The 518,894-nt window shown below is 36.9% G+C and overlaps 59 protein-coding genes, 3 long non-coding RNA genes, 2 other non-coding genes and 1 pseudogene across 119 annotated transcripts in view; 35 read left to right on the forward strand and 30 right to left on the reverse strand.

Moving 5' to 3' along the window:
* The window catches only part of LOC140792652 (protein YIP4b-like), a 4,029-nt gene extending 2,781 nt beyond the window's left edge, over positions 1-1,248 (forward strand). Inside the window, exons 2-3 of the mRNA XM_073143770.1 lie at positions 580-654; positions 755-1,248. Of these exons, the coding sequence (XP_072999871.1) occupies positions 580-654; positions 755-1,015 (336 nt within the window). The 3' untranslated portion in view covers positions 1,016-1,248. The remainder of the gene's footprint in view (positions 1-579; positions 655-754) is intronic.
* A 2,476-nt stretch (positions 1,249-3,724) lies between these two features.
* On the forward strand, positions 3,725-7,405 carry LOC140791994 (large ribosomal subunit protein uL3-like). The gene is made up of 6 exons (XM_073142744.1): positions 3,725-3,878; positions 4,128-4,231; positions 4,836-4,946; positions 5,684-5,988; positions 6,337-6,746; positions 6,918-7,405. The coding sequence occupies exons 2-6, from the start codon at positions 4,147-4,149 to the stop codon at positions 7,174-7,176; spliced, it is 1,170 nt and encodes a 389-aa protein (XP_072998845.1). The 5' UTR covers positions 3,725-3,878; positions 4,128-4,146; the 3' UTR covers positions 7,177-7,405.
* A 425-nt stretch (positions 7,406-7,830) lies between these two features.
* On the forward strand, positions 7,831-17,899 carry LOC140792491 (polypyrimidine tract-binding protein homolog 3). The gene is made up of 15 exons (XM_073143533.1): positions 7,831-8,090; positions 8,267-8,336; positions 8,442-8,513; positions 8,615-8,691; positions 10,750-10,834; positions 11,565-11,697; positions 12,444-12,508; positions 12,582-12,631; positions 12,726-12,767; positions 14,667-14,718; positions 14,847-14,901; positions 14,990-15,003; positions 15,170-15,277; positions 15,369-15,512; positions 17,296-17,899. Exons 2-15 carry the CDS (start codon positions 8,280-8,282, stop codon positions 17,683-17,685), a joined length of 1,344 nt encoding a protein of 447 aa, XP_072999634.1. The 5' UTR covers positions 7,831-8,090; positions 8,267-8,279; the 3' UTR covers positions 17,686-17,899.
* Positions 17,900-18,909: 1,010 nt separating this feature from the next.
* On the reverse strand, positions 18,910-21,119 carry LOC140792562 (uncharacterized). The gene is made up of 2 exons (XM_073143633.1): positions 20,729-21,119; positions 18,910-19,958 (listed from the first exon to the last, which is right to left on the reverse strand). The coding sequence occupies exons 1-2, from the start codon at positions 21,108-21,110 to the stop codon at positions 19,204-19,206; spliced, it is 1,137 nt and encodes a 378-aa protein (XP_072999734.1). The 5' UTR covers positions 21,111-21,119; the 3' UTR covers positions 18,910-19,203.
* Positions 21,120-27,051: 5,932 nt separating this feature from the next.
* LOC140792370 (protein S-acyltransferase 8-like) lies at positions 27,052-34,591 on the reverse strand. Of its 2 annotated transcripts, XM_073143331.1 has the most exons (6): positions 34,281-34,534; positions 32,520-32,705; positions 29,206-29,317; positions 29,069-29,115; positions 28,629-28,862; positions 27,052-27,852 (listed from the first exon to the last, which is right to left on the reverse strand). In XM_073143331.1, the coding sequence occupies exons 1-6, from the start codon at positions 34,317-34,319 to the stop codon at positions 27,352-27,354; spliced, it is 1,119 nt and encodes a 372-aa protein (XP_072999432.1). In that variant the 5' UTR covers positions 34,320-34,534; the 3' UTR covers positions 27,052-27,351. The 2 variants fall into 2 exon arrangements, with proteins under 2 accessions (XP_072999432.1, XP_072999431.1); XM_073143330.1 differs by having other exon boundaries at positions 29,069-29,317; positions 34,281-34,591.
* Positions 34,592-35,872: 1,281 nt separating this feature from the next.
* On the reverse strand, positions 35,873-48,820 carry LOC140792965 (DNA polymerase alpha catalytic subunit). Of its 2 annotated transcripts, XM_073144232.1 has the most exons (31): positions 47,605-48,820; positions 46,920-47,090; positions 46,720-46,803; positions 46,532-46,606; positions 45,622-45,686; positions 44,937-45,027; positions 44,587-44,772; positions 44,220-44,383; positions 43,995-44,109; positions 43,593-43,772; positions 43,405-43,518; positions 43,151-43,270; positions 42,760-43,080; positions 42,525-42,617; positions 41,962-42,080; positions 41,789-41,861; positions 41,605-41,661; positions 39,179-39,271; positions 38,899-39,021; positions 38,724-38,821; positions 38,588-38,633; positions 38,268-38,381; positions 38,091-38,171; positions 37,711-37,815; positions 37,535-37,624; positions 37,385-37,461; positions 37,089-37,311; positions 36,952-37,005; positions 36,702-36,821; positions 36,526-36,600; positions 35,873-36,440 (listed from the first exon to the last, which is right to left on the reverse strand). In XM_073144232.1, exons 1-31 carry the CDS (start codon positions 48,676-48,678, stop codon positions 36,294-36,296), a joined length of 4,548 nt encoding a protein of 1,515 aa, XP_073000333.1. In that variant the 5' UTR covers positions 48,679-48,820; the 3' UTR covers positions 35,873-36,293. The 2 variants fall into 2 exon arrangements, 1 of the variants encoding a protein (XP_073000333.1); XR_012109852.1 differs by lacking the exons at positions 35,873-36,440; positions 36,526-36,600 and having other exon boundaries at positions 36,805-36,821; positions 36,952-37,036; positions 37,190-37,311.
* A 1,649-nt stretch (positions 48,821-50,469) lies between these two features.
* Positions 50,470-53,121, forward strand: LOC140793064 (probable serine/threonine-protein kinase At1g01540). Of its 3 annotated transcripts, XM_073144416.1 has the most exons (8): positions 50,510-50,687; positions 50,771-51,349; positions 51,465-51,569; positions 51,656-51,778; positions 51,865-52,035; positions 52,116-52,245; positions 52,324-52,530; positions 52,683-53,121. In XM_073144416.1, exons 2-8 carry the CDS (start codon positions 50,826-50,828, stop codon positions 52,818-52,820), a joined length of 1,398 nt encoding a protein of 465 aa, XP_073000517.1. In that variant the 5' UTR covers positions 50,510-50,687; positions 50,771-50,825; the 3' UTR covers positions 52,821-53,121. The 3 variants fall into 3 exon arrangements, with proteins under 3 accessions (XP_073000516.1, XP_073000517.1, XP_073000518.1); XM_073144415.1 differs by having other exon boundaries at positions 50,470-51,349; XM_073144417.1 differs by having other exon boundaries at positions 50,606-51,349; positions 52,624-53,062.
* Positions 53,122-55,113: 1,992 nt separating this feature from the next.
* LOC140791664 (PI-PLC X domain-containing protein At5g67130-like) lies at positions 55,114-59,924 on the reverse strand. Its single transcript, XM_073142275.1, has 8 exons — positions 59,751-59,924; positions 59,551-59,667; positions 59,334-59,471; positions 56,673-56,771; positions 56,287-56,587; positions 55,972-56,195; positions 55,783-55,869; positions 55,114-55,524 (listed from the first exon to the last, which is right to left on the reverse strand). The coding sequence occupies exons 1-8, from the start codon at positions 59,808-59,810 to the stop codon at positions 55,348-55,350; spliced, it is 1,203 nt and encodes a 400-aa protein (XP_072998376.1). The 5' UTR covers positions 59,811-59,924; the 3' UTR covers positions 55,114-55,347.
* Positions 59,925-61,856: 1,932 nt separating this feature from the next.
* On the forward strand, positions 61,857-69,963 carry LOC140791688 (probable receptor-like protein kinase At1g49730). The gene is made up of 9 exons (XM_073142301.1): positions 61,857-62,044; positions 63,513-64,061; positions 64,581-64,865; positions 65,453-65,714; positions 65,813-65,865; positions 65,957-66,024; positions 67,853-67,942; positions 68,025-68,109; positions 68,940-69,963. The coding sequence occupies exons 1-9, from the start codon at positions 61,969-61,971 to the stop codon at positions 69,476-69,478; spliced, it is 2,007 nt and encodes a 668-aa protein (XP_072998402.1). The 5' UTR covers positions 61,857-61,968; the 3' UTR covers positions 69,479-69,963.
* Positions 69,964-70,687: 724 nt separating this feature from the next.
* On the forward strand, positions 70,688-79,009 carry LOC140792162 (uncharacterized). The gene is given in 6 exon segments (XM_073143004.1): positions 70,688-70,701; positions 71,023-71,627; positions 72,165-72,886; positions 72,889-73,847; positions 76,426-77,211; positions 77,376-79,009. Coding segments are annotated over 5 exon segments (4,560 nt in total). The 5' UTR covers positions 70,688-70,701; positions 71,023-71,058; the 3' UTR covers positions 78,900-79,009.
* Positions 79,010-79,427: 418 nt separating this feature from the next.
* Positions 79,428-82,691, forward strand: LOC140792668 (ASI1-immunoprecipitated protein 1-like). Its single transcript, XM_073143790.1, has 3 exons — positions 79,428-79,480; positions 80,715-81,186; positions 82,209-82,691. Exons 2-3 carry the CDS (start codon positions 80,728-80,730, stop codon positions 82,359-82,361), a joined length of 612 nt encoding a protein of 203 aa, XP_072999891.1. The 5' UTR covers positions 79,428-79,480; positions 80,715-80,727; the 3' UTR covers positions 82,362-82,691.
* A 559-nt stretch (positions 82,692-83,250) lies between these two features.
* LOC140792274 (pentatricopeptide repeat-containing protein At4g08210) lies at positions 83,251-91,513 on the forward strand. 2 transcript variants are annotated; one of them, XR_012109724.1, is made up of 3 exons: positions 83,251-85,825; positions 86,749-86,853; positions 91,312-91,513. XR_012109724.1 is itself a non-coding variant. In XM_073143160.1 (2 exons), the coding sequence occupies exons 1-2, from the start codon at positions 83,519-83,521 to the stop codon at positions 85,583-85,585; spliced, it is 1,941 nt and encodes a 646-aa protein (XP_072999261.1). In that variant the 5' UTR covers positions 83,251-83,518; the 3' UTR covers positions 85,586-86,736. The 2 variants fall into 2 exon arrangements, 1 of the variants encoding a protein (XP_072999261.1); XM_073143160.1 differs by lacking the exons at positions 86,749-86,853; positions 91,312-91,513 and having other exon boundaries at positions 83,251-84,357; positions 84,484-86,736.
* LOC140792273 (uncharacterized) lies at positions 87,139-99,338 on the reverse strand. 2 transcript variants are annotated; one of them, XM_073143158.1, is made up of 11 exons: positions 99,006-99,338; positions 98,695-98,929; positions 98,433-98,580; positions 97,707-97,808; positions 97,458-97,615; positions 97,141-97,303; positions 93,815-93,951; positions 92,903-93,593; positions 92,414-92,526; positions 88,394-88,649; positions 87,139-87,663 (listed from the first exon to the last, which is right to left on the reverse strand). In XM_073143158.1, the coding sequence occupies exons 1-11, from the start codon at positions 99,172-99,174 to the stop codon at positions 87,334-87,336; spliced, it is 2,502 nt and encodes an 833-aa protein (XP_072999259.1). In that variant the 5' UTR covers positions 99,175-99,338; the 3' UTR covers positions 87,139-87,333. The 2 variants fall into 2 exon arrangements, with proteins under 2 accessions (XP_072999259.1, XP_072999260.1); XM_073143159.1 differs by having other exon boundaries at positions 92,903-93,590; positions 99,006-99,337.
* Positions 99,339-100,720: 1,382 nt separating this feature from the next.
* Positions 100,721-102,929, forward strand: LOC140792873 (uncharacterized). Of its 2 annotated transcripts, XM_073144097.1 has the most exons (3): positions 101,163-101,480; positions 101,597-101,772; positions 102,148-102,929. In XM_073144097.1, the coding sequence occupies exons 1-3, from the start codon at positions 101,341-101,343 to the stop codon at positions 102,744-102,746; spliced, it is 915 nt and encodes a 304-aa protein (XP_073000198.1). In that variant the 5' UTR covers positions 101,163-101,340; the 3' UTR covers positions 102,747-102,929. The 2 variants fall into 2 exon arrangements, with proteins under 2 accessions (XP_073000197.1, XP_073000198.1); XM_073144096.1 differs by having other exon boundaries at positions 100,721-101,772.
* A 2,572-nt stretch (positions 102,930-105,501) lies between these two features.
* LOC140792742 (uncharacterized) lies at positions 105,502-108,029 on the reverse strand. The gene is made up of 4 exons (XM_073143904.1): positions 107,632-108,029; positions 107,477-107,537; positions 107,156-107,300; positions 105,502-106,088 (listed from the first exon to the last, which is right to left on the reverse strand). Exons 1-4 carry the CDS (start codon positions 107,882-107,884, stop codon positions 105,837-105,839), a joined length of 711 nt encoding a protein of 236 aa, XP_073000005.1. The 5' UTR covers positions 107,885-108,029; the 3' UTR covers positions 105,502-105,836.
* A 966-nt stretch (positions 108,030-108,995) lies between these two features.
* On the reverse strand, positions 108,996-134,654 carry LOC140792997 (sister chromatid cohesion protein PDS5 homolog B). Of its 4 annotated transcripts, none has more exons than XM_073144293.1 (32): positions 134,429-134,654; positions 133,136-133,333; positions 132,736-132,917; positions 128,840-128,960; positions 127,753-127,965; positions 127,416-127,632; positions 127,189-127,334; positions 126,946-127,103; positions 126,720-126,869; positions 126,602-126,650; positions 125,037-125,228; positions 123,431-123,610; positions 121,098-121,240; positions 120,074-120,200; positions 119,470-119,619; positions 119,274-119,348; positions 117,679-117,821; positions 115,414-115,531; positions 114,542-114,676; positions 114,238-114,446; positions 113,947-114,094; positions 113,723-113,863; positions 113,542-113,622; positions 112,940-113,410; positions 112,792-112,859; positions 112,656-112,707; positions 112,087-112,173; positions 111,978-112,006; positions 110,912-110,995; positions 110,709-110,830; positions 109,361-109,452; positions 108,996-109,289 (listed from the first exon to the last, which is right to left on the reverse strand). In XM_073144293.1, exons 1-32 carry the CDS (start codon positions 134,519-134,521, stop codon positions 109,257-109,259), a joined length of 4,407 nt encoding a protein of 1,468 aa, XP_073000394.1. In that variant the 5' UTR covers positions 134,522-134,654; the 3' UTR covers positions 108,996-109,256. The 4 variants fall into 4 exon arrangements, with proteins under 4 accessions (XP_073000394.1, XP_073000395.1, XP_073000396.1 ...); XM_073144294.1 differs by having other exon boundaries at positions 133,136-133,285; positions 134,429-134,636; XM_073144295.1 differs by lacking the exons at positions 132,736-132,917; positions 133,136-133,333; positions 134,429-134,654 and adding an exon at positions 131,709-131,843.
* A 1,133-nt stretch (positions 134,655-135,787) lies between these two features.
* LOC140792999 (uncharacterized protein At5g49945-like) lies at positions 135,788-140,357 on the reverse strand. The gene is made up of 3 exons (XM_073144297.1): positions 139,172-140,357; positions 136,391-136,594; positions 135,788-136,308 (listed from the first exon to the last, which is right to left on the reverse strand). The coding sequence occupies exons 1-3, from the start codon at positions 140,213-140,215 to the stop codon at positions 136,081-136,083; spliced, it is 1,476 nt and encodes a 491-aa protein (XP_073000398.1). The 5' UTR covers positions 140,216-140,357; the 3' UTR covers positions 135,788-136,080.
* Positions 140,358-143,017: 2,660 nt separating this feature from the next.
* On the reverse strand, positions 143,018-146,365 carry LOC140792779 (zinc finger protein STOP1 homolog). The gene is made up of 2 exons (XM_073143966.1): positions 146,041-146,365; positions 143,018-144,834 (listed from the first exon to the last, which is right to left on the reverse strand). The coding sequence occupies exon 2, from the start codon at positions 144,715-144,717 to the stop codon at positions 143,188-143,190; it is 1,530 nt and encodes a 509-aa protein (XP_073000067.1). The 5' UTR covers positions 144,718-144,834; positions 146,041-146,365; the 3' UTR covers positions 143,018-143,187.
* A 2,711-nt stretch (positions 146,366-149,076) lies between these two features.
* Positions 149,077-158,567, reverse strand: LOC140792922 (embryogenesis-associated protein EMB8-like). Its single transcript, XM_073144159.1, has 14 exons — positions 158,180-158,567; positions 158,008-158,097; positions 157,053-157,114; positions 156,480-156,580; positions 154,643-154,732; positions 153,753-153,875; positions 153,136-153,213; positions 152,323-152,408; positions 152,085-152,133; positions 151,531-151,587; positions 150,443-150,573; positions 150,268-150,351; positions 149,835-149,904; positions 149,077-149,748 (listed from the first exon to the last, which is right to left on the reverse strand). The coding sequence occupies exons 1-14, from the start codon at positions 158,431-158,433 to the stop codon at positions 149,320-149,322; spliced, it is 1,704 nt and encodes a 567-aa protein (XP_073000260.1). The 5' UTR covers positions 158,434-158,567; the 3' UTR covers positions 149,077-149,319.
* A 2,431-nt stretch (positions 158,568-160,998) lies between these two features.
* LOC140791930 (DDB1- and CUL4-associated factor homolog 1) lies at positions 160,999-171,064 on the forward strand. The gene is made up of 14 exons (XM_073142657.1): positions 160,999-161,356; positions 163,168-163,249; positions 163,385-163,501; positions 163,596-163,768; positions 163,860-164,760; positions 164,906-165,003; positions 165,091-165,505; positions 165,629-166,228; positions 166,316-166,495; positions 166,616-167,146; positions 167,493-167,603; positions 167,749-167,867; positions 167,968-169,567; positions 170,086-171,064. The coding sequence occupies exons 1-14, from the start codon at positions 161,166-161,168 to the stop codon at positions 170,803-170,805; spliced, it is 5,838 nt and encodes a 1,945-aa protein (XP_072998758.1). The 5' UTR covers positions 160,999-161,165; the 3' UTR covers positions 170,806-171,064.
* Positions 171,065-172,107: 1,043 nt separating this feature from the next.
* On the reverse strand, positions 172,108-173,924 carry LOC140791736 (subtilisin-like protease SBT3.3). 5 transcript variants are annotated; one of them, XM_073142378.1, is made up of 3 exons: positions 173,610-173,924; positions 173,335-173,473; positions 172,108-172,489 (listed from the first exon to the last, which is right to left on the reverse strand). In XM_073142378.1, exons 1-3 carry the CDS (start codon positions 173,819-173,821, stop codon positions 172,376-172,378), a joined length of 465 nt encoding a protein of 154 aa, XP_072998479.1. In that variant the 5' UTR covers positions 173,822-173,924; the 3' UTR covers positions 172,108-172,375. The 5 variants fall into 5 exon arrangements, with proteins under 5 accessions (XP_072998479.1, XP_072998482.1, XP_072998480.1 ...); XM_073142381.1 differs by having other exon boundaries at positions 173,376-173,473; positions 173,610-173,921; XM_073142379.1 differs by having other exon boundaries at positions 172,108-172,501; positions 173,376-173,473; positions 173,610-173,921.
* Positions 173,925-176,959: 3,035 nt separating this feature from the next.
* LOC140792572 (probable ion channel POLLUX) lies at positions 176,960-184,894 on the forward strand. 3 transcript variants are annotated; one of them, XR_012109770.1, is made up of 13 exons: positions 176,960-177,280; positions 177,371-177,921; positions 178,028-178,096; positions 178,164-178,793; positions 179,540-179,722; positions 179,838-179,897; positions 180,000-180,203; positions 181,399-181,647; positions 182,304-182,402; positions 182,574-182,768; positions 183,448-183,524; positions 183,981-184,244; positions 184,374-184,894. XR_012109770.1 is itself a non-coding variant. In XM_073143646.1 (13 exons), the coding sequence occupies exons 2-13, from the start codon at positions 177,424-177,426 to the stop codon at positions 184,590-184,592; spliced, it is 2,763 nt and encodes a 920-aa protein (XP_072999747.1). In that variant the 5' UTR covers positions 176,960-177,280; positions 177,371-177,423; the 3' UTR covers positions 184,593-184,894. The 3 variants fall into 3 exon arrangements, 2 of the variants coding, with proteins under 2 accessions (XP_072999747.1, XP_072999748.1); XM_073143646.1 differs by having other exon boundaries at positions 183,432-183,524; XM_073143647.1 differs by having other exon boundaries at positions 178,167-178,793; positions 183,432-183,524.
* Positions 184,895-186,054: 1,160 nt separating this feature from the next.
* Positions 186,055-194,647, forward strand: LOC140792557 (mitochondrial import inner membrane translocase subunit TIM44-2). 2 transcript variants are annotated; one of them, XM_073143626.1, is made up of 14 exons: positions 186,055-186,357; positions 187,110-187,216; positions 189,125-189,199; positions 189,332-189,407; positions 189,936-189,980; positions 190,079-190,474; positions 190,550-190,618; positions 190,743-190,807; positions 191,441-191,509; positions 191,605-191,677; positions 191,824-191,928; positions 193,140-193,211; positions 193,321-193,383; positions 194,148-194,647. In XM_073143626.1, exons 1-14 carry the CDS (start codon positions 186,295-186,297, stop codon positions 194,277-194,279), a joined length of 1,410 nt encoding a protein of 469 aa, XP_072999727.1. In that variant the 5' UTR covers positions 186,055-186,294; the 3' UTR covers positions 194,280-194,647. The 2 variants fall into 2 exon arrangements, with proteins under 2 accessions (XP_072999727.1, XP_072999728.1); XM_073143627.1 differs by lacking the exons at positions 186,055-186,357; positions 187,110-187,216 and adding an exon at positions 188,078-188,200.
* Positions 194,648-194,931: 284 nt separating this feature from the next.
* On the reverse strand, positions 194,932-199,732 carry LOC140792558 (serine/threonine-protein kinase SAPK7-like). The gene is made up of 9 exons (XM_073143629.1): positions 199,138-199,732; positions 198,977-199,051; positions 198,762-198,863; positions 198,621-198,674; positions 198,435-198,527; positions 198,240-198,332; positions 195,820-195,924; positions 195,565-195,663; positions 194,932-195,461 (listed from the first exon to the last, which is right to left on the reverse strand). Exons 1-9 carry the CDS (start codon positions 199,255-199,257, stop codon positions 195,108-195,110), a joined length of 1,095 nt encoding a protein of 364 aa, XP_072999730.1. The 5' UTR covers positions 199,258-199,732; the 3' UTR covers positions 194,932-195,107.
* A 7,421-nt stretch (positions 199,733-207,153) lies between these two features.
* LOC140792222 (uncharacterized) lies at positions 207,154-212,191 on the forward strand. Its single transcript, XM_073143077.1, has 5 exons — positions 207,154-207,510; positions 207,807-208,021; positions 208,465-208,699; positions 209,355-211,414; positions 211,684-212,191. The coding sequence occupies exons 2-5, from the start codon at positions 207,911-207,913 to the stop codon at positions 211,891-211,893; spliced, it is 2,616 nt and encodes an 871-aa protein (XP_072999178.1). The 5' UTR covers positions 207,154-207,510; positions 207,807-207,910; the 3' UTR covers positions 211,894-212,191.
* A 276-nt stretch (positions 212,192-212,467) lies between these two features.
* On the forward strand, positions 212,468-212,539 carry TRNAQ-UUG (transfer RNA glutamine (anticodon UUG)). Its single transcript has one exon. It is a non-coding gene; the product is annotated as a tRNA-Gln (tRNA).
* Positions 212,540-213,199: 660 nt separating this feature from the next.
* On the reverse strand, positions 213,200-216,332 carry LOC140791796 (uncharacterized). The gene is made up of 3 exons (XM_073142454.1): positions 216,014-216,332; positions 215,036-215,313; positions 213,200-213,886 (listed from the first exon to the last, which is right to left on the reverse strand). Exons 1-3 carry the CDS (start codon positions 216,255-216,257, stop codon positions 213,584-213,586), a joined length of 825 nt encoding a protein of 274 aa, XP_072998555.1. The 5' UTR covers positions 216,258-216,332; the 3' UTR covers positions 213,200-213,583.
* A 424-nt stretch (positions 216,333-216,756) lies between these two features.
* Positions 216,757-217,412, reverse strand: LOC140792578 (uncharacterized). The gene has a single exon (XM_073143653.1). It carries the CDS (start codon positions 217,312-217,314, stop codon positions 216,985-216,987), a length of 330 nt encoding a protein of 109 aa, XP_072999754.1. The 5' UTR covers positions 217,315-217,412; the 3' UTR covers positions 216,757-216,984.
* Positions 217,413-217,656: 244 nt separating this feature from the next.
* Positions 217,657-221,502, reverse strand: LOC140792960 (probable alkaline/neutral invertase D). 2 transcript variants are annotated; one of them, XM_073144226.1, is made up of 5 exons: positions 221,250-221,502; positions 220,609-221,001; positions 219,677-220,108; positions 218,331-218,889; positions 217,657-218,151 (listed from the first exon to the last, which is right to left on the reverse strand). In XM_073144226.1, exons 2-5 carry the CDS (start codon positions 220,978-220,980, stop codon positions 217,856-217,858), a joined length of 1,659 nt encoding a protein of 552 aa, XP_073000327.1. In that variant the 5' UTR covers positions 220,981-221,001; positions 221,250-221,502; the 3' UTR covers positions 217,657-217,855. The 2 variants fall into 2 exon arrangements, with proteins under 2 accessions (XP_073000327.1, XP_073000328.1); XM_073144227.1 differs by lacking the exon at positions 221,250-221,502 and adding an exon at positions 221,084-221,194.
* A 5,628-nt stretch (positions 221,503-227,130) lies between these two features.
* On the forward strand, positions 227,131-236,376 carry LOC140792164 (uncharacterized; annotated as a pseudogene).
* On the forward strand, positions 231,056-234,201 carry LOC140792022 (protein NRT1/ PTR FAMILY 5.10-like). Its single transcript, XM_073142802.1, has 3 exons — positions 231,056-231,349; positions 231,424-231,641; positions 232,657-234,201. The coding sequence occupies exons 1-3, from the start codon at positions 231,232-231,234 to the stop codon at positions 233,938-233,940; spliced, it is 1,620 nt and encodes a 539-aa protein (XP_072998903.1). The 5' UTR covers positions 231,056-231,231; the 3' UTR covers positions 233,941-234,201.
* Positions 236,377-237,033: 657 nt separating the features above from the next.
* LOC140792103 (3-phosphoinositide-dependent protein kinase 1-like) lies at positions 237,034-242,832 on the reverse strand. The gene is made up of 11 exons (XM_073142939.1): positions 242,222-242,832; positions 241,610-241,790; positions 241,407-241,459; positions 241,238-241,339; positions 241,038-241,143; positions 240,881-240,959; positions 239,372-239,537; positions 238,429-238,563; positions 238,177-238,343; positions 237,693-237,915; positions 237,034-237,608 (listed from the first exon to the last, which is right to left on the reverse strand). The coding sequence occupies exons 1-11, from the start codon at positions 242,396-242,398 to the stop codon at positions 237,525-237,527; spliced, it is 1,473 nt and encodes a 490-aa protein (XP_072999040.1). The 5' UTR covers positions 242,399-242,832; the 3' UTR covers positions 237,034-237,524.
* Positions 242,833-245,387: 2,555 nt separating this feature from the next.
* LOC140792102 (amidophosphoribosyltransferase, chloroplastic-like) lies at positions 245,388-247,472 on the reverse strand. The gene has a single exon (XM_073142938.1). The coding sequence runs from the start codon at positions 247,296-247,298 to the stop codon at positions 245,658-245,660; it is 1,641 nt and encodes a 546-aa protein (XP_072999039.1). The 5' UTR covers positions 247,299-247,472; the 3' UTR covers positions 245,388-245,657.
* A 3,975-nt stretch (positions 247,473-251,447) lies between these two features.
* Positions 251,448-257,772, forward strand: LOC140791881 (receptor homology region, transmembrane domain- and RING domain-containing protein 1-like). Its single transcript, XM_073142592.1, has 5 exons — positions 251,448-252,226; positions 252,389-252,663; positions 253,433-253,657; positions 255,064-255,468; positions 256,554-257,772. Exons 2-5 carry the CDS (start codon positions 252,516-252,518, stop codon positions 257,225-257,227), a joined length of 1,452 nt encoding a protein of 483 aa, XP_072998693.1. The 5' UTR covers positions 251,448-252,226; positions 252,389-252,515; the 3' UTR covers positions 257,228-257,772.
* A 798-nt stretch (positions 257,773-258,570) lies between these two features.
* On the forward strand, positions 258,571-297,860 carry LOC140791880 (transportin-1-like). 3 transcript variants are annotated; one of them, XM_073142588.1, is made up of 29 exons: positions 258,572-259,136; positions 259,255-259,542; positions 259,644-259,733; positions 259,831-259,908; positions 260,072-260,152; positions 260,508-260,558; positions 260,913-260,998; positions 268,720-268,786; positions 268,884-268,940; positions 269,032-269,061; positions 269,162-269,221; positions 269,353-269,466; positions 271,590-271,703; positions 276,291-276,389; positions 280,014-280,139; positions 280,218-280,292; positions 280,464-280,535; positions 280,696-280,806; positions 285,454-285,537; positions 288,682-288,789; positions 293,011-293,112; positions 293,214-293,276; positions 293,347-293,421; positions 294,459-294,530; positions 294,628-294,752; positions 296,865-296,916; positions 296,998-297,066; positions 297,146-297,205; positions 297,293-297,860. In XM_073142588.1, exons 1-29 carry the CDS (start codon positions 258,960-258,962, stop codon positions 297,374-297,376), a joined length of 2,670 nt encoding a protein of 889 aa, XP_072998689.1. In that variant the 5' UTR covers positions 258,572-258,959; the 3' UTR covers positions 297,377-297,860. The 3 variants fall into 3 exon arrangements, with proteins under 3 accessions (XP_072998692.1, XP_072998689.1, XP_072998690.1); XM_073142589.1 differs by having other exon boundaries at positions 260,072-260,140; XM_073142591.1 differs by lacking the exon at positions 294,459-294,530 and having other exon boundaries at positions 258,571-259,136.
* Positions 297,861-300,851: 2,991 nt separating this feature from the next.
* Positions 300,852-305,397, forward strand: LOC140792077 (probable magnesium transporter NIPA6). Of its 2 annotated transcripts, none has more exons than XM_073142903.1 (9): positions 300,852-301,252; positions 301,348-301,404; positions 301,514-301,604; positions 301,691-301,851; positions 301,949-302,076; positions 302,165-302,302; positions 303,240-303,332; positions 303,414-303,531; positions 304,812-305,397. In XM_073142903.1, the coding sequence occupies exons 1-9, from the start codon at positions 301,090-301,092 to the stop codon at positions 304,940-304,942; spliced, it is 1,080 nt and encodes a 359-aa protein (XP_072999004.1). In that variant the 5' UTR covers positions 300,852-301,089; the 3' UTR covers positions 304,943-305,397. The 2 variants fall into 2 exon arrangements, with proteins under 2 accessions (XP_072999004.1, XP_072999003.1); XM_073142902.1 differs by having other exon boundaries at positions 305,095-305,397.
* Positions 305,398-305,820: 423 nt separating this feature from the next.
* Positions 305,821-312,718, reverse strand: LOC140792076 (uncharacterized). Of its 3 annotated transcripts, none has more exons than XM_073142899.1 (9): positions 312,369-312,718; positions 312,165-312,277; positions 311,403-311,610; positions 310,798-311,317; positions 310,477-310,728; positions 310,071-310,262; positions 309,922-309,996; positions 307,370-309,820; positions 305,821-306,381 (listed from the first exon to the last, which is right to left on the reverse strand). In XM_073142899.1, the coding sequence occupies exons 1-9, from the start codon at positions 312,512-312,514 to the stop codon at positions 306,073-306,075; spliced, it is 4,266 nt and encodes a 1,421-aa protein (XP_072999000.1). In that variant the 5' UTR covers positions 312,515-312,718; the 3' UTR covers positions 305,821-306,072. The 3 variants fall into 3 exon arrangements, with proteins under 3 accessions (XP_072999000.1, XP_072998999.1, XP_072999001.1); XM_073142898.1 differs by having other exon boundaries at positions 312,162-312,277; XM_073142900.1 differs by lacking the exons at positions 312,165-312,277; positions 312,369-312,718 and having other exon boundaries at positions 310,798-311,322; positions 311,403-311,529.
* A 2,604-nt stretch (positions 312,719-315,322) lies between these two features.
* LOC140792078 (cystathionine beta-lyase, chloroplastic) lies at positions 315,323-319,790 on the forward strand. Its single transcript, XM_073142904.1, has 13 exons — positions 315,323-315,522; positions 315,616-315,769; positions 315,846-315,958; positions 316,223-316,293; positions 316,412-316,503; positions 316,586-316,673; positions 316,770-316,881; positions 317,145-317,241; positions 317,344-317,425; positions 318,342-318,459; positions 318,831-318,938; positions 319,021-319,123; positions 319,489-319,790. The coding sequence occupies exons 1-13, from the start codon at positions 315,460-315,462 to the stop codon at positions 319,662-319,664; spliced, it is 1,377 nt and encodes a 458-aa protein (XP_072999005.1). The 5' UTR covers positions 315,323-315,459; the 3' UTR covers positions 319,665-319,790.
* Positions 319,791-321,267: 1,477 nt separating this feature from the next.
* Positions 321,268-322,017, forward strand: LOC140792079 (small ribosomal subunit protein uS17c). The gene has a single exon (XM_073142905.1). The coding sequence runs from the start codon at positions 321,360-321,362 to the stop codon at positions 321,819-321,821; it is 462 nt and encodes a 153-aa protein (XP_072999006.1). The 5' UTR covers positions 321,268-321,359; the 3' UTR covers positions 321,822-322,017.
* A 4,086-nt stretch (positions 322,018-326,103) lies between these two features.
* On the forward strand, positions 326,104-326,538 carry LOC140792165 (uncharacterized). Its single transcript, XM_073143005.1, has one exon. It carries the CDS (start codon positions 326,104-326,106, stop codon positions 326,536-326,538), a length of 435 nt encoding a protein of 144 aa, XP_072999106.1.
* A 1,415-nt stretch (positions 326,539-327,953) lies between these two features.
* On the reverse strand, positions 327,954-338,668 carry LOC140792240 (protein PSK SIMULATOR 1). Its single transcript, XM_073143100.1, has 13 exons — positions 338,440-338,668; positions 337,801-338,296; positions 335,398-335,723; positions 335,156-335,248; positions 334,972-335,062; positions 333,929-334,022; positions 331,426-331,523; positions 331,097-331,166; positions 329,982-330,085; positions 329,275-329,391; positions 329,092-329,168; positions 328,923-328,967; positions 327,954-328,809 (listed from the first exon to the last, which is right to left on the reverse strand). The coding sequence occupies exons 2-13, from the start codon at positions 338,131-338,133 to the stop codon at positions 328,287-328,289; spliced, it is 1,971 nt and encodes a 656-aa protein (XP_072999201.1). The 5' UTR covers positions 338,134-338,296; positions 338,440-338,668; the 3' UTR covers positions 327,954-328,286.
* Positions 338,669-341,758: 3,090 nt separating this feature from the next.
* On the reverse strand, positions 341,759-345,486 carry LOC140791982 (uncharacterized). Its single transcript, XM_073142728.1, has 5 exons — positions 344,773-345,486; positions 343,801-344,268; positions 343,302-343,679; positions 343,144-343,211; positions 341,759-342,193 (listed from the first exon to the last, which is right to left on the reverse strand). Exons 1-5 carry the CDS (start codon positions 345,286-345,288, stop codon positions 341,983-341,985), a joined length of 1,641 nt encoding a protein of 546 aa, XP_072998829.1. The 5' UTR covers positions 345,289-345,486; the 3' UTR covers positions 341,759-341,982.
* Positions 345,487-350,919: 5,433 nt separating this feature from the next.
* Positions 350,920-375,663, reverse strand: LOC140791981 (increased DNA methylation 1). The gene is made up of 8 exons (XM_073142727.1): positions 371,613-375,663; positions 369,941-370,064; positions 369,668-369,753; positions 363,693-363,934; positions 360,591-360,677; positions 359,558-359,657; positions 352,705-352,900; positions 350,920-352,577 (listed from the first exon to the last, which is right to left on the reverse strand). Exons 1-8 carry the CDS (start codon positions 374,820-374,822, stop codon positions 352,198-352,200), a joined length of 4,425 nt encoding a protein of 1,474 aa, XP_072998828.1. The 5' UTR covers positions 374,823-375,663; the 3' UTR covers positions 350,920-352,197.
* Positions 375,664-383,343: 7,680 nt separating this feature from the next.
* LOC140791785 (myb-related protein 308-like) lies at positions 383,344-384,657 on the forward strand. Its single transcript, XM_073142436.1, has 3 exons — positions 383,344-383,728; positions 383,841-383,970; positions 384,106-384,657. The coding sequence occupies exons 1-3, from the start codon at positions 383,596-383,598 to the stop codon at positions 384,608-384,610; spliced, it is 768 nt and encodes a 255-aa protein (XP_072998537.1). The 5' UTR covers positions 383,344-383,595; the 3' UTR covers positions 384,611-384,657.
* A 3,182-nt stretch (positions 384,658-387,839) lies between these two features.
* On the reverse strand, positions 387,840-389,782 carry LOC140792687 (uncharacterized). Of its 3 annotated transcripts, none has more exons than XR_012109791.1 (3): positions 389,502-389,782; positions 388,463-388,687; positions 387,840-388,061 (listed from the first exon to the last, which is right to left on the reverse strand). It is a non-coding gene; the product is annotated as an uncharacterized lncRNA (long non-coding RNA). The 3 variants fall into 3 exon arrangements; XR_012109792.1 differs by having other exon boundaries at positions 388,467-388,891; XR_012109790.1 differs by having other exon boundaries at positions 388,463-388,891.
* A 3,323-nt stretch (positions 389,783-393,105) lies between these two features.
* LOC140792553 (transmembrane 9 superfamily member 1) lies at positions 393,106-399,776 on the forward strand. Its single transcript, XM_073143621.1, has 12 exons — positions 393,106-393,318; positions 394,644-394,836; positions 394,952-395,056; positions 395,224-395,241; positions 395,337-395,425; positions 395,505-395,657; positions 395,909-396,043; positions 396,200-396,366; positions 397,990-398,084; positions 398,275-398,648; positions 398,927-399,200; positions 399,288-399,776. Exons 1-12 carry the CDS (start codon positions 393,229-393,231, stop codon positions 399,353-399,355), a joined length of 1,761 nt encoding a protein of 586 aa, XP_072999722.1. The 5' UTR covers positions 393,106-393,228; the 3' UTR covers positions 399,356-399,776.
* Positions 399,777-400,653: 877 nt separating this feature from the next.
* Positions 400,654-403,651, forward strand: LOC140791661 (uncharacterized). Its single transcript, XM_073142271.1, has 3 exons — positions 400,654-400,943; positions 401,393-401,682; positions 402,882-403,651. Exons 1-3 carry the CDS (start codon positions 400,785-400,787, stop codon positions 403,417-403,419), a joined length of 987 nt encoding a protein of 328 aa, XP_072998372.1. The 5' UTR covers positions 400,654-400,784; the 3' UTR covers positions 403,420-403,651.
* Positions 403,652-408,325: 4,674 nt separating this feature from the next.
* LOC140791806 (patellin-3-like) lies at positions 408,326-411,258 on the forward strand. Its single transcript, XM_073142464.1, has 4 exons — positions 408,326-409,878; positions 410,240-410,364; positions 410,466-410,607; positions 410,721-411,258. The coding sequence occupies exons 1-4, from the start codon at positions 408,580-408,582 to the stop codon at positions 410,979-410,981; spliced, it is 1,827 nt and encodes a 608-aa protein (XP_072998565.1). The 5' UTR covers positions 408,326-408,579; the 3' UTR covers positions 410,982-411,258.
* A 4,174-nt stretch (positions 411,259-415,432) lies between these two features.
* On the reverse strand, positions 415,433-420,058 carry LOC140792605 (uncharacterized). 13 transcript variants are annotated; one of them, XR_012109777.1, is made up of 7 exons: positions 419,693-420,058; positions 419,441-419,602; positions 418,580-418,814; positions 417,043-417,217; positions 416,726-416,842; positions 415,835-415,958; positions 415,433-415,755 (listed from the first exon to the last, which is right to left on the reverse strand). XR_012109777.1 is itself a non-coding variant. In XM_073143690.1 (7 exons), the coding sequence occupies exons 1-6, from the start codon at positions 420,002-420,004 to the stop codon at positions 415,847-415,849; spliced, it is 1,053 nt and encodes a 350-aa protein (XP_072999791.1). In that variant the 5' UTR covers positions 420,005-420,035; the 3' UTR covers positions 415,433-415,750; positions 415,835-415,846. The 13 variants fall into 13 exon arrangements, 9 of the variants coding, with proteins under 9 accessions (XP_072999791.1, XP_072999790.1, XP_072999789.1 ...); XR_012109775.1 differs by having other exon boundaries at positions 415,433-415,750; positions 416,995-417,217; positions 419,693-420,035; XR_012109774.1 differs by having other exon boundaries at positions 416,995-417,217; positions 419,693-420,035.
* A 1,142-nt stretch (positions 420,059-421,200) lies between these two features.
* On the reverse strand, positions 421,201-423,807 carry LOC140792166 (putative pentatricopeptide repeat-containing protein At3g15130). The gene has a single exon (XM_073143006.1). The coding sequence runs from the start codon at positions 423,805-423,807 to the stop codon at positions 421,201-421,203; it is 2,607 nt and encodes an 868-aa protein (XP_072999107.1).
* A 3,101-nt stretch (positions 423,808-426,908) lies between these two features.
* On the forward strand, positions 426,909-431,662 carry LOC140792351 (serine hydroxymethyltransferase 7-like). The gene is made up of 4 exons (XM_073143302.1): positions 426,909-428,191; positions 429,321-429,726; positions 431,018-431,119; positions 431,234-431,662. Exons 1-4 carry the CDS (start codon positions 427,130-427,132, stop codon positions 431,455-431,457), a joined length of 1,794 nt encoding a protein of 597 aa, XP_072999403.1. The 5' UTR covers positions 426,909-427,129; the 3' UTR covers positions 431,458-431,662.
* Positions 431,663-433,122: 1,460 nt separating this feature from the next.
* On the reverse strand, positions 433,123-434,939 carry LOC140793034 (uncharacterized). Of its 2 annotated transcripts, XM_073144366.1 has the most exons (3): positions 434,687-434,933; positions 434,071-434,623; positions 433,123-433,951 (listed from the first exon to the last, which is right to left on the reverse strand). In XM_073144366.1, exons 2-3 carry the CDS (start codon positions 434,458-434,460, stop codon positions 433,337-433,339), a joined length of 1,005 nt encoding a protein of 334 aa, XP_073000467.1. In that variant the 5' UTR covers positions 434,461-434,623; positions 434,687-434,933; the 3' UTR covers positions 433,123-433,336. The 2 variants fall into 2 exon arrangements, with proteins under 2 accessions (XP_073000467.1, XP_073000465.1); XM_073144364.1 differs by having other exon boundaries at positions 434,071-434,939.
* A 3,288-nt stretch (positions 434,940-438,227) lies between these two features.
* TRNAR-UCU (transfer RNA arginine (anticodon UCU)) lies at positions 438,228-438,300 on the forward strand. The gene has a single exon. It is a non-coding gene; the product is annotated as a tRNA-Arg (tRNA).
* Positions 438,301-438,504: 204 nt separating this feature from the next.
* Positions 438,505-446,980, reverse strand: LOC140793035 (uncharacterized). 3 transcript variants are annotated; one of them, XR_012109867.1, is made up of 7 exons: positions 446,724-446,980; positions 443,900-443,942; positions 443,664-443,788; positions 440,433-441,040; positions 440,074-440,343; positions 439,102-439,223; positions 438,505-438,856 (listed from the first exon to the last, which is right to left on the reverse strand). It is a non-coding gene; the product is annotated as an uncharacterized lncRNA (long non-coding RNA). The 3 variants fall into 3 exon arrangements; XR_012109869.1 differs by having other exon boundaries at positions 440,433-440,518; positions 446,724-446,923; XR_012109868.1 differs by having other exon boundaries at positions 440,417-440,518; positions 446,724-446,923.
* LOC140793033 (potassium channel AKT2) lies at positions 439,400-445,946 on the forward strand. Its single transcript, XM_073144363.1, has 11 exons — positions 439,400-439,862; positions 440,111-440,329; positions 441,522-441,680; positions 441,773-441,830; positions 442,154-442,471; positions 442,856-443,095; positions 443,163-443,480; positions 443,588-443,773; positions 444,701-444,776; positions 444,852-445,427; positions 445,622-445,946. The coding sequence occupies exons 1-11, from the start codon at positions 439,651-439,653 to the stop codon at positions 445,777-445,779; spliced, it is 2,520 nt and encodes an 839-aa protein (XP_073000464.1). The 5' UTR covers positions 439,400-439,650; the 3' UTR covers positions 445,780-445,946.
* A 3,659-nt stretch (positions 446,981-450,639) lies between the features above and the next one.
* LOC140792449 (uncharacterized) lies at positions 450,640-451,923 on the forward strand. Its single transcript, XM_073143461.1, has 3 exons — positions 450,640-451,230; positions 451,371-451,489; positions 451,618-451,923. Exons 1-3 carry the CDS (start codon positions 450,844-450,846, stop codon positions 451,763-451,765), a joined length of 654 nt encoding a protein of 217 aa, XP_072999562.1. The 5' UTR covers positions 450,640-450,843; the 3' UTR covers positions 451,766-451,923.
* A 162-nt stretch (positions 451,924-452,085) lies between these two features.
* LOC140792448 (UDP-galactose transporter 1) lies at positions 452,086-456,766 on the reverse strand. Its single transcript, XM_073143460.1, has 5 exons — positions 456,351-456,766; positions 454,641-454,890; positions 454,321-454,528; positions 452,738-452,969; positions 452,086-452,650 (listed from the first exon to the last, which is right to left on the reverse strand). Exons 1-5 carry the CDS (start codon positions 456,459-456,461, stop codon positions 452,426-452,428), a joined length of 1,026 nt encoding a protein of 341 aa, XP_072999561.1. The 5' UTR covers positions 456,462-456,766; the 3' UTR covers positions 452,086-452,425.
* A 9,204-nt stretch (positions 456,767-465,970) lies between these two features.
* LOC140791782 (protein DETOXIFICATION 54) lies at positions 465,971-468,234 on the forward strand. The gene is made up of 2 exons (XM_073142434.1): positions 465,971-467,105; positions 467,241-468,234. Exons 1-2 carry the CDS (start codon positions 466,128-466,130, stop codon positions 467,778-467,780), a joined length of 1,518 nt encoding a protein of 505 aa, XP_072998535.1. The 5' UTR covers positions 465,971-466,127; the 3' UTR covers positions 467,781-468,234.
* Positions 468,235-472,517: 4,283 nt separating this feature from the next.
* Positions 472,518-474,979, reverse strand: LOC140792716 (ubiquitin-like domain-containing CTD phosphatase). The gene is made up of 6 exons (XM_073143878.1): positions 474,567-474,979; positions 473,810-473,954; positions 473,495-473,609; positions 473,355-473,418; positions 473,079-473,244; positions 472,518-472,997 (listed from the first exon to the last, which is right to left on the reverse strand). The coding sequence occupies exons 1-6, from the start codon at positions 474,887-474,889 to the stop codon at positions 472,752-472,754; spliced, it is 1,059 nt and encodes a 352-aa protein (XP_072999979.1). The 5' UTR covers positions 474,890-474,979; the 3' UTR covers positions 472,518-472,751.
* A 619-nt stretch (positions 474,980-475,598) lies between these two features.
* LOC140792706 (uncharacterized) lies at positions 475,599-480,753 on the forward strand. Its single transcript, XM_073143863.1, has 10 exons — positions 475,599-476,122; positions 476,749-476,846; positions 476,930-476,975; positions 477,433-477,515; positions 477,674-477,738; positions 478,487-478,548; positions 478,837-478,896; positions 479,068-479,100; positions 479,734-479,799; positions 480,408-480,753. The coding sequence occupies exons 1-10, from the start codon at positions 475,751-475,753 to the stop codon at positions 480,450-480,452; spliced, it is 930 nt and encodes a 309-aa protein (XP_072999964.1). The 5' UTR covers positions 475,599-475,750; the 3' UTR covers positions 480,453-480,753.
* Positions 480,754-481,966: 1,213 nt separating this feature from the next.
* Positions 481,967-490,509, forward strand: LOC140792276 (beta-galactosidase 7-like). Of its 3 annotated transcripts, XM_073143165.1 has the most exons (19): positions 481,973-482,329; positions 483,315-483,410; positions 483,518-483,630; positions 483,980-484,046; positions 484,358-484,450; positions 484,542-484,685; positions 484,774-484,868; positions 485,313-485,421; positions 486,120-486,204; positions 486,356-486,474; positions 486,563-486,727; positions 486,904-487,085; positions 487,236-487,327; positions 487,510-487,622; positions 488,962-489,066; positions 489,323-489,430; positions 489,500-489,645; positions 489,774-490,083; positions 490,166-490,509. In XM_073143165.1, exons 1-19 carry the CDS (start codon positions 482,153-482,155, stop codon positions 490,274-490,276), a joined length of 2,430 nt encoding a protein of 809 aa, XP_072999266.1. In that variant the 5' UTR covers positions 481,973-482,152; the 3' UTR covers positions 490,277-490,509. The 3 variants fall into 3 exon arrangements, with proteins under 3 accessions (XP_072999265.1, XP_072999266.1, XP_072999267.1); XM_073143164.1 differs by having other exon boundaries at positions 481,967-482,329; positions 489,323-489,645; XM_073143166.1 differs by having other exon boundaries at positions 482,209-482,329; positions 483,286-483,410; positions 489,323-489,645.
* Positions 484,065-490,828, reverse strand: LOC140792277 (uncharacterized). Of its 9 annotated transcripts, none has more exons than XR_012109733.1 (5): positions 490,642-490,824; positions 488,095-488,229; positions 487,728-487,821; positions 486,558-486,719; positions 484,065-486,465 (listed from the first exon to the last, which is right to left on the reverse strand). It is a non-coding gene; the product is annotated as an uncharacterized lncRNA (long non-coding RNA). The 9 variants fall into 9 exon arrangements; XR_012109731.1 differs by having other exon boundaries at positions 486,558-486,668; positions 490,642-490,822; XR_012109732.1 differs by having other exon boundaries at positions 487,728-488,229; positions 490,642-490,827.
* Positions 490,829-491,231: 403 nt separating this feature from the next.
* Positions 491,232-504,723, forward strand: LOC140792241 (beta-galactosidase 3). 6 transcript variants are annotated; one of them, XM_073143104.1, is made up of 22 exons: positions 491,232-491,580; positions 491,658-491,753; positions 491,848-491,960; positions 492,048-492,114; positions 492,213-492,305; positions 492,567-492,710; positions 493,940-494,028; positions 494,887-494,992; positions 495,083-495,170; positions 495,241-495,359; positions 495,819-495,983; positions 496,868-497,076; positions 498,104-498,213; positions 499,649-499,758; positions 500,114-500,221; positions 500,485-500,595; positions 500,937-501,148; positions 501,425-501,761; positions 502,031-503,339; positions 503,726-503,855; positions 504,059-504,102; positions 504,391-504,723. In XM_073143104.1, the coding sequence occupies exons 1-19, from the start codon at positions 491,362-491,364 to the stop codon at positions 502,139-502,141; spliced, it is 2,607 nt and encodes an 868-aa protein (XP_072999205.1). In that variant the 5' UTR covers positions 491,232-491,361; the 3' UTR covers positions 502,142-503,339; positions 503,726-503,855; positions 504,059-504,102; positions 504,391-504,723. The 6 variants fall into 6 exon arrangements, with proteins under 6 accessions (XP_072999205.1, XP_072999203.1, XP_072999204.1 ...); XM_073143102.1 differs by having other exon boundaries at positions 503,726-504,102; XM_073143103.1 differs by having other exon boundaries at positions 504,059-504,723.
* A 5,453-nt stretch (positions 504,724-510,176) lies between these two features.
* LOC140792936 (uncharacterized) lies at positions 510,177-512,684 on the forward strand. The gene is made up of 3 exons (XM_073144183.1): positions 510,177-510,622; positions 510,737-511,041; positions 511,992-512,684. Exons 1-3 carry the CDS (start codon positions 510,446-510,448, stop codon positions 512,437-512,439), a joined length of 930 nt encoding a protein of 309 aa, XP_073000284.1. The 5' UTR covers positions 510,177-510,445; the 3' UTR covers positions 512,440-512,684.
* A 498-nt stretch (positions 512,685-513,182) lies between these two features.
* Positions 513,183-515,877, reverse strand: LOC140792585 (glycosyltransferase BC10-like). The gene is made up of 3 exons (XM_073143662.1): positions 515,206-515,877; positions 513,916-514,002; positions 513,183-513,808 (listed from the first exon to the last, which is right to left on the reverse strand). The coding sequence occupies exons 1-3, from the start codon at positions 515,698-515,700 to the stop codon at positions 513,248-513,250; spliced, it is 1,143 nt and encodes a 380-aa protein (XP_072999763.1). The 5' UTR covers positions 515,701-515,877; the 3' UTR covers positions 513,183-513,247.
* Positions 515,878-518,894: the final 3,017 nt, after the last annotated feature.

The raw sequence follows: 518,894 nt of genomic DNA on the forward strand, positions 1-518,894 counted from the left end.
AAAGAACTTCATTACTGTAGTATAATTATTAATTGATTGTGCTTCTGATTAAAAGATTTAATTTAGCTAGTAACTTGAAGGAGGTCTCCTTTTTGCGTGGGGGATACATTAGAAGGTTGGTAGATTTTTCTGCTCTTCTATTTATGGGCATGCAAATGCTTCCTGTGAGGTGTTAACCTTGATAATTGTTGGAATATTAATTATTAAAATGTTGAAGTTGTGCCTAAAATTGTATTTGGTCTCAATTGTTATCTGTCTTATCTCGTTGTAATTGTGCATGTCATTTAATTCCTGTAACATCTTTGCTATGGACGTTCATTTATTATGAATTGCTTACTCCTGCACTTGTAAGATAACTTTATCCTCCTATTTCTTTTTATATGCACCAATACACTAGTGGAATTTCGAATATTTCATATCATCAGAGAATGAAATCACATGCCTGTTTTGTAACCTTTGCTTGTGTGCTGAGCACCTTTTTGGTGTAAGTTTCAGATTTTGTGGGTGCTGGATCTTAATTTCTCATTGCTTCAGTAGTTGTGACAACTAACTTATATGTCTTGCTCTAAATTGTTTCAGTCTGAAGTATTTGCTGTTGCATTTGCGGTACTCGCAGCTGGTGCTATAATTCTCACATTGAATGTTCTACTTCTGGTAATTACCTCTCATATTTAAAGAACTCCTTTTCTTTTCTCTCATTGAGGGAGAGAAATTCCGTCTGTAATTGTCCATAATTGTTCTTCTTTCTTTATAGGGTGGGCACATCATCTTCTTTCAAAGTCTAAGTCTTCTTGGCTACTGCTTATTTCCTCTGGATGTTGGAGCTGTAATCTGCATGCTGAAGGACAATGTCATATTAAAGATTGTTGTGGTGACTATAACATTGGCATGGAGCTCTTGGGCTGCATATCCTTTCATGAGTGCAGCTGTCAATCCAAGGAGGAAGGCCTTGGCCCTCTATCCTGTTTTCCTCATGTATATCTCTGTCGGCTTTCTGATCATTGCAATAGATTAAGGCAACAATGGGTGATAAAATGTTGCTATAGAGTTTCAGAATCATAATACAACTGTTTCGTCAGACATCAAGACAGACATATAGATATAAATCTCTACATCACCTTGACATTCTTTTGCTGATTGTTGTTAGTTCAATCTGTCCTTTGGAGAGACAAGCAGACCTTTCTCGGGATAGCTGTAAATGTGTTTGGCATTGGTTTCCTATTGTAAATGTCTCATTTTTGTGTGAAATACTTCAGTTTCTCTAATTCCTTACCATAAGAATATAGTGATTTGGAATTCCTTTTTCTCGCACGGAAGAATCATACAGTAGTGGAATTATGTAGAATATTATCCTCTTTTCTGCCAGTTGTGTGCTTTATTTCCTGTTAGCAATCTTGCTTTTATTTTTCTTACTCAGCAATACACCCTTCCGGGTTATTCCAGAATCTGATAGGTCTTATGATTATTGTATTGACCGCTTTCCTTCTTACCAGGTTCCTGGAGTCTTTGCGGTTGGCCTTTTCCACCTTTAAACTTCACTACGATTTCTTTCGCCTATGAGTCCTTGACTATTTAGTCAAATAAGTATTCTTGACTAGGAAAGTTGGCTGTCCCTATCTGTTCTTTTCTTACTTTTGAGTCATAGACCCACTTGCTGGCCTTAATTGGGTTAAGTTAATTCCCCAGTTAAATCTAGGAAGTCTATGCCAACAGAGTGTTCTGTGGGAGAAAGCAAGCTTGTGCGACATATATATATATATATATATATAACTGAGTTGAGGAATTAAGCTAATTTTTTTCTCAGAAAAAAGAGAAACTATCCCTCCTAAAAAATAGACAATAACAGACTCAAATCATGCATATGTATATAGCATTTCAATGAAAAATATAGTAAATATTAAATAGAAGGAAACAAACCTTTGTCACGGTCTAATTAGACTTAACCACTGAACAAAATTAGTCGCCTAACCAACTACGAAGTGACTAGCAAATTCGTAATTATTTTCATGTGTTTTTTATTTTATTTTATTTTTATTAAGACTTGTTTTCATGTTCTCGATCAATTTTCGCTTTTTCTTTTTGTGCGTAATCGGTTTGATTCTTTTTGTGTGTGTGTATGTGTGTGCGCGCGCGTGTGTAAGGACTACCAACATAATTCAGCAGGCAAAAATGTCTGAAAGCTGATTCCAGAGTCAAGAGTCAAGTTCAAGAAGACTCGACTCTGCACGGTTTCATTGTTTAATATGCATGTAGTTCAAGCAAGTACTGCCCTCCTCTCTTTCTGGTCCTATTCTTCTCTCTAATAATGCAATGCAGTGCAAATAAAAGCATTGCTAATACCTCTCAACTCGGGCAATTTCAGAAAGGTACTTAATTGCTGTTATATATGATCATAATCACATTGGTTACCTCGATGATTTTATTTCTCCTCTCTTCGTGAAATATAATCAATCTCTATTCCGGGTGGAGGAATTCCTTCTTGTCCATCTCAATTAGTCTATTTAACAATAATATTTTTTAAAATAATTTAGAAACCCCCAGCTGCAGGAAATTCCTGCATCCTATGACGCAGATGACCCGCTTCCCTCTTTACGTGTGTACGCAGCTAAATCAACAAAATAAAAATAAAAAAACAAAGAAAATTACAACTTCGTACCATCTTCCTGGCCGTTTTCCCACGGCAATTCTCGTCTCTCTCCTCCCTCTAAAAACGCGCTCGTCCACGCGAATTCGCTTATATTTAAACACCCATGTAATCAACCGTTCAGATTACTCCCCTCCCCTCCCCTCCCCCTCGCGCCTCGTCATAACTAAGGCAATAGGAAGAACAAGGAGGAGAGGTTTCGACCTCTCTCTCTCTCTCTCTCTCTCTCTTGTTCCAAGATATATATATATATATATATATATATATATATATCATATAGTGATCGTAGACATGGAGGAGTTAACGGTGATAGACATGGAAGCAGCCCAGCAGTTGGTTCAGCTCAGCGGCGGAGAGGAGGAGGAAGAAGAAGGAGAAGAGTTGGAGAAGGGTAAGACCAACGAGAAGAATAAGGTGAGCAAGGACGAGGAAGAGGAAGGAGGAGAGACGAGTAAATACGAGGGCATAGGGCGAATAAAGGAGGAGGATGGCGACGAGCAACGGCTTCGGAGTGGAAGAAGGCAGCGTTTCCGGTCATTGGCAGCGATATACAAGGAGACAAAGATGGCAGTAGGAGATAGGGATGAGGAGGAAAGGAACAACAAGAGGGTGAGAAGTGGTGACGAAACCTTCTCCTTCTCCCTCAAATTAAAGATAGAGAGAGAATAATTAGAATAGGGAGTTTGCCATATGAAAGAGAGAAGAGAGAAGAGAGAAGAGAGAGAAAGGTGTATAAATTCTCTATAATTTTGCAAATACTGCAGTTCTTAGTTCACGTTACTCGATTGTCTTCCCTTGAATTTTTGATGCTCAATTTGTTGGTCAATTAACAACCAAAGAGTTCATCTTAAATCTTTATACCTCTCATTCTTATTTGCACTATAACAAACAGGATTAGAGTGCATTGGGGAACATGTTTAGAGATTGGGCTTTTCAACGCGGATAAGCAATATATTATTTTCCCCGGCCTAGCCCATGAACACACGTGGATCCGAGAACAACTCGGGCAAGGCTTGAATTAGATTGGGCTCGAGCCCAAAGCTATCACACAATAAGTTCAATCTGGGACTCCTCAAAATCGAGTCGAAAAGGTCCGACTAAGTTGGATTGGGGAGGCTATTTCGGACATTTTAGCTGCTTTCCCTCATCGCACTCGCGTCCATATAAATCATCGCTAGGGTTTTGGGGCGAAGCCTTCTGAGTTTGGAGACGGCGAAGTTGCTCGCTCGCGGAGGTAACACCTCCCTTCCTCTTCTTTCATCCATCCTTCTTAAGCTTCATTCCTTCCATTTATCTGTTTACTTGAGTAGTTTATTTGTAATTAAGTTGATTAAATATTTCGTTGTATTGCGGTTGGTATACTCTATGCTAATCTACAATGGCGTATTTTGTCAAATTTTGTTTTTCTAATAAATTCCCATTAGATTTGGCATTTTTATTTCCCTTTTGAGTCTAACTTGGTAATGATTGAAATCTTCTTCAGGAGAAGAGAGAGCAGGAACATGTCTCACCGGAAGTTTGAGCATCCGAGGCATGGGTCTCTTGGGTTTCTTCCCAGGAAGAGAGCCTCTCGCCACCGTGGAAAGGGTAAGATTTTTATTGCCGTTGCTATCTATGTGTTTATTGTGCTGATGTAACGTATTATTATTTATTGGTTGATTTAGTTTGAATGATATTAGAATCTACTCTGCTTGATGTGAAATGCAATTCTTTTAAATGCCTATACAAAATAGTACCATGTAATAGATCCTTGGTGATGTCTGCTTTTACTCTACATACGCAGGCAACAGTCCTTTTATCTTGTTGTATTTTTATCAGTTGGTATTTTATAACTCCACTTTTCTAGAATTTTATTTAGCTCCTTGTTTGGAGTATGGTATCAGTGTGAACTTGTGTAATGCGCATTGCATATTTTAATTTTTAACCTCACCCATACAGCCATACTACTGAGGGGAATCAGTTAGTAGTGACTTTTAAGAGTCCCTGCTTTTGGGTCCAATTGAGTATACAAAGTAAGCAATGTCTTTTGTAATACTTTGTCGATTCAAGGTTAATGAAGTTGACTTTTCCCCCTTGTTGTTTGGTTTTACTGTTCTGCATTATTTTTTACTAAGTTGGAAAATCCGACTGTAAGTCCCCCTTTTACATGCTGATGTGAATACTTTCTCATTCTCTGGGTGCACCAATGCAGTGAAGTCATTCCCAAGGGATGATCCCACAAAACCCTGCAAGCTCACGGCGTTCCTTGGTTACAAGGCTGGAATGACCCACATTGTTCGTGATGTTGAAAAGCCAGGATCAAGTAAGGATGTTACTAACATTTATTTTCAATGTTTTAAAATATATATTTTAGCTCAGACTTATTTGCTACCTTTGATGTTTTATTGTATTACTGGAAAGGTGCGTACAACAAAATTATTTTATCGGATGTTCTTTTTTCTGCAAAATAAATCCTTCACTTCCTTTATTTGGCTAGTTTAGTACATTTTATTTACTCTCTAGCGTATATGTTGAATACCAACTTTAGTAGCTGTGACATATGCATAGGTGTTAGGGCGTATAATAACTTCACCCCCACTTGTCTTCCATTTTAGTTCCCCACTTCCATGTTTTGAGGTCTTGGTGTCTCCTTATAATGACCAGGGCCAATGTTTTATTCATCTGTTTCTCATGTGAGTTTCTTACTTCCTCTCTATTGTCTCTATTGTGCTGAAAAGTATTAAGACCAAAAACTAAAGTCACAGATCCATTGCAGACATTTGACATAATTTCTTTAATGTTGTCGAACCTCTTAGAAATGGTCTGGAAGAACATTTCTTGCATTCTTTTCTTATACCAACTACTTAAATGGAAAGTCTACCAACTTTTTTGTGTCCATGGGGCATCAACCAGTATGGTTTGTGAAATTCCCTTTTGTATTTTGCTTCATATCAAATTCTGCTATTCTACATAATTAGTATTCATGTTGCCTTTCTCTTTTATGCGATAGTTTTTCAATCTTCAAAATCTTTTGGAGTGACAATTTTGTATGACATGCAGAGCTTCACAAAAAGGAGACATGCGAGGCTGTAACTGTTATTGAAGTTCCGCCTATGGTTGTTGTCGGAGTTGTTGCTTATGTGAAGACACCGCGTGGACTCCGCTCTCTAAACACTGTATGGGCGCACCATCTGAGTGAGGAACTGAGGAGAAGGTTCTACAAAAGCTGGTACAAAAGCAAGAAGAGGGCTTTTACCAAGTACTCTAAGAAATATGAAACTGATGAAGGAAAGAAAGACATTCAGGCACAGCTGGAGAAGATGAAGAAGTATGGATCTGTTATCCGTGTGCTTGCTCACACCCAGGTACATGTTACATAATTTCAGTCATTTGATGTACCTGTTGAAGCATTTCTCTTGTCATTTAGCACTATGCTAGCTAGAGAAGGGCAGCGTGAATTTTCTTGAAAATCAAGATAAAATTAGGACAGTTATTTGAAATCATAACAGTTTTTCTGTTTACTTGCACTTTCCATTATTTATTTGACTTGCTTCTGTGGGTGATTTTATTTTTTGAGCTTCAATGTCAACTCACAGAAATCTATTTGGCATTTCCATTTTCTCAATGTCGATGGTTTTTCTGCTTGTCAACTTCCAATGCTATTTCTCTGAAGTTTGTTATTTAATGCTTGTTGCCTGGTTCTTATGATTCAGATAAAAAAGATGAAGGGCCTGAAACAGAAAAAGGCTCACCTGATGGAGATCCAGGTGAATGGAGGTACTGTTGCTGAAAAGGTGGACTATGCTTATAGCTTCTTTGAAAAGCAGATCCCTATTGATGCCGTCTTTCAGAAAGATGAGATGATTGACATCATTGGTGTGACCAAAGGTAAGGGTTATGAAGGTGTTGTGACTCGTTGGGGAGTCACTCGCCTTCCTCGTAAGACCCACAGGGGACTCCGCAAGGTTGCTTGTATTGGTGCATGGCACCCTGCTAGAGTTTCCTTCACTGTTGCCCGAGCTGGTCAGAATGGGTACCATCACCGTACGGAATTGAACAAAAAGATCTATAAACTTGGTAAAGCTGGTGACGAGTCCCATACTGCTCTCACCGAGTTTGACAGGTAATTTCTACTTGTCTTTACGCCCTCCTTTTGGTGTTCCATAACTCCTAAAATTCTAGGAGAAAGACTTGCTTTACATGTGGATGATCAAATTCAGTCATTAGCTAACCTTTCTCCCAAGAGGGCATGACTTTAATGCAAGTTTGACTTACTATTTCATTTCTTTAACAGGACTGAGAAAGATATTACACCTATGGGTGGTTTCCCACACTATGGTATTGTGAAGGATGACTATCTCATGATCAAGGGTTGTTGTGTTGGGCCCAAGAAGAGAGTTGTTACACTTCGCCAGTCGCTGTTGAAGCAGACTTCCCGCTTGGCTCTCGAGGATATCAAGATCAAATTCATCGATACATCTTCCAAGTTTGGGCATGGTCGTTTCCAGACGACTGAGGAGAAGCAGAAATTCTACGGCAGGCTGAAGGCTTGAGCCATGCATACAAATTGAGATTTTAAGCTGCTATCTAAATAGTTGGATGCGTTTCTTTTGTTGAAACAGTACCCCATTTGTAGTGGACCAAGTTGTCTTTCTTTGTTTCAGGGTGTGTTTGACATTTGCCCTTCTTTTGAGTTTTGATTAGAAATTTTGGACTTATTATATCCGTGTTTCTCTTGCAGTATCTCACTATGTATTAGATAAATTTGAGTCGTTATTTGAAGTTCCCAGCTGTGAAAAATAGCAGCAATGCCTCCTGTGATATGCTATTGGATACTGTGCATGCTTATGCTCGAACTATTAAGCTTACATGGCTACATCCCACCAAAAGCACGATTCGTGTTAAGTTGTTCCTGTGGTCCAAGATGATTGTTCTAAGCTTGTCTCACTAGTACCAAAAGATGATTGTTCTATTTGTTAAACTAAAGATGATTGTTCTATTTGTTAAACTCTTTATTACATACATCCTAATCCCTAACCATCACGTAGACTTTATTTTTGACTACATCTAACAGACGACACGCACGAGCTTCATATTTCCACCGACCAATCAAAACACAGGAGAGGTTAAGGTAAGTGGAACACTTACTGTTCCGCGGAGTAGCCCAACGCTTCTTAGCTCAATCTATCGCAAGCCGTGGGACAAAAATCCACACCTATATCTATCCACTCTTCCTCTGTTAGGGCAAAACGGCCGCTTCGTTTCCCCCAAATCGGAGCTCCAAAGATTTTTTTAATATAAAAAAAAAAGTTCTAGGGTTTCCGGTTTCTAGGTTCCCAAAGATCGATCGATCTCGAGAGGAAGATAAGAGTTTAGAGAAGCCCCTAATGCTTGGGAATCGATCTCGTTAGCTCTGCTCCGAAATCTCCAAAAAAACTGCTTAGATCCTCCACTCTCATCGCTTAAGGTACTGGTGTTGTTCTCTTCTTTGGAATCTTTTGGTGTTTTATTTTGTTTCGTCGGTTTAGCCTGTCATGCGAGCGTCTTTGGATCTCAATGCGTTGCTCTCTTTTCCTATTTTTGGAACTTCAATGATCATTTCCGTTCCAAGGTTAATTAACTGAGGTTTTTGTGTGGTTGAAGAGGTTAAGCAAGGATGGCTGAGCCTTCCAAAGTCATACATGTTCGGAACGTCGGGCATGAGATATCAGAGGTACTTTTGTCGATATTCCAAGTCGCTTTACAAGCTGATATTTTTAGTTTGCTTCGATTTTTTCAAATTCTTCTTGCTCAATTTGCATATCAATTTCTTTTGCAGAATGACCTTCTTCAGTTGGTTCAGCCATTCGGCGTTGTCACGAAAGTTGTGATGCTACGGGCCAAAAATCAGGTTTTTCCTTTTTCTTTTCGACATTTATGTTATATTTCCATATGTAATCATAGTGTTCTCTGTGAGTTCATTTTTTCTCATGGATATCTACTTATTCGCAGGCTCTTCTCCAAATGCATGATTTGCCTTCTGCTGTGAATGCCTTGCAGTACTATACAAATGTTCAACCAAGTGTCAGGTAATAGTTATTGGCGTGTTAAACTTTTGCAAAAATTACTCTTTGCATCTAAAAATGTTTTTTCTTTTTCTGCGATAATATTAAATAATCATCTGTTGAAACTTATCATTCCAAAATCTTGTTATATCCTTGAAATTTGCTATCATTCTGATCTGTACTGGTCAATGGTACCTTGGAATTTTATTGCTGTCATGGATTCTCTGACAATCAATTGACCAACTCCAGCTTTCATAGAGGCTTCTTTGAATAGAAATAATGAAAAAAAGCAATTCATCTATAAGTTTGTTCTCCACCAAATTGTAGAATGAGTCCTCTGTATTTGAGCCCTTTATTTAGTCCTTTTAGGCCTATGTAGACTAAAATGCTCTAGAAGGCTAGATCTTCCTTTGGGTTCCTACCATGCAAAAGTTTAACCAAAGGATACAAACATCAATGACAAATTAAACTACTTTATTTAGTGCTTTCACTGTCAATCAATTGAATAACATTCTATTCCTTGGAGAGTTTGCACTTTAAAGGGAATAATAGTAGAGGGGTGTTGGGCAATTAGTAAAGTAACCTATACAAACTCTTGAATGTCGGTAAATGTAAAGATGCAAGACTTATGTTAAATCTTATTCATGAGCAATGATTATTTCAAATTCAAGTCAGGAATGACAACCATAAAGATAAGTTGATGTGAAAATCGATTAAGATGGCTTGGACATGTCGACCAGAGATATCATATTCTACCAGATTGGACTAATTTTGTTAAGATAGAAGAGCCCTTCAGATAACAATGGAGAACCACAATTGGAAGGGGAGGCTGTGAGAACATATGTTTATGCTTCATCTAACATAGACCTTTCTACCAAATAGAGAGGAAAGAAGATCCATATGGACCACTCAAAATAGTTGGGACTAAAGGCTTGATAATTTTTAATCTTTTCCTCTTTATGGATGCTATTACTCCATTGGCTTTCCCTCTTGTCTAATCTGATGTTTGTCTTGAATTTTCAACTCTTATATTTATGGATAACCTAAAGAGGTTAAGAAGTAATTTGAACCTTGTAAATGTTCTTTTTAAATTTGTACACAGCTTCCTTTTGGTGAAATTGGAGATCTTGTTAGCATTTGGTTTCTAGTTCACATGAGATATATGTCTGTTTCATGTTTAGCCTGTCTTTGCAATGTAATAGAATAATAATGCACTATAGCTATTGTATAAATTTGAATAGCATCTATCATCTAGTTCACGAGATATCTAAATTCTGAACATCAATGACAATAGTTTTTCCTTACTATGTTTTTTTAGTGTCATACTTGTGTAGGACTTGTTTCCTCTCTTCTATTTTCATTATACTCGCAACATAATAGAATAATAATGCACTATAGCTATTTTATAAGTTTGAATAGCATCTAACATCTAGTTCACATGAGATATCTAAATTCTGAACACCAATGACACTTGTAGTTTTTCCTTACTGTTTTTTGAGTGCTATACTTGTGTAGGACTTGTTTGTTCTCTCTTCTATTTTCATTATACTTGCAACGTAATAAAATAATAATGCATTATAGCTATTTTACAAGTTTGAATAGCATCTAGCATCTAGTTCACATAATATATCTAAATTCTGAACACAAGACACTTGTAATTTTTCCTTAACTGTTCTTTTGAGTCTCATACTTGTGTGGGTATTGTCTGTTCTCTCTTCTATTTTTATTCGGAAAATCCTCTCTACCTAATGATCTGCTCTCTAGGTCTGTACTTTTTTGTTTTTGTATAGACATTGACACATTAGTGCTTTATCTAGTGAAGTTCAATCATACTACTATCTTCTGCTTGTTTTGGCAGCACTTGTTAATTCAAACAGGGTATAAATATTTCTCAGTTTCATCTTGTACTTGCAGCATAATAGGATAATAATGCAGTATGGTTGTTGTATAGGTTTTTAATTTGTTTTACATAATTTTGCTTGTATTGCATCCAACCTGATGAGTAGAAGATCCTGCATGTTTTTCATTATCATATTTTCACTCTATTGGTAACTAACCTCTTTTGTTCTTGTGCTATTTCAGGGGAAGGAATGTTTACATTCAATTTTCTTCACACCAAGAATTGACGACAGCTGACCAGAATTCTCAAGGACGGAAATCTGATCAGGTAGATAAATATGTGGATGAATAATTTTGTGGTGGGAAGTCCGTAATCTTTCCATAGAAGGTAGGTGGTCAGCTTTCATCGTATTTACATTTATGGAGGAAAAAGAATAACAAAGTTGAAGGAGAAATAGCGGAACAAACTCAAAAGGGAAATAGAAGGAAGAAATATATATGAATAACGAAGGTAAAGACAGGTAATTGCATGAAGAAATATATTTAAAGAATCTACTGGCTCGTGGTTCATCAAGATTGTTGATGGTGGAATTATGAAGCTCCAAGAATTATCAGTGTGAAAATTATGTAGAATATAGCACAATGGTAACAATTGGGAGAATGTTGAAGGAGATAATATGCTTAAGAAGAAAGCAAGAGAACAACGAGTAACTTACAGCATATGATAATTTTGATGAGATAATATGAAATGTACATGGTAGAACTGTAGAAGGATATTCAACCCAGAAAGCAATTCTTATCTTTCTTTTTTCATGTTGAGGAATACATTCAGTAGCACTAATTGATATTCTATGTCAAAATATTAAGACTGTTGATATCATGTTAAATGTCTGGAAGGACAAGAAGTTGATAATACAAATATTATTTTCTTGTCTATCTACTGATCATTTTCTATATGTAAATGGTCCATATCTTCTGTCTATTTTGTCCTTTTCTCATTGAATATTTATTCCCCTTGATTTATTATTCTCTATCTTTTGTCTCTGTTGGGTGCTCAGGATTCAGAACCCAATCGGATCCTCTTAGTTACAATTCATCACATGCTCTATCCAATAACAGTGGAAGTGCTGCATCAAGTTTTTTCTCCTCATGGATTTGTTGAGAAGATTGTCACATTTCAGAAGTCTGCCGGTCAGCTTCCTGAAACTCATCTCTCTATTTTATTTGGTCTTCATAAAACTCAGTTATATATTATTTTGAGAAAATTACAAATAACACCCTACATTTTGACTATACTACAATTGAAGCTCTCTTTTTATTACTTACAAACAGAGTCATCTATTTGCTAAAAAATATCAAGCTACATCCTATCGTTTAATAGATATAAGTTAACCCGGCTATTGGGTTAACTTAATTATGAAACCAAATTAAACCTCCAAAATAGCTTGGATACAAACCAAAGCATCTGTTTTTAAAAAAATAGGATGAAATCAAGATTCTAAACAACAATTCCCACAAGATCAGTGTATTCAAACTTATTTTATTTAATCTAAAAGGTCGTATAAGATGAGTGAGATGCGTGTGATTTAGAGAATATAAAAATTTTCATTTGAAATAGACAAAATATTCTATTTTCTATTCCATCCCACCATGTGCTTGTTAAGTTAAACTTAATTCAGGGTGTTGTTTGGCACTTTTTAGCAAATATGAGGCTTTATTTATAGATAATGAAAAGAGAAGGTTTTATTTATAATATATTTAAAATGTATGGTGTTATTTGTACCTTTCTCTATTAGTTCGGTATTCTTTGTCTCCTTTTCCACTATGGAGTTTGGTCTCCCTATTATTGCAGAAAAGTAATGCATTTTCATTTTATAATTGTCATTTGAGGAAGCATAATTGATAGCTCACAAAAATACCCAAATCTGATGTTGTAGGTTTTCAAGCTCTTGTTCAATATCAATCACGCCAGAGTGCTGTCCAAGCAAGAAGTTCTCTGCAAGTATATAACTGGACTCTGTTAAATCTTCTTTGTTTGTTAGATCCTTGTCTGAAGAAGCTAATTCTTATTGTAGGGCCGGAATATATATGACGGTTGTTGTCAGCTAGATATACAATATTCAAAGTATTCTCTCTGCTATGTTTTATTTTCTTTCTTTTCACCTTTCCAAGTCTGAATGTCTTAATGATGCTTCTTTTCTTTTTCGTTCAAAACCCAGTCTCAGCGAGTTGCAAGTTAATTACAACAATGATCGTTCTAGGTATGTCGATAGCATACCATGCATACTATTTGATTTTGATTATTAATACATTTTTACTGTGTCAAATTATGATAAATTACTTGCTAGTTGATTGTAGGCTCCTTAAAAGAAATATTGTTGGATAATTAATTGGCCTAAAAGCTTAAGTTTTTACATAAAAAATCTACATCGTATGTCATGCCTTGTTACAACTCATATATATCGCACATGGACAAACGACAGATAAAAGGAAGTGAGACCCCTTGAGATTGTCTCAAAATACATAACAAGAAATAGGGGTTAGGTAGAGCTTGATGAGGTTTGAATCTAATAGAACTAGCTTTGGTGCTAATGTTAGATAACCAAATGTACCAAAAACTTGAGATATTAGTAAATAGACCAACAATGTAGATCATGCCTTAATAAACGTAAATTTTTTGGGAGCCTCTTCCTCCATAGACTTAGGAGATGATCTTTAGAAAAGTGGTCCAATTTGCCATCAAAGTGTTCACTTAATATGGTGTCAGCTTCTCCTGTGGATTGAGGTGCAATCTCATGAAGATTTATTCTAGGATTGATAATAAGTTAGCATGGTGAAAAAAAGCTAGTTCTTATAGTTGCCTGATGACGGGAATGGGACATTACAGGTAAGTTAGATGCTTCACCAAACACCAGTTGTCTCTATGGGCGGTAATGTTTGTCCATATGATTTCTGTGCTGAAGGTTCTTCCAAGTAGAAGCTAGCATCCTTTTGGATCATTTGATGTTGTAATTGATCGCTGTTCAAAATGGTTAGAAACTTCTTGTGGAGAAAAGAGGATAATATCACTTTATTTTCTGGCAAATAAATACAAGCCCCAATTCTTTGTAGCTGTCTTGTCTGTTAGAAGGGTATGATGTTCTTAAGGTTCTTAATCATAATGATGCCTTCTGGATTAAGATCATGCTAAATAAATTTGTAACATGGATACTTGGCATGAGAGAGACATCAAGAGTCACAATTGCTCCTGAACATAGAGATCTATTCATTGAGAAAAGGGGACCAGGTGAGATGGGCTTAAGTAACTGATTGGTAATTGGTCAGATGTGTGTCTGCAAGATATCTGTCTTCTGATAAGGTTCTGCTTATCCCATTGATAACCTAGGCCCAAACATGTGGATCCTGTGGTCTGAAGTGAGTGAGTTTTCTAAAGCTAAATCCATTTATTGCTTCATTGGAATACTGATGGGTTGGAAGGATTGGGGCTGCTTTGAATTTGCGTCTGCTCAGCAAGTCAGTATACCTCTGTGGAAGATTATGGACAGATAGCCCATGAGATCATTCTCGTGTATGTTGAGTTATACCCTAAGAATTTGTCTTCTATGTGCAGTATCTATGAAGGGACTAAGCATCTCTTTTGAACTGCCAGGGAAGTTAGGGAGAGCCTGTGGTAATAAGAATTCCAGATGTCACATGTTTGCACTTCTTTTTTATCATTCTGTAATACAACAAATCTTGTGTATATGCACTTTAGACACCAGATATGTCATACTTGGCTATTTGGACTACATGGTGGAACTAAGTTAGTCAATACCCCATAGTATTAAAGCTGCTCCATGTTTGTGTAGTATCTTAAGGATTACTAAGATCAAGCCAAGTATGGTCTGTCATCTGCTTCCTTAGGGAACAATGCCTTACATCATAACGAGCAGAGTTGGTATTTTATTTTGTTGTTTTATCAATTTACCTGCATGGCACAACCAAGTTAGATATATGCCCAGGCAACATTAAAGTCACCTCAATTTAGACATTGCCCCTTTCATGGTATATCTTGATTCATCGGAATCTTTTCCTCTTATTTGTGCTGATCTATTTCTGAACCTTTTTTTGTCATATATTTAATAATTTTATTGTTTGTGATTACGCTTGTTGTTGTTCAGAGATTTCACAAATCCATCGCTGCCTACCGAACAAAGAGGTAGATCCTCACAGGTAGTCTGTTCTTTCTTGTGCCTTCCTTTAGCATATTGTTGTCTTTAAACATAAATGCAACAATTGCAAAGCTAATTATGCTGATGATATATATTGACTTGTTTCTTTCTATTGCTTGCAACAAACAGCCTGGTTATGGTGAGGCGGGAGGCTTGTATGCACTACAACCACCTGGAGCTAGAGGTACTTATTGCTGGCTTATTTCTCATCTTTGGTGTGTTTGTCATGTATATTAACTGACTTTTTACCTTTTCTTTTTCCTCGTCATCAGTTGCATTTGCACAGGTTGGTATTGCTGAACTTTTCAAGAGGTTTTGTTTCCTGTGTACTCGAATTAAATAATTTATCTGATGTTAAAGTGCTGCTAGCCTGCTACATTAGTGTCTTATCAAATATATTCATTTGAGAATCTTACACAAGCATATGCATTGAGGCTATCATCTTTGTGTAGATGGGAAATGCTGCGGCGATTGCAGCAGCTTTTAGTGGAGGGCTGCCTCCTGGAATAAGTGGCACTAATGACAGGTGCACAATCTTAGTCACTAATTTGAATCCTGATGTAAGTCCAGACCTCCTCATTCTGCAAGTTACAAATAGCCACTTCACTCCCCCCCAAGCTTTTTATTCTTTTTATTGCATTTCTGCTGCAGAGAATTGATGAGGACAAACTTTTCAACCTATTTTCCATATATGGGAATATTATAAGAATTAAGCTACTTCGCAATAAACCAGATCATGCACTAGTACAGATGGCTGATGGGTTCCAGGCTGAACTTGCTGTACACTTTTTGAAGGTTTGCTTGTTCTTGACTTTGTACTTTGTTTTAACAATTGCATGATAGTTGACCCTTGGAACCTAGATTTGAGAATATCATCTTCTCACTTCTTCCATTTATGGAGCATATGGGAATCATGTTCCGGTGAAAATTTGACCGGAATTAAACCCTAGTCAAATATCTTATAGTTATGTTAATGGGGCAACACATGTATATCTCCCAGTGTATTGAAAGGCGGAAAAGTTGTCCGCCTTGGCGAGGTGGCGCACTGGCTGCCTTGTTAAGTGGGAAGGCGGCGGAATAAGGAGGGTGACTGCATACGGATTACAAAAGAAAAGATAATAAACCGATACAAATCCGAGAGAACCAAAAGGAGTTGAAGGGAATCTGATGGGAGATGAAAGAGGAATTTTGTGAGAGAATTTACCCCATCTTGTGAGGTATTGGGACAGTGGTGAGCCCACGAAGTGCTCACATGCCTACGCCACTTTACCAGCATAATACATAAAAGAGATATATAGATAGATAGGTGTTGAGTAGGTTAGGGTTCATTGATGATATCGGGAAGGGAATGAGGAGTTCAGTGTGGGGAGAGGTTTATAAAAGGTAAAGAGGGGTTTGATAGGGCATGGATTGTGGGCTTTATGGTGCCATGGGCCTTGTCAAGTTCACTTATGTGGTATAACTTAAAATCTAGGCCCACGGGCTAACATGGGTTAGGCACTATTTTGTTGATTAATATTGGTGCTTATTTATGAATAAATCTTCTCTTGTTCATGGATAGAAACTAAACCACGATAAATCCCAATCTAAATATACTACACTATAAAAAAATTTATATAATATTTTAAATCTCCTCTTATTCATGGAATAGGAACTGAACCACAATAAATCTCAATCTAAATATAGTGCACTATTGAAAAATTTATATATACTATTTTAGTATATACTATATATCATATATGAATATTTTAATTTTTTATATTAAAAATGCTAAATCGCCGTCTTGGCATCTGCCTAGGCATTATACAGGGGTGACCACCCACAACCTGCGACCCCCATTCAATACAATGATATCTCCAATGATTAAACAGTCTTTTTTTAACTTTTGAGTTTTGATACAATTAAAACATCTTAAGAACTATATCAAGGCAGTACATTCTCATGCACCTTGGTCGACATAATAATTTATGGTCAGAAGCTTATTGCCACTGTTATAAGTATGTCCTCCAGATGTAAAGAAGGTTTTTTATTGCATTCACACTTAACTAGTGTCTCTGTGTTGTTATAGTCTTTGTAATTTCACATATTCCTGGAATTGAATTTCATCTATCATTCTAATTTACTGGCATGTTTCTTTAATTCAACAAGATGTTCATGCCTAAGTCTGCTTTTGCTGTAGGTAGCTATCCCTCATTTAACATCTGCTGAAATTGCATGGCCTTGATGAATTTTTTTGTCTGTTGGCACCTAAAATCTGCGCAAGTCTATGTCACTTTTGTACAGGCAGCCTCTAAAATCCTGCCTCCAAACCCGTCTACTACATGCAATATGCTGATCTTGTTGTACGGATTCACATATTATGTTCAGAATTATCAATAGTATGTGAATGTATGTGGTGCAAGTAAATTTGGCACATACCTTGGTCTCATAGCTGTTTTTCAATGAACATCTATATTTACTTCTCCTACCAAGTAGGCATGCCGCCCAATTGCACCTCAGCTACTTTTTCTGGTCTAAAAGTTTCATAGTTTGAACAGAAGGTAATCCTGTTGATTATAAAATCTGTTTTCTGCTGTAGGGGGCAATATTATTTGGGAAGAAGATGGAGGTTAACTTTTCCAAGTATCCAAACATCACCCCTTCTCCTGACACGCATGAATATGCTGGTTCTAGCCTTAATCGGTTCAACAACAATGCGGTTAAAAACTACCGATACTGTTGTTATCCTACCAAGATGATCCATGTCTCTGCACTTCCACAAGACATCCAGGAAGATGAGATTGTTAGCCACCTGGAGGAGCATGGCACTATAGTCAACACCAAGCTATTTGAGGTGAATGGGAAGAAGCAGGCACTGGTCTTGTTTGAGGACGAAGAGCAGGCAACGGAAGCTCTCGTGTGCAAGCATGCCAGCAACGTTGACCGATCCGTCATCCGGATTTCCTTCTCCCAGCTGCAGAATATTTAGATGTCTGTGATTGTTGTGGAGGCTACCTTTCTTTTTTCTCTTCCCTTGTTACTTTATATTATGAGATTGGTTGATGCGGGACAATGTGGATGTGACATTCTGGTTTGTGCTTTTCCTTCTGTTGAATTGAAGTTCTATGACGATCCTGGATCAGTTGCACCCTTCTCTGTTTTCGGTTATACGATCTAATGGTAGTGATGGATAGATGGAGACATGGTCAATGCGCATCATTTGTGATAGTTATGGATGCACGATGGCATGCTTGACACTGCACCTACTTCTTTTTATTCTAATCATGAATTCCTTGTTATCTTCTTCCAGTAGGATATGAAAATTGCTTGTTTTATCGTAGGCTAACCCGAGAAAATTTCCAAGAAAGTTTTGCTTATTTTACTGAATTTTCTTTTAGCTTTCAAGAGCAGGAAAAATGCCTGAAAAGTACTCTTCCTGGAAGATAAAGGAAAAGTGGGGATTTATTTTAGAACAAGAAAAATTATCTCGATTTTTTGTTAAATACTGTTGTAAAAATATTAATAAAGATAATGTGATTTTAATTTTATTTTAAAATTAATAGAAATTAGAATTTTATTTACAATAAATGTATATCATATTTTGATTATGTGGAGAAATTTAAGCAAAAAAATAATAATTTAATTTAACTTCCTCATAATTTACATAATATAAATGCCATCATAGTATACTTTTGTTATATATATATATATATTATAGTCACATCATATTTTAGTTTCTCTTAATTTCTAGTAAGGATTAATTTGATAATTTGAAAATTTAGGATAAGTGGGTGAGATATCTCAATTTCCTTATCCTACCTAAAAACTAGGATAGAAATATCCGGACAAGTGGAGTTTATCCCGTTTCCTCCTCGTCATGTTTGGCAATGAAATTTTGCAATAAAAGGAGGGTAAGTGACGACTTATGAACAAGTCTCATAATTTAGTAATCATCTACAGCTGGGCAAAGGAATACATTGTAATAAGCCCAAACGGAATATAGAGAATATTTACAAACAGTTCTAGCGGTTTGATCGCCACCACTAAGCTTTAACACGTCGGTATATAGGAAATTGCAATCCACTATTTATCAACTTCATCCCTCTTCTTCGCCAGAATTATTATCCTAATTTTTCAGAGGAATTGCATACCAATTTCGTCACCGTTACCAAGTGCTTATCAAATTTAATGCATTAAATAAAATCTACTATTTTTCACTTCTCTTCCCCTTCGTAATACACAGTGCAAGAAGCTTAGTTTAAATTGATAGGTTCCCTTCCATCTCTCTACGTTGCAAATCTTTCTACTGCTCGATTTTGTTTTTTTTTTTAAACAAAAATAAATCAAACACAAGTAGAAACTTTTTCTAGAAAATGAAGGCAATATTCTAATGAAATCATATGCCACAGATGTAACCACACAGAAACAAACAAAATTCCTCTCTCTGGGCAAAAGAAGAACAGAGATAAAATCAAGGAAGGGGAAGAACCAGAGCAGTCTCAGCTCTCTACTGAGAAGAAGAAGAAGACGGCGGATTCTGGCTTGGATCAAACCAGGGAGGCATTGGATAACCCGACCCACCTCCCCAACTCCAACTTCCAGCAGTGCCCAAGTAATCGATTTGCTGCTGCATTGCCTCCGAAGTATAAAGCAAAGGAGAAGGAGAAGAAGAAGAAGAAGAAGAAGTAAGAGAGGGAACAGAGTATGTAAGAGAACTACTCGTGATTGGATCATGGATACTTGCAGCATAGTTAGAACCCATCAACTGATCCAAAAATCTCGTTGGGGGAATCCGCTGGTACTCCCCAGTTCCTTGTAGCAATCTTGAGTACTCTCGATAGTCTCTTGATACCCCTGAGCTTTGAACACTTCCAAACTGCCCGGTACCGGGGGCGGCCGTCGGAGAACTGGATTCCGCCATCTGGGTAGTAGTTTGCGGTGTCGCCGAAGAAGAAGAAGAAGAAGCAAGCGGCGGCGGGAGGCGGACTTCTTCCGGGAAGTTGAGCTTCGCCCTGCTCCCTCTGAAACGGAGAGCAGCCTGGTCGTAAGCCCGGGCGGCGTCCTCGGCGGTCTCGAAGGTTCCGAGCCACACGCGCGCCGCCTTGTGAGGATCCCGGATCTCCGCCGCCCATTTCCCCCAAGGACGCTGGCGAACGCCACGGTATCGCCGCCTTGTTACCGCCTTCTCTGCTTCCTGCTTCACTGAAGGAGAGTGCTCTTCCATGGACTGGGTTGTTGTTTGGAGGATTTGTGGAGTTTCCTCTGTTTCAAAGTCAGATATATAGAACAGAAGACATTATTATAATTAATGGAGGTAGCTTTATATATATATATATATATATATATATATATATAAGAGAGAGAGAGGAAGAAGAAGAAGAAGAAGAAGAAGAAGAAGAAGAAGAAGAAGCATAGATAAGCATGAATGTAACAGTAACATGAGAAGAGATAGCGAAAGAATTTAATATCGTGTTTGTCTTTTATCTATCTGCGGATAAAATTCACAGAAAGGATGTTACGTGGTTGATTCCATTAATAAATGCCGTAGTTATCTTAGGGAGAAATCTATTAACACTATTTATTCTTATTTGTTATGCTTTTAGTACACGGTTTCTCTTTACTAATAAGACACTGCTTATCTAATGCAGTCTAAAAAGTAAAAGCCACCAAAAAAAAAAAACTTATATAGATAGAAGTAATTCATCATCTTTTAATTCAAATTCTGTTAGCAAAAATAAAGATGAAATAGAGACCAAAAATATGAAGGTGCAGAGGACAAGGCTAAGGTTCGACAAGCTGATGCATATAAAACATTTATATATATATTTATTTTCTTGTCGACTTGAGAGAACAGATGTAGTTTAGTTAGACTAAACAACATAGAGTCCTAAGACAATAAGATATAAGATTATCATAGCCGACAACATGATTAGAAATAAATAAATAAATAAAATTTACTTAGTCAACTACGAGTGCTAATTAATTAGAGATTAAAAGAGAGATGGGTTTGAGAAACAAAATCACGTACGTACCTACTACATTAGATGATCCTTCTCCAGAGAAACCTCCAAAGACATGAACATGACCCTGGTAGTATCTCATATCCATTAACTCTGGCACTACCAACTCCTCTCTTATCCTCTTCTGCGCACCTTGAAGGCCACCACCCCATGGAAGAGAAGACGAATTAGAAGACACAACGGAAGGCGAAGAAGCAGCCGCCGGATTGCCGGCGATGACATGCGTCAGCGCCGACACAATCGTCGACATCTCCTGAGCCCGTTGGTAGCCCGAAAAGAGCATCGAATCCGCCGCCGACATCGTCATCGACGACGACAACTCCTCGGACTCCTGCTCCAGGCCGAAGCCGTGGTTGGCGAAGAAGTCACTTGGGTCAGCCACCTTGAAGGACATGAAGTTGTTACAAACCTTTTTCTTTCCAGATCCTTGTGGGAGGATTTCTATCTCTCTATTTATAGAACGATCCAAATTGCCCACGTGCATTAAAAATCGAACGAAGGAATTTAAAGGCGCCGACTTTGGAGAGGCGTCTCCATTGGTAGGAAGCTTTAAGAAGGTTCAAACGTGCATGGCGTCGTAACTCATATATATCCTCCTCCTATTCCTTTCTAAGTTTAGCTCAATTAATATTTTAACAGAGAAAAGCTCATTTTGAAATATTATGCCTTTCACACTCAGGGATTTGACCGGATTTGAACAAAGCTGAAGGGGGAACGAATCGGAGCAGGACATTAATTAATAGTCAGTGTTTGGGAGAGGAAAAGAGACAGGGGAGATAAGGATCGAGAGGGGAATTTGGATTTGGATTTGGATTTGGATTGGGCTTCTATTAAGATCGATAGACACCTGCCGACACAGTTAAGCTCGCAGCTTATTGGCTATTATTTTTGGTACGATTCATGAGACCTAGATGACTTTAATTAACAAAAGGCCTAGTCGTCGTAATTAAAATTGGACTTTATATATTCCCAGTAATTATCTTAAGTTAATCGATAATGTATGTGAAATGTCTTTGTCATTAGACCATGACAAAAGTAACGAGCTGAGTTGATATTTGATGAAACCTTTTACCAGAACATTAAATGCACACGAGTATGATTTAAGAATGATCAAAGACTTGGTCCGCCTATTTAATTTAACCTAATCTACAGTAAATTCAATGTGTGTATATATATATATATATATATATATATATACTTCTAGAATAGCTTGGCTTTAATTAATATCCAATGAATACTACTTCATTGACTGTAGTAGCTTAGGTCTAACTTCTTCAATTATCCGACAGAGCTCATGAGGGTGACGATGGCCATCTCCAACTTGGATTGCTTTTGGTTCCAAGTCTGGTAATTGGTCGACAGGAGAGATTGAGTAGAAAATAAAGTTGTACTAGAAATATTAAAAGCTAGTCAATGAGAAAAGAAACACCATGGCGTGCTTATAAACCAAATCCACTTTGGTTGGTGCATGCATTAATAACATTCTAATTTTCCAAAGTTGCATTCAACTTGAGGAGGGATAGGTATGAAGCTGGTGGTAGGTATACGACCAGTATTTTCCAACGAAAGTCTTCAAATTTTTTTTTTATAAACTGGATATTAATGACATTAAGCTCACTTAGTGGCCAAGAGGCATACTAGATTATTGACGTGGGGAAGTTTCATTCAAAAATAAATATCATTTAGAAATGTATGGGACTTCAAGTATTTAGACCGTTGAAAATTTGCTCATTTTTGTGTAGACCATCTATGGTGCATTGACTCGATAAACAATGTGGAACATTTCAAATGTCTTTTCCATTTATTGTCTATTTAATCTTTTTAAATTAATAAAATATCACGTGGCTATTAGATGATCAATTTTATATGCTCCGAAGACTGTCTTGTCATTATTTATACAAAAAAAAAGGAATAAAAAGAAGAGAGATTAAAAAAATACATACAGAAAATGACGATAATTTAAAGGATCAAAATATAATTTACCCACATTTATGATAAAAAAAATTTAGTTTAACTTTCAATTACGGATATGGGTCGAGTTGTTTTTTAACGAGTACAGATCAAGTAGGTTTATTTTCAGATATTTGATATCTATTTAGTTGCATAATCTATAAATAATATACCCTAGCAGTTATGTCAGACCTGTTAATCCATAATAAACATGTCCCACTTACCTGCTGCCCTCTTCTTCTAGACTCCCATAAAATCCCCTTCAACCTCACCCTCACTTGTATCTGAACCCTTACCCTCTTCTTCTCCTACCTCCGCTCTCTCATCTTCTCTCTTGAGCTCGTCTTCCGCTTTCAGAGCCTCCTCCTCTCTTTCCTCTCCTGCACCGCCTTCTTTGACACTTATCGCATCTAGAACACTTCTGACTAGGAGTGTCAAAATAAATGAGCGGCTTGGGCTCGGCTGAAGCTCGGGCTCGACTCGGCCCGGTTTGAGCTGAGGCGAACTTAAGCCTAAATTCAAGGTTCGATTTGAATTTTGAGTCGAGCCTGAGCCAAAATCAGCTTACTCAGGCTTGACTTGGTAGGCTTGGTATATAAACTTATCAAATCATAAATTTTAAAAATTCTCAAATCCCAACAGCCTCCATTGCTCCAATACTAAATTCCCAAAGCCATCGACCCCTCACTCCTCCTCCTCCTCTTTCCCCACTTTCGATCCTCCTCCTCCTTCTCCACCGTCGGCTCACCTCCTCCTCCTCCTCCTCCTCCACCATCCGGCGTCTCGATCTTTGGTGTCACGAGGTTAAGGAAGCTGAGGTCTCGGAAAGCGAAACAAGCAATAGCGGCAGGACAAGGAGACTCCTAATTATAGAGACGAGTGTGAAACTGCTTCCTCGGTTCAAATCCAAGCAACTCCCATGCCCACCGGTTCTTTTTGCTCCACCATTGCTGGCTCCCTCGATCGAAGCCCTCGATCAAGATTTCATCAGAAAGGAGAGGAGTGAAGAGGAACTGCTAGGGTTTCATCGAGGCAAGGGGGGAGGGAAGGAGGAAGGAAGATTATCTACAAATTGCGAGAAGCAAGAGAGGGAGGAGAGATGGAGGCTTGATAATAGACTTGAGCTCAGCTCAGGCTCGGTTTAGCCCGGCTCAAGCTTGGGTCGAGTTCGTTTATACCCCTACCTCTGACTAGCTCTCCTTTGTCGGCCTTGATGCGATCGATCTCGTTGGTCAGATCATAAATTCAATGACTTTCTAAACTTCTTTTTTGGTATGTAATGATCCTCCAAATTTATTTTAGTACATAATGAACTTCTAACAAAAGGGGTCAAGTGAGGTATTTTAGATCATTGTGTTGTGTACTTAAAAAAAATTAATGAGAGTAAAAAATGGTGATACCTAAGTAGGTGTAAAAGGAAATATTCCAAAAAAAAAATAAAATTTTGCTCCAGTATTTCGCACTTTGGTGCTTTCATTAGCACTAGTAGATATGGACCCCACTCTGTGGCAGGAGGGATACATTGGCGTGAGATAGGCGAGGCCACCTGGCTCGGGGCCCACATGGATTGTGCTCCTTCCACGTTTATTTTCTGGATCTTCTTTTTCGAGTCCACTTACCGCCAAAGACCAACTGCTTTGTCGTATTGCAGATGACGTGTCCTCTCGCTCGTCGCTAGAGTTGGTCACGTGACGAAGTCGGCTGCTACGTCTTTGACCTTGCCCTTCCCAGATATTTACGGAAACGTCAAACTGATCCTAACGCTGGTACATGCCTAAAATGGTCAAAACCGTTAGAAAAATGATTCAACTCACCGTATCAAAACGGTTCCTAATATTTAACCTGACGTGGCTTCCATCAAAGTCCCCCGACATGGATCGAGCCGGTTTTTGAACGAACGAAGATTTTGTTGGGCATCTTCTATTCGATTCAATACTGGTAAGAGAAAATCTCGACTAAGATTGTTTATTTTGTTCTTATTCCTATTCCTATTCAAAACTCTTCCTCTTAGTGTCCGCCACGAAGACAGCAACACAAAGGCAATTAAATCAAAAACCACTCTGATGAAAGAAAGCGATCAATACTATGAATCTCTCGTGAAAAGAATGTTATTTCGCTGTCTCTTTCTCAATTTATATTTCTCGGTCTGAAGCCGCAAATATTATGATTGTTTAGATAGTTCTGCCGACCTTTATTGAGGTTACTGTTTAGATTTTCTCTCAAAGAAAATATTCCTTTAAGGATCTCCTCTTGTTCCTCAATCATCAGAGAATGTGACATTGTATTTGGGAAAGACATCTAATTTTATATTTAAGTTTCAAGCGGAATTAGTCACTTAATAAAAAAAACATAGAGTTAGACTTCAAATAGTCAAAAGAAAACTTAATTTTAAGGTTTTATTTTTGAAACATTTCAAAATTCCGTACATGTATGATTTCAAAGTGTGCCACGTTCTCATTGAGCACTCTATGTGAATCTAAATAAGGGTTTGGATGGACCCATCAAGTTATATATTATTCCATACGTTTGGAGAGATGGGTGCAGAAGAGCCATGGACCCGTACATACATGAGACATGGGCACATGCCATTGGCTTACTTTATTCTTTTCCTTTCTTTCTCCCATAATATATATATATATATATCACATTTCTCTCATGTTATAATTGAATACACTAACTTTAAAGGTTTCTTCCTCCTTTGAGAAAGAGATAGAGGTTGGTGTAAACTTCACCACATTCTTCCTAAGATCACAGATGCCAACCCTCTTCCTAAGATCCCAATCCCAATCCCAATCCCCATGCCCACCCACTTTATACCTAGCTTCACTTCTCAACTTGCTCTAATGTCAACTTTATTATTTTACCTGGCCTTTTTCTATGAGAGAGACGTGGGAAAAGGGACCAAGGGGAGTGTTTTTAAAATAAAGAAAAAAGAAATGAGAAGTTTTATAAATTAAAATAAGCTTCATTAGGGTCAGAAAAAATGCCATCATCCTAAATACATCTACTGCCTAAAATTCTACCCAATCCTATATATCGTTAATCCTACCGGCTAATTTATCCATATAGATAGTTCAAACTTCAAAGCAATCAAATTATTTGATTTCTTAATTCCTAAATTAGTGCTCAGATGATTAGAGGAAATTATATTGTACTAGCATTCTTGAGTTCGAATGTTAGCTGGTGTCAATTTAATTGTGACATCATTAAATTTTATTTCTCTTTAAATAAAATTATAGTAATAATTTATAGCTATTGTAAAATTGAGGTCGCCCAATATTAGAATAAAGAGAAAATTGTAATTTATCCGTTCATAATTTAGCTTAATTTTAATTTACCATCATGTACTTCAAACATAATCGTACTGACCAAATTCCAACAATTCATCAACCGTTAACTAAAACGTAAAACAGACTTAATTATCTCTATACAAAAATAGTATGATTTATAAATAGAAAGATATTTTAGTCATTCTACTATTTATTCGTCGCGAGAAATATTAACACCAATAAAGCACTATACTATACTCTAGGATTGAAAAAAAATTAAGAGTTGCAAGTTGATCTGGAATACAATGAGATAAACTAAAATCAAACTAGAACACAAGTGTAACTAAACCCCGAAGTATTAGGTTCTCACTTCTCTCCAAATATATGGCATGCTATAAATGCAGGATCACTCATTCAAGAGCTGCGATCTTTGAGATCTATAAAGAGATCTTTTAAGGAGAGGCGCCTTGGAACTTTAATGAGCCATAAGACGAGGTCAGGGTCAACATTCTTTGCTCGAGGAGGATGTCTGTCGTTTGATGTTATCTACTCGTTTGTCGTTGGTTGAAACGTGTGCCTTTGCAATCATTTTTTTAAAGTTCTCGAAAGTTTGAATCCAATCCAAACAAAGAACAAACCACTTGACCTATTCGGCTATTCTCCTTCTCCATATTTGACAGCTATGTTTGATATGCAACTCTTTGATTCTTTCTTTGGCCTGGAAGCTGCATTCCTTTTTTTTGAAAGTAGAAATTAAATGATTCCCCTTTCAAAGCCATTGTCTTTTTAGACTTTTTGAGTCTCTCCACTAAATTTAAGCTGAAAATATTGAAGTATAAATTCAATCTTGCAGAGTTGACGTCTGCAGCGGGGAAGGCGAATGAATGGTTCGCTGTCCTCTTTAAGATGTCAGTTAAGCAGGCCAAGAAATGGTCCCATGAGAACCAAGGCAAAACTTGGAAGCAGCAAAGTAGGCACAAATATACAGTCCATTCAAGCAATGGCTATTGTTGAACCACTGGATTGAGACATGAAGCATTCAACCATAGAGACTTGATAGTACCGCAGAAGAAAGAGCCTGATTACATTGATCCTCACATACGGCATGCTTTGATGTTGGTTAGAAAGAAGAATTATAAATAACACTTTGAAAATCCTGCAGTAGTTGCTTTTACAGAAAGAATGAACCACACCGCCGAATTAGAGTGTACAAAATAAACAGCAAGAGTAAGGGAATCCACTTCTTTGACTCAAATACATACATTAAATTATGACAAGCAAAAAAATGGAGCTCGAAAAAGCAGCCAGGGAAAGATTTCGCCAGGCATTAATTTCTCTCCACAGCAAATTTTGCCTTCTTTCCACTCGAAAAAGATGGAAATTGCTGATATAGACCCAAACAAAATGTATAATTGACTAGTTTGGTTCTATTTGGATTCGGTTTCCAGCTTCTGTGAGTGATGCGCTTGCAGCAAGAACTTCAGGCGAGATATCCCAGTTCCCACTTCTGTGTCCCCAACTTAGATTCCGTACCTCACTTCTGGTAACAAGAATGTTCCTATCGGAAATGACACTTTCAGAGTCTGAGAACATACTTTGCATCTCATTGCTGTTTCTTCCACCCATCTCCTCATCAACCCCGTCATAATCACGACGCTGAGAAATCTTCAAGAGATCACCACCAATCTCAAGATCATATTCAACTTTTGCACGTGGACCACCAGGTACTTCATCTTCCACCTGCACAGCATAGGTGACTGGAACTGGTCTTGCCACTTCATCCTGCACGTAGGCTTGGAACTTGTTTCTAGAAGATTTTATCTTCGTGCAGAAGACTTCTAGAAAGTTATTTAGACAACCTCGATCAAAGACATTGACCCTATTGTCAGCTCTGTATCGGAAATTCTCATATGTGGTCTGATGAATTGAATATAATTACTCACTATGACAACGAAATCAAGCTAAAGAACATAGGAGGAAAAAAGTTGCATTTCCATTGCACTAGATATTTAGATGCTGTTGTTCAGAAAATAAATTGGCAATAATAAATTATTTAGAATAGCAAATCCACATGAACTTCAAGACAGTTTTCCTACATTTACACACAGTATCATGAAAAGAGAAAAGAACTAACTTTACTAGAATTGTTAGCGCATACCATCGTACAATACAAGTTTTATTAGAGATATCATTCCAACTATCCTAAGATCCTGACATTTCAACTTGATCTTCTAACTTCAATATTCTAATCAAATGTGTGTATGAATTACATATAGATCAGATATTGCATAAACATTTACTTATGCATAAAATAGATTTGGCAAGATTCAAATAGTGAAAAAGAAGAGCATATACAACTGTTGTTCAACTGCTGGCAAGCAAGTTATAAACTTATAATGAAGATTTAGAAAGATACAACTAAAATCTTAGGATGAACAAATACGGGCACAAAAGATGTATTCGTAAGTCCGTGTTGAAGCAAGAAGCTCCCACAAACCATTAGGACTTGCTATTTAACACAAACACAATGACCAAAGGAAAAGGTGGTATAAGATATATTAATGTGAAAAGGTTGAGAAGTGGTCATTAAACTTGTAAGCATAGCGGAAGTGAAAACAAGCAATAAGATATATGAGTTAGTAGAAAAAGACAAGATGCTAGTCGACCTTTCTTACATATAGAAGTAAACTGACCTGGTTAACGCTCATGAGATAAAAATGAAACCCAGTGAGACCACCAACAAACCACAGAGATATGAAACAGTATATCATTAACACCACAGATGCTGGAGATCCTTTCATTGCCTTCCATACGGTAGGATAATCCTCGCCCATGAGAAACTTGATGTACAATGCCGACATTGCAAATACATAAATGCAGAGAAGAGTTGCGGAAGAAACAAATAAGAAAAAGTAACGGTAATTGCGCTGCAAAAAAAAAATACCAGTAGAAAATCAGAAGACATGAATTTAAAGGTATATCATAAAATCAGAAGACATAAACATTGGCAGAAAATGCAAGATAAAAAAATACTAAATCATAAAATAGTGTCAATTAAGTATATCAAAGGCAACAAATACTCCATAATGAACTACAACCAGTAAGTAATAACCAGAGAAAACGAGTAACTCACCAGGCCAATGCACTGTCCAACCCAAGGGCAGTGATGATCAAAACGCTCTACACAATTATTGCATATAGAGCAATGAGAACAACGAGGAGGCCGATAGACCATGCAAGTCTCACAATACTTTACTTTCACAAGCCTACCGTTAACTATTTCATCTCTTGTGCGGGGAACATTGGGTTCCTCTGGGGGATGTGAAGCCCGAGGTACAATACCAGGATCCCGAGCTGAAGTAATAAAAAGCAATAACAGCACCTAGAAATCAGAGTTTGACACAAAACAAGCTGTGATTTTGGTGTCTAAGTGGATGCAAGATAAACAAACACTCAGCAATACATGGAGGAATCCATCACTAAAGTTCAGGCAATACAACCTCATTATTTACATCTAACAAAATTATCATTTTGTGTATACAATATCACCAGTGTCCACTAAGATATTGCTAGATGCATATAAAAATGCATGTATCTAAGTAGATGCAGATTCTTCATATGTAAAGGCGGCTGCTATGCAAAAGATCTTTAGAGTTGGCATCATAAGAACCTATCTTTTTTGTTCCTGAGCCTAGCATGAGGACTTGTAAACATAAAAAGCAAAAAGAAGAATAGCATGCAAAAGAGAACAACTAAAGATCTCTAAAAAGGTACTTTTCAAATGAAAAAATGAACAAGATGAAGAAAAACATGCAAATGATGCACAAAGATACAGCAAATGTCTTTATTGGTAATGACAGAAGAAACTTCACTATAAACCACAGTTACAGTACTCCTTTGTATAGTACAAGGAATGAACTTTAAGACAAATTTCTCGCAAACTAAGAATGACATAAACATATCGATCCCTTAGTCCAAACTACATGGAGTGGGCTATACTGATCTTATTTCTTTTTTCAACCTTGTTTCTCACAAGCTTCTCTGTTGTACCAAGTGTTATCAGTGAATGTCACTTACTAATGACCAACATTATCCTCAATGATTTCCCAATAAATTACCCATTGCATGCAATATTGGTTCTTAAGTTATTTTTTAGCATGAATCCTCTATCTTGATATCTCGATTAACTAAGCTTGCATTCCATATACTCAATATAAAGCTTACTTGTTCAAGAAGCTTTAGATCCTTACAATTTTTCTCCATAGTTTCTAACTTAATGTTTACTCTATCTAAGCTTTTTGCAAGTCAATAAGTACCATATCCAATTGCCAATATTTGTCTTTTTTTTTCTCTAATACGAACCAGGTCAGATCATATCACACCATAGGGTCATTGGACTCAATAGGTTGAGTCTGTTTATCTTATTTGCTTTTCTAGTTTAATTAAATCTTAGTAGGTTGCATCTATAACTTCCAAATGAACAACTCATCAAAATTTTAAGTCCTTTTGACAATTAGATCAGTCGGCATTGATCTTCAAAGTTCCATATTCAAATCTGTCCAGAAACCGTTATGGATCGGGTCAAGCCGGTTAGTAACATCCTCACTTCTACTATTCTAAATAAAACCTTAGGTAAATATCTTGAGTAGTCAATCTACTTAGCATAAAACCAAATCATTTTTGACACTCATTTTATGTTTCAACTATTCTATTTCAAAAGACTATAATTTATAAGTTGATTTCATGAATCTATACATAACTCTGTATTACTTAATATTTATTATTCTTTCACTTTCCATTTCTTCCTCTCATTTCATGCATCAAACATTGATCTAATTCCTTCTTTCTTTCTCTTACTTTAAAAAATTCAATTACTTATGTATATTGACTTATCCATCTTAAATACTTAGCATAGAAATAGATTATAATATGCCAAAAAAGCTGCATTAACCAATTTCTTAGCTTATTCATTCCTCATTTGTGTCTTTCATCATTTTTCACTATTTCAAGCCTTTTCTCGGTTATATTGTTCTTTTAAAAAACCAATTGCTTTTTGAATCTCACTATTCAGCCACCAACTCTCAAAACCAACTTTCTTTCCCAAAAGGAGTGTTCCAATTTAATCCAATATATACTTTCCACGTCTGATGCTTTCAAATTATACTCCATCCATCTCTTCCCATATTTCTCATTTGGTGTGGTAGGATCAGCGTATAAGTGCTAATAATATTAAGTAAGCAGGTACTTACAGATTACAGATCAACAATGGAAACATAAAATGATTCAATTATAAGATGCTTTCTACCTCTCAACTAAGATTCATATTTCCAACAAAAGATATAATAACGCTTATTGGACATGTAAAATAAGTCAATTTTTTCCTGCTCATAGTTGTAGAATTAGCGATTCCATGCCCTAAGTATTTCTATCATGACTAATCCTTTGATGATGACAGCAGGACGAATCCATTCATATATCATCTACTCGTCAACGACAAAGTGTAAGGACCAACTAAGGTTCTAACTTCTAAGTATCAATATTGGTCATTAGAAAAAAAAGATATGTATTGGCCGAATCAATTTTTGACTCTTTTTTAATTATTATTCTAAAAATAATAATATAAACTATAGAAAAATCTTAGAAGTTGAGGAAAACAAAGATAAGAAAATTTAGATTACTCAAACAAGATAGTAATAACATAGTACAAAGAGTGAAAATACTAAGAACAATATCTAATTCTAAATGGATTTAATAAATATATGTGCTTATCGCCATCATCACCTCTACAACAGAGGTGATAGAAAGCCTCCTGTAGATGAGGTTAGCAAACCTTTGCAACAGGGATAAGCATAGGTGTGTCAAAAGAAAACTAAAAAATGGAGTGAAGGAAGAAAAAAAAAACATCAACAAAAAAAAGAGAAAAATATGAAGGAAGCACAAAATGTGGTACCCGAGACATCAAGATACTGATAGTTAACGTCTTGAGTTATATTTAGATTAGATGCAACTTATGGTGAGTTCCACATATATTCTGCACAAAAGAAAATTCAAAAGTTTGCATTTACAGCCAATATAATCGATGTATATCAATTGATACGGCTGATACTGAACCATACTAGGCCGAAACCAGGGCCGATACATCTCAATATCAATCGATACTTCGAACCATGGGAAAACAACCAAGATGATCTTAGAAGATCACACATCCAATCAGTACTCCAAGCAGTTTTTGACCTCATCACTCTTATTGATTAGTGTAATTCCTGTACTTGCTTCCTCTATGGCTGGTCAAGTAACAAAAATGTTGTATTTTAAGCAAATCATCATGTACTATTGTTTACTTAAAAAACGAGGGATACGATTAGAAAGAGAGAGAAGCATGAGCTATAACCATAGTAAAATCAGAAGAAGAAAAAAAACCTTATATGTTTTACCACATTGGTTAACTGAGGTAAAGGAAATACCTATTAGTCCATTACATTCTACAGCAAGTGGGAAATAAAATCCAACAATATAGACCCTAGATTAGAAATCCAACAATATGGACCCTAGACTAGAAGTTATGCTATAGAAAGAGTACTGACATGGATTGTAAAGACTATTGCAACCACCAGAACTGCATATCCTGCATCGTATGCAGGAAATCTGTGGACAAGATGTCTTGCAACAAATACGCAAAAGATCACAACTGGAACAACAATAAGTGAAACAGTGACAAAAAGTGACTTAGCATCAGGCCCAAATATCAACCTGCCACCAAAAATGAACCTCTGCAAAAGAGAAACAATGCAATTAAACATTTCTTCCTATTGATATAATGAAGTTTGAGTGACTATCAAATAATCAATATTGTGGATATTTTGTCAAAAGATACTTCATAATATGCCACTGATAAAACATCCAATAAAGTGCATAAAAATTCTGAACCATATAAGAAACTTAGTGCAAGTTATAATAAAGCAGTTCAGCACTGTTCTTGTTACATGAACAAAACTCACAATAAACAGAAAAGTTGTGAAATATACAAAAGCTTGTAAATAATATTATCCATACAGATAGAAATATGATATGTAAGTTATACAAAGCAATGGTTTATGATCAGAACAATCTTATCCAGACAATCCTCTTACATGCTAGAAAGCCAAGAATAGCAATGACAAATTGCATTGTCAACACCACATAGTACAGCCTTGGAGATGACTGATCAGCTTTTAGGTTATGGTAAATGTTCTGGAAATGACAGAAGTCATGGTATGATAATTTAACTAGATGATTAAGAGATTTAGTTATATTAGCAAATTTCTTACACATGTAAAAAAAATATTAAATCCTCGTATTCCATTCACACACATATGAAGAAATTTCAAAAGAATAAGTTACGGAACCAAAATAAAGAAAATGGGAGCTTATAAACACATTTCTGCTTTTCACCTTTCCCCTCTCACCTGAGTAGACATAGTTTCCCTTTGTCCATCAAAGTTCTATTTGTCTATATAATACAACTCAAAGTTTAAAGCATCAGTAGAAGACAAAGCAAGTTCTAAAAGTGGCAGTTGACATGGATTATCATTATGACATTATCCACATCAATGAGCCTTTAAAGAATTGAGAAGGCTCTGGTGCCAACTATAAACGAGGATAAGAAGTAACTTGATACAAACATTGGAACTCATTTTCTATACAAAATGTTAAGCCACTGTACCTAATACTATAAATCAAACGTTTTCACTTCAGCTCTCTTTCCAATGTGGGAGTGTTCTCACGCATGATAACTCAAAACTCCATCAACAATATACACCCAACGTAACTTTCAAAATGACTACAACTAGAAATCAGATTACAAGTAACAAAGAAATTGACTATAAGAAGCCAAATGAAAAGGCAGGCCTAGGGACTGCAATAAGTAAGAATCCCCCTATGAACTCGACGTTTAGAACAATAAACCAAATAAAGCATCAATAAATGGACTGGGCATTACTACTTACTAGGTAGGCTTTAGAGAACACAAGACAAGTATTATCTCGTAGAAACTAACAACAGTCCACAAATTGTATTTGAACCAACCAAACACAAACACCTAACCTTCTATACAGAAAAACCCACCAAAATAACCACTTTGAACATAACCCAGCTCGACTACAAACTAGAGAAGAGCAGTCACCATTCCACAATCTCTCCCAAAAGTACGAAATCAAACTTCAAACCCACCTCACACAACAAAGATCAACACACACCCACTTGTTAAAATCGACTCACGAACAGCACAAACACCCCCAATCAAACAAGTAATCAAACCACAACGAAACAAAGTTAGATATAAGCAAGAAGGAGCCTCAAAAACTTGCATTGTTTCCTTTCCAGGCTTGGTAAACGCGCTTGGCCATTAGAAATCAAACCCTCTCTGCGGTTAAGCCAGCAAAGTCTCGATGATATAGAACTCCCCACATCTTTGTCTCCGCCGCTCCAAATCGATACGGAACGAACCAAGAAGAGACCAAATCGCCTCTCTCCTCTCCTTCTCTTTCTTCTCTTCTCCTCTGTGCGGCTTCCAAAATTGGTAGAAAGGCTGCTCGAGAGCGCAGCGAGTGAGTTGTAAAACGAGGGCTTTTGGCTGGAAAATAATAATAATAAGAATAAAAGTATGGTAATTAGCCACGATCTAGTAATCTACTCTACGGCTTCGATTTGGGTAGAGCAAAAGATGACCAAATTAACCTTGGACTGGCATCGTAATTTCTTGCTTGCCATCCAACGATTGGTCCCCTTTCTTTGGCCTTTGTCCAATGTGGAAGCTATTCCTTTTGGAAGGGGATTAATTAATTAATGACTATGATTTCTTACTTATTCAGAGTTAACCCAAGCACTACTCATTAATTAATCCTTGTTAAGCCTAAATATTTCCTAGTACCACAAAGGATTGTACTTGTCTTGTCAATATCTTGGTTGACTAAGATATTAAGTTAAGTGATTTGATCAAAAAACATGGAACTTGTAAAAGGGTACGCTTAAAGTGTCCAAGTGGCATCCATTAATTTGATTCTCACATGATCACACATTACTACTTAGTTCATGGGTTCCCTTAAAGAAGTCAGCATCTTTCTCTTTCCTCCTCCTTTCTCGCTTTAGACTGAACAGAGAAGAGGTTGTAATCTAAACCAAATCTTACGCAACCTTATGTAGTTTATAATATATTTCATACTATGTCTACGAACGATAACAAATAATAGGCTAAGACCAAAAATCTTTGGGATTTCTTACGATATGGGATTGATATTTTGGCCTATGAATCAGAACCATCGTATACGTTAAAAGTTAGACCAACTATTCAAGAAAGCATATATTCTAAGCTGAATTCCTCTTACATGATATTTTTATTTTAATCATTGGCAGGTCGGAAGAGAAGCTTCTACCATTTTATAATCTCTAGAAATCTATTGGCACTTGTAGATGGAGCACTAACCAACTTATATAATTAAGAGAAAGAGAGTCGGGTATTCTTCTGACTACTACTCAAGCTGGATTTTATTTGTTAAGTAGCATATGCAATCCTTTGAGGTCCACACTTACCTCTAAGCTGATTCATTAGAGGGATTTAGTTACGGATTTAATACTGTAATGATTAAGAAAAGATTATACTAAGACTTGAGTGCATGTGTATACACGTGATTAACCCAAAAGATTGTGGTCGAGCATCTTCCAATGTCATCAATGTTGTAAAACGAATCACTAATTTGGCAGATGGTGTAAAAGATGCATCACATATGAGCATTATTTAATTTGAAATCCAACATTATGCCCAAGTGATTAACTATAAGTACCACAGAAGAAAAAGAGTAATGAGTCTTAAATTCTTTGTGTTATCTGACACCTATGCACATTTTCTCTCATAATCTAACGTCTTTTGATAGAGGATTAACGGCAATAGTAATCGAAGACATGGAAACCAACTCATGTGCTACATATAGAAAAGAATGATTCCCAGAACTGTTAAAAGTTAAATACATTTGACGACCACATTGTTAGTAAGATCTGGTTCAACATCGGTGGGCAAATCAAGACCTAATCTTTTAAGGAAGAAACCTGGACCTCACGAATTTATTCCCTGTCAAGGCCGAATTCCTTCTTCTGGATCTTGTTCTTTTGAATGGGTTGAAGAGCCCAGCTATAATTTTTTATTTTGTAACTAGTCATCAGGTGTAACATTTAAGGAAGAAATCCAGGACCTCCAAGAATTGGTCTGTTAAAATTCCTTCATCTGTAACTTGTCATTCGAATCAAGTTGTGAAATTCAAATTATCGGGGATCCTGCATTACTCCTTGACTTACAAGTCTTGGACCTAGATGATAAGCTCCAACCATCAGATTGAGATTGTGAGGTCCTTAAGCTGTACCCACCCATAGGCACATTGATCTCGGATTTTCTGTATCACTGAAGCAGCTAAACTAACAGTTTGACGGATTGCAGCAAACTCCTTCTCAAAAGACGGCCTGGTTTTCTGATCCAGCTGCAGTCACAACATTATTTTAGGTGCTAAGGCATGGAAAGTATAATGAAGGAAATAAACTAGATTACTTGAGATGAAAAATAACCTTCTCTAGGCACCTTGCTGCATCCAACACATAACAGAAATACGACAGCTGCCTGTACAGATCTGCCTCTGTAAACTGTAAAAAAATAAACAGCACCAATGAATGTCAATTCATAAAAGAGAAGCAGCAAATTATGCATGAAGATAAGATAAAACATGATATTGCATGAAACTAACCTGTCTGATGAGATGGCCATTACAGCGTGGGTAGTTTGGACAGACTGTACCTCTCTCTGAATCACCAACAACCCGAAGGTTCAAACAGCGAGTGGTATATTTGCACATTTCATCATCACACTGGCATAAGTGATCAAATAACATGTAACTATGAATTCCTCAAGGCTGATCAAGAGATATAGACTTCCAATGTGGCATTTGAGAATAACAAATAAAGTGAAAAACATGGCAAGTATAAATCACTTTTTACCATCATAACTCCTTTGTAGTACAAAGAGACGAAATTATCAGCCTGCCTTTTAATCTGCATGTGCAGCAGTCTTCTTGTTAGTTCCCTAAACATGTGTGACGCACTATCATAAATTCATAACTTCAAAATTTCTGCACCTGGTTAGCAAGCATGGCTGGAGATATTCTACAGCCATCAACATCATCCGAACATCTTAGGCAACGCATTCTACACCAGAAGTTACGATTGCATTCCTTACCTGTTTCTGAATCTGGTTGGCTTACATTGCTTGACGTAGAAAGTAGACTGGATACAGGGGGGCACTCAAAAGTACTGGAACAGCTTGGACATGATAACCTTAGTGGCTCACAGCCGTGATACCTGCATGTGTTGGTTTTTGTCACAAATTTTCTCAAATACCTAAGATCATTTATTCATCTGTCAAAATATTTACCTTTGATCTTCATCAATTACAGATAAAAGCATAGTCGAAGGATCTTGATTATCAGATTCAGCTGCTCTCGATTGAAACTAAGAACAAAAAAAAAAATCCTGAGAAGAGGACTACAACAATGAAAGATGGATTACTAGCTTGACGGAGCACCTTAGAGGAATCAAGTCCTAGACACTCAGCCAAACGAGCTGGGCTGGTTCCCTGAACGGACGCACACAAACGTGATACGACAGGATGAATCTAAAACAAGAGATATCAGTTAGATCATGCTGTCGAAGTACGTGTGTGTGTATATGTAGAATAAAAGGAATATGTAAAAGAGAAACCTGTTGTGACAAGTAATAGTCAATGTCAATCATCCAGTTGCCACTGTCTCTTTTCAGCTCATCAGGATGCCTAGCCCTTTGAGCTATTCCAGTAGAAGTTGTACCCTAGCCAAAATGGTAACAAAAGTAAAATCAAATATCATAATGGCTTTGCTGAGCTAAACACCTCACTGTGACATCTCTGATTGTCAGTTAATATATTGAAACTGCCAGAGACAGGCATATCTGATGACTCTAAATTTTACAAGCAATGCCTCAAATATGAAGCAAATACTTTCACTGTTTCACACAGAGTCAGATAATAAAGAAATAGACCCTCTTTCTCCACAACTTAGCAAATACATGAGTATATATATCAAAGCAATGATGCCTACTTATACCTGCTGGCAGCAAATGATATAAGGAACTGTATCTCCAGCAGAGCAACCTGGGTAACCATTTTGCTTCAGTCTCAAAGCCACCTAAAGAGACAAGTAAATATGAACACTAGTGCATAGGTAAATCTCATTGGTTTGCATGTCATTCACACATAGACAAGTATAAAGAAGTGGTCTGACCTGAACGTGCGGCTGGTTTTTACCATCTGGATAATCCTCTGGTGGTTTTGTTAAGGTCTTTGTGATGATATATTTTTCAAGCGTTATTTCACCATTCCTCATTTCCTCTTGAACCTGTAACAAATAGAGAAGTATGAAGTCAGTTCAAAGATCACATGTTTTATTTATAAATGAAAACAAAGCTTCTGTATTGAAAGTTGAGGAAATCAGGAATAATTCCACTACCATCCAGAAATAAGACTAACCATAGAACAAAAATGACTCAATTAGAAACTACATGACACCTAGAAGAACTTAAGAATTAGTATGTGCATCCTGACCTTCATAAGAGAATTGTGGATTGACTCAATGACATCCTCACAGGTCCTGCAGTAATTGGTAAGTCATACACAAATTGGGAAAGACACTGAAATCATTGATTGTGACATTGATGAGTGTGCAAATGCACTTGCATACCCTCCGGATAATATCTGGCTCAAGCAAAAATCCCCTATTTCTTTTGATAGCAAACTCCAGTCACGCCGAACCATATCAAGGCCCTTGCGCTCAATGGCCTGGATCAAATAAGATATTAGGAGAGAGAGACATTTGTGCAATTTAATGACGCAAAAATGGATATATTCAACTTAACCTCATATGGTATCCCATCTTTAAATAGCACTTTCACAGCAGCATATTTCTTCTTTTTGAGAAGAAGCATTCTCTTGTACAAACCATCAAGATCAATCTCTAGACAACGATATTTTTTGTTGACCTGCATCAGAATTCAGAAGTAAATTTTCACCAGTATCTAATATACCATGTGTTCAAATAAGATGTCTTCTTATTTTTCTAAATTCTAAATCGACAGCTAGCATAGCATATCGTTCTCTTAAAGGATTTATGAGGCATGATAATTAGACAGGCCTTACCTCCTGAATGACCTTTCCAGCAATTGCTTTTGCCTTAGAAATATCATCCAGCCCACTATAGATCATAATAGAATCTGTATCCCCATAAATCACCTGTTCAACAAAAAGAAAATAACAATCAACAGAAACAAAGTTTAGGATTCTCATTTTGCTCCTCTTGGCAAAATTTCAGATGCTGCAGATTTCAAAACTGATTGTTGGTCCCTACATATGTTGCTGTGTAAAGGATGAGAACAAAGAGGACATAAGCTGCAAAATGATTATTTTGATAGGCCGGACATTCAATTTAAAGGACCGGAGATAAAACTACGTATATATGCATTCACATGAAAAATTATTTTGTGTTGGTAAATGAGCATGGATAGGATTTAATAATTTAAAGGGTTGTCGTTTCATAAAGAGTTAATGGATGGCTATAATAACAAAGGGAAGAGTGCTTAGTCCAATTCATTCTTATGTAAGACATGTGTTACTCATAGAAGGCTAAAACTACAAGTGTCATTCCCTACATGACTCACAAAAGTCATCTTCAAGAAATGGCTGGAGTGACCAGGACAATGTCAAAAGCATCCTACAAGAACATGTTTCTTCCTACTTCCGTGTTATTCTGCATATAAAAATTACAATGAAAAGGCAAAGATGAAGAGAGTAATATTTCAAAGGGAAAGAATAGATAGGAAGAAAGAGAGATGGCACGCTTGCCCAAAAGAGAACTTCTTTCTTAAAATCTATCATCCAAGAATGGCCGTGCCGACCGGCACGTGGCATGAGGGTGCCGCACGGCACCCCTCCTAATGCATCGCTGCTCACCATCGACCTCGTCGCCGATCGCCGATCACCGGTCGCCTCATGCCCTAGCCATCGAGAGAGGAGAGAGAGAGAGAGAGAGAGAGAGAGAGAGAGAGAGAGAGAGAGAGAGAGAGAGAGAGAGAGGGTTAAAAACTTAAGTTGTGGGCGGCGATGCATAATGTCAAACCCATTTGTCATTTAAAATGCCTCTAAGTTTGAATAATGTCAGACCCATTTGTCATTTAAAATATAATTTAAATCAAGTACACTTCTTAGACTCATCAAAATGTCTCAACCCAGAAGTGAGAAGTCCTAAAATATAAAATATAAAAATCACCATTCTCTAACAGCTTAAAGCTTTTTGAATAGTTGGTGAGTTGCAGAATCAATTGACCAGGACTAAACAAGAAAGTCAGAAACTAAATTGGAAGACCTTAGATGCAAAGAGACTTCACTCAAGAAAAATCTAAGTATTACTTACGCGAGTTCTAGGCTCCCTAACGAAATATACTTTCTACCAAAATGTGACGAGAACCAAGTGCTTGGATCTCAATTTCAGAAATAATGCAGCACTTAGAGGAGCTGAACTGTTGCATTGCCCGCCTATAATGGCACTTGTATGAGAAATCGATTTGTAGCTTGCAAACCAAACAGAGGCATTTCAATTCCAAGAGTAATTTATCGTGCAGGATGCATGCAAATCAGTCAAGCATTGGTGTGCCAGGAGAAATTATAAGTAATTCTTAATTCTACATCTTGATAAAATAAATTAATCTAGTTTGGGCAGATCAGTGGTTATTTTCTATCAACAGAAAAAAGTTTGCCACATTAAAAAAATATTATTATGGTCTTTGCCACATTTACTCTTCCTACTCATAATCGGTTTTTTACTTCTACTTGATTTCAGCTTTGCATAGTACAAGTAATATTCAATATTCTTAGTCCTAATAGGATCTGGCTTTTAGAATTCAAGTAAGATCTGGTTTTAACTTTGACTTTGATGTTCCATATCTTCTTAACCTAGTCAAACTAGAAATTATGTCTCCCCTAAAATTTCACTATTAACCTAATCAGACTTTTTAAATAGCCTAATCAAACCTTAAACTAGAGTATTTAGGGCTCCTTCAAAAAATAATAGTAAAATATTCATTGGCACTAGTCACTACTACAATACCTGGCGCTATAGTAAACTCAGAAAAGAGTTAAATTAAAGCTAATAACCAAGTCTAAAGTTACATAAAATCTACTAAGCTTTCAACCTCCATAAAGTTAGCAAGGCATAAGTTATAATTCTAGCTTTCTAGGTGTTAACAATTATTAACACTCTACTCAGGCTCACTGATATATTGTTCCCTCAAAAGTCAGAAATTTCACATGAGATATAAAAGACCAAATGCATCCTGCAAACACTTCATGTACTCTTGGAGGAGAAAAAAGCATCACCTAGTGCATGGGCATATATGGGCATTTCCAAGATGTATGCAATTATTGCACTCATTGGAACTTTGGGAGGAACTTTGGAAGGTCATTCCGCACAAAAGGACGAACCTCTAGCCACAGGTTTGTCAAGAGAATTCTAGGAAATATCAATTTAAATCATGGAAAGCTTACAATCATAGTATTGGCAAAGTAAATACCTCTAAGTTTAAATTATTCTGAACAAGATCAACAGTACTTTGCAAGATCTCCCTTCCCTGCAGAATGCATCCAAGAATTACTCAGAATATATATATATATGATTTCAGTCAGCTATTTTTAAGGTCTGCACATTCTCTCTTCTGATAGGGCAAAATTTATTGTGAAATAGAATGTTTTACTCACTTGTAGGGTTATCAGCTCCGCAAGTGGTTTTGCATAAAACCTTGAATTCGAAAAGCCCAAGCAACCATACATGCTGAAGTAAGTACATTAAAAGAACATGTTAGAGTTTATAAGGTACATCTAATGCAAAGCAACAATTTTAACAGTCCGACGGCAGTGACCAAGATCATGACCTGTTGGCGGTCAGCTTCAGTGCCTGTTGTTGAATATCAAATTGCTGAACTTTGAGACCGGTAGCAGTCTTAAGCCATGACTTGACCATTCTTCTTCTCTCAACCAAATTCCTCAGCAACTGTAAGGACAAAGGATTAAGAGAACTAGTAAATATGTAACAGGAATTCTATTAAAGTAGAAAGACTATGTTTTGTATAATGCCAACTAAACGACTTTAAGAGTGTTAAAATAACAGATACTTGTATTATCTTAGAAATGGTCTGACAACATATTATCTCATGGAGTGAGACAGGTTAAAACTAAGTTATACAGTAATAAGAATTTTCTGAAGAGTAGACTATCCTAAGCTGAAATGACAGCATAACTCAATAAAGCCATAAGTTTGAACATTGTTAACCCCAAAGATCCAAAATTGAGCTTCAAAAGCTAACCAGTTAAGTTCCATATCATGTTCCCGACATATAAAGAGATGATGCAAGGATTCTAATCACAATGATGGCTCGACTAATATTATATGAAAATGGAAATTCATTATCTGAACAATACGCAGTGAAAAATATACCTCAGGTAAAACCCCAGTAGTTTTTGAGGATGGTAGAGTAGGTACAAGACCTTCAGGAGATCGTTCAACTGTAGTGAAGCAGATGTTGTACTCCTATTGAATAATATAATAGAACTAGTCATTGAATATAAAGCATAGTAGGATTAATAATGAGTCGTATTTGTAGCACACTATCAAAATTAGAAATACATAAAACAAAAATAACAGATCTCAGACATTTCAGAAGTTCAAATACCTGAATAATTGAAGGATAAAGGCTGTTGAAGTCTAGGAGTAGAATATACTTGTCATAGAGACCTTTTTTTGGTTCCAATACCAAGCCACCAGAGTAGGAAGGACCTTTCCTTCCCTTTCCTTGATTGATATGTTGTATCTCATTATCAAGAAAATTACCATTCACATTTAAGTCATCAGCATCCTCGCCCTGTGGGTTAGCATTAGTTTTTCGCTTCATTGAGTTCAACTCCTTGTGAGCCGGAATCTTGTCTGGTACGATGAACTTCTTCGCATGAAAAGCATGCAATAGCAAGTATTCTACTCGTTGAGCCCTAGCACCCTGAAAATGTCACAAATGATGTCTTGATTGAACATCTAAATAATTTCAATTAAATAATGTGATGGCATACCTGAAGAGTTTTTCCCCAGAGATTACCACTGATATTAGTCAGTTGCCGAGTAAGAGGGAGAACACTCAAGTGAAACATCAGCTCCAGAGATAGCCAGGCATCAGTCTCGCAATATTCAACCTATTTTCATGAAATAAAATTCAGTTCAAAGTATGGGTCAATTGGTAGGCATCCTCAAGTTATATGCAGATAGTAGGGAATGCAATTGAACAGGGAAAGATAAAACAATTGCTAAAGTTGTTGGTAGATCATACCAATTCAAGAAGAGTTCCAGAATCTTGAAACATGGAAGGAATATCATGTGGAGGAATCTCCTTTTTGTCTTTGTTCAGCTGTGTCTTTGCCAGTTGTGTCAAAGAGTAACTTACCTACAGAGGCAAAATAGATTTAAGCAGGAAGTCTGGGCAAGCAAATTAAGCCGTCTAATATAATATTCATATACCTCTCTCAAGAGGTCTCGTGAGCACAAATAAGTGTCACATAGGAGACGACCGGCAATGCATGACATCATTCCTGGGCTAGCTCCTGAACCATAAGGGGCAGTTCCTTTGGTGAGTTTAGGCATGACAGAGCGCTTAAGACGACCAATCTTGGACCACATACTGCTAGGAACTTTGCAGACCTGCATTAAGAGAATACATGCATCAGATCCTTATTCAGGAGATAGGTCTAATAAAGTCAAAGTGCCACTTAACACTGGGTAGCTTTTGAATTCGATCAGATCAAAGTGCCACTTTAATTGCAACCTCAGCTTATAAAAGTCCAGTGCCTCTTGTGTATGGTGGACTGATTATTTGATTGACAAATAAGACAAGATATATGAAGCTCAATGGAAGAGTCAAACCTGAGCTCGGTGGAGGAGAATATCAAGGTCAAACCCTGAGATGTTGTGTCCAACAAGAACATCACAATCCAATTTGTTCAGTTCAATCATTAAACGATTTAGCAAAGCACGTTCGCTGCAAGAGATGCAGATACTCAGAGAATGAATAAGTGCAAAGCAGCAGATATACATCAACCATTTAGATTTATAAGAAAGAAAGGAAGCAAGATAACAAACAGCAGGCACCTGCTCTCTAATGCCAACACGTTTGCCCCAGCTTTGGTATTTCTGTCAGAAACTTCTTTCATGAGACCCATTGGAAATATGCCCCCTTCAAGTTTGCGAACAACAGTAAAGTAACTGAGTATAGCCTTCCTCTTCCATTCTGAAGCCACCATAGGGCCATCAACCTGAAGGGTTTCCATATATAATTGGATGAATGCATGTCAAATATAACTAAAAGTCTAAACATCTACTGTGTAGTGCTACAATGAGAGTAATGACAGTTACATTTACAATAACTGCATAAAACATAGCTCAACACCTATGAAATATATGCGTGACCAAGAGAAAAGGATTTTTAAAACTACAGTAAAGAAAAGAAGAATCTTACTTTTGCCCTGTGACAGCAGATGACAGAAGCTGAGACAATCTCATTAACATTGTGCTTCTCGTTGATGATTGTTTTCAGATTAATTGCAGCAACAATGACAGTAGGAACTTCTAGCAAGGTTTTTGAAGTGCAAACTGAGATATCCTTGGGACAATCAACAATTACTTCAAACTTGCACCAGCTGACCTGTTCCACGGCCAACCAAGACCTCACTACTATCAAGAAATATGCATGAATTGACAAACTGGATAATTACCAGGTCTCAAATAAACAATGGAGACAGGCAAAAGCTAGAAGGTTGAACAATAGATAAAGACAGAAGTATTATGAAATAAAGGGAAAGTTCGCACCCGCTGAGACAATGAACAGCTTGCAAATTTTGAAATTGATAGCCAAGATGGTCCTTTGATTTTTCTTTTGACTAGAAACAATTCAAGAGCACTGGAAAAGAAAACGCTTGGTTAGTTTCTCAACTTAATTAATGCATGAAGCAAACATAGCTTATGACATTCAAGTTTTAGTTTATTAGATACAAAGGTTGCTGTGGCTGCAATGTTTGGCTACAAAAGGATAAATTCACTAAAGATTGTTAAATATATGATACACATTGTCAGTCTATTATCTAACATCTTAAACTTTTAATCGATAGGTCATTTGACATGGTTTTAGAGCTAGCTTTTCTAGAAGTTGAGAGTCCAAAACACAGCTAGATTCACTAAAGATAGTTGAAGTATGAAAATACAGCTATGTCAATAAGAAGCTTTCAGATGTTCTGTCATTGCTGCAAGCTTCAATATCCCATAATTGCCTCCTGATTCAAATAACATGATATGCAATAGAAACGAAGATGATAAGCTTGCAATTCCCAACAGTAATATAATTAGGTTCATATGTATTTTATTACATGTAGATTTGACCTGACAAGGGTCTTACAGATTATGACCAGCAAGAGTTAATGAACAATAATGCAAGCTATTCTTGTTGGAACTTTTCTTTATTTTATGCAAAAGAAATAGATGTGTATAATTATCATACCTGTTTCGTGTACCAAGTAATGCAAGGAAATGCTCTCCTTTAATGTCCGCTGGAAGTGCTGGATCCTGGCAAATATCTGATAGTATAGGTACTTAAACAAGTTGCAAAAAGAAACAAATGCTCATATTGCCAAACCAAGAAAAAATAAAAAAAGTTGCCATTTTGTGGGTGAAGAAACCAAGTATATTTATCAATGAAAATTCATCAATTCTTTTCATATGGCCTCCTGAACTCAACTGAGCTGTGTTCTAGAGTCTATACCAAATTCCGTACTTGAAGGGAGACCAACAATAAAGCTTGATGGAAAATCTACTTACCTTTTAGGCGGAATGATATTAGCATCCTCTGTGTCGCTCAATAGAAAACAGTTATAAAAAGTAAACGTCTTTGGAGCAGGTGTACTCACTACTCACATCATCTGCACTTCATAATAATGTTGCAATTCTAGTGTACCAAGTTAAATACTAACCTAAGAATTAGCATCTTATCAGGTTGAATATTTTCCTTTGAAGAGAGAAAAGTCCATAGATTTTTCAGGTTGAAGTTTTTTTTTTGAGAGAGAGAGAGAAGAAAAGTCCGTAGATCTATCAGGTTGAAGATAAAACAAAGAATTAGCATACTAGTTTCAAGAACAAGGGTACTTCTTTCACTTTCTCTTAAATCACTAGAAACGTGTATTGCCATATAAGGAGCAAGAAAGATGTTATCTTATGAAAGGATGGAAATGGAAGCATCAATATTATTGACTACGAGGAAGTGATGTTGCATTATTGATATGATAAATAGGCACTATATGATGGTGATAAAGAAAAGGGTTTCCTGGGAAAGGAAGATGTGCATAACCTTATCTTCATTTATAGATAAGCATATCACATGCAATGAAAAGGAAAGTGTGGAAGGAGAAAAGTACCTTGTATGGGTAGTTAATCTTAAGAACATACTGCTCTCCGCTAGGTAAATCAGACCTCTCGAACGCATAATTCCTCTGAACTAGGACAAAGTATGATCACAAAATTTCAATGGGAAGTAAACAAGAGTGAGTACATGATCAAAGTTCCATAAATTGTAATTAATTGTTTAGCATGGAAGCTTACAAACCTTAACTGGTGTCATGACAAAAGATGATACATTAAGATCTGACAATATTTTCGTTATTTCGCTCTTTAATCCTGATGCCATTTCCTGGAGAGAGAGTATGAGATGAATGTTGGAACCATCAGTGAACATTACATAAAATGATGTGGTACAATTACAAGTTAATAGCAATTCTATGAAGCAGTCTGCGCGAGCATTCTTACTTGTAGGGTTGCCCGAAATAACGGTGCGGAATCATGCAAGTCTTTGGATTTCCTCATAGTCTCCCCTACAGCACAGCTTGGAAACACAGAGCTGTTTGGAATTGCATAAACACATCTTTGGAGATTCTTTACAATCACACAGCAACTCTGATACGCATTACCTGTTTTGACCTGACAATAATGCCACCGACAAGTTAATAGGATCTTTTCATTTGGATTTGGGTGTGCCACGCAAGGAACTAAGAGGAAAATGCAATTACTTTTGAGTAAGATACTTCTAAATAAGATATGAAACTTCACAAGAATGTGTGGCACTTAATAATATTTCGCCGTTCAGCAAAAACTATCAAGAGCACTCAGGAAGATTCAAAGGGAAAGACAAGAAACAATAAATAAACAAACAGATCATTTGAATGAAATTTGGCAGAACACAGCATATCTAGACAGCCCTAATAGCAAGATATATCTCGCATGGAATAGCCATTTACATAGACATAAGGATAGTTAAACGTTATATTTCTCCCACCACTCGCAAGTAAGTCTTCAGTCCAATGAGACCGATTCACAGGGTGTTAAAGTGAGTTTCTTTCCTCCCCACCCATGCTTCTTGTAGGCAAGAACAATTTTATAGTAAGCCGTGCTAATAATGGATTCAGGTGAAAGAAACATAGAGAAAATAATTTACCTTCCCAAATAGATAGATAGTGCCAGAGTTAGCCCCAAACGGCTCCTCGTATGCATCAAGTATGTAGAAAGGCAGCGACCCATCCGAATCAAGCATAAACTCTGACTTATCATCATCATCGCCAATGGATTTGACCACCCCTCCTTCACCTCCACCATTCCTCTCTTCTCCACATACCGCCTTCCAACCAGCTGTCGCACTCATCACGCTCCCATCTGCTTCCACTTTGATCTTTGCATTAAAGGAATTCCTTTTCTCACTCTTCCCCTTCTCCACCTTCACATCTCCATTGGCATCAGACTTCACTGCATCTGAAATTCCATTGCTCACTGATTTAATTTGAGAATCTGTAACGACTTCTTCTTGCACCTCCACAGGAGCACCATTTTCCTCGAAACTAGTCTCTGATTCAACACAATTGACCTCCACATTTGGATTTCCAACATCAATAGGCTGAGGCTCGATCTTAACCTGAATCACTGGCAATGGAAGCGGCATAATAGAACTCCTAACCGTCCGTCTCTCCTTCCGGTCGTTCTCATCAGGTGCGAACTCGGCGATCACATCGTCGACGATGCTATCGGACGACAAAGACGCAGACTTTGCCCGCTCGTTCTTCTTGAACACCGATGATGTGAACATTGCCGAGAGCCGCTGCTTTCCCGCCGAGAGCGGTAAAGGCGGCGGCTTTTTGACAGTCGAGTCCTTCTTGGCCGCGGCCTTCCTCTTCTTGGGCCGGGCCTCGCCGTCGTCCTCGTCTTCTTCGGAGGAGAACGGTACGTTGGGATGGGACCAGTCCTCCTCCTGGCCTTCGTCGGCGTAACCGAGGCCATCGTCGTCGACGATGAAGGCTCGGGCCTCGTCGCGGCGGCGGGCGACGAGGGCCGCGTAATCCTCCTCGGGGAGCGTATCGTAGATAGGTGTCTCCATCTTGACCTCGAATGAGGAGGAGTCGGAACGGCGGCCGCCGGAGCTGCGGATGGCCTTGAGGCGCTCGAGGGCCGCGGAGCGGGCGGCGGCCTCCATGCCCTTGGACCGGTTCCGGCGGCCGAAGGCGGAGGTAGAATCCGCCATTATCTCTCTCTGTCTCTCTCTCGGAAGATCGAGATTGCCCGCTTGATCGGGAAATCGCAGTGTGCGGTTTGATTTGGCGGGAAGGAGTCGAGCTTTGGCGCCAAAACTAAACGAAGGACACTAGGGCTTCTACATTGTAATCAAGAAAAGGATGGTAGAAAGAGAGGATCCGATAATCAAACGCTAACAGCAAACGGGGATATTGCACTTATAGTTCGACGACACAGGATATAACTTGACAAATGGCCCCCATTCCCCATATATAACCCATTAGCCCATGTAAGGCCCATTTAGTTGCACAGCCTTTGAAATGGAGCCATTTATACGCATATTATAGCAAACAACTCCCAACTCCCGACTCCCGAGTAGAGTAATGTAATTTTTATTTAACTACGTCCGAGGGCTGGACATATCATTATATCTTGTTTGGTTTGAGACTAATCTTTAATTTGATTAGTTAATCTTATTTTTTAGTTTTAACTTTTTAAAAAAATAAAATATAAAAAAGATAAAAAGATGTTTGATTACTTAACCGGTTTAAGGGTTCGTAAACTAGTTCAAAAAATATTTTTAAACTCAAAGCAAATAAGGCTCAACCAAGCCGAAAATAATTAGTTGAGTTAATTATCTGATGACAAAATTTCCATTATCATTATTCACAGTTTTTTTAGTTGAAAAGCTAAGTAGAAATCTTAGTATGATAGTATATCCAGGATAGGATTAAAGTGGTTAATGTTGTATGAAAGATTGCTAAACTTAAATTTTAGAGCAATGACTCGATACAAACTAAACTATTTAGTTATTTAAAATAATTTTAATCTCGTGAATGATATATAATATAATTTGCATAAGTCTATTTTTTTTATTTTTTATAAAAATTAGACCAGCTAAGAAAGAGAAATAAAAGATAACTAATTTATCCTTCGGTTGCATTCGATTAATTTTATTTAGTATTAATTAATCTTAAAATCTCAACAGTTGAATTAGAAAAAAAAAATTATAGTTCTTATTAAATTATTTGTCTAAATGTTAACAGTACTGGTTTTATTGTAGTCTGATCTAAGATATCTAAGATATTTTATGAATATTTATTATAACAAATATTATATTTTTACCCAACCATATAAGTTATCCTAGTTATAAAAAACAGTATAACTAGTTAGTGTTTTGAATTAAAAAAGCAATTAGCATTACAATCTCCTGATTGCCCGAGTCTTTTGGTGGCGAACAGCCATGCAAATGCTCAACAACTCACACGCACTCTTCATGGTAATTAGTATAAATTGAAAAGGAGACCATGAGAAAGAGACATGCTTGTATAAATTACATATTCAATAAATACTCTCGATTGATATATAAGAAAAAAGGCATTTTTCTATTCTACAGAAACCATTAATTCATCAAATGGATCAGATTTCGAACCCTAAAAAAGATTAATCCAAACATTTTATGAGGTGACTCTCTCAATCAACCAGCTCGTTTTCCTGGGGAGTGTTAGTATTGATTGCACCTAAATTTCCTCGCCAAATGGTACAATCGAGAGGCCCAGATCTCCAGCGTGAGAGTGGAAAAGGGAAACGTTAATCAAGGGATGCATTGATTAAAGGTTGACGCCAAGAGAGTCTTTTTCCTTGCTCTTTTTAAGGCCAAATAATTTAAGATTAGTGGTGAAGAAATGTCAATCTAGCACCCTATGCAAAGCTAATCTTTACTATTTGGGAGGCAATCCAATCCTCGCTGCTGCTAAGTACTAATCCTTCTGATATATTTGTTAGCGATCTCCATCTCACCATCAGCTTAAGTACTACAATTAATATATAGTTACGCACTTACGCTGCTACTCTCTAAGTCTTAACCCTTTCTATTTCTTTCTTCTCCAAGATTCCATCTCTCTCGCCACTCCCTAAAAATCCTCTCTTTCTCACCCAAATAGTATCTTAGTGCTCTTTCACCACGTTCCTCTGCTTATGGCTCCGGTACTTCCAAATCCCGTCTCCGTAAACTATTAAGTGACTACCGTTCCCTTCCTCCTCAAAGTTGGCATTTTTATCTCAAAGTTTGTATTTTTACGAGCAACAATGTCTAGTTACAGCTCGCCGCTCCTCAACGACGAGCTCTCGAAGCGCACCGTAGTCTTCGGCCTCCACATGTGGGTCCTCGTCGGCATCTGCGTCGGCGCCGCCTTCGTCCTCCTCCTCTTCCTCATCTCCCTCTACCTCGCCTCCAAGCGCAGCAAACCCACCATCCCCATCGCCTCCAAGGAAATCCAAGAAATCCACCGAGACTCATCTCGCGTTTCGGACCCCAAACCGCCGCCGGAATCTGAACCCACCTCGCAATCCATGGAAAGGCAAGCTCTGCTACTCCCCCACGAGGAGGAGAGCCCGATTGCACATCAAAGGATCCACATTGAGATCGGCAAAGGTCATCGGATTACGTACCCGGAGCGCGGGGGAGTAGGTGGAGTTGGGTCGTATGAGACGGCAGCCATCGCGGCCCCAGAGGTGTCACACTTGGGGTGGGGGCATTGGTACACTCTCCGCGAGCTCGAGGCGGCGACGAACAACTTCGCAGATGAGAAAGTGATTGGAGAAGGTGGGTACGGGATTGTTTACCATGGTGTTTTGGAAGATAAGACTCAGGTTGCTGTTAAAAATTTGCTCAATAACAGGTACGATATTGCTAATTTTTATAGCTTTCATAGCAGTTGGTAACATTTTGATCATATTGAAATGGAGTTGATGTTACTCTGTATGTTTATATGATTAATTCAATGTCGACTTCAGGGGCCAAGCTGAGAGAGAATTCAAGGTTGAAGTGGAAGCAATTGGCCGAGTTCGGCATAAGAATTTAGTTAGATTATTGGGTTATTGTGCTGAAGGTGCTCATAGGTATTGCCTTTTCTTATAAAGCATTGCATGTCCATAGTAATAACTAGTTTATAAACTCTTCCTATTCTTGTTCTTGTTGCATTTAGGATACTTGTTTACGAGTATGTGAATAATGGGAATTTAGAACAGTGGCTTCATGGGGATGTTGGGCCTTGCAGCCCTCTTACATGGGAGATCCGCATGAACATTATTCTCGGAACAGCAAAAGGGTATGCTGGGCAATTTTATCTTGTGTATTTCCAATTTAAATTTCTTGTACAATGTTACATTCTTATTTGAGACTCCAATAATCTAGGTTGATGTACTTGCATGAGGGACTTGAACCAAAAGTAGTTCATCGGGACATTAAATCGAACAATATATTGGTTGATAAGCAATGGAACCCAAAGGTCTCGGATTTTGGTCTCGCAAAGCTCTTAGGGTCTGAGAGGAGTTATGTCACTACTCGTGTGATGGGAACATTTGGGTCAGTTTAAATTTCTAAGATTGTTATCTGAACTGATCAGTAGCTATACATTACGAGAATTATTGTTTGTGCTTTGGTAGTTATGTAGCCCCAGAGTATGCTAGCACTGGAATGTTGAATGAGAGGAGTGATGTATATAGTTTTGGGATTCTTATAATGGAAATAATTTCCGGTCGAAACCCAGTTGATTACAACAGACCTCCTGGAGAGGTTAGCTTTCGATTTGTTATACTAACCTTTTGTAGTACTTAAAAAGTTGCAGTAATCAATCTACTAGAGGATTTTCAGGTCAATCTGGTCGAATGGCTCAAGACGATGGTCACGAGCAGGAATTCTGAAGGGGTTTTGGACCCTAAATTGCAGGACAAACCTTCTTCAAGGGAACTGAAGAAGGCTCTTTTAATAGCACTAAAATGTGTGGACCCTGACTCGCTTAAGAGGCCAAAGATGGGGCATGTAATACACATGCTGGAAGTTGATGATTTCCCATACAGTGTAAGTAAACAAATCAGGATATTTAATGAACTCAAACGTCTCTGGATTCTTTGAAGTCTTTGCTTGTTTTCCCTAATCCAGCAATTTATTCAGGTCTATTGCATCATGTAACATGGCAAACTAGTTTCATTTGTTTCATCTAAATTCGTTAGGATCGTCGAGCTGGGCGAACTTTTCGAGAGAGTCCACTGGAAAAGGCAAGATTGCTAGAAAAGCCAGTGACTGAATGTGGTGATAGCAGTGAATGCGAGAGCAATGCCAACATGACTCCAAGATGGGCAAACAATTAGCTACTACGACGCAGAAAGGATGATGCTTTTGATACTTAAAGCTGCTTGATTTCTAAAAAGGTTTCACTACCTTGAACTGGCGCTGTTAAAATACCTTGGTTACATTTGTATATCAGTATATATGTGGCTTTAAGTTGGTTGCTAATACATAAATTTTGCGGAACTCTGGCCTTGTGCCTGCCAAATATATTAGAAAGTGAGAGTTTTGTATAGTTTAAATGAGATCATCATCTCTTGATTCCTGTTGTTTGGAGAAAGTGTACTGAAATTATATCTATTTTGAAACCATTCTCAGAGGTTACTATAGACTGTCAGAAGTGTTTCGGAGGTAGATGAAACAAATATCATATAGTTTATTATTGAATGTGAACAGGAGTCTAGGGAGCATGATTATAAATGCATCTACACAATAATGGCCTATGGCCTATGGGTGGTTGCATTAAAAGGTTTTATTTTCTTTCTTTCAAATTATTTTCCAGCTAATGCCTTTTCTTTTCACAAACTAGTTTGTGGGAAATTTATAAACATATGGGTATTCATCGTTCGACCCTACACTTTGCTTTTTATGCCTAAAAAATATCTTAAATTAATTCTCTTAACAGATAAATAGATAGATAGATAAGTTAAATTAACTATATATATATAGAGGGAGAGAGAGAGAGAGACTTTAATATCTTGAGTACGTTTTCTAAGATTGCGGTAAAAAGAAACGGAGCCACAGCCAGGTCTTCATAAATATTCATATGACTGATTGAATATGATTGATAATAAAGTCAGAATGCAAGTATTCCTTTGTGATAAATTTCCTTATTATATTTTATGGCGGACAAAGTCTCAGATGCCAGTAACCATAATTAAGTGAATCACGTGGAAGCAAGACAATTAATAAGATAGATTCTACTATAAATATTTGTGGAATAGGTACTTGGGGAGAAACTTCCAGCTGGAAATGTTTTATTGCCTTGATGGCCATGGACCCCTCCATTGCTACATAATTGAAGCTGCTGCAGTTGCAAAATGAGTGGCGATCTCTCTCTCTCTCTCCTCTCTGTGTGTTCTTCTTGAGTGGCAAAAGGAGAAATAGAGCACAGCAGTAATGGTATCTTGCTCCCCTTCATTTTGGACTTAGTTTTGTATCTTCTTGCTCTCAGCTTGAGAAGAGGGGGTGGTCCATTGGCATGCATGCATTCTTTCAGAACAGTGATTTCTGTGAGTTCCAGTGCATGAACTTGTTACATATATTATGCAATTATTCAAAGACAAGCCTTTTTTAAAGAAGGACCCATCAGTCCTTTATGGTGAGCATTTAGTTGTAGGAGCTGCATGGATTCTCCTGTCCATTTTGTTGGAGAAGATAATTTCACTATCTATATCACTGCGTTTTCTGACCATCTTCTATCACCGACAAAAGATATTACTATTTTACTGTAGTTTGAAAATTATTTACTAAAGTACCATAGTTGTTGGTATATAAACGCATAAAGGGTAGTAGATTGGTCGAGAACTCTTATATTAATTGGTTGTCGGAAATAAATAATGACTCTAATATCATGCATATCTAATTCATATCATCTGTGATTTGTTCTTACTGCCATTCTTTAGAGCTGCATGTCTAATTAATAGCTTTATATGATCAATAAACTAGATTGAAGTTGCTGTACGAACACTGGTGGTGAATTAGACAAATAGGAGTTCATTCAATGGGTGAATAGTAATGAGAATGATTGGACTAATAATAAAAGTAGCTTCAATTAGACAAAATATGATAGCTTTTTTTTTTGTATGCATACCCCTCTAAAAATATTTATCTATGTGTGCACCTTTCTAAAATTCATATTATGTATACTCTTTACACCAATGGATTTTGCGTGGATGCCTTTGAGGTTAATTCTTAACACTATAAGTTAAAAATTGAGTAATTAATTTAGTCTATGACATTGCAACATCACATATTTGAATGCTATGGTACATTATTATTTATCTTAAACATTGAAGAAAGGAGCCATGCGATGAGAAAGTTCTGCTTCATCCCATGACGGTCATCTGAGTCACTTCTCTTTGGTGTCCAAGCTGATAGTTTAATCTTTGATGGACTTCTACTTCATCGTATCATCTGTATTGGCAGTTTACCAGACACTTTCATTGGTTTGATAATGTTAACCAAATTTTAGGATTTCCAATTGCTGATATAGAATCAGCTTGGACTACAATGATGTCATGTTGATTTGTTTTAAGTCTACAGTACTCTTATTTTCACCTGATAGACTGGATCACAAGTTAGCTATATAACATCTTCTTTGTATTTCAAACTTTATTTGTATATATATTGCAATCATAGGTTTATCAAAGAACATCTCCAAATATGCAATCCATGAAGGCTACAAAAAATCAAATACACAAAAAAAATATATAGATTCCAGATTGTACAGAAGCTCTGAATTAACTCAATGCCAGGAGGCTACTAACAAATGATAAATCTCATGGTAGATTAACTCAATGCCAGGAGGCCACTAACAAATGAAAAATCTTATGATAGCAGGATCAGAGCTATCGATGCAGTCCCAAACAACCAACTTTTTCGATATCCCAAGTTCAAAATCGGAGCATCGGATGTATTGGATCCCGCCAAACTTTGAGTAGGTGCTCGGGGCGGTGATGGCGGTGGCGGGGGAGGCACATCGCAAGTGCCGAAGGTGGCGTTAGCCTGTGTCAGTAAATAAGAAATAAGATAACAAGTCAGCATGATATTTTGCTAGGAGATATAGTGATTAGAAATTTGCTGTCAATGAGAGCTGATACAGTAGGAAACAAGGTTTGCTTTGTACTGGGGATAAGCTTCTATTCCTTCATAAATTTCCACTAGGCTACTACTAAACCTTATAAAGATAATTTACATCCTACTTTGTTATGTAACTCATTTGTTTGTGTGCTCTCTGTTGCCTTTGAAAGATGTATCGCTCACCTTGCAAAATGTAATGTCATCACACCCACAGACCAGGTGTCCATTTGCTACATCTGTAGCTTCTGGAGCTCCACCTCCATTACTCCTCTGCATTAGATAAAACCAGAAGCTAATTTAGCAACAAAAACAATATTGCCGTTAAACTCAAGCTCAACCATGAGAGAAAAATAAGTAATTCTATAGTGTTACCATATAGAAATCAACTGCTATATAATTGGCCCACCGCTTTTTGGACAAATCATGACAAGTTGTAAGCATGCTAAGAAGAGGCTCTGAATTATCTGCACAAGCTGCTGTTAAATTTGGATTTGTTTTGAAGTAGTTCATTAGAACAAGTGACTTGGATGTTGTGTTCATTGGCGAAGATTCCTCTCTGTTCGGACACGATCCAGCTTGCATCCCTTCATCGCCATCTTCATTTTATGAAACAGAATGTCAAACAAAGAATGTAATGATATGATAAATTCCGATTTGATTCCAATTGGATTTATGATAAATTCTTACATTGGTTTTCTACTACGTAGTTCCACTCATAAGCGATGCCTTCGGAGGCCTCCTTGGCTGACTTGGATGTGAAAACAAGCAGACGCTGATTCTTGCTGATCATGTCACTGAGCAAAGGCCAGTCACCCCCATTCTTAGGCATGCTAGACACAGGGAACCAATACTTTGTTAGGCCAGAAGCATTAAACACCTTGGTGAGGCCTCCTGCTGCGGTGTAATCTTCAATGAATATGGTGATGACCTCCGAAGGGTTCGCTTCGAGGAAAACCTGGATCTCTTTGAGGACATTGATGGCAGGTTGCTGATGGAATACTATGGGGGATTAGTTGTTAATTGCAAGATTATATTGACGGAATAAATTAGGATCAAAGTTATAACAATCTTACAAAGGCAGTGACGTTGTAACACATGCCGCCAAACGAGTGGCACAACCAGATGTCGTTCTCGAAGTCATACATGTCAAGCATCAAACCCCTGACACCATTCTGCTTTCAGATCAACCAATCTTTTATTAGGTACCTAGGAATTGGTTTGAAAAAAGAACCTCATAGTATATTCAAAAAAAGAGAAAAAAATCATGGATACTCTTTTACTTTCTATTAGCTTTGTTAAATGTAGGAATTATTAGAACTTAGAATATATGGTTAAAATCTATAATAATTGTTTAGATTATTGTATATATTTTCATAATTGGTATTAGATATTATCATGATTGATTTTATAATATTCTTAAAATATTTTCAAGATATTATTTTGAGAATATTCTTTGTCCTAGCACATTATGATAATATCTCTTATATCCTACCATACTTACTCTCTCATATTTGGTATAAATATGTCAATACCATCTTGTTGTATTTTTTTATTATTTTAATGGCCTCATTCAACTATAAATAAGCTACCACTTTGTGTATCTTAATACACAGAAATACAATCAATCTTTCCAATTTCCACCATACTCCTATTATTCTCTTTCTCTTTAGTTTTCTTCATAATAAAACAAATTATTAACAGAAATTTCATAGTGATGTTATCCTTTCAAGCTTCCTAGCAGAAATGCAACCTCATGATAACTCAATGGAAGTAATTGAGGCACAAATAAGGACAAATTAAATAACAAAACACTAACATAAAAGTAGGAAATTACATAATATACCCTTAAAATACTAAAATTAAAGGATAATAAATTGACCCGACAGAACAATCCGGCGGAACTATAGTTGTTTGTTACTCCATAGCTCATAAGCAAACTCAACGGTAGAATTCAGCCTTCATATTTGCAATTCGAACTGGTATGATAGAGTAGCAGAAAATAGAATGCAAAGCCGAGTTAGGTATCAACCACCCTATCCTTAATCGAATGGACTGAGTTTGATTTAAGAGCAAACAGGAATCATATGTGGAAAACCAATAGGAAATTCTACACAGTTAGAATAGTATGAATTTGCTTCACTAGGAAGGAGGAAGAAACTTGTTTCACTTTTACATCCTTAAGTTAGGAATATATGCCACCACAAATTAAATCAATTGCTTTAAACCAAATTAACAGGTTCTTATTAGTTTCAGCTCTGTAGGTTTCCAGTGGGCCTGGAATAACCAAAATAGGTTATGGAATCTTCTATAGATGGTGGGAAAACTTGCGAGTTAGAACAAATCCAACTTTCTCATAAAATTTCTTTTTCTAAGAAAGTGGGTCGGGCCAGGTTATATTATTAAGAAACCTTCTCTTGGATGTTGACAATGATTCTTCTAGAAAGCAAGACTTGGGATTATGATTTTTTTTTTTAATTCCATTTTGTTTACTTTAGTTATTTAGACTTATCCTTCATAGGAAAAGTATTGGCATTTTGCCAATATTAAACTACTTCCCTAACCTAACTTCAACAAAATCTAATTGAGTATTCAAATCAAAATCGGATACTTTAAACTTCAAAGAAGTCTTCTCTCGGATCCATTGGCAGCAACCATCAAGGTAGGTATTGAATGGGAGGGATACTGCTGTGAAATCTCTGCAGCCTGTGGACGATCAGCCAATTGGATGATGCCACGTTCTATGGATGCAAGAAATTCCTGCAGCTAATTCTCATTGCCAAATCTAAGCTAATAAACTGACCGTTTGTGAAAAAAAATATTTAAAATAGTAAGATGCGCATCTCCTATATAAATTATGTCCGCTCAAAATAGACTAACTCAATTTTAAGAACTCAATCTTACTATTACCAAAATCTAAGAAAATTTTAATGCAAATAACTTCTAATGAACTAACTTATGAAAGAAAAATCTGATAAATTACGAAATGCCTCTTTTATCTCCGTTAGCCCTAGAATGAAGTAATGCAAACAATTATACTAATAATGTTTTAATGATAACTATGGTCATCCAACCGACTCATCCAACTGGTGGACATTTTCAATAATAATAATAAAAAAAACCTGATGGACAATTTGCGCGTCTGGACTCGGTCACGCAGACTAAATAGGACCCAGAGTTGTGACTTGCAAACCCAACCATCCAACCTACTCTAGACGACGATTTTTCCGTCGTTCCCGCAATGCGATGGAATAGGTGCTGTCCGACATTTGCTACCTAACTACACCCCCACCACACTCTTATTAATAGTGTTAAGTTATAAATAAATAATAATAGTCTCCTATTAGTACTACCTGGCCTCTAAATATTCTCTTCTTATAAAAACTATTTTAAATATCGAAAGTAAAAAAGATTAATTTCACTTCAATCCTGCACTGTCACTATTTTTATATATCCACCTGAGTTTTTTTTTTCGCATAAACTTTTAAATAAATAAATTATTTGTTGAAATAGTTCATACAGTTACTTTATTTTTCAGTTCATTAAAAAAATTAGAAATTACGTAAAAAACAGTAATAGTTCGTGTACCAAATAAATTATACTATATAAGAAGTAAATGCAATACAGATTTTTAGCTAGAATATTACTAAAAGCTTCCCGTTACCGCACGACCACCAACTCCGGCGGCGGCCGCTCGGTTTCGAACGAGACAGAAAGAGGTAATGGTTGAGCGGTACCTTGAGCTGGGCGGTGACGGTATCCTCCTGGTTGGTGGGTGAGACGAGAAGCGCTCCGGTCGCCGACTTCTCCCCCGTCATCGCGTACGAGTTGTGCGTCGTCAGCCACGAATACCGATTGAACGGCAGATCTTTCGCCTGGTCCCGAAAATCCAATCCAAATCAACCAAACCCGATTCAAAAATTCGAATGGGAATTGAGGGTAGAGGATTCTGACCTTCGATTTCGGATCCGTCGGCGAGATTTGGGTGCAAATTGGCTGCTGGGATCCGCCGCAGCTGTCGCAATGCAGCCCGGCGTTGCAATCTCGATCGGCCGAGCACGTGCCTCCGAGCTACAGAAATCGAATTAAAGCTATTACGAAATTGAGATTAGATAGAGAGATTCGATCATTTGAGTGAGGCGAGCGACGAGAACCTGGGAGGCATGAGAGAGAAGAGGAGAGACGAGGAGTAAGAGTAGAAGAAAGGGCTGCATCGGGAATCGCGCTCCTGCGAGTTAACAGTCTTTTTTAGCCGTCCGATAGGAGCGGAGATGGAAGAGGGCGGCGAAATGGAACGAGAGGATGAGAGAGGTTTATACTTTATATACGAGTCTGCGAGCCGGAGAAGGTACCAAAGGTGGTTGTTGGATCTTAGGTCCGGACCGAGTACAACCCAAGCTGTAAGGATTTCTTGCTCTTTGGATACGCGGCTTTATCTCATCGGCTCTCTCACAGCAGACATTAAAGCCAAGTATTGTGCCAACTGCTAAGCACGCCTATAAATTTGTTTGACCAGGGACTCACATTTTAAAAGTTTTCATAAACAAATTTGGTGTGCTGATGAACTCAACAAATTATTATATACATATATTAAATATTAATTAAACAAATCTAGAGGTCACCCACTTCACATAAGACGAATAAGATTGAATCTAGCTTGAAACAAGCTGAGTTGACCATTAGGCCAATCACTAACCAACATGAGTGATTGGGAGGTTTGTGGGAAAACCTCTTTAGGACGAATTGCTTCAGAGTGTGGAGCAGGTGTCCAGATTCCACAGTATGTATTTGTCCAGGTGCTCCTTTGCGGCACAAGGAATCTTTCACTGCAAAGAAAATACAAATGCACTTTTAGCTTTTCCCATTTCACACCTGCAACTGCATCCTTTTAATCCCTCTTCCACACCAACACTACCCATTGATCTCCTATTGCTTGCTACCTTATATATATATATATGTAATGCCCACCAAAATCCCCAGCTATTGTAGACTGAACAGTGATGACAATTTGAACGAACCAGTGGGCAGTGGAGCTACAGCTGTAGCGTAGTTCAATTATCATATGATATTGGGGAAATTAAAAGGCTGCAGCGTTGCACAGCGATTGAGTCCTTTTCCTCCTAAAAATGACGGAAATCTGCACGTTTTTTGGACATTTTTTTAATCTTTCTTCTTTTGAAGTCCAATAGGAGGACTCAGGAGTCAGGACTGGGGCCTAACTCCTGTGGCTTTTTTGGGGCTTGGCTGTGTCTAATTGCAAAGAGAGAACTTTATTCTTGTTCTTCCCCCTCATCCTCACGATAGCTTGGGGTTAAGATGGAATCATCAACTGCTTATTTTCTCATAGCGTCTAAAATTATTTATATAACTTTTTGAGTGAAAAAAATTAAATGGAAAACGAACAGAAGTGATGCTTTAGATATTTTAGGCCCTTACATTAATTTTTATAAATTTAAATAACCTAATAATTAAAGATAACGAGACAATCATAGAAAAAAAAAATTGAAGTATTAATCCCAATAATAGACAAAATATAGCAAAGAAAATAAAATATAGCCTCCGAGATATACCTATAAATTCCACGTGACGAGTTTAAGTCATTACTCTGAACCAAAGACTAAGCTAAAAGAGAAATGAATAGCATATACACTATCATATGAGCCAGTGATCTAATGGTGAAGATGGTGGTAAAATTCTCACATAATATCTACTAACGCCGTCCCATTCGAATGCCTCACTTGCTCGCTGCTAATACTATAAGGTCAATGCGCACAAAAAAAGTTAAAAAAATTATATAAAAATAGATAATTATTTCACGCATAGCTATCATACGTTTTATTTTATTTTGAAGTTTTTTGGGCTAAAATCAATTGGGGCCTGGGACGGTTAGCGAGGCTAATTTTGATGTCTCACTGTGTGGATAGAAAAATGATGGCCTTGGCCCATGCTGGAGTCAGTCATACAAGTCTCGAGCCACGCGTGTTTGCGTGTCAGGAAAGCAATGTGAATGGAGTTTAAAGTTTAAACTTTGAAATAGCCGTCCAAGGAGGACTGGATCACAAAAATTCATAAATAATATTTCGTATCTTAAATTAGTTACCAATAGGTAAAAATTTAATTTTAAATAATTCATAAAACGAGGTCATTAATTGAGCTGCTGAAGATCAAAAGATAAAGTGTAAATAATAATAAATACAAAATATGAGGTGTTATTAATCAATCTCCAATGGGGGAAAAAAAGGAAAAGAGTAAAGGCTAAAGCCCTCGTCACGAGAGTAGTGACCACAGCATTCACACTGTAGATTCTCACTCTCACTCACACTCTCACTCTCTCTCGAGTCTCGGCTCTGCACTCTCCTCTCTCTCTTCCCCATGCCGTCTCTGCTTCTGGGCTTGCTCTTCTCCATGACCATTCTCGAGTCTCGCCACATTCTAGCGATCGCGGGAGGTTGGTTGTCTTCCAATGATCTCTTCATCTCTTCCTCATTTGATGTGATCGGGATTTAAAAAGAGCCTTCTTTTTGCCTCCGTAGTCAAAACATTGTCAGCCCGTCCTTTTGTGCTGGTTGCTATTGGGAATGCCAGTATTTATGATGCGGCTTCTCTTCCATTTGTGATTTTCAGCGAGCTTTTGTTGCTTTTGGTTCGATTTTTGCTTGGAAGTGGTTAATCGGGAGATTGGTTGTGTCCATTTTGTTGTTTTCCTTCTTATTCCTTAACAATGTGAAATAGTTTGTATTGTCTTTTCTGTTTATGGGGTTGGGTTTGTGTTGATTCTGTCGTTTACTTTTGGCATGAAAGGTGTTGAGTGGTGGGTTTTTCTTTCCCCCCTTTGGTTGTTCCTTACTTAACAACTTAATAAAAAACCTCTTCTTTGATTTTTTTTTTTGGATTTGTATAAAAATAGATTACTGTGTCATGCTTTTATTTCTGGATTAAAGCACGTTAGTCAATATGGCCGAGAAGTTAGCTGTTAATGGGAATCATCTGCATTAGTAGGGGGAAAAAATGTAACGATTTTTTTTTTCTTTTGACGACCCGCATTCTGATGATTATTTCAGAAGCTTTCTAGTTGCGTAGCTTATCGTTTATTTGAAATAATAGCTGATGACGGTTTTGCATGTATAATTGTGGTTAGTCTGAGACATGCATAGCAATGCTCAATAATGATATAACAACTGCCCGGAATATCATCACTCTGAAGGCTTGAAAAGGAAAACGTAAGTGGGTTATTATTCACGATTATATATTTGGTTGGAAGGGTAACCAAAAGGACTAGGATAAGTTGGCGGATGGGTACATTTCAGTAAGGTGACTTATAAGAGGCTAAATGCATGGATAAAAACCCTTGTCAGGGACCCATCAGACCCGGAAGAATTTATTGTTGAATTTGTTATCCTTCTGTTGTGTGATCATTTGGTCATCAACAGAGAGAAAGACTATACATTCAATGCTAATTTAGAGATCTACAATTGTATTCCTTGTAAGGTGAAATCCATAAATTTATATATATTAATATATGATACTAGCCTTGGATAATTAGCACAAAAAAGTGAAATGGCGTTAGATTTCTCACTAAATACTTTTACTAAAGAAATATTTTATATGCGGAAGGTAATAGATTGCATTATCTTATACTAAGCTAAGTCGATTGTGAGACTTCTTTACTTTATTTTACTTTCTACTAATGATTAATAAGGAATTATAATCCCAAAGTTGCTAATATGATATAAGTGCTAATTTTGAGAATTTTATTCTAATTAAAAGTTGTGTTTGCTAACAATTTTCCTCCCACTCTTTCCTAGGGTTCGGTATTTTAGCACCTCTCCAGTGCCTGTTTAGTACTCGGTTTTGTTTTCACTTAAATCTCTATTTGATGAATCTGTTACACTGATCGCCGTTCATTGGTCACGCAGATTGTCCCCTGGATTTTAGTTGGGCGAACTTTACGTTAGCAGCAGCTTCTTGTTCAAATCAGAATGAGCGAGGGAAATGCTGCCGTTATATTAATGCCTTTGTTGCCATCTCCATTGCTCGTTATGCAAATGGAACAGGAAAGCTGGGAGTACCACCAGCATTCTCTGAGACCTGTCTTAGTTCTGTATCAGAAACATTCAATCTATATGGCATTCCTGCTATTGCTGCTGCATCTTGTGGACTGGGGGCAAAAATTCGAGTTTCTTATCAGTGTGACGGGAGAGCAACTGTGTTGGAGATGATGCAGTCTCCTAACTTTAATGATGTCATTGAAAACTGCAAGGCGCCACTTTCATTGGAAAATAGTTGCAAGACATGCTTAAATTCAGGCATCTTGTACCTTCATCGCCTTGTTGGAGCAGATAATGTCACCTTAAGTGTCTGCCGTGATGCAGTTTTTGTCACACTCGCAAATCAAGAAAATAATTTGTTAGCTGATGACACGGCAACTTGCTTCTTTGGTGTTCAAGGACTTATCACTCTACCAGGTTCTGTTATCTTGTCAGTAGATTGTGTTTGCATGCCATGTTAACTATATGCTTCTTAAAACTTATGTCTTATTAAGTACTTAAAAAGAAAGTGATGCCATCTTTTCACTTTTTTTTTCTTAATTTCAGATCATTATTACCACCTCTTTTATTGATTTTGTTTTCAACAGATTCATGATTATTCTGTACTATTCATTGTGGTTATTCATTTTGAGAGTGCAAAATTGGTGTTCCAATTTCATGTCATTTCATAGTTTATTCTAATGATAATTGATGTATACTTGTACAATTATCTCCGATTTCAGAATTTAATATGTTTTGTATCAAACAGATTGTGTCTGTTCATCTGTTGGAATCATGCCAGTTTTGTAGCGATGTACAAATTTGTAAACTTGCAGATATTTCTTCTTCTGTCCAATGGAAAAACTTTTAACTCCAATCAGTCAAAAGAACTTATTTCATGCTCATGTGGGCTTCATCTGTATTTTAAGTTGATCCTCTAATTCTTGAATGTTTCAGAATTGTCAGTCAACTCACCTACCCCTGCATCTTCTCCAAGTCTCATTTCTTCTGATTCTCCAAGTCAGAACCATACTGGTATTTTAGCCAGGAAAGGATCCCGTCAATACCATCTCACTTTGATTCCAGGAATTGGAATTGGGGTTATAGCGGTTGCAGCTGTGCTGTTACTAATATTAATACTACTTATTCATAAAAAGAGCAGGGAACTAAAGAGTGTAGATGCTTCCACTGAGCCAGCATATAACACCTTCGCGCAAACACAAGCTCGGAAATGTCAAGAAGGTTTGTACCAACTTCTCTTTTCAAAAGAATATCTAGTAATACAAACAAATGTTCAATTTCTGATTGTTATTTGTTCTGAATATATAAAAAATAACTACTCAAAGGTTTAACCTTTTGAATGGAGATAGATGTACTATAGTTGCACAATCAATTTGGATGAAAGTACCATATATTTCGAAAAGTAATTAATCACAAGGATCAGCTGGCTTTGTGGATGAGCTGTAGTGTTATGTGTATGTTAGACAGGTACAGTGAGATTAAACTGGAGAGGAAGAGACTGCTGCATTGAAGAACAGCCTTAAAAAGATTACTGTGCTTTGCATGATACTTTTGATTATTATCGAAATTGTTCATGTCTGGTCCTTGGCTTTTGGGTATTTCATCAGGATATGAGAAGCCTAGGTTTTCCAAGAGAATGCCATACTGGAAAATGATTTTCACATGTTTGACAAGTTAATGGTTGCTTTAGAATCTAGTGATGTGAAATGGTGTTCTTGATTTGGCCCAAACGTTAGACTAGTCAGGGGGGCCTAAGATATATCCATAGAATTTCATTAAGAACTGTTTTTAATGGCATCATTTCCCAGGCCCATCATCCATAGTCCGGAGATTTAGCTACAAGGAAACAAGGAAGGCAACAGATAATTTCAGCACCATTATAGGAAAAGGTGGTTTTGGAACCGTCTACAAGGCTCAGTTTAGTGATGGTTCTCTAGCTGCTGTGAAACGGATGGATAAAGTTTCAAAGCAAGGGGAGGAAGAATTTTGTCGAGAAATGGAGCTTCTAGCCAGACTGCACCATCGCCATCTTGTTGCACTCAAGGGCTTTTGTGTTGAGAGGAGTGAGAGGTACTTAATTTTCTCAAAGCTTTCTTTTCTCCACATCCATGATCGGACAAATTACTGCAATGTAATGTTTATTGTTTTGTTTGCAATAATATTGACAGGTTCCTTGTTTATGAGTACATGGAAAATGGAAGCCTGAAGGATCATATCCATTGTGTGCACCTCATTCTTTCCTTCTCACCTTTTTTGCTCTTATGTTACTAGTTTCATTGCTTCTTATTAAGGTCCCTTTGTTACCCATGCAGCACCTGGCAAAAATCCTTTGAAGTGGCAGACTAGGTTACAGATCGCCGTTGATGTAGCCAATGCTCTGGTAAAATTTAATCTGGCAATTGTAAGAAGAGCATAAATAATTTCATACTAATTAACATACTATTTACAATGATTCCTTCATATATAATCTTCATGTTTTCTTGAATTTGAAAGACCATTAAATTTGGTGTCTCTGAATTTTATGATCTGAAAGCTCCTAAACCTATCAAGACACCTCCCTAATTCACCTCAATATGTAATTGGCGTGCCTAGTGATTTTTCTATTCTGTGCGAACCTATCTTTATATCAGACACATTTCCCTATGCTTGACAGCATATATTCCTTCAGTGGTTGGCCATTGTGAGCTAATTTTTAATGGAATATTCCTAACAGATTATTGTTGAAGTTAATAAACACATATAAATGTCTAAAATATTGCCCCTTTTAAGTATAGTGTAAGGTATTTATCAATAATTTTTCACATAAAATGAGATATATTTTATTGTATTATGATATTGGGTATAACATTGGATAGCTTTTAACTATTTTAATAATTTATTTAAAGACAAAATTGTCTTTTTCAATTGAAGTTGTGTTTTACTCATGATAACTTAGATTTAACTAACATAATGATATTTTTGAAAGAACAAAATTATTTACGTGGCAATTATGATATTTTGAATAATGTAGTAGCAATTATTACATATTGAAAGTTTTCGGTGGCAATGTGAATCCCAATTTTATAATAGTAGACTTTATTTGTAACTATTAGTTTTTCGTCAAAATGAAACAAGAATGTAAGGGTTATCAATTGAGAATATAGCAATTATGGAGAGCAGCAAAGTGTAATGCCTTGTCGAAATTTTGGTCTAAACTGAAGTGCCAACAATGTCCAAAGATAGAAGCGGCGTTGTAACAAAGCTAGACTCGAGGGATACTACGTTAAATTAGCAAGACTGATACTTATTCGCTGCTGTATTGTTAAATGGATAAGTGGTAGTCCCTTTTGTTGAATTTGGAGGAAGTAAACGCATCACTTGTGATCTTATCTAATTAGAGAAGATATTTAAGACTCTTGGTTTTATCTTTACCCTCGTAAATATGTAGGAAGATATTTAGAATTCTTAGTCTTATCTCTAATCTCGTAAATCTCTAGAGAAGATATTAAGAAACCTTAGTAGCTAAATTTTCTTTTGTCTCTATATAGAAGGCTTGACCACTCTACTTGTAAAGGAATTTAAAGATAGTGAATTGAAATAAAGGTGAGAACTTCACAAAGAAACATTGTCTTCTCTAACTTATTAAAGCTTTTTTTTTTTTGCATCTCCACTACCTTTACTTCTAGGTTTACCTTATCTTGTAAAGATGGTGGAGTGCCGTGTGGACTAGCAAACCGATCAAAAAAATTAAATCCATAACAAAAGTTATAGTATCTGAGCACTCTATATTATAGGTGTTCTAAAGGTTTGAGGGTTGGGAGGAAATAGGAGTGCATGAATGTAGGGCCAAATTGGTGATGCATGATGATTATGAGTTCTTATGGGTTATCATTTACTTCTTTCAGTTCTTTTACTGGATTTCCTTTAAAGCACCATCACTCACAGATAAAGTGAATGAGGTTAATTCTTGACCTGTATTTTGAGTTATTATTGTTTTAATAAAAAAATGTTTTCCATCTCTCACTATGGATTCCCAGGTATTTTGTTTGCTTAACAATTATTGTGCAAAGAACATGTTATTGAGATTTGCAAGTAGCTTCTAACTTCTGTTATGTAAATTTACCAGCTCGATTTGTCTGAAAGCAAGCTGATTTGGTAATACATCTTTCATACTGCAAAGTTAAGTAATCTAAAAATTTCAATTCTCTGAAATGATTTTTACCTTGCAGGAGTATCTCCATTTCTATTGTGATCCTCCCCTCTGCCACAGAGATATAAAATCTAGCAATATTCTTTTAGATGAAAATTTTGTTGCAAAGGTTTGAAGTCCAAATTTCTTGGTTCATGTTTCAGTTATTAGTTTCAAATTTCTTGAGTCTCCTGACACATGCTTACATGCAGGTTGCTGATTTTGGTCTGGTGCATGCATCAAGAATTGGTGCCATCTGTTTTGAACCAGTAAGCACTGATATCCGAGGAACTCCAGGTAAAAATATTTTATGCCAGTTTTTCCAGCCAGTAGTGTTTGTGTTAGTACAAGTGAGTTTCTGCACAGATGCATATAATTGATAATTCTGATACAAATGCTTGGATTTATAATATATCATTTTTGCCATACTTAAATCGACCCGAAGAGGGTTAATAATGCAACCATCTGTTTAATTTGTATCTATCTTGTACTAAAGATTTGCAAACAATGAAATGATAATGACATGGGTGTATACTGAGCCAAGCCTGGTCTGAAACCTTATAAGGGCATAGATCTAAGCCAGCTCAGTCAATTAAGAAGAGAAATATGCGACTCGTCCCAATAGAAACTGGCCAGGCTGGTTGGTAAGATTTAGTCAGGCCTATTATCCACTTTTTCCACTTTCATAAACCCATATTTGTTATAGTCTTGAGGTATAATAGTATAATTTTTGTCTTATTCTTCACCCACATCTGGATTCTTTTTTCTTTTTCCTTTTGTTTTAAGTTCATACTTTTTAACTCTATATGGCATCCTTGGTTACAGCAATAAAGATTGGTATGTGAGAGAAAACCGATGAATAAGATCCTTGATATCATCCTGCACGTGGATGTAGCAGCGGTTGAGGATAAAAGGAATTGTGATAGAATAGCATCTGGTAGTTACTGATAGCAAAGCTGTGTAATCAAGAGTTCTGAAGGATCAGTCATGATGAAATTTTGTAGATAGTGGTCGCTGCATCTTGCGTTTAATTTCATATTAGTAAAATATACATGTTAAAAACTTCTTGATTGATCTGCAAGTATTCTTTTATTAGAGTTTAAAATCCATACATAAAAATCTTTCAGGGTATATGGATCCTGAGTATGTGGTAACTCAGGAGCTGACGGAGAAGAGTGATGTGTACAGCTACGGTGTATTGCTACTAGAGCTTGTGACTGGGCGGAGGGCGGTAAAAGATAACAAGAATCTGGTTGAGTGGTCTCAAAAGTTCATGACAACAGACTCGAGGCTACCCGAACTGGTGGATCCTGCAATAGGAGACTCATTCGACATGGAGCAGCTCCATGTGGTCACAGGGATCATTCAGTGGTGCACCCAAAGAGAAGGCCGCATGAGGCCATCGATCAAACAAGTCCTTCGGGTGCTCTCTGAGAGATTGGACCCGGTGCAGAATGACTTTACAGAGGGCATGGAAGATGAAGCAGGTGAATGTTATCTTGTAGGTAGGACCAGCAAATCAAGGATATATGGAAATGAGCTCCCTCATAGTGGTGACGCTAGGTGTCTTCAATCTTCTTCAAGCACATCAAGATCCTACTGTAGCCGCAGCATCTTGCTCGAGGGCGGTTCACCACAATCACCCCCTGGCCTTTTCTCTCTCTGATTATAATCTTTTAATCTTGGCCAATCTTTTGCTCTCATTTTGTTACTTCACATTTCCTTCTGTCATAATTGGCTTTTTTGGCAAATTCAGATGCACGCAAATCCTTATGTCTAGCAAAGCTGACAAAATGTGGTGTTTGCTCTGCATATGAAGAATCCTACTTCCTCTTCGTTAAATTGTTTCTATCTTCAAGCTTAGAAGATCTCGCTTCTAGATGCAAAACCAGTCGCTCAATTTTGTACTGGAAGATCTCACTTATTATTGTGTACAAAGTGGCCTCTGCTGCATGGTAAGAAATCATGGTTCCTGCTGAAATTTGAGCAAGAACCAAGAGGAAGAAACAGTTATAGTTTCACAATGAATATCATACTTACAAACAATCAGAAATTTGTTAAATTTATTACTCTTGTATTTTGTTGAAAGCTGTGTGCTTAACCAGTTTGTGGATATCACATGAACCATGGCTGAGTTTTACTGCCCCAAAACTCACTACAAACCTGTCATAATCAATCAGAACAATGTTAGGATATACCATACAGTGCATAGCTTCAATCGCACTCACAAGCAATGCATTCATTTAATGCTTTCTTTGTTAATGACCTGTCCCAAATAGTTCGTTACTAAACAGGGACATACTTTGGAACAAGAAGCCACAAACAAAACATTGATGCAGGCCTTTATATGTAAGCTAAAAGAAATTATCCTTTGGATAGTATATATATATATACTATCCAAAGGATAATTTCTTTTAGTTTCTATTCAAAGTCCTCTGTGATGCAGGCCTTCTATTCAATGTTTTGTTTGTGGCTCTTTGTTCCAAATAGTTCAGGTCTGTGGTAAGGCTATGCTTGACTATTTCACCATTTTTTTTTTCAATATTAGAAAATATATCAACGAAGGATGTTTGGCCGGTTGGCGATTATACACTCAGAAATTGCTTATATTCAGATTACAAATAATATTAGCTTAATTAGTCTGTTGGCTTGTTAGCTTCAGGTACAACGGTTTAAACGTCTTCAATTAAAGGGTGGATACTCCATCAAAGTCTTTCCAGCTTTTTGATTGTTATGTCATTTTCTGCAGTTATGCTCTTAATGCCAAAGCTTCGCTAAACAACATCGAAATTGATGGAATTGGATTTGTGATATTGTGGTCCCGGATTTATGATTTCATTTTTACTCCCTATGTTATTGTTTTGGCCGTCCAAGAGATCAAATAAAGAAGTAAGACAATAAGACCAGTTCAATTCTTTTTATTGCATACCCTATATTATATGGTTATTTCAGTTTACACTCTTATCTTTTCACTATTTTTAATTCGACCCTGCGAGTTTAGTTAAATACTGAAAAATTGACCTTTGAACCGCCTCATATTTGTCATTGAATTTTCAAAAATACCCTCGTAAATAAGTTGTTTTATATAATTTAGTAGAAACAAATGGTCGAATTAGAAGTATAGGGCGTGAAATGAAAAAAGAAAAAAAAAAAAAAAAACCTACCAAAACAGAGCTGACAAAGGAATGAAGCTTATATAAGTGCATGCAGGTACCGAAAAAGTAGAGGCTCGAAGGCTCACCCAAAATGGCCATTAAAGTCCATGGTCTCCTCCTCACTTCATGGCTTGTTCTCTCTGCCTTCTTCTCAACGGCGACGTATGCCGACAGATCCACCTACATCATCCACATGGATAAGTCTTTGATGCCTGACCTGTTCGACGATTACCGGGGATGGTACGCCACCACCGTCAACTCCTTACGCGCGTCCACCGCCCACGGAGATGACGACACTCCGAGCCTTGTCTACACCTATGACAGTGCCATCCATGGCTTCAGTGCTCTCCTGTCGGTTAAAGAGCTTCAAAGACTTCGCCGGTCACCGGGGTTCGTGTCGGCCTACCGCGACCGCCAGGCGACGCTCGACACCACCCACACTTTCAAATTCCTCTCTCTGAACCCAACAGCTGGCATCTGGCCGGCGTCCAAGTTCGGTGAGGACGTCATTGTTGGTATGATCGATACTGGGATCTGGCCGGAGAGCAGGAGCTTCGACGACGCCGGCATGACGGAGGTGCCCAAGACGTGGAAGGGCGAGTGTGAGCCGGGGGTCGAGTTCAACTCCTCCATGTGTAACCGGAAGCTCATCGGAGCCAGGTGTTAATCTTTCTATGTTAATTTGATTAGGGGGATTTGTTAATCTTTCATACTGCATTGTTAGAGATAATAATCAATTAATTTAAAAGCTTAAACCATTAGATAACAAACTAAAAACATATGCGGATCAAATCACGATCTTATAATAAGAAATCTTTATAATAGCTTCTACCATAAACTTCCATAATCATTATTATGATATATATTATTATAATTGGTATTAAATATTATCATAAAATTGATATTAATATAGCATATTATGCATGGTAGTATACTAGTACTTATGTCCTACGATATATACTTACCCTCTCATATTTGGTGTAAATTTATTTTCCATTATTGTAATGGCCTCATTTAATTATAAATAGGTTACCATTTTGTTCATCTTAACAAAGATATAATTAATCTTTCCATTGTTACTCTTCTTCTGCTATTCTCTTTCTCTTTAGTTTTTTTTTATATATTCAAATAATAAAAAATTGATTTTCTTATTTATTTATTTATTTTCGTAACACTTGAATCCATACACCATGCTAGGTACTTCAATAAGGGACTCCGGGCAGCCAACCCAAACATCACCATCTCCATGAACTCGGCCAGGGACACCGAGGGCCACGGCACTCACACCTCATCCACCGCCGCCGGCAACTACGTCTCCGGCGCCTCTTACTTCGGCTACGCACCCGGCACGGCGCGCGGGATCGCGCCGCGCGCCAGGCTGGCCATGTACAAGACCAACTGGGATGAGGGCCGTTACGCGTCCGACGTGCTTGCCGGAATGGACTCTGCGATCGCCGACGGCGTGAACGTCATCTCGATTTCGATGGGCTTCGACGGCGTGCCGCTCTACCAAGACCCGATCGCCATCGCCGCATTCGCGGCGATGGAGAAGGGCATTTTGGTCTCTTCTTCAGCCGGCAACGCAGGGCCTTCCTTCGGCCCGTTGCACAACGGCATCCCATGGCTGTTAACCGTCGCCGCAGGATCAATAGACCGCGAGTTCGGAGGAGTAATCGAACTCGGCAACGGGCACACAATAGTCGGCAATTCGTTGTATCCGGAAAACGCTTTCATACAAGACGTGCCATTGGTCTACAACGACGCCATCTCGTCATGCGATTCGTTACGATCCTTGTCACGTGCCAATAACATGGTGGTCGTGTGCGCCGACACCGGATCTTTGTCGGACCAGAACGATTTAGTATCCAAATCCGACGTGGCGGGAGCTATATCATATCTAACAGAACACTTTTCGGATTCATGATCAACTACCCGGCATTGATCGTTGCCCCTAAAGACGCAGCTCCTTTGATCAACTACGCTGCCACAAACAACACCCCTAAAGTCACAATTAAATTCCAGCAGACTATATTAGGCGTGAAGCCGGCGCCGACCGTCGCTGACTACTCCTCGAGGGGACCTTCACCGAGTTATCCCGGCGTGCTAAAGCCTGACATATTAGCACCGGGAACCGACGTCCTCGCCGCTTGGGTGCCGACGTCGCCGATCGCAGAGATCGGCAATACGGTGCTGGCAAGCGAATTCAACATCATCTCCGGTACATCGATGGCGTGCCCACACGCGAGCGGCGTGGCAGCGCTGCTGAAGGCGGCGCACCCCGATTGGAGCCCTGCCGCCATCCGATCTGCGATGATGACCACCGCGACCGACGTCGATAACTCACACCGTCCGATTAAGGATGCAGGAAACGGGTACGACCTCGCTGGGCCGCTGGCCATGGGAGCCGGCCACGTTGAGCCTAACAAGGCGTTGGACCCGGGACTGGTCTACGACGCCGGGCCGCAGGACTACGTTAGCCTTCTCTGCGCCGCGAACTACACCAGAGAGCAGATCTTGGCTATCACGAGGTCGGCGGCGGGGTACAATTGCTCGAAGGCCGTCTCCGGCGATCTTAACTATCCATCCTTTATTGCTATCTTTGGAGGTAATGCCACTCGTGGTGGTGTGAAGAAGTTTCGGAGGACTGTGACTAACGTGGGAGATGGCCCGGCGACCTATAATCTCGTGATCGTCAAGCCGATCGGCGTCGAGGTGGCGGTCCGGCCGGCGAGGTTGGAGTTCAGGGAAGTGGGGGAGAAGCTGAGCTACGCGGTGACCATGAAGGTTAGTCCAGCGATAATAGAAGGGAAGAAGGCTTCTTATGGAGCTATAATTTGGCGTGATCTTAGTGGGAAGTATAGTGTGAGGAGTCCGTTTGTGGTGCTTTGAGATTCGGTCACAATGTTGTCCTTCAAGTATTGGGCCTCAAGATAACCCTCTACTGGTTTGAGGCCATAAATAATTAATAGGCCAAATTATATTGGCCCTTGACCTAAGGCCCATATAAGTCTCACGAATGTTAAGAAAGTAATCAACACTTTTATTTTAAAAAGCAAAATAAACTTTATATTAGTTACTTGGGACAAGTACAATAAAAAATAAGGCAAAACTTTTTACATGACTTAGTAATTACGAGCCAATTTGCAATATAATTAGCCTCGTCTCACAACACAAAGAGATTTTGGAATAAAGAAAATTAGAGAGAAGGCAATGACAATCTTTAATAAAATTGTATATAGTCTATGAGGCACAATGGAGGCCATTTAACATGTTCACCAGTAGAAGGAGAATCGGTTCACCAATTTAGCACTGCTTACGTCTGTCTCACTAGTATCTTTATTCAAAATATTCATAGCTCAAAAATACCGGAAAAAAAACGAGAAAATGTATGCCAACTCGAGCTATAAAAGATAGTGGTATATAGCTGCATATCATCATCTTTAATTCAGTCTTTTCTCTTAGCTCACATGCCTAAAAATATAGTAGTATTTTTGAATAATTTCTCCCATTATAATCTTTCATCCTTCTTTGTTCTACTCTCAGCCAATCTCAAATCATTCGTATCATATTTTCGTTCGTTGACAACTTTGACATCGACATTCCAGCTGGTTAGTATTGCTGATGAACAGTATGATCATATGTCCAAAATGTGGTCCTCATCATCATCAAACTAACGTGGTTATTGTGAATAAGATCAGTGCGGAAATTGTGGTCCCTTTAGGCTTTTATGAGAAGTCCAAATCCAGCACTCAATCAAGCGTGACCTCCGCAGTGATCACTTTCTCCCTCTAATTAATTCTTCTGTTTAAACTTTTCATGTTTTTTCTTTACCATCAATAATCTCTCAGTTGAGATATTTCAATATCTCCACTCTGCCACCTTCTACAGCTGTGATTATCTGTTTGACATCTTATGATGGTTACTTTAGCATTAATATAATAGTAGAATCTTCAAGAGAGAAGCTCATACTGTGTCTAACCTTCGGATCTCCCTTTTAAAATTTTAGAAGCTATCTTTTTCTCGCTGCTCTAAGCTTAGCTTCAAAGATTTCACTACCCTAACCACCTTGTAACGCCTTTAGCAGCTCTTTGTTCCTTGTTCTCTAACCCTTGTTGAACATGTATACTTGTGCTATACCCATTTTTCTCAAAAACAAAAGCATGCACGGGGGAAGGAATCAAATTGGCCTTTGAAGTCCTCGATGCTTCTAACACGAACATACTTTTAGCTTTCAAGAGGTTAGAGATTGTGCAAAAAATCGAGTTTGAGATAGTTGAATATGTGTAATTCCTTCTAGATATAGGTATAATAAAATTTAATCCACCTGCTAAACACGAAAATATTAGTGTTGTTTAAGGAATAATTACGTTAAGACTACATGAACTATTTCCCATTTACAATGTATCCTCTTATCTTTGCTTTTACACATTAACTTTTTAAATTATAGAAAACCTCTCTCTAGACAATTTTAATAAAAAAAAAAAAAATCAAATAATGATTTTAATCCTTAACTTTGTACTAATTTTCTAAACCTAGAATAAGGGTAAAATGGTACATGATACTTGCATATTATATTTTACCAAAAAAATCTTAACAGATAACTAACTGAAGAGGTATTTTAAACATTTTCAATAATTATGGGGGGGACAATGTGTCAAAAATAAATAAATAATGAAGTTTATACGGAAATAAGCAACACGAGTTTTAGATCGATATAATTATTAATTTTTTTCCTTTTAAGCAAATATTGAATGCAAAGATAGGACTAATACAATCTCTGCTAAATTTATTGAGGTTAGGAGTACTAATTAGGAGGTCGCCCCACCCCCATGGATATGTTTCCATATCCCAACCTTTATGAATGGATGATGTTACACCCATGTTACTCTTGTAGTGGTCTCTTTAATTGAATAAATAAAAAAAGTACGTTTTAATGGTGATTGACTACCTACCTTTTGTCTCTCACTGGAACCCACATCCTCATCAGCCTTTTGTGTTACTTGGCTCGTTTCATACTACTCATCGAGTTCTTGCATGTTTCCAGTCATTCCCTCCGAGTCTACCTATAAATGCTTTAGGTTCTTTACAGTGTAAGTGTAAATATGACTACTCTTAAGCATCACAGGGAAATAAATGATAGGCATGAGATAACCAAGTTGTGGAAAAAAACCAAAGAAATTTAGAAGAAGAGAATGCCAATTCCATCAAACGTGCACTACGTACATAAAATAACAACATATTCACGGGTAGGATAATTAACATCAATCGGAACACGCCAATTGCTTGTCCACCACAACCCTTACAATTGACTTGTAGCAAATTGAGCAGCAGTTCAGACATGCAGCCAACAAAAATTTGGACCAGCCGAGCTCATGACTCTCAATTATTGTTCCACCCATCGTCTCAATTCTCACCCCGTTTTGATTTATATAAGAAGAATGGCATGCAATGATGCAAAAGACTTCCTCTCACTATCCATTCCACAATCCCCGTATCCATGGCTTTTCTCTTATCGTCCCACTGTGCCTGGATAACTTCTGTAGCACTATTGGCGGTAGCACAATTGTGCTCCATGTCAGCTGAACACGACACCTATATTGTCCACATGGACTCGTCAGTGATGCCGAGAGCCTATTCCGACCGACGTAGCTGGTACGATGCTACGCTCGCGTCCGTTGCCTCGGAATTCGGTATTATCTACGTGTACGATAACGCAATCCACGGATTCAGCGCGCGGTTATCCGCGTCGCAGGTGGAGCAGCTTAAGAAGTCTCGTGGTTTCTTGTCGTGCTACAAGGACGCACAGGTCAGGAAGGACACGACGCACACCCCGGAGTTCCTCGGCCTCACTCCGGTTTCGGGGTTATGGCCGGCGGCCGACTACGGCGATGACGTCATCGTCGGGGTGATGGACAGCGGGGTGTGGCCGGAGAGCGCTAGCTACCGCGACGACGGCTTGTCGGCCGTGCCGGCCAGGTGGAAGGGTGCTTGCGAGGGGGGCGAGGATTTCGATGCGTCGTCGGCGTGCAACCGGAAGCTCATCGGCGCCCGAAGCTTTAGCAAGGGGCTTCGCGCCGCCTATCCCAACCTGACTATCGTCAACTCCCCCCGTGACACGGACGGGCACGGGACGCACACGTCGTCCACGGCGGCGGGAAGCCCGGTGGAAGGCGCGTCCTTCTTTGGGTACGCTCCTGGAGTGGCACGTGGCATGGCGCCCCGTGCCAGGCTGGCCGTCTATAAGGTCATCTTCTCTTCAAGCTTGTCATACTAAATTTATGAAATAGTAATCAAACATAACTCTCACTCTCTATCATAAATAGAGGCAATAAATGTATGAATTTGAATTATCCAAAAGCTTAACATGATAAAGAACGACAGATTTAATGTTTTATAATATTCTACCAGGTTTTATGGGACGTGGGGGCCCTCAAATCCGATGTCATCGCAGGGATCGACAAAGCCATCGCCGACGGAGTCGACGTCATCTCACTCTCCCTCGGCGTCGACGACGTCGCCCTATACGAGGACCCGATCGCCATCGCCGCCTTCGCCGCCGTGCAGAAGGGCATCTTCGTCTCAACCTCTTCCGGCAACGAGGGCCCCTTCCTGGGCTTCCTCCACAACGGAACTCCCTGGGTCTTAACAGTCGGCGCCGCCACCGTGGACCGCGAACTCGGCGCCCTCATCCAACTCGGCGACGGCTCCTCTGTCATCGGGGAGTCGGTCTACCCCGGGCGCCCAGCCACGTTAACCAAACTCCCAATCGTCTTCTTGGGCTCGTGCGGCAACAAGACCACGCTAAAGTCGGCGCGTCATAAGATAGTCGTCTGCGATACCAAAAACTTCTTAAGCGACGCCGTACAAGCAGTGCAGTCCGCCAAAGTACTAGCAGGCCTATTCATAACCACTGACCCGTTTAAAGATATCTTTGCCCAGTTAACATTCCCCAGTGCTATCATCACTCCAGAAGATGGCCGAATCCTATTGAGCTACATCAATAGGAGTTCTGATCCAATAGCCAGTATAAGATTTAGGGAGACCATCTTGGGCTCAAAGCCTGCACCCGAAGTGGCTACCTACACCTCCCGAGGCCCATCGGCGAGCTGCCCAAATGTACTCAAGCCCGACATTGTCGCCCCGGGCTCGTTGATCTTGGCCTCTTGGGCACAAAACAGCACGGTAGGGAGTGTTGGATCTCATGAGTTATATAGTCCTTTTAATATAATTTCAGGTTCGTCGATGGCCTGCCCGCACGCCTCCGGCGTGGCAGCTTTGCTAAAGGCGGCGCAGCCGAGCTGGAGCCCGGCCGCCATCCGGTCGGCGATCATGACCACTGCAAGCCCATTGGATAACACACTCATGCCCATTAAGGATATGGGTCGGAAGGGCCGGCCTGCTAATCCACTAGCCATGGGCTCTGGCCACATTGAGCCTAATAAGGCTCTTAATCCTGGCTTAGTGTATGATGCTGGCTCTGAGGACTATGTGAGGCTCTTGTGTGCTTTGAACTTCACTATGAACCAAATCAAAGTGATCACAAAATCTTCTGCTGTCGATTGTTCCGACGCATCACTGGATCTCAATTACCCATCGTTCATCGCATTTTTTGATGTGAACCGCACCTCGACAACAACGGCGGACAAGATTGTTAAGAAGTTTACAAGGACTCTGACCAACGTGGGAGATGCTGTGGCTACTTATTATGTAAAAGTGAAGAAGATTAAAGGGTTCTCAATCAGCGTAGTGCCAGATAAGTTAGTTTTTGGAGATAAATATGAGAAGAAAAGCTTCACACTTATTATAGAGGGAAATATGAAAAAGAAAAAGGATGAGGTGGTTCATGGCTCAATGACTTGGGTGGATGATAATGGTAAATATGAGGTGAGGAGTCCTATAGTGGCAACCACTATTAGCTCAGAACGTTTGTGAATTTTGATTCAGTGGAATTATATTCGTCTAGTTTTCTTTTCCACACTTAGATCTTATGTTACGTTCTGAGTGAGACATTGACTCAAGCACGATGAGATATTTTATATTCATCCCTGTATTTATCTATTTATTTTGCATAATTGACTAAGGGAACAACTTGATCACAATTGCAAACCATATTCAGTAAAACTTATTCAATTTAATTATTACACGTAGACGCACCGGCAAACCAAAAACCAACCAGAATAAATTAATTCTTTTATCAATAGGCGTAATTGCACAACTTGCAATGCTATCTTTAAGATTTATCCACTTTATTCATAGGTATATGATAATATGACGCAACGCAGTTAAGGATATGCTATTTTATGCCTGTTATCTTATCGGATCGGGTCTGGTATCTATCAAGCTCTCCAGTCGGGTTTGGATCCGGACGTAGCCTCTCGTTACCGGGTCGGGTCAAATCAGTACGACAGATAATAGTTTTCCCTCCAAATTGTCGTATCTTCTTGCTCTCTACCCTCTCAAACACCTCCCCGTTTCAAAAGATCCGTTCCTAGTAGGGAAGAGGTTTCTCAGAGGTGCGTGGACTGCCAAATCTTCTCACCTTTGGTGTATTTTATTCTTCTTCTTTTAGGGCATTGTTCGAATCTCTTCGTTCTTGATGCAAATCGTTTGGTATTCGGTTGTTTTGGCACCGTAATAATGCGCTCGAAGCTAAGTGGATTGCATGTTGGCAAGAATGAGTTGGGTTTAGGGTTTAATCTGTTCGTCGAATCTTGAAGGATTTTAGAACCGTTTAAGGCTTGCTATAGTATGATCATTCCTTCATTCATGGAGGAAATGTGAAAAACCCACGCCTTTTTTTGTTGATATATTTCTTGGAATGGCTAAAATATCTCTATTTCACCTTTTTTTTTTATGTGCAGTCGCCTTGGTGTTGGTATATGTTGGTAGGTTGTCAAGATAGAATCTAGGGTTTGGAGGTTTTGATCAACTATTAAGTTTTTCTTCCAAGAAACACGGACTTTGTTCAATTTCCTTTTTTCCTCTGGTAGGCGCTAGATGTGTTCTTTGACCTCATCTTATGGACATTCGCTGTTTCTGCCATATGTTGACGTGGAAAAGGAATTATCATCCCAAGTTCTAAGATTTTAGACCGTTGGAATTTGATTGAGTAATGGGGCCGGACAACAAAAGTATTTATTCTTCTTATGTATTAGACTCATAGTTGTTTTCATTTATGTCTTAGCTCAAATATACTGAGATTTTCTTTGTGAAAGTTAAGCCAATGATGAGTTTAGAGATATTATTATCGAAAAGTTTTAGGGCTTATTCTGATGGTTGGAAGATGACACTGTCATCAGAGATAATAGTGGACCATCTCATACTGTATCAATGATTACCATGAGAATGTTGATCTGTAGTAGTTTACTTCTTATTAGATTGATTTCCAGTACGTTGGAATTGGATAACATTGATGACCTTTTCACGATGACTAGTGTGTAAACGGTTCTTGGGTCCTTTTCTTCTTTCATTCTGCTGTGTTGACTAGGTGACAATTGACCGATGGCAGATATCTAAAACTTGTCAATTTGGTGCTTAAATAAGAAGATGGATGTCTAAACAAGAAATTGTTACGCTTAATTAAGTGCTTCAAAGTGGATATAAAAGGTTGGTAATTGAAGATGGTACTGTTCCTTAGCAATGGAATTGGGTGGTCCTGAAGTGAAGATATTTAACACGATGTGTTGAGTTTCCTGTTGTAAAAGTTTTATACTTAACCATAGTTCTCATTTTCACTTTGTGCTGCAGGGTCAGCGAAACCATGTCAACATCCTCAGAGCGTGCCAAGGAGGTGGCGTATTCTCGATTTAAGGATAAGGTCAAGAAGACAGTACTGCTTGACAACCTTTCTCCTCGGGTGACAGAGTCAGTCGTCAGAGCAGCTCTGGAGCAATTTGTGTGTGTTGTCAGTGTAGAGTTCATCCCAAACTACACGATTCCCTACAATGTTCCACAAGCTGCACTGGTTGAAACGGAGAATCCCAACCAGGCAAGCTCCATAGTCAGTATGATGACTGACTACCCTTTCATGATGTCTGGGATGCCGAGGCCTGTAAGGGCACGCCCTGCCAAGGCAGAAATGTTTCCTAATCGTCCTTCGCGCCCTGGCAGAAAGATACAATTTCGCTGGGTGGAACCCTCTGATCCATATTTTCAAGTGGCAAAGCAGTTGAAGAAATTAGCCAGGAAGCATAACGCAGAAACTTTAGCACTCATCAAGGTAATTGTCTTATGTTGAAATGCTCAGTTGACTTTTGCTCTCCTTTGTTTAACGGAAAAAGTTAATTAACTTATATCTGATGGCTTTCAGTTGGTTCATTGTTTTGTTATGCAACCATCTTGGCAGCTAGGTAATAAAATGATCTTTTTGTTTAAATAAACAAAAATTACAATCTCGCACATTTTCGTTCAAAAATAGAAAACTAAGGGCACCATCCATGTTTTGATCGTCGACTAACAGAACTTTACTTGAAGTTCAAATCATTTGGAGTACTGCTTAACCCTCTCTGAGGCCAATTAGTTTAAGTTCTTGTGCTCATATCAACTTGTTCTTTATTGGTGAAAGAGGCCACAAGTCCACAACCCAGTAGTTGTGCTGTTTGTCTGTCAAATCCTATATTGCATTGCATGGTTCCTCATACTAAGCCAGAAAACAAAAGGAAATCCATTTAATTAGATCATCCATTCATTCTGATAGCTGGGCTCAAAGATAAGCTGGTCAAATTGCTTAGCAGAGATCAGGTTACTGCAGCTTGTTGGCATTAAAGAGTTATTAAGGAGCTATTTTGCAGCCATTTTGTTTATATTTTCTTGTAAACCTTTTTGTTTTTCACTTTTTATAATTTGGAAGCAAGTGTTTTAATATTGTTTCTAGTTACCAAGATTTAACAAATTTTGTCTATCAGCCTACTAAAACATAGAGGGAAGGGGACAGAGTGTCTCTGCTATTCAAGGGAGAATAATTAATTTTAGGGGACAAGTTAAAGTCAATTTTCTATCATTTCTTCCTTTCCAATAGAGACCAAATAGATAGGGTCAGAATTTAAAATTTTGGAAACAAAAATAAAGCAGGTGCAGCCATGCATGTTTGTATTGTTGAATTCTTTGATTTTGTAAACATAAACAGGAAAAGCAAACGATGTCAATGATGCCCACCAATGTGCCTAAGCCCCAAAAGACATTAGCTTTTCATGATTATTGGCGTCCTTGCTTAATGCCCTCCTCTTTGTTTGCATGTCACAGCTACAACTCGAAGAGGAGGAGAAGCTTGCACAGCAGCAGCGGGAGATCCTTAATGCAAACTACAAGAAGCTTGAGATGATTGAGAACATCATGCAGAAGGGAACTGTTTCTCGCTTGGCTCGCTTTTATGGCTTGAACCTGGCTGACGAGTAGTCCCTCTAATCATCTGCCTAATTTTGTGCCTCTCGGTCTCCGTGGGCTTACATTGTGCTGCTTCTATCTTTTGAAGACTGTACATGGCAACAGTCTATTAACGAACATACATACATACACTGTGGGATGTAGTCACAGAATACATGCCATAAGTAAATCGGCCAACAAACATTGCTTTCCGGCGAAATATAATTACCTTTTAATGCACTTGTAGTTTCACAGTATTATCCTAAAATCTTTCAGCCAGAGCTTGTGATATATTCTTGCATAATTATTGGCTCTCAAATCCAGCCAGCTTATTATTCAATCATATTGTTAATACTTTTTTTTTATTCTTTTGTGTGGTTAATTTGATGATTGTTTTGTAGTCTATTCTCTTATTTGAAACTAATTTTACTGCTCTAGACGTCGGAAAATTAGTGAAGAGTTGCATTTCCACAATGTCTCAGTTTAATGAAAAAGACAAAGACAGTCTGTTATATAGATCTCGTTTATTTTTGAGAAAATTTCCGCCATCTTCCAGGTGGTCTAATGTGGATTGGGGATTAGGAATTCGTTTTGAATCTATTGGCGATATATACTCTACAGTACAGGAGTCAATGTGTAAAAAAAATAAAAAAATGCTGTGTTGCATGTGCAAATAAGCAATAGTTTAATAAGGTTTAGAAAAAATAAATCTAATGCCAAAAAAAGAAGGAGAAAATCTTATGCAAACATTTGTGTGGTGAATAAGATACGATTAAACCCACTCCTACTTAGCTAACAATAACCATACAACGATATTACCCAACATTTTACAGCCGAATCTTAACCGTAGTCATTATACTTGTATCTGTGATTTGCTATAGAACGTGACGAGGTGAATCAGAATAAGACCTCACTTATTCACTATGCTCGTTGAATAAATAACATACGCCGGAATTGACCTCCTCGAACCAAATAGCATGTGGAGGGCAAAACGAAAAACTCAATCCGATAGACAAAATTTGACATCAGCGTGAAGAAAATCGATCAAATCTGAATTGCCCAACTCTGTGATATCTGATATCTGAAATTTTTGTTTGGCCATTTTGGGCTTCTCATGATCAAGGAATCCTCTCTGCTCGAGAGCGGGAAGCGTTGCAACGATCGACCCATTTGCGTTTTTAACATTGTGTATGGATTTCGAGGTGGTGGCAAGAGCTATTCGCCATTGTGGGCGAACACTGGCTGTTGCTCGAGGCAAATCGATTCATTCCCACCTGATCAAGCTTGGAATTTGGGCGGCAACTTATGTTGCAAACAATTTACTTGTCATGTACAATGATTTCGGATGCTATGTCGACGCACAAAGAGTGTTCGATGAAATGCCCCAGAGAAATGTGGCTTCTTGGACTGCTTCCATTACAGCGCATGTTCGTGCAGATAATCCTTGTGAGGCACTAGGAGTCTTTTTGCAAATGTTGGATTATGGTTTGGAGAAACCTAATAGGTACACTTTTTCTGTGGTGCTAAAAGCCTGTGCATTGGCTCAGAATCTTGAATTCGGTAGGTGGATCTACAGGCATATGTCGGGATTGCAGCTGCAGTGCGATACTGTCTTGATGAATGCAGTTCTTGATATGTACATCAAATGTGGGAGCTTGTTGGAAGCTCGGAGAATTTTCGACAGGTTATTTATGGCTAACACAACTTCATGGAATACGATGATTGGTGGATATTGTGGAGGGGATGACATGAATGAGGCAGAGAAGCTGTTCCATTGTGTTCCTGAGCCTGATGCTGTCTCTTATAACACTATCATTGCTGGGTTTTCACAATTAGAGAGTCCAAAGGCATTGGAATTTGTCTCTATGATGCATAAGAAGGGTGTTATGCTTGATACTTTCACTTTTCCTTGTGCATTGAAGGTCTGTGGGAGTCTTGGTTTTGAGCAAATGGGAAAGAAAATTCATTGCTACGTTATAAAATGTGGGTCTGAGATGAGCTGTTTTACTGGGTCATCTCTTATTGATATGTATGCAAACTGTGGCCAGATTACTGATTCCATGGATTTGTATGATCAGTATTTAAGTTGCAAAGAAGTTTTTCTTGACAAATTGCCACTAATGAATTCAATGCTTTCTGGATTTGCTTTCAACAGGTATGATCGACATGCGCTTGATCTGGTGTCAGTGATCCACTGTTCAGGGATCATGTTTGATGCCTATACTCTTTCAAGTGCTTTAAAGGTCTGTATCAACTTGCAGAACAGGAGAGCTGGGCTCCAAGTCCATTCTCTAATAGTAAAGAATGGATATGATTCAGATCATGTTGTTGGAAGCATTCTTGTAGATCTTTATGCTAGGTGTGGGAATTTACAAGATGCATTTAGTATGTTCCAGGTTCTGACGAACAAGGATGAAATTGCATGGACTGGACTTATCGCTGCCTGTGTTCAACAAGGGTCGAACCAGTTAGCATTTTCTCTATTCAGAGATATGACAAAAGTTGGAGTAGACCATTATGCAGTCTCCAACATCCTTAAGGCTTGCTCTGCCCTAGCATGGTCTCAAGGTGGTGTACAAGTTCATGCTTACACCACAAAGACAGGTTTGGGATCTGATACCATTGTTGTTGCTTCTCTGGTGGACATGTACTCAAAAAGTGGGCATATTGAGGATGGTCTCCAAGTATTTGAATCAGTACCTGAAAAAGATACTATTTGTTGTACAGCAATGATTGCAGGATGTGGGTACAATGGAAAATCAATAGAAGCAATTGAGCATTTCCAGGAGATGCTGAAATCAGGGGTGAAACCCAATGAGATCACTTTTCTCGGCGTTCTTTCTGCCTGTAGACATGGTGGTTTGGTCATGGAAGCATGCAGAATTTTTAAGAACATGGAAGATAAGCATGGTATAAGACCATGTTTAGAGCATTACTGTTGTATGGTAGATATTCTTACCCGAGCTGGAAAAGTCGAAGAGGCTAAGCAGCTGATTTCTGACATGCCTTACGAACCTGATGGCACCATAAGGAACTCCTTGATCAGGGCTTCTTCCATCAATCAAGATATTGACCTTGGAAAACTGTACTCAGTAGTCCTCATTCCAACATGTACCCATGACATGTCGGGATATGTTACCCTTTCTAATATTTGTGCTAGCCTGGGTATGTGGGACGTCTCAGCTAATCTTAGGGAGGTTATAAGAAGAGCAGGTATGAAGGAAGCAGGGAAGAGCTGGGTTGCAGTAAGAGTTTGAAGCCATCTTGCTTTGCTTGTTATATGATGGAATCTGGGTGGCACTGGAATTTTGTGAATAAGGAATGCAGCTAAATTAGGGTGCTTCCTGACTCGCTCATCAAGTCCTGTACTTCTAAATTCTAATATAAACCAGTAGCTCCATGTTAAGTAGTAGTACACCATTATTGAGTTGAACTAGTAGAGTGGAGGCTGAAAAGCAAGAACCGTGTGCGATCAAACAGAATACTCCACTCTTCAGGTACAATGTAGGCCTAAAGATTTCCATCACTCTAATCTTTATCCAGGGCTTGAATTTACATCTCTGTCCATAATCTCTCTATTGTCTTGCTGAAGGACTGGTACAGTACAGTAGTCACGATGCTCATGTGTTTTAGCCAATAAACTTTGTCTAAAAAACTTAGGCCTCATTTACAATTATTCATCCTGCATCTCTTATTTGAGATTCTGCATAGACTTAGTGCTGGAAAACTTAGTTTCTACGTGTAATTATTCATCTTCATGGGCACATCTTGCTTTCTGTATGTGTCATAATAGAATAATTACAATAATGAGATAACAGAACGAGTGATCATCCATACAGCTTGTGCGACCCAAGAATGTTGGATCTCCAATAACATGCTATATTCTATTTAATATACCATCATGATATATAGAGTAATTCATCAAGTTTCTCAAGAATGTTTTTTTAACCCTGCAATGGTTGGATCATTGCTGCTGCCATGATATTCTTGCTCTCTCTTTTTATAACAAAGATCTTAATTCATGTGTAATATTAATCTTCACTAGTTTATGCAATAAATATTCTTGCTTTCTGTAGGTATGATGCTACATAAATAACAATACAAGTATACAATGTCGTCTAAACAAATATTCTAAGCCAACAATGTAACCCGAGGGCATCATCTCTAGAACTTGTTTAGCCATGAATGTAACTGGATCCGTCTTCTGATTAGAGGATCTCCTCAATGACTCAAAATAAAAGCGAGCATACTTCTCGGCACCAGAATTCAGAACCGATGGCAGTTGGATCTCTTTCAGATGTTGAATCCAAGATGTGATCCGAGAGTCTGATGGTCATCATGCTTAAGTTAAATTGTAACCATGCCTAGTAATTCTGCATGCACGTCGAGTGATATTACACTAATTAACATTTTGAAACAGGATGTGCTCCACATTGCTTCCGCTGAACTCAAAAGCATGCGACGTGAAGTCTTCGTTCACCAAAGTTTGCTTTTGAAGTCAGGATTCACTAAATGGTGCATGCTGGTAATTCAGGCAGTATGAGTTATTTCATTAATTATTTTTTCGAATTAATCTTTCACATTTATGAAGGAAATCTGTATCTACTTTCTCAATTGATGAAAATAATATCATGTTTACAGATTGATTTCAATAATATTTACAGATTCAGTTGTTTCATGAAGACTTTAATATGCCATGTCATCGGATACTGCAACCTCCTTTCGTTTTCATAATGCTATAAGTATGAAAGTACCTTGTGAATAGCACTAATTTTGCATAAATAGGCCTCTCCTTAAAGGACACAAACAATTTGATACTATGATTATAATCACTATAAGAGCAAGAACTTGGAAGAATGTTTCCTTCTAGCTTACAAGATTGCTTTCTTAAAGAAGATACAATTGGTGTATAACCTATTCTTGACTACCAGAGACCCGGAATTACAAGCCTATCAATTATCCTGTACAATCCTTTCTATTTTTTCTTTAACACAAAATATACATTTCATGACGTATTTTGCGAGCTGATGATATTTCCACTTCGACGTACCTTCTCAGTCTTGGTCTTCTCAGACTTAATTTGATCAGCAGCTTTCTCAGGGATCTGTGCAGTGCCAGCTTCACTGCTCTCATAGGGTAATATGACAACGGGTGCAGCGTGAACAGAAGCCCACCGCTCCTTTAAGAAGCTGATGAATTTTATGACCATATTTCTCCGAAATTCTAGCTCACCCGTAAAAAGATCGAGGAGGACATAGGCAAGGATATATTTGAATGGTACCACAAGGAGAACTGATGCCACACCCAGAAGCACAACTGCAATCTGAGTAGTAATCTGCAATTGGAAGAACAAAGAGAAAAACAAGTACTATGCTAAGAGGTTCTCTTGAGCAATCCTTGAAACAGATGTAAGTATTCAGAGTAAAAATTTGAGCAGAACCAAAAGGCTTCAAGGCACTCCATCCTCCAGGCAAAAAATAAAAAAAAAAAAGGAAGAAGGAAAGAAGAGAGCAAATTCAAACTCTCATGACCAATTCTGGCAACAACTCGTTTGACAACATTTATCCCAAGTGGTGGAGACACCCTCTCACTGAGGCTGGGAGTTTGGAAAACCAAGCAACCAGCAATGAAACTGGGGTGGTTCCACATTTCTCTTCTCCACAGGGAAAGAGCTGGATTAAAGGAAGGACATGATGACCCACCGATTAAAGGATGTGGCCATAGATAAAGCTGAATAATTGAAGAGGTTCATGTAGCCGAACCTCACTGATAGGAATCAAAGGATTTAGAATTAACGCTATTTCATTATTGTTTGCCTTTCTGCATGACGGATTCATTGATAAATAAACACCAGCTGGTTTAGCCTAAAATTCCCTGTACATTGATACCTTTCCCTATATGGAATCACCTCAAATATATTACAATAATTTCTGCAGTTCCCATATGACTTGGATGTATTTGGTTTCAGAGATTTTCTGTAAAATCTTAAGATGCCTACTTGGTAACAAACATAAGTCATGTTAAATAGATGAAGTATTAAGATATATGACAACATAATGACATACCTCAGGTTGACCTGATAAAATGATTGTGCGGATCTTAAGTAGTGAAACATTCAAATGCTGGAGATAATTTTCCATGTCAGCCATGGCCTCCTTAAGAGCTATGATCTTCTGGATTGTGTTTGAAGGAGGTTGATCGCGTATCATCACTCTCCCAAAGGATCTTCCTAATCGGCCTTGTTCTTTAAGCCCTTTTAGTAAGAGCATTGTAGTGGCAATGATTACCAGAGTCATTGGGAAGACATATGAAAGAAGATTCCTGAGATGGAAAATCACAAAAATTTTGCGAAACACCTCATATACTTATTTCAAAGAAAACAATATGAAATATCATAACAAATGGGCTAATGTTATAAGTGTTCGTAAAAGAATGAATATTAGGGTGATTTGTTGAGTACTCCTATCAATAGATATTAGAATGTTATTTGGGTGGGATCATATTACAAGACTATAAGTATTATATATATATAGCCAATACAAAATCCAAATAGGCAAATAGGATCAGATATATAGATAAAGGCTTGTGCACTTCTTTGATGCAAGCATCCAGAATCCCAGATATAATGCAAAGCAGCAACATCTACTATTTAATCCAATTGTTTAAAGATGCTCATCAGAATTAATTTTTGGGGAAACTTGAAAGAAGCTAGCCATTATAACAATTTAAATTTTTCTGCATTTCATTTCAACTTTTGGACATACACTATGCCTGCAGCTGGACAGCATCTAAATTGTCATGTCTAGAAGTGGCTCTATGACATCTTTATCAATCTTAGAAATTTCTTAAGCATACATATGTCTTAGTTTACCATACCAGACCTCAGTTATAAACAAAGAAGATTTATTAGATTAGAAATTCACTACCTGAGTTATGACCCAGTATGAACATTAGATCCCTAGAGAATAACAAGAAGCAATTTGCTTGCACCAATTGTCAGAAACAGAAAAAAATAAAATAAAATAATAATAAATAAATAAATAAATTAGGGGTTGAGAGAGGAGGGTGCACGTGCTCTGCACGTGCAGCTCCTCCCCTCTCCCTCTCCGGCACGCGACGAGGCGCAACAGATCGGCCGAATCCAAATCTGTTTCAAATTTGGATCTTTGCCCTATAAATAAAAACCCTAATTCTCTCTCTCTCCTCAACCCCCCAAACCTCATTTTCCCTTTTCTTCTTCTTCTCCTCCTTCATTTTCTTTCTTTTCTCACCGTCGGAATCGCGACGTGGGTTCGGCCCGTCAGAGCATCGCCGGAGGAAACTGAGACCACCACACTACTCTCTGGTGAGCCCTCTCTCATCCCTCTAGTTTAATTTCAGTTTAATAAAGTAAATTAGAAATACTTAATTTGGGGATTTCGGCTTCGTCGGTAACTCTCGCCGGCCGGCAGCTTCGAGCTGCTGCTACTCGTGCTTGAGAGCTCCAAGTCATTGGCCTCGCGCATGGTTGCCTTCTGGAAGAGCCCTCGTGGCTCCAGTCATCGTCGGCTTCGGAGTCGGCCGTCGATGGTGGGTTCTCCTCCACCTCGTGAGGACGAGAGAGAGAGAGAGAGAGAGAGAGAGAGAGAGAGAGAGAGGAGAGGTTGAGGGTGCTCGTGAACCGCCGCCGGCGGTCACCCTCCCCCCTCGATTCTCCTCTTCTCGCGTCGGTCGCGAGAAAGGAGAGAAGGGTTGGTTAGGCTCAAGTTCAACCCGAGCCAACCCTTTTTTTTTCGTTTAAGTTCGGGTTCGGGTCGGGTTTGGATTTCGGATCCACAGACCCGACCCGAATCGGTTATTTTGGATGGGCTGCGGGTTGGCCCGTAACCCAATCCATTATTTTGGCTGGGCCTTGGCTTAGCCTAATTAGCTTCATTTTTGGAATGGGCCGGGTCAGCAGTAGCCCAGCCCAATCCAAATGGGTAAATTAAACCTATTTTAGTTCTTTTTAGTTTTTTTTAAATTTAAAAAAATATTGATATTACTCAAATTAAATTTTTTATTATTATATATTATTAAAGGTGGTGATTTTTAGTACGTGAGCTAGAGATTTGAGATTTCGGTTGTCTTGCCTAGACTTAGGTGAGTGGGTTCACTCACATATTTATTTTATTATATTTCGTATCTTTGTCAGACCATGTAAATTTTCTGTGTGCAAATTATTTATTTCACCCTTACGTGTAAAAATTTAATTGTTGCAATTTCTGTGTGCAAATCTATCTATTTCATCCGTACGTGTGAAAATTTAATTGTTATATTTTCTATGTGCATTTAATTATTATACTCAGTGCATCACCATACTTCGTGCAAATATTGAAATTTGTTAAAAAACATGAGATTAGTATTGGTACGACTTAGAGAACAGTCTTAGTATAAATCGCTTGCGATTTTTCGTTATGACTCAAGTCTATCTGAAAAGTCTAGGGAAAGTCATAAATTAGATCACTGCGATGACTTTCTTAGGTGACTCTGGCGGAGTTAGAGAATAGTCCTAAGATGAATGAAAAAATTTCCTAGGTGACTCTAATTTCTCTCAACGGTTAGAGGAAAAGACAGAGTGTGTTGATCACAGGGTGATACCATCTGATGACCATAATCGGATCAGTTATGAAGAAAAGTCCCGAGCGTCATCTCGAAGTGACTTTTAGTTGATGTGGATCCACAGGGTTTAGACTCATTGAGACATGACAGTATAAATATTAAAAAGATGTTAATATGTTGAAAGCGTGCAAGGTTACAAGTTGTGACTCTCTCTATTGTTATCTTTGTTATTATTTAGAGAGCATGCCTATTGCATACTGTTATGGATATTGTTGCTCTTAGTTTAATTTATTCAGCATTAATATGATTTAAAATTTATTTAGTTTTCGAGTGGATTCCACTCACTAAGCTATAATTGTTGGCTCATGGATTCTATTTTTTTGTATTTATTTATCTATTTCAGGTAATAGTCAGCGGGGCAACTGAACGAGATGTACCCGGACTCTACCTCCACTTAGGATTCACCTATTTACTTTTCCGCTCTGTTAGATATTATGCTATAGAATAAAAATTTTATTTATTTAGTTTAGAGACAATAAAACAGTAACATTGTTTTATGTTTATTGCAATTGGTTTTAAATTTAATAAAGCATAATTTTATTTTATTTATTTATTTATTTTGTCATCGTATACGTAGAAAGTATTGATAAGACTTCGTGTATCTTAAGTATATTAAGATGCATGGCCGGTCATGATTCCTATTTCGGATCATGACACCAATAGTGTAATATAATAGCATAAAATGTTAGTTTCTCTTACAACAGGTTCTGTCAAAAATCTCTCATGGTAGAATAACAGATGGGTGCAGATAGTTCAAGGGGCAGATTGTATGCTTTCATTCTTCAGGGGTGTAATGCAATACAATGGCATAGATGTAGAAGTGAAAATGTAATTATTTTAGCCTTTTAAATGTAAATGTCCAACTGAACAAATGACTGTTCATATGAATTATAGCTTATGCAAAAAACACTAGTCATAGAATACAATGCTTTCTCTTGTAAACCAGAGTAGCAGCAAGGTGCCTCTATCAGTTTCAGTTACACTACAATACACTTCAGATGAGAGAAGGAGACACAGGAGGAGAGCAGGAGAGAACCAATAGCCAAGAGGAAAAGGGAAAGCAAAAGGTCAATCCCATATCAACAAGATCATAAAGCCATAGAAAATCAAAATAACTAGAAGGCTTAAAATAGCAGGAAAGGAGTTAGCAAGAGATAACCTATGTAAAGATAAAGCTGTTCTCACAACAATTAGTCAAGAAATAGCACCAAATTGAATTATACATTTTAATTGGATAAAAGGATATGTTTTTCATTCATTCAAAAGTGGCATTAACTGCTGCATGTGGACTATGAAATAGGAGCATTCTTTATGAGAGGATCCCCAGGGAAATTGAGGAGCATTATCTACCAAAAGTTACAGCTTATAACTTGCAAATTCCACAATTTAGCAGCTAACTTATATAGTGTGACATACTGAATAAAAGAAGCAAATATACTGCTTACCTAAATATAAGAGTATAAGTAAATACAAGGAAGCATATAGTTGAACGCGGTTCTTCCCAGCGTCTAAGTTTGTCAAATTTTTGAGCAATGACCACAAAGGGAAGCATAAGCTCCTGAATGCAGAACAAGGAAAAAAAGTTAAATTGGAAAAGACCTGAGACACGAGATCTTGAACTCTCAAATTTTCAGCATCAAGAAAGTTTCACTTATGGATAGCTAATACTTCAAATCTTGGTATGATGAAGAACAATATTGGCAGAAATAATATTTGTGGAACACCGCTAATTTATAGACATTCACAGAACACTTGTGTTTCCATTAAATAATTAAGCACTACTCGATAAGTTGACAACACATACTGGCCCTTTTAGATGCATTACCTCTTAAAGATTCTGGACTAAACCCTGCTACAACATGATTTCTGGAGCATCAAAATAATTTGTATATTACAATAGAATACTAAGAGAGAGAAATGTGAAAGGTATGCACCTTGAAAAGGTCGATATTGCTTGGTATCCCTTCAATTGTAGCAGCATTAATTGTGGCTTGAGTCTTTTCAACTATTTGACTCTTCTCTTTGCAGGTCAATGTTGCTCTTTCTACAAGATTCCTGTCAGCTACAACTAAAGATCTGGACAATACAATTCCATGTCTAACTAAGGAATTCTTCCAGAATGTAAGTGAAGAGTTCGACGCCCAATTAGGAGATGTCATCCACTTGCGCAAGTAAACACTGCCATCTATGTCAAACACATGAGCATTACCACTAGAGAGGTCTTCAGAAGGTATGACCCATTGAGTTGGTTGATGATTTTTTTGTTTAGGCTTAGTAATCAAAGGCCCACCCCAGAAGTTCACTGCTAAGGTCTGAAGAACAATATCACCATAAGGTACATTTCGCAAGTATGAGAACTGCACTAGTTTAGCTGGATCCTCATACAATTTCCGAATGAACTGAAGAGACTGTAGCCTTGCAATACTGTTTGCTGCACTTTTGATTGCTCTTTCCCTTCCTTTATGGGCACCATATACTTGATGAATTGTTGGATCATCATCATGTGGTCCAAATTCATGAATGAATTTGTACAATGAAATAATTTCACTAATAAAAGCATGCCATACATCTCGTCTCATCTCACCACCAAAATCAACAAATTCTAACACCCACACTTCTGACCTGCTGAAAATCCAATAGTCAGCTTCATGATAGCCTGACAAGAATAAATAACTGTTTACTCCAAAAACCACATATATAACATAAGGTAGCATCACTACTGAACATGAAACAGCCACCTTCAGTTTACTTGTGATATTAGGAACCTTGTTGTATGAAACAGTACAAGAGTGAGAGTTAGACAGAAGCGCAAGTGAGAACAAAAAGTTATACAGAAGCACACTTACTTTAAACCAGAGGAAACAGAGACAGCAGAGTCAAAAAGCTTGGATCCAAATGGTCCAACTTTTGCTTTCTCAATTCGTGAAGTTTGATGCATGAGATCTAGTCTAACAGTTTTCTTAGTACCTGTCAGTCCAATGGCCTGCCAATATCAATGCAACGAGGGAGGAACAGTTGGGCCAACATCACTGGAATTTAATTAATCAAAACACTACTGGGTAGTAATAAAATGTAATTAAGCATATTTATGATTTATCATATAATTGTAATAAAAATGTTAATGTAAAACAAATTAAACAACTTTGATGGGGGCACATGATGAAGCAACAAAGTGGGAGTGATACTCAAGCTGCATTTAGAAAAATTTCCAGTTCTGAAAAAAAAGTTGGAGTAATTCACAAGAATATTTTCTCTAAGAAACCAGGAGATTAAGAAGCACAGACACAGATACATGACACGGATACGACACGATACGGACACGGGGATATGACAAATCTTAAAAAACAGGACACGATACGTTTATGACACGGAAAAATAAATAAATAAAAGCATCATATATATTATCAATATGTTTAAAGAAATATTTTTCTAAACTTATAGTATAAATACACAAGCATGTATAAATTATTCATGAGAGAAAAACAAAACGTATAAATTATTCATGAGAGAAAAACAAAACGTATACAATACTACAAAGCCAAAAATGATAATGCTAATACGTGATAATACAATTCTATATTATAAGAATAAATAACTAACTACCTGAGAATAAATAACTAACTACCATTACTTAACTACAGTGGATGGCATAGGCAAATCTGTGATTTTACAATAATTTGCATTAATATTAATTTTCTTGTATGTACTAACTTGTGATTGTTGCATTATATATTTCTATAGCATATGCAAGAATTTTCTAAAATTGATAATTTATGTTATCAACTTTTATAGTATATAATAAATCTTATGTCTAAAAAGTTTTCCAAGGGTGTCTAAAAGTGTCTAAGCAGTGTCTGATTTTATTCTATAATTTTTTAAATATGGGATATGTTGTAGAAGTATCTGACACGTGTCCAATGAGTGTCTGACGAGTGTCGGTGTCCGACGAGTGTCGGACACGGACACAGCATGCTATTTGATGTGTCCGTGTTTCATAGCCAGGAGATAATTTATACTCTTGATCAAAAGGTATATTTTTGCAAAGAATGAAAAAATGGTATCATCACTCAACCTAACAAATTTAGTTGTTCTTACAGAGGTCTACAACAAGGAAGAAAATGTTGGCAGCTACATCAATCGAGAACCATGCAAAATGCAAATATGCATTGTATTCGTTTCTTCCACAAAGGGGAGCACTACTCAGGTTATCCAACATTGAAGCCAACTTCTCAAAAATAAAAATAAAAAACATTGAAGCTTAGATTTTAAGCTCATCCATCAGCCAGATATAGCAAAAACTAAAAATAAAAAATAAAAAAAAAACAAAAAAAAACAATCTTTATCCTTAGATGTGCACTGCATGGTGGCAGTAGTATATTCAATTAATTTGGGTCTTCTTATGTTGTTCCCTGGGACTTATGAACTACAACATAAATGAACTTTTAAAGAATTTTGAAATTTGATCAGCGCAAAGATATTTAAGAGATATTTGCAAACAGTTGAAAGAGGAAAGAAAAACAAAAGTTTTGCAGGATGTCCCTAGAGCAGTTGTAAGACTGACGCGATCAATTCTTGATAAACAAAGCTCCATATATCACTTAGGAGGTATGGTACCCGACTAAGCTGAAACATAACCAGAGTGATGCTTAATTTTATGAATATTGTTTTCCACAAGTCATCCTACGTATCATATTTTATGCCTTCCTATTCAGTTAAGCATAGACTCTAGAGATACTCATGGTTATGTACTTATATCACTTAAGAGGTATGGTATCTGAATAAGCCCAACCATAACCAGAGTAGCACTTAATCTTATGAATATTGTTTTCCGCAAATCATCCTACATATTGTCTTCATGCCTTCCTATTCAGTTAAGTGTAGAGATACTCATGGTTCTGTTCCATACTTCCATGATAAAGGTCCCATGTTAAATAAAATTGCAAAATAAGTTCTACTTTGGATGTAGCATCTCATAGTTACAAGATGCAAAACGTCACACTTCGTTTTGTATGCCATTTATTGGACAGTAAATTTTGAAACTCAAAATGATACCAACTAACAACTGCAAATTGATCCTAGAAGAAGATTAGCAATCCTTTACTTATTGTTCTCAATGATATTAAGGTATCTTTCATACTAGATCCTAGAAGAAGAAAAACAAGATCTTGATCCTTACATAGCCTTTGTCCTAAGGAGAGCATAAAAAATATTAGGTGTTAAATATGCACCATTGCATATTAACACATTTAGAACATAAATTCTTTGCCTAGATATACAGCATTCCAGATTCTACCATACCTGATAATTTCTTAGAAGCTCTAAAAAAATTCACCATCAATTTGCACTAGTTTCATTCTCAAGGAATTGTCCTGTTAAAGAATGGATATTAACAATAACTCCTCTGCTTACGTCAAAGATCCCATTATTTGTATCTCATCTTTGATATAATTTCCCTTCTCATGTCAAATGCTCCCATCATTAGTCTCTCCAAAATTGCAACGCTCTTGCATCAATAACTGCACAATTGTGTTGCTAACTAACTGAAACAAAACACTGAAGCAGTACGCAAAATACCTTTGTCCTAGCAATACCAGACTACATATTCTAATGAATAATGATATACCATACAGACAGAAAAAGTTGCAGGAATTATTTCTAAATATAATATCTATAGTAGCATCAGTTCTGCAAATACAAATTTTTACTTAGCAGAAGGTATAGGCAAAAGATCTTATAGAAATAGGTTATAAAGGCTCAACATCAAAATAGCATCCTTAAGTGCAGAGAGCTAATATGAGAACGATCCTAACATTTTGTAATCTCAATTGAACTAATCCAAAATTTTCTTAAGCAGGGCATTATTAGTCATCTATCAGCATGTAAATTCTCTCTCTGTCTGTATAAATAATTAGAATGAAACAACTGCACAAATTCACAGCATGTAGCCTTTTAGATTGTGTCTAGCATTAGGACATTCGTGTCTCACCATCTTGTAATAATGTAAATATCTTCCTTTAAAAGCAGGTTAGTCTTTTCAGAACAATCTAAAATTAAAAAATATATATATGAAAGAAACAAAATATGAAAATAATACTTTATAAGATCAGAATGTTTACATGTAAAATGTGAATAAAAGAAGCATGCCTAATTGTATCCATCGAAGAGTCTGTACCTCAAAATACAGTGCTTTATCTGTTAAAGTTAGATTTCCAGGCCATGCAATGTTATTCTCCCATTTTAGGACAGGACGCTTTCTGCTGGAACCTATGCACAAAAGTTGCTCGTCAGACAACAGAACATCCCCAGGTTCATAGGTGTCTCTCCCTTGATGCACCCTGTATCATAGGAACAAAGTCCAAATGTTGATTGAAGAAAGTATCACAGAAGATTTGCAGACCAAGACTGAAAACATTCACTTATCTAAAAAAAAATAAGTTTATGTACGCATAGAGATCAGTTCCAGATGTTGAATGATAGAGGCAAGCTTACTTGAAAAGTTCAGCGAGGTATGTTGTCCATAGATTTATGGAGATCCCTTCTTCATCTCCAACAAGAGCCTTGAAAAGATGATGGGCCGTTGCTACGTCAGCAACACCTGCAACAGCAGGAGCAATTCGAACAAAAGCCTCCTCTCTGACTAGTCTCCCCTATGAAAGGAAAATGATGAGAGTGCATCTTTAACATTGTATAGTAGGTGGCAGCTGAAACCATGCCAAAAAGATATTTGACAAGAGATACCTGTAAAGAGTAATCTAATGAAGATTGTGAATCACCATCTTTGCTATAAGGGTTTTCCCAAGCAAGCATAGTTATAAAGATAAGCCTCTGGAATGCAAGCTCCTGTGAAATGTATAACCTTATATAAGATTTAGAACTAATTAATATGGCGAAATTATGAAGTAATATTAATGTTCAGCTTAACCACAGAAGCAATTGAGAATATCAGATCAACATACAATCACAATGACTAACTAACTTTAAGATATATTTGATTCTATCAAAAGTCTTCAGGGGCTTCGTCCTGTTTTCAGGATAAGGATTGGGGCTGATATGGATCGATTTTTTCTGATCTCTAAAAGTATGTGTGAAATATTTTGCTTTTGTAATATACAAATGATTAAGTTCAAGAAGCATGTTGGGAAATTGTTCTTCAGCAAACATGATGTTGTCACTGGTGCATGTTTACCTCACAGTTATTTGTCACCGCACTAAAAACACCCCCTCCCTCTCCCAATACCCGTGCAAATATAAAAGAAAAGGATTTACATTATCTTTAGACAAATCAATTCCCATAATAAATTGCATTAAATCAGCATGATAGTAAAAGAAAACACGTTATATCGACTTAATTTGAGAGAAATGAAAGAAGCACAGAAAGTTTGTTTCGCAAATTTAACGAGAATCCTTTTCAGACAAAGAGCATAACCCTTCCAAACCCGAAAGAATACATCATAGCTAGCATACCTTCAAGCTAGGATGCAACTCCGAGCTATTCCTCGACAAGTACCTAAAACAGCAATACTCGACCAAACTCCGCGCGTCATTCAGCAAGTGCTCAGGAGCGAGCGCTTTGAATATCTTTTGCATCTTTCTCCCGGTCAATCCATTCAACCTACAGGTAAAACCTTTTACATCCGACACAAGCCCGACAAAGTGCCCAAACGAGAAAAAAAATCTATAACACCCAAAAATCGCATCATATTGCTTCTAAATTATTCCCCTCTACCTCCCAAACTGCTCGATGGAGATAACGGCTGCAAATGAGAGACATCCATTTGGCGTCTTGCGCTCCACGGTCAACTCCGAGGCCACGAAGACCTCTTCTTGAACTACTGTAGACTCCAAATCCCTATCCAATCCAGGTCTTTTACCCTGAGTGGGCTTCACGAGCGGCGCCGCCGCCTCCGCGAGCAGCGTGCGTGCCTTGAGAAACCATGAACTAAGCTTTTCTTGAACGGCATCTACCAGAAGAAGAATGCCCTAGTCAGAAAAGACGAAAAGGAGACGCCTTTATGAATCTTCAGAGGAAAAGAGCACCTGGGTCGATGTCGGTTGGCTTCCAATTGGCGCGGAGAGAGTGGAGGAGGAGAGCGGGAGAACGGCTGTGGCGGCGGCGCTTCGGTGGGATACCGGGGGAGAAGCGGACTCGAGGGAACGGGAGAGAAGGTGTGGAAGAGGTGGAGGGAGGGGATTGGATTAGAAACATTCTCTTGCCTAGGCTTCAACGATGGGAGGTGAGTTCTCCCATTAGTATTGTTTCTGGATTTGCTTTGGGCTTGGACGATGAGAGAGAGAGAGAGAGAGAGAGAGAGAGAGAGAGAGAGGACAGATACTTTAACCGAATAGCCGTCGGTCGGTCGGAACCGGTCAGTTTCGGATCGGGGTGGATTTGAGACTGACCCAATAAGTATATCGGGCTCGTCTGACCTTTATAATAAACTACTTTATCGGTCAAATCTTGGGCTATAAAGTGGATGCTTTCAGAATAGTTTAGTCTTTAAATACACTCCAATCTCCTAGAGGAGGAGTTATTTTCATTTGCTTCATCATTCTGGAGACGTAGAAACAAGTTCTTCTTCGAGGGAGAGGAACCATGCCCTCCTCCGAGTACTTTGCATGACGGACACTATTTTCGAGAGTATCAAAGTGCATCTAGCGGATGAAGTACACCGGTCTCCAACCTCAGTCAATTTCTCCTCTCTTTCGAACAATCCAGTCTCCTGCAACCGTGATGCATGGTCGGATGCAGCTTCCTTGAGCACTGTCGGAATGCTTTACACGGGGAGGCGATAGCACTTTTTCTTAGTAATCAAAGAAGCCGTAAAAGGATCAGAATTTTCAGTGACTGCCAGAATTTGGTCACAGCTATCAACATCTCCTCTCTTGATAAAGTGGACTGGATCATAACTCCTATGTTATCTGAATGTCATCTTTAGATACACTAGAGTTGCAAGGATTGGGTAAACCCTCAAGTCAACTTCCATTATAACCTGACTTCTATGGAATGAGTTAGTCTACAGACTATTTTTTAAAAGAAAAAAAAAAGTTTTGCCATCTCCGGTAGTTGTAGTTGACTGAGTATTAACGGAAGTAGGGAGATGCAATAAGTGATCAAAGACGGTGCATGTATCTGGAGTCCATTATAAATTAAAAAAAAACCATATGTGCTTTAAAAAGAGAAAAGCTACAAGACTTCGCTTTTCATGGCTCACTTTAATAACTTTTTTTTTATAGTTTATGACTTTTTAGATAAATTACAGTTTATAATTTTAAGTATAGATTGAACAACTGAGTCAAATTTTAAAAAAAATAAATAACACCGATATATATATTTTCTCCTCCTTAAAGTTAATCCGATAATTAGTGCATAGCACCGAAATCGACTCTGTAACCTCCATCTTGGATTGATATTTGGTAGGATTCCAAGTCGATACCGAGTCGGTGCGAATTCGCATTTCTACACGTGCTACTTTAGCAAGGATGAACTATATTATCTGAGGCATTATTGGGTATGGAAATAGTTGGATATATGGAACATGAATGCAGGCTTTCACATGCACTTGATGCATTTCCTGCTAACAATTTCACATGCAAGTGGTCACAACGTTAGGAGGGAAAACATGTCAATGTGCCACCACATGCTTCTTTCAACCTTAATTTTAAGGTTAAACCATCACCAATATTCGACTATTCCAAGATTTACACCATGGCAAATATCAATATTTGCACACAAAATATTGATAGGAGTTTTTACATAAATTTCCCCTGAAGGTAAGGATGGTGAAGCCCTTGATGGTGTATTACTATCAGAAGGGGTCTTAATTAAAGATAGAAGATAGTCTTATCCAATGGAAGAGCACCCTACCTGCTCCTTTATTCTCTTTGCTACCCATGCTGATGCCTGAAATAAGTAACCACATGAGCTTTTGCAGGGCAAAGGGGGGTCATTGAGTACCATCTACATTCTTTTATCCAAACCCCAAGGACCACTTTGTTATACTTATCATAACAAATAATTCTGTGCACAGTACTTAGATGCCCAGAACTCCTATTTCCGAGTCATTACTATGTAATCAACTCAAGAAACCAAAGCAATTCATCCATCCAAAGCATAAAGCAACAACCTTTGCACCTTCACCAATGAAAGAAGAAAAGAAAAGATAAAAGCCCATGACTCATACCTCTCCTTAATCATGAATTGAAGAACACCCACTTCATGCCCCCTCTCCAATGGCAGAAACAAGGGGAACAAGAGAGCTCATGAAGAGAAACAAAGAGAGCCAGAAGCAAAGCCATCAGGAACCAGAGAGTCCATCTTACAGGGCGGCCCTCAGAAGCCTCTTTGCATGCAGACACCACCACCAAGCAGCAGATGGAAGCAGGAAGAAGTGCAAGAGTATTGGCTGCTCTGGGTCTCTCTGCAACATCAAGGACAACTCTAGAGTCATGCAGAGGCCAGAGACAACCCCGCCTCAGCCTTGCAAGAGAAGGAATTCAGTCAGTGGTTGTAAGGTAAGTGAAGGATCCATGAAGAAGCCACTGGGTGTGGCAAACAGAGTAGTTGTTTCCACCTCCTCCTCTTCTCATTCATCTGCTTCTTCTTCCTCCTCTCTTGGTGGGTCATTCAGAGGAATGCATCTGAGGAGGCTTTCTGGGTGCTATGAATGTCATATGGTGGTTGATCCAATAAATGGTGTGCTAAGAGACTCTTCTCTGAGGGCTACTATCTGTTGCTGCCCTGATTGTGGGGAGATCTTTGTGAAATCTGAGAGTTTGGAGATTCATCAGGCAACAAGACATGCAGGTTTTCATTTCATTTTATTTTATTTATCTAATCTATGTTTCTGGAATACTTTCCTCTTTCAGTGTTCTCATTTAATACATCTATTGTTTTGTTTCTTTGATTTCTATAATTTCCTTGGTGTTTTTTTAGTTAGAATTCCAAACTGCTTATCCCTCGATGAATATTCCATGTTAATTTCACTCGAAGAGTAGAGGGGAAAGTTACATCTTTCTGATAGTCATTTTAACATTAAGAAGAATTGACAGTACTTTGCTTTTCCTCACCAGTAACGTCCACAGGCTACTTATATGTGATTTCTCTAAACTTTTACCTCTCTTATACATTCAAATCCTTGATCTGATTGTTAAGTAAGTTGATATGTTCTTTCTTCCACAGTATCAGAGCTAGGTCCTGAAGATACCAGCAGAAACATAGTAGAGATAATATTCCAATCAAGTTGGCTCAAGAAACAAGCTCCAATATGCAAGGTAGACAGAATCCTAAAGGTCAACAACACTCAGAAGACCATCACAAAATTCGAAGACTACAGAGATTTCATAAAGAGCAGAGCTAGTAAACTCCCAAAGAAGCACCCTAGGTGCGTCGCCGATGGCAATGAGCTCCTTAGGTTCCACTGCACTACCCTCAAGTGTTCTCTTGGCCTGAATGGCTCCAGCAACTTGTGTGATTCAATCCCACAATGCAATGTCTGCAGCATTATAAGGGATGGATTCAAGACTGATGCAAACGAAAGGATCTGCACAATGGCGACAAGCGGCAGAGCACATGATGCTGCTCAGACTTCCAAAGATGATGAGAGGAGAGCAATGTTGGTCTGCAGAGTGATTGCAGGAAGAGTGAAGAGGAACCAAGAGACCATGGAGGAGTATGACTCAGTGGCTGGTACAGCAGGAATTTACTCAAATTTGGATGAGCTCTTTGTGTTCAATCCTAAAGCTATCTTACCTTGCTTTGTTTTGATTTATAGATGTTGAACAATCTAAGATTTCTTCGTGGCATTTCAACTTTTTATAGTTTGGTGTCTTGTTCTTATTCCACAAATGTACCATGGATTGAGCTGAATTTGTATCCAGAGCTCAAAGTTTTGTTTGCTGTTCTTTGGCACAAACTATGTACCATCTGCTTACTATAGTTCTTATTTTGTTATTTCCCTAAAAGTAATAGTTCTTATTTTATTACTTTCTTAAGAATAATTTGGGTCGTTAAACTCTATGTAAATCTTTCTAGATCACTCTCAAATTATTTGATCACATTTACCTCTCTTGTAACTGACCCAAGTAAAAACTACTGAACATTCTGTGTGGTTGTGACTCCCAGTTTGTAGTAAATAGTATGTCTTCATCTGACGTACTTGATTTGGATGCTTGTAAGTTGATATATACTCCTAAAAGGACAATTACTGCATACATTCACTTTCTTCCGGGGATTTGTCTTGGATCTATATTATATAAGACAAAAATGAAAGCTGGACAAAAGAAATTGGTGCACTTCCTGGGACCTCTGCACTGCACTGGCAATAATTTTGTCCTTCCTTTGTAGAAAAGGAAACTACAGTGGCAGTAAAAAAAGAGTTTTTGACCCAAGCAGCCATGTTCGAATTTATTTTCCCTGAAATAGACTTATTCTCAATTTTATTATCAAATAAGTTTTAATTTACTGTAGCCATAATAAAAACGTTGAACTAATCAGTATTTTATCTTTAAATAAAAATAATAATTAATTCAACATTTTTGTCTGGTCCTAAAATGCTGAACCGATCAGCATTTTATATATATAAATACTTTTAACTTATTATCTGTCGATAAAAACGCTGAACTGATTAGTATTTTTAAAAACGATAATTAATTTAGTATTTTTGTTAGGGCTACAGTGAATTATACCTAATTTGATAATAAGTTTGAGATAATCTATTCGAGGTCTAATTCGGTGAAAAACTCTAAAAAAGATAAAAGGGGTATATAAGAGGTGTAGAAGGATTTACGGATAAAAAGATAGAATTATGAAAAGAGTCACAAGCCAACTCAGAAATGAGACTAATAGATCATTCATTAGAATTTAAAAGCACAACCCTGAAAGCCTATTGAAGGCAGTAGATTCCACTTGACATGGAAGGCAACAAACAGGGGAGTGATAGCCAAGAATGGGTTGAAGGCTGGTCCATAGCTCTGCCAGAGTGTGGTCACTTTGAGAGAACGTTTGATCAGTGGAATAGCTTTGTAATTATATTTTGTTAGTAAATATAAAATATTAAATGAAGCGAGAAGAGATGAATAAGTATTAGTAAACTAATATTAATATACACTATTATTTGGTTAACATACTAGTATATAAGTCCTTGTACTAGAATAAGCTTAACAACCAAATGGAGTATTAGTTCAAAGCTTATGCTTATGCATATCTTTTACATCTATCCCATCAATCTATATTATATTAAATTAAAAAATATTTCTTATAATTTTATAAAAAATAAAATTCTTTTTTTCATTTTTTTTTTCACTTTAATATTACATAAAAAATAATTATTACTTAAAAAAATTATTATATTTTAATTTCAAGATACTCGTGAACATAAAAATAATTATTCCTATAATAAATCCCTCATTTTGATAATAATAAATAAAAATTACTATTTCTATTTTACCCCTATTCCACGTGTGAACAAGACCTAAATTTCCGCTTCTCTCTAAGAGAAAAGAAAGAAAAGAAACTACAAAATCATTCGCATCTAAGGTACAACTGTTCTTATCAAGCATGATACTATCTTTGAAGCATTTGATGAGAAGCATCCTTGCCACGTTTTGGATGTGTTGTTTCACAAGTCTTCTAGAGTACTACAATAATTGCACGGAGAAAATTGACACTAAAAAAAACCAACTAAAGTACTAGCAAAAGTTTACTTGGCAAAATGGACATCCCCCTCTTCACTATTTCCTGGTACCCCCAACTAGAACCTCACATTCTCAACAGCTCCATCTCACTATGTTACCTCTCCCCACTGCAAACCAACATTAATGGCCCATAACTTTCTAAGGTCTGAACGTTAGGCATACAACCAAGGATTAATTTAGTGAACACCACCTAATACCAGCTAATGAAGGAGCAACTAAACAAAGAGCATCCCTCCAATCCATGCTCAGTTTTTGAGGTTAGGGTAAGAGTAATCAGGTGTGGTTATAAAACCAGGGGAAATGATACTCTTTCGTAGCATCTGAAAAGTGTAGGTTGTTTCCTTTGCAATAAAAACTTAAATAAGATCCAGAAATGGCTAATATTGTTCATTCCCAAATGGTTACTTGCATTGAAGATACAGAGTACATGGCGGCCCTGGGCTCAACTGATGACAGGTATTGAACAGTGTAATCTTTCATGCAATTAAGTTGCAGGTATGCTAGATCTTCAAATCTTAAAAGGTTGGAAATATAATCTTCATAAGGCCGACTGATCAGACTCACATGAGGAATACAAAATGTCTTAGGCCTACTGGCTAATATGAGGTATATACTAGTACTTGTTTGGAAGATTGCTGTGCAGTTGAACAATTCAAAGAAAATTTGAACTGCAACAGGTTGAAGGCCTAAACTTCTGCCATACACATTTAAAGACATCAAAATACATCTTAAAGTTCATTAAGCATGTTAACCTGCAAAATAACTAGATGATATTGACAGTTTTGCAAAGACCAAAGCATCTTAATTTGCATATATATGAGGCAGAAGGTAGAGTCTTAAAGAGCCCGAAAGATAAGAATGCCATTGTGAAGAAAGTTTACAGCTCGAAGAATAAATTATCCCAAACTACAAGGCAACAAAATACTACTACAAAAGCATACAAATCCTTAAAGGAACCATCATGCAAAAGTATGGAGTTGGAAGTTCATAGTAAACAGGACTTAATTAAAGATAACGAGCAGGATTTCATATTACCAGTGAAGCAATGACTTCACTGCAAAGGAAAATTGGGTTTTAATTTCTTAACTCACTGGGGGAAAATGAAATGAAGCTATCCTTCAATGGCTCATGATGTTGTGAAAGATAATAGCCTGAAGTATAATGTTTGCTCATGCATTATTCACTTCCAGTGGCCATCAAGAACTCTCCCTCGCATACCACTTCACCGCCAACATAAGCCTTTCCTTCCATCTTTGCTATTCCAAATCTTTTTTGTAATTTAACCAAAGTCATTCTCATGACCAAGGTGTCTCCTGCAATCACAGGTTTCCGAAACCTCACTTTGTCAATCCCTGCGAAAAAGAAGTTCTCACGAGATCCACCAACTTCAGGTTGCAGCATCACAAGGCCACCAACTTGAGCCATGGCCTGCATCACCAAAACAAAATTTTGATTAACAATAGCATGGAAGTTGTTCTGCCGGTTCTCGACACCAATGGATACTATATAACATGAGACTGCATTTTTTTATTAAAATAACAATAGCAACACATGCATAACAACTGCATAGAAAGGTAAATGAAGAAGGAAGCTTCAGGCATATCTAGGTTAAAAGCTTGGTCTATTAACCAGTTCAGAAGTGGAACAGAAACGGAGGGGAAATTTTTTTATCCTGCGTTTATCCTTCTAGCATAGGAGGAAAAGAGAAAACATATAATTCCATTGAATTGGTACGAACATTGATCCTGAGATAACAGCACCCTGCTTCCTGGACCTTCATACACATCTTCTCGCATGATATAGAAGAGCACAAACATTGTTTACCAATCTACTGAAAAGCCTAAGCATGTAGAGTTCAAAATACATAAATTTTGCAGTGCAAGATGCAGTTGCAAGCAAGCAAGCAAGCTATATAATCAATGCAGAGCACTGCAGCACTATCGATTAACTACTGAAGCTTATAAAGTTCTCAAGTAACCCATAATCAGCAACTAAAATTATATTATTTCAGCATTTTCTTTTCTAAAACTTTACAACAAAAATACTCCCCCTTACTTCTAATAGTCAGTTAAGATACATCTAGAAAGGGCCTATACAGGAACTAAAGCAAGTGCTTTTGACTAAAGATCAGCATCAAAATTGCATGAAACCTCAGTGAGTTGTTTCAAATAAATTTAGCACATATCATTCTAGAAAAGACCTTGTCATTCTTGAGTAATTTTCTCTCATATGTATGCATGCCATTGCTATCTCTCATTTCCTTACTGAAATACTTTTATTCCTCTGGAGATTCTTCATATCAAAATCAACCTTAATGAGGAGTTGAGGATTGCATGCAAGTAGCTTCACGTTTACTCTGTTTGTGTTTTACATAAAACTAGATCAAGAAAACATTTGATAAATAAGGGAAGCAATTCAAAAAGTTAAAACCCTACAGCTTGATCAAGCTGAATTTCTAAAGGGGGAAAAAGATTTAAAATGGCATTGATCGGTACCTCAACCATGAGAACGCCAGGCATTATAGGCCGCTCTGGGAAATGCCCCGGGAAGAAGTTATCATTAATCGTCACATTCTTGATACCGACGGCTGTAACTCCGGCCTTGTATTCGATCACTCTATCCACTAGAAGAAATGGAAACCTAGCTCCCGCCACACCCAAAGATTAAAACGCAAAACAAAAGGAAGGGCATCTTTACTCGTGCGGTAGTTACATAAGGGAAAAAGAGAAGTAAAAGGCTCGCCTTTATAAAAAAAGAAAAAGAAAGACCAAACAAACCTAATTTCCAAAGAAACCAGAGAAAATTGAGGAGCTCACCTATGTGGCAGGATCTCTCGGATCTGATTGATGTCCAAAACCGATGGAAAGGGCGGAAACTCTAGGAAACAAGTACCATACACAAACAGAGATCATTCCACGATAAAATTAGTTCAATATCAAGTAGAACGACAAAGAAGTCAAAAGATGCATACTTTTCTCGATCGGGACCTCCACCTCCGTCTTCTCATCCGCACTCAGAGCGCAGTTAGCTACAAAGGTCTTGGAAATCTTTGAGGAAGCGGGAAAATTGGCGTTGGAGAGGGACAAAGGAGTAGGCTTTCGAGCTCGAATCGAGGTGGCAGGGAAGGAAATGAGCTCTGCGCTCAAGCCATGGCGACGAGAGATGTGAGAGTTTGAGAGAGGGGAAGGAGTGACGAGAGATCTCGCCATTGCGGAGGCCTCCATTGCTAGAGAGAGAGAGAGAGATGAGGGGGAGTTTTAAGGTGGAGAGGGGCGATACGAACGAGAAGAGCTTGCTTTGGTTGCTCAGCCCCCGATTGGATTTTTATCGGCCTTAGTTACAGTTCGCTCCCTCAACTTTGACAGTATCACTTTGCGCTCGCAACTATAACAATTTGCACCCCTAAACTATTTAAAATATTATAATATTTTCACCTATATATGAAAAAAAATACCGAAACGTTACACTTTAGATATTATAAAAAATAATTTACATTCTTTTTAGAGGTGAAGAGAAAGTGAAAATACAGAGGAGTATATATAATTAAGTCTTTTTATTATCATAGAACTCGACAGACCTTCCTCCAGCCCGGACAGCAAATGAGTAGATGACGTCTGATGCACATGAATATCAGACAGTTATATTAAATAGTATCCTCTAAAATAACGATTTTATTCAACAAGAATCAATGATTCTTGAATTAAGTTCTGGAGATTGAATTGGTAGTAAGTGAGCTTTAGCTTAGGCTAGCGGATCACGCAGCGAACGATGAGCCTTTTTTTTTTCCTGTACTTTTAACAAATAAAATAGCATCTTCCATCTGAGTATCTAAAATCACTAGCTGATAAAGTGATTTATATTGAGTAAAATTCCTGACTCATATAACAATTTTTTCTATACGTGTGTGTGTCTACCATCCAACATGGCATCCATGTAGAATAAAACTCATTTACTCCTCTAAATAAGTTTAAAACTTACTTATTTGAGACTCATTTGTAAGTGGCACCAATTTATCGGTGAATTTACAGAAACCATAAACTTAAAGATACATCAACAAACCCCACTTAGATTTCCCGTCATTGGCTGGAGACTCGCATGAATACATCAACATTCCATGCGACAAACTCCTGTTACAAAACCACCTACTTTGCAAGTTCAATACATCTCTGCGTATCTATGGTACCTTCAAAATAGAAGTAAAGCATAGGAATGTGTAGGGTGCGTATGGTAAGCTCCAACTATTACATGCAAGACATGCCACGATCCAAATTTCCACAATGAAGGCAATAGTTGCAACAAAAAATAAAAGAAAAAGGGAAAGTACACCAGCTGGTATTGGGTTCAAATGTAACCTATCTTTTCTTGCATTGTGCTCTTTATAATATTTACACGAAAAAGAAAAATCATACCGAGCCACTGGAAGCAACTGATACCATCAGCCTATGCATAACATACCTTCCACTGTCGTATTCACCTAGACAAACACCCTAGTTTCTCTCAAGAAAGAAAAAAATTCTCCTATATTACATTTATATGAGAAGGATATAAATGGTTGTTGAGAGATTGATACAACCATCTTGCTATCGTATCAGATGTCTATGTCCTTCTTATACGCATACTCCTCCGAACCTGAGACAACATAAACATCATAACCAGATAAATATTGGAAACAATAGCACATCAAGTTGCATCAAGCATACATTGCCTGTTGTTTCCTTGGCCTCATTTGAAACAGAGCATTGCTGTGCAGTAACTGATGGCAATGATCTCTTACCCTTAACAAACCCTTTCCCTAGAAGATCAGTAGTTATTGTTAAGTTATCAACTGAAAATGTAACCAGAATAAAAGATCTCCTAAAACCAAGGGAGACAACTTTAAGGTCATAAATCACCCAGCTAACTGATTAGGAAAAAAACAACTAGAATTAACAGGTGTGCTTTCATAATTAAAATAATATCTCCCCCCAGCTACCGTCAGTTCTTTATTACTGACATAACCTTAAACAACCTCGTCCAACCAACAGTAACCTCCTCCCAGACACTATGCTTGGAACTAATTCCATATGGATTTCATTTTGAATAGAATTCAGTTGATTATATTTTGAAATAAAAACTGAAATGAAATCCTCCTGATCTTGATGTTTGGAAGGAAGTAGGAAATCATTTCATTATGTTGGCATGTTGCATTTCCCTATTTACCACTGTCCATCGATAAGAATGTAACAAAATAAGGGTTAGTTTTGATATTTTATAAAAGTCAAGTGGGAAATAAATTCTGCTTAAATCCAATCTCAAATCATCCAATTTTGTCATACTAAAATCCATCCAAATCCTGAAATCAATTGAAGTCTCACAACAACTAAATATTCCCAAACAGCAGAATTGGAAAAACTAGAATTCCAGATCATGATAGACTCCCCAGCTTAGAAGCAAGAGGAGATCTTCATTGTTCCTGGTGGACAAGAAGCACATCATAGCTAGGAAATTTGGCTTCTTTAAATATGTTCCACAACCACCTGGTGCTGTCTATTGAACAGGAGGCTATTGTCAGTAGAATTAGAGACATTTCCTGAATGGCTGCGTCTAATACTACAACGAAAGGCTAACTTCTCGCAGCTACCAACTGATTGTGGTTAAGCTGCATTCATTCTTTTCATGTCTAGTTCCATCTTGGTAAAACATCAATAAAAGGACATCATGTTTCCACACTGTTTTTTTTTTATATACATCTGGGTCTTCCTCTCATTTCTCCCTGATCCCTGCCTCCTAAAGGTCTACATACAAGTCCAAATGTTACAAAAGACACTATCTTAAGTGACCACTTGATACGTATGAACCTTCCTTGATGATTACCTTACCAAGTTCTGTGATAACAATTTCCATGGCTTTCCTGGTACCATCTGTTGGATTATGTTTATAGTCGCTATTGAATGTTCCAAATAATGGAGCAAGTTAGAGATGTGCACAACATGACCAACCCAACATGAAGTTTGGAGCTATTGAAGGCGACTCCCAAAAGAAATGCTTTGTCACAGATATGGAAATTACCTGTAGATGACAATTTTCTGTTCTTATTCTTTCTTTCGGACAGAATTGATGATCTTTTCTCAATACCACTATGTTCACTATCATCAATCACTTCATGAAGACTACTACTAGTAGAGACTGACCTACAAACAGTTTATTGAACGTTATGGTCGAACTCATATCCAAAGTTGCAGTGGAAAATGACAAGTGACATGGAACAGAACTTTTCCCACCATGGTGTAGAAGACTTCTTATGTAGCAACAGTTCAGGCATGGAACAACCAGATAATGTTTTCCTGTGATTTTTCCTGAAGAAAAATATTACAGATATCACAAAATCAAACCATTGTCATTAGCAAACACGACTAACTATTACACGCAATAGAAAGTTTCTGAAGAATGTCCTAAGCAAATGGAAATTTATCTAATAAATAGTAAAACAAACAGGACAAGCTAAAAAAATAATACCATCAGGAACATACATATTTCAAATAAAATGGCGATAAATGTAAGCAAAAAACGGAAATTATTACCATCAAGGGCATATGTAATTCAAATGACATAGCTGCAAGTGCAAGCAATCGGGGACACAGACAGTAAATCAAAAACAGATAAAACTTAGAAAACAAATACATATAGATAACTGAGAGTACAAACAAGGCATCCATAACTCCAAACCAACTCCAAAAGATAATATTGAACTTGTTTCAGATGTTTAAGTGTTGCCTGATGAAAATATAGCGCACCGTTAATAGTTTCCATTTCTACAGCAGATGCTAGACTGTGATCAAGGAGAAGTGTATAAGCAGATAGAGGAAATAAAAAATAGCAACGAACCATTACCTAATCAATACTATGGGAAGATTGACTAAATTTTAACAATTGGTTTCAACCTGATGCCAAAGAACCAATAAATTGCACCGAATTTACTTCAATTCTTGTGTGACTACACAAAGGGTATTCTAATTCCAAACAGCACCTAGAATGCCATCTGGTGAAGGGAAAATGAGAGGTTGTTTGTTTCCATATGTTATGCTTCAATGAGATTTAACATTTTTATATGCCTGGGTTTCCATATCTAGCAAATAGAGATTTCACACAATACATTATCTGAAATGATAACATCCACTCTATTTCACTTGGAAAAAAAAAATGGAGTGACAATAGTGACCTGATTATTTATAAATCATCAAGTATTAACTGCATCAGACAGAATTCATGTTGAGAAAACAAGAACCAAGATAGAAGGCAGTCATTCAAGGAGAAATTTTCAAGTTCAATGTGGCTCACCGATCTCCAGGTTGAAAGTTGGACTTTTCCTGCATTATATCAATGATGTCATATTAAGCTAACTACAACTTTTCAAACTTCCAAACTATTAAGACAGAAAAATTCATACCTTATCTAGCAATAGTGTATCATCAATCACTTCCCACTTCTCATCTTCTAATCGTAGAAGTTCCAATTCTCCATTATCATACGCAATCTGATAACCATAAAATACCATAAAACAGAATAAATCATGCATTTGCGTCATAAACATAAACAGAAAAACTAGCATTAAGTAGTTTTCAATCATATAGAAGTTTCCTAATCCCTACAACTACTAGTCATCGTCCCATTGAATCATAAAATCATCTAGCTTCGACCGAAACAATTAGATATCCCAATATATTTCAGGTTCCACTAAAATGGTAATTACACCCCCATCCACTCCAAATACCACAGTACATGATGAAAGAGAAATAAAATCAATACATCTAGATATCACTTTGTAGATGAAATAACTCAATAGAAAGGGGAAAAATGCATCTAGAGAGGATGATGCAGGAAAGAAGAGAGCAAAAACAGGCTTGAGATGGAAACATTAGGATATGACCAATCTGTACCAACTTTTCTAGAAAGTAACAATAAGAATGTGCAAAACAAACTGAAAATATGCAAATATAAATCAATCCAAGATACTACCTTGTGCATGCTATTTTGAGAATCATATGAATCGACAGTACCAGAACTATAACTGCATAAGCCATGAGAGCAATATGTTAAGAGGTAATCCAATAATTCCAACTTAGGCTTTTTTGTTCTCTAAATGGAACCTTACCACATATCGATTGGAGACCACAATCTGACACGGTGGCCAACAAGTGCTTCACCTGATTGCCCCAACTCCTTACATGAAAAATTATATCAATAGTTTAATATTGAGCAAGCCAATGATTCAGTCTAGTTTCACAGACAGAAAAGTATACCACACAATCTGTGTCACATTGTCTGCCAGGTTTTGAAGGTTGAACTGGACCAGTGGAAGTACTACTCTTGATAAGATCATTCTTGTTTTCCACCAGAGAGATGCAGTCTCTAAAATCAGCTTCCTTTACCAAAACCCAAGATTCTGGAGATGACAGCTTCGGACTTGCTGAAGCACAGGATGATAGCTGCTCCTTTTCCAGGTTATAAATAGAATTTTCATGTGTTGACTGTGTGCCCTCATGTACAGAATTCAGGTAAAGCAACTCTTCTGAATCTGGAGTAGCTGATGGCAATTTCTTGTGCTTTTCTTCAGAGGGAACCTTCTGAAGGCCTAACTTTTGACGTCTCTTTCCATTATTGCACATAGTATCTTTCTCTCCAAATTTTTTACCTAGTAATGGATCAACTTGCCTTTCCAGAGGCAAGTCATTAGAGGTCCTCTTTGTACTATCCAAGCATGTGATATCCTCCTGATATTAGACATAGTTTAGCTAAAACAAGGAAGCTTTCATCTTATGGGACAAGCAAGTTAATCACCAAGTGGACAAATAAAAGAATAAAATTAGGAACTTGTAACTTGTTAAGGCTACTAAAAAGCTACCCGTGCAATATAAGACTCATTAGCTTTGATGATTCTCCTCACAAAGTTCTCATCAATAAAACTTTCATTGGGATGAGATTCCTGCATAATGATTTTTGTACAAGAGGACTTAGAACATAAAATGATTATTCAGATGTCTGAAGGAATTTAAACAGCAGAATATGGACTTTAAACTTCTTACTTCTCCACTTCTTGCATCTCGGAAAGCTTTGTAGAATGACGATGGCAACAAAACCAGACGAGGAGCATCTGATGACATGTCATAATGCCTATTGAGTGCTTTTACAGTGAGAAAACCAATTTTTGATAGAATATGCAATTTCTGCACCAGGAAGAAATCATGATTTTAGTCAATCAAGTTACAAGCAAAGAAAAAAGTATTTCTCTTAAAGTTGGAAGAGATACAGGAGTCATCTCAGCATTAACAGCATCCTCAGCCTTCTGAACAGCACGGAAGATGCCAAGCAGAAATGATCTGTTATTTCTGACATCATTCTCATTGCTATTGAAATTATCCAGATTAGCTAATGCTTGCAAGATGACAATGAGTGGTCTGCCAAAATAGACACAAATGAAGGGGAAAAATGAGCAATAACAGAACAAAAACTTTATGGAAGGAAGGCATTCATGCCCCTCTTAAAATGGTACAACCAAAGCTCACATGGCAGATTATTCAAATGATAATAAGGATAATACCTGCAAAACTCAGCATAAACAACTATATCTTGACAATTTTCAGAAGGGAATTCCCGGGCATGAGCAAGGATATGGATCAAAAACACCACGATATATGCTGGGTGGTAAGTCATTTTGTCTTTATCTTGTCCGGATGTATCCTGAGTAACCTGATGGACCAAGAATTTCCTGCTGTGCTCCTTAAGAAATTCAGTGAGGTACCTCATAGACTGGAACAGTTAGCAGAAGACAACAATGAAGCAGCACTGAATGAGAAAACCAACCAAATGAACATACTTCCACTTGTAAGAAACAAGAAACATACATCAGCTCGAACATCTCCAAGGAAGTCTGATGAAGTCATTGCAAAAGCACAAGCATATCTATTTGGGATGGCTTGGTCCTTCAAGAGATTATGTATTTTGCAAATAAATGATTTTCGAACAATAGATGAAGAATCCTGGAATCCAGACCAAGGCAGAACCATCAAAAAGTTATAATATGCAGTATGCACGAGCATAAAAAAGAATTAAAGTATGAACCATCTTAGGTGTAACCTATTCACTGCCATCCACAAATCTCTCAAAAGAAGGAAATGATGTTCCCCTTGCCAACTTACCTTAACTAATTATTATGGTCACCACTCCCTTTCCAAGAATTGGGTACCAGACAAGCTTGCATTACTTTCCAAGAAATGTCTGGAATATTGCTGACATAGACTAATTCAAATGAAACAATTTTTAATAGAATAAGCCAAGTAGACTTATTGATGATATAAGATAAAATTTTGATTGGCAGAATTAACTTCCTCTTTAACTGGCTGTATGTCAACCAGGGCCAGGTGACAAAACTTAGCAGACAAGATTTCCTCCATTTTACTTCTTCCTCTATGCCACAAACTATAACTTAGGAGATGGTTGGGTGACTGATGCTGGGAAATAATGATTGAGCTAAACTTATTCATAGATATACAACTACGAATAATGGGTGCCAAAAGAAACAGATATCATATTACGTTAAAATTACAATTCTAAGTAACTAACCATTTCTAACAAAGGGAAGAAGGAATGGCACCTAACATGATGTGAAATGCAACAGTTCCAAGTGTGGTTTACACATTTTTATCAAATGGAAACTATTGTACCAAAAGAATCAGTTATTCTTGGTTGAATATGGAGTTTGCAGAATTGTCAGTACCCTTGCCCTGTAAATTGTTAAATGAAAAAGCTTAGGTGATATATGTGAATCCCATCTTGTGGCAAGCCGAAGAATAGATTTTCCGGCAACTGTTCTGAGGTGAGCCTTGTCACATTCACTGCACAAAGCAAATTGTCCACAATATGAGTTAATAGAAATAATCATTGAGTTTTTGTTATAAATGGCAAAAAGAAAGGGTGCAAATTATTGATTTTCATCCTGAATCAAACATAATCAAGTCAATAACTTTCAGCAGTTGGGAGAACTCGAAGATTATCCACTTTTGGCATGGAATTAGTATCTACAAAGGCATGATATGATATCATTGAAACCTACAGAGTAGGAGACTGCAATCACTATAAGAACTGTGGGTTGTCCAAAATTTAACATTAAATTGTATCTACTGTACAACAAACTTGAAAAATAATGTAAGGCTCATTTGCAGGGAAAAAATCATGCAAGCAACGTAGCAGCAAAGATATTGTGCAAGTTTAGGGACATTGGCACCTGTTTTCTTTTTTCTACTTTACTCAGCTGTTGTTATTCTGTAAGCGGTATAAACACCCTAATCCCTTTATACTGACATTAAATTGTGTCAGAGACTCAGAAGCACATATTTTCCCTGTAAAACAAATGAGATACTACTTGGATAACATTATAAGGTAATCCATCTTTACTTGTTGTATCAGCAGATTGTTTTGGAGTAGCCACCAAAGAGTAGAGTACTCTGAAACAGAAAGTCTAATGTGCCAGATAATTACGTTGGTTACATGAATGCTAATCTTTATTCTGGGAAAGGCCTTCGATGAACCTGAGGATCATCATACTTCTTAAGTTGTTTCTATAATGTAAATCTTAGTCTTCAACTTTCCTCTACACCACCTGAATCAAACACCCTATTAGTGCACCATGTGTTCTCTTTGGGCATCTCCTTAAACGACTTAACATGTAAAAAATGAACATTTTGTAACTTATCATCCTAAGGAGGCAAACTGAATCTCTACATATAACTCCAAGATTAAAGTGTAGTGATAAACCAGAATTTCAACCATTGGATGTGAAATTGTGATCTACCATTTTTAACAGGCTTATTTAGTACAAATGATCACAAGTTTTGAAGAACTAACCTAGTTATTAAGTGATCTTTAAAATTAAGATGGTCCACACTGTGCTAGTGTACTTTAAAAAGTTTGCATCTTTAGGTCCAAGAGGCAAGAAAATAAGATAAACATCCAAAATATTATACGTGATCAAAAGGAGCTAAAAGTCTCATGAATAACCACAGGTTTTGGAGATGTATTTTCTTTATGAATGTTGTGATCCTAGGATAAATGCTCTATCGCAACATCTATCAGAGAAAAATAGGTAGCTAAATGTATGTTTCACTTATAGACATTGTTGGAACATCCAAGTGTCCAACAGTTTAGATCTTTATGACCTTTGTAGTTAAGTCTTAAACTAGGTTAATTACATTATACCCCATTTATAATTTTATAACCATCAGCATATAGATGTTGGTGTGTATCAGGAAGTCTTCAGTTTTCTGTGTTTTGTCTGCATTTTGCATTAGCATGTGTATTTGTAAAAGGTGCACGACCCAACTCAGTTTTACGTGAATGCATGGCAGGTTTCAGGTGCACTGACTAGAGTCCTAATGCAAGCTAAGCCTAGTGCGCATCTGACCCGCTTAACACTAGGAGACGCCTTACATACAGATGGGGCAGCTCACCGACCACCTGACCTTCAGATGGCATCTTACCATATTTATAAGTTATAACCTTGTTAAGAATGCAAATTTGATTTATAATTGCAAGGCAAGCATTTCTTCATACAATATCATGACCACAAATGAGGTAACATGGAAATAGATTTCCAAATAATACCAAAATTTTGCATAATAAATTTATAAGCTACAGAGATATCACTAAGATCGTCCAAAGACTACTCGAGCAAATTACTTAAAACTGGAATGTTCACACAAGCAGTCCATACTAAGTAATATCATCTGAAATTCTGTACTTGACTGGAGAATGTGGCAGTTGTTTCCAATCCCTTGTGTCAGCACAGAAAATATTTAATGATCCACTTTAGAAATTCCGGTTCTGATCATAGCATGAGTCAAATTTGTTCAATAGCCAGAGACATAATGGTCCATTTTTATGACAACAAGAAAAATACTGAGATGATAAATATTGAACCTAACAGTAGGAAAAAATAGAGACAGATTGTCAAGCCATACATGAGATAAACAGAACTTTGACGCACCTCATAATGATATCCCGGAAGAGACCTTCTTCAAGAAGTATGTCACAAAGAAAGTCAAAGAAATCCTTAATCTGATTGCGAATGTGAGCGGGAGTTGTTACTCGTGGTAAAAAACTTTTGACAATTGCCTTTAGCCCATAAACCTATAATAAATTATATAATGTTAAAGGAACTTTTAAACTACAAGGTAAAGCCCAATGAAGAAAACATGAAATAGATAATAAAAAAGAAGGAAATCCAAAGAAATTGATACATCTATATATAATATGCAAGAAAAGCCTCCCGTTGCACCTAAAAGCAACTTAGTGACAGTAAAGCAAAACTGAACTTAAGGGAATGGTATTACAGATTGATAACTAAAAGCCTCTTGTTGTACCTTGTGGTGGGTGAGGATCAGTTGTTTCTTTTTATATTGCAAATTCGCAACACAAGATAAAATATGGAAACAACCTAATTGCAATAAAACAGTAGCAGAACGAAAACAGGATATTATGCCCAATATATATGGAATAGCTGCATGATTCCTTTTCATTCATAGATTGCCATAAAAATTGGGACGGCAGGCACATAGTGAGTTACCGACCCATCCATGCCAATCCGTCTACACAAACGAGGCTCTGAAAAGGGTTCTGTTGTGACACATGACAACATTTGATTGTCATCCTACATGACAGGTGCCACTACAAGTAAATCAATGATGCCACACAATCATATTTTTAGCAATTACCTCCATGAAAAAGACCAAATTTGTCCTTTCACTAGTTCTAACCAAGGACCTGCTTGGATAAATTGGTAAAATTATTTATAGGAATTTTAAATGTAGGAACTAAGAAATGCAATGAAAGGAACCTGGACGGGGAGAAGGGGAGGTGGGAATAGGAGAGAGAGGAGGTAGAGGTGGTGGGTGGAGGAGGAGATGGGAGGAGGGGGAGAAGGTAGTGGGTGACAGAGGAGGAGAACAGTGGTGACAGGAGAGGGAGAGACAGGAAAAGAAAGTGAGAGAGAAGGGAGTGTGAGGAAGAGAGTGTTTCTAAGTATAAATCAAGAAGGGGTATGCGATTGGTGGGATTTTCCATTGTTTTAATAAAAGAATTGCGTAAAAGTGATTAGTTATAATCTATTAAAATAATAAAAATCCCATCAATTACAATCGCAATTACAATCTAATTATTTCTGCGTTTCTTCATTTCTATGCCTCTCTTACACTTGCTACACTCATACAATTGCAAAGGGTAATTTTCCTCCACTAGGCAGAATAACTCACTTGATTCTGGTAGTGTTTCAGTAATTCAGTGAACATGTCAAGCATCACAACCAGCTGGACACATAGGCCAGTCACAATGGGCAAACTTATATTATCTAAAGATTCAAAGTAACCAGAGGATAGTGATTTAATATTTAAGTTCTAAGACAAAGCCAATGAAAAATGTCAAAGTGGAATGACAATTATATGTGAAAAAAAGGGTGAGGGTAACCCTAGAAATGGAAAAGGGTAAACAGGTGAGAAAAGTAACACTAAAATACCAGTAAGTCCTAGCAAACTACTCTCAATCTTCAATGTATTAAAACGACTTGCTCTTGATTAATAGTCTCACCATCATTTTGCAAGAGGAGCTGCATACAGACTCCTTACTTCCACTGGAGAACATTTGTTGTTGTCTTGGGAGAACCTGCACAGATATGTTTAAAATTCTTACTTCACCTTTCTTAGAACTTTATTTTTGATGAATCAGAAACATGTTCTTTTTTTCTTTTTAGGGAAGAACACAATAGTCATAATATAGGGCTTACCTCCACAGAGCGAAAAATCTTCTGGACAACGAAATCTATAATTTGTTGGCCATATGACTCATAGTTTGAAGGAGAGTATTGCAATATACAGGCTAAAGACTGTAACAGAGCTGGAATATTGTGACCATCATGCAAAGCGTTCACAATTTTCTGCAGGAAAACAGTATATTTGACATAGGAAGATCTGCATAGTTAAGTGAACAAATAATGTTTGTTTGCATGGTAGAATTTTAAAAAAGGAAAAACGAAGAGTATTGGCCAAATTTATTGAAAACTAAGACTGAAACCCTTTGTTCAAGGCCCAAACCAGAAAGATTGCTGATTTTGACCCTGGTTTCAGTTCATTATAGGGTAAAACCCGATCTGTTTCGGAACAAACTTTCCATTTCCTTCGGGGGGTCAAAACCAAAAGTAGCCAAAACTGAAACCGAAATTTCAAACTATGAAATTAAGTATGAGAGGAGAGCCAAGGCTATACAAAACGGAAATAATTAGACTGTAATTGCAGTCAAAACTCATAAAAAAAAAATTAAGTATTTAAGAATAGAATTTGTGCAAGTAGACCAACAACATTTCCCACATCAAGTGCCTAATAATTAGTTACCTGACATAAAATGGAAAAGATGCAATCATTGGAATAATGGAGTAATGATGCAATTGCAGCAACAGCATATTTTGATTCCACACGTGTTCCTTCAAGACATTTTAGCTCCAACAATGGGTAAATATCACTGAGAAATGGAAAGAGTATGAATTATTTAGATGTTACCTTGAAGCCACTGTCTGTTATACTATGTATAAAGCTGATTTACTAAATGTAGCAAAGAATACAGTCAGTAAGGATCCTGCATAGTAGGTTCTACGAAAGATCATCATATGTAAACATTCAGATTTCCCAAAATAAGGGAAGTAACTTGAATTTGGAAATACTAATTTTTTAAGCACAAAATGACATACTGGAATAATCAAATTAGTGCAGAAGTATATATCTTTTACAAATTCCTTCCCATGAATATCTCTCAGGAGAATCAGGACAAACAAGCGATTGATGGAAGCATAGTAAGGATAATGTTAATTGAACTACAAAAATTTTTTACAAGTAAGATGCATATCAACAGGAATTAAAAGGAGCAAATATTGATCAAGATGGAAAGAGTAATGATATGCATTTGAGAAGGAAGTTGTCGAAATTTAGCTTACTGCACCCAAACATGAAAAAGTAAATTCACTTATCTCTACAATCCAATTTTCTTAAATTATTATCAATGTTCAAATCTAATGTTCCTAGGGTCTAACTGCCATGTAGAACTAGTATGATATACATTTTTATCAAGATGTACTCGGAAATAAGCATCGCCACGTATTGTTTTAATTCCAACTTCCAAAAGTTTGATCATTCTCCGAGAATTCCTTGATACTGAGCTTATGACTTTCCCAGCAAAGACAAAGAAAACAGTGCCCCATACTTCAGTTAACTTTTGAATAAAAAGAAATGTCTTTATTATTCCAAGAGTTCTCAGGAAGATTTGTCAAGCTTCAGCACCAAATGATGGGAAATAAGAAAAACAGAACACAAATAACAGTCAGCAGAAATATTTTGGTAAAGCAAACCATCTAACAGCTTTTACCTGAGATTTATAGACATGTAGGAACCTGCTCTAGCTAAAATCTGGAGACTCTTTTCATTTGTCAAAATAGACTCCTGTGAGAATATCTTCAGCATGTACTCCTCTGAACCACCCAGCAATGACGGGAACACGGTCAAAACTACCTAAAGAGAAGTCAGCACACTCAAATAAATACATGAAAATCTAAAGTAACCATTTACAATGACATTGTAGAACACAATGAGAGAAGACAAAAGCAGTTCACAAAAGAGCCCACATATGAAATATCTCATCAAGCCCAAGAACAAGAAATTTTTTTTTTAATGTAATGGATCATTCATTGTCACACAACAATATCTCCTTGTAAAACAATTTCAGACAAGCCAAATCTGATATTCAGCACAACTTCTGTTGATCAGATTTGCATTACTTGTCCTTATACTCCATGACGTGCCATTAGGTGGAACATGCAGGAGTGTTCCACCTCATGAGGAGGTGATACTATCGTATAATAAGTTGAAAATCCTCGACTAAAATTTATATTCCAAGCAGAGGAGAGAGAGAGAAAGAGAGATATCCTCAGTTCTCACTCTAGGAATCCTATTTTATTTAGAAGAGAGAGAGATCTTCATCCTTCTATGAATTTTACTCCAAAAAGGAGAGAGGATTTTAACATTTTAAGATTACAAATAGATCATCAAAGGCTGTTGAAAGGTGGCTTGGAGGACAATAGATGGTGCGTGCTTGCTAAAGGTGGCTTAGAGGCTCAAGGCATAGAGCCCCGTGAAGGTGACAAATCCATAGAGGTTCACGTAAAGGCTTGTATGAATGCAGAAGGAGCAGATCTCATGATTTTTGTGACTTCATCCTACTTTGCAAGATGGAGGATTCCACATGCTCACATGGATGAGACAAGCACATTAAAACTTCCAATGGGCAGAGAGTTTCTGGTGAGAAACTTTCTTCAGAATTTTGTGAATATTTTGGTAAAGAATGCATGAAGTTTTGTGAACTGGTTTTGATTGGCACAGGATCTAATGATCGATCCTGTGGTTCTTCTTTAATTAAGGGTTTTCACCGTAAATCTTCTGTTTTCTTTTTTTTCTTTTACAACTCATTCATTGTTTACATGCTTCTTATCATGTGGTATCCAGCTATGCAAAACATAACCAAATTGGGATAGCGTAGATGCGACCTAGGCGCCCATATTAGCATTTTATATAATATTTTGTTTGTGTAGAATATTCTTTCTTCACTCTCACCCATATCTTTTGAACCCACTATTTCAACCATATCTAAAATATCAGGTTTAACTTGCAGAAAATAAATAAGCCTGCACAGATTCAACTTAGTTATACTGATGGTTTATGACTCTACATGAACCTCTTATCATGCTTATATATAATCAACACAGTAAGATGCTAAGAGTGATGTGTACAATGTATAACTCAACAGGCAACAACACAGTGATTCTTGTGCGAAATGCAAGAAAAGTATCAAAAGAAAGTGGAAGGAATTCACTAGAATAGCTATAGCCAAAAATTATTTGTGGGAAGAACGAGCAACCAGACTCAGGGTAAGCACAACATTGTATTAAAGCTGTACACTTTGGAAGATGAAAAATGCGAGATAGCTCAAGGCAAAATAGTGACTGACAAGGATATGCCACCAGAACTTGTAGAAGCAATTGCAAGGCCAGAAGGTATTCAACAGAGCTTTTGCCTTTTAGTTCATAGGGATAGTAAAAATAGCCTGACATCTATCAATGTCTAAAAGAAGTAAAGAATGAGTGATGAATCCATGAGCTCTGTGCATTTCAAATCTAATTTTGGTCGCTCTTTCATTCAACTAATGTAAACTGTGAAGAAGGCTGACAAAAGGTTCTTTTGCACATGGTCTAAAGATAAAGATTGAAGCAATGACTTATCAGCATACAGATGCTAAAAGCCTAAAGCCATGCATTTAGGTCAAAAAACACAAAGAACTTGTCTGCCCAAACAAATGAAAGAGCTGGATAGGAAGAGGATTTACTTGATAAAAAAAATGCTAGCAACATAATAACATTAGGTGGCGAGCATGACATATAGTACGACTAAAAATTCCTACTATTTCTTATGAGCCAATTTACACAATCACTAAATGGTTCTGATATGCCCAAATGCAGTTGGCAAACCAACTATTAGTATGGAATATCCACAAGAGCAAAAGATATCAGAAAATGCATCCTTACAACAATTTCCTTCAGTTGAGGAAGAAACTATACATGTGAATATTTTATGAAATATTAACAGCAAAAGAGTGAATGAGAGAAGTCATTCATTTGGACAGAAGGGGGTAAAGTATGTAACACTTACAAGTAGAAGATCGATGGAAGACTGCATATACTTATTTCCACCATTCTTCCAGGAGGTAACATTCTCCAGAATATTATGAACTATTTCTGCACTAAATATTGTATAAGAACATTTTGAAGACAGTACTCTGAAAAAATTGTAATTTGGATGTTTATTTCCAATCCTCTTGAGAAACGAATCCTAAAAGTTTGACGAGACACAATTAGAAATATTGAATGAAAACAATAAAAAGTATGAAGCTTGAGTGAGCAAAAAACAAACATCAACTTAATCGTCAAGCAGCAGTTTCAACTTTCAAGTGAAATTACAAAAATAAGCGACCAAGAACATATCTTATGCATTTTCTCCAACTGTAAAGATCTTGACAAAGATTACCTTATAAGTTTTTCTCCAATTATCTAGTCCAAAATGCAACCGTTTTTTTACTTTTCATGATGAAAGTCACTGGATTGCCTTGATTCAACAAACTTGTTCACCTACACTGGATAAACTAATCCCCATACATATCCACCCTTTTCTTTCCTTACAATTTGAACTACATAATAAATTTATGTAGATTTAATTATTTTGTTAGACAATTGAATCTGCTCTGTGATTACTGCAGTTCCCTGAGCTACTTTTCTGTCAACCTTATACCTCTGAGCTGCTCCGTTACTCCGTGCCTCAAACTCAAGAAAGCATGATGTTAGCATGAGAACTGGAAAACAAAACATAGTTCAACCCTCCAATGATTGCAATAATTTGAGTCATTGGACAGTGCACTGATTTATCAGTTACTTTATACTTCTTCTTGATGAAGCAAAGCCCACATAAGCTGAAGATCTACTGCAGGTTGATCCCAGTAATCCAGTATATGGTCAAACTTGTAGGAACACTTGGGATGATCACACAGGAGCATCCAGTGATTTCTAAACCAAGATTGCTCAAAACTCGTGGAGGGAAAAGTAAAAGCTTACTTAATAAGAAGAAAACTTCCAGAACTGAAATTAACATCTTTAAGAGGTTCATTAGAGAAACATCTAAAGGGAAAATTTTATAACAGGTAATAATTGCATCAAAAATGTAATGAAAAAAGGGACTTTTACATAATTCCCACTAAAAACTTTTCAAATATCACAACTGCCATTACATTCTTTACAATATCACAATTGCCACTAAAATAATTGGGTTATTTCAAAAATGTCATTCCTTCAGTTAAATTCAAATAATCACAATTAAAATTGAACTTAGATTATGAAAAAAAAAACAATCTTTCCCTTGTATAGATTGTTTAAAATGGTTCGACAATTATCTATGCTAACCAATATCATAGCACAAGAAAAAGGAAATCTTATTTATGCAAGAAAAATATCAGTGACAAATATTTCACTCTAAACTTCAAGAAAGAAGTGTATTTTGACCGTTACATACATTAACTGTATCAGCTACCTGTTATGAATATTCATTCAATAACAAATCATAATGACAATTCTAAAAGGTCAAATGATTTTAGTGGCAATTACGATACTTCAAAGAATATAGTGGCACTTGTGATATTTTAGAAGTTTTCCACATGGCAATTAGGTAAAAAACCCATGTTCGATCTAGAATAGGCAAGAGAGTTTACTCGGACGGATTGGGCGGTTGCAAAAGGAGTGCTGTCCTTGTTTAATTCTTGCAAAGCTTTAAATATATTATTATCTTTCATCTGGTGCAAGTTTTGGAAGCTTTCCTCAGCTTTAGAAGAGTCTACAAAGGAAGCTGACATCTTCACGAAAGATGCCAAAATTTTCTTGCGCATTTCTTCTGAAGAATTCTCCTGCAGGATGCGTTTAAGTAAATAGTGTTCCAGTGAAAAGAAAAGCAGGGAGTTCCCAAACTAAACCAAAAGGTCATTAGAAAGAATTAGGTAAACACAAAATATGGAAGTAATTAATTATAAGTTAGAACTTAGAAGAATCAAGCATATTTTATAGTTATATGGACCATTAATTTTCAACATGTTTACCAAATGACATAAAAACTTAAAAAATAAACCACAGTGAATGCTTAAACATGTTACCCAAAGCAAGATAAGGAAAAAATATCATGCTTTGTAATAGAAGCATATATTGCGAGCAGTTTTTAAAGTATTAACATCCTACCGAGGAGAAAAAAGATAATGTAACTAGATTAGTCAGCAATAGAGGGGTAAATTAGCCAAGCTTGAGCGAGTTAATGTTAGCTCGGCTCTGCTCGATATTGGAGATGTCTAGCTCAGCTCGAGCTTGAGACGAGCCAACTAATGTGGGCTCCAGCTTGGCTTGCCCAAGTATTGAGCTGGCACAGCTGGGTTCGAGCTGGCTCGATTTTTCAACAAAAAAAATTTTAATATTTACTTCATAGCTACAATAATTGTAAGAGATAGGTAGATAAAAAGACTATTCTTATTTCTTAGTTTCCCAATGTGGGACTAAAAGTGACCCAACTAATTTAAAAAAATTAATTCTTTTACATTGTAAAACCTAGGGTTCGAGTTGAATGGCATAACCAATTACACTACAGGACATTATTCTAAATTACGAAACAGAAAACATATATTATATTATATTAAAATATATATATCGAGCTAATTTGAGCGAACTTGAGCATGCTAAGTCTAGTTTGGCTCTGCTGGATTTTTATTTCGAGCCAAAAAAATCTGAGCTCACGAGCCTTGCAAGCCAACAAGCTATTTTAACAGCCCAAGTCAGCAACATGGAATAAAAATAGTATCAAGTATTCAATTAAAAGAAGTTAATTATGTTTACTAGAGGCAAACAAATACTCTACTGCTAATCAAAATGGTAATGCCATACCAATAGTGAAATGATATATAAAAAACTAAACATTAAGAAGTACTAGTCACAATTGCAGTTTCTTAATTAATAAACGCCTTTGTCAAAATCTTCAACTGGTGGAAGAGCTTTTCTGTCAGCATGTTTGAGGGCTTCAATTTTGATGAGTAGTACTGTTCTCCAGGATCAAACATATATGAATCACAGAAAGTGTCAAAATAGATTAACTTTGATTATATCAGTGCAGATACTACATACAATCGTCCAATAAAAGAATGAAAAGAAACAACAAGACATTTTAAACCAGCTTAATAAGTTTTAGGCATATGTACCGTTACCATTTCTTCTAATGCCTACAGATGAAAAAACAAAGTACCTTTTCTTTCACTCTCAGAGTTAAATATTCCTGCAGTTCTATCTGTAACCTGAAAGAATCAATCATCAAAAGAATGATTTCACAGTCAAGTCAAAATAGGACATATAAGGATTGGTACCTTCTTTTCTGAGACAGGATAGAGTTTAAAGCTTTAATATGAGGCAACTTGAAAAATGAGAAGAAAGCTATCCAGTGGCTCGTTCTATCCTTCAAAGAAAGTGATGATGGGAAGATCTCCTCTGCAAGCACAAGCTCCATATTTTGTGGCCTATGACAATACATTCAAGGTCAGGGCAATGTGTCTATAGATCCTACTTAACAAGTCCAGAAGAATATAGTCTGACCTAAATGCCTCACAGTCTTTGTCAAAACAAAGAATTAATATTTTACATGGAATTTGTTCGTAGTGGTCATTTATTGTTATAATTCCCTTGGCGCACTGATCACAGTAATCCCGGTAAAGCTCCAATAAATTTTGCATTACATTCTTCCTCACAGAGACCTGAAAAAAATAAATTTGATGAGTCATCAAAGAGAAGAATTTACTTCAAGGAAACATCAAATAAATTCTCTAATATGCTCTTCACCTTCTTGTCACGTAGCCTCTCTACTGCATGTAATACAACTTCAGATGGAAAACATGTTAAGTTTGATTTTGCCAGATCACACACTGCAATAACAGCTTGAGTTCTCACTTTGTCATCAAAATCTAATAGCCTTCCTTCAAGAGCAGCTGCCAGATTACAAAATAAACATAAAAAAAAAGAGACTCAACCATTGAGAGCAGAAAATCAGCTGATAAAGTTGTTCCTACCAAGAATATCATGAGCTTCGTTTCCAGAGGGTAAGGCTGTATAGCATGCTTTAGCACATTCTATTGCAGCCATTCTTACTTCAGTAGACTTGTCCGAAAACCTTTTCAGGAACTCTACAAAGACTGAGCGGTACTCTTGACCAAAATGAAGCTTAGAGAGGGTAAGAAGTTTCCCGATCAAATGAACAGCCTTCAGACGAACATCCACCTGATCAGTCTGCCAGCAGTGAAGTTTACTAGGATCAGGCAAGAATAACACATCATAAAGTTTTCAGAGATCTGACAAACAAAAGAGTAAATGACACGGAAGTAAAAAACTAATAAGAGAATGGCATACTAGTAGTTCATGAGTCATATTTGGGATGACAGCAAAAAGAATCTGGGGAGAACACTGAAATATTTCCAAAATAATTTCATGGTATGACTTTTTAAGCTCATCTTTGGACCCATCCCTGTTTAAAATACAACATGTCAAAAGACCACGAATTGAGGGCTCCAACTTCCTAGCGCAATTTTGAATAATAAGAACAGCAAGCTTGAAAGATGCCCCCTGCAGATAATCAGCTAGATACAATTAGCTTACCAAGACAATTTCCTGAATGCTTCAAACAAGTTTAATATAAAAAATAAAAATTATCAACTTTGTCTTTCTAATATCAAAAGAAAGTCTGTTGTTCTATTATCGAGAAACTGATTATCAGTGACCATTGAAACAACGAAAAAATGTCCCTATAAACTTAGGTAAGAGAACTGAAAGCCATTACTCATTAAGCCCTCACACAGTAGTTTCAATAATATAAATCATCTTAAGCCAAGATGCTTAATTCAAGCCTAGGCTTCATTTATTCATAATCTTAGGTTGAGCTAGCTCTTAAAGTACCCCCAATATTTATTTCTCTAGCATGGTTTACTGCTTCGAAATGAGCTTGAGCCTGGCATGCTTTGTAAGAAAATGCAGCAAACCAATCAACCACATTCCAAAATTGATCTCTTCATAAATAGATATTTGTCCTACAAATGGGGATATCCACTTTTTACTATATTTCAGTTTGGTTATGCCAGTTGAAATAACCAACTTCATTGAGAAAACTTACATAAGATCTTGTGTCATATTTTAGCAAAGATGGTCGTGCCAGTCAGCATGGCCGCATGCCAAGCCGTCTCGATCTTTGCGCCAATGTGGAGCTCTTTTTTTCAATTTTTTTCTATTTTCATCAATTATCATCAAATCAATTTTAGTCATTTTCTTAACAATCATAATATGACATATTTTTCTTATAACCATTAATCATCATCAATCAATTTTAGTCATTTTACTAAACAATATTAACTATTAAGAATATCTTATTTAAAGCAAAAAAAATGTTGATTAACACATAAAGGAAAGTACTCTAAATTACAAAAGAAACATCAAAAGAATGCACCTTATCCTCTTTTACAAGATTCAATAAAATCACATCAAGAAGAGGCCGGGTAACTTTCTCCTCTAGAATATGTGCCATAATCGACAGCATAGCCTGAAAAAGACTTTGTTGATGCCCCAGTCTAGAACCAAAGATGTTTCATCAGTAACCTAGCTAAACAAGATATAGTGTTATGAACAAGATAAAGATAAGAGACAAACGCAAACCAGAAGAGCAAAATTGAGGAAGAAAATTCATCCACTTGAGTATAAAGTTAGAGAAAGCACAATTCAAGATAGAAAAAGAAACTACATAATGAAGATATTTTGCAAGCAATTGATTTAGAAAATGTCAACAAAAGGCCAGAAGGGTTACTGTATATCCACTATTTTTCTGATCGACTTGAGGCATCAATAAATTGCCATATTTTGTACAATAATTCTAGACCCTATCAATTAAATGATCCACAATACAGATAATGATACAAGTATAGGAAATAAGATCCTAAAAAGGTCTTCTATCAAGGGTCACTTGCCATTATAGTAATCTTGTGTTTGGTTCACTGGAGGTAGGATGGAAGAAGGAGACAGTTTTGTGCTCTCCTCCTCTCCTGCAAAAAAAAGTGCGCACGTACAGTTCCCCCAACCCCCTCCCCCTCGCCGATATGCGATGAGAGAGTAGCCGAGGGATTCACTCCGAATCCAAGTCAGATCTTAAATAAAAATTTAAAACCTACCCTATAAATCAAAACTCTAACTCTATTCTTTTCCCTTTACGTCGTTCTCTCTCTTTCTTTCCCGTCGGAGCACCCACTATCGAATTGGAGCACCGAACACCGCCCGAAGCGATCGGCGACCACTCTACGACTTACCAATCAGTCATCTCCCATCCTTCATATTTATTTAAAGTTTAATAGAACAAAATGGAAATACCTTTTTTGGTTGATACAGTATCGTGGGTGAATCAAGCAGGCCGGCGGCTTCAGGTCGCTAATGCTCGTGTGCCAGAGCTTCACATCGTCAGCCTCGTGTCGTAGGTGCACTTCTTTTGAGCTCTAATGGCTCAGTTTGTTGTAGAAACCGATTCCATGGCTGCCGGCCATGGAATAGGGTCGTCGGTTGACGACGGCGGCTTCTTATCCACCTTGTGTGGTCAGCATGGTCGCAAGGTGGCGTAGATGTCTTTGGCGTGGCCTCTGAAACATTCCTCCCGTTCCTCTTCTTCGTCGGGAGAGGAGCTCGGTTGGGACCTTTTGATCTTAACCCGTATTGGATTTGTCTAAACTCGATCAATTTGGGTTTCAGGTTTGGGTCTGGATTTCGAATCCAAGAATGACCCAACCCAACTAACTAAATGTTAGTTGGGCTGCAACTAGCAGCCCTACTCATTTAGTTCGCTTTGAGCCTAGGCCTAACCGATTTTTGAGTATGTGTGGGCTGCGGTTGGCCCGCGGCCCAACCCGACCAAGTGGGCTTTATTTAGCCTATTCGAGCAATTTAATTAGTTTTAAATTTTAGAAATCATAATATTGGTTAAATTAAAATATGTTTAAAGGTGATGATTTTTCCAAACGCGTGGACTAGATATTTTAGTCAATTTTATGTAGATTCATGTGAGTGAGTTCACTCACATATTTATTCGTCTTGTATTTTGTGTTTTTTTAATCAGATTACATATTTCTCTGTGTACAAATAAAGTATCATATTTTTGTGTGCAATTTAGTTAATATATTTCTATGTGCAAAATATATGACTCAGTGCATTGCTACACTTCGTGCAAAACAATAATTTTAATAACCAAGAAAATTAGTGGAAAAATATAATCGACATTTGGTATGATTTAGAGAACGGTCCTGGTATAGATCGCTTGCGACTTTTCATGATTACTCAAGTCTACCTGAAAGTCCAGGAAAAAATCATATTTTAGATCATTGTAGTGACTTTCTTACGTGACTCTGACGGAGTTAGGGAAAAATCTCAAGTTAGATCAAAAGACTTTCTACGGTGACTTTAATATCTCTCAACAGTTAGTGAAAGAGATATGGTGAGTTTATTACATAGTGACACCTCCTGGTGACCAACATAGTGACATTTTTTGGTAATCCTAACCTGATCAGCTATAAGAAAAAGACTCAAACATCACCTTGAGGAGACTTCTAGTAGATATGGATCCTCAAGGCATTGACCCAATTGAGATATATGTATTATTAATATTGAGAGAATTTTAGCATATTGATACAAAGCATACTATAAGTTATTATTTATGTTATTTTTACCTGTGTTGTTATTATTACTGTTGTTATAAACATGTTTAATGAAATTGTCATTTTATATCACTAGACTTGAACTTATTTAAAGTTATGAATTTTGAATTTATTTGGCTTTTGAATAGATTCCACTCAATGAGCTATAGTTATTGGCTCATGGGATTCCCCTTCTAATATTTCAACTTTTCAAGTTTGGGTTAACGTGTCGATTGAGCGAGATGCATCGGGACCCCACCTCTACTTAGGTTCTATCCTTATTATCTTTCAGTTATACTAGTCTTTATGTTTTAAATTATCTGTTAGTTTAGTTGGAGACACATTAGTAATGATATTAGTTATTTTTGGATTAAATTTATTGTAGTTAGATTTTCATATTAAGTGTTATCTTTGTGGACTTAGATAATTAATTTAGGCTTCATGTATTTCAAACGTATTGAGATACATGGCCGGTCATGATTTTGATTGAGTCGTGATAATATTCCTCGTCATTCACTTCCAAGAAAAGGAATATACAACCTCCAGGCCATCACTCTACTATCAATGCATGCAATGATTTCAACAAAAGAAAAGGTTAGCATGTACCAAGTGTTCACTATTTATGAAATAAACAAACTGCTTCCATACCCTATGAATTACTTATGAATGACATCAATATCTCCTTGTGATCTCAGCATGAAGAAAAACCAACCATTTTGTTTTTTCCATGCAAAAAGGCTGATACAATACCCCTTTGATAGTCCGCAAAAATTTCAGTTATATCTGCATTATGTATTTGCACAATTCAAGGATACATTTGACAAAGTAATATTTTAGATAAGAATTGAAAAAGAAAGAAAGAAAAACACGATAATGGTCGTTTATAAATTAACATCAACTATAGCAAGTGCGAAGTATAACAATCACCTTGATAATAGCCTGAAATTGAGTCACAATCATGGATAACTTATTATATAGTTACAACTATGATGCACATTTGTCCAAATTGTTTTTGTTTTTCAATGTTTTCCTAGATTCCTTTTTTCTCGTCCAAAGCTTGAAAATCAATTGCTATTTCTTAAGTCCTCAATTCAAGCTTCTAAATTCTAAACAAAATACCTACCAATCAGATTGACTATGACATGGCATCTGATGTTTCTAGGAAAAAAAACAGCAAGCTCACCGTGTCCTTATATTCCTTATTGCACCAGAGTCAACAAAGAAAAAATCCCACAGTAATGATGCTCTTCTTTTGATTAGAAAGAATTATGATGAAGATAGTGACAAATTTCGATCTATAGTTCTATACCACATGAGAATCAATGTATAAGTCCCTCTTTGAGCACTAAATGGACAGTTGTTGAAATTTTCCAGAATAGGCAATTTTACTTCTTTCATAATGGATGAAGCCTGTGTTGCAAACCTTATAGCACCAAGCCACCTATATATATATATGAGACTGAGCTTTCATCAATCCTCAATAAGCCAACATGAGAAATAAATCAAAGAAAAATGTAATTACTTCATATTTTCAACTAAAGGTAATTTTAAGTAGAAGAGATGTATGGTATAGAAAATAATAACTGAAAGAAAGTATATTGTCTTTCTCAAAGGTTGACTGGTCTAAAATAGTATAATGAGAAGGCAAATAGAGTTAAGTGATGCAAAGTATTACTTTGCAACAGAAAAGAAGACCCTAAACATATCGAGGACCAAATCTTCGCAACCGATGTCAAGCATAATTACAGAGCATTTGAGAGCAGCAACATTCTCCAATATTTTCATCCTCCTTGGAAGATATGGACTCTCAGTATCAGCAAGCTCCACAAAGGTACTGATAATAAGTCTAAAAATATCCTGCAAATTAGATGCAAAAGAGTATAAATTACAAAAGAACATTTTGTTCATACTTTAAAGTTGAGCTATAAGAGAAAACTTTCACTTTATTTTCCACCTAGAAAGTTACTTTTATGTTGCACATAATACTGAACAGCAGAATGCAATCAGAGTTGAGAATGTAAAGACAAATAATTATAGGAAAGGACACAGCATCACTGTCAGCAGAATTTGTTTACCTTAAATATTTCATCACTGAAAGGAGGATTAGGTGCAAGAACCCTCATAATCTCACTGAAACAAACAGCAACTAATAGTTTAACATCTTTATCCTTATGGTGGAGCAAGCTGTGTTGGACCAGAGACTTGTTTAGAGGACATAATGTCATCTGTAAAGAAGAAGATTGGCACAATTCGCATAAAGCACTTTCAGCTCGCTGGAAATAAGAATCAGAAGAAAGTTAGTTTGTTGTAGTATCTTTGGGTCAAGATGCTGCATAAATCTCTCAAAAACATCAAGAAATAACAATGAAAGCACAAGTTCTTGCAGCAGCAATGTGGAAATAGTGCTACGGGTCCTCTACAAGGCCCTCTATGACGAGGATCTCCTGAGTGGGGCAAGAGAGAAAGGCATGAGAAGGTGGTGGGTATTACTGGGAGCAAGAGTGTAGTATATAAGAAGGTGGTGGCTACAATATTTGAAACAATAATCTTGCCATATAGAGATCCTAATCACAGGCAGAATTTAAAGGATGTTATAAAGGACCATTCAATATTACAAGAAGAAAAGGGCTACAATTCATATAAAATTCCACAAAAATGGTGGTGATCAATAAGACATGAAAGTAGCAAAAGAATATGATGAGTTGATTTAGCCTAGGTATCACCCTAATTCTGGATTGTTTATCAAACCTTTAAAAATTCAGACCAGTGTATTTTTCTTCCATCTATTACTCTCTTTAGGAAGTAACCGCCAGTAATCTGTCCACAAACGGCCAACTCTGCAAACCATATCTTCCCAAATCACGAATGTGAATAGGCTCAAGCATACAGCAATCTGAACAATTTAGATCAATAGCCTTAGTTACTCATCACTTCTCTGAGAGAAGCAACTCCAAGAGACTGGTCACTTCCAATCGGAAACCACCTCTGGAATCAATTGCATTACCAGTTCTGATCACAAGCCCACACATGCTGCTATTCCACTTCAAAACCAAAACACAGCACCAAGAGACGTTTCATCCAATATTGCAGCATCACATCTTGAATGCTTACATTCCAAACTTAACCTGCATGTACTAAGCTCAGCTCCATCGCCCCTCAAATTCCCAGACACCCAATCTAACTAACATCAATACTCGCTATTCTAATCCAAGATCCACGAAAAACCAAGAGACCACAAAGAAAATAGAAAAAATTGCCTAAAAAGAGAACCGATCGCCCCGGTCATTTTAATTAACTAGAGAAATCAAGAACACCACATCGGATCAAGAAATGGTTATGGTTGATCGGGTTTGATTAATCAATAATACCTTGAGAAGCTTCACGAGAGCGTCTTTGTTGAGGCGGGACTGGGCGAGGAGCTTCCCGACCTCCTCTACTACTCGCTCGGGGCGATCGGCCATGGCGATGGATTGAGATGGAGGCCCCTATGGTTGTCGAGAAGGTTCTCGGACCCAAAGAGGTTTCGCCGGCGCAGGGAGAACGGCTTCCTGTTCAATGAGGCAGTCAGTGACTCCCCTTGGCCTTGATGTGTGTGTTCTATGTGCCGTTGTAACCAGTTAAGTACGACTCCGTGGAACAGTAGGGTGGGCGAGAAAGAGCCACGTAAGTAGAGCTGTTTAACATTAACGAGTTAGAGCGGACACTGTCGTCGAGCAATTAGTCGAGGTTCTCCTCCCGCCCTTGAGCGTCATACGATACGCGCGACATTTACGAGGGCCGAAATTTTACTGGATCCGGTGACCGGACCGGTGACACTGCTGAGTGAAAACGTCTACCGCTTAACGATTTGAAATTAATTCCACTTCTTAATCACATTAGCAAACACAGACCTCTCCTTGTTATAATTATATGTTTTATAGAACTCACTGCATATAAACACAATGCACTTTGTTTGTATACAAAAGTGCATTACTTGTGTAAAAACAGGCATTGCTTATTTTAATATACAGGTGAATCGTGATACATAAAATGTAAACAAGTTCTTATTCATAAGTTACATTTTTTTTTCTTTATCTATATTTGCCAATGTAATTGTAAAGTGCAATTATCTTGCAAATCATTCCTTTCTCGCTTTTCTTTATTTTTCTCATTAATAATACATCTCTCAGTCTTCTACATTTCCACTTCTATCAACTTAATATGTGACAGTTCTTCCAAAGTTTAGGACATGATATTGATATCGGACAGAGGGATTACCACTTACAAGCAGTATAAATAACAGGTAAAACACCACAAGAAACCAGAAAATTCCTTTTGTTGAACGCATTGGAATCGTCAGAATTGCTACTGAAGTTCTTAATTTGAAAAAAATGTCTTCATTACTCACTGTTGCATCTCTGGGTCATAGAGTATGCAATACTACTAGGAATATTAGACCTTGATACTGCTGCTTCACATGAAACATTTCATTAAAGAAAAGCATCAAAGCAAGTGTCAGTTTTGTTCCAAATGAAGGAATGTAGATATAGTCTACCTGCAAAATAATGATAATAATAAGAATAACAATATACCTAAATTTTTGGTAATCGCACTATCGTTGTATGATCAAAGCAAAATTGTCAAACGCTTTAGATTGCAGTTCCAAGAATCAGCAAGGTTGAATTCTATTAACCAGTCTGAACCAAGTAAGTATAGCAAATGGGAACTCAGGTATCAGCATATCAATATAAGTAAAAGCTTCCTTGTCTCATCTATACCTACGATTTCAGTTCACATAGTACAGTGAAATAGCCTGCAATTAGGTAGCAGTGATAATAATCTAACCAGTATCTGAAAGTCCCAGCTATCAGCAAAAGGAGTTGAGGGTATCTCCCTCATCACTTCTGTTTGCTTTGTTTTCAAGACCTAGAAATATTGCAGTCAAAAAATTGCATAGTTCTGTCTGCAGAGTGGCAATGTAGATAGGGGGGGAGCAGACACTAAGATAGGCAAAAAGATGCCCAAACTTGGTTGGCTACAATCAAGAACGCAGCATCTTAACCCTTGGCATGGCCTTCTTCATTTGTCTAGCACGTTCTTTCTCCTCTCTCCTGCGAAGTACCTCAGCACTCAACTTTGCTTCGGTTTCTTCTGCCAGCCTTTTCTTTTCTGCTTTCTTCTTCTGCAGTGCTTCCTGCCTAGCATTCTGAAGTTCCTTATAAGCCTCGTGGGCAGCCTTTGTCCTAGCTGTCTCAGTTTTTGATCGAGCCTGCAAAATTAATGTGAATATTAGATATGACAGTGAATGAGCCCAACAATTTGAATGAGAGCTAAAAGAAAGAGTGACCTACATGAGGACCAAGTTTGTAGCGCCCAACTAAATCAATATAATAAGGTACAAGGGAGACCAATCTTGTCATTTCAGCCATGTTGTTTGCATCTGGAAGTACAAACTTGAACACGAGCACTTTCTTATTGGAGCCTGGTTGCTGGTCAGAAAAATGCAGCGAGATGAACCACTTTCCAAATTTCTCAAAAGACTTATCTCCAAGAACCTGTAAAGAGATCATAGCAACAATGCGAGGCAAACAACATTAGCCAGGATTTTAGATTAAGTCTAACTCTTTGTGATGTGTAACTTCATGAGAGAAATGGTTAGCCAATATTGCTCTTTAACAACAAGCATAGCATATATGCTGTTGATATGGCAGTAGGTTAACATGTCGATTTTACTAGCAAAAGAGATGCTATGGCATGGTTAGAGAAGGACACTGCTCCAAAAGAGATGCTATGGCAGAGGTAATGAGACTCTTCTCAGTCCTCATTTGACAACAAACTTGAAGAATGATGCAGATATTGAAGGCAAAGGGCATCTATTAATAATCTTATGCTCATTACTCTAAAAAAAAGATATTCAAATAATTGAGAAGATAACTCCAGTTCAGCAAGAGCACAAATAGGAAATCTATCATTTCAACTACAGCTTCTTTGGTCATAATGACTCCATTCAGGAATCTCTTCCATAATCGCAATTCCCATAGAAGAAAGGAGGATGATACTCCCAGCATTTTACCAAAGGATTACAGCAGTCGTATTCCCCAAATTTCTCAAAAGTTATATTTCACCAAAGATGATACACACCTGACAAACGACTTAAATACCAAATAGAGAGCAGAGAAATCTTAAACAATAATTCTAACTTTGAATAGCTCATCTTCTCCGCCTTTCAGGATAATAGCTAAGGATATTCCTAACTTGCAGTAAACACTCTCACCTTAACCACAACCTTCAAAATATAGAAGAATGAGATTTTTTAATTATTAAAGAAGGAAAACCACCAAACTGAATTGCCTTTAGAATGCCTACCTACCACAGCTAAATTACTAAATTAAGTATATTAGTTATCATAAGTTAGAAACACTAACAATGAGAGTGACAAAATAAACTTACATAGGAAGAAGATTAGACTAAGACAACAAAAGAGAAGAAACATATTTTACAGGACACCATTGCATTAAGTACAGAATTTTACATAAAGAATAATTATAACATGAATAGTGACACAAAGAAGGTACAGAACATGTGGAAAATCAATATAAAAAGATGAGATTAAGTCAGCAGAGAGAGAAAGAAGATTTTACAAAAATGCAGGTACATTACAATTTCAACAACTTATAACATCTGATTCTTAGATCTCTCCCCTCAGACCTTCTATAACCAATCAGATAGTTCCTAACTTCACAAACTCTAGGCAACTTTTAATATTAAGAGCATCTAATTAAAAGACTAAGACATGACTAGAGTGCCGAAAAATCATGCAGATGATTCCTACATAAATGATATCAACACTTGAGCATCAAATTAATGGAACTCAACGTGAAATATGATTTCTACGAGTTCTTATGGGCCTTTAAATCAATCTAAGACCTCACAAACGCAACATCTTTATGAATTTTCTATCTGACAAGTTTTCTAATCTCGCTATGTACTTCACCTCTTGACTGCTACATTAATAGACCTTGCCACTGCCTATGGAAAAGAAAGTACAGCATTAACTGTCATTCTTGCCCTTATAATCTTCAAACCATCGGCCACTTCTGTTGAAACCATATCCGCACTCTATTATAAATAAAAGAATAAGATAATTTTCGAATACAATTACTATTCTTTTAATAATCTATTCAAGATCTGAACTGGCTTGAGCTTTTTATAAGAAAAAAAAGAAGATAGATGTTTGATGAATGAAAGGCATTATGTGATGAAAATGAGAATGCAAAATTTATGACCAGCCTTGAAGTACACCAAGTTACCATCTTTTCAAAGTGCATAGAAGGTTTCAAATAATCTTCATGATTACAAAACCCAATAGTTCAAGGATGCAGTATTAGATGATAAATCACAAGATAAGAAAAATTATAAAGGGTTTTGAACAAATAGACACAACAAGAAGTATTATGAATGTGCAAGAAAAAAAAGGACCCAATTTCTATCTAATTAGTACAGGCACTACTTTTGGCACCTTATCAGCCAACATTTATCTCACTAATACAACCAAAACATATAAACAATCCAACAATCAGATTGTCATGCTTTCCCTAACATATTTACCTTACACCAACCCAGAAGATGTATTTGTCAAGAAACAATGGTTAGTTAAATCCATGCTTATTAAATAAAACATCCATGAAGGTTCCAAGTATCAACAAGCAGACTTATCTCAGAATTTCTGACATTTTGGAAAACATCAAACTTATTCTACTCCTACATCAATTAACAAAAGAATGGAACTAATTCATGTTAACAAAAAGTAGTTATTTCCGAGCTCACACAGCATAAGAGTACAAAAGAATACTGCCCAAGCTATAAAATTAAGCATTAAAACATGAATGCAGTAAAGGCACCCTAAATTAAGAAATCGTTACAAAAACATTCTGAGATATATCAGTTAAATTTATGGCTGTTTTATACTGTTTTGACTTCTTATGTCAGAAGCAGCACTGCACTAATGAGAATTATTTCCAATTAATAGCTGTCCCTTGCAGATTAAAATTATAATGCATCTGATCAAATTAAAACAAAAATTTTAAATAAAAATCCAACAACAATCCATATCCACTTGGAAATGAGCACACCTGATCAAGCACGGCCTCCGTGATCAGATCTCCTGCAACCTCCTTTGATTCTGCAACCACCAGCAGCTCATCCGCAAGCCACCTCCTCCCCGTGGCCGGTACAGCAAGTATCCCAGCATACTTCTGCAAGTCTACAGCATCCTTGTGCATAGCCTTGGCCGCCTTCTTCCTCGCGATAGCCATCACCACATGATCCATCGCATCCTCATTCATCACAACCTCAAAAGTAATCGTATCCTTCATAGGAAACACCATGTCAAATATCCTCGATAAGAGATCATGCCGGCTTCGCAGCTCCATCGTGGCCAGCAAACCCTGGCAAAAACGCCGGCCGCTCGCATAAAATTTGAACACATCCTGCCCTTCCTTTAGAAGCAGCGGCGTGTCCTTGCCGTCGCCGGTGCCCAAAAGGCTAAAATTCTTATCAAAGATCGAATCTCTGGTGGCGAACTTGGTCGCCCAGGCGAGCGCGATCGCCTCGTTCTCGCGCTTCCCCGTGAAGTAGTTGAGAAGGAAGCAGATCAAGAAGGACACGCAAGCGATCTCGACGTAGTAGGAGCGGAGGAAGGAGGCCGGGGTCATCGGGGAGGAAGGGATCGAGGAGAGTTGCGGATCGGGAGTGGATTCGGGTGTGGTGGGTTCCGATTTGATCGGATCCGGGATGGGGTCGGGGAAGGGGATGCCTTCGAATTCGTCCTCGTCCCAGAGATCGAGAGGGGAGGAGTGTGACTGGGGTTGGGATTGGGATTGGGATTGGGGAGGAGAAGGATTCGGCGGACCGTGATGGGATTCGGGAGAGGAGGATTGGGAGAGGGGAGGGGTGGAGGAAGGGAAGGATACGGACTCGATCTCGTCATCGTCGTCAACGGCGGTGGCGAGTTCGTCGGAGTCGAAGCCCTCAAAGTGGGCGGCGAGGGCGGAGTGGCGGGAGAGCTCGTGAGTAAGGAGCGAGAGGATGGACGAGATGGCGAGGAGGAGGAAGAGTGCGTCGCCGCGCGGGGAGAGGGAGGCCGCGAGCCACCGGATCGAACTCGGCTTCGCCATGGAGGTCGTACTGGTCGAGGTCGAGAGCGAGAGAGATCGATGGCGGTGAAGTTAAAGTAGACAGATGATGGAAAGATTCGCTGTAGACAAAAATGCTGCAAATTTTACATACGGGATGGATACTTGGCGGCTTTAGAGAGGCTAATATTAATTTGCTTGAGGTACAGAAAATAAATAAACTTGGGGTGGTAGTTGATTTGATTACTTCGTGGTTTTAATGATAATTATAATGACGGGCAAGGTTTCCAAGATTAGATTTTATATGGATTCATAAATTGAAGTTGGTAGTAGGTTGAATAAATATTATTAGGAAAAATTTTATTTTTATTTTTTGGTTTGGATTGAGAAAGAGAAAGAGAAACAGAATTTGTTCTACCACTCTGTTTTATTTCAAATATGCCTTCGAAGCATCCAACGGAGTTCCTCGTGTGCGAATATAAGTATTCCATAGAATTTTAGTTGGAATTATTTTACTTAGGTATTGTGGACCAGTGGCGCAATTAGCATTGTTGATGAATCCATAGTTTTCTACTGTACTTCAAACTAAGGCATTTAAAACCTTATCGTTTAGGCTAAATTATAAATATTATATTTTTGTGTGGATAATTAACTGTTGATTAACAGTTGTAATTTAGTTTGGAAAATAAGAAGGTTAAGTGCTTAAGTGGGTGAGATAAATTATAATTTCCTCTCTCTTTTTTCACCTTTTGGCTACACAGTATTAAGTCTGATGATGTTTGATGGTCATAGTTTATGGGATAAATAATGGAATCTGCTAGTGTTACTTTAGATGGTACTATAGGTTCCTTTTATAAAAGAAAATAAGTTTTAATCAAGTTTAACATCAGCAGATAAAGGAGCTTAAAGAATCTCATATTCTCATATTGTGATTATTCTCATAATAACCTGTGACCAGAGTTCATCAGCTTAGAACTTAGAAGCCAGCCATGTTCAATGATTGCATGGTGCCAAATCCCAAAACAGAGTCAATGGTGCAAACATTTAAAGATTACAGCATCCAAAGTTCCAAACACTATCACAGCGATAAACAAGTTGTCTATGCATAGCAGAACTGAGAACTACTTTTCCTTTCAGTACATAGTGTCCTTCTCTCAGCAATAGGAGTAAATGGCAGAACCATGGTACGTACGACCAACGATAGCCGTGCCCTCTGTCATGTCGTGTCACCTTTGGTAGCATGCCCCTACATGTTAATCACGCATTTATAATATTTTTAATAAATTTTTTAGAATATTTAAAGATGTTATTCGATTTTTGATATGTTCATCTTTAATTTTTTATTTAAATATATATATTAAAATTTTAAAACCTACATTATAATATTTTATCTTTAGATTGTTTTTATAAATAATATATTTTATTAAAGATAAAATAACAGTTAAATATAAATATTATTCAACACATACTATGATTGAAGATATTTATTATAACTAATATTAATGATTGAACATTTCATAATATAATTGAATACATAATATTAATGATAATAGTTTAATAATTAAAATTAATATTTAGTTGAATGTAAAATGATAATGAGGATCAAAGACTTCATTTACCGGCACAAGAATAACACGAGAAAGCTGCATTAAATAATATCGATATTGTTCAAAACTCATTCACTAATAGTATTGTTCGTCGTAGCGTCTCACATAGTCGTCATATAAATAAAAATTTTATAGTTCTCCTATGATATGATATGGATATTGAACATACACAAGAATGAACAGCAACGGCACAGGCACAAACACACCATAAGCATATGCAGATTGTGGATATAAGTATAATAATGGTATTCTGGCTCTGGTGGATGTGATTACTATGATGATAATTTAAATAAACTCATCATCCTGTGGGTACACCTCTCCTAATGTCCTGCTACTTACAGACTCAAGTCCACTATAAAAAAAATACTTCTCTAAGATTTGTGTAACAGGAACGCATGTTTCATCTCAATTATTACTACACCGCCACCCGACTAAGTTTTGTTATTATCACCCTCACCATTACCATCATCATCATCATTATCATCTATAGTCTCATTATCATCAATTTTATCTAAACCTTCTAAATGATTAAGTGATCAATTGATTTGATAATGATAATAGAAAAACTTTTAAAAAAATGACTCCACATGGCACAATAACAGGCACGTGGCCATGTAGGGCGACACACAGTCGTGCCAGTCTGGCATGGCTTGGCACATGTCAACACGAGGGCGTGCCATTGGCACACCTCGTGCCTAGTGTCGTATCATTACTGGCACAGCCATCTGTGTGTATGACTTGATCTGTACCATATATTCTAACATGATCCATCTCAATTATTATGCTACTTAAGCTTTGTGTGCGGAGTTTTTTAAAGATATTGTATTATTCAGGATAAGCTGCTGACTCTGCATATTAGTAATCTTTTCAACGACCGTTCTTCACGAGGGTGTGCCACTGGCACACCTCGTGCCAAGTGTCGTGCCATTACTGGCTTGATCTGTACCATATATTCTAATACGATCCATCTCAATTATTATGCTACTTATATTCTAACATGATTCATCTCAATTATTATGCTACTTAATCTTTATGTGGGGAGTTCTTTAAAGATATTGTATTATTCATGATAAGCTGCTGACTCTGAGTATTAGTTATCTTTTCGACAACCGTTCTTTTAAGGAATCACAACGTAATAATCTAAGTCAAAATCTTGCATGATAACCATCCAGAGTATTGCATATAGAGTACAATTAGATGTTGATGTAATATAAATAAAAGCACCTTGGTCAGACGATGAGGGAGGAAAATAAGAGGATTATAATTGATCATCGACAAATGAAGTACATGACTTACTAAGAAAGAAGCACTGGCTAAACAGTAGTCGAGCTAGAAAACTGAAGCAGCACCTGTATTCGTGGTCATAAAAGTGGATGATTCCCTTATCTTCATAACTGGTGGATAATTCTAATTTCCTCCATTTATTTGCTGAAAATTGCAGGAACTAGAAGGAATGATGGTGAATGGGTTTTCAGAAAATCCAAAAGCAACTCGGGGAAATTCATCAAGTCCACCGAAGTTGCAAGAATCAAAATTCAAAGGTGAGAAACAGCCACTGCGGCTATCATCAATTTCTTTAGTACCCAGACTCTGAATATTATCTGAATTCCCAGCAAGGTTGTAGTTTGTACTTCCCATGATCCCATTCATCGCTTCACTGCCCTGCACTTGCTCAGATGTTCCTGAGGCTTTGACATCATCCATGGGAAGGGCGGGCGTGTGGCCTTGGAATAGGGCTACGTGCCCAAACAATTTATCTTTCCTTGAGAATGTAGTCCCACAAGAGCATAGCCATTTGTCACGCCCACAATGCTTCTCATGAGTTTTCAGGTCAGCGATAACCGAAAACTTTTTGATGTTGCATCTACTACAAGTATAACTCTTGTCGCAATGGCTCCTCTTGTAATGATTTTTTACGCATAGAATTGTCTTGAGAGGTTGGAACTTCTTGTGTTCCTTGTTCCTTTTGCACCCGACAAATGGGCAAGAATATCTCCTTATGGGAGCAACTTCTGCGCTACCATCCTTGATAGGCCTTGCAAGGGCAGCAGGAGTCTTGTACTCGTCTCCATGACCTCTCATGTGCATTCTTAGGTTAGCATCTCTCTTGAATCCCTTACCACATATCGAACAGAAGTGAGTGTGAGGTGCTAAAATTTCTTCCTTCTTCAGTTGCAGGACTTCATAAGAACCAGGGGGGAGGTTTTCTCCATCAATGCCATCATCGCTTTCCTTCAAATCATGGTCTTCAACAGGAATAGAGTCAGAGCTTTTACCCAGGCAAGTACTCGAGCATTTGAACAGCTCCTCATCATCGCATGTATTTAAGCTTTTCATCAGCTCCTCATAGTCCAAAGGCTTGGTTACCTCAGGAGTTACAACTTCATGCTGTTGCTGACCACCATTCAAGCTGAATTGAGTAGGAGTACCAAGTACGCCACCCATTTGCCCAGTTGTCAGTAGTGTGTTCTTCGTCGGAGGAAGAAGAGATCCCGCAGTTGATACTAGTTGAATTATGATGCAAGTCAGATCTTGTGTAACAAGCTGCTGCTGACGAGCCAATTCATCAGACCTGTTGGACAGCCGACCCTCCTGATTAATGATTGAACGGAGCATATCCTGAGCTTGGCGGATCTTCTGCTCGAGGAAGGAGAGATTGCTCAGTATCACACGCGGGTCCCAAGCCACCGCTGTGTTGTTTATAGTTGGAGTTGGTTCGAACTGATTTGTGAATATCACCTCCGGATCAGGATCATACAAGCTTTGCGACTGGGAGGGAGGAATATCAGGGAAGGATTCCCTCGGCCTAGCAGCCTGAGAAAGATTCATTGGATTACATTGGATGAATGGCTGATCCGAGCTAAAATTTCTACCTGGATCACTCATCATCGACAAAGAGGATTTCGCTTCTGAGGTCCTTTGAAGCTTTGCATCCATTTTGCGCTTGCCCTCTTAATTGTACACCTTAACGACAGTCTGTTCTACAAGATTCTAATTCTGTTTTGCGACATTCTTCAAGAACCAATTTGCTCAAGCAGAATTCTCTGAGTACACCTGAAAAATGACATGTAGAAGTTACTCCTAGATTACAAGACATAAATTTGGACGCCAAAATGTAAATAAGAGTAGGACTGGAATAGCACTGAAAACCAAACCCTTCAAAGAATATATCTCCAAGAATCAACACACAGAAAATTAAAGCTCCTGGCTTCTATACAGATCAAAGTACTGCACACAAGATCTCTGACTCCAGGTCATTAAAATTTTGAAAATACTAGGAAGAGGACAGAATAAAAGAGAAGCTTCAAAGGATACAATACATCAACGAAACTTTTTTTCCAAAATCTCTTTCATTTTCATCTACCTATCTAAGATATTCAAACCTATACTATATAGGTATGCCTTCCCGTAGATAATTGCTGCTGTTTCACTTAAAGAGAAGTTATCTCCAAGAACTAATTGATCCCAAAATAATCCTAACTCAACCTAAGAGATTCTAAAACAACCAACAAAAGATATTGCTTTTTCTGATTATTACAGTATGAAGCTCAAATCAAATTCATGAGGACACCGAGAAGCATAAACTATAAGGTAAAATAATTGTGTACACTACCTTCTAAGCAGCCATAACTAGATTCCAATATCCCAAATTTCCTACCTCCAAAGAGAGATCAGAGTCTACAAGCTCTAATTTGAGTCATTAAGATTTAAGAGAAGAAAGGAGGTTCTTAAAGACTGGAGCTTTGATACACTTAGATCTCCTAGCCAAACTCAATAGATGAAACACAAAGTGAAACACGCAATTCCAATCAAGATCAAACGAGAATCCCTCCATTTCCTAGAATTCCTTGAGAGAAATCCAAATCCTAAAGTCACACAAGACCACAAACATATGCTCCAAACCTCAAATTAGTCATATGGTAACCCGAAACGTTCTTTAAAACAAACTTCCATCAGCAAAATTCCCAACAAGAAGAGATTTACAGGCAGTATATCCGAAGCGTTTCAGAAGAAAATAGTCTGAAAACTCCTTGAATCCATCACCATTCCAAAATCCGATGTTTAGCCCATACAAATCCCTCTTCCAATTAAAAACCATTTCTTCTGACCAACAAAATCTCACAAGTTCCAGAAATAGGCATGCAAGAGCACAAGATTTTTCACATTGGTAACCCCAAAACTTCCAACTTCCATTACCAGAACTCGTAAAGAGAAAAGGAAAAGATAACAACAAAAAGCAACAGCAAAAAGGGAACTCACACGAAGAAATCCGGCGAGATACAGAACAAATTAGTCCCCAAGACTCCTCCTTTAGTCGATTTCTAATATACTCAGAACAGACCCAGATCCAAAAATCCCATCTTTACTGCACCCAAATCTCCCGCAAGTGGTTTATTATAATCTCCAGAAGAACAAAATATTAATTTCGGACCCCTTCCTCTCATTTATTAATGCAGAAGAGAAGTAGCTTACGATACTAGTTGTACTGTCTGTTACGTTCTTAAGCATAGACAGGGGAGGAGGAAAGCAAGTGGAATCTTGAAGGTGTGAGAGAGAAAAAAAGCGTGAGCTTTCAGGAGGCCAGAGAAGCCATTGGGTTATTTACAAATTACTCCTTATCTTTTTTTTCACTTTCTCCTTCATTGGTAATTTGCAAATTACCGCCTGCATTATAGTTAAATTGCGGATGGAGAGTAATACCAAAATAATAATAATACAAAAATTTGAGTTTGCTTGTTAAACTACATTAGTATTAGATGTTAGTTAGTTGTTACCGTCTCTTTAGTTCGTCCACCTATATATATATATATATATATATATATCTTAATATTTTATCAAGTCAAAGGGAGAGTTCCTTTCAAGTTGCTATTATATCTAATAAATATATACCCCTCTCCTAAGATGCACCTTTTGCATGTATACATTTTTTTAATTTATATCTACGTGTGCAACTTTTATAATCCATGAATTTTTTGCATGGATATTTTATAAATTTAAAATCTTATCCATGTTATCATACAAAATGAAATAAACGCATCAATATTAAAAAAAAAACCAAATAATGGTATTTTACTCTTTAAAGTTAAATTTATCACATTTTGATATTTATTTAGGCTTGAAGGATATCTACGTAAAAAATAAAGTGCTTTAAAGAATATCCATGCTAAAAAAAAAAGATTTTAGAAAGGGTGTCTATGAAAAAAAACCAATCTTTTCACTTCAAAAGTAGATATATATATATATATATATATATATATAAAGGTTAGTGGCTAATTAGTCAATAAGAATGGTTGCAATTTGTAAAAAAAAACTTCAGTGAATAGGATCAAATTGCAAAAAATAAGTCAAATCTTTCCACAACTGGACAAAATCATTCTTTAATCATTCCATCCACGTTTCATATGAGCAAACTACACCGGGAGCAGGAGCCGATCATCTCCGGTGCCAAGCTGAAGGAATTCTCTACACCTGGGATAGTTGGGAAGAGTTCCTTCGGCTCCGAATGATTTCTGGCCCAACGAGACGCTGGCGAGTGGATAGCGTGTAGCAAATTTCCTACAGCACGGCGGGCAGATGATCGGAGGCAGGGAGGATCGGGTGTGTGACGCCACTGTTGACGTGGCGCAATTTGTTATAACAGCTGTGTGACGTTTCCACTTGGGAATGGGACAGCTTTTGTGGGGCTAATGTGGGTGAATTATTTAACACGGACCAGGTAGGGCCCACAGTATGCTTTTGTGGGCCCATTTCTAGCGCATCATACAAGCAAATAATGGCACTCCAAATCTCCAATGCGAGGTTTTGACCAAATTACCCTTTTTCTAACTTTTTTTTTTATAATCAAAATAGACGGATCCTCTTAATATTTTAAAAAAAGAAGAAATTGTTCCACTATAGCTTTAAATTTATTAACGGTTTAATTTACGAAGAAAAAATGCTAATAAGTTTAATATCTTCTTCTTATATATAAGATACTGATTTTATATATAGTAAATAAAATAATTAAAACAAAGTTTGACTTGGCTGAATCTATCAATGTTTTATCTAAAAATTTCTAAATGCTGCACATTGTCACTTGCTGAATCAGTTATTACTAAATTTAGCATTATATATATTTTATTTCATTAATTTATATATATATATATATATATATATATTAAATTTGTTGGAGTTTTTAAAAATAAAATATTAATCTTATCAGTATTTTATTAATAGTGAATCATACTCCTCCTGATATTAAGTTTGAGGAACGTCCGTTGCAGTTAAAAAAAGTTTGAGCCAGCACTAGTGTTTGGTCAAAAACTACTCCAATACACCAGTAGTTTTTTTATAATTAAAAAGTACTATTATTTGTTTCCAAGACTGAAAATTTTGTGGTTATAAATACATAAATATATATGTGTGTGTGTCAAGAAAACTAAGCTAACTCTAAAACTTAATATCTAAATCATACAATGTTTTAATGAAAGATTTAATATCAATCTTGACATTTATAGGGTAGTCGAACTTATGACTTTTGTCAAGAATTTATAGGATTAAGCCATAGAGCTACAACTACTGAATTAATAATCTTAAAGTATATATTTAATATTTTGACTTATATCAAGTTAGGGATGGTTAAACTGAGTTTAAGTTTGATATAAATTAAGTTGACTCATAAACATATTGGTGTAAAGGTAACAGGGAAGAGACCCTCGCAACTAAGTACTAATCTTTCTCTCTCTCTCTCTATAATCGGATGTTAATGTATTCATATTTTTACTCAGGAATATGAATTCGATTAGTAAAATTCAAAATAAAATCAAATCATAACTAAACATATTTATAGATATAAATTTGATATGGTCCAAATCTTAAATGAATATGAATATAGATGAATGATATAGAGAGAAAAGCCTTTTTTTATCCCAAAAGTAAAAGGATATAGGTCGGATATAAATTGTATAATTTAATGAGTACGGATATTGATCAAACCTACATTTGTAATCACTTAGTAAAAGAGATTCTAGATACGTTCACGTAAAGTATTCAGGATCGCAGTCACGAAGGCTGTCACATTTAGCTTTTTTGTACAGTCAAAATTCAGATCGGAATTTAATCGAATTTAAGTCCCTGATCCATATCAGTCCATTCGGATTCCTATTCTCTTTTCCAAAAAATTGTTACTTGGCTGATATAAAGAATTCGATAACGACTGAAGTAGAAGTTTAAGCAGGCATAATACTAAAGAAGACTGTAACTACTGCAGAGTTATTCACGTGAGAACTCTATTTCCTGTTATCAATCTACTTGGAATAAAGATCTCAAAGGTTACCACTCAAATTTGTATAACCCCTCACGAAAATGTCCAGAACTAGCCAAACCAGTGGCATCGACAAATAAAATGTTTTCTTTTAAGGATGCCCCATATTGGCTTACCAAAGTTTAATCATTTTATATTTCATAATAGCTAGTAACAATAAACTTACCTCCATTTTGTCATCAAGAACAAAAGGAGAAAGCATTTTATGGACAAACACATGCAAGAATAGGCTTTGTTTATCTCCTGAACTTCTTCTTAAAGATGCTGAAAACTAAAGAGCCAAGCAGAGGCCAAGTTGTGACAATGGCCACATATGCGAGCAACCACATCGACCTCCCTTGGCGTCGGGAAAGCTGATTCACGGATTTCCTCAATGGGGATATCGGATCACAGGTGGTTTCCTTATGGATCTCTTCTTTCTCTCCTGAAGAATGGTCAGGACAGTGAACAAGATCTGTATTTGCTTCTGTACTACTCACATTTCGTTCTAGGACAGTCAATGTGTTGTCAGGTTCCGCATCAGCAAATGTCTGATCATCCATTATGTCCTCGTTGTCTTTTCCATCATTTGTTACTGCAGAAATCAATCCATCACCCATAATATTTACATAGGGGCTCTTGTCGATGGACGATTCCAGTGAAGAATGCAAGCCAGGACCATGTGTCTGCATTGTATTGTAAAACCTCATTTACATACAGAAACTTCAAAAGTGGTACTAAATAAATAACGTAGTTCTAAAGAAAATCGCACCTTCTTCTGTCCATGCATATATGAACTATTGTGTAAAACAGAGAGGAATTCACGGACTGCTCTCACCCACCTAAACAAGACGCCAACTACTTGATCAGAGTCCAAAACAATGATAAAAAGAAAGAAGTAAATGTGCAGACGTTCTGGAGCATGTCTGTCTACTACTGCGAAAGATGAAGGTTGTAAAAATAGTTTGTAAAGATAACAGAGAAGCATGGAAAATAATGTCAATACAGTGCATCCATACATGTCAACATAACTTAATTAGTTGCAAGATACAAGAGGCAAATGAGTGTTCTCAATTCTTCCAACCTAAAAAAACTAAGAAAAAATTGCAAAAAATGTCCATTGCTGGTCATTTCCTTCTTAAGGTCCCTCTACTCATAAGTTAAGTTACACAGAAAAACAAAAGGAGAAAGACTGAAGGAGATACCATAGTCTATGTGCAGTTAACCCTTCAAAGAATGCAAGGTGCCCACCATGCGCTGCCGTTGCCAAAACAATGTTCTTGTTTGCTCTATACCATTAGATAAATTAATGGTAATTATACACTATAAAGGAGTCATTAAAAGTCAAACTTAATTACACTTACTGGGAAATGGATATACCTACACTCATCCCAAGGAATAGCTTCCTTTGTGCACACTGGATCATCCAAAGCACTGACACAGAGCAATGGAACTGAGACATTTGCAACATAACTGACACTGCTACAGCGGCGGTAGTATGTATCTACAGTCTACAGCAAAAAATAATGAATCTTTAAATCATGTGATCTGTCTCCCAAAAAAGTAATGTGTGAACATGGATCACCTTCCAGCATACGTGTTCAGCATTTTAGTTAAAAATTAAACTCTTCAGTTTTGAATTTATCAAGGAGATAAAGGTTAAATTTCCAACTATGGGCCTGTTTGGATTTCCATAGGATTATGTGGGAATTTGGCTTTCTTTAGGTTAATTTAGAGGGATAGGACTTTTTTCCTACCTAGGTGTATGGATAATTTTTTCAAGGAAATTTTTTCCATAGGAAATACCCTTTCCTAAGGGAAAGAAACATTCACTTTGAGTGGATGTTTTTCCTACACTCGAGAGTGAACTTCTCTCTCTACACTCTCCACCTCCTCAGTCCAACACCCTCCTCTGTTCACCGCCACCACCTCCTCCTCCCATCTTTTCTTTTAATTTTTTTTCCTCTAAAATTCCTAAATTATCCAAACATGATAGTTAAAGCAATCCAAAGGAAAAAAAATCATGTTGGATCCTTTAGTTGCTCAATTCCTACATGTTCAAATTCCTATGAAATTTCTTCCTAACTTACCTAAACAGACCTAAATATATGAAAATCTCTTAAGGGAAATCCTCCATTGAGAAATAACAAAATCTCTGCAGAATTTTATAGCTTGAAATGAACCGCCATATATATGGTAATGATGTTTACTTGACAATGATGGATACAAAAGTGCAGGTCATTAACTACATAATACTTTCATGAAAGGACGTCTTCTACCAACATTGTTTTTCCTATCTGATGGTACCAAACTTTCAAAAGAATGTAGTTAGATCTCTGTTTTATATTTATCCGCATATCATTATCATCCTCCAGCCAAAACAGAAATTCAGATATAAATAACCCAGAGTTCATGTCCCTATCTAAGCAACACCAAAAGAAGCCAAACGGTAAGGCCAGATACAATACCTCAAATTTTCCAACAAGGCATGTGGCATGGTTGTCGAAGTCCCGAACAGAGCGTGACTGATAAAAGTAACCCAAAAAAAAAAAGAATTTCCATGAGCAGCCAAAAAATGGAAATCAATGACTGTGGCATGTATAATAAGTCCACAAGTCCATGACACAAATTTTATAGAACTATTTTGGTAATGCATAAAAAAAAAGAAAATTACATGCTACGTCAGAACTACAACGATTCAGCAACCAAGTCTTTTACCTCCAAGAATGTAGATAAAGGCAAAAATAAATTGCTCAACTAAATGAATTATGACTAATGTTATGCACTAAAGAAAATGATGCAGGAGAATAAATGCCGAAATATTCTAGATTAGAAAGTTGATGGTTAGTATTTACGTGTCTTTATTGAGTCAAATCTAGTTAGGATTAAGTTTATTCGGGTTATTTTCTAATCTCATCATTTCGTTACCTATTTTTATTTTTTATGTATTTCCGTAACCTTTACATTTGGGTCTGTTTCAGGCTCAATTTGAAGCCTTTTGGGGGGGGAAAAAAGGGCATACCTTTCTAATGCCTTCCCAGTTAGCAAGCCGAGTGTAGGTAGGCTGATGTCTGCAGAAAAGAGCAAAGAATCATATATAAACATTAATGCTAAGTTGCTAACAATTAAGCTAAAAATAAGATTTTGATTCGAGTTCACGTAATTAATAAAGTGGACAACATAGCAGCACATAAAAAAGTGACAGGCCTCACATGATAATTTAATTATTTTAGTAGGTAAGAAGTTCAATAGAGACATACAGCTGGGCATAACCCTTAAGACCAATTGTAAGAGCTTTGTCATAGCACCGTTGCACAAGCTTGCGAGATATGAACCTGTCGCATACCTATGAAATGGGCATGAAACATCATAATTCACACAATAACAATTCCTAGAAGGAAAGTAAAACTAAAGATGCATTTAATGTTAAACCAATGTTCATGTATGAACTACGCCATCATGTTGAAGAATCAGCGTTCATACTTCACTTAAAAGTAAGAAGTTTAACATGATTGAGATACGACAACCAGAATAAAATTTAATTCCATGAATCGAAGAACAAAGCAAAGAAAGACATAGTCAATCTCAAATGCCAGAGTCAAAATTTGGGTAGGAAACAAACATCAGTGACAGTGATAACAAATACTCGGTCAAAAGGACAGCTTGATCAAACGGGGAGTAGAAGCATGACAACATCTATTATATTATCTTATGGATGACATCAAGGGCTCAAGGCCACAAAGTAAACCGGTATTTTACTTTTTTAGCTCCGCTTTTGTTCTTAAATACATTAACTGCATCACATTTCTCAATTGCTGATCTCCACATAACGAATTTGAGTTTTGACTTTGGAGTATCCACCAGATCTATTAGGACTCAAACAGAAAGAAAAGCTATCTTTGCTTTTCCATAGGATGACTGTGATGACACAAGCACTTCTGGGAGTTAAGTAAGCTAATGAAAAATAAAATATAACTAGCAAACTTCAATATCACGTAATGTGCATATTGATAAGTAAACAAGCATTCAAATACTCGTAATAGAAAAAAAAAAATAGAGTATAGCTAACTGACCACCAAATCCCATGGAGAACAAATAGATGCAGCACCAGCAACAGGAGTATTCTCCCCATCTTCTCCAAGATACTTGACCTTCAAAGACATTTGCCAAAGAAGAATTGAAATATCATATACCATTCCAATAACATCTGTTGTAACTCACAAACCATCTTGCCTACCATAACTTTATTAGGAAAATCATCACTGGGTTATATAATATAAATCGAAAGATATTGACACCAAGCGAAAAAAGTCATGAAACCCAAAAGGTGCCGGCACAACATATGCATTACATGTTTAAAATGATCATGCAGCCAAAAGTAAAGAGAATTTGCAAATAATTATATTAGCAAATAAATATAATGGAGAAGTTAAAATATAATTATTGATTTACTCACCAGTTCAACACTTTGAAAACAAATGGCATGTACTGCATAATTTATGTTAGTATCTACAGACCACATTGAGGATATATAAAGGAGATAGACAAAAGAAAGGGTTCACAAAATGATTGATGATCTACCATTTCACAAAATATGCCAATATGAGAAACAAATTACCAGTTATGGTTGTAGCAATCTTTTTTATCTTGCAGGAGCACATGAAATGAGAAGCAAATAAATACTATATACCAGGATATTGGCACCTATGCTGGTCCCAACAGCAAAAAGGGGAGCCTTTGGTTGCTCTTGATGAAGATAATTAATAACTTCACGAACATCTTCTGTCCATCCAGCATTGTAGAAGCAATCAGACTGTCAAATAGCAAAACTTTCAGACAGAAAAGACAAAAACATAAAACAAAACAAACCGCATTAGTCACTTAATAGTTAATTCATACATATTTCTGCAAACCATTACAAGTCTGCAAGACAGAGCAATCTGATCCTATTCGAAGAAGAAACTAGATTTTATAGGTTGCATTGCAAGCCGAATGATAATATAATTGATTGGCACCGGCAGATCGTGCATAGCTTATTCCTTTGCATAAATCTAGATAGCCATGATGAGTAATAGAAAATACAATCAAACCTGCTTGACAGTACTGTTGACAAACACTGCCACTTGTGTATTACTCCTTTAAGATTTATTTTACTTTAACAAGGCGAAAAAGGAATTCCAGACTAGCAATCATGGATTGATCCAACTGAAGGAAATAATAACTGAAAACCTTCCTGCCTAATAATTTAATATCACATACAACATCCAACATCATAATCAATTGAAATGCAAAGGCGCAATGGTGTTTCATGTTGCATAAAGTGTTCAGCATGTCTCACACCAACAGTGACAAGTAACCTGACCAAGAAATAATTGAACTTAGAAGATGTAGCAAATGGCAGGAAGAAACTGAGATAATCATACAACTTACAAGCACCAATTTAAAAGAAAAGCAAATTAATAAGACTACCGAAAAGACTACTTTTTTGGGTTATACATTATAGACATTCTAAGCTAAGGAATGTACATCTGTGAAGAATCAAAGATTTGAAGTAAATGCTAATGATAGAAGAGGACTTACAGTAATAGATATGCCAGCAAGGCCTCTATGGTTGCTTACAACAACATTCCATCCATTGCTTGCCATTGAGTATGCTAATTGTTTTACATACTGCAACACATATTTGCTGGTGGTATAAAGAGCAACTAAAGGAATAATTTCTATTGTACAAAATTAATTGATTCATGAAATCATTGAGCCCAATAAGTAGCGTTTAGTAGAACAAAACAGTGAAGTGTGACTGCATATTTGATGTAGAAAATAATATATACAGAAGAAAAAAAAATATGAAGACACTTCTGAACTAACTACGGCCCATTATATGCAAAAACCAGAATCAACATAAAAGCAGACAAACAATTTACTGTCTATACTCAATTGCTTCAGAACATGTTCAGTTATTACTTATTAGGGAACAAAGGGGCATTTCATCTTTGATGGCTTTATGTTCTATGGATTTACAAGAGAAACAATATATTTCTCATTGAGCTGCATTTTCAAATTTCCAAGAAAAACTAGAAGTATCTTGCAATGACTGCATGTTTCTTGACAGGGAAAATATATGGGGAAACCAATAATCTGATATAGATGAGAAGTAACATGAACAAGTCATTCTCCATGCTATAGAAGAAAATTGTTGTAAGGGTTTTATGTAATTGGCACTATGATTTTAAATATTCTAAATATGTAACTATACCTAAAATTTTTGTATGAGCATATGCACAAGAGTTATGAAGGTTGATGAAGAAAATCAAAGCAAAAGAAATGGAAGCGAAATGCAAGTTTTCTAGAAGTGGTTCGAACCAACTCAGAAGTCTGAACTATACAATTTGGTTCAAATACATATTCTTACTTCATAAAGACAGAATTTTCATGCACATTCATTTAAAGTTTAATTCGAACAATCAGCAAACGGAAATAAAAAAAAGATGTGCTTTTAGGTAAAGAGTGTTCGAATGCACTTAATTGTGTTCAAATGCAAGTATGGATGAACAATAATCGATGAATAGTATCGCATTTGAACAGTCAACAGTGTATTCGAACACACTTACGGATTCTCACCTTTTTGTGATTTCACAGATTAGCTTTAAGGGTCATTAGGACTCTATTTGGAAGAGGTACTTAAGAGGGTTTTAGCCTGACCTTAGTGAGCTGTTTTTTGTCTATTTGGAATATCTTTTGGAGGCTATTGGAGATCACCTCCTGACCTTGGACGAAATGTGCTAAATCTTTTTTTTACTCAATGTATATACATCGGATCCTTTTGAATTACGTCTCACAGGTAAGTGAGATGGAAGAATCAACCTCAAGAATCACTGAGGTTTAGAAATCAATAATAGAAAGTAGTGTATCGTGGGTTCAAACAAGCAATACCTTATATATATAGTCGTGTGATTGACGGGCAATCTATAAGTCAATCTTGTAATTGCACAATGATTATTGTTGATTTTGATCCAAATTGATCTATGGTTTTTTTACCCACATTTGATGTTTTCCCACATAAAAATATTTGTGTCTGCAATTATATTCTCACACTTTATTTTTCGTAGATTATATTGATAATGCGTGGTAGATCTGACCTCACAGAGCAATTTATAATTTTCGAATGTCACAAATTAATCTGAAAGATTATTTAGCAGTAAAGAATTTGTTCATTAATTTTTTAGTCTGCTCAATAAAAGATCCAACTATCTCAATTCTCTACCACGAACATCATGTGTTTATCACGCATGCTTATTCATGATTAAAACAAGTTGAGTTGTGCTTGTGTTGGTTTGATCTAGTAAGATTTACATATATGAATTTTGACAGTTTTAGGCATAAATGAATAGTAGGATTCGGTAATATGAGAGCTTACAGCAGAAGAAGAATCACTGGTTAGTCCTGGGATCACAACAACAAGAGGGGTCGTATCATCTTTATAAATAACCCTGGATGTTTCAGATGGACCTCCTGCAACTGTAACAAAAGTAATGTAAATGTCAAAAATGATTAATTTTCCCGGACATTCGAGCCTTAAGGAAATTTGCCTTTCTTTTCTTACTACAAAACTCTAGAATTTAATCATTCTATTTTACTCTGCAACAACATAAAGTCATCACACACGCACACACTAGTTTATCTATATAAATAAACAAAAACTAGTTTATAGTTTAAACTCTCATAAAGAGTCACAATAGATTGTAAGTTATGACAGTCAAACATAGAATCTTTAGGTTTTCCTATTCATAAAGGACTACAAAAGATTATTACGCACATGTCTGCAAAGTATATAATCAGTGAACAACCATGCATCTGCTGAGGTTTGCAGTTATCTAAATAAGAACAATAGCATTATAAATTAAAAAGAACAAAATGCAATGCCAACTCCAAGGAAGCACGCTGGTAATTTCAATGGAACAATATTATATTAAAAGTTCTAAGATCTCACCATCAGAAGCAAGCAACCAATCCAAGGCTAGAGTTCCACCATCATGAACAGTGAACAATTGCCTGAATATAAAGATATGTGTTCAGTACTGAAGAAGAGGTTAATGATTCTTCCCTTTGAAAACATTCAAGGAGTGAAGTTGCAAAGAATTAGATATCTAGCATCTGATAAAGAATGCAACATGTGCAGATTATTACTTCCTTGAAGTCCTTCATGCACCAGTTGATTGCTTTTAAAAGCAAACCCACAGGCCACATGAAGCTCATTACTGTAATATCAAAACAATTCATACATGCCTCTGTAAACAGAAACTACTAAAAATTTTGAACTACATAAAACACCCACAAAGAACGGCAACATATATTACATGGAAATATAGATAGCTTGTTGTGGTATATAAATATATCGAAGAGAAGGTCACATATGTATTGCTTGTGATGTGAGTTGACGATTCACCAAAAGAGGTATGATCTACATTTCCACACAACAAGTGTCCATGTGCATGTGTATGAATCTGCCTAAACACTATTATAATCCAACGTGAGCTTTTATCGGCTTTCTGCCACTATTCTCATGACCCTGTTGCATTCCTAGACGCATTGTATCCATAAGCAATTCCCCTTGTCTACAGAACAAACGGCATTAACCAAAAAAATCCTGATTTACCGGTTATGAATAAGGTAACGGGATAGGAAACCCGACCGTGTACACAAAAGAAGAATAAAAACCTCCTAAGATTAACATGCAGAAGGCTATAACAATAAAATAACCTATAAACATATTTTGAGAACCAAATTCTACTAAAGTAAGCCACATATCATTTAATAATCACATATCAAGCGAAGTCCGTCAGTTAAGACTAAACGCAACATGCATGGACCCCATAAAAAATTTCACTTTCGGTTAAAAATAAATAGGATAGAAAAAAAAAAAAAGAAGTAAATTTGCCTCCAACCTCCTGTAGGAAAAAGTAGGAGGCCGCCCAAAGAAGTTCAGGAACGTCGTCTGTAAATGGGGGCTCGCCAGCCATGGCGTGGCTAAATACCTACACCAATCCCAAATCAATCACCTGAAAACTATCCAAAATCGGACCTCTTCAAAACAAACCAAGTATCCACAAATCCAACCTCCCATGGAGTGCTCGGCACTTGGAGACGACGCCCTCGTAGATCTTGGATGCCGGGTCGAAGGTGAGGACGACCGGGTCGCCACGGAGGCCACCGAAAACGTCGCGGAGGAGGTGCAACTCGAGGAAGTTGTAAAGGAAGACGGCGACGAGGAGGAGAGCGGCGAGGAGGTAGTGTGAAGGAGGAAAGGCGTACGCCGCACGGACGAGGAGGGCGGCAGCGGAGGCGCCATCCCCACAGTCGGAGATCGCCATGGACTCCAGCTAGGGGACGGATTTGGATTCGTCAAGGACTGGTGGGAATTTGAGATCCGGACGGAGTTCTCAAAGACAGAGGAGGAGGGAGGGAAAGGGAACCGGTTTGGAACCGACGGAGTGACCAGCGAACCAGCGGAGAAACGATTGTATTTTAGCTATGAAAAAAAGAGAGGAAGTTGATCCTCCGCGAACGTGACTGCAGGAACCTGATAAGATTGATACTTACGACCAATCACGAAACGCTACGTTTACATTGTCGTAAGTTCGCTCCGTTACAAATGTAGACGATCAGACGTAGAGGGAGAGTCCTTATATAAATTGGTATTCGGATGCGTGGGGCGCGTGACCAAAGAAGACGTCACCTTCATTATTATTGAAAAAAGATTGCTAAAATAAAAAAAGGAAAAATATTGTATTGAGTTAATTTTCTCAGATTCAATTGATACAAATATATTAATCATAAAGACGTAGTCTGCATGCAATAATTACTAGTCAAAACTAAATTAATTCTCACTATTTCTTTAATTAATTAGTGGAAGGTTGGTGAACGACAACGAGTAGGCTAATATTTTTCAACCGTACACGACGAGATAGTAGTTCATCTCGACTTGAGGTAAGTACTGCACTGCTATCTATGTACTGCACGTTGTGGAACATAGCGCATAAAAGTTAGCATTATTGCGAGTTTTTGACCAAACTAACCTCTTTTTAAATTTTTTTACCGAAGTAAACCTTATATTAAATTTATTATCAAATAGAATCTAAATTACCGTAGCTTAACAAAAATGCTAAATTAATTTTGTATCGCTTATCTTTTTTTATTTTGTTAGCTGCTAAAAAATTAAGTTAAAAAAACTAATTTGTTTTAGTATTTTTATTAGAGTTATAGTAAATTAAATTTATTTAATAATAAGTCTGAGGAGTAAATTATAAAAATAAATTAGAACACGGCTACTATGGTCATTTAGTAAGAATGGCGTAACTCTGTTCAAATGGTTAACAAATTGTATCGGCTTGTAGTAGTCATATTATACTGTATTATCTCTTATACTTTTCGTAAGACTAATAAATAATAAAATTATTGATTGACTCACAAATATTATTCGAATTATAGATTTCATATGTACATGGGATGGAGCTTTTCCATTATACTTATATATACCTTTTGTTTACCAACATCGACTGCTCCTTTGTTTAATCTCTCTTTTTAAAAAATAGAACTATAAACATTTCTTTAAAAAATATATGGTGCAGGCATTAGTATAGTTTTGGATTTTATCGTGACTCAGTTAGTTAGAAAGGTTAATCTAAATGTCCAAATTTATATATCACAAACAACTATCTATTTCGTCAAATATTTATAATTAATCAACGGGCTCGTAATCTACAACTTTACAATAAAATTTATTAAATTTTAAAAATATTAATTATTCTTTATTTTGTATTATTATTATTAACACTTTGCCACATAGGTATTTATCACTAACTCTTGAGGTTAAAATGTGCTCAATTTATATTTGGATCTATATATTTTGTCCGAATACGGATATTAGGCAGATATTTTTTGGATAGATGATCAGATCTTAAACGTATCTTGATCGAATTCTATGACATTTATTGAATTCTATGACAATTTTTGGAGGCAAAAGTTTTAAAAATTTATATATTTTTGCATGTCAATACGTATAAATATAGAGTATCATTAATAATAATATCAACATTCATAATTTAAATAAGTAAACTAAAAAGGTAAATTATTTAAAAATATATGCACTTAAATGGATAGCCGATATCTATATCCATATTAGAAAAATTATATCCGATCTGTATCTGTATCCGAAATTTATACTCGTATCTAATTTTTTTCTTCAAAATTCTATCCGTATTTAAATTCATATTTGAGTTAAATCGAAAAGTTTTCACACTACTAACCCCTTATGTTTGGCCTTTATTGCCCACAAAAATAACTTGTTAGTTTTCTAAAATGTATTGTTATATTTTTTTAATAGATAATAAGCTCTAGACCAATTATAAACTAAATAAAAAAAATATTCCTACAAAACATGTAGATTGAACGAACCGTGATTATTATTTCTAAGAAATGGGGATCTCTCGAACTAATTCAGAGACTCTTAAACTGATTCAGTAACTAAATATCTTTTTAATTTCTAATAATATTTATCTTTAAAAATTTAAGACTAAAAAAAGGACTAATTAATCGAGTTTGGGGCTTAGTTTAAAACCAAACAAGACTTTAGAAAAATTTATGGAATATCAACCTAATATTAAACTAAAGTCTTAGGCCCATCGGAGTGTTCCAAAAGCGCAGACCGACTACATTCGGGTGTCAATTCGGTCATTTCACCAATAGAGCTCAACCAGGACGCTTCGAGATTCTAGGCCGCGCCGTTGCACTCTTTATCCCGTTCAAGTACTCCGTGGTTGTATTTAACCAAAACGCAACCCCATCGGCCTTTCGTACTTCATCAGCACGTGTCGGTGGATGTGATCTATAGCGACGAGCATAGAAAGAGCGAAATGAACCTACTCCAGCAGCACATCGTAACACAGCTGGAGATGTTCTTAGGTATAAGCCCTTCTCTTTCTCTCTCCTATCTTTTGCTTCGCTCTCTCTCTGTATATCGCCGTCCTCCTCCGAATTGATCTGGTATCTGTTATTGTTCTTGTCCTATTCCGCGAGGTAAACCCTAAGGAGGAAGCCGCCGCAAATGGAGGCGGAGGAGGCGGCGGTGGTTGCGGCGGCGGCTGCGGAGGAGGAGGAGGTCAAGGCAGCGACGGAGGACGAGGCGCTGCTGTCGAAGGCGCAGAAGCTGATCGCTAGGATCATCGAGACGCAGGGGAGCCCAAATCCTAGGTTGCTTCATACGCTCGCCTCCATGTTTGAGGCGCAGGAATCCAGGTTTGTTTTTTCTCTTCATTTTGTTGAATCCTAGCCCGTCGGTAATCCGGGTTCTAGGGTTTCGGTCCAGAGGTTATTACTCGGAGCGCGTGGGTTGTGAGAGGTGGTGGTGGTTGGTAGCTCTTTGACTGGGGTGGTGGGTCTTCCCGGGAGTGGCGTGGGGGGTCTTCCGGGGGGTGGGATGGGGGTGGTTATCTTGGTAGAGATTTATGTGCTTTTTATGTTGTGACATTTAAGTCTTGGAGCACGAGAACTTGGTATATTCGGGAAGCTAACGAAAAAAAGCTGGCCAATTTTTATGGCACTTAGCTTGGAGCCTCTTGATATATTCTATAAGGTCTTTCCATTTGGTTTGATTACAATAGGTGGTGTTACGCAAATGCCCGTTTTTGGTGATGTTCGTGGTAATGAGTAAATTTTTACTAAATAATCAACTCTTGGGCAGATATCCATCCAGGTGCTAGACCTGATTAGCCTAATTTGAAAATTCTGATCCAGCACAGGGTGTTGTCTTGAATCGAGCTGAAGAAGTATCACGCGATCAGTGACAGGCTTTAGATACGCTACTTGTTTCATATTCGAACCAAATATGTTTGCTTGCCACTGTACACTTAGTTTTTATTATGGTTCACTCTGATGACTAAAATCCTAAAGGACATGATTTAAAATTCAAGGACATGTGAGTAAAATCTTTTGCCTCTTATGTTTAGAGGCTTTAACCCAAGAACTAATTGTACATAACCAAGACTTCTAGTATTTGCCAGCAATTTTTTTTTTTAATTACGATATTAAAACCTCTTTAGAAAGGAAAGTTATAGTCCTAGACAAACTGACAGCCCTTAGGGTTTGATGTAATTTGTGATGTTCTAGTCCTGTAGATGATTAAATCATCCTGCAGATGTAATACCTCCATTATTTTGCGACACCATTTGACACGGCCAGTAGTATAGAAATGTAGATTGTTATGCTAACCCTTCTTGGGGAGTTAATGCTGCTGAGTTTCTAAACTTCTTTGTTTCTCTCTACTGAACAGCATTATTTTGCTTTTTATTTCTTTCTTTTACAATAACTACCTATTTTCCAAAATTTAGTGCAATAAATATTGGATCTTTGAATTCCAGGCACTGATGCCTGCCTTTAACTATATTGTATTTCTTCTTAGTATATTCTTCTGATCCTGCTTCTGTAAAGCTTAAGACTTTTTTTCTAACTTTATCCATGCTTGATTATTTTTTATTGTTGGTCCGACTTCTAAACTCATCACTATTGTTGCTACATATCTCACTAATTACCACAGTACTAATGTAGTTTTATGGTTATCTGGCTTCTCTCTCATTGTTTGTGGCATTTTATTTGTATATTGTTCGTGCTCATTTACAATTATCATATCCTACTCCCATTCTCCTGAGTCACATCATCCACTTAGTAAGATTTTGCTTTATGGATCTCTTTGATTTAATGACAATTAACCATGCTGTCCTACTGCATTAAGCAGACACGGAGAAATCGCAACGTGGGCGATAGAAGTGTTCCGCACACTTAATTATAGTACTGAGGTGTTTCATTGTGTCAGTTCCCAATTTTAATTATTTAAGAAAAATTTGGAAATCAGTCATGAATATCTATGTTGCATGTTATTATGATTTTTTGGTTCTTGATTAGAAAATTTGGTCTAGTTTTTACGGTGCAAAAGACTGATAAAAGGATTGTCTTTTCTGCTGCCCATGGATCTGTGCAATTTTAAATTTCAGTTTATTTGTGCTACTTTTTTGTTTACTGAAATTTCTGGTATGATCTACTGGCCTTGTTAGATATGTAGAAGAATCTGGAAATTCATCTTCCAACAATGCACGGGCTTCTTATGCTATTGGAAAGCTGGGTAACTTAGTGAAGGTATGCTATTTTGTCTCAAATAAATCGCCTAATATAATATGAGATCCGCTATTGAGTGTCCCTTTGTGTTTTAGTACTGAGGTTCCAGTGTGATTATCATCTTTTTCTGGCCTAATGAAGCCTTTATTGATGCAGGAAAATGATGAGTTTTATGAGTTAATTTCATCAAAATTCTTATCAGAAAATAGATACTCCATTAGTGTTTGCTCTGCTGCTGCTAGGCTCCTAATCAGCTGCTCTTCAGCTTGGATGGTTAGCTAATTCAGTTGTTGGTTTGGTTCTTTTATGATGTGAACTCTTGATTTTATCTGTTAACTTGAAATGATGTATATATGTCTTTGTCCAGTATCCCCATGTTTTTGAGGATGCTGTTCTTGATAAGATCAAAACCTGGGTGCTGGATGATGCTGTAGTTTCTGGTGATCAATGCTATTGGAAGCATTTAGGGAGGAATAAGCCAGCGGATTCCGAAATGTTGAGGACCTATGCTATTGGACTGCTTGCTATAGCATTAGCCGGGTATGCTGTCCAAATTTCTGTGTTCAATATGTTCCTTTTTTGTTCTAGTTGCTTCTTTTACACTCATTTTATACCTTATCTTTTTTCTCAGTGGTAGTCAAGTTGTAGAAGATATTCTTACATCAGGTTTGTCAGCTAAGCTCATGCGGTATTTGCGTATGCGGGTCCTAGGAGAGGCCAGTTCGAATCAGAAAGATGCTAATTTTCCTTCAGATACCAAGCATGCTTTGGTTGCCAATTCTGCTAGAGTTAGGGAAGACAACAGGGGCAGAACACGTCAGGTTATGGATGGCTCCCGGTTGGATCCTCCAAGAATTGCAGAGGAAGGTGTTTTTGGTGATCCAACTGTTGAAAGAGATATTGATAGAGGTATTGGAATCAGGCAAGCACATGGAGACGATCACCAGGGAGACGGTGGTGAATTGTTGAATTCTGAGCTTACTGATTCTTCATCACAAGTAATTGGTGGATATGAGGTTGAGGAGAATGACGATCTTACTGGAGAAGGATGGCACAGTTGGAATTTGCAGGATGAGAAGTCCAAATATAGCGAGAGACATGATGCTGATGAAAATTTGAGGGATGATTCATCAAGGCGAAGGTTAAACCGAAGTGGTTCAAGGACAAGAGGGAAAGGGAGGACTAATGAAGGCATCTTAGAAAATGAAAGGAGTTCAGGGTCACCATGTTCTGGATTACGTTTAGGAGGTCGTGGTCCTAAGGATAAGAATTTGATAAGGAATGAAGATGTCAAGAAAGTACTTGATGCGAAAAGAAGTTTGAGTAGGACTGATTGTGACGTTTCTGGTTTGGGAGAATATAAGGATGACAGATTGAAAGATTGCAATGTTGGTTCAAAGGATATAACTGAAATGGTAAAGAAGGCTATAGAAGCTGCTGAAACTGAAGCACGGATAGCAAATGCTCCCACAGAAGCAATTAAAGCAGCAGGTGATGCTGCAGCCGAACTTGTCAAGACTGCTGCTTTAGAGGTAAGCAAGAGATCAGATATTCCGATCACCATATTACCTCACAAGAACGATAATGAAGCCTTTCGTTCATCAGAACGCAATTATGTGAATATTTTCAAACATAACATAGCCTTTGGTCTAATGTATTTTCCTGGTTGTTTTGTAGGTTTGGAAGAGTTCAAATGATGAAGATGCAGCTGTATTAGCTGCTTCTAAAGCTGCATCTACTGTCGTTGATGCTGCTATGTCAACAGAGGTCTCACGGTAACAGACATCACACTTCTGGCTCTTGTTTCTCTCCTTCTCCTTCTTTTCTCTTCCTATTATCTATACTTGCATTTTATTGTTCAGTAATCCCAGCCAAGTGAATAAGGATATTGTGGACTCGAGATCCAATGAGGACGAGGAGCTGGAAGACTTCATCATATTGGATGACGAGCCCCTCTCGCAACTAAGAGAGAAATACTCCATCCAGTGTCTTGAAATTCTTGGGGAGTACGTTGAAGCTTTGGGACCTATTCTGCATGAAAAAGGTGTTGATGTTTGCCTTGCATTATTGCAACGCAGCATTAAAGATCAAGAGGCACCAGATCACTTGGCATTATTGCCAGAAGTACTCAAATTAATTTGCGCATTAGCTGCTCATCGAAAATTTGCTGCATTATTTGTTGATCGTGGTGGCATGCAAAAACTTCTGTCTGTTCGTAGAGTCTCTCAGACATACTTTGGTCTTTCCTCTTGCTTATTTACAATTGGTTCTCTCCAGGTAATGGTGGTGCTTGATGTTTGGAGCTTCATTATTCTTTCTTTAATTATATCTTCCATTATTATTTTTTGGTTTATCCTTCTTAAATTGTGTGAAGTGATTTATTGGAAAAGATGCTTGCAGGGTATTATGGAACGTGTTTGTGCTCTCCCATCTGATGTGGTTCATCAGGTGGTTGAGTTAGCCCTTCAGCTTCTTGAGTGTCCTCAAGATCAAGCTAGAAAGAATGCAGCAATCTTTTATGCTGCGGCATTTGTCTTCAGAGCAGTCTTGGATTCTTTTGATACACAGGAAGGTTTGCAAAAAATGTTGCATCTTTTACATGGAGCTGCGTCTGTCAGATCAGGTGGGAACTCTGGAACACTAGGGATTTCTACTGTAAATCTCAGAAATGATCGATCACCTGCAGAAGTGCTTACTGCATCGGAAAAGCAGATTGCTTACCATACTTGTGTTGCACTACGACAGTATTTCAGAGCTCATCTCCTTATGCTTGTGGATTCTCTCCGTCCAAATAAAAGTAGTCGTAGTATAGCCCGAAGCACTTCAAGTGCGAGGGCTGTGTATAAACCAATGGACATCAGCAATGAGGCTATGGATGCAGTGTTTCTTCAAATACAGCGTGACAGGAAGCTAGGACCTGCACTTGTGAGAGCTCGTTGGCCTGCAGTGGATAAGTTCTTGGCATCTAATGGGCATATAACAATGTTAGAATTGTGTCAGGTAAATTACTCCACAAACTCTAGATTTGATTATTGCTGAAATCTGCTTTATTGAAGTAGATTCTGACCTACTATAGTGTCCTTACAGGCACCACCTGTGGAACGCTATCTCCATGATTTGGCCCAATATGCATTTGGTGTTCTCCATATTGTAACACTTGTACCATACAGCCGTAAGTTAATTGTAAATGCTACTCTGAGCAATGATCGTGTAGGCATGGCAGTCATTCTAGATGCAGCTAATGGTTCTGGCTATGCTGATCCTGAGGTAAATAATGTTTTTCATAATTATTTAGCATAGTGTATCTTCTGGATTTAGCATTGTTGATATGCAATTCTTAAGACAACTTAACTGCACATTTCTCATGTCCTTTTCTTTTCATATCAGGTTATCCACCCAGCATTAAACGTTTTGGTTAATCTTGTCTGTCCACCTCCTTCAATCAGTAACAAGCCCTCTGGTCCTTCACATAACCAGCAGCCTGTTTCAGTTCAAACCTTAAATGGGCCATCTATAGAGGGTAGAGAGAGGAATCTAGAAAGAAATATCTCAGATCGTGCGCTTGCATCATCCAATCAAAATGATTCTCGGGACCGCAATGGGGAGTGCAATCTGGTGGACAGAAGTGTAGCAAACCCACCTGTGCCTGCTATGTCATCAGGAGTAGTTGGTGATCGCAGGATATCTTTAGGACAGGGAGCTGGTTCTGCTGGTCTTGCTGCTCAACTGGAACAAGGATATCGGCAAGCAAGGGAAGCTGTTAGAGCCAATAATGGTATAAAGGTTCTCTTGCATCTTCTTCACCCTAGGATGATCACGCCTCCTGGAGCTCTTGACTGTATACGAGCTCTTGCATGCCGTGTACTACTTGGCCTGGCAAGAGATGATACAATCGCACATATATTAACAAAGCTTCAGGTATATTGATATTGTGTTACAGGGTTTAATGAAACTTCTAATATTTTCTTGTTCTTGTGATTATATATTCATAATAATAGCAAATTTTGTTAGAACATTTACTGCTTTTTCAGTTTTTAATTTCCAATATGCAAGTCAAGTTTCCTTTTTGTGTGTGTGGTTAATGGAGTATTTAAATTACACCCAAAATCCCTTCAGGTTTCTTTGATTTTGCTATTCCTTTTCCTTTATGTGAGAATTGACTCCATCACCAGTATATTTCTTCACCATCAGCAAAATTATATGGATTTGTTAAAGCAGGCAGATTGTCTTTTCAGATTGTACTCAATCTCTTTCAATATTCCAGGTGGGAAAGAAGCTTTCAGAACTCATTCGAGATTCAGGCAGTCAAGCATCAGGAGCTGAGCAAGGCAGGTGGCAGAGTGAGTTGTTGCAAGTGACGATTGAATTGATTGCGGTAAGGGACAGAACAATGTTTATCTGACTTTCTGAAGATTTCCATCTATACTTCTGAAAGGAGCTTTCATTCTCAGAAACAGTATGGCAATCTGGATTGGTTGCAATATGTTTCTTGCTTATTTGGCTTAATATATATGTGACAGATATTAACGAACTCTGGGAAGGCGAGTACTTTGGCTGCCACTGATGCTGCTGCTCCAACATTGAGGCGGATTGAAAGAGCAGCTATAGCTGCTGCCACTCCCATCTCTTACCACTCCAGGTCTAGTGACTTCTATTTTGTTATCTTATTTAAGATATTCTAAAAATTTTAGGGCTAGCCTACCTATTGTTACTCAGATGATATGATTTTTGGTGTACAGGGAGTTGTTGCAACTAATACATGAACATCTCCAAGCATCTGGTTTAACGGCAACTGCCGCGTTGCTACAAAAAGAGGCTGACTTGATACCTTTGCCATCACTGGGAACAACATCTGCACTCCACCAGACACCTCTCCAAGAAACTTCATCTGTGCAACACCAATGGCCTTCTGGGCGTGCATCTTGTGGGTTTCTTCAAGATACAAGAAAGATTGGTCCACGGGACGAAGATGGTGTTGTAAAATCTGATTCATCATTGGTGTCTTTGAAAAAGAAGCCCCTAGTCTTCTCTTCCAGCTTGTCACAAGCAAATCAGCAGCCTCCATCACATTCATTATCCTCTGATAAAGCATCTAGTGCATTAAAAAATACTGCTACTTCTGGGGGACTTGAAGCTCAATCTCTGTCTATACACAATACTAGTGCAGATGTGGAGCTTCCAGTTAAAACCCCTATATTGTTGCCAATGAAACGGAAGCTAATGGACTTGAAGGATTTCAATTCTGCTTCACCAGCCAAGCGGATTGCAACAACAGAGCTTGTTTCTCAACATCCAGTTTGTCAGACTCCAAATTCTAGTCGCAGAAGTTGTCTGCTAACAGATATTAATGTCCAATCACCTAATGCACTTTATACTCCACGAGATCTTGTTGGAAGGTCATGTTTCAACAATATTCCTGGGGACACTTTGGATGATATTCACTTCACTCCTGGAGCACCAACACCAATGTCACTTGGTCTCACAGCTGATTCACAACCTGGAAACGTTGAGAGGACGACCCTTGACTCTTTGGTTGTGCAATACTTGAAGCATCAACATCGTCAGTGCCCAGCTCCCATAACTACTTTACCGCCACTCTCTCTCTTGCACCCTCATGTTTGCCCTGAACCTAGCCGCAGTCTCAATGCACCAGCTAATGCTACTGCACGTATAAGCACCCGTGAGTTTAGGAAACAGTATGGTGGAATTCACGCACATCGTAGGGACCGCCAATTTATTTATAGTAGGTTCAGGCCATGTCGCACTTGTAGAGATGATGTCACACTTCTGACTTGCATTACCTTTCTTGGAGACTCCCGCATTGCAACCGGGAGCCACTGTGGTGAGCTAAAGATATTTGATACTAACACAGGGAATGTTTTGGAGAGTCAGACATGCCACCAATCTCATGTTACAATGGTGCAGTCAGCCTTGTCCGGCGGAAATCATCTGGTTCTTACTTCAGGAGCTTATGAGGCAAGGCTCTGGGATGCTTTTTCACTCTCAGGTGGGCCTTTGCATTCCTTTGATGGCTGCAAAACTGCACGCTTTAGCCATTCGGGAACGGTATTTGCAGCCCTTTCTTCAGAGGCATCTCGTAGGGAGGTTCTCTTGTATGATGTTCAGACGTGTAATCTGGAGCTGAGGCTTCCTGACAACTCAAACAACCATTCTGGTTCGGGTCGAGGGCATATGCAGTCACTTATACATTTCAGTCCCTTGGACAACATGGTGTTGTGGAATGGTGTTTTGTGGGACAGGCGCAGTTCGAGTGCTGTTCATCGGTTTGACCAGTTCACTGACTATGGTGGAGGTGGCTTTCATCCTGCTGGTAACGAGGTATAAGCTACGTATAAATCTCCTTTTCTCATCTGTTGTTTGCTGTGTATTAGTGCATTTTTATTTGAAAGCAAATAATTCATTTATAGATGTAATATGATGTCATTTAGTGAGACGGTAAGGCTTACTGCCACACGCCATTGTGTTGTAGCCATATCTAGCATTGTGGGTAAGGTTGTTTACCACTTTTTCTTTGGAAACCCATCAATGGCGAGAATTCAGTTCACTGGGTTGTTATTTGTCGAGAGACATGAGCAAAACATAGATAAGTAAAATTTATGTTTGCATGCGCTTTCTGTATGTAGGCTTGTCAACTGGTTGAATTTCTCCCTTGGTCTTTCTACAGTGATACTTGCTTCTTTTGTTGTCCCAATCTTTGGACTTGGTCTTTGACAGACATGTGAATCATGCGTAGTCACGTAGAATGGTCTCTCAGACAAGTGACTATATACATGTACATGTATATGTATTACCTTTATTTTGTTGACTTGTCATTTGTCCTTCTCAAATCTATGCAGGTAATCCTCAATTCGGAAGTTTGGGATCTCCGTAAATTCAAGCTTCTGAGAAGTGTTCCTTCACTGGACCAGACGGTGATTACATTTAATGGTGGTGGTGATGTCATATATGCAATTCTCAGACGCAACCTTGACGAAGTTGCCTCAGCTCTTAACACTCGTCGAGTTCGACACCCTCTATTCCCTGCCTTCCGCACGATAGATGCAGTGAACTACTCAGAAATTGCAACTGTTCAAGTGGATCGCTGTGTCCTTGACTTTGCTTCTGACCCCACTGACTCTCTCGTTGGGGTTGTTGCCATGGATGATCATGATGAGATGTTTTCATCGGCCAGGCTTTATGAGGTAGGAAGGAAACGGCCCACTGATGATGATTCAGACCCTGAAGATGGTGGTGAAACAGAAGAGGAAGAGGAGGACGAGGACAATGATGATTCAGAGGCTGATCTAGACCCTGCCCTTGCAGCTGATTTGGAGGGTGATGGAGACACAGACTCAGGTGACCTGAGTAATGATGATGAAGATGATGAAGATGTCGACAGTGTAGATGAGCTCGATGAAGATGGAGACTTCAATATTGATGATGCCGACTTTGATGGGGGCCAAGGTTTGTTGGAGATCATGGCTGAGGGTGAGGACGGGGATGAGGATGACAGTGATACCATGGAGTCCCTCAGCAGTGGTGAGGAGGATTTTGCTGCCAATGCTTTTGGATTCTAAATCTGTAGAGATCTGAGCTTATAATTTGTTCTCTCTGTAATTATTTGTACTTGGATTTTTGGTAGAGTAGAATTTAAAAAGAAGAAATATATTGAAGCTACTGGTGCATGTAAGTAAAGGTCGATCCGGGTGGAGGGGGAAGAGAAAAGAAGACTTTCTTTTGCCTGCGTTGAAGAATATGTGCTATTATGCACTTCATTATATCTATGGAATTGTAGATGTCTAAGCTTATTTGTCAATCTTGACATTTTTGTGTTAATATTCCTTTCCCTAGTTCTGGATTTTCCATGTAGTTCTCCCTCATTGGTGAGACTGTCATGGAGCTGCTGCCTTCGAGCTTTGGGTGCACTCTTTAACAGGGGGCGAGCAAACTGACTCTCATCTGATCATAATAATCATACTTTTGTCTGCATCCAAGTTCTAGTTGTATTTTATAGGCTGAGCAGCAAGAACAAAAATCATCAAACAAGATCGAAGAGGCTTGCCACCCAAAAGATGGTCCGTGGGAGACCAGTAGGCAAGGAGGAGAGAAGTTTGATGAATTAGAGAACAGAAACTCTAGGTCATGAGATGTCAGACAAGAATCCATTGAATTAGAGAATGCTTATGGTTTACGTGAGTTGGATTCTGGCATAGCGTGTTGTGATAAACTGGGAGATGCATATCAGTTTGGATCCATAAGCATCAGATTGCACAAATCTCCTTCCAGATTTACATGGCTGGGTTCCATTCCATAGGATGCTGTTTTATCGTATAGTGATGCGCTTGAATGGCATATATCGAAAAGGTGAAGAGGAAAGTCTGCTCTTTTCTCTCTATCTTTTTGAATAGTTAGCATTTGTTACTTTCTTAGCTCATCTCGCGTAGGGGAATGAGTTGGATGGAGAATTTGATTTGCTTCTTAGAGAAAGGTTCCTGCTTTGGGTTTGCTATTTCCTTTAAAGAAAAGGAGATAAAAGACAAAGAAACTTAATTGCGTAAACAATTCAAGTACTCTCTGATGAAAGTTCTAAATCTAGATTGAGAGTGTGTGTATCAACAGCCAAGTTGTTTATGAGGTAGAGCTGACCTCCTCAGCATTTACCTACTAAAGAAGTATAGCTACTCTAATGAGTACCACGTAATTTATGTTTGATAAAATGACATAAGGGATCAAATATTTCTAAAAAAAGGTATCTATATCATTCTAGTATCAGAGATCAAGGTTAAATTACCAGGAAGTAGAAAACTGGAATGGGCTTCTTGGAGTTTTAGCAGAGTGATCCAAACATCATGCTAAGAAGATGTAGATTACAGTGTGAATTATATAATATAGTGCAACTAGATACATATAATCAGATGAATATATCAAAGCAGAATTAATAACAACATTCCTGAACAGATTGATGACTACCACACACAATACTTCTGGTATCCACATCCATTTTCCTTAAAGTTGCATAGACATCAATTTTATTAAGCAATTATACACAAACACACACGAAGGAAGACTATACACTAAACTCTAATTTGATTTGGGCATTCAATCTGGCCGCTGAGATGCTCAGTTGACTCCTCAACCTTGATAGGCTTATTTCCAAAATTCGTGCATAACGGTATGGAACTTTGGATGTTCTTGCAATGACCCAAGGAGCGCCGAGTCAGTGGAGCTGGACAGCCATATCCGGCACAACCTCGATGACCTCTGATTTCTCTACTAAGTCAGAATTGAGACGATTGGTAAAGGAGAAAGAAGTTGTCGAAATAATTACATAATTTAAGCAATGGAATAACTTTTTATTCAGATAAGCAGCAATACAGAAACAGGCCTTCTATTTCCGGATTCCAGCAACTATATCAAGATGAAGGTAAGCAAGCAGACGGTATATATTGCTACAGAAGTTTCACCCAGCAAGAAGAGGTAATCTTTAAAATTGTTATGAGAGCAAAAATGGACTAATCTGAAAGTAGACAATTGATGGTGGAAAGCAGGAAAATTTGGTTTTAAAAATTTTAAGATAAAATAACTGAAATTAATCAGGAGAAAATAACCATAAACTCTAGTAAACAACAATTAGAATGGCCACTGAGAAACATTCTTCTTACAACTTGGTATATTAGGTTTGCATACTCCAGAAGATCAACAACTACATATCTGTTGCAGGATTCCACAATGTTTCATATAGCAAGCATCTCACAGAAGAAATGATAAGAAAAACCTCCAACCACGAAATCCATCTAATTTATTTGCCAGTGACCTCTTCGATCTACAGCATGACTCTTTTGTTTCATAAAAAGTGATACCTATTATCACAATTTCTCCAGCCCCAATCAAGAAGATCAAACTGTCCAAGACTTAAAGTATCCACGAATTTCACAATAGTTGTAGGAAAGTTTCAAGTTAATTTGAGGACCCTATGTACTACTATTCGCTGGTTTAAACTACTCATCTGTGAAAATAATTTAGTTCCTATATAGCTATTATTAACTCATTATGGAATGCTTATAACTCCAATACAAGCTGGAGCAATTAAATTGCAGTCTAAATACCCGAATCCAAAATCGAGACCAGAATCCGCGCAAGTACTCACTGGACAATTCTTCCGCTTGCTTCGGAGTAATCTTTGCAGAGAACCCACTCGCCACGTGCTTGTAGTGGTAGATCACAGCCTCCTTCGCCGCCGCCTCACTGAGAAAATAACCAAAGGACGGAGGATCTTTAGAGCTCGAAGAATAAAAGGCCAAGTCCCAGAATTAAACAAGAACACCAAATTACCAAATAATAATAACTCTAACAATTATAAGGGAAACGCATCAACTTCCACCTTCCAAGGACAGAGGCGAGGACGCGGATGTGGAATTCCTCGGGGTCCTCGCCCTCGGGTCGGTCGACGTACACGATCTGGACCGTCGCCTCCTCCGCGCCGGGATTCGTGCTCTCCTCCGCCATTAAGATCTCCAGAGAGACGAGAGCGAGGAGGAGGAGGAGTCGAGGAGAAGAGTGCTGGAAGAGTGTCTTTCTTCGCTTCAACCGCATCGTGGAGCGATTAGTACCCTTTTCTTGTAAAAATAAGTTTTTTAGGTGTATTTTACCCTCTTATTTTCGAATTAACTTTCCCTAATTTATAAATAGACAAATACTTCCATACCCTCGAAATTCTGATCTCAGTCCAGAGTTCATATATAACTATCTAGAGTCTTAGATCGCTCCTGCCACTATATGGAGTATTACCTTTAAAACCAATGGATCATTAAGTTAAATGTTAAGGTTTAAAAATACATTAGGGAAGAAATGCCTCTGCCCCTTCCTAGTAAAGACTATCAGGAAAGGGGAGAGGGAAAGAAACTCGTAGAATTTCTTATTCTACTCTTTCTTCGCTTTCATCTCTTCGATCCTAATCTTCATTTGTTGCTTCTCATCATTGAAGTCCAAACAATTCGCTTTCCTCCCCCACTGTCGCCGCTCTCCTCCTCCCTTGCTAAGGTCACCAAGGCTTACGCCATTATTGCCTCTCCTCCCTCCCTCGACAAGATTATCGAGGCCTTTACCACTACCATTCCCCTCATTCGTTAGCCGAGATTGTCGAGGCATTCACAGCCGTCATTCCCACTGTCTTTTATGCTTCAACCATTCCCTTTAGCTGCCTCACTATAACATACTCATTGCCCCGACTGTAGTTGTTGCCGGAGATGATCGTGTTTGTGTAGTGCAATAATCTGTTTATGACCCAAGCAAGCAACACAGGTGAATGTGTCCTATCACGTTTGATACTACGACATATTTAATAAAAGAGTTGTGTTCCCTAATAGGATAGTACTCAAATGGTTAAAAAGGGCTCATTTTGAATGAGTGTATCTTGATTCCAGTTCCAATAATATATGTTTAATAATATAATTAAGTTTTCACTTTTCTTAAAAAATAAAATAAAAGAGTCATATGTTCATGTTGTCTTGACAGATCTAAATCCGACTCAATTATTAGTTTGAATCTATAATCTCTATAAAAAAAAATTTTGATTTCATATTTGATAATTAATTGACTCAAAAACTTAGGTTATTAAATAATGAAATATATTTAACTGTATGTATAGCCCGCATAAATTCTTTGATTACACTAGACCTGATCTCTGCTAGAAAATGTGTCACTAGCACAAAGTTTTTTCTAGGCAACATGACATAATTATCAAGTCTAAAGGAACTTCTGCTGTAGGTATATGACACTTGGATGCTCTGCAAAATTAAATTAAGACGAATAGAAATATAGATTTTGAGAAAGAAGAAGAAGGGAAAATAAAAAGTGTCACAAAATAATACTTCACTGGTTCAAAACCAATGAATTCAATCTTGCAGTGGATAAAAACTAGGAGGAAAATAAGCAAGCAGATGCATTAGAAGGGAGAGATGCCTTGAAAATTGTTTCTTTTCTGCTTCATTTTGTAATGAATTACTATGCAACTACTTAACCAGTTAACCCTCAGCTAGTAATAATATAAGCCAAAATCACAAAATTAATTTTGTCATTCTTTTTCTTTGCCCCGAAATGAATATGATAGATGAAATCTTTTTATGGAGAGAAGAGAAGACGATGTATGTGGAGACTACCTCATTCGCCTTTGGAACTTTGAGCGAAGAAGAAAGGAAGAATAGAATGAGGAAGGTAATTAAGGGAAGGAAGGAGACTGTCTTTATGGCTGCAAGGGTTGTGTTGGTGATGGTGTGATGGAAGGAAGGCGGTAGGGTTTATAGTGAAGGTTAGCTACTAGCTTTTGCATGCAGTTACGTTACATGATTTAGGGCAGAAAGAACGTAAATATCAACTTCATGACAATTGATCATAATTCAAACCTTATAACTGCAGAGTATTTTTCTAAATAATATAAAAATTATGCATAAACGAGGCTGTTTGATTGAGAAAATAGCGTTAAAAAAAATCCGTTGAAAATTTGTTTGAACAAGATTAAATCATTCGCGCATAATTTTTTCTAGAGAATAAATTCTATCAAACATTTGAAATAGAATTTTCTAGAGAATAAATTCTATTCAAATATTTGAAACAATTTCGAATGACTTTCAAAAACCAAATATATTTAATTAAAAAAATGCCCTATTTGATCTAAATTGTGCTATTTCGAATGGATGTCTTGTATTAAGAAAAGATGCTTTCTCCATCTGTAAAACTCTTTAAATAAGGAGGGAGAGAGCATCTAAATAATAAGAAAAAATAATTATACTCATGATCCTCGTTTCTTCGTACAAAAGCATTAACTTTTAATTTTTTTTTAATCTTTGAGTTGCTAATTAATTCCTAAATTCTTTGAAAATATAGTCCTTAGAAACTTGATTGTGAAGACATTATATCGTAGAGATAATTTTCAAGAGTCTAAACGAAGCTTCTAGCATGTCGCTTTCTAAACTCAAAATTTTGTTTTAATTCCATTCTACTTCTCAAATTTTCTCAACAATAATTAACCATCGCTATTAAATACTCAAAATATAGAGGTTATGGATTAATTCTTCCTAAGTGAATTGGATTAAAACTATTATACGAGACAACAATTTTCAAAAATTTATTCTCCCAGCAATTTATTCAGCGACATCTAACTTTCATGTAGAAATAACTATACTTATATATTATATTTCAATTTAGTGGTTTTGCTCACATAGTAAAAACTCAGATAATCTCGTATTTAATTACTAGAGTGGTGTAAAAAATAAAATGAGAGGGCTAGGTTGGTAAAAGAACTCATCAGAAGCCTTGAGCGTACTTTGTAACCAGTTTATGTGATCCAAACTAATATAACAACATAAAATAGTATGTCCCACGAGTAATCTTTGTCTTACATTATTAATACTTAATTGGCCTTTTTAAGGTCTCTATCGGTAATTTTTATTCTTATTACGTACATCCCTCTCCAATTATTAAAGATCACTGGATAGTAATTGTACATCTTTTTTACCAGCATAATATTCCATAACATTTAAATAACTCCAAGTTCTGTAGTCCAAGATAAAGTTATCCTCGGCAGAGATTGTCCTCTCCGGACAAGGGCAGTGGGCGGCTGGTGATGAGTCTTCATCAGAGCAACCGACGGACGTGGTGTCCTGCAACCAACGGCCAACGATCACGTGACGAAGCCAAGTCCTAAGTCCTGGTGTCGCTGTTAGCAGGTTACATGTCATGCAAGGTTCTCTGGCTTGGCTTTGGCTCGCCTCATGTGGGTCCAGATCGTTTCAGCCATTGGAGGACTTCCACGCTAGAATATATGGTTAGTGCCTGTTTGGAGGGAGCAGTAGATAAGAGAGCCGACCCTGGGCTTCAGTGGTGCTTTGCAGGTGCGTCGCATGTGGGAGGTGACTGCACCTTTCTGGTGAGGGATCTCGGTGGATCCCGTCACCGCCTCTCGCCTTCGCCTTCGCCTTCGCCGTCTTCGTTTACTCCTCTCTGTTCGTCTTCTTTTTCCGGCTCTTCTCTTCCTCTTCTGAAACTAAATTATAGGTATATCTAATTTTAATCGATTATTTAGAGTAAATTGGTATGTCTTAGCTCGATCTCATCTCTCTTCGGTGATGGCTATAAACCTCGAAGGAAAGTGAGAAATATTAACGAAAAGGAAAGAAGAGGAATCCGAGCTTTGGAGGATGCCGGAGAGCGATGGAGACCCTAAGACTAGCCCTATCAACGGCGAGCAGCGGCCGCAGCTCAAGATATCGCCCACGATCTCACCCGGCGCCGCCCCTCCCGCCAGCACCCTCCGCCGTGCGGCCACCGCTCCTCGCTCGCTGCCGCATCGTGGCCTCACCGTCGCGGTAGACGACCCATCCTATGCCCCAGCCGCCAATGGCGGATTCTTCGATCGCGACTGGTGCTACCCGTCTTTCCTCGGGCCCTACACTACGAGACCTCGTCCGCGGCCGCCGCCAGCGCTGCAGGCGAGGAGGCTCGACTTGCCCGACCGCCGGAATATTAATCCGCCGGATCGGGCTAATAAGCTGAGCTCCGAGGAGGAGGGGAAGAAGAATGAAGTAGTGAAGCGGCCCCTCGTGTTGGAAGAAAGGAGGAAGGTCTCAATACCTTCTGCTTCGGCTTCTCTGGCTCGAGGAACTCGTCGGTTTGAGTATACTTTGTTTCATTTGCTTGTAAGTTTGCTTATCCTACTACTGCCATGGAGCGAAAGAAATTTCTATCGGTAAAGGTGGGATCTTTAGCCCCCAGAGCTGATTTCGGCAATTTCTCTTCTTGCAGCTTCTTGTTGTTTCTATATCTTGTGCTTATTTGGCGATTTTGCAGCGGAAGAGAATTTTAGAGCTTCAGGTATTAATTCAGCTTTTATCTCAATGAAGGAAGACCGATTTCGTAATTGTTGGATTTTTTTTTTCAGAAGGAGGTAAATAGCATTCGCAGATTTTGCAATGGAACTGGTGTTGAGAATCCTGAAGGCGTAGCATTTTTGCAGTCCGAAGATAGATATTCTGATTCTTATTCTGGTAGCTCTGAGAATAGGACTATTGCTCTGTACACTGTGGTGATTTCACTTGTGGTACCATTCTTCTTGTTCAAATGCCTCGATCAACTGCCTCAAATAAGAACAATCTCCAAGTGCTCAAAAAATAATGAGGAAGAAGTCCCCTTGAAGAAGAGGATTGCGTATAGGGTTGACGTGTTCTTTTCTGTGCACCCCTATGCTAAGCTGCTCGCGCTTCTTATGGCCACCAAGCTTCTTATTGGGTTTGGTGGGCTGGCATTGTATGCAGTTAGTAGCGGTAGCTTTTATGAAGCCCTCTGGCTTTCGTGGACATTTGTGGCAGACTCAGGAAACCATGCTGACCAGGTTGGATTGGGACCACGAATAGTTTCTGTGTCAATTAGTTCTGGAGGGATGCTGATTTTTGCCATGATGCTTGGATTAGTATCTGATGCAATCTCTGAGAAGGTGGACTCTTGGCGCAAGGGGAAGAGTGAAGTGATCGAGAGCAATCATATACTAATCCTTGGATGGAGTGACAAACTGGTAAACTTCTGAAGGAAATTTCACTTGTTGCTGCTCATTTAAATTTTGAAAACCAGCTTATTTTTTTTCTATAAACAACTATCAGTTTTGTTTCTTTTGATTTACATGCACAAAAAGATTATTTTATGTGGTGTATATATTCTGCCATTTCTGATGCACCAATAATAGGAAACCATCCATTATATTATTCTTTTATTAGACAATTTTGTACCTCTTGGTGCTTTTTCTTCTATTTGTCTATTCATCTTCTTCATAGGGCTATTATCTCAGCTTCTGGTGGTCAATAGATGCTAAATCTCAGCAAGAATGATGAGTAACTGAATATCCTCTAAGATCTGGGATCACTGTGCTTTTCTTAAAAAAATTATTTACTTCGTTTGATCCTGAAAATGCTTTTGAATGACTAAGACTGTATACATAATGCATTTGATAACTAGAAATTGCTGTGTGGTCACGCTTAAAAAAATGAATCGGTATGAATATAATATCAATCATCTTGACATGAATTACTATTTTACCTCCAACGATGTAGGAAATCTTAGTCATCAACAGCAGCTTAGAGTGCATGTGCATTCTGAGGTACCTGAGTCAATATCATTTATATTAATCGGAAAATATAGAAGGGAGACTATGCCAATGTTTCTGAATTCTCTTTCTTGTTGAAAGAACTTTTTGTTAGGTTATCATTTTCTTTTTAAATTGAACCTGAATTAGCAGCTTACTACTTTTTTATTGTTTAATGACAGGGCTCTCTTCTCAAGCAATTAGCAATTGCAAATAAGAGTGTCGGTGGTGGAGTAGTTGTAGTTCTAGCCGAAAGAGACAAGGAGGAAATGGAGATGGACATAACAAAGTTAGAATTTGATTTCATGGGAACATCTGTAATATGTCGAAGTGGCAGTCCACTCATATTGGCTGACTTGAAGAAGGTACTATAAGTAGTTTCAGGAGAAATTTGGATTTTATGACTTGGTCATTCTCCTGTATTATTTAAAGAACATTTTTTTAACTTATGCATGCTTTTCATTATATCATCTTTGACAGGTTTCAGTTTCTAAGGCTCGTGCTATCATTGTTTTAGCAGCTGATGAAAATGCAGATCAGGTAAGTCATTCATCTCCATGACTTACAAGTAAATGAGTTTTGAATTTTTTTTTTCAAAAAATGAATTTTGAAATTTTGATATAAATATTCTCGTGTGCTCAGAGTGATGCACGTGCTTTGCGGGTGGTACTAAGTCTGACTGGTGTAAAAGAGGGATTAAGGGGCCATGTTGTTGTAGAAATGAGTGATCTTGACAATGAGCCTTTAGTGAAACTTGTTGGAGGAGAACTCATTGAAACAGTGGTTGCTCATGACGTCATTGGGCGTTTGATGATACAATGCGCTCTCCAACCCGGCCTTGCACAGGTAAAATTCATTTGCAGGACACCTTTGTCTTGTCAAGGAGATTTTTGAACCAATCTGAATATATTTGGGGCAATCTTCTACTTATGCTTTGTCTTGACAATGTACTATCTTCCTGAGAAGGAACAACATGTAAATAAGTTGGTCAATTGCATAATTTTCTTATGGTATGTCTCTATACTATTGCATCCTTTTCACATTCTTTTGCTTGGATATTCTCTAAGTGCAGATAAGTGATCTTTTTTTCATTGTATCAAAAGATCATGTTTTTGCTTCTTTTCTTTGACAATGTAGAATGTTCCAAGGTTCCCAGTTTCGGCCGATCCCGAGTGGGATCGGCCGAAACGGATCGGGATCGGCCCTAGCCGAAACCAGTCAGTTGACTGGTTTCGGCTGCGGTTTCGGCCGTTTCGGTCGGGATCGGCCGAAACGGCCGATCCCGACCGAAACGGGTGGGAACGGGTCGGATCTGACCCGGATCCGACCCGGATCCGACCCGGGGGACATCAATAATTGATGTCCCCACCCCCCCACCTGCCTCTCTCCCTTTTCTCTCTCTTTTCCTCTCTTTCCTCTCTTTCTCTCTTTTCTTTCTTTCTCTCTTTTCTTTCTTTCTCTCTTTCTCACGGATCTCTTACTCTCTTTCTCACCGGTGACTGAATAGTGAGTAGATCTCCATCTCTCCGGTGATCTCGATCTCCGGCGACGTTATCCGACGACCTCCAATGAATCTTATTTTTTTGTCATTTTTCTAAATTTTTCTGCATTTTTAAATAATATTTAGAATTTTATATAATTAAAAAATAGTCCGATCCGATACGAACGGCCGATACGGCCGATACGTATCGTTTTTTTGGACGGCCGATACCGATCCCGATCCCGATACTGGGAACCTTGGAATGTTCTATACGATGATAAAGAACAATTTAAACAAAGATAAAAGAGAGAGAGTAAAATCATACCAGTAATTTGTTCTATTAAAGAACTATGCTATTTGATGAACAGAGTATCTCTGGTTATGTATGTTTGGTAGTTCAGGATTTTGAAAATTCTTTTTGTAGAACAAGCATGTCATTTTATGGTTTGTGGTTCTGGTAGAATTGAACTTATTGAACATATTCATCTTGTGCTTCACAAATTTAGTAGTTGTTTCTTCTTCTTTTGTTAATGTACTTTGGGTTATCCCCTATCTTTGCAGATATGGGAAGATATCTTAGGATTTGAAAATGCTGAGTTTTATATCAAAAGGTGGCCCCAGTTGGATGGTATGCGTTTTGAGGATGTATTAATTTCATTCCCTGAGGCTGTTCCTTGTGGTGTTAAGGTTGCTTCAAAAGGTGGGAAAATCATAATAAATCCTGATGACAACTATGTTCTGAAAGAAGGTGACGAAATCCTTGTTATTGCTGAAGATGATGATACTTATTCACCTGGTCCCCTACCAGAGGTGAATGTCGTAATTTCATATGTTGCCTTTTTTTTTCTTTGACCCTTTCACTTTTCATATTAGCCTGTAATAGTGAAGACAGAGACACATAATCTATTTAGTTGGTTTGTGGCAGCCATGTGCTTGTGCATAATACATCAGGGGAAAGAAAATGGGTGAATGTATGGATCATGGTTGTAGTTTTTCTTGAAAAGGTTTTATGCTAGCTGTCCAATTACCTAAACCAACCGTTCTTAGTCCTGTCTTTCAAATGCTTTGGAAAGATGAAACACTAAGCTCTCATAAGTCATAAGCTGAGTGAACACATCCAGTGTCAATGAAGTATTAATTTCCTAAAGGCAAGTTATGCCTGAGAGAATATTTGTTCAATAATAATACTTTCTTTTTCTTGTTATAGATTATGTTGTTGCTCAAATTTCTATCTTGATTGATAGACTTAATTTGTAAATTTTTTTTATTAGAGATACCTGTTTCTCATTTTGATAAGTCAAAGAGGTGAAACTGAATACAAACCTCTAATGTCTCATTGGAAGCAATGCAAAGCATAGTAATCATATTCAAGTACTGACTTTCTGTTCTAGTGATGTAGCTGATATATGCAACTTTTCTCCCTTCATCCATTATATTCTTTTATTTCAAAGTTTTTCCTTCCTCAGGTACGACGGGGCTTCTTACCTAATATTCCCAGCCCTCGTAAATATCCAGAGAAGATATTGTTCTGTGGTTGGCGTCGTGACATTGACGACATGATTACGGTAATTTTGCATTGAAATTGCACTTGTTTTCACATCTTTTTTAACCTTAGATTTTCAGTCTCCTTTAAGTGGATGCTGTTTGCTTCTTCTTGTTTTTTTTTCTATAATTATGCTACTTCTGCATAACTTATCGTAAGCCCATGATCCAGATTTCTGGTTTACCATTTTCAGGTGTTAGAAGCTTTACTTGCTCCAGGTTCTGAATTGTGGATGCTTAATGAGGTTCCCGAGAAGGTAAGAGAGATAAAGTTGACAGAGGGCGGATTAGATATTTCAGGATTAGTGAACATTAGGCTTGTCCACAAGGAAGGAAATGCCGTTATCCGGCGCCATTTAGAAGGCCTGCCTTTGGAGACATTTGATTCTGTGAGTACACTGTTCCAGAAGCATATTATTAGGACTCTTTTTTCTTATATGAAAGAAAGTAAGTTTGCAATACCAATAGATGATACAATATTACTCTCCCTTGGGGAAATTTAACAGGGATATAAAATGTTCTCTTTATAATCTTAACCCCTGGCATCAAATTTTTCTCTTTATAATCTTATCCCCTGGCAACAAATTTACTGCACATAGATGTACTGGAGGCAATTAAAAATCAGCATTCTCCAGTCTTTGTAACAGAGAAATATCATATACAACTTTTTTGTTTTTGTTTTTGTTTTGATAGGAGATACATAACATATACAGCCTAAGCAGAAGTTTGTTGCAAAATATGAGCAAGATCAATTAACCCTGATTATTTCCTTAAACGCTCAGCTGTGGGTCTAGATGCACGCTTGCAGATCCTCAAAATTTTAGTAAGATTGTTGTACATAAGCCCAAAGTCCTTTGGCAAGTAAGAACTACTTGTAGTTGTCCGTGAGCATTATACACTTTAGAGCCAATAACTTGATAGCATTAATGTAGTTGTTTTATATATCAAATCGGTGTTTTTGAGGTAAAAGTGTTGCATAATTGTGGTTGAAAAATCTTATTTGAGTGTGTTAACTTCTTCCATCAGTTTTAGTGCTGACTTGAAGCCGACAGATCTTAATTCTTGCAGATGAGTCAGTCGAGGACTCCATTGTGCATTCTGATTCACGATCGTTGGCTACCCTTCTACTTATTCGTGATATTCAGGTATGTGATTGTTAGACTTGGTAAGTAGTTCAGCTTACATTTCTTGAATGTCCTGAGATGATGATTTAGTCTTTGACATTGAATTTGTGTGAGGTCTGTACTAAGCTTATTCTTTACTGCACAATCTACTCTTTTCCTCATATTTCTGGGAAAAGGCTTTCATGATGATGACAATGATAATCCTGATTTACTACTACTCTATAGTCTATGCTACTACTGCCATTAATATTTCACCTGGATACCGGGATGTTTTAGTAATACTTATTTTCTTGTTTATTTTCGTTTTATTTTACACCTTCCCAAGATGCATGAGTTGCTTAAAATAATGAAGTGACAAGGTTTTATAACTACAACTATGAGCAATCATCTATATAAATAGTCAATTGATCAATCTTTGCAAATTTTCTTGTATTTGAGTATGTCTGTTCATTCATTCGTACACTTTGTATATTGCAGTCCAAACGTCTTCCATCCAAGGAAGTAAGATCTCCTCTTCGCTATGCTGGCTTCTCACATAGCTCCTGGATTCGGGAAATGCAGCAAGCTTCCGACAAATCAATAATCATCAGTGAAATCCTAGACTCCAGAACAAGGAACCTCGTATCAGTCTCCAGAATCAGCGATTATGTTTTGTCAAATGAACTAGTTAGCATGGCATTAGCTATGGTAGCTGAGGACAAGCAAATCAACCAGGTTTTGGAGGAGCTCTTCGCCGAAGAGGTACCACACGAAGCTCCCTTTTATCTATATTTATCTCAGATTATTCTCTTTAAGAACCAGCCATTCATTGTATAAAGGAAAAAGGAAGAAATATAGTACCCATTTATCGAAATTGTTTTTACGGTTCAGGGTAGCGAGATGTGCATACGTCCTGCAGAATTCTACCTGTATGAACAAGAGGAATTGAGTTTTTACGATATAATGGTCAGAGCTCGTGAAAGGGGTGATATCGTGATCGGCTATCGTCTTGCCAACACCGACCAGGCGATAATTAACCCAACACAGAAGTCTGATGTTAGGAAGTGGTCACTTGATGATGTCTTCGTTGTGATCTCCAAAGCTAAATAAAATCCCAAAGCTCTGCTGTGCTGCGTGGTGCATTGCCTTGCGACCCCCTGCTGTATAACTGTAACAGTAATCCCCGCTGATTGAAAGAAAGAAAAAATAACATTGTAATGCTGACTGTATGCAACCAGTGGTATATTTCTAATCCTAGCTTAGGGGTTAGGTCTGTACATGTTAGCTGCTGCTCAAAGCATGCCTGTACATGGTTTATTAATTCTCATATGCATGCTTCTCGATTGCACCCTGTATCTCCCAATTTTAAGTAATCACTGGATCAGTCAGCAGATAAAGATAACTTTTGTTTCTTTTGTTTTGTTTGGATATAAATCTATATCAAGAAGAAAGAATAGTAGCAGGAAATTCATGGGGGAGAAGAACTCCATTATGTGATAAATTCACATAAAAACAGAAGTAAACAAATAGATAAGGGAAAAATATAAAGTTGACATTTATGGTTAAGTCAAAATTTAAAGTGACTTTTTTTAAACTTTTATTGTATCACTTAATCTTCTTGTAGTTTAAATTTATGTGCAACTGATAGTTTTAATAAAGAATGTTCAAAATGCACCTTTTATTTTACATCAACTAATAAGAAAAGCAAGTTTTGTTTTGTTTAGTTTTTGTCTTATACTTTTTTTCATTTTTATATTTTGGACATTGCAAAAAATTCAAAAAGAAAAAAAGAGAGAGGCAAAAATAATGGCAAAATGAATAAAAGTTTAATAACTTTAAAATATAATTATCTTAATTGTTAGTTCTGACCAAAAAAAACTAGTGGTTTTATATAGATTAGAACTACAAGGGTGACACAAATAAAAGTCCAGATAGATACCTTAAATTTTGGCCTTAACTAAAATGAGATAAAATATATTTTCCCTAATAAATAACTATATGAGCAATGGTGTTCAAATTGAAAATTCTTGTCTATGAGTCAACACCACAAAGTTTGATTTGTTAATGTTACGTTAACAAGCCTCGTCAAATTTGCTCAGTGTTCAAATTGAAAAATGTACTGTGTAGTCCATTAATTAGTTAAAAGTAAAACAAAATAAAAGGAAATTTGAGTTTAACACCTGTCTTTTGACCTATTTGTTTCTAAGCCTTGCAATATTATATTTAAAAGTGAACCCTAAATTTTGTCAAATATTTTTAAAAAATATTTTTTATTAATAAATTTAGCCACACTCCTAGATTAAATTACTATACTAAAATGGCTAAAATATTTTTATCCAACCTAAAATATCTAATATCTAACTTAACACAAAAAGTTTATCTACTTTACCCGACCTAAAAATAAGATGGAGGACATTTTCGATATTTTAGAAAAGAATAATTTGCAGTGGACGAAATCGTACAAATATTAGGTTAAAACGTAGGGCTCAATTTGCAAATATTTACGGGGGCCAAACCGCAAATAGACAAACATGCTGGGCATTAAATGTAAATTCCCCCCACAAGGCTACAAGGAATTGGATTGGGCTTGGCCCAATTTAGGCAAAGCCCAAACTAATTCAAGGCGCCGGAAATGGAAGTCGGCGTCCTCTCTTAAAGCCGTTCGTATGCGACTGGCGTGGAGCACAAGTTAAGCGCGAAATCGGCAACGTCTACTCTATTAAAACTCTCCTCTCCCTCCTCTTCTTCTTAACCCTAACCCTAAACCCTTCGCTTCGCTTCTTCTCCTCCTCTCTCTTCGAGGAGCTCGACGATGGCGAGCTCTGTTCTGCTCCGGTCCCTGAGGCGGCCCTCCTCGTACTCCTCTCTCAGATACGTAAGCTCTTTTCCCTCCTTTGCCTCCTCCGAGGAGAAACGTGTTGATTCGTCCTTTTCCGTTCTTGGAACTTCATCATTTCAAAGGGGTCTTCTTCGTTTTGGATATGAATCTTGTTGATAAGGGCGTCGTGGAGATTAGCTTTTTTACTAATCTGAGCAAAGATGACTGATGGTTTCTTAAAAGAACAAGTGTTAAAAAATTTAATGAGATGAATTAGAAGTGGAAGAACCCGGGATCATATGAATTGAAGGGCTTGAACATTTTTGGGTGTGATCACTGCTATGGATGAGATCGCATATCTGGAAAGGTTTTCCATATTAATGGCTGCATAAACTAAATAGTGACAAATGAGGTCCCCTTGCTTGACGACCCAATCATGAATAGCTAATCCCTTAGTAGTTAGTACCATTATCCATCTTATGTGTGACATGTGAACAACTGAAATCTATTTTTGATACTTGGTCTGGAAAGCTAATCAGAGAAAGATTTGGTCTTTTGGAAAGATAACAGGAAATGATTGCTCGGTTTATGTCCTCACTAGATTTATGTACTCATCTCTTCTCTTCCATTTAACGTATTTAGATATAAGAGCAAGTAAACCTTTTTTTTTGTCTGAAACTTAATTATTGAATTCTGTTGACATCAAACTTGTTTTATTATAGTATTCTCATATTTTATTATTTTTTTAAGACTTCTGAAAGTTACTTAGTGTTTCAATTATTGCCGTATGACCTTGGTTTATTGTCTAGGCTGCAAATGTTAATTTTCGATTGGGTAATACAAATAGCTACTCAAGTTATCGCCAATTCAGTGTTTTCAATGAGTTTTCCAAGCAATTGAAAGGAGAAGCTAAAAGGTAATTGCTATTTGAAGTTCCAATAGTCTGAAGATATTTATTGATTTTACGCAGTGCCCTTTGGGTTTAAAAGTAAGGTGAAATTAGTTGATTCCTATTTGCTTTAATGATTTTTAATTTTTTTTTTCTGTTAATATTTTTCCTTTTATTGGTTTTCTACTGTCCTTGTAGTATCACTACATTAGTAATAGGTAAAAACCCTATTACTACTTTTAAGAACATTCTGAATTACATGATGTAATATTAAAATACTTTGAGTCAGCACATTGATTTGCATGAAATATTGATTGATTTTAATCCTTACAAACTGTTGTACTTTGGTTAATTAATTGCCTGTAATATATTATTCCTTAAATTGACTTCTAGAGTTCACAATTTTAATTTATTTTTGCTAGTTTTTGATGCAATTCCTGTCCCAACTGCGATGACTGGCTTTCTTAACATTATCAAAAATGTAATATCCCAAAATATGCAAGAATAGCTGTAACTATCTCTGTTAATAGTTCTAGGATGCTGTTCCATCTTCCTTCACTTGTAATGACATTAGAATGGAACAAACTGTTTAATCGTTTTAGTGTTATAATTTATAAATGACATGGTCATAAGACTCATAATGAGTGGAATATGTTAGTTGAAGGTCAACCTGTTTGGAAACAAGATGTGTGGTTGATTTAAGTTCAGATCAATCAGTTTAAATTGTCACACTATATACTGGGCAAATTCTTTGTCGTCATAGCAGAGTGCATGCAAAATTTTCTGAAAGTTTATAAGTAATGCTATGATCTTGAAGTTACTCTTTAGATATAAGGAGAGATTAGATCATTAGAAAGATAAGGCTCCAAGTTCTAGTAGTTTGAGATGTTTGATTGATGCTTGCCAGTGTTTATTTCAAGATATAGTGATCTTTCACAAGAGAACATGATTCGTGGAATATTTGATTGTTACGAGCCTATCTTGGATGGAAAGAAGAGATCAAATTGATAGGTATGCTTGATTGGACCTTTGCATTTTTTCTGCATATTCATTTGGTGAAGACAATTTTCTAAATTAGTTGCATGATATGCAATAGTTCGGAGGTCTAGTTGGGTGGAAAAAAGTGAGTGCTATGCCTTAATGTCGTTCAAGTACAACTGGAGAGTTTTGCAATTCTTTTGGTCCAATAATAGGGAAGAAAACCAAAACCTTCCATTGCTAAAAGTGGTTTTGATGTGACTCATGTGCCTTACCTTAAATATGTTTTCTAAAATAGGATTACTATAACAATTATCATTGTTTTCACGCTCACTAGGCTGCTGCGTTTAGTGCAACTGGTAGCTGATATTATGAAGTATAGTTGTAGAACTGAGTTAACTGACTAGCCATAGTAATCAAAGATTCAGCAAAATGTGTAATAAGTTTGGTGGTAGGGCCTCATCAAAGTTTATTGTCAGTAGGTATCTCCCTCATTGAAGGATACTCTTACTGTTCTTTCATGAATTGATCTAACTCAAGAATTTGGAGACTTGCAATTACATGGACTCATAGAATCAAACATTGCCAAGTATTGTTATACTATAAATTTAATTGATCATTAGGAAATGTGTGCATAAAAGGTCCCAAACCTGACCTTGGAAGGTGATATGTGAAGAAAGCTGACTCATGCAAATAATGGTTGTTCAACTCCACTTTGATATAAGTTATAAAATAGTTACCGTTGATAAAGGATCTTTTTTCTTTTCTTTTCTTTTTCATTTTTCTGGTATACATGTGATTTTTATGAAATACTGATATGCTTCTTTTATGTCTCATATGCTTTTTTGTACTTACACTAGTTCTCCTGAATCCTGATCCTTCATATTCTACATGTTTTACTCTTTATTTTCAGTTTCTCTTTAACAATACAACTTTATATGTTTGTTTTTACAACAGCAAGCCAGAATTTCAACAGTCTGTAAAGGAGCTAAATGAAAAAATTGGTGTGGTGAAGGAGGATTTGAAAGTAAGGTAGTTTTAAAGACTAAACTGTGCCTGTTGCATCTATTGATTTTTCTAGCATTGATGTGAGACATACTTTGTATGTCAAAGTTTGCTAACTCTACGAGCTGATCTAATGTTGTGATGAACTGGGTCCTGCAGAACAAAGAAGACTGCTGAGAAGTTATATAAGAGTGTAGATGATGTTTGGACAGAGGCAGAGGCAACATCAAAGAAGGTTGGTGGGTAGATTCTCATCTTGGAAACTTGGAATGCTACTGAATGGGTCACAATCTGCATAGGCCAGTTAATGATATTTAAGCATGATCTGTATCTTGCAGATGATTATGCATTTTGGATGATTAAATCTGCTAAGCCATCATTTATTGCTTGCTTTACGATCTTGTTTATATTGGACATGTACAATTGCAATTTCGTTAATTACAGTTGTTCCCTTGGAAACCTTATTTCCATCTATTTCTAGCTCTTTTTATGTCATGAAATAAATTTCCAAATCTTTGAATTTCATCAGTTTACATTGAAGGGGGAGTTGTTTCACCCAAGATGTCCTCTGGGGTATCCTGTTTGACTGAAAATTAAAATTCTTTAACATTATTATATTGAAGACTACGTTCTTGTCTCTCTCTCTCTCTTGTGGTGTATCTCAGTCTATCTTATTTAGTTCAATGTGTCTTGAATTTTGGTGATATAATTTTGTATTTTTTAATTTGTTTTTCTTTGTGAGACATTTCATTTTGTTTTACAGGTTTCGGCAAATGTGAAAGAGAAGTTATCGACTGCTAGAGAAGAAGTAATTGCAAAGCAATTTCTTTTATGATATCATTGAGTTGTCATTTTTTGTAGGAAAGCTGATTCAGTTCTGTACTGAATCAATAAACTTGTCTTTAGGTTAAGGAGACATTAGGACTTGGAAAAGAAGCAGCATCAACGTCTACCTCTGAATCGACAGAAAACTTTGGTGGAAAAGATGGAAGCAGTGCAAATTTTGAGTCACCTGGACAAACTGACACAATATTTGGAAGATTCAAGTCGGTGCTTTCTTCTGCTTCTCCAATGGTATCTACAGCATATCAAAAAGTGAAGGAAACAAAATTTTCGAACTTAGCAAAGAAAGGATATGACATAGTAAAAGATGAGCTAAATTCAAACCAAAGTCGGAAGAAGCGCATGCAGTATCAAACATCAGCTGCATCTTCTGAGCCAAGAAGTACGAGAACTGATATTGTTATTGTGCCATCTAAGAAATCACGTTTGAGTAAGAAATGGGAAGCATTTAAAGAGAAGGTAAACTGAAGAAGCTTTCTATGAAAAGTCTGTGCTTTACAGTAATGGATTTTGGCTAAGAATACTGTTTTTCAGATGCAAGGTCATCCTGTCTTTAAGCGAGTGAGCGGCTTCAGCAAACCGGTTGTATCAAAGGGGCAGGAGGTGGATATCTTTCTTGTTGTAACTATTTTGCTTGTGTTTATGAGATTTTGGTATAGTCTATTATTTATTGTCTTTGTTATGACATTTGTTATGACATTTATAAGGTTGTCTTTTGTGATGATAGTTAGCAGAAGATGTTCGGGAGCGGTGGGAGACAAGTGATCATCCAGTTGTTCACAAAATCCAAGAGTAATGCATCTATATTTCTCGTATTTTGTCTTTTACTTCTATGTATCCTTGAGGACCTTGCCCTTGTACTTTGTGTGAAATTGTTGTTATTTCATAAGGGTTCATCATCATGGTGTTTTTTTTTCATCTTGTATTAGTCGAAAAGGTAATGCTGAATAAGTTCACAAAGATAATTGATGTCATATGATGGATGACAATTAATTGGGACATATAGAGTTCTTTTCTAGGAGTTGGTGGTTATATACTTTAATGATCCTTCATAGACCCTTTCTTCAGGATTGGTAGGATCTAGTTACTACAATTGCCTCCCAGTAGTTAGTTGCAATTAACAAGCAGCTCTTTAAGTGTACAGACTGCTCTCAAGCCCAAACTTATGTCTTCTGAGTTTCAATTTCTCATTGGCCTGGTTTTCCTATATAGCCTGCTCCTCCAACCTGAATCTGATTTTTCATAGTGCTAGACAGAATCCTGGTTGGTATTATGACTTTCTGCAATCTTAATCATTTGGTTAGCTCGGTAAGGTGTTCTACTTCTAGCAGCATTGCGAGAGCACCATCCTACATTAAAAAAAAATACTGAAGTATTTTTTGAAAGAGTTGACAGTAATCATTATATTTTTAATCTGATTTTCAGCTTGAATGAGACTGTTTTTGGAGAAAATGCTACTGCGCTATGTTTCAAGGAAATCCGGCGGCGAGACCCGTAAGATGCCAATATTTCTGTAGCTATTAGCTAATCATAAGTAATAATTTTTATAGCTAAATATTGTCGCTTTCCCCATAATTCTGCATTGCCAGATCCTTTTCTCTTCCCGATTTTGTCGCTGAAGTCCAGGAAATGGTAAGGCCTGTTCTGACTGCATACCTCAAGGTACTTCCATCTCTTAAGAATTTAGCGACTCTCATATTCTTTTTTGTTTTAATTATTTGTGTTTTCTGAAACATATTCGAATAGCAATCTGCTATTATATTGTTAGTTGAGACAAAAACTAACAAATATGTGGTTTTGATGAACAGGGTGATGCAGAAGCATTAAAAAAGTACTGTAGCCCTGAAGTTATTGAACGATGTAAAGGAGAGCACACAGCTTATAGTAATCAGGGTATTTTTTTTGATAACAAGGTATGTTTGATGGCTGGCTATGTTATATGTTATACATACCAGCAGTTCCACAAAATCTGTCTACCCAACTTTGTCTTCTTTATTCAGTTGGTCACTAGATTTAAATACAAGTAGCCAGTCAAATAGACTTGCAAACACAAATTGTGAACTTGATTCAAAATAGTATTTAGTCAGAAAAGACTGATGTGGAAGTACTTGAATCTTTATTTTTGGTCAGTTGTCCATTCTTTTAATGGAGGAACATTTATCTTATCTTTTGTTTGTTATCTGCATCTCTAATGCTCTTTCATAAGCTGTTAGGAATATGCTTACATTTACTAAGAAACAGATTCTTAATATTCTCTATATATCGTATATATGTTTTGTAGTACTTAGCAAGGTTCTAAGTATCAGTTTCGGGATCAAGATTGACTACACGAAAAACGATAAATATTGGTAGGAATGATCGTATCAGCCATATAGGGATCAAATTATTTTTTAATTATATAAACTTTTAAAAAATGATGTAAAATGCAGGAAAAAATCTTAAAAATTTAGAAAACATGATAGGAAAATAAATATCACCCGTCCCTCCTCTCTTTCTCTCTCTGCGCTGTTGTAGCAGCAAAGGTAGTGCTGTTGTAGCAATAAGGAGAAAATGAGGGAGAGAGGGGAAGGGGAGAAGAGAGAGGGAGGGATGGTAAAAAGGAAGAGAAAACCTAACCAAAGAGGGAAAAACCCCTCACCTTGTCAGAGGTAGACATCGCTGGCAGATTGCTCATCGACTCTCTCCGTTTTTATCAAATTTGTAGGGAAGGGATGCATGGATTTTCTTGTGTTTCATCAGTTCATTTATTGTTTCCGTCCTTTGAGCTCATTGATCTCAGTATATGTCCTATGGCATTGGCCATGAGAGCTTCATGATGAAAATATTAGCTATTTCATCTAGCACGAACCATCTGTTTATGGCTGGAAATTAATATAAGTCTCAGATTGCTGAGAGCCTATTAAATGAATACATTCAGCATGACGATGGGACATCTTTTTCCCCTTGTGAAATTTCCTTGATCTTACTAGGTGCATCTCTTTTGGCTTATTTTAAATTTTTTTGTGTGTTACATATGATCTAATGGAGGTAGATTCTACCTTGATTTGTCAAGGACAATTGATGGCACACACGCAGGTTATTATTGATGCTAATATGTTTTGTATCGTTCTGTCTGGTCCTGCAGATTTTGCATATCTCTGAGGTTGATGTTAGGGAAACAAAAATGATGGGATCTACTCCAATTATCATTGTTGCTGTAAGATTCCTGCCCCTTACTATTTGTTGAATTTCTGTTCTTGTAAGACTACCTGTTAATAGTTTTCCAAGCTCATGGGGTTCTTGCCTCCTTCCTATTCTGTGGTCAGTTTCAAACGCAGCAGATCTATTGTGCGCGTGACAGAGAAGGTTTGATAACAGCTGGAGGAAAGGTAAAAAGATATTGCTAATGAATTTGGTAAATCATATTAATCTGCATGCATTCCAATGTATTATATCCTCTTCTACATGATTGACCTGCAATCTTCAGTGAGTGACTTTATTGGGACTTAAGGCACCAGATGGGCCTCGTTTCCTGTTATACTTTTTTTCTGGGGCTTGCTAAAGAATTGCTCAGACAAATTCGCTTGTTCACTTGTATGGAAAAATAGCTTGAACAATTTTGCATCTAAATTAGAATTCTAAATCCCCTAGACATGTTTGACCAGATAGTATGGTAGTAGCAGGCGTGCACTGGAAGCAATTCACCTAGACATGTTTGACTACATGACATCACTCTTTGGATATAAAAGAGGAAAAGATGTGAGGATTGACATCTACCAAGAGCAATTAGTCCTTTAACTTATCTATTATTTCAGAAGCTGCTAAAATTTTGGCACACTATTCTCATGTTTTGTGAAGCAACTTAATGGACGGAGCCTGTAATCTGGTCTTTACTGTATTCAGTTTTTCTTTCATTTTGACTTATCTGGCTTAGAAATCGAAGTAACTTTCTATGCTATTCCGTTACATGCTGCCACCCTTGTACGGGTATTGAGTGGTGATTATTGTCTTATATAGTCATATAAACTAGTCGGGGGTATCAACCTAATTGTTTTCTTTCGTCTTCTGTTCTAGAATGAGATTTATCTGAGTTTTCAGAACTTTGTTAATTGACTTTTTTTTTTTGTTGACAAATTCTAATAATCTTTGCCAGGATACCATCCACACCATCTATTATGCATGGGCAATGCAACAACTGGACACAGAGGAGCTCGGAGAAGGGGAATTCTTCCCTGTATGGAGACTACGTGAAATGCAACAACTTGGTGTTCAATCTCTTATCTAGCATGGATAACTTGATATTGCACATGGCTTTTAAAATTCTTTTCCTGGGCCATCTGCATCACCAGAGCATTGTTTAATTACTTTTTTTTTTCTTTATTGTATCTGATCTAATCTATAATCCTGTATTCTTTTCTATTTACTATTTTCACCTATCAATTGATCCATCCTCTCATATGGAGGCTGTAACATATGTTTCTTTTGGCCTACGCTTTTGTAGGGTGTTCAAGAGGAATATATCTGATTTTTGATGTCGATCATTTAACAGAGGGAACTGTATATGCTTTCGTGTAACAGTTGAGCTGTTAAGACTTCCAAAGCTGCAGATATTTTATCATAATAAATTATCTGTATACATTTTTATTTTGGATATTTCATTGTTTAAGAGTATCCTTAATTTAATTCAAAACATACAATTTTCAGCATCAAAATTGACCAATTTATTAACTCTGGTGTGATGTTTCTATATGTGTACGTGTATCTCCTCTCTTTGCCTCAGCAATATCACCTCTCTGCAGCCCAGGTTAAATGATTTGTGTGCTACAGCGGTACATGGTTGTATGATCACAATACCCGTCATAAGAAGTTAAAAACTGGTATGGGATCTAGCTAATGTCTTCAACCGTTACCCTGTACAATGACAATTACCTGTACAATGACAATCAAAAAAGTAAGTCCATATAAATTATATTACAAGGAAAAAGAAAAAACCCTCTAAAACGAAAGCCAGAAACAGACTGCAGGGAAAACTTTGCTACAAGATACAGTTTTTGCAGCGGTAGAATGGCAAACGAAAGCATTTACATAGTACTCCTAAGGGGGTCATATTATCTTATATATGAAGCGAGCTCAAGTTCAATTCTCCGCTGGCGTGGGCTTCCTTGACCCTCTTATCGTACTCGTCATCTTCGTCTTCTTCTTCCTCCTCTTTGTTCTCCTCATTCTCTTCCTCCACATCCCCGTCCGAATCATCTCCACCCCATCCGTATCCTGAGATGGACCTCGACGCCTTCGGTATAGTCCTCGCCTCTTGTACGATCTTTAGAATGTCCTCGAAGCTTTGAGCGGAGAATGTCGGTGCGGTGTTATCCCTCTTATAGTAGAAGGCCTGTGCCGTCTCCGTGAGCTCCCTCGGCAAGTTCTTCAAGAACCATGGATGACTCCTTATTTCCCTTATTGTGATCCTCTGGCCAAACAGAGACAAACTCATTAATTCTAACCGTTGATATTTCACTCTGCCTTAAACCACTTAAAAGAGAAAAATACTAGAAAGCCTTTTCAATCATTACCCGGGCTGGGTTGACAACGAAGATGCGAGCAATGAGTTGCCTGCAATCCTGGGAGATGTGAACGTAGTCTGGAATCTTATATTGAACTGACATTATTCTCTGCAGGAAAAAATGAAGAAGAGATCAGCAAGCAATTGAGCTGAACTTTTTGTCAACATTTCAGGTAGTAGATTTAGATCTGAGAAGTTGCATGTTGGAAAAAAGGTATTAGTTAGAATAAGATATGGGGTGAAGGGTTGTGACTGAGATATTTACCCCGATGGTCTTCCGGAAATTCTTGGGGTCGTCTTGGTCCTCAAATGGGTAGGCTCCCACCAGCATCACGTATAGAGTTACTCCACATGACCAGACATCTGCAAGCTACATTACCATGTGTATTTGAAATCTAAGTCAGCAACACAGCTACTTACGGATAAACTAAATGAAAGTGCAAAAAATTAATAAAAGTGAATGGTGATCTCCCTCTTGTAGGTTCTAAAAATCAATATGCTTTTATAAGATCAAAGGTCTATGAAAACTTGGATTGAGGTCAATATGGTGGTGAGAGATAGTAATCAGAAGAAAAACTCAACGTATAAACTAATAAGATTGGAAACAAAAATTAAATTATTTGATGACAATCATTAATCTTTTTTATAAAATAAATAAATAAATTGGAATTCAGAGCTGCATTATTCATCATATAATTAATTAACATGGATGCAATATATGTTAGTAAGTTAATTAACAACTTAGCGTCCTCAGATAACTTCACATGAACATTAACTCGCTGTTCCTCGAACAATTATGATTTATGAGCGTCGGATAAAACTACTCTCACACTCACACAAAATATCAAAATCCCAAAAATTTAGTTTCCTTTTTTTTGTGTATAAATATTCTAGTTTAGAGCAAAGTACTTGATGAATACATTTCTTCAGTAAAATTTATCTTCCAGCACAATAACTATTGCTACATGCTAGACTGCTACAATCATATAAGTTTACATATAATCCATCCATGGTGGGTAAGATCCATCATTATTTTTTTCTGAATAATATAGCAAACCATATCAGTTGAGACCCAAATATCTGACCTAGTTTTAAGAGTCTTCCTCAAGCAACCCATCCAAATATCTGACTTACTTTACAACTCCATGTGACCATGAATGACAAATCTATTAGACCCAGCCCAACTTTGGCCATTCCAAGTCATTAAGCACATCAATCTAATTCACTCTGTTCACCGATCTAATCCAACTCCTTGCAGCCACTGAATGTAGCAAGCCTTAATTAGAGCTACAAAATTGACATTAGGAACGCACGATTATCCTCTGAAGTTAAGTACTAGGTCAGCAGTCACACCCGCAGAAGGCCACAAGCTAAAGATACGGAAACGCAATGTGGGGACAAAACGGATCTGGAGACAAGAACCATTCAGCATGTGGTTGATGGTCCATATTAACCCAATGGTCCAAAGAACCCAACCTTTTTAAGTCTCTTTCTTGCAGCACATCTTACCGCATAACCCAAAGATTCCCCCCACCACCACGCGCTGGCAAGGACTACTTTTTTCTGTGATCCCTCACCCACCACCGGAGTCTCGAGCAAGCACACCCAGTAAGGGTTTACTGCCCCTGCGGAGCAGCATAAGCAAAATAAACTCCCTGTGGGGTCATAAGACTCGTGTATAGGACGGGATGGTACTGGCACGTGGGAGGAATGAGGTGGGTTGGAGATTGTGCAGTTATCCACCCAAAGTGAGGGCATATTCCCGACCCAATCACCAAGGCAGATCTCGTTTTAAAAGTAGAGGCTAAGGATCACCAAAATTAACCCCAAAAGGTACGATTCAGTCAGGAAAATGAACTCAAGCTTCCTGGGTAGTTAATCATATTTATATCATTGCATCCTAAACAAAGACTGCTGCAGCAGAATAATTTTACTGAAAAGCTATCGAGTAGGATTTAAACTGATACCCTCCTTTTACACCCAATACCCTTTAACCAATTTGACCCACCACAAAGTTGTATGGGTATGAAACCATTGCTCCTAGTTCAATTACTCTTTTTTACCATAAATGTTGCAGTGTTTATATAAAAATAAGTTAATTCTATTTAGCTCATCTGAATTATTATATTTTTATATACATTTTCTAAATTTTTTTTATTATATATACCCACTGACCTAGAAAAAGATTTTAATTCAAAGAGTCATGTAGTTATTTTATTCCCTAGTTGAATAGTCTATTTAGATAATAAAAAAGGTTCAGAAGAACGTAGAATACGTTAAATACCAAGTGACATAGTGTATTTATAAAACATTTCGACAATCTTTTCTGAAAGAGCTGATTCTATATTATCAAACTCATTTACCCTACTAGCTCAAATTAGTAAAAAGAAAAGAAAACTCTATTTTGTATAGATCCACCCTACAACAAAAACAGCAAAAAGAATGACATTTGTGTGGTTAAATTCCTAAAGACACTACTTTAAAATTTCACTTGCTAAAAAGTACAATAATTTATAGCAAGAATTCTTCCGTAAGGAAGCTTAATTTATCTAATTGATTTAAAAACTCCGACAGGCATGTAGGCATCCGTCTAAAAAATTAAGATAAAATAATTCTCTTTAATTTAGAATAGTTTTATAAGCAGTCAATTGCAAAGAATTGAGAAGTGAGAAGAATTCGACACACCTTGCCGTCGTACTCTCGGCGCGCGAGCACCTCCGGCGCGATATAAGCAGGCGTACCCACCGTCGACTTGGGCCTCGAATGCAGCACCGACGACTGCTCCGAAATTTATAGTCTCCCTTTTTGTAATTAGTACTTGAAAAAGGCACTCAAATGCAAATTTTCAAACTAAAAGTAGAGAGAAATTACAGAAAGGACCTTAGAATAACCAAAATCGCAGATCTTAAGCATCGGGGCCGGGCTCCCATCTAACAGCGTGTTCTCCAGCTTCAGATCTCGATGGCAGATTTGCTGATATAACCCAAATTTAATCACTAATTAGAAAACTTTGTTATATTTCTTTAGCAATTTTTTTAACACATTTTGCTTTATAATTCAATTTACCATGAAATGGCAGTAGCTGACGCCGCAGATGAGCTGCTGAAAGAAATACCTTGCCTACAACACAGAAAATTCTTTAGAAAAAAAAAAACCAAAAAAAATGAAGAGATTTTTTCTTTTAAAAAAATTATTTTAAATTTAAACCTCGTCTTCGCTGAATCTTCCGGCGTTGCAGATCCGCTCGAAGAGCTCTCCGCCGGCGGCGTACTCCATCACGATCGCCAGGTGCGTCGGCGTCAGAACCACCTTTAACACAAAACCCCCTCAAATTTATAAATCTCTCAAACAAATCCAAGAAATCTACCTTAGAAGAACCTAAAAGAATCGCCACGGGAAAACCAATCCTTCGGATCTCAGACCTCCTTGAATCGAATGATGTTCGGATGCCGAAGCGATCGGTGGTTAATGATCTCGCGGAACACGTTCTGGTCGATCTAAAACGAGAAGAAAACGAAAGAAACGTTCAGATCCAAACCCCGGTTCCCAATCCAAAGAATCAAGAAGAGATCGATCCCCAAACCCGATGTCCTCGCTCGATGTACTTCATGGCGACGAGCTCCCTCGTCTCCTTGTTCCTCATCAGCTTCGCCACCCCGAAGTTCCCCGATCCGATGTCCCTCACCGTCTCGTACTTCTCCATCCTTCCCGATGCAGGCGCCGACCGAGAGCCCGCTGGATTTGGTAAACGAATCCGGCGAAGCTCTCACCTCATAGCGATGCTTTCTGCGAGGAGGAATCGGAGGTAGGAGACCAGAAGGGTATCGCGGGGATTTGGGCTCCTCGGGCCACGGTTCTCGAGGTAGGGGAGGGAGGAGAGGGCGGCGAGTTCGAGGAAGAATGAAAAGCTGCGGGAAATGTTACAGGTGGCGGAGGCGGTCTCTCCCCTCCCTGCGGAATAGAGGAAGTTATTCCCCTTGTTAATAACCATCTCTTTTGCATCTAACACCTCGAGGTCTATAAATTTCACAAATCGATCTCCCAATAAAATATTTTAAATCAACAAAGTCCTTTGCATCATCATGACTACTGGCTACAAACACCAAGAAAAAAAAAAGATTTCTGGGAAAAGAAGGGCATCTAATTTGTACTAATTATACCCTACGTTGATTACTTCCAATGCCTCTCAGAAAAAGGAGCTATTATAAAAATATAGATAGTGTTCGTCCACAAGGGCGTCAATGCACGGAATAAAATGGTGCCTAGCGAATAATTTAGATATGTATCTATTCTTACGTATGAAGGGATCGAATAAATAATACTATACTTTAAATACATTTATTATATCTATAGCAAGACATAATTAATTGGGCTTGAGCTTAATAATGAGCCGACTCCATTCTACTCAAGACCTAAAATATAATTAAAATTTTGAATATAGTTCAATTTATTTGCATTCCAATTTTGTTAACCAAGCCTAATCGATTCAATTCAAACTTGATCGCGGCTAGATTTAGGTTTGAATCTGTAGTGTAATTGATTGATTTATCTTGACTCGACCTTAAAATTTAGCTTGGTTTAAGTTCGATCATAGCTCGGTTTGTGATTTGCGAGTTCTTTGGATGACCTTTGTGTGTCACAAGGAAAGATCTCAGGGGCTTTTCTGCAATAATGTGACGACCTACCCTAAGGACTAAAATGTAAAAGACATTTACCCATTAAAATGGTTGAACCATTAAAGTTGGGCTTATATTTCCCAAGATGAAAGTCTTGAAATTGGATGGTTCGGGTTGAAGGAAATGTGAATAATGGGGTGGAAATTGGAATAACTTCTAAGATATGGTGGATTTGTTGGGTCCCAAATAAAATAAATAAATTTATTACGTAGTGGCAATGCCACATGGAGGAACCCTAGAGGATATCACTATATCAGCAAGGTATAGAATCTTGCATTCGTTCCAATCTATTAAGTAAACTTTTTAGAATTATTTCTAACTATTTAGTATAAATTTATTTTTTTAGGTCTATCAAAATATCTCAACGTCAAAAACCCTAAAGAAACCTTAATTATTATTATTTTTTTGTCAATGGATAGCTCACATCTCCTCTAATCCAAATTATAGTGGACCCTATCAACATCTCCTCTAATCCAAACTTTGGACCCCACCATTAGGTATTGTGACCATGTGATGCATGACCCCACAGCACTAGTGACCAGTGGCAGTAACTCTTGTAAGGAGGTCTCATTAGCCTACTTCAAAGATTCTGCCACACTAGTCTTCTGTCTCCCTACCATTTCATTTCACATCCAATAGAATAATACTCTATTTTATTTTAGACAAAGTAAAGATCCAATTGTCACAAGATTGAGCCTGCACTTTCTTTCTTTTTTTTAAAAAGAATAAATAAATAAATAAATAATACCTCATTCCTCCACCTAGCCAAGGTGGCCAGGGGAGTGGAGGAGGGGGAAAGCCCGCAGCAACGACGGGGAGAAGCTCTCAGTAGAAGAAAAAGACGCGAGCGATCCCCTAGCAAAGAGCTAGGGCTGGCCTGAGAGAATAAGAATATTAATTGAAATATAATTCTCCATTCCACTTAATTAAAATAAAATAAAAATTACTGTTCTCAAACAATATAAATTTTTAGAATAACCAGTCAATTATTATACAAGAAGTATTAAGATATCGACTTGCCTTGTCATCTTTGTATGTTCTTTTTCCATCAAAGCAAATTGTGACTTTGCCTCCTTTTTTTCTTCTTAACAGCACAAAATTTGCAACTTTTGAGGTAATATGCGTGGGCATGGCATGAGCTTAGCTTGCTTAACTTTTAGCTTCTGTACTAAAATTTTTATTGCAAAAAGTTAGTAGGTGATGATCTGGAGAGGGATTAGTACATGAGTAGAAGAAAACCACCTTTTTGTTTATTTTTTATTTCTCTGCTATTTTTCTCCTATGTGAGTCCAAATACATCCATTTCAGGCTCAATATATTACAATTTGCTTGTGATGAGTTGGCTGATGTTAAGTAGCACACATTTAAGGAGAATTTCTAGTGGATTCTTGTGATATGATATCATGGAAACATGATTACTAGAATCGAGATACTTATTATTAACTTACTAATTATTTATTTTAAAATTTTAACCTGTCATCAAATGGCTTCTGAAAATGAATTATAGGGTTGTACCTTTCTAAACTCTCTTATTTACATATATAATCCTCTCTTTTATTTGCATGCATAAACCCTCAACATAACTAATAGTACATTAAGATAGATTGTATATATATATATATATATATATATATATATGTAAAAAAAGTAAACTCAACGGAATCCATGCAAAAACTATGGATTATGAAAGGTATATATACAAGTATAAAATTTGGAAAGGTAAGCACAAGTAAAATTTTTTTTGGAGAGGTATACATTAAAAAAAAAAATACTCTAGTAGTGTTTGAAAATAGGATTCTAACTCCAGACCTCTGATAAATATTTCATTTCAGGGATTGTATATCATATAACACTAGTAGCTAATAAATGTAACATAAAGCATAAAGCTTGCTCAGCTCAATCATCTTTGTCCTCATCTGTTAGGAACTTGCCGGTCCCTGTATTCAATGCTGAAGAACAAGAAGAAGAAGAATAATTATATGATAGAAATTGAAAAATTAAGTGATATATTTTTTAAGACTTTTATATAATTGCCACCCAAAAATTTCAAAAATATCATAATTATCATCAAATTTATTGTGCTCTTTTAAAAAACTTAACCACAGAGTTAAAATATTTTAATGACAATTCAAATAATTTAAAGAATATAATAATATTTTAAAAGTTTTAAGCTAATTATGTAAAATTCTTTTTTTTTTCTTTGCATGTATACCCTTTAAAGATTTTTATTTGGGTGCATTCTTTTCTAAATTTTATAGTTGTGTTGGGTGTATACTCTTCAAAACTCATAGTTTTCAGTGAATATCTTTCTCGTTATTTTTCAATCTATTACTTAACGACTTAAGCTTTTGGTTCAATTAATTATCTATCATCATCGATCACAATTATATAATATATTAATCGATCACTCACTGCAAATGCCGACGAAGAGCTCCCTGAGGTGCCAAAGATGCCATCTTCAACCTTTGTCTTGGGCTTCTCTACCTATAGAAACAGTTGTACCACAAGTCCGATCGAGCTAATCAATCAAAGAGCTAACTAAGGTAGCTCTTCATGGATGAGAAGAAGATTTTGGGCCTTCTTAGGTGATGCAAGCGGTTGGAGAGCAAGAGGAAGGAGGAGGAGCAAGGTGTTTGTTTTAAGGCCTGAAAGAGAATGAGACGCGAGAACGGCATCGGCCGGAGAGAGAGATCGAAGCAATGGTTGTCTCTTGGAGGCTAGAACTTGGCCACCGAGGAGGCTAGACATGAGAATGGACTGAGCCATGTATAACTAGTACTGCATGCAATTAACTGGCTTCGTTCTGATACTGAGAGCAGCGCTGCGTTTACTTCCAAGAAGTGAGGGATTGTACGATAGCGATCGAGGTTTAGTGGATAGGATGCATGGGCTGTGATGTGATCGGCAGTGAAGAGACCACGTCCATCTCCCTGAATCAATGTTAGAGCTCCAGAAGAGTCTAGAACTCACAAGTTCTTGGCCTATTCTCTTTGGAGAAGACCAATTTGACATCATGATCATTTTAGTGAAAGAAAATAGCACTTCGGCTTCTATTTTCTTGGAGTATTTTTTTTTTTAGGTGTCAGCACGATTTTATTTTTAAACTTTTTAATTTCTCTTCTCTTATTATATTATCATTGATTTGAGCCCTAACGGGTTCTACGACCCAAATGGACTTGGGCCGTGGGCCGTTCGAACATTCGATAACTAGAGTTTAGACTTTCGACACATCTACAAAAATTTAGTTCTAAATAATTAGGTCTATTAGTAATTCCCATATTGATCGCCACTTGATTAGGTAGGCATTACTCAGATTAGATTCTATATATTTTATTTTTTTAGATTATAAACTTATAGACTAATTAATTATAGGCTACACAATGGAGTCGTCTTCTCCGCCGCGGCGGCATAAGTTGGACAACTTAGTAAGCTCTTTTATTACTTACTAGGCCTTCTCCTGGGAACGTTTAAGCTTATAGGGCAGTCCATATAATGAACAAGGGAGCATGCCTTGTTTCCATTCTCATTTTGCTGTAATGTTAGGTTTATACAAACCGCGAAACTTCCTTATTCTTTTGGACTAACTTCCTTAGTATTTGGCATGTTTTATGTGAGTTGTTTCATCCCCCACTTAATCTCTCTCTCTCTCTCTCTCTCTCTCTCAGCCCTTGGGAAGTGGATGTTAAAGGTCTTGACTCCATCCATGTCCATGTCTCATGATGGATTGTGGGGTTGGACTTCAATAATTGCTCGTGCTCATCATGTGATCGATGAGGTACAAATGTCTCTCCTTTAATTTCTCAGCCTACCTTTAAGTTATGCTAATATGAAAATGGGTTACAATATTTACATATCCATCCCTCCCTTTTCCTCTTTTTTTTTTGGATGGCATGTTATTTTGCTCCCATATCTGTGAACACAGTTAAGTTGCCATTGAGACCTCTCAAGGATGGAAAGGTCTGTCTTACACTTTGGTTCACTGCTGATGCTTTTGACTACCAAACATTGAAGTCCTTTGTTTGAAACCTTAATTTATACATAGAAATATACTCTTAAATTTGGGTGCATTAGGGTTGAGTAATGACATTAAAGGGTAGTATGACTTCTTTAGAGACAGTTGCATCTAACACCCAATTTTATACAATTTTTTTTAATGATTTGAAATCTTGATCTTATCGTATTTGTAATTCAATTCCTATTTATGAAAGGCTCCCACCTAAGCGCGGTCTATATATTTTTATCTTTATTACTAAAGAGGTTGTTTGGAAGAGGCAAATCTTATCACCTAAGTAAGTGATGCCTACCTAACTCAAAGAAACAATCCAAGTGCACAAAGATTAGTGATCAAATATGTTAGATGATGATTAAATTGGGACACAAAGCCAACTATTATCCAAAAGAGTCACCAAGAATCCATGTCACACCGAGGTTTATTTTGGTGGGGTCTCTCATTTCAATATAATGACATAAATGAGCTAGGGATTATGATCTATAAGGTAGGGTTGGCAAAACTAGAGAGAGAGAGAGAGAGAGAGAGAGAAATAAGATAGGATTATAGGAAGGAAGTGTAGGGCTAGGTTGGTATGCTAAATGTTTATTCTTGATGGAAGAAAAGGATGCACAAGCTACCGTATAGTTCCAAAATCAATTCATAGTTGGATGGAAAGAAAATGAGGAATCCATAGTCCAAGAAGAAGGCTTCAAATCCCTTTCACTTAGGGCACAAACAACATGGTGAGGTAGGTACCAAGTCTATTAGATTTGAACCCTTTGTCTCTAACTTGGATTCCACACTTGAATGAAAAAAAACAAACAAAATATAATAAATAATATCTAGCTAGTATTGCTAAAATTATTCGCCCAATACCCTGCAAGTAAAATACCTACTATTTATTACGCTTTGGTAGTTAAGAGTCGAGATATTCTTGATCTATAAAAATAATGTGACCTGTGAAGTACAACGATTATTTTCTAATAATAGAGAAAATTGGAAGTTTCTAAGTGTTTCCATCGGCGGAGCTACTCTCCGACGAATTCTCTATTGATAATTTAGGGTTCGAAATTATCAATCCTTGAAACTAAGAATAGGTGAGCAGTGAACTTAATTGGTGTCTTATTTCCATTTCTTGGGGGGAAAAATACAGACATAGAATTGTCTTAGGCCCAAAAATATTCTCTCCTGTGACACAATTTCCTCCAACCTAAGTTATTCTAGATAGAGAGTAGAATGAGAGATCTCTTTCTGACAACTGTGACATCAATTATTTGGGAACTGATAAGCCATGCATTCAATTAGCTCTTTAGCTCAAGTGGTGCATGAATTGTCCATCACTGAATTCTAATAATATAATGTGCAAATTATAATGCATGTCATATACTATCTATCTTTCTATCTATATATATATGTGTATATATAGATTAGAATTACAACCTCTCTCTTTATGCATCATTCATTTTCACTGCTATTTGGCTCCTGTGTCACATCATAAGCAAGTTGGAATTATTATTATTATTATTATTGTATTTATCACCGCCAATATCATAACTTGGACTTTTCTTAGTTTTTCAACTTAAAAATGTAAAATTCAGCTTAATAAAATTGGTAAATTAAACAAATAATTTTAAATATAAATTAATAAACTAAAAAATAACTTATGCAAAAATTGATTTACTAAGAAAATCATTATCTATTTCAACGATTTTATTAAGCTAGATCCAAATATATATATCAAAACTTACATATGTTTGTATTTATGTTTTGAAGTAAATTAGATATTTAAAAAATAAAAATATGTTGGGGAGACAGATGTGCTGAACCAAAATAATTTATTTTTATTTAAAGGATCATATTATTTACTATGCCAAATTATACTAAGATTGTTATTATTATTTAAGAGGAGTTGAGTTAATTATTTTGAAACAACTAGTGCAAGGGGAGTTCTTTGCACTAAACCTAATCTGCAAAATTAATGCCTAAGTAGGCTGAGATTAGGATAATTTTATTTAATAAAAGAATGCATAGAAAATGTTTGGAGGTTAATTAAGCTGAAGCAGTTCAATTAATGAGTTGACATGAGAGGCATATCATTGCAAGGTGGGGTAACAGTTAGTTTAATCAGAGGTTAGAAGATTCGATTAAGAATAAGTTGTGATTAGGATTAAGAGTTAGATAGTATGGAGATGGTTGGCAGCCCATGCATGTCTTGAAAGCAATTATTTCTCATTATTTTTATAAATAAAGAGAAAGTTGGAACTTAATAATGTTTAAGTGCAAAATACGATATGCTAAACATAATATTTCTTCAGATTTCTTTTACATAGATGCCCTTCTAAATCTCATATATATATATATATATCTGCGATATTATTTTACATGCATTATAAAATTTATCTAATTCTTTACAACTTTGTCTCCAACGAATATCTCTAAATTTAAACCATAATTATATCAAATAAAAAAAAAAGCATATCGGTATATTTATGAAAAGACTAAAATACTCTTATTTTAATTGTAAAGGATATTTATGTCCTTTCATTTATTAATTAGTAGGATTTTAATATATATATTTATAATTTAAGTACTAGGCAAAATCCAAGAGTTGTAAATATGAAAATTAGAAAGTATTTACACAAATAAGGAACTTTGGAGGGGTATACCTGTAAAAGTACTACATTAAGAAAAATAGTTCAAACAAATATTTCCAACCATTGTTAGCGGAGATGAATGCAACCAACTACCTGATTTTAAAAATAGAGAATAAGAAGAAGATATTAGTCAGTCTAAGGAAGTCATTTCACTAAATAAAGAAATCATTAGGCCTCTTGGAAGGCTCATCTAATCATTGTTTATTAGCATGATTAAGTAGCTAAACAAACTCCAATTACACTAAACCACCACTCATTGGTCAAATATTACTTGTAGGCATTAAAACATGGACTAATCTCTTTCTTCTCTCTCTGCTCTCTCTCTGTGTCTCTGCGACAAATAGCAATTACGGAGAGGAAAGGAGCAGCCAAAAGGAGCATGGGCGGGAATAACGCCGACTCCGTTTTGAAAACCGAGAACGGAGTCGCCTCCACCGAGAGAAGAAGAAGGCTGTGAGGCGGCCCACATGTGAGGGGGCCTTCTCCTTTCCTCATGTCTTCTTTGAAGCAGATAAGAGTTGTGGAAAAAGTCATACAGTGAAAAAAGGGGTTGCCGTACGTTTTAACGCCAATTGGAGAAGAACAGTGAGTGAGACCCAGTTGGGATTCTTTGCTGGCATTCGAACATCCGCAAGGTTGCCGTTGTTTACTGTTTCAAGCCCTGTTCTTGGCCTCGTTTTTCGGGTGGTTTCACACTGGGTTTTTTTAATTATTATTATTTTTTTGGGCCGTTTGATCGGTGGATAGGTTTCTGGGTCTTTCCAAGTTGAGATTTTGGATGGTGGGTTGCGTCCCTTTTGGGGGTTTCTCATATGGGTAGCTTTTGATTTTTGCTGGATTCAAATCATTTCTCTTCTTTTTTCAGCTTCAAGTCGGGTGTTTTGGTTTTCATCCGTAGATTCATATACTTTAGAACTTTTTGTTTGTGAAGGGGATTAAACTTCTGAGTGTATTATGGTGATGATCTATGGGAGAGTTTTTTGGATGAGGAAAGAACATTAGGAGAAGTGAAGAGTTGCATGGTGTGGATTCCAAATGGACCGCCGGAGTTGGCTATGGCGGAGGAAATCGTCGGAGAAGAGTCCTGGTGAGACTGAGAGCTCGGGGTCAGTGTCTTCGCATTCAGAGAGGTACTCAGATGATCAGGTGCGGCTCTTTTGGCTCATCAAATGTATGATGCATTTTGCCTATGAATCGGGATACTAATGAAATTTGCGTCATCTACTTAGAGTTTGGATCTTTGGGATGAGTTTTGTTGGTTATAATTTTAGTTTTAAAAGAAGTTCTTTGTTTACTTCATTACTCAATATATATATTCCTGCTGCATTACTCTATCATAATTATAATGGAAATTGCGTGGTGCACATAGCTTATGTCAGAAAGACAGAAGGCTGAAGAAGAATCAATGTCTTGTTGAATTGGGTTTACTCTTGTAGAATGCTTGAAGATTGATAGTTTGGAGTAGAAAACATGTCAATATAGTTGTTACCCATAATAAGGGTAGCTGCATTTTCACTTGGTACCCATAATAAGATTTATAGTTTGAGTGGATTTGCTCAATATTAGCTAACTATATTGATTTTGAGCAGGAGGTGTATAGGGCTTCTCCAAATCATGCTCAATCACCAGAGGTATTATCAAAAAGTATTGGCGGCGAAAATGAAACTGTGAAGACTTCGGAGGTCTTGTCCAAAGGTAACGGCGGTGAAGTCAACGAGATTGTGAAGAATTTGACTGAGAAACTATCTGCTGCACTTCTGAATATTGATGCTAAAGAGGATTTAGTGAAGCAGCATGCAAAAGTAGCTGAAGAAGCTGTTCTGGGTAAGCGACGTGTCCATAAGCATTTAAGCAATAAAGGATGCAACTAGTCTATTCTAATGGAAACTCACTTCAGTTTGAGCTCATTTCAGAAGATGTTGTTTCCAAGTTTTCAAGGTTATTATACGAGTTAAATAACTGATTGGTAATCAAGAAAATTTTAATGCAGCCTTTTCCTATAGCTTGAGTTCTTGTTTTATTTCTTTTATATTAACACTTTGTTAATTATAAGTAAGCTGATTTCTGGGTATTCATCTATCAATTTTACAATTCTTAGGAATTTCTGCTCATCTGGAATATGTCAAGTTTTACCACTGAATGTCCAGAGCTTGCAGACGTGTTTATTATTATTATTTTTTACTTCTATCTTTTTATCCGTTTTCCTTTTGGGCTTGTACACTCTAGGATCACAATAAACATATACTTGTCGGAATTTAAACTGTTGAGTTTGATATCTAGCATCAAAAATTTAGTGTAAGAGCACACACTCAAGTTTCTCAAATATGGTGAAAACTGTGCTAATTTTGACTAAAACAGAGAACATTAATGACTTCATGTCACTGGGTGGTACATAGAGAGTTAATTTTTCTTGTCTTCATGTAATGTTTACATAGAGAGAGTTATTTTTCTTGTCTTCATGTTTTATTCATCGTACTAGGCTGGGAAAAGGCAGAAAAGGAAGTTGCTGCTTTGAAAAACCAGCTCAATTCTGCAGCTAAGAAGAACTCTACTCTTGAAGATAGAACTAGCCATCTTGAGGGTGCACTCAAGGAATGCGTCAGACAGCTCCGGCAATTAAGAGAGGAGCAAGAGAAGAAAATCCAAGATGCCATTGTTCAGCAAACCCGTAAATGGGAGTCTGAAAAATTGGATCTTGAGAAACAAGTTATTCTCTTCCAAGCCCAGCTGGAAGCTAAAGGTGAAACTTCTATCTCCAGTGACAATGAGCTTCATGCAAAACTTGGTTCTCTTGAGAAAGAGAACGCTGCTCTTAAAGTTGAACTAATTGCACATTCTGAAGATCTTCAATTCCGAACTCTGGAAAAGGAGCTAAGCATAAGAGCAGCAGAAACAGCTAGTAAACAACACTTGGAGAGCATAAAGAAAGTCGCTAAGCTTGAAGCTGAATGCCGCAGGTTGAGAGCTGCTGCACTCAAATCGTCCTTAGCTACTGAGCTCAAGTCTGTTCCTAACTCAGTCTGTGTGGAGTCCCTGACGGATAGTCAATCAGATAGCGGAGAACGGTTGTTTGGTCTGGATAACGAGCCAAGCTGCTCAGATTCATGGGCATCAGCTCTAATTGCTGAGCTCGATCAGTTCACAAATGAGAAAAGCAGTACAAAAAAATATACTACAACTGCAGAAATTGAATTACTGGATGATTTCCTTGAGATGGAAAAGCTCGCAGCACAGCCCGAGTATAACCATGAAAACTCCATCCATAAGCTGAAAACTGATTCTGACACTGCTGTTACTAGAGACAGCTCATCAAAAAATGAACTTGATGACGTGCATCGCCAAATGGCAGAGTTAGAACAGAAGCTTGAGAAGATGTCCACTGAGAAAGCGCAACTAGAGAAGTCCTTGAATGAAGCACAAACTCAGCTTAGAGTTTCTAGCCATCGGCTGGCAGTAGCTGAGGAGAAGTCAGTTGAACTGCAAAGGCATTTGAATTTAGTTAATGGGGAAAAACATGTGGTTGAGATGGAAGTAGAAGCTATGGAGGCAAAGAGAACAGAATTGGAACTTCTGCTTGAAACAGCACAGACCAAAATTGGTAACTTGCAGGAGAAGTTGAAGTTACTAGAAGAAAAGTTGGAGAACGAGAAAGCCGTCCGTGTCGAACTCTCTGGTAGATTTCGGAACATGGAAGCTCTGGAGTCCAAGAAAAACGAACTGGAATTCCAACTGGAATCAGCAAATTCTGAAGTTGGAAAGCTGAGGGAGAAAGTAAGTTTCTTAGAAATTAAAGTTGAGCAAGAGAGAGTATTGTCTGCAGAACTCGCAGCTCGGTGCGAGAACATGGACGTCATTGAGGCAGACAGAAAGGAAATAGATATTAAGCTTGCATCTGCACACATGGAAATCCAAATGCTACAGGAGAAGCTAAGCTCGTTAGAAATGGAGGTTAAGATAGAGAAGGCTTTGTCCTCAGAATTTGCATCTAAGTACCAATATATGGAGGCACTGGGGTCACAGGGGAAGAACCTAGAGTCTCAGATTGAGTTGGCACATTTGGAAAGTAGTAAGCTGCAGGAGAAGATTGATCTATTGGAAAGGAAAACAAAGGAGGAGAGCGCACTGTCTGCAGAACTTCTAGCCAAGTGTAAGAGCTTGGAAGCAAAAGAGAATAGGCAAAATGAACTGGAAGATCAACTATTGTCGGCTCATCTTGAAATCGAGAAATTACAGAAGAAGGTAAGTTTATTAGGAAAGAAGGTTGAAGAGGAGAGAGAACTGTCTGCTGTATTTGCAGTTGATATAGAGGCTTCTCAAGTAAAGGAAAATAAATTGCGGGATCAGCTTGAGTTAGCGCAAAAAGAAGCTGAGGAATTACGTGAGAAGTTGGATTTGTTAGAAAATGAAGCTCTGAAAGAGAAGACAATGTCAATAGAGCTTGCAGCTAGGTGTCGACAATTGGAAGATAAGTTGTCTAGAAACAAGAATGAACCTGATGTCCAACGACCTGTGATTAATGGAGACTTGAAGGTAAAAAAGGTAAGCTTCATGGCATTTCTTCCACCTCTTTGTTCTTGCTCTCAAATTTCACTCTCAAGGTATGCTGATCTGGAAAATGTGGAATTTGGTATCCTATTACATTCCAAGATTTCAGTTGCTCAATGAGTATTTAACAGTTCAAATAGACACTAATGCATACGTTATCTATGAAAGAGCTGCATCATCTGCATTAGCTTGCAAACACGTGTGTGCATTGATGCAATATTACTTTTGGAATTGCTCATGTAACGCTTTTGTTTTATCTGCAGGAGAAAGAGCTCACTCGTGCTGCTGGCAAACTGGCAGAGTGCCAGAAGACAATAGCCTCTCTTAACCAGCAGTTGAAATCATTAGCAACTTTCGACGATTTCCTGCTCGACGCAGAGAAGCATGGAGTCTCACCGGATGATACAAACGGGGACATAAATGTGCTGCGTTCTCCTAATCATTCAGAACACAGGTTGTCGATTCTTACCTAATGGTAAACAGAGAATGACCACATGTACCCTTCATGCTGTGTGCTGTCCTAAAGAGCTCTTATGTCAAAGTGAAATAATATAAACGAAACAAGGGGGAGTAGTAGTTTTGGCAAAGCAATGTACCAAAGCATAGTAGATTTTTGTTGTACAAGTCTCTATGAGAAAACCCTGAGATTAGCAGCAGATCAAAGACGAAAATGAACATTGAATCATAGGGTTGTATATCTCTCTTTGGCATATACTGTTTATTATTTGTCTTGGGATGAATCTTAATGCTATCCCCACATCTTGATACAAACGTTTTCGTACTCTTTGCAGCTACTTAATTGTGTATGTTAGTAGGTACTTTTGAGGACGTCATCTTGTTAATTCAATTATCATGAACAGAAGGTGTCGTCCTCTTGTCCTTCATATGCTAAACCCAATACATTAAAAGAGAAATGACAGTATTATCTGCGAGATGTAATGAGGTTACCAAATTGAATTGAAATTTATTTAAGCTAATTCTTTCATATTGTTTTATGTAATATATCATATAAAATTGTATGAATAAAGTCGAGAGTTTAGCATCTCCGGTTCCATGGTGTAGTGGTTAGCACTCCAGACTTTGAATCTGGCGACCTGGGTTCGAATCCCGGTGGGACCTTTTTTGCAAAACACAATAAAAAAATTACCACTATATAAAGCTTTCAGAGTCAACAAACAAGAACATAGACTTGTGTAAATAAAGCTCTTTACCATATATCAAACGAACACTATAAATAGCTACGCTTCACTAAAACCATATATCAAACGAATTATCATAACCATATAACAATGCTGTAATTGATTTTAAGTAAGCTTCAAAATTTGACAATAAATAACTTGTTACCATACCCAGTTGGTTCACTGAGGAGATAACAGTAAAGAGCTAAGCATCAATTCATTCCATGAAAAATTATTGCTTTACCTTCTTCCTATTTTACCAAGCTTCTAAGGGGAAAAAGGAAAGCATAGCTTTACCACACCATGGACATTCTCTCAAAGAAAAATTCTATTGATGAAGCCAAAAACTGTGTACTTTGAAAAAGATACATATAGCTGCAATGAGTACTACAAAGAAATCTCAATAAACTTGTAGTTACTCTTTAACTAAGAGCTGAGACTTCATTGGCTAATATTGTGATACAGAAAGAATAAGAGAAAATCCGAAAAGGAGAAGAGATTTTGTCTGCTGTGATCTTACTCTTTTGTTACTGCATTTTGGTAGACTTTAGGTTGAAAGCTTCCTAATGCCTTCAATCTACTCTTTGTTCACTTGCCTCAATAACAAAATAAATAGTCTACTTTGAATACTTGCAAGAGTCGTTTGCAAAGTTACAGATTCCTCAATACAAAGTAACACACTGAGTACTTACTTGAAGACATTGCCGATACTTGATATGGATACAGATACCTCATTCATAAAGTAAAATACAACTGGGAAAGTACAGCGTGTGTTAATATGATAAAAGTTAGATGCTGACCAGATTGCTATCTGGCTACCAGGAGAAGAATAGTACATACATAACACACACACAGTGATCACAACTATAATCTATTAGAGGCTCAAACAAAACATACCTCCGATCCATCTATGCTCTATTATTGGCAGATTCAGAACTCCAGGGATGCTATGGAAATATGCATTATGGAAATAGAAGAAAAAAAATTAATCCTGATTTCTCTGCTGATTTCTCTCTCGCTTGTATGCTTTAAAGAGATCGAGGCCTAAAAATATGTTAAGCAAATTCATTCCAGCCATGCCGAAAAGAGCCAGTGGAAGCTCAATTCCTCTGCCAAACTTATGGGCGTCGACAATTAGCTTATATGTAATAAGGATGTGGCAAACAAGCCTTGCTATGAAGAAGGTGGCCCAGTTGAGCATCCACTCCACTTTTACCATTCTGCTCTTGAAATCACAAAGTCCAGCCATCCGTCGTATTTTCCTTAGATGTAAAAAGATGGAATGGAGCTGTAATTCATGAAAAATGAGGATTATTGTTGCACATATATCTAGGTTCATAAAACTAAAATAACATCAGTAACAATAACCATTGAACCAACACTTAAATCCAACTATTTGGGGTTGCCAGATATTATGTAAAATAGATGTACACACGACATGGATATCATGTGGCTTCAGATGTCTGCATGATCACATTTCAGCACCTAGTTATTACTATAGAATTAATGTACAAAGTTATTATGTAGCTTCACAAATGTGTGCCCAATCATGTTTCAGGATCTAAGGTTTGTTTTGCTTTGAGTTTAGAAAATTCTCTTGAACTGGATCAAAGACTCCTAAACCGGTTTAGTAATCAAACATTTTTTTAATCTTTTTTATATATAATTATTTGCTCTCAAAAAAATTAAGACTGAAAAATGAGACTAAATAATCGAGTTCTGTGCTTAGCCTCAAACCAAACAAGGCCTAAGGGTATAAACTTCCAACATGTCTGGAATATCAATCCCAAAACTTGCAGCTTTCTTAAAAACCGCTGTGAGCAGTTAACTATCACAATCATCTACCACTACTGCAGTAACAATATATTATCCTTAAAGAGTTTTGAGTATTTTGATGCCAAACTGCAATGGCTCCATCACTCCAGCCTTTTAAGAATGGCCAATTACATATTACAAAACATCAATTAGAAATTTCCATTTAGGAGAAATTTGTAATGATATTGTCCTCCAGATGGAGACCTTTTATGTTGATTTTTAGCTTGGGAAGCACAGGAAAGAAAACCTAAAAGTGGGGATTCTAAATTCATGAGCATCCCAGAATGTAATCCAAAGCATCCCAATTATGAAAAAGTAAGTGAAGGAGCTGAGACTGTGATGAAAATATTTTTGGAATTTATCGATCTGGAATTTGCGTTAGTACCAGACTTATAGAGCCAATCTTCCAACAAGCATAATCTGCTTCCCTAGAAAGGTTTCTTCTTGGATGGAAAGGTACAGTTTGTGATAAAAAATAATGGCACCTCTCCATTTTCCATTTCTATGACACTCTTTTAAAGAAGTCTGAAATATTTAGGTGAATATGGAAGTTTGTTCCAGATAGTTAACTATTTGCATGAGAGATGCAGAATAATTAGGTGGATATGAGAGTTTGACATACCTCACAGACCAGGGAGAGAATGAGATAGTTGATGGTGACATTCCGGTATAAAGCCAGTGTAAAACAAACAAGAAGAATCAGGTGATGTACAAGGATTGCAGGGATCCGACCACTATATAGTCGATAACGAAGCATGTCCAATTGGTCATATGCAAAGTAGCCACAAGAAAAGCACAGTGCTGAATATGCACCAAGCCATGTACCACCGAATAACTGTGCATGTTTAAACATGTCGCTAAGCCCTTCCTTAATCCACTGGTTAACCAGAACAAAGACCACTGCACCACATTTGAGGACCATCTCAGTCAGAAATGAGCAGGCCCGAGACATGTGAGATATTTCATATTTAGAAGAACTTTAATGAAAACATAGTCACCATACCAAGCAAGTAGCATGCGTATTGTATTAAATTTTACAATTCCTACATTTTTTTTACCATCCTTTCTTTCTTTCCTTGTTTTGAACTTCTTTCTTCTTCTTACTACGGATTCCCATTACTAGTTCTTGTCCGAGGCCGAGATCTCATATCTGGACATGAAAAGAAAAATGAACCAAAGAAAACACTTACATCCAAGTGCTTCTGGTTTTCCTTCAAATTTACTCTGTGAGCAAAACTATCTTAGCCTAATATATGAAAGCTTAGATCAGATGTAAAGATTCCATCTTCTTTCCCTCCCAGTGGTTCCCTTTCACCTCAAATCAGATGATATTTCACAGAATCAGGATCCTCCTATATCCACGTCCTTATGATCGATTTCTCATATTACAGAGCAAATGTCTCATTTCATACTAGTAACAAGAAGAGCAAATCGACAAGATAGATTTCTCCATCTTTTCTCTCCCTTTTCAATTGCAAACGATTCCAAATATTTCGTTCAAAACTCACCGGAAAAAAAAATTTCCCTCCTTTTGCACGCCCCACATCATAAAATCCTACAAAACCCACTATAAGAACGAGTAAAGAGAAATTTCCCTCACCGGAGGCGGAGGTGACGGTGGAGTGGAGGAGGGACACGGCGGTGTTGACGAAGAGCGGATCTCTGGAGAGGGACAAGCGTACGACCCAATTCGCCGATTGGAAGAAGACAAAGCCGGCAACGACAGCGACGAGCTCGTGCCGCTTGTTGAAGCCCATCTCGAACGCAACCGAGACGCCCCAAAGCAACAGTGTCGCCACGAAGAAGAGAGCAACGTCACCGTCACCGCTTCCTCGTCTCGCCATCTCTCTCTTATCTCTCTCGTATCCACTCGTACAGCTTTCAACCGCCCTCCTTGTCGGTTATAGTCACCTCCGATTAGGTTAGGGTCGGATAGAATAAATTGGGGTTATCCGTGCTAATTCGTCGTTAGCTCGAACACTAAATTCAAGGCTAGGATCAATCATCAATCTTGGCTAAGATTAATTCCAACATAACTTTGAACTTAATTTTTGATTTTGAAAGTGTCGTGAGTCACAATCATAAGAAAACTTTCGATAAATTCCTCGATAATAACGGTTGAGACTTGAGACGAAGGAAAGTTTTGTTTATAGAAGTTTGAGCTTAGCTTCTTTTTAGCTCCATTATCTTCTAAAATGATTCGATCCTATTTAGCTTAATACATCGTTCTTTCCTGAACAAAGAATAAGTTTAGAATAATTTCTCTTTATACTCCCACTTCCAAACTAGCATCAAGTAGTGCAAAAAGAATTCCTCCAACTTTGTCGATGGATATTTAATTAATTTCAAAACCTCATTAATTTTCTTTCTTCTCCTCTAATTATTTACAAACTTTAGTATTACCGTGCGCATGAGAGATATCTCTTTACCTTAACAACACCAAGAGAAAGAGAAAAAGAAAAGAAGAAGAAGCAAACACTAATTTTAACCCTAGCAGTCCACGAGCACCATCACCGTTACACACACAGAGAAGACGCCCCAACAAGATCCCATCTTTACCCTCCCCTCCGGTCACAGCGCCGAGCCGCAGAAGGGGCAAAACCGGAACTTAGGGTCGACGGCGCGGGCGCAGGACTGGCACCGGAGGTCCCGGGGAAAGTAGGAGGCGTCGCCCTCGCCGGCGCTGGGGGGGAGAGAATGGGGGAAGACGAGGTTGCAGTCGCGGCAGTAGAAGGCGGGGGATTTGGAGGGCCACCGCCATACGGGGACGAAGAAGAGCTTGAGGACCTTCTCCATCTCCACGAGGTCGGCCATGGAGCCGCATCGGATGCATCGTCCCGCTCCCTCTTTCAGGACTCGGCCCACCCCTTGCTCCAATCCACCAACGAAGAAGAAGAACATCTTCGATCGATCAATGGATTCCTTTCTCCCGATCTCGAAGAGGTTATAAGAGACTTATTAGAGAATGGCGTGGAGCTTTCTGGATCCCCTATTGGTTCTTAAACCCGACCCGTTTTAATTGAGTGCGGTTTGTAGTAGGAAACAATTATTTTTAAGCTAAAAAATAACTAAATAAAAAAAAAAACAACAGCACGTAGCAAGTGAAACAACTTTGAAATTCTGAATCAAGTTTAAATCCAAATTAAATCGTAATTAAAATTATTATATCTAATAGTTTAAATCCAAACATATTGGGTCTTATCTAGTCAACCCTCGTTGATCAAGCTGAGCCGAGGCATCTCATGGCCTAAATACAATCAAAGTTGGTTGCATCGAAACAGTCCAATAGTTATGAATCAGTTGTTCATGTCATGTGTAACCAAAACTAGGCTTTATTAGGAATGGGATTGTCGACGATTGGTTGTATAATACACATGCAAAACCTTTCAAGGGGAAAAAGGATGGGAACAAAAGAAAGCATGGAATTATATGGTTTCTTCTCTCAGCATGTCCATGAGGTTGATCGCTTTATAAGAGGCTTCATTGCCTTGTCCTCCTCAAGAGAAATCATGCCAAGATGGGAAGGGTCTTCCAGCATCATCTTAGCCACCAAATAGCCAGCAATAGACCATGTCTGAAACTTCCTCGCCTGTTTGCCAACATATCTTCCAAGCTTGCCGTCGTAGTATTCTGGCCAGCTATCTTTCAACAAGCGGCTCTCTGCTAGCTCTATTGCTCGCCTGGCTATTTGTGGTCGACCCGTCTTGATACAGGCCGCTGTGAGCAGCCACAGAAGCACTGAAGAAACAAGAAAACATGATTCATCAAACTAATTGACGGAAAATTTAAACAGTTGGTGTTCATGGTCATGGCCGTAGATTATTTTTGCAGTACAGATGAAGTGCATAATACTGAGGTTCTTGGGATACATAACATAGTGCGCATTATGTTAAAAACAACAGTCTAAATTCACTAACCTGGCCAAGATCCTCCATTGTGATAACTCCATCTAGTATTTTTGGGGTCGCAACCCGTGACAATTCGCCATTCATGGCTCTCAATTGCAGGATAAGCTACTTTTAGAGGCATTTCTCCAACAAGTTCTTCCCAGCGTGCTTCAATAAGATCCATAATTGCCATAGATTGTTCTGGGGTGGCAAGAGATGATAAGATGGCAACGCAGTTTCCTAGGGCGAACCACCGGAAGTCCATCCTAGCAGGACTGACATTTCCAATAAAGTATCCACCACGAGTAGGCATGAAATCAAAAACCCAATCGGGAATCGAATCAGGAATAACATTAAATTTGTTGACTGCCGTATGAGAGTACTCTTCTGTTTTATAGCGATAAATGTCATTAAGCTGCTGGAAGTCGAGCCAAAAGTAACTCCTCATGTGATAACTTAGTGCATGTAAACGTTTGACTATCCGTTCTACAAACTCCTTCCCTTCTGCATCATGTTTAAGCATTGAAAGGGCACACCTCAGTGCCATGAAGAAGAGTGCTTGGATTTCTATGGGATATCCATATATGCCCTGAAAAATAAGGAACCTTCAGAAACATGTAAATGACGATGCAAGACAAAACAAAAAAGTGGAGAAGTTTTCAATACTCTATTTTCAGGCACAAAACAAGTAACAATATTCCATAGATTCAACAGATAGTGATGCGAGCTTTTCTTCTTAAATTGGTAATACTTTCTTCTTCCTACATGGTCCTCAGCACATCATCATCAGATTTCTGGAGAATATAGTTTCCTTATCTCCTATGAGCAGTATAGGGGAATGACAATCTCAGTAGTGAACTAATTGCCCTAACCATCAGATCATATAGGATCTTATCCAAGTTGTTGTGCTTCATCTTAATTATGTGATAAGTTGCAACAAGAACAAAAGCAAGATAATCTTGCTTCAAACATCTAAAACCAAAATAGGAGATCACTTGTCATGATTTCAACAGCTCTTTAATGGAATATATTTAATCAAGACTGTAGTAATTTGTGAGCAACAAGTGGGCCTTCAATAGAAAGAGAAGCATATTAAATATCCATGACAGAAGATAGCTTTCAAAGAAAGATTCTCTTATGAAAATGAGACATGCATCATGGCATCTTTTAAGAAGAGAAAAAGTGAAGAACACACAAAGCACCACGACTCTGAGCAAGTAGATTGGAAGGCTCTAAGATAGAAGAAGACATGCTAGAGTTTTGCGTCAGAGGTCTTGATTCCGGCTGTAGTTCAAAAATTACTATGCAGGAAGAAAGGCCAAGACTTGAGATATATGTTATTGCATTACTGTTAATAGATATTCATATGATCTTACCATTCTTCGATCTATCATTGAGCATCCATCCGCACAGAGCAGGGTAGGAAATGTGTCAAAGCCTTCTGACAGACATAAAGCTAAAATAAGCCGCATTCCCTTCTGACATTCAGGTGTTTCAGCAAGAGAAAGATCCCCAGTAGACTTTGTATAGGCTCGGAGAAGAATAATCCACCAAAAACCAGAGTCAACAGGGGCGACTCGTCCAATTGCACTCTCACCAAAATCTGCAATCAGAGTATCAGTTTTACGGACAGGATCATGGAGAACTTTGAAGCTAGCTGGCATGGCGCCTTCTCCGAGCTTGAAACGGTCTATCTTCTTTTCCCATCCTTGAAGGCGGAGAGTTTTCAGGAGAAAGTTTTTAACTATCTCCGGCTCCCCATTCATTAAAAAAGCCAATGCGCTGGGCACAAAGTCACGGACAAACACCTATACACACAAGATAAATCAACAATCAAAACAACTGTCATCTTCTCTAACCAACTTTGTCAAGCTAAAGGAAATGATCTTTCACCTCTTAATGGATGCTTCAGAATTCAGGAAGAAACCAATAAATGAAAAGAACATCTAAAACACCATATTCAATAACAGAACTAGCAAGACAAATTTTATAATGTTCTGCCGAAAGGTCAAATCTTTATCCAAAATAAAGTTTCCAAGTAATTTAGAAGAGTTATTTCATTATCTAACACTCCTATAGCGGAACAAATTGACGCCAACAACATCATGAAAGCCGGAAGACATTACAATATATACCTTACAACAAATGCAATGACCAAACAAAAATCAACTAGTTCTGTCTTTTTCCCTAACGTCCCACCTCTATATTATTACTTGTTTAAACTACCTAGCAGAAACAATCATCTAATCAGATTCTGACCATTAGCTCAAATACCAAACAAAGATAGGCCTTTTATATTCCAATATACCTGATCATAATTCAGGACCTCCTCGGACGCATGATCATAAGCAGCTATTGTCCCCACCGGCTGCGCCCGGAAGTACACCAACGATCTCCGAAGGGCCTCCCATGCCTCCGCCACCATTGGGTGCGGCTCGAATGAGTTGCGAGTCGACGAAGCCGGAGTGTCGAACCCTGACCTCATCCCAGGGGAATACAAGCTGTCAAAATTCTCTAGGTTTCTCACATTTATCGAAAGCTCGCTCATCGACCTTTCGTCGAACGACCGCTGCCGCTCTATATTAAGCCTCGGCTTGTCGGGAAGCCGCGACAGATCGAGATCGTCCGCCTCCGCCATGGAGCAATAGGACCCCACCTTGCGAAGCCCCTGCCCATCCATTGCCTTTAGTAACGGCTACTCCTGCATCGAAAAGCTCAGAGATTTACAACTAAACCCATGAAACCCATCTCATAAATCTGCGCAAAGTCTCAACTTTAGATACATTTCGCAAACTGCAAGCGAGATCGGCGCCAAAGAGGCCAAGACGCGCATATTTAGATCAAGATCCCGGCAAATGAACCAAAAGATGTTCACAAAATCATCAAGACTTGCTCAAATCCACCGATTTGGATCTAATGACTAATTACTCCACGAAGATTTGTGAATACCTGACAAGTGCGAAAAAAAAAATCTCTAAAATTGGCAGAGAAGCGATGGCGAAGGAGAGGTCGAGGCCCAGAGATCTGAAGCGGATCTGCGATGAGACCTAGGAGACCGGAGGGGGGGGGGAAACGGTGTCTTTTGATCCGAGGGCACAAGGAAGAATAGGAGAAGCCTGAGAGGTGGTTAGGTGGACTTTATAGCGGGGAAACGGGAGGGAAACGATTGGCTGCTTTCCTTTCCTTTCCTTTTCCTCTGCCCGACTGCCCCTCTCTACCTATCTATCTATCCGTTTCGAAATATGACCGTGACCGGCAATAGCCCGGCAAACTACTCGAAGTCGCCGGTCGTCCACGGGGGACGGCGGCAGGGGCAACTTCGTACTTTCCACTGGATCCTCCTATAAAGTTCTTTGCACTAAACAAAGCACTTTTATTAGCCCAATTGGACTAATTAACTAGGATTTAATTATATAATTAACTAGGCAAAAAATTTATATAAAAAAAAAATCTGTAAGACCATAATAATATTATTCAACAAAAAATAAAATTTTTATTTGTGGATTTTATAAAACAAACCTTAGTATTCTTCTTCTTCCAATCTCGTAGTAGAGTCTGAGCCTCTGAGGGCAATTGAGGAGTTATTTATTAAGAAGCTCTTCTTTTATAGAGAGAGTTATATGGCTTCTCTCCAATTCCATCAAGGAGATATCCAACGGTCAAGATTAGATCAGCAACAGAGTTAAGGTAAGGGTTCCCTTATCTGAATCCATATCCATAAGAGGAACCATAATTATTTCTTATACTAAAAGTGACAATAAAATCCATCCATTAGTTGGCTGATAGGATTTCCGGTTTATATTTGCTTATTAATTCAGGTTGATTTATTAACATAATTAAACATATGGGTCCAAAATATTTTCCTCATTTCAAAGTAGATGGCAGAGTTGAACTTGGATGGAGGTCATGGTCTAAAGCAACTATGCATTTTAGTCATAGTAAAAAATAATTAAGATGTGGAAAAATAATATATATATATAGTTTGTTAGGATCCTAGTATTAATAGGCGAAGAAGATAAAAGTATGGACATAGTTGTTTGTTATTTTACTTAGATTGCTATGTAGATATCAGTTCTTCATTAATATAGCTTGGATTTTGTTAATCTGCAAACTTGGGTAATTAATTGTTTGGTTGGATATTTTAATTGTTCATTGTTGTTCCAAAACAGTAAAGAATCTCTCCTTTTCAAGGATTACAACACCTTTTCAACCCTCTGTGATCACTAATGTATCTATTACATTTTAACTCAAATCATTTAGGTTGATTATTTTGTTATATTTTAAACTTAAGTAATTAATCTTCAGTGGTCCAAACCAAATTATAATGAATAGATTCTTCATCAAAAACTAACTGTATTTCATCAGCATCAATATTTTTTATCACCACAAATAAATAGTGAAATGACTAAACTACCCATTTGTCCATAAGACGGACTATATTTTTTTCGGTAATTAAGTCTTTTATACCTCTATAAACACTGGACTAACAATCACAATTTGGTCTGAATCACATAGGACATTAAGTGTTTAAGTTTAAAATATTTAAAAAGTTAAAACATGGTCAAACTAAAGAGATTCTTTTTTCTTTTGATCATTCAAGTGATCGAAGACTAGATATAAGCTAAATAAAATGGTCGATTCTTTCTAAATACAGAGTCGCTTTATGCGTCATCGAGATATTGATTCAAACTAAATATTGTTGAGACATCATTCTAAGCCGTCGCATTATCGAGCTGTTATTCCAAATCATTGTATCACCGAGCCAACCAAAGCTATAAAATTATCAAACAATATTTCTTTCCCAATAATTACTTAGTGTTGGAATCTATTATACGATTCTTTGGTTATAGGAGAAGTGCCTAAACTACTAAACTAGTAAAGAAACGAAGTTATACCTTCGCTTATATATATAAAAAAAAAAAAGTGTTATATAAGTGGGTATTCCCAAGATAAGGGAATGTTGTTATAATGTATAGGTCCACCTACTTATTGTGATTTGTGAGGCTGCATATAAATGGATTAATCCTGCACGACAATAATCCTGGTCAACGGTCAACGGTCACAGCTGGGAAAGACCCACCAATAGAGTACAAAAGGAACTTGGAAGGTGACGTGGAGATATCATCCATCTGCCTCGGAAATCGGAACGTGTGTGGTCCATTGCACTGGTCTAATTGTCTGGTGCGTTGAACGAAGGCAAACTATTTTCAAAAAACGTGTACGCCGGGAGGAGAAATGGATGTGGAATTTAATGGAGGAGAGAAAGTGGGTGGATTAGATTAGGTTTCAACTTTCAAGGACGAAGAGTTCTTTTTACTTCTTTATTATTATTATTATTATTATTATTATTATTATTTTCTTTTTTGTTGGTTGGTGGATAAGATTTGGTGGCCGCGGTAAAGTGTCATGTCGGCTAAGTGGCAGATTCTCACTGGCCACCTAGAAATTTTATTTGTTTTTCTTTTAAAATTTATTAGCTATTGCCAATAGGATATGATTTGAATATTAAAAAAAATATTAAGCTAATTTTAGACCTAGGTTCTTGGGGGCAAGACCTTCAAATCAATTTTTAAAGAAAATTCTCCCAATGAAAAGTTCAAGAAGAATAACTCGACAAAAATGAAGCAGTGAAGACAATAGACGGAGGAGAATAGAGGAGGAATACGATGATAAGGAAGAAATCGGTAAACTCAAGATCAAATTGATCCAATTTTGATCTAAAGTATTCAAGACTGAGACATGCATACAAACTAAATATGGCCTATTAGGATTAATATTTATCTAAGAGTTGGTCCAATACTCTAATCTAATTTCATGTTATATGAGGTGCAAAATATTGGAAAGAGAAAAGGAAAAAGCAAAACGAAACGTAGGAATATCATATGTATATACATTAACACTGGTCTCTCTCTCACAGAGCATAACAAACTTATTGCATAGGGCTTATATATTAGGAGCCCTTCAAACTTACTGTATGATAGTGGTTGGATTAACGAGGATTAGTGGTGCTAATTAGTATCAAGGGCACTTGGGTTTACCATGGTGGGTTTTCATTTTAGCATAGCAAGGGCACTCTTCCTTGTGCCCAGAGGTCCTCGACGGGACGCAGTGGCACCTCTCGCAGCAAGTATTGCAAGCCCTTTTGCACATCTTTGCCCTCCCTGACTTACTGCATCGGTATTTACATTTCGCAACGCAATCTATAATAAAAAAAAATAAAATAATATAAATAATCTACACATGATAATTTATTTATTATTCAAACCCTACATTTTGCTTGTATTTTAAATACGGATAAAAATGGGTCTAAGTGTAGCCAAGTTTTGCATCAAAAAAAATTTATTTATTTTCAAAACTAATAGAATTATCTATTCTATCAGTCTACCACTGTGTGGTTGTCAGCTTAAATTTAACTTGAAGAAGTTGTCTTTCAGACAATAAAAGTAGAATACAGGGATTTAATGATATACATATAAGGTAGAAAAGTATAAGATTTAAACCATAAATTTTTTTTGAAAAAAGTTTCATCTTATCTAGTAGGGTTAATTACATTTAGATTCACAAATTATTGCTCATATAGATTTATATTCATCTTTTTATTTTATTTTTAGATATTAGTAGCTATCTTGTCCATAACTTTTCTCTTTCTTTTCTCCAAAATAAATTGATATTATGATACTTTTTAACATAAAAAAAGAATCCACTAAAGATATTTTACATAGTTAAGATGATCGATCTACAATGAAAAATAAATAAATAGTTCATCAAATCTAAGTGTAATTATTCTTAATGAGAACATTACTGAGAATTAAGATTGCTATGTCTTTTGTCTAACCATCTTTTCCTTATTGTATGGATTCTCTTATTAAAAGATGCATATAATCTCTATTGCGACATTTACGAGTGGATAAAACCTTCCACTTAATTAACCAAACTATGTAAATTTTTCATGCTCTCGTCTTAGAAACATCAAATATGTTCATCAAATATGTTCATCTGCATATCATCAAATAAGAGAGATTAAAGAATAAAACATCCATAATTAACTATCTATGAAGTACTAATTGATACGAAGGCATAGTTTAATTGCCTCATCCAGGAGAAAAAGGAGGAGCAAAGCAAGCAAGAACCTAGCCTTAACCATGAGAGAGAAAAGATGAGGAACTATGGAGACTATAAAACAAATCTATATTTGTATATATATATATATATATATAGAGAGAGAGAGAGAGAGAGAGAGAGAGAGAGAGAGAGAGAGAGGGATTAGATCATTAGGGTGAGAAAGGTGTGCACAAATTTTACGTGTACTCAATTCCCGGCACGTTATCAGTGCTTTAATCGATCTGAGTTAGCAGATCCTAATAACCCGTTAAGGCGATACGAAACCTTATAGAAAAGTACATCCAATTGGTTATCGGATTTTGAATCCATATAAACTTTAAAAACTAATTTAATAATAACCTAGCTAATATTATCAATTTTACTCTTTGAGATGATAGCATGTCCAACTATAATTAGTTTACCTCTCTCTCTCTCTCTCTCTTTCTCTCTTGCTTCTTGGTGGTCCAGAGCTCGTCGTCCAGGGTTCGGGGGCGACGCTTAAAATTAGGAGTTCGGAGAAGTATAGTTTTTTAATAAGTAATTATAATTTTTTTATGGAAAATAAAAAAAATAAAAATTATAACATTTAAAGAAACTCAAAAATATAAGAAAATTTGTCACAATAAATACAGAAAAATTTATAAATACTATTTCCCACTCGCAATGCAAAGAAGTTGAAAAATGTGAGAAAGTATACATTAAATACAGTACAATGCAAGTTTATAGAGGTCATTAAATTTGTAGGTGTAATAAAAAATAATATTATTTTAGAAAAATATTATTTACTGCTACTATTTTAACATATAGTCAAGAGTATTTCGTTATTTGTTTTAAAACATCACCAATTTTTAATATTTTAATATTAATTTTATATTATATTCAATATAATTATTTCTTTTTATAATAATATTGGACTAAACATTAGATTAGCTTATATAGTATTAGCTTTTTTTCATATTAAAAATTAGATCGCTGATGCTACAATACGTCTTTATTCCACTAAGTGAATACAACCACATGAATTGAAATGAAATTCCTATTTGAGTGTTCACAATAAAATTTTAAAATAATTATTTTCATATAAAATACCTAAAATAAATTTACTATGTGACACATTTTCCATCTCTTTCCTCTCTCTCTTCTCTCATTCACTCTTCGTCTCTCTCTTATCACCATTCTCCTCTCCTCTTCCTATCATCACTATATTTCCTTCTCCTCTCCGTCACGAGTGAGTTATTGTGGACTCTATAATTTATTATAAAATTAGTTAGTTATATATTTTTTAGAGATAATGTATTAAAAATAGATAAAAAAATATATTTAAAATAGGAGTGTAATTATTAACATAAAAAATTAAAAATTACTTAATTTTTTAGAGAAGTTGAGAACGTGTCGTTTACAATAAGTATGTGCCGTTTAAATAATACAGGAACATTATAATTAATTTTACAAAATATAAATGTAAGTCAGCCATTTTAAACCAATAGTAAACCTGTTGGTAAAATATATTTATTTGTTAAAATTTTAATTTTTTTTTTTCACCTAAAATAAATCTACCCACTTCCCAGAGAGACACTTTTAGAACCAGGTGTGTATAAATTAATAATTTTAAAGTGACTTCCAATCAAGTAACAGCTACAATTTCGTACTGCAAGCATCACTGCTCGTTGCGCAAGGAAGAACCTACAGCGACTCGCCACCATATACCCCCACTTCCAATAAATTCCCTATGGCAAGAATGAGTTCCCCACTAGAGAGTAGAGAGAAAGAGAGACGATGGATCCGGATCCCCTCCTATCCGAATCCGATCCGTTAACAAGGAGTGGTGGACTACCGGGGCCGTCCGATCTCCCGGGTCAGCTCCGGCGGATGGAACTCCGCCCTCTTCATCATCGGTGACCTCGCCGTCGTCCTCCCCCTCCTCCTCGTTTCGATTCTTAGGCGTCTGACCTCGATCGTGTGGTTTGAACCGCAGGGGCGGAGATCGCAGAGCGCTGCGCCTTCTACGGCATCACGTCGAACCTGATCATGTACGTCACCGGCCTCCTCGGCGTCTCCACCGCCGCCGCCGCCGCGGCCCTCAGCACGTGGTCGGGGGTCACCTTGATGCTCCCCCTCGTCGGCGCTTTCCTCGCCGATTCCTACCTCGGGCGCTACCGCACCATCGTCCTCGTCTCCCTCCTCTATATCCTGGTCCGCTTCCTCTTCTCCTGCTCAATTCCAATTTCAATTCCACTGCATATATATATACACACACACACACACACACACACACACACACATATATATATATATATATATATATATATATATGTTTGGCTTAATTACCTGTGTACCGTTCTAAAAATTCCTTATTTTACGTATATAGCAGAAGTTTTTTAAATCAAGAACTCGAATGCTAATAATTAGATAAGCCACCAAATTATTAAATAATGTATTTTAACGTATTTAAAATAATACTGATGAAATTTTATTATAATATTATATTACTGTGCCTCAGCAGATTTTGGTTGCAGGAAATTTACTACATAGGGTACATGACACTCTTTTATTAGATCTTTTATATTATTGTTAAATAAATTATATGTGTCATTGTTATACGGTTCCTATTGGAGGTTGGAGTTAATATTTGGTTTTTTTACACGCTATATGTATTTAGTTTGAGTCCAATTTAACTTGTTCATTTAGGGTAGAATTGTTAGCGGACTAGCATTTTTAAAAGAAATATAAAATTGCCTGCAACTTTTTGCTAACACCACTGGGATTTAAGGCACCTAACAATTTATGATGGCAGGAAAACTTCCAGTATTCTTCCTTGGTGAATGTATTTTAAGAGTAGCACTTAAGATGCACTCATCACAACAGAGGGTTTGAGTTGCATTAGGAGTAACACAGTACATATAGACTTATTAGTATATTCTGAAACAGCTGCAATCTGTGTTGAAAATTCCTGCTACGTACTTGAACTATCCTGCACAATTTCCATTGCTCTGGTTGGTGCATTAGCCTTCAGAATATCTATCTATCTATCTATCTATCTATCTATCTATCTATCTATCTATTGTCTAGGTAACAAGAATATAAACTCACGAAAGTGCACGCCAAATGAATTATTTATATTATTGTTTCGATATCTAACAGTTTAAGCTTTTTGATTCGATGAATACTATCCAAAGAACTTTACGATTTTATTCGATTCTATTTAGATCCAAATTGTTGTAAACACTAGAAACATCCACAGAGCTTAAGTATGTTGACGCTATCAGCTCTGCTGCCATCCGTCCCTTCTCCCCATGGTGGCAATACTCTGGACCTCCAAAGTTTCCCTCCTCCTCTCCGAGTACCACTTTTCTATGTCTCTTTATACCTACTGGGCTTTTCTGAGGGTGCCCACAAGCTGTCTTCAAGCCTTGGGCGCCGACCAATTCGACGACAGCGATCCGATGGAGTGCATCTTGAAGAGTGTCTTCTTCAACTGGTGGTTCTTTGCGATGTCGGCAGGAATTCCCGTTACAGTGCTAGTATTGAGCTATGTCCAGGACAACATTGGCTGGGGACTTGGCTTTGGAATCCCATGCATTGTCATGTTGTTTTCCTTCGCTGTGTTCTTGCTTGGAACCAGGACTTACCGCAACTCCGTTTTGGATGAAGAGAGTCCATTTGTTCGAATCGGAAAAACATTTGTTGCATTAGCAAGATCTCAGGAGGCAACACAAACACGAGACAAGTATAAATTTTTTTTCCTCCTTATAATTAGCCAAGTCCTCTGTTGATTCTAAATTTTCTTTTTTCTATAGGGCATTAATGGATGAGCACGGATGCTCATTTAGTTCTGATCACGTAGAAGAAGCGAAGGGTGTTCTTCGATTGTTTGGTATATGGGCGACTTGCTTAATATATGCTATTGCATTCGTTCAGCAGTCTTTATTCACAAAGCAAGCCAGTACCCTGGATAGGAGGATAGGTTCAAGCTTCCAGATACCGCCCGCAGCGCTGCAGATCTTCACCAACGTATCTGTCCTTGCCTTCGTTCCGATCTACGACCGCATCCTCGTTCCGATAACTAGAAAGCTGTCAAAGATCCCTTCAGGCCTTACCATGCTACAGAGGATAGGCGTGGGAATTGCAATCTCTCTGATTTCGATGGTGATAGCAGCTCTGGTGGAGATGAAGAGGCTTAAAACTGCTAGAGATTACGGCCTGGTGGATCAACCAGAGGTAGCAATTCCTATGAGCCTGTGGTGGATGGTTCCCCAGTATGTTCTTTATGGAATGGCAGAGGTGTTCACATTAGTTGGCTTGCAAGAATTTTTCTATGACCAAGTCCCTGATGCATTAAGGAGCATCGGTCTGGCACTATATTTGAGCATCTTTGGTATTGGGAGTTTCATAAGTAGTATTCTCATCTCTGCAATTGATAAACAAACCCGCAAGGATGGCGATAGCTGCTTCTCCAACAATCTAAACCGTGCTCATCTTGATTACTTCTACTGGCTTCTTGCTGGGCTCAGTGCCTTCGGGTTGCTTGCTTTTGTCTACTGTGCGCAAGCTTACGTCTACAAGAAAAAGGTTGATATATAGCTCAGTTGTGTAGCGTGAATATTCGGTGTATATATAGAAAATTAATATATGTTGTCGGCTTATTAGGTTCTAGAAATGTTGGTGGTATTGATCAAAGGCAAATATTTCAATACCCTTGCACCTTAATGAGCAACAGGAAAATTAGTTTCCCGGCGAAACGATAATTAGAGATAATAAAAGAATCAAATTTACACCATAAATTCATCAGTGATGACTTACCTGCATTTCGAACCCTAATTATTTGAATCGAGAGTGACTTTCGATCGGTCCTCCTCTTTTACCATCATGTTCTTTTCTACATCATCTAACATCACAAGCATACGCTCAAGCAACGCTCTCGTCAGTCTCATTGCTCACTCAATCTCCTATTCCTCCTTCATTAGCTTCTTAACCATCTTTACTTTTCCAACAAGTCTTGTACTTAATTGGTAGAAACTAACACACATGTTTGGAGGTTTTTGGTGTTTGGTAATAAAGGTATTGCGTGATTAGCTTCCTAACTATTGTTTGTCGTCTAAGTCTTATTTTTTTTTAATTATCCATAAGCCTAAAGATTAGATATGAACTGAACAAAGTATCAATCCTTATTAAATACAGAATCATTTAGGTCTCATTAAGCCAATATTATAAGCTGACTAGTTTATGCTTTAAATAATATATGTCGCCGAATAATTGCTCATAACTAAACGCTGCTGAGACATACTCCTTTAATCATCCGTACTGTTGAGCTATTAATCAAATCTAGCCGTAACCCAAATTATTGAACAATTTTCTTTGGAGCTAGAATCAAACGAATGAGCTCCTTGATCAAGAAAGATATACCAATCAAATGTCCTAGATTTGGTTGGTGTAAGGTCATCCAAGTCGATAGGACCAATTTGTTGTCCACTTGTCTCAGTCTTCCTCTTTGTATGTTTCTAAGCTCAGATTCCAGGACTGCAGGAACGAGTGATCGCGTTGATTTGCGAACCAATTTAGTGCTTCCACGTGCCAAACTATAGAAAATTCTTTCCAACCGTTGGTGCAGACGATCCGTAAGGCCCCCATATAGAGTCAATCATACATTTGCAATAGGAAACAATAAATAAAAAAAGAAGAAGAAAAAGAATCAAAGACCGATTGAGAAGAAGATCTCACCACCAATGTTCGTAAGCACAGCAGTGCTCTCTACCGGTGGCTGCCATCGGCACTTACTTTCAACGCGAGCGTGTGACGGTGTGTGTGCGTGAGTGAAGTCTCCGCGGCGGCGATGGATTCGGATCCCCTCTTATATCAATACGATCGGTTAACGGGAGTGGTGGACTACCGCGGTCGTCCAACCTCCAGATCCAACTCCGGCGGATGGACCTCCGCCCTCTTCATCATCGGTAATTTCCTCCTCCTCCTCCTCCTCCTATTAATTCTTAGCAGTCTGATCTCGATCGCGTGGTTCAAACCGCAGGTGTGGAGATCGCCGAGCGCTTCGCCTTCTATGGCATCTCGTCGAACCTGATCAGCTACCTGACCGGGCCCCTCGGCGAGCCCACCGCCGCCGCCGCCGCCGCCATCAACACTTGGTCAGGTGTCGCCTCGATGCTCCCCCTCCTCGGCGCTTTCCTCGCCGATTCCTACCTCGGCCGCTACCGCACCATCGTCTTCGCCTCCCTTATCTACATCCTGGTGCGCACCCTCCTTATCCTCTTTCAATTACTACGCCTTCTGAGAATTACTCTGCTTACAAACACTACAAACATTCTAACGCAAAGTGTAATAAATTGCAACAAAGAAGAAGAAGAAGAAGAAGTGCCCGTAACGTGACTACGTCGCATTTTATCAATCTTTGATTCTCCCTTTCCACCCAACCATTATTATAATCAATAATACACTCATTACGCTTCAAAATATGCTGGTAAAGTATTTATGGGCAAATATATTATTTTATGCCCATTCTGGGTTAAGTTCTGACAGTTAACAGTATCGGTGCATTTTTAATTTAAAAAATTTGTTACGAGTTTGAACCAAAATTATTTTACCGTTCTAAAATTTTCTTTTATACCGTTGATCAACCACTAACTTCTATTAACAGTTTAGTTACATAATAATAATGCAAAATAAAGTTCATTGTTTAGGATTTTAATCTCAATAAATTACTTTTTGTGGGTAGGCCTAATTCATCTTTCCCTCTCCCGTTATTTTATTTGTTTTCACTTTATCTTCCTAAGATTATTTTTAAATTAAAATTTTTATTTTTATTTATCAAATTTGATTAATATATTGATAGAATTTAAAGATATTTATTATTTAGATAAGTGATCTGATTTTAGATGACAAAATATAGATATATTCACCATATATTATTAGAGATTTAAAATTTAATCGATATTATTTTAGATATATTAAAAAAATTATACAATTCTTATATATTAGTTAAATAAATAATAATAAAAATAATAATAATTTTAGTTTGAATTTAAATATAAAGAGATAATGTGACATAAATAAAATTACAGGGGGATGAAATGTATTTAAACATAACCAAATGAGTTAAACCTAGTTTCCCTTTTCTGTCTAAAGTAGAGGATGTTAAAATGTATGTATTTAAACTTTTTTCTAAACATAATTAGTCCGTAAATTCATGAAACTCCTCTCCGAAACCTTGCGATTTATATTCATGGGCATGATTGGTGCCAAACAGGGCCTGGGCATGTTGACTTTTTCGTCCGTGCTGCCGTCCTTCCAGCCTCCTGAATGTGGCGATAATATCTTGAATCTCAAAGGCTGCTCGCCTTCTCCTCTCCAAGTAGGTTTCTTCTATATCTCTCTCTACTCGGTGGCCTTTGCCCAAGGTGGCCACAAGCCTTGCGTTCAAGCGTTTGGCGCAGACCAATTCGATGCCAACGACCCCAAGGAGTGCATTTCCAAGAGTTCCTTCTTCAATTGGTGGTATTTTGGAATGTGCGGCGGCACTGCTCTCACGCTGCTGTTCTTAAACTACATCCAAGACAACATCGGTTGGGGCCTCGGATTTGGACTCCCGTGCATCGTCATGTTTTTCGCTCTTCTTGTGTTCTTGCTCGGGACCAGGACGTACCGCTACTACACTTTGGAAGAAGAGAATCCGTTTGCTCGAATCGGAACAGCTTTCGTAGCATTAGCGAAGAGTAGGCGAGCAAATCCTGCCAGGTCTAAAGAAGCGCCAGAGATACATCAATATAATGCTGATCACATAGAAGAAGTGAAGGGCGTTCTTGGATTGTTTCCAATAGGGGCTACTTGCTTAATATATGCCGTTGTTTTCGCGCAGTCGGCCACATTCTTTACCAAGCAAGCCGGTACCCTGGATAGGAGGATAGGTTCGAGTTTCCAAGTTCCACCGGCAACGCTGCAGAGCTTCATCGGTATTACTATCGTTGTCTTCATCCCTATATACGATCGACTCCTCGTGCCGATAGCTAGAAAGTTGTCGAAGGTCCCTTCAGGCTTTACCATGCTGCAAAGGATCGGCGCAGGAATGATACTCTCTCTGGTTTCGATGGTGATAGCAGCTCTAGTGGAGATGAAGAGGCTCAAAACTGCTAGAGATTATGGCCTGGTGGATCAACCAAAGGTAGCAATTCCTATGAGCTTGTGGTGGATGGTTCCTCAGTATATCCTGTTTGGAATGGCAGACGTGTTCACAATGGTTGGCTTGCAAGAATTTTTCTACGACCAGATCCCTGATGCTTTGAGGAGCCTCGGTCTGGCACTATATTTGAGCATCTTTGGCATAGGGAACTTCATAAGCAGTATTCTCATCTCTGCGATTGATAAACAAACCAGCAAGGGTGGAGATAGCTGGTTCTCCGACAATCTAAACCGTGCCCATCTTGATTACTTCTACTGGCTTCTTGCTGGACTCAGTGCGGTCGAATTCCTCATTTACGCATACTGTGCACAGGCTTATGTCTACAAGAAGAAGGCAGCCAGCCCAGTTGTGTAGTATAATTATCTTCGGGTAAATAGTATGTAATTTGTAATTCTACCGTACTCTATATTCACCTTACTCTGCTTTCTTTTTGGTTTTTTTGTTTGTTTTTTTTTTATTAGTGGCAACCTTCCACTGAGGTCCCCACAAGACTTTACTCTGCTTTTGAACCCTTTCTCTGATGCATTTACATTTGCAGTGTAATTTGGTCATGTTAGTAGGCACAACTGCAAGTTTGTCATGTAATAATTACTGTAAATATCTTCCTTTTTCTTATTCTTAGCGATTTGATCAAAACCAAGTAAAAGCATCCAGTCAAGCTGATAGTTTGATACTTTGATGCAGTTTTTGTTGAATTATTTGACAACGAGCATCTGGCCTTCCCAAAAAGATGTGTCCTTCTCACTGACGTTTATTTGTTTCTCTTCCTCGTATTTCACGTACATTTATTGTAGATCTGAAGTCAGAGCAAATATAAGTAACATAGCTATTATATTTATATTTTATACGAAATGGTTGCCAGAAATTTGGAGAAAAGGGGGGATAATTCTGCACCTTCTTATAAAGAAATAAAGAATCATCATGTGAATTGTGAAGGGATAGATACCATACCAATCGAGTTCACTTCAAGAGGGGATCATGGATTCGGATACTCTGCTCTCCAGATCCGATCCGTTGGAAGGAGTGGTGGACTACCGCGGCCGCCCAGTCTCCCGATCCGGATCCGGCCGGTGGACCTCCGCCCTCTTCATCATCGGTGATCTCCTCCTCCTCCTCCTCCTTGTCCTAACATTCCTAGCCGTCTGATCTCGATCGTGTGCCGTGTGGTTGAAACCGCAGGGGTGGAGATCGCCGAGCGCTTCCTCTTCTACGGCATCTGCTCGAACCTCATCACCTACCTCACCGGTCCCCTCCGCGAGTCCACGGCCGCCGCTGCCGCCGGAGTCAACGCATGGTTCGGCGTCGCCTCGATGCTCCCTTTCTTCGGGGCTTTCCTCGCCCCAACCAAGGTGTGATTAAGTAGTAGAGACTACTAATAGCATTCCTTTCTATGGATTAATCTATCCAGGGATTAAGCATGCTCTCCCTCTCTGCAATGCTGCCATCACTCCAGCCACCAAAGTGCAGAGATATCAATGATACTGCGGTCTGTAAACCTTCAACTTTTCAAGTGGCCTTCTTCTACTTCTCCCTGTATCTGGTGGCTTTTGCTCAGGGAGGTCGCAAGCCTTGCGTTCAAGCATTTGGAGCCGACCAATTCGATCAGAATGACCCCAAGGAACGCACCGCCAGGAGCTCCTTCTTCAATTGGTGGTATTTTGGCATGTGTGGAGGCAATGTTTAAACAATACCAGTTTTGAATTATATTCAAGATAACCTTGGTTGGGGTTTTGGTTTTGGAGTTCCATGTTGTTAGCTCTCATTCTTTTCTTGCTCGGAAGTAAAACTTATCGCTTCTATCTTCTCAACCATGAGGACCCGTTCACTCGATTAGGCAAATCATTTGTAACACTTGTTCGAAGATCGCGAGAAACACAGGGTTCAAAGTAAGATCATCATCACAAAACTTTTCAAATGAGCTCATATATATTGGCCATTGTATGATTCTGGTTGGTTCATCCTCGTTCAGGGAAGAATATGAAGATGCTGTTGATCATGCCGAAGAAGCTAAGGGGGTTCTTAAGTTGTTTCCTATATGGGCGACCTGCCTAGTATATGGTGTTGTTTTCGCCCAGTCTGTAACCTTCTTTACTAAGCAAGCGAGCACCTTGGACAGGAACATAGTTTCAGGCCTCCAGGTACCACCAGCAGCACTGCAGAGTTTCATCACTCTCTCTGTAGTTGCCTTTGTCCCCATATATGATCGACTCATCGTACCAGTAGCAAGAAAGTTCTCGCTGATATCCTCTGGCATCACCATGTTGCAAAGAATTGGCACGGGAATGGTTGTTTCCATCGTGTCGATGGTAATAGCAGCTCTGGTAGAGATGAAGAGGCTTAAGACTGCTAGAGATTATGGGCTGGTTGATCAACCTGGGACCCCGATTCCAATGAGCTTTTGGTGGATAGTTCCTCAGTTTCTTCTGGTTGGTATAGCAGATGTGTTCACAATGGTTGGATTACAGGAGTTTTTCTATGATCAGATGCCTGATGCATTGAGGAGCCTTGGGCTTGCTTTGTACTTGAGCATCTTTGGAGTTGGAAGCTTCATCAGTAGTTTTCTTGTGTCTGTCGTTGACGAAACAACCAAGAAAGGCCAAGGAATCAGTTGGTTCTCTGACAATCTAAACCGCGGGCATCTCGATTACTTCTACTGGCTTCTTGGAGGACTCAGTGCTTTAGAGTTGGCCATTTATTTGTTCTTCGCAAAAGATTACGTTTATAAGACAAAAGGAAATATTACTGTTAATTAGATGATATGATGAAAAGTTTTGTCTAATTTCTGAATAATCCGTTCGGTTTTGTCAAATATTCTAGAACAAGAAAAAGAAAGAAATATATATAGTAATTGTTCGATGCATTAGATTATGTTTGCATATCCAGATTTTTATCAAATCAATAGAAGCAATGATCTTTCGCCTGGATTTTAATGGAAAAGAATACGATTATTGCATTAGATTCTCTGGTATTAGACCAACTATTGAATGGCTGGTATACTCAAGCAGTTCACTAATGTATATGAACTGTATGGTTCATAATTGCATTAATGTTTAGTAGGCTATTTATGCTATTTTTCACATGAAAATGTAACATTGTAAGTCTGAGAATAATGACCTTGAGTTCATGTAAGATTCAAACAAATTTTTGAATATTTGATTTATTTTTGGGTCATTAGCAACAAAGTTCCAGGATTAGGTGCTTCAACCTTTTCAGTTTTGAGTTCCCATAATAATTTCGGGAGTAACAAAGTGCATATAGATATATTAAAAATAGCTGGCCTGCATATAAATTTAATATTTTATGGCATTTGAATTAGCTAAAATCTAAACCTTAGGACCCAAAAAGTCGATGACAATAGACAATGCACTTGATTTATTTAACACTAAACGCATCAATTTAGTATGTGCCAACACATAGCAGTAAGAATCAACAAGTACTGGTCTTAAATTCAAAAGAAGGGGAAAAAAATCAATGTATTCCATCATCATCGAAGCAAGTAATAATACAACAGAGGCGTGATAAATAATGAGCACAAGGTCAGTTTGGTTGACAAAATTTGTAACAAAAGTGATACGAAACAAAGAGATGTGATGCTCTCCTCATGTTTGGCTCTCTCTCTTATAAAGTCCCATAGGCACAAACCTTACTCATCCACACTCAGTATCAGCTTAAAATTCCAACAATTTATGCTAGAAACCAATCTAAATTTTTTTAAAAAAATACCACAGGTTCGTATGAATTAGTAATTTTCGATGGGATGAAGCACAGCAACACCAGCAATCAGCTCTTGAAAAGCTTCTGTGAAGTAAAAGCCCCCATAACCAGGAAAAGGGAGTGCAGTGTTTCTGTGATAATTCTCCTCAGCAGTAGTTTATCCAACATGTATATTCATCCATTTTGATGTAAACATAAATGAGTGATCATGTAACTCAGTGTCTTCAGGGATGTTGGAGGCCTTCAATTGCCTTCTTCCATTGCCACGCTCGCTGTTTCGGATCCTCCAATGACAACACCTTCTTTGGCTGAAATCAAATTGGCATATAATTTTCGGTGAATAAATAGATGGTTTCTCAAAAAGACACTAAAATTAATGCAGATGAACATACTGTGCATATCTTGAAATGTGATGAATTTGCTACTTGGACACTAAGGTCTCTGGGATTATCAGACCAGAGTATATTTCCCTTAGCGATCATCCTAGAAGGATCCACACATATCAACTTGGGCTTGTCAGTGAGGATTAGTTGCACTTTCTTGTTTGTTAGCTTTCTGATTTTCTTCAACATGGAAATCATAACAACAGACTCCCCAGGCTCCAAAAATTCCTTCCTGTCATTACAATGGAAGTGAGCATTATGTACTATATGACCCACTGTTTCTTTACGGTTAACCATCATATATAAACCACAAACTAAGAAAGGAAAGAGGAAAAGTCAATACAAAGCTTGACACTCAAACTGATTACTAGGTAAAGAGCTTCAGCAAAAAATTTGGTGGTGATGCACGCCAAGCATGCAACAATCAACGTAATAAAGTAAGAGTTGCACAGAAAATTAACTATAGATGATGGTATCAATTTCTTTGGCTTACCATCTAGAGTCGAAAGAGTCAATTGAAGCTAGCCTTGATATGTGGGATTGTGATTCAGAAGATGACGTGGCACAGTTATTTCCATCCTGGGTGGCATGTTGGTTAGTCAGACCGCTTCCAACATGTGTCAGGTTCCAAGATTCCTGAGTATCGTCATCCTCACCCTCCTGCAATAGTACGCTGGAGTATGAAAAAAATACTCTTTTGAGTACTTTTCATAAATGATAAATGGGCATAAGAAAAACATGGTACATTTCTGTCCAAAGCAAGCTTTGGCGGCTGTGTATTCCGTATATTCTTCCAGTCAATTCCCTTAAAGAAAGGATGCATCTTGAGAACAGCATAGCCATCAGGTCCAGCACCTGGCCTTTTGCCAGGATCGGTATCCTGCAATTAAAACAGGATCAAAACAAGAAGCTAGCGGAGCTATGCCAACAAAACATATTTGACAGATCATTTTCCACAACAACGAGTCATTACACAAGGTTTACCATAAATGAAAAGAGGTACTTTGACACAAGATCGTATGAGCAACAGGTACTGGAAAACAGATCATGCCAGATTAATCCAAGTCGAGTATAGACGATGCTATATTCAAAATTCCACGGTTATACAATCTTGAAGACGGGGATTACTGCAGCATCAAGCAAGAAAAGATAGCTATGATATTACTGTAAGACGCAATTGTGGGAAGAGATGAGCCACATTGGCAGAGCAAAGGAGTGTTATCACTTATCAATAAACAAAATATTAACTATGAAGAGCAGACTGTTGGTATGTAGACTGGATCAAATCATCAAAATATTACACAGAATAAATTGTTCGTGATCCAAATAGGTATACCATTTCAGAATCAATGTGCACACAAGCTTGTGAAACCATTTTAACAAACCTACACCAAGATATTAGGTTTATTTACTGAATTCTGATGCATACCAATCTGGTGGCCAAATCCATGACCATATAAGCAATACTGCCTGACAAAACAACTTATGAACTGTACATGAGACATCAGTCCTCATCAATTTCATCAAGATAACATATTAAAAAAGTCCTCACTAAGCACCCTAAAAGATTATAGAAGTTCACATTACATCTTTCGCAAATCAAAGAACAAGAAGTCTTCTACATGCATAATACAGATATTATTTATTTATTTTCTTCATATAAAAACAAAAAGGAATTTGTCACCTACCAGTAACTTGTCAATAAGATCTCTTGCTTCCACAGAGAAATGTTCTGGAAATCTGAGGTCCCTGGCTATGATTCTCTGAAAAATAAGCCATTCACTAGCATCTTTAAAAGGGGAAGAACCAGAAAGCATTTGATATAAAGTGCACCCAAGGGCCCATAGGTCATTCCTGTTATAGGACAGAGAACTACATCAGGAACATATACATAGCCATTGCATCCATAAATTGAAAAATCAATAAATAATATGTAATCTCATTGAGTTCTTTCCTAGAGCTGCCAAATATGGTTACAGGCATGCCAAGATTTCCCAAAGCTAGTTACTTCCAAAAGTAATTTCCAAACATAGAGAATGTCACTTATGTCATGGTATAACTCATCACCATGCATCTACTGTCAGATCAAGCCACAGAAACAAGTCAAACAACCTCTCCTGCAATAGGAGTAAGGTTGTCTTGCCCTTTGCAGACCCGCTACCAGCGGGAGCTTCATGCATCTATCATAGTTGTATTGCAAGCGCCCTTTCTATTACTTTGACTCCTTCAATTAAAATTGAGCAGAATCCAACTGTTACTTTATCATATCCAAATATGATAAATAATTTTAAGCATTTCACTTACCATCTACAGAGAGCTGATTGCAGCCACAGTTAAGTAATGAAAAATGATAAATCTTGTATAAGCAACTAGCAGATAATCAATAGATGGTCTCTTAATATCAGTAGCCAGTATGGTCAAGTTGTGGCTCATAACAATGGTCCATTAATTTATAATATGTATCTACTCATACACAATATATCAAAAGTGTCTGCAATGGCATTTTCTTATGGCCTTTCCCATCTTAAGAATGACATTCTGATATCTGTCAATGCTTGTGAAATAATGCACAGAAATTGTAAACTAACAATCCCACCTTAACCATTTTTATTTTTCACTTTGGGAAGCTCCATGATCCAAAGAACGGAAATTGAACTTCCATATTTGCTTGCAATATATATAACAGAAGATTTCTAACTTCACCAGTGCAAAATACTAAACTAAAAACTGCTTCACAAGTACTTGTTTGCCAATATACTATTACTCGAGCAAATAGTTTGTTCATCAACCTACTGCTACTCAAGGAATATAAGGATCATCACTAGATTCTACTCGATAGACTTAAAAAGGGAAATCTTAGAGAGGGTAGAGATGAAATAAGGGACCGACAGTCCTGAGAAAAGGAAACGAAAGATCAGTAAAAGAAAAACTAGACTTTCAATGACTCAAAGGGATGATATCTTCTATAAATATGAAGTTCAAAAGATAAAGAGCTAAACGAGTGATTTTTTTATGTTTTCCATGAATGATAACCGACTTCTGAAACGATCCATATGCAAGTGAATTACAGCTCCTTTATCAATGCACAGACATAGGGAAAAAATGATTAAGAAAGTAGAACCCAATACTTGAGTTGTCTAATGTCCTCAAAGTCTTCCAATACTAATACAAGTTGATAATTCCTGTTATGCCCTTACCCAAAAGTTGCCGGGCAAGAATTGAGAACCTCCGGAGGAACATAAGCAGCTGTTCCAACAAAAGTACACGCTTTCTCATCTGAAACAGCAATAAGTATAATGTTTATATATTTGAAGGTCTAAGCAGAGGTGAATTCTGGATGTGCTATAATGTTACTTGTTGAGTTTGGAAGAACAGTTATTCGAGTGTCCTTTGTTGGCTTTACGCTACCAAAATCAGCAATCTTTACATGCCCATCTGGAGTAAGTAGTAAATTTTCTGGCTGGAATAATCAAAATAATTAGATAATTTAGACTAAGTCATCCTGCAGAGAAAAGGTGACAAAATAAATACACAATTACATGATCCCTATTTACCTTAATATCTCGATGAATTAGTCCTACGCCATGTATATACTCCAAAGCATCAATAACTTCTGCGGCATAAAAGCGAGCTTCATCCTCTGATAGATGACCTTTCTGCGACCATGTGGATAAAATCAAATACCGTACTACAGTTCCAAAGTATAAGGTATTTGATACTTACCCTAGTAATTTGGTCAAATAGCTCTCCGCCTTCACAAGACTCAAGTGCCATGTCTAGAGAGTTACCATCAACACAAAAATGTTAGAAAATATATATGAGGGCTGGTTGCCTTCAATTCAGTGAAATATAGTTCATCTACAAGGACCACAACAAAAATCAGAAAGATGAAAACAGCTGACAAAATCATTCATGATAGAACTTACATAGGGAGTAAGTATCTTGAAAAGTAAAATATAGTCTGACAATGCCTGGGTGATCCAACTGATCAAGTACGATACGCTCCAGCTTTACATAAGATATTTTGTTTTCCTTTGTAATGAATTTCTTATCCATAATCTTTAACGCGTACACATTTCCTGTGTCCTTCTTAGTTGCCCTCACTACCTGTAAGAATCCACATTAGGAAGTCCATGATTTGTAAAGAGAAGAGAAGAATGGTGACAAAGATAACTATTACTAAAAGAATTATACTGCTCCAAAATTCAAAAGATAATAAGAATAAAAACAATTTGCTACAAGTCACTATTCTATCTCAAGACCACAATTGGTTTCAGTGTGCCTCTACACATTAAAACGGCCCAAATACCTAAAGAGTAGATCCAAATCTTGACATAGATTATATTTCACCTCTCCTATTACATTCCTCGCCATTCTGTACATCCACATCCAAATTCCATCAAGAAAAGAAAAGAAACCCAGATCCTATAAACACATCTAACACCAAATCACCACTTGCAAAACAAACTCACGAAGCGAAATGCGATAAAACAAAAGAACCCGCAAGGAGAAACAACAAAATCCCGAAGAGCTCACACCTTTGAGTAAGAACCGACGCCATAGATCTTCCCCAGCTCGAAATCTTTGATGGTGAACTGTTCCTGGGGCGCTCTAAACGCTATGCTGTTCGCCCTCTGCACCGACCCCTTCTGCAACCTTAGCTTGGTCTCGAAATCCTTCTCCATCTCCTCCCCTCCTCCTCCTCCAACCGCCATCACCCCCTTTCTATTCACATCCAGCTCACCTCCCTGGGCGCCTTCGTCGAGGGATTCCCTCCTTCACGGCCTCCAATGGCGAAATCGGTCAACGGTGACCCCGCGGAATCATCGGATTCCACCTCCTCTCACCTCTCTTGACTGATAAAAGCGAGAGCCCAAAAGAAGGGAAAGGTGGAATCGTTCGACTGCCACCGTCCCAGCCTTAAAAATCGAATCTTGCGCCGCCCCAAGGCCGCGCCTTGGAGTTGCTTATCGACGCTTTATCTCACAATCTACCCCCCTCTCCCCCCCTGGTTTCGCGAATAAACCTATCATGGGTCGAATTATCCGATGGAAAATAAGGGTTTGGGATTGAGATCGGAAACGGAAGCGGATTGGAGGGAGGGGGAGAGAAGGGGATCAACACGGGCCAGGGGACGTATTCGGCGTTTAATGATGGTGGTGGGGCTTCTCTTTCTTTACCTTCTCTAAAACTTTTTTCTTTTCTTTTTTTTTTTCTTTTTTCGTAATTAGTATTTTTTTTAGGCCCCCAATAAAGCGACAACCACGCATATGATTGGGGGAAGGTATCTACTAACTAACGGATTCTTCTTCTTTTTTTCTTAAAAAGAAAAAGAAATAAAGCACTTCATTTTATTTTTCTTTTCTCTATAAAATAAATTGCCTTAGCCCTCTGTTAGTGCTTAGTGGATCCCAACTAGTACCAGAAAATAATGAAAATTTTAAGGTTTTTTTAGATGTATAAGACCACCAAAAGAATAGCAATTAAAGTAAAATAAACTAACAATGTACACACAAACCAATTTGCAAATTACTCCAGTTATATTGCAGATTGCAAGAGCAAGTTCAACCTTCTTGTAGAGAAAAAGATGAATGACAGATGTAGAAAAAGAGCAAGTGCAAAGATTTTGAACTTTTCAGTATACATTCTTGACTTTGGAAGACCACAACAAAATGCACTGATTACAGAATAGTGATGTATGATGTAAATACTGACAGATGTAAGCAGTAATGTTGCAGTTGATATTGAATACAGCAATGTTGACTAGTAAACAAGCAAACTGTATGTTCCTATGAGATGCAACTCAGAAACAAACCCATGAAGCCAAGGATGAAAACCATTCCAAATATTGCAGAAGGAACGCATTCAAACAAGATTTATAGGACAAAATAATACTAGAAATGTGAAGGAATTCAAGAATTAGGCCGCCTCGCGAGAACGATACAGAACTCCAGTGGTTCTCATCAATGAACTTGCACAGGAATTATGAGCTACAACTGTGTGTTCAGATCTATGATTCTATGGATTTCTTTGATCCAAGAATTGCTTCTTTACAGCTTAGGGTGCTACTGAGTACTGACAGCTGAAGCATTCACAGAAATCAAATGAAGCAGATAGGACAAGCCATTGAATTTGCAGTATAATGCCAACACAATGAACCTAAAACATACCTTCTACCTGTCTATGGAACAACAGGTCAACTGCCCAGAGTTTATTAGATAGGGGAATATCATAAGCTAATTTGAAAATAGAAACATGACCTAAAATTCAGCAAGATGGAAAATAAGGAAGAGCTAAAGGTAAACATATGGATCTAAACAAAAAAGACTCTTATCTACATATCATCCTAGGTTGCATAATCTATAAAGCATCAGAAGTTTGTAATAATATATGAATCATCATTATTAGACAAATAACATAAACTGAAAAGCGAAAGAAAAGATTAATATTTGCAGCTTTCCATTTATCCAACCTTACTTGAATCAATGAGGTGCAAGATACAACAAACACTTTTTGATCTCAACAGAATATATCAAAAAGCATCAAGGTAATAAAGACCATAGATAAATACTTAAATTAGTCAACAACTAACATAATTAAATCAGATAACATAAACTATTCTGCAAAACATCATTAAGTATAGTTGCAGATTCTCCCGCTGAGAACCATCGATGAAGTTCGGCATAGAATTATTCATTAGGCATCTCTATGAACATTCCAATCACCATTTGACACTGAACTGTCATATAGCTCTACTTTTCAGGAGTTATATATCTTTGAAACGGAAAAAAATGTAATCAATGAATTAGTCAGAAACGAACTTCCGCAAGTACAGGATCTAGCATAAACTTCAGGCATCATTCAGATATAAGTATATGCATATTATACAATAAATATATATAAGTATATGCATATTATATATTAAACATGACCTATAAATGATCAAGCCTCACCAAACATACCGCACAAACATAATGATTTCCAAACAAGATCTACCACAACTCAATATATTCCTTTCTTAAATATAAGTTGTTTGACAATCACAAATAAACACAAGTTTTCAAGAGGCTTCTAACAGGGTATCATCAAATACTCGTGTGTTATATCTTTCATCAGACACTGCCTAACTACTATCTACTTCAAAGAACTTAAGCAGATAACAGAAAGAGATCGCAATGGATAAAAAAATTACATGTTCAGTTGTATACCTATCAGGGTACATAAATTACATGTTTCAGTCTTAAGCTGGACCTACAGGAGACTAACAGCATTATTTATATATTTATGAAATTGCATACAAAGTGTAACTCAAGGCATCCAATTGGAACACTTGAAAGTCAACTCAATTGAGCGTTTCTAATGTCAATGGAAGACTCCACATCGGCTACAGACCCACACTACCTGATAAATCCAAATTTTATGTGATATACCATCAAGTGCTTAAATAAGTGTGCACCTAATGTTCAAGACATCATGCTAACTACTTTACAATCTAGGGCCATAACCAATTCATACGCACAAAAGTATGAAATAGAAACTAGACAAACATTGACAACTGTCAGATGTAAGTAATAGTGTAATACTGCATAATTTTTGTGAAGTATATAACATATGTTCAACACTGATAAAAAAAACTGACAGTAGGTTTAGGAAAAAGAACATAACCAAACCAATTATCATATAAAGGCCTCCAAAAAGAAGATATAGCAATCAGAAAATGAGCAAAGCATTAGCTCACATAATATATATTCTGAATCCCAAAAGAATTGCATACTATAAATCAGAGAAGATATGAACTAATACCTTCATAAGACAGAATATCTAGAATATCTGAAAGTTAAAATATGAAAGAAAATGCGGAAGGGTTAAACTAAAACAAAATTTTTTTTTCATCCAGAATTCATTCTATATCAGGAATGTATGGATAGATTGAGATTCCTGGTTCCTAAGAAATGGTTCAATCCAGGCTCAGCATCAGTCTTCCCCCACACACACGACCTCAGGCTCCCTCAGCGGCACTGGGTATTCACGCGAGAAGCATGCATCGCAGAACGTGGGCGCCTCATCCCCAAGCAACCCCCTGAGCTTGTCAAGTGAAAGGAAGGCAAGGGAATCACTCCCGATCTCTCTCCTCACCCCCTCGGTGTTCATCCTATTGGATATGAGCTCATCCGCACTCGGGGTATCGACACCATAGTAGCAAGAACCAACTACAGGGGGGCTGGCAATCCTCATATGGACCTCCCGGGCACCCGCGTCCCTGAGGAGCGACACAATCTTGGACGATGTGGTGCCGCGCACGATTGAGTCATCTACCACAACCACGCTGCGGCCTTCGAGAACTCCGCGGACCGGCGAAAGCTTCAGTTTGACGGCGAGGTCCCGAATATGCTGTGATGGCTGGATAAATGTCCGGCCAACGTAGTGAGACCTTAGCAGCCCCTGCTGGAAGGGAATCCCCGAGGCTTGTGAAAACCCTAAAGCTGCATAAAACCCTGAATCCGGAACAGGGATGACGACATCCGCGCCCGGGGCAGGCGACTCCTCTGCGAGCGCACGCCCGAACGCTGACCTTGAGTCATGGACGGCGCGGCCAAAGACCACGGAATTAGGCAGGGCGAAGTAGATGTGCTCAAAGATGCAAGCTTTCCGGGGCTTCCGGGGCATTAGACACGCCGAAGACACTGACATGTCTCGGGTGTCGACGACGACGACCTCCCCTGGTTGGACCTCACGCTCGTAGGTAGCGTCGATGAGGTCGAGCGCGCAAGTTTCCGAGGCGAACGCGATAGCGCCGTTGGGGCGGCGGCCCATGACGAGGGGGCGGAATCCGAACGGGTCCCTTACGGCGAACAGCTTTTGGGCGGTGAGAAAGAGCAGGGAGTAGGCGCCTTCCAGGGCTTCGCAGGCCTCGACGATGCGTGAGAGGAGGGGGCGGGCGGTGGAGGTGGCGATGAGGTGGAGGATGACCTCGGTGTCCGACGATGTGTTAAAGATGGAGCCGCGCGACTCGAGTTGGGAGCGGAGGAGGCGGTAGTTGACGAGGTTGCCGTTGTGGGCAACGGCGAGCTGGCCGAAGCGGTAGCCGGCGAGGAAGGGCTGGACGTTGGAGGAGGAAGCGGCAGCGCCGGCGGTGGAATAGCGGACGTGGCCCATGGCGGCGGGGCCGGTGAGGGAGGAGAGGAGGGAGGGGTCGGAGAAGACGTCGGCGACGAGGCCAAGGCCGGTGACAGAGCGGAGGGAGGACGAGTCCGAGGCCACGATGCCGGCGCCCTCCTCCCCGCGGTGCTGTAGCTTCTGCAACCCGAGGTAGCAGAGTCCGGCAGCGTCCGAGTCGCCGACGACGCCGACGACGCCACACTCCTCGCGGGGCTTATCGGAGGAGAAGGAGACGGAGGAGTACGGGTTCTCGTGCTCCTCCGCCGCCGTAGCCATGGGAGTGAGAAAGTGGCGGCGGGGGCGGAGGAGGAGAGAAGAGGAGGAGAAAGGCAAGGGCTTTGGTGGGATACTAAGAGAGATTAGGGTTTTGGGGGAGAAGGAGGAGGAAGAGGAAGGGAGGAGGCGGGAAGAGGGCAAGGCGGCGGCGGCGGCGGCGGCGGTGGTGGCGGCCGCCATGGGATAGGAAAGGTGAGAGCTTTGGAAAAGAAGAACCGGGGAAAGATGGGGATTTTCAGAGGCGCACGCAGAGGGGTAAAAGGTTGGTATGCGCAGGAGAGATGGACTCCGGCCAGTTGGAGTTCGAAACGAAATCTACCTACTATGCTTTACGGAAGAGTCCCATAAAGATGTGAATTTATTGATTTCAGATGGAGTCTTTCCTATTTGTTATTTATTTTTAATAATCAAAATAATAATTTTGGAACAATTATAATGAAAATTACATTTGCATGCCCATGTATGTATAAACTACATCAATTCATCGTTATATATATATATAATCTCGACATTTAATATACAAAAAGAGCACTTCAGTATGTTTCAATTATTGAGAATAATAAACTTGATTGATAAATAGATTCTGTCGTGTACCCGTGTTTCTCGGTGGTTGGCGTCAATCTATATTTATTGTTATTTTTATTCTAGTTTGACCCTCGTATTTCTAATAAAGTACTATAGAGTACATTCTAAACTACTATTGTATTTATTTTTTCTTTTGATTTAAGATTACATTGTGTCCTACAAAATATAAGTCTATCCTAATACAGAGGTTCATTCTACGGCGTGGTATCACCCAGCTAAATACTATTAAGTGATACTATTCTATATGTTATTAAAGGTTTCTTTTCTACCTCCTCGGTCTAATATATAAATCACCTTAGTCTATAAATTTTTTTATATGAGATTTGTTCCTATAATTCTACTCAAATTACCGAAATACCTAAAATGGCCTCAAATTATTCTTTTCTCCAATTCGTTTGTCTAATAAATTTATAATAGTTTTGTAAATTATGCATAGTGAACTCTAAAATACTGTTATTTACTCGGAAGTACTCGTACTTGGGTATAAAATTTAACTTTGAAGAAAATAGTCAAAGCAATCCAAATAGGATGGTTAAATTTTAAAAATATAAATAATGCAGGGTGTAAAATGAAAAGACGATATCCTTATAATAGTACGAATCAAGATTCACTGCCTTCTGCATTGAACCGGGACAGTCCATGAGGCAGCGGCGGTCGCGACGATTGAGCAATCCTGGCCGTCCAATGCGCATCAGACGTCCACAGATAATGATTCCAAGGAACCTCAAACCCTAGACCGGTGGTCCCCACAGTCCACAACTGGGGGGCCACTCTTATCGCGCAGTGCTCATTGACGGGTGATTGGCTCGAGAAGTGGGCCCACCTTGAGACGGTCGTTCACTCTACTCCACCGCCCTTGTGCAGGTGGGACCCGAAAATGAAACCTCTCTGAAGTCAAAGTTTTGCACTTTGGACCCCACCCAAAATTGGAGTGGATCAAGATTGGAATGGAGGTACTAGCTATCCAGCTATAAAAGATCTCCTGTATCACAAATAGGTCTTCTAAAAATTGAAGATGATTAAGAATTTATAAGCATCTTTCAAGGAAAAGAAGTTTTGAGAGAGAGAGACTCGTACCAAATTCCCAGTAAAAGGATTAGAAACCAAAGCTGACCCACAACCACAATGCCAATCTCGGTTCTTTTCCCTCCACTTGAAAAGGAGAGGCGGAGACGGCGCCTCCATACTTTGATGAGGTGCACTTATAGGTGGACGAGAGAAGAGAGAGAGAGGTATTGGAGGAAGTTTTAGATAAAGTTTTGGGCAATCCTATAAATACGAATTTGAAGTAGAGGATATTGTAGTTGTTGTTTTCTTGGACAGTCTACGTTTCAATGAATGTGTGGGCTATCTTTGGTCCTCGGACTTCAACAGTACTGCAAGCTTTGAATACATAGTAATGCAAGCTTTGAAAATATTCAATGCTCATATTTGACTATTTTAAACCAGGAGATGTGAAATATGTCAGAATATGAAAAAAAAATTCCCTGAAATAAGTAATTAATTTAATAACAAAGTTAATACTTAATAATAATAATATTTTAAAATTACTATTTTATATCTAGATTAGATAATACTTAGCTCATCCAATTTAAGATATTTTTGTTATTTAGTTTAAACTATCACTAGTTCTCGATACAAATTCACTATTTTCGGTTACTTTAATTTTACTTTAATTTTAAATTTATGTCACATAAAATATTATTATTATTATTTTCTATACTAGCATTTAACTAAATAATATAATAGTATCATGTTATTAAAAATTATAATAACTACTCTAGAATTAGCTATATTCTGTAAGCGTGCGCAAAGTCAAAAATTACGAGGAATAGGTAAAATGATATATATATAGCAAGCATACATTATAACTTTAATCTCTTGTCGGCATAGTTTATGGGAGGATCGGATCAATTTTATTTATCAACACTACCTAATAACATTTTGGATTGTTAAAATAATCAAGTAGCTCAAGCTCAGCTGGAGATAAACTCGCTAAGATTCAAATTAATGTATGTATTATATTAATATTTATATTGTGTATAGTTCAAGACAATTAGATTGTGATAATTTATATCGTTCCTAATCATTTTAGGATTGATCTATTTGGTTCTTAGAATTCTAATCAAGTCTTATTCAATTCAAGCTTAAATTAAGTTTGAGCCTACCATTTTTATGGAGGATTGAATTAGACTAGTTAAGCTTGAATTAAATTTATTAACACCCTATAAGCATTAGCAGCCCAGAATTAAAACAGGAAGGAGACAAATTAAATAGAACACTTCTTCCATCTATTATTTTGTTATGACATCGAGAAAGCTAGAGAAATTTATAATATATTTTTTCGTATGCAATGTATAACCTTAAAATCTCTTATTTGATCGTATTTATCTCTAAACTTTAATATTATATATATATATATATATTTTTATATGTTTTGATATATAGTTCTGTACGATTAGAACTAATTGTTTATATCATATCTTATACTTTTAGGATTTGATCTAATCGATTCTTTCAATCCAACCAGCTTAATTAAGAGACTTAAATTGAATTTGTTAAGTAGGCTTGAATTGAGATATGACCGGAGTGACATTATCTAATGGACCACGAACGTAACGTTGGCCCAGTATAGATTGTTAACGGGTCGGGTCGGGTTGGGTTGAGTCGAACTCAGCCCTAACACATCCGCCCGACCCGAACACCGAGGTCTAAAATTTAGACCCAAGCTCGATCAGGCCCGTAACAAGCCCGCCCAATTCAGGCCCGACTCCGACCTTGGGCTAGACTATAGTTAGACTCGGCAAATTGCATGTTTTGATCACCGTCTTCGGAATTAGTAATTTTTTAAAGTATCATAGTTACTGTTACATTATTTAAAAATATCATTATCGCTGTCAAAATCATTAAGCAATGTCATTCTATCACTTTAATTAACCAATTACAAAATATATCATTTTGTCTTTATATAAATTGCTTAAAATTATTCGAAAGCTATCTAATATTACTATTTTTTTTTATTTCTAAAAGAAATCAGATAAATAATTTATAGCTAAACACTAAAATAGAAGGATAATTTAGTTATCTGAACGCATCTATTAATATTCTGTTAGAAAATAGGATTAATTATATTTAAAATTTATAAATTAACACTATATTTTATATACCTCTCTTAAATTTTTTTTCTAATACATAATGATATAAATTCGATGAAATTATTAAAATGACTCAAATATCTCTTCCGTTAGCTATATCATGCGCAAGTCATGTAAGTTGCCATATAATATATTTATCTTTATATTTTAAAGGAAATAAGAGAGATAATGTAGTTTACTAATATATCATTAGCTTCTTATTATGATATCTTAGTCGTTTCATTTACAGCATGAAGAGGGAGAGATATTTCTAGTAGTTCAAGGAGTCTATACATCAAAAAAATAAATTATGTCTAAAAACTAATTATAATAATAACAATTCTGAAGGAGTCAACAACTTTCTTGGTTAAAAAAAAAATAGAATGATAATTATAATATTTTGAAAAGTTTTTAATGACAATTAGGTAAAAAAAACCTAATAATTATAAGTTATTATTTAGCATACGAAGCTTCCTTCTCACTTGGATTGAAACCTCCAGGAACAAACATTCGTATGATTGACATAGTGATGGAATAATATCTCATAAGCTGACAAAGAACAGATAAGAGTTGTAGATAAAAGCAAGTAGCACGTAACACCACCGCCATGACCAGACCCCTCCTCTAACCATAAAATTATTAGCTTGTTGGTAGTGATGACATATGTATTGAAAAAGATAGGGAGGAGGGGGGAGAGAGAGAGAGTGGATCGCCTGCTTCCTTGGCTGCTGAAAATTTCTTCATCTTAGTTCTTGGCAGCTCTTAGATTTTCTTTTCTTCGTCTTTTGTAGTTTTTGAACTCTGATGTTAATAGAGCATTTTGAATTCATGGCAGTTAATTGATACAAATTACCACTTTTTTTCTTCTTCTTCTTCTTTTTTTCTTCAATCGGAAGAAATTCCTCAACTCTATGTAGTCTATATTGCACATATTATAACTTGGAGTTTTATTTTTTATTTTTTGCAGAAAAAAAGAAAGGATTTTAACCTCCATTTTTTTAATATTATCAAACAACTCCCTCCAAATAAATTAAAGCCAAATTCACACCAAAAACTAACCATCAAGATTCGCGATTCCTTCCCACCAAAAGCATATCCGACCATCCATTCGCCAAAGAGATAAAGTATAATATTGTCATACCAGACACGGTTGGTTGGCTTCGTCTGCTAATCCCGTGATCAAATCAACTAATCTCAGAGATTTCTACGGGCCTCAAAGTGGGTGGATAGGCTCAGATCTTCGGCGAGATCCACCTCCGCTCTAATCCGCCGCCTTTTTTTTTATGTACCCCGACGCCTTCTTCTTCTTCCATTCCCACCCCTCTCATGGAAGCGGATGTTTCGATCCTCTCGGTCGTCAGCGTTCTCTTCTCGGTCCAGAGGTCTCAGGTGATCCCTTTTCCCCTCTTTGTTTCCCGTTAATTGCATCAAGATTCGATTTTTTCTGCGAAAAAATCGTTCTCGCCGCGCGATTTCTCATACCCAGCTGGAAACATATTGCCTTTTATTGTTTGCCTCATTGATTTGGGTAGTTAATGCTTAATATTGCAGGTTTGGATTGGATGGTGAGCTATAGCTGTTTGATGAGATAAGGGTTTGGGAATTGGAAGTGGTTAGATGTAAAGTCAAGTTTGGTGTTTGGGTTAAATAATTGTTCTTCTTTTCTTCGGCGTTTGAAATGGGTGTTTCGAAGTATGAGGGTGGAGGAAGGTATGCGTACTTTGTCTGTGCTGTTGTATATCTGATGGTTGGGTTGGGTGCTGCGAATGTGGTGCTGATGGGGAATAATGTGACTTTGTCATTTGATGATGTGGAGGCGAACTTTGGTAAGCTGCAACCTTAGTTATGTGTATCTTGATCTATGCGACATCACATGCTTGTGTGTCTTTAGTCTCTTGCAATTTAATTTCTGTTTAGTTTGCAACTCAAGTGTGCAGTGATAATTGAAGAGCATAGACTTAATGCATTAGGTTTTTTCTTTCTTTCCTTTATTTAGCAACAACTTTCTTTTATCTGTATGTAGTTTTATTGGTGTTGATAGTATCTCTAGAATATGAAAAAAAAACCAGGATTTGATGGAAAGAATCAGAGAGATGGGAATTTTTTTGGGAGGAATCCACTATGTAGTCTATGTTGGTTTAATTAAAGTAACAGGCATGAAAACAAAGACACGGTTGAAGTGAAAATATTTTCCAACAAATGGATGAATAACTTGTTTTGAGATGGACTAAAGAGTGAAGTTTCTATCCTTTAAATTTGAGAATAGATATGTGGGAGTCTCCATATTGGAACAAAGAATGTATCTGATGGAAGCCTGTATTGGGAAGATATATATATATATATATATATATATATATCAAATTAATTACAGAGGCTTGTATAAAACGTTGCTCTCTGTAGGCTTCTTAAGCCTGTTGTTTTGGCTTTTTAGTTTGCATAGCTAATTTTCTTTTCAAACCTCTTTTGGTCATTGTGTCATCCTTCCTCATCAACGACAGCTCCCCCTTCCTCGCCATGTCTCTCTTAGATTCAGTTCTTTTTTCTAAAAGTTGTACCCTTTAGGTACGTGACAATATTCTTTCTGTATTTCTACAGCTCCTGCAATAAAAGGTTCAGGCGAATGTGGTGTACTGTATGTTGCTGAGCCTCTAGATGCATGCACTGAATTGACAAATAAAGTTGTCGAAGGTCAATTTTCTCCATTTGTGTTGATTATAAGAGGAGGATGCACATTCGATGATAAGGTCAGAAGTGCACAGAATGCTGGTTTTAAAGCCGCAATTGTATATGACAATGAAGATAGTGGCGCATTGGTTTCAAGTAATTTTCTTCTCATTGTCACCTATTTTGAATTTTTAAAGCATAGCCTGTTCCTTTCTCAGTTGAAGTAGTTATGTACACATATGCTTGCTTTTACTTTCATGTGCACGTAATGTTGCGCTTTGCAGAAGGATCTCCTAGCATGTTTAGTTTTTTCACATCAAAGTTCACTAGGAATAATTGTACGTATTCTTTGGTGGTTAAAAGTGCACATTTCACCTTTTCTTTTTGTAGTCAATGATGAAATTGATGGTTTTGTTTGAACGAGGCCATTTTTCTCACCTCCATTAACATGTCTATTTTTCTATCATGTTACCCTTATGCAATGCCATCTGTTTCAATCCAGTACTCACATGTACTGAGAGTGGCATATACAATCTTCCGAGGGTGCACTGTTTTTAGAAACTTCCTTTACTTTTTCCCCTAGATTGCAATTGGAGTTTCAGGGAAGGTTGAGGTGATTTTGCAATTGACTTTCAAGACCTATTCTTATCAGGCAATGGGAATCCGAATAATCTTTCCTTTGATCATAAAGGGGAAGTTTTCAGTTGGAACATGAAAACATGATGGAACTGATTCAAAAGGAAAATGATAAAATATATCTCTTATTAAATCATTGGGCATGAGAGAAGTTTGTGGGGATGCTTATTCTGTTGCTTTTCTTTTGTAACAAGAAACAGTTTTCCTTTTTGATCAACATATCTTTACTGCAGTTTTGGATAAGTCGCATCATCCAGAACAACTAAACCTTTACTCGCAACTATATGGGTCAGCTATTGTTTTCCTAGTGTAGTCTCCTGGAAATTATTCCATTTTTGAAAATCTGATAGAAACCCTGACTTCTATTGTAATAAAAAGAAGCTACGCAAACTGTTGCTAATAATTCACCCCGTGGATAAAGCTTCCTTGAAATATGCAGCTATCCTGTGAATAAAGAGATTCAGTAAAGTTGCACACGTGTTATATTGAGAATTCAAGAATAAAAGAAACCGGAAACATAATATTCTATTTTGATAAGAAGTATATGAACTTTTTCATTTGGGCCCGTGAATAAGCAATCTGGTTTACATTAAGGATATTGTTGTTCCCTGGTTCATTTCTGTAGTAATGTAATTTTGTACGAGACATTTAATAGCATGTTAATTATTCAATAGGACTTGCGGATTCCAGAAGAACCTTATTTTTGCCATTTTCTTTCTTCAACTCTTCACTATTACACTTCTGGTGCATGAGTATAAAGTATAAACTTTGACTAATGATTACTTTCTTATTTTTCCGTCCTTGTTTTTCAATCTGCCTCACATTGCAGATGCAGTTCAACAAGATCTGGGTTCTGGCTAACTCTATTTCCTCTCAACCACTATGCTCTCCTCTGGTATGTAGGTCTAACTTTAAACTTGTTTCAGTGGCAGGAACTTCAGGTGGGATCCACATACATGCAGTGTTTGTCTTGAAGGCCTCAGGCGAGATGCTGAAGAAATATGCAGGGCGTACTGATATGGAGTTGTGGATTATACCAACTTTTGAAAATTCAGTATGGTCGGTCCTGGCCATCTCCTTCATATCACTGCTTGCAATGTCTGCTGTGCTGGCTACATGTTTTTTTGTGCGCAGACACCGCATCAGGCGTGCACAACCTCGAGTTCCTAACATCAGGGAGTTTCATGGGATGAGCAGTAGATTAGTGAAAGCAATGCCAAGTCTCATATTCACATCAGTTTTGGAGGATAATTGTACGTCGAGAATGTGTGCTATATGCCTAGAAGACTACAATGTTGGAGAGAAGCTAAGAGTACTGCCGTGCCGTCATAGTAAGTCATTTAAACATGACTAGATGGTCAATATTGTTTTATTTTACTTTTAAGAGATTTTGATTACTTTTAGATACTTTGGGAAGTGACTATCTGAAGTGATGTTATTACTTGCTCTTTCTCGTATAGTAATTAATCACCATGTGTATGTGTTTTGTGGACTGCTGAACATATCTCTGTAAGACATCTTCACATTGAACTTTGTACTTCATGGCATTATCATCCATCACAAGTTTGTTAATAGAACAACATCCTTTTATTGATCCTACATTTATTCCTTGGTTGGTCCTTGTTCTATCTTGTGCAGAAATAAAATTTCTACATTATTTCTTTTAGAAAGACCCCATTTTGACATAGTGAAAAGTTACTTAATACTTGTTCCAAAATTGTGGAACTGAAAAGAATTCATACATCACCATATAATTTTCGATAAATTTGCCCACATCTTTAATCTATACATGGGAATCTTTCCTAATTTCAATAGTTACTCAACTTTGTGTAGTTTTCGGTTTTCCATTCAGTTCTGATAATTATGTTCTTCATTGAACATGTGCTTTAGGACAGGAACTCTAATCTTGATGTCATGGTTTTGTCCGATCTCTCTAACGTAATTCTAGACCAAGGTAATGAGCAATTATAGGTCTTTTTAATTTTCACTGTCTGACAATATCAACCCTTTTGACAATAAGCATTATTTCAGTATTTTGATAGCTGGATGACAAATATTTAAGAATTTGATGTCTAGCTTGTCTGCATTTCTCATTTTAACATAATGAAGTACAATTTTTCTCATTTATCTTCAAGATCTTGAGTTTTCATCCTAAAAAGTGCAAGGGAGGTCTTAATCAGGGAACAACTAACTAATAAGGTTTTACAATAGTTTGTATGGATAGAAATCTCTTTGATATGCTTGGAGCTCTCCCTTTCGTAAGATTCTTCAAGATACTCAATCTGGAGGCACTATTTTAGTCTTTGCACATTAAAAATGCTTTAATAATATGAATAATATTACCTTTATTTCATCAACTGATGTTTTTAAATGATTTTTTGCTTGCTCTCTTATACATTGTGTGAATATCTTACAGAGTTCCATGCTGTCTGTGTTGATTTGTGGCTCACAACTTGGAGAACATTCTGCCCCGTTTGCAAGCAAGACGCAAGTGCAGGCATAGCCATCCCTCCTCCCTCAGAGAGCACACCTTTGCTTACTTCTGGTGCTGCATCTCCATCTTCCTCTGCTAGGTTATCTTCATTTCATTCATCCGTGGCAGCATCCCCGCCTATACAAATATCTCCTCCTCAGTCACAATCAGTTTCCCGAACTTACTCTGTCTCTGGTACTCCTCCTCGTATTCCTAACCCACGTAGGTCATATAATAACTCACCTGCTCTCAGTGCAAGTAGAAGCTCTGCGGACCTCAGAAATGCATCATCTCACAGATCTCATGTCTCTTATCTTGTATCCCCACATTCCTTGGGACTTCCTTTGTCTTCATCCATCAATTCAAGATATGCTTCCCCATATTTTCCAGGATCCAGTAATGCATCCCCAACATATCTTGGTGGGTCTTCTAGTCGACTTCCTTTGTCTTCATCCATCAATTCAAGATACGCTTCCCCATATTTTCCTGGATCAAGCAATGCATCCCCAGCCTATCTTGGTGGGTCTTCTAGTCGACAATCATACCTGCGGCATTGCAGTGAGTCAGGGAGCAGTCTATCCGCTATGGCATCAGCCCAATCTCTCCCAGGATGTTGATCTTTCTCAAATCATTTGCTATTCCAAAGAAAGATCTCTACCCCGGGTTTCGCTTTCTACCTTTGGCAATGTTGGGTGTATGGGTGTGAGATCTGGAGTAAGAATTGCAGCATCACTGACGGAACAATGGATGAATGGACAAATGCTGATATTATGGTGATTTTGTTGTTTCAGAATACTCATTAGCTTCGTCCTCTAATGGTATTGAGAAAATGAGTATCACAAGCATGTAACGGGATACCGAATGCAAACTATTATGCTTCAATCAAGTTGTCTTAGAAGGATAAGTATGCAGGTTCCACCGATGTTCCTCATTTTCATTTGTTTTTTTTCTTTCTTTTCGATCAATCAGATGTCTCTGAAGTGTTTAGGGATGTATTGGGATTGCACTACATTTGTTCATAGGGGGTATTCTGTGAGTTGTTCTCGTCAAGTTGATATGTCCATCTTTTATACGGTGAACTTAAACATTTTGACTGTTTTCCAGTCTTGTTTTTGTTCTTGGATTCTTCTTTTCAATTGTTTCATTTGGGACTTCTCCATCAGTTTACTCTTCCATATGTATGGTTGTGATGAAGGTGGAATATCTTTATAAGTACCTTTTGCATCTATCTGATCATTTCTCTTAAGAATCAGAGAAATGATCCTTAGTTGAAGCCTTTTGGAATCTATCTTGGATCAAAGACTGGAGAAGTTCGAATTCTGTTGACCAACTTTGGAATCTTTATTGATTGCTCACATTACTCCTTGAAAAAGGAAGTATAACTTTGTATGATCTATTGCTCTGACTGAAGGCCTTCTCCTCTGCCACCTAATATTGAAAGCTGAAGTTTTGTAAGGTGGTCATTAGGAAAGAGAAAAGTAGTGCTAAAGCGTCCTTTCTCCTCGTCTCTCTCACCTCTCTCTCCCTCTCAGCATGATTCGCTACAAAAAATTGACTTTTAGTATACATTTTTTGTTTGAGAAATGATTTTTAGTATACATTTAACTTGAAGTGAAGTTGAGAGAATGATCCTACTCTATTTAGAATTCATGCATTGCCGGTATGAATATGATATAGCTACTGTTTCGAGTTTTTGACCTAACTAGCACTGTTTTAATTTATGTCTACCGAAGTAGATTATCCCTTAAATTTATCATATAGAGTCTAATTTACTGTAGCCATAATAAAAATATTGAACTAATCAGTATTTTATCTCTAAGCAAAAATACGAATTAGTTCAATATTTTTGTCTTATCCTAAAATACTGATTAGTTTAACGTTTTATGTATATAAATTTTTTTAATTTAATCTTTTAATGGTTAAGAAAAAAATTATCTAAGAATAAAAACGTCGAATTACGAGGGCTATAAAAAATTAGATATCATTTGATAATAAGTTTGAAAGATAGTCTATTTCAATAAAAAGAATAAAAAAAGGGCTATTTTGGTCGAAAACTCTACCGTTTCTCCTTCGAAAGATAGTCTATTATTAGTCGATACTTCATATTATCCTCTGACTCTTGCACATCAGCCCCTGTAAACTTCATATTATCTTTTGACTCCCTCCTCACTTTCCCCCCAGCCTCTTCTCCCGTGTACTATATAACGTGATCGTCTCCGCTTCTCGTCGTAGTGTCTCGTCACTAGTCTCTTTCCCTCTCATTCTCTCTCTAAAATCCCTTCTAACCCTATCGCAAGATTCCTCCTCTCTCTCTCTTATCTGTCTTCTCTTCTTCTTCTTCGCCGGCGGATGGCGGAGCCGGCAATGTGGCAGCCGCAGGAGGAGGGCTTCCACGCAATTTGCGGGCTGTTGGAGCTCCAAATCTCCCCCAACTCCGACCAAGCCGGGATTTGGAAGCAACTCCAATATTACAGCATGTTCCCCGACTTCAACAACTACCTTGCCTTCATCCTTGCGCGCGCCGAGGTCTTCTCTCCTCCTATTTAGCCTTTCTTTCGCCTTTTCAAGATTTCTTCTTGATCGGTTCTTTCTCGTCCTGATGCCAATTTAGTGCTTTCTTGATATGCCTCTGTTAAAATTACAGGGAAAATCTGTGGATATACGGCAGGCCGCCGGTTTGATTTTGAAGAACAATCTGTTGACGTCTTATAATTCTTTGTTTCCTTCTTACCGCAAGTACATAAAGTCTGAGTTGTTGTCTTGCTTGGGAGCAACTGATAAGACCATCAGGTCTACCGTTGGGACGGTTATCAGCGTCATTTTGCACTTAGGGCGAGTTTTCGGGTGGCCGGAGCTGCTGCAAGCACTTGTTCTATGTTTGGACAGCAATGATTTGAATCATATGGAAGGTGCCATGGATGCGATATACAAGGTAGGCTTTTTTCCTTTCTGGAAATTTGATAATGTACATGCCATTTACACGAATCATGTGTTTCCTAATTCTTTAAATTTCTTTTAACATTTTCATGACAGATCTCCGAAGATGTTCCACAGGAGCTTGACATGGATGTTCCAGGAAATCCTGAACGCCCAATCAACATTTTTATACCAAGATTATTACAGGTGTCTGTCTTCGTGGAATTAACAATTTGTGTTATCTATCCTTCTATATTCGTTAATTGAAATTAAGTCATTTCCTGGTTTACGATGTCTGTTTCAGCTTTTCCAGTCTCCGCATGCAACACTCAGAAAACTCTCTCTTGCCTGTATTAATCAGTATATCGTGAGGATGCCCTCAGTAAGTAAATCAGTCATATTGCACACACAAAGCCATATAAATCCTTAGAAACACAGTAACATACACTTGCACTCCCACAAGAATATATATGTATATATATACATGTCTCACACTCAGTTTTTTTCTTTTTCTTTCTGACACATAATTTAAATTTTTTATGCAGGCCTTATATATCTCCATGGATCAGTACCTTCGGGGATTATTTCTTCTTGCTCAAGACCCTGCTTCAGATGTGCGGAAATTGGTCTGCTGTTTTTTTTAGAATCTCTAATTTTAGGATAATGCATTTCTGATATGTCTTGAACTTTAGGACTATACGTGTCCGCCATTTACGTATTGCTTTCGCCTTTTTCTTTTTCTTGAGTTTCTATTTCTATCATGGATCTACTAGTGTTGGTGTTCAACAAGGTCATGGATTTTATGATCACCATTGGCAAGTTTATTGCACAGAACACCTTGAATATAGGTGCTCCTGTTCATCTGAAGTCTTACCTAGACTGTTTATAATGCACAATGCCGTTGCAGTTTGCAATAGGCAAAATCTATTTTTGTTAGGCAAATTTAGTGCATTTATCATGATCTGCTGTTGCTTTTATCAGGTTTGTGCTGCATGGGTTCAACTCACTGAAGTCCGACCAACTGTTTTGGAGGTAGGTAAAAGCTGAACTTGTTTCTTCTCTTCTTTCCTGATGTCGTTATTCAGTTTAGTTAGAATGCTTTGGTATCTCATGCTGCAAGCTTGTCACTTTTAGTATGCAACGATAAATATATCCTATCTTGTCCTTCTTTAGAATTCGTACGGTATAATTTGATGTCCCTCGTCCTTTATCTGCTGACAGCACATCATATACTTTTCATGCGATAAAAGCTTCCTATCTTATTGACAATATCTCCGAAGTTGCATGAGCTAGCAATATTTTTGTTATTATGGCATCATCCTTTGGCTTTATTGACTACCTTCTAATTTCTTTCATTATAAGTGATATTTGATGTGAAAATTGTAGCCACATTTGAAAGATATTATTGAGTTCATCTTGCAAGCAAACATGGATGCTGACGATGAGGTTGCTCTCGAGGCTTGCGAGTTTTGGTAAACACTTTTTCCCATGTTTATTTTCTACGGTTATAAGTAAGTGAATTTGATGTTGTTTAGGTGTAATTAGTTATCAAGTTCTTGATTCTCAATGTCTGCCATAAGAAATGCATGAACTTGCAAGTCCCTTTGTCCAAACAGAGATAAAGTCCTTGAAGAAATTTGTTGCATTTAAATGTTGCATCATAGATTAATTACTAAATGCCAGCAAAGATAGTGATGTTGGACGAATTAATCTGATACCAAATTGATAGACTCAAAAAAAAAGGAGAGAGAGAAAGGAACACAAAGTAAAAGCTATTAGATCAAAAATCTGATTGAATGAAAGTTCTGTTCAGTTGCTACAGTACTTGATGGTATGCTTGCTGCAGTACCTGATAGTACAAATTGCTACAGTACTGACACCTAAAAACAATCTTTTGATTCAGGAGTGAAGGATCAAAGAAAACGTAACCAAGGAAGAAAAGAAGAACTTCAAGAAAGAGAAATCAATTGATTAGATCAAAATGATAACCGGACTCGCTTTGGCTTGTTGGAATCATACAGAGAGTTTGGCGTCACACCAATCTTTGGTTCATGCATGTGAAGAACATCATTTGTCTTTGAAACAAAACCATAGTCTACAAAGACCTCCATCCTATTTATTAATAAGAGATGGTAAAAACTCTAAATAAACTTAAATTCCTAGTTGGATTAGATTAAAATAGACGTTACCCATATAGGTACTAATAAATTAATGTTACTAACTTATTGTGTCAACCCAAAATCAACAACATGATCGGCCATGTATCTTAATACACTTGAAATACATGAAGCCTTAACTAATATTTTTCTAAGTCTCAAAATGATAAAAACTTAATTATGAACAGCTAAAATAAAAAAGGACTAATGCCATCACTAATTTGTCTCCAAACAAACTAAAATAATAGATGATTTAGAATAAAATATCTAAGACAATCGATAGATAAAATAGTAAAAATCTTAAGTGGAGGAGGGGCCTCGATGTATTTCACTTAGTAGCCACGTTGACCAGTACCTAAAATATTAGAAGAGAGATTCCATGAGCCAACAACTATAGCTCAGTGAGTAGGATCCACTCAGAAGCCTAATAAATTCGAAATCTATAACTTTAAATAAAATCTAAATTCAGCGATATAAATTAACAATTCCTCTAAGCATGTTCATAACAATAGTAATAATAACAGCATAGGTAATAATAACGTAAATCATAACTCATAACATGTTTTGTGTCAATATGCTAAATTTCTCTTAATATTAATAATAATGCCATATGTCTCAACTTAGGATTGTGCCCGATGATCCATATCAACTAGAAGTTACCTTGAGATGCACTCGAGTCTTTTCCTTATAGTTAATCCAGTTAGAGTTATCAGAATGTATCACCATATGATAAACACAACCTGTCTTTTCCTCTAATTATAGAAAAATATTAGAGTTACCACAGGGAGATTTTTGGTTTAAATTGGGACTGTCCTCTAACTGTGCCAGAGTCACCTAAATAAATCATATACTGATAATAAATAGGTATGTCTCCTGTACAATTCTCTAACTATGCTAAAGTTTTCTAAATGGATCATGTGCTGATCATGAATAGGTCTTTTCCCTAGACTACAAAGTAGATTTAAGACACCACAAGGAAATACATGAAGAATATCTAGCATGTATTTGTTCTCAGTCCTACGACATATTAATTATATTTTTTCTACTAATATTCATGATCATTTAAATAGCTATTTGCACGAAATATTACAGTGCATTGAGTCATATATTTTGCACACAGAATATAATAATTAATATGCACACAAAAGTATAATAATATATTTACATAGCAAATTATATGTGATCTGGTTAAAGCATGAAGTGTAAGATGAATAAATCAAGTAAATATATGAGTGAACCCACTCACCAGTGTCTAGGTGAAATGATTGCAATCTCTAGTCCACGTTTAAGAAAAATTACCACCTTTAATAATAAATAAATAATATATTTTAATTTAACCAATATCATAATTCTAAATTTAAAACTAATTAAATAAGCTAAATGTCACGACCCATAATAGGAATCATGACCGGCCATGCATCTCAATATGTTGGAGATGCACGAAGCCTTATTAATACTCTCTACGTATACGATGACAAAATAAATAAATAAGAATGTGCTTTATTATATTTTATAACTAATTGCAATGAAGATAAAAATAAAATATAAAAATAAAATGTTAATGTTTTAGAGTCTCTAAATTAAATAAATAAAACTTCTAATCTAAAGCACAAAATCTAAAAGAGCAGAAAGGTAAATAGGTGAATCTTAAGTGGAGGTGGAGTCCGGGTACATCTCGCTCAGTCGCTCCGCTGACTATTACCTGAAATAAATAATAATACAAAAACAATAGAACCCGTGAGCCAACAATTCTAGCTCAGTGAGTGGAATCCACTCGAAAATCAAATAAATTTTATTTCATATTAATGCTGAATAAATTAAACTAAAAGTAATAATATCCATCACAATATGCAATAGGCATGCTCTCTAAATAATAGCGATGATAACAATAGAGAGATGTCACAACTTGTAACCTTGCACGTTTTCAATATATTAACATTTTTTGATATTTATACTGTCATATGTCTCAATCGGTCTAAACCCTGTAGATCCGCATCAACTAGAAGTCACCTCGAGATGACGCTCGGGACTTTTCTTCATAGCTGATCCGGTTAGGGTCATCAGAGGGTATCACCCTGTGATTAACGCACTCTGTCTTTTCCACTAACCGTTGAGAGAAGTTAGAGTCACCTAGGAAATTTTTTCATTCATCCTAGGACTGTTCTCTAACACCGCCAGAGTCACCTAAGAAAGTCACCGCAGTGATCTAATTTATGACTTTCCCCTGGACTCCCAGATAGACTTGAGTCACCACGAAAAATCGCAAACGATTTATACCGGGACTGTTCTCTAAGTCGTATCAATACTAGTCTCATTTTTCTTTTCACAAATTTTAATATTTGCACGAAGTATGGTGATGCACTGAATATAATAATTAAATGCACACAGGAAAATAAAACAATTAAATTTTCGCACGTACGGATGAAATAAATAGATTTGCACATAGAAATTGCAACAATTTAATTTTTACATATAAGGGTGAAATAAATAATTTGCACACAGAAAATTTACATGGTCTGACAAAAATACGAAATACAATAAAATAAATATGTGAGTGAACCCACTCACCTGAGTCTAGGCAAGCAACCGAAATCTTAAATCTCTAGCTCACGTACTAAAAATCACCACCTTAAATAATAAATAACAATAACATTTTTAATTAAAACAATTATTAAAAATCTTTCTACAATTTAACCCAAGAATAATTAATTTGGGCTAAAATAAGCCCAAATCAGTTGGGCTAGGCTGCAGTTAGCCCGCAGCCCACCCAACTATTACTTAATTGGATTGGGCCAAGGCCCAATCCAATTAGCTAATGGAACCGGGTCGGGTTCCTTGGATTCGGATCCAACCCGACCCGAATCCAAATACTAAAAGGGAGAAGATCAGACCCCGAGTCTGTCTTCTCCAAGTCGAAGAGAGAGAGAGAAAAAGAGAGGAAAAGAGAGAGAGAGAGAGAGAGAGAGAGAGAGAGAGAGAGAGAGAGAGAGAGAGAGAGTCCATCGGCGACCGCCGCCGTCGACGGTCGCTAGCCAACTCTAGCTCTCCCCCCTCCCCCATACGGTGCCGCCATCATCGCGAGGTGGGGGAAAACCCGCAAACGATGGTCGATCCCATGATCGACGGCGACCGGAGCCACGAGGGCTCCAACGGTGAATGCCCACGGCAAGATACTTCAAGACGGAGCGGCTGCGACCCGAAACCGCCGGCCGGCCAGATTTGCCGGTGGAGCCGAAATCCCAAATTTGGTATTTTCAATCTACCTTATTAAACTTTAATTAAATTTTATGGGTGGGATGAGGCTTATCGACGAGTCGCGTGGTGGTCTCTGATGGGGCTCCGGCGGCGCTCCGGCGGATCGATCCCACAGCGACGACTCTAACGGTGAGGAAGAAGCGGAAGAAGGGAGGAAGAATCGAGAGAAGAGGGTTGAGATGGTTTTTCAGAGAGAGAAAAAGAAGAGATTATGGTTCTAATTTATAGATTAGGAAAGGATCAAATCTAATCCGATTCGGATTAGACGAAATCCACCCGTATCTGCGGTTCGTCGCTGACCGGATAGGGAGAGGGGAGGGGCTGCACGTGCAGAGCACGTGCACCCTCCTCTCTCTCAAACCATATATATATATATTTTTTCTGGTTCTAACACTAAAATAAGCCCAAATGATTGAACTGGCTGCGGCCTGACTTGCAACCTACACAATTTTATTTATCGGGCTGGGCTAAGGCCCAACCCACTAATAATCATGAACTGAGCTGCGAGTCAACCCACAACTCACAACTTATTAAATTGGGTCAGGTTGGGCCACTTGGATTTGAAGTCCAAACTCGGAACCATAAAAAAATAAAAGGGTTGACTCGAGTTGAGCTCGAGCCCAACCCTGCCTCCTTTCTCGAGGAGATTGATAAGAGGAAAGGAGAGGGAAAAGAGGAGAAAAGGCGATGTAGGACAACTTCTCAGTCGAGATTTGAGAAGTAGGGAAAATAATCAAACTCGGGGAATCTACCAATCGGGGTGTTGGAATCCACCGACGTTAGAATTCATCGACAAACACTCAATATGTAAAAACTCTCAAAATATTAATTAATTAATAAAAGATGATTACAAGCCTTTATATAGGCAAAACAAAGTAAAAGATAAAAAAAAAGAAAATAGCTCTAGAAGGTGGCTAGTTACAACCCTCATTAAGCCAAAAGGCCATGGGTGTAGCCCTTTTGTGTCTACGAGAATAAACGTGACAAAAAGTGGTGTCACTATCAACTCTCTCGGGGTGGAAGAAAGTAAGAAACTCGACTTAGTTGAGTGGCTCTGATAGTACTTCAAAATGTCAGGGTCAAGCTACTGTAACTCCGCGCGAGTGATCCACGTACAATCATATTCTGGTCGCTCGTGCCATCGAATGAGAAAACGGTGAACCCCTCATTTTGCAGTAGATGTTATTTGATAATCTAAAATAGCGTCTATTTTTTCTTGTGATGTGGATGAGAATTATAGGTAAACGGGTCGGGTTTTGGGTAAGGCTACCGATCCATTATGGTTAAAGAAAGGCTAGTTTGGGCTGGTGGGCTTAGTTGGTTAGTATGCTTTGGATTTATGAATGATGAGTGGTTTAGGTTAGTGAATTAATGGGTTTAGGTTTTGGGTTTGGTTGGGATTAAGTTATGAAGGTACGATAAGATAGGCATTAATCCTAAAATTATGGAAACTAATCTTCAAAATTATGAAAACTAATTGAGATAAATAAGGAAAAAATTGATCTTCTAGATCTGAATTTTCAAATTTCGAAATTTCAAAATTCAAAATTAAAGATAAAAAGGAAACAAACAAACTAAATTTCAGAATTCGATTTTTTTTTGATCTACAATGGGAAAAGAAGATCTAGTGAATAAAGCTTATTTTTGATGATCTCCTAACTTATGTGGAGATTTAGTGATGATAATGGTTTCTTGTTTTCCTCGCATAACTCGGATCCGAATCTTGATGTTGTTGGGTGACGAATCTTGTAGTGCTTCGGTGTTCGTGGGGCGATTAATCTGACGAAGAAAAGATGTGGCGCGGTGTAGAATCTAGGCAGTGGAGTGTCCATAAGCCGGGAAATAATTTGCTCTGATACCAAAGCTGATGTATGACAACTCTCGATTACAAATTGAGAAGTAGGAAAAATAATCAAACTCGGGGTCTACCGATTGGGGTGTCAAAATTCACCAACAAACACTCAATATGTGAAAACTCTCAAAATATTAATTAATCAATAAAAGATAATTACAAGTCTTTATATAAGCAAAACAAAGTAAAAGATAAAAAAAGATAAAAAATAGCCCTATAAGGTGGCTAGTCACAACCCTTGTTAAGCCAAAGGGCAATGGGTGCAACATTTTTGTGCCTACGAGAATAAACGTGACGAAAAGTGGTGTCCCCACTAGAAGGAGCGGGGAGATCGCCGACAATGACGCTGCCAGAGGCCAAGCCGAAGGGATCCACACCACTCTTGCCACCTATACCCCCAAAATGAAGAGCCTTGAATACTAGAAGAAAAGCACCTATACCTAACAAAATTAAGTGAATACCCAAAATTGTAGCCATTTTATTTCTATCTTTCCATACATAACCGAAGAATGGAAAAGATTCTTCAAAAGTCTCAGGTCCAAGAAGGGCAGGATAAATACCGCCAAAGCCTAAAGACTACGGAGGAAATTAAGTGAAGTAATCCAGATACAAAGTATGGAAAGGCGTCTATAACTTCTCCCCCCGAACCTACCTCACAACCTAGAGTAGCTAAATGCGGAAGTTCACGGCGAGTGGTCGGCACTGACAGGCGTAGCTTCATGGCCGACGATCACGGAGGTCGCTCTACAATTTTCCGAGCCATGAAGACTCAAGGGCGACGCCGACATAAAGTCACCGGCCGACAAACCTTGTCGACAGGTCGCAAATGCCCCAAACCAAGGTACTACATTGGGAGGAGGGAGGGGGGGGGGTGATTTTATTCAGGAGTCGCTCTAACGACCCAACCCCAGCAATGATGACTTTGGCGGTGAAGGAAAAAGTTGAAGGGGAAGAAGGAAGAGAAGGAGAAGATCTCGATGCCTCTCAAGGAGATGTTTACTAGGATTTATAGCTAGGGCATCACGAAAAATCCTGTAATCACCCCTACAACGAGTCGGAGTAAGAAAGAAGAGAAGAGAAGAGAAGGAAAGGAAGAAGAGACTGGTGAGGCACGCTCCTCACATGCGACAGTTTTTCTTTTCTTCAAATATTACATATTGGCCCAAAGCTTTAAATTGAGTCTAAAACAAACATAAATACAAAAGTTACAAAAATACACAAAAGTAAGTCAAATAAATAACAGAAATAGAAAATTAACTGAACCCAAACTAGACTTGACTTTTGATATTCTTCCATTTAACCTTTGACTTACTGTCATTATATAAGTAGTTAAGTACTGCATAGATGATGGATATGCTACACTGCAAATTTTGTGTATCTATTTCCCTATTCTCGATTGTAACTTCATCTGAATCTAGAGCTGTTTTATTCTAATATATCTTCTCTTTCTTTCGTTAAATTAAGAACTTGCCACCAAGCACCTTGGTGTTGCATGTTTGACTCCTGGAATCTTGTAATCAACCTCTCTAGACTTGTAGTTAAGGTTGTGTGCATCGTGCTCTTCCCTGACTTCTCATTTGTGGGGAGCCTTATGCTATGAGACACTTTTTTTTCACCCCCTTTTATCTTCCTATTAAATTAAGAGCACTTCTAACTCTCTGTAGGTTTATCGTCAGCATAACATCTAACTGAAGTTATTGCATACCGAGGGGCTAGATTTGGTTCTTGTCATTGCCTTTGATTAATAAATAGTTAAATATATCAAGATTCTTAGTTGTACCCTTAGCTGTGAGAGGATGTTTGGCACATCCATTATAAATCTATTGATTCTAATATCCAGATGTGCCCATGTAATGAAAAGAGCGTCTGATGATATACTCAGTTTTTCAAGTCTTAAATCAGCAGTCTTGATTGTGGGTTAATATTGCAGGTGTGCATATTTTTCTGGTAATTTGCCACCAGATGGTTTGCGGGAGTTTCTGCCCCGCTTGCTTCCAGTATATATATTATTCCCTTAGCATCACAATCAAATCACTATAGTTTTCTAGTTTGCTGGAAGCCTGTAATGAATTTTCCTATTTCAACATTATGTAGATTTTAATATCAAATATGATGTACGCTGATGATGATGAGTTACTTTGTGATGCTGAGGTGTCTTTCTTATAACTTTTCTTTTCTTTCTTTGAAGAAAGTATACGATGCAGCTTTAGTTCAGCTTACTCATGCTATTATTTGTTTACAGGAAGATGAATCTTTTCCAGATAGGGATCAGGTTCTATTTTCTCATGAAACATATGCTGATACCTTTTCATACTTTATATTGCTTTTAGCATTATGATTCTTTAGGTGATTGTATACACCTTATTAAACAGGATGTGAAACCTCGCTTTCATACATCAGGTTTACGTCGATCTGATGCTGTAGAAGAAAATGTAAATTCTCCAACCTGCCATTTTGTCTTTCCTTTTATGCTTTCTCCTTTTACATATCATCCTTTTAAGATGGACATTTAAGTATATAACTATCTCTGTACTTGTGTTTCTGGACTTTTTTCCATTTACAGGATGACGGGATTATCAATGCCTGGAACTTACGTAAATGTAGTATGGCTGCGCTGAAAATACTTTCGTATATATTTGGTGATGAGATTCTTCCAGGCTTGATACCTTTGATTCAGGTGATTCATTCCTCTCTCCTCTTTGATTCAGGTTATTCATTCCTCTCTCCTCTTAATTTCAAGATATATTTGACTGAAATCTAGAAGTTAATTAGGGTTGTTTTGCTTCTCCATATGCACATCCTTTGGTTGGAATAACTCTTTACGAGTTCAATTGTTACTGGTATAACCTTTGCTGATAAAATTATTCGTCTTGTTTGAGTAAGGTATTGAGCATACTTTAGAAAATATCACTTCTTTTCTCACCATTTCTGGTCATGAATTAAGAATTGAAACATATAATTAATGTTAGTTCTGATAGTAATTTATACTGGCTAAAAAATGAGGTTCGTAGTATGGATCAACCCTATGTCGTTCAAATGACTCAACGTCCTCCCACCATAAACCTCATTTCTGCCCCTTTATTTATCTTTATTTAGTTATTTAGTTATTTATCTATTTATTCACTTTGGTTAACTGTTCTTAGTTGACAAATATTAAACTGTGGCCATCTAGAGAGAAAAAGATGAACTGTTCACATTTATCTTGGTGATCATGAGTCAAGCGTTTCTTGAACCATGTGAAGTTAGCTAGAGATGGCTAGAGCACAACTCAAAGCTGAGAAAGTTCCAAAGAAAAATAGTCAAACTACTAAAAGCAATTGCCAACCCTGTATGATTGATGCCAAGTTCCTGGTGGAATAGTTAAATATAAGAAGTTGGCTATAGAAAGTCCAGTTGGCTGATAGAATTTATCTACTTAATGCAGTTTAGATTCATGACCTGGGGCTAAATTTCTGAAGTTCCTCTAAAAATGAATATGATAAGGAGAAAGATAACTTCAATTGAAGGATTCATCATCCTTTCTGAAGCACAAGTAAGTTAAAGAGCCATGTGGAACCCAATCCCAAAGTTCAATTATCTGCAGGACTTAACCAGCTCCGATATTCAATGTCAAATGTGCATCTATATTCCAGTGAAGTGCGGGTGTGCATAAAAAATGGAGTAAGCAGACTGTGGAGCAAAGTTGCCAACATAGGGCAAGTTTTTGACCCAACATCTACTTGTTAGAGAAATTTCTTTGAGGTTTAAGATTTACATTTGGTGGGACATTGCTCTAATGGTTGTTTAGGTTCAGATTTTCTAGGATTCTTTTAGTTGTTTCATTTTGTTTCAGTTAACTGATAAATTTCAGCCATGCCGAGAGCTTGTTCAGAATCTGCAGAATCTACACATATAATAATCACCACAGCAGCTTCATCATCAATACTTTCTCAGACAACGTAAAATTTTCTAGAGTAGAGAACTCTAGGTCGAGAAGGTTCACAAAAGGAATTGACATACTGTAGTGGCAGCTGTCAACCCTCTAGTGTCGAGTGCATACACAAAAGAGAAAAAGTGTTTAGTCATGAATAGGTTCAGTTGGCTGCGAAATTTATCTATCCCACTTTTTGTAGCTGCTCACGCGTTCCGGAATTCATCTTCCTTTATCGATTGCAAATATTGCATCGCCATGAACCTAAAAGAGAGGCAACAATGATTTAGGAATTCATGTTCCTTTTTGAAGGAATATAAGTAAGCAAAGAGTTGTCAAGCACAAGTACGAACTTGACTTATTGCACAAATCCAAATTATCCTGATGTCATTTCATTGCTCAAAAGGTTGACTAAATTCAGGTCTTACAGGGTCTTTTGGTCATCTTATTCTTTCAGGTGAGTTATGTATAAACATGTCCAACCATAATAACTCAAATTAATGTTAAAAACGACGATAAGTAGTAGATCAGGGCTTAGGAGGGAAATTTATTGTTTCTGTATTATATATAAGTAGTAGAAAGAAGCCATCTGCTTGAATTGATTGGATTCATCTGTATAAATCTCTCTTTGGGCGGTGTTTTTCTCCATCAAGATAAATCTCATTTACTATCTCGTAATGTTATTTTTCTGGTAGATGGTGCATAGGGCAAACCAAGCAAATCTTAAACCTAAAAGATATTTTCTCTGGTAGAGGGTGCATAGTGCACTAATCTGTTGCTCTCATTTGTATATCCCAAACTTTGCAATATGAATCACTATTTATGATTTATGTACTTTGCCTGGATATTACATTTAATGCAGCTTCATGTTCTATTATATGTTTTTACAGGGAAAACTATTAAGTAGAAGCGATGATGCCTGGAAGCAGAGGGAGGCTTCCATTTTAGCTCTTGGTTTAATATCAAAGGGATGTAGGAGGGGACTTTCTCCTCACCTTGCAAAGGTCAATTTTTGGAATTATTTATTATTCATATAACTATATAAGTTATTTTTTCTGGTAGTAGTACTTCCTCATATTGGCTTTACAAAACTTTTATTGAGCAATAGATAGTCTAGTTTGCTTTCAAGATTCATCCTCAATTGTGAATGTAAAGATAGCCTGTTAACCCTGAATTTCTGCGATCATAATGAAAAACTTTCTTTGAGAGTGAGCTGGAATCAGTTTTGTTTTGTTTTCAAGTACCATAAATAGATGGCTTGAACTTTTTGGCATCAACATCAATTGGTTCATAAGAGGAACTTCATCAAGTTTAATGAAGCTATATTTTTTTTTGTTCTTCAATTCCACCATTGTTAGTGTAAGTATCGCAATTGGCATTTTCTCTACAAAATATGTATCTTCGTCTAGTGCTAAAGTGTAAAAATGTTATGATCTAATCACGTGGGTTAAGTTAGTTGAGTCGGTTGAATCGAGTCGAGTCAACTTGAGTTAGTTAGTTAGTTAGTTAGTTTTATCTTCTTGTTTTGAATTTCAAATAAATCAGATAGTTCACATGTGAATCTGATCTGCTAGAAATTTTCTCATATAAATAGGAGTGGATATGTGTCAATAATTATTACTGAATGAATCTGAGTTTAGCTAAATCATTATTTTTGTCTTTATCTTTTATCATAGCCGTTAGATTGCTTTCATCTTTCTAAGAATATATCATAGCCGTAGAAGCATTTCGATCTTCTAAACTCTAGCTATCTTCCTCCACTACCCTTGGCCGTCCGCCGCAATGTCGGTTATTTACCCTTCTGCCCTATTTTGACTATGCTATATTATTTTATTAATATCTTTTCATCTCGACATCGGATTCTCGTGAAATCAGAACTATTTGAACCTTAATTCACGAGGCTACCACCATATAAAATATCATATTTTCCTTATGTCCAGATCGGTTCATATCTAGTGCGTTTTTAAAAGTCATAACACAAATTAGTGATTGTGTAGATGGAGTTTTTCTGTTGAAAAACATGCATATCAGACAAATTCTGTCATAGCTGTTTGAACGCACTAGAGGGCATTCAAACACATATTTCCAAGAATTGCATTTCATGTCCTTTGAACTTCTGTAAAATGGAGTTAACAAAGATCAACATTTGTCAGCCATTTGTAGTTCATTCAAATTTTGAATGGACGTGAAATTTGCAGTCAACATTGATATCAGGTTTGACCGAGCATGGGAGGATTTCCGCAGATTGAAACTTTGAATGGTTGATAGGCCTGTTTGAACAAAGGCTTTTGTGAAAGTTTAGAACCAATTTTTGTAAAGATTTGACAATGATTTTGGGGTAATTCCGATTGAAAATAGGTTTCCTCACCTACAAAAGATGGATGAAGACTGCTTTGGGATAGATCTCTTTAGCATCAAAGAAACCCTAGGAACATAAGAGGGATGAGAGATCACTTAGTTCGAGATCATCTTTGCCATTGAAGCTGCAACATGAAGATCACAGAGGTTCTATATTTATTCAACTACATCAGTGCCTCGAGGGAGTAATAAGTGTTGGCGATTTGATTCTGTGGGTCTAGCGGAGTTAAGAAATAGTTCATTACGAGATCTAGCAGGCAAGAATAACTTCAACTATTTGCTATGGGTTGTTGAGCGGTAGAATGCATTGCAAGTGTTTTTATATTTACATTTGTAGTGCATTAAATTTGATCGTTGGAAATAATCTGTAATTTTTACCTTTGGTTGATAGACATTCCTTTTATATGTGAAAAATCTTGTGCGTGTTTGCATGTTCGATTTGGTTCATTATTGTCTTCCACTAAACTTTTTTAGATTGGCTTAGAAAATTATATCCTATATTGTCCGTAGAATTTCAATTGGTATAAGGGTGTCACGATCCGAAATAGGAATCATGACCGGCCATACATCTCAATATGCTTGAGATACACGAAGCCTTATTAATACTTTCTACGTGTACGATGGCAAAATAAATAAATAAAATGAAAATTTGCTTTATTAAATTTAAAACTAATTGCAATAAACATAAAACAATGTTAATGTTTTAGAGTCTCTAAACTAAATAAATAAAACTTCTAATCTAAAGCATAAAATCTAAAATAGTGGAAAAGTAAATAGGTGAATCCTAAGTGGAGGTAGAGTCTGGGTACATCTCACTCAGTCGCCCCGCTGACTATTACCTGAGATAGATAAATAAATACAAAAAAAAAGAATCCATGAGCGAACAACTATAGCTCAGTGAGTAGAATCCACTCGAAAACTAAATAAATTTTAAATCATATTAATGCTGAATAAAATTAAACTAAAAGCAACAATATCCATAACAATATGCAATATGCATGCTCTTTAAATAATAACAATGATAACAATAGAGAGTGTCACAACTTGTAATCTTGTACAGTTTCAACATATTAACATATTTTCAATATTTATACTGTCATAAGTCTCAATGGGTCTAAAACCTGTGGATTCACATCAACTAGAAGTCACCTCGAGATGACGCTCGAGATTTTTCTTCATAGCTGATCCGGTTAGGGTCATTAGATGGTATCACTATGTGATCAACACACTGTCTTTTCCACTAACCGTTGAGAGAAGTTAGAGTCACCTAGAAAATTTTTTCATTCATCCTAGGACTGTTCCCTAACCCCGCCAGAGTCACCTAAGAAAGTCACCGCAGTGATCTAATTTATGACTTTCCCCTGGACTTCCAGATAGACTTGAGTCACCACGGAAAATCGCAAACGATTTATACTGGAACTGTTCTCTAAGTCGTACAAATACTAGTCTCATTTTTCTTTTTACTAAATTTAATATTTGCACAAAGTATGGTGATGCATTGAGTATAATGATTAAATGCACACAGAGAATATAACAATTAAATTTTTGCACGTACGGATGAAATAAATAGATTTGCACACAGAAATTGTAATAATTATATTTTTGCACGTAAGGGTGAAATAAATAATTTGCACACAGAAAATTTACATGGTCTAACAAATATACGAAATATAATAAAATAAATGTGAGTGAACCCACTCACCTGAGTCTAGACAAGACAACCGAAATCTCAAATCTTTAGCTCACGTACTAAAAATCACCACCAGGGAGGAGTGTGGTGGTCCTAATTTCCTCTGGCGATGCTCCGACGGGCTGAACCCACGTCGCGATTCCGACGGTGAGAAAAAAAAGAAAACGAAGGAGGAAGGGAAGAAAAGAGGAGGGGGAGGGCGCTAAGGGGATTCAGAGGAGAGAAAAATTTAGGGTTTAATTTATAGATTAAAAGAAGATCAAATCTAATCTGATTCGGATTAGATGAGATCTTCTTTGTGCCTCTCGCGTGCCGGTGAGGGAGAGGGGAGGGGCTGCACGTGCAGGGCACGTGCACCCTATCTACTATCGGACCCCTTTTGTTGGATGAATCAAATTATTCATTCTATACAGCCATGATCAATGATGGCCATGCTTGATCAATGTAGTCGATGAATGCATGTGGCTTTTGATAGTCCATGGTTCGAAATTTCCCACTATCATTATTAGTGACAACTAAACTATAGAGAAACCATTTGATCAATGAGAAAGAGTTGATTTTGAGAGATCTAGTTGGAATAGTAAGGTAATCAATATCAGTTCTAGTGGAGTTTCTCTTGACAAGTTCCTTCAGATTTACACATGTTAGATAGTCAAGAATGCAAGGGATATCTTTGAGGCTACATGTGAGGGGAGAACCACAGTCAAGGATGCATCGAACATCCTTGAGACCAAGGATGGCCGTGCCGGCGGCGTACCGGCATGTGGCACGAGGGGTGCCGCACGGCACCCCTCCTAATAGCTTCGCCATCGACCTCGTCGTCGAGCTCGCTGTTGCCGTCATCGCTGGCCTTCGCTGTCGTCGCTCGCCGTCGCGTCGGGTGCCCTAGCTGAGGGAGGGGAAGAAAGAGATCGAGAGAGGGATTATCGGTTAAAAACTTAAGTCGCGAGCTCGGGCGAGCGACGACGGCGACGGCCAAGGTGGTACATTTTTCTCTCCTTTTCTTACGGCACGGCACAACACGGCTATCGTTGCTTGAGATGACATGTGCTTGATTTGGTTTATAATTGTCTTCCGCTGAACTTTTCTAGATTGACTTAGAAAACCATATCCTGAACCGTTTATAGAATTTTCAACCTCATGTAAACTTTTTCTATCTCTCAAAAGTTTTTTTTGGAATGGTCACTTCTTGGTTTTATAGCCACGAACATAACCTCTAAGAGATTGTTTTACTTGTCAACTGGTCCTATGGTCTTATGGCAAGAGGCAAGCCTCTCTCTTGCTTGATTTTCCTGTGGCCGGGGATTTTGGCACCATTAATTTTGGGTTGATGTGACGTTAACAGCAATTAATAAGATTTCCTCAATCACAGGAGCCTTCTTAAGTTGCCCGCAACCGGACTTCAGAATATAATAGTGTAACAAGTTTTAATTTGTTATCCGGTGAATTTTATTGTCTATCTCTTTGGTGTGTCATTAATTTTCATTCATCAAGTTGGTGTGCTCATATCTCACAAGTTGCTCAGTTGCTTCTATATTTGCAGGTAGTTGCATGTCTCATGCCGCTTCTTGATGATAAATTCCCTCTCATAAGGAGTATCACTTGTTGGGCGCTTTCTCGCTATAGCAAGTATATTGTTCAGGTAAACGTGAACTACTATTCCGGAGATTATCCATTTCTCCTTTCTTTCACTGAATATGTTAATATGCAGTATACGCGACAGATTTTATCTCTATTATTGATTTTTGTTATTCAAGCATGATTTTAGCTTCCTGCTCAATTAATTATTGAACATTCTTTGGTTATAAAGGAGAGAGCTCGATTGAAAAGGGAACCAATCTCTTTGGACCCGTTTGGTTTGTTTAGGGAGGGTTCCCGAACTCGTTTAGGATCCTTAACCTGGTTTAGTAACTAAACATCCTTTTATTTTATTTTTATTATTCAAGTTCACTTTTTAAAAAATTAAGACTAAGAAATAAGGCCAACTAATCAAGTTTGGAGCTTAGCCTCAAACCAAACAAGCCTTTTAAAACAAATCAACTAAAACATCTTTCACCTCTTTTAGAGGGATTTTTCAATGCAATTTGCTTTAGCGGTGAGATTTTTTATCATCTTTGTCTCAAGATTAACAATGAAACTTAAGCTTTGCATATTCCTGAGACTAAGAATTGCTCAGCTGATAACGTCAAGCACAACCTGATAGTGTAAAATTCCTGCTTTTGGAGATTATAAAACCTTTATGCTTGGCCTTATCAAATTTATTTGACTGAAGGAGAATGAATTCATTTAGGAATATTTCTCTTTCAGTTAATTTGTCTTATTGTGTGATTAGTTGCCAAGATAAATTGGTAGCAGAGAAGTCAAAACTCTAGTTTATCATGTGTTCCTTATACTTGCAAGTTTCAATACTAACTATTGCATGTTGGACTGACTCTTATGGTTGTCATACCTATAGCCGTGATGCATGTTCACTATAAGTTAATCTTGCTTTTTCAACTGCTGATGCTTGGCATGATTAAACTTGTGAGCTGCTTCTATTAAGAAACTGACTGCATCAGGATAGGTATTTGTCTCGCCTAGTGGCTTCCAAAGTACTAGCAGAATTTCAATGTATCCCTGTAAAACTCACCTCTAATGTCTATACACCTGTTTCTTGAAGTTCATGCATCAAAGCTTACAAGGCCTCCAGTTGAAGTGTCCAATTAGAAATTCTTGAAGATTAAGTGGTGATTTTAGTTTAGTAGCTTTACAGAAAGTTCATTGACAGTGGACATTCACGAGTTCTTCTATTTTCTACATGAACGAATATCTTCTTCACTTATCTTTTGCTATCCATCAGCTTCCATTTCGCAATCTCATATCATAGATATCACACGCGGGAAGATTATGTACATACAAATCCAGGAATATAAGTTATTTTCTTTCTTTTGACTCCTAGATCAGAATTTGAAAATAGTGGGTGTTCCTTAATATGTCTTCTGAAATAGATCTACTAGAGTAGTTCTTTATACTATACCGATATACCGTTGCATTTGTTTATTTGAATGAGCTAAAAAGACCCCTCAATTGCATTTGTAACCATCATGCATACTTTTCTGATAAAGTATGATATTTAATTGTTTACTCTATAATATATAGTTTAATTAGAGGTAAGAAGGTTCAATAGAAAGATTGAGCAACTTTTACTATTGATTGAGAAGGTATTGCTAGTAGAGGTGTAAAGGAGCAGAGCTTGGAGTTGCTCAAGGTTGGTTGGAAATTAATTTCGAGCCAAAAACATATGTTTAGGCTCGGCTCACTTGATCTTGAGCTGAGCTCGAGCCAAATCAATTCGAGCTTGAGCTCGAAATGAGCCCAGAAAATAGGAGGAAGAGAGGAAAGAGGAAGGAGAGGAGAGAGATTAGCGCTGGCCTATGTGAGAGCAAGAGTCATAGGCGTTGTCATAATCCAGAGCAAGGGAGAAAAGAGGTGAGAGAACGAGGAGAGAGAGAGAGAGTTATCGGCAGAAGAGAGAGTTGGATGAGAGGAGGGTGGCGGTGCTTGTTGGCATTGGGAAGAAGGCTGACGTTGATAATACTATTATGGGGTTGTGTTTTGGATTTTGGTGTGAAGGAGGAGTCGAAACAAAATGGGGAAAGAGAGGATGGGATAAGTTTGTATAAGGAGAAAGAAGAAGGATAAAGAAAATAAGAAAAAAAATGTGAGTCAGATGATAATTGATTAAATGAGATGGAATGAGAGAGAAGATGGGATAGGTCATAGGAAAATGAAGAAAATACTAATATAAAATAAGTAATAAAATTTGAGTGGGTGGCAAATGATATAAGACAGAGAAGAAGGATGGAATATAAATAAATAGACAAGGACAAAGTATTATAATAAAGTTGACAGAAATGGAAGCTATTAAATTAAAATCCAATGACTATAATTTTTATATAATATAAATTAGTACATAACCATTTTGAACTTTTCTGGCAGGGCCTTGAGTGAGCCAGCTTTGCTAATGCTTGACTCGAATTTTATTTCGAGTCAGCTATTTTGTTTAGGATCAGCTCATTTATATTCAAGCCAAGCCTAAGCTGAGTCGATCTTTAGCCAAGCTCGAGTTGCTCGTTTATTTTGACAGCCCTAAGTGCTAGCATGCTAGAAATTTGTCTTCAATTTCTACCTAATATGAATTCAAGCAAGAAAGGTGTGTCCTCTTTTACAAAACCAATTGGTGATAGGAAGATGTAACTAAATTCCTTATGCAGTTAAGTGCATTCTAAGCTTAAGCTGACAAGTAATAGACAAACAATGTATATCATGCTTTTAATATGTCTTTTGTGGCCCTATATACTGCACGTGGATAAATGAAAGGTCAAGGCGTGCAACTCTCCACACCGCATAAGAATAAATAGTAGAAAATAGAGATTAAATTGAACTAAATAAGGTTCAAACTCTAGATTTATAGAAAAACAGGCTTTAATGCCATGCTAGAAAACAAGTAACTTTGCATTCCAAGCTTAAGCTAAGAAGTAACATACCGACATTGTATATCATACCTCTAATAAACACAATGTAACTTGGCCGGTTCCCTTTACTTGCAATGTTTCTAGGTGAATAAGGAAAATAATATCCTTTTTATTGTGTTAAACATGGAGCTGTATGCAAATAAAATGTTGTAAGATTTAGTCACACTTACATTTCATTTAATTAATGAACTAAAATGCAACACATACTAAATAATGGATAATCATGGTAGCAAAGAAGTATACTATTTAATTGAATAAATAAGAACTACCACGATTCAGATATGAGGACCCTGAGCTTGTTATTGAAGATGAAAGTACCTTTGTTTTGCATATTTCATTTGTTAGTACCTCTTTTATAATGAGGGATTTCTTTTGGTTGGATGGTCATTGAAGAAAATGGTTCCCTCAGTGTGAGAATAGTAGAGTACATAACTTATGACCTTCAATGTGGCGAAGAAGCTTTCCTCATTGATGTGTTGTCATATAATACAGCTATATTTCTTCCTTTTCCATTTGTCACTATAGTGGCTGCACTGTGATTTATCTTGGGGGTATAGCAGTATCAAGTTGTCTGTTAATCCCTCTCTGACAACAGAAGAATCCTCTTTACCTATGTTGGAAGGTCTTTTGTAAGTATTGTCCCAACTATCCTTCATTTTCTTGGTAGCTCTTTTTTTTGTGTATTGTATTTTGATCAATCAGCGATTCAGCATATCAGCACGAAATTGATTTTTATTTCAATGATAATCCAGGGAATTCATCAGCAAAATGGGCGTGAACAATTTGATAAAGTTCTCATGGGACTGCTCAGAAGATTATTGGATCCCAATAAGCGTGTGCAAGAAGCTGCTTGCTCAGCATTTGCAACTCTTGAAGAGGTTCTTTGAGTAACTTGAGTGGTTATATTTCTTGCTGATTTTGTATCAACTTGTGGCAGCGTTGATTTATTCTGACAGAAGGGAGCTGAGGAACTAGTGCCACACTTGGAAATAATTCTGCAACACTTGTTATGTGCTTTTGCAAGATACCAGGTTTGTTCTTAAAGTTGAGTGTTTTTGGATCTTATCATTATTGCAGCTAGACTTATGCAGAACAGTACTACAGATGCTGTACCATTAAAGTGATTAATGCATCTTATTAGTGTTGTAGATTAATTGTTATTTTTCTTGGGCATCTAATTTAAGTCTCGTTGTCTTTTGTAGAGATGCAATTTCCAGATTGTCTGTAATGCTATTGGTGCTCTTGCAGATGCTGTTGGAGCAGAGTTAAATCAGGTATTGGCATTCTTCATATAGCAGTGCTTGTGCTCTCCTAATTTCCTCTTAATATTCTTTCTATGAATTATTTGGTGACATTTTGAGATAAATTATAATTATGGTTCAATTTTGACATAACATGTACAGAATGCTAATTATATATGTTAGTTCTTTGCAGCCAAAGTATATTGGCATATTGATGCCACCATTGATCTCAAAGTGGCAACAACTATTGAACTTGGACAAAGATTTATTTCCATTATTTGAGTGCTTTGCTTCCATAGCACAGGTATCCTTTATCGAACATTTTAGCTTTAGTTTGTTCTGCATCTTTTGACCTTCTAAAGAACATTTATGTAGTTCGAAATTATGTGAATTGTAGAACGAAAGTATCAACAAAGAACAAAGTAACAAACTCGCGGAATCTACCAACATGGTGTTGGAATCCACCAACAAGAAAAAGTAGGCAACCTCAAAATATCCAAATATTCATTAATTTTCAACATAAACATCTCAAGCTTTTATGTCATGATTTGAAATTAGAATTATGACCGCCATGTACCTCAATACGCTTGAGTTATACGAAGCCTTACTAATACTTTCTAAGTACACAATGACAAGAATGAAAGAAAATAAGAATATGATTTATATAATTTAACCCAATAATAATGAAAATGATAAATGTTATCACTAATATGTCTCTCGCAAATTAAATTAACAAATAGTCTAAAACATAAAGACCATAAGAACGAAAAGATAAAGGGGTAGATTCTAAGTAGATGTGAGGTCTCGGTGCATCTTGTTCAATCGTTATGCTGAGAATTACCTGAAATATTAGAAGAAGAAAAATTTATGAGCCAACAACTATAGCTTTGTGAGTGGAATCCACTCAAAAGTCAATTAAATTCTTAAAATAAAATCTAAATCTAACTATATAGAATGACAATTCTATTAAGCATGTTTTTAAAGTAACAATAATGACAACAATAATAATAACAGAAAGTCATATCTCATAATATGCTCAATTTAAATATATTAGAATTTTTTCCAATAACAATAATAATGTCATTTGTCTCAATTGAGTTTATATCTTATGGATCCACATCAACTAGAAGTCATAACGCTCGGGTTTGTTCCTCATAGCTGATCCGGTTAGAATTATCACGAAGTATCACTATGTGATGAACACACTCTGTCTCTTCTACTAACGTTGAGAGAGATTAGAGTCACCTCGGGAAGTCTTTCGATCTAAGGTTAGACTGTTTCCTAACCCCGCCAGAGTTATCTAAAAAAGTCACCGCAGTAATCTAAAATATAACTTTTCCTAGACTTTCAGTTTGACTTGAGTCACTACGAAAAGTCGCAAGCAATCTATACTAGGACTGTTCTCTAAGTCATACCAAATACTAGTTAAATTTTTCTCCACTAAAATGTGCAATTTATACGAAGTATAGCGATGCACTCAATTATATATTTTTCGCCTAGAATTATAAATAATTAAATTGCACACATAAAATACAATAAATAAATTTGTACACAGAGAAATACATTGTTTGATAAAAGGCATAAAATACAATTATGAATAAATATGTGAGTGAGTGAGAATACATTGTTTGATAAAAGGTATAAAATACAATTGTGAATAAATATGTGTGTGAACTCACTCACCTGAGTTTAGATAAGACAATTGAAATCTCTAATCTCTAATATCTAGTCTACGTGCTAAAAATCACCACCTTTAATAATAAATAACAAAAAAAATTTAAATTAAATAATATCATGATTTCTCAAATTTAAAGCTAAATAAATAGTTAAAATAGGTTGATTTAAACCCATTGGATTGGGCTGGGCGTGGCTGGCCCGCAAACTCACACCAATATATTAATCTAGCTAGGCCAAGGCCTAACCGAAACACAATGGATTGGGCTGCGGGCTAACCCGCACACCACCGTCCATTAAAGTAGTTTGGGTCGGGTCTTTGGATCCAAAAACCAAACTTGAACACGAAGACACTAAAAGAATAAAAGTGTTGGCTTGGGTTTGAATCGAGCCTAACCAAATCTTCTCCCCATGGTAATCGATGCGAGGTAGAGAAGGAGAGAGTCCATCGGCGACCACTACCGTCGATGGTCCACCGGCCACATTCCAAGCTCCCCGACACTCTCACAATCACCCAGACCACATGAGGTGGAGGAGAAGCCATCGTTGATGACTAGCCGCTTGACTCTCTAGCCGTCGGCCATGGAATCGTCTTTTACAGCAAACCAAGTTACGAGGGCTCCAGCAAAGCATGCCTACGTCATGAGGCTAACGGCATGAAGCTCCAGCACACTAGCAGTAGTGACCCCAACTTGATTCACTGGCGACACTGCTTTACCCAAAAATAGGTATTTCTATTCTAACTTATTAAACTTTAAATTAATTATGAGAGATATGAGAAGACTGACTGTTGAGTCGTTGGGTAGTCTTCGATCACTCCGGCAGTGCTTTGATGCTCCGATCTGACGGTAAGTGCTCCGAGGGAAAGAAAAGAGAGAGAGAAAGAGAACGGCGTATGAGAAAATAATAGGGTTAGGGTTTTGATTTATAGGATAGGTTTTTGAATATTTATTTGGGATCGAATTCGGAGTGGTTGAAATCTCGCGACCACTTCTCTGTCGCGTAACTACGAAGGAGAAGGAAGGGGAGGGGGTGCATGTGTGACTCTTTTTTTTGTTCTTATATTTTATATAGGCGAAAAGAACAAAAGAGAAATAGACGAAATACCCTAACATATAAAAACTAAAATATGCTTGATATCAAAGTCTCTCTGATGACCAGTTGCCTAGCAAGAGTTGCTAGAGTGTAACTAAGGTGGGCTATTCTTCTGCGCTTGTGCAAGTACATGTGTCTAAAAGTGGTATTCACTCCAATTTGAAGTTTCAACATCCTATATTCATATAAATGTTCTAAGATAAAGTCTTTATTTTCTCTTGTCACCTGCTTTGGAGTTTAGTGAAGGCTTGTTTTTGGTATTAATTAAAGTAGCTTTAAGTTTGCAGTAGGTGCAGTATCAGTTTGCAATCTTGGATCAAACTTTGCTCCAGTAGGTGCAGTATCAGTTACATGCATGTATTTATTTGGGTCCAACTAATTGTAAGCGTGGTTTCTCAAGGATGTATTTGAGTGGGCATTGAACTCACTTCCTGAAACAATTGACTCTATTACTATGTTCTTCATAATTGCATCAGAAAACCTACAAAGGTAAAGATAATTGGATCTCAGTTTTGGCACACTAAAATTTATATGACACATGGATGACCAGCGTGATGCGTGCCGTTCAGCACGGCCATGTGCTGGTCGTTGTGCCATGTGGATTCCTTTTTTTCAAAATTTTCTATTTTCATCGATCATTATCAAATCAACTGATTAATTGATTATTAAGAAGGCTTAGATAAAATTGATGGTAATGAGATTAGAGATGATGATGATGATGACAGTGATAGTAATGGTGATAATAACGAGACTTAGTTTGATGACGGTGATGATAGAGATGAGACATATGTTCCTGTTACACAACCTTTTTAGAAATGTATTATTTTTATAGAGGACTTGAGTCTGTAGATAGTACGACATCAAGAGAGATGCGCCCACAGAATGATATAAGTTTATTATAATTATCATTATATCAATCACACCCACCAGAGCTACAACACATTTATTATACTCTATATCCACAATTTGCATATGCTTATGATGTGTGTGCCTGTGTCGATGATGTTCATTCCCATGCATATTTAATATCCATATCATATCATATCATAGGAGAAATATAAAATTCTTATTTTTATAAATACTATGTGAAATGTTACAATGAGCAATACTATCAGTGAATGAGTTGTGAAAAATATTAATAGTATTTAATACAATATTCTTGTGCTATTTTTGTACCAGCAAGTGAAGATTTTGATCCTCGTTATTTTACATTCAACTAGATATTGAATTTAGTTATTAAACTATTATCAATTTATATTATGTGTTCAATTATATTATAGAGTGTTCAATCATTAATATTAGTTTTATGAATATTTTCAATCATAGTATGTGTTGAATAATATTTATATTTAACTGTTGATTTATCTTTAATAAAGTATATCATTTAAAAAATAATCTAAAGATAAAGAATTATAATGTAGCTTTTGAACTTTTAATATATATATTTAAACTAAAAACCAAAGATTGACATATCAAAAACTTAAAACATTTTTAAATATCCCAAAAAATTTATTAAAAATATTATAAATACGTGCCAGTGGCACGTAGGGGTGTGCCAATGGCATGGTCATTGTTGATATGACCTGTTGGAAAATTTGATTTGAATTTGACATTATATGGTGTATACTTTAAGTGATACTAATCATTTTCAGATCATGAATACTAGGTCCAAAGACAGTTTATTTGCATTTATCTCTTGGTCGCAAATTTAGCATGCATCTGCTGAAGTTTTCTTTTCATTAGCATATTATTGTTAAATGCATCTCTTAGAAATTCAAAATATACTGACACAGTAGATAAGAAAAAAAAATGCAGGACTTCATTGTTCATGGTTCTTACGGATGGTCAAATTCTTGACCTGAGTTTTTTGTTACTGTCATCTTTGTCCTAATTAACTTTTCCTATTGAATTTATTCTAGCACCTTCGAAGTTGTAGTTGTTTCAACAGTCATTGGTCAATAGAATCTCAGGAATAGTTGATGAGGATTTATATCCCAGTCATATGCTAGATTTGAGTAAATTTCTTGCTCTCTAAAAAGTAATGCTTTGTTAACTTTTCTCTATACAGCCCATCTCTAACCCATGTTTGCACACCTGCTATGTATGGCTTGTTTCCTTTCATTTCTATGCTTGAAGATCGATTGTAATTAGAAGAACTGACCTGCTGTATCCAACTTTTTAGGCATTAGGACCAGGTTTTTCTCAGTTTGCTGAACCAGTATTTCATAGGTGTATCAATCTTATCCAGACCCAAGAATTAGCAAAGGTATTCTCTTTTGCTTTTGAGTTTCTCCTCATTTACTTTTAAGTCTTAATCATCTTTTGGTTTGTGCTACTGTTTTTGGTTGGTTCATTTGAGTAAGACCGATAAATGGACCTTAAATTTAAAATCCATAATACCATTGTAAATAGCATATTCTTTTCTTGTACATAATTGTTGAGTATAAAAGTTCATCATATTTATATTGTTCTCTTCTAAGTCAAGTTTCATGACACATGTTAGTTTTTGATCTCAAGACTTAAAATTGGAATCATTAGTGGCTATGTACCTCAATACAGTTGAGATAAACGAAGCCCTAAAAATAATTATTCTAAGTGCACAATGACGTTATTTTATAAATATCTAACTCTAGTAAATATAATCCAACAATAAGTAAAGATGATCAATGTAATGTTACCATTAATGTGTCTCCAATCAAATTGAAATAACAGATGGTTTAAAACGTAAAGACTAATAGAACTAAGAATGAAAAGAGGTAGATCCTAAATGAAGGTGGATTTCAATGCATCTCGCTGAGTCACTACATTAATCAGTACATGAAACTATTAGAAGAGAGATCTCATGAGCCAATATTCTTAGCTCAATGAATGGAATTGACTCAAAAGCCAAATAAATTTGAATTCATACACAACTTTGGGTAAATCCAAGTTCAATGATATAAAAAGACAATTTTGCTAAGCATATTTATAATAACAATAATAATAACGACACAAGCAATAACAAAGTAAGTCATATTCCACAACATGCTTAGTATCAACATACTGAATTTGTCTCAATAATAATTATGTTATTTATCTCAATTGAGTCAATGTTTTGTGGATCCACATTAACTAAAGTCACCTCGAGATGGCGTTGGGGTCTTTTCGTTATAGCTGATTCAGTTAGAGTCATCGGAAAGAATCATTATATGATAAACGCATCCTGTCTCTTTTTCTAAAGAATATATCAGGAGGTGTCATTATATAATAAACACACCCTATCTCTTCCACTAATAATTGAGAGAGATTAGAGTTACCTAAGAAAGTCTTTTGATTTAACTTAAGACTATTGCCTAATCTCATTAGAGTCACCTAAGAAAGTTACTGTAATAATCTAAAATAATTTACCTAAACTTTCAGGTAAACTTGAGTCACCACGGAAAGTCACAAGTGATCTATGTTTTGGGACTATTCCCTAAGTCATACAAAATATCTATTATGTTTTTTTTGACAAATATATATGATCATTAAAGTTGCTAATTGCATGAAGTATAGTAATACACCGAGTCATATTTTTTGCACATAGAAATCTAATAATTAATATACACACACAAATATACATAATCTGATAAATAGCACAAAGTATAAGACGAATAAATATGTGAGTAAACTCACTCGCCTGAATATAGATAAAAATATTGAAATCTCTAGTCCACGTGTTACAGCAAATCACAACCTTAAATAATAACATATTTAAATTTAATCAATATCATAATTTCTGAAATTTAAATTAATTAATTATTAAATTGAGTTACTTCAAACCCAAGGCTTGGGCTGGGCTGCAATTGGCTTGTAGAACAAAATTTAGGATTAGATTTTGATTTATAAGGTAGGTTTTTTTTTATTTTGATTTGGAAACCGAATTAGATTCAGAGTGGCTGGTATTTCCATAGCCACCACCTCCTCGTCGCGTAACGGGCGAGAGGAGAAGGGTGACCACATGTGCGCAATTTGTTTTTTCAATTCTTAATGGACTTGTAATAATTTGCTACAGCACTGACTGGAAAGATAACCTATAAGTGCAACTGAAGTGTACTATAATTATGAGATATCATATTTTGTATTCTTTTAGCATGGAGGTCTTACTATTTTGGTCTGTCAGATAAAGTTTTTTGGGCTTTTTATTATAATATTAGATAATTTAGCTAATATTCATGTTTGCTCACTGAGAAAAATGACCACTGGATTAGTTTGAAGGTGTTACCTTCACAAATTCAAACTTTCAAGTGACTAACTACTGCTCAAATGAGTAATTTTAACTATTTAAGTAGCGCTAGTAATTTTGTTTTAAGTCTTCTGTTTTTTATCAATAGTCAGTCTGCTTGTTTGCTGGTTGTGAGCGCTTCCACATGTGATTAGGATTCTATTTATTGAAACTTCTTCAAAGTTAGCAGGAATTAAGGAGCAATTAGACAAATTTGCCTTGATTGTGGTTAGGGGTGTAATCGAGCCTAGTTTTTATCAAGCTTGAATTGAAAATAATTTTGAGCCTAGATTTGTGATCAAACTTGAATTGGAATAATTTTAATTCGAGCCAATTTCGAGCTCGAGCCTAAACGAGCTGATCAATAAGCAATTCTAAACCTTAATCAATTCATACCAAATTTTGAGCCTGATGAAGCTTGAATTAAATTTAGCTTAATGAAGCTTAAAATAAGGTCTAATTCAAAAATATAAATTAGCAGAATTATCCAAGTACTTAGAAAAGATATATTAGGATCAGAATTTAGAATCAGGGTACATAATAATTTACTTAAATAAATTTTAGAATATAACATAAGTATAGTGTAGTATAACAAGTATTATTCATTATATATATATATAATAATAATTATTATTTTGAGCCTTATCGAACCTACTTGATCTAGAGAGCTCATGATCAAGCTTGGCTTGAAATGATTTTTTTAGCCTATTTCGAAGATCAAGCTCGGCTTAGCTTGACTCATTTCTGAAGCTAGCTTGATCGAGCCATATCGAGCCGAGCTCGAGCCGGCTTGATTATTTTGACAGTCCTAATTGTGGTCTCCTTGGCATCCCCCAGACAAGTTCATGCTGGCCTCTATCTTGGCTGATGAGGGCTTAAGAAAATGATTAGGGGTTTGAGAAATTATGTTAAAGCATAATAATGTATCATCTTGGATGCACCTATACCTAGAACTCTAGCGTGTTTATGCTTAGGTGATAATCTGTGCCATAACTGTCTGTTTTGTATGTTAAATAATCAGTATAAGGTGCATTGAACTCAGTAATTCACCTAGTTGCTTCATATGGCATTCAGCAATACAAATTAGAGTGTACCCCTTCTGAATTGCATTCTATATGTCATTGTAGATCTTATTAATTGCTTGTGACCTTTGGATTTTAATTGCAGATTGATCATGTTTCAGCCGGTGTTCCATATGATAAAGAGTTTGTTGTCTGCTCATTGGACTTGTTAATAGAGCTTACTGAAGGCCTTGGAAGTGTCATAGAGAAACTGGTAAATTTTTTTCTGAAGAATGATGAACAAGTATAAGTCTCCTAAAAGTAATTATCATAATGGTTAACATGTATGGAGTTGCTTTCCTCTTAGTTTCTTCTCATTTTCTTGACAAAAAGGTGTGTCTTGATTCCTGATATATTTCTTTTGGTCTTTTGGTACTGAAAAATGTGATACTTGTACATCGACTACATCCATGTAGAGGACTTTATAAGATACAACTTGATGCCATGGAACTATATACCTTCCATCACCTTAAGACTATACTAAAAGCAGTGATCTTAGAGTTCCCTTAGTTTGAAATAAGGTTTTGGAAATCCTTTTTCAAAGCATCAAGTAGGAAACTTGCCTTCCTTGCCTTAATGTCTGACCAAAAGATTTTACCCACCCACTAGTGTGTATTTTATTACAATTTTGACTAAGTGAGGGATCAAATGTATAGACTTTTGACCCTAAAAGGGCTTGGGGTTTGGAAATCCCTCTTCTTAATACCCCTATTCTCCCTTGATGAAAGAGCATGTTCTTCTCTGAATCAAGCCTGCTAATACGGATACCAGAGCCCAGACAATAAGATCTGAAGAAGATCATCGAGTGATAGCCTCTTTAATTGCACTTTAGTAAGACAGAAGACAGATTTGATAGTACCTTTATTTTGAATTAGGAAAAGCAATATTAAGAAAAAGCAATGTAACATTTGCGTAATATGAATTCCCAACATTCATGTGCATGTGAATAAGTTGAATTATTTGTCTCTCAATCTATTAGAAAACTATTTATGGATAGATAAGTATTTAACCCGGAGAAGGCTTAACAGAGATCCAATTTATTTAACCCTATACTCTTATCATATGAAAGGAACATATTTGTAAAAAGGAGGAATAAACTAGTTTCCATAAGATTTAATATCTATATCTTCAATACATTTTTTGAGACAACCAATTTAATATCTACATCTTCAATACATTTTTCGAGACAACCAATCTTATAGGATCCATTTTTCTCGAACAAATGAACTAGGAACATCCAAAATAAGCTTGACAGTAATAAATTTCCAATCATAGAACAAAATCAATTACTGACCAAAGAAGCTATTTCAATGACCTGAAAGGGCAAAAATCTTATGATGATATAGATGCTTGATGTGGTGATCATTTCGAGCGTAATATTCCTAATCGTAATCAAACATGAATGGATAAAAACATTCTGTGCTTGAGAGAAGGCATTAGTCATCTAAGTCAAGCTAGTCATTAGTGCATAATGTATACCTTTTTTAACTTCCAAGCATCTATGTCACGACCCGAATCGGAATCATGATCAGTCATGTACCTTAATACGCTTGAGATACATGAAGCCTTACTAAAACTATCTAAGTATACAATGATAAAAATTAATTAAAGAGAAGAATTTATTTTATATAATTTAACCCAATTGTAATAAAAATAACTAATGTCATCACTAATGTATCTCTAAACAAATTGAATTAACAAATAGTCTAAAACATAAAGACCAAAAGAACAGAAAGGTAAAGAGGTAAGTCCTAAGTGGAGGTAGGGTCTTGGTGCATCTCGCTCAATTACCTCGCTACCCAATATCTGAAATATTAGAAGAGAAAAGTCTATGAGCAAACAACTATAGCTCAGTGAGTGGAATCCATTCGAAAGCCAAATAAATTTAAAATTTATAACGTTAAACAAAAATTTAAATTCAGTGATATAAAATGACAATTCTATTAAGCAAGTTCTTAGAGTAATAATAATAATGACAATAATAATAATAATAATAGAAAGTCATATTTCATAACATGCTCAGTTTCAACATAGCAAAATTTTTCTTAATAGTAAAATGTCATTTGTCTCAATTGGATTTATACCCTATGGATCCATCAACTAGAAGACACCTCAAGATGACGCTCGGGTTTTATCTTCATAGCTGATCTGGTTAGGGTTATCAGGAGGTGTCACTATATGATAAACACATTCTATCTCTTCCACTAACCGTTGAAAGAGATTAGAGTCACCTCAGAAAATCTTTCGATATATTCTGTGACTGTTTCCTAATTTTGCTAGTCATTTAAGAAAGTTACTGCAGTGATTTGAAATAGGACATTTTTCTGGACTTCTAGTTAGACTTGAGTCATCACAAAAAGTCGCAAGCGATTTATACCGGGATTGTTTAGTAAATCATACTAAATACCAGTTATATTTTTTCCCACTAAAATTTGCAATTTGTATGAAGTATAGCGATGCACTGAATTATATATTTTTTGCACAGAATTATAATAATTAAATTGCATACAGAAAATATAATAAATAAATTTGTACACTAAGAACTACGTGGTTTGATAAAATGTACGAAATACAATATGAATAAATATGTGAGTGAACCCACTCACCTGAGTCTAGGTAATACAATTGAAATTTCTAATCTCCAGTCCACATGTTAAAAATCATCACTTTTAAATAATAAAAAAATAACATAAATTTTAATTTATCCCTAATAAAATTTATGAATTCTAAAACTAAATAAATGGCTAAAATGGGTTGATTTAAACCCATTGGATTGAGTTGGGTTGTAGCTGATCCGTAGCTCACCTTCTCTTCTCATACTAATTGGGTTGGGCCAAGGCACAACTTAAAATCAATGAAGGACCGGGCTGCAGATTATCCCACAGCCCATAACTTACTATGAAAGGGTCGGGTTGGGTCTAAAACCCAAACCCAAACCGTAGAGAAGAAAAGGATTGACTCGGGTTGAACTAGAGCCCAATCTTTTCTTCCCCAATGAGATTGATGAGGGAGAAAGAAGAAAGGAGGAAAGGGAAGTGAGAGAAGGGTCCTCACGACCACGCCGACTACACGAGGTGGAGGAGAAGCCACTGGCAACGACCAACAACCTTATTCCTTGGCCGGTGGCGATTCGAGCCATAAGAGCTTTCCCTGAAGGCAGCCATGGCATGAGGACAACGACGTGAAGCTCCTGAGCATGAGCAGCGGCAACTCGAAGCCGTCGGTCAACATGATTAGCCGACGAAGCTGCGATCCTCTAAATTATGTATTTCTATTTTAACCTATTAAACTTTAATTAAAATTGAGGGATAGGAGAGGGCTTACTGACGAGTCGCATGGTAGTCTCCTATTACTCCGATGATGCTTCGGCGGTACGATCTCATGTTATGACTTTGATGGCTAAGAAAGAAAAAGAGGAAAAAGAAAGGAGGCTGGGGTAAAAAAGAGAGAGAGATAATTTAGGGTTTAATTTATATAGAAAAATTCAAATCTAAATCAGATTTGGATTTAGCCGAAATACTCGCGGCTGTCTCGTCGCATGTCGATGAGGGAGAGGGTGAAGGGTGCGCATGTGCAGTGCACATGCGCTCCAAAACATATTTTTTATTATTATTATTCTTATTTATGATTATTTTTATTTTTAGTTCTTATAGTTATCCTCTCTTGGCCTAGCAATTCTACTACTGTGGTTGTTGACGTTGTTGACAATGGCTACGTAATATTTCGCATCAACGAATAAGATACTCAGTATATCAATAATGATTAGACCCGAAAACTATTATTGAATTGTTATTCAATGAGCATTCTCAATATTATGCCTTGAAGAGGACTTGTTATTTTCTTCTTATATATGAAGTTACAAAGTGGTTGCGTTAGAATTCATTATACCCTTCTTATCATCTATGACATCATTAAAAATAGTTCTATAGTTTTTCACATTATAATCATAATGACAGAAGGTTTTCTTAAATAAAGATGTTGAGAGTCTAACATAGTAAAAAAAGAAAACCACCGTTCTTTATCAGTTTAAACTTTTAAAGTAATTGATGAGTTAATATGTTATCTAAGCAGAGGTCCTAAGTTTCAATTTGCTAGACTATATGTTGTATAAAACAAAAGAACCTTCGCCTATTTAAGTTAAGCCCACTTCTTGGCCTCTCAAAATATTTTGAGCCTAGAAGTGAGGGGAAATGTTAGAGTATAATATAATTTAATAATTGTTCTCTATCATTTTAAGCTTTTAGAGTAATTGATAAATCAACAAAAGTGGTAGATTTTTATAGTAGTATTCTTTTGTAGGCGTGAGACCAATCTGTAGGAAGTTGACTAAAAGCTTGATTTACTTTTAATCAAAGATATTCTATTATAGCTATGTACCCTTAGTGCTCCTAGTGTGGTAGATAACGTAATCTGGCATTTCTTGCATCTTTTATAGGTTGCACAAAGCAACTTGAGGGACCTACTTCTGCAATGCTGCACAGATGATGCTGCTGATATTCGCCAAAGTGCCTTTGTTCTTCTTGGGTACCTTGCAAGAGTGAGTTAAACACATTGATGGTCAACAGTTTTGGCTCTGGCAACTTGCTTCCCTACCAACTGTAAATGCTTGAATGGAGCACATCTTTCCTTGATAAACAGGTTTGCTCTGTTCATCTTCATCCTCGCCTGCTCGAGTTCTTCAATGCTGCAGCCAAACAATTGGTGATGTACTACTAGACATTCCAAATCTTGATATCTGGCAGGCAATCCTCATAGAATTTCGCTATTGCAGAATCCTCTTGCAGTCAAGGAGGTTGTATCAGTGGCAACCTATTCTTGTTGGGCAATTGGAGAATTAGTGATTAAGGTTAGTGCATTTGGTGCCAAGTACTAAATATGTCCAGTAAAAGTGAAATTGTAGTTGGCCATCATAGGACTAATATATTATAGGAATATTGATTTTTTTTTAATTAGATGTCATTGTGATTTATGGTAACTCCACTATCTAGCATAACAAGACCGTCATTCAAAATTTTCTTTCTTCTTAATTTCTTGATTTTTCTTTATGGTTGAATCATTGAATCAGTTCCTCTGCAAAAGTACTGATTTTACAATTATTTTGTTTGTGTAGCATAGCCTTTCAACTACTCTCATGTATGACCAGTGCTTTAATGAAGGTGGTAACTCTGGCATTGGTAGGGAGCTATGAGCTTCTTTTTAGCAATGTCGAAGCTTGTGTCAAGCATGAAATCTGACACAGGGATTTTCTGTGTTAATGGCATGAATAGCTTTTTAAAATTGATTGCATTACTTTTCTATGTAGTAATGTCTTATATTTTATCTTTTAACAAAGAAGGACATCATTATTTAGTTTGTTAATCAAGGACTCTTCATTTTTATCCCATTATTTGGGTTATTTGGGTAATACTTTATGCTCTGACTTGTTGCTATTCCAGTTTAGTAAATTTGAGTATGTAATCCTCTTCCTTCCTTTAGATCCAACCAAGGACCTACTGATTTAGGTAAATATTAATGCATTCCCAAACTGGAGACATTATTTTGGAGGAAACTATGTGTTTATATATTATCATGTATAGAGGTGTGTTTATGAAGAAAAGCACTATAGTAGGAACTTTATGACATTTAACTCAACAGTACTAAGATGTGATACTCTTAAAAGGGCAAAGTAAAAAGAGTTTATGATCTACTTCAGTGCTCGTCAGTAGACAATTTCATAATGAAGTGATAATGAGATTCAAGGCAGTTGTTTTGGCAACCCGTGCATCATTCCATAATTATACTTTGTCATCAGAATTTAATGCGTCAATGGATGTTGACATTTGAGATTGTTTTGTAAGCAATGATACTAGAAATTTCACTTCTATTTCTGTGATTCTATTTCAGGTTAATCAAGAAGTCTCTCCTGTAGCATTGACAGTCGTTTCTTCTTTGGTTCCCCTTCTTCAAAATGCGGGGGTGATTTGATTTTTATGATTTTGTTTGCCAGTCTTTTGAGCTTTTTTACGAATTTATTTGCCAAGTCTTTTTAGCTGATCTTCTGTGATGATTATAGGGTCTCAACAAATCACTTCTAGTAAGCAGTGCTATTACTCTCGGGAGGCTTGGCTGGGTCTGTCCAGATTTTGTAGCACCACACATGGAACATTTCATGGAACCATGGTGTATTGCTTTATGCATGTGAGATGTTACATTCCTTTTTTTCCTTTTCAATGACTGGTAACATGTTTTAACTTTCAGTGTAGCCTTGGTTGCTTTTTTGTTAAATGGAAGTTTATTTTATGAGATATTTGATAGATAGGCATTGATGTATGTAATCATGTAAATTTGTAGGTTGCAAATAGGATGGTGTACATTTTTCATGATGTGATCCTGGTTCAGTCAATAATAAACTAGTTCTTTGTGGCCATCATGTTTTTGGATTAGAGCATGATAGATCACCTCCCGCAAACTTAGGGAACTTGAGTCGTATGGTCCGGACTTGAGTCTCCCTAAACGACCCGTCTTTATAGATTGCATGTCCTCGTTCCTCTCGTGGGTCCCTTTCGTCACGTGAAGGGGGGCCCATTGTGGCGTCGACTCATGACTTATTATTTCAAATCGCTGCCTGCCCTAGTCACAGGTGGCTCGGGCCAATCTTTGGCCATGGGTCGCTCAAGCCCTGGTCTTGATGTAGGTGGTTCATGCCAGGGTCTATCCTGTTTAGTTTCAAGACAAGCCTTGGTTATGGGTGGCTCGGTCCAAGCCCGAGGTGCAGGTGGTTGGGGCCAAGCCTTAGGCGCCGTCGACTTAGAACAACCCCTAGTTGTTGGACATGATAGAGTTTCAATGCGTCGAACTCCATCTCATATGCCTAACCCTAGTGGAGTCAGCTATTTATGCACACGCCTAAGGGATGGGTCTGTTCCAAAACCTAGGGCGTCCACCTTTTTGACCGGTTCAGTGCTTATCAGTTCGAGAGACACATCGTTTGCCGTTTGCCATGGTTCTGCCGCACGCCTCTCTGCTTGTGTCCGTCATGTCCATTCGTCACGGAGTTCACAAATAGTGAATACTATCTTTGCCATGGACGCTTGTATCGAGCCCAATGTCTCGGTGAATTGATCCAATCAGACCCGTATCACATGACTATAAATTATAAAAACCATCTTTGAATAGTTGGTTTAAGTCACATGGTATAGGTTCTGAGTTTAATTCTTGCTAAGCTTATTTGTTATTTACAATATAAACATCCCTCCATTTAAATTGAGCCTATTTCTTGGGTTTATCATCAAAAATGTCTCTAGCTTGGAAGAGGGGGAGTGTTTGAATATAAAAATGACCATTTTCTAACAACTTAAACTTTTGGGTCAGCTAGTTATCGAACAATATTATGCTATTTTTTCCTGGATGACTTTTAAACTCAAATCTTTCTATCAAAGGTGAATCAATTCCCAATCATTATATGTCAGTTGAACCCACATTTTTACTGCATGCTATTGCAGAATCCTTCATGTGGGGAGTGTTTGAATATAAAAATGATCATTTTCTAACAACTTAAACTTTTGGGTCAGCTAGTTATCGAACAATATTATGCTATTTTTTCCTGGATGACTTTTAAACTCAAATCTTTCTATCAAAGGTGAATCAATTCCCAATCATTATATGTCAGTTGAACCCACATTTTTACTGCATGCTATTGCAGAATCCTTCATGTCATCTTAGCTTACTTATCTCTAACGATCATTCCTTGCATGAGGCACCATCCTTACTGATTTTTATTTTGACCCACTCATAGTGACAGAGAAGCATTATAATGGATTGCTGTGAGTGCATGATTGGAAATAAATTTAGTTTACATACTCATCTTTAGTACCAGAATAGCTATCTACTTCTATTTAGTGTTTGGAGGTTAGCTATATATTTATATGTGAAAGAGGAACTTTACAATACCACAACGAGAAACGACTATACCATCTAGACATTCATTTGTTGTTCTAATGCTATGGAGGATCTGGGATCCAATGAAGTAACTTAAGGGTCCAAGGGGTTCATCTGACCCACCCCACATTGATGACTTGGTCCCCTTGGATCCTCCATTATTCAGAGAACTATGCCCCTTCTAACCTAATCTTCTGACAGAGACACAAATATTGGTTGTGTTCTTTCGATTTTTCTATGTGATTCATTTTTTAACTTGTACACATGGATGAGATAAGAGGTAATGAAAGCTGATATATCTGAAATTTAACTGTTTCTCAGCCATCACACATTTTGGTTTTTATGGAAGTCTTAAGTAGGTTTTCCATGCAGGATAAGAGACAATTCTGAGAAAGAGGATGCCTTCCGTGGCCTTTGTTCAATGGTGTGTTCACTTATTTCTTCATGGTACATTAAAGGCTTTTGTTGCACATAAGTATGCTGAAGTTTGCTTTTGTCTTGTTAGGTGAAGGCAAATCCATCCACTGCTGTGAACTCATTACCTTACATCTGCAAAGCTATTGCAAGTTGGCATGTGAGAATACAAACTCTATGTAGAAAATCTCGGATCTACCATTTAATGTAATTTTTAGCTGATTTCAATCATCTATCAGTACATAAGAAGTGAGGATTTACACAATGAAATTTGCCAAATTTTGATCGGCTATAAACAGGTAAAGTTTCCTTTGTTTTTTTTATCAGTCCTTTCCTGATGGCTATGATTCATACTAGTGCTAATATAACGAATTTTCTTGCTGCAGATACTTGGAAATGGAGCATGGGAACAGTGCATGTCCACACTAGAACCAAGTGCTATGCAGAGACTGTCAAGATACGGAGTATAAGAGTGCCCAAGGATCCTACTCTATGGCTGTTCAGTACCATGTTAGTTCATCTTCCATCGAGGAAGATGAAGTACTAATTGGCATTTGGTTTGTCAACCGCTAGGAATAAGATGTATATAAAGCATGTGATTTAGATGCCCAACAGTGCTGAAAAGATAGTCTTTCCTGGACTAATACATACCGACCTAAAGCACAAGACAAGTGAAAGTTGTTTTCCAGAAAATGCGAGGGATTGGGCACATCAATGATCAAACAACTTCCAGAGAGACCGATTCCTTCCTTTTTTTTTTTGCTTTGTATCCATAGAAATGATTTGGAGCCGTTTGGTGCAATGTGTTTGAAACTGCTGCGTTAGCAAACTTAGCATGCATTTTGGGATACCTGTCTGATTTATAGGTTCTATAAAATTGTGTCTCAGATTGCCAAATAGAGGTCTATGTGCTGTGTGTTGACATCTTATATAATAAAGGAAAGGTTTTAAATATGTTACTGTTACTATAGTTTGGAGAGAAAATCTGATAAATATTTCTTGTAGTTGTTGATTTTATATTATTTGTTTATAAATATATACCATTTAGGACATTCATCATCACGACAAGGCCTTATTTTATTTTTTTATTTTTCCAGTTGTTGAGGTGTATCCGTGTATGAGATTTTTTTTTGTTCTCAAGGATTCATAGTGTCTGAAAATGACAAGGAAAGGATATACACATTTTTCTTGGTCGTAGTTTATCCACATTTGTTTCAGTATCTTAAGTTAGTGTTACCTGGAGTATTTATATAATTTTTACGCTCGAAAACTTTTGCACAAAGGTTATTGACGAGCAAATATGCAGAGATATCAGACTGGCTTGATCTGTGTTAGGCTTGTTAGCCGTTATCATTTAGTGAAATGTTAATAGAAATCCAGTGCCTTTTCACATATTTGTTGTTTATATCCTATATTTTTTATATTTGCAAATTAAGCTCTTTGTTTTATGAAATATGTGCAGAAAGTATATGTTATTACTTCTGCTAATTAAACTTATCAATTCCTAGGTTAACTTAAATATTACGAAAATCCTTTATTTAAACCAATTAAATATTCTACTCATCCCAAAATACTAAATAATTAAAAATATTCTTATCAAAATATCTTACCCAAACAAAAGGACTACAGGAAAATTTGATGAATTGTATAACCCTTGATTTTATAATGTACCCAAGAAAATAATATACATCATGCCCAACTTTTAATTAAAAAAAAAAGTTTTAATTTAAAAAGAAAAGAATATAATTAATTCCCTTTCCCCAACTACTTACCTCGGGCAGTTAGGTTGGTGTCGTTGTGGATCACGAAAGTGGATTCTCTGCAAACCTGATCCGAGGAAAGAGACAACCATGTACGTGACGTCCTGCAATTGGTGACCAAACCGATTTAAACTTCTCGGTGTGCTCACGTGATAAACTGACACTTGGTTCTAAAGAAGAGATAGAAGCCAAAAGCCATGCATACTTGTAGGAAGAAAAGAAAAGAAAACCTAGGAACAAATCACATCAAACTCATTTAATTATGCATTCAATTTGTCACAACTAACTCATTAATAAGGACTAGAAGAATTGTAAAACCCCAATCTTAAAACTCTTGCATATCTGCCCAACTCTATTGGTTAAGTCCAATACTTTGGAATATACATACCAAAACTGTTGTTAATGATTCAGACTCCCAGAACTTGATATGTGGTAAGTCAATAGGTAAACTTTTATTCCAAAGCCTATGAATGGGCTCGACGGGTCATAATAATTAGAGATAATGACCGTCGATAGCTAACCTTGTATCTTTTATAAAGTCTTTCTAAAATATAAAGCCAGTCATAATTACTAGAGATAATGACCGTCGATAGCTAATAGTATATTATTTTATAAAGTCTTTTTAAAGTATATCAATGTCTAAGATGTTCTTCGTGATAAAGATTAAAGTATTATACAAAGAATATAATAAATATTATAAAGGTAATATTTGTGGGTATACCCAAGCACTATCTTTTGCCTTTGTAGTAATTGGGGTAGCTATTTGGTACTTATTTTGTTCCCCACTTGTTATTACTCGGGGCGACAGCGTGGAACAAGTATAATATGCAAATAAATAAAGTAACCATAATAATTTAAAAAAAACAAAGGAGATTATATTAAATTTATCACAACATGAACATTATTTATAACTAACTCTATAGGGTTACAGCCACTCAACAGTGAAAAGAAAACATGAGCAGCTGTCTCATCATGCAGTGAGCAAACCGAACAATAAGGATCTATGATAAGTCCCCATATGAACGAAGAGAATATTTGAGTGGTAGTTTCTCTCAGCAAAACTTTCATAAGAAGGCTTTAATTTATGTAGGAATGCTAAAAGTTTAGAGACTTTTTTATCTGTCCTAACAATGTTCCTTACTGAGCGAATTTCGAAGATAGCAATAGGCAGTTTTGGAGGACGCCTGAATAGACGGGACCGCCAAATCTAGCGATCAGCTCCACCATTAAGGGGGATACACATGTTAATAATCTTATGCATCAAGTCGGCCCCAAAAGCTGAGTAAATAAGGTTTTCATTCCACCTACCATTGATGATTAGGTCGAGACATTAGGTCCAGAGACATTAGATAGAGACGATATGTAATTCATGTTCACATAGATAGGCTAGTGATCCAAGAGGATGGGTGACATCTAAGGGTCCTGTCAGACATCCAAACCCTTATCACTGCAAATCACTTTGAGCAGCCCACCTCTTATTTCACGCAAGGCATTAAGAAGGAGCCTCCAAGCCTAGGAACAATGTTTAGGCTTGTTTTTAGCCCAAGGATAGGGGATGCAATAGCGAGCCCTCATAACCTAGGTCCACAAATCACCTTCTCCATTTAGGAGTTTATGGATACTCTTGGCTAACAAGAAAATCTAACATAACGTAGGTCCCTGATGCCAAGCTCACCATTAACTTTGGGTTGGATAACAGTGTCCCAGCCAATCAGGTGAAGACTTTTGTTAGACTTGCCTTTCCTCTAGAGAAATTTACGCGAGATTTAGCAACCTGATCAGAGTCTACGGGCATAGGCATAGAGTTTAGGACTGAGTTAATTAAAGTAACCTGTCTAGCCTGATTAAAAAAAGTTCTCTTTCAACCCACAAGTCCATCATTAGTTTTGGAGATGAACTCTTCGTGATCTTTAATGCTCGGCCTACTAGGTGAGACCTTGGATCCCAGATAATCAGGAGTTCCCCCTAGGGTTGTATGTATTTAGAATAGCCGACTACAAGGTGGGTGAAAAATGCTCCGGAAAATAAATCTCAGATCTGTTCTATATATTTATACTCCAACTACTTTTATTTAAATATGGTCAATAGCCTCGTGGTCTAACCCCAACAAATTAATTCTACTAATTTTACGACCCTCATATTTTATAGATACTTATATTTATACTCCAACTACTTTTCTCCGCCTAGCTAACCCTCGTTCGCTCTCTCTCTCTCTCATCCTCGATCTCGGATCCAATTTCCAGTCAAACGCCTTTTTATTTTAATAATTCCAATTCGAACCTATCTCTCCCTCTCTCTCTCTCTCTCTCTCTCTCTCTCTCTCTCTCTCTCGCGTCTCTCTTCTCGAACCGCCTCTTCCGGTGGTCCGATGCGCTCCACGTGGAGGTCGGAGCATAGATGAACTGCCGCCCGCCGTCCGATCGATGGACACCGTTCCGATCAACGGCGGCGAGTCGTCGTCGGCACTCTTCGGCGACAACCTCAAGGGCGTGCTCCTAGCCGTCGTTTCCAGTGCCTTCATCGGTGCAAGCTTCATCGTGAAGAAGAAGGGCCTCAAGCGCGCCGGCGCCGCCGGGCAACGGGCCGGTAAACCCTAGCCCTAGTTTTAGCTTCCCAAAGTATTAATCTTGCGTGCTAACATGGAAAGGTCGTTCCTTTTGGTTGCCTTGGTGATTTGGTAGGTGTAGGAGGATATGGGTATCTCCTGGAACCGCTCTGGTGGGTTGGGATGGTGACCAGTAAGTGTTTTTTCTTTTCTTTTTTCTTTTTTGCTCCCCTTTTTATTTGTTTTAGGTTGATTTAATGGAAATCCAATAAAGAATTATGGTAGAAATTGGAACTTTGCAGTGATTATTGGGGAAATTGCGAACTTTGTGGCTTACATCTTTGCCCCGGCAGTTCTTGTGACGCCGCTGGGTGCATTGAGCATCATAGTCAGGTAGGAATTGGAAGAAAGAAAGAACAAGACGAGGTGTAATTTTTGTTCATTTTGTGCTAATTTGATTTGGAGAATTGGTTGAACAGTGCTGTCCTGGCCCATTTTATCCTGAAAGAGAAGCTCCAGAGAATGGGGGTGTTGGGTTGTGTGCTTTGCATCGTGGGTTCAACGGTGATTGTGCTTCATGCTCCTGAGGAGAAGACACCTAGCTCGGTGGATCAGATATGGAATTTGGCGACACAACCAGGTATGTGTGGTGGCCTTGGGTTATTCCTTTTCTTCATGGGATGTTGAGATTGACTACTCCTTATGCATGCTTTCATTGCATGATGTGTTTTGTATAGCCTTTCTTTTGTACATGGCATCAGCAGCTGCTGTTTCGCTAGTTCTAATGCTGCATTGCTCTCCACGGTATGGACAAACAAACATAATGGTCTACTTGGGTATATGCTCTGTAATTGGATCTTTGACGGTAAATGTTGTTCCTAATGATGATATTTAAGTGTTTGTCTTTTGTGACTTCTGGTGAAATGTTTTGATGTATGCTTGTTGTTTTGTAGGTGATGAGTATCAAGGCCATAGGCATTGCCATCAAACTAACTGTGCAGGGAATAAACCAGACTGGTTATTTCCAGACCTGGATATTTGCTATGGTTGCTGTCTCCTGCATCGTCATTCAATTAAATTATCTGAACAAGGTGCACACGAGAAGCAAACCATTCACTTTCAAACTGCCATCTGGATCTGTCTATGATTTTGAGCCTGAACATTCCTTTGAAATGTTGCAAATTTGTCTTCTTTTATGTTGACTGTAATGATTGAGACCTTTGTACATATATCTAAAATTCAATATTTTAGTCTCCAGTGCATTACAACTTTCTCGTATGAAATATTTTATATATAGCAATTTTCTCTGTAATGTAATCACTAATCGATACAATGTTTGAACTCAATCAAAATTGCTGAAATTGTCATTTTCTAGAATTTGCCTAGATATCTATCAATTTACATAGGAAATAATTATTTGATCCCTTTAACCACAGAGCTGAAATCTTTACAAGCATTTTTTAAGTGCATTCTCTGTAGAAAAATTAACTGTTAAAGTAGGTGTTTTTCTTCGAAACTTAGTGGTCTCCCTATCAGATGTTATACTCATAGTAATTTCTATGCTTGATCTTGATTCATGGTAGTATAGAGAAAAGGGTTAAACTAGTTGTGAAAACATGGTTAGTAGCAGTAGTAGAAGTTGCTTGACAGCCATCAGTTGCAAATTCACCTATTCATCTGTATGTTCTATGTGACAGTGATACTATCACCTTCAGAATGCACCTCATTTTATATAAATTTCTTCTAGAAACATCTGATTTTGAAAATGGAAAAACCTAATGAGCTACCTTTTTATGATATTGTTGTATGCAAATTTATGATGCAGAGACAATCTGGGATTGCCATTACTGTTAGATTTCTTCTGCAATATGTGGTTACCTCATGAGTATGTTAATTAGCTAGCAATGTGATTATGTGAATTTTAATGTGGGAGTTATCCAGGATAATACATTTTCTCACCTTTACAGGTATCATTTCTGAGATCCAAATAATGCTTATGATTTCATATTTACTTTCCAATATTTTCAGGCGTTAGATACTTTCAATACTGCTGTTGTTTCTCCTATCTACTATGCCATGTTCACAACTCTAACAATTCTTGCAAGTGCCATCATGTTCAAGGTATATTTGATCCAAAAAGCTTATACATGGTGGTTTGGCTTTGTTCCAGAGAAAACTAACTTTGACTTTCCAATTGTCTAGGACTGGTCTGGACAGAGTGCAAGCAGTATTGCATCTGAGATTTGTGGTTTTATTACAGTGCTTTCTGGCACTACGGTACTGCATTCCACAAGAGAACCAGACTCACCTTCCTCTACAGGTACATGATTGCTATCTTAATGCTGTAAGAGATACTGTTTTATTCCAATATTCATTCTCTTTCTGATTTTTTGTCCAAAAAAATTCTCTTTCTGATCTTGCAAATTTTAATAGATAAACATGTATAAATCAAATAGCATTTCATGTTGTTGGTCTTTCTTTTTGTGATAAATTTTGGCCTTACATGTATATTTTGGTTACAATATATGAATTGGAGGATGCCATACTTTGAGCTCATGCAATTGCAAGTAGGGCTGTCAAAATAAATGAGCTGCTCATATTCAGCTTGGGCTCCACTCGGCTCGTAATGAGTTGAACCGAGTCTAAATAGAAAATAGGGCTCAAAATTTAATTTCGAGCCGAGCCTGAGCCGAAGCCAGCTCGCTCAGACTCGGCTTGATAAGCCGCCGTCGCCGTTGCCTCCTCCTCTAATCAAGTTTGGGCTTGGCTCGAGTTGAGCAAAGCCGAGTCTAAACATCAAATTACGGCTCGAAACTAATTTTAAGCCGACCTTGAGCAAGAGTCGGCTCGGTCATTTACACCCCTAATAGCCAGACAACTAAGATTAAATAATGAATGAAAATTATGTTATTTCTTATCAAGTTTCCTATTATTCATACTTCCAATAAAATTATGATATTTTATTATTAAATATTCTTTAATCACGGATAAATTGGAGAATTTTTTTGTGGGTATTTGGCATGGCTAGTTAGAAGTACATCATCCTTCTCTCTTTTTTGTCATATATATGTCTATCCCTCCATACTTTTTTCACTTCCCAACAATAGAAGATTTCAAATATCTAGACTAGTGAACTTTAAATACTATCATCCTTTGGGTTTTGACTAACTGCATAAATGAAATTCTAAAACATTTAGCAATTCAGCCATTATCCCTACCCAACATTTTGTTAGCATCAAGGGTGCAATTAAGTTTCTGATGGATATGTATGGATGTACTACTGTTTTCCTTTGACTCATATGCAGATGATTTCAAGAAGCTACTGATATATTATACTAGATTGATTTTTGGAGTTTAGTTATATCAGCAAAATAAAGGACTGCAAAACCTCTATGCAGGAACTTTTCTTTTGGAACTAAGTCTTGCTCAGGAGAATTAATGTTTAATTGAACACTGAGCTTGTGGGGAGGAAATGACAAACTCCCCACTGCTCAGTAGAAAATTAGAGTTTAATTCCTCACTATGATTTATTAAAACATACTTGTAGAAATGCCTGATACTATGTATGATGAGTGACTAAATGTTCATTTTGTATTGTAGATTTGTATACACCACTATCTCCTAGAATATTTTGGCATATCCAAGGGAATGGGGAGGTAGAAAAATTCAAAGATGACGACTTGTTATCCAATGACTTCATTGCTGTTGTGCGACAAGACTACTTTATTTAGAGAGCTCATGGATGGTAGCTTGATTCTTACTGAACTCACAAATGTGGCCCAATGGAGACTCGACCCCCCTTTCCCCATGCATGTTCATCGCCTACAGTCCCATGATCTGTCTTGGTTTTTTGTTGGCTCTAAGTTATCTCAAAATTTTGCAGATGTACACAAGGACTTGTTGGTTGGTGATGTTAAGCGAGTCTCCTTTTTTCTGGCCTCAGTTACATATAATGTAGCTCCCTATGATCTATGTTTTGTTAAACAAGCCTTGTCTGTCTTTCTTGGAAGCAATTTTTTCCTTGAGTCTTTCATGCTATTATTCATGGTTGTAGCCGTTGTTCTGACCCAGTTTATGCTAGAGCAACAGGACCAGTCTTGTATTGCAGGTGTGTAATTTGATATACACTGTACAGTCCATCTTTTTAAGTAGTGAAAATAGTTATTTTGATCTTGGATCAATCAAAGATAGAATGACCCAAAACATCTCCTGGTACATTTTCTTTTAGCATATGCAAACCCGTTTGGTTGTGGGATCAATATAAATTTATTCTAATATAGTGAGGTCGAGCCGTCGAGGTTGAAGCAATTTGGTGGTGGCGGGCGAGAGGATTCGCTCCAGCCGGTCTGGCGGCTCCTCGTGCAGTCCACAAGTGAACAAGAGGGTACATAATTTTGCTTCCTTTATATTTCATTAAAACTTTATTGATACCTAACCAGTTTTCACTAGCAAACATAATTGAAAAAAAAGGGGGAAATGAAAAGAACATTCAATTAACTGGAGTATATCAAAGAATTGCGCTGTTAGAAACCAAAGCGAGCTCCATCAATTGAAGTGAAAAGTCCCAACTCAGATATTGATATTAAAGTTAGAATCCGAGCAGCATCGATTTAATTTGAACAAAATCAGTAAGTTATCATTTCTTGTAAAAGAACAGAAAAACCCTGAAGTTACGTCGATCATACATCTTGTATACAGTTGGAAATTTGCATAAAATACTTGTCAATGTAAGACAAAGAAACATTTACAAAAACAGAGTGCAAATTTCAATTTTAATATGTGAAATTCATCTAGGGATTATATATAGAAGGACAAGGTAAGACTTGCCCCTTGTATATATTAGGAATCCAAACCCAAGAAATTAAGAGATCCACAACTTGTGCATGGCATGCAGTTGAACCAAACTGGTTGATTTTAGTGCCATGCGATACATCTCCCTCAGCTTGCTAGCATTTCCAGCTGCACCATTGCATGTAATTGCCTGACTAGTGGAACCAGTTCTTTTGGTATTCCCTGAAAGGGAAGTTGCCAACATACTCTTCAAAAGAACTTGTAATTGATTCCAAAATTTTGTGGTGAGTTCGAGGTCCTTATCATCTTTTGGGCAATCTTCATTAGCTTCAACGACATGGCGACCTTCTAGTAGGTGGAGTATTGCAGCTTCCAGAAACTACAAAAGAAGAAGAATTTGGGTCTTTCATGAGATGACAAAGCCACAAAGTGCCAAAGCAACATTTCTTGCATTTAAGAAAGATAAGTTCACATGGCTGATGCTGCTTGACATAGCACGGCAACAAACTGACATGACAGAAATCAATTGTCACTTTCTTGATTGATAGGTGTAGTGGGTCTTTGTTTTATATATTCTTGTTCCTCTATGTATGATCCAGGAATATTTACCTACTCATGATTCATCATCAACAAATTGCTATCCTGAAGAATTCTACAAACCTATCCCTTCTCCCACATTTCTGTTAGTCCTAGTCATCACGACAAGGGCAGATTTCGCTTAGCTGATCATAACCCAAGCACAAGTTTAAGCTGAAATGAAAATCTCAGAGCAGAATGGCTTAAATGGAGAAGTGGTTACCGTATACCTTCTAAAAAGCTGAAAGGAAAATTTTATACAACTAAAAGACCAGTAGGGTTTTTTTTTGTTTAGATAAAGAAGACCAATAGTGCTTAATAAATCTAAATGTTGAGCAACTAGAAGAAAATGCACAATTAGGATGTTGAGGTAGATAAAAAAAATCACTAGAAATGATAAAACAATGAATGATAATGCTAAAAATAAATAAATAAAAACAACTTAATTATAAAGGATAGGTTATGTGACAATCCATTAAGACGGTCTAGAGTTTAGACATGCCCAAACTCCCAAAGGCTACTACATAGTGCATCAATATGGAGTACTCACTTCTTTCAAATAGATTGTTCTTCGGAGGAAGGGGACATCAACATTTATATGGCTTTTGAAAAGGAGAGACATGATAGAGTTTAAGTCTACACAGGCCTCCCACTAAAAAGAAATGAGTGAAGGAAAAGAATCCACATAGGTCAAAGCAATTATTTGGGATTAAAGGCTTGGTTGTTTTAGTTGTGCAACATGATTACAGCCATTATTATACTAACATATAAACAAGCCTAGAATGGCATACCGTGTAGGAGCGAAATGAGTTTGAGAAGCTCAAAGAAAGGGCTGACTGCTCCAGAAGTATACTTAGATACATGGTAGCATGCGTCTTCGGACCATAATATTCTATAGCCTTGTGAAAACTTTTCTCTGCTAGAGAACCATACCACTTAGCCTTTTGACGGTACTTGTTCTCACTTGTAGTATGCTTTAGTTCATTCTTATCCAAATCCAAGAAATTCAAACACAAGTCTCTATGGTAGCAAGCAAGTTGAAAATGAGCAAAAGCAGACTCCTGTTTGCGAAGGTCACCAAGAGAATCATATGTAAACAAAGCTTCCCTAAAAGCATCACTTGCTGAAATGTTATCTTTGCTTTTATTCTTTAATCTCCCATCACTAGGAAATTCATCAAAACTACTCTCGTAGCTCTCACCTAAAATGTTTTCCCTTGCCAGAAGCATTCCGAGCCTCAGGTATGTGTGAGCATACTGTGTATACACCTCACTGTACAAAAGTTTATCAACCCGATTGCCAAAAGAACTTAGTTCTCTCTTTGCAGCACTATAGTAGTTCAGTGATTGAAAATATTCCGATTTAGCAGATTTTATTGCTTGGCTATATGCATTTTGAAGGAGATCATATGTTTTGAGTTCCTCCATCTTAGATACTACTTCTTCAGCCAAAGCTCTTCTACCGTGGCCTAAGTTACAGTTGATCAGTATAATATTTGCATGGTCAGAAACTTCTTGAAATGCTTTTATAGCATCTGCAAATGCAGTTTCAGCACTGATTAAGTCCCTATTCTCAAGTCTGTAACGACCTAGTTCATTGGCCGCCCAGCCTTTCTTCTTCAAAATAGTGTAGAACTCTTCTGAATGCATAGGAAATCCAGCCAATGCTTTCCTAGCTGCATCATAACAATGTGCAGCAGAAGACAGGTTGTACTCGACATCTCCGTATAGAGGACCTTCAAGAAACCCAAAAATACCTCCACTTCTCACCTCCAATTCATCTTCATTGGAAAGTCTGGAGTTGACTACTTCTCTACCACCTCTAGCATTGATTTCCTTGACATGATCACTATGTACTACAGCAGTGTTTATAGAGTTGTCTTCAAGCTCAGAAGTGTTTGATATCAAATCATGAGTATCAGTAGCACTCTGCAACTGCTCATTTTCAGAAACATTTGAACTTTCTTGTATTCCCTTTGAGTGTGAAAATGGGTTTCTTCTCAATGATTTTCTGTTTTTCTTTCTCCCGTAGGAGGAGGTGTCTACAGTGCTACTGCTTGCGCTGTCACCACTGTTTTGCCTATCACTCCGACAGCTACAATTTATCAAGGAACAAGTGCTGCAATTTTGCTTGTACTGCCCCAGCTTTTTTGTAAGACGTTTGACCTCCTTCACAACTTCATTTGACATTCTTAGCCCACCACCTGATATTGTTCCTTTTTTTATCGGAACTTCATTACCTTTCAATCTATGATATTCCACGTATACATCCCCAACAAGCATCCATGCTTTAGCCCAAAATAAATAAGTAGGAGAGAACTGGTCAGAAGCAAGATCATCATGAAAGAACTTTTGGCTCAAACCCTTTGTGCTATTTACTACCAAATTTGTCGTTTCATCTCCATTGAATTTCAGATACGATAAGCTATTAGGCATAGATGAAATAAACTCAGCATCTTCAAGATGTTGAGGCATTGATCCATATACTAGACATGCTAATTCGACAACCTTTAGTGCCCGATGAATTTGTCCATCTTCCTTATAAGTCTCCCCAAGAGCCAAGTAAGATTCACCCAGCAAAAGAACAAGCTTCCACATTTTATGATCCATTTTGGATTTTGGTAGCCATTCCCTGATGTCGCAAACATCAATACAGTCTGCATCACCACATGCACATAAAGAGAAATCGACAGAAGATCTTTCGTGCATCTTATTTTCACTGTCACTAAAATCTCCTTGCATGTTCTGCAGCTGGCGCTTCCATCTAAGAGATTTGATAGCTTGGGATATATGATGTATTGCAGCCAACTTAGAGGAGATTGGATCAGAGAGTGTTCTAACTACATGAGGAGAATTTCCAATTGGGCACATAACCAATGCATCATTAGTTAGGGAACTATTCAAGCTTTCTGCAGAAATTTCTGTTTCTACAGCTGCAGGCAGAGGAATATCTTTGGTTAAAATTGCATCAGTTGCCAACTTCGACGTACCAGATGTCTCTGACCCTGAATATAGTATAGCAGCACCATCTTTGGTTGAAATTGCATCTTCAGCAGCATAAGACGCACCTTCCTCTTGGGGCTGTGAAGAAAGCATTTCGAGAGTAAATTCTGAAGATTCATCATCTAAATCAGTTACAGAAACTTCGGATTCTAGAAGAAAGGACTCTGATGTCAATTCCAGTTGCTCATAGCATTTCAGGATGAGTCTTGCAAACTGTTCATGAGCATATGCTCGGACTACCTAGCATATGACAAATTACATTTTTACAGTTACAATTTAAGAATTTATAAATAAGGCAAAAGATTGGAAATTAACATAGCCTAGTAAGAAAGTCAACATACTAGGTGATCCTGATCCCTGAGAAATTCCAAGCATTTCTTGAAAAACTTCGCACACCTTGCTCCATTATCAAGTACCTGCATCAAGGAAGCAAAGTTCATAATCAGCCAATCTATGTGGCAGAAAGCTGGAATTACACTAATTTTAATACCTTTGATAAGGATAGCCTATGAGCAACACGATAGAGTAGAATTCCAAGCGAAAACAAAGAGTCCCTTCTCCCTTTGTTCATCAAAGATGGCAAAGTGGCACATCTGGTATCATGATCATCAGATGAATGGGTCTTGGGTATGACAGATAGATCAAACAGCTGTATAACATCCTCTCCTGCACCTTTATATAGCTGACACAGTATATAATCAGTTCAGTTGTGAATCTCATATATTTAATCACAAAAACGAATAAGATAAAGTTTCACACACGCAAGTAATGAATACATAATATTAAAATAATAGTTAGTATATGCATATATGTAGGTATGCTACAGGGGGGAGAGAGATGAAAATCAGTTGATTAGCCATTCCAATTTGAGACATCCAGAAGTTCAGGTTCCATACCCAGTAGGCGCCAGGGTCTTGTTTACAGTTACCCTGAAGGAATCTCAACACTGAAAGGCCATTTTGTTGGACAACTTGTGGATGAAATGCAGGCGTACCATCTTCCGATACACCCTTAAGCAGAAAAATGTCATCTGTTTTCAGTAACTCATAACCTTGAACAACACCATTCTGATGGTAGCAGATAGCCAACTCAGGGACGCTTGCCATGATATTGTCAAGCCAAGCTTCAAGCCAGGTTAATGGAGTCACCTGTCATATGAACTAATGAATGAAATAGAGCCTGCAGATTAGGTGAAACATTAAGCAACCCAGCCTTACCTGTCGTGAAACATCCCAGAGGTGCAAGCTTACTGCAACATATTTTTCATTGCTGAATAAAAGCAAGTCACTACCCAAGAGCATCCGGAAATTGTGAAATTCCCAAAATAAAACCCTCAAGAAGCCATTGCTACCAACACTCCTGTGCTTCTCAGATTCTTGTACAGGGCATCGGTGCTTTTCACCAACCTGTGAGGCCTTTTTTGTGGGCTCTGGTCTTTTACCTTTACTCTTGTTGTGTTGTGTTCCCCAAGAGAAGTTATCGGGACTCCCTTGTGAAGTCTTTCGACCAGCATTGGCAGTTGTTGAAGACACAAAAGGGTCGTCTTTATGTATGAAATGTCCGGGTAAGATGGTGGAACTTGTCTTCTTCTCTGTTGATGGCTGATAACTTGGTGGACAGTCACAGGCCTCTGCTCTCACGGAGTGCATTGCAAAATTCAACAAAATAGAAGGATCAGAACATTTAGATTGGTTATTTTGTCTTCTGAACATCTTCTCTCCTTCTTCAAGATCAGGTCTATCCTTCAAACAAAGGATTCAAGATATAAGGATATATAATATATTCAGCATGGAAGCTAGACTGCAACCATTAAACAGCATACCCTGAATTCAGAATGAGGGTATCTCCAATACGATGAACTGCAATAGATAATTGGGCCTTAGAGTAAGGTATTTTAAAGATTTGCTTTAAGATGTCAGTTGGAGCAACTACATCAATTTCATCCCCATATTCAGTCAGGCCAGACACAGCGAGTGCTTCACATTTTCGTGACAAATTTTGGCTAACAAGCCCACTTTCATAGTGAAAACCTGAGGATGGAGTAATCGGTAAGCAAATAGTAAAGAAACATTGTTTGGATATTGCATAACAATATCTTTAGAGACCTTTAAATGTAAACTTCCACTATGTCATACTTGAAATCATATATATAATATATATTTAAATTGTTATATCTATATTTTGAATCACCTAAAACATAAATAAAGACTGCCCGCAAAACAATTACCACTCATAAATCACAATGGCATACATTTGGGACTTCTTAATGAACACAGTACCGTGATAGTAAAGTAAGCATGATACCAAATCAAATCAGACTAAAGCATACAAACTAATGGTCTCACTATCACTATGTTCAGAACGTAAAGGGATGTTGTTGATGTTGCAAATCCAAAATATTATATAGACGAAGACTTCACCACCTGCACATCCATCTGATGATAAACTAATTAATCCAGACAAGAAATTCTATTTTCTTTCCGAATCTGCAAGATATGGATGTTTTAACCAGTTACAATAAATTTCCTTGTAAATTAAAAGCAACAACAAACAAAAGAAAAAGAGAGAAGGAAAACATTACCACCTTCGCTACTCCTAGCAGCAGAAGGGAAGACCTTCTCGGAGAAATCAGAAAGCAGCGGAAGCGTGTTAAGGTCGGTCTCCGCCGGCAGCATCTGATACCTCGGAGCTCCAATTCTACAACAACAACGAGACCAAACAAGAAATTACAACTCAAAGAGATCGAATAGAGAATCAAGGAGCGAACTTGGCAAAGGGGAGTGAATACGTGTTGGGAGGAGGCACGAGAGCGGATTGGAAGAGAGGAAAGGTGGAGTCGGTGGGGACAGGAAGGGTGCCGCAGAGGAATCCGACGGGCTTCGGATTTGATATCTCCAACTTCCCCACGCACTGGAGCTCGCCTGAGCCCTCCATGGCTTCGTGTGTGTTGTTTGACCTCTAATGGCGGGAGATTGGAGCTTCGGGTGTTTAGGGTTGGAGGTTGGGGATTAGGGTTTAGAAGTGGAAGACGACGGTCGATTTGTGCACTTACAAACGGTGGGGGGGCGAGAATTATTGCAGTTTTGTTTCTCGTATTTCTATCTTGCTGAGAAGTCGTTAATGACACAATCCAGAACGTTCTCGCGGAACGAAGGAAAAATAAGAAATTTGTCAGACTTAATAGGGTTTTTATTATTATTATTATTATTATTATTATTATTATTGAGTCGCTTGTGGGGTAAATATTTACCAATCGGTTTGATATCTAATGGTTAATTAGACACTCAAAATATAATAAACATATAAAAAAATTAAAAGATATTATCGATTTAATAAGTAATTATTTATTTTTAAAATATATTATCATGTACATTATTTTTTTAACAATTATATTATATTAATAATTTAATCAAATAATATATATATATATATATTATGAGAGAATGTGTATATATCTCCCCCTTCCCTTCCTACAATGGTTCTCTCCTTGCTTTTGGCGTTTTGCCTCAGTTTCTCTCTTTTTTTTTTTCTATCTCTTCGGTTTCTCTATCCCCATCACCGTCTACTCTCACCTCTCTATTATCGTTGGCGACAACGACATCCATCTTGCCGCCATCCCTTCCTTGATTCTCTGTGTATCCATTGTTTACGCCGAGCACTGAGGCTAGGTAGCGGATCTCGCCTTGGTCTCCCTTTCCTGCTGCCTCACTGTCATTTGCGTCGGAGGTTAGGATCTCGCTTGCCACATTTCTACATCGCTGCGTTTACACCAACTGTTGGTTGTTGTGGATCTCACTAGCCTTGGTCATGGCCCATCGGAACAAGCTGTAGACGCTCGAGCCCGACTCGCCTTCACCCCCCCTCTGCTCTACTGCCTTCATCTGGACTTTTAGAGAATAGGATTTTCAATTTTGCAGATGTTACCAGCAGATTTAGCACGCTCATCCCCATCTTGTTATCTTTTTCTTTGTTGCTTTCTTTCTCTTAGTTTCACAACTCAAATAGAGTTCTCATATGGATTTTGATAAATTGTTGCACTCTATCACTGATGTACTTGGATTCTCCATCTAGGGGCTCTCCTTTGTCGAGAGCTTCGCCTTCAAGACTAAAGCTGTATGGCAGCTGCAATTGGACAAGCGCGATATCTCCTCTTTTTTTATTGTGCTTGAGTGTTTGATCATGCTTGATACTCTAATTTTATTGTTGTAAGGCAATAATCAGTCTACAGAATTAAACTGGCTACGTTAGATTAGAATTATAAAATTTAGAGGATTATTATTATTATTATTATTATTATTATTATTATTATTATTATATAGGGTTTTTCTTTAATATCACCACCAACACTACTAATTTCTTTTTTAGAAAAGAAAAGAAAAGTATCACATTGATCCATGCTGTTCCGTGAAAATTTTTGAATGTAGTTGGATTCGCATCAATGCATTAAACATACACATTTTAGTAACGTAGTTGGGAGCTCAAGTCGAGAAACCAATTGTTTTAAATAGAGAAGAAAACGAAGCATTAATATTTATAATTTGATCCTATGGCAGTCAAAAAGGATATGGGATTTGCTCGAGCTTTAAATGAGTTGAGCCAAGCTGATATTGTGAGCTCGAACATATTGTCCAGTCGAGTCGAGTTGGAGCTAGCTCGCTTGATTAGGCTTGTTATTGCAGCAATATATATATAACATATGAAAACTATCGAAGGTGACTAACTAGCTGCATCCTGGATATTTTCACAAATGTTTACTATTCACCTCCTTAGTTCCTTTGGCCTCACTATTTATCTTCTTCTTTATATGAAGCAGAGCCATCTAAGAGCATCTCCTTTTTTATCTTCTTCGTGTCTGGCCCTACACCGATCGAAGCCCCCATGAGCTTCATAGACGGCAAAGCACCATCGCCATCGGATCGCTCATCATGAGGAGGTAAGTTAAAAGCAATGGGCTCCTCTTATGAGTTGCTCCTCCTCCACTTCTTGAAACCGTCGAATCCCCATTGCTTCTTGGCCGACAAAAGCAGCTTCCTATTCCCCACCTTGTCGGAGCCGTTGGGTAGCAACAGCTAGCTCTCGGGCATGATTACAGCTTAGAATTTTTTATTCAGAAGGGTTAAACTATTGTATACTTATGTGCAAAATTATTTTATCCATCAAATTAATCATTGTACTCATAATTATTAAATTTTTATTAAATTTAATTATTCGATATCAAAATGATCAAAATATTTTTATTGTGTTTGTGAGGCAAGCAAGATATTTAAGCTTTTGAGATAATAATACTAAGTAATCAAAATAGCTATAATGCTTAATTAAATTTGATAGAAAAATTAGCAGTCCTACTTTTATCACTGATTTTAGAGTTTTAAAAGTGATTTTTGACAAAGCTAGGTGATTATAAATTATATTTAACCCTATTTATAATAAATGAAAAGGCTCTGTTTGTAATAATAGAGTGAAAATTTATTCATAGATGTACGGAGGGTTCTAACTATCCTGTTTCTCTCTATTGAATTGTCTGTTAAAAATAATCAATTAAATTGAAATTTCTTTTTAATACTAAATAGTCGGTGTGTTATCGAATCATTGCTCTCCTAATACGCTATTATTTTTTTTAGGAAGAGATTAAATAGAAGATAGCAAAGAAAGGGAGGATGTGTCATCGCCTCATCGGTCACTGCCAGCTCGGACAACAACTGTGACGATTAGCGTCTTCCTTTTCTAATTCTCCATTATTATTATTTAATACCACCGCTTTCCCTCCATCCACCACACGCGGCCATTCCCCGGAGGAGAGTGGCGGAGGCGGCCTTAAACCCTAACCCTAATCGTAATCCTAACCCCCACCTGCACCGCCCTCCTCCTTCTCCTCTTCCATGGCCGCCTCCGTTTCCTCCTCCTCTTCTATCGTTCGACTCCTTTCCTCCAATATTAACCCCGTAAGAGGAATCCCAAGCGGACGCTCCTCCCCTCTCCCTTCTCGAGCAGGAAATCTCTGAGATGGTCTGATTCCAGCGTCTCGTTTGTCGTAGGGTTTAAGCGACCGGAGCGTCCAGAAGAGGAGCTTAGGGTTCCCGTCGAGGAGATCTCTACCGCAGTTGGCGATGTTGAAGAGATTGGAACTGAGCGCTTCGGCCATGGCGGAAGGAGTTGCTGATTGCTTGGATGAATCGACTGCTGAATTGGGTTGGTTGGCCTCTCTGGCTGGTTGTTTCTTACTTAGTTCGATTGGTTTATGATTAAAAAGTGAAAAACTTTGCAGGTTTTAAAAGAAGGGAGCCTGGCATATCGACGATATTGACTAGTTGCGATAATTCTTTCGACCCCTATGGAGCTATGAGCACTCCACTGTACCAAACGGCCACTTTTAAGCAGGTTGGTTGCAATGGAATAGTGATAGATGAGAGTGGGTTTTGAAAATTTCAGGTAATTTTGTTGCGTATCTTTTTATCAAAAGATCGAAAAAGATTCTCTTTTACCATATCTCGGAGTATGATATGGGTCATCCATGCTAGGGAGTACCAGGGTTATGACAAGAATTTATTTTTTTACCATAGCTCCAATTGGTTGTTTGTTCCTTGTTCTTTACTTCTTTTTATCAGTTTCAACTTTCACTACTAAAAGAAATATTTATTGCAGCCTTCAGCAACAGGCTATGGTCCATATGATTACACCAGAAGTGGCAATCCTACTCGTGATGTGCTTCAGAGGTCCATTTAACTAATCCTTAATATTTTGGCACCAGAAGTACAATTGGGATAGTCTTCAATCTTTTTGTTTTTTTTTGACTTTGTATTGATGAAAGTGCATGCATTAAAAATTGACCAGTCTTATGGCTGAACTTGAGAAGGCTGATCAAGCGTTCTGCTTCACTAGTGGGATGGCTGCTTTGGCTGCCGTAACTCATCTTCTTGAAACTGGTATGCATCTTTATCTCTGCACTTGTATATCTTAATTTCCATAAAATGAATGTTGACTTTATTCAACTTTGGTATTATTAAGGTCAAGAAATCGTTGCTGGAAGTGACATATATGGTGGCTCAGACCGGCTGCTCTCGCAAGTGGTTCCAAAGCAAGGGGTTCTGGTGAAGTTAGTCTTGTGCCCCTTTTCTGTGGACTTGTTTATTTTATCCCATTTTTTGCAATTCAGTCATAGTTATAAACTATCTCCATATTTACATGACAGACGAGTAGATACAACTGATCTTAATGAGGTGGCATCTGCAATTGGCCCCTGGACTAAACTAGTGTGGCTTGAAAGTCCAACAAATCCTCGCCAACAAATTACTGACATAAAGGTATGAGAATGGGTATTGTGAATCTGATGTACAAGTGAACTGCTACTCTTTAAACAACACTGCTGCTTAAGTAAATGCTATGGTTGCATAATTAGCATGCAGATATATTTTGTGATGCAGAAGTTAGGTCTTTCAACTTAGTAGTTTTGCATTGCACTTGCACCCATGGTCCATATATGAAGTCTCCTAGCTCAATTTCCTTCACCATTTGGGATAGTATTCTTTGCCAATCTCATAGAGGTTTATACTAATATTATCTACAGAAAATCTCAGAGATGGCTCACTCACATGGTGCTATTGTTTTGGTGGACAATAGTATCATGTCTCCGGTGCTTTCTCATCCCCTAGAACTCGGAGCAGGTACTAAAAGGATTGCTACTTTGGATCACCAGTAAAATATTGAAGAAGCTGCTTTGGTATTGCCTATGTTAACACTCTGATGCACTTTTGTTTTGTTTCCAGATATCGTGATGCACTCGGCTACGAAATTTATAGCTGGGCATAGTGATGTCATGGCTGGAATTCTTGCTGTAAAGGGTGAAAGGTTGAAGAAGATCCTTTTGTTCTATATATTGCTAAGCGTCTCTCTTACATCCAGTCTGGCACATTTCATCTTAGCTTTCTCTAGTTATATTTTTGTTTCATTTTATCTGCTTTTATCCAGTATTTACTGCTACCAGTATGTATTATTAGCTATCTTCCAAGAAACAATTGTTTTTTTATTACTACTTATGCAAGCTAAACGTGGTTACTTAGAATGCAGCAAGATGTTTTTTAAAGTCAGTTACTCAGCTACCTAACCTGAAGGTGTAAACCTTCTTGTTCTGACATAGATGATTTGCCTGTAGATTTAAGCAATGTACTCATGGTTATAATTTTCACATATTTGCCATTTTATAACACCTGATGGCAGTGTTTCAAGTTTTTGTATCATTGAGGTTAAGAAAGTACCATATAATATTAACGTTGATGTATTTAGCTACTGTATTTGGATTTTGAAGTAGGCTTGTTTCTTGCATGTAGAGAAGTTCTAAATCTTTATTTATTGAGAATAATTCTGGCAGAGTGCTGCAAATTATTTCATGTCAGGTCCATTGGCTAATTATAATTCACTAATGTACTTGGAAGTTTTTCACAACTCTTTTAAGTGGATTATGGAGTCACATATGTTTCTTGAATGGCTGGATAATTTATCTGAATGAGATAATATGGGACCATTAGCAACTTAGCAGTTTATGAAATTGTTGATTCCTTTTGGTCTTGTGCAAGGAATATGTTAAGATCTTGATGTTTATCCTTCCTTTCCTGTCCATATACTGCCAATTTCGTTATATCTCTTCCATGATGCCATGTAACTGTTTTCCTCTTCTTTTGATTTCTCAACGATGTTTCAATGCAAAACATCTGACGTGATGTATGAATTGAATTATCTAAATGCCATTCTTTTAATGCATTACCAGCTTGGCAAAAGAGATTGCATTTCTACAGAATGCAGAAGGCTCTGGATTGGCACCTTTTGATTGCTGGCTTTGCTTGCGAGGTATCAAAACAATGGCTTTACGTGTGGAGAAGCAACAGGTTCAACATCTTTGCTTTCCCTATATGATGTTGGTCTCTTCATCACTAATAGTGCCCAATGAATTCTGCTCACTTATTTTATCTGGTAAAGTATGCATTTGTATGAAGAAATTCACCTATGGTCCTATCAACTTATGGGTGACAATCATCGTGCACAATGTGATTATTGGAGAAAGTATTTTAAGTACTCTCTGCAAAGGCCATCTACATCAGTAAGACATTTATATATAGGTCTAAAATTTCAGCTGGAGCATATCCATTTCCATTAATGCTGGAAAGGCCAGTCAGCATCAGCTTTTTATATACTTTAAGCTTGATTTTAATGAAAATTGTAGTGTTTTTTCTTTTTTACTAGTATTTGTTGTCAACAGGCTAATGCACAGAAGCTTGCTGAATTCTTATCTTCTCATCCAAGGGTGAAGCAAGTTAACTATGCAGGACTTCCTGATCATCCTGGACGTTCTTTGCACTATTCTCAGGTAGAAAACAATAGTCATTAGAAGAAGAATTAAAAGAATCTCAACTATGATCCTTTATTGTTCTGCTCGTGCTGCTTTGCAGGCAAAAGGGGCTGGATCAGTATTCAGTTTTTCGACTGGTTCACTACCTCTCTCGAAGCACATTGTTGAGACCACCAAGTACTTCCATGTGACTGTTAGTTTTGGTAATGATTCTCATACTTTCCACTCTTCCCATCATCCTATTGACATGAAATAGATGTGAGAAGATTGCTTTGCTTGTTGATAAATAATCACTTGCATATGATTTGCTAACTTAGTGTTAAGACTATTATGATGCTTATGGAACAATACTGCACTTTTGAGTTCATTGACATCCAATTTTAAATGAGTTAAAAACTGTTGCTGTTGCTCATCTCTGGAAATCAACCGAGAAATTAGACACTTTCTTGTCTATTCTGACTGTTGTACCTTCTCGCTGATAATTCAGCATGTTATTTTGAATTAGTGTACACATCTTTTTTTGACTATAGATTATGTGTAATCACTTTACCTTGCCATGTGTATGCAGGGAGCGTGAAGTCACTCATAAGCTTGCCATGCTTCATGTCACATGCAAGCATACCAGCTTCAGTTCGTGAAGCCAGGGGTTTGACTGATGACCTTGTTCGCATCTCCGTCGGCATCGAAGACGTAGAAGATCTGATAGCAGATCTGGACTATGCTATTAGATCATTTCCGGCCTAAAGCTTGTGATACTATGCATCTTTGTTGCCATCTTCTGGCGAATGATATAGGTGATTTCCATCCTGATGAAGGTGCATTACACTTTCAGCTTAATTAATAAAATCTTTAGATTCTTGTTGAAATAAATCTTAGCAGTTGTCTTGATGGACTCCTTATCTGATGTTGTATGATGCAATATCCTCTATATTGGCCAATCAAGACCTGAAATTAGTGCTCATATAGCTGCAGTGAATGGCATATGGGATGCAGGTTGATATGTTTAAGGAAAAAAATGACTGTAATTTGGTAAAGCTCTCCCTCTGTGATCTCTTGCTTTTTCAGATGGAGAGACTGGTTTGGAGAAATTGAGGACAAGAGTTGTCCATCAACTATTCGCTCTTGCCAGGTGAACAGTGGGGTCTTTATCAATTTAGCAAAGGGGGAATGTTGACAAAGAAACTTTTCAACTGATTTCCTGAGCAACGACAACCATTTAAGTGGTGGTGAAAAGCCTTTATTATGGGTTAACAAGCGTTAATGTTCTTCCTCCGAGACCACTTTTGAGGATTTGGATTTGCCTAATACCTTCAGCTTCTGCATGTAAGACCAGAATTCATTTCAGGTTACCAGCAGCTGTAGAGAGACAACTCCCAATCTAATAATCCCTGCAAACAAAACCGCAGCCGTCAACATTAATTTTGATCATTCCTGCTCTTGGAGGCGAAGTGGAAGAGTTTCTAAAAACAAGGGAATTCCCAAGCCATTGCAACCAATTTGACAAAAGTGGAGTCCAGAGATTCAACTGAGTTTCTAAAAAACAAGGGAATCTTAGTTTTCTCCAAAGTAACCACATACCTGCGCCATAGACTCAGCCAAATAAAAGAGAATGTCTATCCAAACGCCAAAGATTGACAGCAAATGAGTCAAGCCTCCTCCTTAGAATCACTAGTGGGAATGTTCATATTCATAAGAGTTGGTGTTGGATTTAAAGCCAGAGGAAGATTAAATAGCCAAGGATCCTTCATCGGACTGGTAGAAGAACTATCACAAACACTTTTGAACTGAGGAGGAGGGGCACCATTAAGAAGAAAGGAGAAGGTAGTTGATCCAGGATATCCAAACAGAAGGGAAGCTGTGTGATAATTGATCCGATCTAAGGCCTTTGTCATCTCCAGTTCTTATTATAAGAACGAGGAAAGTACCATTGCGTTTAAACTTTTCTATAGAATAAACTAGCTCGTCAAATTTCACAATTTCTTCTATGTTTTAAAAATGCAGACAAAGAGAGATTGCCACCAAAATAAATTATTTTAATTTAATATCAGTTTAATAAAAAAAATTAATAATGTATTTAAAGTATTTATAAATTTAGCTTTTTTATCCACATAATAGAATGAACAACTAAGGTGACACTATCGTTATTTATACGTTGAGCCTGTCTCAAACTAGACTACGTGAACTAAGAGTTTTTTTAACCACCAAAACCCTTGAATTGAGGGGTTTATGCAGAATTTTTATTTAGAAAGTTAAGAAGGCTAAGTATAATTATCATATTTATAAATACATTAAGATAATATTAAATTGAGGACATTAAAATAAATTTTAAATTTATTATAAGCACGAATGCCATTTCCCCGTCACATCTTTCTTTCACCTCATCCACACCATAGAGATAGAAAGAGCTCTCTCCCTCTTCTCCCTCTCACTCTCCCCACCATGTTCCTGTCCTCCTCCTTCCTCCATCCCCCCTCTCTCCTCAAACCCAACTCCTCCCAGTTCCTCCATGGCTCATCTCCCTCCCTCTTCTCCCTCACCAAAAACCCATCTTCCCCCCCTTCCAATTCCCCTCCTTCTTCCCTCTCCATCCAAGCCATGAAGAAGCTACAGGGCCGCGTCGTCTGTGCCACCAGCGACAAGACCGTCGCCGTCGAGGTGGTCCGCCTCGCCCCCCACCCGAAGTACAAGCGCCGCGTCCGCATAAAGAAGAAGTACCAAGCCCACGACCCCGAGAACCAGTTCAAGGTTGGGGACTTCGTCCAGCTCGAGAAGTCCCGCCCCATAAGCAAGACCAAGACGTTTGTCGCCGTTGCCGTCACGGCGAAGAATGCGCCCAAGTCTTTGGACGATGTTCCCGACGACCTCCTCGGAATCCCCCTCCAGTCTCAGCAGCCGGTGTAATGCGACCCGTTTCGTGGTTTGGTTTGGTTTGTCTCGGATTTAGCTTAAAAGTTTGGATTTTGATGCGAATTTAATGTTGCTTGAGTGGAATCGATTAGTCTTTATTGAATTCTCCCTCTGTTTGATACTTGGACAAGATGTGCTTATCTATAATCTCTTTGAATAGTCTTGAAATGGGTATCTGGGAAATTGTTTATTTTCTGATTCGACTTGTTTTCGCTGTAGGCTTATCAATGAATAGATGATAAATGTTAAAAGTGTGTGGTAGCATTTTTTTGCATCCTGGCTCTGTTAATGGTGTGTTGGTTAAAGTCGACAAGCAGTCATTATAATGTGTCTGATACTATACAATTGAACAAGATAGCAGATCCATTGATGTTTAGCCTATGCGAATTTTCTCAAATAGGAGTAATATGCCCAATCCAACTAGCCTACTAGTGCTAATGGAACTTATCTTCTTGAATATAATTTTGATACTTCTCTTTTGGAATGTCTCAGCTTCCAAATAGATTCTTTTTTATCAATATGTTCTTAATAGTTGGGATCATATTTGATATTTTAGACCAAGCTTTTGTTTTCAAGGTTTGAAGCAAAGTTGTATTTTATGTTTTTAAAAATCTTATTAAGTCGTGATCTTTTTGTTGACCTAATGAAGATCTATGCAACTCGTAGAGACTACAGAGACATCTGAAGATCATGACTTACTTAGGCATTGCAAGAGAGAGTTAGAGAATTAGATGTACACGAAGAGATTAGGAAAATGAGATTTAATAAAAGGTTGGTTCTTAACTTTTAAGACAAAAAAAATAGATGAAATGACCTTCAGAAAAAAAATATAAGGTGGGAAAAGACATAACTAATATTTAAATGTATATTTTTTTTTGAAATTAAATGTGCTTATTGCATTGATTAACACTTGTGCACCATAAGCTAGTTGTTTTTGGTTGTTTAAGGGGTATTTTTGTTGAATTGGATAAACAAGATATTCAGAGAGACTGTGCAGCTAACTTGGGTCAGGCCAGACGCCGGAAGGAGGATAGGGGCTACACTTGGGCCTACACCTAAGTGTGCTCGCAATTTGGCAAGGTCCTATGGGCTTTTTACCCAGCTGTAAGAGGAACATACAGAAAAAAATCCAAGATTCTTGGGACTTATTCATTGTCCTTTTAGTAGGGGGGTAGGGGGTGGAGGGAGGTTGTGGGCAATCTGGTTAAAAGTTTTAGAATTTGCTGATAGGGGTAAGAAAATCAATCATTAACCGGGATGTTAATGGGAGCTATCAAAGTTATTGCTGAATATAACTTGCCTGTAGTGTATGCTGTCAGGAGGAAGTTTGCCAACGTTACTAAAACAGGAATGCCAGTAGTAATTGCGAGAACTATACATGACTTTCTCATTCAAAAGAAATTGAGATTTGGTCTCTGCTCTTATTTCTTTTGTTGCGCTGATCCTTATAAATGAGGGCGTAAATTGACATGTTGGACTTGCCTCTTGTATCAAATAAATCATGAGTTCAAGTCTTAGAAACAGCCTCTTCAGCAATGAGCGTAAAGCTGTGTACATATTTCCTCCCTAGACCACCAGTAGATAGGAGCCTTGTTCACCGTGGCACTTTTTATTGTTCCTTGCAATTATTTTTGAACTGATCAGGGCTCCATGAGGACAGTGTTTTTAGTAATGGCACTCACTAGTTCCCAGCTATGATGGCTATCAATAGGCATTATCAATGTAACAGATTGTTGTTTTGTGCAGTACTTCAGACTTCCTATCTGTGTTTGCCTTTTTATTTTGGCTGTAATATTGTGAGTGTCTTAATTTTCATATGCTGGTGCTTTTGGAATAACAGATATGGTAAACTATCATAGGACAAAGTTTTGAACAGTAACACAACAAGCATCAAGTCCCAAGTCATTGTTGTTTATATCTTAATTGAGGTAAGCAAGATCTACTCTGTTATAATATTACAGAAGGCATCTATGATCTGTCCCTCTGACATCCTCTTAAGATGTAACCTTTTCCCTCAAGGAAGACATAGGAAGGAGACACAAACTATGTGGCTGAATTCTAGTGCTACAAAATATTGCTTTGTACTTGATCTAGGCATTGTCTGTAAGTTTTTTTCAGCCCTTGGAAGGATTATGAGAAGGCCGTTCAACTTGGATTTCATCTATCCATAACATGAGAGGTAAAAATATTCTTCAGTCCTCCATTGTTTCTATGGCTACCTTGAGTGTAAACTAATTGGTCAACTGAAATTGAGAATGGTATATTATTGGAGTGTGCAAGTTGTGTATTGCTACTTGTTCAATCTTTTCACTTGACAATTAAGTACTCTACCTTTTACCTTAAGGAGTGTAAACATATTGGTCAACTGAATTGAGAATGGTATATTATTAACTTTGTGCAAGGTGGTCAGGCAGATAAGAACAGCATATTAGCAAATGCTTGTGATCATGTAATACTTAGGACTGCATAAATGATCTTATTATAAATAGGCTGCATAATTTGTGAAATCCTGAGTGCTCTGCATTACCAACTACCTTACAAATATGTTGAGCTGTAGATTACTGAACAGATGCTTATTCAAGTGCACTTGATGTTGTTTGGAGTAAAACAAGTACAAACAAAGTTTTTTATTTTATATTTTTTGCTTCACTTACCATAAACCTCTCTCACTCTCTCATTAGGTATCTTTACGTATTGGAAAGAGAGGGATAACGGGGGTTTTATCCATGGAAAATACTGATAACCATCGTTTGCTATTCGTATCCATGGATAAACCCTCAGATAAGTGAAACTGATAACAAGAACCACAAGACTTCCGTAGAAGTCTCATCTTAAAAGGAGACATCCGTACATATGCAGGTCGTTTAAGAGGATTTTATTCTGCTAAAATAGCTGATATCCATCGATTCCTTGGTGTTTTTTTATGCAGAGGAATATATTATCGTTGAACAACTTTTAGCTAACTTGTACTACCATCATAAATAAATCCTCAAAAGACATTAAAGTTTTGAGTTTTTGACAAAACTAGCCCTCCTCAAAAGAGGTTTATCAGCTCAACATCCATATCATAAGGTTGCCACTAAATAATAAATTGATTAATACTTTACTTAGAAGATAAATCGCTAACGAGTTCAACTTCTTCCTTGTAGGTTAAGTCACTAATCTCATTAGCAAGTCAATATTTGAGGCTTTTCCAATTTAATTAAATTTGGTTTTTAATTTAGTATATAAAGTTGAGTGCATATTTTTTTTTATATCGATATATATATTTTGTTATAATAAAATACATATAATTTATATATGTAGTGCATACTGTTATACTATTATAGCAAATAAAAAGAAACATATGCAATTAAATTGCAAAATCACGGCAATGTATCTGAAAAAAATTATTTTAATTTCTCATTGGGTGTTTAGTTGCAAAAATAAGGATAAATGCTGGAATAAGTTAGTGCTTGATTATGATAGTTGGAATAAGAGTTAAGAATAACCAAATTAATTAATTAGACATCTATTTATTTCTTTTTTTGTATGGAGAAATACAGAAATAAGTTTAGAATTTATTAGAAAATTATAATTTTATTTTACAACTATAGTCAAATTATATTGTTCAACCTGAATCTAAATCATAATATATTACCTTAAATAGTGCATAAATAAATGACGGCAAATTAATCTATGTTTAAAAATAAATGGATGAGATATTGTAATATATATATATATATATATATATATATATATATATAGATTGTGGAATAAATGCGGTTGATTCGAAAATAACATACTAATTCCACATTTTCACTCCACTAAACCGAGAGTTGATGATTTTAAATAGCTGAGAGCGTGTCAAGTTGAAGAGAAGAAAAGATGGAAGGGTAAAACTGAGAATGGCTTCATAGTAAGTAAGTAGTTAAAGTGTAATTAGGCCCGGAAGGACATCACTCGCTCTCACAAATTACTCGAATTCGAACCCGGTAGCACTTTATCCGACCCGCTAACTTGCAATAATATCATCTGCTGTAATGTTCGTGCTAATCCTTCTTCCGACGAATAAATAAATGAAGCATTCCGTTAAGACTGGTAAGACTACCAGTCTAACAACTCCGCTACTCTTATCTTACCTTCTCCTGTCCCACCATATAAAAGGCACTCGCTTCTCTTGATATCTGAGATCTCTCTCTCTCTCTCTCTCTCTCTCTCTCTCTCTCTCTCTCGAACGATGAATAAATTGCCGGGCCCGCGTCCGCCGCCCCGGCGGAGAAGATCGACAGGATCCATGTCCGCCGCCGTCCCCTTCTCCTGGGAGCTTTGCCCAGGGATCCCCAAGCCGACCGGTAACCTCGCCTCCCGCCCCACCCATCCCCTCCTCCTCCTCCCGCTCCCTCCTCCTCTCCGATCCATCTCCTCAACTTTCCCCAAGCGGCGATCCCGATCCGGCTCCGAGCTAGGGATCGCCGCCGATCCCTTCGCGGCTGCGCTCGCGGAGTGCGCGAAGGATCCACCGCCGCCGTCACCAAGCGAGATGGAGGACATATGGCGGCGGAGCAGCGAGGCGGCTCCGCCGCCGGGACGGCGAAGGGCGATATCCTACCGGCTCGGAGGCATCGGGTCCTGCAAGGCGACGTGCTCTGTTGTGGAGTCAACGGTTTATCTTCCACGGTCCGAGATCCGGACCGGCGGTTACGGGCTCTTGAGCAACCGGATCGCTTGATCTGATGCGAGCCGGCTCTGGTAGTAATAATAATTCAATAGCTGTTTGTTAATAAAATTCAAAACAGCTTGTGTAAATACTCCTACTACTACTACTACTACTACTACTACTACTACTACTACTACTACTCTTTCTTTTTGGTTGGTTTCTTAACACTCTTGTTCGGTTGAACTGTGACATTCGAAAAATTTCGGAAAAAATGTATGAAATTCATTTCACGATGCTAAATATTTTAAAACTTTGAACTTGATGAGACTAAGACGATAGCTAGCATTTACGCTCCTCCCTCTCCCGCCACTCCCATGGGGCCGGGATTCATGTTTTCTCTTTGCCTCTCTTTTCTTCTTCCTCTTCCCCCTCTCCTTGTCTCTTTCCGTCCTCATCCCTCGCTGCCCCTTCCTTGCCCGTCCTAGTCTTCCTCTTGCCGCCGCTTCTACTTTTTATCATCCCCTCCATTTTGATCTCCCTTTCAGCCAAAGTTTTCTTCGCCGCCCCTCTCCTCCTCCGTATCCGCTTCGTCCCGCCGTCCGGCTTGTCGCCCTCCTTTTCCATCTCCACTCGCCTTCATCCTTCCGTTCCGGCGTCCCGTCACTTAGTTTATTTGGTTGCGTTTCATGTTTAGTGTCATGTAAGTTATAGCTACACTGCTTCACGACCACGATCCAATCGAGATAAAGAAGAAGAAGCTAACGTTAGCTAGCTAATAAAGGAAGGATATGGGTTAGTAGGATATTTCCTCAATTCAGTAGAGTTTGCTGCTTGTTTTTGACTTACGGAGCTAGTAAATCATTGATTGGAATTAATAAAGTTATCAACCTACCTACCCACCTACCTACCTAGAGGCTTTCAATAAAGAGAAAATAAACACGACAGCTAGCTAGCATTTACTGTACAGATTTACTGCTCAATTTTGATTGGGGATATCTAATTAAGACCATCCATTGATTGATGGCGTCCTTGGTCGACCAAGGTCGGGTATCCATCAATGGCCGACGCACAGGAGGCGGCTTCTATTTGTCCTGTTAATATGTGGCACTGCAGGTCTGCAACATGCACAACATTGTCAACATAGCATTAAAATACACACGTACAACGTGAGGTTTCTTCCTCTCATTGTCATTTGTCGTGCGTTTCAACGTGCCATGGTTGACCATGTCTCAATACCCTTGGTCGACCTTGCCTCAGATCCATTTCTTGTTAACGGATTTCTTTTTCCAAACCCCAAACCCGATCCAGTTTGAGTTGTTGGATCCGGCCCGTTAGTAGCTCACTAACATACACCACTTGGCACTTGTACATCAAAGTATCTTATTTTCACACTACTAAACAGTTTCAAAATTTTATTATATTTAAAACTAGTCTGTTCGTTGGATTACCTTGGGATAGAACATTTCATCAGGGCATGGCACTAATGATTTTCGACAGACAACGAACCGTATCTAGAGCTTTATTATATTCAAAACTTGCATGCTTATACAAGTACAAACTAGTGCAGCAAACGCTCTGTTCCCCTCCCGTGTAAGATCGTGCGAATGCATCATATAATACAAGTCATGACCACCACCATGCCTATTTCTACATACAAAAGGAAACATTTGTGCTGCCAAAGGCTATATCTCACATAGCTGCTGCTTACTGATGATTTGCAATTGTCATCCATCTAGTAGTGCTTTTGGTGCACATACCTGTAGAGATCATGACCGAGACCCGGCCACAGAAGTGAGGATTTCTATGATAGATCAAAGAGTTCATAGATTTTTTAGATCATCTACTCTATCAATCACATCCAGAGCTTTTAGCCTGTCAATGTCGAAGTCGATGACGGGGACCATGGATGCCCTTCTAGTTGAGAAGTCTCTTTTACCGCCACAACTGGTTGGAGAATGATTATTACTCTTGCTTAGCCTATCATGCTTGCTCAGTCTAGATCTTGTGGTGTTGAACTCCTGACTCTTGCTTATTCCTGGGATAAATTTTCTATATTTCACATCCCTTAGCATTTCCTGGTCTTCTTGGGTGAGGACAGAAGATGAATTATTTGTTTTGCTCGCCGGTAGGGTAACTGTTAGACCCTTTTGGGTGGGAGAGCGAACTGGGGATTTAATCGGAGATCGCACGCCTCCATTTGCCGGCCTAGATTGGCTGATGAGATGGTGAAGCCACACTACCAAGTCAAGGATGTAGGCCTCAGTCTTCTCCTTGTCTGCGTGGTGCAATGTCTCCATTCGGATCAAGTCGGTCTGCCCGGTTGGCTTGCGGTTCATTTCAGACCTGTATGAGAGAGATATAAATCTGAAATTGTTTGCCATTTGCTACACAGGGAGGAAAAGGAAGTAATGTTATGAATGAAACTGTAACTGATCAAGAGAGAGAGAGACACTCACCCCGTGTTTGCCCACTCTCCAACCCAACCAAAACCATGGTGTGCCCTATGATAGCAGTTGCAGCAACAAGCAGGAAAGAGTAAGATGTCATTTATGAGTCAGATAAATTCAGGAAACACCTGGTGTACTATGATAAAGTAATACAGCAGACATGGATGTGTAAGATTACTTGGTTGTGTTATTGGCAATTGGGACAAGCCACCGCAGAGTTTTCTCCATTTCTGCTTTGATTTGAGAAACAGTAAGCTGCATGTGTGCAAGCAGAAGAGGAATTCACACATGATATATATACATGTAGCAAGATAAATATGATAGCTAACATAGGACAGGTTCTGGTGAAGTATAGGCATACCTCTTCCTTGAATTCAAATGATAGCAACTTAGGGCGCAAAGCAGATTTTATGCTAGGTGGCAATCCTTGATATAAAGTGTCCCTTGTATTTGGAGGGACAGAACTTGATCGAGATACCTGACCATAAGCCAGTTTTGGTTAGCACAATGAAAGCCATAATCGCTGGTGAAAACCACTTATCATCACCTAACAGACAATAGGAGACCATATTAAATTAAAAAGAATTAAGTTTGATTTTTTCATTATGCACTTCAGTGCTTCCTGCATGAGTACAGACTAGCATGTACAACTACACAGTTTTGAGTGAATCCTAAGCCTAACATTCGCTAATCACACAACAAGATCAACATATAAAAAGTGCATCCATGTCATTGTTATTTGAGGAACAGATGCAGATAGGCAATATATAAGCCAAAACATGAAGAAAAAAAATTGAGAAACTATGCTGCAAATAGATATATTAGAGGAGCTGTAACTTGAGCAAACCAGATCAAAACAATTGAAGAGAAGGGTATGCCACTCCACATTCATCTACAACATGTCTGTCCAAAATAAACTAGATAGCACCAAAAAAATTGCACCAAGCGAGGAAAGAAATTGATCATAGAAGGGTTTTCACAAGTTATCCACTGCACAAATACCAAAAGAAAAGCAACACCATGAATCTGCGAAACCATATTAATGATCAGATGATTTCATGAACTTACAAGAGTGTCTATCTGACTGATGATATTTGCATAGTGCAGTGAAAGGCCAGCAGGCCCCAATCGTTTCCGATGGTTGCTAGATACATCCACTTGTTCTTCATGATCTACAATTTGATAAGCACTAAATTCAAATTTAAACCATAACAAACAAAAATGCAATATTTTTGTTCATAACAATAATAGTCGTTTCTCTTACAAAGAACATCATCTTTTGTTAGTACTATGAATCAGAATAGTAAAGATAAGAGGCAAAATCGTGCAAAGGAAGTACCGCGGTAGATCTTTTTAATTGACAAGAATATCTCAAATCTATAGATGTTTAAGGAGCATTCAAGTAAAGGATGTATTAGTTAAAGAGTTTTCAAGTATTCTTCTAACTAAGCACAACTGCAGCTAATAAACGAAGTCAGTTGCTGATGTTATACGGACAGTTCTACTATGTTTTCTAACAACAAAAACCTGTGTACTTCCTGGCTTATGTAATTTCATAGGCAAGAACAAACTTCCCTAACCTATGCTGGCTCATAGCAATTGCATACCAAACCAGCAGTTAATCACTGTAACAGCCCAACACAAATTAATTTGTATACTAATGTTAGTATGTCAGAAATCAAGAGCATTCAAGTAAATATGTATCTTTTAGCACAACTAAATACTTGCTCCTCCAGAGAACCTTGCTCTCCTCTCTATGTATTCTATCATTCTAGCTGCCAGTGTGCCTAGAATGAAGCATTTCCTCCTAGTCCATGTTCTATTTTTTGTTGTTATAAAAGGAAATAACTAAATGACATATGAGATACTGATCAAAATATCTAATGCCAAGAAAGACTGAGGAGAAATAATATGTTAAAAGATATAAACGAACTTGTGCAGATGCAGTTCTTTGTTCTCTGGAAAGAGTTTTGGTACTTGATCTAAGTAAAGAATAATAATATAGACATCAAAAATAAACTGAAGAAAAATCTAAAAATATGCACAAGACAATGCAGAAATTAATCTGGGTTTAGATTGAACAGAAAATCCCATAGAAGTTCGAGTTCATAACTTCGTATTGATAAGAAAATGATCATGTTACGCAGGTAAAGAGCACCAAGAGTTGTTTTAAGAACTAATACCAGCACTTCCAAAGGCATCATTGATCTCCAAATGTAAGAAGTGAACAATGTCTACAAGCTTCTCCATGACCTACAAGAAGGTATGTAGTCTCATTTAGACTAGAAATAGGACCTTTTGCAGCACAGACAGACATTGCCATGCTTTGCGACAATAATGGATTATAAGGGTGGAACATTTACTAGTAAGAAGAGAAAACAAAGGCACATAAGAGGCATGAAGTACAAACATAATAAGTATCTACTGGATTGTATCACCTAATAAAAAATAATTGACTGACATATTAAATCTCACAAATAGATCAAAAGATAAAGCAATATTTCCCACCTACCTCCTCCAAATTCTTAGACCAAAGTGACCTTTTCTTTAAACCCTTCACATGCTTCTTTTGGCTCTTCAGCTCTTGGCCCAAAATTCGAATATTGTTGCCTACATAAAAATCAAAGCACGTGATCTCCTTTGAATCAGCAATAATAAGATTATAAACCTAGAGTTTGAGCTGATGTTTTTGGACTAGTCATGTACAAATCCTGAAGAGAAAAATATGAAGATGAAAAATAAGACAAGGAATATTGATTGAGTTGGCTTCAAAGGAAATAATAGCCAGAAGTTAAGGATTAAGAAAGGATCATTTATGACTAATTTAATCTTAACCAAAGCTTAGGCGCATGCTAACTTTGGGATCAGCAAGGAATTTGTGGAATTTGTGTTATCATGGTTTATGTAGGAACTGAGAAAAAAAAACTAGGAGCTCACATGCACTACACATGTGCACTCTTCACCCTTCTTCGATATTATGCTACAAGAGGAGTAGTCGCAGAATGTCCAGCCTCTCCGAATCCAATTCGGTTTCTTTCTATAAAATCAAAAAACCATGAACCATGAACTTTAAGAAAAGAAAGGATGTACTTATCACATAGTGACATCTTCTGGTGACTCTAACCACAGCTATAAAAAAAAAAAATTCTGAGCATCATCTCAAAGTAATTTCTAGTTGATGTGGTTCCACAGAGCATTGACCCAATTAAGACATAAGATATTATTATTATTGAAAAAAATCAGTATTGATACTAAGCATGTTATGAAATATGACTTACTCTGTTATAATATGTGTTGTTGTTATTACTATTGTTATAGATATACTTAGTGAAATTGTCATTTTATATCGCTGGACTTGAATTTATTTAAAGTTATATCTATAGATTTTGGATTTATTTGATTTTTAGGTGAATTTTACTCACTGAGCTATAGTTATTAGCTCATGAGATCCATTTTCTAACATTTCATATATTGATTAGTGTGGCAACTGAGCGAGATGCATCAAGACCTTACCTTCATTTAGGATTTACTCATTTATCTTTCAGTAGCATTATTAATTATATTTTAAATCATCTGCTAATTTAATTTATTTGAAGACACATTAGTGGTAACATTTGGTCATTTTCATTATTGTAGGATTATATTTATTAGAATTAGATATTCATATTAATTCTTGTCATTTTGAACTTAAAAAGTATTAGTAATGGCTTCGTGCATCTCAAGTGTATTGAGATATATAGTCGGTCATGATTTTAAAACCGGGTCGTGACCGTTTAACTCAGAATGTAATAGCGGCTGCAAAATTTTTGATTGACCTCCAAAGTCAAAACAACGCTATGAGCATATGACAAAAGGGAACTTAATGAATTAGTTGGAAAGCAAAATACTTTTGGAGGAAGCCAAATGTTATCACATTTCATTTTAAGGGCTTTACATAATTACCACCGAAAATTTTTAAATACCATAATTGCCACTATTTTTTTTTTTGACTCTTTCTGGATTACCATTATTGTTAATTTTTAATAGAATATCCCTAAAAAATTGTGGTTAAAGGTAACAAACTCATATGAATGACTAAAATATTTTCTTTCTTTAAGTTTAGAGCGTAAAATATTTATCAACAATTTTTGTCTTGTATAAAAGAAGGTATTTTTCCTGTAACAAGATATTGATTATTGAATAAAATATTGAATACCCTTGGAACCATTTTGAATAATTTATATAAGGGCAAAATGGTCTTTTTATATCTAAGCTCGGTCTGAATCATTATTAGTGAAATTTAACCAATAAATGGCATTTTTGAAAGAGTGCAAGGAACTCAAAGCAATTGTGATATTTTGAAATACACAGTGGTAATAATGATATTTTAAGTAGTGGCATTTATGTAAAAATCTCTTAATTTAATTAAAGGCCTTTTTTCCTTGACCAAACAAATGTAGACAAGCCTTCAATAAAGAATCTACAGTTTCATCTTTCTGTTTAAATGACCAAGTTGGTGGGCTTCGGTCTCTATAATGCTGAATTGCTAATAACCAATTTCATATGCAGCATTCAAGTTGGACTTGGTACTAGTAGTAACTTTTCACACATATAATGCTTATGGAAAGATGTTAGATAATAGACAAAGTTTTGAGGAGTGTGGCAAACCCTAGGACGTGATGTTGGTAGTTCAAGATGTGTATGGTGGCATGATGCATGCCACCTTTGTAGAGCATTGAGCCAAAAGTGACATGAGGAGGGAGAGGAGTGGCATTGGGAGGGGAGGGGAGGGGAGGGGAGGGCAAGGGAGAGAGATAGAGAAGAAGAATAGGGAATTTGAACGGTGCTTGAGTTATATAAGAAAGAAGGCTAATTAAGATTTTAGACATTAAGAAAGAAGCATCAAATGTACCTAGGCTAGGAATGCATTAAGAAGCAGCAACTATTTTCTCCAGAAACAGATCTAATGTGAATATAGCTTAGTTGATAAGCCACCGTATCTATAAAATATACAGAAAGTTACAAGAGAAACTGACCTCTTTGAACTGCACTCAAATTGTCCTCTTCCTGATTTTTCCTCCTGTAGTCTTGTTCAAATCTATCCAAGGCATGCAACTCATGGTATAATTCCTAAGAAAAGCAAAAAAAAGTAAAACAAAATAGTCAGACATATTTATGCACTAAGCACAAATCCATAAGCACATGAGCACAGAGATAATTCATTTACATCACAAAAGTTGAGATCTGATTTGAGATCTGATACAGTATATTAAATTGATCAACAAAAAAAAATTTGCATGAGAAAGAAAAGGTAAACAGATTCATGTAACTTCCTTACAAAGCATCAACACATAATTGTATTTTTTTTTCTTTTGGGTACTGCTGGTTTTCTAGAAAGAATTTTTTTTTACCTCTTCCTAGACAGGAATTTTACACCTTAAAGGACATGAAAATTGTTTGCTCTTATAGATAAGGTAGGAAAGATAAGGAACAACAATTGATCTACTCTAAATATATAAATTACTATTCCTTTTCTAGTAGATGCACAATGATTCAACTTAAATGGTACCAAGAAAATCAGATTGCAAGATGCTCTCATGATACCTTGACATATATATCATGAGATAAGTATAAGCTCATAAATATCTAATTATGAAAAGGATGATCAGACTTGATAAAAGATTATCTTGGGTATATGTAGGACAAAATCCAGTTTTCTCAAAATGAAAATATTAGATGAACAAAAGAAGAATAATGCCATGCATGTGAGATGTCATTTGTGATGTGCCAAGCCAACAAGAAATGCAGATTAATAATGCATGACAACTTGCAAATGAAATTCACTATGCTAGTATCCATTAGTTTCTGAGAAATAGCTTCCATAGAATCTTTTCATCCTGTTATTCGCAAAGTCATCCTTTTCTAATCACGCTTACCAAGAGCTAAAGCTTCATTGGTGAAGCCATATTAGATTAGCAACCTACATGTGCATACTCTATTCTGCATTTTTCAATCACAAAAGACTAAATTCATACAATTGTAGGAAATGAAGTGTTCTTTTTATTATTAAGAAACTCACTGCTGTATATTGAACAGACGTCATCAGTTGCTGCATAACTGATTCTGCTTCTTCTTTCATCTGATTTTGTAGTGTATGTTCCGATACCAGTCTAACATTGTCCAAGATAGAAGAAAAATATTATTATGAAACACTATAATATTCTTGGTTTTAAAACATAAGAGAATACTAGGTAAGTTTTTACTTGTCAAAATAGCGGTCCAAGTTGTGCCACTGAGGATCCTTGCAACGATTTCCAAAACGAACAACCTCCTTCGAGAACACTTTCAATTCTTCCCTGTCAACATGAAAACATAGTGCTTTTCACTAGAAGAGGAGCATACAGTCAAAACTACAGTTCCACCATGGGAATATAGGGTAGCTATTCACATAGTAGCAACCATATGAGTGATTGCAAATTTGAGTAGGGCAGCTTTCAAGTTTAACCTTTTGTCTTCAGCGGCAATTTTAAGCAACTCATCCATATCTCTGGATATTAGATGCTGCACACCTTCAGAAGGAAGTACCACTTCTTTCAGATATTTTATGCTCTCCTTTGAAAGTGATTGCATAAGATTGAAACCTTTAACTATTGTGTTGGCAACCTCAAAAGCCAAAATAGCTATTTTATTGCTCTTTGTTGTCACTCCTGGTACAAAACTACCAGTAATGTTCAAACTTGTCATGCTACTACCAAGTGTATCCAATACCTCCACGGCTTTCCCAAGCCCAACAGTACCGGCTCGGCCCAAAATTGAGCTCACTTCTGAGACCTATTTCACAATAGCTAAAAGAACTTTAGTAACTGATAAAGGAGGCTGAACAGATGATGAAGTATAAATTAAATTTCAGGGTAATCAAGCTAAATAAAGAGTTGGAGATCAACATACTTCAAATAGATTAACTATTCAACTGATTTATTTGCAAGAAACAATTGAATCATTTTGAAAACTGTGGAAGCAAAGCACTATGAGACAGACTAATGGACACATAAGATCATTCACAAGTGATAATAGGACTGCCCAACAATAAATTGTTGTATCTACTACACATAATTACTTGGATCATATAATTCCTTCCCAAACAATGTGCAGCCACCTTAGTTAGAGTATCCAGCTGTACCTAGTCCCTACCTTTCATTGATAACAACCTAGATACCCATAAATTAGGGAATTACCTTCAAACCCTCTTAAGACTAGGTTCGATGTTTGCTCTTACTTTAAGGTTTTCTAATCCCATACTAATCTTGAAAGCCCTCGACACCCATATAAGCATTTGGGAACTAAGTATAAACCAATTTTAAAATTAAATCAAAGCTTCATGACAAAAGTAAAGGAACTTAAAATTAACTGAACGTAGTCAACGTACGATTACCCGAACACCCATAGACCATAAAATATTCAACACATTAGTATTCCATGCCAGGAAATATTTCCACTGTTTCTCCCTACAACCTAGTACTTTTGTGGTTAAATTGTAAATTTGTAATAATACGAACTTAGAATAAACGTGAAGATAAGTGACCATCAAACAACCAAGTCATTTAAAAATTAGTGAGTAACTTGTAAACAACTTGCGCTTGACACGATAATTTAGTCTGAATAGACCAACTTATAGAATTAATTTGCCATGTTATTACAAGGTTATGTGATTATGGATTTATGTCCCAACCAAATTGGGCATTCCCTGATTTATCTCCAGATCCATCTCCAGCAAGTGAAGCTAGTGCCAACTATTACTTCATGTTCAACTTCAAAAATATAAAGAATTTAAGAGTTCATTGAAGTAAAGATTAAGGCAAACATAATGATATTTAGCTTGTCAATTGAAGAGTCTTAATCCAAGAGTCAGATTGTCAGAATTTGCTTAGTGCCAAGTCCTCATAAGCAAAAGCACAAAACTTTTTGGAGAACAAAGAAAGACTCTATTTACAATTCAGTGACCATCTTTCTGCAAGAATTGAGTTTCAGAGAAGCAGCATGATACATGACTAGTTGTGATGGTCTATTGGCTCATTGCCAAGTTAATCTTGGTGATGTCCAATTCAATGTGATCTCTGTCCTTCTAATGGAATCTTTTTAGCAAATATTTTTATCATCACATGATGTTACAGGCCAGAGCCAGTTTGTAGTGCTTTAACAGTTGGATTTCATAAAAACAAAAGTCTATAAACTGAGAAAGTCAAATATCAGTTATTAAATGCCCTATCATCACACTTTCACAGAGAAAGTCAAACATGTTTTTCCAGGCTAGTTATTTGTCTCATCTGCCATTCTGGCACACATTATGTGATTTTACTCTGCATTTGTCCAATGCTTGACATATGAGATTTCCTGCGTATTGAGGCTGATTCTTGATAGATGGTGCAATATTTTGTCAGTTATCGCAGCACTTTGGCTTCTAAAGATGCAAAAATATTGCTAACAAAAATCTTAAAACTCATCAGCTTTCTACTAAATTGCCGCTAATAATTAATCATGTTTTGATCATTCACATTCTAATACATCTATTTCAAACCTAGAAAGTGAGATCAACAACAGCATATTGCATCCATATGAAACACAGAAAGTGAGGCTTTATTAACTTGATGCAAAACGTTTGGAAGGCATCTTGAAAACTGACAGACATTATCCCGAATTCCATGAAATTCCTATTGCTATGCTCAACATGAATAAATTATTAAAAAAAACTCTAGTGAGAAGGATTTTAGATTCTTATAAATCCCATTGATCAGCATTAATTTGTGGCCTTGCATTTGCAAGAAAGAAGTGGCCAAAAGCTAACAAGTGGCATTCATGGATCTACATACTTTAAGAAGAACAAGGCAGGTATACCCAAGAATGGACTCGCCTTGTTAGTTCCAGTTTTTGCAGAAGACGAAGACTTTGACTTAGTTGACCCGGATTTTTGGGAGAGAGCTCTGGACAGCTGCGGCTCCCTTGACTCAGCGTCAGTGGCCAGGCTGTCACCGGCAGCCGGCAGCGCCGTCTCGGAAAAGGAGAAGTTTTGCTCCTGCAGCCGCTCATCCATAGCCTCCGCGGCTGGCCGCGCCGCCGAACTGGCTTGCATCTTCTCACGAGCAAGATGCGATTTTGGCTCGGGCTCCCTAAGCCCATTGGGTTCAACTGTGGTTTCACTGGGAGATTTATCTACCGCCGATCTCTTGGAACAAAGCCCACCCATTCGTTCTCAAACTTCCCTTGAACCGATCTCACTTCTCCCTCACAGATTGCTCACAGAACCAGGACCTTTGCAAGAACGGAACCCAATGGAGTATTCAACCCGACAATTCCAACAGCAAATCCAGCATAGATTGTCCCCAGAACTCCAATCCATCAACCGAACCCTGTAAGAGAAACGACCCAATTGCCCATATCAGAAACCCTCATCCAAAATCCAAGCAAGAACATCAAAAGATCCAATTTTCACAAGAAACCAACAGACGAAAACCAGGGGAGAAAGAGAAAAAAAAAAAAAAAAAAGCCGAACCTTTGTCAGTGAGGAGCCGAACGATTGCGTGACTAATCGACCGATCAAGACGAATCTTTACTCCTCCCACGGCATCGGCTGGAGATTTTACCGATCGAAAACCGAGCCGCAGGAGAGAGAAAGAGAGATTTGAGACTAGATTTTCTTGCTCGCTCCTCTCTGTAGCAGGCTAGCAGCAGACCACCCAAACATTATTAAGCCCACTTCAAGTCATGAAGTGTGAGGAGTTGGTCAAACCCAAGTCCCTCATGCCTACTATGCTCACCAGGATAACTACCCCCGGTGCTCAAATACGAGCGCCTGATTAATTAAGCTATTAGCTTAAATTACAAATTACCTTTAAACTAACGTAAAACGGTTAATTACTCCATCCAAACTTATCATATTAAAAAAAATATCAGAATTCCTTTTTTATTATTATTATTCATAAGCCCGAAGGCTCAATATAAGAGTTAGAATATAATAAACTAAGCTTCAAGCTGCTATGTGCACCGCTATCGAACGATTGCTTCGAACTAAACGCAAATCTTAACTGTTATCATAAATATTTTCAATCATCTTAAGAATATAAAAAATGCTGATTTTATAGATAAATATAGATAGAAAAGTCAATAATCTTATATTGATCTAAATGACATGGGTTAGGCAAAACTTTAGGAGGATAATTTGAAATTATATCCCAGATATTCTAACGACGACTAGATAGATAGCTTTCAAACCTTTTTTTTTTCTTTTTCTCTTTTTCTTTTGTCTTTGTCACAACTTCGTATTCTTTTTGGGATGTCAAGGAGAACAGCATGAAAAGATTACGCGTTTTTGACGATTTGCTCAGAGGAAAAGTTACGTCCCTTTGGATTTTAGGATTTTAGGAATTTGAATCTTTTTAAATAGGAATCTCCTCCTTTTTCTTTTAAGTTTTAAATCACATAGATTTTTTTTATTTTTATTATTATTTTTTGATAGATTATGACAGTGTGGCCTAATTATAAGTTAGATAATTATAATTAATAAATTAACTATTTCAAAAAAAAAACGAGTTTAAGTGGCTTGCTTTGTATGTAGGATGACATCTTTAATAAATAAATAATATTATATATATATATATATACTTAAATTTGGGTAGTTGTGAAGTTTCTCTCTCTAGCCTTGCTATCCCGTAGCCAAGGCATAAGGTAGGGCCCGAGGCTTGCGTTGTGACGTGCCGGCGGAACAATATATAAGTAACATGCTTCTCTTTTTCCTACTTCACTTTTAGCTCCTTATCATGTATGCAATATTAAAGAAAATAAAAAATTATGTATGCAATGTATTTCTAAGTTGAAGGTTTAATTTAGTGATTTTATTATTAAAATTGGTCTTTGAGCGATTTTATTATTAAATTTTACATTTACCACCCTATTTAAGATTTAGCCCATTTATTTTTTTTAATATTTATAAATTAAGTCATATGTAATCTTATTTCTACTAATACAATTCATGCTAAAATACTATGTTGGAGTAGAAAAATAGAATAAACCGTCTAATTTTAGATATTTTTATTTTAAAATTTAATTGGGATAAAAATGTTGGAATAACTCACCCCACTTATTCTAAAAAGCCCAAGAGCAATAATGTCAATTTAATTATTTTAATCTATTTTCTCAACAATTAAATAAAATACCATCTTATTCCAACAATCATTTATTTTTTAACGTAACCAAACCGTAAATTAGAATTGGAATACAAAAGTTTCTTTATTCCAGAATAAGTCCAAATCTTTTAAATTCACAGCCAAAGTTGGATACAAATTGACTCTATAAAGTGATCCGACGGAACAACGGAAGCGAATTCAACGGCATATTGTGCGTTCACACTGGGTTTGTGTGGGCCGGCAAGTCTGACGAGTTGCCTGAGAAATAAATTTTTGGTCAGCGGAGTTCCGCAGTGGGAGAGAGAGAGAGAGAGAGAGAGATTTATTTGGCATTCTACAAAGGATGGTTAATTAGAATTTTAATGCACTTTTTGTCAAGTAAGTCCAGTCTTTCTATTTTGTCCTTCGTTTTGACAAATGCGACTCAAATGGACCTTAAAGAAAATGAATCAAACTTGTAAAGAAATTTAATAGGGAAATTTACATTTAACACCTCCCCTTTTCACCTATTTACAGTTCTACTGCGTCTAATATTTTTAACATTTGCAAAATTGACCCCTCTCATTTTTATCAAATAGATGCACAGAATGCTCTGCTTATGTTTACTTAACTTAACTAGATTACTGAGTTAATTTAACTATACTAGTATAATTATCAAAATACTCTTTGTCCAACTCAACATGTCTTTCTTAACCCAAATATTTTACCCAAAAAACCTTTTCCAAACTAAGAGGCTACATGAGAAAGGATAAATGGGGAAAAAAAAAAGTGACTCATTTTATTTTTGTTTTGAGATTTAAGATTGAAAGAAATTATTAAATCTATGGTGCCCCACGAGAAAGGGATATGTGTATTTTATAATATTCTAGAAAATAATAGTTTGCAATTGATAAAATATTCTCATCTGATCAAATAATGTTAGTGTTAACTTAAAGCAGGGTATTTTGTATAAATGTTTAGTAAAAGTATGACCCTATTTGTAAATATAAAAGATACAGGATGTAAACTATAAATAGGTGAAAAGGCTTCGCAAGTTTCCCAGTTTAATATTTGACTCTGTAGAGTGATAGATACTTCGTTTAACTTAGTCAAAGCAATCCTACTTTGAATCACTTTGAATCATTTCGACAATAATTAGTGTTATGACATTGATATCTATGATTCAAATTTGTATTAACTATCACAAACTTTCACATAATTTTTTTTACTATATAGACCTCTTGACATAAAAAAATTCTGAATTCAAAGAATCCATATAGTTGCTGTTTTTCTTAGTTGAATAAATTTACACAAATAAAATAGAAGGATTTTCTTTGTTGATTAAATATATTTTACATTTTTACTCCATATAGTTTGGACGAAAATTATTTTACCACAGAACTTTTTATCTAAATTGCAGCTACAATAATACTACTTCTGTTAGATAAATATAAATTGAGAGAGAACCTGGGAGAGAGTTCAGGATACAAAAGTTCAAGATAGATCAGCGACACAAAGCATACTTTCAGTTGCTCAAACGCATGACAATTTTTAGGATAAAAGACATCTTATTATTTTTGGATGAAATATCCAACAGTTAAAAGTAAGAAAATAATTGGTTACTTAACCATGACATATCTCCTTTTCCTTTTATATATATGACAACCACTGGCAATCAATCTTTCAAACAGAGATATCAGCAGCTGGAACTTTAAGATAACAATTAAACCATTTACAGAACAACAAAGGTACAACAGTGGTATCTTACATTGCTTACTAGTCTTGACATTAGAACAAAGCCATCACAACATTTACAAAGTTACCAATTCCAGAATTCCTGAGGTCTCTTCCTGGCCCAGAACCATATTATAATATATGATTTTGAAATAACATAACTGCAGATAAGAGACTTCTAGATGGAATGATGAAACCTGCTAACCAGAAAGGAATGACATAGCTCTTCGGAAGTCCAGAGATTCTAGAGCAGACTCTGGGAAATGACTCTGACCTGGAACCCACAAACCACCTCTGTGAGGAACTACTATTTGTTGGTCTTTCTTCTTTCCATCAGAACCAGAGCGTGTAGGTGAAGTTTCTTTCTTTTTCTTCACAAATTCAAAAAATTCTGCCACTTGCCGAGCATACCTTGACAATAACAAATAAAATAATTGATCAACATTTTAAAATATGATATAAGAATAAAAAGTATCACGCAAAATCAAGGACAATAAATATGGTATGCACATTAAGAACATATCATACTGAGGATTATCTGGTCAGCAATAGATAAATTTAAAACCTTGGGCAATGTCGTAGTTCATTAGCCAGATGAGGAACACCAGCTGGCAGCGGAACTACATATAGACACTTATAAGATGCAATAGGGGTACTTCTAGGAAAAAAACCAAGCAGTTAGAGCGGGGGATGAAACCAAGACACACAGTAAGAACTCTTGTCACAGAATGATGGGGGTTTGCATATCTCAGTAATAACTGCTTTAGGTTTCAGAATTTTAAACCTAAATGTGCATTTCAGTCGGGTAATTTAATTGCCTAACTTGCTTCACGTCATAAACCTAATGCTTTATACACAAACCCAGCTAGCAAACAACCTGATATGTTGATTAATAAGCAAAGTCGGCTGGAAATTTTTCAGATCAACTGATGGAATAGATACAAATTGAGTAGAAAGAACAATGGTGATTATCTGCTAAAATATGAGTGCTTATAAATTCCTTTGTTGCATGCTGAGCAATGTGGATGCTGAGCAAGGACAAAATTTAGAGATATTAACTTAAATGGCCTAACCATGTATCTTCAATTGTAGTATTATTAAGTCACAGTCATTACCATGTAAAAAGTGGACAAAAGTAGCTATGAAAGGATCTCACAAGTCAATAGCAAGTCTAACTTTGATATAAAGAAAGCAACATCGAGCACATCCAAGGTGAGAGGTACTACCCCAAACCATGCTTTAAGATAAATCAAAATTGAGCTTCAGCTTTTGATATGCCATAAAATATTTATAAGTTCAGATTTCTCTTTTGGAACTGCTATATATATATATATATAAAGAGAGAGAGAGAGAGAGCTTACTGCCTTTTGGCTTCAATATCTTTGCTAAAATCTATATTGGGTTCACAATCCAGTACCAAAGCAGGAACCTATTCATAAAAAGGAAAAAGATTCAGCCATAAACTCAAGTGAAATTTAGTATCAAAGATTGTTAAAGAACAATTATATGGTAAGATTACCTTTTGGATACTTGAATGCATATGATCCCCTTCTAGGTAGAATACACGATCTCTTATCTCAGGATGTAAGGAGCTATCCATATGTAGGGGCAACTGACTCACGGATAATACACCATGATTTCCTTGTTGCAAAGGGAACAGCCAGCTCTCATGTTTCTCATGCAAGCCTTGTAAGTATTCTAGTGAAACACCACCTTCTTCTGCTCTCTTGCGGAGCATCATTCTCTTGTGGCATGTATCAGGGCTAGCTCTAAGATAAATGAAGCCATCAGGGATAAGACCCGGAAGACATGATACGACAGGGTCAAACCATGAGTCATAAATGCTGATCTCCATCTCATTCATCCAATTAGCTTCATGAACAGCACGAACAAAGACCTGCATGCAAGACAAATCAGCCCTTTACCATTACAATAGAGCAGTTATTAATAAATTGATGTCAACGAAATAAAAGAAAGGCATGAAAGATAGAATCAGATTACACAATAATTTAACTTACCATTCTATCGCTGAAAACACTTCGTTCCATCAGCCTGAGGGGCTTTATTCCACCAGCAGACTCTCTTTCCTGCATGACCCTTGTAACAAACACATAATTCTGGAATGTGTAGGCATACCTCTGTGGCTCAGCATAGAAAGCATCCAATATATTGAAGTGATCAGGTCCAACATCCTGCCACTTGGAGATAGGCTCTGGTACTATTTCTACAAGATCACGCAGCTCAAGAGTTTCATTAGCTATTCTTTGGAGGAAGGTAGTCTTTCCAACACTAATGTTTCCTTCAACACAAAATGTGAGCCTTTTCTTCTGTGTAGACTTCAAATCACACTGTGTATCCTCCTCTCTTAACTCTTCATCAACACTTTCCTTGATGAAGGAGGTTATACTCTCTGCATGGTTCTTATGGATGATACCTACCGAGCCCTGTAAGTACTCAACCATCTTCTCACTGGACTTACCAAAGAACTGCAAATGTTCACCAAGAGAAATTTGAGGAATATTACAGCATTAAAAGGCGAAATGCATAAACATTCATACAAGAAAAGCAAGTTGGAAATCATGAAATCGTTCATTCTAAAGATTTCAGAATAATAAGGTAATGAAACACTCATAAACAGATGTGTAATAAAAGATAAAAAAAAACCAGCATATGTACTAAAACCTTGAATCTAGGACATCTAAAAAATATGGGATCATGCATCAGAGGAAATAGAGAGCTGGAATTACCCATCCACACGGTACTGAAGATTGCAATTAATTGGAGCCAAGTCTCCGTTACACTGTCTCCTTTTACAGTCTATACTTGGACTAACTCAAATGTTTATCTACAAACCCAGAAAAGAAACCAGCGGAATTACTCATTTTATAGTCACATTTATGCATTCCACTATACTCTAATTCTAATTTGTCTTCTTCAATAATAAATGCAAAATCCAAGAAAACAAGAAAACTTTAAATCTGGTAATGTACCTTGTCCCTATAAAGCTGTTTTAGCTGGGTGACTCCCTGAAAACCCTTATCCACCAGCTTCTTTAGATTGCGATGCCCAACACCAGGAATCGCCAAGAGCTCAACACTTCCTACCGGCGGAGCACCCACGGCTCCACCTCTGTGCCTCCTCTCACTTCCCGACGCCGTTCTACCTTTCTTATCCTTCTCCTCTTCCTCCTCCACCTCCTCGCCATCGGACCCCTCCAAGTTCCTACCTTTCTCGCGATTCTTCGAAGCCTCGACCGCCGCGAAGTTCCTCCGACCTCCGGACCGCATCCAGGCCGCCTCCGGCGGAGCTAAGCGAGCTCCGGCGAGGAGAGCGCGACGGAGAGCGGGGTTAGGGCTTCGGTGGGTGTAGAGTGGAGGAAGGGAGAGGCGGAGAGAGGGCATCCGATGGAGGAGGAGGAGGAGGGGGAGATTGGGGTTAAGGGAGGCGGCGGTGGAGAGGATAGGGTTGGAGTGGGTCAAGAAGGTTCCGCGCCAGAGCTTGTGCATGGCGTTCGATGGAGGTCATGGGAAGAAGGGGGAGAAGGGGTTAAGGTTTTGAATTGAGAAGGAGGCCAGGTAAGAGGAAGAAGGACTAGGGTTTTGGGTTTTGGAAGAGATATATATATATATATATATATATATATATATATATATATAGAGAGAGAGAGGTCCGAGACGCGCGGAGGAGGAGAGCGTGGACTGTGGTCCACGGAAATCAAACAAAATCGAACGGCTGCTTGTTTGTTTCTGAGAGAGAGAGAGAGAGAGAGAGAGAGAGAGAGAGAGAGAGAGAGAGATTTACCTCATCGATAAAAAGAAAGGTATTTTCGGAAGTCGGAGTTTCTTCAATAGTCAACTTACGAAAAATATATATGACTTACTTGTTTTCATGTTTTGGGTGTTCTTTCTTTTTACCAAACTAGTCTCCTGCATTTTATTTATCAAAATATATTATAAATCAAATTTAATACTAAAAAAATCTAATTTACTACACATGTAAATTTAAATTTAAACTAACGAGATAAAAAACTTATCAGCTTAAATCTCTAAACTTATTAGTGATTTATTTGAGTAAATTATTTTATTTTTCAATTGGAACGCTAATAAATTTATAAGTCATTTGGTTTAATTTTTCTTTTTAGTTATCGCACATAAAACATTGATCATATCAGCGACTTTATATCAAAAGAAGATGTTAAACTTATTGTTCTTTTCTCTATCACATAAACACCGATAATTTCAACATTTTACTAATATTTATAGAAAAATAAATCTCTTTTATTATTAATTTTATAGTGTAACAATTTATATCAGACTGCCTAGATGAGCTTTCGAGATAGAATGTTTTGTGTGAAAACTTAATAAATAATTTTATATTTTATAAATTTGTCCTATTTCTTTTAACTGTAAAATCTATAGTTATCAAAACCAGATCAAATCGAGTGATCGGATCTATATAACTGTAAAATCTATTATTTAAATTTGGACAAAAAACATTAATAGTTTCACAGATAAAAGTTTAGTAGGGGGGAAAAATGTAATTTACCTAAAAGAACTAATATTTACATGGGTCAGAACTACAGGCGGGTTAAATGATAGAAACAATAGTTCAGCAAACTATACATTTTGACCTACCCTCATGAGTGTAAATTATATATGTACTAGATTTATAATTTATATACTAAAACAAAGAGTTAATAGTCAATAGGTTATTTTATAGGGGAAAAAAATTGACATCACTATATTCACAAAGCATTTCACAGTATAGTCTAATGACTCATTATATCTACAAGTTTCCTGATGAATAAGCCCACCTTTCAAAAATGGTGCCTCCTAGGCTCAACTTTGCCTCCTTCCATTGCTGCTACAAAAGGTGCAGCCAGCACCTAGCACCTAGCACCTGATCATGGATAGCTTTCAGTCTAATTCATATATAATAATGGAAGATGCATTCAAAATGAACTAAAGTTAAAGATAAAATAAATCAAACAAACATGAGCAAGTAGACAAACTCTGTTACATCTGAAAAAACTCTGGAAATCTGCAAGAACTTTGTGCATCTTTATTTAATCTACTCAATCATTCAGCAATCACAAGCAGCTTATACATGTATGGCAAATATGCTGCATCAAAAACATGTACTTAAAGTCAATCATTGTGGTGCTATGAACAATTACCGAGTAGCGGTGGATGAAGTTATCCATCAAAGTGTTGCAAATGATCTATTGGGGTTCCAAATGAAATTCCCTGCGACAGACTTTATTCCTTTTCTGCAACAGAGATACGATGTGTCTGCAGTGAGCAAAATATTACGTCTGACAGCAGTTCAGATTCTCCCTAGAACCAGCAGAAACTATCATGAAACAAAAGGACCACATACAAAGAAGTAATCCATGGAACTTTTGCCAAGGAACCCAACAAACTAGCGCAGACGGAAGTCAGCTAAAAAGAGATAGCAAGGTTCTGAAGGAAAAATATAGACATGAGATTGGAATAAACAAGCAATAATGAGATACCTTTTTAAAAATGGAGTTTTCATGCCTCTTCAACTTACAACAAGTGGAAAATTCTTACTGGATGATAGATTGACATAGAAAGTGGATAAAAAAGGAAGACAAGAAAACCAGAAAGCAAGTCAAACATTTGAACCATTAGATAATTGTCTAAGTAACATGAGTAAATTACAATGGAAAGTTAAAAACTCAAACAGGAACGCAAGCAGTAGACTATATGAAGAGCAAAATATTATCTCAAATATTAATCTTGAACGAAAGCCCTGGATAAAATTTCACCAGGCAAGTTTTATAGCTCCGGATCATGGATGCAGGAATAGAAAAATTGCAATCATAGACTCGTCATAATACTTATCGGAAACATAGTGATATAATTTGGAAATGTCTATGTAATGACGCACACTTTCAATGATAATTCTGGAAAACACAAATCTAGCTTCCATCATTTAATACAAGAAACAAGCATATTACTGTATTAGTTTGGCTGGAAGATACAAGCAAGCGGACTATATAGCAGCTAGATTGTCAAGCTCCAAGAGAATCCGAAAGCATAGCTTCAAAAGAATTGAGTACTCGGTGACAAAATTTTAATTCTTGTGACGAAGCTAAGAAAAAGAAAGTCATTCCATATATCTACAAGCTAATAATTTTTTTATATGTCCATACAGACATAAACATTACTGTAATCAAAGGCCTACTTAATGTGTAAAAGTAATAAATAGATAAATAAATAAGACAACTGGATGGTGGATGGTACATCAGACATCATTTTGGGTGGAAAGTCAACTACAAGAGTTTGATCTTCTTAAGCAAAAGATATCAATAAGATATTGACAATTTCCTCAGTGTTTCATATCACTTTAAGGTTAAGTATATGCATTCAGTGACATGATAAAGATCATAATGGAAGTGTGATCCACATATGATCCACAAATTATTTTTATGCATTGACCAGGAAAATTATCCTTCATGAAATTATGTTAGTTGGAAAATACAAACTTTGTCATAAAAGATGATGAATAACAAAATCCATGCAGGAGCTGATATACAAAATCCATATCAGAGAATATAGAAGTTTACATTCATCTAGAATAACGTTCTATTGGAAGCTTTCATCTTATATCCTTGATACGTCAAACTTAAACTTTGTATGTCCAACATTGACAAGTCCAGTTAATTATCCAATACCTACTTCTCTAAATTGCCAAAAATCTCTTGAATCCCAATGAAAAACTCTAGTTCAAAAAAGTTCATGGAGCATTTGCTAGAAGTGCTTGCAATAATGCATAATATTTTTAAAAAGGGGATAAAGTAACTGTATCCCCAGTTATTCCCCATAGTAGTTACTAAAGAGGTTTGCCTTTTGGGGGAATAGCATATAATTATGAGAAAAATCGCTACTTAAAAAAGAGTTAAATCTAAACCTTTTGCCTCTTTGTTCAGCAAAATAGTTCCACCTTTTGGTGGAACTATTTTAAGTATTAACCTTGTCCCTCTATTTGTGCCAAGTTGTTCTCGGTCAAAAACATCTCCAGCAATTCTGTTTCCAATCACAGCCTCAGCATTGTTTATAACAAGAAATGCTTTCATAGCCAATAATGAATAAACTAGAACCAAAGATAACAAAGTAGCAATTCATGATACGCTGTTATCTGGCAGATGATGATTAACAGAAAACCAAAGATAATGAAATCACCAAATCCCATGCGAAGATATAACAGGTTATTCCATCATGAAAACCATTAAGAAGAAAGCCAAGGCCCTCTACCCTTTGCAGGTAACTATCAAAGGATTGGAGTCATTCACCATAGTGCCGTACAATAAGATAGGTTTAGGAAAAAGTAAATGTCAATCTGATTTAAGCTGATGTCAAAGAGTTTTGCTTGATTTTCTGAAATCAGATGTTCCATTCACCTTTATAATAAAATTTAGTTCATTTAATGTAGTTAAGGAAAGCAACGAAAATCTGCCCGCAGTCAAATAAATGTAGTACATTGAATCTGAGACAGATGATGACAAGATATCGGTATACATGACAAGACATATCAGAAAACAGCTTAAACCAATCCTAGCTGGATTTTAGAACTACACACTTATGGCTCAATGCTCATAGCGAAAATAAAAGGATCCTGTGGAGGTATTAACAACAAACTACATTCTTTAGAACCCAAGTTTGAATTTTAATACCAAATTGATTAAACCGGGAGGAATCAGAAACTGCTTGAGACACTGGCAGTCTCAACTCAGTTTTAATCAGATTCAGTGAACTCAGCCAAACCGTATATTCAAGCTTAAAAGCATTATTTTAGATTATTTTTTTATATTTTAATTTACGCTTGAGAATTCAGAAAGCAGGAAATATTTGTTTCTTTGAGATGGATAACATGAATTCATTAGGTTGCACAGAAAAACTTATAGACCTTGCTTAAAGTTCATGAACTTCAATAGAACATTAGGAAAGAAATAATGAAGATCGTATATTCTCCTTCCTTTTAGATGCAGCTACAAAGTAATTATATAAATTCTTACAATTTTTTAAAGTAGTGCCAAACAAAAAAAAATCAGATGCAAACAGATTTACCAATAGATACCATCAACTGAAGAAATGATGACCCCCAACTCCATCAACAAAGTAAAATCATCAATCATGAGCATCTACCTCCTTATGACCAGTTCTACAACGCTAAGGATTTAAGTGAACAGCAGTCTCACTAAATATTGTATCATTCAGAGCTTCAGGTCTACTTTTAACTTTTAACATGATTTATGTTTTCTACTCTTTTTCCAGGTGCTAATTATTTATGCACTTTTACTCAGTGATTTAATACAATAAAATATTTCAGACTACTATACTATAAGAATATGGTCCACAAAAAAATATTCTCCATATGATGCAAAGTATAAGTACCAGTTCTTTAATATTTTTCCGGAGATCACAACATTTTTCAAAATTCTTTGAAACTGTCTAGTTGAAACACCACAATTTGGGTAAACATTGCCGAAACTGCTGAAAGCCTGAAAGGCTGAAACTACAAAACTGCACTTCTTTGTCACAATGAAGCCTAAATAAAATTGGAAATTTCTTTAACCTTTATGTTTCTTACATTAACTGATACGTTCTTCATCAATTAGAATATCCAGACATGGGAAGCCACAAATTCTTTTAAAGTAAGCAAATAGAATTGCTTATAGATGTTAATATACAAAAGTAAGTGTATATTTATACATAAAGATAGTGTGTGTATGTATATATATAACACTATTTATAGGTTATACCAATACATATGTATGTATATATTAACATATATACATGTAAATATATGTATGCAACTATGCATTAGCATATAGACATATCATATATATGTAGGTACAGAAACATATACGTAAATATATGTTAACACATGAGAAGAAAGAAGATAGAAGGCATAAATAATTTAATTCTTACCAGTTACCTCTTTAACAGATAAGCTACAGATAGCTGGCATCATTATTTCAAGTATATATATACATAAATGTAAACACATGAGAAGAAAGAAGACAGAAAGCATAAATAATTTAATTCTTACCGATTATCTCTTTAACAGATAAACTACAGATAGCTGGCATCATTATTTCAAGTAGCGTGGGTTAGAAGAGCATGATGATATGCTATAACATGCTATTTCTCTTGGCCATCCAAGTAACCCATTTTAGTCAACCTATACAGCATAAAGACCACCTGCTTAATCTGGCAGCTTTTCTGTCAGCCAGATAAGAATTACATCTAAATCTTACAAAATTGTTAGACACTCCTCACTCCTTTCCTCAAATAGCCTTTTGAGTTAATTAATCCCCATACAGTGCAGCAGTGAGGCAAACTGTGTCAAAAGGCCTTCCTTCCTTTTACCCTGTCGTATGGCCCTTTCTTGAACAGAAATTCCCCATAACCTGGCCTCTCTAAATATGCTCTCTTACTATGCTTGGTGCTATCTCAAAAATGAAATCCCCCATACTCTGGACCTCTTTAAATGTCATAGAATGCCAGTATCTGAGCATTTAATGCAACTTCAACGATATAAGGACGTGGAACTGATCTAAATCTTTAATTAGCATTTGGCCCTTTACACATCACACTATGAGTAAGAATCACCAGAAACCATGTAATCATAGTTAGTAGAACCAAGAGAATACTGAACTGCCAAAATAAATCTGATTGGTACTAGCTTTCTTATTCTGGCTCTTAGTAAAACCCAGAAACTCGCCTGGTCCAGTTAAAGTAAGAATCCAGTCCACAATATTGAAGTAAAATTGCCATAAGAACCAAAGAATCACCAGGAAGATGCTTTTCAGGAAAGCACATTTCCTTCTCATTTCCATAATAGAGTTCAAATGCTGCTGAACTCTCATCTGCCTGCTGCTGGCTGAAAAGTCAATAACCATGACTAGAGTCAACTCATAGGGCTTTTAAACTTGCATATACAATTTTCACCCAGTGCCTCCAGTTAAAGTTTCCGTTAGAGAATTGTTTCAAGCTGCTGCTTGAATGTTAGGGTGACTCATCCTCATATTCATGTATTCCCAAAACAAAATCCTGCTATTTATTCAAGAGAGAGAATAGAGGAATTATTAAAAGATTTCCATTTTGTTAGGTGAATGGCTCACCCTTTTAGCTTCTTGAATGGTTTGTCAGTGATTGGAGGCAATCTCATTATTCCAAGAAAAGTTCTCTTCTGATATGGTATATCAGCTTATCTGCCACTTACACATTGTGCATTCACATAGTACTAAAAGGTCCATTCTTTTGTAAGTCATTTCAATGTATCAAATAAATGATACCCTGGTATGAAATTAGTCAGAGCTGACCAAATCTTGCAGGCAAAGCATTGTTGCTTTTTCTTAGGATTTGAATGTTATAAAGAAACTTTTATGCTCCAACATTGCCAATGGTGCAAACCTTGGCAGCACGCTTGCATCTTTCAGGACCACATAATTCTTTTTTGGAGGTGCCTGAGGAGTCATCTACCAGATCCTTGTTTGCATCAAACTCTTCCAACTTTGCGATATTTGAGTTGATGGCTGTCCAATGTTGGCCCTCTTCACCATTTGGTAAGCACTTATCCTTTTGTAGTTCTGACGCATCAGAATAGCTTTTATATTTTAGGTCACTTCCTTCATAATGTTGGTGCTTATCTTTGTCAATGGCACCCTTAGCAGGCAGCCCCTCAATTTCAATTTTTCTGATTTGAGCAGGCTTCCCAGAATCTTGAAAATGATCTTCTCTAGTATACAGATCAGTTTTTCCTCCTGCATTATCCAAAAAGGTTTCTCGAAATAAAGATAAATGACATGATACCAGAACCTAATTTAAGCAAAAACTCACCAAGCTAAAATGGAAAATGCAGAAGGGAACTCGAGTGTTAGATAATGTTACCTGATTTCCCAGCTATAGGTTGATCCAAGATCTTTGTCAGCATTGATGTTCCAGGGAACAACATCAAGTTGATGTGATTTAGTTGCTTCTTCTCGTCATCCTCAATATGCTTAAACCCAAACCCCGCTGTCCATGTATCAACCACTTGTGGAATTGCCGACAGAACAAGCATCTTGACTTTGAACAATATCAGCATCTACTTAAAATAAAACAAAAAAGGATCATGCGCATAGGTAAGTTCACATATAAAACATAAAAGAGAATTGGCTGTTACTATATATTGCTAAATGTTAGACAGAATCACATATATCACACATGAAAGTAAATACTGCACATTCATACAAGGAATACTTTGTATTGTGCTTAGATATTTTCAATTGTTATTTCCCCAGTTATAATATTCTATTATTCTGTGCATAATTCTTCCCAAGTTTACAAAGAGATTTCATGAACTACTTTCTAAGAAGCAGAATGCAGAATAAAATTACAAATTCTAATAAAGCAAGGACCAGTTTGGTAGAACAATCGATAAGCCCCACCTTGTACATGAAACTCAGCCAAACATAGCATAGATAATTCTCTCTGAAAGTGGGTAAACTTGTTTGGATGAAATCTTGCTTGGATTCTAGGGAGTGAGGAAAAGTTCCATATGGGCATTGCGTCTATTCTGTGGTAGGAGATAATGGTGTTTTACTGTGGAGATGGAAAATTCGTCTAGTGCCAAACATCACTGTGATGCTTCAAAAGCTAGGAAGCGAGAGAGGCCCAATGGTCAAGTGGGCAAAAGAAAAATAATATCACAACTTCAACCTCAAATAGGCAATAGAATTTCGTTTATCTATGCCATCTTGTTGAGGTGCCCTTCTACTTCTAAAATACTAAAAAATACCCTCTACAAGAACAATAGTTATACATTTGTGACGCACTCATGCAATAGCTAATACTATCCCAAATTCCTAGTAGTGTATTTAATTAAAAAAATATGTAAACTAATCAATTTTTTCCTCATTTGTCGTAACTCAGGTTTAGAAACTCGAGATCAAGATTGTGATCAGCAACACAAAAGACCGATACATGTCGGTCGTCCGTATCGGCCATGCAAAATAGATCGAAATATTTTTTAATTATGTAAAATTTTAAAAATATTATTTAACAAATACATTAAATTTTCTTAAAATTTAGGAAAAATGATTAAAAATGAGAAAATAATAATTACTTATATATGAAGCCTAAAAACTTAAAAAGATACTTACACAAAACTTTAATAAATACCTAACCAGCCTCATAAATTCCTATGGTCATTGTCATTATAATCACCATAAATGAAGAAGAAGAAAAATGAATATTTTACTACAGTAAAGAAGAAGAGAGAGAGAAAGAGGCTAAGAGAGAGAATGGAAGAACTTAAAAAAATTCCATCACAATGAAGAAGAAGAAGAGAGGGAGAAGTAGAACCGAAAAGGAAAAAAATTTGCCACAGTGAAGACAAAGGAGAGAGCGAGTGGAAGAACCGAAAAGAAAAGAAAAAGAAAAAAGAATTGACGTAGTGAAGAAAAGAGAGAGTGGAAGAACCAGTCAGATCCACTATGGATATGACCCAGTTGACCTGAACAGACCGATCCTGATCCAGATCCCGATCAGGATCAGCCAATTTTTCAATCCATGGTGGTAACCAACTTGTAGCTAATCCATTGTAGGGTAAGAACTTATGCAGATACTTTATCAATAGTTGACTTGTGATGACTAAATAATGGCCAACTTGTATCTAAGGCTTACATAATTTGAAATATGTATTTTTTTTAAGAAATTTGAAATATGTTTGACTAAAAGTTTTGTGGCTTTTATCTTGCAATGCGTTTTCGATTCTAGATGTGCTTAATTTCACCATTAAGAGTAGCAAGTGACAAATTATGTTCTTAAATCCTTTGAGACACATGCTAGATCAAAGGCTAATCATTTATTGGTGTAACCCATTTACCTATGTTAATTGCCATCTTTTATGCTAATATTTATAGATCGCAAAAGCCAGAAGTTCAGACTAAATACTGTTGAAATATGTGTATGCAATTGTGTGCACTACAATTAGAATCTATTTTGAGGAATAGTTTTGAGAAGTTTGTTATGCTTATCAATGTTCTTGGAAAGTTCTCCAGTTTTTGCAGGTCTCACTTTTTTAGGCAAGCCACCAAATCGGAAAAACAATATTTCCTATTCAATTAGGATTTCCTCCATTTTTCTCTCCCTCACAAAACTCTCCTCTCATCCATCTGTACTCACCGAAACCTTATTGTATTCGGTAAGGACTCTTTCTCACCCCCAAGTTTTATTCTCTCTTGCATGCAAGCACACTGAAACCCTAGCCGCTGAGATGAAAATAAATAAGTTGATGTTATGTTCCAACTTCCTAGTGTATGGAGTTTTGCTTCATCCACTAGCTTGTTATGGAGAGATTATATATATATATATATAATCAATTTTTGTCTATTTAATATTTGGAATATGCTTCAGATTTTAGTTACCTGGCATGATCACTTAATTAGCTCAATGAACTCACATTTCGAGTAGAAAATGAATAAAATAATGCAGGGCTTAGAAACTAATTCTGTCAGATTAATTGTTACACAATGTATCTGCAGTTGTATACTCTTGTTATATTTGAACAAACAGGTTTAAAAATCTTAGCTCTAAGAATCCTCTGGTTCTCCTTGAGATGGAGATAGAAAGTGTAATAGAGAAGTTAGAGATTGGACTAATGAGGCCATATGTCAAATGGCAACGGATTATTTCTTGGAAAAACTGAATTGGTTATAAAAGGAAAGGTTTAATGTATCGACCATTTTGTTCAGCACAAAAAGCTAACTGAACACAACAGAAAGTGAATTTACATGTAATCTGGTAGTTAAGCTAAATACTTTTCTGTGATATTTCTATGTAAGAATGTATTGATAAGATATCATAGGGATGCATTAAAAAAAATGCCTAATAGGTAGGACCAATAATTTGCCATGTTTGCATGATAATAGAAGTGTAATTGTATTTTTATCTTAATTTTTCTTTTTAGTGCCAAGGGAAGTAAGAAAAGTTGTTGCTGGTAGTAGTCAATGGCTAGGCTATTATAGGCGAGTTGGAGTCCAAAAGGGACTCAGGCTTGACCTAGTGCTAGCATGAGTAAGGGTAGTAACCTCAAGTGCACATGGGGCTACCACAGATATATTGCTAGGGTGCCCAGCGATAAAGCCAAAAAGATAAGTCTATTATTTCAAATGCATGTAGAGCATTAAAACCAATACTCGCTTTTAACATCATGTATAGGAGGATAGTTAAATTGAGTCTTTAGCTTATCATGATATGGTAAATGAGAAGCCTGACATGACATCAAGGAACCTAAATAACATGAAGATTGCAAAATCAGGAGTGAAGAGACTAGTTTAAATGTTTCATTTGATAGAATTTACATATTAGTTGTTACAAACAATGGATTATTACTTGCTTTCTTGTTTGGAGGATCTGTAATAATTTGATGCTATTTAAATTAATTATGTGATTCAAAGTTTGAAAAATCGGGATCGGGATTGACCTCCTAAAAGACCAATACATATCGGCCACTAGATCGGATTATTGTTTAATTACATAAAATTCTAAATATTATTTAAAAATGTAGAATTTTTTTAATTAAAAAAAAAAAGGTAAAAATAAGACAACAATAATTACTCACATATTAAGCCTGAAAACTAAAAAAAAAATACTTACTCAAAACTACTACAACGAAGGAGAGTGAGAATGGAAGAAATGAATGAGAGAAAAAAATTCTGCCAAAGTGAAGGAGAGAGAAGAAAAAAAAAACTGCAGTGAAAAAAAAGATGAGAAGAAAGAGAAAGAAATAAAGTTTGTCAGAACTAGATTTCTACGTCGAAGAAGCAATAACTATCATAGAGAGAGAGAGAGAAATAGTGAAAGAGGGTAATAATGAAAGAAGGAAAAAGAGAGAATGCAAGGAGGAATTCGGATCGAGTTTGGCCAACCCCACTCGATATCTAACAATGACTAGGATCGGGTTTGGAATGGGATTGGTTGATCCTTCGAACCATTATTCGATTGTTCTTAGCTTCTTATTCAATAATTCTCTAATGTTATTAGAATTTTTTAACATTTAGTTTTTGTGATAGATTGTAAGCCTCGCGTCCTAGATCTCTACTTGAGACCTTACCTCCCTCCCTAGATATGGGTTGTAACAACATTAGTATATTTTTCATGAAAAATAAATACTAATTCACTAACTAAAGTTTGTCAGAACTAGATTTCTATGTCGAAGAAGCAATAACTATCATAGAGAGAGAGAGAAATAGTGAAAGAGGGTAATAATAATGAAAGAAGGAAAAAGAGAGAATGCAAGGAGGAATTCGGATCGAGTTTGGCCAACCCCACTCGATATCTAACAATGACTAGGATCGGGTTTGGAATGGGATCGGTTGATCCTTCGAACCATTATTCGATTGTTCTTAGCTTCTTATTCAATAATTCTCTAATGTTATTAGAATTTTTTAACATTTAGTTTTTGTGATAGATTGTAAGCCTCGTGTCCTAGATCTCTACTTGAGACCTTACCTCCCTCCCTAGATATGGGTTGTAACAACATTAGTATATTTTTCATGAAAAATAAATACTAATTCACTAACTACTCTAAAAGCTTAAGTCATTAGAGAACAGTGATTTTAATCTTTAATGTTCTAACACCCTCTGTCACTCAATGATGGCTGTGCCACAGGCACAAACCGTGCCGCGGCACTTGCCGACCGTACCGTAAGAAAAGAAGAGAAAAAGGAAAGGGATACTCATCTTTGCCTTTGCAGTCGCTGTCGCCATCGCTCGCCGATTGCCGCTCGCAGCCCATTGTCGCTTCGTCGGATGCCCTAGCCCGAGAGAGAAGAGATCGAGAGAGAGAAAAAAGAGAAATGGGGGGTTAAAATTAAGTTGCCCCCTCTCTCTTGATCTTTCTCTCTCAGGCTAGGGCATCCGACGAAGCGACGGCGAGCGGCAATTGGCAATGGGTAGCTCGACGACGAGGTCAATGGTGAGCGGCGAAGCTATTAGGAGGGATGGTGTAGCACCCGTCGTGCCACTGCCGGTACGCCGTCGGCACGGCCATCCGTGCTGTCACTTCAAGACTTGAGTAGTCCTAGCGAGATTCAAACTCAAGACCTCCTACTTTGATACTATTTTAAATGACTAGTTGACCTAAATACCTCGCCTCCTTATGTTCACAACCCCTAATACTCCACATAGATAGATGATAGATATCAAAGATATATAGCCCAGCACAAAGAATAGATATTAGAAAATAGAGAATAAAAGCAAGCTAACGAGATCTAAAGTTCTGAAATTGACATCCAAAACATTTGGCTTTGGTACCTTATTATCTCACCAGCTGGCTCTAATATCACAACTCACCAACTGCTCTAAAAACTTAAGGTGTTAGATAATAACAATTTTAGTATTTTATACTCTAAAAAAATTATATATATATTTCTACCAAGGATGTTAGTATCGGTCGATCTCGATACCACCCGATCCTAGTCTATTGGTTGGTTTCGAGGTCAGATCAACTAGATCGGCTAATATCGTCCTGTATCGGACTCATTTCGGTTGAATCGGTAGAGACCACCCAATGTGGGTAATTGAAATGAGTCATAGGCAACCAGATACCTTCTTTCATCCCCCTCGACGTAGGCGACGAGCTCCTCGAATGAATCCAACAACATCTCTCTCTCTCTCTCTCTCTCTCTCTCTCTCTCTCTCTTGTAGCAATAGAGAAAATAAAAAGAATGGGAGAGTACAAGGAAGAAAGAGGGAGAGAGTGGGAGAGTGCGAAGGAGTGACAAGGGGGCACAGAGACACACACACACACACACACAGAGAGAGAGAGAGAGAGAGAGAGAGGGGGAGGGAGTTAAAGAACTTTTTAAAGTAAGAGATGATAAGGAATGGGAGGGAGAGTGAATTGGGTAGAGAGAGAGCTAGTGGGAAGAGAGAAAAAATGAGATATTTCATTTGTGTGAGAAAGAGGAAGAGAAATAAAGATCGAGGATGTAGTATATATTTTTAGTTTTAAATTTTATATGGCAGTAATTTATATTTTATATATTTTATTTATTTAGGATTTCTTATGTATTTAAAAATAATTTTTAAATTTCATGTAATTTAAAAACAGTATAATACGAATAACCGATATTGCGGTATGGCCAATACGTATTATTTTTTCAATTGGCCGAACCCGATTACTTGGAAGTTGGAACCTTGCTTTCTGCCAATATTAATTTCTCAATATTGAAGTAAAAGTTAAATATTATTAAATATTTTATCTAAAATACCATTTCTACATATCTCAATTTAAAAGTTACCGTTTATAACATTATAATCACTTGAAAAAAAATATAGCAAATAAGTCGCATAGAAAAAATTTGGTATGTGACAAAGGGAAACAACTACCCTTATCCCTATCCAATCTTCTACAACCAAAACCACTTTATTATCCAAGGTAATCATTGTTCTTTCATCCTTGTTTTTTCCAACCATACACCAAAACATGAACACATACAAGGATTGCACAAATAACTTTCCCCTCAATCCACCAATTGTGAATTCCTTATTCTGGAACCAAAGAGGTCTAAAGAAGCAAATTAAATCTTTAAGGAGTAGTAGCTACATTACCATCATTAATAGGTGCTAACTTATTAAAGACATTTTGCACAATATTAAAAACAAATCAAGGACCAAAGAAAAGATTTCAGTAAGACAGTGTCCACTATCTTCTTTCTATTGTGATGACAGGACTACTGTGAAAGCAGAAAGCTACCTTTTCTATGGCATCCATCAACCGTCTACACATTCCTTGGCGGCGATGCTCACTACAAGTTGCAATGAGAGGCATTTCAGCAACTGTTGTTCCATGCACCCTGCAAGGAAGAAGACGATAACTTGATAAGCACATAATAATTGTAATGAAGAGGCATATTTAAGGTGAAACCTACATTGTAGATTTCCCAATATTGCAAATTACAAGTTCATGCAGATTATATGCATATTATATAGGAGAAAAGTCTTGCAAGCAAATGACCCATGGGATAAGTCTTCCACCTCACAGGTTCTTGGCAGGCAATGATGCACTCTGTTGTTCTTCATTACTGAGGAGGTTGTTTCCAATGCTCATGGCCACTTGGGCATAAGGTGGCAAATCTTACCTCCACAATAAACGACACCCTTTTGCAAGTAACACAACCATAAAACAACAAAAAGCTTAGCATTAAAAGACACATGCATGACCACCTAGCAAACTGCTAATCATGAAGTAGCTACTTGCCATCGATGCAATTATACCAGAACTCCATAATGTAATATAAACGAAGTATTTGGATATTTTTCAGTTACGATATATTTTCAGATAACATATATTCTTAATTTCTTATGACACTAGTAGCTTTCATACATCTGTAGGCATTCTATAGTTATAAATCTGATCATCAGAAATTACCATAATAGATGAGTTTAATTAAATCAAACAATCACATCCTCCCTTCAGTAAAATAAAACACACCACATTCTTAAACCTACATAAGAATTCCTATATCCCAGCCAAAGAATAAATATGGGATGATTCAAACATTGACAAGTCCTCTTCCCACACCAGATAACACTCGAAAGATAGGCATGAAGTCAAATACCAAATTGCTTACCCATGGCATCAAAGAGCAACATCTAGATAGCTTGGTAATGTATGGTTTTGCATTTCAGATAATATAGATATCTGTAATCTACTTTTAGTGAGAACCATCACTTGGTGAATTAGTTTTCCCAGCAAAGTACTTAACCTAGAGTACCAAAGCATTTACCTGATGGATGCCACTGATATAACTTCATCATCCTTCTCCAAGACTACAGTGTAAAATCCTTGATAATTTAAACGAGCAAAATCAGACCTGATGTGAAAGATATCTAAGTTAATGATGATACAGCAATGGAAAAACACCAATTATTGTGGCAATAGGCACACATAAAGAATCAACTACAACAATAAATATGAACACGTGGAGAGAACAAAAAAAATTGACAAGTAATACTCGAGCAACTAAATGGATTGTCGTGCCGGTCGGCACAAGTCGATATATATCGTCGTGAATTATTGGCACTGATATAGGAGATTATATCGATATTCCATCATGGTCACCTATACCGATGTGTGCTATTAGAAATTGGACGTATCTTACTTTAAACAAACCTAATTTGAGGTCATTTTTGTCCATTTTGATGCTACAACTAGAACCCCTCACCTTTTGCTCATTTCCACATAGATTCCATCATTTATTTTTTATTAATATATTAACCCCTTGTATATGAAAAACCTCTAAAATGTTTCTTCTGTTAGTTATCCATTAGATTTTTCTGTTAAAAATGATTTGTGAGTGTCATATGATCAATGTTAGGTCCTCTAAGAACTATTTTACTCTTATTTTAGAAGAAAGAAAGAGAGAAAAATTGAAGATAAAATGATCATTTGATGTTTACCATTGATACCATCCGAAGGGTGAGAGATTTTCCACAGTTTAGGTAAAAGGTCAACGTGTACACACACACACAAAAAAAAAGATAGAAGGGCATATGGAAATTGATAATAGTTCAGAGAGTTTTAATGTAATCATCCTTAAATTATACTTCAAACTTTAGAAATCAAAGGAAATTTCCCCCAAGTTATTTGCTCCAACTTAGAAATTTTGGAAAAATCATGAGAAATAAGCTAATTTCATATGTTACACTAATATCTAATGTTGAAAGACTTTAATTTGGTCCCTAGAACATATTTTATGGTCATACAAACATTCAAAGATTATTTTCTGACATGTTAAGACTGTCTAGTGTGCCAATGGCACTACAGGTCTATAGCTATACATACTGTTCCGAGTCAAAATCGGCATGCCTCATGCCATCGGCACAATATTCTTGTGGACTATTAATTGTGAGTTGAAATAATGGCACACAGATAAAATTGATCGAGAAAAAAATATTAGCAAACAGTGAAGCCAATTGTATTCCCTAACAACAATCCAAGGAGGAGAAATAATTAAAAAGTTATATTAGCACCAAGTTGAGCTAGCTTTAGAATGGTTTCTACTTTTCACTTGAGAGAAAACAAATATGCAGTGTTACTCCTTTAAATAGATGTAACATAATTTATGCTATATTAAGAAACAAACTGAGATAGCTGGTAATATGCAGTTTTCCCTTCGGAAAAATTTACTGTTTTGCATATTGAACCTCAGGGCAGCGAAATTCTCACAAAAGTTTTCAGGGAGCACACATATTGTCCAAGATTTTCATTTCTTTACCTCCTAAATCTACCAACGCATTCAATACTCTAAAGATAATAGAAAGTAAACAGGTCGAACGGTGACCGCCTATGACCCAGATCAAATGCACAATACAGAAATGATTTAATGTAGTAAAAGGAACTGCAGTAGGTACCTCACTCATTTAGCAATTCTTATTGGTAAAAATTAAAATAATATTTCGCAGTTTGCAAACATTGTCACGCAGCATCTCAAGGATTAAAGATGGACTTGATTGGAAAAAGGTGAGGCATACAATTAGATGGGCACTCGCTAGAATTATTTGTACAGTTTTCCACAATCAGTGCCAACCCACAAAACAAGGCATGTATACACATGAGCTTCTGACTCAACTGCGCTATTCTGGCCAATGCAAATTTAAAAAATTTCAGCGACACCCACGTCAAATCAGGGATGATATGCCTAGTTCTTAGTCTGTCAATATCAACTATAGAATCTTAGGCATTTTTTGATTTGAGGCTAAGTCCTAAACTTTATTAGTTGGTCTCACTTTTTAGTCTTGATTTTTTGGAGAGTGAACTTGGTTAGATATAAAAATAATAATAACATATTAGGTTACTGAACCAGGTTATGGGTCCTTGAACTCAAAGCAAACAACGCCTTAAAGCATAATTCAACACTCAAAGTCTTTGATAGTTTCTAGTTAGAGAGAAAAGGTTAGACGATCTGAATCCAAAAGCCGCATATTAGAGTTTATAAATTATAATGAATAAGATTATTTGGCTTTCTACATCTCTTCATTCCATTCTTCCTCCTGACTTCTCTTTCAATCAAATATGTCCTACATTAGCCGGCTCTCTATTAGAGAGAAAAAAAAAAGAGAAGATCTAAATCCAATTTATAATGAATTTGTTAAGATTATTTGGCTTCTCTACATCTTTCTTTCCATTCTCCCCCCTGACTTCTCTGTCAACCCAATATGTCCTACTATAGCCTGCTTCAATATAATATAGTCTGCATCTCTTTCATGTTTTTCATCAGGTTTACATCAGTCCATCAATTCATCATAATAATTTTTTTATAATATTTTAAAACTGGGGATTGTCTCTGATTCTCTCATAATGTTTAAACATTGGAGGTTATCTCATTGGCTGATGTATACAGACATGCAAATAGGACTTTCTTTAATCTGGACATCTAATCCATGTCTCAAGGTATATGAGTGATCCTTTCTAAAAATTACCATGCATTTCTAAATTTGCTAACAACCCAACACCTGGCTATAAAATGACTAGCTGGTAACTTACATCAGAAATTTATCAGAGTGAACATATATGCTCATAGGGAAAGGGAACCGACTAAATTCAGAAGACTTTGGGTGTTAGCCATCAAGTATAATTAGGCTTAGTTACAGAGTTGCAATATCATAAGCACTAAACCAGTTAAAGAACGAGACATGAACCTCCTTCCAAGTTACAAAAAGAGAAAGCAAAACAGATGAATAGTCAAAAATTTGTAGAGCATGGCAACATGCAAGGCATGAAGGAGCTTCTATGAAATTGATTGCATTAGACAATCAGATAAAGCATTTTGATGAGCTGTAAGATCATAGAAGTGGAAAATCAGTAAAGATAATCAGTAAAACCTTACCCTAAATTGTATAAGACATGGGGTATCATGTCTATGCCCGTTCTCGGATCAACCATTGGAAGAAAGCATTCCTCCATAATAGTCAGGGCTATTGCTAATTTTGTGTTGCATTCTGCCATCAGCGCAATTTTTTGTGCAGAATAAACTTTTTGCTCATCATGATTGCATCTGAGAATAGTCCATGCAAACCCATCATCGAGACTGTTAACCACTCCAACCCGAGAACGCAGGCCAACGTAAATCTGCTAGCACCAGAAAAACAAAGATGACAGTTCTGAACTAATAAGTGACATCTGGAACGCATCAGCCTGATTAGAAAGAAGTTATACGATGGTTCTCAGGAATCATGCTGGAAACTTTCAAGAACCTCCAATCTCTTTATTATGCAAGTGTTGCAAAAAAGCAGTTGGTGGTAATTTCAAGGAATGGTTAAAGAAGACAGAAAGTGAAAATTGCAACATTATCAGTGATAGTTCAAGCAGTATAGTTGACCAGGGAAACAAAAGAATACTTGTACAACGCACTGCTGGTGTCTGGCCATTCAGAGGAAAATCCGTCAACTTTAGAAATCGTGAGGGTTCAAGTCCCTCTATCCCCCAAAAAAAGCCCATTTTGCTTACTAAGCTAAGTCTTTATCCTATTTTTTTCATCAATGGTTCAAACAAAATTCATTATCTTTCTCATTCATTTTACTCTTTCACAAATGAATCTAACCAAACATAAATCTTTGGATTTTATACCATACAAATGAACATATATATATAGGCAAGGAATCTCTATTATTAAATCATTCATAATTCATATCATTATCCTTACATTTACTAAGTCATATTTTATAATATTTTTTTATTCGCCAGAGGGAGTATCAAGGGATCTATCTTTACAGCCACATGACACACCTTCCTCACTTCCCACAATCCTTGGAAGATAGGAACAAGCACCTCCTATTACTTTTGCCTCTCTCAGTTCACAATTTTTATGTGATCTATTCTGGACAAACTAGAGCAAGATAGAGATACCCAACATTCAAATACCTGGAATTTTATGCATCTAGCCTACCTGGAATTGGAAGGTATGCTCAGAATGGAAGGTAAGATTTGTCATTTTAAAATACACAGAATTGCAAAGGTTAAAAAATAAGAACAACTCTTGTACCTTATTATGGAAAGTTTGCAATAGCATTATAAAATGGACAAATATCTTTCTTACATTCGAAACACTCAATTATCTGTCATATAAATATGAACCATGACTAAAGAAATTTCAAGAACATTGCTCCTGGAAAATTTAGCGGTTAGCCTAAACTGCAACAACTACATAGATAGCCAAGTGCCAACTAACTTTTTATAGCATTCATGCAAGTCCCTATCTTGAATGATTCTACTGGGATACAAATTTAGCATCAAATTCTAGAGGGGTGGTGTTAAACATATGCTAGTTCAATTTTTTTGTTTTTCTCAAAATTAAATTTCATTCTATCTAATCACATGTTGCTGGAAAAATGAACTGTCTCGAAGACTCCAACTATAAGAAGGCTATAAGTATCTTTTTACTCCATTAAACTGCAGAGGGTTTCCCAGTACAAACAGTGGTAACTACAAGTACCAGTCATGAACACATTAGTTCCACAGCCCATATGGGTTCTCAGAAAGCCCTCAAATTGTTTTGGGTGCTTCAATAAGCCGCCAAACTTTTCCATAGGGCTTTTATTCAGAGATAAGCTTATTATTAACCATTGATCAATGATCTCACAACATTTGATTCCGCCAAGACAGCATTGCAGCTGTAAGGCTAACTTAGGTCAGATATGAAACCACTACCTAACTAATTGAACATCATAATAATTAGGCGGATAAGAAGTAACCACTTTGTTGATGTGGTGCTGAAAATTTCAAATGAATGGAGAGGGAGGAGTGAATCCTACTCTAGTCTAGCCTTATGATATAGTCTATAATTTGTACATCAAGATCCTTCTACTCAAGGTTCGAAAAATTAGAATCGGGATTGGTCTTCTAAAAAACGATACGTATCGATTGGATCGACCGTATCAGTCGCCTGAATCAAATCAGACTTTTTTAATTACATAAATTCTAAATATTATTTAAAGATACAGAAGAATTTCTAAAAAAATAAGAAAATGACAACAAAAAAAAAATAAAGAAAGAAAAAAATATGGTGCAGTAAAAACTAAAAAGAAGAAGATATTAAAAAGAGCGAGTGGAAGAAACCAACCAAAAGAAAGAAAAACTATGGTGCGGTGAAGAAGAAGAAGAAGAAAAGATTAAAAAAAAAAAAGATAGAGAGTGAAAGAAATGAAAAAACTGCGAGAGAAATAAAGAAATAAAATTAAAAAATTACATACAGGAGTGAGAGAGAGAGAGAGAGTATGGATTGGTCGGTCCGGCAAACCATGCGAGTTTTACTAGATTTATATTAGCTATCTTGTCAGCTTGTCAGCTCCGGTCCAGGTGTCCATACTAGTCTATTATTTGTATCCTTCAACAGGCGACAGAAGGAAAACAAGTGAAGGAAAGAAAAGCAGAAGAGGAACTAGCAATTCTGCACGGAAGGAAAGAAGCAGCAGAACCTTCCTCCAACAAGTTTACTACCCTAAAATGTTATTATGATCAAGCAGAGAGAATAGAAGAGGAAAGGTGGCAGAAATCATTATAACATCATATTATTCCTTAATCATTAGATGCAAACTAAACAAGGATAGCAAGGTGTCAGGCAGGGAAGGTTGCTTTTCTATCTTCCTCACAGGTCATTAATACATAGAAGAAAAGGTTGGGATAAAGGTAATCTATCAGGGAAGGATGTGGACCATTGAGCAGAGATAGGTGATTGTATGCGAGACACACAATAGGGGCAGCTCCAAGATTACATTCAGTATGGACTTTTCTGTGAAATCATCCTCAACAATGGAAGTAGTTCGGTTAACAAGACTATCGGCTATGTCTAACAACAGATATAGGGAAAGTTTACACTCAAGTTTCCAGTTCTACATTATGGTACAGATACATAAAGGGATCATAAACACAACTTTTCTCTAGCTATTATCTCAATGTCTCAATGATTGTACAATAGAAGCATGCGAGTATTGAGCTTTTAGCCTTTTACCAACCATTTAAGTAGTTGATGTAGGAATGATAAATACACAAGGACAGATATTTAGAACCCACAAGGTAGGCCTGCTATATACGCAACGATAGATATTTGGCAAGGTTCTAAGTATCAGTTTCGAGATCAGGATCAGTTGCTTGAGAAAATGATATGTATCAACCATATCAGCCTGCTTTTCGAATGTTTCGGTTGGGGGTCGGCTGAATCGGTCATATTGGCCAATCTATTTCAGCGATAGAGATTAGGATTGGTTAATACTTCAATCCATGATATTTAAAATCCAAAAGGTAGGCCCAACTTAAGAACAAGATCCAAAAGGATATCATGTGTTACCAATTTATGGCAAGTGATAGGTAATGATTGTTTTGTAGAATTAGTCACTTATTCAAAGATCTTTGCTAGCAATTATTTTCTAGGGAATTTTAAGAAGCACACATTACATTTGACCTATCTATGATTCACACCGCATCTTTGAGAATTTTATAACCTGAACCCTCATTTTCCCTTATAATTTTTATTTAGCACGCTGGATTAAGTTGAACGATACCAACAAGAAAATATTCCATTATAATATACTAAATAATTTATAAAATACCTAAATTACCCTTGTCTTCTTCATCCTCTTCTCTCTCATCTTCCCCACCATTCTCACCACCTCATCATGTCCAAGCCGGAGGTTTTGATTCCCAAATCAGAGTTAGTTGAGATGATCAGCTTGCTCCATCTTCTTCGGCGAACCTTCGATCGAAGCAATGATAGGTAGAAGAGGAGGGGGAAGGAGAAGAGGAGGAAAAGGAGGAAGATGAGGGAAGAGGAAGACGAGGGAAGGTGATGGCGACGACGATAGTGAGAAGAGGTGGTTAGGGAAAGATGGTGGAAGGATAAAGAGGAGAAGAGGTGGCAGGGGAGTATTTTAGTAATTTGGTCAACGTCAGTGTGTCAAATAAAAATTATAGAAAAAAAGAGAGGTTAGGTTAAAAAATTCTCAAAGACAAGATGTAAATCACAATATAGATAAAATATAAGATATGGTTTTTAAAATTCCCTATTTTCTATGCTAAAGAGATTCCTCTAGATATAATGGGAAAGATTATTTAGAAAAGAATAACTGTTAGAAAGACGAAGGGTCAAAACTGTCATATAGTTCGGACGTAATTCTTTTCATTTTATTTTAACATTTTCAATAATTATGATGATCGTGATTTAGGAAATTCAAAGTATCTGTAGGCACCAAATAGGGAGCTTCACTTGGTATGATGGTAACACACTTGTCATTGTTGTACCATGCGGCCCAAGGGTTCAAGCCAGGGAGACAGACTCTGCATCAGCGAGGTTAAGATTGCACTCAACCATGCTCTCCCTAGATCCATGTACTGGTGAGGTGAGAGCATCATCAACCAGAATGCCCATAGGTACCAGACTTAATAAGGACCTCCATGTCAGCCCATGAGGAATAATTGAAATGAAATCCTCTTGATAGCTCACTTCAAGTTCTGTTTTTATGTCACCTTTGCCCTCTTTTACCTACCTGTTAGGAAAATCTGGTAGCCTTATTGACATAATATAGTAGATTTGCTTATCGAGAAGTTCCTCCTACATATCATTTTGAACAAGAATAGTTTTGATCTAATGTTGCATGAGTTATCACACAATACAATGATATTCTAATTTGTTATTTCCAGTTATTTTTCATTATAATATCTTATATAATTGTGATTAGCCATTAGCTCATTTGAATAGAAACAATCAGTCAAATGCTGGACTAGGTGTATAACAAAACTAGCTTTCATTATGTTATAAATACTAATTTAAAAAGCACTCCAGTACTCCATTATTGGAAATCTTAGTACTTATTAAATTGCCAATATTCCTAAGTTAGATCAAAACGTGAATATGGCTGAACGTGAGAGAATTTCTAAACCCAACCATATTTTTGAAAGTATTACCATAGCAAAGCACATTCTTTATTTAGTTCTCAAGATAAGTCCAGGTAAAAGTTAGGCGCTTCATTTTTCAATGTCATATCCAATTAAGGTCAATGCAAATATCAAACAAATTCCAAATTAATTTATAGTTAATTTGGTGTGGGTTATTCTATTAGTGATTGATGATTTGATGCACCACAAAGAATACCTTTGCTTTTGTCTTTCCTTTTTTTAACTGTTACAACAACAAAAGAAATAGAGAAAGAACTCAAGAGCCTACCATAAAAAGAAAAAGAAACTAATTTAGCAGGCAAGTACGTAGCATTTGCTTGACATTTCCTAGTATTAAACAAGGATGTTTACTGAAACAATCATACCAATCCAGGCAACTCTGCATATTAATCTAGTTACTAAGACATCTAAGTATTAGTCGATTAGAAAAAGTCTAGTAGTTGGCAACTGAAATATTTAGGGGCCCCTACCATTCCTCCAGATTTTCAATTTCGAAGAGCGCAACACAAGGACAGAAGCAATATGATGCAGTTATAAGGCCAGCTAAACAGTACATTTACCTAAAGGATACATGGTCATGCCTGTGTTAAAAGATTCTCTGCAAGCACTGACAACCACTTTCCTGCCAGTCATACATAAAGCTGGTGATACTAAAGTAATCACAACCCTGATAAGGGGAGAATCAAATCATTACGCCTAAAGAAAGATGATTTTTTGTACTTCAACAAATAGAACTCCAGATTTCTTTGTCATTTCCTCACCTTTGAACAAAAGTAAATGCATATCTGTATATTCAACATGTACCACAAGTATACTCATGGTAACTTAATGAATAATTGTTCAAAAACAGTCCAGATTCTTCAACAATAATCAATCAGCAATATACATAATTCCAAAGCACTAAAATAAACATACCTCTTGACAATTTATCCCACAAAACCAAGAGTCAGATCCCATATCCGCATTGAACATGATGTTTTCCTTTATGCAAGTGTCATGATCTGGGAATGACAAGAACCTAGGCTTAAGGAAACTTCATTTAGAAGGGAAAATTATGAGGATTTATAGATCCATGAAACATTTAAATAAGCCACAAAATTTGCAATTGCCTGTAATTATGTAATTATGCCTGATTGAGTAAAGATTGAGAAAAAGAACAAAAGAAACCAAGCGCGCTGTGGAAATTACATTTGTGTTCACACTGAAAGCACTCTAAAATAGATAAGGAACTTGAAACCTCTTTCCCACTAACAGCATTTCCACAGTTCTGGCAAATGCAACTATGGCAATACCAACTACCTTCCGGAAACTCCTGAAAGGAAAAAGAGGAAAGGTCAGAATTTGACTTTAAATATCTTTGACACAACCTAAGATAACAAATTCATATTAGAAATATTAAAATAGGAGGAGAATAGTGTACAATTAAGTGATTAACTAATAAAATAATAGGGAAATTTTAGAAAGAAAGAAAAGCCTAGCTGGTTAAAAATGAGTCTGGAGGAAGTTAATTTCTGAACTAACAAAACCATCATAATACACTTATGCAGATCAAAGAAAAGAAAAGACTAGGATGGAATAAACGAAATAGTTGGAAAACCAACCAGTATCGACGAACATAGCATTATTGTGGCATGCACGAACATGGATATCCTTTTCCATAGGAGAGGTTAAAGTAAACGTAAGATGTTGGGTCATTAATGGTGACAAGATCTGAACCATTTAACTAACATGTTGATTTCAGTTCGAACAGACAAAAGAACAAATATGAACACGACCCATTTAATAATCCAACTTGTTTAAAGGCTTCGGTTTCATGTCACATAAGTGATTGCCACCCTTAGGGGTTTGGTGTGTGCTATCTTAGTTAATTATATTTTTTTTACTTTTAGTTTAATTAATTGTACATTATTTTATTTTAAAAATTTTATATGAACCTGTAATCTAAGGTTGTGTCAAATATATTTAATAGTCAAATTCTGACTTCTACTTCCTTTCAGGGGTTTTCCAAAGGTAGTTGGTACCGTCATAATTGCATTTGCCAGAACTGTGGGAATGTTGTTAGTGGAAAAGAGGTTTCAACCTTTCAAGTTCCTTAGCTATTTTGGAGTGCTCTCAGTGTCAACAAAAATGTAATTCCAACAATATTCTTGGTTTCTTTTGTCCTTTTTCTCAATCTTTACTCAAGGGATGAAGAAGTTTTGATTCTTTACCCCTAGATTTATGAAGAAGTTGCTCATAAATTCCCTAAATAAGTACATCTAATGCAAAGGCATCTTACAAATTTCTGCAAAAAATACCCTAGATTCACTAACTTCTGTCACAAGATCCTAAGGTAAGACTGTCCTTATTCAAGCTTTATAAACCTTCAGAAGAAACCAGGTAAATCATGGCCTCCTTCATTCCAAAAAAATTAATGTGTATTACTTCTTTCCTTCATTTGTTGTCCATCTAAATCATGAAGTAGATGCACTAATGGTCCTTTTTACTAAAACAAACATAATCACAAAGCAGAATTAGCTATCTGAAATCCAGATCCTTCAATTTTTCTATACTTAACGGAGTGACTTTGGTATGTAGGTTTCTGGTTTAGAATAAATTAAATGCTCTGTAACTTATTTGCAATATATCCCCACTTTCATGAAATAATATGAAACTTTACTCAAGCAATATTATAGTACTGTAGCTCTTTCCTTTTACTATATTCAGCAAAATTACCAGATGAAGAGTATGATTATACTAGCTGCATAAAAACTCAGTTTTCAATTATATATAGGAGATTGCTGGAAAGGTGTGACTTACAAATAGGAGAACATATCAGATAACATTTAATGCCAAAACAATTAAAATACAAGCAAAGTACCTGTGCCAAGCATGCCAGATGGTAAGTAGATGGGCAGCTATCACAGCATAGTAACTCACCACCATCACCACAAACTCCACAAGTGTCATCATTTTGATCCATCTCTTCAACCTCCATAACTCGCATGCGACCTTTCCTGGTTCTGTATTCTGCAGACCAAGCCTCAAGCTGACATAGAGTGAATGATTTGCCAGACTGAAGAAAAAGATTTAAGGAAGAATTTTGGAGCTTTGAGCCAGCATGAGCTTTAAAATCAGAAACAGAGAGGACATTGGTGCAGCAATTACAAAGAATTCCATCCCTAGTGACCCATCCATCCTTGATGACTGCATTGTTCTTCAGATTCCAGTATTGCACGACATCTTTCAGAGATACAACGCCCATCTCAATCAACCACCAGAGCATGGTTCTTCCTCCTGAAGTGGATTGTTTCCTATCCAAAGTGGTTTTCCCACCTTTTCCAGAAGTATGCAGGAGCAACTTACGACCAGAACATTTAAGTTTTCTCACTGCTTTTGGTTGTGTGGATTTTACATTTGAAGAAAATTTACTGCAGGAGGTAAAATCTTTGTTTTTAATGATAGCAGTGATCAAAAGGTCATCATCATTGACATGCAACGCATGCGGTCTCTTCCACCCAATTTCTTTCCAAGATTCGAATTTCTTAGTCTTGGTACACTTTTTAGCATTTTGTGCTTCAGGAAGGACACCAGTGTTAAGATCCAACATGTCAGCTTCATCATTGTTCCCATGTAATTCCTCAGGAATGTGGCTATCATCTGAAGCAAGAGAAGATTCCTCAAAATCAGGATCTTTATTCTGGTCCGTCAACAAAGAGGCCATTGTTGGTTTGGATCTGGTCATAGAAGTTGCTTTTCTGGCAATTGGGTTCTTTGGTTTGTTAATTTCCCCTTTTGTAGGTTCCATCCATTTTTTAAATTCTAGACGACCTGATACTCTGCACACACCAATGCTTTCGCAATTTAATCCATTTGATTCTATTTCTGATATTTTCTTGGACTTCTTACGTGACGTTTTGATAGAATCATTGTTCGGCTTTGCCGCAGACGACTCTAGTTCAGATTTCGAAGCCTTAAGGTTCACACCCTTTTCAGCTGTAATACTACTCTCCATGCCAAAATCAACCCTCAGATTAAGATCTTCTTTATGCACTGAATAAGCATCCTCCCTGATGCTGGTTCTTGTAGAAACAGAAGGAATATTTCTTTCTAATCGTGCAGCTTTTTCAGAAGAACTATTCCAGGAAGCTTTTCGACAAACAAGCCCCACTTTCTTTTTGGGAGAAAGGAAGGTCTTCCGCTTACTTTCTTTAACAGTGCAGGATATGCAAGCACAAGCAGCTTTATCAGGCTGCAAATTTGGAGATAGTGAATCAGAATCAGGAATTCTGGCTGATAAATCATTTACAGAACTATCTGGATCTTTGCTGTCAGCATCTTTATGTCCAAAATTAAATTTACTGGCTGACCCAATTGTTCGATTTTGTTCAGTAGCTGACTCCTTGGAATTCTTATTATGCAAGCACTTGGCATCATGAAGTCCCCTATCTATATGCCTAACATGGATGTTAAGCCTTTCATGTGTCTCACCACAGCAACAAACCTTCTGTTTTACATGCCTAGATTCACGCCTGCTCTGCATACCATGGCAATGTTGCAAAGTCTGGTGGCTGGTAGAACGTTCAGTCATTCCTGTCTTACATTTGAGTTCAGGAGTTGATAGCATAGCCTGAGTGGTGCAACTGGATGAGTACAGGTTGGTTAGTGGAAGGCAATTATCAATTTTTGTCCTTTCATCCTCTGACATAATGCTTTTTTTCCCACTAATTATAAAGGTAGAACTATTGACAGCTTTAAGGATCCTTCCCTCTCGCAGGACACTAATTTTCTTGTTAATGCACACCACAGCCATGAAAGGATCAAGAAACTGCCATCGCTGCAGAAGAGGAAGTGTGGTTTCTGTGAGCTGAATCTTTTTTTCAATGAATGCTAGTGTATCAATGAGATCATTCCAAAAGGTGTCAATATCTGCCCATTCCCTTCCATTTTTATCCTGTTCTGAATCCAATGAACTGGCATATAATCTTTGGCCACATGCCTTCCAAGCTTGAGAGAGTGACGTAACGACAAGTCCTTTTTCAGGTGCTGTGAAATAAGAAGCCAGCTTGGCCCTATCATTCCTTACACGAGGATCAATTTTCCAGCCTGCATCCTGCAGAAGGTCATGTGCATGTGCACGTAGACGGTCAGGAAGATCCCTAATAAAGGCTCTGTTTGGGGCAACCTTGGCTTTGTCAAATTTCATAATACTGTACTCCTGCAGACTTTGGTTCATGCTAGTAAGAGTTCCAGGCATCTCTATGGGGGGAACAAGTGCACCAGGTACCAAATGCCCGGAAGCAATGCTCTCCTGGGAAATAGGAGACATGACAGATTTAGCATCGGTGGTTTTATTGTCGTATTCCATGACTTGACATTTGTCTTTAATATTTAACTCCACACAATCATCAGCATCACCTGTATCATCCCCTTCTCCCTGTACATTTAGTGGATAATAGTTAGATAAAATGCGTTGGCCACAAGTTTCCACTACGAGGCATGATTGACTTTGGCAAATGTGAAGAGGAACTTGCTGGAGAACATCTGAACTAACTTTTGCGGACTCCAAGTTGACCGAGCCATAATTAGTCATATAATGTCCGTTATCTTCATTATTGTAGCTCAACTGACCAAGGGATGATAATTTTATCCGCTTGGCGACAGGGTCTTGAGCATCTACTCCAGCCCAAGAAGAAGAGCTTTCTAAGATGCACTCTGATTGACCTTGTTTTCCAGGCCTTACCCTTGCTCCCTCAGAATATTCACCAGGTGCATCTCTAATGGAACAGTAACTAATCAAAGCTGAGCTCTCACTATTTACATTCAACAACGGTTTTGAATGAGTGGTATCATCTGATTGAAAGTTTGATGCTCTTGAAACACCAGAACTATTACTTCCACTGTTTGCGTTATTTCCATAAAAAACCTCCATAAATATCTGATGCTCTTCCCTCGAGCCATCAAATCCATCTTCAGCAATACCCGCAAGTTCTTCTTCAAACAGCATTCTCACGGTTCCCTCTTCCTTGCATGCCTCTTCATCTTTCGACTTCTCTTCCACCATTTCCAAAGAAAGTGGTGGAATCCACATAAAAAGTACCACAATTGAGAAGAAATCAATTTTTTTTAGCAAATGCAGTTAGATAACACCCTCGATCTCTGGTTGGGGGTCCCCAAAATGAACCAGAAATCCACCAAGAGAGAGAGAGAGAGAGCACAAAGGAGAAGATCAGATTTTTCTACCCACAAAGACCCAGAGGAATCAAATTCCAACCCAAATTTCCAGGAGATCTCCCCAATGTTCAAAAGATAGAAGTAACTACAAAACCATAAGCTTTCTCCCCACCTTTGCCCTGTCAGGAAAAACCTCGATCTCCAATGACCAGAATCCCAACACACTCATAGCGATCGACCATTACCAAGATCCAACAAAGGGGATCAAAAATAAAAAATAAAAATTCAAATAACCACCACCAATTTAGGTTCTTGATTCCTTCAAACTCCAACCTCAACAATTCAAGAGGCTGGAATCATCTCAGGGATCGCCACAAACGAAAAACTTAACCCAAAAAAAGAACCCCCAAAATCACCGCAAATGCGCGAACAAAGCCGAAGATCGAAGGCCAAAGAGACTCATCTTTACAGAGATCGCCTCGCGAGACTCCAGACTCGAGCCTCAGCCTCCTTCCCCTTCGCCTCAGCCGCGCCTCTCCTCCGGCCAGACCGCCTTCCCGAGACGCTTCTGAATTCGATGCGGGTTTAGGGGAGGATGTGCGCTCTCTCGACTTCCGTTTTGGACAAGCCCAAGGCGAGAAAGGCGACGCCTTTCACCTCCTTTTTAACCCCCTCAGATGCCTGCGAGAGCAATGTGGCACAAAAAGGCCAAGTTTGGTAACTCCCTTGTCAGAAAACAAACCAATCACTGTTGAGCTGCAGACTGGAAATAGACACTAGGAGAGTAGGAGGTGAGCGAGTGAGGAAAGCGTGCTCTCTCTCTCTCTCTCTCTCTCTCTCTCTCTCTCTCTCACACACACACACACACACAAAAGGATGTGTGAATTATTTTCCATTTGGAGATTCTTTTTTTTTTTAAGTATCAAAGACAGTTCGAATTGAAATGAAGTTTTGCCTTAATTGCTTCGTAATCTTCGTGACGTGTTGCTATGTCGTTCAATTCAGGTATGCAAGCTTTCAAGTTGAAAGATTATATTTGCCGAATTCGGTGCTTATTAATTCACAAGTTTGTTATCTAAGTTGCTATATATTTTTTTTCACTCAAAAATAAAGTTTCTGGACTGATAGTTTATTTAGTTTTAAGTTATAACTTGATACACGAGAATAAATAGGAGAGGTGGCGATGCCCTTATGACAAGCCTAACACTTAATTGAAATATATATTGAGCAAGTACCAAATAGACAAGCACTCATGCAGAAAATCAAGCGAAGCGAGTAGACTTGGAAGCAAAGCAATCCTTTCTGTTGCCAACATCGGCCGCCTTGAAAGAGAATGCAAGTGTAAGAGGACTAACGTCATGTGGCTCCAACAAGGTCATAATAAACTCAATCATCAAACTTGCACAACAGGAAAGACTAAACAAAAAAAAAAGACAAAATATGAAAACCCCCTAAAATTGACAAAAACCAAGATTTGGAGCAGGATGGTGGCAATAATAATAGAATTGATAGCAACAATGACGGTGCAAGACAACGACAGAGATAAGAAAGGCAACATTTGGCGGTGCAAGAGGGCAATGGAGGTGGTAAGTGGCGCAGCGTCGATGGAGGCGCATGGGATAGAAGAAGGGATAGTGGGAGTGCTACGATTGGCGAGAAGGAGGAGATGGGGGTAATAGGAGTGTGTAAGACAACAGAGGAGATAGGAGGAAAGAAGAAAAATAATGAAACTTTGACGGGAGAAAAGAAAGAAGACGTTGAGAAATAAAAGAGAGGGAAAAAAAATTAGAGAGTAAGAGGCTTTGAGAAGAGGGAAGAGCCTCCTCATCCCATAAACACTTTGGCTAAGGGAGAGTGGAGGGGGAGAACCCACCTACAAGAAGAATAAACATCAAGAGGGAGGCGGAAAAAAAATATATGCTAGGCCAACACTTTTTCCTTTTTTCACCTCTCTAAGTTGCTATATCAAACAGTTCAAATTTGATATTCTCTTAGTTATCAAGCTTGGGAACTTAGAGAATATATGAAACAATTAATTTGGTCAGAGATATAACTTTTTAATCGTATAAATAACGTGTAAAAGATATACAATCTTTTTGAGGTCCACTTCAAAAAAAAATTTCTTACCTGCATCGCCGTAGTTTCAGATAAAGATTTTGTGGACCCTCTCCCATCCCTCTCTCTCTTTCTTTAAAGTTTTCAGTGCAAGATATTCTTAGTTGCAGGTTGCATGGGATCTTTGAGAAAGAGAAATCTTAACCTCATCTCATGTTCCAAGATACTAGAGGTCCATAAACAATGCTATTTATCCACTCATTAGCTGCCCAATTAGGTTTTCAATCAAGACACATGGAATTAAACGCTTTTAAATAAAGAAAATGATTAAAAAAAAAACAATTGGATATTGCAATGCATTCATAGTTGCATTAGCTTGGAATGGAAGTTCCTACTTGGGTTTGATATCAACTAGGAAATAACATCTTGGTTCTCTATGAGTATGTGGGTGATGAATAAAGCAGTTGAATGAGTGCACAATAATTGGGAAACAAGCACTTCAATTTGTCGCAAATAAGGCCATAAAAGTTTGGAGTGATATATTATTTCTAGCAAAAATATTATAATTTTGCTATATTTTGTAAACTTTATATCAAATTACTATAGTTGTTTTCATATAAGCATCACGTTAGCGAGGTAAATTGTTACCTGATTTATATAGTAATATATCTTAAAAATAAAGTCATTTTTGATAAAAAAAATGTGTATTGTTCGAAAGAAAGAATTATTCTAAAATAATAGTAAGTCGAACAATGAAAAGAGTGACTTTATAAACTGTTTGCTCTAATAGTGATTTATTAAAAAAATAATCATAAAACTATTTTAATTGATAGAAATTATACTAGTTTGATAATTAATTTGAAAACCATTGTAGAACGATAATAAGTTTTGGCATGAAAGTCTAGAAAATTGTCTATGTGTCATGAGGGAATTTTATTAATGTATTGGTCCATGGCACTTTGATCCATTATTCCTTATTATAGGCCTTTATAAACATTTTGGACTTTCTCAATCAAGGCCCATACTAGCCTTTGTTATAGTCTAAGAAAGATATTTGTGCACATATTTTATTTTGTTACATAAAAGTTTTTTTTTCTTAATAAATTGTAAGCTCATAAACTAATCATAAATTAGACAATGAGTTAACATATATAAGTTAGACAACTAAATGAGCTCTCTCGCAAAATTTGCTACAGTACACTAAATTCATGCACATATAATGCACTATTAAAAAATTTATTAAATATCAACCTTTATATCAATGAGAAAAATTGAACACATGATTTTTATTTTGAGCTAATAATATTCAACACTAGGCTAGAATGGTGATCTATGTATATATTCTTTTCATAATTCTTGATAAAAATCTAGTTAGGTTTAGACAAATATAGGGAGCAATCAAGAATTTCCCATAGGCTAAGCTTTTGTGTGTGTGTGTGTGTGTGTGTGTGTGGTAATAAAAAATCAAGGCAAAACTTCAATTGGAAAGCAACATTGAAAGAGAAGAGCATGTACTTTAAACCATTTCAAATCAACCAGTACTATCTGAATACTTAAACCTGGACAAACTCAGCAACTTTTGGGTGTTGTATCTTAGGGGGTTAGTTGGGAAGGAGTAATGAAAGTTACATGTTTCTAATTGCACTTAATTGATAGACAAGTCATTATCTAGTAGGAATTATATGAAAGATGGTATGAAAATGATAAGAGAAGCTATGGTGATTGGTGAATGGTTCTTCCAGTAGGTTTGGTAGGTTAAGAATAGAGGTTAATATTGATTCATATTAAAAGAGGAGCTGTTAAACTCAACTAAATTTTATCTACACTTCTGTGTGTTTGATTGCAGATCTTTTTAGTAGATAAGAAAGACAATTTTCTAATTAAACATCAAATATAGAGAAATTTTTAAAAGTGAATACATTCTTCTCTCACTTTATATCAATTAGACAACTCTTTATAAAAAGACATAGCTCTAGTAGTGTCAAAATAGAGAATACAATCTCAGATATAGAGAAAATTTTCATCATAGTCGGGTTAAAAAAGTTATAATCCTTACCTGTCCAAGCTACCTAATCTGCAACCTTATTATATGTTCTATATGCATGAAGAAAATTAAAAAGGTCAAAATTAGGTTTCAGTTTTCTGCACTAAAAGATAATGTCTAAAAAAATACTCTGCTAATCATAGCTTAGTGTATCTTTGAGAGCCATAAGATACTAAGATTGTAGGCCTTGTCCACATAAGTTTCACAACATCCATCCAAGAATATATTTTACCAACACTAGTTTAATAATATTGATTAGTTGATAAAACTAAAATAGTTGCATGGCGTTGTCCATGCTACACTATCAAGCACTCTCTGAAAAAAGTATAAAGAAAAGGTAAGAGTATATACACCTCACACTTCAAATCCCTTAAGGCAAATAAGTCTAAGTGTGTCATCAAATGCTCGTTAACGTATTAATTTACAGGCATCCGATGATTTTGATTGCGTATGACAAGAAAAAATATACAAGACAGGTGAGATTTAAACAGATGCGATCATCGGAGTTGTTGGATAAGCGAGTGTCCATTCGATGACATTAATATATAAAGTTAATTACGATCGAGCGACTGCTTCACTTTTTACTTAGACTCCCCTTATATTATGGTTAATTACAACATAAGAACTCATTAATCCCTTCATGTTTTGCATATCATTATTATGAGTTTATTTTGCCACCACCCATGAGGTTGACATGCAACACAGCTTTAATGGCTGCTGCATGCTTGCCTGCGACGGAACGTAGCGAGTTCCTACAGTCGAGTTTGCGTGGGATCCCTCCCGCGCACTCGCCACTGGTTGCCTCTCGGGGAGGTAGTCGGCAGCCGCTTTGACCCAACGCAGTCTTTAGTCGTCTGCTAAAGGACGATGCAGTCTTTGTTTGCTGATGTGGAGAGCTCCCATTAGCAGGAGACGCGCACCGTCAGCAACTTGGGTGGGCCACAGGAAGGCCTCAATTAATGCACGTAGCCCTCTGAGGGCATCTCTCTCACTCTCTCTCTCTCTCTCTCTAGTTTCTATCTCCACTGGTCAATCCATACATACATATTATATATATATGGAAGATATGGAAGTAAGTATGGAGGTATGTGGGTCACGGGTTGCTATTTTGACTGGGAAAATTTTCTTGTGGATGGATTTGGTTGAGCATTTAATGGGCACATCTGCCTATTTATTGAAGCAAATTTGCAAGTAGTTCTGGGGTTTCTTCTTCGTTCTTGGTATGTCTTCTTTAGTAGGTTCTTTTAAAGAGAGGGAATCCTAATATTAAGAGTACTTTTAGTCGTAGTTATCAGTTAAGAGGTTAGAGTTGCTGGATTAGATTGTTGATTTATTTAAAATTATTTAATTTTTTTAAATAATATATTTATAGTTTTAGATAATTTAAGGAGCCTAAAAATAGAGAAATTATACTTTTACCTTTGTTGCGGTTTCACTCAATTTTATAAAACTCTCGGTGTATTTTTAAATTATGCACTTAATCTTCCTATGGTCTTGAGTAAAGTATAATTATTATTATTTATTATTATATTCGGTCACACTAGATGTTGAATTTGAAGATTCATTTTAGAGATAAAGTTATAAAGAGTTTGATAAGTTTTACCATTTGTCTAAAATAATACTAATCAGATTTCAAATAATAATAAATATATTTATATATTATTTTGTTATCTAAAATCTTATTAATATTATTTTAAATGCATTTGAAATCATATCCAATCCTCTGTAACTTTCTTTAATTAGAATCTTCAAATTCAAAAAAAGATAATAATTATATTTTAGTCAATATCATATTAGGGTTAAGTATTTAAGTTAAAAATACGTGAAAGTTTTATAAAATTGAGCCGAACGATAAGGGGATAAAATACAATTAACCTTAAAAAAATATATAAAAGCAATATGAATTGGATTTCTTTCATTGTTTAGTCATTCTTTAATTAATAGTTAGGTTTAATACATCAAATCATATGATTTGCACAAAATCATATCTTAATTACACTTTTAATTTCTAGAAAGTATAATTCTTTTAATTTTATGTCTAAATTACTCTTAGGGTAAATAATAGAATAATTGAATATTAAGGCAACTAAGTAATCTGATTAAAAAAAAATAGCAACTCAATCGGTTCATAAAAAACCGTCTAAGTTGCACAATTCGTTGATTGAATTGTTAGGTTAGTCGATTCGGGTCAACTGCATTTTAGGTCCTATTAAGAAACCCGAATCAATTTGGTGGTCATTTCAATTCACTACTCTAGCCATCCACTCTTTTTTCGAAAGAAGGTCCGTGGATCGGTTTCATTGATTCAAAGAGGGAGTACAGATGGCTTCCAGTGCCTCACCCGTCCATAGGTCAAAGGACTTAGAGCGAATGACAAGTTGCGCCAGAAGATGGGCATGAAGGTTGTTTTGTCTGCTTGTGAACCCTAGTCTTATCCAAGGGTTTTTGGCAAGCAGACGCTTACAATCAAGGACAATGTGGTGGATTACCCAGTTAGGGTTGGCCACATGGTCATTGATCCATTTGACCGATGGTTGACTATCGCTAAAGAGCCATGTGTTGTCTCTTAGGGGGAGCATACGGAGAGTTCGGTCAGTCCAGCCAGAATAGCTCGAGCTTCTCCCCACAAAGGATTGGAGCAGTGATTAAGAAAAAACGATCTAGCATAGGGAGGTGAATGTGGATTGAGAGGGATGAAGATTCCTAAACCTTCACAGAGCGAGCTTTGCCAAGCTACGTCAACCCAGCCGACACAGTTAACTAGTCTGATAAGTATACTTTTAAGTTAGAACAGTGCTTTGCTCCTACCTTACGGCATGCATGGCAACATGATAAATGAAAATTAGGATAGGGATAAAATAATTGAACTTAATTCATCATAATTTACATAATATATAAGTAGCATCACAAATGAATATTTCATATCAAAATATTTGATACTAATTTCAGGGATAAAAAGAGGTTTATCCCAAATAAACTCCCTATCGCACTTTGTTAAGCGAGGCTTTAATGAGTTTAAATATTATTAATGATAGTAGGATTAACAGTATTTTACCTTTACAGGATTTTAGACAACGATCACCTTAACCCTTGAACTTTATTTTGTATTATTAGGATCCCCTAAACTTTTGACTAAACTATAACGACAAATATCATTAATTAAAATAATAAAATAAATTAAATAACATGTTTCTATTATATATACATATATAGAGAGAGAAAAAAATTTAGAATGATTTAGTAAACAAAAAGAAATTTGAGAGTGGTAAAATAATTTTGTTCAAACAAAATATTTTTCTAAGATTAAAAAAAAAGCCAAAGATACTGTAACTTGGAATAGCAAATAAGAGGTATAATGAAACAAAACAAAGTTCAAGGTAACTTATATTTAAAAATAAATAAATAGAAGAAGACGGAAAGAAGTGAAAATTTTGGATATGATTCCTCTCCAAATTGGAAGAGAAAAGAGATACAATTAACATAATCCTCTGCCCAAGAACAGGGGACTTTATTATGGAATCATCTAAACTTGGGATTAAGCCATAGACAGTAAAACTCTCATCAATTCTTTTAGAATCTTCTCGTACTTTTAACTGTACTTGGTCAATCCCAAATTAATGGGAAAAAGGTTTGGATGATGATGATGCTTGCTCTCTCTCTAGGAAGTATTGCAACATGATGGAAACCATAGGAAAAATAAAATAAAATAATTCAACTAAGAGATAGCAATGGGTGGTAACTATTGGTGGTCTCAGGAAGAGAAGAATAATTATTTGATTATTAAGTATAGGAAGTAGCAGTTAGTTTTGTCTCTCCATTAGACTTGCTATTAACGAACAATAACAAGGAATAATTTTTCTTTATAGTAAATTAAAATCCCACTTGTGAACTAAGGTTGGTCACCAACCAGATTCTCTGCATCCACTTCCTCTCTCATACACTTAGAAATCACCTTAGCTTCTAATATTCTACCTTATTCCGCACCATCACGATTGTCGAATGGATGTATAAAATTAACGTATTGGCATATGAAAGCAGATTCTTCACCGTCGATCTATCTGTTCATGATAATCAAATGTATGACTCGCATGATTAGAGCATACAACGGTACTACACATTTGATGACATGTTGCAAACTAACCTCAATTGTAACCACTAGATGCAGTAGATCATCTTTGAAGAAGGGGTTGAGCTGATAAGAATAGAGAATTTTAATCAAATCTCTTTTGTCCATTGGAAGACAAACGCGTAAAAGTAGAGTTTTTTTTTTTTTTTTTTAAAAAAGTTGAAGTGATTAACTACCGAGTATCAAAATCCGGTTCTATCAACCTGTGCGACCACTAGCCACTCGCACCAACTCGGTCAAATGGCCCAAGTGGGATCGAGTCAATGGGGACTTTCCATTTCTTCCCACGCCCCTCTCTCTCTCTCTCTCTCTCTCTCTCTCTCTCTCTCTCTCTCTCTCTCCTCTACTCCTCCCATTTAAGCTCCCCACATAGTGGAGAAGAACACCTCCCCCATCTCTCTGTCTCTGTCTCTGTATCTCTCTCTCTCTCTATTGTCATCTCTCTTTCTCTCTGTGTGTCTCACCATGGGAAGGTCTCCTTGCTGCGAGAAAGCCCACACCAACAAAGGGGCTTGGACGAAGGAGGAAGACCAGCGCCTCATCTCCTACATCCAAGCCCACGGCGAAGGCTGTTGGCGATCCCTCCCCAAAGCCGCAGGTGGGTCTCGACTCTCACCTCGAACTTTCGTCGAGCATCTTCCGTGCTGATTACTTAACCTTGTTTCTTTGTTTTTGTTGTTGTTTTTTTTTTCTTCTTTTAATCCCCTTAGGCCTTCTTCGCTGCGGGAAGAGCTGCCGGCTCCGATGGATAAACTACCTGCGGCCCGACCTCAAGCGCGGTAACTTCACCGACGAGGAGGACGAGCTCATCATCAAGCTCCATAGCATGCTCGGAAACAAGTAATCATTGATCATTCATATATCATCACATCATTTGACATTACTTGATTGATGTCAGTTAGTACAGCCGGTTGTTAAAATTATTTCTTTTCCATATAGATTCTAAAACAACTTGTCCATTTGTTTTGGTGGCAGATGGTCTCTCATAGCCGGGCGTCTCCCCGGCCGGACGGACAACGAGATCAAGAACTATTGGAACACCCACATCAAGCGGAAGCTCATCGGCCGAGGGGTCGATCCCCAGACCCACCGCCCGATAAACGGCGGCCCGCAATTCACCACCTCAATCACTTCGACAACGCAAGATATAGCCCTAAAGCCGTCGGTCAAGGAGCGCTGCCCCGACCTCAACCTCGACCTCTCAATAAGCCTCCCGTGCTCTTCTCCGAAGACCTCGGCGTCGTCGTCGGAGGTCCTAACACCACCACCACCACCACCACCACCTGGAGAGGCCACCACACCAACTTCATCACCAGCTTATACTACTACTACTACTACTACTACTACTACTACTACTACTAAATCAATCTGCTTGTGTTACCATCTTGGTTTCCAGAAGCCATGTACATGCCAAACTAGTGTCATCTCACATGATTTGAGATACTTGAGACCCTTGAAAAAAGGGCAGGGCATAGATTAGAATGTATCCATCCCCTTGTTATTGATCAACCTATTATTCTTTCTTTCTTTCTTTTTTTTAAAGATTTAATGTGTTACAAAACCAATCAATTGAAATATTGCTTGTGGATAAATTAACTAATGGGTTGGTGTGAAAAGAAGGGATAGGGGTGTTTGAGCATCTGATTCCTAGTGTTGGATAGTAAGGACAGAGAGAGCATGTGAGGTGTTCTTTGTTAGGTAACAAATTAATCCCCTCCCCAACTAAAAGAAGAACTAAAAAGAAAAGGGGGAGATAAAAGGAGAGGGAGGAGAGGAGTTTTGGTTAGTTAAGTGGGGGGGGGAGAAGAAGGTCAGAGTATGGTTCAGGTGGAGTGTGGAGGTTGGTGGGTTGGTGTTGGTGCTGCTACACAAATTGCCTTTATAGATTCGATAAGTGCAGTTTTTGTTATTCCTCACTATTTTTGAAGACTTTTTGGTGAAAGAGAGGGGGGGAGGGTCAATGTGATGAGCAGAAAAAATGACTGGTGTTGTTGCATGGATGTGAAGATCTCATTAACCTGGACTATAGTTTCACTTTTCCATAGGAGAAAAAAAGAAGAAGAAAAAGAGGATACAATTATACAGATGAACTTTAGAAGAGAATCATACAATGGAATATATTCAGTCAAGATGCTTAGAATTTTGTAGGATTAGCCATTTGGTTCGCGCAATAATGCTTAAGCGAGAATAAGGAACCTGGGCAAAGAAGCTCTGAATCTATCGCCTTTCGGTCGCAGACATTTAGGATGCTCAGCAGTATATTTGAACCAAAAATTTTGAATTCTTCTTGTCAGAAATGACCTTGGGAGAGAAAAGTATAAGATACCTGAATTGCCAACATAGGCACATAGAGAAGATAAGATAACAGATAACTACTAAACTACTAATGCAATAAATACATAAGAATTGCAATATTCAAATAATTTAATATTGTCTTCCATAGAAGTTTCTATTATCTTATGGTCGTATCATTGTTTAAGAAGGCAGGGAAGGTAATGTTTGACTTTGCATTGAGACATGACAGTGCTAATATGATGTCAAATTGTAGATAACAAGGTTCCTGCAGCTGACCTACTAGAATCTAATAGAGTGCTTTATTACAAGTTTTCTAACAATTTGATTTGCTGCATGAGCTATGCCTGTAGAAGTTGCTTGTAACACCTTCCAAGACTTTAAAAACTTCTTTGCAATTTTAATGATTTGACACCTCTCTTCCTCAGGAGATCGTCAAAACGATGTGAAAAGCAACTTAGTTTATTCACCAGATGTACAAAGATTAGTTGTAGATACCCAATAAACAATATTTTCCAAGCTTTGATGCCTAGATTTTATATGGCAGGCAGCATCCAACTATTCATGGCTCTTTGGCCTTATCCCCACCAATCATTCAAGATGGGGGTCCAATTAAAGCACTAGTTATCCAACCACTTAGGCAGATATTGCCATATTTCTGATTGAAAATATTTGGAAAGGCAACATGAGGGGATGGTAGTTGGAGGTTGGTAGCCTGATAGCATCACTCAACACAACCACCAATGCCTCTTTCTTGTTCCTATTCCCCACCTTTGAATGTCGACTCAATGGATTTGGAATATAAAATAGCAAGATTTATCTTATTAGATTCCAGGGGATCACCTTGTACACACATACATATACATGCCTGCCTATCCTAAGATAAGGTTTGTTAAGTTAAGGCCAGAGACTATCACTATCACTATCAAAATGTCACCAAAGATAAAATTACAGAAATGAATAGAAGGTGTGGCAACTAAGGTGATATTATTATCTTAACCAATATTTATTGAGTTTGTAGTGCAAGGCCGTTTTGTTTATTTTAGAGGTGTGATGATACTATACATAGTTTGCTTGGCTATCTTCTCATACCTACCAGTTTGTCCTAAATTGTATGCTGGACATTGATATTATATGTCATCTTCTTCTTCTATATCTTTTTGCCAACAAGTGACCCATTTGAGAGGTTGGCTTTCCTTGTCAACTAGGCTAACTGAATAATTAGGTATGGCAGGAATTGATTGTAAAATTAGGTCCATCAGATAAGCTACCTTCCATTCGTTTGAAGTTTCTACATAGATGTGCCACTAGTTCATTCTTCTTTAGGAAAAAAAAAATTGAGGTGAATGAAAATAACTAATGGAAAGAGAGAATATGGCAATCAAACAGTAAAATCTAGCCTTCATTATATTTCATCACTAAAGAAATCCAAAAGAGGATTTATAAATGCAATAACCTGAAGTTTATTTTCTTTAAAAAAAGACTTGTGGTGCATGGATCGATTGAGAGAAAAAGACTCAAGCATTATCTCGAGAATGACTTCTAATTAATATGAATCCACATGCGTAGATCTAAAATGTGAATTATGATACTTATTTGAGATTAAGAAGTTTCGTATAATGAAATTAGGCATGTTATCATTTTGTTACTCCCACTATTATTTGTGCTGTGTTATTCATGTTATGACCACAATGGGTATTATTTGTGTATTTTTAATTGTTAAGCTTTGAGTTTTTAAAATCATACTTTATGGATTATGATTTTTCATTCATTTAGGTAGATTCATCCAACGAGCTAAAGTTGTTAGCTCAAAAACTCTCTTAGCATTTCAAATGTTGATAGACACGGTGAATGAATGCAGTGCACTAAAATTCGTTTACCTCCATTTAGAACTTTGGTTACCTTTAGTTGCATTAGTTGTTTTAGTATTACTTTGGAAGATATTGATTGTCTATCTTTGGTAGTGTCAAATGAAGATATCATAGATGAGAAATATGATCAAATAAACCAACATAAAGCGGTAAAAAAAATAGTCTAGAGCCTTAATAGTTTTTTGTTACTATCTAGTAACTGCGCATCATTTACTATTAACTAATGCACAGTGAGTGGAAAAGGAGCTAAAAAGCCATAACAGATGGACATATTAAAATAGATCAACAGTGTAATAATCCTAAAGCCACTAGATTTGATGTCTTCTCTGTCATTTTGGACCACCTTGAGTAATCTTAATGTTTGATGCATTTGGTCCATCTTACACAACATAACAGAGTGCGTCAGGGCCAGAGAAATCTGGTTCCTCCAAATATTTAGCTGTTAAAATCCATTCAAAACCATAGACAAAGAAGGTTGGATTGGTAGGTGCTACCAAAACTTCAAAGTAAATTGAGTGAAGAAAGCTTTAACATCCAAAGCCACAGTTGAACAACAGTATTTGCCAGTGCTATTCAATTATTTGGAAACAGTAGTAGCATTACACAGTGCTCAATACATCATCTGATAAGGATGGCTGCTTGCTTGGCTAAATTTTGCTGATGCTGTTGCTGTGCCCATTTAAACCACACTAGAATATGTCAATCTTCTGTCTTGCAAGATATTGTTACTAGAAATCGACGAAACTGCCTACTCTCTTGACCTTTGACCTGCGAAAATGGAGGCTTCCTATATAACTAGACAATTTACCTTTTAGTCAAGAAAGATAACAAAAGAAAGAAACATTTCAATCATCATGAGTTTCTGTTGGCATTCCTTCTCTGTTTTCCTACGTATGTGCATTTGTGCAAAAGTTATTATGACATAAGTTGTATAAAAAGAAAAACCACTTACCAACTGCAAACCGAATTTACTGCGACCTGAATCTTCTAATCTGATATTGGATTTTACCAAGCAAGTCTTGATCGAATGTTTAATGGCAGTCAGGAATAAAACATTAGGCTATAATCCCCTACTAGGCCACCATTTTATCTTTTTTTTCGGAAGAGAGTACGATTACTAAATTCAAGATTAAAGAGATGGTTTACATAGATGCTATAGTAGAATGTACCTACTATGTTGTCAACATTAATGTTTCAGGGCACTTGATGCAGTCCTGTACAGCTACAGATGTTTGGTAATGGTAACCCAAGAGCTAGTTGACATCTGGAACGCGGAAATATTCTCTCACCTTGGTGGACCTGCTCTATGCCACAAGTTCTGAGTTGACGTTAAAGCCTGGGTCTATGATTTGCTTGTGGAAAAAAAGAGTGCACCTTGATTCACTGCACTGGCACTGTCAAAAAACTATCAGGATCTGACAGATTTCTGGTCAACTTCTGGATGATTACTAAATCATTAATTCAGTGATCCACTTCAGCTCTCCATTCGTTGACATTGATCATTCAAGTTATTTTAGTTTTGCTCATCATTGCCAAATGGAATCAGTCATATTGTTTTTTAGCCGCCATGCATTATTCCTGCTATGTTCTTCATAGTCCTTAGTATACAAGAGTAAGCAGAAAGAGTCATTATCTGAGTGAAAAATAATCTAGGAAAAAAGAAAAAGATAAAGGAAGTCCACTCAACCTGAAGTCAGTTAATATGGAGTACTTAGCATCTAGTTGAAACTCTTGCAAACAAGATGTGCTTTTTGTAGATATTGAAACCCTAGAGTACAATTTAACTTAGAAATGGCATATTTCTATAATTATTGAATCTAAATGAGGGCGGGTTTGCAGAATACCTAATGTATAATGGCTGAAACTCTGGTTTGTAAAATATTCTTCAAAAAATGCTTCAAGTTTTTATTATCCCCCCTTGCTTCTCTTGAGCCAAAGACTTAAAACTTAATATGAATGGTTAACTACAACTATAGGACAACATTGTGCACATATTCTGTTTTATTGTGACAAATAAATGAAACAAATATAACAAGTAAGTCCTAACTAGAGCTAAACATCAATAGCCATTCTATTAGAGCTGAAAAGAGGTTAAAACTAAACATGAGAAGCATCACCATTCTTCATAATCTGCAGAGAAAATCTTATATTAAGAATCTGTTTTCTTTACCATATCGTAACTAAGATACCACAAAGCTTAAAAGTTACCTCCCATGGTTTGTGCTCGTGCAGGCTCTCTCTCTGTTTCCAGTATTTCCTTTAGCATCTCACCTTCCTAGAGCTCATCCTATGCTGCTCCATTATCTATGCCATTCTTGATATGGGTGCCATCTTTGGCTTCTATCAGTTCAGGACTGCTTGATGCTAACATAGCAGTCAATTTAGAGGTGGAGAAGGATTTGAAAGCCCTTGTTAAGAAGTGGCGGTTGCTTTCTTTCCGATTCCTTTTATAAGGTGGTGATACTGCAACCTATCAGATGGTTGACATCATTCATAGCAGAAGCATTACGCAAGAAATTGAACCACTTTCTTCTTAAGAGAAATTTCTCATAAGCCCATTGATGAGTATCTCCAATGAAATGAACAGAAGGTAAGTTGGATCATACATTTCAGTTAACAAACTAGGCTGAATATTTCTTTTTGTAAAACTAATTGCTATTTCAGTTGTTACTTGTTAGGAATATCTGCTGTAAGTACTCCCCTCGAGGTGCAAGTGGTGTCCAAAAAATGGCAACCAAAACAGCTACAAGTTCTTTGATAATGCCGTGACTTCAATTTCACGAGCCAGATTCCAATAAAAAAAAAAAAATCACAGCAGCCAATATTGTAGTCAATTCTACTGCATAAAAGTGGAACATGAAACTAAGAAGCCAGAATAGCTTAAGTGCAGAAAGAATTTTCTTAGGCATAAATTCTGGATCAGTTCAGCTAGTTTATGATAAAATTCGACAATTAAAAAACTTCTTCGAGGGAATCAACCACAATGCATCAGTATGTTGCTTGACATTACCATGTCTTCCTCAATAGTATTCTACACTAATCCTCTACCCGATGAAATCTTAAGCTCCCGTTGACATTGTCTCTTACCTTGCTTGGTTCAACTAAGGTGATCAGAACTATGGAATATGAACAGACCTCTCAACGATAGAGTTCATAGATGCCAATTGATACTCATAATGAACAAATAAATTTCTTACTATTTCGGATTGCAACTTCTAAGGACATGAACGGACCTTATTTTTCTTTTCTCTTTTTTTTTTCATTAAAAAAAAATCTCAACAAAACGAGTCATGATCCTATGAACACCAAAGATTCGTAAATCAACATCAAAAGAATTCGAACTAGAACTTATTGCCAGGAATCAAACGATTACCAGAAAGATCCTATGCCTCCAGAATCCAAGCTATTCCAAAAGTTCCTACTCGCCGTGATACCGACGAGAACAAATGGAGCAAAGAACGAAAAACCTCGAGGTTACGAAGGTAATAAAGAACTTAACTGGGTTCGACGGTCGTGATTTCATCTTATCACCATCACGACAAGTCGGCGAGCCACGGGGTCTCGTCGCCGACATCCCTCCCCACCGAGCGGGACCCATCTGATTGATTCTGAAGTCGTTGACATCATAATTAATAGATTCACAAAGTCAACCGTCACCCTATACGTAGAACTTATCTTCATTATGGATACTTCGTCCTTTACCAATCGAATTTCTTGGATCTTGAACCGAATTTAACTACGAAGGAGGATTTTAAGAATTTCGCATTATTATATTAATGTGTTCATCCAAAGTTTCAAAATTAAAAAATTAAATTAAAAATTTTAAGTCATATCAGAGTGCTAAAATACATCAGGCCCAATTAGCATAGAACTGTAGGTAGTGTAACCCATGTAACCGCCAATTAAATTAAGTAATAATTTTACTTAGATCTCCTAAATTATTATTCTATTTTCTAAAAAATTCTATTACCTATATACGCCTTCTAAACTAAAACAATAATATCTATCTAATCTTGGATTGCAGTGTGCTAAAATACATTCGGCCCAATTAGCCCATGTAATCGCTAATTAAATATCCGGTAAGATAACAATTAAAAAGTTAAGCTTTTGGCTAGCGCCATCACTTGTAGAATAAGGGTGAAATAAGCCTAAATTTTAATACCAGAACAAGATCGCTAAAACTAGTATAAGCTATTCTAATATTTAGTTCAATACTAATATTTGGTTATAAAAATAAATTTCTTTTATGAGGTTAGTAGTCTCCATAGACATTAGCAATTATATCTGGTTAATTTAACTTTATTTGTGAAGCTACAATAAATTTTTAACTCATAGACTAATAAGCTAGACTTACTGAGAAACCTTGCATAACAAACTTAAACCACGATGCCCATGTCTAACTTCTACTATAAAACTATCCTTATTCTTATGATAGAATTTGAATTTAGTTTAAACACTTTGCCTCGTAAACTATGATTCAGGTTTTACTTATACCTTCTAAAGAAAGTAAAAACAAAACATTGAATTTACTATCCGGCCAAAGAGTTAAATCGTGCCAAGTTGAAATGAGTCAAGTTAGCTACTTAGGTTTATCTTATTATTTTAAATTTTAAATAAATTAGATAATCTGGATTCGATCCGCTAGAAATTTTTTACTCTAATAAATAAAAGTAGACATGTGTTGATACTCATTGAATATGAGTTTAGCGAAGTATTTCTTATCGTCTTTATATTTTTTTCTTAGTCATTAGATTATCTTTATTTTTCTAGGAGTATATCATAGTCATAAAAGCATGATGTTCCAAACCTTAGCCACCTTCCTCCACCAGCAGCTAAGTCTTTAGATTGTCTTTATCTTTCTAGGAGTAGATCATAACCGTAGAAGCATCTTGATGTTCCAAATCCTAGCCACCTTCTTCCACCAGCAACCACCCTATCTAACGGGGCCATCCACCATTACCCTTGGTCGTCTGCCACTCCTCGACGATCGCCGCAACATCGATTATTTACCGTTTTACCTTATTTGATCTTGCTCCTCTATTTTAACCATAATTTTCTATCCGAATTTCTGATTGACTTCATTCGAAATCCATTAGATCCGAGACTTCGAAATTACTATCCTTCAAAATCTCTGGATCATCATACAAACAGAACATTCCAAATCTAATTCATAACATTCCAATTCCATCATGATATCATTTCCAATTTCTCTCCATCTCTCAATCTCTATCAAACTCCATCCCTTCTCTTACAATCGAAAATGTGCATAAGGATACATATAATTTAATAAAATTATCTTTTCTTCAACGGATCTTAGTGTCATACTTTTTTAGAGAGCTAACATCAATATAAATTATATACTAGTATAAAGAATAATAATTATATTTAATATGATATAAAATTGATATTAAAATAATAAAATTTTTTTTTGCTTATTATGAATCAGTGACATTTAAACAAAAGGACAAAAAAAATTCTTAATTGGATGGAAAGTAGTAATACTAATTATGTGTTATGTAATTTATGGATAAAATAATAGTTTTAAATTATTATTAAATAAAATTTTAAAAGTTACATGTAATAAAATATTATTCATATTCCTTTTATACTGAAGGCTTATTTTTTTCATAATGAAATATAAATAATTTAGATAACAAGTACTCATAAGGATCTATTTTTACTATTATAAAAATAGAAAGTTTTTTGTGCGTAAAATTGTGAGAAAACTGGAGTGCAAACCGTGGGCTAGTTTTAACTTTAAAAATAAAACCGGCTATAATTATGGCTATAGCTATTCTCGTAAATTTACCGCCAGTAGTGGCCAAATAACAAATCCATGCTCTCTACAACTCCGCGACTCGAGAGAGATCCAAATTCCAAACCAAAGGGGGCGAATCCAAAAGCGTAACCGTGTTCCGGTCTCCCAGATCCGACCATGGCGGCGATCTCCACCGTCGGATGCATCCCTCTTTTCGTCCTCCTCCTCCTCTTCGCCGCCGTCTTCGCCTCTGAGTCCGACCACAAGGTGAGGGGGGGTCTTCCTGTCGGTTCCTTTCTCTAGATTTCTCCTAAATTTGTCGCGGTTAGCTCCCGATCTTGTGTTTAGCTCCACGGATCTCTGCGAACTGCTAGATCTGGATCCGTTCGTGATTTTGCTTCTTCTAACGAATCGGATCTTGGTTTTTCTTATGTGAAGTTTTGGACATTTTCGAGTTTGGTGATAGCAATTTATATGGAGATTTGAATTTTGCTGGGAGTTGAATTTACATGCTCGTGTTTTTTTTTTTTCATTGATGTACGAACGGAAGAGTGGTAAAGACTAGTTGATTTCTGTTAGATTTGACGTTGGGTTGAATTCGAATTGAAAGATTCGGGTGTTGGAAGGAGATGGAAGGGACAAGGTTGGGTTTCAGCTGAAATTAGGTTAGAGCAGTAGATAGATAAGAGTAAAGACGAGAGCTTATGTAGAAGGAAAAGTTGAAGACTTCGGTAAAATGATGCTCGGAAAATGTAGCATTTTAGACTATCCGAGATAATTCTAACCCTAAGTGCTAACATGCCGGAAGAAGTCCTCAAGAGGATTGCTAAAGAATTTCTCTCTGTCCACCCAGAGTTTTTCTGTATAAAGTATATGAATGTCGTTTCAGAATCCCTGGTGGAGTCCCTTTATGTCCTTTTCCTTCTGCGAGGCCCAAGTCCATATAGTGGTGTAGATTCCTGTTCACTTATAAGAATCCCATATTCATATTCCAAAAGCACACTGCACAATGTTAGACTAAAACCATGCATTGAACAATATATTTTAAAATTTCATGGGATTCAGTTGCACCTGTGCATTGTTGGAGCAGCCAATCCGTGTACGTCTAAGTTCTGACTGCTTCATCAGTTTAGACTATATTACGTTTAGTTAGAGTGCCTCTGTGATTCTCTGTTGAATAAAATCAGGCTTGGCCTTACAAAGATTATGAGTTCCAAATACTTCCATGAACTATGTCTTTCCTTGGCATCTTTTCTTTTTCTCTCTTAATTTTTGTGCTTATTAGATAATCTTCTGTCAAATTATTCTCTTCTATCCATTTAAAATTTTTTGAATTCCAATCAGTTGTAATAACAGCTATGCCCTGACATTAGTGTCAGTACTCAGTAGCAGTCTTAACTAGTTAGCTGTTTGCTCTCCCAGCAGTTACCTGGTGCTACTGTTATTTTTTGTGCCTTGGAGGATAGATACAATGAGGGTCTCTTGCAGTTTATTGGGTTTAATCTCTTTTTCACTTCCTTTACTTCTAATAAGACTAATATCTTTAATGAGATGGACACTGTTCTAACCATCCAACTGGATTTCATGTGCAGTACCAAGCCGAGGATCCTGTTACTCTCTGGGTGAACAAGGTTGGCCCATATAATAATCCCCAAGAGACTTATAATTATTACAGCCTTCCATTTTGCCAGCCATCTGGGAACCAAATCCATAAGTGGGGTGGTCTTGGTGAGGTTCTGGGTGGTAATGAACTCATTGACAGCCAGATTGGCATAAAGTTCCAAAGTACGTAGTTCTTAGAGTTATATTTTGCTCACTTACTTCTCAGAGTGTGGCAACATCTCATGGGTCCTTATTAGTCAAGTTCATAATAATTTGTAAATATGTCCTGTTCACACAGGAAACGTTGACAAGGACTCCATTTGTGCTCTTGAACTTGATGCTGCAAAGGTGAAGCAATTCAAGGATGCAATAGAGAGCTCATATTGGTTTGAATTCTTCATTGGTACTTTTTTTTGTCTCTATACATTTATTACCCTTCTAGGATTTTACAATGACTAATTATTATTGGTTCATTCTTTTGTTTTTTGAGGTTTGACTATCATTTTCTCTTGGTTAATTACTAACTCTGACTTATTTTCTTTCTCTCTTCCTTGACAACACAATGATTAGATGGTTTGCCATTATGGGGTACGTAATTGTGGAATATTTCTATCAAATAATCCCCCTCCTTTCAGCTTATTTAAGGAACACCTTATAACTCGGCTTATGTCAATCTGTTTCAGGCTTCGTTGGGGAGACTGATAAGAATAATGAAAATAAGCACTATCTATTTACTCACAAAAAGATTATTGTTAAGTACAACGGGGAGCAGGTATGAAGCATTTTCTGGAACTCAGGCTAATGAAGTTTTGAGGGTATCACTTTTCAATGTTTCTTCGTTCTTGTTGTAGATTATCCATGTCAATCTCACACAAGAATCTCCTAAGCTCTTGGAAGTTGGAAAAAGATTGGACATGACATACTCAATAAAATGGATAGAGACAGATGTAACATTTGCACGACGTTTTGATGTTTACTTGGATTATCCTTTCTTTGAGCACCAGGTATTTTTTCTGTCTCAACTGTCAAGATATTAGCCGATTAATGAGACCAACAGTCTTTAGAGTTTGAATTTATATTTTTGTTTGTTATGTTTGCAATTGTTACAAGTAACTATCCTCGACAACTTTTTACTGTTTGAGTCCTTTTTACCATATATTAGTTGTTCTTGTTGCTATATTTTTCAATTGCATTATCTCTATATGGAAGAACCTTGCAACTTACTTTAGATGCCACATGTCTTTGATTTTTGCAGATCCATTGGTTTTCCATATTCAATTCCTTTATGATGGTTATCTTCCTCACGGGCCTCGTATCAATGATTTTGATGCGAACTCTTAGAAATGACTATGCAAAATATGCTCGTGAAGATGATGATCTGGAGACACTGGTGACTACTTAGTCCTTTATTAACTAACACTTCTTTTATAGGCATCTTTGATGATTTCCTGATATTAATTATATACTTATATTGTTCTTAGGATTCCTAAAGATAGACATTTTTTATGTTTGAACTTGTAAACTCATACTTTCACATTTCTACCAGGAAAGAGATGTGAATGAAGAATCTGGGTGGAAGCTTGTTCATGGTGATGTCTTTCGCCCTCCTCGAAATTTAGTTCTTCTTTCTGCTCTTGTTGGTACAGGTGCTCAGCTAGCAATGCTTATTCTCTTAGTAATTTTGCTGGCAATTGTTGGGATGCTTTACGTTGGGTATGTTCTTTTAGTCAACTTTATGTATACTTATGTACTGTCATTGGATATTTCTCTCTTTTTGTTGATTCTTCATTTCAAACTAGATTATGTTTCATACCATAATTTCAGTTTGTCGATATGAATCTGTAGTCTAACAACAGAAAAATATCATGCTTCTTGAATTTTGTATTGCTACATTTGTGTTTCTATAATTGGTTCATGGTCAGGAAGAAAGAGAAGCACAATGGTAATATGGGTAGCATTGGGTTAGTTTTCTCTTTACATGATTTGCAGTCAACATTATCTTAATTTATTCCTAGTGTAGTATGACAGGAGGTATGCTGCTCATTGTATCATACCTTTTCTGATTTTCGTCTGATTTTAACTAAAGGTGAAAAAAAAAGTATATATTAGTCTAGTGATTGCTGGATATTGAGTGTCTAAAGGATGCTGTGGCAGCATTTTTTTTATCAGAACTGGCCATGAAGATCCAATGGCTATAGAGATACTTGTAGAAGGTGATTTGAGAAACAGGTCTGAAAACTGAACATCCATGGATCCTGACTTGAAAGTTTAGTTCCTTTGAGGAATATTCAAGGTTTCGTGTCTCTTATGTCCATATTAGGGATTACAGAAGCCATATGGAGACAGAATTTAAATTTAGTTGATTTGAATTGTATTGCTTTTTTGAAGTATGACAAGCGCTGCCATTGCTTTTCTTGCAGTTGTTCCTCTTTTCCATTTTCAGGCTTGTTAGAATTTATTCTTGTTTCTACAGAGCCTTTTAGAGTGTATATGGTGGTGGTAGTGTGATGCTGAACTTAAGTGGGTAAATCTGCTTTCTTTGCTTACACAATTGAAAGCGACAAAGGAATGCCCGTTCTAAATCTGCATCTCTCTTTGGGAACTTTTGATGGGCATTAACATTTATTTCTGTCATTTTTCTGTTACATGAGTTTACAAGGAACAAAATGCAGAATAACTGATAGTGTCAACTGGATATCAGCCCTCTAGAAATTAGCGCCAAATTTCTTGGCCACAACTAAATCATTCAATGAACCGGAGTTGCCATAAAACCTTTATAGCTAGTTGGACCTGGTAGAGTAATCAATTGCAGTTTAAATTCATGACATCCAAGAGTCAACCCTCATAGAAACCCTGTAGGCATGGGAATAATCTAAATGAGGGAGGACGATTGCAAAATTTGATTTAGGGGCTTGTCTTAATATCTAAGATTCAATTAAGTAAAAGAGTCAAGTGAAGCTTAATCTTGAACACAGTCCTCATATGATTAACCTTGCTTATTAGGAAATTCAGGCCTCATCTCACGGACAGGCTTATCTTTCCTTCTGAAATTCAAATTGATTTTAGATTTTAGTAACATTTTGATGGATAATGCTTTAAGGCATGCGGACTCTATTTTGGAATAGGGTGTTGAATACTGTGCCCTGTGAAGTCCTATCAACAAAAACAGCTGGTGTCTAACCTATCTTATGTACTAATTTGCAGCAAACCTTAGTAGATTTATTTTTAACTGACATGTTTTACATTTGAGATGGTAACATTTTGCACCTGCAGAAATGTATGAATTACTATATTGGTGTTTCTGCCAAATTACTTACCATCTGTATACATGCACAGGCGAGGAGCTATTGTGACAACTTTCATAGTGTGCTATGCTCTTACTTCATTCATTTCGGGCTATGTCAGTGGTGGACTTTACTCGCGGAATGGCGGTATGGATTTCTTCAAGCATGTATTTTCTTCTAGTTTCAGCAGTACAGTGTGCAGCGACTTTTGAAGTTCATAATTCATTTTATCCATCTAGACAATGGAGAAGATTGAGGGAGAAGTTGAAATAACACAACAAAGTGCAATTTATATTGTTCTGCTTGGTCACTAAATGATATTTTATCATCTTGACAGGTAAAAACTGGATAAAATCGATGATTCTGACGGCATCATTTTTCCCTTTTATGTGCTTTGGAATCGGCTTCATACTTAACACAGTGGCTATATTCTATGGGTCACTAGCAGCCATTCCATTCGGGACAATGCTAGTTGTTCTCATAATTTGGGCTTTTATCTCATTTCCTCTAGCACTTCTTGGTACAACTGTGGGTCGAAACTGGAGTGGTGCTCCGAATAACCCATGCCGCGTAAAGACCATTCCTCGCCCTATCCCTGAAAAGAAGTGGTATCTTACACCATCTGTTATCTCATTGATGGGAGGTCTTCTTCCCTTTGGTAGCATATTCATTGAGATGTACTTTGTCTTCACCTCCTTCTGGAATTATAAGGTAAACTGTAATATAAGTTGTGTGGAGTTTGATTACTAAGTCTGATGTCTAAAGTTGCTTGATTAAATGATTTCTCTTTGCTTTGCTGTTATCATGTATGTTCCTTTTCTTGATATTGAATATTTATTCTCTTAGCTTAAGCTGTGCTTTTATTTAGCTTGCAAGTTTGATTGTTCATTCTTCCTATAAACTTGTGATACTAAATTTAGATTGTTTGGTGTGCATCTGACAAATAGAAAACATAATCTAATAGTCTTTTCGGTGTTCCTCCTCTGCAGGTTTACTATGTCTACGGTTTTATGTTACTGGTTTTCCTAATCCTTATTATTGTCACCATCTGTGTCACGATAGTCGGCACATATTTCTTGCTTAATGCTGAGAACTACCAGTGGCAATGGACTTCATTCTTCTCTGCTGCTTCAACTGCTATCTATGTTTACCTTTATTCTGTGTATTACTACTATGTGAAGACAAAGATGTCAGGCTTCTTCCAGACTAGCTTCTATTTTGGCTACACTCTGATGTTTTGTCTGGGACTAGGCATCCTTTGTGGTATGTCTTTTATACTCTTATTATGCATACCATGATCTTCCTTCTTTTTCTACTTTCTCTTCACCGTTCATTTTTCGAAATTTTCAGGTGCTGTCGGTTATCTTGGTTCCACACTCTTTGTGAGAAGGATCTACAGAAACATCAAATGTGATTAATCACAAGAGATGGCACCCTAGATAAATGATAAATCATTGTGGATGCAGCTTCATCTGGGTAAAATTTCGGACCGGTGATTGAGACAAACGGGGGCTTTTTGGGGTTTCAATGAAGGGGTCCAATCTACTATTCTGTGTCCGAGTTATACAGTTGCTTCCATCTGATTTCTGCTCCTGTCTGTCTCCATTGATTTACAGCTATAGGTGAAAACTATTTCATACACTTTTTAGTGGAGTAGTGTTATACAGTAGAAATCTCATTCTAGTCCTGTTTGGTCTTTTGCTTTTATTTTGGGGCGACTCTAGACTTCCAAGTCTGGTTGCCCTTGATGAAAGGATACAATTGTATCAATAATTTAGTTGTCGGCGAGACTTATTATTAACTTCCATTTTTGAAATATGCTCCTTTCTTTCTTGTAAACTATTTATGGATTGCTTTTCTACTGTGGTAGGAATATAATTATAGAGCAGCAACCTTGTATTGTGATTGCTGTTATATGAATTAATGACCTGCTATATATTTAAGTCCCTCTTAGGGGTATTAAATGACTCTTACCATTGCTAAAAAGGAAGAAAAAAAATGATGAGATTCTTCATTGTGGGGAAGGTTTTTATGAGGCATAATTGCAATTTTGGTCCTGGCAGTACTCATAATATTCCCATATATTAATTATACTACTATATGTTCCATGTGGGATATTATTGTGATGAATTCAAGCTCCACATTATAATGATTTTGTGCTCCGAGCTCTACGACTTGCAAATTCGCATACCTAGCTTTCAAAATACTGTTTAAGGGGACAACAAAAACATTAAACGAGTATCCAACCTTTAAACTCCTCTCTCTTTTTTTTTTCTTTTCTTTTCTTTTTCTTTCTTTCTTTAAAATAAAGAGTTTAAAATTGATCATGTGATAGCCTCGCATGTGAAAGGTTTTACATAACTAAGAACAATAAGGTTTTTAACCCCACTAGCCCTCTTAAACTATTTTTATGCATTATATATACTTAAAAACTTAAAAACGAAATTTATGTGTGTTTTGCCATCTCAACAGAACTATTAACCAGGACAATTACTTCTAAGTACAAAAATTTTAAATTTTTTTGCATAGAATATTGTATGTCTTAGATGAGAAAAATCGCTCAAAACAATGAAATATAGCTACTTTCATATTTAAGTTTTGAAGTAAATTAGATGAATAAGAAGAATTAGTAACACATTGAAAATAGTCAAAAACTCAGAAAAATAAGAAGTTCTATACGAAAATATATAATAATGCGGAGTCTCCTAGTGACACTGACATCACCTCCCTCCTTGTGTCGTGAAACGCGAGTGATCAGAATCCACGAACAGATCTTTTTGGATATTATTCTCTTCTCCCTCCCAAATATCCAAGTAAACTGGAGGCTTAGATTTGGCGACTCCCGAGATGGCCTTCTCCCACTCTCTCCTCCCTCCCACAAATCCTCGCGCCGCCACTTCTCCACCTCCACCGATGGCCACCGCCACCGCTCTCCTCCCCTTCTCTCGCCGCCCGACCAATCCCCGGCGACGCTTTAATGCCCGACCTTATGACTTATCCTCCTCTGTAAGCAAAAAATTTCTCATGGATTATTTGGGTTTTTTCTTGTTCATTCTTATTGCGATTGGTTCTTTGTCCCAAGCGCTCTTCTTGATTATTGGCGAGTTCCAGATTTTGATCGAAAAGTAGTGCGTAGACATGTATAAGCGGGTCGTTCTTGGCAAATATGCTGTAATCTCGATCTTCTCGTGTAGAAAGAAGCAAACTTTAGAACGTATATTGTTTCCGATAATGTGCTCGCCAAGTTTGTTTATGCTTGTGAATTGCTTATCGGGAGAATATAGATGTGTTTATGATGTGTCTTTTGACTTCTAAAATTGCTTTCCTGAACCAAATTTTTTTCCTTTTTCCTTTTTCCCTTTTCCCTTTTTCGTGTCAGAGTAGGATGTAATATGTGGTATACTAGGATAAAGACTATTCATCTTCTGACTGTAACAATTTCAGTTTCGGTCCAGCGGATATGCGACTCGTATCATCGCCGACAGCGATGGCCAAGGCTGAAACCAATTGGCAAATTAATTTGCAGTCAAGTGAAATTAGTGGATGGTGTAGATGACGAAGCTTGTGAGCTAGTCAATGGAGTAGATCTAATGATAGGGGAGGGTGAGGACAGCATCCACGCCTACCTTCTGAAGGCAGTCAAGAACAACAATGGGACTGGCGTGCTGCTTTTGTCTGATATTTTTGGTTTTGAAGATTCATCCACGCGAGATTTTGCATATCGAGTTGCTTGCAATGGTTACAAGTGTGTTTTCCAATTCCTCATTCATTTGCAATTTTGCATTAACTGTTTCTTGTTTATTTTCATCTCAATCTCTTAATATATTGGCATGTTACTGTAGAAGCTTAAGTTTAGGCCTCTTTATCATCAGTTGATCCTTTTCCTGATGTTGTCATATCTAGAGAGAAGAACGCCCTGAAGGTGCAAACTCTCTAACAAAGAGTTTAGAGATACTGACTATACATAAGTGTTCCTCTAAGTAGATATATAAATAAGTTTTTAGTTATTGATACATATATAAATGATAGATGCAATTAGAACAAATAATACTTGCAAATTAGACAAATGCTGTTTCTGTTACTGATTAAGATGACCAAACAGTTCATACCTTTTAGTTACTGAAGCAATTGAACTGTGAGGGTAAACTAAGGAGGAAGATGCCAAAATGCTTCTTTTTGGCTGTTTCATCATTGTGTGGCAGAAGCAATCAAATAAAGCTGTCTTTTCTACTTATGAGTAACAAGTTGCCATACTTGTAGTACACGTTAGTCATATTTGGACTGCTTTTGCTGATGTTCAACTAGGTGTACGTAGGAAGTGATCAGTTGCATGACACTCCAAAAGGAGCTAATTGTTATGACACTTTTACTAATGTAAGCAGAATCAATCTACAAATTGTTAGGGACTATCATGCTTTATCATGTTAGCCGGAAGTGGCATCACTCAAAAACCACTAGAACCGAGAGTGAGTGTCCACATGACATAATTAGTTCATGCCAAAGGAAAATCATTCAGTAAAGAAGGCAGGTTAAGTACGACTGTAATTCTATTGAAAATTATTTAATTAATGTACTATCTCTTCACAAGGACACATTGTATACTTGTTCTTATGATATCAATTTTTTGCTGATCATTCTATGAAAGTTTGTATGCTTAACTGAAGGTTTGAGGCTTAGTTTTGCTTGGATTCCTTTTTCCCTTTTGAGGGAGGGGAAGTTTATGAAGGTTCCCTTGCAGGATTTTTTTTGTTCTCATACAGTACCTTTCTCATATATTTTCCCAATCTACCTACCAGCCATATTCATTTGGATGTTTTGCAATGAGTTAGAAGGATAAGTAAATATGATGAATCCTATTTTTAGCTTCTCAATATATCATTGTAAATTATTGTATGTGTGGATGCAATGTTCCACAGTTCAGTATTCTGGTTGTTATATTTGCAGTGTTCTGGTGCCTGACTTGTTTCATGGAAATCCTTGGAAGAAAGGCCAACCTAGAGATGAGTTTGATCATTGGCTTACGAGGCAGAACACAGAAAGGGTGGCCAAAGACATTCACATGTCGGCTAAGTGGTTGATGGATGAATTTGCAGCAGCCAAAATATCAAAGAAGCTCAGCATCATCGGATTCTGTTTTGGTGGCAGACATCTAATAGAGACACTGGCTCATGATGACCAGACATATTTTGGCACTGGAATCTGCTTCTATGGGACGAGAATGGACCCTTCAATAGGGAATAGGATTAGAGTCCCTGTTTTGTTCATTTCTGGGGATAATGACCCACTTTGCCCTGTCAGTATATTACAAGAAATGGAGAAGAACATTAAAGGTTCAAGGGTTGTCATCTATCAGGGAAGAGGGCATGGCTTCATTCATCGACCAGAATCTCAGGAAGAAGATGAAGATGCAGAGGATGCCTTTACCATCGTGAGAAATTGGCTGCATGACACGTTACTTGTAAATGATGAGCATGTATTTTAGGGAATTAAGTATTCTTTCTCTTTTCATGCTTTCAGATGAAGCTACTCAGTTGTAATTGCATCAGATTGTCGCTTCTTTTAGCTTTTCTGATCCCTGTATAGGAAGCTGAGTCGGTAGCGGGATTGTTGCATTCTAAGGAAGCGGATGCTCAGTTGATTATTGTATCATATGCACCCAACCATTTGGAAATTTACAAAAAACTATGATATAAACTTGCTTTCCTTGAAAAGAACAGCATAGATGAATATTCTTCCACCTGTTTTTTGATTTTTTTTATCACATGCTGTTAGGTTGGTGGCAATGGATGAAAAACCTGCCCTTGATGTTTGGCTGTCAACAGAAAAGAAAGAGCTTCCACTACGACTGTCACCATTACTTAATTCTACAAGCTGCCCTATATGCAGACATGATCTGTTTTACTATAATTTCTTTGCTATTTCAGAAGCAGAAGAAGAACCCTTCTGATTCAAAAGAGAAAAAAATTCCTCAATATCTACTTGGCACTAGTCCAATGTTCTTGATTCTGTCCTCCAGCCTTGAAGGGAATGTGGTTAATTTTGACACCCACTCTTGTTGATCCTTAGAAGGTTCTTTCTAGCCAGTCTAATATCAAATATCTTCATAAATTTATTCTTCCTCATTGAACCTTGATGAAATCCAATGAGACATTGGCCCCTGCCAGCTCTGCAACCATCACCAAACCCATAATAACAAACAAAATGGGGGAACATCTTAGCTGCAATGAATCATATACTTATATAGATTTGTACCATATGTGGTAGGATAATAAAGTTGGAGCCAGGTCCTACAAAATTTTATGGGCCCTGTTAGAGGTTCCAAAAATGAGATGGCTTTGTGGAGAGGCATCTGTTGTCCTGAAGTAAATGTCTTGTGAACTTGGATGTTCCTTTCCATCATCTGTTGTCATTTTAACTTTTTATGATTAAGGTTGGTGTAGTTATCTTGATTAATATTTGCATGTGGTTTATTTTTATAATATTGGATAATTTTAATATCAACTCAGTGTGCTGGATTCCAATACAAATCCAACTTGGGACAGCTGGGAATACCTTCCAAATGCTAGCTTCCATTATTGTCAGTTTCATTGTTAATTTAAATCCTAAATGTTTCATGGCAACACTCAATCATTGTTCCTAACAACTTTACCAATGGAGATATAAACTATGCTGGAATGGTGAGCTATGCACCACCAAACATTATTCTTAGCTAACCTAAGTTTGAGAAGAGAGAACTTATAAAAGTAAACATGGATTTGGTCAGGATTATGTTTAATTTAGATGGATGGCCAAGTTGCACATTACATTGTAAACTTTTGAATTGGATTTATTTTTTGCTATCAAGTCATGCAACAACCTAGATATTCCTTTGTACCTTTAGTGGTAGTTTATAAGGTTTGTTGAACAAGTATTGAACAGAATGGCCACCAATTTGAGAAGCATGATAGATATTTAGGCAAATTACATTTTATCCTTGTGCTTTGGCCTGATTATATCTTACACCCCCCTGTATTTCAAATTTAAATACTTAGCACCTTTTGTGGTCTACACCAATTTACAAATATCAGAGACAAAACTACTCCTACAATAAGTAACACTAACATTTCTTTTTGCTATAATCAAGTTGCTAAATAACCAAAATTATTCTTATCATCAACATCAAATTAGACAGTATTTAATTTCTATGAGGATAATTATGTTCTTTCACATCCTCGTTACCGGTTGACTAAGGAATTAAAACTTGATTTGCACCACATAGGAGTAATAATATACGAAGATAAGTTAAAATCGAACCAAACCACGTAGGAGTAAACGATAACTAATTCACCATAGATATTTATCATGTTTAGCTTCTTTTACAACAAAAAAAAAAGTCCTTTTCAGACAAAGTGTATAGAAGAAGAAAATCTTGCATGCTAAGAAAAATTCTTTTTTTTTTTTTTTCAGAAGAAGCTCATATGAAGCACAATTCAGACATAAAAAAACATACAAACAGAAAAGAGTGTAGCAGGAGAATCAAAAATATTCAGCACATGGCATCTCAGGAGTGGCATGCCTCAATGAATTATTACTAGGATAGGGAACATGACATGTAATTTTTGGACCCATCTCTTTAATCCTGAGTTGCCAAACCTGGTTGGCCTTTCTATGATTAAGACATGAGTTTGGCATTACATTTCCATCTCTCTTCAGTAGACTTCTTCATTCTGATACATTTTGGCTATGGTATCTGTGATTATTCACCTCAGCAAGGATGAAATGGAGCTATCCAAAACTTGAGTCAGAGAGGTTAAAATAAACAAGTGCAGTAAAAATATATTTCTTAGTTCACTAGAAACTTTATTTCTATTCTTTAAAGAGTGTTTGATTACTAGAAAGTTAAAAAAAAAAATAGTGATTCTGAAAAAAAAAAAAATTCTCTACTTTCGATGTTTGGTTGTAAAAAAAATGACTTCCTTAAAATAGTTTCACTTTTTTACTTTGACTCCTTTTCTTGAGATAATATAGTCATTTTACTTAAGTCAATCACTTAGCCAAACATATTTTTAATAGAACTATCATTCTAATTATTTATCCTACTCGCTATAGAGAGCCACTAATTTTAGAGATAAGTATGTCTACCTCCCATAGATTAGTGTCAATTTCACATAAATTCTGTCATTTTTAGTGACACTTAGATACCCTAAACTATATAAAAAACCTCTTAAATGTCTCTTCCATTGATTATCCATTTGAATTTTTTTAGCTAAAAAAATCGCGTGACTAATTTTAAAAACATTGATAATCATTTTATTCTTAGTTAAATAAAATTAGAGAGAAATTGAGGATTAAACGATCAAATAATATATTTTACGTAAAGTATAGAAAATGTTGAGGAGTAAAAATGCTACAATAAACTGGACAATAGTATAAGAAATTAAGCTGTAATAATCTCTTAATTTTATAGCGATAAACTAGAGCCTATGCATATGCATGACAAAATTTTAACAATATTTATTGCTCAATGGTCGAGTTTTACAAACTTATTAATACATTAGGGTTGACATATATGTAATATTTGTTAAATATTTAAGAAATTGCTAGCTCATAGGACTCTTGGTAAATAAAAAATAATAATATTTACCATAAAATACTGCTATAATTTGGGAAATGAAATAGGGAAGAGGACTCCTACAGCTATTCCAAAGTTATATATATATATTAGATTAGGGAGCCAAATTTAGTCATTTCCCTGTAGAGCTTTCATCTGGAGGAATTCAAGGATTGCATCTTTAATGCTCTAATTATCTAGTAAAGAATCAGATCACCAAATTGGATCTTTTTATCCAATTCCATAAAAGTAATGTCCAAAATTTGTTAAACCAAATCCAATCCAATCCCATTTCAACCCAACATGCATCCAAATTTGATAAGAACAAAGTCAAATAAATTATTGGAATTATGGTGTTTAATTAGGGGTGTAAATGAGCCGCTTGATCGAGCCTGGCTCTAATCAAGCTTGGATTGAAATTAATTTTGAACTTGTCTTTGTGATCAAGCTTGAATTAAAATAATTTCAATTCGAGCTAATTTCGAGCTTAAATGAGCTTAAATGAGACGCTCAATTAGCAATTTCAAGCCTTATTAATTTCAAACTATTTTTGAGCCTGAGCAAGCTTGAATTAACTTAGGCTTGAATTAAGCTTGAAATAAAACATAATTCAACTATAAAGATATAAATATTACCAAAATATAAATTACAAGCAATATGGGTTAGAAAACTATAATTAATCAAAATATAAATTACAAGTTATAAAGATAATTGTGTCAAAAAACTATAAGCAACCAAAATATAAATTACAAACAATAAAGATAATTATGTCAGAAAATAATGGCTGAAATTTTGAATGGGTGAAAGAGTTTTGATCTGATGATTCATATTAGTTTAATATTACTAATATATATATATATTCAAGTCTTATCGAGCCGACTCGATCGAGCTGGCTCAGGATTAAGCTTGGCTCGAATTTAATTTCGAGCCTAGTTTTAACGATCAAGCTCGGCTCAACCTATTTTTGAGCGGAGCTTGATCGAGCATTATCGGCTTGATTATTTTGACAGCCCCGTGTTTAATTGGGTCCAATGCCAACTTTATCCTACCCCACCCATCTATCTATTCCACTCTTGCAAAGTTATCAGCTCGAATAGCTCCAATATAACATGACAAGCATTATTATTCCACCATCCCTAAGTAAGTGAAATATTATTTAATAGTATCAAGCATGAAGCCACGTCCATTTACTAACCCAAGTCCAGCAAACTAGGATTAATAAATTTATTATCTTTTTAGCTTTTAGGATTAATAAAAGATTAATACTCTTTTGTGTCTCAATTTTGCATGATCCACGTCCATTCATTTTTTTTTAAAATTATTTGCGGTTGTACACTGTTTTTAGTGATAATTATATTTAGACCCTTTTTTATGGCATATTTATTCTTATAACTATGCAAAATCTTTGAAATATCCTTTTGTGATATTTGTTAGCGATCAGTTTTAGGTGCCTAGAAAATAGGAACAATATTTGCCCTTATTTTAAAAAAGAAAAGGGAAAAAGAGAAAAATAAAATAAAACGATCTAATATAAAATGAATGATAAATTAAGGGATCTAAATGTAATTGACCCATTTTTAGTTTAATGTGGCAGAATAATATCGTATGGTTGAGAGAGAGAGGAGATTCTGCCACGGTAAATTCAGGAAAAAGAAGGGGATAAATGGAAAATAACAAAGCACACAGATTACAGAAGGATCGAAATAGAAATTTCCTGACATATTAATAACAAAAGTTACAAGACTCGTTTTGCAAATTTCCTCTCTATCTCCTGGTTATCTCAAATGGGCCCCTCGTTGAGCAAAACGAAGCTGGCTATGCCACCCTGCCAGCTCCTCTCTCTCTCCCCCCCCCTTTTTAACTCCCTCTCTCTCTCTCTCTCTCTCTCTCTCTCTCTCTCTCTCTCTCTCTCTTTCTCTCTTCCTCTGCTCACCATTTCTTGCTTCCAAACCCTAACCCCTTCTCGTTCTCTCTCTAAAATTCTATTCTTCTTCTTCTTCTTCTTCTTAGTCTTGTTACAAGATTCCTTCTCTCTTTAGAATTCTCAACACCATGGCCGAGGAAACGAAGCCCACGTCGTCCGAAGAGGTCGTCGTAGCCGAGGCGGTCGCGCCACCACCGGAAGAGAAGTCGGTCACGGAGAGTCCGGCTCCGACTCCGGTGGAGGAGCCCGCGAAGGAAGAGGCGGCGGCGGCTGAGGAGGAGAAGAAGCTTGAGGCGGAGGTGGCGGCGGAGGAATCTGCCGTCGCCGGGGAAGACGCTGCGATACCGCAGTCCGTGTCGTTTAAGGAGGAGAGCAACCTTGTTTCCGACCTCGATGATCCCGAGAAGAAAGCCCTCGACGAGCTCAAGCAGCTCGTCCTCGCCGCCATCGCCAACAACGAGTTTGTCCCTCCGCCACCGCCGCCGCCGCCTCCTCCGGCCTCTGCTCCGGCGGAGGAAGAAGCCAAGCCCGAGGAACCCAAAAAGGAGGAGGCGGCTCCCAAACCGGCGGAATCCGAGGAACCCAAAAGCGAGGAGACCACAAAGCCGGCGGAGCCGGAAGAACCCAAGACCGAGAAGACCACCAAGGAGGTGCCTTTTGAGGAATCCGCGCCTACTCCGCCGCCTCCGGGGGAAGTGAAGGTCGTCGTGGTCGAGGTGGTCGTCCCCAAGAAGGAATCCGAGGAACCCAAGTCCGAGGAGCCTCCGAAGGCTGAGCCTTTGGAGGAGAAGGCCGTCGTGGTCGACGAGGACGGCGCCAAGACTGTCGAAGCCATCGAAGAAACCGTCATCGCTGTTTCCGCCTCCACTTCAACCGAGGCAGCACCAGAGGCGGAGACGACGGCACCACCTCCGCCTCCGGAGGAGGTCTTAATCTGGGGAATTCCACTCGTGGGCGACGAGAGGAGCGACACCATTCTGCTCAAATTCCTCCGCGCCCGCGACTTCAAGGTGAAGGACGCCATGGCCATGATCAAGAACGCCGTCATCTGGCGTAAGCAATTCGGGATCGACGCGCTCCTCGAGGAGGATCTCGGCTTCCCGGAGATGGACAAGGTGGTGTTCACCCACGGCGTCGACCAGGAAGGCCACCCCGTGTGCTACAACGTCTACGGTGAGTTCCAAAACAAGGAGCTTTATGACAAGGCGTTTGGAGATGAGGAGAAGAGGCAGAGGTTTCTCAAGTGGCGGATTCAGTACTTAGAGAAGGGGATTAGGAGCCAATTGGACTTCTCCCCTGGTGGTGTCTCCTCCATGGTGCAGGTGACTGATCTCAAGAACTCGCCAAGTCTCGGCAAGCATCGGCAGGTCACAAAGCAGGCGCTTACGCTGCTGCAGGATAATTATCCCGAGTTCATCGCCAAGAAGGTATCAATTATAATTTTATGATTAATTCCTCCTCGTTCTGTTTCAATTGGGCTTTTCATGGATGACAATTTTGCTGCTTGATGATATGCTTTCTTCCTTGTTGAATTATTTATCATCTGACAATTAACTTTTTGGTTGGGAATTTTATTGTTTTCAGGGGTGATAATTTTTCTTTTCGTGGCTTTCTCGACCTCAATTAGCTCTCCTAGATGTTACCTTTACTTTAAACTTTGTCCCGCTCCTACTTTAAACTTTAGTCCGTTTCAGTTTACGTATTCTTATCACTCTTATTTGCTTTTGTAGTTAAATTAGTTGTCTGTATTGATGGTCAGTTGGTGATTTCTTAATTGGATCTTGGTAGGTGTTCATCAATGTCCCATGGTGGTACCTGGCTGTTAATAGGATGATGAGCACATTCTTGACTCAGAGGACCAAGAGCAAATTCGTTCTCGCCGGTCCATCCAAGTCCGCGGAGACCCTTTTCAAGTATGTAGTGATCTTTTCATCATTCGTCTCTTTAAAGAGTCATGCGACCACCCTTGATTCATATGCTCATCTTCTTTTCTCTCCTTTGTTTCATGAATAAGATACATAGCACCAGCGCAAGTTCCTGTTCAGTTTGGAGGTCTTGGCAAGGAGAATGACCCAGATTTCACCACCTCTGATGCAGTTACTGAAGTCACCATTAAGCCATCATCCAAGCAAAGCATTGATGTTTCTGTTACTGAGGTCAGTACTCTTATGCTATTAGTGTCCCACATCTGAAACCTTGGAACAATTTAAGTTTGATCATTTTAGAGGTTGTACTGATAAATTTGTGGATATGGATGGTATCTTGGTAGAACTCCACTCTTGTCTGGGAGCTCCGCGTTTTGGGTTGGGATGTGAGCTACGGCGCGGAGTTTGTGCCGAGCGCCGAGGACGGGTACACCGTGATCGTGCAGAAGGCAAGGAAGTTGGTCGCCACCGACGAGCCCGTGGTGAAGGCCACCTTCAAGGTCGGGGAGCCCGGAAAGGTGGTCCTCACCGTTGACAACCTCACCTCCAAGAAGAAGAAGCTCCTTTACAGAACCAAGGTTAAGAGCTCTACTGAATCTATTTGAGGAGGAGATAAAAGGAGGAAAAAGAGAAAGCAAGCTTTAAGGCACAATTTCTTTCTTTTGTGTTTGTTATTTAATGGGTTTGTTTGTTTTTGGCTAATTTATATTTGTTGGAGTAAACATAGTTGGTTTGTGAGATAGTTTGCAAGACCTGGTCTTTTTGAGGTGAGAATGTGGGGGTTTAAACATGAGTTTATTCTTTTTCTTCTCCCTCTGTATATTCTGCTATACATTGGACTCCATGGATTCTCTTATCAATGTTGTTTTGCATCTTTACCAATATTTTTTCCCTAGAAAAAAGCATCTTCCTCACTTGTTCTTATGCGCCACCTCCCTGTATCCTTGTCTGTCCTTGCTCTCCTGATGCCTTCCAACACCATTTTTTTGTTTGTTGGTTGATTGAGCTCAATTTTTTCTCAGCTTCTTTCCCATTTCTAGTTCCAGGCCATGGCAACTTGGAGATGGGAACATAGCAACCTGTAGATTTCCTAGCCACCTTTGTTTTGTTGGTTGTCATAAATGATGTCTGGCATAGAGAGTAGGGCAATGGAAAACTATGTTAGAGGTGGAGAGGACAAAGGAGGAAGACAAAGTCAGAGACACTGTCAGGGCTCTGACCACCCCCTCCCTCTTCCTGCAGATGAATCCTATGTTACTGATACTTAATGATGGACATAAACAAAGCGTGGGAATCCTCCTTTATTCCTATGATAACATCAGTCAGCCTCTTGCTCTGAGGCGTGATTGTGTGATTAATAAAACAAATGCCCTTTTGCATTACAACCCCCTCTCCCTCTCTCGCTCTAATTCTAGATTCGACTTCGGAATTAAATATATTAAAAGAAGAAGAAGAAGAAGAAGCAGAGAGATTAATTATAATAAAAGAAACCGACCATCTTTCTCTCTCTCTCTTTCTCTTCTCTTCTCTTCTGTCCAATGTATTGGTTGTAGCATTGATTCCAAACAAACAACAGCGGTCGTTCTACAGTCAGGCCATGTGCACTTCAGTCTCAGCATTAAATATTGCAATCTCTACTTGCTTGGAAACTAACCATACCTTCCAATTTCAATGCCAATGGTCGGTCTGCCACCCTGGTGCTTCTCATCTCTGTCCAAAGATTTGGCAGGAGGCCCATTCCCCTCCTCTCCTCATCATAACACACACACGCACACACACGCACTCTTGCATGCTTGAGTATTTCTTGGTCATAATAAACTTCTGGATCCAAGGCCTAAAGAGAGAGAAAGAAAGCAACAAAAAAAAAGATTAGCTCTTAACTTCATTGCTAAACATAATTAAGTTCAGAATTTGCAGAAGTAATATGTGCAGATTTTTTTTGTCATCAGTCATGTTCAAGAAGTACTTCGCCACCCTTATGCCCATCAACCCACTTGACACCACATTTTCACATAATAGGACTGGGTTGGCAGAGAAAGAGAGATATGAGGTGGTGGTCTTATAACAAGTGGATTTAAACAGGCTATGATATATTTTATTTCTTCTTTCTTTGTTAAATAAACTCTAGCATTAGCTAGGAAAAAAAGAAGAAGAAGCATTGTATTAATCAAGATAATGTCCTAGTGGAAAAGCATGTGTCATAAAGTTGATATCACCTAATTTTGACCTCACTTAGTCTGTAAACTCTAATCAATCAAAAATAAACTTTTAATTAATTATTCTTCAGAGCTGTGTTCTTAGATTTTGGGAAACATGCTCCCAGTTTTGCTTTCTGAGTCAAAATACCCTGGTCAGCAGCCAGGTCATGTCATCTTGGGGTCACAAAGTTTAAAGCTGAAAGCCTGCAGATGAGTAATTTCTCCCTTTGCTTTCTTGGTGGCAACTGGCAAGGCATTATTTGTCCTTTTTCACAAACCCCAGTTAGACTCTTCCTTCTTATCACTGCTGCTCATATAAAGCTGAGAAGAACAAGTAAACATTAGACAAATCAAATGGCTTCTCCTATTAATGAACAGAATTTTGAGCAAGTCTGGCACATATCAGTTAGGAAAAAAATTGGTAGAAATGCTCAATTAGTTTTCAAGCCCACATCTTTAGGTGTACATCTTGAGTAGTATAGTAGACTAGAGCTTAGAATTTGAGATCCAACTGGCAGATGTTAGAAAGAAAAGTGTGGCCCTACTCCTCCTTTTAGGTTGGCTCTCTTTCTCTATAACCAAGGTAGAATAAAACTCATATTTATTTATGCCAACCTCAGCCTTTCAACTCTTTTATTAAGAAAAAGAAAAGTAATACAACATTGATAGAGAGTGATAGAGATGAATCATTGGCTTATGGAGGTTTATTAAGTCAGAAGAAGAACCATAATGATGGAATTATATGCTCTCCATGTGCCTAGTTTTTTTTTTTTCTCTCTCTCTAAGTGTTGATATTTTATGGCATGCATTCCCTTTTATGAGATCGAGCACTAGTAATGACATTCAGCAGTTATGATTAATCAGGCAGACTAAATAGAAATATAGAGCTTGTTAGAGAGTAGTTACTTCACTTGGAGAACATTTCCATGGTAGAAATTTCTCTTGCATAATAGATAACTCAATGCTAATAAGGCTAATCCTTTTTTTCGTTTTTGACTTTTCAAAATTGTACTACATGATAGGAATCCCTCAAATCTATCCAATCCCCAAGTTTACTTAGCCCCCAGTCTCAATCCAAGAAATTATGGAGGTGACAAAATGGGAGAAAGGCGACAGATTTGACTTCTTACACTAGATAAACATTGCTGACTTGTGTGGATTAGTGACTAAAGTCAACAAGATAGAATTATAGAAGCATCTAATCTAATAATCTCTTAAGTCGATAGAGATTACTGTATCAAACTTAAATATTCTAATGTCATATTAAATTAATCACCAGTAAGTAATAGACCAATAATATATATCATACTTTTTTTAATGCGTTCCATTATGAGCCGTCCTTCGTACCATAAAAATTTAAACTCATTACCTCCAGAAAATCTAATTCTGATACCATATTAGATGAACAGTTAGGTAATAAATCAACAATATATATCACTCCCTTTTAAGGTCTTAATCTTCATTATTTCAAATGAATAGAAGTAGGTGGAATATAATTAGAAGTAGATAAGAGGTAGTACTAATGTACTATGTTATATAAAATTGTAAGCATCATCATCAATGACTTCTAGGTTCTAATTCTATTCTTTGGGGTGGAGCACGCCCCTTGTTTCCTTTGGCTCTTAGTAAAGAGGAGTGTTTGGAAGTGGGCAAGTACAAAAGCCTCCCCTGGATTCACGCCTTGGTTTCTGAGATGCTCCTTCTAGATTGCTAACATCCATATTCCTCTGCTTTTGTCTACTTGGTAAGTTGTTGTTTTTTTTAGGAGAAACTCAAAGAGGTTGATAGAGATCGATCAACAAGTGAACAAAATTTATAGGCTTCACTTGTGTTCGCTTAATATTGTCTTTTTAATGGTCAATCCCGCTGCATCATGTTTGTCACTTAGGACTTAATACCTTGTTTCGTTTGTTGTGATGTCTTATTTATGAAATCAATTTGTATATCAAGCCGGACTCTATAAATGATTGAATGAAATCATTGCTTATGCTCAAATACGGCATTGCTTAGCCTAATAGTCGAGTACTACCATCAATTTAAAAATTATTGTAAATATTTAATATATTTTTCACTAGAGCACTATATGTGTGTGGGTCAAATACTTTCATGAACGTTGAGATTAATATTGAGTGAATTTTTCACCAAAGTATTTATTATATGTGCACGCCTTATATCATTTATAGCTTATTTTTTTAGAAAAGTTGGCCCATTTATTCAACCTATTATTAAAGAATTCTATCCATTTTATTTAGCCTAATATTACAGTAAGGACTCTCGGTATATTAGAAGAAGAAAAAAAAAATCAATCTTAAGCGTAGTATAGCTTTATAACTGAAATATATAAAACTTTTGTCAAAGAAATGAAAAGAAGATAGCCTATTGGGCCACCATTGGAGGTACACACATATATATACTTCAAAGCCCAAGATAGACCCCATATAAGGCACTAAAGGGAAACCTCATCGGACCAGCCTAAACTATGAAATTTGCATATGATCATATTTCATTTCTTTTAACGAGATTCAGCATGACAATTAAAGATGTGGGGAAAAAAATAAATCAAAAGAAATATCTACTGTTAAATTGGTTTGAATATATTTTTTGTAGTATAAATGCTTATAATATGAGAGATGGAAGGGTGTAGATTACTCCTGGAGAATGGGCAATGGAGATATCCAGTATCAATGACTTTGATGCAAATAAATTGTGATGTGAATAACAGTTCATAATGTTACTGTATACTCATCCCTGGAAATCGTCTGAGTGCATATATTATATAAATATATAATTCTGATACTAGTAGTACTTTTATTCAAGTCGCATTTGGAATATAAATGTGTAATCTGATAGAAAACCACTAGAACAGAAAGAAAAACTTACTTCCAAATTTGAAGATTTACACCTTGCTTGTCTGGGGAATATTATTTACAGCAGAAGATAGCTTTCAATGGAAAGCTGACATGAAAAGTTGGAACAAGTCACGTCGAGTTCTTTGTACTTAAAACAGCACGTTGTCAAGTTTGAATATCAAGTATCACACTATCTTCGGGCTCACTGATGGGCTGGTTTGGTTGAAGAGATGATAGCAAAGAATAAGCATGGCTTGCAGACTTGCAGCTTACTCATTTAAGAATTTGGATGCTGGAACAAATTCTGCATAAATCTTCATTGTTCAACTGCACTGTACAATGAGTTTTGTTATTGCCATGAATGATGCTATTTCAGTAAGATCAGGAAAGCTGGTAGTGGCAATCACTCACTATCGCTGCTGGTTATCTGAATGCCACATTAGAGTAATGCTGTCAATAATAGCTGCTTGTTGGCCAACTTCAAAAAGAATGTGTTGGCTATAAAATTCTAGTCTTGACAAATCTTCGTCTTGATCTAGCAGTACAAATATCAGATTTTATTCAAACTATGTCGAATCTCATTATATTTGGTAACTTTAAAGCTTCAATAACCCTTTAAGGAAACCAACAGGCAAGCAATAATTATTCTCACATGATTCTGCAAAATTATTTCACATTAGACAATTAATAATAAACAAGTTACATGGAAATGTGATCCAAATCTGAATAAAGCAGATATGCATCTTGATGTCCCTGTCCATGTAATAAATGGAGTGTACTTGGTTTTAATTAGTGATGATCCGAATGGATTAAGACTTGGAGCTGATCAGCGTAGATATTTGGAACTTCAATGGATATATGATATATCCACTTAAAACCTAAAACAGATTCCTATGTATAATTTCCATAGTTAGGAATTAAGATGTAGACTTCCCTAAATCAGATTAAATAGATGAATGCGAAAATAAGGTACCATGCAAAAAGTGGAAAGTGGGTTTATCCTGGTTATCATAATTCTATTCATCCTAGAGAATAACCTAATGACAAGATTTGACGAGATGACATGGTGCCAGAAAAAAAATGATTCGCATTCAATTATTGTTGAGCTGTATTATGATCATCATAACTATCAGTAGGAATTAGGAAATCCTGATTTTGTAATATATCATGAATCAAAACTATCTATATGTCGCAAAGGGGGAAAGATGAATATCAAGAAGTTCTGACGAGACCTTCTAATCAACTCTGTTAGTATCTAAGAAAAGCAAACAGGAAGAAAAACCTCAACAGGTCAAGACATACCTGTTATCTAACTTCCGGTATTCACCCAACTTACTGATGAAGTTAGCCAAAACAACTGAATCATTACAAGTGTCCCTCTCAAATAACCATTCATCCTCAAGCTGAATATCTGCATCCCTGTACAAATAGCTAAAATATTAGTTTAGCCACCACCTATGTGTGTGAATGCGCGCATGGTATACTGTCAAATATATTCTTGTGTTAATTGTACTTCAAGAATGTATCTGAGTTAGATTCTATGAAACTAAGTATTACTGAGAGATCAGGACCTCCGTAGGCTAAGAACTTCATAATTTTTTCTCAAGTAATCAGCATACTTAGTGAGAGCATCCTGCGCATAGTCTTTGCCAACTGTTCTTATTGCAGCTGCATTGAGTAATTTTTCTAGAGAACCATGTTTCTTTAAGAGCTTTACAGCTGTCTTGCGACCAAATCCGGGAGCAAAGTGCTGAATTCCAGGTACACCATCAACTTCATCACCAAGGAAGCATCCTGCATCAATATAGCTTATAGTCAAAAGTTCTAGTGACAATTAGTGTACAGAAGCATAAAAATTACCGTGGTGTTACTTTTTGATGGTGTTATATCATTAAAATACTAATACAATCTTCAAGTCCATCACAAATATAAAAATTTTACATTAGGTTGCCTAAAGTTACTAAAGTGACTTTGCTCAAGTATAGATACTCTGACAAGGTTAATTTCAGATGTGCATAGAAAATAAAGTCATAATGAACCAAGTAATTTTGAGAATTCAAGGGGAGTACATGATATGCTGAAATTTATTGCTAAGGTAAATGATATACAAAATCTAAAAAACTGGCATGACATATTGGCAACCTAAATATATCTAGCTCAGGTCTAACGGATACATAGGCCAAATCAACAATCCACGATATGCATGAAGAAGGTATCGTCAGGATGGTTAAGAATAACAAAGAAAATCATGTTTTGGACATTATATACGATGGTTTCAATCTCTTGGATGTTTGATTTGTGTCATTATCACTGCCTTCTCATTTATGAGCACAAACACAAAATGAAATATAATCATGCAATCCATTAACAATTGCTGATGAAAACTTTACATTTGATTCAAAAGTTAGACAAATCTCCTTTTCTGAAGGACAGCAATCTACCACCCATGGCTCATCAGGACCCCAAGTAAATCTTTAACATTAGTCAATTTGATAATGATGTATATCATCATATCTAAATGTGAAAGGATCTACAAACAGTATGGAGGCAAGAAAGCAAAGAGCTCACATCAAACAACTATAGACAGTGTGGTGGTTATATCTCAAAATGATCTCTGAGCCATCTGGAAAACAAATATAAAAAAAGAACGACATGGTATGCAACTATGCACCACTCGAGGATATAGTATGCAGCTCTACCTGCCAGCTAGTTTATTAGGTTTCCTAGAATGACCTCCTCTTGTTTGATTATCTTTATTCCTTTCATCAGGATTGTGCACTACTTTTTAGAGGGTTAATGTCAGCCTGTCAGGTTGATAGCAAATTCCTTTTTCTTTCAAAAGAAAGAAGGATTCTTTCACAACCCTTATCAAACTAGGGTTGTGCTCGCATTAATACTATTGGGACTTGGGGAAAAGTCTTGGACGAAAATGATTATAATGCTAATGATGGCATCTAGCATGGAGACATGATACATTATTTTGCATCTGTTAAACTCCTAAAAACAAACATATACACCTAATGTTTTGGGCTGTGGGCACAGAATGAGCATGTCCAATACTTTTACCTGTTAGGTTTAACTCCTTCTGGTAGAAACTAAAAACTTGCTCTGCCACAGATATAAACAAAGAAGATGCATGCAACAAAGTATACTCACGGAGGCTCAAATCAGCAGTAGGATCACACTTGTACTGTGCAAAGTAATGCCTCAAGGTGTAAAAAGACCAACGGCCAAACTCAGGAATGGGCATAACTATCTGGACATCTTCAGATATCAACTGCTTAAAATCTTTATCAGGAGAGCCAATTACAACTCGAAATCCTTTTTGCAAAACCTGGTCTGTTAGTGTAGCGACTACATCATCTGCCTCGTACCCATTAACTTTTAGAACCTGCATTGATTAATATCACACTTATGTCAGTGAAAGACCTATATATTGCATCACATAAAACACAGGTTGTTCATAAGACTCATCTTTCCTTATACTTGCATCTTGGATAACTTAATTATAAATATTTAGCAGAAACCGATTATACTTGGTATCAAACAAAGAAAAACACAGTATTAAAGAAAAGCAATTAGCAATTACTTTCTGGCTAGCTGTAAAGACATCTGAACCAATGCAAAGCAGAAAATACAATAAAAGTTTGTTTTATTTACATCTTTAAACTAGCAGAAAGCAAGGTGATTGGATAAGTTGGCTTAAGTTCATAACTGCATTAGGATGTAGAACAGTAAATTCCCTAAGATTTCAGAATATGAAATAAAATTCACACACAATCGTCTATCCATAATGTAACCTCTTATTAGTCTCTCAAATCATTTCAATCCTCACTGCTTTCCCAAGGAATAATATGTCTTTGTTATGCTAGACAGTAGCTATTTAAAATGTACTCATCATTCCAAAAGGAACCGAAAGATAATTGAATATAAATGATTTGTGAAGTCCTCCCAAATCTACCAAACGAAATAAATTTGAGTAATTGCGACGTTCCAACATGAGATCAAACAACTTACAGGAACATTACAACTCCGAAGAACATCCATCACTTTCATCTCAACAGAGTTCAACCCACCATTTGAACTACTTCGACGACCTCCAGACTCCCTCCTCCTATGCGCTTTGTACGACGGCAACAGCCTCCTTCTATACTCGTTCCCCTCCTCCCCATCCAAAACCTATAATCAAACAAAAGCAATTAAGACACATCCGTCAAAATCCATTATTCCCGTAATTACAAGTTCCAATCGTTTAATCCTGGGCCTTACGGCGATGACGGGGTCACGAAGGCTGACTTGAGAGAAGAAGAGCTCGACCCAAGTGGCGAAAGATCGAAGGCTGCGTTGTGCTCCATTGTAGCAGAGGGGATTCACGTCCAAGAAGAAAACCCTTGGTTTGGACTTAAGATGTTTGTCGAAATGCCTCAACGGAGATACCTCCGCACCACGCGTGGATTGCAGGGAGGAGGAAGAGAGAAGGCTCGCATGCGCAGGAAGGCGCGAGGGGAGGGATTTGACGCGCGCGGGAACGGCAGGGAGGGAATGCGGCGCGCCGCACGCGCCCACCGCCGAGAATGCCATCTCTTTTGATTTGAGATGGTGCCGTGGATTGAATTTGGATACCAACACGAGTCCAGGTACGATTTTTCCTACTAATAAAACGGGTCGGATCCTACAAGGGTCCGTATCCGAGTGCTGAGTACTGTACTACTATACTTCGAAGGGTAAGCAGCTGGGTATGACATAAATAATTTCGAGTAAAAAATTCTCCTTTGGTCATAGGTTATTACGCAAAGTCCTTGTTCATGTGATTTCCGTGCTTATATGAGTTCACAAATCAAGTGTAAGGTGTCTCTTTTTTATTGTCTTTGGTTATCGGTCGTCCCTTTGATTTCCTCTTGTTTGTTGTTCAGCAAATTACTCGGGCAGGTGGAGTTCCTAAACTTTGTGCCCTTTTCCAAATAATTCCTTGGGTTGCGATAAAAATTGTTACTTTTCTCTTCCATTTTGTTGTTCTCGCTTGAGAATTTATTCACAGATAGAAGATCCAATTACATGTAGCTCACAGTTTGGAGTAATGCTTCTAGTTCTAGCTATGCTACTTGGCAAATGGACTGTTGAGATGGACATGATAATCTTCAGCCTTTAGATTTGGGGAATTTTTCTTGATCTTTTAGGCGAAAAATTAATTTATGTTATAGTCTATTTGTTTCTTAATCCTTTAGAAGTGTACTTTTATATTCTGTTTGCCAATCTTTTCAGTCCAAGTTCTCTCTTATTGCTTTTTAATTGGATACTACTAACTGAAACATTTCGTTGGCATATCTAAGCTCATTTCTTGGCCCTTGTTCACTTACTCATGGTGCTCTTTCTGAGAATAGAAACTGATGTTGTACAACCATTCATATTGATATATGTTATCAATGAGGTAAGTTATTTTTTTTTTCAGAAACTATTCTGGTTTATCAGAAACTATTCTATTATCGCATTGAACAATGAAATCGGCACATAAGCTTAATAATCTTAATTTGACTGTTCTGTTGTTGACGTGTTTTACTTTCTAAGAAAAATAAGAAACCAATCAAATACACTTTTCTACCAGATCTATCCTATCATATTATTGGTATGTATATGTTCAGTTTCCTCAAAAAGAACATAGGAGTTTCCTGGTGTGATAATGTGCAACATCAACTCATGGCAAATTTTCTCCAGCCTGATGAAATGCTGCTTCAAGGATCTATGCTATACATTGCTGTTATTCTTGTCTACTTCATTTGTCAGTCAACTATTACTAGCTCCTCTATCTGCATGCTATCATACTCTATACCTGGAGTGTAGCCTTCATCCTTCAGTTGTCTGAACAATCCAACCAATTCTGAGTATATTTCTTCTGTCTTTGGATGGGAAAGATCTCCCGCAATGAACTCGTGTATACCGTTGTGTAACTCAATCCAACTTTTACCTGGCTCTTTGTTCACTCCTTTCCTTTTCATTAGTTGTCTGATTTCTGTCACTCTATTCCAATTCCCTACTGTAGCATATAAATTGGAAAGCAGCACATAAGCTGCAGAGTCGCTAGGCTCAAGAGCTACTACCATTTCCATGGATCTCTCCCCCCGCTCTATATCTCCATAGTTCCTGCAAGCACTCAATAGTATTCGCCATACAAGAGCATTTGGCTCAAATGGCATTCCTTTGATCAAATCTTCTGCCTCTTGTAACCTTCCTGCTCTTCCCAGTATATCCACCATGCAGGCATAATGATCAATGCCAGGTTTGATCCCATACAATCTCTCCATCATCTTGAAGAACTCCACAGCTTTGCTGCTCATATCCACCACATAACTGCAGGCAGTGAACAATGCAAGGAAAGTTTTTTCATTTGGATTTACTCCAGCCCTCCGCATCTGCTCAAAAATCTCAAGTGCTTCTTTTGAATTGCCATTATGTGCAAGACCTCCAATCATTGCAGTCCATGAAACTTCATTCTTGAAAGAGAGTTCAGAGAAGATCTTTTCTGCTTCTTTTATGCTTCCTGCTCTGCAGTACATGGTTATCAAGGCGTTGGCAACTGCTGTATCTATGCATGGTTCAGATTTCAGGATTATACCATGCACTTGTCTTCCCAGTTTCATGGCTGAGGAGTTGGCACATGCTGCAAGAATTGTCGCTAAGGTAAAGTTATCCGGTACCATCTTTTCGTCTCTCATCGAGCTGAGCAAATTCAGGACTTGGTCCAGATGGCCACTGTTGGCATACCCCGAAATTATTGAGTTCCAGGTGATCATGTCTTTGTTCTTTATGCAATTGAATGCCTTCCTAGCATCATGCATGAGCAGAAATTTTGAATACATATCTATAAGTGCACTTCCGATATATTTATTTAGTGAAAGTCCTCTCTTGATTAGGTCACCGTGAATTACTCTTCCAGTTTCTTGCCAAGCTAATGAAGCACAAGCTGTCAATGCACTGATAAAGGTGAACTTGTCTGGATCAACCTGTGCATGCTTCATTTCTACAAAAAGAGACAGGGACTTCTCAAATTGTTCATTCTGGATGTAAGTTTGAGCTATGGAATTCCAAGATATAATATCTGGTTCTGAAATAGAACTAAAAACAAGCCACGACTCTGAAGCCACTTTATGTTTGCTATACATAGCGATGAGGCTGTTCCCTATCGTTGCCTCAGTGTGCAGCCCAAACTTAACTGCAAGTCCATGTATCAATTTGCCAAAATTGAACATCATCGAGTGAGTTGTAGCTGCCTTCAACATGATGGAGATTGTGTACTCATCTGGCATTACTCCTTGTTCTCCCATTTGCAGAAATAAATCTAGACCCTCGTGCACCATATCGTTCTGGAAGCACGCATTCATGATCGAGTTCCACGAGATCATGCTCTGGTTGGACATCGAGTTGAAGACCTTCATTGCAGCTTGTGGCTTCCCACATCTGGCATAGGCATCTAGAAGCGTGCTTCCAGTGAAGAGACTATTCCCTAACCCAAGTTTGGTAATATGCGCATGAAGCTCCTCTATGATCTCTATATCTCTTGATCCAAGTAGACTTCCAAATGTGAACTCATCAGGCACATGACCTTCTATCTGCATCTCAAGGAACAATGCTAGAGCTTGATCGGTGCACCTACTCTGGACTTGCATTGAAATAAGAGAATTCATCGAAACTGCATCATGCTCAACCATGCTGTCATACACTGCTTCAGAGTCCTTGAATCTTCTGAATTCTGCATACACACCTATCAATGCATTGCCTACTTCAATTCTAGAGATGCAGCTCGACTTTATGAGCTGACAGTGGATTTGTTTCAGGAGTTCAAGATCACATAGGCCAACCGAAGCTTGCAGTACACTCAGGAAGGTAACATAGCTGGGTCTTTGTCCTGACTCAATCATACTCATGAAAAACCAGACAGCGTCAAAGAAATTTTCATTTGTGCAGTAGCCAGCAAGGAGGGCATTCCAAGAAACCACATTCCGTTCTGGCATACTATTGAAGAGATCCCTGGCCATTTCAACCTCCCCACATTTTACATACAAGTTGATGAACTGGTTGTTTAAGAAAATATCTGGCTCATAGCCGGTTCGTGCCATGTGGGAGCGCAGAAGCTTGCCTTTTTTAAGAGCCCTGTGAGATATGCAAAGGGATATGAGCTCGTTGTAGTAGGATTGGTGATTGTCAGGTTTCTTTCCTTTTAATGTATACTCTTCTAAAGACAGTATTGCTTCATCTAGCACTGTTCTTCCCCTTCCCTTCTTGTTGAATCCTGTTCTCTTTATCGGAATTATCGGCTTGCGTACCTCTGCACGAGGAGAGATCGTTGGAGAAGAAAACGCTGCCTGGCTGAGGGCAGGAGAGGGCGCCATGGAACAAATGTCTCTCCTATTTCTCAATGGCTATGGGTTAGTTTTTGCTTTGGCTGACCATTCTATAGAGAGGATAATGTTAGAAAGTTTCATATCTTCTGATAGGTTGAGCTAAATATTTGGAGCATGAGAGGCAAGTTGGATAAGGCAGTAAGAGGCAGCCAAGCAATGCTAGTTCACATCAGAGAAACATTGTGTGGAGAGAATTGAGACCAGTGAATGGGCCAGGTATGGGATTGATGAAGGATGAGTGATGCTTGGCATCAGGAATCAGGACCACAAGATATTGAAGTCTCCCATCTTTTGCTTAGTTAATTAACTGACTACTTATGTGATTGCTACATAGTAACCTAAAGGAGTACCAAAATAACTTTACTACTATCTAATATGTTAAATGTACTAATCACGGTTAAAACTTGATTAGATTATAAAAGGATAATTTTTCCCTTTTATAAATTGTTTGAAAATGATTTAAAAGTTGTCTAATATAATATGATATCATAGTACAGCCTAAACTTTACTTTTATGCAAGATAAAAATTATCCATAAGCATTTTACTGCTTAAACTTTAAGAAAGAAGGATGTTTTAGTCTGCCAGATATATTATGTGAATATTCTATCAAAAATCTAATTAGAATAACAATTCTAAAAGAATCAAAAAAATTTAGTGGCAATTATATATATATATATATATATATATATATATATATATATATATATATATATATATATATATATATATATATATATACATATATAACTTTCTTTTCTTAAGATAATTTATCAAAAATAAAAGACTATGCTTTGTCTTTGTTATTATTTGTTACTTATCATATTAATATTTATAGTTCGACTCTTATATTTTAATTTTATTTAACCGAACAACATGTAATGAAATATAAAATATTGCATTGCTTTTGAAAAAAAAATATAGAAAATTTAAATAGCTGAAACACCCCTAATTTTTACATCTACTGCACACAATCTATGGAGTATTATTAGAATATGCTGACTCACCAAGGTATTGGGCAATCGTGCATCACTAATACATGACTCAGTTGACTTTTTAAATTTTCGAGAAATGAATTATGTGATTCACGACAAACGAATGGACAAATGAGTGGGATCTGACGAAAACTTCACTGTTACAAGTTACAAATATAAGTAATCAAATACTTGTCATTGTCAACATGATGTTTCTTGTTTCTATAGAAAAAAAAAAAAAGAACAAAAGAAGCTTAAAGTTGCGTTTCATAAAGAGTTGACCAAATTTATTCTTGTACGTTATAATCCGACCGTCAATATATGCATGAACGACATAGCTGGAATAAATATTTCCAAAGTCAAAGCCAGATATCTACGTGCCAAGGGTCTTGTGTGTATGGTCTTCTCTCTCTCCAAAATAGTTTCAAATTAATATATATATATATATATATATTTTTTTTTTGTGTATATAGATTGAGCTAACTATAATTAAAAGTAAATAAATAAGCCACGATCAAAGACAATTAATTTACATAGAAACCCTCCGATGTGAGGTAAAAATTATGGGACTTGACTCCACCTCAAATATTCCACTATAATTAATAATAATGGGCTTACAAAATTCTTCTCTCGACAAAGCTAGAGGATCACAAACTTCAATGATCATTTTCTTGGATTATAATTAAAGCAAAATAACTAATAAGAGAATGAGAACAATTATAGATTTAACAAGATTCACTTTCTTTTTCTAGAGAATGAATTGACCAAGATCTTCACCTTCTTCTTTGAGATTGGATTTCAAGTTCTTAGTTTTCTTTAATCTCTCTTATTAAATAGGATAAAAAAAAATTCTAGCTTTTTTTTTAATTTTCATTTTCACTTAAGTGGGTGGTCACACCCTCACATGAGGTGAAATTCCCAACCCAATAACGTCTTCTTCAGATGCCATCGTTTTCGATCATCTTTCGCTGGGAGAAAGGGAGAGGTCTTCCTTCTCTTTGCAAGGTTCTCTCTTCTTCCATTTTTATTCTCCATTTTTTCTCTTTTTTATCTCCTCCTTTTTTAGATTGTGTGTGCTTCATGATTTTCGGCGAAGGGTTCTAGTGCAGCACCCCTCAAACCCCTAATCAATTATCCCTTCTCTCCTCTCCTCAACCCCTTCCACTTCACCCATTTTAGTCTTGATCATCCTTAGCGTCGCTTGTCAGCTTGACAAGATGTGAAAGTTGTTTAGGGCAACTTTAGGGCTCCTCTCTCTCTCTCTCTCTCTCTCTCTCTCTCTCTCTCTCTCTCTCTCTCTCTCTCTCTCTCTCTCTCTCTCTTTCTCTCTCTCTCTCTCTATATTGGTTGCTAGTTTTTAGCTAGTGTTGGAAAAGGGAGGCAAGAAGGGGTTGTTGAGCTTAGTTGCCTCCCTCGTCAGGGTTAATCTTGTGTGTTCATTATATTTGGGAGTTTTTATTATTTCTTCCCCATTGTTTTAGCACGGTTCAAAAATTTGTCTTCCTCCCTCCTAATAATTCTCAGGTGGTTGGACGTAATATGTTTTTCTTCCTCTTCTTAACATAAGTGTTGTTCTCTTATTCACTCTCTATTATGGTATGGTATTACAGGGATGTGCGTACTTGGGTCAGTGGATGTTATTATGGTGTCACTCAACGTCAATTCCCTTTGTACAGGTCTTCCTACTATGGCTAAATGATCTGCTGATCTTGTGTATCAGTCTGAGTGTAATACAATATCTTATTTATTGTATGAGTATATTTCCCGGGTCACAAGGCTTTTGTTTAAAGGGATATTACCCTCCAATCTCCCCCCTATATTATTGGGCATTATGCTTATATCTTGAGTTGTTAGGGCTTTGAATTACTTTTCATTTGTTATTTTGCCTATTATAGACAAGTCAAATCAACATGGAGTTGGGGAGCAATTGGTAGGCAAAATGGCATTGAGGATCCGAATCCGATAACCCGTTGTTGAGCCGCCTTATTGGCCCCCTAACAGGTAAACCTAACTGCGAACCGTCCATTTAGCCGCCGGTATTTCGTAACCGGTTGATCCCGGTAACTATTCCTTGCCCGTACTATCGCCTGCGAATCCCAGCCGGGCTTCTTCCCGTACCCACACGCCTCCTCTACGCGTACCACGTTCCCTTTCTTGTCTTCTCCCCGTTTGACCCTAATTCTAGGGTTAGGGGGTTCGTTCGCCTCTCCCCCTTTCTCCACCGCCAGTAATGGAGTTCTCTCCCTTCTGCTCCTCTTCTTCTGCCTCATTCTCCGCCAATCGTTGTTGTCTTCTTCGCTATTGTTGCTAGGATTTAGGTTGGTCTTCTTCTTCCCCCATGGATATTTCTCGTCCTGAGTCTGATCTATCCCTAGGGCTCCAGTCCCACGCTGCCGGCCCGCGCGCTCCGATCGCCGACGATTCCATCTCCCTCCAGATTGACCCCAGCCTCCGCGACCCCAGCCTCGGGTCTCGCCCCATCCCCTTACCCCTCCTCGACCAGCAATCCGAGATCCACCGCGCCGCCTCTACCGCCGCCGGCGATGCCTCCGCTGCCTCTGATGACTCTGATGACGGGAAACCCGAGGAATCGATCAGTATCCTGGGATACACGATGTGCTTGAAGCGGCAGCGGCGGGGAGGATCGACCTCCTCGTGCTCTTCCGCCTCTTCCCTCCACCCTCCTAAAAGAGCCGCCTTGGAGCCTGACTTCGAATCTCGGAGGGCCTCCGTCCGTTCCTGGGGCAATCTCCCGCTTTCCGTCGCCGACCCTGACGTCTTCGAGATCATGGAGAAGGAGAAGCAGCGCCAGGTCCGGGGAATCGAGCTCATTGCATCTGAAAACTTTGTGTGCCGTGCAGTTCTAGATGCCCTTGGCAGCCACCTCACCAACAAGTACTCCGAGGGATTGCCGGGTGCCCGTTACTATGGCGGAAACCAGTATATTGATCAGATTGAGCGGCTCTGTGGTGATCGTGCCCTTGCGGCATTCGGCCTTGATCCTGAGAGCTGGGGTGTCAATGTGCAGCCCTATTCGTGTACGTCTGCTAATTTTGCAGTGTACACAGGACTGTTGCTGCCGAAAGATCGGATCATGGGTTTGGACTCACCATCGGGTGGTCACGTTAGCCATGGCTATTATACGCCAAGTGGGAAGAAGATATCGGGTGCATCAATATTCTTTGAGAGCTTGTCGTATAAGGTGAATCCAGTTACAGGCTATATTGATTATGACAAGCTTGAGGAAAGAGCCATGGATTTCCACCCAAAAATACTAATTTGTGGGGGGAGCTCCTATCCGAGAGAATGGGACTATGCCAGGGTCAGGAAGATTGCCGATAAGTGTGGGGCGGTGTTGATGTGTGACATGGCTCACATAAGTGGGCTTGTTGCTGCAAAGGTTTGTGAATTAGGTTGTACATGTCTTTTTGGAAGCCTTTTATTGAATTTAGTTGTTTTATGTGAAGCTGGTATGGTTGTTGATTTTTCTGACTTTAGTATAGAATTTTCTCTTAGTAATGTGATTTATGAAAATCTGATGAAATTGAATCGAATAAAGGATTTAAAGAACCATGATTTCTTTATTAATGATGCAAATAATATTAGAGTAAAAATTCTCTTCCATAATGACAATTTGAACTTGGAATTGTTAATTATTATTTGTTTTGAGTGGGCTTAAACAGGCCAGTCGGGCAGTTAGTTATTTGATTGATGTTATTCATTTTGTCTACTGCCTAACATGTTTGGATACATGTTGTTAGTGGCGGCGTTTCACCAATCAAATCTTAGGATGGTTTTCCTTGGTGAGGACAGAAGAATATGTTAGCATTTAGAATTTAAGACAAGAGTGTAATGTAAGACTCATATAAATCAACTTTGTATACCATTTCATTTCATTAAGTAAATGTATAGAGCGTCGCAACAAAGTTTAGATCTAATGTTTGTCTGAACTTGTAATAACAATGAGATTGTCCTTTTAGATCATCTAATAAAGTAAGTGCCAGTACCATCTCATGTACTATTTTCACAACTTTTCGACATCTTGTATAGTCAAACATGATTGTTCTACTTATTTGACACTGAAACATTTTTTATTTAATTTTCTGGATATTCCCCTTGTTTGATGCAAGGAGCCAAACCTATTTTTTTCCTTTTCTATTTGCATTCAAATATGTCAAGGTGCAAGATCAAGAATAGAAATCATCTAGCCCAAATAATTGACATCTTCAAAATGAACAACTTTAAGAACTTTTTCATCTGAAATTATTAGCTCTTATAAGTACTGCATTCTGACCTCAAACTAATTCTGCTGTTGAATTGAAACTAATGATATTTAAAATACTAGTTAGGATTTGCTATCAGCTTTTGAAGATCTCTTTGCTGGTGGCTAAATTACGCACTTTTACGGACATTATCTTGACTGTCTATTTTTAAATTTCTTATTTCTGGTTTGCTTTTTAACTGAATAGCAGTGATTCCTGGTGCTGCATAGAAGAAACTAACTAGTTATTTGGTTGTTGCTCATGCAGGAGTGTCGTAGTCCCTTTGATTATTGTGATATTGTTACTTCAACTACTCATAAGAGCCTACGGGGTCCCAGGGGTGGTATAATATTTTTTAGGAAAGGGAAAAATGTAAGGAAGCGTGTAATGTCTTTTTGTCAAGCAGAAGAGAGTGATCACTATGATTTCGAGGACAGGATAAATTTTGCTGTTTTCCCTTCAATGCAAGGAGGACCCCACAATAATCATATTGCTGCTTTGGCAATAGCTTTAAAGCAGGTAGCAACACCGGAATACAAGGCATATATCCAACAGGTTAAAAGAAATGCTCAAGCTTTAGCATCTGCTCTGCTAAGAAGAAAATGCAGATTAGTCACTGGTGGTACAGATAACCATTTGTTACTTTGGGACTTGAGAACTTTTGGGTTGACAGGTGAAAGTTCTTTATACTGTTTTATGGTTGTTCCTTTTTACCTTTTTAAATGAATATTGTACACCCTTTGTATCGATAGACTTGCTTGACAGTGGTGTCTGTGAATAATATATATTTGTTCTGTTAATTGCTCCTAACCCTAATGCTCTTTTGCACTACTATGCATATTATGCTTATTACAGTTCCTTAATGTAAATGGACCTTGATATTCTATGGTCTTTGTTAATATGAATCTAATGGGATACAAGTATGATTTGCTATGAAAGGTAAACTTTAAGCCCCAATTGGTTGAATGATAAGGCCCCCTATCTGTGAATTAAAGGGTTTCTTGTTCATAAATAGTAACCAAATGCATTTTTTTCAGCTCTATCTCTAGAATAATTATATATGCTGGTCAAACAAGCTTTTATCAAAGTTTATTTATGCAACTTTCTTGCTTCAGTAAGGGATTACAGGGTTAAAATATAATTCTTTATCACATGTGTGTAAGTACATATTTTCGACATCTAAATATTAAATTAATTCCTGAAACAATATATTAATATGTAGCAGTAAAATGTGCCTTTTTGGCTTAAAATTTCCACCTATATGAGTACTCAATAAAAGTGATCTATATGTACATTCCTAATTTCACATTTGCATGATTACTAGAAATGTGAGTTAAAACAATATATTTCTCACTAGACGGTGGCTCCTTCTCCATGATGATGTGTCTTCCTCAGCCTCAACAACAAAAATGGAAGATCTATTGTTACTTTACCTACAAATTCTTACTACTTTACCAGTGTTCCACAGTCTGAAGCTGCCAGGTTCCATATCCTGATTGAAAACTTCATAGAACTCAAAGCACTGTAGTTTATAATATTGGGAGAGTATAGAATTTGTTTCCTAGGTAGAAATAGTGTTTCTTAAATTGATATTAGCACACACTCCCTGTTAACAGAAAAAGAAAGAAAAAGTAGGAAAAGAGAAAAAGGTCTTTTACTTTAAGAAGGCTTCGACATATGGTATTCAGTTATATGTTGCAGTAGAGCCTAAAAATATGCTTAAATGTATGCATAATTTGGCATATGGTTTTTAGTTAAATGTTGCAGTAGAGCATAAAAATATGCTTAAATGTAGGCATATGCTATCTGCATAAAGTGGACCTCTATTGAAGAATTTCAATCATAGATTTCTTAATTATCAACTTAGGTGCATTTTGGTGATAATTGATTAATGCTGATAGATGTTTTGTTCTGTTATTGTTGTTTCCTCACTAAGCATGTACTAACGGTCTCATTTCGGACAGGAAAAAACTTTGAGAAGGTTTGTGAGGCATGCCATGTTTCACTGAATAAAACCCCAATATATGGTGATAATGGTTCAATTTCTCCTGGAGGAGTGAGGATTGGTTAGTTGTAGTAATTATTAGCCAAATTATTTAAGTACTATCAATGGATTGCTGTATAGGGAAATAAATATAGCACTCTAGTATCTTATTCTTTCCTGGTTCTTGTTTCTGCAGGTACTCCTGCAATGACCACTAGAGGTTGTTTAGAGGGAGACTTTGAGATGATTGCAGAGTTCCTCGTTAGGGCTGCACAAATTGCAAGTAATGTTTTGAAGGAACATGGGAAGTTACAGAAAGAATTTCTAAAGGGTCTTCAGAACAACAGGGATTTAATTGAGCTCCGAAATCAAGTCGAATCATTTGCTTCACAGTTCGCCATGCCAGGATTTGACGTATGAGTGGCCGAAGATGTTCCAATATCATAAAAATGCATCTGCATTTTATATTTAGGAACATGCCAAGTTGCATTGTTTCCTCTTAACCTGTGAATTTCCGATGCTGTAAATTTATAATCTATAATTGAGAAGATTGGTATATATCAATTTCATTTTGACAATGAAAGTTCGATCCAGATGGTCAGATATAGACCATCGCTTGACTTCAGATTACTGTATTAAGCCTAAACCCTTTGCAGGAGGCAGTTCGTTCTTTTCCCTTCGTATTAGAGTATTGCCGCAATTTTGTGAGTGAAATTGCTCTGGTTTAATGAGCTTTAAGTCTCTTTCCCTGATATATATGTGATGTTTTATACATTTTGGAGCTGCCGAGGTTTAGTTTTAAACTGGTGAGGTAGCAACCTGATCTCTTTGTAATTCTATTTGTGTATATTCCATGATATGTATTATTATGCAATATGTGCTGCTATCCTGTTACTGTCGATCCACCGAATCATCACCGGGCCTTTTGTTTTTGTCTATTTGCACAGTATGCATGCCTCTGGGAATTGGTTACGTGCAACATAGATTTCTCGCGAATGGCCCTGAAAGGAAATTCTTATTTCTGTCACATTATGATCAGTGTCTTTGAAAAATGTCAGGAGTATGCTCTCACTTGATTCATTTCTCTGGCAACAGATTGGAATGTTTCAGATACTGTAATTTCTGAAGCCATTTGGAAATTTCTCTTTTGCTGAGAGAGAATATTTTGAACTCCAGGTAGTCCAAATATTCTTCCATATCTATTTACTTGGGATAAGTTCTTTTATCTTTTCTTAATTTTTTAACAACTGCTAAAGCAGCTGACTTACACTTGGCAAGCTTTAAACGCTCCAGTACAGCAACAAGGTTAAAATAGATCTCGAGCAAAAATTGGTTTCCAATATGGCGAGCTACGTTAGCTGCTCAGTCCTCAAGCAAATTATTATTTATATTTAATGCCATTAGATATCATTTTCTTCTTCTTCTTCTTCTTTTTTGGCTCACTTTTATATTTAGACTAATTACTCTTTATTTATTTATTTTATTTTTTTGGCTGAGACAAGACTGCGGCATGCAATAGAAGGGAAGGACAGCGTCCTTTTCCTTTAGGTGCGGCAGCGACAGCAGAGTTTACGGCTGGCATTCCAGAAGGCTTTTTCATCATTGCAACCATCTTGTTCACTGGACATGACTCGAATCAGACAAAAGCTTCCACAGGTGCAGTGTCTCTCTATTGTTCCCATAATAATCTCTTCTTTTTTTCTCAATTTCGAAAATATTAGGAATCTCCCAAATCCTTTCCCTACCCTTGCTCTTGCTCTAATGGAATCATTAATGATGGGAAGTAGGAAAGAAACCCATCACCAGAAAGTAGTGCAAAGTATAGGAGAAAAGATAGATGGATGGATGGATGGATGGATGAAAGAGAGAAGAAGAAAAGGTTCTTCTCTTTCCTTCCTTTCATTATTTTTCCTCTCCCTTTCCTTTCTTCAATCACAAGATGCTCCCATTTCCACAGCTCCTTTGGATCTTGCTGAGTGCTAGAACAAAAGCTTTCTCTCTTTTCTTTCTCCCACTGATGTCTTGTTAATTGAATCACAAAGATGTCATCTTTCAAATGTGACTACATCTGTATATTGCCCACACTACTTAAATCACTTTCTACTCTTTCATAAACTTAAATTGTATGAAATGAAACCTTAACAACAATTACTGCTACTAGAATGACACAGAGAGAAACAAAACAAAAACAAAAACAAAAACAAAAACAAAACAAAACAAAACAAAAGAAAACAAACAGAGAGTAACTAACACATAGCTTGCTCTTCTTCAACTATATCTATATCCAATCCCACCACCATCACCTGTGACTGCACAAGTCTGAGAGCTTCTTCCTCCCTTCCACAATCTCATCGAAGAAATCATCCAGCTGACCCACAAGATTCTCTGTCCCCGACCTCAACGTCCCAAACCACCCTTTCAAAACCTCCACCCTCTCCCTCAAACACCCTCCCATCCCCTCGGACTCGCACCCCATGCCCACAACTCTGTCTAGCTCTTCCTTCAACTCCTCCGCCGCCGCCTTCGCGCGCCGGAATTCGTACATCATAATTCCCGGCCGGCCGTCGACCGCCTCCATCTCCGCCACCACCCTCTGTTGTAGCCGCGCCATCGAGACCATGAAGCCGGAGCCGAAGAAGAGCGAGGCAGAGGAGGCGTCCATGGCTTCGTTGCAGCTCAATGCTGACCAGCAAGAGACTGATCCCCATACCAGGATCATGAGGAGGAAGGAGCTCGCATTCCTCAATGCGTAGAGGACTCCCCTGAATCCGTTGAAACCGTGGAGTTTGGACTCCATCGGTGATCTATCGTCGAACCGCAGCGACAGCGGTTCGATCCTCGTCTCCACCAGCACCCTGTTCTCCTCCTCTAGCGCCATGGCTTCTCTTCGCGACGCGGCGATCGCCCGCATCACCTGAGACAGAGGAGAAGAAGAAGAAGAAGAAGAAGAAGAAGAAGAAGAAGGATAAAGTTAGCACCTTTTGAGGTAGAGGATCATTTTCAACGTCAAAGGAGTAAGATCCAATTGAGAACCTGGCGAGTAGAGTGGGGATTCGGGTTGCGGCGCCATTCGTCGACGGCGGAGACCATGCCGGTCCCCGCGGAGCAGTAATTCTCCATCCCAGAGATGGCGAGCTTGATCGCGTGACACGCGTCCCAAAGGCGCGAGCTTTCGTCCATGTACTCGTCTAGCCACTTCTCCCCGACGGGGAGGTGGAGCTTGTTGACGAGGTGGGTGAGCTGGGAGTGGAGGGCGCGGAGGAGGGCGACGGCCCTCTGCAGGAATTGGAGCGACATGAAGGTGTTCGACGAAAAGGCTCGGTCGAGGTCGTCGACGCCATGGGTGAGGAAGGAGTAGAAGCTATTGATGGAGGTGGTAGACGGCTTCATCAGAGAAAGACTGGAGGTTGGCCGCTTGTGCATGGATAGGAGTAGTAGTAGTAGGAGGAGTAAGAGAAGGAGACGATGTTGGTGGGTGATTTATGGAGGTGGATGGGTTGAGCAGCTCAGCTCCCCAAGTTTGAAAGAGGGAGTTTGAGGGGCAATGATGGGTGTCTCTTGTGGAGGGAGAAGGATGATTGGGAATCTGCCATGTTGCATTGTTTAGTGCCAGAAAGAAGAGCTAAGTCATGGAGTTTGGAATACCAACCTCATGAGTTCCATTCATTGCTCTCTCTCTCTCTCTCTCTCTCTCTCTCTCTCTCTCTCTCTCTCTCTCTCTCAAAAAAGACAAGTGAGAGAAGAAAGGGAAGGATGCTGCCTCTGCCTCTGCTCCTAGGTAGTGTTCTTGGTTTGAGGCCGCTTCTTGTTGCCTTTTTAATTCTTCTAGGTGTTGAATCTATTTATGTGGAAGGGAAGAACCCAGAATCTAGTTCAACTCAAGTTTGATTAGATTTGTTTCCAAATTTTCCTCTCTTTTTTTTTTCCTTTTCCCCAAACTGGGGGACCCAGGAGGAAGAAGAACTGGAAAAGGGCCCTACTAGATTTGAGTGCTGTCTACTGTTGCCATATCTAAATCCATCTCATACTCCTCTAGTGGTAGGTATCACACGTCCTTTAAATGGGTGGGAACCTCAATCAAACCCCCCCCTCCCCCCCCTTTATCCTCCCTCTTGATGTCCTACTTCTTCTACTTCTATATCTCCATTGAATCTGAGATTAAGCTCTCTTTTTTTCTTTTCTTTTTTTCTGGGGAGAGGACAAATGTCTAATAGATGATTAAGCCCTTCAAGAGATTTGTCCAACTTGGGTTTCACTCCTTCCCAACCAAAGGAATGATGGGTTTCTTCTGCACTAGTCTTTTGAGGTTGAACTCTCTCCAAGGTGGAACAAGATAAATTAAGAGAGAGGCAAATCCTCTAACCAATGGAGGTTGGTTTGGGGTGCTCGTGGGTTTTTGGGGAATGGGATGCTTGGGAGAATTTAAAGAGCATGTTGGTCTTTCTATTTTTTAGATGTCATTGGAGAAGGAGAAGAAGGAGTAAAGCAAAGGCCCCAAGTCACAATGTTATTGGCATAGATAGCTTAAATTATATTCTAAAATAGTGGGAGTATATATTTGTGTTAGATGTATATAATAAGGTAGATAATGCTACTTTATTCAACTAGAAGTAATCCAATGATGGGACCCTTGTTCCATCTTTGACGAAGTCATTGACAGATTCCTCATGCTAATTGGGACACATTCTTCTCTCTCTCTTTTTTACAATTGTTCTTAAGAAAATTGTTCAAAGAGTATACAATTTGGTTTTAGCTCTTTACAAATCCTTTTTCTTTAACACATTTGAAAGTAGAAGAGACAAGGTGGTAGATTTTTTAAAACTCATAAAATAAACATGGATTTGGTTATTATTATTTAATTTTTAGCGATAAGCAGAAACTCTGAACTTTAAACCTTATATTACGCTCACAATTTTACGACGATGTACTTGCCCTAGTAAATTAAGATCAGCATAACCTACTAGAGAGATTAGTCTGATCTCTATTCTTATATGTGCATGAGATTGAACATGTTAACTAAGGTAAGATATCTCTAATGACATCTTAGGAAGCATATATACATGAGTTCTTCTAGCATTCATGGCAAATTGAGAGAGTGAGAGAAAGAGACACACACACACAAAGGGTTACACTTTGTCTCATCATAATCACATATAATAGCTATGTATTCCAGTAAGCAATTAGCAATAATTGTGGCATTGAGGGGGCACTCTATGGCTACTAATTAGGAGTGGTACGAGGATTCCAAGATGGTTGTCTTATTTATGAATCCTGGAACAAGGCTGCAATGCCCTTGATTGGCTTTAATCTTTATGGACATGGCATGATGGCTAATGCCCTCTTCTCCCTAATTGTGCTTCTATTGAACTGTAACACTGTTGGTATCTAAGGACCTCTTTTTCATGGAGGCTAAGCTGTAAAGAATAAATCACCTCTGCAAAGTTTGTAGCTTTTTTATTCTTCCTCTTTTTTTTTTTTTTACTCCCCTTCAAGTTTTTTTATTCATCATTATGTGTTCTATTGTGGTGTGGGAGAGAAAGTTTTTGATGTAATAAATACACCTCCCCTGAACTAATACATTATAAACGCTTTCATATCACATATCTCATGATTTATTTTAGACTCGCTACGAACTATTTTATTTTTTTAAAAAAAATTAAAAGAAAAGTTAATGATAAGATGATCGTTTGATGTTTTCTATAATCAAAAGTGGGTTCGTCAATGTGTAATTAACCATTAATATTTTCTTAAACATTAAGTTGTGGTTTCTTCTTTAGTCTTCCCTTTTTCCTCTTCTTTTTTTCCCTGTTAATGTGGCTGTTCAAAAGTTCAAATTGGGGGGAAAAGGGAGGGCAACTTGACCTTACCTTAGCTGGTATAGGGACCCATATGTTGTATTTGTTTGAGTACTTGTCTAAGTGCATCCCTTTTTGGTACTTGGCAAGAGAAGCAAAACAAATAAAAGCAATCCATGAATACATGTGAGGTGTTTATATATATATATATATATATATATATATATATATATATGTGTGTGTGTGTGTGTGTGTGTGTGTGTGTGTGTGTGTGTGTGTGTGTGTGTGTGTGTGTGTGTGTAATCTTTTTAAGGGCAATTACTCCTGTGATTATGAGTTATTTTTCTTTATTAGGTCTTGGTAGCAAGGAAGAATAGCAAGTGATGAATGTTTGTAGCAAGACGTAGGTTATCTTTATGTAATTAATTATATGGGATTCTTATTTGAGGTGTCCAATGGTATAAGTACATAGCAAAGCTTCTCCAAATCTCAAAATAAGCTTCGATAATTCATCTAGAGCACACTTTCTTTATTAAATAAATAAAATAAAATAATTTGTGCTTTTAATTTTAGGGTTGTTTCGGATCGAGAACTAACTCAAATTGATCTCTCTCACCTCGAGTCACACACATACATACATATAGGCGGTGTAAACGAGCTGAGCTTGATTGAGTCCGGCTCTAATCAAGTTTGGATTGATATTAATTTCGAACCTGTCTTTGTGATCAAGCTTGAATTGAAATAATTTCAATCCGAGCCAATTTTGAACTCGAGCCAATTTTGAGCAGCTTAAACGAGCTGCTCAATTAGCAATTTCGAACCTTATCAATTTCAAACCATTTTCAAGCCTGAGCAAACTTGAATTAATTTAGGCTTGAATCAAGCTTGAAATAAAACCTAATTCAACTATAAAGATATAAATATTACCAAAATATAAATTACAAATAATAAAGATAAATGGGTTAGAAAACTACGAGCAACCAAAATATAAATTACAAGTAATAAAGATAATTATGTCAAAAAACTACAAGCAACCAAAATATTAATTACAAATAATAAAGATAATTGTGTCAGAAAATAATGGTTAAAATTTTGAATGGGTGAAAGAGTTTTGATCTGATAGTTCATATTAGTTTGATATTACTCATATATATATATGTATATATATATATATTTGAACCTTATCGAGCCGGCTCGGGATCAAGCTTGGCACGAAATTAATTTCGAGCCTAGCTTTAATGATCAAGCTCGGCTCAGCCTATTTTTGAGCCGAGCTTGATCGAGTATTATTGAGCCGACCTCAAGTCGAGCTCAAGCCGGCTGCTTTATTTTGATAGCCCTAAGTAGATCCATACTATTTGATATAACAATATTGGGACAACTTTATTAATATAAGCGCCCGTGGCCTAATGGATAAGGCGTCTGACTTCTAATCAGGCGATTGTGGGTTCGAGTCCCACCGGGCGTGTGCACGATATTATTATTTTTCTATCCCTCCAAAAGAGTTTTAGCAGCTTCTTCTTTCTCATTTCATCATTTCACGAACTCTTTTCTTTCTCCTTTTATTTTATTTTTCGATAACATTTATTTCTACAAAACCTTTTAAGAGAAAAAGGTCTTAATTGTGATTAGCTTCCACACATATCAGTAGTTATTCCTTACAAACAAGCACTTGAGAGACAAAATTGAAACTATTATTATTAATTTTTTGATACAAAGGATCCAAATAATCCAGAGGAATCTAACATGAGAATTAGGGAGGTTGATGAATTCAACTGCGATTATTGCAAATTTTAGACCGACACATCCCTGTAGCAATTATCAAGGTTGCTTTCGAGAATGAATTATTTCTTCATGAGAATGACACGCTTCATTCAATTAGAATGACAGCAAAGACTCTTCACAAGCACATCACTCTCCACTACCAACAGGGGTTGCCCGCTTTGATGCTGAGATGTTCTCCACCTTATAAAGAGAGAGAGAGAGAGATGCAGAAACTTTTCGCCTCACATGTTCGACGAAATCTGGCAAAGAAAAATATATGCAGGTCATACTCTTATTTCTGAGAAAGATTGTTTCCAGGACTTTGAACTCACAACCTCTTAAACGTAAAGGAGCAGGAGTTTCGATCGAGTCACACTGAATGATAATGTCTACTAAAATTACAATGTTATGCCTGTTATAAAAATATTAAAAAAAAGTGGGCAAAGTTACTATACATTGGGTAGAATGCAGCTTGATAAACAAGTGCTCCAAGTTGGAAGCTCACCTGATTCTCTCTGTGCGAAAATACGTTGTCTTTTTGATGTGGATGAATTCCTGACTCTTCCAATGAGCTAAATATTGGGCATCATATGAGAAAAGTCACCATGGGTCCACCATTTTTGCTGTCTATTTGCAAAGAATATTTCTACAGTGAGTCACACAAGTATAACAATTACAACCACTAGATATCAAAATCAGTGGGGAGAAGCATGGATAAGATAAACATCTGAGAAATTCACTTGGGCTTCTAATAGAAAAAAGAAAAAGCATATAAAATGTAACATCAATATAGTGGAAGAACTAGAATAGCCACATGAATTCACCCATAAAATCTACCACATAGAACTTATTCTCCATCAGCAATCAATTATCATTTACTGCAAATAAATGGCTTGTCCAGAAATTGTAATGTTGGGTCTCTTTCAGGACCACCTCTAGTGTTGCCCACCCTCCATTATTATGTGGGCTGCTGTTCCCTTAACGAAGATCCAATGCAGTTCATGAACTCAAGAGAAGAGCTGAGATTAACTGATCTCTGAGCTTGAAGGTAAAGATGCTGGGTCGAAAATTTAAGAGCACCAATGGAGCATGTGATTGTGAGAAGCATGCCAACGAAAGATCCTACCATGAAGACGATGAGTCAACATCCTTAAATCTTCGCAAGCTCTCGAAGATGGTACTCCCTCCTTTGGGCATATCCGGCTACAACCAGACTCAGATGGAAACCCACGGGAAAATTATCTCACCCATGGATTCGAGATACAGGTGCAAACAACTTATATGTATGCTTTTTTTGCTCAAAAGTTAATAGCTAGGCAAGCATGTAAGTCTTCACTATAATTTACTGGATGTAGTACAACTTGCTCTCTAGGTAGTAACAACAAAATTTAGAAAGAACTAGAACATAAACACTTGATATTAGAATAAGACAATTTTAGTCAGCTACAATAAAGGTCCAAAAGGAAAGGTAAATTACCTGTCATAGTTTCTGTTACAAAGCTTTGATCCTTCAGGTGTTGGGAGACATTCATGGTGATCCTTGTAGCCTACTCTGCATGGGTTTACCCTTTTGAGATTGCGTTCATGAACTCTTCTCCGAAGGGAGGACTCTGCATCGCTGACGACATTGTTGATATATTTTTTGCCATCGACATAATCTTGACATTTTTCGTGGCTTATATTGATTCAAGGACACAACTCCTTGTTCAGGATCAGAAGAAGATTGCCATCAGGTATATTTCTCCAGCTGTAAGCTATTCTTCTGTCAGTAATTTATTTCATGTTAGCATGGCAAGTGACATAAAAGAGACTAGAGGAACCTTTCAAGCGCCTCACCCTCCATCTGAATAACTAGAATTCAGCTGTCTTGTCATGTGTCCAACCAATGATCATCAGTAGAATGAAGAACTAGTACCTTTAATCTATCAATACAATGAACAATCATTGTGATGAAATGTCAAACCATCACCTGGAAGCCAGACACATATCTTCCTAATAAAAATTAATACTTTCAATAGATGGATTGCTTTTCTTGGTTGGAAGGATCAGTAGTAACTATTAAGTATCTTGAATGCAAGCTTGCTCAACATCTCTAATCTGTGTCATAAGCATGAGCTTTTCCTAAGAGTGCACTGTGCAGAGATTTACAAACTAAATCAAGAACCATCGAATCGCCATCACAGGTGACAACAGAATTTATGCGAGCAATAAATACAGAACTGTAACCAGCCTTCCTTGTAATTATGGATGAAGAGACTAAGGAAACTTTGTCAACAATATGAAACGTGGCAATAACAAGCTCTACACAATTATGTTGGGTCTCAACCACTAAGTAAATGGGCCATTGCAGACTAAGACATATGAGGTTGTGAGCCAAGTGATGGCCCACATGCAGGTCAGCCGCTCATGGTGTTCTGCTGGAGTTTTCCTCACCCCTCAGGGACCTAAGGCATAAATAAGACAAACCACCATACAGATGTCAGAGTTTCACATCTTTTTAATTACTTTCTTAAACAAGATGAATGATTGTAGATTTTCCCTTGTAACCCTTCAAGAAGTGGTTCACAAAGGTGGCAAAAAATTTCAGAGTTAACTAACATTTTGTAGCTCAAAAGAAATAAATTCCTTCGTGGTTTTATCCAATAATTTGAGACAATAAGTGAATAACTTCATACGGTATATAGGTGGTATATACTTCTTTCAAGTGTCCAAAAAATGATAGTTCATAATAGCATTTTCATGTATTTTCCCCATGATATAATAATATATCACATAGCAATGTAAGGATGTTGATACCAATGATCTGACCTGGTTAAGCCAAGAAGCAAAGCAACACAAGTGGTAGTAAACAGATTTCTACTATAAGGATCTCTTACTACTTGTTATACGACGAACCTGATTTTTCTATCTAATTGGCATTTTCAGGTATCTTTCGACATGGTTCATCATGGATGTCGCCTCAACAATACCATTTGAAGGTCTGGGATACTTAATCACAGGAGAGGTCAAGGAAGGAGTCTCATACAGCATATTGGGCATATTAAGACTTTGGCGTCTAAGGAAGGTCAAGCAGTTCTTCACAAGGTAACAGTACTTCCTTTGTAAATTGTAACAGGGCATTCTTCTATCCCTCGGTTTGTAAAGTTCTGATCATGCTGGTTGTCCTATCCTTGCAGGCTAGAGAAAGATATCAGGTTCAGCTATTTCTTGATAAGATGTGCTAGACTCTTGGCAGTGAGTAGAAATTCCATTTTCTTAATTTCAAAACAGAATGTGCCCACTAAATTTAACACTTTCAAGCTGTTCAAAAATTGTAAAAATAAAATAAAAAATTAAAAGTAAAAGTAACAACTCAGACGTAACTATGCATAAGTTAACCATCTATTTAGATCACAAAAAAGAAGTTGACATCCACAATCTGCAGCCTAATGTTGCCGCCATCCCATGTATAGTCAATTACAGCTTTGGCAAACAGCAAATCCAGATAATGTAACTATCTTCACTTAAAAGATATATAGTAAGAAGTCCATAAAGGCAATGAAATATTACTGGTGCAGGTTACCCTTTTCCTGGTGCATTGTGCTGGATGCCTCTACTACTTGCTGGCCGATCGTTACCCACATCAGGGAAAGACATGGATTGGTGCAGTTATCTCAAACTTCCGTGAAGCTAGTCTGTGGATCCGTTATATCACCTCCATTTATTGGTCTATTACTACGATGACCACTGTTGGTTATGGTGATCTCCATGCTGAAAATACAGGAGAGATGATCTTTAACATATTTTACATGCTCTTTAACCTAGGCCTAACCGCCTACTTAATTGGGAATATGACAAATTTGGTTGTTGAAGGAACACGGCGCACAATGGAATTTGTAAGAATAGCCTCTCTCTCTCTCTCTCTCTCTCTCTCTCTCTCTCTCTCTCTCTCTCTCTCTCTCTCTCTATATATATATATATATATATATATATATATTTTCTCTCACATGCATTAACCATTTCTGTGATAGTAGTTGTAATAAGAATTGAAATGCTTCAAGCCTCAACTATGAATTACAAAAATTTGAAAAGGACAGTTACAGCATATTAACTGCAACATTGGCATAAAACAACAGAGAATAAGAAGTAAATTAACACGTCTTTAGGTTTCTGGATCAAGTTTTGTTGTAGAGGTAGGGAAGCAGTAGGCTGAAAAGCATGTCACAGCTCTTTGAAATATGATTAAGTTTCTTGATTTGAGGATACCTATCATACTGCAGAGGAACAGCATAAGGGCTGCGTCAAATTTTGCAAGCAGAAATCATCTACCTCCGCAGCTGAAGCAGAAGATACTAGCATATATGTGCCTTAGATTCAGAACAGAGATTTTGAACCAGCAACAATTGATGGACCAACTGCCCAAGTCTATATGCAAAAGCATCTACGAGCACCTCTTCCTACCAACTGTTAAGGAGGTCTATCTCTTCAACGGTGTCTCGAGGGAGGTGCTTCTGCTTCTGGTAAGAGTGTTCTTTGATCTAATAAAGAAAGGAAAACTGTATACTGATCCCCAAGATGTTTTAATAGGCAACAACAATGAAACCCGAGTATATACCACCTGGGGAAGATGTCATACTGCAAAATGAAGCACCAGATGATGTCTATATTGTGGTCACAGGTGAAGTTCAGATCATATATCCTAAAGATGAGGGAGAACAAGTGGTAGGAACCTTAACTAGAGGAGATATATTTGGAGAAGTTGGTGCTCTTTCTGGGAGGCCACAAAGCTTAACATTCAGGACAAGAACGTTATCCCAGCTTCTTAGGCTAAAGCGGAGTACCCTTAGAGAAGCCATGCAAATGAAACAAGAGGACAGTATCTTAATTATCAGGAACTTCCTTAAGGTAATGATTATGAAGTATTTAAGGTTCTCTCCCACAATCATTTGCTTCAATTCTTTACAATTTTTAACACGATGATTTCTTCTTGTGATTATTTGACATATTTGCAGCATCAAATTGAATTTAATGATATCAAAGTTGAAGATTTACTAGGAGAGAATGGCGAATATGATGATACCAACATACCATGTAATCTCCTTACTGTAACAGCTACAGGTAATAGTAGCTTCCTTGAAGATCTTCTCAAATTGGGGATGGATCCCAACATTGGTGATTCCAAGGGAAGAACGCCACTGGTATGATTTTCATCCCTGAGACACACATGCTACTATGTATTATCAAACTTACAATTAACTTACAATTTTGATGCTTCTATATATCACACAAAAAGGCATGCTATCACTACTTCCTGTTGAACTCACAAGTTCCTCAACTGATTGTGCAGAGGGAAACTTAAAAGTGTACCTGCATAATACAAATTTGCAGATTAAAATTATCTGAACACATCAATTCTTTGCCAAATAGGCCAAATGGCCCTACCCATTTCAATCATTCATAAAGCATCAAACTCAGAAATATAATTGATTTATCACAGTTGTGCTTTCAATGATAATGTACATCAATGTGTGTAGCTGTGAAACATATCATGAGTTGTAGCATATGTGCAAACTTATATTTGTGGAGACAATTGAAGCTGTTGCATGCTTAAATGTAATTAAGAACCTCATTTTATGAAAGTATAATAGCAATAATTCAAGACTACTTATATCATACAAGTGATGCTTCGGAACTGAATTCATATCTATATCTGTGGGTCAAGGGAAGTATACAAATGAGAGTGGAGAAGAGAATGGTATTCTTTCATTACAAGCATAGTTTGTAAGTATAAGGTGATAGTAGAGGGGAGTAAGTAGGTGTGAAATTGAAAGGTCAATAGATTCAGAAGAAAAGAATGAACATACATACATACATACATACATACATACATATGGTGTTTGTGCATGGCTGCATGCCTGCTTATATATGCACATACATGTATCTGAATACTGAATAACATCTTGATCCTCTTCTTCTGATTCTCTTGGTGTGCATAAGGTGGAAACTTCTAGATATAAAGAAAAATTCTTGGTCACAATTATTTCCATTATATTACAGTAATCTTAGATCCTTCTTGTTGCAACTTCTAAGTTCTAACTACCAATTTGCGGCCTCTGATATTGTAGCACATAGCAGCATCAAAGGGATATAAGGACTGTGTTTTGGTTCTACTCAGGCACGCTTGCAATGTAAATATAAAAGGTAAGTAACTCACATGCAAACTTTGTTAGCTTTAGTAAATCTCTCATAATTCTGACTTCAACCAAATGATTACAGATATTTATGGCAACACTGCATTATGGCTAGCCATCACTGCAAAGCATCATAAAATTTTCAGCATCTTATTCCACTTCGCTTCCATGTCCAATCCCCATGTCAGGGGCGATCTCCTTTGTCTTGCAGCAAAACGGAATGATCTTACAACATTAAAGGAGCTTCTAAAATATGGTTTAGACATAGATTCAGAGGACCATGAAGGATTAACATCTCTGCAAGTAGCCTTGGCTGAAGATCATGTAGAAATGGTACAATTTTTGCTCCTGAATGGAGCAAGCATAGAAAAGGTAAATCTCAATGTGTGGAAAACAACAAAGATGACACAAGAAGATTTACAGGAATTGATACAAAAGAGGGAAGTAGGATATCCAATATCAATACTAGAAATACCCAAGGAACTTAAGAAAACAAGACCAATTGGGGAAAAATGTCATATGAGGACACCAAGCACAAGAGATGGATTTCATCCAAGGGTTAGCTTGTACAGGGGCCACCCACTGCTGAGAAATCCTTGCTCAGAAGCTGGGAAGCTTATAAGCTTGCCAAACACAATGGAAGAACTAAAAGGCATTATAGGTATGCATACTTTCTTTTCTTACATATCATGCAAATCGTAAGAACCAATTGATTCAATTCCATGAATAAAATCATATTAGCTCAGTTATGGCCCTGAATATAAGTTCATTTGATGAAATCATCGGTATAGAACTATTGAATTATTTGTTGGTCGAAGAATTCGCTAAGCACACTGATAATTCATTTATTGACAGGAGAGAAATTCAGAGTTGATACAAATTACACAATTATTACAAATGAAGAAGGAGCAGAGATTGATTCCATTGAAGTTATTAGAGATAATGATAAACTGTTCGTAGTCACCGAAGACGAACTTCTGAAAGTCAATATGTCTTGTGGCTATGTATTCTAAGTGACGTTTTCTTTTATCAAGGCACTCAAATTTTTAGAGGGCCCTATACTTCCTAGAGCGTAATTTTGCGTGCAGTTATGGTAACACACAATAGTTGAGTTATGAATTGATAAACAAGAATACAGTGTACATGTCTAAACCCTGGTATATGAAGCCATATTTTCCTATGCTGCTTTCTATCTGACGGCTTCTCTTCCTCCAAATTTCACCTCATTCTTCTAACAGATGGCGGGATTTTATGTGCTCTCGAAATGCAACTAATCTACGACTTGATGTTACCTACCGAGTTAGTAGTCACCCACAATAACAAGCATCTTGAAATACTCTGAATGATTGTTTAGTCTTCTAAAGAGATAAAAAGAAAAACCAAGAATGTTGTCAAATGCCTCTTAAGAATTCAGTATAAACCACATATCGTACCCACTTTTCAATCTCCCAATGAAATTTATCTCAGAAAATAACAAGAATATCTTAGTCATTCCACCATCAAATTGGGTCTCAAATACTGAAGGGCAAAATCGACAACCAAAAGAACGGCTTTTATAGGATGATACGGACCTAAAAATTCCTTCTTCTTTTTTCTTTGTTTTGCGAATTTCAACTTTACAGCACCATAAAATATCAAATACTAACTACTACCCTAAAGAATGCTATCTCGTCTCTCAAAAGGTGATCAAACTCACATACCAACTTCAGAAGCAAACTCCCCTCTCAACAATAAACCAAACTACCAGTTTAACACCGTTTTAGAAAATAAAAATTCAAGATTGGTACAATATAGTGAAGGGCAAAGATGTTGCAGGATGGATTGAATCAACTAATAGAACTCTGAAAGAGAGAAAAGAAAAAATAGTAGCAACAAGAGAGAGAGAGAGAGAGAGAGAGAGAGAGAGAGAACAAAAACAAATATTTGAAAGAAAATTAGGTTTAGGCTGATCACTGACCTCTACGAACGAAGTGGATATCTTTGATTCCCCGAGATCAACTACGAGCATCACGTCCACTTCCCGAATAGCGGATGGGATCAACATATTTGAAGAATAAAACCCAGAGATTCTACTAGACACCGATCACACGATCACTAAGTCACTAACCATTCCTTATTTCCTCATATATTTATTAAACAATTTAACTAAACTTTCCTAAAAAAAAGTCAGCAAAGACCTCGTAGATCGTAGAAACAAAATTGCTTCTCTAAACTACCGCACCTTCAAATTACCAAATTACTAAATAATTTTCTTTGTAATAATTATAAACACCAACTTTAGTACCATTCTTATTCCTAAATAATAGTTATCACATTCTAAAATATTTATATTACTCGTTAGAATTATATTTTTTACCGCACACACTAACCTAATTTCATAAAAAATAAAATATATGTTTCTCTTCTTTTTTCTGTATATCATATTAAAAATAATTATTACACTTTTATTTTAAAATAAAAATAAACAAAAATAATTATTATTTCTAAAATAAAATTATTATCTTAAAAATAATTACAAAATATCTTTTATAAAATTGACCTAATTCCTAAAATTGAAAATTAGTTTGATTGTTTATTTTGTTTTTATTTATTATACTTTCGCTCGGCAATACGACAAAGGTTTTTATAACAGACTCGTAACAAGTTTAGTGGTAACAATATAATTAATTAATTAATTAATTAAAGCCAACTATAGCAATATTCACACAACCGCCTCTAAAGGCGACTGACTCTTCCATCCTAACCGTTGATCAAATCAAATGAATGGTCCAAGATGACAGATTAGAGTAGAAATGGTGGACCCGGGAGGCATTGATTTGCCTCCTTTTTCCACATGAAATTGTTACCATTCTGGCATTCATTTATTTCATTCTCCACCTTTTCCGGATAAAATTATTACCATTCATAACCAATAGTAGAGGAGAGTGTGTCGTTTTTTTTTTTTTTTTTTTTTTTTTTTGGTAAGTGCTGTAATTTTGTTCTTACTATTTGGTCAAATTGTGAGATTTTTATGACTACGACTAAGGAGGTCATGGATTCAACTCCAACTCTAAAGTGTTTAGTTCGGAGCAATGACACATATAACTTAAAGTATAGACTAGGTAGCTAAATATTTGATGAAATCTAAGTGTCTCTGTATCTAGAGAGGTTTGGCCATTTGTCAACCCAAATCTAAATCTACTCTTCAGGCTAATAAATTATTAAAAAAAATTAAGATTTAAATTTTTAATGCTGATTGGATAAATGGACGTCTCTTTTATGTTTTCATAAATATCATGCTTCATTTCTTTTATTGTTGTACTATGGAATATTTAGAAGACCCAAAATAATGTTATTTTAAACTCTGAGTCCAGAATTTGTTGTGGTTGTTTAGAAACTTTAAATAATACAAATTATCTCATTAAAAAAAAATATATATATATATATATCTTATCTTATTGGTACCCTAAAAAGAGAAAAAGAAAAGAAAATAAGAACATTTTACTCTACTTTGCCCGCTTTCTCTTGCTTTTTAAAGAAAGACGAGTATAAAATAAGTAAGGGCATTTTAATTATCTTAGAAACATAATTATACTAATGTCCTACGCTAAAACTATTATTTGATAAAATTATAGCTCGATTTATAAATATTAAAAAGTAGAAGGTTTAAATCGAAAAGACACGGTGTTGAAGTGCAAAAAATATTTATACAAAGTATTTATTGTTGTATGTAGTACAGTTGGTATGATGTGAGGATACGGAAAAGCATCAGGCTTTTCAGATCGCATCTTCTGAGGAATTAAAGCTAGCATTCATTTATTTTAAGTACGGTGTTTGATTTAAATATTTTTACGTGATGAATAAATAATTAACGAGTTCAGCGTGATTTGATGTGATGCTTTTTTTATTTAAAAATATTAAAAGCATTTCATTTTTTGTCTATATTTTCTGACATTTTACCCCCTTAATTATTAATTTTTTTTTAAATTCTCATTTCATTTTTTGTCCATTAAATTTTTTACTTAAAATTTTAATTATTTATAAAATTATAACTAAGAAGATCTAAGAAAATCAAAACTCACCTTCTCTCCTTAATTATTTTTTTATCTTTTTAAAATTTTATATTTTTAAAATAATTATATAGAATATGATGAGATGACATCTCTCAAGCTTGTTTTGTTCATTTAAGCTGACAGTTTAGAGACAATATTATTTAAAATAAAAAATATTAGCATAGTGTTTTTTGGGACCCATTTTCAGCTACAAATAACTTCATTAGTTTGTTTTCATGAATTTTTTGGATTTTATCTCTCTATTTATTTTTATTTTTTTTAGATATAAAAATATTTATGCATCATCAATATTTTAACTATCTAATTTAAGTTTCAAGTTATATGCATCGTCGAACAATTACTTCGAATCAAACACCACTAAGATTTACTCTAAGCCGTCGCGCTGCAAAATTGCTCATCCAAACTAATTGCATAGTTGAACAATCAATCAAATCAAACTAAATTATTAAATAATTTCTCTAAGATATTATTAGGAGTTAGAATCAAATAAACCCATGAACTTATTAATTATAAAGAATGTACCTACCGACTGTACTATCTTTTGTCTCTCTTTACAAATAAGGACACAAATGTAAAAGAAAAAAAAATCCAATTCACCGGGTAGTCAACTTTGACCGACAGCTCCTCCTAATTCCCTTCTATTACATCCTCACTCCTCTCTAGACAAAGGACGTCGAAACTGGATCAGAATAAGTTAATAATGTAGGGTGGGAAATGAGATTTATCCTAATTCGAGTGCACCGAAGCCCAGGGAAAGTGAGGAGGCTCCTTTTGTGGGTATTAGAGTGCAAGTCCAAGAAAGTCACTTTCCAACGCACAAGCTCTCTTTGGGCGTATGCGGCTTGTGAGCGAAGGGCGTCGTCTCCCAAGCCCAAAACGACAGAGAAAATTATTCTTTCTCCTCTCCTCTCCTCTCCTTTCCTTCGGGTATTCATATATTTACAAGTAACACCCTCGTTTTTAACTTTATTATTTATAAATATGCTTTTTATTTGCCAAAGTATGTATGTGGAGTAATATTCCATCTATTTTACTCTTTTAGAGGCTTCATTTTAACACGATGATTTCGGTTTGGACGGTACGATATGACTTGATATTTTTCTTTAATAAATAAAGAGCTATATTTATAAATATTTTTTTTAAAAAAAAGAGTAAGTTATTTATAATATAGTTAAAATATTGAGTGTTTTACATCTCCATGATCATTCTTATCAGGACCATCAAGTAGTTGGGATCTTTCCAAGTTCTTACTTTGATCACCCGTACCAAAGCTATTTATTATGAAGAAAGAGAACACCACCTAGTGCTATGAAGCTCATGTAATATAACTACAAGATTACTGATTCTATAGCTCAAAAAAAACACCAAAGATCCATATAAAAAGTCTCAAAAGAGGCTCATTTGAGACAGATGCTCAGCAGCGGCAACAGCAGCAGAATAACCATTGTGATATTTTGAGGTCCATTCTTGCAACACGGCTAGTTTGTATAGTTTTATCTTAAAAGAAAATGGAAGTACTTTCCCATCACCAATGATGCCTGTGCAAAAACCTGGCAAACTTTCCAATCAATGCTGCAAATAGTACTGAACTACAGTAAAAAGCTAGATAAGAATCTATCAGGTAGAGGACTAATCAAGCATCTTAGTACTGACCCATGAAGCTTAAACTATAGTTTCTTTTTATTTGTTTTAAATTTTATCATTTCTAACAAAGTTTGAAACTTATTTATTTGGATATAATATTTGATGAGCAAACTTAAAAAATAATAAGAAACTCCTTGAAGTACTCTTAAGATTCCCTGGTCACCCCTATCTTCCCCTGTCATGCATCAAGATCACCAACCATCACACCACACTCTCTCTACTCGTGACCCCCCTTCTCTTTTACGTCTCGCATGGCTCCTTCCTTAGACCTCCCTTGTCCCTTTCCTCCATCTCCCCGTCCATAATTCCAAACCTACACTTATAAGCAACACCAAGCCCACCATACAGAGTATCACAACAAAGGAGAAAGGAGAAAGAGGGATGGGAAGCAGAGGAAATGGGCAGTCTTTTGTCAGGCAGCTAAGTAGTAGTGGAGGCCATTCTCCCTACTGCATCAAGTCCACAAGGGGTTCAAGGAGGTGGGGGAAGAAGAGAAGTGGTGGTTGTGGGAACTGGGGCCAAATGGAAGAAGGTTATGGGATGATGGCAAAGAAGAGGGTGATGGTGGTGGTTGACCATAGCTCTGGGGCAAAGCATGCAATGATGTGGGCACTGACCCATGTGGCCAATAAGGGAGACCTCCTCACTCTTCTTCATGTCATTCCTCATCACCAAGCCATCGGAGGAGGAGGAGGAGGAGGAGGAGGGAAAGATGCTTCAATCCTTGTTAATTCTCTTGGGTCTCTTTGCCAGGCCTGCAAACCTGAGGTACTGCTAAGAAACATCACTATCAGAAGTTATCCTAATAGCTTACTCTTTTCATGCCATCTCAGGCATGAAAGATCTGGACCTTTTCTTTAACATTTCTTTCGATTCCTGCTTAGTTTGACAGATGTTTGATGTAATAGGTGGAGGTGGAAGCACTTGTGATTCAAGGGCCCAAGTTAGCCACAGTACTCGGCCAAGTTAGGAAGTTGGAGGCTTCAGTGCTTGTGTTGAGCCAGAGCAAGCCTTCACCATTTTGTTGGTAAAATTATCAACGATACTCTTATAATTTCTTCTTCGTTTTTCCATAGATCTGAAGAGAACTTGAAGAGAGAAAGAAAGATGCGCTGATCTCATTACCTCCCTTACCCATTTGGCTTCTGGTTGCAGCTTCATTCAGAGCAGAAGTGAGGAGTTTGTGGAGCAGTGCATCAACAGAGCAGACTGCCTAACTCTGGCTGTGAGGAAGCAGAGCAAGGGATTGGGTGGCTATTTGGTCAGCACTAGATGGCAGAAGAACTTTTGGCTCCTGGCTTAGAACAACAAGAAGCCTCTTAACATCACCTTTCTCTCCACCTCTGTCAAATAATTCTACAGTCATAATCCACTCTTGTGATGTGTAAATCATAGATCTAAACTGACCCACTCCTCCTGTTATTACAAATTATGCAATATTGTCTGTTTGCATTGTTGGTATTGTTGATCTCCAACTTGCTTCCTGTTTTGAATTGTTGAATCACATCATTCATAACCTCGAAGGTAACCAGTTCAGATGCTTGTCTCAGATCATTAACCATTAATAATTTCAAATGAGTCGAGACACTTCAAACTGAAAGATTAGATACAAACCGTTTGACATGTATCAAACTAAAACCCTGTATTAGATAAGATCCGTAAAATTACAACGACAGTAACAACAACAGGAAAGAAAAAATGCGAATGCCCTCATGCTGTTCTTTGATTCTGAAGCAAACATAGAAATTACATGGCAAAATGTAAGGATTAGACAGCCTCCTTCTAACTTAGCATCCCAACTTTTATACCTCGCATAGAATGCTTGTAATGAATGAAAACGGAGAGGGCTTTGTCTTGTGGAAAATGGTAGTATCTTCTACTTGACTTTGTTCTTCAATAAGCTAAATATTTCGTCAATGAAGAATGACAGATAGGTGTTCCATGAGTGTAAATATGTGTATTGCTAAACCTTTTCTTGCTTATCGCTTACAAGGGGTAGCATCTCCATGAGACTCTTAGGGGTCCGGGGTGTTCTGGGAGTTCCTGGAACAGCAGATTGCTGGGATAACATATGTCTCACATACCCATAGAAGGTGCAGCCCAGAAGGGTCACTGCACAACCAACAGCATTCATAGCAGAGATCGGGTTGCGGAAAATAAGCCATGAGACCAATACAGCAACTGCAACCTGTAACATAGTTTTCTTATGTAAGCAGCAGAAATAGAGCAGAAGATTGCAAAGAGTAATTATGACTGGAATGGTAGTTGAACTCACTTTGAGGTTGCCTGCTACATTGAAGGTTACAGCTGTAGTTGAGTGTATGACATAAAATATGGAGAAATTGAGACAGAAGGCCAAGACCCCTGAGCTGAAAATGATCACCATTGTCGAAAAAATGGAGTCATGTGTGTAAAACCAGTTGATGACTCCACTTCCCTCAAGCAAAATAGCTGGTACAGCTAATATCATGGTTGCAAAAGGCGCCATGTAGTATACTGTGTTTATACTACAGAAAACATATGCAAAACAGACCTACGTTAGAAAAGAAGGCTACTTATTGTTAAGAAGTAATTCAGTTTGCTCAACAAATAATAAATCTGGTAGTAAGATACTCTCCTAGCCAAGTAAAATTACAACTAAATAAGAAATATCTTTTGCATTTGGATGACAATTCAGGCCATATCCCACAAGCTAGAATTTTTAAATAGCATTAACTATCAAAAGCATATAGGGGTATGCTTAGTTGTAACAAGATTCTACCATCTTCATCCATTGGAGATGTGAGTGACAGAAGTATATAAGAAGTCAACTAAACTTAAGAACTCCAGAATTTCCTCTGTCGCAACCATGATATTGACTAATGTAAAGCAAGATCTATTAGAAATGTTACTGATAGTAAAAAATAACAATCCGAGGCAATCTAGGATCTTGATAAAATCATCAGAATTTCAAATTTAAACTCTGAAATTTTCTTTACAACCATCGTGTTAAATATTTAAATATTCCACCAAACCCACTACTCTGCAGTTCACAATTCACACTACTCTGGTAGGTGCTCTCCAATAGTTTAGTACGTACTTCTTTCACCTTTTCTTCAAAATAAGTGCGGTTGGTAGCAATATCATATTATTTCCAAACAAAAGAAAAGGGAAAAAGATACAAGATACCAACATATGAAATTTGTATGTTATATCCTTTGACCTGTTCTTAGCTTGATAAAATTTTAAAAGAGACTAATTGTCCTTGAGTAGAAAACATGAGGGTTGCCGTTGGGTTTCTAAAATGATGAATGTCAGATACCATCTAGAATATCAGATTTTCCTAAGTCAAACAGAACAACAGAGTTGCCTACGCCTACTAATTTAGCTGTTGCCTGTAATTTCTGTTGAAATTGTACTTCATTATTATTATTTGGATTAAGTTGCATAGAGTCTGAGTCAAGAAATTCTGTCTACTGTTTAGACATGTAATTTGGCCAAGAAATGCTCTGAATACTACTATACTTCCTGCTGAAGTAAAAATTGACACAACTTCAATCACACCAGAGAGAGTAGTAGGCAATCAAACAGTGTTCAGCAGTAACATTAAATTATGATAGAATCATGCGATAAAACTTCCAACATCATTAATGTTCCAATCCAAATGGCACATCAGCTACAATGAAAAACTATGATCAGTTACAGTCCTCTATTAGCTATCTAAGATAACCAGATATTCAATATATTATCTAACAGATTTGATATGAGAACTAACTGATGCCCCGTTCTGTAACAGATTTACTATGAAACCCAACTTCCATATATATGGTGTTCAATATTTAAAGTGCAACTATATGTTATCATAATTCGATCTATTACCTGTCAAACTTATAACTATGAAGTAAGGACTCTGCCAGGATGGTCTTTGTAGATGTAGCCAGACAGCCAAATAAGGCAGCACAAAATCCAAAAACATTGAAACTAAGTTCTGTTATAGATGTTAGAAGAATTCCACCCACAATTGGAACCAAAGAAGTCCATATGCGCCAATCAAAATACTTTCTCCATATTAACCACTGCAGAATAACTGTTTTGGACAGAACATGTAAGAATTGGCTATACACTGAATGCAAAGCCAAACAAGAAAGGATGCTTATGACACAAAAAAAAAAACCATACTGAACAAACCAATTGCTAACCTGTTGTTGCAGGAGTGAATGATTTTATCGTTTGCATGAAAGAGACTGGAATATACCGCAAGCTCACATTCCCCAGCACAATGTTAATGCAGAAGACAAATGACATAGGGAATATCCTTCTCCAACGGTCTTCAGGATTGACCTCAATTAGTGGTTTAATCTTAAGCATTTTGATGGCAACATAAGCTCCAACAGCAGAGCATATAAAATGAACACATGATACAGTCAAAGGGAACTTGAAATCCAGTTTCTGCATCCAAAAGCATCTGTTGTAACTTTGCAGCCGGTGACTTTAAAAAGGTCACTTTGTTAAAATGAGAATTTATTTCTTTCACAATTATCTGATAGAAATCATGCCAACCAAAATGGGATGACATAAGTGAGAGATAACCAGTGTACCGGACTGCTTCCCAATTCCGATTTACAACAAGTGCCAGTTGAAACCAAACCAATTAATCATATCGACTTGTTTTACCTAGTATATACACTTCTGCAGAAGTGTGAGAGGAAGGGTAAAAAGGAAGTGAGTGAAGAGGTACAAGAGTGCTCCTACCTCGAAATCCTTTAGAATTGACCCAAGATGAACCATCCTCAATAAGAAAAGAAAAACAAGCAGCGCTCCTCGAAGCAGCAGTGAAGGAGTTAGTGCAAATCTTAACATGTCAAGCTTTCTGTATCTAGTTTCATTGTATATTTATATCTAATTTCTCTTACATTCATAGAAAGAAGAACAATGATAGGGCTACAAATAATGTTGCACATATGTAGTGCATGCTATTTTGGTATTTAAACGGGTCTCGCTTATTTTAGGAATAAAATTAATTCTAGAATATATATTATTTTTTGTTATTATTAAAATAAGATCTTTTTCTAGGAATAACTATTCTTATATTCACTTGTATTTTGTAATAGAAATATAATAATTATCTTTGATATGATATAAATTAGAAGAAAAGATAAAAAAATGTTTTCTTTTTTATAAAATTATTATTAGTACTCTTTGATTTAATATAAATAGATTGATGGGATAGATATCAAGTGTAAAATAATAATTGAATTAGTGTGTGGTATAAGATGTAATTTTGATAAATAGTATTAGTATTCTATAATAAGATTATTATGATGTTTAGCTGTTATTATAAAATAAGAAATGTATTCCAGAAGAATAAAAAAGAAACTATTTTTGAAATGAACCGGAGCTAAAAGAGCATCAGAGTTTCGAATTACTGCATGCTTGGTGCTGACTGATAAGTTCTCTCTTTTAATGTATATCGACGGGCTGAGAAACAGATATACAAAACTTATATTTTTTTATAAAGGAACCAAACATATAACTTTGTGCTATTCCTAATTCTGCTTTATTATCTAGTGGCAAAGTGACCATCCCCAAAATACACAATTCGAACTAAATTTGCACAAACCCCTTCCTCAACAACGTAGCAATGGAACAGTTCTCTATTTCCAAATGAAATCCTCAAGATTCCTATCCAGAGCCACAAAGGATAGGAAATAAAACGTAAAGGCACAAATTTTGACGATCAATTTGACCCTCTAGATCTTTTGACCGTTTCTCGAAAATTAGATTATCCTCAAACCAATTCGGCGACGAAATCGGTGGAATCGAGAATCCAGCTTTCAGATTTCACAAGAACAGATCACCCTTGACTCAAACGGGAGAGAAGAAAAAAGGATGACAAAAAGGGATCATACCTGGAAGATCCACTTGTTCATAATGATAACGGTGACGTTAAACCCCCACCACTGCAGTATCGCCAGTATCGCCCGAAACGTCCCCCAACTCATCGCCAGACCCTCCTCCATTCCTCCCAAACCCCACCACCACAAAGAGGAGGAAGACGACGCCGCCGATGCCGAGGAGATTTACCTCGGAGTTCAAACCCTGGCCCAGATCGACCAAGGAAGCACGCACCCGGGTGGCGTCGCTCGTGATTCGAGCCCGCCGCTTCTTCCACGGATCTCGAAAGAAGCGTGAGGGAGAGGCGGCGGTGGCGGAGGAGGCTGCAGCTGACGCTGGCGTTTGCTTTCCACGTGCCGAGAAAGAGAGACGAAGGAGAAGGAGACGGTGGGTTTTGGTTTGATTTTATAGTCAGTCATATATGAAGGTCGTCTCTTCTTGTTTTAATTTTGTAATAAATCATCTCTAAGTTTTACAGGATTTAAAAAAAAAAAACGCTTGAAGAAGACGACATAATAACGTACAATTTTGAGGAGTGATTTGCAAATAAATTATTGTGATAGTACTTTTTCATAATAAAAAAAGTAATTTAGATTTCAATTTGCAAATTATGAAGAAATAAACACTCATGTAGTTAACATATAAGGTGTTATTTATAAATATTTCTATATATAAATATGGGATAATTTCTTTTTCATCCCGTGAACCGTCACCCATGATACACTATGACTCCTTGAACTATCATATCCGTTAGGGTTACGTTACCTATTTTCGTCTATAAGTTATCATGTGCCGGTCACGTAACAAATAAATGGCCAGAATACCTTATATGTATGTGACAATTTAAAATAGACTTTTATAATAACCAAAATACCCTTAAATAGCTAAGTAAAACCCTCTTCTTCTGTAATGTTAGCTGAGCCTGATTCCCCATATTTCTTCCAAAGTCTGCTGCATCTCTATCATCTTCTTCAATCTTTCCAACTCCCTACCTCCCACCTCCATTAAATTTTTTTTTTCATTCTTCAAACTCCAACCTCCAACCTCCACACCCTACACACAATGAAGCTTCTCTCCCTACCAGTATCATCAATCTCCCACCTTCATAGCACCTTCAAGCTCTCTAACTTGTAGCATTGATAGTCAAAGAAGGCCACACCCTTCAATCGAAGTAGTATACCACTTTGGAATGATCGCTGCACTTCAAACAAGCTTCATAGAGAACAATCCTAGCAGGAGATTCTTTGGATGTGCCTATTTCAAGGTTAAATTTCAATTCTATAGTTTGATTTTTAGGTTAGATTTTCACATAAATTTTAAATATGTATAGATATCAAGTTGTGAATTTTTTTATTGAATTGATCTCTTATTTGTTGGGGTGCAAGAGAGGTCAGCCACGTAATTTAGGGCAAAAGGGTATTAGGGCATAGGGCAATGAAGGCATTTTAAAAAATAAATTTTATATTTAATTTTAACTCTGCCACGTAATTAATCTGCTATATTAAGTGGAGAGGCAACATGGTCAATTCACCGATTCTCTCAGGGGTGGGATATTTCTAATAGTTCACAGGGTCATAGTGTACCCAAAAAAAAGTTTACGAGGTCATAGTGTACAAAAAAATAGTTTACGGGGGTCATTGTGCAAATAAGTGGTAGTTCAGGAGGGTGAAAAGGGAATTATTCCTATAAATATCTCCTTCCCATAATTAGCACATCCTTCTTAAAGATTCATTAATCGTTACTAGATTCACCAAATTTTCTAATTAGCTAGCACGTGGCCGGCACATAGTTAGGCTATTTTTATAACAAAATTATTCATTTATATATGTCACAATTGACTAAATTAAATCACACATTAAAACTTGAAAGTGATATTATATAATATATTCTCACCAACCCTTTGATAACGAGGTCCATAAATATAGAAGTAAGAAGAGTTGTTCCACGCTATCACGCGGTCTTCTTTCTCGTATAATATATAATGTTATTTATGACTAGGATATTCTTAGGTAGATGAGTTATATATTTTCATATACTATGATCAAGATAGTGATAAATAAAATAAATATAAAAATATAAAAATATACTTTTTTTTGGAGGGGTTTTTTTTTGACCAAATTAGGTCGTTTGAGACTTTGAATAGGTTGTATCATAAACTTAGTAGCCAGACTGCCAACTCATTAGTTTGGTAAAAAATCAATAACATAAGACGTGTTTGGCAACCATCAATTACTAGAATTTTATAACTTTGGGGTAAAACTTTCAAGGAGTGGTGTTTAGAACCATATTCGATAGTATCGCATTTACTCTAGTATTTATGAAAATTAACTTTTTTATAAGGTAAACTGAAACTCAAATCAAGTCGGTGTATTCTTTTCCTGGAAATAAATCCTGCATCGGTCGAGTTGTATTGTTAATTTTCTCTTCCAAACTTATACTAATCTCTTCACTCATATCCGCTTATACTCAACAAGAGCATGGTTTTCATTCGAGTCAGTCCGATTGGCTGTCGAATGCGTGTCAATGCATCAATTGCACACATTCAATAACTCTGATGTCACTCGAATGTAAATATAAGGGGTTATAATTTAACGGTGGTTCAAGGTATAAAGATGTTTTTGGTTTCAGTACCTTTTCCAATGTTCGTTATAATGAACTCTGCTAATTAAACTCTAACCTCCCATGTTAATTACTAGATGATATACCTCCTATTGCTTGCATTTTTTTTGTTTTGTTTAGATCTAAGTAAATTTTTGTAGGTAAGTTGCTATTATTCCACCAATCAATCCATCATTCCATGTGATTCATTTTGTCTACTCTCAAATGGATACAAAATTGTTGGTTAAGACGGTGGTATCTACTTCTGGCTTGGATGGATACATGCATTTGTCTACATACTCCTCTGTGGTCATGAATGTTTATGCATATTACCATAAGGTAATGTGTACAAGAAGTTACACTTTTGCTTATATATACTTTAGGGGAAATTTAAGTCAAGAAAAATTATTCTATGAAGTAAACAAGTTTATGCTAGCTATATATATAATATTATATGAAGTTACATTTCATATGTTCATATATGCTAGTTTATATGAATATATGAAACTTTTTATATATACATTAGCTAACTATAACCCAATTATCTTCAACATTTTGAGCATGGATTCAATATCAAGTCAGTCCAAGAGCCCCGGCACATCAAATGTATATTCTACGGCTATGATTTAGTAGGTGCGGCCAAAGCGGTTGAATACATGTGATCAATATGTTGGCGTGGTGTACACGGATCGATTGGCACGATGTTGACCCAAAATGTATCAAAGTCTCATTTGATGCTTATTGAAGGCATGGAGAATTATAATGCGATCATCATCTATTGGGCCTTTGGGCCCAAACACTATGTTATCAAGGCTTAAGCCCTTTTTTAGAGTAGACTCAGCTTGTTGGGCTAACAGGCAAAGCTAACATATAATTGGGCTGTGGGTTGACATGAAGGTCTACTCTTTATGATGTGAATTTAACAAAAAATACCTACAATAATGTTTATAATATCATCTTGTTATCCCCATTTTGTGGGCACTAGACTTACCAATACCAACATCACAAGATATTTAGATGATTAATTTTAGGAGTAATTTATTTTTCACTCCATGAACTGCCATTATTTTTTACAATAATCTCATGGATTATCAAAACACCTCACCCGCTTAACATCATAGATGGAATCAAGAAAATATTGCCCTATATTTTGCATGTTATATAAAAATTCTCTCTTAACTTGCACGTGACTTGCACATGCATATGAGAGGTAAATATGTCATATTTTTTATCACCTAACTATTACATTATAACTTATGAATATAAGTTAATAGAAAACTAACGGAAATGGTAGAGTAATATATTTTTGATAATTCAGGAATCGTTCTGTACCAAAAAGATAGTTTATAGAGTAATTATGAAATAGATCACGGGTGAAAATAAATTATCCCTAAACTTATTGAGAGGGTCAGATTAGAAGAGTGACCACTCTAAAGAAGACAAGGATTAGAGACATATATAATTAAACTATATTTATATGATCTTGGGAAGAAGATATATACATTAGGTCATGGAATATCCCACATTTTTGGGGGACATGGGGCTATACTTAGGTAGTATCTTAGGGTTATCCTCTTAGTTAGGCCAATATCTAGGTAGGGGGTAAAGAGATTAGTAGCAGTTTATGGTCCTTAATTGGCTTTTTTTGGGCAAAGTAAACACATCTAGGGCACTATTGGAATATTTTTATTATTATTATTATTATTATTATTATTATTTTTTTTTCAAGACCAAGATTTACTAGTGATTTTATGAAGTAAAATAACTTGAGTTTTAAAAGAATAATGGGCATTTTCAAGAGAAAATGTGGGCCTCTCTTCACCCACAATTCAAGGGCCATGATAACCTCAATTAGTTCACATGCCTATCTTTTCTTTTCTTTTTTTCTTAGCCTCTTAAAAAGTGCCCTAATGTTCAAGTAGAGCAAATTATTGGTGGTATCAAATGAGAGGGAAAAAGTACAAGAATATATGATTTTTTTTAACGCACAATCTCGAACATTTCCCCTTGTTTTTTCGCTTTAATAAGTGGGTAATCTCATCATCAAATATTCGACATAATTTTTGCATAGAATATAATACTTATACTAATGTAGAGGAAGAGATATATAGCACTTAGAAATGAAAACTAAACAATTAATCAAACTTTTAGATCTTTTTTTTATTTGAGCTGTTGGTGCTGATCGTGAAGAAAAAAGAAAAAAAATATGTTTCATTCTCTGAAAGGATGGTGATAGTTTTCGCTATCTCATAGTTTACATCCTCCAACATTCTGCATGATGTGAGTGAAAGTGAGCAAGATATGCCTTTCCTTTTCACCTAGGAATATTGATGCAGTCATGTAGGTAAAGACCCACTAAAATGTATCTTGTCATCAGAATATATATGAGGTTTTCCACTATCTTAAGTGTTAGTGCAAAAAAATGATGGGATTCTAAGTGAGAATTTATGTTTAAATTGTGTAAAATTAGATATTCGATTGATTAACACATCTAATCGTCCACAATATTTTATAAAATATAAGATGTGATTTACAAATATTAAAAACATAAAATATTAAATTTCCCTTGCATATATATTACTCTTGCCATTGGAATATTTATTTATTTTTCCTTCTCTACACAATTTCCTTGGTTGGGAAGATGCCTGCAATAGTAACCATTGTGAGCTTGTACTTCATCTGCAACAAAAACCATGATGAACATGTACTTCATAGAAGAATGTTCACATCTTGTTGTAATGGAGACAAATGAAATTTAAAACATTTTACCTTTATAAATTATAACCATCAAACAATGTTATCCTTCTCTAACCACCATTGTCACAACTTGTGAGTTTAAATGTAGGTAGATCATGTCTTGGACCACAATTTCCACCTATCATGAACAAAGATCATGGAGATATAAAGGTAGCATCACAATATTAATTTTTGACTACTCTACAAGATAAATCTTCATGTGCAAGTCCAACAATTTACCTATAAATTTAAGACCCCTAAGAAAGCATTAAATAAGGAGGGATAAGTTATCGTTATAGTGTGCTTTTTATATACTGTGAAGAGAATAACTAAATAAAATGTTTTAACTTAAAATTGCATCGTTAAAATAAATTATTATATATTTTAAAATAGAAAGTAAAAGAAAAGTATTACTAAATATTAATCACATTATTTTGCTCAAAGTGCGACAAAAAGGAAGCTTTGTAAGATCTCCCAATCTAAGGAAATGGTGGGATAAAGTTTGAGGAGATAAAAGATATAAATAACTATTACTCCACATGTAGGTTTGTCTTTGCTACTCCAACTACTAATAAGTATCTTTGATATAGTGGTTGTGCATTACATTATATACTTTGGGTTTTATGATGTCAAACTAATCTAAATAATCCGCTTGATTTATGCTAATGGTGCCGGATTTTATGGACCTTGTGGAATAATTTGACCCACTAGTGTGTCTTGTATTGATTTGTTTTTAAGTGGGAGAGAGAGAGAGAGAGAGAGAGAGAGAGAGAGAGAGAGAGAGAGAGAGAGAGAGAGAGAGAGAGAGAGAGAGAGAGAGAGAGAGAGATGAGAGTGAGTAATTAATCATAGATCTCTAGTGGGTAAATTACATTAATTTTGTTGTATTAGGGTTTGTTCTCTTCCTATTCATGCACATATTATACCAAGAGCAGCACTAATAGATTCCAAGTGATTTGTTCAAGAGAAATAATATTTACATAGCAGTCTTTTTCATAATGACTCAAATATCTTTATATAATTTAGTATTGTTATAGAAGTCATTTCATTGTATTTACTCTATTAATAGTAATACTTGCTCTATAAATATTAGCTCTCGGTTAAATTTTTAATAATTTACGACAAGACATAAATATCATACGAATAAGAATAAGAATATTTATGTCACTTTAAAAGGGCATCTAGGGTCATCATCTAAAAACTAAGTTTTTGAGGGGTATATATATGTATTTAGAGTTAGGATCAAGGAAAGAAATCTCTTATTGGAGAGTTTTAAACTTTTTAGAAAGTGGTGATAAAGATTATTCCTTTGCTGCATCAATTCAATATATAGAATGCTTTCATCAAGTTCTAGAATCTTTAGTTAATTAAAAATGATAAAATTGTTAGTTTCCCATTCAGGAGATTAGGGAACTAATTAAACAAGAAAGCTTATTATTAGACCAAAATATGGAAGAAGTTTGACACCCCATATGTTTATTTTTCTCCTACTTTAATTATGAAGTTTGAGAAAATTATTAAACACTTTAATTTTAGCCTTTCTTATATCTTATCATGTCGATTCTTTTTGTCATTCAACTCCTATATTTTGCATTTAATATCTTAAAAACACTTGACATTATCTTTATAGCGATTAACTCGAAATGTAAAATGACCATATTATCCTTGAGTAAGTATAAAGATAAAAGGGGGCCATATTTGGTAGTTTTAATTTTAATTTTTTAAAATTTTTAGAAGTGATATCATGATATGATACTTTCCATTTTGACAGCAACTATTAAAGTTAAAGTTAAAGTTAATTTAAAAGTGTTTTTGAAATATTAAAAATAAAATATGATGATTGAATGAAAAATATTGATATGATTGACTGTGAATGATAATAAATTTAAGAATATATAACATCTATTATAAATTTCCTTAATATATATTCTCTTGTGATATATATTCCAAAATAAGTTGAACACTATGCAAAAGAGTTTTTAACCAAACTAATCTTCTTCCAAACAGTTTTTCTTTATCAAAATATAGCACTCTTCAAAATTAATATCAAAATAAGTTTGTTTTAATAAATACTAAATTTATCAGTGTTTTATCTAAAAAAAAAAGAAAACCCTAATACTTTCAATGTCTTCTTATATATTATTGATCCGATCAATAATTTCATGCATGGCAAAAATAAAAATAAAAATAAAAAGAGATTTGGCTGTGTCTATCAGCATTTCATCTGAAAATTTTTAACCAAATCGTTGATAAATCAACATCTTATATATATAAACCGTTAATAATGTTAATATTTTATTCTTCTTATAAATATTAATAATATTTTTATGTTTCAAATATTTTTTTTAGTATTAAGTTTATATGATGGTTTATTATATATATATATATTTTTTAAAATGTTGGAAGAGAGCTAGTTTTATGTTGTGCACTATAACAAGTGTAGTACAAGCTCCACATCATGATGTCATGGATCCTAAATTTACATGATGACAACAAAGAGATCATGCTCTCCTGAGTACTTCTTCTATTTATTAATATGTTTGTTTTCTTAGAAGGTACCAATTAATTACCATCAACCATGCCATACGCTCCAAGAGTTGGATCGAATAGGATAAGTTAGACAAGGATTTCTATTGGCAAATTGCCTGTCTTAGTTTTAGCACTATAATTAAACATATAGCTTCTATCATGAATAAATTAATCCTAAACTTTATGACATAAAATTATTAAAATAAGTAGGGCAACCGAGGAGCCGACAAGCAAAGAATCTTCTCCTAATGCCTACTAAGGAAAGCTAAAAGAATAAAAACGAGCTACCGAGATTTAGTTAGGCAAACCTAACTGACATAAGAGGATCCAAAATCGAGCCTTATGTGCATATTTCTCGTGATCTCCTTGTTCTTTATATGTATAGAGAATTCAATTCACAATCTTAATCAAATCACATATAGGATTGTGTTCACATCATTAAAAAGGGTTCATATTTTATGTGTTTTCGAGTTCGAATCTCGTTTGATTTGACTGCAATATTATTAAATTATCATTTTTCTTGTTAATATTTGTTTTTCTAAAACTGTTTGACTACTCCTGAGTTTATATTATATATAAAACTGAATATATGTATTATTTATATTATATATATATATATATTTTATAATAAAAATAAAAATACGTATAATTTATACAAAGTATGCACACAAGAGTCTAATTTTACTACTTTATGTGTAAATATCTTATAGTTAGGCGGATATTTTATTCGTGTCTTTAATTTTAGAATACAGTATAAGCTTTCTTACTTTTTGGCAACTAAACACATCTTAAACCTTATCTTATCACCTAGGTATAATTAGACTTAGTGTTCATTTATTTTTATTTTTTGGAAAGATGATTCATTACCAAATTAAGATAAAGTTTGCAGTAAAATTGCCAAATAACACGCTACACTATAGTATTTTCGTGATTAAAACCTTATCTTTGAGTTATAATTTGGTCACTCCTTTTTTTTTCTCTACAATTGCCAAATAACACTGTTACACTCTACTATTAATTTAACTAATATCTTAATCTGAGGCTATGATTTATTTAATCATAAGAATTAAATTCTTAAAATACACCTAAAAATACCATAAATAAAAGGGAAAAGAAAAAGGAAGATAAGGATATTTTTGGTACTTTAAATAGTAATATAGTGTCCCCAATGGTATGTTCATTTATATAGACATTAGTTAAAGTTAATTAAGGGGGTGATATGAAAATTTTAGGCAGAAAGAAGGATCGGATTACAAATATCTCAGGTTAGCCCCCAAAACACTAAAACGTTACTTGAGTCCCCCTAAATAATAACTTAAATACTTTTTAGGTTTTTCCAGCAATAGGTGGAGGCCACGCACTCTGTTGTAGCAAGTTCCTGCAATAGGTCTGCAGGCGATCCTCTGCCAAACGAAGCGTCCAATCCCATTGATTTGTCTCTGACGGCGGTCATTACTTACTGAGACCGCCGTCAGAAGTTGGACTCCCGCCTTGCCACGCGTCCGATTCAGATAAGACCACTCTCGACTAGTCATCTCACACGTGCGTCTCACCTGCAGCCGCCTAAAGCCGCCCAAGTACAGACCCTTCCCCTCCCAACGGATCTTACTTCTTTTCCTTTCTGCCCCTCTTAGATCTTTTATTTATGTGAAAGCCCTTCGAATTTCTACTAAACTTCTTTGTTGGCCCAACATTTTTCCATTCTAGAGATCCTTTTATTCCTCTTGCACTTGCATTCTATAAACAGGGGAATTTTAGGTACTAATTTTGCATAAACACAGGGTGCTTGGTGTAAATATCCGACATGAATAAGACAAAGTGGGTACCCATCCGCTCTCCCAATATATATATATATATATATATATAACAAGCGAAGGGCGAAGTAGAGATTCCCAAAACCTCACTCTTTCCCTTTCTCCGTTCAGAAAATGGCGGTGAAGAAGAAATTACCACCACCGTCCTCCTTCTCGAAGGAAGAGCAAGGAGGAGGAGACAGGAATCCGTCGAACCCCTCCCTCGTCCATGAGGTGCTCGACGAATTGCGTGAGCTGTCTTCCCTCTGCCTCCCGATCACCGCCATGAACCTCCTCGTATACCTCCGCGCGATGGTGTCCGTCCTCTGCCTCGGCCGCCTCGGGCCGCTCCCACTCGCCGGCGGCGCCCTCTCGATCGGCTTCACGAACATCACTGGCTACTCCGTCCTTTTCGGCCTGGCCTCCGGCCTCGAGCCCCTCTGCTCCCAGTCCTTCGGCTCCAAGAACTACCCGCTCCTCACCCTCTCCCTGCAGCGTTCCTTCCTCTTACTCCTCCTCGCCGCGATCCCCATCTCCCTCCTCTGGCTCAACCTCTCCCCGATCCTTACCTTCCTCGGCCAGGACACGAGCATCACCGCCATCGCTGCCCAGTACTGTCTCTACTCCCTCCCCGACCTCCTCACCAACGCCTTCCTCCAGCCCCTCCGCGTCTTCCTCCGCTCCCAGGGGGTCACCCGCCCCATGGCCGCCTGCTCCGCCCTCGCCGTCGCCCTCCACGTGCCGCTCAACGTCGTGCTCGTCTTCTCCCTCCGCCTCGGCGTTCCCGGGGTTGCCATCGCCGCGTCGCTCACCAACCTCAACATGGCGATGTTCCTCGTGCTCTACCTCCGGTGGGCCCGGACCTGCGAGGCCACGTGGACAGGGTGGGCCACGGCGCGCGAGGTGGTCGGCGAGGTGGGCCCGCTCGTGAGGCTGGCCGTGCCGAGCTGCTTCGGGGTCTGCCTCGAGTGGTGGTGGTACGAGATCGTCACCGTCCTCGCCGGCTACCTCCCCAACCCCACCGCGGCCGTGGGGGCCACCGCCGTCATGATCCAGACCACCAGCCTCATGTACACCTTCCCCATGGCCCTCGCCGCCTGCGTCTCCACTCGGGTAAGCTCACACTTCAAGATTCGTGCGGCTCCGACTTGGGTGCCACGTAGGACCCCCCCCAAAACACCAAAAACAACCACAACCACCACCACTGTTGCATTGGTTGTGAATGCTTATTCAGTTCCTTTGACGTAGGTTGGCAATGAGCTTGGCGCCGGCAAGCCGAAGCGCGCCCGGCTGGCGGCGCACGTGGCGCTCGGGTGCGCCCTACTAATCGGATTCGTCCACGTGGCATGGACCGCCGCCTTCCGTGAGCGGTGGGTCAGGCTCTTCACGCCGGACCCATCCGTCGTGCGGCTCGCTGCGGCGGCCCTGCCGCTCCTCGGGGTGTGCGAGCTCGGCAACTGCCCGCAGACGACCGGCTGCGGCGTGCTCCGCGGCACCGCGAGGCCAGCCGTCGGCGCCCGGATCAACCTCCTCTCCTTCTACCTCGTCGGCGCCCCGGTCGCCGTCGGGCTCGCCTTCGGGGCCCGTGCGGGGTTCGGCGGCCTCTGGTACGGGCTCCTCTCGGCCCAGCTGGCCTGCGTCGCACTCGTCTCCCTGTCCGTGCTCGGCCAGACGGACTGGGAGTTGGAGGCCATGAGGGCCAGGAAGCTGACCAACTTAGAAGTTGTAGGGGTGATAGCCGAAGAAGAGATGAAGGGATTGATTGGGGACGCTAATGGGGAAGTTTAGTAGAGATCAGAACGAGTGGGCGGGCTATTATAACTAGTATTGGATGGCCTTCTCAACTCTTTGCATATATCAAATGGGCTTTGGATAGGTGGAATTGTCGAGAAGGGTAATCTTGTCTTTCTATGTTGATTCTAAGCATTTATAGAGGAAAAGGATGGGAGCACGGGGCATGGGATGTCATGTAGGAGGGAAAGGGGAAAGTGACTGTTTTCTCTATTTGGGGGTGGTTCAATGGACAAAATGGGGATGGGATCTTTAAAAGAATAGGGGGTATGGAAAAAGACTGCAAGGAAGTGATGGGCAATGTGGATAGGTGGGTAAGTAAGTAACTTAATCCTGAGAGCAGAGCTCAGATTTTGGATGATTGTAATAACCCATATGTTGTTTTATTCCAATTTCTAACTCCCTCTGCTTGCTTCTTCTTCCCATGTAATAAATTTTCTTTTTTGGCGCATGATTATTATTGTCTATTTATATGAATATATAGGTTTGTGTGACAAACCGTAATGGGGGACCCAACAAATGAACACCAACCACCTGGTGGTAAGGATCGCCCCAAAGGAGGTATATATGAGGACTGTTGTCAAAAGGCACAAACACTAATATTTTGTTCACAGAGGTTCCACCAGGGCCATTGCCCACCCAACCCAAATCTTCTTCTCTGGAGACGATGCCTCTCTCTCTCTCTCTCTCTCTCTTATAGCTTCAGAAGCATAATCTAGTGGTGTGGTGTGTGTGGATGATGCCAAAGATGTCCACTATGAAAGAGTCTAGAGGGCCTACCAATATGAATAGCCTTTCATGGTGGCTCTCTCTCTCTCTCTCTCTCTCTCTCTATATATATATATATATATAGAATATTCTGGGAGAGGAGACATGGATGGCAGACTGCAGCCCCACGATGCAAGGCATGGCCTACAAAGCAAAAGAACCTATCCACTGTAACAGTGTCAAGGAGCACTACCAACGGACTGCTTAAAACCTAATAGTATGACAAAGATTTGGATTTGGGTCCCCTACCAGATAACAGGACAGTGTTAAGACTAATAAAATGATAGGGGTTTACATAAGTCAGGCCAGGCTGATGTTCATATATAAGCCTCTTTATATTACGATATCTCAATGTTATTTTATTTTACTTTTACCTACTTTTCCCTCTCCTCACCTTTTTCCATCTATTTTATATTTATTACTTACTATTTAATTTCATAAAAAGATATCACTCCAATCAATTATCTTTCCTCTTTCTCTTCTCTCTCCTCTTCTTATTTATCTATTATAGAAGTGTTTTGAGTTATTTTTTAAAATATCTACTTTTATGACACATAAATTGTGATGATTACACCACTATATATGTTTATAAATAAATACTATAATAGTTTAAACTAGAATAGGCTCTCTTACGCAAGTTTAAAATATGAGCATAGCTGAATTAGTATATAAGTTATTTCACCCGGTAATTTATACTTAAGCCTCACTCTCGGCATTCATTCTGTCTATCATCTGGAACAAAGAACTAGAAAATGGAATAAAAGATAAGCAAGATGCAGTTATCCATACAATGGGTTTCAAGTTTGATCCTGTTTTAAGTTGAATAATGGAAACGGGAAGCAACTCCTCTTGAACTAATTGAGTCCCACCATAGATAGATGCAAGATAATGACATCTCCAGAAGAACATCGCATGATAAATAATCAAAATGCAACAGAAAATATTTCAAAACATGGCAGTTTAAAACAAGAATAGTATCTGCTTTTGTCTATTAAGGAGAAAACAAGAGCATCTGCAAGGATATGGATATCAGGTGAACCAGAGGTATGTTCATACATAAAGGAGAAGGAAAAGTAATAATAATCCTGGAGCTTGCTTTTATAGATAGAAGACTATATGCTGACAGAAGCATTCAGAAAACTGAAAAAAAACATGCTACTTTATAAGAATGCATCCAGGAAAGGATCTTTCTCATCTAGATGTAAGATATATGAGAAGTAATAGTGGGGGAAAAGCTGTGCAAGCATAGAACAAATGATGTTGAAGAAGTGACTGGTGGCTGGTGCACTTATAAAAGCAGTCAGGAGGACCATGGACCACCAACCTACAATAACAAACTTAGCTCTAGATTACAGCATGAAAGTGCTCTTACTTCAGACAACGAATTGCAGTATAAGTGCATACATAATGGACTTCCATGGACCCCCGTCTGACAAAGTATTTCTCACCAGAAAAAGTAGCACCACTCTTATAAATATAAGGAGAAAATGCATGCCATGCTTTTAAGTCTAAAGAGATTATCTTCCTAGTGGCCAAGCATAGTCTTAACTAGTTGGAAATTGCCTACAATACTTATTGCTAATTGATGCAATGCCTCCTCTATACTCAGGAAGGAACGTTCCAATTTCTAGTAAACTTAAAACTAGAAACTTCTAGGTACAAGATATCTTCCTTCAATACAAATCATTCCAGTGATGTAGTAACATATCCCTAGAGAGGTTTCTGATGCAATATATGGATTAGAGACATGCCTAGGCCAATAATGGATAGACAAGTTCATCGGTCACTATAAGAACATCTGAAACTTACATCTAGTATAATTGACTATATGACCAATCTTTTCCTAAAATTGTAATCACATTGACTGTTTAATAATGTAGATGCACACTTTTCTTTTCTTTCCTCTCTGGACTTCCTTTCATAATCCATTCACCTTTCAACAAGGCATGTTTCACACCAATGAAATGAGCAATCATATACAAATGATATATTCATCAAAACTAATAACAGCCTAAAGCAAATTAACTGTATGTCTCATAGCAGGTATGGAAAGTGGGGCAGGTGGGTTAGGAATACCCTATTTCCATACTAAAACTGGCTGACAAACAAAAGCACTTCCAAAAGTTCAGGCAATTTTCTACTCTCTAGATGTGTTCTCAAAATGCTTTTGTTTGGGAGGACCAAGAAAGATTCACGTACCATCCTGTCCTATTTATCTCATCCTAGTGATGAGTGGGAAACATAAGTTATGGCTAGAGTGGAGGGCACCTTTAACTTTTCTCTAGAAAGGGAAAGGTCTGAGTGGTCACTATTTCAAACAGATGTATCCTAGTTAGGCAGAAATGAAGAATGCAGACCAAAAAGGATATACACTACCTGTGAAAAAAGTTAATTGCAGAGATTACCTACCCAGATATACATTCTTTCCATATATTTTTCCATTCCAACCAGATTTTGTGCCATACGGAGGCTAAAATATTCAAGAGCATGCCAAGTATATTCAGAAACATAGCCTTTGCTGGCATGCTATGCTAAATTTTTTTCAGACATGGGTATAATTATTATATATTAATCAGCAGTCCTGTACTTTCACCTGAAAATACATTTTGCTGGCATGCGATGCTCAAAAAAGGTTTACCTTCAGGCTCCATTAACTGCAAAAGAAGAGGATATGGATGCTATTCCGCTAGTAAGATAAATTACCCCATTGGCAAGCTGTTTAATTGATTTTATAATAAAGATAAGGTAATGTCTAATATTTTTAAAAGGCCTGTCTTATTATAATTGATATATCATATTTGAGTAAAGATAATATAATATCCAAGCATACAAATCAATAGTATGAGTTTATGACATACCAGGCTCCACAAATACTTCCTCCACAGCGAGCCAATCAGACTATCAGTTCATCCTCAGGTGTATGGTAAGGGGTGTTTTTTTTTTCTTTATTATTATTATTATTATTATTTTCTTAAAGACAGGGTTTCTCCTGAGATGTACTTGGCTATGCTATTAACATTTGAACCATCTACTCTCATTAAGTTTTATAATAAGACACGGAAAAAAAGATGTAGTAATGATTGATTTCCTATCATTCTTAGCATCCTCCAGTTCTATGTTGAAAGCCATTAGTTTTAATTGACCTTCATCATTTATTTCTCCACAGATCATACAGCCGAAAATATCACGACTGAGCTATATCAGCATAAACTTTATACCACTGCCAACTATGTCGCACATTCCTTTTCAATTTCAAAGTTTATAGAGTGAGAAATCCCATCTCAGACGCTTCTTAGAGTCTTTGATGCTAATGCTGAAAATGACCCACCGTTCTTTGTTTCTGACTAGTCCTTGCATTATATAATCCAACAACAAATTGTACATTTTGTCAATACGATGAATAATGTCAAGGTGCCTGTTAAAGAACCACATCATCAATTTATTGCATAGAAGGATGAGATCTGCGATACATTATCAGTTGACGATACTGAGTACCATCAACAATGGGTCAAGGATTTATGTATTCAGCTTTACTAAATCATTCAAGATTCTGGACATACGAATATTTCTCAGTAACTAATGACGATGCAGGAATAGCCAAGACATGCATACTCAAAATGATGCTAAAATAAAATTCATAACTATATAAGATGTTCTATTAAATGAACCCTTTCATTTGAAGCATATAACAGTTAAATTCTATAGCCAGAAATCTTAGGAAGTTTATCATGAAAAATCAAGAGTTTGGTGCTTACCTTATGTCAGGCAATTGCCCATCCTTTCTCAGAATAATCTTGGAAAAATTGAGCAATAGGAACTTGTCATACTACCTGTAATTAACTTATGCTATTTGCTATAATAGTCGATACAAGCATCATATTCACATCACATATTTTCTCCTTTTCATAGCGGTCGAAAGCAGAGAAAACCACATCGTAGTACACAAGAAACCATAGGGTCATCGAGTTTCATGAAGATCCAACATATCTTTAACATTATGTGCCATCACATATTCTCCTTCACAAAAATATTAAGTTATCATCTAGTTCGTTTGAAGGCCAGGAAAATGTTTTTCAATGCCAAGGCACAAATATAAAAATTTTATGCAGCCCAATCAAGTATTGACAAACTAATGGATATACCAAATGAAGCCAGAAACACAAATCCGTCCTTTTTTCTAATCTGTCCTTCACATGCATTTTACCTGTGCCTGCGCCTTTTTGTGTTACTTTCTGTGAAGATTTCCCAGTTCCAATGCTCAAGTTGACTAAGATCAGGCAGATCTGCTATAGCCAGCAAATACTGTGTAAGCTTTACCAGTTCTTGATCAGTGCTTCGATTCAAATGAGCCTTCCTGAAAGGTCTAATTGTGAGGCCATTTTGTGGGTTCATGGCAAAGTTCCTTCGAAGGTCATCAAACATAACTGTATTTCTTGAAGTGTAATACTGTAAATATAGAAAAATATTATAAACATGTTATTTAAAGCAATATAATTGCTAGTAGGAAGTTTTAGCTTAGTGGCCAACCTCAGGAAATTGAGCCCAGATCAGGCCAAGTGGCTTGCAGTCAAAAGTTCCGTGCTTATTAGACTGTACCGTGATCATGGCCAAGTGATCAAGAAGAGCAGTTATTTTGTAGTTAGGGTTATTGAGAACGCCCAACTGCCCCATCTTCAACTCTACCCATTTCATGCTGAAGAAAAGGGAACAATACTTTTTACTCCTCCAGTTATACAAGTTCTGTTACCAGTTCAATATAAGGAATATCAACTTCTATATAAATATAAGAGATGCAAATCTCACCTAGTTGCAGACCAGATGATAATGTCATACTCTGCATAAACAGCAGATAGAAACTCATGAAGATCTGCACAGGAAGCATATACCATAAAAAAACTGAATGACTAAAACAACAAAATCTTGTACATTCCTATAGTACCTACATGGACGCATGAGCTCAAGTGGGTTTTCAGCTGAAGATCTGTGATCGAACAGAGTATAATCAATGTCTAAGACAAGAAGCTTCTTTCCTTCGCGACATGGGTTCAAAAGCTTGATCTAAAGGAATAAATAATAGGAAAAAATGTTATATAAACCAGTGCAGCTCTTCGAACAAAGTTTTATCTATCACTTTATTTGTAGAGACCCATCATAGCTATTTAACTTTCTTCTTTACGATGAATAAAAGAAAATAACTTTCAGTGATGTTGAAATAAAGCATCAAATAATGCATGCTATGCAAGTTCACAGTGGCAGACCTTATACTGAGTTATTCGTCGCCTTAATTTCTGCTTGTTTACATCTTTATCTTTGATGTCAACAACTTCATCTTGGCCTAGTTCAAAATCATCAATTATCTCTGGAGAATCCACTTGGTCCACAACAATATCATCTTCAACAGTACTGAAAAGTTAGTGTCAGTACACTGCAAGATCGAAGTATACTTTGAGCAGCAACATTTACATAGGAGATAGCAAACCCATGGATAAAAAAGGCTGGGGGCGGCCATACTACCAGAAAAGAATGGCATCCATCACGATTCCTCATCAGCCAACCACAGAAACTAAGAATTAACAACACATTTTATTTGTGACATAATATTTTCTCAATATTAGACATCAATGATAGAAATTACAAAATGTCTACACCACCATTGATCTAAACACTGCTTTGAAACCTAAAGTTTCCTTATTAAATCAGGTCCTTAACGAAATACGCTCAAACAAAGGTGTCATTTCATGACCATCTGCAATATGTTCTAACTTCATGATTCACCACAAACAAATAGATTAGCAGTTGGAGACATACCACAAAATCAAAATCCTTCCTTTTACTCGATTTTATATAGTTGACATAGAACACCTCCCATTACTTACTCCCAATCAAAGCAAACAATCGCACTCACAGGCAAAACCTCCCGCAACACATTGCGAAATTCCAACTTCAACTTCTCTAAAGTTCCCCAGACTACCTCCAACCAGATTAGGCTTCAAGAGAAGGGCTTGAGACACATACCCGATCATAGTCATCTTAACGGAGGGCTTGAGGTTGAGATGGGAGAGGAGGAGGGAGTCGTTGTTGAGCTTGGCGGCGAGCTTGGGGTAGAGGAGCTTCTGCCGCTTGGGGAGGACGGTGGTGGCCTCGCAGATCCGACGCTTGAGCTCGGCGACGCTGTCGTCGCCGCACACACGGATCGTGTACTCCTGCCCGCTCCATCGAACCGTAAGAGTCATCTCCTCTACCCCCTCGCTCGCATCCAACCCTAGTCCTTCTCCTACGCCCTTCGAGCTAGAGGTCGACGCCGATCCAGTCGCCATTGGAGGAGGTGCGGCTTCCATGAGGATTTCGCTTGTTCCTCTCTCTCTCTCTCTCTCTCTCTCTCTCTACCTTCAGGAAGTAGCGCTGTCTTTTTATTTGACAAAACCCTTGGGCCCCATAAATCCTAGCCGGATATTAACGGAGTCTTATCGGATCTCTCAACTCCGATAGTGGCCGAATAGTTAAAAGCATGAAATATTATATTTTACACCCTCCTCTTTGTATTTATTACATTCATAATCATAAATAAAACCTACATACAGTCAGATTTAAGGGTTTGTTCGGTATTTAACCCTTTCCTAAAATTGGTCAAATATATTATTCTTATATTGTAGAAAATAATTTTGGAGCAATAAAAAGAAATGCAGTGTTATTATTAATTGAAACAAAATTAAATTATAACTTCTGTTATAATTGTTAGTAAGATTTGATGACTAAGCTACTACGGTGATGAATTAATATATTTAATAGTAGTTATTATAGCAACTATGCACTACAAAGTACATAACTAAATCAATAAATGAAACCATCTATAAACCATCTTTTGCCTTCATAAATCACAACAACGCGGCTATTTGCAAACCACACCCGTATGAGAATAATTGCCCATACCTACAACACCAAGATATTTTTGGGAATTTTGCACATAAAACACCAGGAAAGTTTTAATTATTCCAGGAGTACGAATGCAAAAAACCCATGAACCGATTAGGCCAACTCCTATGCTGCTCCGATTATCCGATACTCTCTTCAGTTCTTCTCAATCGATACCCTCCTACCTCCCTTTCTCCCCCAAACCCGGAAGCTCATGCAAGTGTGAGCTGCCGCAAACTATTCCCCCTTCTCCTCGGCATTCCATCGAACACCGAGTTCGTACTAAGATGATGACGCTCTCCGCTGCTTCTCCCTCTTCTTATTACCCTAGCAAAGTAAATCTCCTCACTTCCTCCTCTGCTCTAACCAGATCAGTACCCTTATCTATCTCGTCTACGACAAAGAGAGCGGTGACTGCTCTCCGCGCGGCCAAGCAGCAGCAGAGTGGGCCGGTGAAGAAGAGGTCCGGGAGGAGGAGATCGCAGGAGAAGCCTCCGGAGACCGCCGGCGGTGAAAGCGCTGTTGAGGTGGTTCCGGCGCCGGCTTCTCAGAGCCGGCAGAGCCATCCGTCGTCGCCGTTGCCGAAGCCGCCCGCCGGGTTCGTGCTGGACCCGCACGGGAGGGTTCTCGCGGCGTCTTCCAAACGGATTGCTACGATTGTAAGTGTTGAGTTCTCGATGAGATTGATGCTAAAGTTGCTTACTTTTTAAAAATGATGGGGCAAAATTAGAACTCTATAGTTGGAGGAACAAATTTAAAACTTAGGTTTTACTGGGGAAGGGTAGACAAACTTTAGTTGATAATTATTTATTTATTGGTCTACAGTTGGTTAATGGAGCATGAAAATTGTAACGAACCAATTACTAGAATGCTTGGTTGAGCACAAGCACAGTCAGATTGTTGAAGTAAGATATGCTTCCTTGCTTTTGGTTGAAGCATATGAAGAATAAATAACATTGTGCTTCAAAAGTAGTTACTTCAAAAGAATGATGAAACATGCCTTATAGTAATTACTTTTAAAATTTAAGCTGTAATTGCAGATGTTAAGAGACATTTGCTCTTTAGAGCGTGTAAATGCCTAAGTCAGATTAATTTTAAACGACTAGCTGAAGGGTGCCTGAAAGTGTAATCCTTATCTCTATGCAAGGATTATTGCTTTATTAATCTGGCTCTCCCTTTAGAGATTGAAACTCATAGTCATAATCTTGATTTCTTTTCATGGCTTGGCTTAATATATTTTGTATGTTTTTGTAACTATGACATATCAATGCAAATCTATATGCAGGTTGATGGTACGAATAACTTCCCTTTGGAATGCGTAATTAGGAGAGTCTTTCAAAGTTCCCAAGGGGATGAGTGCATGCTGCTATGCCCAGTAGATACGTGAGTATTGGCCTTCTAAAGAATTAAAGTTCTATGAATTGTCTGGATGAATATTACTAAGTGAGTGAAATGTCTCTTTTCAGGCCTGTACAAATCTTAAAGAGCACAAATTTCAATGGATGGTCAGCCGTATGTCTTTAACTCTTTTAAAATTTCGGTCTGCAGTTATATAATATGGGAATACCAAATAGCAGATTCAAAATTATGAAAATCAACACGTGATGCTTGTAAGGTTTATTAATCTATTTGCAGTATTGTGGCATTCAAGAAAGCATGCCACCACATTTCCTGTGTAATGCCCTTCGAAATTTCAGCTATAGTAAAACTAGAAAATGTCATCCTCTCTCTCTCTCCCCTCATTTGGTATAGAGTCTATAGACTAGCTTTCCACTTATGCATATTTACCTTGTTCTCCATTACAGCCATTTGATCCTTGATACCTCCTTTTATTCTGAGATTGGCAATACAACTTCAGATTGATAATTTTAATTTTAAATACTACATGTTAGTCCGATCTATATTATTGTAAGATAATTGATACTCTTCCTTGCTTGCCAACTATCTTACTTGTGCTGCTCCTTTGCAGGTTAATGATGATGAAATTGAGGCTATTATTCCTACTGCTGCATATGCCCTGGCCAAAATCCATATGCATCTTGTAGTTAGTGGGTAGGGAACCATTTGTTTGTACTATTTATATCCTTCTTGAAGTTTCCCTTCCTCTAAGTTTACTGGAGTTTACAATAGTTTCAATTTCACAGTGTACATCTCAGTTAATCTGGCTTTTCTAAATCTTTTTCATCTGTTCCAACGATTTCTCTGCTCAGGTTTTGCTACACAGCCAGAGGGGGTTTTTGCTACTCGGAAGAGGACATACTTGAATTTCGCACAGGTAACTTACTAGTTTCTACTTTATAAACATCATTGTTGCTTTTTTTGCTTATGGAGATTCCCATAACTCTTTTTTCTCCTATCTGTGAACCAGGTGAACATGTATGCTAATAAATCTGTCATATTCATCAAAAGAGTACCTATAGACAGTTGAAATCCAAAGTCTATCTTGAGTTCCTCTGATCTATAGTTTTCTTTTTCACCTCACGGAACTGCTTAGAAGCTAGTAAAATTTGGCTTAGAGAGAGAGAGAGAGAGAGAGAGAGAGAGAGGGATTAAACTAGCAACATTATGGGAATTACTTGATGTACCGTTTGATACTAAAACTTTGTTAGAGCATAAAAGATAAAAACTATCGTTATCTAACAACTCAAGCTTTTAGAGTAGCTGATGAATTAATATGATAGTAGAGCAGAATGTCTTAGTCGGTAGATTCCAAATATCATCAATACCATTCGAACATATAATTACTATAAAAGGATTTGTGGCAATATAGAATTCTTCAATACATAGTGTCTGTTATACAGAGAGGAAATTGTAATTAATGTGAGTATGTGCTTTCTTTGATTTTGTTCTGTAATAACAACACAATGTGCTTGGGTTAACAATATGATTAAGCTGTCTTCTTTATCTAAGAGGTCTATGGTTATCTGTCCTATGGTATCAATTTTTTTTTTCCCATGCAATCTATTATTTGTAGAATCTTGTTCTATCAGTTCCATAATTGTATATTTTGCTGTAATCTGCAGATGATGGTGAAGACATTGAGGGTTTGCCTTCAGAAGGTGTAGAAATTACTTGCTTCCATTTGGTGGGTAGCCAGATACTTTATCTTCCACCATTACTATTATTAATTTTTTAATCTCTGATGAAATTTAGACTATAGAGAAATCATTCATTTAGTTTTTCTCATATACTTCTTCTTCGGTCAATATAAATGACCAAGCTTAGATGAGTCATTCTATTGGAGGGTATTGAATTGGATCCGTCTTTCACTACTATTGTAAATTTGTAATATCAGTTCTGGTTTACCTTTCTTTCTGCATATGCTGATAAGAACTCAATATTCTAATATTTATTAAGGATATTTAATTTGCAGGATGGGACACACTATATGATCTATACACCATCTGATCCTCTTCTCTTTGTTGCTGTAAAGGTACCTACATTCCTTATAAAATATCATTAATCTAGAAACAATTCTCTTCTATTTCTTCAAGGAGGCGTAGACGTTTTCTTTGACAGTATTCATGTTATTTCAGTTGCTCTCTATGATTTACTTGTGATTTGCTGTTTCACATGTGAAACATGACCAATATTATTATTGCAGGATAAAAATGATGTGCTGCGAATTGCAGATGATGTAAGTGGTTTCATCTGTTTGTTATTTAACTTGATTGTCATTTAAGTATTTACTGTTATTCCAGATTTTTCCTTGTCAAGGAAAGTTTCCTTCTGATCATTTGCTTTACTACATTATTTATTGAGACCTTGGCTCCTCATGTTCTGGCTAAATTGTTACTTTGCGAATAATGGTTCTATTGGCACAAAACGGCTTTTTCCTTACATCCTTTGGCCTTTTCTCTCTCTTTTTATTGGTTTTTATATAGTTTACTCCCAGGGAAGATTTAGTTTATTATATGGAGTTCTTTTTCTTGCAAAATATCACCTATGGAAGTAAATTTCACTGATAATAGTGGTTCAAGTGAACTCTACATAATGAAGTATCTACTGTCATGAAATGATGACAACGAGATTTAAGCTCTATAAAAGCTAATGCTTTTGTTTCTTGCAAAAATTAATTAACCGAAGTATCAAATTAATGGGAATGAAATTTGAGTGAGGCAGACTAGCATTTAATAAGATTTATTGGCCATTTCTTTATGAGTGCATTGGTGCTGTTGGCAGGATTAGTGAAATGCTTATTTAGTCTGATGGATTTTCTTAGGCAAAAATATCTTTGATGTAATTATGTAAAAGTATCCTTTGCATACAGGATCTCTTGGAGGACCCTGCTATCATTGGTGCCATAGACGAGGAGACAGAATTTAACGCTTTGGTGGTATGTAACTTCTTTCAGCGAGGCATCTTTAAATTGTTAAGTTTCTTTAATGATGATTTTGAGAATCTAATCAACCTATTAATCTAAGTACAATTGTCCAATTTGGTTTAAATATCTTAATGACAGCATCATTACTAGGTTCTTGTATTTTATCAAAAAAATAATCATTCATGTTATTCTTATTCACTCCGAAACATGTTTGGAATTGCTCTTGTTTTTCACTGTGTGATTATGTCAAAAAGAACCATGGTTTTGCACTTCTCTTTCACATGAAGACTACATGGTGGAAGTGGTATAAGGCATCTGTTACAGTAGCAACGTAGAGAAAAGATTATTAACAAATCTCTTTTCCTCCTTTCCCTTTGGACTTCTGAAAATTCCCTACTAATTAAAAAAAAAAGCTACACTATGTCATGAAAACACCTGTTTATCTTTTTTTCTTGATGGAAAAAAAATTCTTGCTCTGAGGTTTGTAAACAAAACTTAACATGAGAATGTTTAATTATTGATTGGGTGGATGAATTAACTCATGGTTCATTTTTTATTTTGTGCTATACATATACTTTTTATCATGCTAGTTATCTCTTTAACACTCTTGACTCCTATAGGAGGAGGAGGCTGCTCTTCTTGAATCATTATTGGGGGAAAGATGACGATATTCTCCTGGCGTTAACCGAGAGCTGCTGCTACTCTCTTGAGGAAGATAACTTTCAGAATATGTTAGCCGGAAGCATATTTTGGCACAAGTTTTTGTAGTTTCCTTGTAAATGTGAACACTTACAAGATTTCTTTTCCTAATCCAAAGTTCTTATAATGTTCCAACTTATTGGCTATTTCTTTAGTAGTGGAACTCTAACAACCATTTTGTATCAAGTCCAGCAAGTTCATGTACATTAATTTTGGAACCAAAGTTTAGCCTCCCTCAGAATGAAATCTTTGCTTGGGTTTGTTGAATGAGAAGCATGTCAATAAATATACTTACAAGAAGCGATGGTAATCATCATATTCAACTGACTGCAAAGAAGTATTGCATTGCAAATGGAGTAATATACGAATTTATATGGATTGCCAAATATGATACCACAAATTCATCCGCAATCTAACATATTGTCCACACGCATGTCCTGCAACGATTATTTTGTCTACAAGTAATAAGTTGCAAATTATTGGGTCCAATCCAATATATGTTTGCCAGAATCTCCAATAGAAATTTTGATTTATATAGTAGGTTGTATGAATTAATATCTCTACAACCTGGAAAATGGTAGAGATTGGCAAAATTATTGATTTCATGTCCATTATAGAGGTTGGCAAAATTAATGTCTAATAATTTTGTTAGGCAATGTAGAAGATTTGTTCTCACACCTGGTGTGGCCGAAGCTTAACAATAATGGCCGTCCAACTTCCTGATCTGCCATAATTTATTTTTAAGAGATGTAAGATGATGTTATGACATAATTCATTGAGTGATAAAATGTTTTTTTAAATAAAAAATACCATCATATTTTGTGTGTGTTTATTATCTATCATATAGTTATTATCGTTCTAACTCTTCTATTTTATTTATATCTTAAAAATATCCGGAGTTTCTTCTACCAAAACAAATTTTTTTTGTTACATTTTAATGATAAATAAATTAAAATACTTAAAATACCTGTAATTTGACTCTAAAGACTGGTTCCTCCTTTTACTTTTATCTTACCTTCAATAAATTATTCAAAGGTATTAAATGATAATTGTGAAATTCCTAAAAAATATATTATACATATATAATTAATTAAGTATTAACCGTTATAATTCGGTTGCATCGCCATGTCCCAGGTCCCACCCACCTGACGTGCACTCCAACGCAATCCTCACCTCTCACCTCTCACCTCTCACCTCCCCACACACACAAACTTGTCTCTCTCTCTTCTTTCTCTCTCTAGCTTAATTAGTACGTTTTCTCTAATCAAATAATTAGTACGTTAATTCGTTAGGGAATAATTAGGCAAACCCAAGAGCACCACCGAATTCCGTTAAAGTTTCCCCCTCCCAAATCCGGCAAAAAATCTCCAGCAAAAGAGTCCAAAGCAGCACGCAAAGATCCAGAAAGGAAGGAAACAAACCACCTTATTAGATCACAGCCGTATCATTTACTTCTCCGCAAATTAATCCGCACACATATGACATATCTCTATATCCATAGATATATACGTATATTTTTCTGTGTTTCCTTCCTTGGCTAGATCTGGCATTGGATGTATACTGTGACACAGTGTACATAAGCAAGCTTGGTGGAGTTCTTGCATTCATTCTTAAAAGAAGAAGAAGAAGAAGAAGAAGAAGAAGAAGAAGAAGAAGAAGAAGAGAGATGGGTTTGAAGATGGTGATGGTGTTGGTGATAGGATGGGTGGTGTGGGCTTCAATGGAGGTAGTAAGAGGAGGAGGAGGAGGAGATGTTACGTATGATGGAAGAGCTTTGATCGTAAATGGGACGAGGAGGATGTTGTTTTCTGGTTCCATTCATTACCCACGTAGTACTCCTGAGGTTGGTAACTAATCCTCTCTCTCTCTCTCTCAGAACATTGAACTCTATCATGAATTAGAGGCAAATGAGATCTTAGCGACTAGAAGAACAATTGCTGATCAAACTGGAATTTTTTTTTCAAAAGGCGTTAGCGAGTCATCCTTGCTCTTCTAAAGGAATAATCTAAGAAAGGCTGAAGTGGCCATAAACAAGTTGGTGAATAGTTTTTATCTTAATCCAGGTCAGGTTCTATTACAACTTGTTTTATGGCCATGTGTCTGTCTCATGGTCAACCAAGGCTTTTTTTTTTTTTCTTCTTCTGGTCAACTAACTCTTGCTTAAGAATAAGGAAGATAAATCTTATAAGGAATATAAAATGGAATAGGATTTAATCCATATTACTAATTCGTTCTTGATTCTGCAGTGATTTTTCTAAAAGCATTTTATTTATGATTTTTTTGGTACATACTCCTTAAAAATCTTATATCTTCACAGATATCCCTTGGAGTTAATTAACCATTAAAATTTTAAAAAAATTAGGCATAAAAAGATAAAACTATCCTTATTTTAGTTTTTATAAATTTTTCTTAGTTAAGGGTATTTTTATTTTTTTCTATTAAATTATTAAAACTTAATTTGAAAAGTAACGAGGTGGGTATCTATACAAGTAACATATATTTTGAAGGGTATACATGAAAATATTAATTTTAGAGGAGCATACAAGTAGATAAGAGTTTTTTGAAGGGTATACACGTAAAAGAACCCTTTTATTTATTTCTCTTATATTGGTTTCTGCCTCATTCTTGATATTGTAAGCTCTTATCTAGACCTAATTTGTAGATAATCTTCAACCAAGATTTGATTAAGAATCCACACTAATTAAGGATTATCATTCACTTGCTTAAATTTTCTGCAAGAATGAAAGTTAACTAACAAATTTTCAGATAGGAAGTTTAACTCCTAGCTATTTGATGAAGGCATTGATGAACTGCAAAAAAATTGACAGATGTGGCCATCCCTCATAGCTAAAGCCAAGGAAGGTGGGCTGGATGTGATCCAAACTTATGTGTTTTGGAATGTTCATGAGCCCATCCAGGGACAGGCAAGTCTTCTGTGAAGTTATTAAAGCATTCCTTCAAAGATGATGGTTTTCTATTTCTTCTTCTTCTTCTTCTGTTCAATAAGATACTTTTGTAATCTGTTGATCAGTATAACTTTGAAGGAAGATATGATCTTGTGAGGTTTATAAAAGAAGTTCAAGCTCAAGGCCTCTATGTAAGCCTCCGGCTCGGTCCCTTCATCGAGTCCGAATGGAAATACGGGTATTAATCAATAATTTCCGCCGTATTTATAATCAAATACTAGTGCAAGTGTAGACAGGCAGGTGGATACAGTACAATGTTAATGCTTTCATCTAATTGTATCAGTAAATACATACATCAACCAAGCATTAAACCATTCAAAAATTTCTAACATGGAAAACATAATAATGGGAATATGATCACTGCTATTTATCTCGAAGAACGACAAGATGCATATAACTTATTCCATTACTGCATATAGCAAACAATGGTTTCAGAAATATATAGTGAGGAGTTAATGACAAGTTTGAAACATTTATTCAGTTTGCTATTACTTGTATTTCTAAAGCTCTGATATTGACTTCTACAGAGCCTTCCCATTTTGGTTGCGTGACATCCCAGGAATTACCTTCAGATGCGATAATGAACCATTCAAGGTAAGTACTTGCATGAAATTATTACAACCTAAAGCAAATTTATGGATTCCTTCAGATGCAATAATGAACCAAATTTACAAACCATTCTTGTTTGCGGTTTAACATAAAAACAAAGAAAAACCAGGAAAGAATATGTTCACTTCTCCATTGCTAAATGCCAAGAACTCACATGCTACCTCAACCTTGGAGTGATGACAAGATAATCATACTTGTAACTCTTCTTATATGTAGAACTAACTATACAGTAAAGTCTTCCTTATTGGTTATTTTTCTCTTAATGGGTGTCTCAAGTTTAACTACTTCATATGCAGTCTCACATGCAAACATTTGTGGCAATGATAGTAGATATGATGAAGTCTGAGAGACTGTATTACCCTCAAGGAGGCCCAATCATCATTTCTCAGGTGTCACCAAGATCAAACAGAATAAACTAACTGGTGTTATGTATCTGAGGTCCACTTGTTGAAACCTACATGTACAAAAATTATGATGCAGATTGAAAACGAGTACCAAATGGTCGAACGTGCGTTCCATCAGAGAGGACCGCCTTATGTTCACTGGGCAGCATCAATGGCTGTGGGCCTTCAAACTGGTGTTCCATGGATGATGTGCAAGCAAGATGATGCTCCAGACCCAGTTGTCAGTCTTCATTACTGCCCTTTTCATGTCTACTGAGAACTGCCAATTTGAGTTTTTGAAACTTCATAACATCGCAATTCACCTGCAGATTAATTCCTGCAATGGATTGGTATGCGGAGAAACCTTTGTAGGGCCAAACTCACCTAATAAGCCAGCATTATGGACCGAAAATTGGACGCAAGCGTATGTTGAATAGTTTCATGTGTCTATATGATTCTCAGATAGTCATATTTCTATTACACCTTGAAAACAACCTTATATGCAATATGGTTTGTGTTTATTTTCATTGTGGAGTAAATGTCTCAAACGATAATTACTTAAAAACAAACAATTTAATGTTATTTAAAAGGATCTGATTTAGAAATTAATTCCTGTTATTCCAATGTGGAATTAAATGAAATTCATATATTTGGGATTAATGATTTTTGCCAATAATAGTTACTTTTCTAACATCAATATCTAATCTTTCTCAAACTGACATATTGGAAATGTAATAAGAAAATCAAAAGATGCAGCTTTTACCTGATATATTACTACAAAAAATTTCCTTGTTTATCTAGTTTTCTATATTGTTAGATGATGCCTAAATACCACAAGAAACTAGTAGCTGACTATATTTTCATGCAGCTATCAAGTGTATGGTAAGGAGCCAAGGATTAGGTCTGCAGAAGAAATAGCCTTTTCTGTTGCACTTTTTATTGCAAAGAAGAAAGGAAGCTTTGTGAACTACTACATGGTATGATTATTTTTACACTTTAACTGCATATCTTTTGCATGTTGAGAATGCGTATTCATCTTTCATTACCAAGATGTTCAATACATTTCATCAGAATAACATGGGCAAGATGTCCCTCTAGTGATAAAACATAGCAAAAGGAAAGCAAATATAGGAGCAGGTAATCGAATATATTGTACTTTTTTGTATCATATTTGCTTATTCAAATGCCCACTCTCAGGAGAGTAAGGTTGCTCTAAATAGATCAGCAAGTATTTCTGCTTTTATTTCAAATATTGTGCATATGACATACTGTGCAACTGAGATAACTCAATAAAAAGTACAGCAGAAAATGATACCTTTAATATTTGAAACCTTCAGATTGAAACTCAAAATAAAACTGGATCAAGAAAATAAAACAGATTATAGACATATCAAATACTGTACAAATTTAGGGGTAACCACGGAAGAGCAACTAATCTCGACTTGAAATGAACTTCGTCTTATTTACAGAGCAAATTCATACAATTCAAAAGTAACTAGAGCTAAATAAAATGAGATTGGTTGAGACCACAGTCAAGTCCAATGAGCTGCCTACGAGTGGCTTGAATCAACTGACTTTCCTAGGTTCCCAATAAGGATTTGAAAGCTATGACATAAATGAAAAGCTATGCTTAACTATACATGAACATGACTCTTACAATGCTGATTTGATGCAGTACCATGGAGGCACAAATTTTGGGAACTCTGCCTCTTCATTTGTGACAACAAGCTACTATGATAAAGCTCCTCTTGATGAGTATGGTAAAATTCTGTCTAGCAAAAACTCATTCTATTTCATTGACTTGAATATGATAAATGCTTCCGAGCAAAAAATTCATCCTATTCAACTGTCAATACAAGTGCAATAATACATATAATAAAAGTGAATGTAGATATGCGATACCTCCTGCAGGTTTGATATGGCAACCTACATGGGAGCATCTTAGGGAATTGCATGCTGCAGTGAAGCTATCTTCTGAGCCATTACTTTGGGGAACATATAGTAATTTTTCAGTTGGCCAGCTACAAGAGGTGAAATTTCATGACCAAGTGTACCTTTGATAACCATCCATAAATATGAAAATGTGGATACCTGGTGATATGACATAACTTACCACAGGCACATGTTTTTCAAACAAATACTGGGAAGTGCGCAGCTTTCATCATAAACTTCGACCGGCATCATATTGAAAATATCCAATTTCATCATGTGACGCTTGACTTACCTGCCAAATCAATCAGTATTCTACCAGATTGCAAAAATACAGCCTTCAACACTGCAAAGGTGATTTACAAAGAAAGTTCAATTCTAAAAAGGAAAATCATCTGATTTATCAAGTTAAAGATTGGCATTGTGATGTATGCAGTTGTTTTTCCCACTAACTCTTTCATAAGTAAATCATTATTATCATTTCAATTTCTACAGTAAATATTTTTTTTTTATCTCAATATGGTTTCAAGGTGATTGCTCAATATGGTTCGAGATCGGAAAAAGCAGTGCAGTATCTGAAAGATGCTCAGAAATGGGTAGAATTCATCGATGAAATTGCAGATGTCAGAAGCGCTACATTTACCAAGAATCAACTGTCTGAGCAAATGTCAACAACAAAAGATGCAACAGATTATCTTTGGTACACTGTCAGGTAGGATGAGAAATACTATAGTTCTATAAATTCTCAGATAATAGGTATAGTCATTTACCAAAAAATTATAGCAGTTTTTGTCAGCACTTGTCAAAAAGATTATCATTTTTCACTGTTTACCTTCTTCTGAAAGAACTATCTGGAATGCAGCTATAACCAGACATCAACTGGTGGTCAACATGTACTTCATGTCGAGTCAAAAGCACACGTCTTACATGCTTTTGTTAACAACGAATTTGTAGGTAGTAACTTACTTTGTCCAATATTTTATTCAATAAATAGAATATACATGTTAAAACATTTTTGATGAAATTCTTCCTCCATGACGAAAAAGCTTGGTAATCTACAGGATTACCATTTTGTGAGTACCCTTCTCATATAGAATGAATAATGCTGGATTTATCTATGTTCACAATGTTATTAGGAAGTGTGCAAGGAAGTCATGATGGACCATCAGTCATTGTTCTGGAGGGACCCATTTCGCTAAAGGAAGGGCAGAACAGAATCGCATTACTAAGTGTCATGGTTGGGTCACCGGTATGAATCTTAGCTCCTGTTTTCAGTGCTTAAATCGAGCAAGTTGCATGATATATACCTATAACAAATGACTTACATAAGGCTTAATAATAAATGAATGCTTACTCATGAAGGGGAATCCTCAAATTAGCTATGCTCATTCGAGCAATGCTTACTCCTGTTTTCAGTGCCTAAATCCAGCAAGTTGCATGATATATACCTATAACAAATGACTTGCATAAGGCTTAATAATAAATGAATGCTTACTCATGAAGGGGAATCCTCAAATTAGCTATGCTCATTCGAGAAAAAATTTCAAAACCACAATCATTCTTACTGAATGAGGTCTCTCCAGATGATAGAACTTACAGGTCAACCTCTCAATAATTTTGTTAAGGTTTCTTATGTCTTTACATAGAAGGTTCCTTGAGAGGAAGGCGAAGACTTGGTGTAAGAATTAGTAAGAAAAGACTCAACATTATCTAAAACAAACCTCCGAGTAAGTGGAGATGAACGGAAAATACAGTTCCATATAGCTGACCCCAAATGCATGGACTAAAGGCATGATTGTTGTTGTACTTCTTATTTCTTTTCCAGAAAAAATAATGTTCCAACAGATGTATGAGCCCTGCTAAAGCAAAAGAGATGAAGTTCCTATAATCTGAATTCTGAAACTTGTTGCTGCACTTCATTCATTAACAGAAGGTATTGGAGGAAAAAAAGTCTCTTAAGGATTTTCTAGAAAGAATCATTGAAGTAACATAAAACTCATAATTTTTTACACTAACAATTCACTTCTTTTTTGAGACAAAAAGTATATGCTTAGTTAGGTTTCCTTCTTTGAATTTATCAGCTAGGATCAGAAGGACACTGTGTACTATTAGAAAACAATTAGAACATAATCAGAAGATGACTGAAAAATCTTGCAACTTGTAAGATGCAAATGGTACTCTACCCAAATCAGCTGTCTTGGGAAATGTCCTTTATCAGATACTATGCTCCTGCTGCAAAAGATTAGCATATAAAATGTTCTGAGATCCTACAAATTAGAATGTGAATCTTGCCTTTCGTTTTCAAATATTTTAAATCCTTAGGTTTGGCTGGTAAAAAGGGGTAGAAAATATCATCTCAGCAGCAGCAGCAGCAGCAGCAGAACTAATTCAAGCCTGTCTATACAGAACTTTCAAGTTACCCAAACAACAATTATGTCAAATCATACAAATACCAAAGTTATGCTAACATGTAAATTTAAGATAAATAATGGTATAACAGTCAAGAATAGGACTCTTCTTCTTTTGGTCTACTAGTGCGTGTCAGATCATAATATGCACAGCTTGATGTCTGATCCATTTATTTGTAGGACTCTGGGGCTTACCTTGAAAGAAGATTTGCTGGACTTAGTAGAGTGAGCATTCAGACAGGGAATGCATCTAAAAATCTCAATGATCACAAGTGGGGTTACCAGGTATATTTGGTTGTTGATACAGGAGGTTCCAGAAATTTGTAAACAGCTGGTTGCCATAATAGAGATCATAGAGAAACATTCAGCACAAATAGTAGTCTATTCCTGGAATAATCTAATTAATGGCTTTCTGCATTTGTTCAATTAATCATCTGTTCAACATGTTCTATGGGAGATGGAATATTTTTTTCTGTTCATATAAAAAGAAAGATACTACAACATAGAATGCTTAAATCTGATCTATGAAGAAAAAACGCAGGTTGGTTTAGTGGGAGAAAAGAAACAAATCTACTCTCAGGAAGGATCAGAGAAGGTGGAATGGAGATCCAGTGAGAACTCTATCAGTCAACCCCTTGTGTGGTACAAGGTGAATAATATACAACCATGTTATCAGTGCTTTGAACTAGTAGCTGACACCATTTCTTATTCTCCACAGACGACATTTGATACTCCTTCTGGTACTGATCCAGTGGCACTCAACCTTACAAGTATGGGAAAAGGTGAAGTGTGGGTCAATGGAGAAAGCATTGGACGATATTGGGTCTCCTTCAAAACTCCCAACGGGAAGCCATCTCAATCTCTGTAAGTAGAGAGCTCTTATCATTCCAGTTCCTTACCTCACTCTTTCTCATATTGAGCTTTAATGAAGTTTCTTGCCTCATCTGATGAGTTCACTCCATTTATTTTCCTCACCTATGCAACCCTACAAGCTACCATGTTCCTCGGTCCTTTCTGAAACCTTCTGGGAATCTTCTTGTTCTCTTTGAAGAAACGGGTGGAGACCCTCTTCAAATCACAGTGAACACCATCTCAGTTGCTCATGTATGTGGTAATGTGCATGAATCCGATACTCCATCCCTAATTTCAAGTACTGCACATCCAAGTGTGCATCTTCAGTGCCGACAAGGCAAAACCATTGCTGCTATCGAATTTGCAAGCTATGGACAGCCTGCGGGTGACTGCAAAAACTACAGCACTGGTAGTTGCCATTCAGTTGCATCCAAATCAATTGTGGAACAGGTAACCTCTTAAAACTCTCTTAAGTTCTCATCATGTTATAGTCCTAAAAAGTTTCAACTGGTGCTTTTCTATCCTGTGACAGGTTTGCCTAGGTAATACTAACTGCTCTATCCCTGTTTTGGCCTCGACATTTGGAGGCGACCCATGTCCAGGCGCTGCAAAATCTCTGTTGGTTGTTGCAAGTTGCAGTTGATCTCTAGATCCTAGAGTAGCAATACCTTCATAGGAAAACTTCACAACAAGACACAAAATTACAGCATATAGATTCTCCAAAACCAATTAATAAAGCCAGCTACATGAAAGAAACCTCCGGAAGGAACCGCGGAAGCATCAATCAAACAAATAAATGTATCTGGCCGATCGCATGCCAAGGTTTTGTTGTTCAACAACATTGACTAAAGAAATAAACGTTTCTCATTCTTTCAACAGTGTTTGCATTGATAAAAAGGTATGAAATGATAAAGGATCAGACAATTAAGTAGGAAAAACAAAGCTAGTGGATTAATTGGTCTAAACTGGAGAAGGATATTAGAAGACAAGATATTTGACATCATCTACCTCTGTTAATGGGAGACTCTCGCATCTCTTTGCTCCTCCATTGGGTAGATCGCTGATTTAGAGATTTCTTTCTCACTCTCTGTGAAACATTTCGTCGAACAGGACGATGGATCAGATGACACGTCCGCCATGGCAGAATCCTAGAAGCTAAAATTAATAGAATATTTCGCAAAGCAGGCTTGGCAGGGTCCTAGACCTGAGACCAAACCTCTGGTCCCACTAATATCGTGACACGTCCGCCTTATCCCTGTGGTCGAAGGTGGGCCCCGCTTTCCCGTAAAGCGCGTCTCATCCATCTACCATGTGTGCATAAAGTCCAAAAACTTCGTCACGCTGCAGCGTCCAATGCCGTCCGCGCCAAAACTCGCTCAAATCTACCATTCGGTGCGCCTCTGCTGTGCCTCTTCGAACAGCAGATACCGTTGAGACATGACGTGGGAAATTTTGTTTGGCTCTTATCTGTATACCTCAACATGTCGCATAAATATTGGCCTCTGCTTCCTTTCTTCCGTACAATTACCGCGCGATAAACCCATTGGTTGTTTCTCCAGTAATAAAATGATACTACCCAACAACTTCCCATGTATGTGCACTGCAGTGCACTGCTCCACTCAGACGGAGCTCCATCCATGTCTTCCTCTCTCTCTCTCTCTCTCTCTCTCTCTCTCTCTCTCTCTCTCTCTCTCTCTAACTCACTCCTCTTATAAACCCATCACCTCGATGCAAAGCGTAGCAAGACCACAAGCCACAACGCCAATGGCTTCAAGTGCCAAGAAGCGCTTCACCTCCTCCCCTCTCCTTCTCCTCTCACTACTCTTCTCTCTCCTCTCCCTCTCTTCCTCCTCCAACGTCACCTACGACCACCGCTCCCTCCTCATCGACGGCCGCCGCAAGCTCCTTATCTCCGCCTCCATCCACTATCCTCGAAGCGTCCCCGCCGTACTCCTTCCTGCATCTCTCTCTCTCTCCCTTTCTCTCTCCTCTCTCTCTAACTTGTTGATCGGGTTTCCTCTCAGATGTGGCCAGGACTCGTCGCAGCCGCCAAGGAAGGCGGCGTCGATTGCATCGAGACCTACGTCTTCTGGAACGGCCACGAGCTTTCTCCCGGCAATGTGAGTTCAAACTTCCTTTGGAATTACTAATCCACTCCCCTGCTTCCATTTCTTGATCTCGATCGGATTCTTTCTCTCTATCCCTTTCTTCTAGTATTACTTCGAGGATCGATTTGATTTGGTTAAGTTTGCGCAAATCGTCCGCGACGCTGGTTTGTATATGATCCTCCGCATCGGGCCGTTTGTCGCCGCCGAGTGGAACTTTGGGTTGGTTTATAGGTTGATATTTTCAATTTTTTGGTAGAGGGAGCTAGGTTCTGTGAATTTGTTTGTTTTTTTTTTGTGGTTATGCAGGGGGGTACCGGTTTGGCTGCATTATGTACCGGGAACCGTGTTCAGAACAAGCAGTGAACCTTTCAAGGTGTGGAGAATCTAGAAACTTGTCATCTTTGTGGTGTTCGTTGAAAACTTATGACATGGATTTGATAGCCGAGTTGGTTTATTGCTTCTTGGTTATAGAGTCATATGAAGAGCTTCACGACTTATGTAGTGCAAATGATGAAGAAAGAGAAGTTCTTCGCACCGCAGGGTGGCCATATCATCTTGGCTCAGGCAAGTGCATTAATCACGTTCTTTAATTGGAAATTCCACAGTTTGTAGAAGCCTAAGTCCTTGTAGTATTGTGGTTCTTGAAGACTCTCAATAATCGTGTATGTCGTTTATGACTGTTTACTGATCTCTTATTAGTGACAGAAAACTTTGTCCGGCATTAAATTTCTCAAGATATGCTCTCTTTTTCTTATATATATAACAAAATCATTTTGGACTTCGAATCGTGGCCATTATATCACCAGCTTGTCTGATGCACTGCAGATTGAAAATGAATATGGAGACATTGAAAGAGTCTATGGAGATGGAGGAAAACCGTATGCAATGTGGGCTGCCAGTATGGCTCTGTCCCAAGATACAGGTGTGCCTTGGATTATGTGTCAACAATATGATGCCCCCGATCCTGTGGTAAGTTTTCCAATGTGCTTTAGTTTAGTATGAGACTGGAAGTCGAAATTTGGGAACTTGGCCTTATATGTAGAAGATGGTTGATTTTGGAGAGAGAGCAAGAGGCCAAGAGCTAATGTTAGTTATTTTGAACAAAGATAATATGGACAGCTGCATTTCAACCAATAAATTTAATATATAAACTTTAGGCTCAATTCACAAGCCGAAAGTCCTAAAGATAAAGGATTAAGATATGATAGGAGTCAAACTGTGCCAATTATTTCTTGGCTGCCCCATAGTCCATAATTTGACAGTTTTGTTCTACAGACTACACCCTTGGTGGGGAAATTCTTCAAAGTCAATTTCATAAATTATAGTCTGTCTACAACAGTAGTGTCAATGTTCTAATTGAGTATACCCACAACAGCACTTACTTGCAATGCTATACATATGTAAGAATGTTTAGAAATTTCATGTTGCTACACAACGACTGCAACCTCTCATTGCATGCTTCAGGGTGATTCAGATTTTCAAAATCAAAGTCAACTGTAAAACTGAAGTTTTATTAATCATCTGTTGCTGATTAACTAGCATTTAAGACTCAAAATGTAATTTTATATGGACTTCAAGGTGTTAAGAATATAAAATATAAAACCACATTTCTTAACAATTTAAACTTTTAGAATAATTAGTGAGATAACATGGTAATAGAGCAGTGGTCTTGAGTTTGAATCTTACTAGATTTATTACTTAAAATATAAAACCTCTATCTATTTAAGTTAAATTTATTTTTTGTGCATCCCGAAGGAATAAGGGGAGAGTGTTAAAATATAAAATATAAAAATTATCATTCTCTAAGTATTTAACCTTTTAGAGAAGTTGGGAGGAGGATTAGAATATAAAATTAAAAAAAGATTATTCTTTAACGGTTTAAACTTTTAAAGTAGTTAGTGAGTTTAGCACAAAAAAAATTTCTTTTGTGAACGGAGATGCTGAAGGTACAATATTCTCATCAAAAGTCAAACTGCTGAAACTTGAGTGGTTTCATATTGATTTTGCCAAACTTCAGGTTACATCATTTAGCCAAAATCTTTTCCTTTTTCTTTCTTTTGCATTTTTCACTGATGCCCATATTTATATGTTAAGAGATCACCTTTAAACATTGTTCACTGAGTTCTATGGTATTATGCAGAGGTCAGATACAACTTTAGATCTGCTAACTGTTTCTTTTTTTTTTCCTAAATACCTAGATTAATACTTGCAATTCATTCTACTGCGATCAATTTGCACCAAATTCTCCAAACAAGCCAAAGATTTGGACAGAGAATTGGCCTGGATGGTAATTATATACATTTCCTTTGCTAACTCAAATTTCCAGATTAAGTCCTTGCTTAGTTATTTTTATTATGATAACATAGGATATCTTAATTAATGCTTATTGTTCCTATGCTTCATGAACTGATAATCTAATATCTTACTTCATAACTGAGGTAGAATTTCAATTAATAAGTTGGTAAAGTACCTTAGCTCTGTAATAAGTATCCTTTCAAGGTTTTGAATTTGACAGATTTCCTCAGAAGAAAATTTAATTTAATATCAGAACTTTAAATTTGGCTGACTAATTCAAGTATGTAGGCTTTTACAAGTTTTATGTGTTTGATTGCCACCTCTCTGTACTTTCTTTCTTTTGTGCACCATAAACAATTCACTAACTTTCCTTTCATGTGTCTGGGAAGATAAATCTTTTTGTGCCTCTTCTTTTTCTGTCAACCTGCACTCCGCCTTTCACCCCTAATCCCTGCAGTTCCAACTGCTCTCTTTCTCTTAAAGCACTTCAATAACTAACTTGAACTTGATTGTAAATCCTTAAGAGTTAAGAGTGCTCTGTCCTGTAATTTTTATAACTGTTGCTTCTCTTTTTATTTTATTTTCTGTTCTATATCTTTAGTTCCATAATTTCTAGAAAATTTGAGGGTTTTAGGTGACTCCATATCTGACCTAGTTCTGTGAATCCAATTTCAATTATAGCCAGCATGACTCTGTAACTTCTGGTACTATAGTGACAGAGGCATCCAAAGTGTGAATGTGTCACAATGGAAAGCTTAAACTTTTTATGTCAGATTTATGTATATTAATTTTAAGGTCCTATTTTCTTCATAATCCTTGCTATGTTTTGATTCTTTAATCTTGCTACCAGGTTTCAAACTTTTGGGGCTACAAATCCACATCGACCACCTGAAGATATTGCATTTTCTGTTGCTCGGTTTTTCCAGAAAGGCGGCAGTGTTCAGAATTATTATATGGTATACTTTTTTGACTACTGATAAAATTTTGGTGTATAGAGGTGCCCCTTGGTATAAAAATCTTATCTTTAATAAATATCCTTTTGTAAGTATCATGGTGGAACAAACTTTGGTCGCACTTCTGGGGGACCCTTTATTACAACAAGCTATGATTATGATGCACCAATTGATGAATATGGTAGTACTCTCTTTCTCCTTTTCTGGATGTTATTTTTTCTATCCTTAGTAAATTAATAATTTGATTTCAGGCTTGATCAGGCTTCCAAAATGGGCACACCTGAAAGAGCTTCATAAATCTATTAAATTATGCGAGCAAGCATTATTGTATGGCGAGTCAAAACAACTTTCATTTGGTCCTCTTCAAGAGGTGAACTTGTTTTCTACACTTAATATCAACTCCTCAGCAAGTCTACAAGAAACCACATGTAACATATCTTCTTTTTTCATATATATAGTTCTGATTTTAATCTTGTTCTATGTTATGCCTTCATTTTATGTAGAACCACTAACTTATGTACTTATGGTGATTTAAAAGATATTTGTATTTTTGTCGACCTTCCGGTTTTGGTGATTGCAATTTATGAAGGACACAATAGGAACTCAACAACAAATAGAGCATTTCAGTATTCCTCTTCTGTGCTCATTCATCTTACTGCCTCCATTGTGCTCCCTTGAGTCCATTAGAGATTTAGCATTTATATCTTAGTCTACATTCTGTTGTACCTCTCTTTATAGATTATTTTATGTCCTTTTTTTTTTACGCATATTATTCTCTGCCGGATCAAGCTCTTCTCATGCTGTTTTCATTTGTTATTTGCTTGTGCAGGCCAATGTTTACACAGATTCCTCAGGAGGGTGTGCCGCATTCCTTGCTAACATGGATGAAAAAGAGGACAAATTGATCGTTTTCCAGAACAAATCATATAATCTTCCTGCCTGGTCAGTTAGTATCTTGCCAGATTGCAAGAACGTGGTATTCAATACTGCAAAGGTGTCTCTACTGCTCTTGTTTTCCTTTTCATCTGTAGCACTGTCAATACTTTATATGCATTGCTTTCTTTGGCTATTAGTTATCCCAAGATGGGAGAATAGTTGCAGTCTCTACATTTTTGTTGTTTTGCCTTTGTAAATCAAATTGAACCTTCAAGTGATTAGCATCTTGATTAGTATGTTGCACAAGAATGTCTCTTAAAGTAAGACCTATTAAATAACCAGTTGACCTAATGGTGGTTTTATCTTTTATATGTAAACGTCGGTCAGCTTTCATCAGTCATCCCTTCATACTAGTGTCAACATATCCCCTCAATTTTGGGTTTGAGACATTTTCATAGGCTTAAGAACTATTTGTAAAAATTGGACTTGACTAAAATGGGCGGAGGGGTTTTTTATTTAATTGACAAGGAAATTGAACTCAAGATCTCCTTGCTCTGGTACTATGTTAGATAGCCGATTGACCTAAAAAGCTTAAGGTATTAGAAAACAACAGTTTTTTTATCTTTTATATTTTAACAAAAACAGTTAAGGTGATCTGGGGTCATGATAAACTTGCAATCATTGATCTAATCAGCTGTCAGACCATTCAGTTTGCTTGCTCATGGACAAGAAAGTCCTCTATAGATATAAGCTTAGTTATTACTCATTAGCTTATCATAAAATCTGCATGTGTACATAGATAATACGCTTTTCATTTACAGATTTGTAGACGGCACAGTCTGAAGAGAAATCGTGTCTCATAAGTCATAACAACTAGCCGGCTAGCAGCTGACACAATTAGATATGATAAGAATTATTTTGCTATATTAATCATGTTTTTCTCAGACTATTGTTAAAGTTTTTCTTTTCGGGTGGACGATAATGTGGAACCACTCTCTATAGGTCCAATCACAAACTTCTGCAATTGAGATGGTACCAGAAAATTTGCAGACAGCAGTAGGTGTTCAACAGAAAGGTTCTTCATCTCTTCTGTGGAGCATCTTCGTCGAGAAGGCTGGTATTTGGGGTGAACCTGACTTTGTGAAAGATGGATTTGTAGATCATATTAATACCACCAAAGACTCCAGTGATTATCTTTGGTACACAACAAGGTCAGTCTAGCTCTGGGAAGCGTATCTATCCTTCAATTTGTTTAGTTTGTCGTAGTGATTATCATATTAGTCTAATTTCTGAGTAAACCATGGAAGTATATTTCAAGGATAATGTTACCGGGGAAATATTAGTATTATTATGTTTATGCAAAGGCGAAGCTATTCAAATCAACAATCACAGGATAGAGATAGACGAGAATAACATGGTGCAAGCAAACCAAATATAACCAACACAACTAAACGGTCTACTATAATAAAACATAGTACATGTGGAGATAAATCACTCAAACCTCAATTCCAAATCAACGATAGTCTCACTCTAACATAAAAGATAGCATCCAAATAGGAAGAATAAACTATCCTTGAGCAAGACGATCCCCTCACAATTATTAGACAAAAAGTAATAAGATTTGGTAGAGAAGATACCAAATGAAGAGATAAATCCAATCCAAGAGCCCTTTCTTGGGACCTATTCGGCAATCTTTCACCTCTATCTTCTCTATTTCGTGATGTTGTAATGTTTCTAAACCCTAGAAAGATTTGAAGGGTATAAATATCTTTGCAAATAAGCCTTCAAGTCATAGCAGATTCATCAGGTCATTTAAATGCCCTCAGGGTCGTGCAAAGCTCATGGCAACTATCTAGTTCCTCTGGAATTGTTTGAACTCGTTTGTGCACCGAAACACGGACAATTCTGTGTGTCCATGCAAACAATCGAATGGCCGTTTGAATGGCCTTGCTGGTCAGTTCAGTCTAAATAATCTAATCCTCATGATAATTAGACTATTTAGTATACCGGCAAGTGAAAAGAAAATCTAAATAGATACATTTTATATACATATCTTCTTGTACATCCATTAAGTTTTGAGACTTGCATATTCTCACAGCTTTCTTTGCTATAAATAGAAACTATGTAATCCTGAGAGGCTGTTTACAAGAGCATACTATTCAGGTGCAAAAATACAGTGATTTTACAATTACACTGAGAGACTAATAGTTGGCTTTGAATTATTTTTACAAACCCCAGTTTGCGTGTTGATGAAAGTGAAAAATTCTTGAGTGATGGAACCCATCCAATTCTCAAGGTTGAATCAAAAGGCCACGCTGTCCATGTTTTCTTAAATCAGAGACTTCAAGGTTAGTTCTTTACTCTTCCTTTATGTGTACCTAAATGAAATACTGGCACGAACTACGTGTGGTATCTACTTTGTGAATCTTGTTTGTTTTCTGTCACAAAATCTTACAATTCAAATTAGTCTGGTTTTGCATAAAGGACATACTAAATGGAGTGTCAGAGTTCTCTCTGTTGTAAATAGAATTCAACATCATCCTTTTCATAATGTTTTTTCATTGTGTCATTTGTGTAGGTGCCACGACTTCTCCTTTTATGCGTAAAGGAGCAGATCATCATGCTCTTGCTCTTACAATTATTAACTCATTAATTACTCTAAAATGTTAAGCCGTTAGAGAACAACATTTTTTTTGTATTTTGTATTCTAACACTTGAATAAAAAGAGGGATGAGAATGATGGCACTAGAGTTGGTGGCTCCTTCGTGATTGTTAGCTATGATTTTGGTGATATCCCAGAGAAAGATCTTGATGTGCATGTGAATGGTGATAATTGCTTCCTCTATTGAAGAGAATGGTGTGCAGAAGTTGCTTACTTTTGAACTTGAGATATTTTGATATATCCAGGAAGCTGATTTAACTTAAATAAGTGGAGATTTGATATTTTTAAATGATAGATAGATTTGACAGTCTTCGAACTCGGGATCTCTATTATCATATCATATTAACTCACTAATTACTTTAAAAGCTTAAACTGGTTGAGAACAATGGTTTTTATATTTTTATACTCAAACACTAGTAATTGCCTAATTGTGAAATGTTATTTTACCTTGAAATTGATACTTAGAGGATTCTACTTAGTGAATCTAACTGGAATCACATCAACACTTGGCAACCAAGTCCTTACAACTTATTTCAGTTTACAACCTATATATGAATATGGCATAAGCTAGAGGGCCTCATTACTTCTCAAGCACTTGCATCTTAGCTTCATGCAATGGTTTCATCCAAGATAATGGAGACTGATTACCGTACCGCACGGGCTTTTCGATTTTATAGCACAACTAGCTTTAAAATGTCATTTGGTGATTGCCTTTCCCTAGCATAAGTTGAGCATGCCAAATGTGTCAGCATTGCATAAGAACCCAATAAGGACTTTGATTAATTAATTTTTCCTTCATTCCTGTAAAGCTTCCATCTCTCACTGATATTGTTTTAGGATTATGAAATACGCATCCTGAACCTTATGTTATAAATTAAGATGAATTTAAAAGATCTGGAACATATTCTTGTTTATGCATATGTTAAAATAAAGATTAAACATGCCGGAGTCATCATAACACTGCATAGGACTAATGCTTATTTGTTCCAGTTATCCTTTCTTTTATATGTGCTCGCAAGATACAGAATTACCTTTACTAGAAGTACTATATGTTATGTTACTAATATTTTTGTATGTGAATCCTTATGATTATGCTGCTTGTCCTAAAACTTTCATTTTAGCCAGTGCATCCGGAAGTGGCTCCAATTCTACTTTCACGCTTGAAACTCCAATTCACTTGGGGCCAGGAAAGAATGAACTTGCTTTTCTAAGCATGACGGTCGGCTTGCAAGTAAGTAGTTATGCATTATAAAGCAGTTATTAATCAGATATTGAAGTTTCTAGCCATATTTGTTTATATGAATAAGAACTAGATACCGGTCTATGTTCATTGCTTTGCAGACAGAAATAAGATTTCATATCCCATTCCAGCAATTTAGGAACGAAAAGAAATATTAGGATTCATAATTACAATTTATTACTATTGAGCTAATATTCTACTGTTTTGGTACATTTAATTGGATTCATTATATTTGCCTTTAACTACTTACTCTATGATAGTAATTGTTAGCGGTAATTTTGCCCTCATGCTAGGAAGACTGTTATTGTTTAATGAGGATTTTCATGTTCCCCTTTTGTTTCTGAAGAATGCAGGACCATTTTATGAATGGGTAGGAGCAGGATTAACAAGTGTCAAGATTTCTGGATTGAAAAATGGGACCATGGACTTGTCTTCAAATAAATGGGTTTACAAGGTATGTTAGATTGAAGTATGAGTTTTCTTTCCTGACATGAGTTTGTCTATAAAATATGATGGTACCTTGCTTGATGGATCCGTTAACTTCTTCTATAGCTCTTTTGGTCTTTTGAGTTTTGGCATTATGATGGAAGATTAAGCTAGTTCTTTTAACTTCTAGATTGAGACTTATTCTTCTTTGCAGAGCTTTGGCAATGAAAATCAAAGCAAGCATATTATATTGTTATTTAACCTGTGTTAATTTAATGCATGTCATGATAGATTGGATTGCAAGGGGAACATCATAGTATATTCAAGTCAGATGGGCAAAATGATGTAAAGTGGACACCAAAATCTGAGCCGCCAAAGAATCAACCTCTGACCTGGTACAAGGTGATATTCTCATGGGAGATTAGTTTGGTTCTCTAAATAAGTTTGAATTAGTAACCACCTTAGATCACCAATTGTCATATGAAAGGAATGGTTCAAGGTGAAGATCAGAAAGAGAACTTCCCCATGCCTGTCCAAATGTATTGGTTTGGCAGGCCTCTTTCTTCTACTTGCAGTAGTTTGTGATTTTGTTCAATCTTTCACTTTGTCACAGTTGTATGTGAATTTTGTCTTTCTGACATCTAATAAAAAATGATGTGGATTGGGATGTTCTTTCCTTGGAAAGCCCTCTCATCTCTAAAGGTGAATTTTTTATTGATTGCAAGTATCGGGGTATTTTGCAGGTAATTGTAGATCCTCCAAAAGGAATTGATCCAGTTGGGCTTGACATGCAATCAATGGGTAAAGGCCAGGCTTGGCTAAATGGAAATGCTATCGGAAGATATTGGCCCATAACTAGTTCCTTATATGATAAATGTACCTCGAGTTGTAATTACAAGGGAAAGTTCTTCCCAGACAAATGCAGGACAGGATGTGGAGAACCAACTCAGAGATGGTAACTAACCTTAGAAATGTCTACTTGACAATCATGGTGTTGAAAATATTTTTTCATAACAATCTGCTCAAAATTGGGCAGGAAGTTTCAATTTCCCTTTCAATTCTTCATTACATATCAATCATGCTTTTATTTCTTCAAATTTTTTTATTCTTTCCATTGAACTATTTCATTGCATAATAGTCATTCTGAATTATTACCGGTGTATTTAGCTATGCATGACTTCAAATAATTGACTAATGGATTATAGTTTTATATGTTTTCTTTGTGGATCAGGTACCATGTCCCAAGATCTTGGTTTCAACCGTCAGGAAACACTCTTGTTATTTTTGAAGAAAAAGGTGGAGACCCTACAAAGATAACGTTTTCAAGAAGACGTGTGACAAATGTCTGTGGCTTTGTATCAGAGGACTATCCTTCCAAGGACCTAGAGTCCTGGGATAAGAACATCACAAATACTGACGGAGATGCAGCAGAACTGCACTTGATGTGCCCAGAGGGCAGTATTATATCTTCCATTCAATTTGCAAGCTTTGGCAACCCTAATGGAACATGTAGATCCTACCGCCGAGGAAGCTGCCATCATCCCAACTCTATTTCTGTAGTTGAAAAGGTAATGGTTATATCTATGCTGAATATTCTTGAAAACAAACTGTAACGTGCCTTAATCCCAAACTATCATCTTAAAAGTGAATTTAATTATGTCCAGGAATTATTTTCCACTAAAGTAACACTCCAAGTGATTAAAAACTTTAACCCAAAACATGGTGATATTACATGCCTTCACCAATAGCTTCCTTACCAAAAGAACTGTTTACAAAGTAAACTTTAGTATTTCTGGAATATTCTCTCATCAAATAATGTTTGCTTTCTGTACGGCAGGCCTGTCTGCATGTAAGTAGCTGTGCTGTTTCACTATCCAAAGAGAACTTTGAAAGAGATTTATGCCCTGGCATGACTAAATCACTTGCTATTGAAGCAGTCTGCGGTTAGTTGCTTGATGGAGTTTGCTAAGTCTCTCAGTTCTATAATTCAAACCATCACTTGGCGTCTTTTTCATAATAATTTTTGTTAGGCGCATCAAATACTCTATAGAGGCAGGGAGCTCATCACTAAATTTAATCTTCATAGGCACACAGTTGCGTACAAACTGGTAGTGACCCGTCAATTTTTTTTTATTGATGTACTATCTTGTAGTAATTTTCAATTATCTGGATATTTCTCGTCCTTTTTCAAGATTCAGACGCAATCTTCTAATTCTATTTTATCTGTATGTTTCTACTCTATATGAAGCTTTTCCCTATCTATTCCTTGCACAACTTATTGTCTCCTACTGTATTGAATGGAGGTGAATAAATAGACAGACGATTTATCATTGAAGTCCATGGGGACGTTCTTCTGAACCTCCCAGGATTTGTTTTAAGCTGTAGGAACATGTACTCTGGGATTTCTTCTGCACCTCTCAGGAGGGCTCAGCTAATGGATGGTTCTGGGTTGGAATCACATCGTAGTGACAAAGAGGCAAGAACTGATACCCGTGAGGCCGTGACAGCTCCATTCTTGTTTGCTGTTTTCCTTCAAGGTTTTGCTAATGACTAAGTATTTCTCAACCACTCACCTACCGCTTCTCATTGATGTGATGCGGAGGCCAATGCAGTAACTACCACAATCAATTTTATTCATCTACAAAATGTAATTTATAAGAATTTGGAATAATTTCAAGTTCTTATATATTGAAAATGTATTCTTGATCACCAATAAGCTTCTTTGGAGAATACGGAGTAGCTTATTGGTCTATAATGGCGGGTTACAATTAACAAGCCAGGAGCCACCCATCACCCATGTCTTGCCCTCTTCCAAGGAGTTTGTTCCAAGGAAAGTGTTGGAACCTTGGGTAACTCTATAATTGATCACTTTGTCGTCCTCTATATACATATTTGAAGACTTTTGAAGTCTATGCATCAAAGAGGCTATATCGAATGGAGCAGGGCATTTTGGAGTTGGAGGAATGGAGGCATGGTACCTACTTGGTGGCCTTGGTTTTGAGCTTCTTGGTATACTAAAATAGTTCTATGCACCCTATTGGGGAGTAAAGAAGGTGCCTGGTCCTCCCACTGCTCCACTCGTAGGGCATTTATTATGGACCAGATGTACTCAGTACCATGGCCAAGACTTACGATCCAATCTTCAGGTATATCAATACCACATTCCCTTATAACCTCTATAGATTGGTACATTTGTCATATTACAAGTAACATTATACTTTAGGACTAAATATGTTTCTCATTTTTGTGATAAGATCGAATTGCTAATTTATTTGTCCTATAATGCCCTATTATATTTAATACGTCCATTATCTGATTCATATGTTTATCCATCTTGATCCGTTATAGTTCATATATCTGTTTGTTATCTCTACTTCTATTTTGTTTCCGGGAAGGAGTGGATGGGAATAATAATTTTTACCTGTATGAAATGATCATTTTTTTTTCTTCTATAATGCATGTAATTAATTTATGTTCCAATTTATTCGAGCTAAGCTCGACTTATTTGCCACCACAAGCTGTTTCCTTTCAGGTTCCACATGGGAGGGCAGCCAATAGTAATTGTTGCAGACCCAGGACCATGCAAAGAGTCGCAATTAAAAAGATTTGAGGCCATGACCAATGGAAGCCTGCACCAAAAGGGCCTCTTCCTTGCATGCATGGTACTAAACAAAATATACACATTAATACTACCTGGCAAACAAAACAAACTCGGAGCTTGTTAGAATATTTATAAAACATAGAAACCATCGTGTTTTCTGATAACTTGAGCTCTATATTTTTGGCGTTAATGAACAAGGTTGCATGTTTGTTTTGTTTACTCTTACTCTCTCATCACTTCTCTACTTGATCTCCAAACATCCAGAAGTGGAGAAGAAGCTGCACCACAAGTTCCCCTATCTTGATCAGGCAAGCCCCACCTCAATCTACTAGCTAGGTTCATCTAGTTCTCATCTGAGTTCGTCTTATGGCATGCATCATTTAAAAGTATGAAAAGAACATTAATATATATATATATATATATATATATATATATATATATATAAGATTTTAAAAAATGGTTTGTACCATGTAGCTGCACACTTGCACATTATGTCACATTGATTCCTTAAATTATGGACTGGAGTTTTGGAGTTTGGAGTAGATATGAATGAATTTATTGATGAATCACGTCGTATGGCACCTTGGCTTGGCCAGCAACAGGGGTACTTAATTTTGCTAAAGATCCCAAGAACTTCCCAGATCCCAGGCCACTGCACGAGATCAAAGTTATCCTTCGTCCCCTTCGGCACTGCTCTTTACTTTTAAGCATGCATGGCGTCAAGTTTCGGACCATCATGAGATGGCGCTCTACCTAACTAGGTCATGCATTTCTTTTTAAAGATTGGTTGAGTTTGGAAGTCTTCTTTGTTTTGTGTTGGTTTATATTTTAATTTCATTGCATTGTGAAACGCATTAAGATACTGTACATGAAGTGTTAGATGAGAAACCATTATAAATAAATAAAATCTTGGATATTTTCTCTTTTAATGTCTTTCTTTCCATCAACGATTAAGAGCATGTATTTTAACAGTTATTTAAGTAAATGTCAAGATCCTAACTTGGCACTTATAAACGATATGTTGATATTGCACTCTTCTTTTTCAGCACATTAAAAAAAATGGCCTCCTAATGAATTTGTGTAGGGCGTATTATGGTAATTTTCTCTATTGAGAATAAAATTATCATAAGACATATATATATATATATATATATATATCAGAGAAAATGAGAACCGTTGAATATGCGTGCATTAATTCACTGTTCTCACTTGCACATCATTTGGGTGGTGAACCGACCGAATCATGAGCTTGAAATTTAGAATAGTTTTATATCATTGTCATAATTTAGAGGAACGGCCCAGATCGGTCGGCGTAAATGCGTATCGGCGGCGTTCGTTACTGAGTCCGTTCTCTTTCAAACCCCCCCCCCTCTCTCTCTCTCTCTCTCGCTCTCACTCGACAAACGAATCAATTGCCGAAGGAGACATCAAATCTTCCGATCCCGTACAACTTTCTTGAAGACATCTCAACAACAATTTGGATTCTTCCTGCTATTTCCTGGTCAGTTCTTTGTCAATACTTCCCAATCTCAATGTCAGGGTAAAATAATTTTAACAATAAAATTACCCAGTTGCATCTCTCCCTAATCAACTGGAGAACCGAGTGTACTTTCTCAACAACAAAAATAATAATAATAATAATAATTCTCAGGCTTATTTCTTCTCTGTGATCCGATTCTTATGAGAAATTTTGATTTTGTTTTTATGTTTTGGCTTGGATGGTGTTCAATCTGCAATATTTGAGCCTGCCTTTTACGTTATATTGCAGAAGCTAAGTGACAACTTTCAGTTGGTTCGATGGGAAACGTTGTTAGTTCATTGGTATCAGGCTTCATTAAAGTTCTTGGTGACTTGTTTGGAGCACCACTAGACTTTCTTTCTGGCAAATCTTGCAGGTATTGCAGAGGCACTGCATTATATGACTCATTTTAAAAGTCGGGGAGTTTTAAAGGCGTCTCCTCCTTTTTGCTACTCATTTCTTCTTAGTTAGATAGTGTCACAATCTTTTGCAAAATTAAAATTTGGTAAGAAATGCTTGATCGATACATGCTTCCTTTAGTTACAAGCCACTCCATATACATCTAATTGCTGTGCCAGATTTGTGTCTTATAATTGCAGTTGAATTATTTGTTACGAATAGATTCTGGATTTGACCACAAATTTAGACAAATTCCTCAGTCGTATTATTCTTTTGCATTTATCCCCAGTTCAGCTTGTGGTTCAACATGGGATCTAATTTGCTATATAGAGAATTTTTGTGTTGCGAATCTTTTGAAGATGGTTGCTGTATTGGCTCTCTTATATATCGGTAAGTTTGTATGTAATGTGCTCAGAGCTCCCAGTCTTGATCTCTGCTTTATTTGGGCTCATTTCTTTTTCTTTTCCTTTCCTACAATATGCAGTGCTATTATTCTTCTACCTTCTGTACAAAATTGGTATTTGTGATTGTATCGGTAGAGGTATGTGCAGAGTGCTATGGGCATGTTTGACATCATGTTTCTCTGCCTGTGAGTATGGCTGCATGTTTGTCTGGTTTAAACTGAGGAATGTGAAAAGGGCGAGAGAAGATCGAATTAGAGATATCGAAGACTACTATTTAAGTTCAAGCGAAGATGATTTGGAAGAGAGTATATCATATGAGCACATTCCAAGATCAGTAAAATGCAGGAGATCTCTTTCTCAAAGATCAAGGGATCGGAGGAAGATTTACATGGAGAGTTCTCTAAGGCCTCGGAGTCGTAGAATTAGAGTTGGGATTAGTAGGCATGCAATTTACATGAATGAGACAGACCCAAGAAGGCATCATAGACATGCACTCCATAACATTAAGGTGACTCACACATCAAGGTTTGTCCAGAAATCTAATGTGAAGCGGATTAATTATAGAAGGTAGTTAGGATGAATTTTGCTTTATAATATGAGAGTGTCAATTTTGAAGGTCAGATTGAAGGATGCCAACTTCGCCTGTAATTTTATTTATGTAAATCTTGGCTGCTCAATGATTATACATCGCAGATCATTTTTTGATCGTAAGTGTGAAGTCCATTAATTTCTGATGTAAAAATATATTGTCTCTTCATCAAGATGGTTCTGTTGACGATTGCAGTTAATATTGTTGCTGCTGATATATGAGGTAGTCCAGAACTAGTTCTATTTTCTGAAGGGAACCATTACTGATGCACATTTCATTGTATTCTTTCTAGTAGTAGAGCCTTTTCTATTTCATATCCAGCATCTTCAATCTTGCTTGAACTAAAATTGATTGCTGAGCAGTCCACTTCATTGAGTACTGTGTTTTTTCTGTTCATGTTGATCAGTTTCAATCTCTCACTCCTTTTTTCTGGTGGTTGCATTTCATAATGATATGGAACAAGGGGACAAAGTAGCTTTCAAGCAACTAAAGCATTTCTCCTAACTCTTAAACAATATCTAGGATCTCTGACCTTAGGTTTACCAGCTGTCCCATTAGCTTGTTCCTTCTGATATGTTTATGGCTTCATTATTATTTGGACCACAACTTTATTTTATTTTTTAATGTGTCTCAACTGATTCTTTGGGGGAGGATTAGATAGCTCCCTAATCTGATACCCAAAAATCTCTGAAAAAATTAAGTCAGTAGAACCACTGAAACATGAACTGATATTAGACAAGACTATTAGAAGTCTGGTTTGCTGTTTTCGCCGATCCAATTTCTTAGATTATATAAGTTTGCTCATTTAAGTTAGTATGAAATAATGGTGTGAGTTGCTCATAAGAAAATACAATTATTTCTTGCAAGAAATAGCATGCTATCTGTTAGGTTTGGGTTCTAAGAAATGTCATGATATGTGTTTACAAACATTAGGACTTGTGTTCTTTTGCCTCCCATTAATTATATTGATTAGTTGGGAAAACATATAAGAAAACTAATAATAGATCATCTCTCACTGGAGATACAACCTCTCATTCACAAAATTCCTATAATCCTCTCAAACTTTTTTGTTAAACATTCAAAAATCTTTTCTTGTTATTGCTGCTGAGTTGATTATCGAGCTATATCGATTTTTATTAGATTGGCATTGATGTCTTTTTCTTCCATCGCCTGCCGACATTGTCGAGAAAAATCATAATAGAGTTGAGAATCCCTAATAGTAATGTGAAATGAGACTGAAAAATCTCAACAAATCTATGGTCTACAATTGCTTTTGATCTTTTTAGTCAGCCAACCAGCTAGATTTGCTCAATGTCGTCAGAATTGTACTAAATCATTGTCATCAGCCTTGGAATTTTCTTCATATTGTAACAGATTAGATGCAAGTCTATGGCCCTAATTCCAAATTCAAAAATGTTTGCAATGTAGAAGACAAGAACAAATCTATCAAGACTTGAACAGAAGCTTTGAAAGAATTAGCTGTTGATCCTAATCCCCTATTAATGGCTGTCTAATGACTTCCCATGCTTTTGTTTGTTGCATGTACTACGTTGTCAGCAGTCGTACCAATAACATTGCACACTGATGACATCTGCAGCAGTGCAACATTGAATTGGTGTATGTGTAGTAATTCCTATTGCTAAGATTTCTCTTCTTCTTCTTCTTCTTTTTACTGATGAGAAGTCAGTGTGCTAAATGGATTGGATCTTTTTCAGAGTACAAGGTTTAAATGAGTTTCATCGTCTACCTAACACTATGATTGCACTTCATACAGTTACATACATTCGATGACTTTGATTACATTTAAAAGTAAATATAAAGAGTCGGTATGATTGAAACTTATATGATCAAAGCCGTCAAGGGGAGACAGCCCTATCGACTATGCTACAATGTGAATTTTGCTAAGTACTCCCTAGCTCACTTGTTGTAATAAGAAATTAACCCCAAGGCATGGGCTTAGTACCACACAATAAATAACAATATCCAACACCACTCAGGATGGTAGCACTCTCACTATTTATGTGGGAAGAGTTATAGTACAGTAGATGTCTTATTTTGTTATCAAACTTATATTAATGGTGCTATTTTTGGGTTTTGGAGGGGGTGGGGGATGCCTTTGTTCCAAGAGATAAGTATCCAAGGTTTTCTGATGTGGCAACAACTTCCAGTGTTTGTCTATTTTAAATCCTTAAAATTTAATATAAATCTACACGTATTCTACTAACCATGATTACAAAATCTAAATATAAGTAGCTTTTTATTTAATAATTTACTTATATATTTTAAATTTTTATATAAATTATTGATCCGAAAAGCTACTTATATTTAGAAAGCGCAGTCTTAATGTACATCTAATTTAGTATTTAAAATTAAAAATATGTTAGATGTGTTAAAAAAGAAAAAAAAATTAAGAAGGACTAGTTTGGATAAATTAAAAAATAAAAATAAATAAAAAGCTCACAAATTTCATCTCATTTTCCTGTCACAACATGTCGGCTAAAAGCGACCCCCCAACTGTATGCATTATGTACTACTACTCTACTAGACCTTCTCTTTCACGTGAGCTCATGTTTCCTTTTAGCTGAACCTTCTCACCTCCCTAAACTAATCATCTCCACATAATCCATATACTTATTTATATATATATATATATATATATATATATATATATAGAGAGAGAGAGAGAGAGAGAGAGAGAGAGAGAGAGAGAGAGAGAGAGAGAGAGAGAGAGAGAAGTGGGCTGCCAACAAGATAAGATTGAGAATAAAAATCTAATAAAACTATAGAGAAAAACTAAGGATAGTAGTCACAAATGATTAAGGAGCTCATAGGATTCGATTCTTTCTATGAATGCATGGGTTGATATTTAATAAATGTATTCATTTAATCTATACGTTAAGAAATTATACCTGATATCTTGGGGTTTGGAATAAGATCTGAATGTTTTGGGAAGCTAAACTTAGCTTATAAGTGTTAATAATATGTTAACCAAGTGAAGGATGACGTGGTTGGTAAAGTCGTATAAATGCTTTAATTGACTGGCTTCACTTAATAATAACATGGACCCTCTTCCAGGTAATGTACGATTTAACAGTAGCAATTGATGTTTGTTATTTATTTCCCAAAGGATATTTTCTTGGAGAAATTACATTTTGCACCCTGCATTCGTAAATTTACTACTCATACCCTTCATATTTTTAGATATTATTTTTGAGAATTTAGGAGTTTTTGGAATAAAATTTAATAATGTATCCCGATTTCCGAACCCCCACGCTTGAATCAAATAAGTTAATCATTTAATTATCTCTATAAAAATATGCTCTAATTTAATAAATCATAAAAAATCTAATATTTGCAACTTATAGTTTGGACTGCAACTTAAATTTAAATTTAAGTTTAAATCTTTTTCTTTTCTTTTTTTTTTTTTTGCTTTTTAATATGCTACTCATCATGTACAGTTACTCTGTTAGCATCATCACCTGAGTTCTCAAAAGACGACGACGACGACTACTACTACTACTACTACTACTACTACTCTCTCTCTCTCTGACTCATTCCACGCTTCCGAAATTAAAGCCAAACATCTCTCCCTCTTCCGGCCGTTTTGTTCCAACTCCTCTCTTCTCTCTCTCTCTCTCTCTCTCTCTCTCTCTCTCTCTACTCTCCGATATATTTCTCCTCTTCTCTTCCACTTCCACAATTGCCTTGTTGGGCTTCTGCTACGTACCTCGAATCCCAAAATGGGCAATCCCCGGGAGATATACTTCCGAGTCCTCGACATCTCCAAAGACTCTTCACCCCAAGAAATCCGCAGCGCTTACAAGACGCTGGTCAAGAAATGGCACCCAGACAAGCACCCTCCTTCCTCCAAGCCTGAGGCGGAGGCCAAGTTCAAAGCCATCACAGAAGCTTATGAGGTACAACTTTTTCTTTTCTTTTTTTCGTTCTGTGTGTTCCTTTTCCAATTTGATCAAATACCCATCAATCTGTTCATCTCAATCTTGTTGTCATTGGTGGTGGTGTTATCTTAGGCGCTTAGTGACTTGCAAGTGAACAGAGCAGTGTTTGTGGTGGATGGAGGTGGAGGAGGGTCAAAAGGGGAGGATTTTAAGGCAACTGCTACTTTGAACAATGTGAAATCTCACGAGAAGGGATCTAAGGATGTGTATTATTCTGTGGGTAATGTGGGAGCTAAGCCGGCGTTGTCGTCGTTTTCCAAGTCGTTTCGGAGGCAGCCGCCGCCCATCGAGAAGAAGCTCGAGTGCACTCTGGAGGAGCTCTGCCATGGTTGCAAGAAGGAGATTAACTATACAAGGGATGTCGTCACGAAGAACGGGTTTGTTCTCTGATAAATTTGTCCCTTTTCTTGTCCCAAAATTTTGTTTTTTTGGGCAGCTAGATTAAGTTGTGGATGCGCTTATTTACATAAGAGAAATGATTAATCCTTTGATGGAATAGATTGGCCAAGATTCTCCATTGAAGTTTAGGTGTTCATAATTCACAAGTAACATGTAGTTTTTTATTCCTTCTTACATCTTTGGTTTAGATTCTTTTCTTCGTGTCTATGCACGATGTTCTTGGAGGAGCCTTACTAAAAAAATGGCAATTTGAAGATAGGCAACAATTTATGATTGTTCTTAAGAAGGATTATATGTTACTTTTATATGTCTTCTAGGAGAGAGATGTGGGAATTATTCTTGTTTTATTGTCTCCTTATTGTCGATTCCTTTATGATAAAAGTTTGTTAAGATTCCTGATAGAAACTTTCTGCAATTCATCTATGTTATCCCCTTTCTCTACCAAACCTTGAAGGTAAAGTAAAACTTCATTTCTATGAATTTGTAAAGTGAAGTTTAATTGGCTTTTGTACTCTTTGTCGAAAGGCTGATGAGAATTTGACCTGCAAAATGATATGAGACGCTAACTTCCTTCAAGGGGATAACTAGATAGGTCATTAAGATTCTTCGTATGATCACATAACCACATAAATGTTGGTATACGTTTGTCCTATGGCTTATCCATTAAGTGGTCCTATTAGCAGTAGAATGGATGCAATAGACATGTGAGGACTGTGGTCTCAACAAATATGAGATAGCGACTCTTGTGCTACCAGAGTGAACGGATTTAATTTTCCTTTGAGAATTTGTAAGACAAACAACCACCTGGCTTTTCTTGTTTGTTAACTAACTACCTGGTATTTCTTGTATACATTTCATGTCGTGTTACGTCTAGTCTACTACGAGGGGTTGAATTCAATCTGAACCCTCTTCTTTAACATTTGTACAGGTTGATTGTCAAAAAGGAGGAAACACACACAATTAGAGTGAAACCAGGATGGAAGAAAGGAACGAGAATCACATTCGAAGGGATGGGAGATGAGCGACTGGGATACTTACCGGCCGATGTCATTGTTTTGATAACTGAAAAGGAGCATCCTGTCTTCAAGAGAGTTGGCAATGACTTAGTGCTAAAAGTCGAGGTCCCTTTGGCAGATGCCCTCGCCGGTTGGAAATTTTCTTTCAGACTATTGACGGGAGAGAAAATGAGCTGTTCTTTTCATGAACAGATCATCTACCCAGGATATGAGAAGGTCATCAAAGGCCAGGGCATGCCCCTTGCCGATGAAAAGGGTGTGAGGGGGAATTTACGGATAAAATTCAGCATCATCTTCCCTAAACAGCTAAGCAATGTGCAACGATCAGGTATCGTGGAGCTTCTGAAGGATTGCACCTGATGTTAGTACTACTACTACTACCAATAAGTTTTCGAATCTTCTCATCTTTTTTTTGCCCCCTGTTAATATTCGAATCACATACATAAACGAGTTCGAGGTACATAAAGAGGTTTTCGTTACTCATCCATGTCTACACATGTATATGTTATGAGTTGGTGAGGTTTATGTGAGTTGCATCACATCTTTTGAAACACTTTTAGCTTAAGAAATATTCTCTGATAAGTTCCCGTAGTGCAGAAACAAAAGCAGCATAAATGCATTATATGGTATGCAATGTAGCTTCATTCCATGTTCATGGTGTGTCCTTCAAAGTATCATGATACTTTGCACAGTTGGTGAACATTGCTTCCAAATGCCATGTTTTACTTTATCGATTGCTTGCTTTCGTAGCTGAGGAACGTATGTATTCCTTTGTTCCTTCACACTTGTTAGGGTAGATTGTTTCCTTCTTAAGTTAGCCATATTCTGGCCCCCGTTGAGCTAGTTATATGAACCCATTCCTAAGATGAATTTGGATTAGGTCTGCTTATCGGCCCATAAAAAGCAGGATAGCCTAGATATCCATCCCTTTAAGATATCTATCATAATAATAGAATATGAAAACATATGGCAACTCCTTTCCTACTTCAGTATCTGAAAACTTTCATCCAATGTTAACCCAACAACCAACGCAAAGCTTAAGGAAAAGAAACCATATATATCTAAGTTTCTATCAACGTCTACACTATTGAATTCAAAACAAATACACAATGGATCATGAGTTAGTATTCAAAAAATTAGTGTCTGAACAAGAACATAACACTAGAATTCAGAACTCCATCACTGTCGACGCGAGGTTGAGCAGGGGACCGAGGGCACTAGGAGCAAACTTCCTGGCAAACAGGAAACAAATCGAAGTCGGCCGCGAATTATACATACAGAAGGTGTTATTGTTCCTAATCTCCTGAATGAATTCTGCTACAATGTTCGGAGCTCCATATGTTGCAGGGTGAGCTCCCCCTCTTGACCAATCCACCCAAGTCAGGCTCCTATTTGCATTTAAGCTTCCATGAAACAAGTTCAAGTAGGTTGGTATGTAATGCTCATCAGGGTAGCAAGAAGGCTTGCAGTACTTCTTGAAGATGGAGTAGTACTTGTAGTCTGCAACAATATTTACAGCCAATTCGCGGTTGAGCTCGAACCACTCTGATCCTTTCCTCCATTGATACCTCTCGATCTGAGGCGCCATGCGGCGGTTGTACCGGCCGCGGCATTGCTGTTCATCTCTGTCGTAGGACTCCACGAAGCTGTGAGCCGAATTGATCAAGTATTCATAGACAGTGGGGAAATTGTAGACAGGAATGCAGCTCTCAGAGAGTAGAACGAAACGCTCGTTGGAGAAATCAAGCAATGCAGCTCTCAGAGAGTAGAATTGATCAAGTATTCATAGACAGTGGGGAAATTGTAGACAGGAATGCAGCTCTCAGAGAGTAGAACGAAACGCTCGTTGGAGAAATCAAGCAATGCGTTTGCCAGCAAACGCTTCTCGGCATCTAGTAGTGTTATGGATCCCCATGATGTTTCCTGCACGAGAAGAGAGTTAGGAATGTTTCAGATCAAACTTGGCTACTTGATAAGAGATAAGATTCTTGCATTTGCTTCACTGAGTAGGCTATATCAAGATAAGATTCTTACCCTTGATAAGAGTGAAATATACGACTTTTATCTAAGTAAAATATTCCAGATAAAGTCCCGATTAATGAGTTATCTACTAACTAAAAGCATAGACCCCTGAACACATCATCAAACTGGTTTAATTTTGTCATCAGACCAAATAAGCAATTGACCCGATTTATTTGAGCCATGCATACAACTAATTTTTAGTGAACTACTTTTGAGAAGTTACCTAATTATCTTTAATATTTAATTATTCTATTCCTTATCTTAGAGTACTTTAGTCCTAAAATGTTAATAATATATTGTATTTTAAAGTTAAGTTTTTTTTTTCATATATACATTAAAAATCTCTTAGTTACTTGTATGTGCCCTAAGGCTCATATATATATATATATATATATATATATATATATATATATATATATATATATATATATATATCTTATATAAACATTTAAAATTAAAGACCCCATAGAGTAAAATATTATTATATTTTAAAGAATTTAAATTTTAAAAATATAAAAATATCCTTATTTTAGTCTTTAAATATTTCTCTTAGTTAAATATATATTTTATCAAATGACTTAACTTGAAAAGGAAACTATCTAAATAAATAGCATGTGTTATGGATACAATTATCCTTCTTATATATATTTATAAAATTATTTAAACTATTTATATATTATTTTAATATATATTTATAAGGCCCGTTCACTTTAGATATAATTTTTTTATTCTATAATACAACACGTTATTCTAAAATAACAGCTATATATAATAATAATAATCTCATTCTAAAATATATATACTATTTATTAAAATTACATCTTAAATTGTACGCTTACTAAATTATTAATTTATCATTAATATCTATTCTATCAACCTATTTTATACTAAATCAAAGAATATTTATGATAATTTTATAAAAAATAAAATACTTTTTACTATCTATTTCTTTATTTTACATCACATCAAATATAATTATTACATATTTATTTTAAAATATAAATAAATATAAGAATAATTATTCATAAAATAAAAACGTATAATTAATTTTAATCCTAAATTAAACTGGGCGTAAGGGAAATAACATTGAGATATGTCTGTCACCTCGCTGGGGATTTGTCGAGCAAAGAAAGCGGAATTCTCGGGCACCTTGATCTTGTAATCCGGAAGCGAATGCACGTAAATCGAATACAAGCCTTCGTGCCCTCTGAAGAACCTATCCCAGAGCGGCAACAATGGCAAAGTTCCCTTGGTCAAGAACAAAAAGGCCACCTTGGGCACCCTCTCGAATGGATACTCCTCGATCTTGGGCACCATGGAAGCCCTCCAGAAGAGCACGCCGTCGCTCATGGAATGCATCAGATGGGTCGGCTTGATGAAGGCCTTAACGCTCAAGGACTCCTTGTCGTAGAAGACAGTCCTCGGGAAGAAGACCTCCGCGTGGGAGGCGGAGTACTGATTGAAATGGGAGGTCAGGGATAGGCCGAAGGCGAAGCCGGCCACGAGAATAACCAAGATCGACATCAACTTCGCGAGGCTTATTGACCAGTTATTCGCCACCTCCTCCTCCTCCTCCTCCTCCATCTTCGTCCTCAACATCGCCTTCCTTTCGCTCCACAGACTTCAAAGATCGGAATTTTCACTCGATCTGATCAAAAATCTCCAAGTTTAAGAATACTATATATGCCTTGACAATTGTGTCGCCGTCGATCAAAAATCCATCTGTGGTCTCTGACGTTGACTAAGGCAGACGACTACTGCGCCAAGGTCTTTGAGGAAACGGCCGTAGGCTTGGAACAGGGGAAAACAGGGGAGACCCGCGAAAAAGACTTCGGATGCGGCCAAATCTAAATTTCCCTTTTTCCCTAAGTGGGACCCGCGTGGAAAATGTTCCAGATGCGAGTGAAGTCTGGCCTACTCGGCGTTCACTGATTGGGTCCTTACTACCTGGTCGGTCAACCAATTCATTTTCACTATTTCACTATTGTCTATTCCACCTGTACTTCGTTATCTTAGTTTTTCTTTTCTTTTTACATATCGACCCACAAAACTATAAAATAAAATAAAAATTTTAAAATATATATGTCATAAGCTGCTGCTTCTAAAAGTCAACGGCTTTGCTTTTATCTTTTATCAAGTGGAGCTAAGCTGCTTTAATCTAAAATATTATATGTAGATATATTCCTAGTCATTTAGTTTTCTTCTTGCAAACTCTATCTATAATTATCTTCTAACGTTCGCAGTCGCAGGAGCCTACTTTTATTATAAGTCTTAGCTTTGTCTATCTTGACTGGTAAACGAAGACATCGTCCCCTCCCTCTCTGGCCATCGTCACGTTATCGTCGCATATATAAAGTTTAATTTATCTTTTAAATTTATAAAATATTTATTAACTTTTATTTACTGAATGGATTATTTTTTTTTCACAATCTCAAGTAAACCCCAATGGCTAAAATCTATTTTCGACCATGAAGTGATGAAAAAGGTGATTTTACTTTATTTCACCGTATTAGTTTTTATGAATCTTGAGATTAATTTAATAATAAAGACGTGTTGGAGCTTTTTATTTATTTAATTTTTTTTTTAAAGTCGTAGACTCTAATTATAGATATTCATATAAAGTTAGGCTCGAAACTTCGTATTAAAACTTTATGAATTATTTCGACACTTGATAAACTAATGCAAACGAGAAAGGAGATTAATTTAGATACACCCCCTCTTCATTTCGCCTTGTGATTAGGTTTTCAGATATCATAAGGTGTATTCAAAGATATAAAAGAGAAATAGTTAAGTAAAACTTTTAATCACATTACGAGGGAAAAGTAGTAGACAATTCCTAGGTTTTATTTTTTTTATATAATTATTATTTTTCGTATTGCATTGTGGCCACCCTCTCATATCTTTATCTTTTTTTCTTTTTTTTTTAATTTTTTTCCTCCTCTTCTTTTTGTTATGAGCCTCTCAGATTAATAATTCAGAAATATATATATATATATAGTTTGAAAGGTATGCCACAGTATGTTATTTTTCCTCTCCAGGCTGGGAGAATTCCAGGATAAAGTGGGGCACTAATAAATGAAACTAAAATTTATAGTTGAATATAATTAGTTTGATCGCAGTGGAGTTTAATAAAAATAATAATTTCATTAAAATAACTCAAAAAGAGGCCAAATAAAAGAGTAAAACTACTTTTAATTGGTAAAAAAGTTATTTTGTTAATTTATCTACTGTAACTAAATATCAAAAATAGAAAAGTTAAGGAAACTAACTCTCTCTCTCTCTCTTTTTTCTTCATTTCCTAACAACAAAACACCCTTTTAGAAGTTGTCACCAGTGATAACAAGAATTAAAAGAAGAATAAACTTTTAATTTTCATGTGAAATCTTACTACATGATTTGAAAAAAAAGAATTTTAATTTTTGGAGAGCACTAGACTTCATGTTTCATATTTTTAGTGAGATTGGAAAAAGAGATCTCTATTACTTCTTCTCTTTTTCTTTTTTTCTATAATAGCTTGGGCCCCTTTTTGTACAAAGGCCTAAGCAACGAGGGTCAATTTTTGGCTAACAAATATATATATATATATATATATATATATATACATATAGATGAAGAATTGCAAACAACTATCATGCCAATTCATCCAAAATTGATAGTTTAATCAAAACAAATCTTCGTGTCGCCAACTTCAGAATTATTTTTCTAAATTTGATCAAGAATGAACTTTTTATTTTTATTTTTTGCACTCTCATTTGTCTTTTGACTTCAATACAAATTATTGGAATGGAAAGATTGCTTTGGTTTAATAAAGAAGAACAAATTGTATAAGGAACATGTAATGCATTAACTCGTATGGGCTTTGAGCAAATTTTATAGTAGATATTTGTATGGAACACATATCTAAATAACAATATAATCAAATATAACATAAACTTTCGATATCAAGGCTCATGGGGTTGATAGTGTTTAGAGATAATTATCCCTAATTTTAAGGTATGAGAACAAACAGAGTACGATGAACAATCCAAAGATTTTTTTCGAATATATGAATATAAGTTAATTCTTATACAATAAACTCATACATTTACTGTATATTTATATATCTTCTAACCTATACTAATAAAATGAAGCTTAAAAAAACACAATAGCAGATGTAATAATAGGTGGCAACTGATCATGGCAGTTGTCTCTGTTTTTATTTTTAAATCAGTATAATTTTCTAGCTATTTTTATTAAAAAATAATTATGTAAAAATTTGATCTAATTTGATGAAATGTGTTGGCACACATCCAATGATTTACATAGATCAACTTAGACAATGTGGCATTATCTTATCTATTGATAGTTGTTTTCTTTATCTTATAGTCATCACTATCAACTAATAACATAATATCACATCAAAAGTGTTTGTAGAGTTCTTGAGAGCGTAATATTATTCTTTTGTAGTTGTAATTTAATATGATATTATCGTACTTTAATCGCACATAGTATAATAGATAGTGATTAGGAAAACTTTAGCATATCATTTACTTTCCCGAGCCGCCACGCTTGCCTCATCCCTCTCTCTTCCGCCAATTGTTTTTGGCTAAAAGGAAGGGAGAAGCCTCGCTCCCTACTAAGACAACTAGGTTTTTTTTCTCCCTCCTTCGCTATACTTATTTTTCTTAGAAACTGATCATATGTCTCACTACCGATGCTCGACATGGTGCGCCTCCTTGTTGGTTTTGGCCATATGAGAAGTCCTAGAAAGAAGATTGGGGATTATGATCTCGGGTGGAGGCCTTTTATGTCGA

The sequence above is a fragment of the Typha latifolia genome, chromosome 7 (genome assembly GCF_019914945.1).
Source record: "Typha latifolia isolate L0001 chromosome 7, TyphaL0001v2, whole genome shotgun sequence".
In the NCBI taxonomy this organism is placed as follows: Eukaryota; Viridiplantae; Streptophyta; class Magnoliopsida; order Poales; family Typhaceae; genus Typha; species Typha latifolia.

Excerpts from the sequence above, each read along its gene's own strand:
- LOC140791994 (XM_073142744.1), top strand. The coding sequence starts at position 4,147 with ATGTCTCACCGGAAGTTTGAGCATCCGAGGCATGGGTCTCTTGGGTTT. Across the intron at positions 4,232-4,835 it reads CTCTCGCCACCGTGGAAAGG|TGAAGTCATTCCCAAGGGAT; the intron begins GTAAGATTTTTA and ends GCACCAATGCAG. Across the intron at positions 6,747-6,917 it reads GCTCTCACCGAGTTTGACAG|GACTGAGAAAGATATTACAC; the intron begins GTAATTTCTACT and ends TTTCTTTAACAG.
- LOC140792491 (XM_073143533.1), top strand. The coding sequence starts at position 8,280 with ATGGCTGAGCCTTCCAAAGTCATACATGTTCGGAACGTCGGGCATGAG. Across the intron at positions 8,337-8,441 it reads TCGGGCATGAGATATCAGAG|AATGACCTTCTTCAGTTGGT; the intron begins GTACTTTTGTCG and ends TTTCTTTTGCAG. Across the intron at positions 12,768-14,666 it reads TACAACAATGATCGTTCTAG|AGATTTCACAAATCCATCGC; the intron begins GTATGTCGATAG and ends GTTGTTGTTCAG.
- LOC140792562 (XM_073143633.1), bottom strand. The coding sequence starts at position 21,110 with ATGTCCTTCAAGGTGGCTGACCCAAGTGACTTCTTCGCCAACCACGGC. Across the intron at positions 19,959-20,728 it reads AGGATCATCTAATGTAGTAG|AGGAAACTCCACAAATCCTC; the intron begins GTACGTACGTGA and ends ACTTTGAAACAG.
- LOC140792370 (XM_073143330.1), bottom strand. The coding sequence starts at position 34,319 with ATGGCCAAGCGCGTTTACCAAGCCTGGAAAGGAAACAAT. Across the intron at positions 29,318-32,519 it reads CAATAGTCTTTACAATCCAT|GTGCTGTTATTGCTTTTTAT; the intron begins GTCAGTACTCTT and ends TCTGATTTCTAG. Across the intron at positions 28,863-29,068 it reads TTGGACAGTGCATTGGCCTG|CGCAATTACCGTTACTTTTT; the intron begins GTGAGTTACTCG and ends TTTTTTTTGCAG.
- LOC140792965 (XM_073144232.1), bottom strand. The coding sequence starts at position 48,678 with ATGGCGGATTCTACCTCCGCCTTCGGCCGCCGGAACCGGTCCAAGGGC. Across the intron at positions 43,519-43,592 it reads CACGAGACCTCTTGAGAGAG|GTAAGTTACTCTTTGACACA; the intron begins GTATATGAATAT and ends TTGCCTCTGTAG. Across the intron at positions 36,822-36,951 it reads ACTACAAAGGAGTTATGATG|TGTGATGATGAAATGTGCAA; the intron begins GTAAAAAGTGAT and ends CACTTATGCCAG.
- LOC140793064 (XM_073144415.1), top strand. The coding sequence starts at position 50,757 with ATGTCTAGTTACAGCTCGCCGCTCCTCAACGACGAGCTCTCGAAGCGC. Across the intron at positions 51,350-51,464 it reads AAAAATTTGCTCAATAACAG|GGGCCAAGCTGAGAGAGAAT; the intron begins GTACGATATTGC and ends TGTCGACTTCAG. Across the intron at positions 51,570-51,655 it reads TGTGCTGAAGGTGCTCATAG|GATACTTGTTTACGAGTATG; the intron begins GTATTGCCTTTT and ends TGTTGCATTTAG.
- LOC140791664 (XM_073142275.1), bottom strand. The coding sequence starts at position 59,810 with ATGCAGCCCTTTCTTCTACTCTTACTCCTCGTCTCTCCTCTTCTCTCT. Across the intron at positions 55,870-55,971 it reads TAGCAGTTGATTTCTATATG|AGGAGTAATGGAGGTGGAGC; the intron begins GTAACACTATAG and ends TATCTAATGCAG. Across the intron at positions 55,525-55,782 it reads ATGACATTACATTTTGCAAG|GCTAACGCCACCTTCGGCAC; the intron begins GTGAGCGATACA and ends TTACTGACACAG.
- LOC140791688 (XM_073142301.1), top strand. The coding sequence starts at position 61,969 with ATGCCGTCTCTGCTTCTGGGCTTGCTCTTCTCCATGACCATTCTCGAG. Across the intron at positions 64,866-65,452 it reads AGCTCGGAAATGTCAAGAAG|GCCCATCATCCATAGTCCGG; the intron begins GTTTGTACCAAC and ends ATCATTTCCCAG. Across the intron at positions 65,715-65,812 it reads TGTGTTGAGAGGAGTGAGAG|GTTCCTTGTTTATGAGTACA; the intron begins GTACTTAATTTT and ends TAATATTGACAG.
- LOC140792668 (XM_073143790.1), top strand. The coding sequence starts at position 80,728 with ATGTCAACATCCTCAGAGCGTGCCAAGGAGGTGGCGTATTCTCGATTT. Across the intron at positions 81,187-82,208 it reads AAACTTTAGCACTCATCAAG|CTACAACTCGAAGAGGAGGA; the intron begins GTAATTGTCTTA and ends TGCATGTCACAG.
- LOC140792274 (XM_073143160.1), top strand. The coding sequence starts at position 83,519 with ATGGATTTCGAGGTGGTGGCAAGAGCTATTCGCCATTGTGGGCGAACA. Across the intron at positions 84,358-84,483 it reads GGGTCATCTCTTATTGATAT|GTATGATCGACATGCGCTTG; the intron begins GTATGCAAACTG and ends TGCTTTCAACAG.
- LOC140792273 (XM_073143158.1), bottom strand. The coding sequence starts at position 99,174 with ATGTTTCTAATCCAATCCCCTCCCTCCACCTCTTCCACACCTTCTCTC. Across the intron at positions 98,581-98,694 it reads TCCATCGAGCAGTTTGGGAG|GTTGAATGGATTGACCGGGA; the intron begins GTAGAGGGGAAT and ends TTTTACCTGTAG. Across the intron at positions 97,616-97,706 it reads CATTAGATTACTCTTTACAG|GGGAGACTAGTCAGAGAGGA; the intron begins GTATCTCTTGTC and ends TTCCTTTCATAG.
- LOC140792873 (XM_073144096.1), top strand. The coding sequence starts at position 101,199 with ATGGCAGAAACAAGGGGAACAAGAGAGCTCATGAAGAGAAACAAAGAG. Across the intron at positions 101,773-102,147 it reads TCAGGCAACAAGACATGCAG|TATCAGAGCTAGGTCCTGAA; the intron begins GTTTTCATTTCA and ends TTTCTTCCACAG.
- LOC140792742 (XM_073143904.1), bottom strand. The coding sequence starts at position 107,884 with ATGGAGGCCTCCGCAATGGCGAGATCTCTCGTCACTCCTTCCCCTCTC. Across the intron at positions 107,538-107,631 it reads GGAGGTCCCGATCGAGAAAA|AGTTTCCGCCCTTTCCATCG; the intron begins GTATGCATCTTT and ends CTTGTTTCCTAG. Across the intron at positions 107,301-107,476 it reads CGAGAGATCCTGCCACATAG|GTTTCCATTTCTTCTAGTGG; the intron begins GTGAGCTCCTCA and ends GGCGGGAGCTAG.
- LOC140792997 (XM_073144293.1), bottom strand. The coding sequence starts at position 134,521 with ATGGCCGATCGCCCCGAGCGAGTAGTAGAGGAGGTCGGGAAGCTCCTC. Across the intron at positions 127,966-128,839 it reads ATCTTGTAAAAGAGGATAAG|GGGGCATCTTTCAAGCTTGC; the intron begins GTGCATTCTTTT and ends GATTATCTGCAG. Across the intron at positions 114,677-115,413 it reads TAACAATTTACAGGGCAAGG|GATTCTTCATCTATTGTTCG; the intron begins GTACTGACAATT and ends TCTGGATTCCAG.
- LOC140792999 (XM_073144297.1), bottom strand. The coding sequence starts at position 140,215 with ATGGCGAAGCCGAGTTCGATCCGGTGGCTCGCGGCCTCCCTCTCCCCG. Across the intron at positions 136,595-139,171 it reads CGGAGGCCGTGCTTGATCAG|GTTCTTGGAGATAAGTCTTT; the intron begins GTGTGCTCATTT and ends ATCTCTTTACAG. Across the intron at positions 136,309-136,390 it reads GCTACAAACTTGGTCCTCAT|GCTCGATCAAAAACTGAGAC; the intron begins GTAGGTCACTCT and ends TTAATTTTGCAG.
- LOC140792779 (XM_073143966.1), bottom strand. The coding sequence starts at position 144,717 with ATGGATGCAAAGCTTCAAAGGACCTCAGAAGCGAAATCCTCTTTGTCG.
- LOC140792922 (XM_073144159.1), bottom strand. The coding sequence starts at position 158,433 with ATGGCGATCTCCGACTGTGGGGATGGCGCCTCCGCTGCCGCCCTCCTC. Across the intron at positions 153,876-154,642 it reads TTGCTGGCATATCTATTACT|TCTGATTGCTTCTACAATGC; the intron begins GTAAGTCCTCTT and ends GCTATTTGACAG. Across the intron at positions 150,574-151,530 it reads GCCTTGTTGGAAAATTTGAG|ACTGTAGATACATACTACCG; the intron begins GTATTGTATCTG and ends TTTTTGCTGTAG.
- LOC140791930 (XM_073142657.1), top strand. The coding sequence starts at position 161,166 with ATGGAGGCGGAGGAGGCGGCGGTGGTTGCGGCGGCGGCTGCGGAGGAG. Across the intron at positions 165,506-165,628 it reads TTACAATTGGTTCTCTCCAG|GGTATTATGGAACGTGTTTG; the intron begins GTAATGGTGGTG and ends AGATGCTTGCAG. Across the intron at positions 169,568-170,085 it reads TTCATCCTGCTGGTAACGAG|GTAATCCTCAATTCGGAAGT; the intron begins GTATAAGCTACG and ends AAATCTATGCAG.
- LOC140791736 (XM_073142377.1), bottom strand. The coding sequence starts at position 173,821 with ATGCGGTTGAAGCGAAGAAAGACACTCTTCCAGCACTCTTCTCCTCGA. Across the intron at positions 173,474-173,609 it reads CTCGCCTCTGTCCTTGGAAG|TGAGGCGGCGGCGAAGGAGG; the intron begins GTGGAAGTTGAT and ends TTATTTTCTCAG. Across the intron at positions 172,499-173,334 it reads GGTCTCGATTTTGGATTCGG|AGAAATCAGAGGTCATCGAG; the intron begins GTATTTAGACTG and ends CTGACTTAGTAG.
- LOC140792572 (XM_073143646.1), top strand. The coding sequence starts at position 177,424 with ATGCCGGAGAGCGATGGAGACCCTAAGACTAGCCCTATCAACGGCGAG. Across the intron at positions 177,922-178,027 it reads ATACTTTGTTTCATTTGCTT|CTTCTTGTTGTTTCTATATC; the intron begins GTAAGTTTGCTT and ends CTCTTCTTGCAG. Across the intron at positions 182,403-182,573 it reads ACATTGACGACATGATTACG|GTGTTAGAAGCTTTACTTGC; the intron begins GTAATTTTGCAT and ends TACCATTTTCAG.
- LOC140792557 (XM_073143626.1), top strand. The coding sequence starts at position 186,295 with ATGGCGAGCTCTGTTCTGCTCCGGTCCCTGAGGCGGCCCTCCTCGTAC. Across the intron at positions 186,358-187,109 it reads CGTACTCCTCTCTCAGATAC|GCTGCAAATGTTAATTTTCG; the intron begins GTAAGCTCTTTT and ends TTTATTGTCTAG. Across the intron at positions 191,929-193,139 it reads GTATTTTTTTTGATAACAAG|ATTTTGCATATCTCTGAGGT; the intron begins GTATGTTTGATG and ends CTGGTCCTGCAG.
- LOC140792558 (XM_073143629.1), bottom strand. The coding sequence starts at position 199,257 with ATGGAGAAGTACGAGACGGTGAGGGACATCGGATCGGGGAACTTCGGG. Across the intron at positions 195,925-198,239 it reads GCCGAGAGTACGACGGCAAG|CTTGCAGATGTCTGGTCATG; the intron begins GTGTGTCGAATT and ends ATGGTAATGTAG. Across the intron at positions 195,462-195,564 it reads TCGTTGTCAACCCAGCCCGG|AGGATCACAATAAGGGAAAT; the intron begins GTAATGATTGAA and ends CTGTTTGGCCAG.
- LOC140792222 (XM_073143077.1), top strand. The coding sequence starts at position 207,911 with ATGGACCGCCGGAGTTGGCTATGGCGGAGGAAATCGTCGGAGAAGAGT. Across the intron at positions 208,022-208,464 it reads AGAGGTACTCAGATGATCAG|GAGGTGTATAGGGCTTCTCC; the intron begins GTGCGGCTCTTT and ends GATTTTGAGCAG. Across the intron at positions 211,415-211,683 it reads GAGACTTGAAGGTAAAAAAG|GAGAAAGAGCTCACTCGTGC; the intron begins GTAAGCTTCATG and ends TTTTATCTGCAG.
- LOC140791796 (XM_073142454.1), bottom strand. The coding sequence starts at position 216,257 with ATGGCGAGACGAGGAAGCGGTGACGGTGACGTTGCTCTCTTCTTCGTG. Across the intron at positions 215,314-216,013 it reads CACCGTCACCTCCGCCTCCG|TGGTCTTTGTTCTGGTTAAC; the intron begins GTGAGGGAAATT and ends AATGTGGTGCAG. Across the intron at positions 213,887-215,035 it reads TTCTCTCCCTGGTCTGTGAG|CTCCATTCCATCTTTTTACA; the intron begins GTATGTCAAACT and ends CATGAATTACAG.
- LOC140792578 (XM_073143653.1), bottom strand. The coding sequence starts at position 217,314 with ATGTTCTTCTTCTTCGTTGGTGGATTGGAGCAAGGGGTGGGCCGAGTC.
- LOC140792960 (XM_073144226.1), bottom strand. The coding sequence starts at position 220,980 with ATGGATGGGCAGGGGCTTCGCAAGGTGGGGTCCTATTGCTCCATGGCG. Across the intron at positions 218,890-219,676 it reads CAATGATAGATCGAAGAATG|GGCATATATGGATATCCCAT; the intron begins GTAAGATCATAT and ends CTTATTTTTCAG. Across the intron at positions 218,152-218,330 it reads CAATGGAGGATCTTGGCCAG|TGCTTCTGTGGCTGCTCACA; the intron begins GTTAGTGAATTT and ends TTGTTTCTTCAG.
- LOC140792022 (XM_073142802.1), top strand. The coding sequence starts at position 231,232 with ATGGATTCGGATCCCCTCTTATATCAATACGATCGGTTAACGGGAGTG. Across the intron at positions 231,350-231,423 it reads CTCCGCCCTCTTCATCATCG|GTGTGGAGATCGCCGAGCGC; the intron begins GTAATTTCCTCC and ends TTCAAACCGCAG. Across the intron at positions 231,642-232,656 it reads CCTCCCTTATCTACATCCTG|GGCCTGGGCATGTTGACTTT; the intron begins GTGCGCACCCTC and ends GGTGCCAAACAG.
- LOC140792103 (XM_073142939.1), bottom strand. The coding sequence starts at position 242,398 with ATGGCGGTTGGAGGAGGAGGAGGGGAGGAGATGGAGAAGGATTTCGAG. Across the intron at positions 241,340-241,406 it reads TATTTGACCAAATTACTAGG|AAAGGTCATCTATCAGAGGA; the intron begins GTAAGTATCAAA and ends ACATGGTCGCAG. Across the intron at positions 238,344-238,428 it reads AGCTTGCTTTGGACAGAAAT|GAGGGTGAGGATGACGATAC; the intron begins GTACCATGTTTT and ends GTACTATTGCAG.
- LOC140792102 (XM_073142938.1), bottom strand. The coding sequence starts at position 247,298 with ATGGCGGCCGCCACCACCGCCGCCGCCGCCGCCGCCGCCTTGCCCTCT.
- LOC140791881 (XM_073142592.1), top strand. The coding sequence starts at position 252,516 with ATGGGTGTTTCGAAGTATGAGGGTGGAGGAAGGTATGCGTACTTTGTC. Across the intron at positions 253,658-255,063 it reads TAGTGGCGCATTGGTTTCAA|TGGCAGGAACTTCAGGTGGG; the intron begins GTAATTTTCTTC and ends AACTTGTTTCAG. Across the intron at positions 255,469-256,553 it reads AGTACTGCCGTGCCGTCATA|AGTTCCATGCTGTCTGTGTT; the intron begins GTAAGTCATTTA and ends AATATCTTACAG.
- LOC140791880 (XM_073142588.1), top strand. The coding sequence starts at position 258,960 with ATGGCGGAGCCGGCAATGTGGCAGCCGCAGGAGGAGGGCTTCCACGCA. Across the intron at positions 268,941-269,031 it reads AGTTACTTTGTGATGCTGAG|GAAGATGAATCTTTTCCAGA; the intron begins GTGTCTTTCTTA and ends ATTTGTTTACAG. Across the intron at positions 293,422-294,458 it reads TTGGAGAATTAGTGATTAAG|GTTAATCAAGAAGTCTCTCC; the intron begins GTTAGTGCATTT and ends ATTCTATTTCAG.
- LOC140792077 (XM_073142902.1), top strand. The coding sequence starts at position 301,090 with ATGGACACCGTTCCGATCAACGGCGGCGAGTCGTCGTCGGCACTCTTC. Across the intron at positions 301,852-301,948 it reads GAATTTGGCGACACAACCAG|CCTTTCTTTTGTACATGGCA; the intron begins GTATGTGTGGTG and ends TGTTTTGTATAG. Across the intron at positions 303,333-303,413 it reads CAAGTGCCATCATGTTCAAG|GACTGGTCTGGACAGAGTGC; the intron begins GTATATTTGATC and ends CCAATTGTCTAG.
- LOC140792076 (XM_073142898.1), bottom strand. The coding sequence starts at position 312,514 with ATGGAGGGCTCAGGCGAGCTCCAGTGCGTGGGGAAGTTGGAGATATCA. Across the intron at positions 312,278-312,368 it reads CTCGTGCCTCCTCCCAACAC|AATTGGAGCTCCGAGGTATC; the intron begins GTATTCACTCCC and ends TTGTTGTTGTAG. Across the intron at positions 309,997-310,070 it reads ATAGGCTATCCTTATCAAAG|GTACTTGATAATGGAGCAAG; the intron begins GTATTAAAATTA and ends TCCTTGATGCAG.
- LOC140792078 (XM_073142904.1), top strand. The coding sequence starts at position 315,460 with ATGGCCGCCTCCGTTTCCTCCTCCTCTTCTATCGTTCGACTCCTTTCC. Across the intron at positions 316,504-316,585 it reads AACTCATCTTCTTGAAACTG|GTCAAGAAATCGTTGCTGGA; the intron begins GTATGCATCTTT and ends GGTATTATTAAG. Across the intron at positions 318,939-319,020 it reads GTTCTTTGCACTATTCTCAG|GCAAAAGGGGCTGGATCAGT; the intron begins GTAGAAAACAAT and ends GCTGCTTTGCAG.
- LOC140792079 (XM_073142905.1), top strand. The coding sequence starts at position 321,360 with ATGTTCCTGTCCTCCTCCTTCCTCCATCCCCCCTCTCTCCTCAAACCC.
- LOC140792165 (XM_073143005.1), top strand. The coding sequence starts at position 326,104 with ATGTCCGCCGCCGTCCCCTTCTCCTGGGAGCTTTGCCCAGGGATCCCC.
- LOC140792240 (XM_073143100.1), bottom strand. The coding sequence starts at position 338,133 with ATGGGTGGGCTTTGTTCCAAGAGATCGGCGGTAGATAAATCTCCCAGT. Across the intron at positions 335,724-337,800 it reads CAAAAACTGGAACTAACAAG|GTCTCAGAAGTGAGCTCAAT; the intron begins GCGAGTCCATTC and ends ATTGTGAAATAG. Across the intron at positions 331,524-333,928 it reads TTTGAGTGCAGTTCAAAGAG|GCAACAATATTCGAATTTTG; the intron begins GTCAGTTTCTCT and ends ATTTTTATGTAG.
- LOC140791982 (XM_073142728.1), bottom strand. The coding sequence starts at position 345,288 with ATGCACAAGCTCTGGCGCGGAACCTTCTTGACCCACTCCAACCCTATC. Across the intron at positions 343,680-343,800 it reads GTGTTTTCAGCGATAGAATG|GTCTTTGTTCGTGCTGTTCA; the intron begins GTAAGTTAAATT and ends TCTTGCATGCAG. Across the intron at positions 342,194-343,143 it reads GATATTGAAGCCAAAAGGCA|GTATGCTCGGCAAGTGGCAG; the intron begins GTAAGCTCTCTC and ends GTTATTGTCAAG.
- LOC140791981 (XM_073142727.1), bottom strand. The coding sequence starts at position 374,822 with ATGTGGATTCCACCACTTTCTTTGGAAATGGTGGAAGAGAAGTCGAAA. Across the intron at positions 370,065-371,612 it reads ATCTGGCATGCTTGGCACAG|GAGTTTCCGGAAGGTAGTTG; the intron begins GTACTTTGCTTG and ends TTTTCCTTTCAG. Across the intron at positions 360,678-363,692 it reads CATGTCTTATACAATTTAGG|GTCTGATTTTGCTCGTTTAA; the intron begins GTAAGGTTTTAC and ends CTTTCACATCAG.
- LOC140791785 (XM_073142436.1), top strand. The coding sequence starts at position 383,596 with ATGGGAAGGTCTCCTTGCTGCGAGAAAGCCCACACCAACAAAGGGGCT. Across the intron at positions 383,729-383,840 it reads ATCCCTCCCCAAAGCCGCAG|GCCTTCTTCGCTGCGGGAAG; the intron begins GTGGGTCTCGAC and ends TAATCCCCTTAG. Across the intron at positions 383,971-384,105 it reads CATAGCATGCTCGGAAACAA|ATGGTCTCTCATAGCCGGGC; the intron begins GTAATCATTGAT and ends TTTTGGTGGCAG.
- LOC140792553 (XM_073143621.1), top strand. The coding sequence starts at position 393,229 with ATGGCGGCGATCTCCACCGTCGGATGCATCCCTCTTTTCGTCCTCCTC. Across the intron at positions 393,319-394,643 it reads CCTCTGAGTCCGACCACAAG|TACCAAGCCGAGGATCCTGT; the intron begins GTGAGGGGGGGT and ends TTTCATGTGCAG. Across the intron at positions 398,649-398,926 it reads CCTCCTTCTGGAATTATAAG|GTTTACTATGTCTACGGTTT; the intron begins GTAAACTGTAAT and ends CCTCCTCTGCAG.
- LOC140791661 (XM_073142271.1), top strand. The coding sequence starts at position 400,785 with ATGGCCTTCTCCCACTCTCTCCTCCCTCCCACAAATCCTCGCGCCGCC. Across the intron at positions 400,944-401,392 it reads CTTATGACTTATCCTCCTCT|CGGATATGCGACTCGTATCA; the intron begins GTAAGCAAAAAA and ends GTTTCGGTCCAG. Across the intron at positions 401,683-402,881 it reads GTTGCTTGCAATGGTTACAA|TGTTCTGGTGCCTGACTTGT; the intron begins GTGTGTTTTCCA and ends TTATATTTGCAG.
- LOC140791806 (XM_073142464.1), top strand. The coding sequence starts at position 408,580 with ATGGCCGAGGAAACGAAGCCCACGTCGTCCGAAGAGGTCGTCGTAGCC. Across the intron at positions 409,879-410,239 it reads CCGAGTTCATCGCCAAGAAG|GTGTTCATCAATGTCCCATG; the intron begins GTATCAATTATA and ends GGATCTTGGTAG. Across the intron at positions 410,608-410,720 it reads TTGATGTTTCTGTTACTGAG|AACTCCACTCTTGTCTGGGA; the intron begins GTCAGTACTCTT and ends GTATCTTGGTAG.
- LOC140792605 (XM_073143685.1), bottom strand. The coding sequence starts at position 420,004 with ATGGCATTCTCGGCGGTGGGCGCGTGCGGCGCGCCGCATTCCCTCCCT. Across the intron at positions 418,815-419,440 it reads TTCGGAGTTGTAATGTTCCT|GTTCTAAAAGTTAATGGGTA; the intron begins GTAAGTTGTTTG and ends TAATCAATGCAG. Across the intron at positions 416,843-416,994 it reads GAAGTTCTTAGCCTACGGAG|GGATGCAGATATTCAGCTTG; the intron begins GTCCTGATCTCT and ends CTATTTGTACAG.
- LOC140792166 (XM_073143006.1), bottom strand. The coding sequence starts at position 423,807 with ATGGCGCCCTCTCCTGCCCTCAGCCAGGCAGCGTTTTCTTCTCCAACG.
- LOC140792351 (XM_073143302.1), top strand. The coding sequence starts at position 427,130 with ATGGATATTTCTCGTCCTGAGTCTGATCTATCCCTAGGGCTCCAGTCC. Across the intron at positions 429,727-431,017 it reads GAGAACTTTTGGGTTGACAG|GAAAAAACTTTGAGAAGGTT; the intron begins GTGAAAGTTCTT and ends CATTTCGGACAG. Across the intron at positions 431,120-431,233 it reads TCCTGGAGGAGTGAGGATTG|GTACTCCTGCAATGACCACT; the intron begins GTTAGTTGTAGT and ends TTGTTTCTGCAG.
- LOC140793034 (XM_073144364.1), bottom strand. The coding sequence starts at position 434,460 with ATGCACAAGCGGCCAACCTCCAGTCTTTCTCTGATGAAGCCGTCTACC. Across the intron at positions 433,952-434,070 it reads ATCCCCACTCTACTCGCCAG|GTGATGCGGGCGATCGCCGC; the intron begins GTTCTCAATTGG and ends CCTCTGTCTCAG.
- LOC140793033 (XM_073144363.1), top strand. The coding sequence starts at position 439,651 with ATGCTGGGTCGAAAATTTAAGAGCACCAATGGAGCATGTGATTGTGAG. Across the intron at positions 439,863-440,110 it reads CCCATGGATTCGAGATACAG|GTGTTGGGAGACATTCATGG; the intron begins GTGCAAACAACT and ends TTGATCCTTCAG. Across the intron at positions 441,831-442,153 it reads GATGTGCTAGACTCTTGGCA|GTTACCCTTTTCCTGGTGCA; the intron begins GTGAGTAGAAAT and ends TTACTGGTGCAG.
- LOC140792449 (XM_073143461.1), top strand. The coding sequence starts at position 450,844 with ATGGGAAGCAGAGGAAATGGGCAGTCTTTTGTCAGGCAGCTAAGTAGT. Across the intron at positions 451,231-451,370 it reads GCCAGGCCTGCAAACCTGAG|GTGGAGGTGGAAGCACTTGT; the intron begins GTACTGCTAAGA and ends TTGATGTAATAG. Across the intron at positions 451,490-451,617 it reads AAGCCTTCACCATTTTGTTG|CTTCATTCAGAGCAGAAGTG; the intron begins GTAAAATTATCA and ends TTCTGGTTGCAG.
- LOC140792448 (XM_073143460.1), bottom strand. The coding sequence starts at position 456,461 with ATGGAGGAGGGTCTGGCGATGAGTTGGGGGACGTTTCGGGCGATACTG. Across the intron at positions 454,891-456,350 it reads TGAACAAGTGGATCTTCCAG|AAACTGGATTTCAAGTTCCC; the intron begins GTATGATCCCTT and ends TTTTGGATGCAG. Across the intron at positions 452,651-452,737 it reads ATGTAGCAGGCAACCTCAAA|GTTGCAGTTGCTGTATTGGT; the intron begins GTGAGTTCAACT and ends ACTATGTTACAG.
- LOC140791782 (XM_073142434.1), top strand. The coding sequence starts at position 466,128 with ATGGCGGTGAAGAAGAAATTACCACCACCGTCCTCCTTCTCGAAGGAA. Across the intron at positions 467,106-467,240 it reads CCGCCTGCGTCTCCACTCGG|GTTGGCAATGAGCTTGGCGC; the intron begins GTAAGCTCACAC and ends CCTTTGACGTAG.
- LOC140792716 (XM_073143878.1), bottom strand. The coding sequence starts at position 474,889 with ATGGAAGCCGCACCTCCTCCAATGGCGACTGGATCGGCGTCGACCTCT. Across the intron at positions 473,419-473,494 it reads ACTTGAGCTCATGCGTCCAT|ATCTTCATGAGTTTCTATCT; the intron begins GTAGGTACTATA and ends CTTCCTGTGCAG. Across the intron at positions 472,998-473,078 it reads TCTGGGCTCAATTTCCTGAG|TATTACACTTCAAGAAATAC; the intron begins GTTGGCCACTAA and ends CTATATTTACAG.
- LOC140792706 (XM_073143863.1), top strand. The coding sequence starts at position 475,751 with ATGATGACGCTCTCCGCTGCTTCTCCCTCTTCTTATTACCCTAGCAAA. Across the intron at positions 477,739-478,486 it reads CATACTTGAATTTCGCACAG|ATGATGGTGAAGACATTGAG; the intron begins GTAACTTACTAG and ends TGTAATCTGCAG. Across the intron at positions 478,549-478,836 it reads AAATTACTTGCTTCCATTTG|GATGGGACACACTATATGAT; the intron begins GTGGGTAGCCAG and ends TTTAATTTGCAG.
- LOC140792276 (XM_073143164.1), top strand. The coding sequence starts at position 482,153 with ATGGGTTTGAAGATGGTGATGGTGTTGGTGATAGGATGGGTGGTGTGG. Across the intron at positions 484,686-484,773 it reads ATGATGCTCCAGACCCAGTT|ATTAATTCCTGCAATGGATT; the intron begins GTCAGTCTTCAT and ends ATTCACCTGCAG. Across the intron at positions 485,422-486,119 it reads GCTTTGTGAACTACTACATG|TACCATGGAGGCACAAATTT; the intron begins GTATGATTATTT and ends GATTTGATGCAG.
- LOC140792241 (XM_073143101.1), top strand. The coding sequence starts at position 491,362 with ATGCAAAGCGTAGCAAGACCACAAGCCACAACGCCAATGGCTTCAAGT. Across the intron at positions 491,581-491,657 it reads ATCCTCGAAGCGTCCCCGCC|ATGTGGCCAGGACTCGTCGC; the intron begins GTACTCCTTCCT and ends GTTTCCTCTCAG. Across the intron at positions 494,029-494,886 it reads ACAGAGAATTGGCCTGGATG|GTTTCAAACTTTTGGGGCTA; the intron begins GTAATTATATAC and ends TCTTGCTACCAG.
- LOC140792936 (XM_073144183.1), top strand. The coding sequence starts at position 510,446 with ATGGGCAATCCCCGGGAGATATACTTCCGAGTCCTCGACATCTCCAAA. Across the intron at positions 510,623-510,736 it reads CCATCACAGAAGCTTATGAG|GCGCTTAGTGACTTGCAAGT; the intron begins GTACAACTTTTT and ends GTGTTATCTTAG. Across the intron at positions 511,042-511,991 it reads GATGTCGTCACGAAGAACGG|GTTGATTGTCAAAAAGGAGG; the intron begins GTTTGTTCTCTG and ends ACATTTGTACAG.
- LOC140792585 (XM_073143662.1), bottom strand. The coding sequence starts at position 515,700 with ATGTTGAGGACGAAGATGGAGGAGGAGGAGGAGGAGGAGGTGGCGAAT. Across the intron at positions 514,003-515,205 it reads CTCGACAAATCCCCAGCGAG|GAAACATCATGGGGATCCAT; the intron begins GTGACAGACATA and ends CTTCTCGTGCAG. Across the intron at positions 513,809-513,915 it reads ATTTCTCCAACGAGCGTTTC|CGTTTCGTTCTACTCTCTGA; the intron begins GTTCTACTCTCT and ends TTCTCCAACGAG.